Source organism: Lepidochelys kempii, chromosome 6 (assembly GCF_965140285.1).
Source record: "Lepidochelys kempii isolate rLepKem1 chromosome 6, rLepKem1.hap1, whole genome shotgun sequence".
Taxonomy (NCBI): Eukaryota; Metazoa; Chordata; order Testudines; family Cheloniidae; genus Lepidochelys; species Lepidochelys kempii.
The window spans coordinates 71189956-71664994 of record NC_136385.1 but is presented as its reverse complement, the minus strand read 5'-3'; the positions used below and the strand labels follow the sequence as shown (position 1 = coordinate 71664994).

General features: G+C 44.2%; 7 protein-coding genes and 1 pseudogene across 18 annotated transcripts; 4 read left to right on the top strand and 4 right to left on the bottom strand.

Annotated features, from left to right (window-relative positions):
- Nucleotides 1–24043: 24043 nt before the first annotated feature.
- Nucleotides 24044–146672, top strand: MAPKBP1 (mitogen-activated protein kinase binding protein 1). 4 transcript variants are annotated; one of them, XM_073348679.1, is made up of 32 exons: nucleotides 24044–24572; nucleotides 25573–25934; nucleotides 62640–62731; nucleotides 94650–94712; nucleotides 95862–95919; nucleotides 99212–99382; nucleotides 101537–101674; nucleotides 102628–102810; nucleotides 103552–103569; nucleotides 104096–104256; nucleotides 107079–107268; nucleotides 107962–108108; nucleotides 109046–109230; nucleotides 109364–109455; nucleotides 109868–109993; nucleotides 111200–111270; nucleotides 111716–111837; nucleotides 112548–112623; nucleotides 116069–116180; nucleotides 116827–116890; nucleotides 119369–119494; nucleotides 125470–125618; nucleotides 126185–126234; nucleotides 127327–127563; nucleotides 129762–129931; nucleotides 131609–131754; nucleotides 132258–132437; nucleotides 133545–133623; nucleotides 135208–135518; nucleotides 136596–137483; nucleotides 140598–140683; nucleotides 141283–146672. In XM_073348679.1, the coding sequence occupies exons 2-32, from the start codon at nucleotides 25818–25820 to the stop codon at nucleotides 141574–141576; spliced, it is 4902 nt and encodes a 1633-aa protein (XP_073204780.1). In that variant the 5' UTR covers nucleotides 24044–24572; nucleotides 25573–25817; the 3' UTR covers nucleotides 141577–146672. The 4 variants fall into 4 exon arrangements, with proteins under 4 accessions (XP_073204780.1, XP_073204783.1, XP_073204782.1 ...); XM_073348682.1 differs by lacking the exon at nucleotides 103552–103569; XM_078853332.1 differs by lacking the exons at nucleotides 24044–24572; nucleotides 62640–62731 and having other exon boundaries at nucleotides 25882–25934.
- Nucleotides 146673–156475: 9803 nt separating this feature from the next.
- Nucleotides 156476–175028, top strand: JMJD7 (jumonji domain containing 7). Its single transcript, XM_073348676.1, has 8 exons — nucleotides 156476–156593; nucleotides 157883–158036; nucleotides 158823–159076; nucleotides 159933–159989; nucleotides 161061–161156; nucleotides 168281–168357; nucleotides 172227–172386; nucleotides 173654–175028. Exons 1-8 carry the CDS (start codon nucleotides 156509–156511, stop codon nucleotides 173740–173742), a joined length of 972 nt encoding a protein of 323 aa, XP_073204777.1. The 5' UTR covers nucleotides 156476–156508; the 3' UTR covers nucleotides 173743–175028.
- On the bottom strand, nucleotides 166170–168141 carry LOC140913867 (uncharacterized). The gene is made up of 2 exons (XM_073350678.2): nucleotides 167279–168141; nucleotides 166170–166690 (listed from the first exon to the last, which is right to left on the bottom strand). The coding sequence occupies exons 1-2, from the start codon at nucleotides 167859–167861 to the stop codon at nucleotides 166170–166172; spliced, it is 1104 nt and encodes a 367-aa protein (XP_073206779.1). The 5' UTR covers nucleotides 167862–168141.
- A 1075-nt stretch (nucleotides 175029–176103) lies between the features above and the next one.
- On the top strand, nucleotides 176104–248971 carry LOC140913036 (cytosolic phospholipase A2 beta). Of its 9 annotated transcripts, none has more exons than XM_073348664.2 (21): nucleotides 176110–176837; nucleotides 179408–179634; nucleotides 217267–217339; nucleotides 220801–220937; nucleotides 221417–221548; nucleotides 222163–222203; nucleotides 225534–225576; nucleotides 226876–226939; nucleotides 227437–227564; nucleotides 227699–227809; nucleotides 228950–228987; nucleotides 229965–230100; nucleotides 231080–231216; nucleotides 233276–233498; nucleotides 234701–234818; nucleotides 236676–236813; nucleotides 238889–238993; nucleotides 239971–240162; nucleotides 242720–242886; nucleotides 245297–245483; nucleotides 248275–248971. In XM_073348664.2, exons 1-21 carry the CDS (start codon nucleotides 176384–176386, stop codon nucleotides 248517–248519), a joined length of 3096 nt encoding a protein of 1031 aa, XP_073204765.1. In that variant the 5' UTR covers nucleotides 176110–176383; the 3' UTR covers nucleotides 248520–248971. The 9 variants fall into 9 exon arrangements, with proteins under 9 accessions (XP_073204772.1, XP_073204774.1, XP_073204776.1 ...); XM_073348665.2 differs by having other exon boundaries at nucleotides 176111–176837; nucleotides 179432–179634; nucleotides 248275–248970; XM_073348669.2 differs by lacking the exons at nucleotides 176110–176837; nucleotides 179408–179634 and adding exons at nucleotides 200587–200688; nucleotides 200871–200974 and having other exon boundaries at nucleotides 248275–248970.
- Nucleotides 248972–258050: 9079 nt separating this feature from the next.
- Nucleotides 258051–407965, bottom strand: SPTBN5 (spectrin beta, non-erythrocytic 5). Its single transcript, XM_073350339.2, has 71 exons — nucleotides 407894–407965; nucleotides 407603–407716; nucleotides 404781–404897; nucleotides 401230–401397; nucleotides 400380–400496; nucleotides 396850–397007; nucleotides 394831–395059; nucleotides 388487–389118; nucleotides 387322–387460; nucleotides 386022–386254; nucleotides 385283–385436; nucleotides 384074–384274; nucleotides 382878–383045; nucleotides 380777–380983; nucleotides 374917–375129; nucleotides 372531–372683; nucleotides 371907–372037; nucleotides 369965–370216; nucleotides 368310–368597; nucleotides 367273–367516; nucleotides 366169–366308; nucleotides 363818–363917; nucleotides 362290–362460; nucleotides 361642–361806; nucleotides 360943–361169; nucleotides 358570–358756; nucleotides 357391–357591; nucleotides 355800–355916; nucleotides 354211–354374; nucleotides 352381–352513; nucleotides 349365–349510; nucleotides 347490–347604; nucleotides 344995–345105; nucleotides 343423–343602; nucleotides 340657–340857; nucleotides 338617–338766; nucleotides 326659–326763; nucleotides 325687–325872; nucleotides 312831–312986; nucleotides 311979–312170; nucleotides 310364–310459; nucleotides 307832–307950; nucleotides 306562–306676; nucleotides 304971–305084; nucleotides 301400–301521; nucleotides 300268–300430; nucleotides 298354–298542; nucleotides 296952–297029; nucleotides 295154–295326; nucleotides 293863–293953; nucleotides 292783–292929; nucleotides 291256–291393; nucleotides 289657–289913; nucleotides 289322–289508; nucleotides 286017–286229; nucleotides 283126–283322; nucleotides 282227–282431; nucleotides 281258–281452; nucleotides 280338–280493; nucleotides 278526–278743; nucleotides 276431–276620; nucleotides 274930–275106; nucleotides 273688–273792; nucleotides 272573–273181; nucleotides 269335–269406; nucleotides 267727–267813; nucleotides 267181–267272; nucleotides 266839–266942; nucleotides 265116–265251; nucleotides 263794–263915; nucleotides 258051–259578 (listed from the first exon to the last, which is right to left on the bottom strand). The coding sequence occupies exons 1-71, from the start codon at nucleotides 407963–407965 to the stop codon at nucleotides 259433–259435; spliced, it is 12150 nt and encodes a 4049-aa protein (XP_073206440.2). The 3' UTR covers nucleotides 258051–259432.
- On the bottom strand, nucleotides 330767–334245 carry LOC140913035 (uncharacterized). Its single transcript, XM_073348663.2, has 2 exons — nucleotides 334199–334245; nucleotides 330767–333636 (listed from the first exon to the last, which is right to left on the bottom strand). Exon 2 carries the CDS (start codon nucleotides 333362–333364, stop codon nucleotides 331853–331855), a length of 1512 nt encoding a protein of 503 aa, XP_073204764.2. The 5' UTR covers nucleotides 333365–333636; nucleotides 334199–334245; the 3' UTR covers nucleotides 330767–331852.
- An 8853-nt stretch (nucleotides 407966–416818) lies between the features above and the next one.
- On the bottom strand, nucleotides 416819–474617 carry EHD4 (EH domain containing 4). The gene is made up of 6 exons (XM_073348662.2): nucleotides 474335–474617; nucleotides 458432–458608; nucleotides 447588–447685; nucleotides 433705–434117; nucleotides 427228–427392; nucleotides 416819–422893 (listed from the first exon to the last, which is right to left on the bottom strand). Exons 1-6 carry the CDS (start codon nucleotides 474562–474564, stop codon nucleotides 422357–422359), a joined length of 1620 nt encoding a protein of 539 aa, XP_073204763.1. The 5' UTR covers nucleotides 474565–474617; the 3' UTR covers nucleotides 416819–422356.
- Nucleotides 459405–459980, top strand: LOC140913866 (small ribosomal subunit protein eS10 pseudogene; annotated as a pseudogene).
- Nucleotides 474618–475039: the final 422 nt, after the last annotated feature.

Genomic DNA, 475039 nt, shown 5'->3' with positions numbered 1-475039 from the left:
CTGTTCTTTTTTTCCTTGCAAAACTTTCTGCTGTGTTGACAAAGCTCTTTTCTGTCAAAAAGCATTGTGATGGCAGACTTTCCACGCTGTTCACTTCTGTGCCAATGCTCAGGGCTTGACCTTTTTTCAGTTGCTGGATTGGCAGTAGGCAGCACTCCTGTGATGAGCTGTTCTACTCAGGATATGGCCTCAAACGCTTCCTTCTGTAGTCTTCCCTTTAGTTAAAGCAAAGCAATAGTGCTGTGAAAATATAATCCTCGTTCCTCTCCCCAACACATCGACTGACGAATCTCCCATGGACCAAGAGCAGTTCCCCATTAGGACTTGGGACGTCTGTCCTGTGACTCTTGCTTAGAACCAGTGATGATTCTCCCAAAATCTTAACAGCGGGTTCCCTCCTCACCCCACGAGGGGGTTGTTGCCTACCCCCGGGACTCCTGCCCCATCCACCCCTGTCCCCTGACTGCCCCCAGAACCGGGTAGGAGGGTCTCGTGGGCTAATGTAGTGGGTACTCACCCCAACCCAAGAGCCAGAGGCACCTGGTGAGGTGGGGAGTCCCGGCGGTGCTTACCTGGGGCGGCTCCCAGGAAGCATCCAGCAGGTCCCTCTGGCTCCTAGGGGCAGGGGAGTGTAGCTGGGGGGGGGGGGGAGCAGGGGGAGCAGTCGCTCCCCCACTGATCACATCAAAAGTGGTGCCTTAGGCGCCGACTCCCTGGGTGCTCGAGGGCTGGAGCACCCACGGGGAAAATTTGGTAGGTGCAGAGCACCCACCGGCAGCTCCCCACCTGGCCCCAGCTCACCTCACCTCCGCTCTGCCTCCTCCGCTGAATGCGCTGCCCTGCTCTGCTTCTCCATGCCTCCCCCTCCCTCCCCACCCCGGCTTCCCACGAATCAGCTGTTCGGCTGGAAGCCTGGGAGGGCTGAGAAGCAGGCTGCGGCTTCACACTCAGGCCGAGGGTGGCAGAGGTGATCTGGGGCAGGGAGCGGTTCCCTGGGGCCCCGCCCCCCTGGGTTACCTCCTCATGCACCCCCCCCCCCGCCCCGCCCCAGCTCACCTCCACCTCCCTGGGGCTGAGCAGGAAGCCGCGGCCCGCTTCTCAGCCTGCCCCAGCTTCCCGCACGAACAGCAGATTTGTGGGACGCCTGGGGGGGGCGGAGCAGCAGGGTGGAGCAGCACGTTCAGGGGAGGAGGCAGAGTGGAGGTTAGCTGGGGCGGGGAGCTGCCTGTTTGGTGCTCTGTACCCACCACATTTTCCCCTTGGGTGCTCCAGGGCTGGAGCACCCATGGAGTCAGTGCCTAAGGCGTCACTTTTGGCCAGTTAAATTTAGAAGCCCTTTTAGAACCGGTTATGCCTCCCGGAACAACCGGTTCTAAAAGGGCTTTTAAATTTAACAACCGGTTCTAGCTCACCACTGCTTAGAACCCTTTTTCAAAAGAATCCAGTTCTGTGCAGAAGAGGAGATATCGTTCAGAAAACTCCCCAGGGCTAACTGAAGTGAAGTTTAACATGTTTTCCCTGTGAGGAGCAAGGCTCAATGGTCATTGCTGATCCCAAGGAACTGCTGGGAATGGCAAACTCAGTGCTGTGGATCCTGGCATGTTTGCACGGGATGCCGACGGCTCTGATCTGGACTCTGGTTGACAGCACAGCTTGCTCATGAGCCCAGTCTTCTCTGTATCCTCCATGTAGCAGAATGCTCTAAGCAGTATTAATTTCTGGTGGATTTCCAGGACAAATCTGCCAGCTTGGTGGGGATAAGGTCTAATAACACTTCACGCTTCTGTAGCGCTTTTTGTTGTATGCCAACACTTATCCTAGGGTGCCTGCTCCTCTGGTCCATCTCCCAAGACCACATGGAGTCCTGTCAAGGGGTTTGTGCACAGGGCTTTTGCTTGCTCAGGAACGTGGGGTGAGGAGAATCCCTGCGGCACTTCTACACTTACTGGCCACATCTGACTGGTACTCATCTCACTTAATCCAAGGAGTAGATGCCATTACCCCCAAGGCATTAGGTCAATTAAAAACTGCAACAGCTCTTGGAGCGCCTATGGCACTCACAGCTAATGATCTAACTCAAATTCCCACTGCACTGTTGTAGCATTTCTTTATTTCCTTTGCTTAGCATTGCTGATGCCTTGCTAATTCTGCATTCAGCTGGTTCAGCTTTCTCCTGTCTAATCAATCTGCTCCTCCTGCCACTTTCCTTCAGCAATGCCATGATCCATTTTTCCCCACATCACACTGACAAGCAGCTATCCTATCATGAACTTTAGTTTGTGGCGTGGCTAGGTCAACAGCAAGTGGCACGGATTTTCGCTCATTACAACGAAAACACAGTAACACTGTCACAATGAAAAGAAGCTTAGCTTGGGATAGAGGCGCCTAATCCTTTAGGAGGCAGGAAGCCTGGGTTGTAGTCCCAGCTCTGCCACTGGCCTGCTGGGAGACCTTGGGTGAGTAATTTTACATCTCTGTGCCTCAGTTACCACATCTGTAAAATGGAGCCATTGATACTCTTGAGTTCTATAAATGAAAAGCACTATGTAAGAGTTAGATACTACGGTATTATTAAACATTGACTAATTAAATCCTATATTAGCAGCTTGCTTTCCATCTGGGATGTATGTGTTCTGCATAAAATGGAGCAGAAAGCAGCTGCCCTCGTCTTTGAACCAGAGGTGCAGTCCAAACAGATGACTGGTTCCAATATGCATCCATCTCTCTTCATGGGAGCGGAAGGATGCCCCTGATTTGAGATGATACATCATCACATGCTGGAAGTTTAGTCTCTGCAAGAGAAATCTCTATGGAAGTTGAGGGTGGCTGTGAACTGCCTAGTAAAACTCCATGGCCAGCACTCTGACAACTGGACGTTAGGAGACTACTTGCAGTATCTTCACTATGGATGGAGAAAAAGACAGATGTTATTAAGTCTGTAAAGGGAAGGAGGAAGGGACATGGCAACATTTTTTAAAGTATTTTTTTATCAGAATAGTGGCATCGAGAACTTTCTCTTTGGAATATTCTGAGAACAAGCTACTGGCTTCCAATGAGTCAGCATAGTCCCTCCACCGTTGAGCCTCTTTTAGGTGCTCCCTATTAAACACAGCAGTCCTTGAGTCCTGCTCTGGGGCTTGGCTGACACAGCGCACACACTGGGTTCCACCGCACCTGCTCGCACAGACAGGCTGATGGCCAGTCACCACCCAGCGGGGTGAACGGGAATCTCTGTGAACCAACGAAAGACCCAGTTCAGCTAGAGTCTGGGCTGCAGGCTTTGTTACATTCTCCCATTTAAATTACTGCTGAGCTGGAGCTGCGGAGTCCAAGGTGAAATTTCCTGACAGCCCAGGGGTTTGAATCCTGGGTTTTGCTTTGGCCCATTACAAATGACGGGCCAGGAATAAAGGTCAGATCCTGAGTCTGATCCAAACTCTCCTGAAGTTTGAGGGGGCTAGGACCAGCGTCAGTTTCATCTCTCGATTCATTGGGAGCCTTGCTACACCGTGATTTAATCAAAAGTGCTCAGCTCCCATTTGGGCACATAAAAAATGGAGTCACCAGAATTTCTAAAGAGCTCAGCAGCTAAGTGCTGTGCACCTTTGGAAATTGTGTCACTTCAGATAGGAGCCTACAGGGTCTCGGGGCATTCTGTGGGGAGAAACGGAGCCCCCACAGCTTAGCAGTGCACTGTGGCCTAATAGCCAGACTCAAAGGCTGCAGCATGGTGATGAGCGTGGCATGACAAGCTAGCTAGCTAGAAAAGGGAGGGGACAGGAATTGCGGTGGGATTTTGGGAAGATGGGGAAAGGGGTGGGATTAAATCAGGGCTGGGGAAAGGGAGGACTGAGAGTTCACAGGGTGTGAAACCTGTTGGGAAACAAAGATCAGGGAGCTGATTCCACACAAGAGGAGTTCCCATCTAGTCTGTAACCTTACCCAATATGTCCCAGAAGCCTGAGTGCTGCTCTTACTGGGGCTGAGGAAAGCAAATCTTTCTGGGTTGCATGAGCAGCACTGCAGGTGGCCAGCTGGCAGATGAACTGTAAGTGGGCTCAAGAAGAAAGCTGAACGTATTTCCGTGGTGCAGCATGTTGTGGGAACTAACCATAGCTGAACAGTAGGGAAAAGATGTTTTAAAATGTGTTTGTTTTGCACTGAGCAGGGTAAACTGAGCCTGGAGCAACATTTGCAACCAGACACGTATGTTTGGCACAGCTTATTATGCTCACTGGCTGACATTTCACAAGACTAGGCTTTGTGGCGGGGATTTAAAGCATTAAAAGGGCATGTATTTCTCAATGTCTACCACAAGAGGGCACCATTAGCAAACTGAAGTTCAAGGGCCTAGGGTTCCTGATTTGGGGTTGGAACGTAATGGATTAACCATATGGCAGTACGGGGTTTGTAAAGAGAGACAAGAATTATACCATTTTTTGTGGCTATCAAAATTTGCTAAAACCTCACTCCAATGGCTCCTTTTCCTACCCCATTCATGTATGGAGCAGCCACTGTGAATTGACCTGTGAGGCCCCTACCCTCGAATCCTTCAGCCCCTCTCCAGGGATCCCTATTAGGGGTCAGTGATGGCTTGAGGGGCAGATGAGGCTAGCTGGCATTTTATACATGTTGTTTATAGTAAAATGTAGAAGAAATGACAGAAGTACACGTGTACTTAACGATAACATACCTAACGATCACACCCCTCTCCTCCAATCCATAGCGCATCGCTTGTCTCTAGGTCATAAGCTTTCTTGGGCAAGGAGCATGCCCTTGTATGCGTTTGTCCAGTGCCTGGCACAAAGGGGCCTCAGTCCTGAAAGAGGCCCCGGCCATTGCTATAATATCAATATTAAACAGCAATAATGGATAATATATGGTATCCACCAGATCCTTCACACTCTCTAGGAGTGCAGAGCTGCAGAGAAGGCCAGCTGTGGATTTGATGGCAAACCATTTTAAACACCCACTTAAATATTTATTTTAAGAAAGTAAAACCATAATTTGTAAAAAAAAAACTACACAAAACTGACAACCTTAACAGGGGAGTTCTGTATTAACTATCACTGTAAAAAGCTAGGTCAGAATTAGACCATGTCTACACTACAAAACTATGTCAACCTAACTTATACTGGCATCCCGCCATTGCAGTTATTACATCGCTTGGGTGTGTGCACACTTGGCTCCTATTCCAAATGACCTAGTAAAGGCTCCTTATTTATTTGTCCATCTTGTTGCTAATGGTTCCTGTTGCACCTATGTACATTCTTCCCAGTTCCCAGCAATGGGAGGAGTCATTTTAGCCTTTCCACAGCAGGGCTCATAGCTGTGCTAGAAATGATTGTCAAACACAATGAAAGCCTTGGGCCCTGACTACACTGAGATTTAAAACGTCATTGGCACTTTTCTAGGAACGTGGTTCATGCTAGCACGAGGCCATACGCTGAGAAATGCTGAGCATCTCCCATGATTTGTTTCCCTGGCTATGTAGATGTAAGCAAGATTTGAATGAGCTTTTCCTTGACAACTAGTGATGAGCTGCGGGGGGAGCGGGGAAGCTTCAGGACCAGACTGTATTTACATGAACATACCCACTCTGCCTAGGTATGAGCAGACAGAGATGTGTTGCCAAAGTGACCAATTTTGGCTAGTGGTGGGTTACAAATCACTTTTTGAGTGGGAGTGGGGTGGGGTCATGAAATGTTATCCTTATTGTATGGGTAAAGAGCAGCAGAACTGTGCTTAGCCTGCCTGAATGAGGGGGTCCCCCTCAACTGAACTGAACTGGCGAAGCAGGGGACTCAGACCCTTGTGAAAGGTAAGAGGGGGTGGGGACAGGTGTTCCTGCCTGGAGGCGTGGGCTCTGCCTAAGGCTATTTCTACACTTGAGACCTGACAGTGGCACAGGTACCGGTCCAGCGGTGCTACCCTTAAGATCTCTCGTGTAGCTGCTTTATGCTCTCCCGCTGGCATAATTAAACCAGCCCCAACAAATGGCGGTAGCTATGTCAGCAGGAAAAGCTCTCCTGCTGACATCGTGCTGTGCACACTACCACTTATGCCGGAGAAATTTATGATGCGCCGAGGGGCAAAATATTCACACCCCTGAGCGACATACGTTTTGCCAACATAAATGGTAGTGTAGACATGGCCTAAGAGTCCTTGGCATTGCTTAACCTGCCCCTCGCCACTGTTCAAAGAGAGAGCTAATTAAGGCTCCATTAGGAATCTTTTTGCTTTGTTAAGTGATCTCTAGAGCTGAAATCATCTGCTGTGGGACAGGGTTTCTGCCCAGCCTGCTTCAGCAGTGAGGTTCCCCCACTAAGAGCTGAAAATCACTGAGAGCTGGGTGGAACCTCAAGAGACCAACCCACTGAGGTCACAGTAGAGAGGCAGGTGGCAGCAGAAGGTGATGGTGTGCATTGGTGATGGCCGACGAAGCGGAGAGGCGAGCCGTCAGCAGGGAGGTTGGTGTCAGAACAAGTGCCTGGACAGCAGAGCGAGCAAGGTGCCTTTCCCCCCACCCCACAAGCATGGGAGGTGAACTCACACAGATGCACCTCTGAACTCTGGGACTTCACTGACCAAGGACAACTTCTGTGAGTGGGGTGTGGTGGAGGGAAGAGGGAGGGGCACGTTAAAGGAAATTTTGCTGCTTGGACTCAAGAACTTGAGGCAAAAGACACTTCCCAACGTACTCTGGGGTGGGTATTTTGCCCATAGTTTTATGCTCATGAATCCTGCTTGTGGTGTTTTCCCGAATTAACGCCAGGTTATTTCCTTCCTTCTATTAAAAGTTTCTTTTCTGCACTCAGACTCTGCACTTGTGAGAGAGGAAGCATTGCCTCTTAGAGGTGCCCAGTGGGTGGTATGTAATTTTCCCAGATTACTGGGTGGGGGCCCGAGCCAGTTCTGAATTGAATTGTTAAGATTGACCCCTGGATATTGAACCCAGTCCTTGTTGCTGCCAACTCCACCTGGCAGAAGGGTTGCATACACAAGACCTAACCCTGGCCTAAAATCATGTTTTGGAGCTAGACTACAGCATGATTCTGTATACCATTGAATGGCTCCATGATATAGGGGAATATGTCTGCACTGAAGTGTGAACTCCATTTTGTTTTGAGTCTTTCATTTTGTGTGCCAACTGCCGGTTTGTATTCTGTGCTGTAAAACCAGCCTGGCCCTGCCAAGACTGTTTATTCCAGACATGGCCCTATCCAGAAGGGGAGTGGGACACCTGGGAGAAGATTTGCAATGAAAGAGCCATTGACCCTGATTGTCTCTCAACTACCTACCTGTGCACAAGAAGAATGAGCTCTGTGCACAGAAGTCTGGCTGAGGGAAGGGGCGGGAATTCTCTGCCTTGGCACATGGCCAATGGGGCTGGAGACTATATTTAAGGGAGAATGCTCTCTCTGAAGGGAAGCCATCCACTGCCATATGCCAGGATAGCGGGTAGGAGAGAGACAAGGCAGGAGAAACTCTGCCTAGCCTGAAATGCTGACCAGATCTCAGACTCATGGAAGGACTGAACTCAGATTCGGCGAAGGGGGGTTGCCTCTTAGGACTGTTATTTTGCAAAGAGCTGTAGCTCTGGTCATTTCAAGAGTAAAGTGACCATGGTTAAGGAACTCCCTGGATAAGCATGTGCTCCTTGCTTGCCTGCCTTCTTGTCCCTGACGGGGTTAGGCAAGAAGCACTGCCCACAGTGAGGTGGACTTCTGAGGGATTGTGTATAAGCAACAAGGGGCTCGGGAGGATTGAGGCACTGAATCTGGGGATTAAGGTAGGTGGGCTGGAGCACCTCATGTCCCACGGCAGACAGGAGATCTGTACTTGGGCGTGTGCCTTAGGGTAGGTCTACATCTGAGCTGGGGGGGGGGGTGATTGCAGTTTGCATAGGCATGCCCATGCTAGCTCTGCTGGAGCTAGTACCTAAAAATAGCAATGTGGCTGCAGTGGCATGGGTAGTAGCTTGGGTTAGTTGCCTGAATATGTACTCATGGGGTTGGGCAGGATTGTACTTAGGGTGGCAGCTAGTCCAAGCAGCTGCCAGGGCCATTGCAGACACACTGCTATTTTGCTAGTGTGGGCATGTCTATGTGAGCTGGGAATCACTCCCCCCCAGCTCAAATGTAGATGTACCCTTAGGGTATGTCTACACAGCACAGAAAAATCTGCGTCTGGACTCGGGCTCGCGGGGCTTGGGCTGTTTCATTGCTGTGTAGACTTCCAGGCTCGGGCTGCAGCCCGAGCTCTGGGACCCTCCCACCTCACATGGTCCTAGAGCTGGGAGTCCACACAGCAATGAAACAGCCCCACAACCCCGAGCCCTCTGAGCCCACGTCGGCTAGCACGGGCCGGCCATGGGTGTCTAGTTGCTGTGTAGATGTACCCTTAGAGGGCCAGATCTTGGCACAGTGACCTGGCTCTGCCTAGACCCAGTTGGCTTAGGATCAAGAGGGATCTAGTGGTTGGTTCCACTTACATCTGGTACTGTCTAGAGATGGGCACTGGCCAGGTTGAGACAGGCCCATCTAATCTTGAATAGGCCAGTGCTGGCACAGTTCAGGGACACAGTTCAAACACAGGCTCATATATGTTTACAAAATGATTTAACTGTTTGCAGGGGGAGGGGACCTGCATTCCAACTGGTTTCCCTGATGCAGAGTGTTGTAATGTAGACGGGATCTAACATTGTTATAATCTGAGTTAAGAAATAGGCTTTTGCTTGCAGGTGTGGAGGACTGGGGTAGCCTATAGCAAGGGTTGTGCAATAATAATAATAATAATAATTAATAATGTATAATACCTAGCTTTTATACAATGCTTCTCGTCAATAGATCTCAAAGCACTTTACAAAGAAGAGCAGTATGCCCGTATTAAGGAAATCAAAACAACAACAAAAAACCTCCCTCTTCCCACTGGGTGGTGAGACCATGCTTAAAAGCTGCTGCCCAACTTGACTGTAACTAGCATAATTCAAATTTTATGGGGGAAAAGGAGTAAGGATCTCTGCTGTACCCAGGCCCTCTAGATTTTGTATATCCCAGTGCTGAGATACGTGTCAATCAGTTCGAACCAACCACTGTTTGCCTTAGTCTACACTAGGGAAGTTTAGAAAATAATTCCCACCAGACCAGCTGAGCCAGTGGGAGCACCAGTGGGAATTGTTTAATCCAATTCCTTAGTGTAGACAAGGCCTCATTGTCTGATTCTCACAGGGAAAACGTCCAGCTTCACAAACTTTGCTGACTAAGGGGGACAATAATTACACTGAAAACTCCTGTACAACGGGTACATTCATGAGCAAAAGAGAAGTTGATTTGCATGCAGCTGGGCCAGGCGGACGGTCAGCAGCAGCAGCAACCAGCGGCCGAAAGCAATAACCTTGGAGCAAGCTGTATCGCTCGCTGAGGGTACAGTCTGGGCTCAGCACCTTGGCTGTGGAGCACACAGTGCAGGCTGAAAGGTGTGTGTGTACAGCTCCTTTTCACACACCTCCCAGCCTGGAGCTGCTGGGCGCACAGCTGGTCCCAAGGCATGAGACAGTAGCAGAAAAGTGGCTCAGACAGCAGGGCTAAGCCTAACGGGGTCACTCATTGCCACCTGAACAATGAGAGACGCACACATCGCACCAGCAATCTGTTCAGGCTCCACGGCTCTCACACCTAGGAATTCACTAACTGGAGCATTTGCCATGGCAGCCGCCTGCATTACCACAACACCATTGGCTGGAGGCATGCCAGGGTCTGTCTACACTGTGGCTGGGACTTGTGCTTAGCAGGGCTCTAGCCACAGCTCTGAAAATAGCTACGTAGATAGGGCTTCGACGTCGTGCCTTGGGCTGGAACTTGGGCTCTCAAGCTCACCACCACCCCCAGGCTTCGGAGCCCGAGCCCCATCCCCAACATCTACACTGCTAGTTTTAGAGTGCTATGGTGAGTCTGTGCACTGGGCAGGGAGGCTCGCTGTCGGGTGCAGTGTAGTCACACTGTCCAGAGCGGCTCAAGAATGGGGTACCAAGCTCAGGGCAGGTTGCTACAGAGCAGGGCGCAAACCCCAGACTGGCTGTGAGTTCTATACTTAGATTTCACCAACCAAGTATCAAGTGTGAACTCCTCAAGCACTGTAACAGCCTTGGCATGGGGTCACAGACACTCCCCTTGGGCGTTCCGGTCTATCTTGCCACCCAAGCAAGCCTGCCTTTGTGATAGATGGTCCCTTACACCAAAAATCACAACATTCAGGTTATGCCCAGTCCCAAAGGATCAGCCATGTACCCCCAGCCAGTTGTACCCTAGATCTCTCACCAAAGACAACGCCTGTAGCCAAGCCTGTAATAAACTAACCAGAGATTTATTAACCAGGAAAAAGAAATGAGTTATTTACAAGGTTAAAGCAGGTAAATGTACACACACAAATAAGCTACATCTTAGGTTTGAAAAAGTAATAGAAGCTGCTGTAATGGGCAAATGCTGTAAATCCTTTAGGGCTAACCCAAGTGAACCAGCTCGGGGATCCCTGAGTATGCTTAGAAATATTGCCCTCTTTGAATTCCAAGCAGCACAGTGACACAGTGCCTTCTGGTCAGGGGTTTTTATTCCCTTCCCCCAGAGTTCAAACTGGGATGGGATGAGGGCTTGTCCCTGTTTACTGGGCGTGGGGGGAGCAATCAACAAGGTCTTTTGTCCACTGATGTTCCACAATGGTTCATCTGGTGTCTATGGGCCTGCTTTTGTTGGGCAGGAGATGACACCTCGTGTAGTAAACTAGTGTTTCAGACTTGGTAATGCTTCTCTCCTGACTGGGGGGATTTCCAGTCTCATAGCAAGCCCTTTCATAGTTACAAAGCAAACACTTAAATATTACCTTATAACACAGGCTACAGATATTATAAATCAAATTAATGCAGGCAGCAACTCACAAGCATTTCCTAAAGTCCAAACGCTCAACACATTCTTACAAAACCTAATATCTATTTTCACAGCTCTAACACACAGGTGAGCCAGTCTGGTTTCCAGCTGTGCAGTTGTCAGTGTTCATTGAGACCTAGGGGCCTTGGTATGAACTGGCACCTGGCCTGCCAGCCTCACAAGCATGACTCCAGGGTCCTGCCCTCAAGCCCCCAAGTACTTCTCAGTTAGTATGAGGGGGGATTGGCTGCAAGAGATGCTATAGCTCTCAAAGAATCACGAGCACCAACAGAATCCAGCTCCCTCCCTTTATGCTTCTGACTCTGGCATATGGCAGCAGCAGCCTATACAGTACAGAGTTGGGTGAAATATTCATGGGGAAGAGATGCACTGTTAGAAATTGCCTGGTTTTGAACTGAGGCCGGCAGCAGTTTTGTGACATTTTTCACAGTATTTGAGCTAAATGTTGGCAATGTTTTTGTCATAAGTTTTCACTTATTAAAACAAGGGCGCAAACATCTGAGTTACGTGTTTTAACTTAGAGTTGGGTTGGTTGATTGTGATTGGTCACAGAGTATTGGTCCTCATCCTCTGACTGGCTGACCATAGCTCATGTAGTTACGAATGTTAATGAAAGCCATTTTGACTGTGTTTCCTTGAGGATGTAATTCCTCTTCTTTTGCAAGATACCAGGGAAAATTGTGATGAAAAAAAATGAAAACAGCAGTGGTAATTAACTGATAATCTACTTTTCCCGTCAAATCTAAAACTGAGTTCAAATATATGAGTCCACTAAAGCTCACTGGTTTTGTGAGCATTCCTGTCAACCTGCTCCCTAGTATATTGGCAGTAAGCAGAGACAACGGAAGCAAACGGAGTGTTTGATTTGAGCAATTATTCCTAGATGTTAGCCAAGCTCTGATACCTGCTCTGTGAGCTCCTTCTTAGGCCACTGTGACCGACCGGCCAGCCTTCCTTATGTCATGTCGATCCTTCGGGTAATAGTTTGGGTGCCACGCTGCTGGCTTTATTTATTTGCTGTGCCCCTTGTTTTTATTTTTCATCACTTCCATTTGTGTGTATCCTTGTCCCAAGGGCAGCCAGCCTTCCACTTCGATTCCTTTCCTCGCTTCTGAAATGTTAGTGTAGGCTGTTCTGCCTTGCAGAATTCTGTCTTATCAGTCTAGTTTTTATGCTCAACACCATGGTGCCTGAGGAATTGCTCCCCATGAGCAGAGGATCTGGCTGCAGTGTCCTGTCTGCCCTTCCTTTGATCAGTCCTCCTGTTGGATGACTACCTGGCTGTGTTTTCTTGAATTTGGCCTTTATTTGCTGCCTACCTTGGCCCCAATTCAGGAAAGTGTCCCCAGTCCTAACAGCACATTAGCAAAGGCAACAAGCATATGCCTGAAGTTAAGCATGTGTTTGAGTGCTGTAGGGATAGACATATGGAAAGTGCTGTCCTGGATCTGACCCTGGGTTTTGTCACCAGACTCACAAAGGGCACTGTCCTGGGATGTGTCTCTGTCTTTGTCTGGAAGGGCACCCACCTACTCTGACAGGACCATACGGTGTTTCATGTTTGTCTTCTCCTGCTTGGATCAGATTTAGTATAGTGTGTCCTACTGGCAACTGTTCTCCAAGATCTGTCCTGTTCTCTCCTGCCGTGGCTAAGCAAAGGTGATGTTTCATGCTGGCAGTGAGTTTTGCAAGACAGTGTTAGAGAAGGTTCTCTGCATTTTGTGCATTTTCAAGGAGGAACAAACAAGGAGGAAAAGGATGAATTGGTGAAAAGATGAGGGTGGGATTTCCCCAGGGGCCTGCAGTAATTAGGTGCTCAGCCCCCACAGAAAGGCAATAGGAGCTGAGCACCTGCCTCCCTTTAAATTCTTTGAAAATCTCAGCCCCACTGCAAAATAACAATGCTCTTATTGTGACTATCTCCAAGCCTGGCTCAGGTCCCGGTCTCCTCTGGGACAGATTCATGCTTTGCATCCCTGGAACAACTCCTCTTTCTTATGGCTCACTGAGGAGCTGGGACTTTCCTGGAAGCAGCGGGACTAGTGCTGTCAGCACTGTTACAGTACGCGCTTGTCCCAGATGGTACTGCGGGTATGTCTACATGGCAGTTAAACACCCACAGCTGGCCTGGGCTCCTGGGGCTCAGGCTGCGGGACTGGAAAATTGCAGTGTAGACGTTCAGGCTCGGGCTGGAGCCCAAGCTCTGGGACCCCACAAGGTGGGTGGATCCCAGGTTCCAGCCTGAACGTCTACACCACACTTTTACAGCCCTGGAGCCAGGGTCCTGCGAGCCTGAGTCACCTGACATGGGCCAGCCGTGGGTGTTTAACTGCAGTGTAGACACACTGTGACAGTCTGACTGTGACGCCTGGCTAGAAAGGGTTAAACATCCTGCAAAATAAATAACCCTCAAAAGACATGTGGGGAGATCATGTTCGTGTTTTTGTTTATTTACATATGTATGAGTAGAGTCGACAATGTAATCAACAGTCCCTGTCTATGCTGTATTCTGATAATTCAGAGGTCAAAAGAACATCCTATCATTTAAATTAATTGTAAACACAGGATATCTCGGTATTCATCTCTCTTTGAAACGTATAACAAATAATCTGTGAATGGTGGAGGAACAAGCAAATTGCCTTATGTTAATTCTATAGCTGAGTACCAGTGATGGACCTCCTTCAAAGTCATACTAATTACCTTTTGAACTCCAATTTGTCAAAAGACATGAAATTGTATAAAAGATCCTTGGGTCCTGATTCTGTCATCTCAGATCTGCTTAAGCTTTCATCAAGGGAAGTCTGAGTCACCAGACTGAGGTCCCAGTTATGCTGGTATGCCCCGAATATGATATTTGGACACTGGACTATAACATATGAACTAAAGGAACTCTTTGCAACTACAGAGCTCACCATCTCTGCTATGAATTTGAACCTCAGTGGATTGAACTCATGTTGGTATGTATATTGATCTTTTAACCATACTCTTTCTTTTGTTTTTTAATAAATTTTAGTTTAGTTAATAAGAGTTGGCTGTAGCATGTATTTGGGTAAGATCTGAAACATTCATTAACCTGGGAGGTAATGTGTCCGGTCCTTTGGGATTGGTAGAACCCTTTTTTTTTTTTATATGATGAAATAAGATTTTCAGAAATCATCATGTTTGACTTAGGTACCTGGGTGGAGGCCTGAGGCTCGATCACTGTAAGGGAACTGTGTTGTTTGGATTTCTGAGTAAGTAGAAAAGTAATAAAGAAGCTGTTTTATGCTGGCTTGGTAAATCTAAGTATTGGAATATCTACCAGCTTTCGGGGGATTGTCTGTCCCATGTTTTGCAGTTCACTCAAATTGAGTGACCAGAGCTGGCCTCCACTGGGACCCCAGTCACACTGACACTGGCGATTAGTGTGCAGGGAAACAAACAGTTCCAGTGCTGTCCAGCCCCTGAACGTTATGGGAACCCATTTGTTCTGTATGGCTTGTCCCCAGTAGGGACAAATGCAATGGGGGCTTGTGACAGGGCTCTGCTTCTGGAGCACACACATGTCTCAGTGCACCTGTTCCAAGTCTGGCCCTTTAAAGACAGTGGCTTAGCCCCACCTGTGCCTCCTTTAGTTACCACTGAAGTCCTGGGAGTGAGACTCAGACGTCTTACGAGGCTACGGATTATAAAGTGCCTGCAGGCTCAGGCAGGTTGCATGAGTTAGGGGGAGTACAAGCCTGTGGGGAGCTGGCAGCAGCTACGCAGGGTGGATGGGGAAGAGCAGGTGTACAGGATGAAAGCCTCAAATGGGACCCTGTAAGAGCCCCATGCCAGGGTTTGTGACCCATCAGGAGGCTGGGTGGAAGACCTCTTATATTTAGAACTTGATTTCACTAAACCAGGTTCTGAAAACACCACATGAAGTTTGATTACAGGGGGAAGAAGGGGAAACTGAGGCAGTGGTGGGGTCCAAAGCCAGCGCAGGTAAGCCCTGCTATAGTGTGATATAGGAAACATCACAAATATAACTTGCATGCTTTCAACCATTTGATTTTCAGATGTTTGTGTTCGATCCTTATTGCTGGAGAGTGAGATTATGATGGCATTTGCGGTAATGTAGCAAATCAGCACCCAGCTAACTTTAGCTCCTGTGGCTATTGCAATCCCAGTTAATATATTGTGAAAACTGATCTGAACAAATGTGCTTCAACTCGTGCAATGTAAACCTCTGGTGACACCACTGTCATGAGCTGTGCCTTGCTTTTGCTTGCCAGCAGTAGGGTTTGTGCAATACTCATTAAAGGCATGTTCCAAATGGAGGCAGGGCTGTCGATGGCAATTTAGGTAAGTGAAGCGATAGACAGTCCTTTTATTTTTCTGGCACTAGCTCATAGCAACTAAAAGCATTTGGGTGGCCGCAAGCCGCATAACTTTATGGCCTGAGTAATGAGCTCCTAGATTGTCAGCCTCACAGGGCAGGGATGGAGTCTCACTCTGTGCTGTGTAACATCGGAGCACGCTGCTGGTGCTAAACAACTAAAGAGGAAGAAAATCCAGAACTCCAGCAGCCAGCTCATTGTGTAGTTTGGGTTTATAGCAGTTACGCATGTGCCATTGTTCTCCTTAATTACTGTTCCCTAGACCTGGAAAGCACACGATGAAGGGAAATGGAGTAAACATGTTTATTAAGGTCAATTACAAAACTATGGGCTAAGTAGGTACTAGAAACATGCATGACTAGACTGTGCTCATAGGAAAACAATGTACACTATGGCCAACATCCTCCCAGCATGGGCTGGCAAACAAGGGATGGGGGAAATGAGCACACACAAGAAAGCATGTGTCCTGTGGGCCATTGTCCTCATTAAAGCAGGCAGCAAACACTGCAGAATCTCTGTCTAAAGCAGGAGTCCCTTGGAGCCCAGCGTGCCCAGACCTGGCAAGGGGAAATTGACATGGCAATGTCTTAAAAGTTCCAGCTTCTGCTACTGCAGGCCCAGCCGCCCCATTCACTGCAAGAAAATATGCATTTGCCAGGATACTTAATTGTATAGATGGGTGCAATGCACCTGCTGGCAGTATGGAGAATTGGCAGAACAGCAGCAATAGGGTTCAAACCATATGTCTAGTGTACTCACCTGAGCGCAGCTGGCTGCGCTCTGTTCTGACATGGGACGGAGTGGGAGTCCTGTTCTGACCACAACCAACACCGAGAGCAAAGGCGCATGGCTCAGTGGCTAGCAAGAATGTGGTGGAAGGTCAAGAAGGCACAGATGCTGATCAAAGGGCTGGGCCATTTGTGTGATTCCCTCACACTGCATGATGGACGGAAATAGCACCATACCCAGGTTCCTGCGTGCTGGGTGATTAACAGGCATTATGTGTCACACAACCAGTCCACTTTACATACCTCAGCATCAGTCAGAGATCTGCACATCCCCTTCCTTTCAGCTACCATGTGCTCAGGACAGCCTGTGTGTTTTGAAGCTACCTCTGCCAGCGTGAGGAGCTTTATGGTGCAGCATGCACAGAAGTGGGTGAAACACGTCGCACTGGGCGTTCCTATCATCGCCACACCTACGGTTCAGCTGCCCGCCCCCCAAAGGACAAGTGAGGCTGAGGTCGTGGGCTGGCTTTCTGCACGGGGGAGTTTCACCTTGGAGCACAGCTGCAGGACACCCAGGTTTGCACCTGGTAACAGCCCCTGGAAGAAAGCAGAACCCCACTTTCCACACGGGATATCTTCACTGGGGCAAAAATTGCATTGCTTTCCTGTTTTTCCTGGGATGCACCACTGTGGACAAATGGGACAATGAGTTGGTTTGCAGTTGGTGCAACCCAGGAAAAAGGAGGGAAAATAAATGTTTTTAAATACCACTGGTAAGTGGTCCTTATGTGCACCTACGAGAAGTTGTCCCCAACACCTCTCGCTCAGGGAACAGCCTCTGGCTCTTGTACCACACTGGGCAATTTCCTTTCCTTTCCCCGAAGTGCCTGATAAAGGATAGCTCAGCTACAGACCTCCAGCTTGGTGCTGGTATTCAGGAAGCTTTCCTTCTCCCTTACTCAGATGCCATCTCCATGAGTTCAATTAAACAGTCCCCAGAGGCAGTTTTCAGCTTGGGACTCCCCCAGTCGAGCCGGAGACCTTCCCACCCCAGACCTAGCCTTTCTGTGTGTTTTCCAGCCCTGGCCTCCTACAAGGAGTCAGTGACCACCTCACCTTAAGCATCACTATTTTGGTCAGCGTCCAATATCTAAGGTCCCAAATAACCACACTATGAAAACCAATGAACTTAAGTACAGTTGTTACTCCACTGGGGCCCAACCAGGTTATAAAATGAGTGTGTGTGGATAGGACCAGATTGTGTTAGGATAAGGGTTAAAGAAAACTCTGGGTGTTTGGCCAGGTGTAGAGAGTTAGGGCCTGTCTAAACAGTCAAATGTGCTATGGCGAAGGACTGATGTGCCCATGAGCATGCCCTGACTGAGTTCTATCTGTCTCTGTATTTATAATTCTCTCATCACATTAGTGTCTAGATAGATAAGACCAGTTGTGTTATATGTGTGTCCCGATCTCTTGTCATTGAAGATGACAGTGTAGATGGGCCCTCGGTCTAAGCACATTTTTCATGGTCCACTCAGATGCAAAGTGTCATAAATCAGCCAGCGATAACCAAGCCAGCATTCTCCCAGCTAGCAGGCAGGTGCTGGAGGCAATTGCAGTGTTCTAGTCTGCGAGCGTGCAGTGGTCACACACACAGAACCCTGGGGGCTAAAAAGGCCCTTTTCTGAACCGAACGTTGAGATTTTCAGGTAATCCACCGATGTCAGGAGCAAACCCCCAACTATTGCCGGAGTGCCGTCAAATCACGGAGCTGGCAGTGCTCCGGGTGCACCAAGCACCCTCTGTCCCTGCTGGGAAGGGAATTAGGGAGCGTGTCAGGGCTGAGCAAGGGGCTCAGCAGTAGGCTTTGCAGGCAAAACAATGGCATGCTTTCCTGTAGGTGAGGGCAGTGTCAGCTTGTATGGTCTACTTGAAAATCTTGGCCCCCTAAATAAATCAAAATTCCACTGCCTCTAATAGTTACTGTCATTTGTATTACTCTAGCACCCAGTGACCTCAATCAAGATTGGTGACCCATTGTGCTCTGGACAAAAATATTATAAAAGAACCTGGAGAGTGCACAGTCCTGGAGAGTGCACAGTCCAAATAAAGACAAGATGTAGCACATGGGCATAGCACACAATGGGAGGTGTTAGAAGAAGAGGAGGCTAAAAATCATAGGCTCATGTGGTTATACAAGCTACACATGTTTATAATTTACAGGCTATTGTATGAGATAATTAATCAGTCTCCAACAGGCCAGCTGCTTGATCACTGTCATTAGGCAGTTTCCTGTAAGCACCATGGCAGAAAGGCATCAGAAGGAGCAATTTGATTGAGTGGTGGGTTTGCCAATTGATCCCGGGTGTTCCAAAAGTATAGGCCCATTTCACTTAATATCAAGACAGTTATGCACAGTTTATTGGATGGCAGGATTCTGACATCAGAAGTAATGCTCAGACCCTTGACTTCACTTCTATTTGTTAAAACGGGTGCAACAGTTCTACATTGGTCTTAAACTTTCATACTCTCATTTCACAGTTTTTATGTCAGAGCCAGGAAATCCAGCCCTTTGTAGGATACGCTAGTTGTGAAATACACCTTTCACTTCAGTTCCTAAAAGACCAACAAAAGGTTGGTGATTCTGCTTGTTTCCCTGCTGCAGTAAGTAAGATCCAGGAGTAAGGCTGGTATCCCAGCTGTTTGATCTGCCATTATATTACCAAAACCCCCAAGGAGGGGTGGGGGTGGTAAATCCCTTAAAAAATTTAATTTCAAAATTTCAGAAAAATTCTTGTACTGATGATGGATTGGTGAAACCGAGTGAAATTTCACATTGGCTGTTTGTTTACATTTGGGAAAGTTCTGCGTTTTGTTTCAAAATATTTGCAAAGTGAATATCAGAAATTCCAGCACCCCCCACTCAACCAGTCTCTTTTCAATGGGCTTAAAATTCCACTGCTGTTTGGAGATGCAATTCACCTTTAAAAAAAAACCATTTTACAAACACATGCCGGGGGGCCAATCACAAATTGCATTTTGCATGTGCTCAGTGTTCAAATAAAAGAAGCAAATAGGCTTAATTGCATTTGAACAAATTCTCCCAAACGAATATCTCAGCTGACGCCCATTTTGAAGGCATCAGTCATTCTAGTCCCAAACTTGCATATGTTCCACACAAATTGGGCAACCCCCTCTTTTATTGTTGGAGATTATTTACATCAGAAATAAAGACTCGTGGAATTGAGGTCCTAGAAGAACATTATAGTTGTATATGCAATAGCAGGCTCCAATCCTGCAAAGAGTCATGCAGATCTTTAATTTTATACTCCCATTTAAATCAGTGGGAGTTAGGTTACTAAATTCCTTTGAGGGTCTGGGCCACTGTAAGTAGTCCCATTCACTGCAATAGAACTGCAATATTCACAGGGGATAAAGTTAAGCAGATGCATAAATCTTTGCAGGACTGGGGCTTTAATTGTTTGCAGCAGCTCTGATCTCTATTATTAATTTTTTCCTATCCTGTGCAGTCAAGCACTGTTACTCATACATACCACGGTTATTTACACTAAGGTGAGGAGTTCCACAGCATTTTAAGTTTCCTGCACAAGTCCTAGTGTGTGTTCCTCATTCTGGATTTTTGTCACATGTTGTGGGCCATGTTTGGGCCTTTGCAAGTTGAAAGATATGTTCCCTACCTCCCACTGTGGTACTGTACTTTATATGATTAAAAAAATTCTGCCCTATTGCAGTTACAAAGTTTCATGCCATGGTAGTCTTGTTTCGTCTTACAAAATAATGACAATCTATCACAGTTTTGGGGGGAGGGAATGAAAACAGTAGATCTGTAGATGTCTCCCCCCCCCCCCCCCCCGATTTCAAAGGCAGAGCTCAGATCCAGGGCTCATCTGGCAGTGGTTCACAATCCCCAGTGCACACACGCCTGTACCAGTAGGTCAGGCTGTTATACAAGGTGTGCCACCAAAGTAGATGGAAGTAGGGCTGGTTGAAAACTTCCAACTGAATGTGTTTTCCTGGGGAAAATTGCTTTTGTTTTACAATCCCCCCTCCCCCGCCCCCACACACAAAGTGGCTGCTTTCTGTGGAAAATGTAGATATTTTTTGTCAAACTGACCACCCCAAAACCAAAATATTTCATCCAAACCCTAAAATATTTAGATTTAGATATGCTACTGCAGTGCGGCCAGGGCTGTCCTTAGGCATACACAGCATATAAATGAATCTTTCATTAAATAAATAGAGTCTAGCTCTTCTGCTTGTGTAGAAAACATTCTGAATGATATAGGAGTGTGTTTCTTAGTCTGTAGAGACTGAAGCTGCAGCTCTATGATATATGAAGTTCATGGGCTATTCACACTGAAACCTAATGATGGTTAAAAATGTTGACATTTTAACTCTTTTATTTTGTGGTTTTGTTCTCTTCAAGTTTATACCACACTCATCAAGTTCTTATACCATCACTCATCAGTTGCTTAGATCTGAATAACTTCCACTAGGGCATTAAGCAACATGGCTACACATCTGTCACCCACTGTTTGTTCTCTCATCCACTTCCTGGGGGGAGAGGAATGTGCAGTGGAGTGTGTTGTTTTGGTAGGTTTTAGGGGGGTTTTTTTGGTTTAAAATATACCAATTGCTGTGTTTATATTAGAAAAGACAGATCAAGGAAATGTGCCCTGGAGTGGAAGATGGGGTGGCTTTTGATGGTGATGGCCCCCAAGAAAGTTCTGTCTCCTGCACAGTAGAGCTTTACCCTTGGGGTTGAGCATTCCATTGTGTCAGAAAGGTGTGTTGTTGACCACAGTCTTCATCCCAGAGCTTTAGGGGATCTTTTAGCTGTCATAAGCCCAGGCCATGGAATGGTTTGAAGTTAAGGACTGAGACCTTGAACTCAATTCAATATTCTATAGGAAGCCAGTGTAGAGAGCGGAGGACAGGTTTGATGTGTTCAAAACAGAAGACAAATATGGTCATTATAGCCGAAACTTCCAGCTAATTTGCTTATCCAATGTGGTTGGATATCATAGAAATTAGAGATTGAAAAGATATATTAGGTTATTTCACTGGGGTCAATGCAGGACTTTTACCTAAAGTAGGGACAGAGTTTTGACCAGTCCAGCTTTAAGACCCTGATCCTGCAAACACTTTTGTACATGTGTAACTTTACAAGTGTGAGTAATCCCAGTGACTTCACCAAATTTTCACTATTTTTTTTTCAGTGAGGAGCTATAATTCCCATTAACACCCAGGGTTGGACAGGAGCCACCAAAGATGGAACAAAGCAGTCATCAAGCAAGAGAAAAGGAGGGCAGCCATCAAAGGAGATGGGGAGGGAGAAGGGTGTGGAGGAACAGCTCCCAAGAGATAGGATGGGGGTACGGCAGAGGGAGGGGGAGAGCCATGGTAAGCAGGGCATTAGTAGAGTTTCACCACTTTTACCCCTGCTTTCATCACAGGTAATGTAGGTTCCTATCCCCTCCCTTAGGCCTCTGTTGTGGCTTTTAGCTACAGCCCTGAATCGGGAGCAGTGTGGAGTTTCACAAGCTCTTCTGAGCTCCCAGGCACACAGAAGGAGTGAATCCACTGCTACACCCTAGGTATCACATGCTGCAAAGAGCTGCAGCAGACACATTAAAGAGCCACGTGCGGCTCCTGAGCCTCAGTCTGAGTATCACTGCCCTAGATACACCCGCTTTCATTGCCATTCTTCCTGGCCAGTGCTGGTGGGAGGGACTATGGCTCTCCTGCCTCCCCACCCACTTTGAGGGGATTAGTGCCCCTAGTGTCACCAGCAGGCAGCAGTCCGTGTGTTTAGGAGAATGCAGGGACTGGAACTTTGGCTGTGCTCCCTTGTGTACCTGCAGAGCATGGGTGGTGGGTGGAGGCCCCCTTTGGGGAGGCTAGTCCCCGGCTCCGCCCCTTCTGCCTGCAGCCCAGGCTGTACAGGTACCATACAATCAAAGAATCATAGAATATCAGGGTTGGAAGGGACCTCAGGATGTCATCTAGTCCAACCCCCTGCTCAAAGCCTGACCAATCCCCAACTAAATCATCCCAGCCAGGGCTTTGTCAAGCCTGACCTTAAAAATATCTAAGGAAGGAGATTCCACCACCTCCCTAGGTAACGCATTCCAGTGTTTCACCACCCTCCTAGTGAAAAAGTTTTTCCTAATATCCAACCTAAACCTCCCCCACTGCAACTTGAGACCATTACTCCTTATTCTGTCATCAGCGCCCACTGAGAACAGTCTAGAGCCATCCTCTTTGGAACCCCCTTTCAGGTAGTTGAAAGCAGCTATCAAATCCCCCCTTATTCTTCTCTTCCGCAGACTAAACAATCCCAGTTCCCTCAGCCTCTCCTCATAAGTCATGTGTTCCAGTCCCCTAATCATTTTTGTTGCCCTTCGCTGGACGTTTTCCAATTTTTCCACATCCTTCTTGTAGTGTGGGGCCCAAAACTGGACACAGTACTCCAGATGAGGCCTCACCAATGTCGAATAGAGGGGAATGATCACGTCCCTCAATCTGCTGGCAATGCCCCTACATATACATCCCAAAATGCCATTGGCCTTCTTGGCAACAAGGGCACACTGTTGACTCTTACCCAGCTTCTCGTCCACTGTAACCCCTAGGTCCTTTTCTGCAGAACTGCTGCTGAGCCATTCGGTCCCTAGTCTGTAGTGGTGCATGGGATTCTTCTGTCCTAAGTGCAGGACTCTGCACTTGTCCTTGTTGAACCTCGTCAGATTTCTGTTGGCCCAATCCTCCAATTTGTCTAGGTCCCTCTGTATCCTATCCCTACCCTCCAGCGTATCTACCTCTCCTCCCAGTTTAGTGTCATCTGCAAACTTGCTGAGGGTGCAATCCACACCATCCTCCAGATCATTTATGAAGATATTGAACAAAACCGGCCCCAGGACCGACCCTTGGGGCACTCCACTTGATACTGGCTGCCAACTAGACATGGAGCCATTGATCACTACCCATTGAGCCCGACAATCTAGCCATCTTTCTATCCACTTTATAGTCCATTCATCCAGCCCATACTTCTTTAACTTGCTGGCAAGAATACCGTGGGAGACGGTGTCAAAAGCTTTGCTAAAGTCAAGGAACAACATGTTCACTGCTTTCCCCTCATCCACAGAGCCCGTTATCTCGTCATAGAAGGCAATTAGATTGGTCAGGCATGACTTGCCCTTGGTGAATCCATGCTGACGGTTCCTGATCACTTTCCTCTCCTCTCCTTTCCAACTACCATCCGGCTCCAGCACTTATTTTGTGCCAGGGCTTGCTGGGGCTGAGCCCCGGCACCTCTAGGTTTGGCACCTCAGTTATGAAAGTACAAAAATAGCTTGACCCGCAGCACCTCTTTCATTACAAATGAAGCACTGACTGGTCTAATATTGAGCCTCTTGGCTGCGGCTGGGGCAGCATGATACCCACAGGGGTGGAATCCCCTTCTCTCAGATAACAGCCCAAGCTCCCTGGTGGGTTCAATCGTGCCCAGTTGAATGGGAGGCAGTGAGGAGGCTGGCTGCTGAGGCAGAGGCCAGGGTCTGGGAAACTGGAGGTGAACAACCCCCCCTGACAGATGCAATGCACAGTGCCCTACTGGAAGGTGCGCGTGGTATAAGACCCTATAGAGAACAGAACAGATCGGGCTCATGGCCTGCAAAGGCGTCATCAGGCACCCCCAGGGTGAAGTACAGATTGCTTCTCCCTTGGAGATCTAACAATCGCTCTCTAATTCCTCCTCTGCCCATCCCAGCCCGCTGCTCCCGCCCCCAGCTCTGCAGCCCGCCAACCTCTGCGCCAGCCTTCGCTTTTGCGGGGTTTCCCAGCCCTCCCTCTCTGCAATTTCAAGCTTCCCCCGACCTTTTTTTTTTTTCTTTCCTTTTGGGTCTGTCAGTTTCGCGTTTTGATCTGCCTGAGCCACCGTAGCCCAGCGAAGCCGCCTGGCTGGGGCTGTGTGTGAGCGCTGAGAGGCTGCTGCAGGCAGAGACGATCCGAGTCCGCACAGGCTGGGGCTGCCGCGGGGGGATGCGAGCGGGAGCCAGGCTGGGACTCCGAGAGCGGAAACAGCTGAGCGCGCAGGCGGTACGCTGGAGCCAGCCGGGGAAGGCGATCGGATCCCGGGGGGAGGATACGGAGCAGGGGGCTGGGGGCAGCGACTCTGGTCAGTTTCAGCCCCGTTACAGGCTGCGGGGAAATTCGCCAGCCGAGCCGCAGATCTTCCTCCCCCCTCCCCTCCCCGCACTTCTCCCCCCGCATTTTTAAAAACCTCTCCGAAGTGGTGACGAACTCCGGATTCTCGCTGCAGTTTGGGTCTCGCTCCTCCTCTCCCCGTGTACCAGTGCCGATGCCTGCAAAGCCGTGACACCAGGGACGCCGACTTCGGAGCTGGCTTTTCTTTCGGGGAAGGTTGGCTGGATGGACAGAGCCTTGGATAAATCCTTTTTAATCGCACTTCCCTGCTGCCCCCCGCCCCCTCCAGCAGACACCGCTCCTGCTGCACCAAGGTAATAGAAAGCGGCCCGTGCAACCGCCTGCTTGAAAAGTTTATTTTATTTTTGGGGTGGCAACGTTTTGATTTAATTAAAACGAACCAAATTACCCCGTCCCCACAATCTCATTTCTGCATAATGAGTGGGCAATGCTCTGAAAGAGCTCGCGATCTTGCTGACTCTAGCATTCTTTCCCCTCCTTCCCCCCATCTTGTATGAAAGCGAGGAGGATATTTTAGTGCAAACTACTTCAGTTAGAAACCTGACTTGAGTCTCTCCCCCCACCCCCTCCAGCTCGGTGGCTTGGGCAAAGGTGTAGAAGGTTTGGTTTGAGATCTCTAATCCTTGCCAGCAGTCACGATTCCTTGCTAACCTCCTTTATAAATAGAGGTGTGTGTGTGTGTGTGTGTAATATTTTATGATTTTATATTTAGATAACGTATAGTATATTAAAAAGCAGAGGTAAATTTATGGGAGCTTTAAAAACACCAGCAGTCTGTCTCTTATTTACTCTTGGTACCTTAGTGTGACTTATAGTTTGTATTTGTTATTGTTTATTTAAACACCAACAGTATGCTCTGCAGCCTATAAACCACAGAAAATGAAATGGTCCCTGGCCTCTGCACTAGTCTGTGGCACTGATTCTGCAATTGGATGTATGTGGATGAACTCCTGTTGACTGTAATGGGCTCCATGTGAGTTCCAAAGGGCTGTTTGCTTGGATCCAACTGCAGGATCAAAGTATCTGTGTTTAATACTGTACTTAAATCCTGAAAGTTCTCTTGTCAAACGCATCAAAATGGTGTCTCTTTAGATTTGTAAATTACAAATAAATACAAAATTGTCATTTGCAACTTTTAAAAAACTTCTTTGCCACCATGAATGAATGATACCCCATCCATCCATATCCCACAAAGACTTATATGGTGTCTGGTTTTCATTCTGCATTCCCTAGAAATACAAAAGTACAATTTATTGGGGATGGTTTTTTGACCCATGAATCCTTGTATTTTAGATTAGAGCTGGTCTGATGCTCTAGCATCTGCAAAGGAGAAACCTGAAAACATACTCGAGCACCTTGGCCCAGAAGCCCACGAGTTCTGGTGAAGCAGAGTGGGGAGTCCCCAGAAAACGGAGTCAGTGAGAGACATGTGAAGGAGCCTGAGTTGGCCCTGAGCTCGTGGGCGTCCTGGCCACAAAGTTGGGTTGATTTACTGAAGTTTGTTTTTGAGTGGGGTGATACTCTCCCTTCACCCAGCCATGATGTCGGTTGAAGGATCTACGATAACAAGCAGGATAAAAAACCTGCTTCGCTCCCCATCCATTAAACTGAGAAGGAGCAAGCCTAGAAGCAAGCGAGAGGACATCAGCAGTAAGGTGAGTGAGCGATGTGTTGGCAACACATTTAACCTTGTTTCCTAAGGCCCTGTCTGCTAAAAATACAGCCATATTGGGACACCTGGCCTACTATGACAGTATCCCCCAGTACAACTGGAGCATAGTTTTGGTTTGTATTAAACAGGACCTTAACTGTGTCTCTGAATCTCACTAAAGTCCAAGTCACTTCTACGGAAGCACTGTATTTGCACAGCTTGGATGTAACTGATGTAGCAGCTTCAGAATAAATCATGTTAAGAATGTTTACTTTGGGGGGAATATTAAATGGGTCCAGTAGTTCCTACACTCTGGTCAATGGTCTCTTGCTGGTCATTCACAGAGAGCTGCCTGGTCCCATTAGGCTGGCTCCTCCTTGTTTCATAAATACTAAAAATATGCATGGAATTGTTGTAGGTGCCATAGGGCTTTGTATCCCACTTCTCCCCCTAGCTCCCAGCGCTTCCTGCCACGAAACAGCTGTTTTGTGGCGGCAAGCGCTGGGAAGGAGGGGGGGAGGAGGGGAACGCGGCACGCTCTGGAAAGAGGTAGGGCTGGGGCGGGGATTTGGGGGAGGAGTCTAATAGGGGCAGAGAGGGGGTGGAGTTGGGGTGGGGACTTTGGGGAAGGGGAAGGGGGTGGGGCGGGGCAGAGGGCGGGGCCGGGGTGAGCACCCACTGGCGCCTGGAAAAGTTGGTGCCTATGTTTATGTGATTGTGAATGGGAGAGAAATGTAAGATGACAGATCAGAGAGGAGATGTTTGTGAAATTATTCTCTACTCAGATGTGGTCCATGAGCCAGAGAAGTGTGAGAACCCTTGAACTAACTTTCCCTACTTTGTGTGGTTTTTATAGTTAACAAAAGTAGCAAGAATAGTTTTCAGGGATGTTTTAGCTTATAAACAAGCCGGGGGGGGGACGAGGGGGGAGATGGGGGAAAGGAGTTTTTCCTTGTGGCCCATTCTCCTCTTGGTATCAGTAAATTCAGGAGGCTGAATTCGTGACAGAAACAAGCATTCCTCTGGAATTGACTGATGTCATAAAAAGAGGATGATAACTTAATTGCATGCTGGGCGGTATTGCCTAGTGGTTAGAGCAGGGGGGACTGTGAGTCAGGGGACTGACGTCTATTCCTGACTCTGCCACTGACTCGTTGCATGACCTCAGGCAAATCACTTAAGCTTCACATACCTCAGCTTCCCCATCTATGAAATAAGGGCACTTAGTCCTCCCTGTTGTGAGGCATCACTAATACATGTGAAATTTGTTGGATGAAAAGTGTTATCGTTGTGTTTGTTGAAAAACAACAGCTTCAAAAATCTAGCCACAGAAGCGAAGAAGGCGCATACAACTGCAGGTGAAGTAAATTAGTTTAAATGTTTTCTCTCTGTCAAGTTTGCCCCAGTGCGAAATCCTGCTCTTAAAAGTGTGGATCAGGGATGGGCTTTCTCTGGTAGCTGCTGATTACCAATAAGCCCAATTCTGATCTCTTCTCTTCTCTCCTCTCCTCTCCTCTCCTCCCCCATATCGCTATAGGATAAACAGTACTCTGCTTCCTCCCAACTGTTTGGGGGAAGAGTCCTCTCTGTTTGTGTATAAGGTGTATGTGCTGCATTCAGAACAGCCTGACTGGACTCTGATGCCTGCCGATGGACCACACTTTTTATCTGCTGACGAGGAGTTCTTGGTTAGTCTGTGTCCACTGCTAACTTTTCAAACCATAAAAAAGGACACGTGTGCTGTACCCCTTGGGATTCAGTTTCAGTAAATGGAAAAGGTATCCAGGCTCAGCTGAACACTGCCTGCTCCTTTTCAGAGCTGGAAGCGGCTGCTAGGTAAACCTCTAGCCACACCCTTGTACCAGTTCAGCCCTTTCAGAAGAGCTTCATTGTATCCTTCTGAGTTGAGTATTGTGAGGTACTTCTGCCAATGCACTTGCACTGTGAGTTGTCTGATCCCTGCAGGGAATGACAGATTCATCCCACACCATTAAATTAGGTTTTGGTATCTTATTAACAGGTGCATCAGTGCAATAGGTCAGTGAGATGCAGAGAAACAACTGTGTGAGGCAGTAGGGGCTGCTTCTTGTGGCATCTCCTTGATCCTTCCTCATTCTGGGGAGAACGTGAGTGGAAGCAATTTATTATCCTGAAATGCTACATATTAGTGCTCTGGGCAAATGGCTTCGGTGTGCCTGCCCTCTGGTATAATTAATCTGACTTTGAACTCCGTCTCCTTGCCTGACTTCAGTGGGACTGTTGGTACACAGGCAAACAGGATGTGGTCCCTTGTCAGAGGTCCAGTAGGAAATGCTTTCTTGTATGTATCCCTGGAGATGCCTTTTCTTGCCACATGCATGTTCTTATGCCTTCCTGAGGTAACAAGCAACTTCTACCACCATAAAGCTGTATGAGGCACCTTCCTTCTACTGGAAGGCGCAACTGTAAATCCATTGGCATTGAATGATGGTGTTAAACATGTAACTCCTAAATGGGTCCCTTGTTTGTGCACTGTCCAGTGACCTCCTCCAGATAACAGGCAAGGTTGCTCCCAGGAGACAGTTAACTGTCTGCACTTGTACATTGGGCAGTCTGGAAAATGTCAGCATTCAAAGGGTTACATGCCATGTGATCATGTGTATTGTTGCAAAGCCGTAAGTAACACCAGAGTATGGTGGTGTACGGGCTTTATGTCAGTGATTGGCCGACTCTTTCTGGTGAATGCTGTATGCTTATGTAGGAGGGAGCAGGACTGTTGTTCTGGTCCCATACCTGGAAGGAGAGACCACACCTTCCACACTAGGTGTACTATTAGTATGGGGTGAGTGGGCGGAGGCCTGCCCCTCTCAGGTAAGAGGGCAGAACCACGGAGCCCAGGCGACTAGTGATTTCTGGGGATGACAAAAGAGTGAGGTCAAAGCTTAATAATGAGGGATCCAGAGTGGGACATGGAGCAGAGAACCCCTGACAGCGCCCACCGCTTCTCAAAGGCATCCAGGGACTCACTGGATTCTTCCCAGAGGAACTCTGCCTGGAGACATGAATTGACAAGGAATGGAAATAGACCCCACAGTCACAGAGCACCCCCCACATTCAGCTTCCTTCTCCTGGAGTGATGAATGGCGAGGACATCCTGTGATTTTTGGGGGACCAGGGATGGAGTGTGCATAGAGCAGGAAGTGCAGGGAAAAGTGCAGCCAGAACCTCATAAGAGGGTCTGGAGGAGCTGGAAGAGGGCTGCAACCTGACACACTCTATGTAGATATGCACCAGGGTCTCCCTCTCACCAGAAAAGGGACAGTGTCAGGGGAGTTCGTGAACCTGCCAGGTACATGCCCGTGCTCATAGTCCCATGGAGGAGCTACCAACCAATATCCCCAAAGGGCCGTGGGACGACCATACTAGGTGTAGGAGAAAAGTGAGATCCCTTCAGCTCCACATCTCCTCTGCTGAGTCCTTAAAGCCCCTCCAACAACTTCTTTTAGAATTGGTAAAAACCTGCAGCAAACAGCTGCCTTGATATACGAGTGCTGTGGTCTTCCCAATGAGAGGAGGCCGTGCCATCTACTAAGGATAGCTAGGGCTGTGGGTGAGGTCTCCCAGGCTGGTGTGGGACCTTCTTTGTCACCAGGGCTTTGGAAGGTGATTAGAGATGCCTGTGCAAGGGGTCTGAATAGATCAGGGGAGCAGGAGGAGGAGGAGGAGGAGAAGCTTTGTGCCAGCTGGCTCCAATCTGTGGTACAGACCTATAATCCTGTGCTGAAAGTGGTCCAGCTGTGAGTGGACTGCTCTGCTGAAACCTGTATTGCTCTGAGAGGAGGAGTGGGCGCAAGTACAAATAAACGTTTTGCAGGAGGGGTGTGAACAACCTGCAGTGTGCTCAATGGGAATTGCAAAAAGAGGAAAAACTGGATTTGTGACCTGGTTTTGTTGCTTTATGAATGCTTAAAAGGTGTGTGTGGGGTGTCTGTGTGGGGGTGGGTGTTGTGAAAGGTCGTTGTCTATGCTGTTTTTTGTAGAAAATTCTATGGACAGCTAGTGAACTATTGGGAATATGACATCACAAGTACCAAGGCAAGCAAAATCCAAGCGGTTGGAAGAGAGGTTATTTTAGTCAGAATGTTGTTAAAACACAAATAGCTTGGTAACTTTTAAAACTCAAGTGCTTGGCAAACAAGTAGGGGAAAAGACTTATTTGTTAAATCTGTAGCTCCCTTGTCTCTTCTGTAAAGAGGACGTGTTTGTACCCTGGTCCTCCAAGGAGACTTCCCACAGAAACAGGGAAGACCAACTTGATAGTCCTGATATTTGTAAGATTAGGAAAAAAAAGAGCAATTGTAAAATAACAGAAAACTCTTTCAGGCAGCACTGGTTGAAAAATGGGATGTAGTGTTTATTTTTATTTATTTATTTATTTATTTTTTTGTGCAAAACTGTTTGTAAACCAAACCAGAACAGCAGGAAAAACAAAACAGGAAGCCCTCATTTGTCAAAATCATGAATTTAACTTTTGTTTTTGTTTTTTTTGTTTAGTAACTCTACTTTTAGGCCACCTTTTCCATTTCTCCTCCCCTGCTTCCATTTTAGGTCCCTTTGTTGAGTTCCTTCTTTGAGATTAACAAGCCCAGACCTAGGATATGTAGCATTTCATCTCCAAGTCACTGAGTGTAGTGAATGCAGTTTTTACTACTGGCTGGCTAGTAAGTTATCTGAAATAAGTGTGTTGGTCTTAGTCCAGTTTCTAGTGGCTGGCTGTCCACAAAACCTCCCCTGTTAGAAATTTCAGCAGAGAGGCTGATCACTGAATAGGCCTGGGGGTTGAACTCCCACCTATCTCCACTGATGATCCCTGAGAGAAACATTGGCAGGGCAGTGAGGGAACCTATTAATTGAACAGAGGATTTCATATAGATCTCTAGGCCTGTTAGAACAGCAGTATGTTCTGTCTCTGTACTATAATGCACTGATCACTTAGGGCTGGTCTACACAATTCTTGTACCAATTTATGTGTATCTGGTTAGAAACCAATATAGTTAAATTGGTGAAATCCTTAGAGTGGCTGCAGTTAAACCAGTGTGTAAAGGTGCTTAAATGGTTGGGAATAGGCTATACCAGCATAAGCATATTTATATTGGTATAACTGTGTCCACCCTGGGAAAAGGGGTGTGTGTGTGTGTGTGTGTGTTAATCTTTTGAATTCGAGCTATTTCTAAACTAATATTTGTAAATTGGTACAAAAATTGCATGTAGACCAGGCCTTGGAAAGTTAAATGCTTAAAAATGTAATGCTTCTTTCAATGATTGAAGTCCAGCTAAGTGCCGGTGGGGGTTTATTTGGGGACAGGACTCCTCTTAAATCCTGAGACAAAGCCTTGATCCTGCAGCAGCCCACACTGACTTCCCTATGCACGGTATTTTAGAAAGCAAGTTGGACGTTGGGATTGGTCTCTAGTGGCTCTGTGTCTTGCAACGGAAGAGAGCATGTTTGAGACAATCCTGGACTCTTGTTCCTGGCAGGCATCCGGAGTGACACTGATTTAAATTTTACATGCAGACCCAGGCTCAATCTAGCAGTGTTGCTCAGGGCTGTGAAAAATTCACACCCCTGAGTGCATAGTTAAGCCAATCTAACTCCTAGTGTAAATGCAGCTACCTTGACAGAAGAATTCCTCTGACCTAGCTACTGCTGCTTCGTGAGCTGGGTTACTTACAGTGCCAGAAAACCCCTTTCCATCAATGTAAGAAACATCTACACTACAGCACTACAGTGACATAGCTGCAGCTGTGCCACTGTAGTGCCCGTGGTGTAGACATGCCCTGGGGTTATGCTTTCAGTTCCGGAAGGAGCTCTTTGCATTGCATTCTGTCATTATCACCAGCTCCTCTTCCCTGCCATTGGCTGTGCAGATGATTCTGGAATGTTGTATGAATGGAATAAGGAGGCCTGGAATGAAGTGGGGGCTTGGAGACCAGCTTCCCCCCTAGTCTTTGCTTCAGGAAGGTGAGGGTCAAGCTTATGTCGTGGTCAAGTTTGGCCAGGGAGGACGTGGGTGAGCTCAAGTTTGGGAGCTCCTGCTTGTTGGCTGCATCCAAATACTGGAAAGGATGTATATGTCTTCTCAAGAGTGTTGCTTGTTCCAAAGTAAATTTTTGCATGTTCATGTCGTGGTGACGTCTGTACCTAGAAAGGAAGATCCACAGAACATAGTCAGCTGTTTCTGAAGCCTGGGCCACACAGGAGAGAGGCAAAAGGAAATTGTGTGTTTGTCTTTGATAAATCTCATAATGGCACATCTGTAGATCTCCAGGCACAGTAGAAAGGTGAGTAAGCGTCATTGCCCTGTCTTCACAGATGAGGAAACCAAACTTTGGTGACTTCCCTTGGCCACAGAGCGAGTCAACAGAAGAAATGGGAATATCACCCAGGTTTCCTGGCTCCCAGGCTGGGTCTTCATCTACTGGCCCATGCTGCCTCCTTTAGATATAACCCATAAATACGTGTTGCTTGTAGTTGACAGACTGTTCATTGTGTTAACATTTTTACATGCACATTTCTCCTCTCTGTGCTACCTGTTATACACCACCTTGAAATGCTGGGGTACGCAGCGTGAAAGCCAAACACAGTTTGTACTTACAGGGGGAGGGCAAGGTTAATCAATAACAATGTTTCTTTGCTAGGGAACTCCAGCACTGATCACTTCCTGTTCCTGGAGCAAGGAAGATACAAGGCAGTAGAACAAACTTGTGCATTTGTTACAGTTAGAATAAGAGTCTGATTCTAGAGATGCTGAGCATCTGCAACTCCCATTTACTTCAAGTGGAGTTGTAGGAGCTCCGCACTTTTGAATGGATTCTGCCTGGATACGGAAAAGATATTGCCCTTTGGATCTTGGAAAGTAGCTATGTAGTCCTTCCTGTAGGACAATGATTGTGTTGCTAGGGTACGGTTACCCTTCTATACCAGTCCGGGGACATGCTCTCCATGCTGGGCTTTTCCCGGAATGTCCTGTATTTACCCTAGGAGGAAGGTCAGTAAGATCCATGATTAGATCCTCTTGCTAGGGGAAGGGAGGGATGTCATGTTAACAAGTGAGGAGCAGAGAGCATGAGTAACATACACAAACAGGGTCATCTGCTGTGTGGGTTTTAACGGTTGCTACATGCTCTGGGTGCTCACACACTTCTTGCCTGGATGATCTCTTACAGAGCTTAAACCATGTATTGTGTGATTGTATATCTCCTTTATGTTCGTCAAATGGCATTTGGAGAGAGTGTGGAACTTGGAAATATAACCTTGCTTGTGAGACTTCGACAGGTTCTGCCTGGTCCTCACAACCCAGGTGCTGTGTTGGCTGTTGGGCTGAGTCTTGGTGCTCACCACAGTAACTGTTTGGAGCCTGCCAGGTCCTAAATGTGGTCTCTGTGCTATGAAAATGAGCCTGAGATGTAAAATACAGCCCCTGCCTCCCTCGGTTGTTGTCTCACTGGGGCACGGACAGGTTCCAAAGAGTTCAGCACCTTCAGTTCTGCTAGAGACCTGGTCAAAAAGCGAGAAAGATACATGCAAGGCCAACTGAAGGAGGGGTGGGCTTGGTCATGTTTGATACCCTTTGTCATACAGGGCTGTTAGTCGTAGTGTGGACCCAACCATGTTCTATCATAGGGTGGTGTCTGCACTCGAGTGGAATGAGACTACACCGCTTTTTGGCCAAACTGCTTCTGGGAAGAAGCGGTTGGAGTTGAGCTGAGTGCACTATCCCTCATGATATTGATTCTCCAGCTGTTGAAATGTAGCCAGTGTTCTTGGATTTCAAAGCAGGGATTGGCTGTCACCATGTGTTTTACAGTGCTTAGCAGAATGGCTTTCTGATTTCAGTACTATTGTAATAGTAATCAACCCCCAGCGTCATCCGCTTCAAGCTTTCATTGTGTCTGATTCATCTGCCTCCTATGTGGCTTATGAAGTCCTCCAGGGTTCCTGCAAAGCACCAGTCACCAGAACCTCCCTCCGCTCATGGAGTTCTTTCCCCAGACATAACCTGTTCTCTGCACTTTGAAAGATGAGAACTCCAGGGAGGCTGGCACACATCCTGGCTCAGCAATTCTCCCACTGTTATGCTAGCACTTGTGAAAACAGCAGTGGGAGATTTGGAGGCAGGGATTGGGAATTTCAGTACCACAGGGCCATTTAACCTTGTCTTGATCACCTCTAGACCGCATAATAGTAAAAATACTGAAGGCCTGTCTACGCACCTGCCATTGGTACAACTGATGGAGCTGTGTGGTGCACCAGTGACCTATTTCCCCCCACCCCCCATGCTAGTGTAGACAAAGCTTCATTAATTGCATGCAGTGGTGAAGCAGCCATGTTGGTCCCAGAATATTAGTGAGATAAGGTGGATGAGGTTTTTTATTGGACCAATTTCTGTTGGTGAGAGACACAAGCTTTTGAGCTTACACAGCTCTCTAAAGCTTCATTAATGTTATCATTTGCATGACAGTAGCACCCCACAGGCCCCATTGTGCTGAGCCTTTTATGGACACCTAGTAAAAGGTGGTCCCTATCTCAAAGAACTTAATAGACCAAACAGAATTGTTATCTCCACTTTACAGGAGCTGAGACACAGCGTTCCTAAGATCCATGGTCCTACAGGAAGTCTGTGGCAGAACTCGGAATTGAATCCAGATTTCCTGATGCCAAATTTATTGCCTTAACCACCAGGCTAAGCTCCCTTTCTGTGTGAGATCACGGATGTTTAAAAAAATTCAATTTCCACCTTTGCTAACCCTGATTCACTGACCTTAACAATTTGGGAGCCGTCAATGAGATGGGTTTTCAGCAATATCAAGTACAGTAAGAGGCATATCAATTAGACTGGAGGGCCAGAGGCAGTCCCAGGAACCTTGTTAATGTAAGCTTTGTAATTTTGCCACGACCTCAATGGAAAGGGAAGCTTTTACAGGAAATGGTACTGTAGATGAGGCTATGGACTGCTCTTGATGCAGTGTTTCCAGGCTAGGGGCTCTGAAAGTCAATCCCACACATTCCCCAACATAGTGTGGCATTGGTCAATGAGGCCAATGGTTGCTAACTAACATGGAATTTCTAGCTCAATGGAGTTTGATACATGACATTCCAGCCGTAATAAAGGGTATGACTTTTGCAAGAATGAAAACAATTTTTTATTTAGAAAATAATTATGTTCCTAACACCCTGTTGGATTATTCTGAAATCTCCCCCAAAATTCTCTTCTGGCCAGAGAGCACTCATGAGAAATTTCAGCCAGAAAGCCTCTTTCTTCTGGAAGTAAGAGGGTGAAATTTGGGTTTATAATGGAAATCTAGTCACAACATTAACTAATGTCTTGATAACAGGCACATATAAGAGTTTCTGATAAAAGAACCACTTGTCAGAATCAGTTCAGTTTGAGAGCAAACCATTTTCTGGAGCTCTGAGATGAATAAAAGGAGGAACCCATTGGTTTAACCTCTCTCCTTGTATTTGGTTTTGATTAGAAGCTGTGGAGAACAATGGCTCCCGACCCTTCCAAAAACCCCTCCCTGCTCTAGAGCCCAGAAGAAGAGGGCAGCCAGCATTGAAAGTGGCTGTGCTTAACATTTCCTGTGCATAATAGCGTTAGATTTTAAATGTTCCCTGAAGGCTTTGAAGTTGACACTTGATGAAGATGAATGGTGTAAGGGACCAACGGCCTGTAAAGGTCTGTTTATAGAAGGGATGTTTTGGTAAAAATTTCCTATTGGTGGACAGGGCAGTGTTTTTAACACCATTCCCCAAATTGATTTGGAGCAGGTCTAATTAGCATGCTAGTGGCCGGGAGAGCCTTGCCCGTTCCAGCACTTCCGGTGCTACTACCACCAGTGACTCTTCTCACGGGCTAGCAGGGGTCTTTTAAGCCTAGATCCTGCAAGTCTTTACACATGTGTGACTTTGTGCTTTGTGAGTAATCCCATTGAAGCCAATACAGCTACTTACAGTGCATAAAGTTAAGCATCATGTGCATGAGGTATTGCAGGGTCGGGGTCTTAGACTGACAGTCCCTTCCCTAGGAACCTTACAGTTAGTGTATTTCGACAATGCCTCGCGTGACCTAACTGAGACTCTTAGGCGCTGTCATCATGGAAATGTTAAATAATAGAATTTTTCTTTTTTTTCCAGAGGGAAAAGCCTTCTGTTAGTCAGGCTTGTCTCCTTATTTGGTGGCAATGGCTTGTTCTCCGTGTCAAAGCAGGGCACGCTTTGTCAGCAGTAATTTGGGAATGGGCCATGCACTGTGGTATAAGTGTGTGATGATGGTACCAAAGTAAACAGAGTACGTGGATGACGCTGGAAGGTGCTGTCTTAGACCTTATCTACACTAGAAAGGGGTTGCTGGTATAATTGTGCCTCCTAACAGAGAGAGAGAGAGCTTGTGCTGGCAAAAGAGTGCTTTTGCCAATATAGTGGAGACCAGTTCCCTGCCTGAAATAAACTGTACTGGCAAAATGACACTCTTGACAATATAACGGTGTCTACACTAGCTGCATCTAAAAGTTGTAGCATAGACCAGGTCTAGGGCTTTTGTTGGTCTAGCTTGTCAGTTGTGAGTGTGGTTATTTTATTTTTTTTTTTTCCACTCTGAACCAAAGTATCTCTGCTGGCAAAACTTTTAAATGCAGCCCAGCCCTCAAAAATATAGGGCAGTCTGTTTCTCATATGGTTGTCCTATTATTTCCTTAAAATGCAGGCGGTCCCCCTAAGGGTGGGAGAGTTGGTATTACCGTTTTTTGGAAGGATGGGTTAAATAGGGGAGTAGTGTATTGGTTTAGGCCTCTTCTGTGCTATAACTCTTAATACAGTCAGGGGACCTAGTTACAGTCTGATTGTCCTATGGTTTGCTTACTACATAGTTTCCAAGTTTTACTCTAAATGGGACCTAATCGTGTCCCTGAAAACCATAAGTCCAGTCTTCACCACCATTTCTAACTAGTTTTAAGAAGTACCCCAAATGTGGTTATAGTTGCATTATAGATGGGGTTTCAGGGGCCCTGTCTAAAGTGGGATTTGAACCAAGGGAAGCAGCATAGTCCCACAGATTGGGTATTGATCAGGGAATTGGGAAGTTTGGGTTCTTTTCCCAGATCTACCATTGGCTGGCTCGCTCCCCTCTGTGCCTCAGTTTCCCCATCTGTCAAATAAAGATGGTACTTTACCACATCTTGTAATATCTTTCAAGGTCTATGGATAAAATGCTATACAAATGCTCAGTATTTTGTTTGTTCTAAATTGGTTTACACCTTGCCCCAGACAAAGTAATTTCAAATGTTGTTTGGATGGCCAACACAAACGGAGCCCGGCTGTTTTCAAATGGGCTGTCAAAAGTTGTGATTGAGCCTCAGTTGGGGCCATTCATTTTGGAGCCTATATCTGCGGTCATTGGAAACCAGGTTGACTGGAACCATGTTTAAACAGTGTCCAAGTTACGTTTTCAAAAAATGGTTCAAAGCCCTTATAGCTGGGGCTGTGGACACTGTTAGAGATGTTACATGTCATTTTAGAATTGTTGGGGCTCAGGACAGCATAAAATGCTTTTAACAACATATCTTGGCAAATATTTCATGCTTATATACACGTGTGCAGTTTCCCACTAGACACCGTTGTTCATGAACCCCTGAGCTCCTTTTGAGAACTGGGAATCCATCTCTTTCCAGCACTGGGAGGATAATCTTCCTAGTTGATAATCCACAGATTGTGCTGTGTAGCTCTGCCGTTAAGCTGCTGAGATGTATTTTATGTGCAATCAGCAGTGCAAATACCCTGGCACTGTGTGGCTGAGAGGGGAGAAGGGTAAAGGCAGGGCACGCTGGTCGTGCCGGGAATGGTTTTCTGGACCTAATTTATAGCCAGCATCTTGACTTGGATGTGTTGTGAAATGTTCCAGAGACCAAGCAAACATATAGAGGCCTCGGTTTGTTCATGTACCTCTGAACCCTCTGTGAGCAGTCTGACTGTAGTTTAGATCTGAATGATAAGCCTCGCTTTGTGCTGCTATTTTCCCCTCAAATCAAGGTTACACATTGGTGTGATCACTCAATAGCATCACCTTGATGGTTAGATTCTGTAGTAGGCAGAAAATGGCCATGTATGCAAATCAGCTGTCATAGACAACTGTTAGAGTGACAAGGTGGGTGAGGTGATATCTTTTATTGAACCAACTTCTGTTGGTGAGAGAGACAAGCTTTTGAGCTTACACAGAGCTGCTCTTGACCTGAAGAAGAGCTCTGTGTAATCTCGAGAGCTTGTCTCTCTTTCTTTCTCTCTCTCTCTCTCGCCAATAGAAGTTGGTCCAGTGAAAGATATTACCTCACCCAGCTTGTCTCTCTAATATCCTGGGCCTGACACTGCCCACCCCTGTATGCAGTGGTTTTGCAGCTAACTTTTTGGCCCCAGGGCCGTACCTGGGTATGGAAATTGTATGGCGGGCCATGAATGCTCACAAAATTGCGGGTTGGGGTGCGGGAGAGGGTGAGGACTCCAGCTGGGGGTGCGGGCTCTGGGGTGGGGCCAGAAATGAGGAGTTCAGGGTGCGAGAGGGGACTCCGGGCTGGGGGGTGGGGTGAGGGCTCTGGGGTGGGGCTGGCAATGAGGGGTTGGGGGTGCAGGAGGGTGCTCTGGGCTGGGACCAAGGAGTTCGGAGGGTGGGAGGAGGATCAGGGCTGGGCAGGGGGTCGGGGTGCAGAAGGGGGTCAGGTGTGCAGGCTCCAGGCAGCGCTTACCTCAAGCAGCTCCCAGAAGCAGCGGCATGTCCCCACTCCAGCTCCTACATGGAGGTGCATCCAGGCGGCTCTACACACTGCCCCATCCACAGGTGCCACCCCTGCAGCTCCCATTGGCCGTGGTTCCCAGCCAATGAGAGTTGCAGGGGCAGCGCTTGGGGCGGGGCAGCATGCGGAGAGCCCCTTGGCTGCCCCTACGCATAGGAGCCAGATGGAGGATAAGCTGCTGCTTCAGGTAGCCGTGCAGAGCCACAGCACGCATGGAGTGGGGCAAGCCCCTGACCCCACTTCCCGGCTGGAGCTCGAGGGCCGGATAAAATGTTCAGAGGGCCGGATAAAATGTCCAAAGGACCGGATGTGGCCCCCAGGCCGTAGTTTGCCCACCCCTGACTGCATACATAGATGACTTGTCAGCCACTGGTCTCCCTGCTTTGTTGTTGGAAATGGTTTGTCTGCTAGTGTGGGTGGCCCACAACCACTCGCTTTGCTAAGTTTCAGCTCGCTTTGAGCAATGGGGCTGAAGATTGTTCCGTTTCGTCTGTGTTACGAAGTAAATAATTTTCCAGCCTTTGCAGGCAGACTTGTTGCTGACAAATACAGTAAGTGAACAGGTCTATTGCAAGTGTAGTGTAGAGAGCATAGTGTTTGAGGATGTCTTAGTTGTGAACGGGGCCTATCCAAGATACCCAGAATGAATTTCTGTACCCAGGAACTTAATGTGAACACAACTTTCAATGGAGTGACTTGTGGTCTGATTTATTGTTTTATTTTCCCTGACTACTTGGGACGAATATGACGGCTAGTAGCTAATGTGGGAGCCTATCCACACTACAGCATATTCGAATGTTGGTAATACTAGGATAACTGCTCCCATGCGACATACCTGCTAAATGTGCTTACAAATTTAATTCCTAGCTACAGTGCAAGGCCAAGCCCCGCCGGGGGACTACTTTATTATAACTGTGGCCCCCACCATGGTAGCATCTACTGTGCAGATGGGACGATGGGGAAAGTACTTCCTACTACTGTAATTTGTTTTTACATGTTGATATTTTTGCAAGTGGTTATTGCAAAAGACGTTTCCCAGCGGGTGTTCAGCAGTCCTCTGGAATACCTGCTGTTCCGGAAGCGTTCCTCCTTGCTGCTGCCTCGGCTTATAAATGGACTCATATAAGTCCCCGGATTTGTGGCATTATAATCTGTTGTTGTGGAGACCATTGTCCCCCCACCAGGCTGTGTTGTCTAAATGGGGAGGATCTGAAGGGCCCCTGGGCTGTGTTGTCTCAGTGATGACTTTAAGGGTGTGTCTGTAGCTGCATGCTGCTTTCAGGGTGTCGAGTGCACAGTCTGTGTAGCCCCCGAGCACGGGTATCAATAGGACTGTAGACAGCGAGGCACGGCTTAGGCAAGTAGAGTAAAGAGACGCCTGAAAGGCTCTCTACTCGCCCGAGCCCTGCCTCCCCGACTACACTGTGATTTTAACAGAGTAGTGTCCAGCGGCTGGAGCCTTTCCCTGGAAAAGACTCAGGCAGCGGGCAAAGGCTCTGGCAGGGGGAGGCAGTGAGCAAAGGCTCTGCCAGCTCCCAGCTGCTGGAGCCCTTCCCCGATGCAGGGAAAGGCTTCAGCAGTGGGAAGGCTCTGGCAGGGTGGGAGGCTGGACCTTTCACTGCTGCCAAGTTGCCTCTGCCAGAGCCTTTCACCGGAACTGGTAGCTACACACTGCAGTGTGGACGCAGACTGCTGCACGTAGTTACACACACCCTACACGCCACTGAATGTAGCCCAAATGTGCGGGTTTTTTCCACAGTGGAACATTGGAGCAGTGCCACAATGCTGAGCTGCACGGGCTGGGGGATACATGCACACGGGGCTGGTGTATTGTGAAGTGATTGCCAATTAACCTGTGGTGGTTAACAAGTTTGTGCAGTCTAGTCTGGACACTCCCCAGACACAAGTTTGTGGTTCACCTTCGCTATCAATTAATTCCAGGTAAAAAATGTTAGTGTAAACAAGCCCATTAATGTGCCCATACTCCCCCTTTCTCTTCCCTACTCTCCAGGTTTGGGTGGTGGTTTGTGTGTTGTGGGCGGGGGTGTTCTTCCTGAGAGTGGCTGGCCTAGCTGAAGGCTACTTGTGAGAGAGAGCGAGCGTCATGAGAACACAGGAAGGGTCATACTGGCTCAGACCAAAGGTCCATCCAGCCCAGTGTCCTGTCTTCCAACAGTGGCCAATTCCAGGTGCCCCAAAGGGAATGAACAGAACAGATAATCATCAAGTAATCCATCCCCTGTCGTCCATTCCCAGCTTCTGGCAAACAGAGGCTAGGGACACCAACCCTGCCCATCCTGGCTACTAGCCACTGATGGACCTATCCTCCATGAACACACGTCAGTGCGTGTATTTGAGTATATACAATACACAATATATTTTCATGTATTAAAATAGATTATATACACTTTATATATTATATACACATTTTTTTTTAATTCTGTTGACCCAGGCTCTGTACTGAGCAGTGTGGAATGAGAGCCGAGGTGAGCTCTGTGTCATGATAGACAATGTTATTAAAGGTTTCAGAGTAACAGCCGTGTTAGTCTGTATTCACAAAAAGAAAAGGAGTACTTGTGGCACCTTAGAGACTAACCAATTTATTTGAGCATAAGCTTTCGTGAGCTACAGCTCACTTCATCGGATGCATATTGTGGAAAATATAGAAGACCTTTTTATACACACAAAGCATGAAAAAATGAGTGTTTACCACTACAAAAGGTTTTCTCTCCCCCCACCCCACTCTCCTGCTGGTAATAGCTTATCTAAAATACCTGTGATGCTCTTGGTAACAAAGGCTAAAGTTGCAGCAAAAACACTTCCCACCCACCCACTGTCTCTGCTGTCCTGACTTGACAGCTGAGTTTCCCCCGCAGTCAAGTAAAATATTAAAGGAAGATCTGGGGAATTTGCTATTGGGGCAGGTGTGGGGTACTCCTGAGGGAATGTGGGGTTGCAGGGATATTACTTGACCATAGAGAATTCTGGGGCATCTCAATGGGAAGAGAAGGGTTGCTCACTGCAAGGAGACTTGTGGCTTTGCTTATGTTACTGTTTCCAGAAGACTTAAAGGAACCAGGGAAACTCCGCAGTTCATGCCTCACTTACGCCCTAAAGGTCTGATGGCAATCATGGGAGAGTGTTGTTTTGTTTTGTTTTTTCCCCCCCTTTGTGCATGGCTTGTTCTGACACCCAGGCTCCCATCTTACTGGGAGGAGCGGCCCGACACTCCTTCACCAACCACCCTCTCAGAGGCTAAGGCAGTATAAACAGTGCTGTAATTCTCCAGGCAGAACAGAGCTGATATGGCTGGCCCAGGCTGCACGGAGAGGAGCTGTGGGCCTGGAGCCTGTTATCTGTGTAGCATTTAGCATTTGGGGTTATTTGTGCCTGGGAGCTCTCATGCTGGGGAGACAGCAGAACTGTAAATCATCAGCGATCAGCCTAAGCCTCCGAAGTAGTTAGGGCAGAAGGAAGAGCTACGAGGCAAATCCATTATAAAATGTCCAAGTGGATGATTCTCCTTGCTGGGGAGCATGGATTTTCCTGAAACCAGGAGGGTGCCACTCTCAGAATGAGCGCTCTGGCTCTTAGAAGCAGAAAGAATGCTTATTATGATGCAGTCCCTTGTCTGGAAGAGGGGATTTATTTCTAGGTCTCCAGGTCTGTCTGCTTGCCTGGGTTCTGTCCCACACGCTGCTCTCCAGGGTGATTTAATTTAGATACCTCTACCCAGTTCCCCAGAAAGGAAAGAGCTGTAAACAGCTGCCAAGCAGGATCCTGGATTGTAAAGGATATTTAAACAGTGTTGCTTGGTGGATGATGTTGCCTTGGGTGGATGATGGGACCAGAAAAAAATGTATTTTATATATAAACTCAGAGGAAGTAGGTGTTCTCTCTTGGCTGTTCATTCTCGTTCTCGTTCTCTCTCTCTCTCTCTCTCGTATTTTTAAAATAGACACACGTGCGCTCTCTCGTACTTTCACTAACTTGCAGAGTGGCTTATAATATTGTTGCATGTATGTAATATTTACAAACTTAATTTGATTCTGATCCCAGTTAAAAAATAACCGAGATGCAAACTATGGCCCCAGTCCTGCAAACATATACACATGTGCTTAACTTTATGTATGTGAATAGTCCTGTTCAAGCTGATGGACATAAAGTTAAGAACATGCATAAGTGTTTGCACAATCAGGTCCTGTACATGATGATAGCTCATTTAATCCACTGTGTGTGTGTGTGTGCATGATATATATATATATATCATGCACATGTCCATGTAATTCTTCATCTTCATGTCATCTTGACTGCTTCACCTGTACTCTGCCCACTGATCTATCTTGCGTGGGACTGTTGCTAACAATCCATGAGCAGCTTGGAACAGCCACCATTTTAAAAAACAAAACCAAACCACACGGATATCTTGCAAGGGTAGAGATGGGAGATTCATACTCCTGGATAGGGGAGGTGCGCTGCTTTCCGGTGGGATATGCAGTCCTTGTTTCTAGCCCTGGGAAGTCTGAGGTCCCTGACCTTATGATTGTAACATGGTATAGAAAAGATTATTTTAAGGTAATTTTTAGAGATTACCAAAACGTATTTGTTGCAACTCACCTTTCTTCCTTCCAGCTTCAATGGTGGAATGCTTTCAATATTGAAAACTCCTCCCCAGCGCCTCCAGAACCTTGGTAATAGCCTGTTGCCTAGACAACCAGGCTGCCAAGTAACCACTTTGTCACCTTTGTGGGCAAAGGGTCCGAAACATGCCCTATGTGAAGTGCTTACCTGTAACCTTGTACAGAAGCTTGGCTTTAAACCCATCTGGAGAAAACAGGCACAAAAGGTTAAAAGCAAGATCTAACCTTGCCCGAAAACCTGCAGGCACTACGTGGAGTGCAGGTGTGCACACACTTTGAACAGGTTTCAGAGGAGCAGCCGTGTTAGTCTGTATTGGCAAAAAGAACAGGAGGACTTGTGGCACCTTAGAGACTAACCCATTTATTTGAGCGTGAGCTTTCGTGAGCTACAGCCAACAGCAACTCTAGCACTGCTACGCATGGCTGCTGATTATTGTGCACTGGTCTGGGTGGGCAGCTCATGTGCCAATCTCTGGATGTGTGGCCTAGTGCCATGATGAGAATCAGACCTGGAAGGGTAAAATCAACACCTGGTCAACTGGTGCTCACTCTGGCACATATACCCCTCATCCAGAATCTGGAGAGAGAGACATGCAGGTCATGAGCACAGTCCAACCGTGGCTAGCTTGAACTGAGAACTGCTGGCACCTTCCGAAGAAATGTCTGAAATCTCACAAGCCTTTTTGGGGTCAGGCTACAGTGTCCTCATTCCATCCTGAGGCACACTGGAAAGAATTCTGGGATAATGTTAATGTCCCACAAACACCTGACTGCCAACCCCAGAAAAGCACTTCCACGCTTCAGTCTACCCTGGAAATAATGGTCCCCATTGAACCATTTTAGAACAGTGCATGGCAGATGCTGTCATCTCGTATGCCTTTGGAAGATGAGCGACAATGCACAGTGTGACTGAACACCAGTCGTGTACTAGGGACCACATTGCAAAGCCAGGCCTGCTTCAATCATTTGCAAGTGGCATCTTAGACTTGAATCAAGCCACTCCCAAAACTACCCACTGGCTTGCTAATCTGGACTTGGCTATTTGAACTTTGCTAATCGCCTCTCTTGCCCTTCAAAAGCAGAAGGTAACTTTCCTCCTTTTTGGAGTCCTGTACTGTTTGACTCATGTAAACTGGCTCTTTAGGGAGAAGGATGTGTAAAGCAGTACCAATAAAATCTGTAACTACTTTCCAAAACTCTTCTGAAATACATTTAATATGCAGAGTACATGATGATGCGGTAAAAGGGCTTTGTTGGCTTCCTTTGGGATGATCTGCATAATGATGCCATTCATGGCTACTTCGCTCCAGCAATCCCTGGCTGGCAGATGGTTGCCCTTAAGTATGCTGTGCCACCATGGAACTGGGTTAGAACTAGATGTCTGTAACTGGCTCCTCCCTCAGCTGCACCTGATGGAGTTAGTGGGAGCTTTTCCAGTAACATAAATGGGAGCAGACTTAGGCTTATCCGGAGTGCTTTTGAAAAGCCCCAAGGTTTTACTTCTCCTATTAGTGGAAGTTTATAGCTGTTGAGCTGAATCCTGGTTCCACTGATATAATGGTAGTTTTGTCATTGACTTCAGTAGAATCAGGATTTGGCCCGTAATTAGCGGTGTAAAGCGCCTCATTTCAGTTTGCCTGGGTTTTAAGGGTTTAGGGTTACTGCAAACAGGATGCACTGCAGATCTGCCCCTCTGTGGTCACGCAACCTGGCCCTCCCTGCTTGATCTCTTGGCAATCAGAACTTTGTTACAAATGACAAGAACTGACTGTTAACTACCATATTGTGAAACCATTGGGGCTGGAGTAGAAATCTGTCAGTGGTATTCAGGCAAGTGACTTATTTAGCTTCTTGGTCCAGGTTAGGTTGACCCAGCTACGTTTCTCAGGGTGTGAAAAATCCACACCCCATAACGATGTAGTCAAGGTGTCCTAGCCCCCGGCGTAGACAGTGCTAGGCTGACAGAAGAATTCTTCTGTTGACCTAGCTACTGCTTCTTGAGGATGTGGATTAACTCCACTGATGGGAGAACCCCTTCTGCCACTGTAGTGAGTGTCTACACTGAAGTGCTGCAGAGATTTAAGTGTAGATAGAGCCTTGGACGTGTTTTTTTTTTTTTTCCTAACACAGCTTGTGTTTCTGCAAGGATAGTAATCACACCAGTCGTAGTGGAATTGCAGAGTAACAGCCTTTATGGGACACTCTTTCCAGTCACTGTGGTCGAAACATATGTACACCAGCATTGGGTTACTTCTGGCTGGAAATAAACCATGGAGCCTTTTTTATATACTATAGAACCGTTGCAATAAAATTGTTGGTATAAATAGTTCTGGCTCCTTTGCTTCCTTTCACTGGGATGCATGGAGGAGTGGAAAAGCCCCCAACTCTGTGTGTTTGGGATGGGGGAGTAAGAAAGGGGGTAGCACCAATATAGTAGGCTTCCCTTGCCAGGTGTAGGAAGTCCTTTGGAGTCAACTCCGCTTGCTGTCTTGGGGTGGGGGTGGGGGTGGGAAGTGTTGCTAATGGCAACACAGTTCTTTGGAATACCAGGCTGAGCCCCAGAGAGTCGTGTGTAAAGGGTAGGCTCTCTGGGGCCAGAGCTTCTATTCCCTGTGGAAAAGTGTGAAGGTTGCACAAACCCATTTTCCCCTAAGGGGGAGGGGACTTTGTCAGGAATCCTATGAGGTTTGCTGTAGAGTTTTGTGTCCCACAACCTGCGATCTGTGCTTTGCATGGCTATCCTGGGGCTCTCTAATTCTAACCTTGCAGCTGAATTCTTTTTGAATTCCTCCTCACAGTAGCCTGAGGTATTTTCCCCCCTGCAACCAGATGAATTGCTAGACCACCCCTTAGGGTATGGTCACATATAAATAGCTCAGTGGTTAGGATGCACACCTGAGATGTGGGAGACTCAAGTCCCTAACTGTCCCACAGAGAATGTGGGGGGGTTATGGAATACGCATGACACAACTGAGGTGATCTCTAAAATTGGGGTGGCTGGCCTCCTAGGTAGGGTGACCAGATGTCCTGATTTTATAGGGACAGTCCCGATTTTTGAGTCTTTTTCTTATGTAGACTCCTATTACTCTCCCATCCCCTATCCCGATTTTTCACATTTGCTGTCTGGTCACCCTACTCCTAGGGCTTCTAGTGTCACCTAGTGTGTCATGCTAAACAATGTAGTAGAAATGTCCGCCTACATAACCTTCCACGTGGCAGCCACCCTAGAGGATACCGGCTAAGCTTGCTGTCATATGCTCCTGTGGTCTCTTGTACCGCGTGTAACAGAGTGAAGTTCAAAGATAAGTATCTTGCTGCCAAAGGAAACACCGGAAATGGCCTCCACAGAGCTAGCAGCACAGAGACAGTTAATGTGCGAAGAGCAGCCCTAGTTTTACATGCTTTCCTAAGCCTCAAGGTGCAAAAACTTGTCCACCTTTGACTAACTTGCTATTGAGTCTTTCCAAAGTTCAGTCGAGTGAAGTGTTTGTATTTTGCTTCTTCCTATCCTGCTGCAACACTTGCAATAAATGCAATATATACTTTGCACTTCTTTGATTTATTCTGACAAATAGTAAGCCATATTTAATACTATAGCTGTTCCCTGGATAACCAGCTGAGCTACAGAATTTATGGAGGAGCTACCTTTGCACCCTCTCCTTGTTCATGAACCAGTAAGCATAAAACCAGTATCCCACCATTTACTATTGTCTTGGCCAGAGGTGGGCAAACTGTGGGCCGCGGGCCACATCCGGCCCGCCAGACCCTCCTGCCCGGCCCTTGAGCTCTCGGTCTGGGAGGCTAGTCCCCAGTCCCTCCTCTGCTGTCCCCCCTTCCCCGCAGCCTCAGCTTGCCGTGCTGCCAACGCTCTGGGCGGCGGGGCAGTGAGCTCCTGCCGGGCAGCATGGCTGCGAGAGCCACCAGCCTGCCCCGGTGCTCTAGACTGTGCAGTGGCGTGACTGGCTCTTGCCTGGTGGCGCGGTTGCCAGTCCTGGTGCTCTGAGCGGCATGTTAAGGGGGCGAGGAGTGAGGGGGTTGGATAAGGTGCAGGGAGTCCTGGGGGGCAGTCAGGGGACTGGGAGCAGGGGGCAGTTGGATGGGGAAGAGGTTCCGGGGGGGGAGTCAGGGGATGGGGAACAGGGGGTTGGATAGGTGTGGGAGTCCCAGGAGGGACTCAGGGAGCGGGGGTGTGGATAGGGGTTGGGGCAGTCAGGGGGCAGGGAGCGGGGGTCATTGGATGGGGGGAGTCCTGGGGGAGGGTGGCGGTCCCAGGAGGTCAAGGGGCAGGAAGTGGGAAGGGGCGGATAGGGGCCAGGGGCCAGGCTGTTTCGGGAGGCACCGCCTTCCCTACCTGGCCCTCCATACAGTTTTGGAACCCTGATGTGGCCCTCAGGCCAAAAAGTTTGCCCACCCTTGGTCTAAGCATTAAGGTACAGTGATGTATAGAGATCCTCTGTCTAGGTTTCTATATTCAACGTGATTCTAGAAATTGTGAAATACAGTATAAATATGATCACCAGAGCAATGGATAGGTGCAGCTTCAAAAAGATTGAGATGTTTTAACTACAGACATTCTTAGATGTCACAACCCAGATTTACAATGTGTTCTTTGAATATTTTTGCTAGTTCTAATGGTCCTTATTTTAAACAGGCAAAATGGCCCTGTGATGAGTAGGAAAGGTATTTACCAATATGTATATTGACCAGAGCATACCTTTTGGAAACCCAGACTCCCTGACAAATAAGTGTCACTATGGAAAGGTGTATCTAAAATATTTATAAGCAAATCCTGCTTCAGGAATGTAAGATGCTTTTAGGATTGCATCTCCTGAATCTGCCTCTTTCTACCTTCTCAGCAGAATAATTTTGCTGAGAACTAAAAACTTAAAGCAAAAATAGTGATCTGTCAAGGAGAGATGGAAATTGGGCACATGCCCATCTTTAATTTTTTCCGATGTATAAGAAGGCCTCAAAATAATGGGGTTTTTCCTACCCTTAGAAATATCAGGAATTGGATGTTAAACACAAACAAGTTTTAAAAAATCTGAATAAAAATCACTTCCTCTTGATCAGGTTTCACTTCCTTGGTATTTGTACTTCATGATCCTACTGTTTGTCAAGTCATCCATAGCCTGGATTCCTGGGTAGACAAGCCCTGTGTTTATGGTGTTAAAAATACTACACAAAGCAAACAAGTGGAGTGAAGAGGGAACCTTTTCCAGGCTACCATAATACATCAGTGAGATGGGGACTAGTGCATTTTTTTCCTTTTGTAGGTCCCCTTTTAAGTCCTCATATAAACTGGCTTGCTTGAACTATTGTGCCTGTCATTTACTTACTCATTTTCATTAAAGAGAACAAACTAAAACACATTTGCAAGAAGTCGTAGGAGGAAGTAATCTAATGCAAAGCATGTGGGGTGAAGTGGAATAAACAAGCTATTCAGCAAGTTGAGAATGATCGTTCAGGATTGACTTGTGGTTATCTCTCTCTAATTTTGTCTCCCTTTGTTGTGTATTCTCTATTCATATTTGTATATCTGTGAGCATCTGAACAGATGATTTATTTCTGCTGATTTGTAAGGAACTATTTTGAGATGATGGATTCATTTGCCTGGCAAAAATTTAGACTGTTAGGAAGATCCAAACCGAGTCAAGAGTTCCAGATCGCTGCTCTGTGAGTAATGGCTGCCTTTTGCTTAGGTCATAAACAGAATAGTCTATGAAGCAGAGATTCTCGATTCAGCAGCTGTGCCCGTGTACCTGCTAAGCTTCCAGCTGTGTTCTTCCCTGGGCTTGAAAATTATAGTGTCCAGCATGCCTGGAAGAATGAACGTATTTTTTAGATGGGGCAATGAAACAAAACCTAAACCATCTGATCCTGGGTTTAAAAAAAAAAAAGATTTCTCACTTGTTCTTAGGGTCTGATCCAAACCCCATTGAAGTCAATGAAATGATATCTATTGACTTCAATGGACAGTGGGTCAGGGCCTGCCTGTTAGAGCTGTGCAGTTTTTGAAAGAACAGAATATCACATACTCTATGTCCCTGGTTTGGCACGTAGAGATTTTGTGGAATTTTCTACGCCTGGCAGGGGAATCCTCAGGCTGGAACAATCTGGGCATCGTGCTGCAGGTGAAGAATTTGGAAAGCACTACTGGGGATGGTGGTGAGGGACCAATGGAAGTCAGTGCTTGCTCCATTCTTTTAAAGACATTTTCTGTATCTCTAGGTAATGCTTTTCCTGTCGCACACAATCTCCTTCCAGCTGACAGCAGAGAGCTCTTTCGATTAACATGCACACTGAGCACTGAAGACGGGAAGAGCTCTTTAATTCTTGGACATACAAAGGGCACTTGATTATAAGGCCTCCTCTGTAAGGAGCTTATTCTGCAGGGTAAAGGGCAGAGAATGAAGGAGAGGATTGCAGAGATCCAGGCAAAGCTGGTAAGGGTGGTGGGTCCCCTTGAATATCCCAGGAGGCAGAATGTAATACTAGGTGGTGGTATTTGTCCAGGACACTGACCAAGATTTTCAAACCAACTACGTTCTGGGGTACCTAAATAAATGGCCTGGTTTTTCGAAAGTGCTGAACACCTTTTAAAGTCTGTGGGAGCTCAGCACCTTTGAAAACCATTTGTTTAAGTACCTTCGGGTGGACTTAAGTGCCTAACTTTAGGCACACAGATTTGAAAAGAAGGGCCCATGGGTGCTTGGGGCCTCTTCACCACTCATCTGAAAGATGTATGGAAAAGTGAGTGGAATTAAACTCTCTCCTATTTTCCTTTGCTTTTGCTTGGAAGCACTTTTCTTATACTTGTCTTGGGCCTGTTTTTTGGCTGAAGGCAAGGGAAGAAGTGGTATATGCAAGACATGGGAGGTAAATGTCCCGCTCTACTCAATGCTGATGAGGCCTTAGCTGGCATATTGTGTCCAATTCCGAGCGCCAGACTTTAAGAAAGATGTGGACAAACTGGAGAGAGCCCAGGGGAGAGCAACAAAAATGATGATAAAAAGTTTAGAAAACCTGCCCTATAAGGAAAGGTTTAAAAAAACAAAACAAAACTGGGTTTGTTTAGCCTTGAGAAAAGAAGCCTGAAGGGGGATCTGGTAACAGTCTTCAAATATATTGAGGGCTGTTATAAAGAGGATGGTGATCAATTATTCTCCATGTCCGCTGAAGGTAAGGCAAGAAGTAATGAGCTTAATCTGCAGCAAGGGAGATTTAGATTAAACATTAGGAACTTTCTAACTATAAGGGTAGTTAAGCTCTGGAACAGGCTTCCTAAGGAGGTTGTGGAATCACTGTCACTGGAGGTTTTTAAGAACAGGTTGGACAAACATCCAGTCAGGGGTGGTGTAGGTTTACTTGGTCCTATCTCAGTGCAGGGGACTGGACTAGATGACCTCTAAAGGTCTCTTCCTACAATCTACATTTCTGTGATTCTAAGTGCTGGAGATGTGCAGCTTGGCCCAATGGATGGAGCACCATACTGGGACTCAAGAGACTTGGGGTCTATTCCCAGCTCTGCCACTGGCCTGCTGGGTGACCTTGGGCAAGTCATTGCAGCTCTTCTTATATTTCTGTTTCCCCTCCTGTCCTCTCTTTTTCTTGTCTACTTTAATTTCAAGTTCTTCAAGTCAAGGACTGTTCCTTACTACTTGTGTGTGTTGGTGCCTCACACTATGACCTCAATGGGGAACATCTAGGTGCTATTGAAATACAAATAGTAACTAATAATTGTGCACACTATCTTTATGGCAGGATTCAGTGCTAACTGGAAACAAACGCCCCTCCCCCCACAAGCGGTGCAATTCATGTGATAAATGGCCTTCTCCGCACATCTTTGATTGCCTCACCTGATCTCTGATCTTGGTATTTTTATTCCAGCTTTCCCAACCCCTGAGAAACTTTAAGCTGCCGCCACTCTTTTATTTAAGTTAACCTGGTACGTAAAATGCCTCTAATTCTCCCCTTCCAGATATAGATACAGATGTACATTTCCTTCCCCCAAATCACACTGGGCTGAGGTGTAGCGCAGGTGACAGTCAGTCTGGGACCAGTTTAATTGTTTGAGGCAGGAGCTTATACCAATGAATGGAGACGAGCTCTCAGCTTTCCAGTGGGGCAGAGAACTTGCCTTTGTCCCTTGAAGCTCCTGAGATGTCGGGCTTTAAATCTGTAAGGTTTTTGTGAATAGTAAAACTGTTAAGTTTCTTCTAGAGTTGTCTTAAATTGATTATTTACAGCTGCTCTCTTCTCTGCAAGACCTGCTCAGTTGGCCTCATGGCAATTAAAGCACCTGGCTTTATAGAGTAGATACAGATGTTCCTCTTTTTAAAAAAAAAAAAAATTAAAAAAAAACAAACAAACTCATCCATCTCTAAAAGAGTTTGCGTATACCACACGTGATAGATCAGGACACATGGTGGTGAGGTGTGCGGGTTTGATTGGCATGGAGTTGGGATGCCCACATTATTCATAAATACGGAAGCCAGCAATGAGTTATGCAGGTCATCCCACATGAGTGCTGACAGCACCTTTTAGAATCACCCCATTGGCTGCAGTCATGTGTGTTCTCATTCTCTCTCGTCCTTGTGCCCACAAAGTTCCAACAGTCAATTACTTCCAACAGTCAATTAAATCCCACCAAAAAATTGGTTCATGGCAAATAGTGTCCTGGTCCTTTCCTGTCTAAAATAAATGGGGGGAGGTGAGGAGGAGCAGTGGGGAAAGCATAGCTTTGAATCTCAATCTGTCTCTCTTTTTTCCAGGGCTGGGACTTTGTTCTCTTTCTCTGATTTCACTCTCAAGTATCTCGGCTCCTTTCAGTCTCCTTGGGCCTATGCAGTTTGTTTCTTACTGGTGTGGAATGGACTTTTTGGACCGTGTACTGGGTCAGGAGTAATGAGGGCTTTCTGAGCACTCCTTCTCAGTGTGTCCTCATAGTCAGTTTGGGAGTCTGCATGTGCATGGAGTTTGGCGGTCATCTTCTGGAATTGAGCATTGAATCTTGCCTTACTAAGGTAGCATGAGGAGTAATAGTCTTTTCCCCTTTAGAGGCCTGTGTTTTAAAATCTCTCTTGTCACAAGTGAAATGAGTTGCTTCTCATTGTGGCCTACAGTTGATGTCTGTCTCCATAACGAACTTTTAACTATCATCCCTCTCCGTTTAGGAGTAAGCCCAGGACTGGGATTGGGATGGGGGATGGTGCATTTGCAGAACTGTGTTGGTAGGGCCTTGTGCAGCCTTTGCTCAAATTCTTCCTGGCTGTTTTCTGTGTCCTCTTTTCCTCACTTCTTGTGATGACTAACGTTTGTGTGAAACAGAGGAAAATGACTGTGGAAAGGGCCTTCCCTTCCTGTGAAGTGATGATTAATTGTGATAAACAATGCCCCCTTACACTTTCAGACCCTTTTGTTGCTGAATTAATCCAAATCCCTTTATGAGTAACTGAAACATTGCCCTTGGGAATCCCGTTTACTTCCATTTCGTTCTCACTCCAAAACCACTTTCTCTGCCTACCTCTGATCTTAGTGGTTGAATTTGGAGCAGACTGGTGGTTAGCAGCCTTGACCCACTTTCAGCAAAAAGTGGTTCCAGGGACAGAAGCTGCTAGAATGTGGACAGTCAGGGGAACACTGGAAGTACTCAGTTGCACTTTGCCCTCCTGAAAATGGTTTACCAAACTTCAGACTGGTGGAAGGCTGGATCAGCTCCTTTACTGGCTCCAAGGATAGATCAGATATCAGTGGCAGAGAAGCACTATTGCACTGTGGTGGCTAGCTCAGATGAATGGATGAGTGTCCACCATACCCTTTACAGCCAGAAATTGAAAAGCCTGAAACCTAGATCTGCCCCCATCCCCTTTCTCTGCCATATGACAAATAACATAAAGGGAACGTTTTATTTAAAAAAAAAAATTGGGTAAATAAAATATTCCTGACGTTAAGTGACTCTGGACAACCGTGGGTCCCAAGAGCTTAAGAACTGTCTTCTTTGTAGTCTGCCTAAATGGGATCTACCTCTCTCTCCTTCCGCTTAGGACTTGTCCATCCCTGATTAACTCCATGTGTGGACACACTTATTCCAGAATAAGGGAGCCTTGTTCCGATTTATCTTAACCCACGGAATAGGTGTTCCAGAGTAACCATGTGTAGATAAGCCCTTAGTCTGGTCAGTGTCGCCTTTTCAGCTTCCGCTCTGAAAGTCCTGAGATTCGAGAGGCCAGCATGAGGGCCTGACAAATCCCACAGAAGCTTATTGCAACTCAGGCCCTGGGTCTGCAGTTAGGCAGATAAGGACTCTAGTTGAGTGGGAGAAGCAAAGAGAGCCTGGAGCTCCTAGGGTGACCAGATGTCCCTATTTTATAGGGACAGTCCCGATTTTTGGGTCTTTTTCTTATATAGGCTCCTATTCCCCCGCCCCATCCCGATTTTTCACATTTGTTGTCTGGTCACCCTAGGAGCTCCCCATGTCTTCTCAGGAGCATAAGGCCTGCAGGGGTGAGGAAGGGCACTTATTTTTAAAGGGAAATTAGACCCCAGGCATTAGTGTGGGGGTGAGGAGTGGAGAAAGATGGAGATTTCGGCTTTGGGTTAAACAGAGAAACTGGGACCTGTGGGCAGTGATTTAATGGCTACTACACCATGCTTCAGAAGCCAGTAGGGAGCTGACCCTCATGTATCTTCTTTCACAGAGCAATGGGGGGCAGCTGCTTGCTGCTACCTGTTCTGAACGCCCTATCTGGTTCCTGACACAAGCACTTTGAACAGACTCTCCCTGCCCCCTCCCCTTCCCTGAGGGCTGGGAGACTCTGTGTATGGGATTGTTTTACTCCAGGTGCCTCTTGGGGAGGGAAAGTGCAGATTCAGCAGTGTAGCCCCAGACAGCTGGGGCTGGCGGGTCAGGAATGTGATCCTGACAGCTGGAATGGGACTGAAACGGCTAGTGTGGTGTGTGGGGAGAGCAGGGGAGAGAGACTGGGAGGGTGCATGTAGAAAGAAAATCCATAGGGAGCTAGCTTGTTCACGTTTCCTGCCTTCCGCCTCCCTCTCTGTGCTGCTCTCCATTCTATAGCCTGTATGTATTCTGTATAACGCACACCCACGCGCACACGTTGTCTTGGCACCTGGCAGAGCCATTAAACTGAGACTCTGTCAGCGCTTCCATTAGAAGCCCATCTCCACCCCCACCTCCTGCTTTTTTGCAGGATTTATAATATAATGGCTTTGTGCATTATAATGATTCAAGTCTCCAAGTAACTTCACTGCAGCCCTTGCCATGGTGGTTCCAAGGTGCGTTAGGCATGTAATTAGACTGTGGGACTGTGTTCCCTGGGGTTTTAAAAACAAAAAGAGCATTGTGGCTATTTTGGTAACCAAACAAATTGACCTTGCAAACCGCCATCACTGATTGAAGATGTCAATATCCAGGCTGCTTTGAACCTTACAGAATTATTATTCCTACTCGGTAAGGAAACAGAAGGTGGAGGGGTTTCAGAGAGGTGGAGACTGACTCAGTGGCTTGGAAATGGGATAAGAAGCCTTTCATCTCATGAATGCTGGCTCAAACAGAGCAGAGGTTGGAAGTGTTCAAAATTTTGCAACAGGTCGGCATGGTGGCCTGTGTGAAACAAATTTGCTGGTTCTAGTGCGACTCCTAGAGGGTCAGTGTTCACAAAGAGTCCAGCAGGACAAATGACAACAATGTCAGATGACCAAGGTTTGAATGGGCTGTGGAGACTGGTCCACCCTGGGAAGGGCTGAGCTATATTAGTAAGGTGGGTGTGTGGGAGCTTGCCCTGCTGTTCTGCCTCCTCTGGGGTAGAGGGATTTCAGTCTTCAGCCTGTCAAGCCGGAACATTTCGTCAGCACTGGAGTCTGAGAGGGAAAAACAAGTTAAACTGTAGTTGGGGAAGAGGAGGGAGAAGGCAAACAATCCTCTAGCTTTATAGAGTTAAGTACGTTTAAAATGGCTCTAAGATGAAGCTGTTAAAGTTAGAACACATCAACAAAGGGGGTGGCTGGGAGAGGAGGAAATCAAGTGGAGCAGTGTGTTTTTTGTTGTTTTGCATTCTGATAACTTGGAAATAGCTCCCTCCTTAAATCCCCCCCCCCCAAAACAAACAAAACAAAAAAACCTTTGAGACCAAAACCAGAAACCTCAAACCCTCAACAGCAAACAAACAGACAAACCTGGTCTGGGGCCAAACCTTTGCACGTCAAGCTTCAGCCCAAAGAGAATATTTCACAGCTGTACTGTAAACCCCTGAAATGAAGGCTTTACAATGGAAATGCTGACAACCCCTTAAGCAGAACAACGCACTGTAATTAGTGTTCCATGTTTAATGTGCCAAACGAAGCACAGCGGAGGTAAGTGGAATACCTCAATCCTTTGTTGTTTTGCAGCAGTAACAGGAGATCAGAGCATGTGTTCAGACAGTAGATCAGAGGCTGTGTGGTATGCACCAGTCCCTGATGGTTACGCACACTTGGACTTGTGCACTGTTTGGGGGGCTGGCGAGAAAGCTGGTGGTCTGAGAGCTGGGCTAGCTTTGGGGCTTGGCACTCACCATTTGAATGTAGCCTCCATAGCGCACTCCTGCCTGTGCGTACTCACCTGTTGATTGTCCATGCATGGCCAAGATGCATCTTCACATGTGTCATCACACCCCAATGTCAACAACTTCATGTCATATTGCTGTGTTGCAACATTCCGAATAAATTCAGGACTGTAATGGTGCTGAAAGCTACAGTGGCAGAATCCAGAGGGAACAGTCATGTCAACTGGGGCTTTCATGAAATCTAGCCTTGATTTTTGTAAGGGGGGGAAAAAAAATTCATTCTATATTGACTCTTCAGACAAAACAGCTACTAGTTATTGACAACTGCTGCACTGTTGGTGAAGATGCTCTAGTCCTTCCAAAATTCAGTGACCAAGTTCCGTCACTGCTTTCTTAACGCTGGCGTTTCTATGTCCACTTCTCTCATAGAGGCGTGTGACTGTGCCAATACGTTATTGATGTACCGCTAAGTGAATTAGGTGAGCAGGTGATGTATTGACAGGGAAGGATGTAGTCTTATCTTGCTTGCCTGACGTTGTTAGTTAATGAAATGGACTAAAACATTAATTGTATTACTGTAGATCTCTTGGCCCACGTTAGGCTTTTAACTAAGGGCTTGTCTACTCTTGGAAGCTGACTGAAATAGCTATTCTGGAATGGAATAACTATTCCAGACTAACTTGTAGCAGAATAATTGCTCTGGAATAACTTTCAGTTAATTTCCAGCTATGGACAAGTCCTTAGAGCAGTTGTAATTCTTACCCATTGTTTAGCTTTGGGCTGCCCTCTCGGAATGGCTGAGGTATGTGATGGACTCTGTCATCACTGGGAATGGCCTTTCTAAGTTACTGACTCCTGTAAGCTGCTGGTTGATGTTGCTTTAGGAATTTGTTGTTGGTGTGTTAGCTGTGGCTGACTTCACGATGTTCTTCTCTTGGGAGCCGTTTTCAAGTACTGAGGTGTTGGACACAGCTCCTCTCCCTCCTCTTAAATTCTCCAGCTATTTATTTCTGAACTAGAATAGCTCTGCTCTCATGGGGAATGTGTAGCTCCATGGGCCTCCGAAGATGTGGATGGTGTTGAAAGGCTGGAAATGGGGCTAGCCTGGTGGGTTAACAGTAGTGCAGTTAAGAGTTCCATTTGGTGTTTGGGCGGATGGAGGGGGGAGGCAAAATTGCTCTTGGACTCCTAGTCAGTTCCCTGCTTGTGTGTTGGGATGAGTGATGTGACAAGCGTCAGTTGTGTTGCTGTAGTGTTTCTATCCAGTCTGGAAGCAACATCAAGGCATTGTCCAACCTACAGTTGAAACCATGCTACGAGTGTCTATTACAGATGGTTTCCCTGACCAGTGTGGGCAAGGGTTCTGTTTTCCTGAGAACAGTGGCCATCAAGCTATACTGTAGAACACTCCCACTGGTTGGACCACAGTATGATCCTAACACAGCTCTTGCCATCCTGTGGCCTAAGAGGTGCAAGGAAGGAGGTAAGGATCCAATAGCATGGCTTGACTGATATGGTTCTCAGGGGGGAAAGTCCCTGCTCACAATGGAGAGGAAATCTCTGCAAGCCCCAGCTCAGACACAGTCGTTTCAGGTTCAGCCATAGTATTGGCTTGATTGGCTTCTTTGGTTCTACACAGCAGTGTGTACTGTGGTGGAGGAGCGTGTTATAATGGTAGGGTCCCAGACAGAGCCCGTAGCACTGGTTCTGTAACACCGGCTGATGCCCTCTGTAAGAAGCAAGACCACATTTTGTGCCTCTCCCACTTCTGGCCATAAATGTTGCTGTGTACACAAGCCCAAAGGGAGCATGCCAAGGCTGGCACAACACAGCATGTGGGAGAGAGTCGGGCAGCTGGGGTTATTCTTAGGACTTAAAATTTTGTTCTAGCCCTCAAATGCAGCAACAACTGCCGGTGGCTGGTGTCTCAGGCTATGTCTACACTACCGTGGTCAGTCGACCTACGCTACGCAACTCCAGCTATGTGAATAATGTAGCTGGAGTCGACGTACCTTAGGTCGAGTTACCACGGAAGGTCGACGGGAGAAACTCTCCTGTCGATTTACCTTACTCTTCTGGTTGGGGGTAGAGTATAGGGGTTGACTGGAGAGCAATCTGCTGGTGATTTGGTGGGTCTTTACTAGACCCACTAAAGCAACTGCCCGCGGTAGTGTCAACCTGGCCTCAGCTTCCCTGAGGCAGTGGTAAAACCCCTCTCTGGGAGCTGTCCATCACACTTCTTGTTTGTGATTGTCCTTCCTGTTCAGGGCAGCTGACCAGTTAAAGACCTGTCTTTCGGAGAGGTTTGTCAGTAATTGAGCAGGGAGCTGGTGCAGCAGAGGGGCCTGGAGACCACTTGGTCACTGCCTGGGCATTGCAGTGTTCGGCTGGTTCTCCCTGGTCAGGAGAACTGGGAAAGCTCTGGCTGCTCTCTGCAGGGCTCTGAGAGTGCCAGTTACGGCAGCTCAGCAACGGGAGCTTCCTTTCCCGGACGTCCTGCTAGGGTTCCAGCAGGTGGGACTTCTTTGCAACTGTGCTGTGTCGGCACTGAGATGGCCGCCGTGCTGGCCTCTTTACAGCACTGCTTTGCTGGCTAGAATAGCTGTGAGAGCTAACCAGCCGCTGGGGCTGAGGATTCAGCAGAGGTGAAGGATGAATGTGTGGCCTGAAGCACAGGAGTGGCAGATGGGAGATCTGGTAGAACCCAGGCCTGCTGTGTGACCCTGGGGCAAGCCACTGAGGCAAACTTTTTCAAATTTGGGTGCCTGAAATTTTGGCACCTGGAAAAAGTGGGCTAATTTCTGATGTACTGAGCACCTGCAACTCCCCAGGGAAGTGAGAGGTGCTCTGTACATCTGACAATCTGGCCACTGTTTTAGGTGCCTAAGTGTGGATTTAGGTACCCAGTTTTAGGCATCCACACTTGAAATAATTGGACTTAAGGAAATCTCTCGGTCTCTGGAACATGGGTGTAATCTAACCTGAACTCCGTAAGAGTGTTGCATGTGGCTAAATTCAATAACACTTGTAAAGCACTTTGCGATCCTTGGATGGAAATGCCGGTATTATTAATAGCCCTCCACAGTATGATGTCATGACTGCAAAGGGCTCGACTTCTAAAATCTAGCCTCCCCTCTGGGCCTATAGTTTGAGGGCACAGATTATTCAGGCACAGCTTTGCAACTCAATCTTGTAATTATCTGCAGGTGCCAGTTAGGTGTCCACTACCTGATACCAGGTACCAACAGGGGACTGATGTGTGTAAATGACAAGTGTGGGTTCAAAAAGGGAAGTCAACTCAAGGACCCATGGAAGAACTACACCCCAAGTTTCCAACACTGAATGCAAACTCTGTGCCCCCCACACCCTTACCCCCACTCTTCTATCTTAGGTTCACCTCACTCCCACACTATTCAGGTCTGATTGGGACTTGGAGACAGGTGATTACAGTCTTCCTTTTGTCTGGGGGATAGTGGAGTGTTGCAATAAGTGAAGCTGAAAAAGGAAAGGTTATGGCTGTGTAGCATCTCTAAGATTCTGCTTGTTAAATGAGTTCATGAATTCTTGCCTTGCAAATCATAATCATGGCAACAGGCTTCCTATATGCAAAGGCTTTGGATCTGAGATGAGAGGTGAGGTGAGAGGAGTCAATTTTTAAAAATCAGTTAATTGTGGAGCTTTGAAAATTGGGCTCCTGCTTCACGGGATGCTCCTTTTGTAGCCCTAGGTCTAAATACAATGGTAAAAAGACCAACTATCACACCCTCAGCAACAGTTCTGCCTTTATAAAGGAAGGAATAGAGTTGGGTGTGTGATTAGCTGGAGGGGAGAAGATGCTTTTCATCAGGAAAATAATTTTGCGGGAACATGTGGACTGGGCATCCCCTTTGGGTCTGAATCCCGCTACAAGCGGCAGGATAAAGGGGGCGTTTGTTGCCTGCAAGCATTTTCAAGCCTGCCATATGTTACACAGCTGCCTGGGGTGTCTGCAACACTCCACATGGGAGAGGAAGACCCGAGGAAGAGCAGTGTGATGCTACAGGGCTGTGTGGGAGTGGGGGTTGGGGGGAGGTGTAGGGCAGAGTGAGAGCTCACGGTGACTGAACAGATTTTAAGTAACACTCTCTCTGGTTCATTTTTTCCTTAAAAGCTGGGAGTGGGAAGAGTCTTCCAACTCCATGCTCCCCAGCCTGTGAAGCTGAATGTAGTTCCTTGAAGGCCTATCAACGTATTGCTCAGAAACCTTGTCTACACTGGGAAAATTACCCATCGCTGACCATGTGTGTCTGTCGCAGGTACTATTTGGCTTTGGACAAATAGTGTATACGCTGCCTTTTTGGAAACCGTGATTAAAAGCAGTCTGGGCTGCACCTGGCGCTAAGCGGCAATTGCTCAGTTGATGCCCATTATCAGCAATGGGTAATTTTCATAATGAGACAAGGCTGGAGTCTTGGCCAGATGGGGATCACTTGCGAGAGATGTAAATTGCTTTCCATCTACCATCTCTGGGGCTGAGAACAATCTACTTAGGGATCTGAACCCCTGTTAGTTGGAGGGGCAGAGAGCTGGGGATCTGCGCTTCAGTGCTGGAGGTGTGTGTGTGTGTAATTAATTTCCAGTCAGAATTTTAAAAGCATTTTGCTGTGTATTTTGAAGCCACTGTAACAAACCTGAACAAAGCACAAGTACATTGTTTTGTTTTTTTTAAAGGAAAATGGAATTGGAGCAAAGCTGTCTTCTTGCTTTGCTAGTGGATTTATAGATGCATTTTTAATAGTGTGCTCTTATTTAATAACCATATTTAGTTACAGTTTTGTAAAAGCCACATTTCCAAAGAGAGATTCATTTTGCAAGAATGAGGATAGAATGGCTGTGGGGATTGGGATATGAAATCTTCCATCTCTAGGTCACCAGCTTGAATACAGAGAAAGCCATGAGTTATGGAACTGCTGCCTTTTGGTGGCTTGTGTGAAACGAGGTGGTGGGGTCTCAGTCCAGTTCCTTGTGGAAGCTGTAGCTATATCACAAAATCCACCGTTGCTATTGGCACCCTCTCTAGGAACCTGAGCAGAGAACTCAAGGATAAAGAGACCACACTTCTCCACCATATAGGTGATTCCTTCAGTTCTGTGTTGGGCACATTGGCACTGGAAAACTTGCCCTACCTCTGTCTATTGTGCATCCTGTTGTCTGGATGAGCACAAGACATTGATCTCCTGGGAAGCTATTGATGATCATAGTATTCATTGCAATAATAACTTCTTACGTGGCGCCCATGCCCGAAGGCTTCTGGATATTTAACAAAATATCAAAATATACTCAAACTATGTTAATCAAAACCAGAAGACAACATGACCCAACAAAATCAAGAATTGGCAGGGATGGCGATGCTGGGGAAAACACATGCATATAACATGCAATAAATAAAACCAGATTGCATGAACTGTAAATGAAAGAGAACAATTTTGTGCTTCAGTCAGGAGAACACCAGAGAGGACAGCAGACTTAAGTTTAGCTGAAGGGTTTTCTCAAGTCCTCTCTGGCCCTTGACTGAGAAGGCCCAGCCTTCAGCATTGTGTCACTTTGTCCTCACAAGCATGAAATTAATTTTTAAAAAGATTTCTAAAAAGGAAACCAGTTTTAAGATCTAATATGCTATCTTTCTAAACTGAAGGGTCACGACCCACTGGGGGTGGTGGTGGTGGTGTTACCAAAGGCAGTTGGGAGGGTGGGGGGGGTTGCGAGGTATTGAAAACTTTATTACAATTCTAAAGCAAAAAAAAATCAAATTTCTAGATTAACTCTGGGGCGGTCAAAACCTTCATAGTTTGTGATGTCAAATGTAGTAGTTGAAGTCAAAGAAGTTATATTTTATATAGGATTATCATTATTATAATGGATACATCCTCTATAAAAGAGTAAGAAATGTAAGGGAAGGTCATATGAACTTCTGACTTCAAATAAGGGGTCGCCACCCTGAGAAAGTTGAGAAATACTTGTCTGATGGTTAGAACGCAGGAGTGAGAGCTAGTTGGATCTTGGGTTCTGTTCCGCACGATCCCCTTATGGCCTTGGACAAGTTGCCTTGAGCCTCAGGTGAAAGCAGAACCTCAGTGAATCCCAGAGTTTGAATGCCTACTCAGGAACTTCTTGAGCCTGTACCACCAGGCTGGAGACTCTTTGCCAGCGTTTGTTTTAGTCCCAGTGGGAGCCCAGCAGTACAGAGGCATGTGGAAATGATTAGAGGAGCGGGCGGTGGGGAAGGGCGGTAAGGGAAAGCTCTCTGAATGCTTCAGAACCTCAAAGAGGAGGTTCTGCAAAAGGACAAAGTCTTGGTGGGTTCATAAAGCCTTCAAGCGGCTGTTTCCTGTTCTGTTTCTTTCCTTTCCAAAGCCAATCTCCTTGGCTGGAAAAAGCAGATATTGCAAACAACAACTTTACAGAGTGGGAAGGGATGCTTGCATTTGCAAATCCATTTACACTAGCTACAGGTCTCCTTGGGATCCCTAAAAGTGGCAGTACTCTTCCTCTGGATGTTGTCTGAGTGACTTTTGATGCTCTCTTCATTGCCCTCTGGGAACCATGTTTCGGAATGCCAGCATGAGGCAATCCATTGGCACCCACGTATGTATCCATCTGTGAGTGCCGCTCATGACTCTTTCTGTTTTCCTTTTGCACTAGGTGACCTTGGAGAAAGTGTTAGGAATAACTGTGTCGGGAGGCAGAGGATTAGCCTGCGACCCCAGGACCGGCCTTGTCGCATATCCAGCAGGGTGAGTCACTGCGCACGTCATGAAAGGCCTTAGCTTAACCCTGCCTGATAAATACTGTATCTTTACACTGATGTATCAAATACAGTCTTTGGTGAGGAGGCTGTTAATTTTCACTAAGTAGTCTCCTAAAATGTGAGGACGACTCCTCTCAACAACATTGGTTTAATAGCTTGTTAGAAGGACTGCATTTTCACTGACATCTTTTAATTAGATTCTTTTCAGCTCTTCTTCCTCATACTTTCAGCTAAGTGTTGAATGCCTTGCGGTTTTTTTAGATTCTCTAGTGTGTTGAACGTGCACATAACTCAATGGATGTTCAACTCAGTTTCTAATAGTGATGCTCTCTAAGAGATGGCAACTGTAGCATGGAATAACCCTCTTGCATGTATTCTGTGATGTCTGGCGTTGTGCTCTTCACCCAGACATGGAGAGAGAAATCCAGTCTGACTACACTGGTAGCTTCAGTACAGGTATCCTCTGGAATGCACCCCCCATCCTTTTTTTTCCCTAATCACCCCCCACCCTGCAATATTATCCTGATAAGGAGGTTAGGTCTCTCGGGAGCCTATAAATGCTGCTCTGAAGGTTGGTCACAGTAGGTTACTCAAGAATAATTAGACATTTTCTTCCTCTGCACCTAGAGATTGGGCATTCTGCCTTCATATCATCACATCTCCTGAGAAACTGAGCTCAGATCCCCTGGGAAGGACAGTGCCCCCTTAGCACGGTGGCCTTTTTTGTTTATGAATATTTCCCCAATAAAACAGCTTTTATCTTGTCTTATTGGCCACAAGAGGGTCAGTAAATTTAAATGGAATACGGTTATTGTTACTGAGACTGAGGAATTGGGATGGTTATGTTCTGACTCCTAACACTAGTAATGATATTGATCTTATCTATTTTATAATGGCTGTACTCTGGAGCAGAGCAATGGCAGACGAAATCAGCAGAAGATTTCCCTGAATGTTATGATCTGGGAACATAGAATACTTAGTATTTTCTAATTTGACTGGTTACTCTGCTGTAAAGGTGATCCACTAAGACAAAGCACTAGTTACCAAATCCCTGTCTCCACTGAAATTTTAGCCCATATTTTGATAACTGTCCCACACATTTCTAATACCTCTAACCTCCGTTTACCAGAGTTCTACATTAGCTGCAGATTAGTTGTGTTTTGTGTGAAGATATAGATGACCTCTGACATGCCCAGCTAGTCTTCTTTGGTAGGCAACTGCCTGTTTGGCTTGATGAGATAGCAATATCTAGAAACTTGTGCCTCAGAAATAGGAGAAGAAGCTGAAGTGGATGGAGTCATGAAAGCCGAGTGAGGAAAACATTTCAAGGAGGGCATGATGAACATTGTCAAATGCAACAGAAGTACCAAGGCGGATTAGGCCTGAGATTTAGCCAGAAAGTTGCAAATGGAGACTTTGGTGAGAGCAATTTGTGTGGAGAGAAAAGGGTCTAAGTCAGATGAGGGGACCCAGAGTGGAGCTGGAAGGAGGAACTTCGGAGAGCAGTAGTAGATGGCATGTAGGAGCATGCAAGATGCAAGTCAATGAAATTTAAGCGTCCTCTCTCTGTCACTGTTGCTTAAAGTAATAGGTGGAGGCAATGGACCTGACCTGAAATTTTGCTCTCTCCTATTCTTGCCCGCTCACAAGAGTTTCCTGGGTGCCATTGGCAAGTGAATTTTTAAGTTTTGGGTATGGGTGACTAGAAGTGTAATTTGTATTATACAATATATTTATAGTAGGAGTTCTGGTTTTTATGTATGGGCCCTTCAAGAGCCAGGTATGCTGGGGAACCGGTGTCTGCTAGATAAGATCCATCTGTCCATTGAAGCCTCCTCCTGGCTACGATGACTACTAGCTGCTCCCATTTGTTCTGTGCTGTACTGTCATTCATGCCCTTTAAGGCTGGGAGCCCTTGGGGACTGGGATTCCATTCTGTATTTAGCGTTTATTATCTATTGTAAAACACCTTGTAAACATATGTTGCTATATAAATAATAAGGCAAAAGGGCTTTCATAAGAGCTTCGCTTGGGTGTGAGAGGCAGGCCTGAGGGAAAACATAGCTGGGTAAACATAAATTGCCTGCCTTCTCATGGTGTGAAGGCCATCTTGTGATGCAGAAGTCCTGGGGTTGCTCTGGAACCTGTTTAAGTCTTGTGATGTCTCTTTACTTCATTTAAAAAAATGCTTTTGTTTAAACTGACTGCAGTTTGAGATCTGCACCCAAGTACAGATCCGTGTCCTTCACCTTTAAACCCACAGAACCCAGGCAAATGGATTCCAATGTATATTATCTCCCCCTAATGTTTTCTAACACTGAATACATTGGCATTTGAAGAGGGGGATATGAGAGAGAGAAGCAGAGCAAGCTTAGGGGTTTTTTTGGGTCTTCTCCAGCATAAAATAAACTAATTTTGTTGCTAGTGCTCTCTTGTGAGAAGCTCGTGCATGCCAAGAATCAGCCTACTCAGTGCTGTCAGACATGTAAGGACACGTGGGGATTATTATGGGTAATTAAAAGGTTATTCAGTTCTTTAGACCTTTGCATAGGACTCCTTGTACTTACTATGGTAACACCATAGGTCCTTAGCAAGAAACGCATGGCCTGTGCCAGCTGTGTGTTTAGCAACGTGAATGGTTTATTTGCATCGCTGTTTGCACGCCATGGCTTGGCTGTTTTGTGATGCTGATGTGATTTGGGGCTGTCAAGACCATCTTTTGTGCTTAGTTTGCCCTAGTGCTTGTTATGGGTTCAAAACACATAAGAGGAATAGTGTGCTGACCTAATTGGACTGCGAGTTCAGTTTGTTTTGTTATTACTTTCCATTCTCATTCCCAGTGGATTTCTCCCTTCTGGGCAGCTTGCAGGGAGCCTGGCATCACTATCTTGATCTTATTTTTGTTTGGTTGAATTTGCCAAATGTTATTGCTTTTCAAATTGACATTGATTTCACTAGCTAGAGCCATACATAAGGCAGCTGGTTTGCACCTCCAATATGCACTCACTTGCACTCCAGATATTCCAGTGGTGTACTCAACACTGTACAAATGTGCTGGTGTATACCAGGCCTGAGATGCAAATCCCCCACTCTTCCAATGTGGCCTACCCGAAGGGACCGATTATGTAGCAGCTTTGTGCTTTCACTAGGGACCACATTGGAAGCACCACACTTATTCCAATTCTGACCAGAACAGACTGCTGCATCCTTGACCTTCCTCCTGAGAGAGGAAGCCCAATCCCCCCCACCAGGTCTGCTGCATCGGTCAGCTGTGTTCTGCGCTGCCATTAGCTTCCCTTTCTTTGCCTGCCTGCCTCTGGGTCCTTCTTACTGTGGAATCTGAATCCTGGCCTTTTTCCTTAACCCATCCCAGACCCTACTGAGCCTCCTTAACTCACCACTGAGCCTTCTAGCCCCTAGTGTACGTGTTTGCTTTCTTCCTGGTCTAGCTCTTGTTAGGTGGAATGTTTTCACTCCATTCCAGGGGCCTGTGTGTAGGGGCTAAATGCACTGAAGGTGGCAGATATTCTAGGACAACCCTTTGGTAATGGTCTTGCTTGGGGAGGCATGAATAGATGGGGGATGTACTTTTCTTGTTTCTTGGAAGGTCTCTCATCTGCCATCCTTGTCTTCTTGTTCTTATGCTGACAAGAGTGTGAGTGAAATAAGCTCGGACTAGTTTAACTTGACCTATGTCTGCGTGGTGTATTGTGCGGCGAATAGCACTGTCAGTTTAAAGGGGAAAACGTATTGGATTTTTTTTGGCCAGCAAGACCCTGTTTTTTGGTTCCCTTTTTGGTTTGTCTCCCGACAGTTTCCTCTGCCCCTCTTTCATTCTGGCCTCTCTTTCTGCAGTAGCTCACTGTGGTTCTGTCTCCTGGAAACAAGAAGGGAAACAAAGCTAAGAAAATCCTCTGAGATTACTGATGGCTAGTGTAAAAAAAAAAAAAAAATGTTTTGAAAGGGGGAAAATATATCTGTCTGTTTGAATTCCAGGCCAGATGCTCCGATGACTTGAGTCAGCTCTTTGGTGTTTGTTTTTCAAAAGCTTATAGGGCTGCGTGACTGAGTGACTCGTTTTACTTCTCCTTTTTAAAAATCCGCTCTTGACCCCTCTTCTTGGCTCAGTCATCATGAACCTCTGCTCCATTCAGACAACTCAGTTACCTGCTCAAGGGAGTAGCCAAGCTGCCAGGGAGCGTTCACAGCACTCTGGTAGGCTTGTGTTTTGCCCAGGGTAGCCTGTGGCAGAGGGTAGTAAAGTTCTGTGCTGTTCAAATCGCTGTGGTTTTTAAACACTGTCTCCTAGTAAGTAAGAAGCACTGCTATGATCTAATCAGCTTGTTCTTTCCTATTAGCTCCTATTACCAACTGGCTGCTGCAGTGACAGAGGTGAGTGGCACATGGGTTAACACATTACACTGTCTCTTTGGGGAAGCTGAGTTCAAAGCTGTATTGAGTGACAAGTGTATTGAGTTAGCGGGTCTCAACTTGGACATTTTCTCACATCTACCATCCTCTCCACCCAAAAGAGCAAAAAACAACAAACCAGCATAGCTCTGTATGCTTGGTAGCTTCTGCTCAAGAAAAGAGTAATTCATTGTTCCATTCCTCCATATCAAGGTGTGTTGAACGAGTTACCCTGGGAGCTTTCACAGAATCTGTCTTAGCTAATGCAGACATAGACCCTCGGCTTGTGAGATGCACGTGCATTAAATTCACTAAACAAATGATCCAGAAACCTCATTCGGAAGCTGTGCAGATGCTGAATTACCCAGGTTCCTCAGCTCCCAGTGGCAGGAGCAGCAGAGAGACTAATGGAGTTTGCCAGCAGAGAAAGGCAGGGAGATAGGGTTTTAGCTTATAGATACTCCGCAAGGATGAATGTGCGGTGGGAGAAAAATGAAACATTGCCAACAACACTGCTTGTTCTTCCTCTGCCTGCACCGGTGGGACCCTGGCCAGACAGGGATCCTGCCCCCAGAGGCTTCTACCTGGTCTTGACTTGCTGGGAATGTGGCCTGCATGTCTCTGCTGAAGAAAGCCAGGTAGGTGTAACCACCTGGTGTGGGAGGTGCCTGTAGGTGGAATCCTTCAGTAAGCAGGTAAGAGAGCTGCAGGAGCTGGCGGCTCTTCTGCGTAGCATCTGGGCCTGCGAGGACTTCATTGACAGGATGCACATGAAGATGTCTGGGATGGAGGATGCTAGCCAACTACAGATGACTATGGCAGCACCAGGAGGAAGGAGCGCTGGCTGCTCTGTGGGCAGGAGATTGGTTGCTGCCTGAGGTGGTCACTAGACAATGATTCACACCCCCTCCCAGGTCCCCTGTCCATCAAGGTCAAGAACCAGTATGTTGTACTATCAACAAGAGGTGAGGGGCAGACCCCAGTGGCTGAGGAAGAGGAGATGACTGCACAGATGGCATTGACAGGAAAGCTTTGGTTTCCTCCACCGTGGAATGCTATTCCAGGAAGGAGGCCTGCTGGGGAGAGATAGGGTCCACTTGAGCAGGAAATGGAAAGCCTAACTTCAATTTCTGGAATAAATTATCAGTCAATCAGTTTGTAAGCACCTAGAGGACAATAGGTTTATAAGGAATAGCCAACATGGATTTGTCAAGAACAAATCATGTCAGACCGATCTGATTTCCTTCTTTGACAGGGTTACTGGCCTAGGGATAGTGGGGAAGCAGTAGACGCAATACACAGTGATTTTTAGTAAGACTTTTGACACAGTCCCACATGACAATCTCATAAGCAAACTAGGGTTATGTGGTCTAGATGAAATTACTATAAGGTGGGTGCACAACTGGTTGAAAATTGATGCTTAGAATAGTTATCAATGGTTCCTTGTTGAACTGGGAGGACATGTCTAATGGGGTCCTGCATGGGTCTGTCCTGGGTCCAACACTAGTCAATATTTTCCTTAATGACTTGGATAATGGAGTGGAGAGTATGTTTATAAAATTTGCGGATGACGCCAAGTTGGGAGGAGTTGCAAGCACTTTGGACGACAGGATTAGAATTCAAAATGATCTTGATAAATTGTAGAATTGGTCTGAAATCAACAAAATGAAATTCAATAAAGACGTGTGCAAACTACTACACTTAAGAAGGAAAAATCAAATGCACAACTACAAATTGGAGAATAACTGAGCAGGCAGTCAATTGGTGAAAAGGATCTAGGGATTATAGTGGATCACAAATTGAATATGAGCCAGCAATGTGATACAATTGCAATTAACAGAAGTGTTTTATGTATGACATGGGAGGTAATTGTCCCGCTCTAGTCAGCATTGGTGAGGCCTCAGCTGAAATACTATGTCCAATTTTGGGCACCACACTTCAGGAAAAAGATGTGGGCAAACTGGAGAGAGTCCAGGGGAAGAGCAACAAAAATGTTACAAGGTTTAGAAAACCCGACCTATGAGAAAAGGTTGAAAAAATTGGGAATATTTAGTCTTGAGAAAAGAAGACTGAGCGGGGGATCTGATAAGTCTTCAAATGTCATGAAGAGGATGGTGATCAGCTATTCTCCATGTCCACTGAAAGTGGGACAAGAAATAATGGCTTAATCTGCAGCAAGGGAGATTTAAGTTGGATATTAAGAAACACTTTCTAACTATAAGGATAGTTAAGCACAGGAACAGGTTACCAAGGGAGGTTGTGGAATCCCATCACTAGAGGTTTTTCAGAACAGATTAGACAAACAGCTGTCAGGGATGGTCTAGGTTTACTTGGTCCCGCCTCCGTGCAGGGGGTCTCAAGGTCCCTTCTAGACCTACATTTTCATGATTCTGTGTTCACAGATGGGAAGGAAATAAATGAGGGTGTCATGTGATCAAAGATTTAAGATAAGAGGAAAATATTAAGACTTCTCCGCTGCTGCTGCTTTTTTATAAAAGCTGCTTGGATAGGAGCAAAGCTTCTTTTGTTTCAGCTTTTTACCTTAGAATTATGTTGCATGACAATTACTCCTTGGAGGTGGGAGCTGGTGTCCCATAGTTAGCAATGGAATGCCATGTGCCCTCCTGGGTCAAATTTCATTTTGTCGTTGCTGCTCCAAGAGCATTGGACTCTGATGGTGCAGGATTTTCTCGCTAGATAAACTTACATGCCAGACTGGGTTCTGCAAGGAGAGAGTTGGGCAAAATCTCTCTCCCTCTTACTCCTGAACTTGGACAACCCTCCTGGGTCATGGCCATGCAAGATCTGCTTCCCACTAATCTAGGGAGGTGACTGACAGGTTATAAACCAACAGGAAGATGACAGCAGTCTGTGTCACAGCTAAGGGGAGGGAGGGTGAGTGAATCAGCCACAGTCAGCGTTTCTCCAGCCAGAAATCTGCTCAGCACGTGTGGAGCTGTCTCAAATGACTGAGTGGTAAATCCCACTGGAAGCTGAAAGGGTGAAGTTTTTTTTCAGCAGTGGTTATTGGTTTCCTCCCAAATTCTTCTCTGAGTTGCATATAGACAGGCCTGTAAGGCTGAGCAGTTCCAGTGATCCCCATCTGGAAACCCTTGGAATATTTTAACCATGATTTTCCCTGGTATATAGCTAATTGTACAACAAGCAACACAGTAGAGAATCAGTCATACAGGAAAAAATGCCCTTTAACCAAATAGAAGGTAACTATTGCATAACCTTGATGGGGGACTCTGGCATTGCCAGTACAGGGATTTCTGGAGAGGAAATGGATGGAGTGACAGAGGAACACTAACAAGCTGTAATCCAGACAAGGCAGATCCCATCATTGATTGGTAATTGGCTCAGGAGACTTCATGCCCCCGCGGTTCAAATTTGGTCCAGGTTTGTAGTGATAGCTGTATAGGGGTCTGAGTAGAGTTGGTGGCTTCCAATGAACAAGTGGGCACAATGCACACTGCCATCACAGTTGGCATTACAGATGCTCCCCGACTTACACAATCATTCTGTTCCGGAGAGCCCCCCCAAAAACAAAAAAACCCCACCCCACCTATTTCTAGCTTACGGAACTTTTTCCGTAAGTGCGAATTTGCATAAGTCAGGTCTTGCATAACCTGGGGAGTGTCTGTAATCGGTAAACTTGTTAACAGTTAATCCTTGGCCTATCTGCTTTAAATGGGTTTGGAGACTGAACTATCCTTACCCTCTCCCGGGGGGTGCTCCGGGAAGATCAGACTTGAGGCATCTCTGTATATCTGCCCCTGTTCACCCAAATCAGCTAGCAATAAGGCCAGACATGCTGGGGCATGTGTCATAACCCATAGCTATTTCTGACATCCCAACATTTGTTGCATCTTCTTCCCAGTTTGGAAGCATAGTCTGGAAACAGATCATTTAAACCCCGAACTATAAGGTGACCAGCCTTCCTGTCCCCCTTGAGGATAGTTTCCCTCAACAGAGCTTGTTTGCTGAGTTTAAACAACACACTGAGAGAAGCCTTAGAAATACCTTCGGCACAAACAACGGCCTGAATCTCTCTGGTCCCGCACCTTGTGTAGTCATGTACACATGTGCAAAGGAGTGCAAAATCCCACCGTTCTGACATGAGAGCATTTTGCACTGGTGGAAATGACGGCACAAAGTTCATGGCAAGGGAGTACGGGCTCAAGGTCTCAAACAGAACTGGGGCTGTCCTCAAAGGTGCAGGAATTCTCCTGACATGTAGCCTGTGTGCTGCGAGCAATTCTTCAGGGGATGACATCTCCAGTTGTTCTGTGCCCAAGCTCCTGAGGCAGGCAGTACTTGGCCTTAAGTTTTAAGATTCCTTTCTGAGCAGAACATGGTGGCCTGTAAAGACCTGAGTTAGGAATGCATTCCAAGATGGCAACAACCCTGCCCTCTGATATTCAAGGGAACGCCAATCGCAGTAGAGGCAGTTTTCATCCTCTTCCCTTGAAGAGGATTGACTTCTCTGGAGAGGTTAGGCCCACCTGCAGGGACTCTGGTCTGCTGTGAAATAATCCCTGGCTTTGGGATGTTGTGCTCTTAGACACCATCTGGGGAGACTTCTCAGCTGGCACCATGGAGGGGTCGGGCTAATAGATGAGGGTTGTTCAGACTACTAATGTAGTTTAAAGTGAAGAGTCATTTCTGCAGCTGGGCTTGGGGTTCACCTTTTTGTTTGTTTTTCTGTGCCAAGAAGCTACAACCCAAGGTTTCGTTGTCTGATTCTGGCCAAGAAGATGATAAATGGCCGAACTCCCCCTGGAAAAATAGATCTGTTGGAATGAAGCTGGAACATTTGTTTTCCACCTCCTCAGTTCCCCTCCCCCACCCATTTTAGACAGACAGTGGAGAGAGGGGAAAGTATTCATGCTGAAGGAAAAGCAACTCACAGTAAATTGCCTTGGTCTGCTTTCCTGCCCTCTACCCTGCCCAGGGGCTGGGCATGGGGGAAGGGGGGTAGTACTCTCTCTAGTTCTGCCCACTAGCCAAGCTTGACCCACTTGGGATACCAGAAGGGGTCTTTATTCACAATAGATCTTTATAATATGATCATCCCGGAGAAGTAGCTAAGAATCTTGACATTTTAAATTGCCATCATTAGACTTCTGAGTAGTGACCTTGTGATGGGATGTGCACCCCATACCAGCCTTGATAGGATTAATGAGGGCCTGAGAGGCCAGTTAGGTCACCTGGTATCACCTGAGAGAAGGAGAACCAGGGTTAACTGAGAGTGAAGCCCAGCTTGGGAAGGGCTGGACCAGTATTATAAAGCCAAGAAGCTGAGAGCAGAATGAGGTTGCATGGGAAGGGGCTGCAGGCACTCCCTGGGATGAGGGATGTCATTAGGGACAAGTCCAGGGGGAGCATAAGCCCTAGATCCTGTCCTGCAGCAAGGAGTCTGGCAAGAGGGTAGGAGGGGCAAAGTAGCCAAGGGGAAGTAGATTGAGCTCCAGTGGTGAACCCAGAAGCAGTAAAGGACCCCAGGAAAATATCAACAAGGACTGAGGACTTGGATTGCTGGTTATAGGGTGCCTTGGCTGGAACTTGGTGTAGTGGGGGCCCTGGGTTCCCTTGCCAGCCCCTGGAATAATGGCACAGAGCCCAAGTTGGGGCATAAAACCATCTGGAGATGACATGTGGACAGTTGTCTTCATGAACGTTGTGATCCCGGAAGGGGTGGACTAAATGGTGATCTGGCCAGAAGAAAGGTTATTGCAGAGCGAGGAAGGAGTAAGGGGGCACCTGACATAGCAAGAGCTGCCTTCCCTGACCTAGACGCAAGGTGGCATGCTAGCAGTAAGTGGTTGCCTTGTTAGACCCCCTTGAACCGAACAGGGACAGTTTCATACTTCTCTAAGCTATTGTTTCAGCCTGTTTGCAGATGTGAGCAGACATTTCTGCCTGGGTTTATGATTAGTTCCTATTTTTAGGATTGTCTTCACAGCTTGAGTTACTACACTCATTTTATTTTTTTAATTTGAAGCTTAGAGTCTGTATCACTGGAAGGCAGCCCTCCAGAAAGAAGTACAGCTTTGCTGACCCACTGTGAATTGGTCCACTTTAACTGTTGTCTCATTCAGTGCAGAGTTTAAAAGGGGCGGAGGTGTGAAAGAAGCAATGGGATTCACCACTTAATGTTGCTGGAAGAACTCATCACTTTGACTGCCAGTAGGAAAATGGATTCCAGTCTTTAAAATCCGATTCTCTCCCATTTTCCATCAATCTCCCCTTTTCACTTCTGAAGGGCTGCTTTATTTTAAAAATGTGTAGTTAAGCCAAGCACCTGGGTGCTGTAAATTGTTAAACACTAAATTACAAAAGAATGGGGTATCACCATTGCAATTTAAAGGCCAGAACAACGCCCATACTGCACAACAGAAAAGTGTGTGTGTGTGTGGGGGAATCAAACCACTTAGTAAACTAAACAGACAGTCAGAGCTTGACCAAAAAGATTGTTCTTTGCACTGTACACTGAAGCTTATGGAACCTGGGTGCTGTCACACTGCTGGAAGGAGCATGTTCTAGGGGCATGAGCTCTTCACTGAGAATTCGTTGCCACTGGCTGTACGGAGATGCTTACCCTAGGAAGAAAGAGTATGAGCAGTGGAGTGCAATGTGACTGCTATGATGGGACAGAAGTGAATCTTGTGGGTGACTGGGTTTCAGAGCATGTAGGGCTTTACGCCTGGAACTTCATACAGAAGTGAAAAGCTAGTTGGGGCAGAGTTTAAATCACTAGTATTTGGAACTCCCGGTGCCACACCCCACTTGAAACAAGCTTCTGTATTCTGTGTTACCTGGAGCTTCTGGATACCTTTTCAAAGGTAGCATGCAGTAATCCAGCCTGAGGTTATAAAGGCGTGGATCACTGTTGTGAGGCCCTCATCAAAGAGGGACTGTTGCAGCCTCAGGCCAAACATAGATGAAAAAAGGCACTACGTCCCACGGTTACTGTCTGAGAATCCAGCAGTAGCAATAGTTCTAATGTGGCTCCTTCCCTGAAACTGCAAGGTGTGTGGCACGCTTGAATAGCCCCCCCCCCCCCAACTCCAAGTAGAAGGCATGTTGTGCCAGCAAACTTCCCCCAAACGCTTCCTCTACCTATTGGCCTCACTTCTGTCATACCTGAAGTGAGCCTTTTCAGGTTCACTTCCATCCTCCTCCTCATCTCTGTTGGGCACTGGGAAAGCATAGACCAGGGGTGGCCAACCTGAGCCTGAGAAGGAGCCAGAATTTATCAATGTACATTGCCAAAGAGCCACAGTAATACGTCAGCAGCCCCCCATCCGCTCCCCCCTTTTCCTGCTCCCAGTGCCTCCCACCCCTGCTGATCAGCTCCTCCCTCCCCGCACCTCCGAATCAGCTGTTTCATGTGTGCAGGAGGCTCAGGGTGGGGGGAAGAGTGAGGGCATGGCAGGCTCAGGGGAGGGGGCGGGAAGGGGTGGAGTGGGGGCAGGGCTTGTGGCAGAGTTAGGGGTTGAGCAGTGAGCCCCCCCGGCACATTGGAAAGTTGGCGCCTGTAGCTCCAGCCCCGCAGTCGGTGCCTATTCAAGGAGCCGCATATTAACTTCTGAAGAGCCGCATGTGGCTCCGGAGCCACAGGTTGGCCACCCCTGGCATAGACAATCCCACATCTAGACGCAGCAACTTGGAGTGTCCTCTGCATAGTAGGCAACAATATCACACTGCCAAGGAGGCCACGTCTACACTGCACACTTCAGTACTACGTTGCTCATGGTACCTGAGGGGACATTACACTTCAGTGCCTTTCTCTTCTTTCAGTTCAGCTAATTCCTATCGCTTTCATTGAAACTATGGATAAAAACTATTCAGGATGCAGTCAAAAGTTAGGAAATGCCAGATTTACAGTTCCCTGTACAATCTTTGTTTGCCCTCCTGGTGTGTCCATCCTGTGTGCTGAAGGAGGCAGGGGCCTTGTGGAAAAAATAGTGTGTGATCATGTAAAGACTGTTTCATAATGTATATGCACCAGGGGGCCAAATCAAGGTTGTACAGGCAACTTGAATTCTGCATTTCCCAAGTGCTTGACTTTGTACCCTAAACAATATTCTTTAAACATAGGGGGGTTTGTATGTAATTTCCTAGTGTTTTTTTTTTTTTACGTAAAAAAAGTAAAGGCATGTAATTGTAATAAATTCCTCCATGCCACATCATGCATGCATCATTGAACCTTCAGAACCACAGCACAACTGGTCGAGCTACAGGACTAACTTAGCTGGTAACTGAAGAAGGTTGTTATCTCAGAGGGGGATGAGTTGCTGGTACCATGTTCTGGGTCTGGGGGTAGTGACTGCAGGGAGCCTGACTCCCAAGGTCTGTGAGAGTGAGGGATTGTCCTTCAGGGTAGGTTGTAGATCCTTGATGATGCACTGGAAAGGTTTCAGTTGGGAGCTGTAAGTGAGGGCTAGTGGCGTTCTGTTACTTTCTTTGCCGGGCCTGTCTGTAGTAGGTGACTTCTGGGTACCCTTTTGGCTCTGTCAATCTGTTTCTTCACTTCCCCAGATGGGTACTGTAGTTTTAAGAATGCTTGATAGAGATCCTGTAGGTGTTTGTCTGAGGGATTGGAGCAAATGCAATCAACTACAAAGTGGCTGGGTCACTACAAAAAATAATTTCCCCTCTGTTGATACTCACCTCTTCTTGTCAACTGTTGGGAATGGGCCACATCCACCATGATTAAATTGGCCTCGTTAGCACTGACCCCGTACTTGGTAAGGCAACTCCTATCTTTTCATGTGGTGTATATTTATATCTGCTTACTGTGTTTTCCATTTCATCTGATGAAGTGAGCTGTAGCTCACGAAAGCTTATGCCCAAATACATTTGTTAGTCTCTAAGGTGCCACAAGGACTCCTCATTGTTTTTACGGATACAGACTAACATGGCTACCCCTCTAATATAAACAAAAGTCACAGGAATCTTCTATAGTGGAAAGTGACAGGCAACCCAAATACAGAGATTACTACTTGCTCCCCTATGAGCATTTGATATTGTGTCCATTTGACCAGCTGGGTAAATATCCTAGTTCACACAGCATGTGGTTGTGTGTATTATGCCAATCACAATGTTAGAATTTCAGAGGAACAGCCGTGTTAGTCTGTATTCGCAAAAAGAAAAGGAGTACTTGTGGCACCTTAGAGACTAACCAATTTATTAGAATTTGCACAGCTTTTATTGTAGTCTTTTTTTTTTTTTTAATTGTCACTTGGGTCATTCCTAGGCTCTTATTGTATTCTCCCCCCCCCCCCCCCCCATTTGTCATTTAAGTAAATAGGAGTAGTGACTGTCCACTCACATCTGCTTCCAGTGATTGAAACCGATTAAGAAAATTTGGTGGGAAGTTTGTATTACTTTTAACCCAAACAATTTATTACCTGAGGCTTTGACCCAATTAGTAAATGAATGAACTAAATGGAGGGTACTATATACCATCCTCCTCCCCACCCCCACAAACAGCCTGTACTGTTTTGCTTCATTTGAGTATCTGTACAAATGGATGGCAGTAAAAGAACAAGCACAGCTGTTTTGTTTAATGAGGATACAAGGTGGAGTGAAGCAGTGCAGGTAGAAAGCATTGGCAGATTTGGAAAGCTATTGCATGCCCATGTGCATTTCCTTCCCCTGGCTGAAAGAGCAGCATTTGCAAAGCATGGACTGTCTCAGCTGTTGTGGAACAAGAGGCCTTTTCTCAGTAAGGCAGCTGATGCTCTGCAGTCTCCAAGGTTTTTTAGCTGCTTGTGAAAGAAAGAGTGAGTGGGGGTGGAGTTGAATAGGAATGTCTTAAACTGCCTAATTACAGGTAGTGGCCCGCTTTCTCCCCACCTGGGAAGAATTTGGCATCTTCTGGGTATTTATGCCTCCTAGCAACCAGTGCCTGGTGCAGCAACGTGACTTGCTTTTGAGCCAAGTTCTAAGCTTGCATAAGACTGAGGAGAAGAAACCTGGCCAAGTCTGGGATAAAACTCAGAGATGCCAACTGCCAGAGCTGAGCTTCCACCCTCCCTATGAACCCCATAACAAGCCCGATGTCTCCTTGCAACATTGACATAGATGGCAGGCTTTTAACTTAATGCATAAAACCCAAATCAAGTATCCCCCCCCCACCAGGTGTGAACAACAGAGTGTCTCTCCTTTTCTTGGAAGATCTGGCACTGAAGCTGGTAGTGGGCTTTCGCTTTCTGCTGCAAGGGGATGTCTGTTAACAAGATGTTTTGGGAAGCCTCCTTGCTAACAGAAGTGCTAAGAAGTTGTGCATTTTATTTATACTCTGCCTGCATATGACAGGTATGTACACACGCTACAAGGCAAAAGCTGGTGTCTTGGATAGCTGAGCTTCTGACACAGCTGATCCTATAATACACAAACGTGTCACTGCATCGGGGCTGCTTTCTGATCCTCCCCTTCCTCAGAAGCCATGGGCTGTTCTTAGCCTGTGGCTCTGTGCTTTTGAGGAAGCTGATCCTCTCTGCCTCTGATGCTGGGGCATAGCTACTGCAGGAATAATGCTCACTGAGGCATTCAGGGGGAAGGGCTGCTCTAGTTTCTTTGCTGCAGTGGGGCTTTCGTTGTCCGCTTCGGAGTGTGGAATAAAGAGCAAAATGGGGTGATTGGATCCTGGAGGGGATTGCCAACATGCATTAATTACTCTGCCACTGAAGGTTCTTGGAGGTGAGGAGGGAGATTGTTGCCGGAAGGGGGCTCCAAGCCAGCCCTCCATCCCTAGCCATTTCCCTGCAAGGGTTAATTAGATTAAATTAGGGAGAGAATTAAATTGTACTCCTCTTTGTAAGTCTTCTTTTGATGGATGCCTGTTTAATATTGACTGCACTGCTTGCTAGTGGTAAAGCGATTACAGCAGGAGGCACCTGCAATGAGATGTCCCCTCCCCCACACCCCAGTTGATTTATTTTGCAAAGAAACCCTCTCCCTTGTGTCCCCGTGCTGATAAATCACAATGCCCTGGCCATGCCTGCTGTTGGAACAGGAGAGGCGTAGGCTCGCTGTTCACAGTCAGGACATGTTTTCCTTCGGGATTTCAGTTCAGGGAAAACTCCTCTAGCTTACAGATCTGTGCAGAGTGATAAGAAACCTGCCCAGAGCTAACCGGAAACCCAAAACCAGATGTGCAAAATGGGAGCCTACTCTGTGCCTCCCTTCAGAGGGGTGGCTGGGATTCTGTGTGGTTCCCTTTGGGGAGAGGTCACTCTGTCTCCCAGGGAACTCTGAATTTGGTTGCAGCCTGGTGGTAGATTTATTTGTAACCCCCATCCCCTTGCCACTGTCTCCCCTCTACCCCAATTTTAATCTTTCCCTTTGCTTTTTTCCTCTCTTCCACCACATCCTCCACCCTCGCTCTGCTCACTTTCTCCCTCCTTCACCTGGGCACTGCCACCACTGGAGTGTCTCTCACCCTGAAACTGCATTTCCAGCCGTTCTGCTAAGAACATACATTCTGACGATCGTCTGCTTGCTGCACGACAGCTGTGAAAGATGTGGTGGGGCTGGGAGCCAAGTGCTCTTCCAAGGTCCCTGAAGCGGGTATGTTGGTAGGTCTGTAAAGACTGAGGCTTGTTAACCCGGTGTGTGGTGCGTGTATTATAATTTCAACTCTGGGTGGAATGGTCAGTGAATTGAGGCAAGTAGATTTCCAAGTGATCTGAAAGCACAATGCTCTATCCAACCCACAGCCCTTAGAATTTCTATAGGAACCCTACTAGAAAGGGCAGAGTGTGGGAGTCTTGGCGCCGAGCTTGTCAGGGCTTTGCTTTGTCACATCCTTGCTGTTTGTTGCTAGTGGAGCTTTCCTCCTTTTCAACAGCATCTGAACCAGTACAGGTCTGCTCCCTTTCTTACCCTCCCAGTTCTCTCTTCTATAAGCAAGTTGCTCAGTCTCCCAACACAGAATGCTTGGGTGGTCCTCCTTGCCTTGACTCTTCCTGTCTTTTGGTTGTCCATCACTCTGGCTCCCAACGGTCGCCCTTCCTTGCAATGGCCCTGTGAGTGGGTATTCTGAAGTAGTACCTCAAGTGGGGAGGGAGTAAGTGTTGCACTAAGTTTTGAAAACACATTTCTGCAAGTTTTATTGTTTGATATTTTTCCTTCATCTCTGTGCAGGAGGGTGTGTGTGTTTTATGTGCACGTGTATGTGTAGGATCATTGTCCTGTGTCCTCTGGAATAATGCAGCCACACAAATTGCCACATAATTCCTTATTTAGGTTTATCTAACTCTTAACATTTCACTGTCTCTTTGTCTGCTTTGTGTGGTTCGACAGTTCCACAGGGCAGGTGGCTATTTGAGAGTTATGTGCTGATGGATTCTGGGGGAGCAGGCAGTGCTTTCAGAGGTGGGGTGTTTTGCAAGCAGTATGGGGTGGCCTGCTCCAAGCTCCACCAGGGAAGCATTTTTATTCTGCAGGTGCAGGTCTGCTGGATGTGGGAGGGGGCTAGGACTGGGAGAAAGAACAACAGTGGGACTTCTGAAGGGAGAAGAGGGGGTTTGAGGTGGGTGCCCTGGTGGAGGCATTCAGATTGAAGGGACTAGGCAGCCAAGAGCCATTACAATTAAAACCAGGTGGTTTTCCATGTTGAAAACCTTACGCGTATAAAGTTTTCAGTTTGGTGTGAATTGTAATGACTCTCAGCTGCTAAACTGGCTTAAATTTCAGTGCCTTCCCCAACCTCCTTTCTCTCTCTTTCTCTCTCTCTATGCCCTCTGGTCCCCACCACTCCTAATCCATATCCCACACAACCCCAATCTGGTACAGACCTCTGCCTTCTGGAGAAGGTGCCTACCTATCTTGGAGCTCTGCTAGAAAGGCAATTTCCGATACGAGCCTCCCCCTCACTAGTCTCATGCCAAATGGGTACAATGGACCATACAGGAGACGGGCCCTTGCAACTGTCTAGACTTGACTTCTTTCCTGCATCTGTTTTGTGAAAAGTGTGGATTCTGAGTCTGTTTTCCTAAATGGTTTTTTGGTTCTTATGCATGTCCAGGGCCAGAGCTGGGTTACTCCCTGGCCCTGGGTCTTCAGGTCTGGGGAGGCTACCTCTGCTCTCTGAGATTCTTCACTGGCCATCTGTTCTGTCTGACTTTTTAAAACTTCAGTGGCGGATGGGGAACGTGGCCTCTGTCTCCACTTCATCCTCTTAGGGGTTTTCACAGCTAGGCAGTTTTAAAGTGTTATTTCATATGTATGACACCTAATCCAGGCAAACTCAGTGCCTAAGGCTATGGTTATAACCCCCCTCCCCCACCCTTGGGTACAATTGGCATCTCAAACCACTCCTTGGGTGATTACTATGAAACTCTCACAACCACTTGGCATTGTTGTCTTACAGCTCTGTTATCATGACAGCATTTGTTTATTATAGGGCTGGAAGGGAGACTCTCTCACTCTTTCACATCACCATCAGAAGACCAAACCACATCAGCCACACCATCAGAGGCTCATTCACCTGCACATCTATTAATGTGATATATGCCATCATGTGCCAGCAATGCCCCTCTTCCATGTACATTGGCCAAACCAGACAGTCGCTATGTAAAAGAATAAATGGACACAAATCGGACATCAGGAATGGTAACATACAAAAGCCAGTAGGAGACACTTCAATCTTCCTGGACATTCTATAACAGATTTAGAAGTAGCTATACTTGAACAAAAAAACTTCAGAAACAGACTTCAAAGAGAAACAGCAGAACTAAAGTTCATTTGCAAATTTAACACCATTAATTTGGGGTTGAATAGGCACTGGGAGTGGCTGGCTCATTACAAAAGCAGCTTTGCCTCTCCTGGAATTGACACCTCTTCATGTGTTATTGGGAGTGGACCACATCCACCCTGATCCAATTGGCCCTGTCAACGCTGGTTCTCCACTTGTGAGGTAATTTCTCTTCATGGGTCAGTATATAATGCCTGCATCTGTAATTTTCACTCCATGCATCTGAAGAAGTGGTTTTTTACTCACAAAAGCTTATGCCCAAATAAATCTGTTATTCTTTAAGGTACCACCGGGCTCCTTATTGTTTCTCTCACATCTGAATATCCATTACTTGCTGGTTGTGACCCAGAAGTCAGATGCGTAGCTGCGTGTACTTAGAGAGAGTCTCTGATGGATGCACTTCATTAGGGACTGCTAAGAACTGCCAGTGGAATCCATTTGCAGTGCATAAAGGGAAGGTTTATTATTGGTCCTACAAAACCCAGGAACTGTGCTATATATTCTTGAACACCATCTTCTAGGACCTTATCTATAACTAGCTATTTACATATGTACAGATTTTAAACACTCCAGCAACGGGGGCAATAGTAATGTTGATGGTCCTCTCCACAGGGAGTGTAGCTCTCCACCTGCCTGAACTTTACAGGAACACCCAGGCGTCTTTCATTTTTTCAGACTCCTGGCTTTCCAGAAGGAAACAGTTGTTATATTGCATGGTGCCTTTATTCTGGCTCAAATCATCTGGCAGATGAGGGAAAAAGGAGCAATTTCTATTCCATTCACCCCGCCTAAATTAGGGAAGTCAGCAGAGTGCCATCCTATGGTCTGGCAGAGCAAGGAACATTTCACCAATGAGCAGGGGCACCATTTCAGATGTGGGGAGGGGGGACAACTTTAACCATGATTCCAGGGGCTGCTTAGGCACCTGAAAACTAGGGTTGGGGTTTTTTTGGCTTTTTTTTTCCAGATAATAACTTGGAAATTAGCTGATAGTATCTAATTCCTATATTTAAAAAAAAAAGAATTTAAATAAATATTAGACCGACTCAGCTCTAATACTTGTGTGTTCTCACAATTTGTGTCAAGTCACTTAAGGGACACTGGTTAGGTTTAACATTTTAATGTATATTCTTTCTTCGTTACTAACTCTTAAATACAACAGTTGGAACAACTGTAGAAAAATCTAGAGGACTTTGTCACTTTTTGCAGTTCACCAAGCTTGGAATAGATCATTTAACTTGGGAAACATCCTGCTAGGCCAAGGCCCCGTGAGTTTATACTGCACCTGCCTGGGACTCCAGGGGCTTTACCTCACTACAAATGTCTAGAAGCTGACCTTAAATAGGAGTACTGCCAATTCCAAATGTTCAAAAATCATGAATCAGTCTCTCCAAAAATCATGAGATTGGCTTTAGAATCATGAGGTTACGTAAAAATAACAGATCTGGTGGTTCTTTTTATTTGCTTTCTGCTTTTTGAGCCTTTAGGGTGCACTGGGGTCACATTTTGAAGCTTTCTCCACAGCCGCAAGGACTAGAAACTTCATTTGTCTTAAAGAATGAAGGCTGAAATCGTCACATATCCACTTGACTCCAGGAGCTGGGGCTTTAATGAAAACAATAATTATAATGAGGCTCATGACAAAATCATGAGGGTTGGCAACACTGCTTTTACTTTTATTTAAAGGCTAGTTACTTTCCAGAAGGCTCTTAGACACAGTACTACAGTGATTGAGTTGCCGTTCTCACAGGAGAATATTTAAAACCAAACACCAAGAAAATTCCACCTTTTAAAGTTGAGGAAAATAATTGAGACTTCTGAGGTATATCAGGGTCACTGCAGTCAGGAAAGGAAAATAAACAAGTACAGGAGTTCTGGGTAGCTCTTCCTCTTGAAAGAGAGTTGGAGGGTCAAATCTTCTAGTCCTTAATCTAGTAAAACTTCTGTTGCCATCATCGCCTCCACTCATAGATATAAACACGTGCTTAATAACTATACACTTCATACTTAAATAACTAAGCCATCTTATCCAGGGCTGCACATTTCATACACGGTGGCTCAGGGACTACATTTTCTGGCATATGCTGAACAGCGCTGAGCACACAGATGGTAGCCATTCAATAATACAAATCATGACAATAATCGTCAACTTTATGGACTCTGTGGATGCAATTTCTGTTCTTCGTTATGGAATTTGAGGCATAAACACATCTGATACTTATGACGCTTTCTGATTCCTTCCTTTTCTCGAACTCAAAACAAAAAATGACATGACAAAATGGTTTTCCATTAAAATGTAAAATTGCACAGCAGCCATTGCTCTACAACTCAGCATGGGGCAGAACCTACCACCCCTTGGGAGTTAAGTGATCTCCTCTCATCTGACTCTCATTCTCCATCCTTCCTGACTTCTGTGCTGCTTTTCATTCTGTCAACCATGACATCCATCCCAACCTCCTGAGACCGTTTGCTGTAGTCTCAAAGAACTGGCCACCTCGGTTTTGCTCCCATCTACCAGAGTCCTCTTTTTTGCTGCATTGCAGCAGAGACATAGGCTGGTCTGCTGGATAGGGAGCTAGCCCTGAAAGACCTGGGTTCTGTTCCCCCCCATGGACTTCCTGTATGACCTCAAGCCAGTGCCTGAAGGGCAGAGTTTCAAAACCTTTTAGGCAAGGTGCAGCTAGGCATCTAGTGGGGGTTACAAAGCACCTAACCCAGGCACTTTTGAAAATTCCACGAGGTGCCTAAATATTTATGAAAATCTGGCATTTAGTCTGTGTATGCCTCAGTGTCCCATCTGTACAATGGGGATAACAGCCCTGCTCTATCTCACTGAGGGGCTGTGAGGAGAAATGGGTTAGACCTTGTGAGGTGCTCAGATACTATGGTGGGGCCACATAAGTACCACAGGTAGAGTGAAAAGAAAAGGAGTACTTGTGGCACCTTAGAGACTAACAAATTTATTTGAGCATAAGCTTTTGTGAGCTACAGCTCACTTCATCGGATGCATTCAGTGAAAGCTCACGAAAGCTTATGCTCAAATAAATTTGTTAGTCTCTAAGGTGTCACAAATACTCCTTTTCTTTCTGCGAATACAGACTAACACGGCTGCTACGCTGAAACAGGTAGAGTAGGAACTTTTCTCTGTACCACTTCCCTTGGTTTTGGGCCCTTCTTTTCACCTATGCCCCCAAACCCCTCCCCCTTTTCTGAAGGTAACCTTGGCTCAGAGGGCTTGGCTGTATTTTTTCTGAATCCCGTGTGTTATCTCTAAAATAACCCCTTCTCCCTCCCAACCACCCACTTCCCCAGGGATTCCTGTTTTACAGGCTAAACTTCCAGATCCTTAACTTAATCACCAGCCCTTTCTTACCTTAATCACCCTGCCTCTGTTTGTAAACAAAACACTGACTCCCTGCCCCAGGGGCACCTCTCCTCTGCAGAACTTACATTTCACACTATGGCTATGTCTACACCAGGGGTTCTCAACCTTTTCCATTCTGTGGCCCCTCCCCAACATGCTGTCATAAATATAAAGGGAAGGGTAAACCCCTTTGAAATCCCTCCTGGCCAGGGGAAAGCTCCTCTCACCTGTAAAGGGTTAAGAAGCTAAAGGTAACCTCGCTGGCACCTGACCAAAATGACCAATGAGGAGACAAGATACTTTCAAAAGCTGGGAGGAGGGAGAGAAACAAAGGGTCTGTGTCTGTCTGTAGTCGTCTTGGCCAGGGACAGAACAGGAATGGAGTCTTAGAACTTTTAGTAAGTAATCTAGCTAGGTATGTGTTAGATTATGATTTCTTTAAATGGCTGAGAAAAGAATTGTGCTGAATAGAATAACTATTTCTGTCTGTGTATCTTTTTTGTAACTTAAGGTTTTGCCTAGAGGGGTTCTCTATGTTTTTGAATCTAATTACCCTGTAAGATATCTACCATCCTGATTTTACAGGGGGGATTTCTTTATTTCTATTTACTTCTATTTTTTATTAAAAGTCTTCTTGTAAAACACTGAATGCTTTTTCATTGTTCTCAGATCCAAGGGTTTGGGTCTGTGGTCACCTATGCAAATTGGTGAGGCTTTTTATCCAACATTTCCCGGGAAAGGGGGGGTGCAAGTGTTGGGAGGATTGTTCAGTGTTCTTAAGATCCAAGGGTCTGGGTCTGTAGTCACCTAGGCAAATTGGTGAGGCTTTTTACCAAACCTTGTCCAGGAAGTGGGGTGCAAGGTTTTGGGAAGTATTTTGGGGGGAAGGACGCGTCCAAACAGCTCTTCCCCAGTAACCAGTATTAGTTTGGTGGTGGTAGCGGCCAGTACAAGGTGTAATATTTTGTACCTTGGGGAAGTTTTGACCTAAGCTGGTAAAGATAAGCTTAGGAGGTTTTTCATGCAGGTCCCCACATCTGTACCCTAGAGTTCAGAGTGGGGGAGGAACCGTGACACATGCTATGAAAACTCCACGGCCCACCTGTGCCACAACCGCCGCTGTTCTGCATATAAAAGCCAGGGCTGACGTTGGGGGTAGCAAGCAGGGCAATTGCCTGGAGACCCACACCATGCAGGGGGGGAGGCCTTGCGAAGCTAAGATGCTCAGGCTTCACCTTCAGGTCTGGGTGGCAGGGCTCACAGTGGCTGGGCTTTGGCTTTTTGCCCTGAGCCCCAGTGAGTCTAATGCCAGTCTTGTTTGACGGACTTCCTGAAACCTGCTTGCAGCCCCCCCAAGGGGCCTCAGACCCCTGGTTGAGAACTGCTGGTCTGCACTACGCAGCTTTTAGTGACACGGCTGTGTTGCTACAGCTGTGCCGCTAAAAGTCGCGCAGTGTAGCCGCAGCCGACAAAAATTTCCACCCCCAACGAGTGGTGTTAGCATTGTTGGTAGGAGAGCGCGCCTACCGACAAAGCGCTGTTCACGCCGGCGCTTGTCATCAGCAACACTCGTGTCTTTCAGGGGTGTGTGGTGTTTTTAAAAACAAAACAAAAAAAACCCCACCTCTGAAAGGCAAAAGTTTTGTCATTCAGTTGCCAGTGTAGACATAGCCTAATACTGTGCTGTAGTTGAGAGCTCCACCTGGGAGCTTCCACACCTCCTGTTTGAAACTCGGGGGAAGGGGGCTGTGTCGTCCTCCCCTCCCCCATGGTACCCCTGCCAATTGGGGTGAAGAGAGAGAGAAACCATGTGGAATCCTCCCCTTCTTCCATTACCCCTGTGCTGGAAATATCTGAACTCATGGGGAGAGAAGATGAGCTATACAGATTCTGCAGAAGCAGGGAGAGTGGAAAGAGGAGAGTCAGCCCTTAGCTTTTCAGGACTTATCCCTGCAAGGCCTGTAAATCAGCTCTGCTCTGCCTTCCCCTGGAACTAGCTTTATCGAGTGTGCTTTTTTCTTTCCTTCCAGCTTTCCTTCTACCTTCGAGACTGGAAGCACTGCTGAGAGAAGCTCTTTGTAGTGGTAGGGCTGGTGAAGGAAGGGCGGTGTACATGTGTGGGCATTGCTGAGGAGGGTCCCTGCAAGGCTGGAGGGGCAGTCATCTGAGGTGCCTAAAGGAGAAGGGAAAGGGGTTCCTGGGACTGCTTCTAAAAAGAAAGTGTTTTGTGTAAGTTTAAAAAGTCATGTCGCCCAAGATAAAAAGGCATATCTTCTGTGTTTGGTCGTGCATTGCCTGGTTATGATGATGGGGAATGATGGAATGGTGGGCTTGCCACCTTCAGTTGGATGTATATTGTGGCCAAACATAGTGACGTTCTGATTGAAACCCTTCTGCCTGGTGGACCCAAGTTGTATGGGCCAAGAATGGCTGATATGGGTGGACTCTCCCTTTCCAGATAGGAGTGGTGGGGCTTTCATTAGGCTTGGTCATGAGGAGTGGTCTGTAGACCAGTTGACTGCAGCAAGAGTGGATGGTGCTGCTCTGTTGTGGTTGCACGGCTCTTCCCTGAGCGTTCTCAAAGGGAGTTGTGGGGAGTTGTTCCTCTTCCCTAATGGCATTCTTATGTGGCGTTCCAGAGCTTTCCATCTTGGTTTCCCCTCCTGCCAGCGTGTCGAAGGCGCTGTTAGGAAAGTTAGTGAGGAGAGTTTGGGCTTTGGTGCTGTCAATGTGCTGAAGACTCCCAGCTCTAGATCTCTGCCTCACCTGCCTTAGTTCAGTGTCTGAGGGAGATTCGGGCATGGACAAGGCTGAGATGATGCTGGCAGACTGGGAGAAGCAGCCAGAAGATATGGCGAAGATGGAGCAGGGCCTGCTCTTTGATGTTCTCTGGCTCTTTGTCTTGCACATTTGGCGTGCCATCCAGGCTTTTAAAACAATAAATTCCCACTGGGAGCCTTACTGTCCTAGTTCACACAGTGCTCATGCTTAATAATATGTAATCTCCAATTTATGAGTTTAGCAACTTTTAAAATCCCTTTTGTTTTGTGCTGGGCTTCTTATTTAGCTGTTGTTTCCTGCTAATCTATTTTGGTCTCTCTGAAGTTCGCAGCCTGAATCTAACTGCAGCCCTTCTGTGGCTGCAACCATCCTGGTAGTATTCTCCTCCAGCAAATCTGCCTGGCCACGGTATGATGCAATGATCTCCAGGGTTCCTTGTTCTCATGCTGTGACATTCATGTCTTAATCTTGCCATAGATCTTCCCCCCCACCCCCATTCATTTCATTGACATAGATTAATAGGTATTTCACATGTGATGTGCATGCACTTCCTCCCCACTGACACGTCCCATCACAGCTAACCCCCACACAGCGTTGGCCATGAATTAAAGACATTTGTTGGCAGGGAATGTTGCCACATGGAAAATTATCACCAGCTTTCACTGACACCATCTTAATCTGATCAAGATTCTCCTGACAACTAGCACCGGGAGAAAAGGTTTGGTTCTCATCAAGGCTTGCGGATGTGTTTTGTGAATTAGGAAACTATTCTACTTTGTTGGGGCGGGGGAAGATGGGCATGATTGGAAGAGCAGTGAATGAGCAAGAAGTCATGGAAGTGACCAGTGAGAAGTTGGTTGGGCTGCTTGTTCTCTTCATTTACTCTTGCAGGAATGTGTAAGGGCCCCGGGGGGATAATATTTAGAAAGAGGAGCCAGGATTAGCCAGGGTTTGAGTGGTATCCGAATGGAGCTTGCTTTCTTCTCTGCCACCTCAGTTTATGGCCCAGATTGAGAGGGACTGGGGAGGAACTTGTCCCATGAACTCTGCCTCTAGTCATCTGTCCTGTGAGATAAAGCAAGGCAGAGTTGATGAATAGCTTTGGAAAGAAACTCCATAATTGACTTTTAATCTTTTCATACCCGCTAGGGAGGGTGGGGGGTGGGCAGGGAGGGAGGAAGAAAACAGACTTCTCACAAAAATCTGCTTTTTATTAGCTTACTGGGGAAGGGGAGGAGACTTGGGAGAAGTGGCAGAAGAGACTAGAGAGATGGGTCAGGGGAACAGATGGGAGGGAAAGTGAAATACCGAGGGAGACAGGGATTTGGGAAGAAGAGCAAGAAGTGGGACTAGTATGAGCAGAGGAAGAAGAAAGTGTGTGTGTGGGGGGAGTGCTGGTGACTTAGTGAGTCAGATGCTGTGTGTAAATGTGATATTGATGTCTGATTCCTTTCCATTCCACTCCTAAATTTAGCCTAGAGAAACTGCCTCCTTGTTTTTTCCCTTTGCCGGAGGTGCTTGCTTCTTCTCTGTAGATCTCCTGCTAACCCTCCTTGCACTGATCCCTAGCACACATGGAGTATGCACAGTGCTAAGGGGCCTATCTGTAACATGCTGCAGGAAAACTCTCCAAAGTGTCTCCCACTTACACACCCGCTACTCCAAAGTGGCTCCCTGCCATCCCTGCTGGAGAAAGTTCAACTTCTCTGCAAGAGCCTTGGAGGAGGGTCTGATGGTAACACAGATGTATTGCCTCCCCTTTGCAGCAAGAACCAATTACTACTCTGCAGGTGGGCTCCTTTGGAATAAAACAAGGCACCTACAAAACGCCTCATACACTAGATCTATCAGAGATTCCAAAGCCAGCTTCTGATTTCTCTTTTTTAAAGCCACAGTTCATGATTACATGTTGTCACTAGGATGGTGTAATGCAGGGTTGAGGGTCTGGCACAGTTGCCCTAGAAATAAAATCTTTACAAGAGCATGTTATTGCCAATAGCTTCAGTATGCAAAGGAACTAGATACTAGATCGGCTAGGACATCACTTAGGCAGCAATAATTCTGTCACTCAGCAGTGAATAGTTTCATAAATGGCTTTGACAGCAAAACAGGGTTCAGACTGGGAGGAAAATATGATGTAGTTAATCTATGTGAGCTCTGCCCACAATCGCAGAGTAGCTGGATGCTTCTGCTAAAATGATCAGCGGTGAACTAGTTAATAATGTTGACCTTTTAAACTCTCATGAGGCACCAGAGTAAGTACTCTATTGCACAGAAACAGTGCAAGCCCCTTTCAGAACTATTGTTTGTTTTGTCTGTATTTGTAAACTCTCATTGGGACCTAGAAAGTTTTCTTCAGAAATATATTGGTTGGGATTTTTTAATTTTTTTTAATTTTTAATTTCAAGGCTTAATTTCTGCAGCAACTGAGGAGGGCACTAGAAAAGTGGTGGTTTGATGTACTTGGACCAGCTGAACTGGGCTCAAAGTGTCAAAATATCAGCACTATTTTTTCCACCCACTGGTAGCAAAACACTGAACAAACAGAATCTTACAGAAACAAAGCATGCAGAAGGCTAGGTGGAGGCTTTTGTGTATTTAATAATAAAACCAATGTTCATATAAAGCTTCTTGTGAACTGTTGACAGAGTAAAAGTCACTAGGGCAAACTTGAGTGATCTATCTCAGGATTCATGAGGTTCATGTAGTCTTGTGTGGGTTAGAAACAAGATAGTGCACTAGGTGGACCAGTGATCTGTCCCAGTAGAGCAATTTCTATTTTCCTATATTGACTTGAGCAATATATTTTACTAAGACATTGCACAATCCCACAGTACTTTATAGGCTCTCCCACAAACCCTGCTTTGGGAAGCTTTTTCAGACACTGTTGAACATGAGGCCTCGGCAAAACTGTAATGCACTGCACGTTAAGGGTTGGCGGGACTGCAGTGTGGACGCAGGCTGAACTGAGTAGCAGAAACCAGGAGGGTAAATGTGGCCACGGTGAACAGGTAAACTTTGCTAGCACAATTTATTCTTTTAACTGTAACTTTTACCCTTTGAAATGATGCAGCAATCTAGCACAGAGAGGGTTAGAGAGGTTCCCAAGGCCACAGAAAGATTCAGAATGAGAGCCAGATTAGAATTTAGGAGTTCCTGGCTTGTGTTTGTAGCATGTGTAGCTGCCATGTAATTAACGTTAGTTTATTTGCGTACTGCAATCCTATTGGTTAAAACAACCTAAAAGTTGGGTGGAGTCTTGATAAAACTAGAACAGTGTGACAAGACTGCCATGAAATGAAATTCAGCCCTCTGGCAGTGTAGCCACAGGATATGTCTTGCTCCTTGTTAACTGGCAGTGGTGTTTTTGGGTGGTTGTGGCATGTGTTCATATATTTTCATGTATTACATTTAAGAGTTATTTTAAAAAAATCTGCTTGTGACTGGTTGTAAGATGTTACACCCTTGTCTGAAGGTCAGGAACTATTTGGCTGACTCCCCCTGGCAGGCTGGCATGGTGGTGGGATTCAGCCTCAGCACAGGAGTTTGAGCCTCTTTGATGAGGGAAAACAGCTAGAAGGAGTGACAGGAAGTCCTGCAGAGAGACGCCCTGGGAATAGCCAACTCTGGAGGTGTAAGGCCTAAGTTTGTTTATAAGTAACTGCGGGCTCAGTTGCTTAAGTTAAGAATACTGCAAAACCCAGGATCCTACCCATTTGCTGAGCTATTCTAGGAAATGCTTTCTTTATAGATTTGCTTGCTTGGTTTGAAGACCATGGCGTCTTCTTGCATGTCTTTAATTTTTAGATTGTTTCTTAGAGAAAATAACACAAAGGGCTGTCTACACTGGGAATGTACATCGGCATAGCTGCGTCTCTCGGGGCACACCACTGAGAGACGTAGCTATGACGACCTAACCCATGGTGTAGAAAGTGTTATCTTCTGTCAACCTAGCTACCACATCTCAGGGAGGTGGAACACCTGTGCAAGTGGGAGAACCCCTCCTGTTGGCATATAGGTAGTGTCTACATTGATGCCTCTGTAGTGGTTGAGGTGTGGACATACCCAAAGGTCCCGTTTTCATGCAAATGTCCCTAGTCATAAAACACAAAGGAACTTAATATTAAAAAACCTGCTGCACAGAAATGATTCTACCTGGATATCGCATCTACTCTCAATTCTCCATAATGTTTTCTGAAGCTTAATGGACCAAAATACTCCCAGGTGTAATTCTTCTGAGTTGCGCAAGGAACAACTTTGGTCCATTAAACCTACCTTGCTTCATAGAGTGGGATTTTTTATTTTTTCTGATTGCCTGGAAGCTGAGGATTACACAGATTTTCCCATCTGCTAATGTACTATTTCATAGCTCATGATTTGAAGGGCTTAACTTCCCCTGAATTGTTAATGGGTCACAGACCACCTGCCTCTTTACATGAAGCCTGCAGAAATAAAATAGAGTAGATCAGACCTGAAACTGGAGTGACTGGTCGTGCTAAATTTGATGCTTTGTACGCTTAACTAAATCTCTAAAGAATACTTTCACTGCTGGATGACGAGGTTACCTGTACTATTAGAACTGCCCCACTAACGTACCAGTAAATGGTGGTGAATGCCTGTATGTTCAGCACAGCAGATGTATTTTACCTGGGCATGGCTAGAACATTTAGCAGGCACGCAGGCTACCTTTGGGGAAAACAATGGGTGGAAACTTGCACTAGTTCTAATGAAGGAAGCTGAATTTAGAAAGCCTGTGAATTGGAGGTTAAAACTTCAGTGCCCTATGGTGGTGTCTGCTATGAGGCAGTGATGTTAACTGAGTGAGACGGCATCAGTCAGCAGCATTGGGCCTGAGGTGCTGGAGTGTCTGCGCCTCTCTATGGTGTCTGTTCTGTTTCATAACTTGTAATGCTCCTGGCGGGCAACCCTGTAGACCAAGTGAGAGGCAACGGCATGGGTCGGGCAAGAATTTGTTACGACATGCCAGTGCCTGGAGAAATGCTGTGTCTGCAGCCTTTTCCGATTGGCGCCAAGCTCATGGCAGGGGATTCCTTACCGCTGCTGAGGTAAATGAAAAAAAAAAACAGATTAGGGGGACACCCCTGTAAAGTTCTTCTTGCGTGAGCCCAATGGTGTGACAGTGAGGCTCGCTTAGTTCTGTTTAAAAGCTCATATGTGAGAACTTCTGTCTTTTCTATTGGGATGAGGCTTTTGGCGGCATTTGTAGAGTGAGCTGATGCTGTAGGCTTCATAATGAAACAGCAATATCTCTTCAGCATTTGGTACCATGCTCCTTACTCTAATTTGTAGGCCATATCTACCCCAGGGATTTCCCCCGTGACAGACATGGATGGCTGGTCATGCGCTGGTGCAAACCCCTGTTACAGGCAGGGTATAAGCTATGATTTGCACTAGTGTAGTCAGCCCTGTCTGAAATCCCTGGTGTAGACAAGGCCTTTCTGAACCTGAGAGTCATGTATTGCCCAACATCCTAATGGCACAGCAGTGGAGGGGGGAGCTATAGGGTGCGACACAGCTAAGTAGCAACACTGCAAAACTGGTGAAGCTTTTGAGGTGTTCCCTGCATGTTTGTGGGGAGGAGGACTCTCTTCATGCTGTGATGCATCCTCAAATACTGGAGAGGAGCCACAGTCAGACCTACCCAACTTTCCCTGACTGTTTCCCCCTTCTACAGCTGCCTCCACTTTGGGCTTTTGCCAGGAGACAGTAGAAGCGATATATTTCCATGAGAGAAGTCAATGTCACTCCTCTCTCTAAGACAAAGGATGTCACAAGTGCTGATTTGTCCATCTCCAGCAAGTCCCTACAGCCCTTGAACTGGGTCCCCCTCATGTTGCAGCCCTGTGTGAGGGGTATTCATATGGGGAAGAGAGATATGCAGTTATCAGGAGCTACCCTGCTGAGTCTGAGTTCTTTGAATCATAGAAGATTAAGGTTGGAAGAGACCTCAGAAGACCATCTAGTCCAACCCCCTGCTCAAAGCAGGACCAACCCCAACTAAATCATCCCAGCCAGGACTTTGTCAAACCAGGCATTAAAAACCTCTAAAGATGGCAATTCCACCACCTCCCTAGGTAACCCATTCCAGTGCTTCACCACCCTCCTAGTGAAATAGATTTTCCTAATATCCAACCTAGACCTCCCGCACTGCAAGTTGAGATCATTGCTCCTTGTTCTGTCATCTGCCACCACTGAGAACAGCCTAGCTCCATCCTCTTTGGAACCCGCCCTTCAGGTAGTTGAAGACTGCTATCAAATCCCCCCTCATTCTTCTGCAGACTAAATAAGCCCAGTTCCCTCAGCCTCTCCTCATAAGTCATGTGCCCCAGCCCCTTAATCATTTTGAAGGCATTGATTGTACAGTTCCATGCAATTTGCTCACCATTTCGGAGGGAGGATCATCTTGTCACTGAGAATTGTTGTTTTTCCTGGGCAGCAGCATGTGTTTCACTTCTGAGAGCATGAGTTTTCACGGGGTTGGTTCCTTTGCTTCTATGTGATGAGGCCCTGGCAGAGTTGCGTTCTCTTCTGCCCTGTGTTGAAAATGATCCATAGGGTTTTCACTGATGGAGGGTGGGGAAGGAGAGAGAATGTATCCCGGATCATAGCCAGACTTGTGTGGCAGCAGAGTCATCACGGCATGCTAAGAGTGGGACTCCTGGCTTTGTCAGTAAATTTGGGAAAATCTCCCCTTTCCTGTTCCTCCAAAATGGTGGACCTGTGATGGAGGTGATTATATTGATTACCGTGGGGCGAAGGTCACAGCTGTTTGTTTCTAGAGTTCCTCCTGCTGGCTGATTTCTGGACAGCCCCAGAGGAAGCTATTTATTTTTTCATTTGTCTCCAAAGCGAATGGGCTCTTTAACTGTGCATCTTGTTTTCTGACTGGCTAATGACCTCTTGGCCCAAACTGAGGCCTTTTCTGTCCTGTCTGTGTTACAGGCAAGAGCCACACCACACAGAAGGTGATTCCTGTCTGGGTCCATGTCATTGTCCTGACGTTCAGGGCCTGGATGAAGGTGCGGTGGTGAGGGGAGGGCAGAATCTGAACGGCTAATGGCAGTGTCTGGCAGGATACGGTTGATGGAAAGCTATGCTGAAAGTCTCTGGAGAGGAGAAGCCCAGCACTTTTCTCTGAGAGCTCTTCTACTTCGTGCTACCCCTCTTTCCTGGCTCCCTACCTTCCCACTCGGGTCTAGACATCCTGTTTTGGTGCCCAGAATGTAGGGTCATTCTTACGTCTGGGGAAATGGGACAGAATCATGGGGCTGTCACACAGACTTTTCTAACTTCCCTTTCTTTCTGTCTAGCTTGTGAGTGGTAAGAGATTCAGGGCTCACGGTCCCTGGAAAGGTGATTATTTATGGCACTCTACAGGGGAGTGATTTGTGATTATCCCCCAACCTCCCTTTGTATTTTTCAGCTAGCTGGGTAGAGGTGGGACAGACGTGCCAGGCTTGTCATTCATTCTCCTGCCAAGGACAAGGGGATAGAGCATGTTATGATACCCACAGGCTGTCCTGTCAACTTCTTTTTGTTCTTCTGTTCTCTTTCTAGGTGTGTTGTCGTGCTCTTCAACCCTAGGAAAAATAAGCAACACCATATTCTAAACAGCTCCAGGTGAGTGAAACTCGGAGATACACAGACAGCTGGCCTCGTATTACTTGGGATGTGAATTTGGAGTCCTCTTTCTGGCTCTAGCAAACTATAAGAGTCTCTGGGGATAAAGGTGCCCAGAGCTACTGAGTCCTAAACTCACTTGTGTCGGACTAGTGGCTGTGGGGAGGAGTTACCTGCTAATTTAACCCTAGCTCCTCCTTAACATGAGTTACTGTGGGGAAAGTTGTAGCAATGATAACTAGGGAAAAGCCCATAAATACTACATTCCCATGCAGAATTGCTATAAGGAATGACATGGAGGATGTTATATTTGAACTCCGTGGGACTTGCATTATTCTTTCCCTGAGGTTGAAGCCTTGGTTTGGAGCAGGACTGGCTGACACCTGGTCCTCTTGTTGGCAGGCAGGGGCCAAAGGACCATAAGCCCATAGCTGTGAAACCCCTTCTGTGCCTGCAAGAGGTTTGGGCTGCAGGGAATCCATGTGTTCACCCTGTGAGGAAACAAAACCATTGTCAAGTTATTACATGTGTTGTGGGCCTCTTTCCAGTCATGCCCTCGGGTGACCAGATAGCAAGTGTGAAAAATCGGGATGGGGTGGGGGGTAGTAGGGTCCTGTATAAGACAAATCCCCTAATATTGGGACTGTCTCAATATCAGGTTTCAGAGTAGCAGCTGTGTTAGTCTGTATCCGCAAAAAGAAAAGGAGTACTTGTGTACCTTAGAGACTAACAAATTTATTTGAGCATAAGCTTTCGTGAGCTACAGCTCACTTCATCGGATGCATTCAGTGGAAACTACAGTGTGGAGATTTATATACACAGAGAACATGAAACAATGGGTGTTACCATACACACTGTAACGAGAGTGATCAGGTAAGGTGAGCTATTACCAGCTATTACCCATTGTTTCATGTTCTCTGTGTATATAAATCTTCCCACTGTAGTTTCCACTGAATGCATCCGATGAAGTGAGCTGTAGCTCACGAAAGCTTATGCTCAAATAAATTTGTTAGTCTCTAAGGTGCCACAAGTACTCCTTTTCGTTTTTCAATAATATCAGGACATTTGCTCACCCTCTCCCCTCACGATAGACAGAACTGAAACCAGATACAGGCACCACCTCACAGTGTCCTCCTGTCTCTGTTTTAGGAAGACGATTACAGCTCTTGCTTTCTCCCCTGATGGAAAGTACCTGGTTACTGGAGAGGTAAGTGCTGAAAATTGTTTAAAACAGGTACATGTCTGCAGGCAATCCCACTGCAGGCTGGGAAGAAGTGTGGCTGCTGTAGAGCGGGAAATGGACAATGTGGGGGGGAAACTTGGGTTTAATTAAATCCTGTATCCTTTTTGACAGGGTTTTGGCCCTTATGATATCCAAAGAGCGACCCTAACTGTGCCTCTGCACTGCCTTTATGTGGGGAAATGTGGTTTTGGCTCTCACCCACTGATTCATCTTAGCATTAACCAACCTCGTCACTGGTTGTCTCCTTAAGCTCATATTGAAAGGGTTTTCCAATGTTCTGTCAATCTCCTGGGACAGACTCCTTTTGCCAGAGGCAGGGTGGAGATTCGCTGAGGATATTGGGTGCTGCTCTACCTATTAACATAGGGGAAGAAGTGAGGGACGGGGACTGGAAGTTTCTAGTGCTGGATTGAGTTTAGGGTTGCATCCCTTCGGATTTCAGGGGGTGAGCCAAGACAGTAACAATATAGTGGAGAGTGAAAAGTACCTGTGGAATGGAGTTTCCAGAGCAGTGATAAAGGGGCCAGTGCCCATGGGTTTGGCAGTGCATGCTTTCCCCTTTCAAAGGTGCTTAAAGGGAGAACAAGGATGGCTGTATTGTGGGGTCTGTACTGCATTAGAAGTGCAAGGTGCACGCTGTACATGTAATGAATTTGCAGTTGTTAGATGCTAGAAACACACACAAATGTCTCCCTCTCCCCTTTTGGTCATGCTCAGCTTGCTGTCATGTGTCTCTAATGACTACTTGTCATCTGACTCCAGTACGTTGTAAGTTACTGGTGAATGTGTGTGTCACCAGTCCCTCCCTGTGCCCAGTTCTTGGAGGATATGAGTAAAAGTGGGTAAAAAAAATTTCGGCGAACAGTTTATTTGCTGAAAAATGCAGGGTTGGTCAAATTCAGCTCATTGTTTCAGACCAAAAAAGAGGGGAAAATTCTGAAAAAGTCAAAACATTTTGATTCTTTGCTTCAAAATGACATTTCAAAATGAAATGTCATCTAAATTTAATTAAAATAAAACCACAAAAGGGTAAAACACCCTATTACAAAATGTTTCATTTCAGGTCAAATTAAATATTTGGACATGAAATGATTCCTTCCTTCCCCCGCCCCCCTGAAAATTTTTGAGGGTTTTTGTTGGTTTGGTTTGATTTAGCCATCAAACTGAAAAATCAATTATTTACCCAGCTCTAAATACAAGTCTGTTACTCCCTCAGCTAGAGCCCTCTGGCGCAAGCTGTAGCAGCTCGTGCTTTAAGCTCTGAATGTCCCTGGTTCAATCCCCAGCGTGTTGACCAAGCTGGTGAAGTTAGTTTGCTAGTTAGGCTGTGACAGGCTTCTCCCTTTATGCACCAGGCACAGAGGAGGACCTGTAAAAGACACTTTACCATTGGGTTATACCTACAGAGCAGAGCTGGCTGAAAATTATCCTTATGGGTTTGTTTTTTGACCAAAAGAATGTTTGCTTTAGTTGACGTTTCATTTTTCAATGAAAAATTTCAAAATGAAAATTCAGATTTGTTTTGAAAAGTTTTTCCTTTTTATTTTGGTGGGGAAAACACCACTTTCACTTCTCCCCTCCCCCACCATTGAGGGGTGGAAGGGCGGAATAAAAACTTTTTAGTGGTTATTTTCCCACTGACAACTTTTTGATTAGAAACTTTTGCAGAAAAACTACAAAAGAACTGCAAAATTCAGAATGAAATGGCAAATTTTCATTTCATTTGAGATGTTTTGCAGCATATAATTTACCCTTTTTGACCAGCTCTGCAGCCATTTCTGTGGGTCCTCTCAAAAGCATTAATTTTGAGTGTTTCTCTTGTCATGTAGTGCCGCCTGCTGGTGGCAGCTCTCAGTCTTTCCTTAGTACTGCTTCGGAAGTTCTGCAGTTAGTATGGACTGGTAATAGCTGACTAAAGAGTGTTCAGCTTGTGAAGTATCTGAATCTCGCAGGCTGAGTGTGCCGATTCTGCCTAGTGACACTAAATTGGTGCATGGCTGGATTTTCTTCAGAGGCTGACCCTCATCCCTCCATATGTGTTAGCTCTGGTCTGAGTATCTCAAATGCTGAGGAGATGGAAGCTTTCCATAGAGGAATAAATTGCTTGTCCCATGGGAGTTGATAGAGCTCACTGATGGTAGCATCTATTCAATTATTTAAAGTGTATTCAATTTGTTAAAGTCTCCGGGGGCTGAAGATCTAGAGGTTGGTTTCTTAACTCGTGTAAGTGCTTTGCAGAGTAGCTCTGTTGACTTTTGTACCATCTTGACTGTAACCTTGAGGACAGAACTCTGTCATTCGGGGTGAAAGCTGAGCTGAGTAAATTAAAATCTGACCGCTGTGCTATTCCAGGCCAATCACATTCTATGTAAAGCTGCAAAGCAAGACAATTAACTGTCTTGCATTCTGTGTTTTGGAGGCTTTGATTTTCAATCAGGCATGCCACCCCTTCACGTGAGCAAGTGACTTGCTTTACCCAGACTGGAAAAGACACCATTTTGCCTTGCTGCCATGGAGATCTTATCTTGCAGGCTACTTTTTGACAGGCTTCCATGTGAAATCTTGAGGAAGCTGTTGAATAGGGTTTCCCTGTTAATCATGTACTTGGCAAGGATTTCTGCTGGTCTTGTAAAATAAAGAGTACTTTTAAATAACTAAATAAATGATTTTTCAGGGAGACTTAGTGCTGGCAAAAGGTGCTGCATTCACATCCGTAGAGACTGTTTATCCACAGAACAAGTGCAGCAAGAAGGGGAGTGCATTTCCCCCCAGACACTGCCCTATCTATGTGCCTCAAACATAACATGGCATGACTACCTTTGGAATGAGAAAATTGCTAATTTCCTGTGGTCCTCCCCCCAAAAAATTGCCAATGAGTGTGACAAAGTCAGTTTTTGTGTTGTGAACACCTGCATTGGGACCTGGACTGAGACCTCTAAAGGTCACCATGTGTTACTGGTTTCTATTACAGAGAACAGAGATATGTGTGAAAAATGTTGATCCACTTTCTTAGTTTGGGTTTTTTTTATTATTACCTCTTTCAGTTATCTTCTGAAATCAGGAAATTCATTAGATTTCTGACTTCTGCTGTAAATGGCCATAGAATGCCTAAGGGTTAAGCTGTGATCTAGTCCTGAATTCACTTCCAAGTTGTGTGTGCTTAAACAAATGTATGGGGATGTTGCGTATCTGAATCCATGGCAACTAGTCTTATGAGTTTTGTTCGCTGCTCTCTGTCTCCAAATCACCCCTTCAGAGTGGGCACATGCCAGCCGTTCGGGTGTGGGACGTGGCTGAACGGGCCCAGGTGGCTGAGCTCCAAGAACACAAGTATGGCGTGGCCTGTGTGGCATTCTCCCCCAGCTCCAAATACATTGTTTCTGTGGGGTACCAGCATGACATGATTGTCAACGTGTGGTCATGGAAGGTAAGTGTGCAAGAAGATCAGCTTACTGGTAGGAAAAGCCACGTTGTCCAAGGCCAGAGATGATCTGGGGATAAATCTGGTTATAGCTCTTTCTTTCCCTGCTTCTTTTGACATTCATAAAATCAGACAAGTTAGAGATGGATGGAGATTGGGTCATCTAGAACATCCTCAAGGAGCTAGTGCTAGATTGTTCCCACCAATATGTGACATCTTCCTGGCCAGTCAGAAGGCTATTAGGCTTTGTCATACTCTTTGTGTTTTTTCCAGAGGACTGTTGGAAACTGATTCAAACTAAGATTGTGTTCAGTCTTCAAGTTCTTCTCAATGAGGCACACAAAAATAATGATTTGAAGATGGATGTAATGTAGAGAGAGGCTGGGATTTAATGCTGTACCTTGACAATCAAGATTTTTATGGTCTCTGCTTTCCAACTATTATTTATGTTACAGTAGTGCCTAGAGATTTCCCCACTGATAGCAGGGTCCCATTGTGCCAGGCGCTGTACAAAAAACAATTAGAGTCAGTGCCTGCAACAAAGAGCTTACAGTCTAAATGGACAAGACAGGGCAGGAGAAGGGAAGTATTGTTATCCCCATTTTACAGATGGAGAACTGAGGCACTGAGAGATTTTTTTTCATAGATTCATAGTTTAAGGCCTGAAGGGACCACTAGATCATCTAGTCTGACCTGTCTGTCACAGGCCATTAAATTTCCACCATTACCTTTTGTATTGAGTCCAATTACTTGTTTGACTAAAGCCTAACTTGTGTTTGACTAAAGCACATCTTCCAGAGCCCTTGCCCAAAGTTATAGGGGAAATCAGTGGCAGAATGAGGAACTGATCCCAGATCTCCCAAGTCCTAGTGCAGTGCCTTAACCATAAGACCACCATTCCTCAGGCATAGGGTCATAGGAATGGCTGCTGTGATATCACCGTCTTGCAGTCTGGGAGACTGACCAAGATGTTTGGTCAAGCTGAAGCAACCAAGTGCTGTCTGAGGTGCTCCCTAGTTTCCAAATGGGGAAAGGCCACAGCAGGCACCATGATGGTGAGAACAGGGAGGGCTCCGGCAGCATTTCCTGTTTGGGGGGAAGCTCAGCAAGAGGCCCTGGAGTCTGGGCCCAAGAATGCTGGTTTGCTCCTGGTAGCACAGTCTAGCCTTCTCCACGCCCCTGCCCCTCTGACAGTGCTCTGCTGCTGACCTCCAACAAGCCCTCTGCAGTGAGACCGCTTCTGAGCCGAATGAGATGACTTCTGAGCTGAGGGCGGGCTAGTTTGGAGGGCTGCTAGTGGAAGGAAGCGGGAAGTTGGGCTCATGATTTCCTGAGGGAGGATTGAGAAATTGAAATGTTGATCAGAGTGAGTGTCTGGCTGACCACTGAGTACTGCAGGAAATAGATCAAGAATTTAAACCCACAAGGGAGAGGAGAGAGAGGCAAGATCTTTGAATCCCCCCTCTGCCGCTAATCCCTGGAAATAATATTCCTGCACCAGGCTCGTGGAGAGGGAACCCCTGTAATCTAACCATTATACTCAGAAAATAACCCCTTCCTTCCTCCTCTTCCCCCAGTTATTTGATGTGCACGAAGGGGAGAATCACAGCAGGTGTAGCTGCTCTGTTTCTTTTCCCTCGGGCTGGACAGAAGCAGCATGTTCACCTCTTCTCTTGCCCTATAACTTCTCTTCCACTCCCCAGGTGGAGAGAGTTATGGTATTTCCCTGTGGAAAATACCTACTGCCCATCTCGAGCACTGCGCCCCATTGCTGCCCTAGGGCTGGAAGAGCTCCAGCCAGTGTTGGCCTCATGTGCTTTCAGTGTTTAGAAAGGGAAGTATGTTTTTTGTTGCGAGCGCCCTGTGATTATGAAATAGCCAAGGTGCAGATGACCATGTTACTGTAGGCACTAGTGACCCGAGAACCATTATGTGGCTGAGACAATGTAGTGGCAGGACTGAATGTAAAAGTGTGATGTCCAAACTGCCAGAGCACCATAAGTAGTGGAAGGTTTGGCAGATGGTTCATCCTCCCAGCCTGTGTTCAGACAGACTTTGAATCTGTGCCTACCGTGCATAACACCTGTAGCTGAAATGAGCCTTCTTATAAGCAGGCTATTGAGCAAGACACCTGAGCTATTGAAACAATTGTCTTTCCAGAAAAACATTGTGGTGGCGGCCAACAAGGTGTCCAGCAAAGTGACTGCGGTGTCATTTTCAGAGGACTGCAGTTACTTCGTCACAGCTGGCAACCGCCACATCAAGTTCTGGTACCTGGATGACAGCAAAACCTCCAAGGTGAGAGCTGGGGACAGGAGATGTATAAAGAAGCAGCAGTGAGTGGGGGCCTTTGTGGCTTTTATAATGGCATAAGTTAGTTCCACAGTCTGTGGGAAACAGGAGCTTCTGGTTCAGAATTGATCTTTGATTTCCTGTGTGAAGCGGCTTTAGTCTTTGATGAAGTGAGCTGCAGCTCACGAAAGCTTATGCTCAAATAAATTGATTAGTCTCTAAGGTGCCTTTTCTTTTTAGTCTTTGACTGACTCTCAAGACATAACCTCCAGTGTGCCATTATCCAGTGCCTGTTGTGTCTGGCACCCAAACCCAGGTTTCCTGTATGCCAGTGCAGGTGGTTCATAGATTCTGTGCATGGCAGCCAAATCAGGTTCTGTTGTACCCTGGCATTGGTGCTTTTCAACAGCACGACCATTTCTTCGTGGCAATGGTTCTTCATATCTGTGGCTGCCATCTCTGGGCCCCTCACACTGCAGGGACTTGGGTCTTTGATTTGGACATGTGTGACTTGAGATATCGAGGGGCATGTTTCAAAGTGTCATGTAGTGGCTTCTATTGCTGCTGTTGGGAGGCCAAATCCCCATGTGGTACTTTGCCTGTCTATATTGCAAAGGTGCATCCACTCAAGGATAGCCTTTCACATTTCACACCATGGATCTTCCATTGACACTGATACGTCAGTGCAAGTCACAGATTTGTTTTGATCATCAGGGAACACCAAGCATCACTATCCCCAAGGTTTCTTCCTGTGACTGGCTAACTGGCCTGTGTCAGCCAATGGCAGACACATAAGTAGCTCTGTCTCATTGATTTGCTGCTGTTGATGGTCCTGATACATTTTACAAGCAGTGGAGCTGCAGCAAGTGACCCCATCACAGCCTGTCTCTTCAGATCGCTCATAACTCTCTACTCCAGTGTGGAGTGTTTTTCTCTTAACAGGTTATTTCTTTTGGTAGGTGAATGCCACAGTCCCCTTGCTAGGGCGGTCTGGTTTGCTGGGGGAGCTCAGGAACAACTTCTTCACGGATGTGGCATGCGGAAGGGGTAAAAAAGCAGACAGTACTTTCTGCATCACCTCCTCTGGCCTCCTCTGTGAATTCAATGAAAAGAGGCTGCTCGACAAGTGGGTGGAGCTGAGGGTGAGTTCCAGGTCTGCTCCATGTACATCAGTGCCCACTGACATGGGAGGAGGAAGGGGTGGGGACATCCTGAGGCCACAAGCTGCTGCCAGCAGTGAGAGTTGCTGGCATGTGAGGAGAGCTGGAGACTTCTGCTTCTTTATGATTTTTAATTTTTTCCATTAAAGCATGGCACAAAGTAGTGGTGTGTGGTAGGGAAACCAGAGCCTGGGGGTAGAAATGGAGTCTTTTGCTTAAAGGCCAGTTGGGAAAGGGATTTTACGTAGGAGATCCTCTAATTCCTGAAAAGCTTCTGCCCTCAAGGCTTAACATTGTGATGTGTCCTTGTGGCTGTGGGAAGGCTGGGTGCGGCTTTCTTTGAGAACCCATAAATGTCACTCCTGAGTTGTCTAGGGAGGGGGGATGGGGTAGCAGCAGAGTGTGTGAGGCACTCCATCCCCTCAGGGGTTGCACAAGCTGCCCCTCCAGTGCCCCCTGCCCTTCTAGAAGCAAAAGTCTCTGCCAGAGTCTCAAGTTCAGCTCTCCCCGTCGGGGTAGTGTATTATGCTGCTGCAAGACCATCAGCCTGGCCTGTTGGCAAAGATTTGAATATTCAATTAAAGGGAGAAAACCCAAACTGTAAAGCAAGATGGATCCAGGGTATTCACACCAGGGAAAAATCTTTCCATGCTTCCCCAAGTGAAACGTGTCTTTTCTTCTTTCCTTTCTGCTCTAAAATCTGCCTTTTTCACTCCTGCTCAGAACACAGACAGCTTCACAGTAAGTTAGAATGAAGTGTTTGTCTAGACCTCACCCCATTTCTCCATCATTTTCTGTCATTTGTACAAATCTCAGCATCAAGCAGAACAATTCCATTTCTCCCACCTTTGCCCCCTCTGTACCAGGAAGCACGCCCATGCACTTTTATGGGTCTAGTTGCAGCATCCCAGTCATGATGCTGAACATCTCCCCTCAAGAGTACAAGGTAATAAACGTTCAGGGCTAGATCCCCAGCTGGTGTAGATCCACATAGCTCCCCTGAGATCTATCGAGCTGCATGAATAATTTGCTGAGTGGAGCGGACCCTCAGCGCTGTTTCCTGACTGACTGAGCAGACCCTGCAGCAGATCTTGGCTTGATGCTCCTCAGAGAGGAAATCCAGATTTCAGGCTTTTCCTTAAACTGTATGGCTTCATTTCACTCCACTTCACTTCTTTCTGATCTTGAGTGCTTCATGCTCTCTCGTTTACATGGCAGTTTGGAGAGAGAGACCCACTTGTCTTGGTTGATTTTGTGTCCTTCTCAGACTACTGTGGCGAACTGCATCTCTGTGAACCATGACTACATCTTCTGTGGCTGCGCTGATGGCACGGTGCGGATTTTTAACCCTTTGAATCTTCACTTCGTCACTACATTACCGAAGCCGCACTTCTTGGGAATGGACGTTGCCAGCGTCACTGAAGCCAGGTACCATAGGAAGGGTGGTAGGAGACTGGAGAAGCTTGGATGGGCAGAGCAGGTGCAGTAATGATTTGTGATCCTGCCCTTGCTTTGCATCCCAGGGTTCTTCCTCCAGCAAACTTTCCTTTTTACTATAAAGTGGCATTGATAAGAGATACACAGACTTCCATGGGATGTTTTGCTTTCCACAGCTGTCCTTGGGCACTCAAACCTCCTACCTGTCCCTCTAGTCTTTCTTCCCTCTGTCTTGTGTGTTCTGTCTTCTCCTGTCCCCATTGCTCCCCTATCTGCCTCCTGCTGTAAAACTGGCTAAAAGGAGTATCACTTTCTGAAGTGCAGATGTTGGCCTTTGAGTGGACCCTTCCTAGGTAAATTATTTTAGGCATGATTATCGCTCTGTCGGTGGAGGCTGAAATTGGAGTGAGCCCTTCACTCTTCCCTGCTTGCAAATGCATGAGCACAACCAGATCTTCTGTTGCCTTCCTACAGTACTACTCTGAAACAAACATCCTCTGGGATCCAACCTGAGGAAATGGACATTTCCACAGCCCATACACTTTTCTTTTCCAGCTAGATTAGGCATGTCAGTGACTGGCTGTCTAATGAACTGCTCTGACCCGCAGTGGGAGGGGTTCATACTGGACATGTAGATGTTGGAATGAATTGTTCCTTTGTCTGTGGTGATGGCGTGTGCCTTTAGTTGAAATGTGATTCACTGCTCATATACTCCCCCTTGGTCTGGAAGCATATATGTTCCCGTAATTGGGGATATCAATTAATGACAGCATATTGCTGCTTGGGCCCTAGGGAACCCCCGAGGTGATGGGGTAGCCTCACTTTATTTTGAGGTCATTGTTTGACATGGATTTTTTCCCACCCAGTTGTGCCATTTCCCCTCTGGTCAAGACTGGCACAGTCATGTTTGCCCCTGTGGGCTCTCGTTAATCCTACTTCCTGGGGGGTCCAGAGGGGACACGTCAGTCTGTGGTGTGGTTTTTGACCCAAACATGCATTTCAATGGAAAGCTGCCACGCTGCTCTTCTTGTACTCCCGTGGAATCCTATGTTGTCTCCTCTGCCCCACCATCCTGTAGCAGAGGACAGTGGGTGTTGTACACTAGCTGCTTTCTGCCCATAACATTCAGCTTCTCCTCTTACAAGTGCTCACTAGAGCGTTTTAGGACATTGCAGTAGAAGCAGAGTATATATGGGCTGGGCAGTTTGATCAAGTGATTAGTCAGAGGCCCTGGACTCCAATCCTGGCTCTGCCAGTGACTCCTGGCCTTGGCTAAATCACTTTAATCAGTCTGTGCCTCACCTTTTCCACTTGTAAAGATAGGTTAGTAGGTGCCCACCTTATAAAGGTGTCTGCAACCTCCACACACTTTGCGAACAGTTTTCACGACACCTCTATGAGAGCAGTACGTGTGAGCTCCATTTTACAGATGGGGAGAATGAGGCACAGATAGGAGAAACGACTTGCCCAAGGCCAGATAGCAATTCTGTTGTCGTGCTCAGAATAAAACCCAGATCGCTTAACTCCTTGTCTGCTGCTCTAACCACAGCATGACAATTACTGCATTTAAGGGCAGCTCTCTGGTCTCCTCCTCCTTAAATCTGCACTGGGCTCTGGTTCTTAATGAGATTGATGCTAGGGGAGGTTAATTGTATCCACACCTGGGTTTTAGAGCTGAAACTGAGTGGAACCTTTATTTGAGGTTTTGCAATGTTCACAATCTTTTTTTTTTTTTAATTTTTTTTTTATTTTTAAATAATTTTTCCTAACTTCAGGCCGGAAGAGCTAAGTGAGCCTGTTTTCATGTGACTTCCAGCCCAATTTTGCAGAGCAAAGAGGCTTGTAAAAAATAACCAAACCGCTGGCATCTTGTCTGATGTCAACCATTTGAGGTTCTCTCCTTGTGAGCTAGCACCCTAACCCTGCAATCCCACTCCTTCAGTCCCACAACATGGCCCTGGTATCATAGAAACATGAATACATAGCACTGGAAGGGACTTCCTGGATCCTCAAATCCAGTCTCCTGCTGTCACAAGCAACCCAGTCAAATAATCCTGTTCATAAACTCACCAATCTCCATTTTAAAACTAGCGAGGTTGGTTGCTCCCTCTCCTTCTATGGGAAGGTGGTTTCATAATGTCACTGAAACCGGAAGTCTCCCTGGCTCTATAATCTCAGATGGTTTTGCACAGCAGTGTGATGCACCAGGACTCCTCCATCAGGAATTTTACTCCATTTAATTTCAGCTTTTATTTTTCCCTCCAGCAGCTGGGAGACTAGAATACAAGTAGGAATTCTTGCTGCCTACACTGCTACCTCTAACTCCAGCAGTTTGTGCCTGCGGCCTTTCGCTGCCAGCAACACCCTTCTTTCCCTTCGTTGCTCCCAGGTGTCTGCACTGGGAAGGACTAGGAGTCCAAAGATCTGATGGCTCCCTTGTCTTGTCTACTTCTCAGTATGCTGCAGAGCGAGAGTCTGAATTGAGCTGTGAATGGAATAGCTGGAGAGTGAAGTAAAGGAAATCAAGCCTTGACCCCAGTCCTACTGGCCTCTCCACCGTAGGAAGTTCAGCCCCCTCTTGGGACTTTTATGTTTTAGTGTGGAAAGAGACTGGCACAAGAGGCAGATTCTCCACCTCACAAATTGTGGTTACCTCCCCAACTACTCACTCTACCACTACACCATTGTATACTCCTTCCTCTGGCAAGCGCCAAACTCTTCCCTCCCAGAGGATTTTAGCTTCAAGTCTTGCGTCCACACTCTCACCCCAGTGCTACAGAAATTAACCCTACTGTTGTCCTGTCTTTGCACAGCCGTCTCTTCTCTGGTATGGTGGATGCCAAGTATCCAGATACAATTGCCTTGACCTTCGACCCTACCAACCAGTGGCTATCGTGCGTTTACAATGACCACAGCCTCTATGTGTGGGATGTCAAGGACCCGAAGAAAGTGGGCAAGGTTTATTCTGCCTTATACCACTCTTCCTGTGTGTGGAGTGTTGAGGTAATGACGAGCTAGGAATGGTGCCCACGTACTGGGGTGAGGGGCAGCGTAAGATGGGGGCAGCCTGTATTTCCCAATAAAAGACTCTGCGTCCAGCCCGTGTAGTTAGGGGTGTTTTTGTGAAGGGGAGATAGGAAACTTCATGGAGTTACTTACACTATGCAAGAGCACAAGTTTTTCATGACTGGTCAGAAATGGAGGGAAGACAATGTGAAAAGGGAACAGGCAGGGGCTTTTCCTCTGCATTTTTGTATTTCTTATAACTAACCTCTCCTCGTGGATCAAATTTTGAGATAACTCCAGCTGTGTTCCAGTACCAAATGATTGTGGCAACAGTCCAGCGCTGCCCTCTTATGCTCTGTGTTTGGATTCTGTTAAGTGGTGAGGATTTCTGGCTCTCTCCCCTCCCATTGGGCTAGAAAAAAGCAGAGGGTCTTATTCAAGGGACCATCTATGTCCAAGTAACTCCACTCAGCATTTGTTTATTTGGAATGAACATGAAGCTGTGATTTTTCCAGCCAGTATGAGAGTGAATTGATTCTAGGTATGCCGAGTTTCTGTTGTCCTCTTCTACCTATTTGATACAGAGGGGGCAGCTATCTGGTCTGGCCTTGTTTTGGAACTTGCTGTTGGTAACTAGACTACCAGGCACAATGTTGTCTCACTTACGGTTTGTTTGTTATGTGCCTCTAGGTGTATCCTGAAGTGAAGGACAGCAATCAGTCTTGCCTGCCCCCAAGTTCATTCATCACGTGCTCTTCTGATAACACCATCCGTCTGTGGAATACAGAGAGTTCCAACATCCATGGCACAGCTCTGCACCGGAACATCCTCAGCAATGTAAGACCCCAGACTCTGAAGTGGCCTTTGGTTTCCTTCTCCCTTTTACACATGAGTGTCCGCTTTAGGGCCCACAGTTCACATAAGGGGAGATGTGTGTCTGGGAAGTTACTCAGACCTGGGGAAATGTAGGGGCAGAGATAAATAATAGCATTTTGTAAGAGTCTTAGGATTTCATATTCCAGAACAGTTCAATGTTTCACCAACGCTCGTCTCTTCCAGAGGGTCTCATCTCAAATGCTTCAGAAGACAGTGTAACTGTTTCTCTCTGTGCTCCTAGCTCCGTAATGCTTCTAATTGTCAGGGTTGATGAAAGGGTGTTGTATGGAAATTGGGCATCTGGATTCAGAACCATTTGACTCTCATTTCCTCACTATGTATAAACAGTGACGTTAAAGGAGAAGAATCTCATGCAACACAGTGGTTGGGTCAAGCAATTTGCTTCTGTACGGGTTATGTGACCTAAGAGAGCTGCTACACCACCCAACTCTCCAGCTCCCTTTCTGAGCAATCTGCACGCTGTGTAATAGACTCCTACCTATTTTGCAATAGAGATTCCTGATGACTTGGCTCATCTCACGTTATCACTAAAGAACACCTGAAGTCGTTTCCACCACACCCCATTCTGGTACTGTCTAGCCCTGAGGTGTCTGTCTGTGACACAGAAAATGCAGCTTGTTCCCAGCACCAAGGCTGCTTGTTTTGTCCAACTCCTGTAGAAGGGCCATAATATGACGTTGTTGTGCTGACTCCCCACTCAACTTATCTGTCCCCATCACTGCTGAGTGGCTTGCTGCTGTGGGCCTCCCTCCCAGATGGGACACATTGCCTATTACTGCCACTGAAAGGAATAGACTGGCCATTGCTCCAGTTTCAGGAGGAGTCTGCCTGCCGTGCTTTGCTTCAATACTTCACTGTCCCCTTCTCTCTTTCCAAGGACCTGATGAAAATCATCTATGTGGATGACAACACTCAGGCCCTGCTGGACACTGATTACAACTCTGGCGGGAGCGCAGACAAGGCTGACATCCAGGCCTTGGACACGAAGGTTGGGATTCGCACACTGTGCGTGAGCCCCAATGGAGAGCACCTGGCTTCGGGCGACAGGATAGGCACTCTCAGGTATCCCTAGGGCTTCTGGAGGAGAGTTAGGATGGGGTGGGGATGGGGATAGGCATAAAGACTAGTTTGTGTCTCTCATTTTTCACTCTGTGGTTCCACTTTCACACTGAAATTCATCTGTGTCCTATTTCAGGATCCATGAGTTGCAGTCCTTAAGGGAAATGCTGAAGGTGGAAGCCCATGACTCGGAGATCCTCTGCCTGGAGTACTCCAAATCTGACACAGGTAAAATAGGGCAGAGCCTTTATTCCCACTGATTATTTGTGCACCCCTTATGATGTACTGACTTGTGTATGTGTTGCTAAATGACTCCATTCTGACCATCATGTGTAACAACCCTCTACTGATCATCTGCTCCGTTAGCTCGCGGAGTAGAGGCCATTCGCATTGCAAAAAAGGTCCTAAGTTTGAAGCAGACTTCCTCATCTTGCTGTTAGGTAGACGCAGGTAGACACAGATCATTACTTCCCCTATCACAGTTGGAAACCCCGAGGACGTTTCCTTGTGCACATCTGTTTACTTGCACTAATCTATGATGATCTTCTGTAGCCTAACTTGAGAGGATGTTTAAAACCGTGACCAAAGGAGCAAATTACTTCTAAGTGAAGGTTTCACCCTCTTGTAAAATCCTTGGTAGGGTTGAAGCTCCTGGCATCAGCTAGTCGGGACAGACTGATCCACGTCTTGGATGCTGGGAGAGAGTACAGCCTGCAGCAGACACTAGATGAGCATTCATCTTCCATCACAGCTGTGAAGTTTGCAGGTAAGAGATCCTGTACTCCCCTCTGTACTGGCGGGAGTGAGATCCCAACAGCAGCAGGAATACTGCTCCTCTCCCATCACAGCTGTGAAGTTCGCAGGTAGATATGTTTAACCTTTTAATCACTTGGATAGATCAGGCTACCTTTCCTTCCCCTTCCATAGCTAGAAAGGTCAGAATCACCTTATCCTTTCCCTCCATATTTCTTTGGAGAGTCGCATTCTCTAATGATCTTTTTTTTTTTTTTTTTTTTTAAACCCATCACAAATGCCTACACCTCATTCCTGTTCTCCTGGCTGAGAGAGACTGGGTTGAAGCTCTCTTCAAAATGTAGCAGTACCAGCATTAATTGGCCGAGAATATAGGGCAGGTGGTCACTGTGGGGGGATGGAGTGCCTCATGCCGCTCAGCAGCAGAGCATTGTGCCTTCACAGCTCTCTTAGTTACTGATGGCTGGAGGAGTGGCAGGCAGGGACTGAAAATTGTACTTGAGTCTCTCAGGGGGCAGGGCAGTGCACTAACCGATGACCACCGTTTCAGCCCTGTAGCCAGGTTCGACCCTGGTGCATGTAGGTGCAATTTCACTGACGCTGAAGTTATGTCCATTTTCTATCAGGACTGAATGTGGCCCCTTTAACTAAATTTGGAAAGATTGTCATTTCTGCACACTGAGTGCGAAGCAATTTCTAGGCTCTCCGTTTGGTTTCTAAGGAGGTTATTTTTTGGCAGTGCAGGAAAGTCTGGTCTTTCAAAGGCAGAAATGGGAGTGGCAATAAGAAAGAACTGTAACATTGGATTGGTCAGTTAGTGCAGCATATGTTCCTGGGCTGTTCTCAGAGCTACCTTTTCTACCCACATCAGCAGGGAGTGCGTAGTGTCCAGAGAATAATGCCACTACAATGATATTGAAGTGTTGAGGGACACTGCAGAATCAAATATCTACCTGTTGCGTGATGGGTCTGCTTGCTCACTGAAGCCTATGTGGAATTCATTGTGGGTGCCTTCTGGGCCAGTGGTGGTGGAGACTGTTCCTTCTCTAGGAAAAAGAGGGCTTCTGCTGTTCTGTGTGCCATCCTGCAGGGCTGATTTACAGGAGCAGGGGGCAGGCATAGGCAAGTAGGAATGGGGTAAATAGAACATAATCTCCTCCATTGCTTGTTGGGTTCCTGTTCATTTACTGACCCCTTTCTGTTTTTCTCTCTCTCCCAGCCAACGATGGGAAGGTGCGAATGATCAGCTGTGGAGCGGATAAGAGTGTCTATTTCCGTACTGCACAGAAGGTAACTTAGTTATAGCCATCACATGCTTTTCTATAATCTCTGCACCGAGAAGCTCCTTCAAGGAATGGTGTGCAAGCAGTGTTTGTTGCTATTCCAGTCCCGGCCTCTCCCAATGTGACAGTGTAGGAGATTGTTAGATATGCTAGCCACAAGGAAGTGCACAGCTGCTCCAGTCCCAACTTCTCCCAGCAGCAGTCACTGCAGGGAATGGTTAGGGAACCCATTCCTCTTCCCAGCAGAAGTCATCGTAGGGAATGGTGCAAGAGCATTGGCTGTGGGAAGACCTTCATTGCACCTCCAATCACCACCTCTCCCAGCAGGAGTCACTGTAAGGCATGGTTTGCTTATGCAGGCTAGCTGCTTTTGGGGAAGTCATGCACATTTGAAAGTTTGTTATGACTAGTTAACTACGTGGCTTTCACTAATTTTTAACCCCTGTGCTCAGACGGGCGACGGGGTCCGGTTTACCCGGACACACCACGTCGTTAGGAAGACCACTTTGTATGACATGGATGTGGACCCCAGCTGGAAATATGCTGCTATTGGCTGTCAAGACCGTAACATCAGGTTGGTTCATATGTGGTTGGATTTTGGTGCGCTCCCAGGAGTTGGGCAGTGATAGGTGGTCTGGGTTGCACCGCTGCTTAAATGGAAGCTCTGCTCCTAAATATAACCTGCCTCTTAATGAATGGGCCACAGCCATCTGTACTGGAACTAGTTTGCTGCTGCATTCCTTAGCTTTAAGTGGTTTCCATCATATACTACAGGGTTTACAGTTTGGTTCAATAGCTCTCAGCACCCCCACTGTACAAATTGTTCCAGCACCCCTAGCCACAGCTGTCTTACTGCTGGGACAGCTGAGTAGAGTTTGGTTAGTGTCACTCGTAATATATGGCCAATAGCTGTCATTAAGTGCTAGGAGGTTCATTTCCCTCTCTTCTGATTGTTGCATACTCTTCACTGTACCAGTATAAGAATCAAGAAAGAGCGTTAATTCAAACCCAGATCTTGGACTTGGTACTGAATAACGTGATCTTTGGGCCACCATGCTAGTTCCCAGGCTATTTCTTTAACCACTTAAATGGTTATGAGCTTTATGAATTATGGCTGGCATACTTCTGCTCCCCTTAAAGTGGCCACTTACCCTACATCCTGCCACTCCATTCCGTACAGTGACTGTGCGAGAGGCCTGTCCTGGAGGGAGGGGAGGGAGGCTTGTGAGAAAAAGCAGAGAACTATGCATGGATGTGATGAGTTCTGGCTTGTGTCGCCTTCAGGATTTTCAACATAAGCAGTGGGAAGCAGAAGAAGCTGTACAAGGGCTCCCAAGGTGAAGATGGCACTCTCATTAAAGTAAGATCTCCAGAAATTCAAGCATGACACCCCTCCATCCCTATGAGTTCCCCCCCTCCCCACACACACCTTGTTCTCTCTTTCTTTTCCTGGCTCTTTGGAGCTGAATCTCGTACTCTGGGAAGTGAGGGATGGATCCAGGATATTTTGGTGTATGAACTTTTCCCTCTGAAGTGCAAATGTGGACTATAGATAGCATTTATTCATGAATTTCTTGTTGTTTGATATCTAGTTTATATTAAAAACTGCCTATCCTAGGCTCTGGGGACCCAAGACATTCATTTACAAATTCATTTGTATCCAAGACAAATACTCAGGCAGCAGCTGCTCCTCATCCCACGTGCATAAAACAATTAGCTAATGGTGAAATCCAATTCAAAGATCCCTCCTAGCACCTACCCGCAAATACTAGCCCTTATCACGCCCCATCCACAGTCTGGGTAAACACACATGGGCTAATTCAGTCCAAAGTGAGGATAAATGAATACGTGTTTGTTTAATTTCTCTCATTGTATTTCAAGTGATACACTGGGCCAAATTCTCTGCTGGTTTAAATTAGCCATGCTCCATTGAATTCAATGCACTTGCACCAATATACAACAGAAGAGAATTTGGCGTATGTGGTGCTTACAAGAACCAAAGGCATTTGCTCCTGTTGGCTCTGGAGGCACTTGCCGGCAGTGTCATACTACATACAAGGCAGTCTTTGGACTCCTGCCTTGGCTCTGTTTTCCCTTGTAGTCCTTGGTCATTGCTGGGACGTCTGGATGTGATTGCTTTTTCCCCGAGCTCCATTTGGAAAGAGCTCATTCTAGCCCATGTGTTTATTTGCTTTACGATTACATGCTGCAGCTGCTGGCATTCAATGTTTATGAGAAATTTGTGAAACCAAGGAAATGAGAGGGTGCCGCCAAGGAAGAGATCTTCAGACAAATGAGAGGCTTAGGGATAGATTAAACCCAGCCACTCTCATGCTGAAACACCCTGCTGTCCTGCAGGACTTGGAACGCCGCTAGAGCCCAGTGCTGTGTAGGCAGGTTCTGTGGATGCTGGAGTGTGCACCTCTGCCCAGTACACCTCTACCCTGGGATCCCATGCCCACTTGTTTCCTAGCCCTGCGCCTCTCCTGACAAACGCGATGCCTGCATATTCACCTTTTTCTGCTTTTGTTCAGACAAGTAATTACACTTGATCTGCAATTGCTATAGTTCCCCCTTCCCTACTACACTTACAAACCAAGGCACTGAAAATGAAAAATGGCTGCTCTATCTTATTAGGTGCTCAATTCTTTGCAGCCCCAAACAATGAAATATTACTGATGTTGGGTTTTGTTGTTTTTTTTAAATATTTGCTTCGGCTGACCTCGAGAGAGTGCTGTACTACTGAGTACTAATAAAGTATAGCAGCATAAGGATTTTTCCGTTTTTCAGCCCGTTTTTTTACTTTTTAGAAGGTAACTGTGTAACTGGGCAATCATGCTTGGCTCTGGTATTTAAACTTGTTTGGAGTCTGAGATCATATATAGAATTGGAATTTTAAAAGAGAACCCTGTGAAAAACATTGACCAAACCAGAATAACCAAAATTGTTACCGGTAGTTTAAAAAAAACAACACCACACCCTCCCCCAAACTGAGACTTGTGTATTCTTGCTTCTCAAAAGTTTGTCAAAGCATGCATGTAGTAACAGCTCCAGAACCGAGCATGCAGGGAGGGTAACATAGCAAATGTAAAAGTCCAGCAGTTGACATGTTGACAAGTCATTTGAGTTTTTTTTATTGCATTGCTTTCTATCAGGCAATATGGAATTGTGTAAACTGGAGGTTTGATGATGATATTAGCTAGGACAAGTTCCCAACAGCACGAAACTTATGACTAGTTTCCATGTTGAAGGCTTGGATCTTGGGTGTTGGAGAGATTTGGTATTTTATGTAACTTTCCCAACTATAATTTCTGGGCTTGGGATAGGGTTAAACCTTAAAGGAACCAGGATCAACCAAAAATAGTGGACCCCAAATCAGTAATTAAAGGGGGTTAGTGGTGGGGGCCTTCAGAGACCATCAACTTTAGTCTCAGATTGGGTTTGGGGTGCTGTGGGGGATTTTGGCATTTGGGAAGGAGGCTAGATGTAATTCTTGCGATAGTTTTGACAAGTGGGTTGGGTTGGGGGCCTTGTCATAAGGTTGCTGGATGGTTTGGCGGCTGAGTAGGGGCATGGGTGAGAGTAATGTTATCTATAATTACTATAATGTTGGTGTATAACTGGTTAAAAGACTGCTCAAAGAGTGGTTATCAATGGTTTGTTGTCAAAGTGAGAGGATGTATTTAGTGGGGTCCCATGGGGATCTGTCCTGGGTCTGATATTGAATATTTTCATTGATGACTTGGATAATGGAGTGCAGACTATACTTACAAAATTGCAGTTGACCCCAAGCTGGGAGGGACTGCAAGCACTTTGGAGACCAGGATTAGAATTCAAAATTGTGACAAATTGGAGAATTGGTCTGAAATCAATGAGATGAAATTCAGTAAAAACAGGTGCAAATTATTATAGTTAGGGGGAAAAAAATCAAATGTGCATTACAAAATGGGGAATAAGTGGCTTGGTGGTAGTACTGCTGAAAAGCATCTGGGCATTATAGTGGATCACGTATTGAATATGAGTCAACAATGTGATACAGTTGTGAAAAAGGCAAATATTCTGGGGTGTATTATGTGAGATGTGGGAGGTATTCTTCCTGCTGTATTTGGCATTGGTGAAGCCTCACCTGGAGTACAGTGACTACTTCTGGATGCTACGCTTTCAGAAAGATGTGGACAGATTGGAGAGAGTCCAGGGAAGAGCAACAAAAAGGTTACAAAGTTTAGAAAACCCGACCTATGAGAGAATGTTTAAAAAACCTGGGCATGTTTAGTCTAGAGAAAAGAAGACTGAGGGAAGACTTGATAAGTCTTCAAATATGTGAAGTGCTGTTAATTAGAGCATGGTGACCAATTGTTCTCCATGTCCACTGAAGGTAGGTGAAGAACTAATGGGCTTAATCTGTGGCAGGGAAGATTTAGGTTAGGTATTAAGAAAAACTTTTACTCTATGAATAGTTAAGCGCTGGAATAGGCTTCTAAGTGAGGTTGTGGAATCCTTGTCATTGGAGGTTTTAAAGAATTTGTGAGCCAGCATCTGTCAGGGATGGTCTGGTTTTACTTGGCCTTCCTCAACTCAGGGAACTAGATGAAAACCATTTCAAGCCAGAGGTGTGGCAGCACCTCCAGCACCCCTAGTTTCAGCACCTATGCTGATGCCCTTTTGGAGTACAGGGCTTCGGGTGACTTTAAACCTTTCTGTCTGCGGTGCGTGTGCCCCTCTTTCTGGCATTCTGGGCATTTCTTGTGCATATGTCTAAGGTACTTTCTCACCAGCCCGTTCTGCCTCCTGTACTCCTCAACCAGGTGCAGACTGATCCCTCGGGTCTCTACATTGCAACTAGCTGTTCTGACAAGAACCTCTCCATCTTTGATTTCTACTCCGGAGAGTGTGTGGCCACAATGTATGGGCACTCAGGTGAGTTGCAGAAGCTTCAGCCAATGCGTTTTTAGCTGCAGGTTATACTGTGGCGTATAGTGCTGGTCAACATTTTTCTGAATTTTGAATGAAACTTCTAATTGGTGATTCAATTTTCAATTAAAAAACAGACAAAAAAATCAACCTTGGAAATGTTTGGGTTTCTTTGACCAGGAGTAGAGCTGGCTGAAATTTTGACGATCAAAAATATTTATTGAAATTCCAACTTTTTTTTTTAATTTTGAAAATCTCATAAAAATTCTGCAAAACGTTTTACTGTTTATCAGCCACGTCAAACGGACTATAAACCAGCCACTCCTTTTCCAGGGAATCCTAATCCTCTGTTCAATACATCTCAACAGTACCCTGAAGGATCACTTTCCAAGGTGGGCTGATTGCTGATTCTTCATGTTCATTCAGTCGTGGGCTGTCACACACTATTATGCATCAATAAATCTTAATTCTGACCTAGAGGGACCACCTAGATGTGATAGGGGAATTTAGGTATCTCTGCTCCATGCAAACATGTTGGATCTGATCAATATTTGAGTACAGAGCTGAGCCCAGCAAATCCATTTTGCCAATGATCTGTGCTGCACAGTGGCATATTTCAAGAGGCGTTGTTCTTGTGTTCTGTTTTACACAGAGATTGTAACTGGGATGAAGTTCAGTAACGACTGCAAACACCTGATCTCTGTCTCTGGCGACAGGTAAGCACAGGGTTTGCTGTTGTGATATTAACTCCCTCTCCTCCTTTAGTAGAATGTCAGCCTGTGGTTTTGTGCCGTTTCATGCAGGAGTTAAACCGCCTCTGCAAAGTAAGTGGAGCACACACGGTCAGGGCATCGCAATATTGTGATGGGTGTGTTGTGATGTCCAAAACAATCTCTGTGCTTCCTGGATCCCACACAGGTGTTGCACATCCCAGGAAATCTTAGTGGGCGGAGCTGTGGAGAAGATTGGAGCCGGGTAGCAGGCGGAGCAAGATTATGCAGAGCTTTGTGTCCCTAAACTCTGTGATATTGCCCATGAGTTACCTCTAGGTTTGACCTGCCCTAATGGGATACTTCATGAACAGGCTGGGTCTGCTTTCCCAGTTGTAATTTATGCTGTTGATGTCACATCCCGGAATTATAACTATTATTGTTTTTGTGTGTGAGAGAGAGAGAGCTGCCCTGTGAAGGAATGCAGCTGGCCAGCCCAAGGGTGCCTTAGCTCAGTGGTCTCCAAATTTTTTGGATCGTGCACCCCCAGGGCCAGCTCTAGGGAAGCAAAAAAAAACAAAACAAAAAACAGAGCTGCCATGCCGCCGAAGATGGAGCGGGGAGAGCCGGGCTGCCGCCGGCGTGCCACCGAAAAATCAAAAGTCCGGGAGCGCTGCTGTCGCCGTGCCGGCAGTGCTCCTCCAGCCGCGCACCCCCAGGGATGGTCTTGTGCACCCCCTGGGGTGCGCGCACCCCACTTTGGAGACCACTGCCTTAGCTTCTGGCTGCAGCATCTCACAACTTTGACTCTGCTGTTTAAAAAACTAGCTGCAGAGTTTCCATTGTTCAGGAGAAGTCTGTGTAAATGTGCACAGTTTCAATAGCTCAGAACAATGCTCCTGAATCTAGTCACCACTAGGGCTGGCCACAAAACTTCTCCATTTTGCAAAACATTTTGAAGTTTTGAAATTTGTTTTCATTCCCCTGTGGAACCAAAATGAAATATTGTGATTTTTTTCCATGAAAAAATTTCAAGGGGGGGGGAGCGGGGGCGGAGAGAGAGAGAGAGAGAGAGAGAAATGCCCACCCCAACTCCAGAATAGAGCACTTCCCTGGGAGATGCAGGTTCAAGTCCCCGATCCAAATCTGGTAGAGCAAGGACTTGAACCTGGGGCTCCCACATCTCAGGTGAGATCCCCAACTACCAGAAATTCCATTGAGGACCTGAGAAACTTTCCTAATGAAACTTTTGTTGAAATCAATATGTTTCGATGGGGAAAAGTTTTGTCAACATTTTTTTCAACCAGCTAGTCATCAGTACATAGAAGTACCAAGATTTTTTTATAGGATTGTGTTACCCTAATGGCATCTACATGAGGCTACACTCTAGGAAATTTGGAAACTTCAGGTTGTGTAGAATGGGCTCCCCACTTACTTAGCAATGTTTCTTGCATCTTTCTTGCTTGTTACACCTATGCTCCGTAGACGGTACTGGCATCGGTTCATTATCAGGTGAACCTTAGTGTGTGTTTGGATCCTGTGTAAACTTTGGGAAAGCTTGAATCTAGATCCAAACTTCATAGGCTGGGCTCCCCTCTACAAAGTTTATACTAGATCATAACCTTTGCAACTAGGTGTGACATATAAGTGCTGTCACTTTAAAAATGTGACCAACTTGTGCCTCCAGAAAAATCATGGGGCACCAGTGCTTGCAGTGGTGGTTGCAAGCGCCTCTGATTTGAGATAAGAAGAACAGGATTTTTTTAAAAAAGTCATAGTCACAGTTCAAAGCGAACTTCTTTGTAGCCTGGAAGGAGGCTACAACCACCCCCTTGGAATACCAGCTTGCTGGCATTTGATGGGATCTAGGAACCCTACTAAATCCCGCTTAGGGCCAAAAGGAGTGTAGCCCTTTGTTAATGACAGTACCATTTCTTCCCTGTTTCTACCTCTGTATAATTAGACCCAGCGGATTAGTGTGGGGGGGCGGGGGAGAGGGGAGGATCATTCAGCACTGAGAAGAGGTTGAACATCGGTGAAATGCAGGTCATTTTACTCCCTGCTAATTGGACATGCTGTGAGGATACGATGCTCCCCAGCCTGAGAAGCCCCATAGTTTTTGTGTCTTTAAAGGGTTTTTTAGCACTTACGGCCGTAACGTCTAGGTGCTATATACAAAAGTTAACAAAGATACAAAATCTTACCTACATCCCTAGAAGAGGAGCTTCAGAGCATCTTTTGTCAACAGAAAAGTCCCTGCAGCTGGAGAGCCTTCATGTGGTCTGGCCAGGGGTGGGAGAAGAGCTTCCTTACATGTCTGTCTCCAAAGTACCATGCACTCTAGTTGTGCCCACTGGGCTCTGTCTTCTCCCTTTAGGCTGGTTCCCAAAACCAGAAAGGAAACTCTTAGCCTCACTGACGGAGAATATTAATGACACTGGACTGAAAGGAAACGTAACTTGTTCACTCTTTCCTCACTTCCAGCTGTATCTTCATTTGGCGCCTGAGTTCTGAGATGACCATCAGCATGCGGCAGCGGCTAGCTGACATGAAGCAAAGAGGGAAGCAGGTGGAGAAATCACCACCACACAAGACAGCTGGACTTATCAGGTGAGGGGTGAGGGGTGCAGAGAGGGAGAACAGTTGTGGGGGCTAGATATTAGTTTGTGTGGGACATTTAAAGGTGGACTTGGGTTTACTGCAGGAGGTTGTTCTTATTCCTCATCAAGAGTATTTTTTCAGCTTCTCTTGCTTTTGTTATTTGTTGGCTTTACACTGGTTTTTTGTACTGCTTGTTCTGCATCTCTGGATTTTTGGATTTAAAACCTTCTCTATGATCTAATGGCAGGGTACATCCAGCATCGCTTCATTCTGTGTTGTAATCTGTACTGAATGTCACAGCTCTTTTATTAAAGCTGAACATGGTGTCAGAAATCTACTTTTCAAAGCAATACTGAGACAGGTACATAACATCCTGTCAAGAAGAACTTGGTAATTTATGGCTAGAGAACTCTAGGTCTATGTTAAAAACCCACCCTGTCAAAAATTGGCCGCTAGATTTATGCAAGGTACATACTGAAAAATACCTGCCATTTATATGTTTTTTGCAGTGTTGATTTTTTTTTTTTTTTTTTTTTTTTGTGAAAAGCACTGGTAGGTCCTAAAGATCTGCTGTATTCATTGTTAACTTAGCCCCAGGAGCGGAAGTTTCAGGGAGGGTCACTTTTAAAAGATATCATTCCAAAGGAATGACTTTTGCTGGCTAGTCAGATTTTTTTGCTCTTACAGTAAACAAAATGTGTCTAAAAATAAACCCCACAAACTGGAAACTCTGGAATAGATCTAAATTTATCCAGTGATCCTCCTCTGAACAATGGTACTCAAGTACTGAGCTCTGAGTTTCAAACAGAACAAACTCAGCTGGGAGGACTGTCTGGGCTTTTAGGTCTGTGGATCAGTTCAGTGTAAAATATGTGGCTTTATGTGCGGACATTAATTTGGGAGAGCGGGGTGGCGGAGGGGAATATCTGCAGCCCTGAGCAGGCTCACATGGTATCAAAATAGAATTGGATCCATAAAGATTTTTGGGTTTTCCCTCTCTTCCCTCCTCGAATGACTCTCTGAGTTAAAATCTGGATATAAAAATGCCAAAGCAATGAAGGTCTTGCCAGACTGGTTGTTTGAAAGAATTACAAGAACCTTCCCCTCCCTTTGGGAGCAGAGTGGGCAGGAGGAAAGTCTGTGTGCATAGTTTCACTGAGCATGGACTAAGGTTTCCTTTCCTTGAAGTATCTCCTGTCCGACATGCAAGCAATAATTATTCTGGGATGCCTTAATATTGAGCCATGAAGCAGCCTTTTCTAGCCAAAATGCTAGAGCTGTAAAGCAATGTGCTTTTTATAGCAGACTCTCTATCATTCCAGCAGCTGCAACTTTGCCTTATTGAGGCGCAGTCTGTGTCGGACGCTCCATTTCATTCGGCATTAGGTGAGACTTGTCTCTGTCACATTCTCTTGCTGGAGGCTTGAATGGGTGCCACACCAGCACAAGCAATTTGGAAAACTTGTTTGGTGACCTCTTTGCTAGTCTGGAACATTTTAGGTTGGTCAGCTTACAGCTTGTTTTCAGTTTCGACTTGTCAGTGTGGTCACTGGATATCGGCAGACAGTTCCAGAGCATTTTGGATTGCTGGCTGAATTTGAAGGAATAGCCCATTGGTCCGGAGTCACTGCGTGGAGCAGAGGAGCTGAGGGTCTTGAGTAAGAGTCCATGTTTTATAGATATGTAATATCTGCTCTTGTTTTGCCTTCAGAATCTGTGCATAACCGGCTGTATAGAACTGGGTTGCTTCTTGAGGTGTAAGAGTATTGTCTTATAAGTGGTCTAGGTACAAGGTCCACAGAAGCATTAAGATGCTCCATCCCCAGGGATACGTATTTATTTTGTGAGGCTCCTTTCAGAGCTGTATTGTTTACAGTTTTGGTAGGAAGCAAGGGAGGTGATCTGTTTCACCAGCTAATTGGTGTAATGCCTCCATGTTCTGAGAGTGTCCCAAGGTGAATGAGCAAAAAAAGAGCGTCAGAAAGTTGGAGAAGTGAGAGCACTGATTAGGCAGTGGTGAGCTGAAGATTTATAATCTAAAATAATGCTGTGTCTATCCAGCTGCGACTGGCAGTTTTGTGAACTGGCCTCACTGACTATTGTCCTGGAATCCTATTGTTCTGCACCCCACCTTATGTGATAATGAATTCCTTTGAGCCATTTCATTTTTATGCTGCTGCTGTTTTCTCTACTGCATGCAATACCCCTCTGGGTTCTCCTTCTGGACATGAGAATTGCTGATGTGTTCTCCCCATTTAACTTGAGCTGTTTATTTGGTGGGGAAATGTAGCCTGTGGTCATTTCATATTGCTGGTGCATTATGGGCTTCTTTGAGATATTTTTGTTTTTCATACTAGGAGTTGCATAGAGGCTTTTAATATATTTTGATTTTTGGTGTGAACACATTGTTTTATTATTTGGAAAGCACCTGGTCCCAAGTTATTTGGAAGAGAGGTTTTACACTGATCTCACTCTGGAAAGTTTCAGGGATTATAGATGCATGTGTTAGCAGAGTGTATTTTTAAATCCCCTTTTTGTATGATTTTATTGAAGATCTATCTTTAATAGCAGGAGATAAACTTGGTTTAATTTTGGCTAGTGCTTCTAAAACCAGTGTAAAGAGTTTGTATGTACTCTAGAGAAGCACCGTTTGTCCTTGGATTTATTCTAAATTGATAGCCCCTTGTCAAATGTTCGATGGGGTAGTGGTGCATTCCAGGAAAGCTGGGTATTTCCCATGGCTAGGAATGTGACAGGCTTTTGATGTAAAATCAAGACCAGGGCCTGATTCACTACTGTTACTCCAGTTTTACACCAATATAACTCCATTTTAATCAATACCATTGTGATAATTACAAAGGGGTCTGCTTTCAACCCACAGACCTTTTGAGAGAGGAAGTACAGAACTGCCAGTGTGTTCTGCATCCATTACCTCTAAGCGTGTTATAATAGGATGAATGTGTCCTTGAGGTCTGAGGGGGCAAGCAGCACAGGCTCAGTGTTGAAACATTTAAAAGTGTGTCTGTTATAAGAACAGTCACTTGTTCTTAGATTCCGTCCCCCGCCTCCTTTGTTTAAGTATGAATTAACTTCAGAACACAAAATGGCATTGTTACAATGGTGTATTAGTTATTTTGCAGACCAAAGACTATGTCTCTACCCCGGGGAGCTTACAATTGAAGCCCCAATCCCGTAACTGAGTTGGTGGATTTCTGCACCTGCAGGGAGCCCCATTAACATCAATGGGACTTCAAATGGGCACAGGGCCACCCCCAGGGAAGGAGTTGCTGCATGTTCAGGACCCAAGTTTGGATGATAAATTTGAGAGAAGGTAAATGCTGGATGAGGGGAGCAAGGGAGGAGAACAAGAGTAGAGGAATGAATAAAATAATGTGCTTTAAGTGAGTAACACTTATCTTGAGATTTGTTTTTACTGTTACTTAGAGAGGAAGATTAGGGTTCATATAGGGCTGCTGGAAGAAGAGTGGGAGGAGGGTCAAGAAGAGGGTTCAAAGTTCGTGGAAGAAGGCATGGAGAGCAAAATGGGCGAAAGAAATAAAGGTTGTGATTCGGTGTGTGGTTTGGACAAGTAAAGTAGACATTACAGGTTATAGGTTTTCCAAAGCACCCAAATGACTTGGGAGTCTATGTCTTTTCAAGAGCACCTAAACTTAAAGTTTCAAAAGCACCTAAACTTCAAGTCAATGAGACTTAGGTGCTTTTGAAAATATTACCTACAGTGACCAGGCATGGGAGTATATCTGAAGAACACAAGTGACTGCATAAAGTTGGGCACAGAGAAGGATGTCCAGAGAGTAAGGTTTGTTGTGATAATGTAGGACAAAGACTTAAAGTTGCATTAGACATATCCAACCTGATAAAGTGTTTGATAGCTTGTGTGCAGTTTGCATTGACCTCTCTCATGGTTCTAAAATTTTATTTACATCCCATTATTCCGTTCTTCTGAAAAGGCTTGAATATGTCCTTTCTTTCCCTACTAATTTTGTCAGTCCATATTTGTCAAATGGAGACTATCTTTTGGTGTAGCTTTGTGTGTGTAAATTTCATCCATTCTGGTTGATCTACTAGCCCTTCCCCACTCCCACCAGCTCCAGTATGCCCAAGAATCTCCCAAAAAGTAGCCGTGACTTGACACACAATATAATCAATTAAGTTTGAGATATCTGACTAGTAATGTTATTAAAAAACCTGATAAACAAAACACAAAAAAATGCCAACAAAATCCTTGATGGACCAAATAGAAAAACCACCATCAAACCTACCAGTGCATAAAAGGTAGCATTGTCTCCAGTATATTTAAAAAATTGTACATTGTGGTATAAACCACAGGATCACCACTTGGAATATGTCTACACTGCAGCTGGAAGCAGGTCTCCAACCCATGTGAACAGACTCCTGCTGGTGAGGCATGAGCTAGCATGCTAAAACTAGCAATGTGGATGTTCTGGCTCAGGCTGGAGCTTGGACGCTTAAGCCCACCCAACCCACTAGCATTCAGAGCCCAGACTCCCAGCCTGAGCCAGAACATCCACATTGCTCTTTTTAGTGCACTAGGTTGAGCTCCACTGGTGCTAGTCTCTCTCTATCCAGGCTGGGAGACTGGTGCCCAGCTGCAGTGTGGACATACACAAAAGGTGTTATAATGCATGAGCCCTGGCAGGATGTCACTGCTCAGGCACAAGAGGCACAAAACCTTGAGAAGGACAGAACGGAGAGACATGGAGACCAATAGGAAAGATGCAGAGACTGACGGGCGCAGATGGATAAATCAGAGAAGGGAAATCTGCAATTGGACCATTTTGCTGGAAGAATCTACTAAGAAAACTTTCAGTTCTGTTCTGCACCCTACTCCTAAAATATTGAAAGTCATCTGAAAAGGTGTGAGTAAGATCCCTCTACATCTCCATATAAAATAGAAATTAAAGTGCCATCATTGTATAGAGGATCCTATTTTAGTACTGCCTGAAATTTGTAAATTGCAGGAGAATTTGGTCCCTAGCCAGATGTTTCTGTATTTGATAGATGAGTTATTTTTGTCTCCTGAATGTCTTGCACTTGACACCCACCCACAGCCCTCTGTAAAGGTTGCTAATGTTACACTGGGCTCCCTTGCGCAAGGTCACAGTGTGGGTGCTGTGCTGACTGATTTGTTGAAGGCTCTTAATTTATTTAATTGCACTTTGTTACTTCAGTTGACTTTGGTTCCGCTCTAATTTGACTGAGTGGGGAAAATGTCTCTTGTGCTCATAAATCCTTTGTTGATGGAAATTTATGCTTGGGGTGCCTCTGGGATCCATGCCAGGAATGCTTCCCTTATCCATTTTGATTAAGGATCTATTCAAGGTATGTTTGACATCCTTCAGTGTGCCCCCAGGCTGACACTACAGCATGGATATGTTATGGTGCATGAGCTGTGCACACGAGGTCACTGGGTTTGCATCCAGGAATCAAACTGGTCTCTTTACAACAATATCCGTCTGTTTCTCAAATGTCAAACTGCCATCAAAAGGAACATCTTGTGATGTTTATGTTGCACAGTATGCTCCAACAAAGGAAATTGTTTCTCTCTCTTAAATAGGTCCTGACAATCTTGACCTTAAATGTGGCTATCTGCAGTATTACTGTTCAATATTAAATTGGAATTAAATTGGAAGATGAAACTACAGTTTTACTTTGCTCAGCTCTAGTGAGTGCATTTCTAATCAGGATTCTCTACCTCCTCCTAACACATGAACATGCTGGACTGCCTCTGGGCTGGTCTATTTCTTTGCACCTTTGCATGGTGCGTACCTTGAACGGTGGCTCAAAGTCAGGTTTTGCTGGAGGATCAGGGAAATGTGTGGAGAAATTGGTACACCTTGCTAATTGTGCTGTATGATGGGTGTGTCAAGTGGGAATACCAGGTTGCGTATGGGGGTTTCTTACGATGTACTGTAATGTTCCTTCTGATTCCTTCATCCCAGGCACGAATCCACCTCTGTCCTATCACCGGTGCCAGTGCTTTCATCAGACAGCGACAAAGATGGTGAAGATGAAGGGAATGATGAAGATGAGTTAAATGGGCTACAGTCTTTCCAAATTCAATCCAACTGCAACCCTGAGAGAGACTCAGGTATAAATGGGAAAGGAAAGGGGCATGAACAGAGAAAAGGGAAGGGGACTTGAGCCTCGGCAGACTTGTGAGGCTGTATGGGGCAGAGAAGGGACATGGGAATAGCGAAGGTGACAATCAAGTGCAGGCAGGAAGAGAAATACCAAAAGAATATTTTGGGGATGGGAGCAGACGGGGGATCAACAGCCATGCTTGCCTATGCTGAACTGGAGAGAGGCCGATTCTGACTTCCCTAATGGAAATTTCAGGTGAGAATTTTCAACGGGTTCTTACTGATTCCAGTTGGCCAAAGAGGTTTTCAATCAGAGCTATGGGGGCTATTAGTCTAGTGACTCCTCGGGCTTCTGATTCTTCAATGGAAAGCCACAGAGGTCAGTGGAAGCCTGAAGAAACCAGATCCAGTCTTCAAATGGTTTCTGCCATACCTGCTTCTAGGAGTTATCATTACTGGAGGCAGGTATCACAAGTGAAAATGCAGTAGCCATGAGGCTTTAGAGGAAAGAAAGGGGGATAAAATAGCCTTATTGGCCAGGATGCCAACCTGATATAGTTTTTTCTCTTTCCAGATCCAGACCTTTCCCTCTCAAGAAGCCTCTCCCATTGGGAAATGAGGAGGGTGAGTCACTAATTCTTTAACATTTTTCTTCTCATCATAAGGAGGAGTGAGTATCTATGGAGACCAGAAACTACTAATTCTGATTGATGGTAGGAATACTGCAATAAGAAATCTCCCAGTGCAGGAATCCCATTGCTGTGGCCATTCTGTGAGGAAGCATTCAATTGGGAGGAAGTGTCCAGCACAACCATGTGCTGATTGTGGCTAGAGGATAAGAACGGCCATGCTGGGTCAGACCAATGGTCCGTCTAGCCCAGTGTCCGGTCTTCCAACAGCGGCCAGTGCCAGATGGGTCAGAGGGAATGAAAAAAGAACAGGGCAGTTATTGAGTGATCTATCCTCTGTCATTCAGTCCCAGCATCTGGCAGTCAGAGGCCTATGATTTTGTAGAACATGATCATCGTAAAAATTAATCCTGGAATAGATCTAACTGTACTGGATCATCTAGTCAAGTAAGTCCCATTGTCGGTGCAGGATAGGATGTGAAGGAGAGTTTTTAAAATGTTAAAAGGATCTGGCTGGAAATCCTAGTACATATAATAAATCCACCTCTTTACCCATTGTTACTATTGAGTGCAGCAGTCTCGGTGTCTCGGTTTGTGCTAATAGCACGAGACCCAGCACTTGTGTGCTTTCACACCGCCTTACACAAATACATCTAGTAGCTATATTGGAGGGTCTTGTGGTTTCTCAGCGGCTCACACAGGCTGGATACTCTTCCATATATATTTAGGACCCTTTGGGGCAATTCTTTACCTCTGGTATCATGCTCCTTCACTTCAGCCCTGAATAATGAGCCTCTATAAGGATACGTCGCTTGAGGTTGAAATTTAACTGAACCATTTTATCTTGACATGAAAACTTTTGAATTGGTTTCTTTGGTTAATTAAATCTTGTTACAAGGAGGGTGCACTTGGATCATCTTCACATTGAGTCTCTTATAACTAACGTTTTCTGTATGACTGAGGGGCTTTGGGTTCGGGAGGATGCATAGACAACTATTTTGACTTGATCCTTGGTTTTCTCTTCTATTTCTCCATAACCAGAATTTTACCTCCAAAGCTCTTATCTTTTTCTTTTGACTTCCTCCAGGCGAAAGAGATTGCAGAGATCCAACATTCAGAGACTGCAATGAACAAGATGCCCCGGCAGCGGGGCCGTTGGTCCCAGCCAACCAGCAACATAGAGATGACAGTTAAATCCATGCTGGACTTGCGCCAGCTGGAGTCTTTCTCAGTCTCTCGATCCCCCAGTCGAGACTCGCTGTCCCAGACCAGCAATGGGGATGACAGAGAAGAGCATGCTGATCTCTCTCTGCATGTCAGCAAGGTAACAGTGGCTGTGGATTCAACGTATAGGCAATGGGAAACCCAAGATTTTCCACAGGAGCCTTCCTAGAGCTCTTTGACCGCTGCTGGCCAATGGGAATTGAGCCTGACATAGTAAATGCCTGCTTGATTTCCTGCACTTTATTTCCCTTGAATCTATTACAGGTAGCCAGGTGACCTCTGTCTAGAACAGGGGTGGGCACACTTTTTGGCTTTAGGACCACATTGGGATTCTGAAACTGTATGGAGGGCCGGGTAGGGAAGGCTGTGCCTCCCCAAACAGCCTGGCCCCCAACCCCTATCCACCCCGCCCCCCCCCACTTCCCACCCCCGACTGCCTCCCTCAGAACCGCTGACCAATCCAACCCGCCCTGCTCCTTGTCCCCTGACCGCCCCCTCCCAGGACCCCACCCCCATCTGACCCCTCCCCCCCCCCCCCGCTCCCTGTCCCCTGACTTACCCACCCCCTGTTCACATCCCTGCCCCCTTGCAATCCCCCACCCCCCGGGACTCCCACGCCTATCCAACCCCCCCCATTCCTTCCCTGACCCCCCCCCTTCCCAGAACCTCTGCCCCACTCAACCGCTCCCTGTCCCCTGACTGCTCCCCTGCCCCTTATCCAACCCCCCTGCTCCCCGCCCCCTTACCTCAGAGCAACAGGACTGGCAGCTGCACTGCCCGGCAGGAGCTCACAACCCCGCCGCCCAGAGTGCAGGTGGCACAGCGAGCTGAGGCTGTGGGGAGGGGCTGGGGGCTAGCCTCCCCAGCTGGGAGCTAAAGGGCCAGGCAGGAGGGTCCCGCAGGCCGGATGTGGCCCGCAGGCCGTAGTTTGCTCACCTTTGGTCTAGAACACTCCCCTTCATTGAGCCATGGTTCCTCAGTTCCAGGAATGGCTGACCTGCATGTCATCTGAGGCCCACAGAGTTCTAGGGCAGCCTGTGATTGAGTTTATCTTTAACATAGTGCGGTGGCCTGTGAAGACTATAGGTCCTAGTCAGCAATGAATTACCTTGCTCCAGAGACTACTTAGATCAAGATGGATCATTCTGTGCTGGTACCTAACTTCAGTGGAGTTACTCTTGCTGTTGATATAAGTGGATACACCAAGCTGGGGGGAGAGGTAGATATGTTGGAGGGTAGGGATAGGGTCCAGAGTGACCTAGACAAATTGGAGGATTGGGCCAACAGAAATCTGATGAGGTTCAACAAGGACAAGTGCAGAGTCCTGCATTTACGATGGAAGAATCCCCTGCACTGCAACAGGCTGGGGACCGACTGACTAAGTGGCAGTTCTGCAGAAAAGGACCTGGGATTATAGTGGACGAGAAGCTGGATATGAGTCAGCAGTGTGCCCTTGTTGCCAAGAAGGCTAATGGCATATTGGGCTGCATTAGTAGGAGGATTGCCAGCAGATTGAGGGAAGTGATTATTCCCCTCTATTCGGCACTGATGAGGCCACATCTGGAGTAGTGCATCCAGTTTTGGGCCCCCCACTACTATCCATAGAAGGATATGGACAAATTGGAGAAAGCCCAGCAGAGGGCAATGAAAATGATTAGGGGGCTTGGGAACATGATTTATGAGGAGAGGCTGAGGGAACTGTGTTTATTTAGTCTGCAGAAAAGAAGACTGAGGGGGCATTTGATAGTAGCCTTCAATTACCTGAAAGGGGGTTCCAAAGAGGATGGATCTAGACTGTTCTCAGTGGTAGCAGAGGACAGAACAAGGTCTCAAGTTGCAGTGGGGGAGGTCTAGGTTGGATATCAGGAAAAACTATTTCACTAGGAAGGTGGTGAAGCACTGGAATGGGTTACCTAGGGAGGTGGTGGAATCTCCATCCTTAGAGGTTTTTAAGGCCTGGCTTGACAAAGCCCTGGCTGGGATGATTTAGTTGGGGACTGGTCCTTCTTTGAGCAGGGGATTGGACTAGATGACCTCCTGAGGTCTCTTCCAACTCTAATCTTCTATGATTCTAAGTGAGAGGAGAATCCAGGTCAATGTGTGTAATAGCTGGTTGACCTTGTCAGATGGGGCATGTATGTTTGTGTGTAGGAGGGGAGATGGGACAGGGCCATGGAAAAAGTGCTGTTTTCTAATTGCACCCTTTGCTGTAGTGAGCACTGTATAACTCCCAAGATGCCCTGCGGACGTCAAGGAAATACACTAGTAACCTCTACTATTTCTATATTTCTGCACCAGGTTGGAGACTCCATAGCTCCTCAGGACAGCCGGCCTTGTGTCCGACCCCAAATGATTCAGCTTGTGTCTTGTGAAGAGGGGGTTTTCACTCAGGAACTGGAGCCCTTTGAGAGCGAGGAATGTGTAATCTACCCTGAACAAGATGAGATCCATCCCACCGACAGTAGCAGGTTAAAAAAACCAAACAATCTCTTTTGTATATAGCTAAGCCACTGCTGCATTATTTTCCTTGTCTGCAGCTGTGGTAACTTGGGTGAGGTGATTTATTGTCAGCTCGATGCTGACATGTTTAGTTAAGGACTTTACTAATGCACTCCTGATTCTAAAGGGAGCTGAACCTAGGGTTCAGTAAAAGTGTCTCTGCTTGCAAGCAAGTCATGCATGTCAGCAAACTCCTCCAATTTCTCCTTAAAATAGACAAGTTGGAAGAACCTCTCTTTTTCTTCCTCCCTTGTGTGGGTTGAATTTAAGTAATGGAAAATCTTATGCTGGAAACCCTCCTAATGGTGGAGGTGTATTTGGCTGTGGAATGGCCACCCTACGGATGTGGTGGAAACCCTATTGTTTGGGACATTTTAAAACCAGGATGGACAAAACTAATGAACATGCATGCGATGACTGCATAGTGGCAGGAAGCTGGACTACCTCAGCTAAATGGAATCAGAGAGACTGAGAAGACCTTTTGTCTTCCATTTTGTCTTCTTCCTTTCTGTTTTAGACCGTTCCACTTTACACCTTGTATCCCCTCACTCCCCCATTTCATTTTCTGAATAACACTCCCTCTCCTTCCACTTAGAGCTGTTTAATTCCCCTACTCCTGTTCCACTACAGAGTAACGGTTGTGAGTTTTTGGTGAGCTCTCAAAGAATAGTGCAAGCCAACTTTATGTAGCTGAAACTTTTAATCCCCCTCCCCCCCCCGCCTGCCCGCACCCCAGTTTCTCTTTATTTATGTTTTTAATTTTATAGTAATAATATTTAGACAGAGCAGGCCCATGTGCAGTTCCAGCATGTTAGAAAGGGGGGGCCTGTGGTGGTGTTGGATACAGATTGGACATGTTACAAAGCACACACCGTTTGCAAGCTGTCAGGGCTAATCTCCGTACAGTTATTTTACAGTAAATATCTGTCATGGTGACTTTCATGTTCCAAGTCAGATCTTAGCGCCTGGGCTGAATCCAAAGTATTCCATGAAATGGATCACTGTAATCTTCACAAATAAGGCGAAAGGATACCATTGGCCTTGCTCGTTGATGTGGAGCTGGGACAAGAGCAAGGATTCGAATCTTCTAATGCTGACTTCCATGCAGTATTCACTGATGAAAATCAGTCTTGCTGTCCTCAGAATCTGCTTTATTTCACAACACTAAGACCCTCAGAGAAACAGGACATAAGAGTGTGGAAAGACAGACCCTGGCTTAGGCCTCAAATTCTGGAAAAATTGAGTTTACAAAATCGGTGACTAGGAATGTTATGGAAAATACCCCTTCTTTTTTTTCAAATGGACTAGCGCATTCATTTTCTTGCAGCATTGGAAACCCAACCACAGCAGCTCTGTTAGTGCCTGAAAATCAAAATGTGAAACTGAGTATAACCAGAAAGTAAAACAGACCAGTTTGATTTTCCTGTCCAAGCCTAATGAAATGCAAAAATAAACTGTATATATGGTAAAAGAAATAAACTTAATTTTTAAATGACTTTTTTTTCCTTAATAATCAAAGGTGTTACTAACACAGGTGAGGACTCTAAAAATTATAATATTTAACTGGATTATTATAATTAAATTATTATAATAAAAATTATAATCTTTAACTCTTCTAGTTTGTACTCTTCCTGTCTCTCTTGTAGTGAGTTCCAGGTAAAAGCGCTGCCCCCCGGGAAGCTAGTTAGAGGTTACCACAGCAACGGATGCCCTGATAAGCACAGTCCTGACAGTGCTTGCTCTGTAGATTACAGTAGCAGTCGCCTCTCCAGCCCAGATCATCCAAATGAAGGTGAGATGTCAATACATGATTTGAGCCCATTTTCACACCACATGGAACGCTGCCGAAACTTACTGGGATCGTTCACTGCCGGGCTTGGTGGCAAACTGGACTCAAAGACGTGATGTGATCTTTGGGGAGCTAGGATGATGCTACTTTCCTATTAAAGTAAAGCTCACCCTGGTATTACCATAAAAAGATTCAGGTACTTCTGATTATGCACTTCCCTGAATACATTTGAGAAGGGTTAGGGGGTGAAGTGGATTGCTGCCTGCTCCCTTAACTACCTGCACAGTCAGACCACTCTGTGCTGTTGTCCTTGTGGGCTGTGCTGCCTGTGTAATACTGTACATCTGGGAATTGCATCCTAATGGCAGTAATGCTGATTTGCGTGTGCTCTGACCTTAGTCCTTAATGTGCCACCTTCATGAGTAACTGCTTCTTAGAATGATGTTCAGTTGTGGCCGGGATGCAGACATTATTGTGACTGTACATTATTTGCCACATCCTTCCAGATTCTGAGAGCACAGAGCCCCTCAGTGTGGATGGCGTCTCAGACCTGGAGGAACAGGTGGATGGGGAGGACGAGGAGGATGCAGGCACTAGCATGCTGGAGGGAGAGGTCCCCAAAACTCCAGATCAGGAGAGGTTCCTCAAGCAGCATTTCGAGACTCTGGTCAATGGTGGTGAAAAAGGTACACCTTCAAACCAAGTGGAAGAACTTTCTCCCTGATGAGATTTTGATAGCTCCAGACCCATCTGCTTTATAAAACCAAGTAGACCCCAAAGGTTCTGTCTTGCTGTGGCTCACACTTTACAACTGCTGAACTTTGCCTGTGTGTGGTGGGAAGGTGGTAGAGGTAAAGCAAAGTAGAAAGGCCTAAAGAAAAGGGTGTCTGAATGTGTGTAAGGAAATGTGGCTATAGAAAGGAATCCTTGTTTCTTGGATTACTGCAGTGTTTCTCAGCCTGGGGTTTGTGACCTCCAGGTGGGTTGTGGGATGGGTTTAAGGGGGTCCTGGGCTCGGGCTTTCAGCCCCAGCCCCAGGCCGCAGAGCTGGGGCTCGGCAGTTTCAGTCCCCTATCTTTTCAAGTCTTAGTAGGGGTGGGGAGTCACGAATTTTTTTTTAAGTCCAAAGGGGGTCACCAGCACACAAAGGTTGAGAAACACTGGGTTTGTGAAACTGTTCTTGTTGACCTGGTGAAGCACTGTCCCTGGGATCTGGAGTCCCATTCTCTTGTCCCATCTCTAGCTTTGCCGTGTAAATGAATTAAGTGGTAAGTGTGTCCATCTGTATAATAAGATGGGGTGGCCTCTAGTGGTGCATATTTGCATAGCAAACATCACAAAAGACTGATGAGAAGCAGGGCAGAGGGTGAGAATGAGGACATCAAATTGGAAAAAGAGATATTTAGTTTGTATCAGTCATTTCAGGGATCAGAGTGGCTTGCTAGTCATGATAATGATTGTAGCTAGCATCGTCCCTGCATGCGGTCTATTTTTCTCCCACAAGCCTAGATACAGGATAAGAAGAATCTATGGGGAAAGGAAGAGCAATGTCCTTAGGAAACCCTTCTTTCTTTTAGTATAGTTTGAGGCTGGGGAATTGTGATGTTCTGAGTAGAATAGAAAAGGGCAGCAGGAGATAAAATTAATTCTCTGTGTTGTCTTATTGCCTCAAGCAGTTCTTACATCTCCTCTGAAATGGAGTAGCGCCTTCTAGAATTCATCTGAAAAAACTTCATTTGTCCTAATGTTTGCATCTTGTTGTATAATTTACACATTTCCTCCTGAATCCATAGGTGGATCATGTAGGACCCTGGAGAGAACTGAAAATATCAGCATTTCTTCTCGCTTTCTCTCCCAGTCCCCAGCCCTCAGGTACAACTCTGCTTTTTTTAGTAATGAGAATAGAGTTCTTCCTGGGCACTGGTCTAAAACATGCCAGCAGCCTTCTGGGTTTGACATACCTTGTCACAGTGGTCTCTTTGGATGGGGACCTGGCAGGTGGCTGCAAACTGTCACCGATCAGATTGTCCATTCTGTATCATCCTAGCTACTCTACATCGGCCTAAAGCAATGCTGCTGCTTATCTAATTTGCTTTTCAACATTTATGTTCGGTTTCATTTTCTGCATTTCATTCAGCTTGGACAATGAAAATGTGCTAGTCAGTTTTGTTTTTGTTTATAGTCAGTTCCTAATCAGCTTCATTTCTGGTTTCCATTCAGTGTCTAGGTTATAAACACTGCAGGGGAATTTATTTCCTCTAAAATTAACTGTTTCCATTGAAATTAAAATGAAACAAAAATAATGTAAACACGTCTACTGATTGGCTTTATAAAAGCTTTAATATACACAACATCACAATATACAGGAGGTCAGACTAGACGATCATAATGGTCCCTTCTGACCTTAAAGTCTATGATTCTATCTAAACTTTGGGTTCAAATTGACTCGACAGCATCATTTAAAACGGAGCTAGGTTCACCTTTAGCATTCACAGCTTGTGTCCACATTAAGGGTTTTGGAGAAACCTCCTGCCATTGCTTAAGTGGCAGTGCAGGTTCCACCTCAGAGGTAGCGTAGACTGACTGTTAGTGTTCTTGTCACTGTGTACCTCTGCTCATGGCAGGGTTACTCACCATCTACTGGCATTGTGCCACCATGGTTGATGCTAGCACTTCTACTGTTACTAGTTTTAGGAGCGCTACAGTGGTGCCACAGCAAAACTGAGAGATTTCCAGAAAAGTCCAGTTTAAAGCAGCTGTAGGGTAATCTGCATACGCTCATGAATATGTGATGGAGTTTTTATCTGCCCAACTGCCAATCCAGTCAGGTGGAGCAGAGCCTGTTGGGGTTAGGGACAACCCTACTTTCCCCTGCCTTGGAGGAAAAATGAAAATGATGGTACTTCTAGTGCCTTTCACCTAAGGAGAGCAAAAGGTTTTCCAAACATGCAGCCCATAAGATCCTGACCAGCTTTGATGTGTGTTATACCAGGACTGACCAATCACCAAATGTGCTGGGGGTTCCTCTGGGAAACACTCTCGTGGAAGGAGAGAGGGTTTTTGGTGTTGGCAAACTGAGCTGGGAGGGACCAGTCCTGACCTGACCCAACCCGACCCATTTCTCCCCTGATAGAATCTCTCCTTCTCTCCTGGCTTGCCTTCCTGCCAAGTCCCTCCATGAAACACTTGACCCAGGGCTATGGGTGGTACTTAATGCTCATCGTATCACCCAGGATAGGATACTTTGAGACCAGTACTGCCTTGGGGGAAAAATAGACCAGTGTGGCGACAGTACAGGTTAGTTTGACATTTCACTCTCCATTTACCGAGATCTTTGCCCCTGAGAAGCTGGCTTAATAAGTTTGTACTTCTTTACCCAACGCCATCTATTTATTTGTTGATTTGTGATTCATTTGTTGCCACCTTGAGAGTCTTAACTCTGCCTTATCTCTGTAGGCGTTTGTCACGCTCCTCATCAAATCTGATCCTGGATCAAAAGCCCATTGAGGCTTCAGCCCAATCAAAGAAGGTTTCTGTCGACCTGCTGAAAAATGGGAACAGCCATCATAATGCTGCCTTGGAGAATGCCAGCCTTCTGGATGGTGTAAATTCTTACCGGTCCATTTACACCCAAAGAAAACGGAAGTCAGCAGTGGAGACTAATAGGCTTGCTGTGGGACTTGGAAGAGTTATCGCACCCTATCCAGAGGGTACTGGGAATGCGGGGATGAGGAAGTCCCAGTCAGTTCATGACCTCATTCACGATGGTAAGGAAGTGGATGGGACTGCAGTGTAACTCCAAGAGTAAATGGGGGTGGGGGGACTAAGTTTTAGTAGAGATGTAAATTAATCATAGTTCTTGTGGTAGGTGAGCTACAGGCTCTGGTCTGTCAAGGAAAATATTCTTAATTACTCAGCAGACTAGTCTGCGGCTTCCACCAACTGTTGGCTCTGGCCAGGATCATTGGCTTAGCTGGCCTTCCAAATGAGTGGGAGGAATAGAGGGGTTGGTGGGGGTAGTGTTCAACTTTCGTTCTGACTCTGAAATACTGAAAGCAAAAAAACCCTGACCAAACAAAAAAAGTCAATGTTTGTCATCGTTGGTGCACTCTGTCAAGGGGAGGGAAGTGCCCTGTGGCAGTGAACTGGAAATGCCGAACTAATGACTTTGTGGGTTGGCCAAGCTGCCGTAGCAAAGGCTGAACATCCTGAAATTTCTATAATCTGTGTCCATTGTGAAGTGAGTCAGCATTCTTGGCCAAGCCCTCAGTCCTCAGCGTACAGCCGCCATCCTCATAACTAGCACTGTCTAACAGCCTCAACAGGGAGGCCAAGAATGGACTGAGCCGTGAACAAAGAACTCCTCTCTGCTCAGAGCTGGTTGCAGTAGGTCAGGATTGGTCAGGAGGAGGTCAGAATTAAGGCACATTGGCTGGGCAACAAGGTGGCCCTTTCACCAACACTAAATTCACTATTTTTTGTTAAAACCACACTACTCTATGTAAATGAGTAGGCTGAGGAGAGATGAGAATTGAGGACTTTAACCTGCTTCCTCTGATTTCCTCTCTCACTTAAAAATCCTAGTTTCTAAGGTCTTCTAGCCTCAGGCCTTATGGGAAGGTCATCTTCTTAAGATAAGCAACAGTGCCTCTGGGGAGTGAAGGAGGGGGAGGAGCTCATCTTTGAGATCCGGCTACATTAATACTGTTGCAGTTGTTCTAAATACCTCTGTTCCAGAAGCTGAGCTGGAGTTAATAGGTTGGTACAGTTGTGGTTCTTTCTGATTGCACAGTTCACTGCAGCCTTTATCTAGTTTTGTACGTTTGTCTGTTTAATTTTTGCAGATAAGAGTCCAGGAGTGATATCCTCTATCAGGCAACGTCCTCAGACACTAGTAGTGGTTGAGAAGGATCCAAAACCTAATCATTGCAGGCCATTGTCTGCAAGCCTGCTGAAGATGGATGGGTCCAGCTCCCTGCTGGTCAAAGACAGTAAGGTTGTAAAATCAAAGTCCTACATGAATCCCACAACCAGCTTCATGGCCAAGGTGTCACGCAGCATCTCTGTAGGGGAAAATCTATGCCTTGGTGACTCTGTTGAAACACTGACTGAGCAGAGGACCAGCCCACAGGGGCCTGAGAAGATACAGATAACTCCCACAGCAGAGACTGAGAAGAACAAGCCACCTACAAAAGAAAATGTCCCAGGGAAGCCAGCCCTTCAGCAAGTTGTAAGCTGCTCATCACCCAAGTCCTTTCACAGCAAGTTGGCATCATCAAACCGCGCCCACTTGATTCTTGACATCCCCAAACCATTGCCTGACAGACCCATCTTGGCTTCTTTCTCACCCACCACCAAATCCAAAACCCCACTTGAACCAGAGTCTCCTCAGTCACCTGCTGGGGTCTGTAAAAAGAAATCTTCTCTTCTTGAGGGACGGGCCTTCAAGAGGGAGAGCCAAACTGCTGTATCTGTTGGACCTGCTAAAGAGAGCCCAGTGGAGAATCCAGCACTGAGGATAGATCGCCAGGATGAGCCAGGGATCACTAATCCAAAACTGAAAGAGTTTTCAGAAGGCTTGCACCCAAGGTCTCCTGAAAGCACACTGCCCAGACACAGAGAGAGGTTCTCCAGCATTAGCTGTGTGCTAGACAACCCACTTGGACTTTGCCCACTAGACCCCATCAGGCCAAGGTCTCCCACAACAGTGGCTGCCTCGGCACAGAACTCAGGTGTGCACGGATACCCATCTCTAACCTTCTTCCCCCTTCTGTCTCCTGTCTTTGTGAACCGCTTCACGATTCCATCACATTTCTTTACGTCCAGCTTCTGGCCTGTCTCGTCTTGTCTGCACCTGTCTCGTTCCATAAGTCACCCCCTCAATGGTGAGACATTTCAGTCTAACATCTTTTACTGTGGCTTGAATTTCTGTTTCCTCTCTGTCTTGTGTCTTACGTCATGTTTAGTCAGATAGCAGCCGAATGTTCTGCAGATCTGGTAGCATCCAAGTTTCCCTAAAGGGAATGGCAGGTGGAATGTAATACACACATATAGACACCGTGGGGATTCTCAGCTTGCTGGCTTTTGGGTTGAAGAAAAAGGTGTGGGGTTAATAAACTATAACTTCTGAATTATTTATAAATGGGAGGGAGTAAGCTGGAGGGTTACTCCTCAGCCCAAGAAAGAACTAATGCCATGCCCCAGTCTGTTTCCGGCCTTCCCCTCAGGGCACAATCGGTTGGTTCAATAGAAGACTCCTGGGTAACATCAAAACAAAGCAATTTCCGTTCTCCACAGTGGCTGCAGTCCCCAGTGACTTTTCCCTTGCCTCTCTGTTGTTCTCCAGAAAGAAGGGATACTCTTCCCTTGAATCCATTGCTATGTCATGTGACAGGTGGGGTAGTCCGTAACCCTTTCCTGGCTGTTTTAACTTGTCATCAGGGACAGTGTACAGGGCAGTGGACTGTTTGACAGCTCAGACAAACTCTTAACCCATCTTCTTTCCCAATATTGTTAACCAAGCTGTGTAGGGAAATAAGTCACCTTTTATTATCTTCTGCTTGTCAGGGTCCTTCAGTAATGCTATCTTCCTCTCTACAGCGGTGAACTGTGAGGTTACAAACAATGGGTTATGACCCGTCTGATGGAAGCAGTGGATTGTAAAAGGAAAGCTTCATTTCTTATACACACAAAGCCTGGCAATCAAAACAATAAAAAATAAAATAAAATGTAGAAAAAGTGTATCCATTGAAAGCTTGTGAAGAGAGGTTTTTATCTAGATGTGGAGGGTTTTTTTGTATTTTAGTAGTGCCTAGATGCCCTGATCTAGATTGAAGCCCCGTGTTGTATTAGGCATGCTACACACATCTACAGCAAGACACATGGTCCTAGGCCTGAAGAGCGTATAGTTTAATACTATACAGTAGTTAAGTTTCAGAACAATGAGTATATCTGGGCTTTTCAAGAGCTAGCACCTACTTGGAGCTATGGAATCTGATTCTACAACCGTAATGTCACAGACCAGCTGTTTGCACTGGTGTGTTTGTTTTTCTTCTAGATTTGAGAGTCAGAGCAAAGACCCCACATTACTTTTGGGGTCAGTTCACAGGAAGTTTCAGCCCAAGATCTGTAAGGGAGACACAGATCTGAAGCTAGAAATCCTCCACCATCACCACCACCATCACCACCACCAAAAAAAAAGCAAATGGGAAATGTTAAAAGGCTCATACAGCCATATTTTTTTATTTATACGTAATATATAGCAAGCGCTTTGTAAAAGGACGTTAATACAGCAGCTTAGTTTGATCTACTGGGTAGGGAATTAGAATGAGGGTTAGAGTCCTGAAGTTTTTATCATTGTTCTGCTACTGACCACTCTGTAACATTAGGGAAATGACTTGACTTTTCTGTCCCTCAGTTTCCCTTCTATAAATAGAATCTATAAAATATGGAGATAAAGATATTTACTTTTGCACAGTCCTGTGAGATATAGATATAGGAAAGTGTTGTAGAAGTACTAAATATTGTTGTCATTACCGTGTTAACTGACCTATGTCTGTTTCTGAAGGGGTACTGTCTCCACCTCTGAGAGCCTATAGCTGAAAATGCCCATTCATTTTTACTACATTTACAGCCTCTCTTTGTGCTGGTGGTTCACAGAGCAGGAGGACAACATAAGTTGAAGATCATGGGAGAAGTCCAGAAATGGTGCTGAACAGAAAGGGTTTAGCTTTGTTTCTAATTTAGTAAGGATGATTGACAAGAAAATTGAAGCCACTGTGTTCAAACTATTGGTGATTCAGGAGGTGAAGAATGCATGGATCTGAGATGCTGTCTGGGAGCATCAGCATATGCCACTGGCTTATCTGTTCTTCATGTATTTTTTTTTTTATCTTGATGCTTGTGGCTAGGTTCCCCTTCAGCTTTTCAAAGGACGGCATCTCTAGTTTAGAAGTACAGAGTTACAATGTTCTTATGACCACTTTTTATTTTCTAGGTAACTAAAGGAGTCTGTCCAGTGCCTTTCAGAGCAGGAGATAATAGCTGCAATTATGCCTATGTGTCTGTCTATTTGTGTTGTTTAAAGACTGCCCACCTTCAGCTGTTTGACAGCTGGGTTAATAGGGGATATTAAGAGTATAGCTGAAGTTGTGCTTTTCTGGTATTTTTATAATTCTAATATAATGGTAAACGTCATGTATTGTTGAAAAGTACAGTTCCCATTCTCATGGGTGCTGTTTGACAGCTCTACCTTGGTCCCCAACTGCAATACATTTTGATGATTTAAAACAACCTTCATTGTAATTCATCTTCATAACACATCAGATGCTTGTCTCATTCTGAAGATGGTGTAAAGAGAAGTACATGGGGTTATAGAGGAGTTGGGGGCTGCTTAGTGGGACTTTAGGTTAGTAATGCCTTTTGCCTTTGGAGACCTTGACTTGGGTCACAAATGAAAGAGGCTTTGATGGCCTCAGCTTATCCACAGTTACAAAACCACACTGAGTGACAGAAATCAGGGCAGTTAGTCTCTGTTTTGCAGAGGCTGAGACTGGAAAAGTGGGAGTGTGGAATGTTAGAACTGAGGACCATCTCTGGAAAGGTATGTGAGGGACACTTGCACAGTGCTTGCCTACACAATGCATGGCTCAAGCCTGTCTGGTTTAGCCTCTCGTTTAAAAGTTGAATGAAACACACACGCGACCTTTAAAATAAGTATTAGCCATTGTGTTGGGGAAGTGGTTATTCTACAGATGGATTTCCTAACAAATGTGCAGGGGCTGTGGTGGTCTAGGAGACTGGGATATGTTCATGGCTTAGTTCTTTTGTTTATTCTCCCTCTTCAGAACGTCGCATCAGCATTGAGCAGTGTGAACATGTTGTATCTGAGCTCCAGGACAGCATGCGCAAGGCCGTTCACCTTTACCGCATGGTGAGTGACTTCAAACACTGGTCTGCCAATCAGTCAGCTTGTCTCTAGACCTCAAGAGTTAAGTACACACACACGCTTGATGGATTGAGGCATTCTTCTGATCGTGTTCTAGTGACAGAGGCAGCATCTGAGTTTGGGGCTGGGAGTCAGGAACTCCTGGAGTCTAATTCTGGCTTATTCAATGGCTTGCCATATTGCCTTGGGCAAATCATTTAATCTTTGTACCTGATTATCTTCTCGGTAAACTAAGGGTAAACAGTAACTCCCTCGCAGGGGTATGGAAAGGATCAGTTAATATTTATACAGGGCTTCAAATATAAAGCACGATTGAAATATTAAGTTTTATTATCCTCTGATTTTTCTCTTAAATCCTTTAATGCCCAGGGAAAGGATTAGCAAATATGATATGCAGTAGGAGCTGGGCTCTTTATGTGAGCACACATGCACCCTCCATTACCACTTTAAGGCAGACTCTATACTTAGAGCAGTGTATTGTACCCTTTGCTTAGACACATTTATGGCTCTCAATGGCCCTAAAGGGTTGAGAACACCTTCTTTTTGTCTTGTTTAAATTCTAACTGCATTTTTTTAATTCTCAGGTATCCATGGACATGGAGTCTTCTACTGACAAAGATAAGATTGCTGGCCTCCTAACGGAAACGTTCTCCGTGATGAAGAAAGAACTGGACTCCCTGAAGGAAGGAGAAGAGCTCCAAAGGGCCAAGAAGGTGCTGGTGAAGCCACACGATGCCATTAGGTCGCTGAATGAGGGAAGTGGTGCTGCCCTGTCCAGTCCTAGGCGTTTTGGGGATGAGCAGACTCTGGCTTTGCTGGAACAGTACTCGGAGCTGTTACTACAAGCTGTGGAACGGCGCATGGACAAAAAACTCTGAAGGGGTGGCGGTCAGAAAAAACACTTTTTGAGTAAAACTGATAGCTCCATAGAAATAATCCCAGGAGGACCACCACAGTGGAAGCCTCAGACAAGTGCTGTCGCCATCCTGATCTATGGAGGGAGAGACCTTTTTAAACTGATCTTCTCAGCCCCATAGAACAGGTGTCTCCTAGTTTTTAGCAATGTGCTGGTCACAGTTTTAATAACTTTCCCCAATACTCTTCAGCTTCCAGTTTGTGAACACAGCCTGGAAAGAGGAGTGTAGAGAAGTTGTTTGGAAATCTGTCCATAGCTAGATGTTTGGCATCTCCCATAAGAACAAAAAATAAATTCAGTTTGCCCAAGAAGCTCTGAACTGCTGACTAACAAAAGGGGCCTGGATGAAGCCAATCACTCCCTCCCAGGGCTTCATCAGAATCCAAAGGCAGACTTTTAAACGTTCTATTTATTAATTTATTTTTCTGACGTTTGCGCTAACCTTTTCACGAGTATTTGGTGGCCATTTCCTTCCCTTTTCAAACAAACAATTTTTTTCTCCTTTGCCGTATCCCCGCGAGACGCAATCTCTGTATTATAGTAACCCCTAACAGCAGAGGCAGGCTGGAGTGTCTGTGCAATTACCAAATTGGTCTTCTCTGCTGCATCCTCTCTTGCTGATCTTCCTTTTCCCATCCCTGGCTTGTTTCCTACAGTAATCCTGCTGTTGTGATGACAACCCTGTTGGCTTTTCCTTTTGTTTCAAAGACGGTCTGGGATATAATTTACCTCCGCTCTCTTCTGAAGGGGGACGCTTGCTACCCCTTGGATCAAGTTGTGGGGATTATGTAACAAGAACATTGTGGCTTTTTAAATGAGCTTTGGCATTTTATCTGTGCTCAAATACTTGAGATTGGGTTTTCATCAAACATTAAAAAGAAAAAGGGTGAAATAATGTAGGAAAATTAAAAGACAGCTACAAAATTCCTTTTAGCCATGTTCTGAGAGTGGAATTGGATACTGATCTCTTGATTCTAATGAGACTGTGGTGAAGGGGGTGAGTTGGAGGTGAATGATTTTATTGGGAGAAGTTAAGTGGGAGGCAAGGCCTCCATCTCTTTGAGTGAAGCCCTCAATCAGAGTGATCACCCATGCAACTGCTGCTCCCTTCCAGTTTGATGCTTTCATTGTCCTGGTAGGAAAGACCGTCAATAGGTTTCACTGTCTCTACCTGGAAAACAGAATATTCTTAACCTTCCAGGGGAGCAGAGAATAATTTACATTTTCTAACGGACTACAGAAAATGATCTCCGGGGAGTGCTGAGCAGCCAGTATCGGATATTGTGGGATGTAACTATCCCCATCCTTTCCCTACCCCTTTATGCGTCTCTTGATGGAGAAATAGAAAACCTTGCCCCTGTGAGATTGTGTGCAATAGCCTTCTTGCCTTATCAGACTTCTCCAAGCTGGCAATAATGTATTTATTGTCATGGCTTACAAGTATCCAGTGTTGCTATTGGTCAGTATCAGTAAGCTAGTAAAATAGGATGTGGTGTAGGGGAATCCATGTCAAAGCAGGTGGCTACCCAGGGAGATTATTCCATTTTCTTGCTCTGCCTTCAGTCTTCCTCTTAAAAAAACATAGAGCAGAACAGTCCCAGGGTGTGAAACTCTAGTATCTAGCCTAGCCCTGGATATAAATGTTGGCTGGCATCAGCAAAGGTCCTTTAAAGCTGGCCAGCCTCCAAAGTTGTGTTCCGTGGTCATGAACTTGAAGTAGATTTTTCTGTAGTTGCTTCGGGGCAAGCTGGCCATCATTCTGGTCTTGTGGTTCTCTGGAATGGAGCTGGCTTTTCTTCGCTGCACTTGGGAACTGGGGACCTGCAGTGCAGCCTTTCCTCTACATGACTGGCTGGTCTGGGGCCAGGCTGGCCCATCTGTTCGTTGCACTCCGGGGCTGGGGGACCTGCAGTGCAGCCTTTCCTCTACATGACTGGCTGGTCTGGGGCCAGCTGGCCCATCTGTTTGCTGCACTCTGGGGCTGGGGGACCTGTGGTGCAGCCTTTTCTCTACATGACTGGCTGGTCTGGGGCCAGCTGGCCCATCTGTTTGCTGCACTCTGGGGCTGGGGGACCTGTGGTGCAGCCTTTTCTCTACATGACTGGCTGGTCTGGGGCCAGCTGGCCCATCTGTTTGTTGAACTCCAGGGCTGGGGACTTGCAGGGCAGCCATTTCTGAGCTTGCTGGCTAGCCATCAGTTCGTTGAGCTACAGAATTGGCGACTTCAGGTGTAGGAAGCCCTTTCAGAGCCTTTCAGCTGGTTCCTCCTGTCATCTGACTCTATCTGTCCAAACATTTCAAGTGTCCTCTCTGACCTTTAGTTCAATAGAGTTATACTGTACTTCAAGGTTTAAACCTCAGATTGCTGGGCTTCTAGTCCCCTCCCGCCATTGTGTTGTGCTGAAGGGTATGGTGAGCTGGGATTTTGTGGGAAGCATCTATTGCAAATGGAAAGGAGCTGTTTGCATAGGAATGAAGTGAAGATCTCTGGGAACTTCCTTAGATGGAGGGGGCAGGGATGCTCACGAATGGAATGTGAGATGGCAATCCTGTTGGTTCTCTGATGGGGATAGTCTGGGTCAGGCTGACTGTGTGGGTCAACCAGCTATTCTCCCTTCACTTTCAGACTGTGAAAACGTATGTGCCAGTCCACAGGAGGTTTCTTGCTGGTACTGGGGCACAGACACTCAGGTAAAATAGCAGTACCTTCAACCCAGGCATCTTCTGGTACCGGCAATAGTGGTTTGAGGGTTCTTTATATGCCTTCCCTTGTAGAATTGATTCCACTTTATTATTATTTGTATTTAAAGTATGAGGTGGTGACACCGGATTGGAAAGAATGCTGCAGAGCAGATGGTTGGAATGAATAGAATATGCCCCAAAGCCATTCCTGTTAGATACAGTAATCCAATCCATGGCGTACCTCGGACTGTCGTAGGTGAAAAGCAGCAGCTATCAGGATTCACAATAGTGTCAGATACAGCTCCCTCAGAGTAATTCACAGAGAGTGAGTTTTTTTTATTAAAAAAAAAAAGATGAATAGGATTTTTGTGTGTGCTGGCTGTGGACTTTGCCTGGGTCCTGGGTGTAGGTGGGAAAACCGCAAACGGGGCAAGTGTCTAGTTAGAATTGTGGTAGGGGCAGGCTCAAGCAAGTAGATCGGCGGGCGGGGACGGGGAATCTGTGGGGTGTTTAGCTTTAAAATAATTAGAAAGCAGAGTCAGGGCCTCCAGGAGAATAGTGTTAGGAATAGAAATAGGCTTGGCTTCAAGAACACAGGCTGGCCAATAAAGGCCTTGACGGGGTATGAAAGATGTAGTGCAGCAGAGGCAGGGCTTCAGGGAAGTAGAACCAGGACTGAGTTTAGAGGTGTGAATTAAAGAATAGGTGGGGTAGTTGTTTTGTTTAATGCCTTTTTATTGAGCCCCTTTTTCCCCACCTGCTCCCATGTAAACAGCTGTTTCTTAGAAGGTGTGGGAAGGTTAAGGTATGTAACCTCAACCATTTGCTTAAGATTTAGCATTAAGAGGAGTTGTGAAGCTAAAGACCTATAAATCAAAGTGATATCCCAAGTTTGGTGGTGAGAAGGGGTGAAGGGAGAAAGTGTTGCAGAGAGAAAACTTGATTCAGTTGATATATAGATATATATGGCAATTTCCTCATGATTTCCCATTGCTGGCAGTAGGAAGTGTGCTGAAAAATTCCAGTTTTGAGAACAAAGGGAGCATAAAGTCCTCAACAAGATAGTGCAGTTGGTAGCTGCAGGCCGCACTGCTTACATTTGACCTGCATGTACATCATAGGTCATTCCATAGTCTGGCAGGAGAAATCCTGAACAATGATTGGTGGCTGGCAAGTGAAGAAGATTGTGGGAGGAGGCAATTTTGGAGCCTGGACCCCTTATAGATTTGTGTGTGTGTGCGGATGTAACGTATTAAAGGAAATTATTGTTTAGCAAAAACTTTTAAAGAATTTGGGCCTACCACTCTGTCCTCTTTGCGTAAACGCCATCCCTCCTATCAGATGTTCCTGGTTGAAATGACAATAGTTTTTTCTTCTCATCTTGATGTAACTTGTGTTACTTTTCCTGAGGGAGCTCTTAGGACAATGCACAAAGACCTGTGAACAGGGTGGTGCCGTGGAAAGTACTTGAATCTGACAAGACAGCAAATCCTTTGTGTTTAGTTCCCTCTAAAGCCAACTCATGTTTTTGGCCGAACATTGAGACACACAGCTGGTGCTCTTACATGAGCCTGCATTTCTTTCACTTTCTCTCTCAGGTAGTCTCCTTTCTGAGGAATCTCCCAAGTAAAGGTTGGGGCAGGTCTTTTAGCACTCTCCTCACTCATCAAATCTCTGAGGAAGCAGTATATTTCTCCAAAGGAGTTGAAACAGTATGAACTTTCAATTTTAAAGTACATTTTAAAAATCAAAAACAGAAGAGGAGGTATTTAAACGCTGTTGGTATACTCCTGCATTTGTAAGTTTTTTCCCTTGGGGTGCAGTGTCCCGGAAATTAAATGATAAAAACCTCATTTAGAAGAAAAAAACAAAAACACAAGACTTCTTGCAGCCCTGGAGTGCTGTTGAGCAGATGTAGATAAGACTAGGATGTCCAGAATTCCGGATTGCTTGTTGTAAATAATGTACCGGATTGGACTGCATATTCGTGTGGGTAACCTGCTGTAAAGCATGGACAAAGATGCATGGGGCAGCAATTTTAGGAACAAGCCATGTCCACTCTGCATGTCTTAGTTATGCCATAGGCACCAGACAAAGAACTCTTTACCCGTGTTTTTCAACACTACCTTTTTTCCTCCACCGTTTTAAAAACACAAAAACAAAATCTTTATTTATGAATGTGTGTTTTTTTTATACTTTGGCTTTAGGTAAAAACAAATTAAATCTTTAAAATGTCTTTTTTTTTAATTATTTGGAAAAAAACTGTTTTATGTTTGTGGGATTTTTGCACTGTGAGGCACCCGTCTGGGGCCTGTTTTTAACTCTGTATTCATTTGTACTCTGTGTCTTAAACAGTTTCAATAAAAATGTGATAATTTGTTACAAACCCATCTTTAATAGAGTTTATGGGCAGAAGGGACCAGGACTATCATCTAGTCTGACCCCTTGTGAGAATGAGCGAGGGAGGTGTCTAACTCCACGCAAAACAGTCCGAGGAAGAGGTGCTGCTGCCTACCTTGCAGCCTAGTGGTTAGAGCACTCACCTGGGATTGGGGAGACCCCTGTTCAAATCCTTTCTCCTACTCTGCCTGAGGGGGGAATTGAGCCCGAGTCTCCCACATCCCAACCATGTTCTCTAACCACTGGGATAGAAGTTATCGGGGGTGACACCATGTCCTCCTCCTGCCAGATTTTAAATGGGACCTGATTCTCAGCTCACCTACTGGATCACCAGGTATCTGCTTTTCAACTGGAATGCCCAGTCAAAAAGGGACCCTGGTGGCTCCAGTCAGCACTGCTGACTGGGCTATTAAAAGTCCGGTCAGCGTCGCAGTGGGGCTAAGGCAGGTTCCCTGGTTGCCATGGCTCCACACGGCTCCCAGAAGTAGTGGCATATTCCCCCCCTATCTCCTATGCATAGGGGCAGCCAGGGGGCTCCATGCGCTGCCCCCGACCCAAGTGCCGGCTCTGCAGCCAATGGGAGCTGCGGGGGTGGTGCCTGCAGACGGGGCAGCACGCAGAGCCGCCTGGCCACACCTCCACGTAGGAGCTGGAGGGGGAACATGCCGCTGCTTCCGGGAGCCACCTGAGGTAAGTGCCACCCAGAGCCTGCACCCCTGACCCTCCCCCCCCAACCCAAACACCCTGCTCCAGCCCTGATCCTCCTCCCACCCTCTGAACCCCTTGGCCCCAGCCTGGAGGACCCTCCTACACCCCAAACCCTTCATCCTCAGCCCCACCCCAGAGCCTGCACCCCCAGCTGGAGTCCTCACATCCTCCCACACTCTGAATCCCTCATCCCCAGCCTGGAGCCCCCTGCTGCTGCACACCTAATCCCTCACCCCAGCCAGACGCTGCCCACTGCCCCCTGCCCCCAACTCTCTGCCCCAGCCCCTTCCCGCACTCTGAACTCCTCAGCCCCAGCCCGAGGCCCTCTCCTGCACCCCAAATCCCTCATTACCGGCCCCACACCTGAGCCCGCACCCACAGCTGGAGTCCTCACCCCCCGCACCCCAACTCCATGCCACAGCCCAGAGCCCCCTCCCACACCGTGGACTCCTCATTTCTGGCTCCACCCTGGAACCTGCACCCCAGGCCAGAGCCCGTACCCCCTCCCGCACCTAGAGTGACCAGATAACAAGTGTGAAAAATCGGGACAGGAGGTGGGGAGTAATAGGCACCTATATAAGAAAAAGCCCCAAATATCAGGACTGTCCCTATAAAATCGGGACATCTGGTCACCGTGCCCACACCCCAACCCCTTGCCTCAGCCTGGAGCCCCTCCCATACTCGGAACCCCTTGGATCCACCCCACAGCCCGGAGCCCCCTCCCACACCCCAACCCTGAGTCAGCCCAGTGAAAATGAGTGAGCGAGCGTGGGGAGAGTGAGCGACAGAGGGAGTGGGGATGGAGTGAGCAGGGGGAGGGCCTCAGAGAAGGGGTGGGGCAAGGCAAGGGTGTTCGGTTTTGTGCGAGAAGAAAGTTGGCAACCCTAATCCGGCCCCATAGACAAGATAGGCATTTGCCCCCCTCTTTCTTGGTGTGTAAATTGCTCTGGGGCTTAGGTGGAAGGTAGGAATCCAGGTGCCGACAGTAAGGCAGCTGTGTGCATGCCCAGAGGCAAAAGCTTAGGTGCCTAAGTAACTTGTACCCTGAAAATGCAGGTGCTGAGTAAGTTTAGGTGCCTAAAGTGTTTGGTGGGAGTTCTGGGAATTGCAAAGGAGCCTAAAATTGGGACTTAGATACCTAAACCTTTGTGAATCTAGCCCTACGTCTCTATAATGTGGCCACAATATGTAGTGTACGTGCCTAGTTTCTTCAGATCTTCTTCATCAGAATGTTAGCGCCCTCTTTCTTCTCAAGCCATTTCTCAGTGTTGTCAGTAAAAACATCCCTCACAGCACACATGTGCACGCTCTTGCTAACAACCTCTGCATGCAGAGGGGATAAAAATCAACGTTTGTGTTTGTTTTTTTAAATTTTTTAATTTAAATGGGATTTTTTTGATAAAATGCTTTTTGAGGAAAAAACCAATTTAAAAATAGTTTTAAGATACATTATAGCTCAAAGATATCTCATCATGGAGTAGGGATTATAAATTCTAATTCTATAGTATGAGACAATATATTCGTGTAATGTTTAAGAAAAGTTTGTAAATGAGTTCCAATAGTTCATGGATTAGGGACCCAATTTTATGTGGTTCCAGGGGCTTCTGTATAGATTATTTAGGTTAATCTTTCTATCTACTCAATGGGACTCAGTGCTCAGTCTAGAAGATACCATCGGAGATGCTTAGTTTTGCAGTTCTCAATCTGTGGAGTTGTCTCTCCAGAGATAACATGCTTGTTAGCAAAAATGTTTTTAAATAAATAATATAGAGAGGTGAGAAATAACAGACCTCAATCCTATTGTCCCTCTGTAAATTCATGTACAGAGAGTCAATCCCTTACCTCTCTCTAAAAGTGCAAAGTTTCAAAAAGTTCAAAGAATAGAAGATTGTTGGGGGTAGAATAGATCTGGACAATGAGAAGAAGTCTGGAGATAAATGTGAGAAGGGAGGGACAGGCAGTAGAAACAAAAGTGAAACTCTTTAAGCAGCATATTCCAGAAGTCTTGAGGTCTTCCTGAGTGTCGCCTTCATTGATTTGAGATTTACCATACCATTCTCTCACAGAAGGGAAAATCTATAATGGCAGCAGGCCGTAAAAGAGACCCAGTTTGGGAATATTTTTTAATGAAGTTCCTCTACTTGAGAGTCAAACAGGCATGCGTGCAAAGTGCAAACAGTGCAACAAAGAAATGCAAGGTCTGGTTGTCCGAATGAAACAACATCATGAGAAGTGTTCCTTCTCAGGAGGAAGCTGCATTGAAGATGATGAAAGGAACATATCTCAACATGCAGGATCTTCAGGTTGGTAAACTTTTTTATTTCATACTCCTTTCTTAAGGACTGCCTGTCTTCCTTCTGGACTATTCTTGAATTTTCATGTTTGAGCAAAAAATATAGTTGTTACTCTGTGGTACTCTCATTTTAGATGCAGTTGTGATAAAAATAAATAGCTGAAATAGGCAGATCTTCCTTTTACAATTTCACCTTAAAAGTAGTACTAAATGTCAGTGAATGCAATGAGTAATACTAAATGAGCAGTATGGTAATACTAATTAAATAACTGCATTGACTTATTTTGTTTAGGAGAATCCATCCTCAACATACAGGATTCAAAGACTATCCACCTTCAAGATCACCATCATTTTCTATAGCTTCAGAGTTATCTGCCAATGATAGTGTTTGTCACATCATATATGTCACATAGCCACAGTATATCACCTGTAGCAAAAGGAAAAAAAAATTCATCTTCCAGAAACAACCAGAGATAAGTTTGTGATAAGAACCAACAGTTTGCAAAAAGAGGTAATTGATGAAAAAATTGCCCCATTTGTTTATGCAACAAACTCTCCTTTCCGTATGATTGAGAACCCACACTTGGTTAATATGGTTCAGTCATTAAGACCAGGATACAGATCACCCAACAGAGCAGATGTCATGGGAAAATTGCTGAATAATGTGTATGAAAGAGAAATTAAGCAGTGTGCAAAAGGTCTAGAGGGTAAAATTGTTAACCTGAGTCTTGATGAGTGGAGCAATGTTCCTATCAATGATCCTGTTGTATGTGCTTGTGTGACAATAGAAGTAGGAATATCTTCCTTACAGAAACAATTGATACATCAGGAAATGCACACACAGCAGAATACTTACAAGAAGTAGCAGTAAAAACTATAACAAACTGTGAAAAAAAATTCATATATCTAATACGCAGCTTGGTCACAGACAATGCTGCAAATGTATCCAAGATGAGAAGAATTTATTTAGAAGAGAGTGAAGAGAGTCCCAAGCTATCAACATACAGTTGCACTGCTCATTTGATGCATTTCCTAGCCAAAGACTTCAGTGTTCCAGAAATAAAATGTTGAATTTGCAAAATACTTCCGTAACAACCACTTTGGAGCAGCTCCTCCGAAAAAAGTGGGAGGAACCAAGCTAACTCTCCCACAAGACGTGTGATGGAACTCAGTAGTGGACTGTGTTGAGCACTAGATCAAGAACTGGCCTAATCTGATGACAGTTTGTGAACAAAATCATGAAAAAATAGATGGCACTGTCACAGCCAAAGTTCTCAACACTGGGCTTAAGAGAAATGTTGAACACATGCTGAGTACCCTGAAGCCTATTTCTGTAGCCTTGAACACAATGTAGGGAAATAGCTGTTTTATTGCTGACACTATAGAAATTTGGAAGGAATGGAGTGAGATCTTAAAAAGAGAAATATACAATGACAGAGTTAAATTACAAGCATTAAAAAAACGAATGGGACAAGCACTATCTCCCGCTCATTTTCTTGCAGATATTCTCAATACTCGGTATCAGAGTCAAACCTTAACTGCTGAAGAAGAGGAGTTGGCTATGACGTGGACATCCAGCAATCATCCCTCCATAATGCCAACTATAATAAACTTCAGAGCTAAGGGTGAACCATTCAAGAAATATATGTTTGATGATGATGTTTTAAAGAAAGTCACACCAGTGAAGTGGTGGAAGTCACTTAAGCACTTGGATTCAGAGACTGTTGAAGTGATAATCTCACTTTTAACAACAGTAGCTTCTTCTGCCGGCGTAGAAAGAATATTTTCTTCCTTTGGACTAATTCATTCCAAACTGAGAAATTGTTTGGGACCTGAAAAATCAGGAAAGCTTGTTTTTCTTTCCCAGATTATGAACAAACAGGAAAATGAAGGTGATGACGACTGAGTTAACTGCAGAAGCCAATATTTTAAGTTTCTCATGTGGACCTGGCTGACATAGTCGATTGAATTTGTTTTTTAAATATTTCACTTAACTATTTTAGTTTAAAAACAATTTTAACAAAAACAAACCTGATTTAAAAAACTTGAATGTGTAACTAAATTCAAAAATTCATATGCTTGTTTTGTTAAAATATTATATGTTTGCTGTTGAAGAAAAAAAATCCAGAATACATAACATTGTTGTTTTAGTTAAATAAAACAATTTAAATGTCTGTCTGGTGATGTTCTTCTCCTAATACAGCATGGCAAGAAAATCCTCCAAATATTAATGATTAACCTGTTGAACTGGAGATAGTTCAACTCCCAATGACTTCATAAATATCTGCTTCAGTTACCTTTGGTAAATGAAATAACCAACCAATCATTCATTTTCTGATATAGCTGTAAAACTAATCTGAAAAGTTTTCAAAATAAATCACTTAAAAATGTATAGTGTGTACCTTCTAAAAAACAAACCTACATCTATCACTGAGCTGTGAAGAATATGTATTAAGGTTATAACAAGCAACAAGAATGCACTTTTATGTAGAAATCCATGATTAAATCGAGTCTTCCTGACTAGTGATTTAAATCATGAGTTAAATCAATTTGATTTAAATCAAATCCACCCTGTCTGCATGCACTGCAGGACCTACCATGATGCTATCAGGCCTTCATTTTCCTGCTCATGAAATCTGTCCTGACCAGCACAGAGCAGAGAGAAGGAGCAAGATCACATTAAATGTTAACCTTAACTCAGGTATTGAAACTTTGTCAGGCCAAAACTGATACCTGGTGAAATATTGCAAAGGCTTTTCTACACAGGGTATCACTCACGGAAGTTGAGTGCTCCACTGCTTTGCTCCTTCTCTTTGGACTTAAAACATCAAATGTGGGTAACACCTCAACTCTAGAATACTTAAAAAGACATGTCAAGACCTCAGTGGTTAACGGTGTTTGGGGGAAGGACTCCTGCAGTCTTCTATGGTCACTCTGACTGACATTGCCAAAACGAAACCAACTTTACTTCTGAATGAGAGTATCTGCGTAGGGTATGTCTACACAGTAAAGAAAAACCCCAAGCCTAATCGGGCTTGCAGGGCTTGGGCTGCGGGGTTGTTTCATTGCTGTATAGACTTCTGAGCTCAAGGATCCTCCCAGAGCCTGAGCCTGGAACGCTACACAGCAATGAAACAACCCCACAGCCCAAGCCCATGTTGGCTGGCATGGGCCATCCATGGCTTTTTCTTTGCTGTGTAGCTATATCCAAAGAAAGTTAATGCACATAAGTTATAGTGCCTTAATTTCACACCTTTAGTGTCCCTCCATGTAGCCAAGCCCTTAATAAGGAAAGGGAAGGGAACAAAAGAAGTTAAGGGGAGGGGGGGAGCCTCTTAATTCCTTGAGTTTAAAATATTTTAACTAGTTTTCCATGACTCCCACACAAATGGGTGGGGCGGGGGGCATTCAGCTGCAAATACCATTAATGGTGAAGGAGCAATGTTAGCCACCCAATCAGTATCAGCATCATCAAGCTATTAATAATAATAGTTCATTTAACATCTAAGTCAGCATTATAGTCTGTGTCCTCAGTGCTAAGAAAATGTGAGTTTTTACTGTAGGATAACTAACATGCATTAAGAAAAGGAGTACTTGTGGCACCTTAGAGACTAATAAATTTATTTGAGCATAAGCTTTCGTGAGCTACAGCTTATGCCATTGTCTACGCTCTGGAAAAGCTACGCCCATATGTTTGGGGACGGCGTTTCCACCTGCAAACCGACCAGGCTGCGCTACAGTGGCTTCATACCGCCACGGGAAATAACAAAAAGCTTATTCGGTGGAGTTTAGCTCTCCAAGATTTTGATTTCGACATCCAACACATCTCAGGAGCTTCTAACAAAGTGGCTGATGCACTCTCCCTTGAAAGTTTCCCAGAATCAACTGGTTAAAATCGTCCTTGAGATGTGGAAAATATTGCTAGTCTTTATATACTTGGTAGTACATTTAGAGATACATGTGTCTTATTAACTCTGTTTTCTCCTAGCGCTCCAGGAAGAAATCATAGACAGTGTTCCACCCTATCTGTGATTTGGGGGGCGTGTCATAAATATAAAGGGAAGGGTAAACCCCTTTAAAATCCCTCCTGGCCAGAGGAAAAATCCTGTCACCTGTAAAGGGTTAAGAAGCTAGGATAACCTCACTTGCACCTGACCAAAATGACCAATGAGGAGACAAGATACTTTCAAAGCTGGGGGCGGGGGACAAAGGTTCTCTCTGTCTGTGTGATGCTTTTGCTAGGAACAGAAAAGGAATGGAGTCTTAGAACTTAGTAAGTAATCTAGCTGGATATGCGTTAGATTCTGTTTGTTTAAATGGCTGATAAAATAAGTTGTGCTGAATGGAATGTATATTCCTGTTTTTGTGTCTTTTTGTAACTTAAGGTTTGGCCTAGAGGGATTCTCTATGTTTTGAATCTGATTACCCTGTAAGGGATTTACCATCCTGATTTTACAGAGGTGATTCTTTTACTTTTTCTTCAATTAAAATTCTTCTTTTAAGAACCTGATTGCTTTTTCATTGTTCTTAAGATCCAAGGGTTTGGGTCTGTGTTCACCTATGCAAATTGGTGAGGATATTTATCAAGCCTTCCCCAGAAAAGGGGGTGTAGGGTTTGGGAGGATTTTGGGGGGAAAGACGTTTCCAAGCAGGCTCTTTCCCTGTTATATATTTGTTAGACGATTGGTGGTGGCAGCAATAAAGTCCAAGGGCAAAAGGTAAAATAGTTTGTACCTTGGGGAACTTTTAACCTAAGCTGGTAAAAATAAGCTTAGGGGGTTTTTCATGCAGGTCCCCACATCTGTACCCTAGAGTTCAGAGTGGGGAAGGAACCTTGACATGCATCCGATGAATTGAGATGTAGCTCACAAAAGCTTATGTTCAAATAAATTTGTTAATCTCTGAGGTGCCACAAGTACTCCTTTTCTTTTTGCGAATACAGACTAACATGGCTGCTACTCTGAAACCTAACATGCATTAACTATCCCACTGTAAAAACATAATGGGGACAAGGCACTTTAGTTTCACCAAAAGGCAAACTAGGTGAGGTCAGCACTATGCTCACCTGGCCAACGAATACAAAGGAGTAATAAGATCATGGTGTGCACTTCACAGGATGGGGAGTTACTTACAGAAATAAGGATTTTTAATAAATTTTCAATTACAAAGCAAGGGGGGGATTCACATGTTACTGGAAAAGTCCAAAATGGTATTGAATGTTACAGGAATGTACAAATGTTTTAGGTATATATGGATTCTTTGGGCAAGGTAACAGCAAAAGTATGAAGCTAGTGTGCCCTAAGGGCTCAGAAACAAAATGGCAAATAAAAAAAAAAGTATTTGTTTATTAATTTAATTACTTTTGGATGCATAACTCATGATTTTTGATTTCTTGTGGTTCTTAAGCTATTTTGGGGTTGTGCACCTATATTTAATAAAAATTACAATAGAAATTAGCCTCTGAGAAAGATTTCATACAAGATTGCCCCTAGAACCAGATTTTTGAAGGTCTTTAGGTGACTAGCAGGATTTTCAAAAGCATCCAGGAGCTTTCAACTTTTAAAAATCAGGCCTGGAATGAATATTTAGGAACCAAGTTCTACGTACAAGTGTTGACATGTGAAAAAGCACTAGGGTGCTTGATAAAGAGGCAAAATATCAATTGACAAAGGTAATCCCTGTTGGTGGATCAAATGAAACTGGAGAAGTTTTGACATTAACTAAGGAAATCAGTCAGCCTTGATGTCATATGATCCCAAAGAATACATTTGTGTACAAGAAACTTCTCCCAAAAATGCAGGCGTAGAATTAAAAACTACTCTGGCAATATAACCAGGAAGCATTATAGTGGAAAGAGGATGAGCTGTCACTGCAGAGGCTATTAGCAAGCAACTATTAATATTTTCAATGATTATTTGCTATCAAAAATATAAGTTAAATAGCACAATAACCTCCCTCTTCACAGTGTTAACAGAGGTAAATGAAGGGCTAAGAGGCAGCAATAAAAACAACATTTGAAAAAGTAAATAAGTGAACCCACAGTCTGTGGTGGATTATAAGGACAAGGCTGTTCGGTTCAGACAAGCGGAACAGTAGCTCAGCTCAGCGAATGCCTGTGGGGCTCTATGCGGGTATAGGAACTGCTACGGGATTTCGTTTAAACACTAGTGCGTGCATGCATGCATCTGACAAAGGGGGTATTCACCCACACAAGCTTAAGCGCGAATCCGTCTGTTAGTCTATAAGGTGCCCCAGGACTCTTTGCCGCTTTTACAGAGCCAGAGTACCAGGGCCGGCTACCCCTCTGATACTAGTACAACCACGTGTGACCATTCTAATTTCCAAGGGTGTGGCCGCATGTAAAACACATCACTCAGACCGATCTCCTTTAGCAGCTCAATCCAAAGCAAGAGGCTGCACCTCGCCGTTAACAACCCCACCCTGGGAACCTGGGGCTGAGACGCGCCCTACTTTTGCAGCCAGCGCAGAAGGCTCACCCCAGCTGGAGTAACTTTATCCCCTTTGCCTGGCAGCCCATCCCCAAACCCGGCACCCGCCCCTTGGCCCCGGTCCTTCCCCGGCCTCCAGCTGTTTGACTCGCACGTGCGCTCGCTTGGCCCTGCGCAGACTCCGCCCCCGACCTGCCCCCTTGAGCACTTGGAATCCCATGTAAGGGCAGAGCGAGGGCAGCGGCTTCAGCAGATGTTACTGAGCATGCTCATTAGGCGCCGAGCGGCACGTTGCGTCGAGGTGCGTGACTACGTCAGGGGTGACGTTAGTCCGGCCGGCTGGCGGCCGCGGCTGCCTAGGGATGGCGGGTGCGGATGGGGAAGGGGAGGTGCCGGCGCTGCGGACGGTGCGGAGGTGCCTGGCGGCATTCCCGGCGGAGGCCAGGGGTGAGCGCGAGCGAGCCGGGCCCTGATTGGCTGCCACCGGCCTGAGAGCGGGGGGGGGGCTGGGAGCTCCCTGGTGGCGCGGCCCCACCATCCCAAGGTCCCTGCGCAGGGAGAGGGGCGTGTCCTCGCCTCGCCTCACGGGGGCTTGAGAGGGTCGGGCTCTGTGGCGCCCGCAAGGCGAGGGAAGGGGAACCGCCCCGCCCCGCGCGGGGAAGGGGTTTGAGTCCCAGCGCGTGGCAGCTGCGGGGCTTGTCTGTCCCCCTCCCTTCACGCCAGTGCCCAGCGGACACGCTGGAGAAAGACCGTTAGTGAAGGACTCGGGGACCGTTGCGGTCCCTTCTAACCCCCTGGCTCTGTGAGGCTATGGACACCCCCTGGCCCGGTAGCGAAGGTGGGAGAGCCAGTAATAAACCTCCCCGAGCCCCCCCCGAGGTCTTGCAGCAAAATCAGGGAAGGCCAGACTTTACATTCCTGATGCCACCAAAGGTACAAACTTAGCAGAGAAGGACGTGGGGAGAACCACTTTGGGTCTTTGTCGTACTTTGTGGAGAAGCAAAGCAGTGCACAAATCCAACGGTTAAAAAAATCCGTTGCTGGTTACTGCTAAAGATCCAATGGCCCCATGTGGGAAACTTTGAAAAACATTGTGTTTAGAGATGGTTCTCCTATGTTCTGCCTTTGGTTTAGTGTAATCTCTAAAAATAAAATAAAAAAAAACTATAGATTTGTTTGCCAGCAGAGCATGTATTATATCTTTATTTGCATAGACAATAATGATTTTTAGGCTCCCAGTTTGCAAAATGGCCTTAAAGTCAGGTCTCTAAATTACATGTAGGAACCTAAATGAAAGTCATCTGATGAGAGGTGCTGAATGTTTCAGAAGGTGAGGCTATCTCTAGGCATCTTTGTTGTATGAGCCCCACCATTGGTGCTGTTTCCTTCTTTTAGTCTTTTGTCTGTATGAAGTATTATCATGTGGGAGATGAATCACAGCAACCAATAGTCCGAAACAAGTTGTGGCCAGTTGTGTGGCTTTGCATATGCTGAGTCTGACAGTGAAGACCACCTCATCAATATGTAGGGTTTTGACCCCTGGAGACTACAGGTTCCAGCATAGAGCATGACCAGTTCTAAGCTGGAGCACTGAATGTAGGGATGTGTAGTCTCCATGGTCCTGTCTACACTGGGAAAACTTTCTAACTTGTTTTAAAATTGATTAGTACAGTGTAGAGATGGCTTGAACTGCTTTCAAGACTTCTGTAAAATAGATTTTTTCTTTGTCTGGGCAGAGTTGGGACTGACGGAATCTGTGCCATACCTAGATAGCCTTTTGTCTCCGCTGGAATTTTATCGGGAATGGGTGTGTCCAAACAAACCATGTATAATTCAGAATGCCTTCGGTCACTGGCCAGCTCTGAAGAAGTGGACGTTAACTTATCTCAGGTAGGAATCCACTTTGAAGCTAGGCAGTAGCTCAGCTGAACATTACAAACCATCAGAAGAGAGCTTCTTGTTCGGTTTTTTAAATTATTGATAAGACTGGCTCAAATGAACCTGGAATCCTATGTGAAGACTTCTGTTGGGCATCCCAGCTGCAGCACCCAAAATTCAGAAGTTACTTTCTTCCCCCAACTACTGTACTATACTTAGTTCCATTAAAGGATATGGGAGATTTGTTTTTTGTGTGCCAGAACTTGTGTGTGGGGAGAGAGAGAGATAGGGAAATAGTATTTCCGAGCTTCTTGTTAAACAGGAGGAACGTGCAGAGTACCCCAGTCAGGGCTACAATAGATAGTGATGTCTTGGTTCCCCAGCAGAATCAGATTTTCACTAAAGCACTCATTCAGCACAAAGCAGTCAATGCTGCACACCTTGTGAACCTTGGTGCATGAGCAGAATCGTGCTGGCATTTCATCCTATTCTGATTGGGGTGGGTTTTCTGTGGCTGTAGGTTTGGCAGCATTGCCTCAATTGGCCCTGGTGGCATTAGTTATGATTATTAAAAAAACCCCCCCAAACCTAAGCACCTCTTGTTTTTAAAAAACAAAAGACAAACTAACAAAAAAAACCCAGGTGTGGACATGAAATAATTCAGTAATTGAAACTTCTGTGTCCAAGAGAGAGGATTTCTCAGTACATCCACACAGCAAATTGTGATTTTAAAAAATTGTCTAAAGTACATGTTTGTAGATTCCTCAATTGGCTCTGAACCTCAGATATATTTTGCAGGAAGGTAGCAGGCTCCAAGATGGTGAGTGTGGCAGTGACGCCAAATGGTTATGCTGATGCTGTTTATCAGGACCGGTTTGTCATGCCGGAGGAGCGGCACATGCTTTTCAGCAACTTCTTGGACATTGTGGAGAAGAAAGTGATCTCTCCAAGTGTGTTCTATGTGCAGAAGCAGTGTTCAAACCTGACTGAGGAGTTCCCTGAACTTTTAGGTGATGTGGAGCCCGAGGTACCGTGGATGAGTGAGGCACTTGGTAAACACCCCCTGCAATCAGTGAATACTTTATATAGCACTTTAAACTTCTGTGATGTTTACATGCCAGATATTTTTGTTATCTTTCTAATTGGCACAGGTTAGTATGGCTTTGTCAACTCAGGAAGGAGAGGGGTCGTAAAATAGCTTAACCTTGCCCTGTGGATTGGAGGACTCCAAAACAGTTTGCTTGCTTAGCAGGTTCATAGAGTGTGAAACTGTGCTATTGTATTAATATACATAATTTTCATCCACAAGTGGCAAAAAGGTTGGTGGCTTCCTGGGGCCCTGTCTACACTATTGTTCAGGGTGTTGCTACCACCTGTGGAGCTAAACTGATAGCAAAAGTGGATTTTTTTTTAAAGCCTATTATAGACAATACTCTAGAGTGCTGCGTTAATATTACCTTTCTGCCTCTTGTTGTGCGGTTGAAGGTGCTTGCTTATGGTAGTAAAGGATTATTCGTTACAGTCGACTTTCCTGCTAGAGCATAAGTCATTCCTTTTAATGTGGTTCTCCTGATCCCTTTGGGGTTTTGGTACATGAAGTGCTATTTTGTGATTTGAGCTATGTATTGGGGAACCAGGTCTCCAGAAAATGTGAGCTGAAGGTCAAAAGCACAGCCTTGGGGATGAATAATGCTCCATCAGTTAGTATGGTGTGTCTCTGCGACAGCCTTCAGTCTAGAAGGAGCTCCTAATTATTAGCTATTGGAGATCAAGGCTGACATATTTACTGAGGTGGGTGGAGAATATAAACAAACTGAGTAGGCAGAAAAATCTTCACCTGCAGCTCTTTAAACATAACATTCAAATTAATTTTCTGTTAAAAATCACTTCCTCTTCCTCCCCTTGCAGGAAAGAAGCCTGATGCTGTGAATTTCTGGCTTGGCGAGTCTGCTGCTGTGACATCCTGTGCGTAGCATATAATGCTGTCAGGTCTTGTATGTGCCCTCGGCTCAGATTTTGACATACTTGTTTTGAGGGGTAAGGTGGGTAGGTCTCTTTGTGAAATCCTAATGGATAGGTTGTACTTTAACTGTCGTCTTCATATGTAATGATCTTTCTTCCTACCCACCTTGACCCAGCACTTGACTGCTGTATCTGTATGTGCATCTGGCTTATTGTTTCAGGTGGAATACTGAGAGTTTCTGTCCTATAAATCTTGCACCTGGGTATAAAGTAAAGCAATCAAATTTCAGTCTCATGCTTCATAACTCAGGCTAATTGCTGTAAAGGTCAGGTAGGATTCTCCCTTCCCTAGTAGAACTTTGCACAATTAATAACATTATGGGTATTTTCCTCCTCTTCTGAAGTTTATTAGCAACTCCCATGCAGTATGTTGAATATTGGACTTGCTAGATCACTGGTCTGGGGTGGTATGGCAGCTCCTGTGTTTCTCTTTTTTTGTCCTAGCCATCTCCTTTCTGTGAAATTTTGAGTTTAGAGCAGAGCAGAAATGGATGGTTTAGTGGTGTAGTCATCAAATTTGAAATAGATTTACTCTCTGGAATCACAGTTTCAGTTCCTGGAATTGTTGACTCAGCCCTGTATTCTTCTGAGGTAGATTGAGTACCTTGCAATTTGCTCTGTGTGGCGGTATTTTGGATGAGACTTTTAAAAAATGAGGTAATGTCTGCTCTCCTTGGACACTGAAGATCTCAGGACATGTTCATAAGCGGAGACACTAGCCAAAATTCCTGCCTGCCCTCAAACTGTTGATCAGTGTGTTTCTGTGCAGGTTGCTTGCCAGGTTCCACCCCAGAAGTGACTGTTTTTCTGTATTGCTCTCTCTATGTTGCTGGTGAAGTAGTTTGGAATCCTTTTGGATGAAAAGTGCTGCATACATATGAAATATTATTTCATTATTATTTCTTTCTCCTCTGGCCACAAGAAGAAGAAGCAGCCTACCACTGCCAATAAGAGCTGTCACTTTCAGTTTGCTACAATTTGTGATGTGGTGCTTTTCTTCTTTCTCAATTTTAGTACATAAAGATCACTACGAGAACTTGTACTGTGTGATTTCTGGCGAGAAACATTTTCTACTGCATCCACCAAGTGACCGCCCCTTCATCCCCTATGGTACATGCTTGAGAGTGTGTATAAATGTGTAAAGAGAAGTGTCCAAATTAATGAAAGATAGAGACAGGAATAACGTTCTGATAACATTTTCAGTGTTACATTTTGCAATGTGAATAGAAATCTATTATCAAATACTTACTATTTGGAGTAGTAGAGATTTCTGTTCTTGGGGCTGGATCCTCAGCTGGTATAAATTATTGACTTCAGTGAAGTTACTCTGATTTATACCAGCTGAGGATCTGGCACCTGGATCTGTGCTCTAAGTGTCGGACTGGCTGGAATTCCTCCAGCTTTAGAATTATTAAAATATCTCCTCTGTGGTGAAGCTTACAGGATCCTCATGTGCAGTAGTTCTTGATTCCTTCTGCTGATTCTCTTTCTTTCTGGAAAAAAGCAGGGAAATTAAATACAAATATATACATTAACGAAAAATTAAAGTTACAAATGTAAATGCTGAAATCTAACAAAGAACACAATAAGGTTCTTATACTAACATTAGCTTGACCAGAATACCCATAGCTTTTATTTCCTATTTCTCTGTTACTTTTACAAGTATACATTTAACATAAATATTAATGTGCACAACATATGGTATATAAGATGGGCTATGTGAACCTGTTCACAAGAACCTTAATTATTTTTACTCCCTGACTTTTGAGCTTTTAGATTTGTAACTCTAATGAAGGATTAATACCAGTTTGTGTGTGTTGTTTTTATATATTATCATAATATCTAAAGATCAGCAAAAGTGCAATCAGCATTGGACTGCAGAATCAGAAAACCACATGTGCAGAAGCAATAAAAGAAGAGAAGCCCAGGTTTTCTAAAATGGCTGATAAGCCAAATAAGATAAAACTAGAAGTGAAAGGTTAGCCACAGGTCATTAAGAACTCCAATGAAAGCTCTCTTGGTAGAATGACCAAAGCAGAAAGGACAGAGAATAAGATAGGGGAGAAGTTGTGACTTGGAAAAGGGAAGTGGGATGGTAAGTGGAACAAAGTAGGATCAAGAGAAGGTAGGTGTATGTGTGTTGAGGAAAAGGAAAAAATAATTCATTTGAAGGAAGAGAGGACAGAGCCCTAGAAAAGGGAGGCATTGGAAAACATTGTGATAGAGGAGTGCGGAGCTGGTAATAGGGAGGACAGAAATTGAAGGACATGTGTCACGGAATGAACAAAGGGAAGAAGGAAGCAGAGGAAAGAGAACTGGAAATGGTGGTTGTGTGATGGTATCTTAATATTTGAGTCCATCTGTGAAAGTGTCATGTACTATGTCACTAAGGGTATGTCTACACTACGAAATTAGGTCGAATTTATAGAAGTCGTTTTTTTAGAAATCGGTTTTATATATTCGAGTGTGTGTGTCCCCACAGAAAATGCTCTAAGTGCATTAAGTGCATTAACTCGGCGGAGCGCTTCCACAGTACCGAGGCAAGCGTCGACTTCCGGAGCGTTGCACTGTGGGTAGCTATCCCACAGTTCCCGCAGTCTCCGCTGCCCATTGGAATTCTGGGTTGATATCCCAATGCCTGATGGGGCTAAAACATTGTCGCGGGTGGTTCTGGGTACATATCGTCAGGCCCCCGTTCCCTCCCTCCCTCCGTGAAAGCAAGGGCAGACAATCATTTCGCGCCTTTTTTCCTGAGTTACCTGTGCAGACGCCATACCATGGCAAGCATGGAGCCCGCTCAGGTAACCGTCACCCTATGTCTCCTGGGTGCTGGCAGACGCGGTACGGCATTGCTACACAGTAGCAGCAACCCCTTGCCTTGTGGCAGCAGACGGTACAGTACGACTGGTAGCCGTCATTGTCATGTCTCAGGTGCTCCTGGTCGCCTCTGTGAGGTCGATCAGGAGCGCCTGGGCAGACATGGGCGCAGGGACTAAATTTGGAGTGACTTGAGCAGGTCATTCTCTTTAGTCCTGCAGTCAGTCCTATTGAACTGTCTTATGGTGAGCGGGCAGGCGATACGGACTGCTAGCAGTCATACTGTACCATCTTCTGCCGAGCAGCCATGAGATGTGGATGGCATGCAGTCCTTCTGCACCGTCTGCTGCCAGCCAAAGATGTAAAAGATAGATGGAGTGGATCAAAACAAGAAATAGACCAGATTTGCTTCCCCCCCTCCCCTGTCTAGGGGACTCATTCTTCTAGATCACACTGCAGTCACTTACAGAGAAGGTGCAGCGAGGTAAATCTAGCCATGTATCAATCAGAGGCCAGGCTAACCTTCTTGTTCCAATAACGACAATAACTTAGGTGCACCATTTCTTATTGGAACCCTCCGTGAAGTCCTGCCTGAAATACTCCTTGATGTAAAGCCACCCCCTTTGTTGATTTTAGCTCCCTGAAGCCAACCCTGTAAGCGCCCCTCCCAGCGTCAGAGCAATGGCAAACAATCGGGCATCTGAGAGTGCTGTCCAGAGCACTCACAATGGAGCACTCTGATGGGGCTAAAACATTGTTGCGGGTGGTTCTGGGTACGTGTCGTCAGGCCCCCGTTCCCTCCCTCCCTCTGTGAAAGCAAGGGCAGACAATCGTTTTGCGCCTTTTTTCATGAGTTACCTGTGCAGACACCATACCACGGCAAGCATGGAGCCAGCTCAGGTAACCGTCACCCTATGTCTCCTGGGTGCTGGCAGACGCGGTACGGCTTTGCTGCACAGTAGCAGCAACCCATTGCCTTCTGGCAGCAGACGGTGCAATACGATTGGTAGTCGTCCTCGTCGTGTCCGAGGTGCTCCTGGCCACGTCGGCTGGGAGCGCCTGGGCAGACATGGGCGCAGGGACTAAATTTGGAGTGACTTGACCAGGTCATTCTCTTTAGTCCTGCAGTCAGTCCTATTGAACCGTCTTATGGTGAGCGGGCAGGCGATACGGACTGCTAGCAGTCGTACTGTACCATCTTCTGCCAGGCAGGCAAGAGATGAGGATTGCTAGCAGTCGTATTGTACCATCTTATGCCAGGCAGGCAAGAGATGAAGATGGCTAGCAGTCGTACTGTACCATCTTCTGCCAAGCAGCCATGAGCTGTGGATGGCATGCAGTCCATCTGCACCGTCTGCTGCCAGCCAAAGATGTAAAAGATAGATGGAATGGGTCAGAACAAGAAATAGACCAGATTTGTTTTGTACTCATTTTCCTCCTCCCCTGTCTAGATCACACTGCAGTCACTCACAGAGAAGGTGCAACGAGGTAAATCTAGCCATGTATCAATCAGAGGCCAGGCTAACCTCCTTGTTCCAATAACAACGATAACTTAGGTGCACCATTTCTTATTGGAACCCTCCGTGCAGTCCTGCCTGAAATACTCCTTGATGTACAGGCACACCCTTTGTTGATTTTAGCTCCCTGAAGCCAACCCTGTAAGCCGTGTCGTCAGTCGCCCCTCCCTCCGTCAGAGCAACGGCAGACAATCGTTCCGCGCCTTTTTTCTGTGCAGACGCCATACCAAGGCAAGCATGGAGGCCGCTGAGCTCATTTTGGCAATTAGGAGCACATCAACCACCACACGCATTATCCAGCAGTATATGCAGCACCAGAACATGGCAACGCGATACCGGGCGAGGAGGCGACGTCAGCGCGGTCCCGTGAGTGATCAGGACATGGACACAGATTTCTCTGAAAGCATGGGCCCTGACAATGCATGCATCATGGTGCTAATGGGGCAGGTTCATGCTGTGGAATGCCGATTCTGGGCTCGGGAAACAAGCACAGACTGGTGGGACCGCATAGTGTTGCAGGTCTGGGACGATTCCCAGTGGCTGCGAAACTTTCGCATGCGTAAGGGCACTTTCATGGAACTTTGTGACTTGCTTTCCCCTGCCCTGAAGCGCATGAATACCAGGATGAGAGCAGCCCTCACAGTTGAGAAGCGAGTGGCGATAACCCTGTGGAAGCTTGCAACGCCAGACAGCTACCGGTCAGTTGGGAATCAATTTGGAGTGGGCAAATCTACTGTGGGGGCTGCTGTTATGCAAGTAGCTCACGCAATCAAAGATCTGCTGATATCAAGGGTAGTGACCCTGGGAAATGTGCAGGTCATAGTGGATGGCTTTGCTGCAATGGGATTCCCTAACTGTGGTGGGGCCATAGACGGAACCCATATCCCTATCTTGGCACCGGAGCACCAAGCCGCCGAGTACATAAACCGCAAGGGGTACTTTTTGATAGTGCTGCAAGCTCTGGTGGATCACAAGGGACGTTTCACCAACATCAACGTGGGATGGCCGGGAAAGGTGCATGACGCTCGCATCTTCAGGAACTCTGGTCTGTTTCAAAAGCTGCAGGAAGGGACTTTATTCCCAGACCAGAAAATAACTGTTGGGGATGTTGAAATGCCTATATGTATCCTTGGGGACCCAGCCTACCCCTTAATGCCATGGCTCATGAAGCCGTACACAGGCAGCCTGGACAGTAGTCAGGAGCTGTTCAACTACAGGTTGAGCAAGTGCAGAATGGTGGTAGAATGTGCATTTGGACGTTTAAAGGCGCGCTGGCGCAGTTTACTGACTCGCTTAGACCTCAGCGAAACCAATATTCCCACTGTTATTACCGCTTGCTGTGTGCTCCACAATATCTGTGAGAGTAAGGGGGAGACGTTTATGGCGGGGTGGGAGGCTGAGGCAAATCGCCTAGCTGCTGGTTACGCGCAGCCAGACACCAGGGTGGTTAGAAGAGCACAGGAGGGCGCGGTACGCATCAGAGAAGCTTTGAAAACCAGTTTCATGACTGGCCAGGCTACGGTGTGAAAGTTCTGTTTGTTTCTCCTTGATGAAACCCCCCGCCCCTTGGTTCACTCTACTTCCCTGTAAGCTAACCACCCTCCCCTCCTCCCTTTAATCACCGCTTGCAGAGGCAATAAAGTCATTGCTGCTTCACAGTCATGCATTCGTTATTCATTCATCACACAAATAGGGAGATGACTACCAAGGTATCCCAGGAGGGGTGGTGGAGGAGGGAAGAAAAATGCCACACAGCACTTTAAGCACAGCACTTTAAAAGTTTACAACTTTAAAATTTATTGAATGACAGCCTTCTTTTTTTGGGGCAATCCTCTGTGGTGGAGTGGCTGGTTGGCCGGAGGCCCCCCCACCGCATTCTTGGGCGTCTGGGTGTGGAGGCTATGGAACTTGGGGAGGAGGGCGGTTGGTTACAGAGGGGCTGCAGTGGCAGTCTGTGCTCCAGCTGCCTTTGCTGCAGCTCAACCATACACTGGAGCATTCTGGTTTGGTCCTCCAGCAGCCTCAGCATTGAATCCTGCCTCCTCTCATCACGCTGCCGCCACATTTGAGCTTCAGCCCTCTCTTCAGCCCGCCACTTACTCTCTTCAGCCCTCCACCTCTCCTCCCGGTCATTTTGTGCTTTCCTGCACTCTGACATTATTTGCCTCCACGCATTCGTCTGTGCTCTGTCAGTGTGGGAGGACAGCATGAGCTCGGAGAACATTTCATCGCGAGTGCGTTTTTCTTTCTTTCTAAGCTTCACTAGCCTCTGGGAAGGAGAAGATCCTGTGATCATTGAAACACATGCAGCTGGTGGAGAAAAAAAAAAGGGACAGCGGTATTTAAAAAGACACATTTTATAAAACAGTCGCTACACTCTTTCAGGGTAAACCTTGCTGTTAACATTACATACATAGCACATGTGCTTTCGTTACAAGGTCGCATTTTGCCTCCTCCCACCGCGTGACTACCCCCTCAACCTTCCCCCCTCCCTGTGGCTAACAGCGGGGAACATTTCTGTTCAGCCACAGGCAAACAGCCCAGCAGGAACGGGCACCTCTGAGTGTCCCTGAAGAAAAGCACTCTATTTCAACCAGGTGACCATGAATTATATCTCACTCTCCTGAGGATAATACAGAGAGATAAAGAACGGATTTTGGTTGAATGCCAGCAAACATACACTGCAATGCTTTGTTCTACAGTGATTCCCGAGTATGTGTTACTGGCCTGGAGTGATAAAGTGTCCTACCATGAAGGACGAAATAAGGCTGCCCTCCCCAGAAACCTTTTGCAAAGGCTTTAGGACTACATCTAGGAGAACCGCAAATGCCAGGGCAAAGTAATCCTTTCACATGCTTGCTTTTAAACCATGTATAGCATTTTAAAAGGTACACTGACCAGAGGTCCCTTCTCCGCCTGCTGGGTCCAGGAGGCAGCCTTGGGTGGGTTCGGGGGGTACTGGCTCCAGGTCTAGGGTGAGAAACAGTTCCTGGCTGTCGGGAAAACCGGTTTCTCCGCTTGCTTGCTGTGAGCTATCTACAACCTCCTCCTCCTCATCATCTTCTTCGTCCCCAAAACCTGCTTCCGTATTGCCTCCATCTCCATTGAAGGAGTCAAACAACACGGCTGGGGTAGTGGTGGCTGAACCCCCTAAAATGGCATGCAGCTCATCATAGAAGCGGCATGTTTGGGGCTCTGACCCAGAGCGGCTGTTCGCCTCTCTGGTTTTCTGGTAGGCTTGCCTCAGCTCCTTCAGTTTCACGCGGCACTGCTTCGGGTCCCTGTTATGGCCTCTGTCCTTCATGCCCTGGGAGATTTTCACAAAGGTTTTGGCATTTCGAAAACTGGAACGGAGTTCTGATAGCACGGATTCCTCTCCGCAAACAGCGATCAGATCCCGTACCTCCCGTTCGGTCAATGCTGGAGCTCTTTTGCGATTCTGGGACTCCATCATGGTCACCTGTGCTGATGAGCTCTGCATGGTCACCTGCAGCTTGCCACGCTGGCCAAACAGGAAATGAGATTCAAAAGTTTGCGGTTCTTTTCCTGTCTACCTGGCCAGTGCATCTGAGTTGAGAGTGCTGTCCAGAGCGGTCAGAATGGAGCACTCTGGGATAGCTCCCGGAGGCCAATACCATTGAATTGTGTCCACAGTACCCCAAATTCGAGCCGGGAACGTCGATTTAAGCGCTAATCCACTTGTCGGGGTGGAGTAAGGAAATCGATTTTAAGAGCCCTTTAAGTCGAAATAAAGGGCTTCACTGTGTGGACGGGTGCAGGTTTAAATCGATTTAATGTTGCTAAATTCGACCTAAAGTCCTAGTGTAGACCAGGGCTAAGACTCTGTATTTATTATTGAGATTAATGCCATTTAACCTTTTCCATGCTCTACACTTTCAGAGCTCTACCTGCCTGCGACGTATTGCATATCAGAAGATGGTTCGTTTCAGGTTGTGGATGAAAAGGCTGCAGACAAGGTACTTATGACATCTTTGTATTAAAAGAACACCATCAACTTGTCAACCTGTCAATTTAAAAAAAAATTAGTCAAAAGTAGTTTCAGGTATTCCACTGTGCCCTGTGACCCCTTGCAAGTTTCTGTGGTTATTATTTGAGTATGTCCTGTTTCTAAGATGCCTCTCTAACTGCAAACTGGGAACTATTGAAATCAATAGCTGTTAAAGGAATAGCCTTTCAAAATAATGTCTTCTGTGCGCTGAACACAAACAGGTCCATTAAAAGTCTTTTTAAATAATACCAGATAAAGGAATTTAGCTCATCAAGGGTGAATTTCACTGCTGTGCATACATTGTGTTGGCCCTCTGCAGAGGGGTGAATTTCATCCTAGAAAAAATGTTCTGGTGCTATAAACATAGTAGTTATCTTTATAAACCATTTTTATTCATAGTGGTAATTATTATTTGGTCAGAATGATTGAAAGGAGACACCATACAAAATTATATACAAATACTAGATCCCTGTCCCAAAGAGGGGAAGTATGGCCCAGTGCCCAGGGTGTTAGCCTGGGATTGGGGGGCTTGGGTCAGTTTCCTGTTCCACCATAGACATTCTATGTGACCTTGGGGAAGTCACTCAGCCTCTTTGCACCTCAGTTCTTCAGCTGTAAATTGAGGATAGTAATACTTCAGTAGTAATACACAGAGGTGTTGAGGGAAAATATGTGAAAGATTAGGAAGTGTTTAGATATCCTGGTAATGCAGGCTAATAAGTACATAGAGCTTACAATTCAATTTTAGACATGATGAAAAGGAGGATAAGAAGGGATAAAGATTGCAGTTATAAAATTATACAGTTGCTCTAAATTCATAGATTTTTAAGGCCAAAAGGCACTATTGTAATCATGTAGTCTGACCTCCTACACATCGCAGGCCACAGAACTTCACCAAGTCCATCCTGTAATAGAACCATGACCTCTGGTTGAGTTAGTGAAGTCCTCAAATCATGATTTAAAGACTTCAAATTACAGCGAATCCACGATTTACTCTAGTTTAAATCACCAAGTGAGACATGATGTCCCATGCTGCAGAGGAAGGCGAAAAACCCCCAGAGTCTTTGCCAATCTGAGCTGGGGGAGAAATTCCTTCCCGACCCCAAATATGGCAGTCATCTGAACTCTGAGTATGTCGACAAGACCCACCAACGAGTCTCCTGGGAAGAATTCTCTGTAGTAACTCAGATCCTACCCCATCTAACATCCCATCACAGGCCATTGGGTATATTTACCGCTAATAGTCAAAGATCAATTAATTGCCAAAATTAGGCTATCCCATCATACCATCTCCTCCATAAACTTATCAAGCTTAGTCTTGAAGCCAGATACGTCTTTTGCCCCCACTACTCCCCTTGGAAGGCTGTTCCAGAACTTCACTCCTCTGAAGGTTAGAAACCTTTGTCTAATTTCAAGTCTAAACTTCCTGGTGGCCAGTTTATATCCATTGTTCTTGTGTCCACATTGGTACTGAGCTTAAATAATTCCTCTCCTTCCCTGGTATTTATCCCTCTGATATATTTATAGGGAGCAATCATATCTCCCCTCAGTCTTCTTTTGGTTAGGCTAAACAAGCCAAGCTCTTTGAGTCTCTTTTCATAAGCCAGGTTTTCCATTCCTCGGATCATCCTAGTAGCCCTTCTCTGTACCTGTTCCCGTTTGAATTCATCCTTCTTAAACATGGGAGACCAGAACGCACACACTATTCCAGATGAGGTCTCACCAGTGCCTTGTAAAGCAGTACTAACACCTCCTTATCTCTACTGGAAATACCTCGCCTGATGCATCCCAAGACTGCATTAGGTTTTTTCATAGCATATCACATTGGAGGCTCATAGTCATTCTGTGATCGATCAATACTCCGAGGCCCTTCTTCTCCCCTGTTACTTCCAAGTGATGCATCCCCAGCTTATAACAGATTTTTTTGTTATTAATCCCTAAATGCATGACCTTGCACTTCTCACTATTAAATTGCATCCTATTACTATTACTCTAGTTTACAAGGTCATCCAGATCTTCCTGTATGATATCCCCATCCTTCTCTGTATTGGCAATACCTCCCAGCTTTGTGTCATTGGCAAACTTTATTAGCACATTCCCACTTTTTGTGCCAACGTCAGTAATAAAATGATTAAATAAGATTGGTCCCAAAACCGATCCCTGAGGAACTCCACTAGTAACCTCTTCCAGCCTGACAGTTCACCTTTCAGTGTGACCTGTCGTAGTCTCTCCTTTAATCAGTTCTTTTTCCACCTTTCAATTTTCATATTGATCCCCATCTTTTCCAATTTAGCTAATAATCCCCCATGTGGAACCGTATCAAATGCAGTGGATCTAATTTATCTCAATTTCAGTAAGGCATTTCCTTTGTCTAAAAAATCAGTTACTTTCTCAAAGAACGAGATCAGGTTGATTTGGCATGATCCACCTTTTGTAAAACCATGTTGTATTTTGTCCCAATTATCATTGACCTCAATGTCCTTAACTACTTTCTCCTTCAGAATTTTTTCCAAGACCTTGCATACTACAGCTGTCAAACTAACAGGCCTGTAGTTACCCGAATTGCTTTTTTTTCCCTTTCTTAAAAAGGAACTATGTTAGCAATTCTCCAGTCATACGGTACAACCCCTGAGTTTACAGATTAATAAAAAATTCTTACTAATGGGCTTGCAATTTCGTTCCTTATTCACCTTTCAGTTCTCATATTAATCCCCATCTTCTAATACTTTAATTTCCCATGTAGAACTGTATCAAATGCCTTACTGAAATCCATAAAGATTAGATCTGCATTTCCTTTGGCTAAAAAAATCAGTTATCTTCTCAAAGAAAGACATCAGGTTGGTCTGGCACTATCTACCTTTTGTAAAACCGTGATGTATTTTATCCCAATTGCTGTTTACCTCTGTGTCTTTAACTATCTTTCAAAATTTGTTCCAAGACCTTGCATTCAATTTAGGTTAAACTAATAAGCCTATAATTTTTAAGAAAGGGGAAAGAGTGATCTGGGAAACAAGTGACATATTACCAATTCTCCAATCGTAGGGTACAAGCCCCAATCTTACATATTCATTAAAAATACTTGTCATTGGTCCTGCAATTTTATATGTCAACCTCCCTTCAAGAATATTAAAGGAACTATCTGAGACCCCTGATTTGGTCCCATTAAGCTGATTGAGTTTAACTTCCACCACAGATGTGGTAATTTCTACTTCCATATCCTTGTTTCCATTAGCCACCCTGGCACTACTCCTAAACTCCTCGTTTCCCACAAAAATCTGAGGCACAGTATTCATTTAGGTGTTGGGCCATGCCTAGATTATCTCTAATCTCCACCCCATCCTCAGTGTTTAGAGGTCCCACTTCTTTCCTCGATTTTGGCATATGTGTATCACCCAAAAACTGTAGGTTACCCAAGCTCAACTTATCTTCTGCTTTTGTTGGCCTTCATACTTCCTACCAATAGGCTAACCATGTCTGTCTTCATTCAGCAATCCTTCAGGTACGCTCTTTTTTCCCCCCATCCATTTTCTATCCCAGGTCCATTCCCTGCCATGTAACCTCTGTCACAAACAATCAGATCCCTTTTCCTATGCCCTAAACAGAGTCTGCAGTTAGTACTTGGTAAATGTAAGGATCCAACACCATATCTTATAGAAAGGAGGATTCTTGTAATATGGTAAAGTGGATTTTACAGGATTTACAACTATATATTTTCTAGTACATTTTATTACAAGTTCAGTAAGTGAATTTTTTGTTTAACAACTCCATTTTCTGGGGGACCCTAACATTTTATATCTTGTTAAATGCTGCACGTACAACATACTCTTCTCCTTGCAGGTTCCATGGATTCCACTGGATCCTTTAAATCCAGATCTTGAACAATACCCAGAGTATGCCCAGGCAAGGCCTTTGCGGTGCACAGTGAAAGCTGGTGAGATGTTGTACCTCCCTTCTCTCTGGTTTCATCATGTTAAGCAGTCACATGGTTGTATAGCAGGTAAGAAGAGTTGTTAGTGACAAACATATTTTCAATCCATGATGGCATAGTCCATTTTCTCCATCAAAACATGGTTGAGTACAAGGGCACTTTCACAGTCTTTTCTTCTTTATCCCTGGTAGAGTTAGCCATCTTGGCACATGACTATAGTGTTACCTACTTGCAAAGACTATTCTGATAATATTTTATATAGAATTGCAAAAGAATGTAGTGAAATGGATGAACAAGGTAGGAAAAATCAGCTAGTCCTTGAGGCTGCAGAGAGAGAGCCAAACACAGCCACCCCTGTAGTAGTTTGTTTTGTTAGAGAGCGCTAAGCAGGTTATTTGATTGCTGGCTGCAAATTGGCTGACTGTACACCATAGGCAAAGAAACTGCACAAGGAAGTTTGGATTTTTAGTGTCTGTTATTATCAGACCAGTAAAAATGAGTCTTTATTGCATAAAAGAAAACCAAACAAATGTACAAGTTACTTCTTGTCTCTGCCTTTTAACAAAAATCTCCTCGTGTGTGTGTGTGTGTCTGTCTCTCTCCCCTCCCCCCACCACCCGCTTAGAGAGCTCCAGACTTTCAAACCTTTCTACTCTTCTACGCCTAAACCATTACTGTCTGTATTGCAGGATGCAAGGAAGGGCTTTACTGTATCTATTCTGCCAAAGCAACTCTTTCCATGCAGAGAAAAAATAAGTAACAGATGAGTGTTGAATAACATCAACCTAGTTATGAAAGCAAATATATAACACCGCTTGCAGATATTGGAGGCATTTATTTTAGTACTTGCCATAGCATGGTAAAAAGATGTATTAATTTTCATTTTAATTAAGAGGCAAAATTAAAACACTTTCCATATGATCACCAAGGCAAAATGGTGGGTTAGTGCACCATCCTTTAAAAACTGTGGGGAGAGAGAGGTTCAAATCTAGAGTAGGTCATAAATTAAAATGAATTTGTATTCTTGGCCTAGATCATAGCGCACATTTTCTGTTTCTAAACGTTTTGAAAGTCTGCTCAGGAGAGTCCCAGGACTGTTGTTTTGGGGGTTAATGTGAGTAAGGACTGAGGTGCATTGGCAGAGTTTATGTAACAGATGCTGACTCACTGCCTGCCTGCATTATGCTTGGCTCTAGTCAGAGGTGGGATTCTTTTAAAGTTCATCCAGTTTTGAGAAATGAGTGCCTGCATTACCTTCTAAAGCAGCATGTGAATATGGCCAAAAGGCATTTCTAACACCAGACAATAACAATTTTCCTATCTCTTGTCTCCTCAGTGAATTATTGGTATGACATGGAATATGACCTGAAGTACAGCTACTATCAACTTCTAGATTCTCTCTCAAAAGCTGTGACACTGGTGTAGCTGATTCTGGGGACTCAGTCATAAACCTTTCTAATGTGACTGAATTATATGCGTCTGCCTGGAGTACGAATATGCTTGAGTTAGAAGAACTAAACATTAAATTATCCTCAACAAATGTCAGTCAGAGGATATTTGTCTTGCTTGCCTTTGGAGATGGTATCATGCGGGCGTTAAGTGAAATTCCAACCCAAATGGCTATCTTTTTTGGCTTGACAGGAGAGGGCTTGTTGACATTTCAAAGCCTTCATGCTTAGCCTCAGATGCCTCAAGGAAGGCAGAATTTTAGTGGAGCCACTGCAGGTTTTGGAAACCTCAAAAATGTAAACCATGTGTGTTCCTTTCCCTTTGCTAGATTCTTTAGAGCAGTGGTTTTAAAACTGTGGGTCGCAACCCAGTACTGGGTCATGGAATGTAAGGCACTGGGTTGTGACCGCTCTGGTCAGCACTGCTGACCGGGCTGTCAAAAGTCCTGTCAGCGGTGCTGCCCGGCTAAGGCAGGCTAGTCCCTACCTGTTCTGACATGGCGCTGTGTCACGGAAGCGGCCAACAGCAGGTCCGCCTCATAGGTGGGGGGGCGGGGCCTCAACGTGCTGCCCGAGCACTGGCTCCGCACTCCCATTGGCTGGTAACCAGCCAATGGGAGCTGGAGGCGGGGGTGGGCGGCGCCTGTGGGCAAGAGCTGCGTGGAGCCAAATGTGCGCCTCCACGTAGGAGCCAGACCTGCTGCTGGCCGCTTCCAGGGTGCAGCGCGGTCTGCGGTGCCAGGACAGGTGCCTGCCTCTGCAGCCTGGCTGCCCCGCTGACCGGGAGCTGCCAGACGTAAGCCTGTGCCCCATCCCCTTCCCCAGCCCTGAGCCCCCCTGAAATCTGGAGCCCCCTCCTGAACCCCAAGCCCCTCATGCCTGGCTCCACCCCAGAGCCTGCACCCCCAGCCCGGAGCCCCCTCCCACACCCTGAACTCCTCATTCCTGGCCCCACCCCTCATCCCCAGCTCCGTTGGGTCGCAGGTATCAACAATTTTCTTCAACTGGTTCACCAGAAAAAAGTTTGAAAACCACTGGTTTTAGAGAACATGCAAAGCTATAGCCCACAGTCCAATTTGGTAACTGGCAAAGTAATGAGGCAAAACCAGCTCTGCAATAACAGCGTAATCATCAGCCCAAGACTCCCATTCATTGAGATAACTCCCATTCATTATGAGACAATACTTTCTGAGTTTTAATTCACTGTGTTCAGTGGCTGTGTGTAATGCTTTGAGAATTCAGAATACAAATTGTGCAATAAAATATCCGTGTTTATAAGCTTATTTCTATACTAGCTATGGGAACCCTCAAATGATACGGGGAAGGGGAGTGATCAGGAAATCATGATACAATTGTGATTATTTTCCATGTAAAAACATATCTACATTTCATTGTGCAGATTGCCAACGGTTGTGTGCGGCTTTTTGTAGTTGTACCTTCCCACATTCTTAGTGGCGATTTAAAGGTTGCTTTTCTGAGTTCATAATAACTGAGAATCAAATCCCGTCTATTCCCATCAACAGAAAATTCCACTTGCTAAAGCCCATTTACCATAATCTTTGACTTTTCTAATGAAATTTTGCAATTCTATGGCTTGTGTTATGGAGGTTAGACTGAATAATTGTGCCTCTGTCCTTAAAATGTATGAAATACATGGTCGATGAGTTGTGTGAACCATGGGCCTGATTCTGCACCCATTCCATGAATATTTTCATTGAACTCAGTGAAACTACTCATCTGAGTATAGAACTGCAGGATTGGGTACCATGATATGGGACCCAACAGATATGTCCAGCAGTATTGTTAATATATAAAATGCCAAATGTAATTTATTACAGATCTTCAAAGGTACATACAAGCATTACTCTACCAGGGCTTAGTGGGAGAAACTTGTATTCATATATTATTAGTCAGGAAAATGCGCAGAAACTTTAGACAGTACTGGTTATTGCAAGAAAAATCCTTTCAAAAGAAACAAATGAATTTTGAGTCTAAACCTATTTTTCAAATGTAGCTCCTGTTCAACAGTTACTGAAAACTAGAGATGGACTCAAGAGACAGAATTCAAATTCATAATTGGATTAGAATCTGTTTGGGGTATTCAGGCTTATTTGGATTCAGTGTACCTTAATAGAGCCCAAGCCATGAATTTCCAGATTAGTTCTATGTTCAGATCTAAATTTCCCCAAAGTCTGGAGAGAAGATGCGGTTTGGAACTGTTTTTATAGTTTGGCCCCATATATATGAAACACTGTCGGTTCCCAAGGACTTTTATTCATTCTAGGACTATTGGAGTTTTATTTTGTGTGCATCTATCTATAAAATATTAAATCACTAGTCCTGGAATGAATGAATTGGTGGTGTTTTGGTACAGCCTCTTCAAACGAAAACTTCCCCATTTGAAGTTGTGCTGTCCTTTCCTGAACTCCATCTCCCAGAAGTACATTTTGAACTACATCTCCCAGAAACCTTTGCAACAGGGCTTCCCACACTGTAGTTCCTTTTGGACTCTGGCATTGACAGGGATTGCAAGTCTCAAGAAGAGCCAAAGCTTCTGACAATTCCTGTGTCACACAGCTGGTATCTTGCATTAAGCTGAATTCCTCCTCCAACTCTCGATGGCAGTGAGTGTAAAGGTCTTGCCTTCTCCAAAGTGTTTGTTTGATGATCCCATTCAGATTAAAGTGGAGGGTCTCTCACCGCTGCAGGAGGTCACTCTGAGGGCATCCCTGACTGATGAGAGTGGGGAACTTTTCCAGTCCTTTGCCTACTACAGGGCTGAGAGCAATGGAGAACTGGACCTGACATGCTCCTCAGCCCTGGGTGGCAGTTACTCTGGGGTAGAACCCATGGGACTGCTGTGGTCACTGGAATCCAAGACACCCTTCAAACGGCTGGCAAAGAAGAATGTCCTCACCCCTTTCTATGTACATGTGGAAGTGTTTGAGGGCCACAATATCACCAGCCAGCTCCTGGGCAAATGCATTAATGAGCGGAAATTTTTGGGAGAGGGGGTGGAAAGGATTCCAGTCAGAGAAGGTCGGCTCAAGGCAACTCTCTTCCTGCCTCCTGGTGAGTTTTAATTTCCTATGAGTTTTTCAGTTGTTTATTAGATCACGTAATGTGCACTATTGTCCTTGAATAGACTTATGGGACCCAGAGCAAGTTTTCAGTTAGCTGGTCACCTGGGCTGCATGTTTCTCCTCTGCCCCCCAAACAGGAGTGGATCCAATTTTTGCATGAGGAGCATAAGTGTTTATTGCAGAGGCAGTGCTGGCTGATGCTTGCTGAGGGGAGTGAGAGTAACATATGACATGCCAGCTATTTTCTTCTGGTTGCCGCTCCATTCAGAGCAGAGAGAGCAGATGGAGGCAGGGTTGCGGGTGGAGTGAGGGCTCTGGGGCAGTGGAGTGAGGGTTCTGTGTTTTTTTTTTTTTTAAACTCCTCTGCATGGTGCTAGCACAATAGGTTCCTGAGTTTTGACTGGGGCTTTTAAGTGCTACTGTAATACAAATAATAGAATAAGAAAAGATGGTCCTGTGGTGAAGGCATTGGACTGGGACTCAGGTGATGTGAATTCTGCCACAGTCTTTCCTAGTGACCTTGGACAAGTCACTTAATCTGTGCATAAATTCTCTGTCTGTAAAATGGGAAATAAAAAGGATAAATTCACCAATGTATGTGACATACTTGTATACTGTGGTGATGGGGTGGGGAGACACAAACAGGTGGGAGAGCCTAATTGACTATGGCTCACCTTCCCTACACGAATCCTACCTACCATCAGTGGAAAACCTTTTAACTCCTTTGAAATACCTGACTAGGAAGGCTTTCTGAAGGGACAGTAGTAATGCTGAGAGGGGAGTGCAAAGAGAAAGGGGTGGGATAGGCAAGGCAGGAAAAAGAAAGCAAAGTTGTGGTTCCCAAGAAGAGAAGAATTTAGAGTTCTGGGAGAACTGGGACTTGAGGGAATGGCTGAAGTCTAGATTTGTCAGGAGTCGGGAGAGGCGTAAGGGAGGTGAAATAGACTTGAAGGAGGCTGGGGATGTTTAAAGGCTACCAGCTGGTTTGAAGTTTGAGAGATCAGAATGAGGATCTGGAATCAATACGAGGGGAACCAGAAACGTAAGGTGCTAGGTGTTTGGTGTTTCGTGGGAATGGAACTGGAAATAGTTGTGGGATTAAGGAAGACTGATAATGGGGATTGGCAGACTGGGGTGAGATGTGCTAGAAGAGGGAATAAGGAGGATACACCTAGAGAGGGTCTTGAAATACAGATGGAAATAGGGAGGAATATTTAAGGACACAGGAGGTCCCTGTCCTGCAGACCAATAAGGCAGCCTGGGAGTACTGATGGAGAGGTGGAATTGTGGGGACAAACAAAAGTGGCAAGATTTGAGGATTAAAGACCTCGATTCAAGGCTGTGTACAGAGACACTGATGAGGCTGGGATGCCGAGGAAAGCTGTTGCTAATTTTTAGTGGTTATTTGCCTGGAGCTGTGCTTAAAGAGCGCTCACAAATTGACCAAAATTTTTAATTTTGTAGACACAAGTTTTTATGATATCAAAGCCTGTTAAAAATGCTTCCACTGATTTTTTTTTTTAAAAGTTTCCTAGTGAAAGCAGTTGGGCATGACAGTGATGGATTGATCAGATCATGGAACCATAGGAAAGGTCCCAGAAACTGTGAGAGAGCCACCCAGAAGAGAGTAGAATTGGTTCAGATCAGTGATAGTGTCTATTCAGGGCCAAACGTGCCCAATTCTGCATGGGTAGTGTGAATGCATTGAATAGTTTGTGCTTCAGTTGGTTCAGTATAACCGACTGAAGTACAAATAATGTAAGTCTTTAGTACACATTAAACAAGGCTTTAGGGTAGGCCCTAATCAAGGTGCTGATGTATGTTAGACAAGCATGTTACAAATGCCTAGATCAAATTCTAAACTAAGGGAATTCTCATCAGTGACACATGAGGAATATGGAATCCAGGGAAGAAAATCTGTTAATTCATAAACATATCTTCTGAGAACACAATCACAGGTAAGTCATTTTTATCCTTCTTCTTACTGAAGGGGACATATAGTACATATTGTAGGAGAACCAGACAAAAGAGGAGGTGTGAGCTTTTTATTTCTTATAATTTATTCCAGAAGTCCTTGGTTTCTTGCTGCCGAATATTAATATCTCCTACTGACTTCACCTCTAAAGTCACTTGTATCTTGTGGTGGGAGCATAGGGCCCCAGGATTGTTTTAGGTCTTCTCTACATGGGGAAAATTGATCAGCATAACTCCAACAGTATATAACTAATAACTTCCAAAGTGGAGTAAATTAGTCTGCAACAAAGTAATTTTTATTCCAAAATAGTGTTCACACTGGGGAGTTATGCTGGCACTAGTTATTCCACTGTGGTATGCCAGTCAATTTCTCCAACTAGACAAGCCCTGAGAGAGTAAGTGTGTGTGTGTGTGTGTGTGTGTGTGTGTGTGTGTGTGTGTGTGTGTGTGTGTGTGTGTGTGTGTGAGTGAGAGAGAGAGAATCTAGTTTAAAAAAAAAAACAATGGAGTGATTTTCTGTCAAGACCTACTGTATGACTTTGTGCAGTGGAAATATTGCTAGACAGCTGTAAGACTCCTCCACAGTGAATGTGGTCTCCTTCCTTTCAGGATCTGGTTCATTCCCAGGACTTATCGACTTGTATGGATCTGGAGGAGGTCTTGTTGAGTACAGAGCAAGTCTTTTGGCTAGCAGGGGCTTTGTTACATTAGCTCTCGCTTATTTAGCCTTTGAAGATATCCCAGCTTTCCCAGACATCCTCGAACTGGACTATTTTGGGGAGGCTGTGGAGTTTTTGCGGAAGCAACAGCAGGTATGAGACAAATTACAGTGCCTTTCTAACTGGAGGCTATATCACACTTTCCTAAATTGAAATGTAAATAAATACACTTAAGTTTCTGAGAGAGGTGGAAGGAGACCATGCAGTCGGAAAGACTGAGCACAGTATGGAGAGCCAGGCATGCGTGAATTCTAATCCCAGTTTTGATACTAATTTGGGGTGTATGTCACATCTTTGGCTCTCATTTCCCCCAACTGGAACAAGAATGACTACTTCACAGGGAGCTGGGAAGCTTAATGAATGATTTGCACAGCACTTTGTCTTCCTGAGAGGAAAGTCACTATCGTGGTGCTATGCAAAGTAGCAATTGTTATATAAAGTTACACATTTGAAAACACAACTGGGAGTTACAGGAATGCTAAACTGCTTAAAACAGGGCATGTTCTAATTCTTTGTCTATTAAAGCTTAAAAGATAGTGGAATAGTGCCCTTAAAAAAGGGCCTGAATGGACTCTGGGCATGGTGTTAGTCCTTCTTAGGCTGGGGGACAGGCCAGCACCTCCAGAGGGTCTGAGAAATCAATGGAAAGGAGATCAGCCCAGGAAGGATTGATGGAAGAAGTGGGTTTCCAGAGGGGTTTTTAAGATGGAGATGAGGGTTCTTGGAGACCATGCATAATGAAGTAGCAGCAAGACCACAAGCTTGAAGCCAACAGTGCGGGGAGGAGAAGGGCTTTGTCCAGGGAGAGGATGGGGACGGGTGTACGGTGTTGGAGATGGAATAAAGACATGGGAACAGAAACAGAGGGACTGAGGAGTTTGAAGTTGGGATAGTGGAAGCCAATGAAAAGATTGAGGGAGTGATGTGAGAGCAGAGGGAAAGGAAGGAGTGGTAAACTTTGGTGGATTGATTGGTCTGGCACAGGGAAAGATAAGGAGCCTGGACAGAGATGGTTACAGTCGTCTAAGGGAAAGATGGCATATGGTGATGGTTGTTCCATAATTGTGTTGCAGGTGAAAGGTACTGGGATCGGAGTCTTGGGCTTATCTAAAGGAGCAGATCTAGCCCTTTCTCTGGCCACATTTCTGCCAGGCATCCAAGCAGCTGTCAGCATTTCTGGATGTGGTGTTAATTCCTTTATCCCCCTGCGTGTTAATGGTTTCACTATTCCTCCCCATCCGTATGACTTGGGGAGGATGAAGGCTGTCGGTGATTCTGGAATAATAGATTTTTCAGAAGTCCTGGATGATCCTAGGGACCCAGCCACTTGGGCCTGCCGCATTCCAGTAGAGAAATCCCCCGCCAAGCTCCTCTTTTTATCAGCGCAGGATGACAGAAACTGGAAAAGTGAGCTCTACTGCCGAGAAGCTGTTCACTGCCTTCGGCAGTGCGGGCGAGATGTGGAGTTTTACTGCTATCCTGGGGCAGGACACCTCCTGGAGCCACCGTATTTGCCTTTGTGTCAGGCCTCAATTCATAAGCTGATTGGGGGATACATGCTGTGGGGAGGGCAGTGGAGAGAGCATGCCCGGGCACAGGATGATGCATGGCACAAGATACAGGTCTTCTTTCAGCAACACTTGCTGGCCTCTGATGCCATCAAGAGTAATCTATAGGGGTGAGATTGCCATGGTGCCTGACGGAGTTAGGTAGCCAAATCCGGTTGAGAGTCTCTAGGAATTGGTCCTGGCACTGGTAGGTATTTTGAAAATAGTATGCTGAGGAACTTAATATTCACCCTATTACTCTTCAGTCTTCATCTTCTAGTCTCTTTTCCAACTGTGTGCCTGCTTTCCTGTTTATCTTTCCTACTGCTCTGCTGATTTTATACTCATCTGGCGTTGAATTTTAGGGTCCTCTAGACTCGGGTATATTGTTTATAGGCACAGTGTGATTTGTCCTTATACTGCTGCAGTACCAGAGGCCAGTCCTGTTATTGAACAGAAGTGGTCTATCATGCCAAATTGGTTTTGTGGTGTGGTATGTTGGCCACTTATCTCCTAGCTCAGTTCTTTTGTGACATAGGATCTGGATCCACAGGGGTGCTTAGCACCCATAACTCACATCCCAGGATGAGACCCTTAATGGAGTCTAGACATGAATACAGGTTTGAAGTGAAACATTAGTGCCTTCACCCACCTCTTCTCAAGACCTGGAAAATTCACCGACTCTTGGTGTATCACTATCTCCCATTCCATGAAAATAAAAATCCCACTGTTCTGGTGTCAGACAGCACCCCATCATCAATGAATGGGCAGCCACCTCTGCGGAGCAATTATACTCTACCTCTGAGGCAGAGAAAAATCAGACCAAAAGAAATGAAGTTTGCAGAGGTTACACTGTGTTTATCAACTTCTGCTTTTGGTATGATTCCTTCGAGGCAGAAGTGTCTAATGTATTAATCAGTAAATGCATGGCAAAAGTATGTAAAATTGAGTATGTAAAATAGAATGACTTTAATGTATAGAAGGAAACATTTCAATATACTCGTTAATGTTCAGACAAGAAGTTACCCAAAAGTTTGGTTTAAACACAGCACTGGATTGGTTAAAGTTAAAGGTAAAACAAGTTTATTAACAAAAGAAGATAGGATTTTAAGTGAATTCAGGTATGAGATAAAAGTTAGAAATGGTTACAAGCAAATGAAAGTGAAAACACACATCTACAAGTCAAACTTAATCTAGCAAGTTTTGGTTCACGCTTTCTTTAAGTTGGCCTTTCTCACCCACAGTCTTCCAGCAAGATGATGACTTATCCTTTCCTTGGTCAGGATCTCTCCCAGAGGTCCAAAGGTGCTGGTCCCTTTGTCGTCTTAGGTGAAAGAGAGAACTTGGGGTTCTCTGCCCCCTTTCTTTTATAGTCCAGTGAGCCTCTGAAGTGGATTCTTCTGAGGGTTACCCTTCAAAGTAAAGTTTATTCAAGGCTCAAGCAGTAAAGAAGGTGACATGGAGTCTGCTGGTGAAGGAGGGCTCCATGTTCTCTCTCCTTGCCTGTGTTTGCTGAAATGCAAATTTGCTTTGTCTCCTGCTATATCTTCCTCCTGCTATCTTGTGGACCCTGTTTTCTATTTTCAGGTAAACTGAGGTACACGCACATTCCTTTGTTTAGGATAGACCTGTTTAACAACTTTTGCCTAGGCAGGGCTGTGTGGTTTTGAACATGTGCTATCATCATCATACAGGGGGATTTCATACCTTTACATATAATGTTGCTACATACATTTCACCATGAAGTTATTGGCCATTGAATTATTAATTTTCAAATGATAATTCACAAGGCATATTTTGTACAAAGATGGTTACAATAGTGTATTGGGTGATTAGTATCACAGGGGATACCCCTCCTTTCCAAGTAGGTGGAGAGTTTTGTGTTCCCAGCTCACCTACACCTTCTTGCTTCTTCAGTACAGTGCCACTGTTGGGCTCTATGTTACTATCTGCCCAACCCAGTTTTTCCTCGTGTCAGTCTTCCCCCATGCAGGTATGTGTGTCCAGAATCTGTTGGTTCCTAGCATTCAGTGAGATGGTGGGAGCTAGCAGTTCACTGTAAGAGGGCCAATTGGAGGAGAGGGTGTAGTTCCCATCATGGGAAGGCAGGCTCCATTGGTCCTTAGAAGGGTAAGGACCACAGTTTAAAAGTAGCTTCAACTTAAGGTTGCTTTAGTTTTTTGGCTTCCCAAATTTAAACAGGTAGAACTTGATTTTCAGAGATGCTAAGAACCTGCAGTTCCTGCTGACTTCAGCTGGAGTCACAGGCACTCAGCACCTCTGAAAGTCAGATCCTGAAAAGCACCCCAAATTGGACAGTACTTTTGACACTTTGCACCAAAGGTCACACAGCAAGTCAGAAGCGAAACCCAGTTACCCAGCCTTTCACCTTCCTGCTTTAACCACTCGAACATCCTTCCTCCCTGATGCAAAGAGAGGAGGAGGGCAAAGGGACAAAAGAAGTACAAGGCATTAAAGTGTTTGATTTTGACTTACTATAGGGATTAGTAAAAGGAGAAAAGAAAAACCTGTTTGGCATCCTTCGCAATTTGGCTCAGGCTCTGGGTCACTCTGAGCTTTACTGGACACGTGGTTTGCTTTTGTTCTCGCTGAGTACAGTGAGACACATAGTACAGTGTGTGCCTTGTCCACAGACATGAGAGGAAACAAGCCTAGTTTAATGCTTCCCTGGTGAAGATGGAGATTAACTTTTTCAGCTTTTACTTTTTTGGGAATTAAAATTAAAAAGAAAAGTGGGAGAATGAACTCTCCTTTTGGCAGACAAGTTATAATCTTAGTTTGGACGTAAATCTTTGGAAGCTATTAGGTACAAGCTGGTAATTGTATGTGCTGTTAACTTCACCTTGAAGCAAAAATCTTTTAGTTGAATAAGTGAACAGCATGATCAGTTGTACTTTCCTGTATGTTCCATTATGTTGCTGCATTTGGCATCCGCAGTAATGTAACAACATTTAAACAAAAGATGGGGGGCAGGGGAGATGGTTGCCCTACTGATGCAGTAGCTCAAATGATTTCTTTGTTTTAGCTGTGGGATCAGAGGGCCCTTATTGGCCTGTTAGATGCCTATTATTGCTAAGCTGTCTGATGGCAATTTAAATTTCATTGATGGCTAAGTTAGCTGACCAGCTCACTGTTATGGGCAAACAAATAAGGTAAGAGGCCACTCTAGCCAGTCACATTGGATTTTTTTTTTTTAAATCCAGTTTTTTGCAATTAACCCCCATTTTGAAATTTGCGTTCAGGAAGTAGAAATCTGAAATTCTGGAGGGTCCAACTCTAAACAATTAAATGAAACATCATTTCAGCAAAGCACTTAAGTCTCATGGTGTATGTGCTTAAATGTTTTGCTGAACTGGCACCAAAGCTCCTAAATATGCATGGTTTTCTGCTGGAACAGATAAGGCATTTAGAGGTAGTCCAGGCAAATAGGGCAAGATTCTGTTCCTCTTGAAGTCAATGGCAAAACTCCCATTGATTTCAGTGGTGTTGGATCAGGACTTGATTTCAGGCTCCAGCAGTGGGACAGTATAAGTACTGTTACTCAAGAACACCTAGAAAGTTGTTATATACCTAACGATAATCAACCTCAATTTCACAAGAGAGTCCATGCTGAGCAAAGCTGATGCAGGGAATAAAACATTGATGGTGGAAGCTATTCTCATAATTTGTTTATAATTTGAGAGAGTTAGCTAAAATGTGACCTGAAAGATTAGCCTATGGTAGACTGAACTAAAAGATCTTTGCTTGACACTTGAATTAATCATCCTTTTGTGTAGAAATTTGAGGTACATCTCTATTAAGTGAATGAAAAAGCTTTGTGACAAAGTCTCTTAAAGAACCTGAAAAAAGCTCTATAGCTTTAAGCTATTCTGAAGTAATTTGCTATAAAGAAATAATCCATCTCGTTCTCGCAATGCTGGTTTTGAGCAGAATAATTTCAATAGCTGAACTGGAGTCAAGTGACAAGAGTTCATAAGTTTGTCAGCGTCTGAAGGACATAAATTCACATTGTGTAGAGGTCAAGCATAGGAGTTTATTACATATGGCGCTGACAGGGTGTCACCTCACTTATTAGGCTCAGACACACTGTCAATTGATTACAATGGAATATATGGATTTTCCATGGGCAGAGAAAATGATGGGGTAGGCAGTTGCATACCCACGGATAGGTCTAGCTGCAAGACATGATAGCACAGTAGCCAATGGTCAAAAGGTTACATAATGTCTCTGCCCATGGTCTTAATGTTAACAAATTAACATTTAATATTTAATTAGTACTTTAATAAATGTATGTTGAATTCAATTTGGGGTCCATAGAAATGAAGTAGCTCCTTTGATTGTTCAACAGATACGTATCTATGGGTAAAAGCAAAGAAACAGTGAAAGTATATGTCAATAAAGATTGTCTTTCAAGTTGCTTATTTGTGTTTTAAGGCAGGCATTGGTTCCTGGGAAAAGGAGATGGGAGGAGGCCATATCTTATACTGACATGTTCCAACCTTTCATAAACTCAAGGTCGGATGTGTGGGAAGAACATCTCCCTACAGAACAAACTAACACAACAGAAACAGGGCTTCTTTGTTCTATTTGCAACTTTTGAATAAGACACAATTATTGCCCCAACATCTGGCGTTTTGCTGACCAGACATATCTTAACAAAAACAAGGTTATCTTTGGTTATTTTGCTTTCTCTTAGCTAATCGCTATTTGCTAGGCCTCTGACCTCTTGACCAAACTCTGGTCTTTGGGCCTGTACACAAATCCATATACCAGGTTATTACATCAGCAATGGATTTTAACCCTTCAGTGTCTAATTAAAACCTTTCTGCACTTATCCAGTCCCCAAATTTCAAAGAGGAGAACAAAAAGCTGTAAGGAAATCCGATCTCTTCCAAGGAACTTAGTCTGGTAAAGGTCCTTTCTGGATGAGTGCTTCAGTGGAATGTCTTGACTCACAGAGGATCACTTATTTTCCTGAAGGATTCTGAGCTCTTAGTGTGGCTAAAGTGGACTTCACCCTCTATGGCCAGACCTGGCTAGTCTGAGATGATTTTGGAACATGATCTCCAAGCAGCTCTAATGGTCTAAACCAAGAGTTGCCAAACTTACTGACCCTCCAAGTTGCATATGACAATCTTCAGAAGTTCAAGAGCCAGGGAGCACCTGCTGGGGCTCAGGGCTTCAGCCCTGAAGAGGTGGGAGGGGCTTTGTTCCCCCGGGGGTTGCCTGCTCAGGCTTGGGCCTTCAGCAGGAGCGAGGTCGAAGCCCCAAGCCCTGGCAGGCTCACTCTGCAGGGCTGAAACCCCAAGACCCCTTTCCCAGCAGAGGAGATGTGTGGGTGTGGTCACGTGGGGTCAGATACCTCACCAGATTTTTGCCAGGGTTTGCAGGCTCCACTTGGTCACATGGTGCTGCTGGGCCACCTCCCTGCCCAGCAGCTGCTGGAGCCCGCAAGCTTGGAGCTGTGGCCATGGGGAGAGGCAGCAGCAAACAGCTGGGAGCCGCATGGAGAGCCACTGCTTTTGCTGCTGCCTCTCTCCACTGAACCAAAGCAGAGGCCCTTTCCCACAGATCTCAGCTCTTTACTGCTGCCTCTCCACAGGGAGGGGCCACTGGAGGTAAGGGGTGTGTGTAAATCTTACATTATACCCCCCCTTTTTAGCAGGCACCAGTCATCACTGGCAGAAGCCCCTAACCCCGCCACAGGGCAGAATCCCTAAGCTACCCCTCCTCAGTCTGGTAAGCGGAGAATGGTGCGGTGGAGAAGTGGTGAGCTACACTTTAAGTGTAAAAGAGCCGTGGTTTGGCCACCCTGGTCTAAACAAAGGTGTAACAGTTGGGCATTGCTTGAGATGAATGCAGGGACTACCATGTGCTTTGCAAGGCCCCAGGTAAGAGCTTATGTGAAGGGGTGTCAGATGCGTGAGTTTTTCTCCTTCCTTCTCCCATAAGGGAATTAGGTTGAGTTGCTGAGATTATAGGAATATACTGAAGTTGTTGATCAATAGGGTCCAAAAAATACAAGGCCCAAATGGTTACTTGAACAGAATGTAAGGCTTGTCCTGAGTCACTGGGATCCAAGTACAGTACAACTGTCTATTAACTGAAAACACAGAATAAAAATTATCAAAATATAAGCAGAGCCTTATTAACTACGGGGCAGAGAGGGCAGTGAGGCACCTTACTCTCCTACTGTAATCCTATAGGAGTTGGGCACCTACCTCCCATTTGTGCTTTTGTACATCTGCCTATTCTTATATTTTCCAACTATATAATAAGATGTAAAATCACATTTACAAAATCCAAGTCTCTAAAAACAGAAACCTCAGGGTAATTCACTTTAAAATGCAACAGTTGTGTGAATTTCCCTATGCCCACAGTAATTGCAATTTTGGGTAGGGCTGTTTAAATATTTTCCAAACAGAAACCCCTGATTTTACTAATGGTTTTGTGTCTAAAGTCTAAGTACTTCAGGTCATGAGTTCTATTATTCCTGTGAGAGGTCTTAAAAATATGGAAATAGGCAAAGACGGGTTTGGGCTTTTTTTGTTTTTTTTAAAGGCATGGATAAATTTAGGGGGGGAAAGGGAAATATGCAGAGATTACAAATGGAATTTGATGTAGGTTCAAATAAATGAAATTAAAAGTGAGCAAAGGCAGAAGATTAAAAAATCCTTTTATTAAACTGATGTAACTGATTTGCATGACCCCTTTCGTATGTAACCACCTGATCTGGTCATTGTTAGTCTGGTCCTCCCTCCTGCTGTTTGCATCTGGTCTTAAAATTAGATTGCCAATTCTTCGTGTTTGTATAGCACCCAGCGCAATGAGGCCCTGAGGCCTCCAGGTGCTACTGTAATATAAATAATGCGGAAAAGGAGCTGAATTCTTACCATTATTTGTAATGGATAGTTCAACCACTTCTACTGTTAGGGATTTAGAGGTGTTCTTGTCAGTAGAAAAGTACAAATACAGATTCATTTAACTATACTGTATCAAGTTTCTAAAGTTGTCAACGTCCCCCGTTTCCCCGCCCCGCTTCCCCCCAAGGGAGTGTCTCCTTTAGCTGTTGGCAAAAGGCACTGATGGCTCACAATTTCATGCTTTTTCCCTTCTCAGTGAAGTTTGTGATTGTGCCTGCAGCAGGGAGAAGTGAAATCCTTGGGCGTCTTTCTGAGCTTATACTTTGTGAGGCCTAGACACCCTTCAGGAATGTGACTTTTTGGTGGACACTTATGCCTTCAGAGAAGTAGCACGTGCCAGTTGAATGGAATTTTTCTAGCAGTTCTGCTACATAAAGAGCTCACGCTCAGGACAAACATTTTCATTATTTAATCATTTCTGACCTTGTAAAAAAATCAACATCTCTCTAGATATCTTACTCAAGCAAGACCATTGTGGTTCTGAGCGACATGGAAATGAAGAGGCTCAACATGGGATATACTCTCTGTAACGTTAATTTTCTCCATTCTGTCTCTCTCTTCACTGGTTAACTTGGGATTGTACAGGTATGGTCATACTCCAAAAACAGACAGTTTGGATCTTTTTTTTCAAAACTGAAAGCTCACTTCATTTTCCAATACATTAGAGGGGGTTTTTACATAAAGTTTTAGAGCAGGGAAAACTCTGAACAATACTCAAATCTGAATGTGTTAAAATTTCACTGTGAAAGGTGTAATTGTACCATTTCTGTAGAAAAATCACAAAATTAGTACATTTTGACCTCGAAAGTAGATAATTTTCAGATAAGAAAATTGCCTGTGGAAAAATATTCAAACACTTTAAATACAAGTATTTTATTTGCAGGGCCCTGTCAAGGCATGTGATGGTGACATTTCAGAGTGAAGGTTACAGCATTCTGCACTTTTGGGTAGGAATACCCCATGTCACCCCAGGGGTGCTATGTTTGCTCATCCTCCAGTCCACTTGCATACCACTGCTTGTGTTTATGCTGCTCTGTGCCTTTCTTATCCAGTTATCTGCAGAGCCCCTCAGTGCACTTCATGTTCCTGCTGCTGCTCTCACACTCCTCCAGGAGGAGGTAACCCGTGCCCTATCTGTTCTGGTCTCTTTCTCTCTCACCCTTTTACTCTTCTCCAACCCCCTCCTCAGATGCAGGCTAAATCCAATTAGTGGCAATGCACCATACCTGAGTGAGAGAGAACATACATGAGCTATGGGCTGGGGAAGGTGACTGCTAGGGTAACCTGGAAGCTTCCCCTGCTTAGTATTCAGGGAGGTAGGGAAAATACTGGAAGACATTTGGGGGTAATGGAGAGAGAGGAAGATGGGGACATGGGTGAGGTGGGATTTGGGCAGTTATAGGGGAGTTTTGGCGAGTAAAAGGGACTATCGGCAGCAAGCGAGGGGCATTAAGGGTATAGTGGAAGTATATAGGGGAAAGAGGCTATTTAAGGGGATGTTGAGGAGGAAAAGATATTCCTCATTTTAGGGGTCAGTGTCCCACATGGTTTTGTTTGTGGGGGACGGGGCTGTATCCCACATTGTGATTTTTGGGAGGTTTGAATAGATGCTTCCACCAGCAAGTTGTAGCAGCAAAGAACTTAAAAATCTAGTGCTTTCCTCTAAATACATTATATAAACACACACATTCTTATCACATCACACCCTTATAGCACGAGCCTGTCCTTACAGAGCCTTTTAACGAGAGACACTTTTACACTCTCAATGCCTGGAGGCATTTTCTATTTACACCACTAGTCAAGGAGTAATTAGTGAGGGTGGGTCATGCTAGCCTTCAGCAAAAGCATGCAGCTCAACTACATCTCAGCTGCAGGGCTTCATCCTATAAGATTTTCAATGAAAATTGACCTGATTCTGCAGGCTTTCTGCACAGCCAATGACTGGGGAAAACACAGGAGACAAGAGGGTCAACAGCCTGAATCCATCTCAAGGGAAGGTTAGGATTAATATCTATCCACATACAAGGACCCAAATGCTCTGCCAATAAGCAATATGATGGGGGGAATGGCTGCTTGGCCAACATAGGGCTGTGTGATAGAATACTTACTTTATATTTTCAATTACAAATGTTGTTTGCCTATATCAGATACTTTAAATCTTCTCTTAAGAAGATTGCTGCTTTACAGAATGGTACACAGGAGATTCCTGAGCCTTTTGAAAAGCAGTGTTGTCTCGAGGAACAGCTGCAGGGCTGGGGAGAATGGGGTCCTGAGTTCTAAAGTCTCCTCTAACGCTGGGTGACCTTAGGCAGGTAACTTCACCTTTTTGTCTCTGTCCTCAGCAGTAAAAGAGGGATAAGAATTCTTATTTTGCAGGGCTGTTGTGAGAATTAATTGGAAGTCTTTACAGTGCTTTGAACATGTGAACAATTATAAAAATGTTGATTATTGCCAAAAGACCCTGCCGTTGTGCCCCAGCTGGTGGCTCAGCTGTCCAGACGTTTTCCTGAAATTGCCTTTTAAAAATATTTAAGGCCCCCATTGCCATACTATCTGAGGCTCCGTTTACATAACTCAAATAATATGATAATATTCCTCAAACATAACCTGTCTCCTCCCTACACTCTAGCTAAGCCCTCTTTCCCTCAGGCATAGTGAATTATAGAATGTTTTAGAAAAATGTTTGTGTTTTGTCCTAAAAATGTTAGTACATTTTTTGCCAGTGAAAATGAAGGACTGAAAGCACTTCTGAGCCAGACATAATGGGAGGAATTCTCAACTGCACAAGCCATATAAGGGCTCTCCCCCATGAATATCCCTGTACAGGTGGGCCTCCTTGAGACACTGAATGTGCAAACTTGGCTCCCATCCCTTGCAGGAGCCCTTGTTGCAGGGAGTGTTCCATAGAGGCTGAGAGTATGTCAGGGCTGGGCCAGGCCAGGGGTACGTGGGGAGATAGCTGAGGCATTCCTATGCCTGAACCACTAGTTCTCAATCCGTGGCCCTATCAGCACAGAGTAGCGGCCCATGTGACATCCTCAAGGCCATACAGTATATATATTGTGTGGATGTGGCCCCCATAACACATAGAGAGCTGCATGTGTGGCCCAGAATAGTAAATAGGTTGAGAACCACTGCCCTGGACTATTCCCAGGCTGCTATAAGGCCCATAGGAGTCTTGCCACCTAGCATGCAAGTGAGGGAAGTCCTAGATTCATCTTGTACTAAAAATGCATCTTGTACTGACAATAATGCAGTAGCAATGTTCCCCATCACATAAGAGATAAGAGTTTGATTCCCAGTGTTTTGCTACTCAAGGCATTAAGGGCTGAAAAATCCGTTGGAAGAAGCATGCTTAACCTGTGGTGATGACTCACATCACACATACTGAATAATGAATAGTGTTGATCAGCCTTTCAGACCAGGAGGATTGTGTCTAAGGGTATGCCTACACTACGAAATTAGGTCAATTTTATAGAAGTCGATCTTTAGAAATCGATTTTATACAGTTGATTGTGTATGTCCCCACTAAGCGCATTAAGTTGGCGGAGTGTGTCCTCAATACCTTGTCTAGCATCGACTTACGAGCGGTGCACTGTGGGTAGCTATCCCACAGTTCCCGCAGTCTCCGCTGTCCATTGGAATTCTGGGTTAAGCTCCCAGTGCCTGATGGGGCAAAAACATTGTCGAGGGTGGTTTTGGGTACATGTTGTCAGTCTCCCCTCCCTCCCTCCCTCCCTCCATGAAAGCAACAGTAGACAATCCTTTTATGCCTTTTTTCCTGGGTTACCCATGCAGATGCCATACCACGGCAAGCATGGAGCCCGCTCAGCTCACCGCTGCTGTTGTGAGCATTGTAAACACCTCGCGCATTATCCTGGAGTATGTACAGAACCGGGCTAAGGACGCCAGCACAAGGACGATTGTGATGAGGACATGGACACAGACATTCCTGAAGGCATGGGCTGTGGCAATTGGGACATCATGGCGGCAGTGGGGCTGGATGATACAGTGGAATGCCGATTCTGGGCCTGGCAAACTAGCACAGGCTGGTGGGACTGCCTAACATTTCAGATATGGGATGATTCACAATGGCTGCAAAACTTTCGCAAGTGTAAGGCCACTTTCCTTGAACTTTGTGAGTTGTTTTCCCCCGCCCTGAAGCCCAGGAATACCAAGATGAGAGCTGCCCTGACAGTTGAGAAGCAAGTGGCGATAGCCCTGTGGAAACTTGCAACACCTGACTGCTACCGGTCAGTCAGGAATCAATTTGGAGTGGGCAAGTCTACTGTGGGGACTGCTGTGATCCAAGTAGCCAATGCAATCAGTGATGTTCTGCTATCAAGAGTAGTGACTCTGGAAAATGTGCAGGTCATACTGGATGGCTTTGCTGCAATGGGGTTCCCTAACTGTGATGGGGCAATAGATGAAACACATATCCCTAACTTGGCACCAGACCACCTTGCCAACCAGTATATAAACCGCAAGGGGTACTTGTCAATGGTGCTGCAAGCACTCGTGGATCACAAGGGACGTTTCACCAACATCAACGTGGGATGGCCGGGAAAGGTGCATGACACTCGCATCTTTAGGAACTCCAGGCAGTTCGAGCAGTTGCAAGAAGGGACTTTCTTGCCAGACCAGAAAATTACCATTGGGGATGTTGAAATGCTGATAGTTATCCTTGGAGACCCAGCCTACGCCTTACTCCTATGGCTCATGAAGCCATACACAGACAGCCTGGACAGTAGTAAGGAGCAGTTCAACTATAGGCTGAGCAAGTGCTGAGTGGTGGTAGAATGTGCCTTTGGATGTTTAAAAGCTCACTGGTGCTGTTTGCTGACTAGGTTAGACCTCAGCACAACCAACATTCCCATTGTTATTGTTGCTTGCTGTTTGCTCCATAATATCTGTGAGAGTAAGGGGAAGATGTTTATGGTGGGGTGGGAGGTTGAGGCAAATTGCCTGGTGGCCAATTTTGAGCAGCCAGACACCACGGCGATTAGAGGAGCACAGCTAGGCACGCTGCACATCAGAGAGGCTTTGAAAATCAGTTTCATGACTGGCCAGGCTATGGTGTGACAGTTGTGTGTGTTTCTCCTTGCTGCAAACCCGCCTCCTTTGTTGATTTTAATTCCCTGTAAGCCAACCACCCTCCCCACTTTGATCACAGCTGGCAAAGGAAATAAAGTAACTATTGTTTTGAAACCATGCATTCTTTCTTAATTAAAAAAAGTGAGATAACTGACAAGGTAGCCTGGGTGGAGTGGGGGAGGAGGGAAAGACAAGGCCGTGTTGCTTATTGTAGCCACACTACAAATCAAAACTGTTTGAATGACAGCCTTCTGTTGCTTGGGCCATTCTCTGGAGTGGAGTGGCTGGGTGCCCAGAGCCTCCACGCTGTGTTCTTGGGCATCTGGGTGAGGAAGATCTGGAACTTGGGGAGGAGGGCAGGCGGTTATACAATGGATGCAGCGGGGGTCTGTGCTCTTGTTGGCTTTCCTGCAGCTCTAACAGACATTTCATCAAGTCCGTTTGCTCCCCCATTAGCCTCAGCATCACCTCCTGCCTCTGCTCTTCACGCTTACTTAATGCTTTCCTGGCCTCTGCCACTGAATGCCTCCATGCTGTGCCCTATCAGTGCGGGAGGACTGCATGAGCTCGGAAAACATGTCATCCCGAGTGCATTTTTTTCGCCTTCTAATCTGCAATAACTTCAGGGACGGAGAGGATAGGGGGAGCATAGAAACATTTGCACCTGGGGGGAGATAAAAAGGGAGAGTAAATTTTAAGATGATACATTTCTGAGAACAAAAGGGAGACTTTCACAGTGAATCAAGCAATTCACAGCAGACAGCACATGTGCTTTAGGTACAAGGTCACATTTTGCCTTTTATATTGAACGCCTGCCGCTTTGGTGGCACATCACACATAGCTAGGCAACAGAATTCGGTTTCCAGGCAGCCATGGTAAGCCTTTTGGTACGCGGAGTTGGCTTCTTACACCTTCATAACATGTGGGAATGGTTTCAAACTGCAGCACCATCTTTTCCCATAGCAAGCAATGCTGGTTGGGTTTCACATTTAAAAGGAGGGGCTGCGGTTTTCAGGTGGATGTGCAGCACACACCTCCTCCACCCCACCGTGTGGCTATTCTCTGGGATGATCCCTTCACCCCTCCCCCTGCCGCGTGGCTATTCTCCGGGATGATCCCTTTTAGTCAAGTGCAAACAACCCAGCATGAACGGGGTCCTTTTACTGTTCCCTTACAAAAATTCCCCTATTTCAACTAGGTGACCATGAATGATATCACTTTCCTGAGGCTAACACAGAAAGCTAAAGACCGAATGTTGCTTGAATGCGACCAAAACCCAGGACCATTCACTGCAATGCTTTGTGCTGCAATGATTCCAGACTACTTGCTACTGGCTTGGCGTGGTAAAGTGTCCTACCGTGGAGGACAAAATAAGGCAGCCCTCCCCAGAAACCTTCTGCAAAGGCTTTCAGAGTACCTCTGGGAGAGCTTCATGGAGATGTCCATGGAGGATTCCCTGCTCCATCCCCAGACACACTGGGCTTTTCCAGTAGTTGTACTGGCCGCGAATGTATCCCAATTCTTCAGGGCAAATCAAACATTAAACACTATTGCTTTTAAACCCTGTACTGTAATTACAAATGTGCACTCACCAGAGCTGCCTTCTCCGGCTTCAGGGTCAGGGATCCCGCCTTGGGAGGGTATTGGCTCCAGGGTGATGAAAACATCCTGGCTGACGGGGAGAATGGATTCACTGCTTGCCTGCTGCGCATTCTCCTCCTTGTCCTCCTCCTCTTCCTCATCCACAAAATCCTCCTCCCTGTTGCGTGAGACTCCCCCTTGCAGGTGTCCATGGACAGTGGTGGGGTAGTGGTAGGATCCCCCCCTAGAATACCATGCAGCTGATCATAGAAGCGGCATGTATGGGGCTCTGACCCAGAGCGACCGTTTGCCTCCTTTGGCTTTTGGTAGGCTTGCCTGAGTTCCTTGACTTTCACGCAGCACTGCTGTGTGTCCCTGTTGTAGCCTCTCTCCACCATGCCCTGTGCAATTTTGGCATATATATTAGCATTTCTTCTTTTTGATTGGAGTTCGGCCTGCACAGATTCTTCTCCCCATACAGCACTCAGATCCAGTGTCTCCCTTTCGGTCCATGCTGGAGCTTGTTTGTGATTCTGGGGGGACTGCATGGTCACTTGTGCTGCTGAGCTCGCCACGCTGACCAAACAGGAAATGAAATTCAAAATTTCCCTGGGCTTTTACTGTGTACCTGGCTAGTGCATTGGAGTTCAAAGTGCTGTCCAGAATGGTCACATTGGAGCACTCTGGGATAGCTCCCGGAGGCCAATACCATCGAATTACGCCTGTATTACCCCAAATTCGACCTAGAAAGGTTGATTTTTAGCGCTACTTCCCTCACCGGGGAGGAGTACAGAAGTTGACTTTAAGAGTCCTTTACGTCGACAGAATGGGGTTGGTTGTGTAGATGCATTCATTTTAAAATCGACCTAACGCAGCTAAATTCAACTAACCCCGTAGTGTAGACCAGGGCTATGATGAAATGGTGAGGGGGTGGAAGAACACAGGTGTGTATGTTGGAAGGGCACTTCAGATGTTTTACAGGGCCATGGAGCATGCAGAGATACATGCTCCATGTATACAAGATGTATAAAAACATATCAGTCTGGGGGGGGGGGGGGGAGGAATCTCTGTAGCTGAGTAAAAAGAAAAGGAGTACTTGTGGCACCTTAGAGACTAACCAATTTATTTGAGCATGAGCTTTCCTGAGCTACAGCTCACTTCATCGGATGCATACCGTGGAAACTGCAGCAGACTTTATATATACACAGAGAATATGAAACAATACCTCCTCCCACCCCACTGTCCTGTAAAACACATTGAGCCAGAAGATGGCAGTGTAACCAAAGAAATGAGTGCTACTGTAACAAACTTTCTTGCATTCTGTATTTCATTAACCTCTAAACTCTACATTTTCATTGTCAAACTGACAGACTTACTGCTCAATAGCTTAACCTTCCAGTGTTCGAAACCATTATATAAAAGAAGTAACTAACACAGTGTCACTTTCTAAACTAGCTCCTGTAAATTCTTCATCCTCACTCCCATAACCGCATTGGTCGTTGGGGCACCATCACTGATGAGTAATCAACCAATTGCCTCCACTCCTGACGATTGTGCGTCAGCGCTTGAGTCTCCGTGAAGTCCATTCCTGTCCACTCTTTTATGTTGTCAATCCATCTCTTCTTCTTACTCAGGCCAAATTTATCTGTGGTGTAACTCTGAAGTGAATGGATGAACTTGGCCCAACTGCTTGTAAGATAACTAACATAAAATAGCGCAACATCCTATTTGTATAACAAATGCAAAAGCAATATTTATGGAACTATAACATTTTCAACTTTCACACCTTGTAAAAGTCAAGAAATTATAAGTTAAGGAGGGAAATTGAAACATCTTTTTCGGCTTTTAATGTGTTCCTTTTCAACCTTCTTAGCTCTGCCCCTAGGATGTAGCTATGATTTATTATTTTTAAACATCATATATATTATATCTGAGTAAATTTTGCTAGGAATAACTTATTCAACAAACTCTTCTCTTTCTACTTGTGGAATACGTCAGTGATTTATCCGTATATCAGCAATTTCTCTATATATCTATAATAATTTCCCTGCTACTGTTACTCTGCTGATTGCAAACAGTTCACTGTCAGTATTTGTTACTTTGTGCTGAGAATCTGAAGTGTTGGTTAGTTGTGATTGGTCACATCACTCAGGTGGTATTTAAAATTTTTCCCATGCCTGGTTGATCATAACTTTTATAGAGAACATGTCTAGCATGAATATTTGCATGCTGAAATTTCCAGCTCCCTTTTTGTGATTTTTTTTTTCACACCAGTGAGCTTGAATCTTCTATTCATAAACATCTGTGAGAGTGAATTTGGCTACTCCCAATGTCAGTGGAAAACAAACACAAGTGGGGAGACCGTGACAGGAGTGGATTCACTTTAAAATATGAGTGCATACTTATGGAAATTCTTTGTGGTATTCATGCAGATCTAATTTATATGAAGCTGTATCTTTACATAGTGCTCTGCAAATATATATTGTCATGTTCCATGTCCAGATGAGTTTAAAATCAAAGGACTTGATCATGTAACCTTTTGCACATGAGAAATTGCATAGGAACTTGTTTGCACATACAAATACAGCTCTCATGACTGAATGGTAGAACCAAAATTTTCATTGGCTATGTTTTTATATACCTGAGTGTAGCTACCACAGAATTTTTACAAGTTATTGATCTGAGTTTACTGCCAGTCAACATATAATGTATCAATCTGAATAGCCAAAAACCTACTTTGCTAAGACACAAGAAATTTTAAAAGCTTTCTGTACCCATTGTTATTATAGGAGTGTACTATTCCTAATGCTAAGCAGTTGGCCACAGCGTGTTGTTGTGATTTAAAACATCAGAACTGTCTGCTAAACCTTTAATATTCTTCACTTATACAAAAAACAGACCCCCCTGACATTACCTAAGGAGACAATACAGCTAAACGACAAATTAATTGAAGTTTTGCTATAATAATTGTTGAGGAAACACTTTCATTCTAAGCCTCCATTTTCAGGCACTTTATATTTTTCTGCAAAGTATTATACTTGGGGTTGGAATCTGTCATGTTTGTTTTCAGACTAAAGATGCTGGCTCTCCAGATATGTGCATATGTCAGCATGCTTAAATGTGGCAAGACTTAGATTAAAAATGTAGGTTTCAGAGTAGCAGCAGTAGTAGTACAGTAGTCTGTATCCGCAAAAAGAAAAGGAGTACTTGTGGCACCTTAGAGACTAACAAATTTATTTGAGCATAAGCTTTTGTGAGCTACAGCTCACTTCATCGGATGCATTGTACTACATTGTACAATGTAGTGTAAATGGCTCTGGATTCCTCCCTCAGCCTACCTGGCTGCCCCTCTAATCCTTCCAGCTTTTGCATATCTGAATGTGCAACTGCATACAAATTAAAGAACAACTTCAAGACAAATGTTGTGCACCTGTACTAACCAGCATGTCCTTTGCCACATGGAACACGTAGCATTTGAAATTGCAAGTTTTGTTTGGACCAACAGAATACTGTTTAATTCCTACTATACTTTTCCAATTTTTCAGAAAGCACCGGCTTGGGAGAGCTGTGGCAGAAGCTGTTGGATTGGGTGGTTCAGGAATTTCGTAATGCACTGCTACAGCAACAGTTCCAGGGCCAGTTGTGTATGAACATGGCCCAAGCACTCGGTGAGAAAATGATTTGCCATATCAGTGCGCTACAAGATTGCAAGGTCACATGTTGTTATAACCAAAAAGAAAAGGAGTACTTGTGGCACCTTAGAGACTAACCAATTTATTTGAGCATGAGCTTTCGTGAGCTACAGCTCACTTCATCGGATGCATACTGTGGAAAATACAGAAGACGTTTTTATACACACAAACCAGGAAAAAATGGATGATTATCACTACAAAAGGTTTTCTCTCCCTCCACCCCACTCTCCTGCTGGTAATAGCTTATGTAAAGTGAGGATTTGTGCAGGAAATGGCCCAACTTGATTATCATGCACATTGTGTAAAGAGTTGTCACTTTGGATGGGCTATCACCAGCAGGAGAGTGAATTTGTGTGGGGGGGTGGAGGGTGAGAAAACCTGGATTTGTGCTGGAAATGGCCCACCTGATGATCACTTCAGATAAGCTATTACCAGCAGGACAGTGGGGTGGGAGGAGGTATTGTTTCATATTCTCTGTGTGTATATAAAGTCTGCTGCAGTTTCCACGGTATGCATCCGATGAAGTGAGCTGTAGCTCACGAAAGCTTATGCTCAAATAAATTGGTTAGTCTCTAAGGTGCCACAAGTCCTCCTGTTCTTTTTGCGCATACAGACTAACCCGGCTGTTACTCTGAAACCTGTTATAACCACTGTCTCTGTTCCCTGTTTCTCCATGAAATGGTGTATTGTCCTGGAGTAGCAGGCACTATGCTAGCATCTTGGTAGACTGTGGTTGGGTTAGTTTAAGACCCCACTTAAGTTATAAATGATGGCATCTGACACTTACCTACTAGCCATGTGCAACACTATATTTTCATTTACTGTTTTCATTTTCAGTCACTTGTAACCTTTTTAGATTTGTGAAGCGCTGTGGTAGATGGTGTCCAGCTAGTTCAATATGAAGTTTACTTTCTTTGTGGGGATTTTAGAATCTGCATATTTCTCAAAGTTTTGTGAAGGAATCCTAACCCTGCTACTGGGAGATTTGTCATTGACTTCAATGGGGCTAAGATTTCACCCATAATTTTTCTATCCTGAAGCAGGCTGCATGTGATGGTCTTACCTCCCCTTGTATGGTTGATAATGAAATGCTACTAAAGGTGCTGTTTACTCATAAGGCCTATAAAGAGCAAATTTGTGTGCAACCTTAGAGCAGAGAAGGAAATGGGCTATTGCTATGAATAGATGAAATGGATATTTACTAATGTATGATTTAGGTAGGTAGGGACACGAATCAGACAAAAGTGATATTTCAAGAAAAAATTGTTTTGTCTTATTAATCAACAGCCGCTCCTGAAAGGAAATAACTACGTAGGTCTGGCCTGGAAGGTGAGGCACTGACAAGTGAGAATTAAACTGCGAAAGCCCATAGGCTATAGTAGAGGACACAGATACTCTGAGGCATGTGGTTGGCTTGAACTGACAGACGCATACAGGCTGAGAGAGAAGAGATTCATTTTTGGGCCATGCTATAGGTAATGTCCATATTCTTAACTGAAACCTAGTGCCAGCCTAGTCATGCTTTCCATGGTATTAGTCTAAAAACACTTAATTTGATACCTCTTTATTCTGGGATTTGCCCCCCGCTCTGTTTGTAAAATTATCTTAAATGTAAGAATATTTTATTGACCCTCTGAACTGGTCTTTGACTATGAGATGGGGCAGATAAGAAGAGGTGTTGGACAATGAAAGTAAATTCTGATCTTGGGGGAAGTAGACACCAGAGTAAGTAATGGCTTGAGTGAAAAAGCTAGAGGTTGTGATATTCTTCCCCAAACAAAGCTGCAGAAAAGCTGCCAGGTCCATTATGGATAAGGATAGAACTAATTGACCTGAAAGTTAATAGGCAAGATTGCAACCAAGATTGAAATTAAAACAGACTCTTTTTTTGTTATCTGGATGCAAAAAAAGGTAAATAAAAGCTGCATGTACCTGTATCCTGGTGGCATGAATCCGATTGCTCAAATGATTTTGTTCAAATGTTTAAAAAAAATTTACATTTGGCACAAGACTAAGCGCGAGCAATGTCAATGTTAGTTTTTTGTGTACAAAAAAACCTAACCATGCATGTCCAGTCTAAATTACTTTTATTTTAGATTAAGAACAAACAAAAATAAGAAAGAATAGCAGTAAAGTTTCTGTGAGAGATCTGGGTGTGTTTCTCCTCTGTAACAGACTACGACTTGAACTAGATGGCTGCTTTATCTGCTGCCATGCAGAGCTCTCAGAAACTTCTGAAAGGAATTGCACTTTCAAGCTCCACACATCCCCAGAAGGAGGCATTCTGAGGTAATTATGTGAGAGTGAAAATACAGGTTTGGAATAGACTCAGTGTTGTTGATCTCTTTACTTGTGCCCTGCCCTGTGCCTGTCCTGGTAGTAAGGAAGAAGGATATCATAATTGGATTAGCCATGTCATTATAATTATCCTAATTATACTGCCTACACACTGATGTGTTAACTATGAACAGGAAAGTCAGAAACCTGCTGAGATAACCAGACATGGATGAAGACATGAATTGTGCCCCTCCCATTGAATACCCATGGAAGAATGGCAACTGACCCAGGAAACACGGTGAGGTTCACCTTCTGTCATTTCCGCCAACTGCTGACTGAGGGAGGAAGGGCTTGGGAGCATATGGGAGAGGCAGGGGTTGTTTCCTCCTAACCTCGTGGCTCCCTAGGATCCACAGGGAATTGAACCCTGCACGTGTCCTCTGTAGTACAGCACCTGAGAAGCTTTGCTGTCACTGACCAGGCACTTCATGTAAACCCCATATTTGGGTGAAGTGAGGAGAAGTACATGTATGAAGCCTAAGTTATGATGTTTCTAGCAGACTTACTTTAATTGTAGAGATGCTTAGTGACAACAGGAGCAGCTAAGCTCTTCACCTGAAGCCCTCTACTCCCATCTAGCTCATGGAGAACCTTCACTGCCTACTACCATTGGAACCAACCTCTGAACTGTTAATACAGGCCAGGTGAGTGGGTGGGTGGATTGGGGGCTGGGAAGGAGAGCAGACTGACGTATTTTTAAGGTCAGAAGGACCCACTATGATCATCTAGTCTGACCTTTTGTATAACTCAGGCCATACAATTTCAGCCAGTGATTCCTGTCTGACGCCCATTTTGAGTTGAGCTGGAGCATGTCTTTAAAGGAAAAACATTGTAGATGTCTAGTGGGAGGGAAGTGTGGGGAGAAGGCTGAGGAAAAGGTCAAGGTCACAATGTGAAAGGAAGGTATGGAAGGGAGAGAATACATAAAGGTCATCTTGGAGAACAAATACATTCAATTTTCAAGGACTAAAAATAGAAACGATTATTGGTTTTACCCCAGCAGCTAGAAAACCTCAGCTGGGATCAGGGCCCCATTTTGGTAGTTGCTACACAAACACATAATGAGGGACAGTCCTTGCCTGGAAGAAACTGTGTCTAAATAAATAAAATAAAAGTCAAACCCAAACAAATCAGCAAATAGGGGTGAATGGTTAAAAGTTAAACAAAAATAACGACAGCTAAGAAGCGTTGTTTGAAGAAAAAAAGTCGGGGGCAGGGGGAGAATTGTGTTGATATCTCTTGTCTGTCTGTCTATCTGTGGCCTGGTCCTGCAAACACTTATGCATGTGAGTGATTTTACTCATCTTAATTGTGCGACTGATTTGAATTAGACTAGTCATCTGAGGAAAGCTATTATGTCTGTAAATATCTGAAAGATTGAGGCTTTAGACTGTAAGTTTCTTGGACCTATAAAATGGAGGTAAAGTGCCTCGTGCAATTTTGGGTGCTCTCTAACTAGGATTAATAATGACCCATCAATTACTACAGGATAGGAGGATGTGTCAGCTGTTTCTCACCTCTTGCCCCCAGCACTACACCCCCAAACCACACACAGCTTCATCCGCACGTATTGTTACTATGGCAGACTCAAAGGCAGGGGGATGATGCTGTGGTGGCAGTATTTTCATTGCATTTTTCCTTGAAACAATAGAGACACCCGTTTATATCCATACTGCACTGATCCAGGAGCAAGGAAACCCAACTTGTTCCTACAGTCACTAACCTCCTGGAGTGGATACAATATTGCATTCTTACATTGCAGCAATTGTCTCAGGGAGGACACTGCAGCATTCATGGGAGATATTAGAGCTTGTTGAAAATTTTCTGAAGGAAAATGCTGATTTGATAAAATCAAAATATTCTATGGGAACATTTTTTGTTGAAATTTTCAACAAAATGGATATCAAAATGTATTGTTTCAGCAACCAAGCGCTCCGACATTTTTGACTATTGTTTTGATTTATTTTATAATTAATGATATGGTAAAACGGTAAGTGCTTCAACCTTACAGAAACTAAACCTTTAGATGAGGTTGTTCTGATATTTCCAACCAACATTGTCCAGAAAGTTTATTCTGTGGGAGATTCTAGCTTTTCATTGTGGTTCCGGATGAGAAGTTGAAATTTCTCACAGAATAAGATTTTTATTTTGGTTCAGGATGAAAGGAAACTTTCAAACGATGGAATTTCCAAGTTTCAACCATCTCTCTGATAGGAGGCAGCATTCCATGCTATAACTAATGGGGACACATCTAACATGCTCTGCTTCACCCAATGTAGTAATGGGAACTCAGACAGTCTGTTCAGCAATAGGTTTTGAGTGGAATACTATATTGACACAGACCAGGCACATGATGTGGCCAATGTGAGACAGGAGGGAGGTTACTACTGATGGTTATGTTGGGAGGAAGGCAGTGCTGTGTAGGGATTAGGGAACAGGGCTGGAAGCCAGTATTCAAGTGTTTATTCCTGGTTCTCATGCTTGAAATAGGAGGCATAGATACCCATGCTTCTTACCAACTGCTGGCTCAATGTGTGATCTTAAGCAAATCGCTTTGACATTGGTTTCACCATCAAACACTAAAGTGGGGCTAATAATTCATATTTCACTGGTATGTTGAGAGGCTTTGAGCATCTCAGATGAAAGGCATGACAGAAATCCAAAAAATGACTTATCCCCGTTCTATTGTGCAGTCACATAAGCATTCCTGCACACAGTCATAATTGGAGCTCATCACTTACGTCATGCATTTTGCTTTATGAACACACACGGTACATTTTTATTATGCAACTCATCTTTCAAGCATGTTTGTGGGGGATACTCTGACAGACTTGGCATGTTTTCCAGTAAATATATGGCACTATAGGGAGTAGCAACATATCCAGAGACAGTAGTGTGAGTCAGACTGCCCCATCCACTGAGACCCATGTGTACATACATGAGGATGCTTATGTTCTGAATCCAGTGATGCCATGCTGCTCATCTGAATGCTGCTCTACACATAGGAGACTCTTGTATCTCTGAAAGAAGTTCAAAAGACAGGTATAGTATGTTGCTATAGCAAATGACTGGCTAAAACCTGCTCACCTTTATCATGCAAAATTCCCATTTGAAGTTGGTGGCTAATACCCCAAGCGTCAGAAGGTGAATTAGAAAATTAATATCTGCTTTAGTGAGAAGCTTAATTCAAATATTTGTCAGGACATCCTGAGTGGTCTCTGAGATCCACAAACCAGGTTAGGCCAATTTTCGTACAAACAACGCAAGCACTTAAAAAGCTATAAAGTTACATGTATTATATCACCAGAACATTCCGATTGGCTGAGTATACCTGAAGGTCAGGGACTGTTACCAAGCATTCTGAGAGCTGATGAACCCTTTTGTGGATGTTGCATGGATGTAAAGATATTTGTCCCATAACTGCTGCTTTTATTTCTAAAAACTTTTGGAATTATCAATGTTTCATTGTTGCACAACTTGTTGCATGCTTGGAAAACCGAGACACATCAGTCAGCTGTTTGCTTACAGTACTGGAGGAGGAGAAGGAACTATTTATGCGACAGCAGCCTACTGTTTCCCAGTTGCACAGTTTTAACATTCGCAAGAAGTCAGACTCTGATTCCAAGAAAGTGATGGCTGATGAGTAGAGCTAGTCAAAAATGTTATGATGGAATAGTTTTTCCATCAGAAAATGCTGATTCAGTTGAAACTAGGTAGGAACATGCCCTGCTCTCTGGGTCCTCAGGCTGCCTACCTCCCTGAGGTGCCAGGCTTCTGGTTCCTTGGCTCCCTGGGTTCCACAGCGCCCCAGCCAGCCATCGCCCCAGACTTGTCCAATTGGTGGGCAGGCAGGCTGGCCAGCTCACTGGGCTATCTGACTCACGGGCTGGCTGGGTCTTCATGTTGCCTGCTGGGTGGGTGGTCTGGAGACAAGTTGGGTGGGGAGACAGGGGGCCAGCCCCAACTTTTTTGGAAAATTCTGTTTTGGTTCTTCTGAAATGGAATTTTTCAAAGATGCCTGTTCCTTAAAAAAATCTTTTATTTCCGACTTTTTGTTCCTATTCAGAGTGAAACATTTTTTGGAAATGCAGATTTTCTATGCAATGGAAATACCAGGTCCTGCACAGCTCTACTGATGAGTTATGTGAGGTTGTAGAGAATTAACAGCTTGCATAACAGCACCTGGCCGACAACTACTTGTAGCATACGTGTAAATGTGCAATAGCCTGTAGATATAATCTTGAATCCTGCATTACAGTATGTGAGTTTATGAGCTATTTGTATGTATGTGAAGTTTTGCATGATCTCTATTACAGAGTGAGAGACTGTAGGGTACCAATGTGCATACGCGGTGTAGAAAACCCAATTGTTAATTTGCACACCCCTCTTCCACCTAGAAGAGACAGCTGTGCTGGAGGTGATCATGGGGGATGGCACCTCTGAAATCTAGAGCTCCATAGGAGTGCCACTGACAGAGGCTGTTTGCAAGAGCCACCAAATCAGTACATCTCTTCACCAGTCTGGCCCCATCCCATCTTGGCCTGGCACCCAGTTTTGGGCCTCTGGGCCTTTTGGGCCCTGTGGATGATTTGTACTACTGTGCTTCCGTTCCAAGCAGACTTACTGAATCTCCGGGCCTATCTGAGCCTACCTGGCTCATTGGCCACCTTACACCACACTGCTCAGATAAGCCCTAGAGCCCTGGGCTTAAAATCCTTTGCTAAGAAGGTGCTGCATGCTAAGGGTTCCCATTTCCTTCAATAGCCGTTAAAGAATATATGGAATTCCTGGATTTTAAGAAATAACATACAGAAAGGATGGCAGTTCTAGATGCCTCAAACATTGTATGAATCAAGGAGTTTGAGGAGATCTTGAATTCCTGGAACTGCAAACAAGAGAAATTATGGGCACTCTAGCACAACGTGAGTTCTTAGAATGCCAGTCACACCAGGGCTTTTGTGAGCTTCTGGAGCATCTACAAATAATTAAAGTACACGCAATAAATGTGCTAAAAGACATTAAGAGACAGTGCAGTAATCCCTTAGAGCCACATGGATTAATTTTATCTAGCTTTTTTGGAGTATTATCATTTTTAAAAAAAATTGTCACTGCCTTGACTGGATTGACATAGACTTGGCATGCCCCTCAACCAGCTAAATCTCCAGCTGCCCTATCATGGCTGCGTGGTGGCTCCTTTGTACCAGGAGAGTGGCACAAGTGGGCTGGGCTAAGCACCACAGATCTGGGCCAGTATACATGTAGATGTAGAAATTTTTCAAGATGGATATTATCTCTGTAGGCAGATATTCTGTATTGAAATTTCTCTGCTTTTGTAGTGCTCACAAGCTCATTGGAAGGGAGCCTTCCTCCTGCAGGAGTTTATAATAATGAAGAAACAAATTGTAGGGCTCCCCATTTCTGCACATAATTTGGCAGAGCTCTCAAGGTCAACAATTTCAGTTAAACCGTTGTTAATGTGCCGTCACTAGCAGTAACATATTCCCACAGCTAGGCTGTTGCCATGGGAAATGAAGAATTGGTCTACTAATTGAATGAATGATACAGTAATGAACTAAAATTAAGAAAGGGGAAATTTTAGGCTCAGTATTGACAGAGCTCTCTCAGGCCAGGGGAAGTGGTAAAAGTCTCACTGCCTGAAACTAGATTGAATGAAATATTACAGAATGGAGTGTAGAGATCAGTCCTGCATTGGAAGGACTATGGGCTGAATGAGCTAATATGTCTTTTCCATCTTTAACTGTTATGAATCTGAGTCTGAAGTCTTTGGGCAGGTCTGTAGAGGCTGTACTGAATGCCCCTGATTCAACCTATCCTGCCTGCCTCAGACACATTTCAGTCCAAGTGTCTTCAGATATCTACCTAGGATCTTGGTTTAACTCCTGCCACTTATATATGCTTTGTGTGTCCATTCTCATGGCCCTGTTGTATTCGTGTTACATACTCAGTATGTAAATTCGACCACCTGGAAACCAGACTGCTGCTGTTGCAGTGAATTTAACAGTGCTTGCATCCTGTGGCTCACTGTCATGGCTTTTATGTTCATATAGGCATAGCCTTTCTCACCTCACACTTCAATGCAACCCCCCAAGTCTGCTGAGCCAAGAATAATCCACTGGTACTTATTTGCTCTGCACAAGTGAGGGCATGCCTGGGGTCCTGGTGTTGGCCTTCATCAGCCCACACTGAATTTTTGTCCACAGCTTTTTTCAAAGGAAGTGTGTTTTCAGTTCTGCAGAATCTATGGAAAGTTGGTGGTGTTTCTGTATTGTTATTTACTGCCTTGATGCACAGGCAGTATCTGGCCCTTTGATTATGATCCACAGCTTACTACTGTTGGTTAGATCTCGTTACATAAAGCTATTAACTACACTGACATTACAATTAGGGCTAGATTCTGTCATCCTCACAAAGATATCCAGGGACTACTTGCAGACTAGGTTACTCCTTAGTGTTAGAAGGGTGGTAGAACTGGACCCTTAATGCAAGAACAATTTGTTTCAAAAAATTGTTTAGAAATTATAGGAAAATTTCATTTCAGAATTTCAATATTTTTCTTTTTTAATATTTTTATGACATTTACATTATTTCATGACATCAGTAGTAGTAATGCATCATGTTCACTCCTACTACACTACTGACATAATATGACATAATAGAATAGCTGAAATACTCTATTTTTATTTTTATTTAAAAGTAAGGGCTGCTGCTACTTACCTCTTGTCTGGCTCAAAGTGTCTCCTGTTTGTGCTGTAAAAGGCAAACAGTCTGACACTTCGTGTTAAGTCACTATTTCTGGGTGTAGGGAGGCTTTCAACATGAACTCTTGCAGTTCCTTCCAGCACAGTTCCCACACTTATTTTTAGTGGTGCCCCCTTTAGATGGGTCGATGCTTCTCCCCATCTTCCCCCTGACCCCCTCATAGCATTCCTGGGCATGTTTGTGGCACTCTCTCTCTTTTTTCTGTCCAAGTTTCCTCTCTCCTGTCTTTTGTTTTAAATTCTACTTTCCCCCTTCTCATCTTGTTTCTTACCGGTGTATTTTCCCCTCCCTGCATCTTCCTTTTAACTGTTCTTGATGCCCTCTTTCAGGTAGCTCCCTCTCCCCGTCCTCCTACGTATGGGAAGGGCACATGCTACTTGTAGTGGATGTCCATTGGTGGCTCTGTGGGGCTGGGCCATAGCCATTCTCATGGCTGAGCTTAATGCTGCACAGTTAAGAATAGTTTGGCTGGTGGGCAGCTGCATGGGCCTGTGGTACTGCACACATGAGCTGCTACAACAGCTGCTTTAGAGGCTACCTTAGGAGCAGGGAGGGAAGGTAGGTGCTTTCAAGGAATCACCCAGTGCTCTACCCACAAGCACAGATTATGAGCAGCTGCTTTTCCTGTCCTCATTGGGGTTTTTTTCCTTTGTCCCACATGCACTCCTGAACTAGCCTGGGAACCTCCCCCTTCTAGAGACCCCATCCCTCAAGTTAGGAAATCCTATTATACTGGTAAATAGATTCAAAACGCTACATTAAAAAAAAAAATTCCCAGTACAGAATGGGCTGAGCTGAGAATCTGGGGATGAGATGTTTCACCATAGACATCTGTGGCGGGGATTCAGAGATTTCTTCCCATTCTCATTCTTTATGGAATTATTGTGCTTTTTGGAAGTGTTGGATAAAAACCATTATGGGTAGGTATGATTTGATGGAGATGTTAGGGATAACCCCTCTGAACATGGTAATATGCACTTACTGGCCACCAGGCACATGAAGTGTTACGATAGCTGCATCTTTCCCCTCACCCCAAGTGCTGGGGCACACGTCAGCAGATTATTTTCTCCGCATATAGGAGTCAGGGGGTGGATCTCAGAGTCTCTATAAATCACACCTGCCCTGCTGGGTGAATCAGTGTAAAGGCAACAGCAAGCTGTGTGTGTGCCTGGCAGCCAACAGCCCTGTTGCTCAAAAGTTAGTTGGGATTTTGCCATCATCACCACGGCCTAACTTGAAATTAATGGAGAACTCTGTGGGTAAGGTAAGAAAATACCCAGTGTTCTTAGTGACTGTTAGAAACCCTGCTGCTGTGGAGATTCTGTGTCAGTTCTCATCAGGTAACTTCCTACCTGTCAGCAGACTCAGACAGGATCCTTTGAGATGCAGATGTGACTGCCCGTGGTAGAATACAGCATATTTTTGTCCTGCTTTAGGCTACAGGGAAAATTCTGATGCGGCATTTGGGTGTCTTTCTGTACCTCCACTATCCTAGTGGAAGTTCTTCATGTCTGGGTTTGTGTTCTCCACAAATGAGTGTTGTTGGCAGGGGAGGGGATAATTCCTACTTTTTACTAAAGGTAAACAGAATTGTTAACAGTCTGAGTTATTTTCTCACAGGAGTATTTAAGAGAGGGTGACAGATGTAAAAGAAAAGGGACTACAGCGTAGTGGTGGCAGCACAGACTATGAGTTATTTCAAAACCAATATCCCAGCTCTTATACCTCATTTCACAAAAAAGTAAGAGAAAAAAGGGCATTCTGAGGTTTAAAATAAAGTGAGAGGGACAGCGTTGTATGCTGCAACTTGAGGAGAATCATTGATGGTCATGTACTATCTATAGCATTCTCACATACAAAACCCTTTATGGCAAAGTTAAGGTTGCAGTACATATCGATGGTTTGAAAGCTTAACTTTAGAACCATAGGTTAAAAACAATCAAACATTACAAATCCCTTTTTCCACCCAGTATGGGTGTGGACCTTTTCATTCAGGGTACCTATAATTAAGTATGAATCTTTTATACTGGCAGAGGGCTTCATGTACATTCTGAAGACATTAACCTGAAGAGCTGCCTATTATAGCAGCGAATGCTTTTTGTAAAGAGCATCTGAAGGGATATTTGCATTTTTCAGCATCTTGACAGGGAAATTATAGTTAAACCAGGAAATAGTGGTTTTATTTTTAAAGATAGAGTTCTGTAGAAAGCATAAATACTTCATAACATCTAGAAAATTCTCTTTACTATTCTTATGGTCTCAATGCATCACCATGGTTTGTACAAAAGTTTTGGTCATGGTTACTGTCCAAAGTGATGATGTAATTTTGATTTGATATTCACATCATGGCCTTTTCTTCTGGTATTGGTTGTAGTCATCACTAGAGCTGGTTCAACATTTTCTGATGGAACATTTTTCTGTCAGAAAATGCTGTTTTGTAGAGGTTGAAACTTTCCATGGACGTGTTGATTCTGATGAAATTTCATTTAGAAAAAATATAAAACACAGTGATTTGTTCTGATTCAGAACGAAAACAAATTTTGCAATCAGGGAATTTCCTGTGACATGGAAATTCCTCTTCCCGCATAGCTGTAGCAATCCCTCCTTAATAGTTTTTATTTCTTAGGATATTATGTCTCATTCTGAATTTGGTAAACAGCCTCTCACTTTATAATTAGCCGAACCAAAATGTCAGTATCCTAAAATAATGATGAATTTGCTGAGTAACTCTATGTAGTGTAAGATGTATTAGAGAAAAAACTTCATCAAAGGGGCAATGAAGTTACACCACAGGGATGGCTTTGGCCCAAAGAGTTACTTAGCTTTGATGAGAAGAAGGTGAAATATGGCCGGCCAACACTCCCAACTTGGGATCCAGCATGTACACATCAAGGACTTTATTTCTAGGTTTGATCTTAGAAGTTGTGCTCCCAGCTAGACTTTGCATGCTGTGAAACTGACTCTCATAGAGGAAACAAATAATAGTAGAGACAACAGTGGGACTGGTTTGAGACCATGGCTGAAAGAGCCATTTAGATCTGGAATCTAGAGTTTGACGTATAAATTCCAGATTAAATTTCTAAATGGCTTTTCATTGTCCTGTATCCAAACAAGGTCTTAGTAGACTTTTTATTGTTAACTGATCAAGCAAGCTAATCAATAGTTTCCTATAGATAGAGAAGCAGTGGGAGAGTGGATATCCACCAAAATTGCTGGTGGAACTTACATTTGATACAAAATTTCTGGAACCAAGTTGTTGTTGTTGTTGTTTTGTTGTTATTTATTTTATTATTATAAATGTCCTGATTTCCGTTGTTAAAACTCAAAGGTTTTAGTTTTGGACTGGCATCCCAGAGAGACTGCCTGTAAGCAGAAGAGAGGATTGATTACCATCTTTTTGGTGCTAGTAGGCATATGAATTGCTGTTTTTAGAAGCTGGGGAGCAGCTCCAGCAAATGATGAGCATTGTAACCTTCCAGAAATTGGCTTCCAGGGTCAGCAGGATGAGTAATGCACACAGCATACAGAGATCTAGGGGCCCAAAATTTAGGAACAATTCTACTCTATGATGTAATTTCATTGCCTCTTTGTCTTAAAATATTGGAAAAACAACAAAAAGCTTTCTCTCCCCTCATATTTTTGTCCAGCAAAGGTAGGGTACGTCAGGGGTTGTTGCTATACTGCAAGATGGGAAGAGAAATTTCCTGTGTCTTTATGGGATAATATTTTCCAAACTCCATTCCAGATGTTAAGAGTATGTTCTAGAAGAGTGTGTGCTGCCAGGTGATTTCTAATGGAGAGAGATAAGGACAGATGAGAACATGACCAAGGGACCTTAGGGCAAACATGTTCTTCCTCCTATCTAGTCAAAGCTACCTCCTGCTCCTATCCAGCCAGAGAGCTACAGCTGAAGGCCCAGAGGCACAGAAATAGACTGGTGAGGGTGAGGACCCTGCACCTTTCTTTCATCAAAGTTTATTATTCTACAACAGTTCTGTAGTGCTGTGAATTATTGCTTTCTAAATGTCTTGATCCTGATTCAGTATTCTGCGGGAAGCCAGTGTAGAGAGCAGAGGATGGGGTGATGTGCTTGCTGTAGCCTGTACTGTTGTGGCTATGTGCTGCAGCAGTGTGTACTAGTTTGAGTTTCCTAAGCAGTGAAGGCTTCATGCCCAGGTATTTTGCATTGTTGTAGTCTAGAGGAAAGGTGATGAAGGTCATCATCCTCAAGGATGGGACGGGGTCTCCAAGCCAATGAGATATGATAGCTAACGTTACTCATAGACGCTGCTATGTGAGAGCTTAGAATCAATGAGGAATGCAAAAGTGATCTTAGACTACAAACTGAACTGACCTATGGTGGATGTGAAACTATCGCCAAAGGAGACTTCACTGTGACTACAAACTCTTCAGAGCATTTTCCTCTTCCCATCTGCATCATCCTTGTCTTGTTGAGGTTCAGCTTCAGCTAGCTGTTCTACATCCATGAGCTGATCTTGTCCAAGCCTGGGTCACCTTTGCAGTAGCAGTGTGGTCATATGTGGTGAAGGATAGGTAGAGCTGTGTGTCATCTGCATATTGCTGGCATTTGAGTCCATGTCATCTGACCAGTTCACGTAACTGCTGCATGTAGATGTTGAAAAGGACTAGAGAGAGTCATGATTTTTGTGGACTGCACAAGTCAGGGTCTAGTAGTGGAGGTGCAGTTTCCCATCACTACTTATTGAGTATTTCCTTCCAGGAAGGCTACTAACCATTTAAGCCATTACCCTAGATTCATCACCTCTCTCAGATGAGCCAGCAGAAGCTTATGGTCAACAGTGTCACATGCTGCAGAGAGGTCCAGGAGGATGAGAATAGGAAAAACTTCCTGTCAGGGTAGTTAAGCACTGCAACAAGTTGCCTAGGGAGGTTGTGGAATCTCTGTCACTGAAGGTTTTTAAGAACAGGTTGGACAAACACCTGTCAGGAACAGGGCTAGTTATTACATATTCCTGCCTTGAGTGCAGGGGACTGGACTAGATGCCCTCTTGAGGACCCTTCCAGTCCTACACTTCTAAGATTCTTCTGTCCACTGATAGGAGAAGGTCATATATCAGTGCCACTAAAGCAGTTTCAGTTCCATGTCCTGACGTGTATCCAGATTGTGCTGGGTCTACGATGTTGGCTTTAGCCAAAGCTGAATACAAGCTCATCTAACTAGCTTCCCTATGAGCTTGCTCAGGAATGGGAGGTTCGACACTGGGCAGTAGTTATCTAGAACCAGTGTATCCAAGGAGGGTTTCTTCAGTGTTGGTTGGACTATCACATGTTTGAAAGAGGAAAGGAAGCTTCCTTTTCTGAATGAAGTGTTGGCTATTTTGGTCAGGAGTGGCACTAGTTGGTGATGACTCTCTTTCACAAGTCCAGAAAGGGCATGTGTCAGATTCACAAGTCCTGGGATGGGATGCCCATAGGGTGTCCAGAACTTCTTGATGAGTGAATGTATTGAACTCCAGGAATGTAGGGGGGCTGTTGGTTGGTGGCTCCAAGTGAAGCAGATCTGTGCCATCTGACGAGGCTTCCAGAATGTCTGTGATTGTTTCAGCCAAATATGTTGTTACTTCTTCACAGTGCTTGGTGCTCAGTTCTGATGCAGGTTATAGGCATTCAGAATTGATGAAGTGGTCTCCCACTCCGGATAGCTCCTTGGGGTGGGAGTTGGTAGCTTTAATGGATTCTGATAAGAAGATTTTCCTGTCTTGTAATACAGCCTCACAAAGGCTATGAAGACTTAGTTATGTTTGATCCTGCCTGTATCAGCCTCTGTTTTTCACCCTTGAGCACTCAACTTTCTAACCCCTCTCTCTTCATCCAGTGCAGGGTGTCATAAAACCCAGGAGATCTGTGTGGGTGATGGGAAGGAAGGAGACATCTGGGAGCCACTGTGTCAATGGTTGAGGCCAGGATAGAATGATAATTATTCACCAGATCCCCAATTCTTCATCCTATGGGTGGAGACTGGTGCTGGAACACTTTTTATAGCAGGAGTGCTGAAAACCATTGAACAAAACCATACATTTGGTACATGATGGAAGCTGTGCATTTGGTTGCTATTATTAGTTCAAGCTGCTGCTGTATTCCCAGCACCCCTGGTGCAGTGCTACTGTATTTTAGCAGGCGTTGGAATTTGTTGGAGTCCATGAGTCTTTGTGGTCAAATCAGGATCATTGGTCTTTCTTGTTACCTGTGACTTGGAAGGTCTCTGACCACTGCCTAAATGAGATGATGGTCTATCCAAGACAGTAGCTGGGTTGTGATATCCTCAGTCTTGATATCTAGGCTGAAGATCAGGCCCAGGATGTGACTGGCTGCATGGAATGGACCTGAGATGACCTGTAAAAGTTCTAGAGAGACAAGTGAAACAATGAGTTTTTGGGGATTTGGGAGCAGGATTATAGGCGGCTTAGCAGATTCTATTCCATACAGATTCTTATATTGCCCTCATCACAGTAGTATCAGAATGTCTTCCAGTGCTGCATTAAGTGATTTGACTACCTTCTGTCACATGTGACTTGTTCTCTCTCACATATTTTCTCCATCAGGTGAACTGTGTGTACTCTGTAGTGTGTTATTTAGGTAGGGTTTGGGGGCTGTTTTTTTTAAAGTGTACATGTTGCTCTCTTTATGTTAGAGAAAATGGGTTGAAGAAACATGCTTTGCATTTGGAACAGAAGGTGGTGAGATTTATGATGGTTCTTGGCTCCTGTGGGAATTTGTTCCACAGTCTTGGAACAATCCTCAAGAAAATCCTGTATCCCGCACAGATGAGCTTTCTCCTTATTGTAAAGAGTTCCTGTGGGCCAGAGGAGTGGAGGTGTCAACTCTGGTCTTCATCCCAGAGCAGCAAGTGATCTTTTAGATACACTGGACCCAAGCCAATGAGCTCCTTGAAGAAAACAACTGAGACTTTGAACTTGACTTGATATCGACACAAGTAGATGATAAACCCTCCATTCTAGCTCCTTTCTCAATCACTGTGGACATCATTACAGTTCTATCACTCAGGGCCCTAACCTGTGCACCATTTTTGACTCAGACCTCTCTGTAGCTCCTCACATCCAGGCTATGTCTTAGTCTTATAGATTCTTGCTGCATACCATCCCTTAGACACTGCTTTTCCCATCCATCCACACAGCGGAAACTCTTGCACAGGCTCTCGTCACCTCACATCTTGGTTAGTGCATCATCCTTCTCTCTATCCTTGACACATGTACTCTTGCCCCACTCATATCCATTCAGAATGCTGTTCAAAGATCACTTTGCTAGCCCATCGCTTTGACCGTGTCACCCCTATTTGTGTCTCTCTACCGGCTCCCTCTTCTCCATCATATCAAACATAAGCTACTTGTTTTCACTTTCAAGGTCCTTCATGTCTTCTCCCCACCCTACCTATCATCTCTCATGTGATACTGCAAAGTCATCTCGTGTCTCTGATCAGCCCTGATGCCAGCCTCCATCATCCATATGTTAAATTTTCAAACAAGCTCTCTTGTGCTTTCTTCCATGCTGCCCCTCGTTCCTGGGAGGCGCTCCCTGTAACCATCCACAAAGTGAACTCATTAGCCTCCTTCAAAACCTTCCATAACACTTTCCTTTGCTGTGAGACCTATAAAAACTTGAGTACTGATGAGGCCAAGGTGTGTGAACTACACAAACATATTGACACCCAGAGCTGAATCCATCACCCACTGAAGTCAATATTCATTTTCATGCAAAAATAAAGGGTTGTTTTCTTTGTTTTTGTTTTGGTCAGCTCAGCAGTTGTGCTGAACTGTACACATTTGACTCTGAATATGTACACATGAGTGCTAATCACTGGTATGTACCTATTTTGAGAGAAAAAAATGGGAAAATACTGTGCACACGGGAAAGGGAAGGATGCTCCAGAGCAGCAGGAAAGGTATAGATACGTGAATATTGTGACAATCGTTCAGAAACTGTATCGGTGCTTATGATTTTGAATTAGCTGTAATGTCCTCTGTAGTTTGCTGTGTTATGAAGACAGCAAACCTTACCTTTAGCTCATGCTAAAGTGGTTGGGCCAAATTTAGATCTCAGTTACACTGGAGTGAACCTGAAGTAACTGAGGCCTTGGTTCCATTGTGAAGTTGGATCCTGTATGTTTCTACCTGCTGCTCTGGTAGACTTGTGCACTCTAACGCCACAGAACCCCAAGAGGTTGGGGGGGGGGGGAAGCGGGCAAGGTGGCAACTGTCACAAGTGACGACTCATCATTGGTGAAACAAAGATTCATCCGTGCTACCACTGAATTGATTCAGTCTGCAACAACTGGGACTTTGTTGTTGTTTACCCTCTACAATCCCAGGGCACTTGCTGTGTTTATTTGCCCTCCCAACAATTGATTGCAGCACTTTTTGTATCTGAATGCAAGACCATTTGTACTGATTGAAGGGGACAATTTATTGTTTAAATTTCTCCAGCGTGGACGAGTTCTGAGAGTAGAATATGGCCCATATTGTGCTGGCGGTGCCATTAATTTTAAAACCTGGTTTTAGGATGTTAATGAAATCCAGCCAGAAATGCTGATTGTACAATCCAGCATTCACATGTTAATGAGTTTTTGCATATGAAGATGTGTGAGTCAAACTCTTGTGATTGGCTCAGAGGAACAGTTGGGAAGCCAATTTCCTTGTTTGTTAGGCCTTGTCCACATGGGGAAATTGACTGGCATAGCTATTGTCGAGTGAACTATTCCCAAAGTAGAATGATTATTATTCTGGAATAAAAATACTTTTATTTGGGAATAGAGAATCCACACAGGAGAGTTATTCTTCTATAGCTGTATTATTTCAGACTAGCTATGCTGGTCAATTTCCCCCAGGTAGGTTAGGCCGATGAAAGCAAGTTCTTTATGAATAAACACTACAGTAACTACACAACTAGATTAAGGATTAAATCCCCTATCTGGAAGGGGAAGAGTTTAGCTCCTAATGCATCCAAAGGCCCAGCTATTCAGTTAGTGTGTGCAAATGTGATTTTTCATAGCGCAGTCAGTTGTGGGCACACTGAATTGAGGCCATGTTGAGACTTGATGAAAAATGGGTCCTAATGCCTAGATCCCTGGACAGTGCTCTGATACCACAGGGTGGCTGCAGTGCCAGAACCCTATCAAGTGCCCAGAGAGCACGGTGGGGTTCAGTATAAGTATCTAGACAGAGCTCATTCAAGCAGCTACATGCCGCCAGGGTTGGTGTGATGTAAGGCTCAGTTTTGGCTCAACTTGGGTCGGTGGTGCACTGCTGCCAGCAGATCTGCAGCGTAACCAGGCTCGACAGCCATCAATGCACTCAGGAAGTCTGAAGATGCGGCAGCATTGAATTGACAGTAAATGTTGTCAGAGGCTGAGACCATGGCTCCTCCCAGCTCATACCTTCATCCAGCCAAGACATGTACCCAATAACCTGTAATACATTCCCTGGCATAACTTGTTGCTATTAAATTAGAGCAAGGTTCCTTCATTCTAAATTTACCTGGGGGCGGAGACGAAAACCATTTTAAAAACCAGTTTTCAGGGGGTAACGGTAATTGTGGTAGTCATGCAATGTATCCTTCCACTATGAACAATAGTTACTAGTAGAAGAATAAGAGCAAACAGTAAGTAGAAAAGCCCTTTTCTGTCCTATTTGGAATATATTTAATGTTGTTGTTATTTTATGCTGATGAAACTCGTGTTTGGTTTCTCTGCAGATCAAAACCTCTCCCAACTGCCTGCTCTCTGTGAGAGTCATACGAGCCAGGAATATCTCCTCGAAAGACCTCTGTGAGTTGTGTTCTTCCTTCAGTACTTCCCAGAGCTCACTGACTGTGAGCAATATATTTGAGAAGCAAATGCAGTATAATTAAAGAGGTAGCACCTGGATTATTGTCGGAGCGGGGGGGCATCAAATGCCTGAAATACCTGCAGATGTGCGGACCTAGTCTTTCAGGGAGATAGTGGGACAGAAGACTCCCAACTGTGTTTCCTTTTGATTGTCCTTGCAGTCAGTCATTGCAGTCTGTTAATCTGCTTCGAACAGTTTGTTTATGGTTTTCACACGTGGATAAATCAACTCATAGACTGGAGTTTCGTCAGCCAGTCTGTATGAAATGCAAATGTTCCACGTGTTTTAAAAAGATATAAGGTACCACAGACACTCAGAATCCCTAGAGTGTCTCAGGGCAACGTAGAGAATTCTGAGCAGCCTAAACCCCTCTGTTTTCTGCAGTCCCCAGATTCTCAGCCACACAAAATTATATTGATTCTCCCTTGATAAGAAAAGCAACCTGCAGGACCAGTCCTAAATATGTGCTGAGTATGCAGACAAAATGGGTCTCTCTTGTGAATACCCCTCTTAATTAGCATTCCCTCCCTACATATCCCCCCTCCCAATGGCCTACTCTTGCCCCTTTTGAAAGCTGGTGTAACATTATGCCTCATATTCTTCATAGAAATATGGTTATGATATGAATATGGCATCACTAAGGTATGTTTTATGCAAGATGGGTCATGTGAGGTATCATTGGAAAGGTGATGATTTCCTGAATGTGATTATCCAATTTGTATGCATGTATCCGTTCTGTATCTGAAGCTGGGAATATTGAGTATATAATAGTTACAACTGTATTTTCACGTGGGAAACGCCCACCAGACAGTATGCAAACAGCCTGGATGGGCCATTAGGAAGGACAGTAGGACTTCAAAGATACTAATCTTCCTCCTTCCTGGGAAGTTTCCTGGGATGCGGCTTTGACATTGCAGGGTCATGTGATCATGTCACCTCGTACAGGATTCCATCTTGAAATGCTGGTACTTTTCCACGGGAAGGGGATGGGGGGGTCAAACTAGGAAACAAAGGATTCCCGCCATATGCAAATCCTATTTAAGGCTGGGGAGTGAGTTAATCAGGGCTCTTCTCCACTGCCTCTCCACCCAAGAAGGAAGACTGCTGAAAACACCTGAAGAAACAAAGGAACTTAGGTGAGGGGGTGGGCAGGGGCTGAGCCCAGGTGAGAAAGGTCGGCCTGCAAAAGGAATCCCTGCAGATTTACACTGCAAGCAGAGCAGTTTACCTTCAAGAAACTCTGAAACCTGCTTGAAACAACACTTAGGGTGAGAAATTATGATTTGTAGCCAGTATTCCTTAGTGCAGTGGTCTCCAACCTTTTTACGCCCAAGATCACTTTTTGAATCTAAGGGTAACCCAGGATCTACCCTGCCCCTTCCCCAAGGCCCTGCTCCTTCCCCAAAGCCCTGTCCTGCTCACTCCATCCCCCCAACATCGCTCGCTCTCCCCCACCCTCACTCACTTTCACCGGGCTGGGGTAGGGAGTTGGGGTTAGGGAGGGGGTGCGGGCTCTGGGCTGGAGCCGAGGGGTTCACAGTGTGGGAGGGGGCTCTGGGCTGAGCCTGGGGTAGGGGGTTGGGGTGCAGGAGGGGGCTCTGGGCTGGGGCAGAGTGTTGGGGTGCAGGAGGGGGTACAGGGTGCTGGCTCTGGGAGGGGGGTCAGGGCTGGGGGTTGGGGTACGGCCTCCCATCGGGCAGCACTTACCTCCAGTGGCTCCCTGTTGGCAGTGGGTGCAGCGACAGTAAGGCAGGCTCCCTGCCTACTCCAGCCCCACGCCACCCCTGGAAGGGGCCAATGCACCCCTGCGGCCCCTGTGGGGAAGGTGGGGAGCACGTGGCTCCGCGCGTGGCCCCTCTCTGCAAGCAACGTCCTTGTAGCTCTCCCGTCCAATGGGAGTTGTGGGGGCGGTGCTTGCAGGCAGGAGCAGCATACAGAGGGAGACCCCCGCCCCCGGGGCCGTGGTGGCCACTTCTGGGAGCGGTGTGAGGCCAGGGTAGGGAGTCTGCCTTAGCGGCAGCCACGCTGCACCACCGGAGATTGCGATTGACTGGTTAGTGACCACTTCGTTAGTGTGTGAAGCTTAGTTTGTGTGTTTTGTTTTATTTGCTCAGTAATCTGCTTTAATCTGTTTGCTATCCCATATACTCACTTAAAATTTACCTTTTGTAGTTAATAAACTTATTTTTTTGTTTATGCCAAAACCCAGTTTGTACAATTCATGACCGGGGGTTGGGGGAACAAAAAGCTGTGCATATCTTCTTCCACATTGAGGCAGGGGGTGAATTTCATGAGCTTACACTACATAGATCTCTATACAGCTCAAGATAATATAAATTTGGGTTTACACTCCAGAGAGCGTGTGCACCAGAGTGCTGGGCAATTCCCCGAGCTGAGTCTTCCCACACAGAACAGATTGCAGACTGTGTGATTCTACAGCTGAGTGCATCCCTACCTCTGCCTCTGTGTGTGTGCGTGCAGCAGGACAGGGTGAGGGAGCCCAGGCTGGTGGAATGGGCAGGCTCGGTGGGACCCCAGCACATCAGGTGTCACCCTGGAAGCGGGGTCCAACTCGTCACAGATGTACTTTGGGACCCTCTCACCTCCCATTTGCAGAGATCCTCCATAGTTGGTGAGAAATCCTTTTGAATAACCCCAGTAAAGACAGGCACCCTGACCCCACTCCTCCAGTTGCTTAACTCTCCTCTCCTGCACTTTCCCCTAATGTACAGTAACTTGACCTGTCCAGTTAAACCATCCCACTCCAAGATGTGCTATGCTAGTTATGGAAATATGGCTGAGACCCTACACATTTCACTTCACAAAGCCATGCAGAATCTTGGCCCAACCCTGGCTGCAAGACAGACCAGACACTATGTATCTTTGAGTGGCCCTTTGTGTCTTGAGTTTTTCAGGTAGAATGTTACAGCCAAGCCCCTGAGCAAAAAGGCAGTTGAGTGAGTTTCCACAATGATTCAAATAAATGTGTGGTTAATAAGAATATCCGGATGTATAATAATAAAGATTAAAAATAGCCTAGAGCTTCTGAAGGGAAATAAGTGGCCCTTATGCTCCAGGACATAAGATGACCTCGAATGGGGCTAGAAAGATACTTTTTGTGTGTGCAGGTTATTCAGTAACTGTGCATTGTAGAGTTTCTTGTACCTTCCTCTGAAGCATCAGGTACTAGACAGTGTCAGAGACAGATATTGGATGGAGCACAGCTCTGTGGTATCATCCATCCATCCATCTCTCTCTCTCTCTCTGGAATAGACCATTTCTCTTTTCTCCCCAAAACCTGCTGGGTAATGTCATTCATGTCCGCTTCTAAGACTGAAACAAGTTTTAAGCATTTGATATAAAATACTGGCATGTCATTTCTTTTTCTTTTCTTTTGCAGTCACTGCATCTGATTGCTACGTGAGCCTGTGGCTGCCAACAGCTTCAAATAAAAAGGTCAAGACCAAAACCATCGAGAAAACTGATAACCCTGTCTGGAATGAGACCTTTTACTTCAGGATCCAGAATGAGGTCAAGGTACTTAAGACCATGAGAATTCATCCTTATGAAGAGTCCAGAGGCTTTACTTTAAATGTTGCTGATCAAACATAGTAGACAAATTAGGGAAATGCTCTTGAGACCGAATTGCAAATAGCTGATTGTGCAGAGTAAAACAGCGGAGATTAGTTGATTTATTTGAGACAATCTTGGTTATGGAGAAGCTGAAATCATTGTTCCTTGAACTGGGTGACAGCAAAGGCTCTCAAGAGAGGTACCATTTTTCCCATCACAGGATACAATAGATGACTGAAAAGACACTGATTGAATCATTATGCACCAGTTTCTTGGAATTTAGTTAATAGCTGAGTTCCACATTGCTAGGCTCGTGAAGGAATGCGCTGCCTCCTTTGTTCTTCTCTTCTCTCAACTGAAAGATAATGTAACAAAGATTACCTAATTTTTTGTCTCTTTAACTAGGGTATAGAATTCTTACACATCTTCCCTTCTGCTTCCAGAATATCCTAGAATTGACAGTCTATGATGAGGATTCACTCACCAAAGATGACGCACAATTCACTGTTCTGTTTGACGTTGCTAAAGTCAGGCCTGGAGAGGTCATCTATAAGATATTCTCTTTGAAATCAGAGGTAAGGACTGAAATTTCAGGAGAGCTGAGTAGAATGTTGCTGTCTCATCTGCTTCTCATAGTGACCTGGCTTTGGCTTTGCATGAGCTGATACCCCTGTCCTGTTTCATTAAATGTTTATTAGCAGTGGCACCAAAAATCTCTTTTCCTAGAGTCAGAAAAAAACATTCATTCTCTGTTATGCCACTATCTTTGTGAGAGGCTAACAAATGTTGACAACTTGTTATCATTTAGGTCTGTCCAAAGTGCTATTTATCTTATGTGGTCCAAATCAATAGCTTTCTACCCTTTGACTTAATTTTACTCTCCTCATGCTCAGATGCTTCCCTAAGAATGTGAAAACTGATGGTGAAAAACCTGAGGAAAACTCATACATTTCCTAAATGAAACAATTATTTCAGGGGGAGTTCCTTTTGCCAGGTTCTGTGGGTTTCCTTTCATTTGATTCTCATTTTCACTGGCCAGCAGTAAAAGGAAGCATAATCTGATAACATCCCTGATAGTCCATCAAGGGTCTGGTAGAAGAGATTTGTCCAGAAAGTGAAGCTAGGATAGTTCTGGTCTGAATTGGGATGATACCATTGATTGATGCGTATTGTCCCTTTTTCTTTTCAGAAACAGGATTCTCTGGAAGTGGAATTCAAGATGGAGACAATGTGAGTAAAAGTCCAAAGTTGTAGGCCCTTGAGTGGTATGTGTAGACTGGTAAGGTGGTGGTAATAAATTCACAACAAGGATCAACATGAATGTAATATTGGAAATGTATCTTCCTCCTCCTCCTCCTCCTCCTCCATTAAAAAAAAAAGAAGAGGAGAGTTGAGATTACAGTTTTATTGCTTAACTTTGTTTTATTTTTATCTCATTATCCCAACACACGTTGACTCCATTTATCAGTTTTGTACACCTATTGCAGGTATTTCTAGTGGACAGGGGTCTGTTCTCAGTCCAGTGCTATTCCATATTTTTATCAATGATCTAGGTGAAAACATAAAATTATTGCTGATAAGTTGTTCAGGGGACACAAAAATAGGTGGAATGGTAAATAACATTGGGACAAGTCAGTTTATAGAAACCAATTTGCATTGCATGGTAAGGTGGACTCTTTTGAACAAGATGCATTTCAATACAGCCAGATGCAAGGTCTAGAGTAAAGAAGGTAGGTCACACTTACAAGATGACAGACAATATCCTGGATTGCAGTGACAGTGAAAAAGACTTAGGAGTAATGGTAGATAACTAGCATGAGCTCCAAGTGCGATGTTGTAGCTAAGAGGGCATATGAGGTATTTGGATGTATTAAATAAGGAGACTCTCAAGTAGGGAGGAGGTGTAATGCATCAGTGAGACCACTGGTGGAATAATGCATCCAGTTTTGGTGACCACATTGCAAAGAGAATGTTGAAAAATTGGAAATGGTTTAGGAAACAGCTACAAGAATGATTAGAAAAGAATGGAATGGAAAAGAATGGAAAACATGCCTTATGATAACAGACTTTTAAAGCTATTTAGTTTTATCTATGAGAAGGTTAAGGGGTGACATAAGCATGTTCTGCAAGTACCTACATAGGGAAGAGATCTCTGATAATAGATGGCTCTATAATCTAGCAGAAAAATTCATAATGAGAAAGCTGAAGTGAGACAAATTCAGACTAGAAATAAGATACAATTTTTTGACAGTGAGAGTAACTGACCATTGGAACAATTTCTCCATCACACAGTCTTTAAATTCAGATTGTGTGTTTTCCCCAAAGATATGCTACAACTCAAACAGAAGTTCCAGGCTTCCTACAGGAATCATTAGGTGAAATTCTATGACCTTTGTTATGTAGGAAGTCTGACTAGATCATTATAATGATCCCTTCTGGCCTAAAGATCTATGAAAACACTTATGCCTATGCATACTTTACTGTGAAATCAGTGTGTCTGAGATTTCCTTCCCCAGACCTAAAGAAGAATTCTGTGTAGCTCAAAAGCTTGCGTGTGTCACTAACAGAAGTTGGTCCAATAAAATATATTACCTCACCCACATTGTCTCTCTCAAATCCTGGGACCAACACAGCAAATTCACTTTATTACAACTGCCATGAGTAGTCCCATTGATTTCAGTGGTCTCACTGACTTTACTACAGAGTGTAGTCTCATTGATTTATTCACAGTAATAAATAAACACAAGCAGTGATGAGCTGCCAAAATCTTAACAACCGGTTCCCTCCTCACCCCATGAGGGGGACGTTGTCCATCCCCGCCCCCCTGGACTCCTGCCCATCCAATCCCCCGCATTCCTTGATGCCCCCCCCCCCGGGACCCGTGCCCCATCCACCCCCTTCCCCTGTCCCCTGACTGCCCCCAGAACTGGGCAGGAGGGTCTCGTGGGCCACTGTTGTGGGTGCCCATCCCACCCCTAAGAGCCAGAGGGACCTGCCGGGGGGCGAGGTGAGGAGTCCTGGCCTTGCTTACCTGGGGCAGCTCCCAGGAAGCATCCGGCAGGTCCCTCTGGCTCCTAGGGGCGAAGTAGCATAGCTGGGGGGGGAGTGGCTGCTCCCCCCACTAATCATATCAAAAGTGGCACCTTAGGCGCCGACTCCGTAGGTGCTCCGGGGCTGGAGCACCCACAGGGAAAATTTGGTGGGTGCAGAGCACCCACTGGCAGCTCCCCACCCCGCGCCCGGCCCCAGCTCACCTCACCTCCGCTCTGCCTCCACCCCTGAACGTGCTACCCCGCTCTGCTTCTCCTCCCCCCCACCCCAGCTCGCCTCCACCTCCCTGGGCCTGAGCGTGAAGCCGCCACCTACTTCTCAGCCCGCCCCGGCTTCCCATGCGAATAGCTGATTCGCGGGAAGCCAGGGGGAATGGGGGGTGGGGGGTGGAGAAGCAGAGCGGGGCGGTGCGTTCAGGGGAGGAGGCGGAGATGGAGTGGAGGTGAGCTGGGGCTGGGGGCGGGGCGGGGAGCTGCCGGTGGGTGGGCTGCACCCACCAAATTTTCCCCTTGGGTGCGCCAGCCCTGGAGCACCCATGGAGCTGGCACCTAAGGCGCCACTTTTGGCCGGTTGTTAAATTTAGAAGCCCTTTTAGAACCGATTGTCCCTCGCGGAACAACTGGTTCTAAAAGGGCTTCTAAATTTAACAACCGGCTCCAGCTCACCACTGAACACATGCATAAGTGTTTGCAGGATCGAGGCCTTAGACTGTAAGCTGTCTGGGGCAAAGAGTGTCTTTTATTATTGCTTGTCTGTATAGTGCCTAGCACAATGGGATCCTGATCCTTGTTCAGGATTCCTAGATGACCGTGATATAAATAATAATCTGGAGGAGTCAGACAGGATATTTCCTCCAAATTTAAAGCATTGCATAATTTGTATTTATAGTGGTTTTTGCTTTCCTCTTATGGATCATATGCTGGCTCCTGCTACAGTTAATCACAAATCAGGTTGATCTGAGGCAAAGACATTTGTGGCTTCCATAGCACTTGGTTTCAAGTGGGGATGCTTCATTATAGCCCATCTGACCCTAGGCCTGGGTGCTGCAGGAGAACATGAGAACCCTGGGGTGGGCTCCACCTGTTCCCATGAGGTTGGAGCGAACCTCTATGGTGTATAGTTAGGCTGCAGAGATATGGCAGAAGAGCTGAGGCAACCAGTCCAAATGCCAAAGCTGCTCAGATGAATACCTCTCCCACCATAGCATGCTACAGGCACGATATGAATCTAGATGGACCTGGATCAATGTTTTTGTGTTTTTTTGGTTTCTCAATGTGATAGCAGCTGTGTATCTCCATTTTCTAACTTTTTAAAGTTTTGTTTAATTTGCTTAGTGAGTGCCCATATTTCTGTTCCATTTGTTAGGGCTCTCAAAATACATTAGTGTTTTGCATTAATTTTTAAGCAGGGAAGCCATTTGTTCTTAACTGTACACTTACAAGTGCTCATTTAAAATAATTCCTTCAACTCAATAAAATTGGTTTGATTTTTTTGGTTCTGTTTTTTCAGTCCTGGTCCTCCTGAGAAGCTCGTTACAAATGGTGTCCTAGTAGTAAGTTTAATTTTGACTTTTCCTTTGTTCCTTCCCTAAGTGTCTTCCCTTCATTTGTTTCTTTTCCCTGTGCTAGAAAATCCTTTCTGTACTTTATACAGCAGGGTTTTCTAGACAGTGTTTCTTTCTAGATCTGCTAGAAAGCATTCACTGTGAGAGGCTTGATTCTGTTTACTTTGGGTCAGATAGTTTTTGGCCATGTGTAGCATCACAAGGGCAGGGAGGGTGCAAATATTTGTTCTTGCCCTAGGTCTACCTCTTCAAAGGCCAGCCACAATGTGGCTGAGGCATGTAGGTACTGTGCGTTGGCATTAGCCTTAATTGGGGTGGAGTGAAGGCAAGGCTGTTTCCTGTAGCAGCCTGCATGGAACTTGGAGGGAGGAGCACAGGTTGCAGGAGGGAAGAGTTTGGAGGAGGCACCTGGAAGACTGTCTGCATGCACATGGTTGGAATGCTAGCTGCAGTCTCTCTTAATAAACGGCCAATTTAGTTTTACAAGCTTGGAGTCCTCTCATGTTATTACCCAGCAGGTGGTATATGAAACATTGCTAATCCTCCTGGGCCATACCTCCCAATAGTCCTGGATTTCAGAGGGATCGCACTTTGACCCTCAAAGCCCCCTGTCTTGCTTGAAGGCCACTTTGCCCCAACCCCTCCATTTGAGTGGCATTGTGACATAGTGCACTGGCTTGTAGTGCCAGTCAGGGTTGGCCCGTTTGCCTCTCTGTGTCCATCTACGAGGGGTGGATGGGCCAAACCTGAGTGGTGCTGCGTCCCACTTTAGCTACTTTGAACTGCTGAGAGAGATGCCCTTGGCTGGCCCAGTGCCTAGGGAGCACAAACTGCACCCTACCAAGTAGTGGAAGAGCTGCTGGCAGCACGCACTCCGCAGGAACCTCTCCTTACAACTGCCAATCCCGGGTTGTCTTTTAAAGTCATGTTTTATCCCTTTCCCCTTCATTTCCTGAATAAGGAGTAAGACTTTGATCTTCTGGCCATAGATTTTCCAGCCATGCTGTCTGAATGTGCCTTAACGATTTAGTATAAGTTGTCCCTGAAATATCCCCAGGAGCTACAGTAGCATTAACAATGCATTAGAGATCAATTGGAATAAGTTATAGGGAAGATAGTTGAAGTAACCTCAATCAGGAACAGTGGGAAGCTGACATACACGCTCTGATTATGATACAAACTGCACAAGAACCCATCAGCTGTCCATGTCTCCAGTCTTCACCCCCATTAGAAACATTCTTAGTATATTTCTTTATCATCCATTCTTTTACTGATTGTCACTCACAGTCGCGTGAAGTTTGCTGCTTAGAAGTTCAGGTGGACAAGGAGGAGAATAAAAAGTATTTGAAAGGTGAGTCCATTTCCTGGCTAGGGTATCAGGCAACAAAATCTACCCTTTTAGTAACCTGTTATTTCCAGCTGCAGGCATATTAAGTCGCAGTGAGGACTGTTTCTAAATAGCCCTTTGAATGACAATAAAATATGGTGCAATGAAAGTCTCTGAGTTGCCCTTCTCAGTCTCAATCCTCTTTCAATTTTAACTCTTAACTTTAAGGAAAAGGGATAGAGTTACCAAGGTGGCACATGCTTTCGTGGGTGAAAAAAAAGTGGGAGAGGATCCCCCCAAGTCAACAGTGGGAAGGCCAATTATGTCTCAAATTTCCTTTTGTTGAATGAGAATACCGGCTACTGGCCATTTTTGGTTGGCTGTGGCTTGAGATCTGTCAATGTGGTAGCCTGCTGAAGGGTTGTGTGAAAGTTGCAAACTGCACAGAAAGAAGTGTGCTGACTATGTTGGTTGTTGTACCCCAGTCAGTCATGTTCCCAGTATAAATCTATTTTCTCTAGAGAATAAAAACGTTGTGCTTACGGTGGATGCATCATATGAAGGAACACAGAAAACCACTATGGACTCGGATACTTTCCTCTTTCACTGCATAAAGAGTTGGGAGCCAGTACTAAAAGCCAGGCTGCAGGTAATAGCCTCTGTTTGTTATCACTTGTTACAACTCTCCCACCCAGTTACAGAGGATCAGAGCTGCTCATTTGTTCAACAGATCTGAAATGTTTCCTGCCTCCAGATAAAACAGTTAAGTTCCCTCTCCCACAGTGTGTTTCAGATACGGAAGAGAATGAAGACAATTCAGATGACTCCTTAACAATACCCCTGACATTACTTGGTGTGGGACAGAAAGTGAAAGTAGGCCTTCCTGTAGAAAAGGTGAATGTGTGTCATTTACATTGACTTTTGCTGAAGGGAACAAAGATAAAGGTCAGTTGAATGAATAAAGGAAAATAACTGTTAAGCATTATAGCAATTGGTAATCTGTTTAATCTATCAATAAACTAGTGGGGTGGACAGGAAGCTGGGATAAAACTATCAGGTTATTGAGGCTTCGTAGATGCTATTCTGTCTCGGAAAGTTCACTGTCTTTAGAATAGCAACATTTTATTGGTCTGAGCCCTGTTGGGACATCCCTTTCTGAAGATGATGAATAGGGGTGGGTGTGTCCAAAACTAAGTTTCCTGAAAGCAGAAGTAGCATTGCTCTCCGGCCAGCTGGATATTTTTTAATCTTAATCTAAAAATGTTTGGCTGATTGACATTTGTGTCACCCATCATCCCTGGAGCTGGCTAGCTGACTGCTCCTCCAGTTCTAATAGACCAGGCAGAGCTAGAGGAGCGCCAATCCAATCATCTCCTCTTACTCTGCCAGTGGGGACTGTGCTCCCTCTTCTAAACCTCATGGCAGGCTTGGAGTGAGGCTAGGGAGTGAAGAAATTAATCCTTCAGGAGCCTTTCTCCCAGGGAGAAGGGAAAATGAAAATCTTTCTGACACCCTCTGGATCCCCCCATCCCTAGAAGTCTCAGTGTTCCTCTCTTCTGCAGGCCCTGACTTCTCCTTTCTTACCTTTAGCAGCCTTTTGGTGGGACCTAGTGACTTATATCCTTTCTCCCCCTGCTGGTCTTCAGTGGGCTGGCTGGCCCCCTTCCTCCAACATTTGTCTTGGTGTGAGGGGAAGCCTGGTACTGCTGCTCAGGCTGGCGTGCTGCTCCACCACTCCATTTGGGGATCCACAGGGAGGTGGGTGGTCTATCCCACTCATTCTGCAGTGGAACCAGAAACAATGCTGTCAATTCCACTGCTGCTGAAACTTTAGGCTGTCTCGAACATCTGTTGGGGGCAGTAGTCTGATCTCCTGCTCCTTCCCAAGGATAACAGAGGAGGAGCGTGGGAAGCCATTCATCTCAGAAGACACGGAGATTGGGGAGTGAAAAGACCATCCCTCTCACTAAACCACCATTGTTCATTTATTGAAATCTTACCTGTCTTTTTAATATTGTAATTCTTTGCTTTTAGGGTACACAGTTGGAGCTGCAGGTCCAAGTAAATGATTGGTAAGAAATCCTCTTTCTCCATTATTGCTTCTTGGGACAGTTAATTCTAAAGCACTTGAGAGGAGAGGCTATTCTTGACTTAATCATAAGTAACACACACAAGTCAGTTCAATAAGTCACTATAGTAGAGCCACTGGAAGAGGGACTACAATATAGTAAACTTCCTTGGGGGAAACCATAACATAAATGAATACCAGGACATTAAGTGAAAAAGGGGAATCTGAAAACTATGAGGAACCTAGTTGCAAAGGCCCTAAAATGAAAAATGAGAGAATTAAAATCCTTACTCTCAGCATGGAGCCTTCTTAAACATACCCCAGCAGAGACCGAGAAGCAGGAAAGCAATAGGAAAAAACAGATAGGATTTTAAAAGCAAGGTTCAAGAGGTTATTCAAGGCAACTAGCTATCTTCCAAAAACGGAAATCCAGCCCAAGTGAAGCCAATAGAAAGGAGCACTAACTAAGGAAAGTAAAATGTTAGGATGCATGAAGAACAGAAAATACAGAGCATAGTATATTACAATAGCGTTGATAAATCATGCAGCCTCACATGGAATCCTGTGTTTGGTTCTGGTCACGATATCTCAGAAAAGATTCATAGCTGGGGTGCCAGTGATAAGGCTAATTAGAGGCATGAAGAGATTTCTCTCCAGTTTAGCTATCTTTCAATGACTGAAATACCAGATATGCTTAGAGAATAAGCCTGTTGTCAGGCTGGTCCTGCTAGATATGTGCTGAAATTCCATCAATCTCAGTGAACTTTCTAGTGAAAAACATAAAGGTTACCAAGACAATGCAAAACCGTGAAGAGGCTAATGTCAGTTGTTTGCTCTGAGGCTGTGGGACTGGTTTGTGTGTCTTAAATCTGAATGGTGAATCATGATTCTTTATAGAACTTAATTGCTGAAAATGTATTGTTTACATTTTAATAAGCTGATCTGGGCCTGCGTGATTACATATCATTACGTATGTTCCAGCCCAGAAAATCTAGATGTGCGTTTAGGGTACAATCTGTGTGAAGAGGAGCAAGATTTCTTGCAGAAAAGGAAGAAGGTGGTTGCTAGTGCCTTGAAAAAGGTTCTTCAGCTGAGGAGAGATCTGCATGAGCATGAGGTTTGTGAGTCAGTCAGTCCTGTGACTAGGGTGAGGTTATGGGAGAGGAAAATATATTTCAGATATGGTGAGTCTGCATCTGTGCAGTTCCCAGTGAATTTCATCTTCAGACCTTCTATGTTGCAGGCAAATGCATTGATTTTAATGGAGCTGGAACAGAACCCCAAAGTGCCATATTTAAAAATGATGAAGGATCCTGGAATTATATACAGAGTAGCGTTTAAAAATGCTGCTGTGTACGCCATGCTTTAATATTACAGTTGGCCGAAAATGGAAAGTGTGGTCCAGCCAGGGACTCTGGCCCATAGAGGAGAATGGGGGCATGAGGCCCCAGAAATTCAACTCCCATAAGACATCCTGCCTACACTTCTGAATTGAAATTTTTCTGGTTTTGATTTTTCACAAAAAGTTCTTGTTATTCCACAGTATCTGCTTTGCTGCTAAGAACCAGGATGAATTTTGAATTTAACACATCCCTTTCTAGATGTGTTTTTGTTAGAGTTCAGTAAATAATTAATAAAGAATAATTTCATTTGATGGATGTACTGTTCCCCGCCCGTTTCCCCCCCCCCCCCCATTCCCCTTGCTCTTAGCTCACTAAGCAGATCATGACTTCTTTGAATTCTTTCATTATTAGATCTTTAAAACATTTTCTTGATGCTCAGGGACAAATTCTTATCCGGTATAAATCATCACAGTGCCACTGATAATGCGTGAGGAGAAGAAGGAGACTTTGCATGTTCATTCAAAATTTTAAACTTTCTTATGGTTCAGTTGCGGCTAATGGAACCCACATACCTTTTGAGGTTCACTCCTCACTAACGTCAATGAATAAGATGACTCTCCTGAGGACTGACTAAACATTGGCTCTATTTAAGCATTTTCCGAGAATATCTGCTGATTCCAACCCCAGATCTTCAGTTGTCTTTTCTGAGTAGGCAGGTAGCTAAATGTTAAGGTTAATGTTTGTTTTCAACAGATCCCAGTGATAGCTGTCATGGCAACAGGAGGAAGTATCAGGGCAATGTCAGCAATGTATGGCCACCTCTTAGGTCTCCAGAAGCTGAATCTCTTGGACTGTGCTACATATCTCACTGGTACTTCTGGCTCAACATGGTGAGGACAAGAGAGGGGCTTTATTTTTTTTTAAATTACAGCTCCAGAATGGCTGGGACTCTGATATTTCAAAAAGAAAAGGCGTACTTGTGGCACCTTAGGTGCCACGAGTACTCCTTTTCTTTTTGTTAATACAGACTAACATGGTTTCTACTCTGAAATCTGATATTTCAATGCAGTGACAAATGCTTGTAACTTGTTTAGATCCTTAGTGTTCTTGAATGCTCCTAGTCCATTGCTAAAACTCTGAGTTGGCATTTTAAAACAATTTCAATTTAGGACTGCTAAATCTCTCCAAGTTTTGTCTCTTTTTCAACCCCTCTCTTCTAAAAGAACACACATCATTGTAGAAAGCCTTAGAACCTATAAACACAGAGGTTCTACTTGCCCTCACACAGAGATACCCTCTGTTCTTCCCCACCACTTTTGTGTATTCCCAGCCTAATGCTATGTCTACACTACTGCCAGATTGATGCTCCAACAATCAATGCACCAGGGAGTCAATTTAGCGGGTCTAGTGAAGACCCACTAAATCGACCGCAGATTGCTCTCCGGTAGACTCCACCTGGAATGAGAAGAGTAAGGTAAGTCAACAGAAGAGTGTCTCCCATCGACCCAGTGCTGTGTAGACACTGCAGTAAGTCGACCTAAGCTAAATTGACTCCAGCTACATTATTCATGTATCTGGAGTTGTGTAATTGAGGTTGACTTACTGTAGTAGTGTAGACATAGCCTAAGTAATGTATATAAACAGAGGTGTTGTTTAGCCTCACTCTTAATTCTTGCAGGGCAACCAGCATGTGTTTGAAGAAACTTAGGTTTCACTATCTTGCATAGGAATACTTGCACTGCAAGATCAGTTTCAGATTATTTTAGATTTTTTTCAATGTTAGAAATGCTACGTTTATTTAATCTGTAGCCCACTATTTAAATATGTTAAAGAATCACTGTTTCACGTGCCCCGAGCGTTTGTTTAGTACTCAGTTAGTTACATCCAAGGGTCCCCATATCCTGACTGAGGAACACTTCTAGGGCAGCTTCTGAAAATTAATGGTGTTGTGCGTGGTCATGTAAAACTCCATGTGTACAATACTGGAGGAGGAGGCGGGAGCATTGTATAACAGCTCTGGCTTCCAATCCTGGCTCTGCCACTGACACTCGGGTAAATTTGGGGAGGTCACTTTGGACTGGAGCTGACCACAGGATGACAGTTCTGTTGCGTGGCAACTTTTGAGGTTTTGAAATTTGGTGTCATTCTGCGCTGGAACAAAAGCAAAACCTTTTGACAATTTTTGTGAATTATATTTAAATGTCTGTTTTTGGATTGAAACCTGATTTCTTTTTTTAGGCAGTGGAGTGTTTAGGTCACTGGCTTGGGAGACCCAGGTTCAAGTCCCAGTTCTGCTAAGTTAGAATAGTTTTTCATCCCAGATCACACTGAATCAGGCAGAGGCAGGGACTTTGAACCAGGGTCTCCCACAGTGCAGGCCAGTGCCCTAACCAGGCTATAGGCTATAAGAAAGCACTCTCTCTCTCTCTGTCTCACTGTTTCTTCCTTCTCCTTCCTGATGAAAACCAGCAAAACTGATATGGTTTCATGAGACATTTTGGCTTTGCTGAAACAGCATATTGCAGTGAAAATTTCATTTTTGTCATAAATGTTCCAAACAGATGTATTTAGGACAGGAATCCTGCTTCCGGTGCAGTCAATATGAACCCTGCACTGCGTCCAAGGGGTTAGGAGTAAATGCTTAACAATTCTCTGGGTTTCTCCACTGGCAAAATAGGAATAGCAATACTGGACACAGGGCCCAATCCAAGCCCTCAGATCCAAACACCCCCAAGCTCTTCGAGGAATACTGGATCTGGGTCTGAATACTGTAGAGACCAAGAACATCCATAAGTAATCCTCAGCTGCTTCATAGGAGTGTTGTGAGGTTTAATTCATCAAAGTTTGTAAAGTGCCTTGATGTCCTTGAGTGGAAGACACCAGGTAAACGTAATGTGTTTGTATTATTAAACCAATTCTTGTTTTGTTAACATCACCTCTTTGCTTCAGGACCATGACCAACCTGTACAAAAATACTGATTGGTCACAGAAAACTCTGGAAGGGCTAATCAGTCTAGCAAAGAAACAGGTGATGAAGTGCAAGATGAATGTTATTTCCATGGAGCATCTGAAGTATTATCATGAAGAGATGATTAAGAGGGCAAAAGAAGGACACATCTCATCTTTTACAGAGCTGTGGTCACTTGTTCAGGAAGCGTTTTTACATGATGAGGTACATACAGTGCTTCCTGGAGCACGTACTTGCTATGCTATAGCTAAGGAAAATGACTTCTCTGTTTCTTTGAGCCTTTAATGACAACGTGTGTGCGTGCAAACATACAGTCTCCTCAAATATAACTGTTCAGAAATAGAGGTGGATAAAGTTCACCAAAGTGCCCAGGTCCTATGTTCAAACGTGAGTTAAGATTTTCCAAAGCATCACGTGATTTTGAGTGCCTCAGTTTTTGAGTGCCCTACTGATTTTCGAAAGGTGCTGAGCAACCAGCCTCTGAAAATCAGCTGCCTTTAAAGGTGTCTGAAGTTGGGCACTCAAGAGCTGAGTCACCAAAATCACTAATAACTTCTGCAAATTTGCCTCTGCCTCATTAAAGGTCAATAGGATTTGCCTAAATAATTCAGATGCTTTTGAAAATGTTACCTGGTGTCAAAAAATATCCATGCAGAAATCCAGACAGAGATTTGGAGGCCACTTCTGAAAATATCGAGGGGCACTTGTGGCACCTTAGAAACTAACAAATTTATTTGAGCATAAGCTTTCATTGGCTAAAACACCGTCATTGGATGTATGCAGTGGAAAATACAGTAGGAAGAGATATATATACACAGAGAACATGAAAAAATGGGTGTTGCCATACCAACTGTAACGAGAGCGATCAGTTAAGATTGGCTATTAGCAGGAGGAAAAAAAGAAAAGAAAAAGAAAAACCTTTTGTAGTGGTAATCAGGATGGCCCATTTCCAACAGTTGACAAGAAGGTGTGAGGAACAGTAGGGGGAAAAATAAGCATGGGGAAATAGTTTTACTTTGTGTAATGTAGAGTCCACTCCCAGTCTTTTTCAAGCCTAATTTAATGGTGTCCAGTTTGCAAGTTAATTCCAATTCAGCAGTTTCTCATTGGAGTCTGTTTTTGAAGTTATTTTGTTGTAGCATTGCCACTTTTAGGTCTGTAATTGAGTGACCAGGGAGACTGAAGTGTTCTCTGACTGGTTTTTGAATGTTATAATTCTTGACGTCTGATTTGTGTCCAGAGACTGTCCGGCTTGACAATATGTCCAATAGATTTATGCATTTGGTATTAACACATCTATTTATGCTGCCTAGGTTGACTCTGCTGGCAGCTTCTTCTTACTGCGTTTCAGATTTTGTTTCAATTTTCCTTATGCTCTTTGTGATATTTTGTGTCTCCTTTGTTAGCCAGAGGAAAGTAAACTCTCAGACCAGCGCAAGGCTGTGGATCAGGGTCAGAACCCCTTGCCTCTCTATGCAATCCTCAACGTCAAAGCAGAACAGATCAGCACTTTTAAATTTAGAGGTAAGTGTTCCAAGCTTTACCCTTGTTTCTGAATTCAGTTCCTTATGGGTCAGAGAGGCTAAAGGGATTTTGAGAAGGGAAAAAATCCCTCCTGCTCAGCACCAGTTCTGGAAAGTTTACCTTTAATTGGAGTGAGAAAGGAATTCGTCCTTACCTGGGAACTGCTGGGTGCTCATTACTTTTGAAGATGAGAGGAGATGATTTAGAGGATAGGGCACTTGGACATGGACAGGGAACTTGGTTGTAGACTCAGGAGACTGGAGTGTAGTTTCCAGCTGAGCCACAGACCTTCTGTGTAACCTTGGGCAAATCCTTTAATGTACCTTGTGTCTTAGTTCCCCATCTGTAAAATCAGGAGAGTACTTCTCTACTGCCCTTGTTTACTACCATGAGGAGGGCCATATACATATCTAAACAGGCAATGATCTGATCTTATTTAGAAGCCTGAATCTAAGCTTTGGAGTCTAATGTTAGGCCCACATTTTTTGAAAATCTTGGCCTTAGCATCTGTGATGGTTGTTAGCATGCTCAGGACGGAGAGCCACCTTTTTGCACCACCAGCTTGCTAAGTGCTAAAACAGTCCCGTGGGCTATGCCAGCGCTTACTTTGCCTTGCAGCTTAACAGTAGGTTCACCCCAGTCCCTGACCGCTCTTTGAATTGTTCCCTTGTAGAGTCCAGCCCTTATCCACTGAACACTCACAGAAATACTAGGTATTGTGTCCTCAAGGGAACCATGTGCACACCAACTTATCTGATTCAACCCAGGATCAGTTCTTGTATAACATCACAGCACTGAGATTGTTTTCACTATAGATCTATCTTAAGTTTATTATCAAAGGTTAAGATTTAAGAGCTAGTGAGTAAGGATAATAGAAACAGAGAGGTTACATATAAAACAAAACCAATACCTGCTTTCTAGAGACTAAACTTAACTTTAGCAGACTAACCATCAGTCTAAAAGCAGTCACCTCAATGTTCTTTATAGTGTTTCTAACCAGGGCAGGTTGGGATCCCATTTTCACAAATGTAATTGCATTGCCTGAATACTTCCTCATGTGCAGGATCAAGGGGTGTCCTTTTGCCTTCTTCTTATATCCCCAAAGTTCATTGTCTATCCCCAGCTCTCTGTGGTTCAGTCTCTGATGTCTTCTCTCCCTGTTCACTTTCCATCTCCCTGTTGACTTTATATGTTAATGGGGGTTTCCACTGTGTTGACTTACAATGCTTAGTTTACACGTGAACCAAGATAGATAGGTGGATATCTACCCTTTGTCTTGGAAAAACCCATTTGTCAACCCTACTTTGATTCAGACTTTAGGAGCATGTTATCATTATGCATATGTAACTTTTTACATAATAGGCACACATACATTTCACAATAATATTAATGATCAGCATGATCCTGGCTTTCAGGTAAGATCTTACATAACATGGTTTATGGATAAATACCATGAAAGCGGTGTGTTAGGGTAGTGAGTTTGTCAGGCCTGTTAGGAGTTGCTGTTACCCAACAGTGAACCAGTTGGCACTAATTGGCCTCTATGTCCGAGTATCCAGATTCATTCAATCCTGGGCTTCCACCCAGGGCTTCATCAATGGGTCTCTCAACTCTTATCTGGAGAGACAATATTCTCCTGAGATGAGAAACCAATTTAGTCTCCATGTACATCAGCGCCAAATGTGAATGAAAAGGGTAGTATGGCTTATCATATACAAGCTACAGTCAGCACAGAGGAGCTGGGGGGAGCAAAATTGTTTGATTTGTGAATTGCTTTATCCATCTGCGTAAGTCTCATTTTCTTTTCCTACTCTCTTAACATTATAATAAAAGTCTTGTGTGTCAATCCTTTTGTAGAATGGGTGGAGTTCTCACCTTACGAGGTGGGATTCCAGAAATACGGAGCCTCCATTCGATCAGAACATTTTGACAGTGAGTTCTTCATGGGGAGGTTGGTGAAGAAGCTCCCAGAGTCTCGGATCTGCTTTCTGGAAGGTGACCTATTATTCATGGAACATAGCCTAATTAAAACACCATAGAGAACATAAATGTGGCACTGGCTGGCCACTGATCTATATATTGCAGTCCTAAATGGCCAGATTCCTAGGGTCAAATTTACCCAGATCCAATGGAGTCGAGTACTGCTAACCTCGAAAGTTCAAAAATCATAGTTCGGTCTCCCTAAAATAACAAGATTTAAAAAAAATTATACTGTGTTTTTGGTCTATCTTTTGATTTTTGGACTCCCCCTACCCCCTTCCCTACTGACACAATCAGAGTTGCCAACTCTTCCAAATACAGAGTTGGCTGGTTTTGGCACTCGCAGAGATTCCAGCTTCTCCTCAAACCCCAAATTTCTAAATAATTAATTCTGTGCCCTGCAACCCCATATCTACCTATCCCCCAGCCCAGAAATGAATTATGTACTTACCAGCCCCCACATCCATTCTAGCCCACCAGCCCCCACACCTGCCCATCCCATAGACCACCAATTAGTGATGCATTCCCAACCCCTCATCACTTCTGTCCCCCCATTCCCACATTGGCCCTTTGCCCATCTGTTTACCTCTGGTCCTCCTGGAACTCCAGGGATTCTTCACCCCCTTCCCAGACCTGGTGGCACAGGGATGGAGGGGGAGGAGCAGCAGCAAACAGAGCCAATCCATTTTTCATAGGATGGGGAAGGGAGGAGGAAGCAGAATTGCTAAGGTCTTTCTGCTCCCTCCTCTCCTGTGACAATGGTGTCAGCTTTCCCCTGCCATACCCCCAAACTCCTCTTGACTCTTGAGGGGAGAGAGCCTCCTGCAGCAGCCCTGATTGGTTGCTTTTCCCCAGGAGGCAGGCATGTGGGGAAGGGAACCAATCAGAATGGGTTCCCCCCTTTAAGCAGGGCTGAAATCCATATCAGGGCAGGAGCTTTTGGCATCATAAACTGGCTCCACTAGGGGCTAAAACAGTCTTACTCTCATTGCAAGAGATGGCAACACTGGCAGTCGCACCATGATTGAGTTTGGCCTCTTGTGTGTGTGTGTGTGTGCATTGAGGGCACAAGAAGTGGGAGCTCCTTGTACCCCAGTACATCTACACAAGTCCATTCACAATCTGATCCTGTACCTGTCAAATTCTCATCAAACAGATACACGCCTTCATTTATAAATAGAAGTAATAACACTTGATTTGATAACCCTCTCTTGGGTGCTGGTGATTTCATGCAAGAGAAAACCGTGCTGCACCGTGCTGTTGCGGAGCAGCAGATGTCTCTGGGTCTCATTTACATCGTAAATGCTGCCCCTGTGGGATCTCTGCAGTGCTGTGGTAGCATCTCTCTTGAAACAGTCCCTGGAGCCATGCTAGGTGTGCCATGGCTGAGGCAAGCTCTGTATGTGCTTCTGTTGCTAAGGCCTTATTAGCCCTCACACCTGGTGGAGCTCAAGGCTATTCCTCAACTGCCCTCAACACCATGCTGCTCCCACAGTCCCAGACACCTTGCTTCTGTGCCCCATGCCTCCCAACTGCCATCCTAGCACCTACCGCCAAATCTTCCCCAGCTGGTGCCCTCCCACTCTCTTCATCCTGATGGAAAGAGCAACAACAGCTACACCCTTAGCAGATATTACTAATAATAGATTCACTACATTGTGCTCTGCTGGTCTGTTCTGACCCAAAGACCAGTTCACAGAAGGGTCTTGGGTTCTTTCTGCTTCATCACACCTTTTTGTCAATATTCTATACTCTCTATCTCCACATAATACACATGGGGATTAGAGGACCTCTTTTGGGTGGGTGAAGTCTGTACTTTGCTGCCCTCCAGTAGAATGAGAGAATGCAATGTCCACCAGCATCTGAGGAGGAGCTTTTCTTGGCTGGGCTCTGCCAATCTTTGTAGCCGAAGTCCCAGATTTGCTCTTTTATCGAGGGCACTACGTTACAGCATAATCAACTCAAACTAGTTAACTATACTCAACATGGGTTCTTGTAAGTAAAAATTCATGACATTTTTATTCAGATGAGGTAAACCACTGGTTAACTTGAGCTGATATGGTATTTCTCTCATGTGGTTGGACTTGCAGGTATCTGGACTAATATTTTTACTCGAAATTTGTTGGATGGCTTATACTGGTCCTCAAATTCAGATGAATTCTGGGACCATTGGGCCAAAGACGTGGCAGATATGGGTAAGAGTTTAAAGTGTTTTAAGATCAACATATATTCTTACCGCATAGTTCCCATTATCAAGGAGAGGATTAGGAGAAGATACATTTCTGCTTCTTCTGCTAATGGACCCTCACAAACTCTCTAAACACCAGTGCATTACTTGTGTTCTGTCATTCCACTGTGGTTACCAGTGGATCCCCCAGTATAATTTTCACTTGTATCAGATTTACTCTGAAAGCATTGAGATAGTATGGGAGTCTTTCCCTTGTGACAGAAATGGGTTCACAGAAACGGGTTCATTCTGCATGGAGGCCATGTAGGACTCTTATACCAGTATATTACAGTGTAACCTTTTTTCTGCCACTTCCTCAGCTGACCAATATTGTGTTGCCATTGTTTCATATTCGGTAATGGCGCTGGGTCAGTAGCACTGCCCTTACCTTATTTTTGTGTCTTTTAAACAATTGAAATGGAAACTCTTGTAAAGATCATTGAAATCAAATAGGACCAAGAATCCTAAAGTGCTAGTATCATCCTACTAGCCCAAACCAACTTATCGCTCACCTTGCCACTTACCCAATGACCCTTCCAATCTCATCCTGTTGAACCCAGCCATATTTAAGTGCTAATTAAAAATGTTTTGATTAGTTTTAATTTTCCTCTCAAACCACTAGTTCACTTCAACTGTGACTATGCAAAAGGTGGGGCAATTGGTGATGTCAGGCTCTCAGCAGGGCTATGAAGCAAGCATGTCATTTGGAAGGCTAGAAATTGGAAATCATTCTTTAAAAAAGAATCAAATATGGTCAACTGTTTCATTAAAGTGTGTGTGTGTGTGTGTGTGTGTGTGTGAGAGAGAGAGAGAGAGAGAGGTGCACAGACAAAGAAACAAGAGCGTTGACCCACAAAATAGACAGAGAGGGTGATTAGCCCAAGAAAGGAGCATTCCACATTCTTTGTCAAAGTTCTCTCTTACCCTCCTTTTTCTATTTCCCAGCTAGAGAAAATAATGCTTCCGATGACTCTTCCGTTATCATCAAGCCTTCCTGTTCCATGTCAGGGAACCTTTGCGAAATCTTTAATGATATTCTAACCATCCGCCCGCTACTGGAAGAGACTCATAACTTCTTGAGAGGCCTAGAATTTTACAAGGACTATCTCCAACAGAGAGGATTTATTGAATGGAAAGGTAACTGCAACTAAACATTAGCTGCACTTTTGAGGTATCACCTCAGGTCAAGGGATACGACTAATGCCAATAACAAAAATGTAACAAGTCATTATGTGTTAGAGATGAGTGAATGGGTTGGATGAAAATATGAATCTGCCCATGTATGCTGCCTTTATACCTGGAGAACCAGCCACTCTGGGACCTCATCCCTAGAATGCAAGCAAGAGGATGAGGTTGACCCCTGTGCACCTCCAAGCTCCTTGCAAGTTCTAGATCCCACCTGTCCAACTCTGGCTGCCATTGTACCCTCAGCCCTGCTGGCAGTGGCAGATCCTTCTGCTGCTGTTGTCAGTTGGATTCAGGTAGAGCCCACAACGTGCTAGATGTTTTCCAAATGCACAACATGAGAAAGTCCCTGTCCCAAAGAGCTCACATCCTAAGAAAACCAGCAACATCTGAAGTGTGGGGGGAGAGGGATAAAACATACAATCAAATAAACAGTATCAACTCGCATTATCAGCTGGAATATTTGTGAAGGCAACCTAATAGAAATGGGTCTTGAGGAGGGATTTGCAGGAGTAGAGCATAGTAGCCTTGCAGATTAGTTCAGGGAAGGTATCCCATGCATAAGGCGAGGCATGGAGGAAAGCATACAGTCTGTTGTGGGAAAAGTGAATAACTGATCGGGTGTTGCAACCTCTTTTGGCTACTTCAGTGAAGCCAAGAAAAGGTTAGGTCCAAGAGCCCATCTTTAGATCAGAGGCAGGAAGAGAGGTCATCTGCATGTGCAGGAATGATATAAGAACATAAAAATGGCCATACTGGGTCAGACCAAAGGTCCATCTAGCCCACTATCCTGTCCTCCGACAGCGGCCAATGCCAGGTGCCCCAGAGGGAATGAACAGAACAGGTAATCATGAAGTGATCCATCCTCTGTCACCCATTCCCAGCTTCTGGCAAACAGAGGCTAGCAACACCATCTCTGCCCATCCTGGCTAATAGCCATTGATGGACCTATTGTCCATGAACTTATCTATTTCTTTTTTGAACCCTGTTATAGTCTTGGCCTTTGCAACATCCTCTGGCAAGGAGTTCCACAGGTTGACTGTGCATTGTGTGAAAAAATACTTCCTTTTGTTTGTTTTAAACCTGCTGCCTATTAATTTTATTTGGTGACCCCTAGTTCATGTGTTATGAGTTATAAGGGTAGGCTTTCTAGGTTAAAGGTGCATTTTATTTTGTTTTAAAGAGTTTTCTTCAGATAAGACCTACTGAAACCTCAGGTCTGGGTTTAACAGACTTTTTTACCAGCCAGGTGGTGGTTGGAGAGGGAAGAAGAGAGCTCATGAATGGCCTCATTTTTGCTGTGGTAAATTTGTGAAATGAGACCAGGGAATTTTACACAGTGAAATAATTAATGACTCCAGTTGACTCCCTTGAGGGATTTTAATGGAAAGGATTTATTTAAAGGCTCTTTTTGAGTTTGAATATATAAGAGGGGACTCTCCCAATGAAGTGCTTGCTTTAATTCAGATTTCCAGTGAAAAGTAAGTACAGGACTTATGCTCAAATAAATTGGTTAGTCTCTAAGGTGCCACAAGTACTCCTTTTCTTTTTGTGAATACAGACTAACATGACTGTTACTCTGAAAACTTTCAACACAGTGATATGCAGATGGGGGTTTGGGTTGGGGGTGGAATTTTAAATTAATAATATACACTGAACCAAAAGGAACTGAAATGTAAACCCCTTCCTGTTTTTGCTCTGTGAATCACCAAGTAACTTACCCTCATTAAATCAGGATCTTGAGTTCCTAGCAGCCGTGAACGTTACATTTTTACAGAATTATTTGCTAATTTTAACAGGGGATATGGAAACATAAGTTATTACTTCAGGATGCTGTCAAAGATGCATTCCAAAATGTGGAACACCTTACAGTTGTTATACATATTTTAAATCAACTCTATTGTATGATTCTATGGCAGACAGGTCAACAGAAATGAAATATACTAAAAATTACATAAAGCAGCTATGTGATCTAGCTGTTAACTCCTGCTTCTGACCACAAACTAGTCAGAACTCCAGGGTTCTGTTCCTGGCTTTGCCATTCACTCATTTTGTGACCTTGGGCAAATCATTTAGGATCATATTCTGATATCCTTACTCATGCTGAATAGTGCCTTACTCCCAGGGAGTAAGGTAATGGCATTTACCACCAGGGAATGATAATGGGCTTGGAAGGGAGAAGCCAAGTGGACTGGACTACTGTGGAGTGATGTGCTACTCAATCTATCAGGATCTGGGCCTTATATCGCTGCATGCCTTAGTTTACCGATCTGTAAAATCCATCTAGTAATATTTGTCTACTTTTTAGGAATAGTGAGGCTTAATTAATTTTCATAAGTACGATAAGATCCTCAGGAGGCAATTATGAGGAGCTGAAAAGCATGTTACAACCGTATTAAAATTACTGCAAGATGCCACTTAATACTATCTTGTCTTTTTGTTTTCTTATTCTTAAAAAATAGTCCATTGTTCCTAGTGATACACTGATTAAAATACAGTTATCTTTCAGACACTGTGCTGGACTTATCCCCTAACAAACTGACTCCACAGGAGAAACATCTCTGCCTAATAGATGTTGGCTATTTCATTAACACCAGTTGCCCACCGCTTCTCAAGCCTGAGAGGAATGTGGATGTCATCATCTCACTTGATTACTCAATGGGCAATATGTTCCAGGTGAGATGATTTAAATTCACTATTGCTTGTTGCACTGATGTCACCTTTCCTACAAGGCTTGCCTGCCATTTTTATTTTGTTTTTAACAGTACAGTTATAATAGGATTTGGACTCAGTAGTCCAAAGTCCACTATCACAGTGGTGCAAAAGAGGAGTAACTGCTGATGTCAGAAAATTAATACCCATGTAGGACTGTTGTAAGCAGTTGCTGAATCAGGTCCAATATCTTTTGCCACCAAACTAAACAGTGTTTAGTTAATAACCACCAAGAGGCTCCCATTATTTCCCCCTTCATAGGAGAGCAAACTAGTCAGAATGGCCAAAACACCAGTAAAAATGCACAGAAAAGGTATAATGTTCCAACAAAGCCTATCTCCAGTTTACATCAAGAGCCAAGTGGACTGCATGCATGGTTTCATGAAAAAATGAGATTATCTATTATGTTTTACGTTTTTAATAGGAATGTGAGGAGAATTATCCTACTTTTTCCTTCCATTTGGACAGTGAGTGGCTACATATGTATGGCACAGTCATTTCCATGTTGGATTAATGCACAGTGAACTGCTTAGAGTTACCATAGACCGCTGGAAAATTCAGTCATTCCAGAGCACAGAAGCTCAGATAGTTAGTGTTTCTTGAAAGGAGTGTAGTAAATCTTTGCTTCACAGACTGCACTAGGTTCTAGTTCAGGGACAGGCAAACTATGGCCATGGGCCCGATCCGGCCAGCGAGCTGTTTTAAGCAGGTCTGAGAGCTCCCGCTGGGGAGCGGGGTCTGGGGCTTGCCCTGCTCCGGCTTGCCAACTGAGGCACTGGGTTGGGGGCCGCACCATGCGGCTTCTGGAAGCTGCATCATGGCCCTGCTCTGGCTCCTACGCGCTCCATTGTCCCTCTCCGGTGCTCCAATGGGAGCTGCAGGGGTGGTGCCTGTGGATGGGGCAGTGTGCAGAGCCTCCTGGCCTTGCCTCTGCATAGGAACTGGAGAAGGGACATGCCACTGCTTCTGGGAGCTGCTTGAGGTAAGCACCGCTCAAAGCCTGCACCCCCGAGCCTCTCTCCATGCCCCAACCACCTGCCCCTGCCATGATCCCCCTCCTGCTCTCCAAACCCCTCAAACCCAGCCCAGAGCACCCTCTGCATCCCAAACCTCTCATCCTCACCCCAGAGCCCGCACCCCCAGCCAGAACCTGCACCCTTTCCTGCACCCCTGCCCCAGCCCTGATCCCCTCCCGCCCTCCAAAGCCTTTGGTCCCACCCCAGAGCACCCTGCACCCCTGACCAGAGCCCTCACCCCCTCCCAAACCCCAATCCCAATGTTGTGAGATTTAATGGCCCGCCATACAATTTCTATTCCCCCATGTGGCCCTCAGGCCAAAAAGTTTGCCCACCCCTGTTCTAGTTCATATCTGGGTGCAATTAGTGGTTGTTATTGATCTAGATGGCTTCATATAGATGGTCTTGTGTCACTTAGCGATGTCCACCCTGACCTGGGGTTTTAACCCAGCAACTAAGATCACCTAGACGTATACATCTAGAGGTTTGAGGCAGCATATTTCAGTGTGCGGGTTCTGCGATTCTGGAATTCACTGCCCATCTTAGTCTGACACATATTGAGTGTGTTGGTCCTCAGGGCCGGCTGGAAGGGGCTTTTGAATTACTCAGGATTTTACTGAGGAGGTTGTCTAAGGGAGTTTAGGGCTGGTGGAAGAATTACCATTTTTGGCAAAAAATTACCATATTTTGCTTACCTTGAATTGGCTTATGAAGAATGATGCTTTTACTGAGTATTGTAAAGGCACCTAGAAGCAGACGGACAGGGACATTTTACTAATGGGATAAAGTACAAAGCACACACGGGGGAACATGCCAGTGCTTGATTCTCTCCAGCTACTATAACAATTCCTACCATGGATCGATAGTACAGGTGAACTTGAAACAAAAGCTTGGCATTGAACATCCCTCTCTTGACAATGGACTGAACAAAAACCTTGGCTCTGACATTTCCATACTTTTGGAAAATTCAGATGTGCCCTATGTCTAGTAGAGAATAATTGTAACCCTTTTTCTCTCTTGCCACAAGCCCCTTTCATTACTCTGTGTGGGGTTTGTTTATAAAGTATGGATGGGATTTGCAAAACACTCAGAGTTGGCCTAATTCTGCCCCCACTAAAATCTAAGCTAAAACTGCCACCAACTTCAATGGAAACAGAGTTAAGCCAGTGCTGGAAATTCCTACCCTCTGAGCTTTAATAACACGGAGGCTTTTGGTCAGGCAGCTGTATAGGGTGTTTCTATCATTCAGTATTGTGCCTCGTGTGGTTTCAGAGTAATTCAGTGTCACTTGTTACAGGAAAGCCTGAGTCTAGTCTTTTGTGAGGGTTCTAATGTGGTCATATTCTGTGTCTAACCAGCAATTAGAGATTACATACAGATACTGCAAAACGCAAGGAATCCCATTCCCCAAAATTGAGCTGAGTGAGGAAGACAAGAAGAATCCCAAGGAATGTTACGTGTTTTCAGAGGCAGAGAACTCCAGAGCTCCCATAGTGCTCCACTTCCCATTGGTGAACAACACTTTCAAGGACTACAAGGAACCTGGTAAGTTCACTGTTAACAGGAACCAATCATTTTACTACACTTTGTGTGACCAGTCTTCCCACATCTGATTTCCCATTTGTCCTGTTCACCTCTGTTATGAATTCCCAGGGCTGAGTCCCTGTTTTTTGACTGCACTCTCCAGTGACCTAACATATACCAGCAAAAGCCTCGACAGAGCCAAGTTTGAGCAGACACGTGGAGATTGATGCAGACTAGCAAACAATGTCAGAATAAATGATGCTTTGTGGCTTTTGCATGTGAAGAGTGTGGAGGGGGCTGGGTTGTAGTGGGGGATGGGATAAGAGAATTTTTGGCTGACTCAGCTAGAATTCTTCCTGGACTCTAGGGGAAGAACATATTAAAGTAGCAGCCCACCCCCCTCCCCCATAAATGGATACATCCACTCTGGGCCAGCTCTGCTCTCACCCTGATGCTCCCATGACCTACAGGGAAGCTAGTACCACCTTTAGCACTGCTCATTCTCTGCACCAAGATTGTGCTTAAATCTCTGTAGATATTTAGCAGCAGGCTGTTCCCTCAGAAGGTGCCTTAAGCAGCAAAGGACACTTTAAAGCGAGATTCAGTAGCTGGTACCTGGTTTTCTAAACAGCTGTGGGACACCCTGAAAAAAAGGAACAGGCAACGTTCTAGCTATGCCTGTGCAGATGGTCCAATTGTAAACACTCAGACCTTTGAAAACAATGAATTGATTTTATTCAGACTTGGAATGATTTGCCTTTCCCAGTGAGGATGCTGCACCCCTTTTGAGCTATCAAAGTGCAAAATTTCAAATCAGACCTGAAGCAAACTGGGTTTTTGAGATGAGTACACAAAGAAAAACACTCTAACAGTTAAATCGATTCTGTTCAAGCTTTGCAGAAAAATTCATTTGCTCATGGAAAACTTCTCCCCAGAAGGAATGTTTGAATAAAGTTATGAGCAACTAAAAAATAAGTGGTTAAGAAAAATGTTTCCACTGTTACTATCATTTACCATGGAACATTAATACTAGTGTTAAACACAGCATAAACAGACTGTGACTAAATCCAGTGTAGAAACTTTACAGGTTAGTAATCAACATGTTAGGAAGAAGGCTGTAGCCCGACCATGGGGACAGAGAAAGCTTCACCGAGTAATGCACATTCAGGCAAAGCTGTTGAACACAGCATAACAGGTCAAACAGAGGCTTTCACAGTTCACTTAATGAAAAGCAGCTGAGAGTATGTGGAAGGAATGCGGGAGTTTAGCTTCTCAGTGGCCGAGGCCCAAACCTGTGAGTTATGAGTCATACCGGTTTGCCTCCAAAGAGTAATTTATTCATAGATCTGGACTTCAAGCTGACAGGTCAACTGTGAAAGTGTGCATTTGGGGAATGGGAGGTCTAGTGATTTCAACTTTAAAAGTGGTAATTTTCATTTCTGGCTGAGTGGGAGACACCTCAGAGAGCTTTTTATTTAATCATTTGATTTTGACTAGGTGGCCAGTTTTGAAAAATTGGCCCTTTAAAATGAAAATCCTGCATTTGCATGCTCAAAACCAGCAGTGGCATCTACAGCGTAGGTGGTTGGCATAGGAAATGTGGCTCATGATGCTAGAACACTAAAAGATCCATTTGAGGCAAAGTGTTAACACATCACCAGAAATTCTACAGAGTATTATTCAATATCCCTAGCCTGGAAATCAAACTTACAGGAAAAACTGATAATCCAAGTTAGAGTGTGGAAGCCAGCTGATACTTCATGAGCACAGTGTAGGTGTCAATTTCACATGGCTCAGGTAGATATTGCAGATAACATCTCAAGTATGGCCTGTTTAGAGCCCTAGCAGAGATCGTGCAGATTTAGATTGATCTGGGCAGTTTGCTTTCAGGCTGCAAATAAATTAGATTCTCTTGCAAAATGAGAGGAAGGAAGTGTAAGTCCAAACTCGAAAGCATAAATATTCACTTTCTGTAGTCCTTGGATGCAGTAAACAGGATTTCCTGATATTAAGTGCTAAATAAATAATAAAACTTACCAGGAGCATTGGCATGTTGGATACTGGCACATTTGGGGTATGGTGTTAAACTGGAGAATGAAGATGTGATACCTGATAGCTGGAGGAACACAGATTGATATGCAGAAGACTCCCCATCCCCTTCCACTCTTCCGTATGCGACTGGCTTGGACTCTGTTGATTTATTCTTTTCTGCCTCCTGTGGCATTGCATGGATTACCTGCTGGCAGAATTTGACCCATATGGCCTGAACTTCAGAGGTATCAAGCACCAGCAGCTCCCACTAATCTGAGCGGGAATTGTGTGCAAGGAAGGGGTACTTGAGAATCAGGCCGGTAGTGTTCAGAAAAGGCCTGTAGGCCTAATTCTGCACTCAGTGTGATGTCAAGCCAGAGCATTGAAGTCAATGGAATTACTTCATATTTATGCCAGTTTAACTGAGAGGGGAAAAAAATTGGCCCACTGCCTCCAATGTATTTTTGTTCCTTCTCTGCTTCTGGCAGGGGTTTGTCAACAGGTTTAAAGTCAGAGTTTGAAATGCAGACATATTCTACTTAGCTTCATCAAAAAATTTCAACACCCATTTAGGTCCGCAGGATACCCACAGAGTTAGAATCCCCATTTGACCAGTCAGAGTGCTCCATTTATGCTAGCCCTCATTTAATGACCAGTAGGACGTAACAGAAAATGTTCACTGCTATTGCTATTGAGAATGTAATGTGTGCCAGACACACATTTTCCTGTCTTTTGTATTCAAGAGTCAGCTCACAATGGTGGCTTTTCTCTTCCTCTGCAGGGGTGAAGCGCAGTCCCTTGGAGATGAAGGATGGTGATATAAATTTGACCAACAGTAACTCACCATATTATTTTACAAAACTAATGTACTCTGCTGAAGACTTTGACAAACTGGTGAATCTGACCAGCTACAACATCCACAATAACAAAGACCTGATTTTACAGTCCATTCAGAGGGCTATGGAATGGAGGAGAACCAGCAAGAGGGCACGTTTACCCACCGGTTCTGAAGTTGAATCTGCCTAGGCAGTATTTCTGCATCATCTACTCACTATAGGTTACAGTGTTCTGCCAATATTTTACCGGAGGCACTGCTGATTACCTATTACATTGTATGAAGTGATACGGCAGCTGTATATTTCTCATCTTGTCCATTTCAAATTGTCTTCGCTGTAAAAAAGTTTCATTAAAAATTCCAGTTTTTGCAGCCATACCAACCTCAGGCTCTGTTCTTATAAGCTATGAGGGTGGGGCCTGGTTAGTGGTTGGTAGGAGACCTCCCAGGAAATCCCAGTGGTAGTTCAGTGAGTTACACTCGACTCTCAGTGGCTGGGTCACTACAAAAAATAATTTTCCCTCTGTTGATTTTCACCCCTATGGGCAACATTCACCCTAATTGAATTGGCCTCGTTAGCACTGACCCCCCCACCCCACTTGGTAAGGCAACTCCCATCTTTTCATATGCTGTATATTTATACCTGCCTACTTTTTTTCCACTCCCTGCATCTGATGAAGTGGGTTATAGCCCACGAAAGCTTATGCCCAAATAAATTTGTTAGTCTGTATCAGCAAAACCAATGAGGAGTCCTTGTGGCACCTTAGAGACTAACAGGGCTACCCCTCTGAAACTCTTCTCTCAGTACTGAGCTGATGCCACCCCATCCCCTCATGGTGTTGAGGGCAATGTTATCAGAGGTGCGGAGTTTGGGATGATACATTACAAACAAAAGCCCTGACCACTTGCGGTCATTAAAGGCCTGATTTTCCGAGGTACAGAGCACTTAAACTCCCACTGAAGTTAAAGGGATCCATGTGGGCTCAGCACTGGAGACCAGGCCATACAAAAGAGTTGGGGTAGCATGGCCAAATTCTAACTGGAGAATTCCAGTCTACCTACCTACATTTCCCTTGTGGTTTAGTAGAGAAATTATTCTTTCCTCCCATTTCCTCAAACAAATGGGCACAGAACTGGTGTCGCATTCTACCAGATACATTTCAGTGGTGCGTGAAATAAGCTTTAGAGAGTTAGTAAAATGATTTTTCACATCCTGCTGGTGGAAACATGCTATAGAGTAAATTATTTTTATTAACTACATTGTGTGTGGTGCTTTTAAGTAATATAATGGGCCAAATTCAGCCCTGAAATAAATGGCTGTAATGGAGACATGTCTGAGTCACTTTTACTAGGCCAAGAATACATAAATTGAGATGTTCTTATTCCTTTTACAAACTGAGCTTAGGGCAAAGTTAATATAGACTTGAGTGATCAGCTATGGCATTTTTACACAGGAAATTTGTCCTTTACAAAACCATTGCCTATAAAACATCATATGCAAAGCATTTTTAATAGGTGGGATGGAAAAACAGTTAACATTTAGCCAAAATAAAATTCTTCATACTGCTTTGCTGAAGGAAAAACAAGGAAAATTTAGTCTGGTTTTCATTTAATTATGAATACACTGAAGAATGTGACTTAGAGCTAGGGGGACAGACTTCATAACCTTTCTGTACATTAAAAGGATGTTGTTGAAACTTTTCTGAACAGAACACAAAGCAGTAAAAACCAGATCTTCAGCTGGAGCAAATCCGCATAGCTCTGTAGAAGGCAAAGGAGTTACAGTGATTTACACTGGCTTAGGATCTGGTTCATCTATAACTAACGTTTTTTTTTTGAATCCATGTTCATCCTTCGTCCTCCAAGAAAAACCTACATCCTTATGTATTGTAGAATGAATTCTCCCAACGGGGAGCGGGCGAGACCTTAGGCTCAAACTGTAGGTGAACACACCTACTCTCATTACATATCCAGCAGCTAGAGTGGTGTTGCTTAAAGTAGTCAACTTTGGCTGATGTGGGGGCAGCTGCCAAGCCCAGCAGGATCTGGGGTCTGAGGGCTGCATCATGGGGTCCGGGGGCTACTGAACAGCTCAGTGGGATCTGGGGCTGCAGGCTGGCCACACAGGGTCTAAGATCGGGTGCTGCCAGCTAGCCCTGTGGAGTCTGGGGCTGCTGCCCAGCCTGGCAGGCCCCAGGGCTGCTGGTCAGCCCCACATGGTCCTGGACCCTGCATGTTTGTGAGCCTGTCTAGCTCAGTTGGCAGATTATCAATCTGAGGGTCCAAGTCCCTGGTCAGGTAATGACCTTGTCAACAAGAGCTTAAAAAGCTATGTCTTTGGAGTCCTCCTTAATGTTACTTTTGGCCCACAAGGGCTCAGTGAGGGGTTCCTCCCCCTCTGGGTCGCTGGGAGCCCCCTCCATCAACTGGTCATTCTGCTCTGGCTGCCCTGCTGGCTGGAGCTCTCCCTTGGGCTACTGCTACTGTGCAGGGGGGGGCTCTGACCCCTGGAGCGCCTGACCCTACCACTACCATCCCTGGGTCTTCCCTAGCTGGCTGGCTGCTGTGTCGGAGCAAGTGGACCCCTGCTGCGGGACATCGTGGAGGGGGTTTATTCACAAACTGAGAGACATCTGTGCTCTTGGGGTGGTGGTCACTCCTGCTGCTGTTGTGGGGAGCAGTGTGGAGCCTTCCACCACGCCACTTACCACTGCAAGACCGTGAGGGGGGCTGCCACCGCCAAACCTTCCAGCACGCACCCTGATAGAGTCCAGCTGGTGGAGCCGGCCAGGAAGGCCATGGCAGTGGAGCAGGGGGATTTCCCCCCGCTTGGAGTCTGTCCCTGAGGAAGCCTCAGATGGAGCCTCCCCTCACCACAGCCCTTTGGTCACCTGTGCCCCACGTTGGCGCTGAGGCGATTGCTGCCTTGGTTGCAGATGGGGAGGACTCTGGGGCAGTGAGGGGGAGACTTCACCTCCATCTTTGAGGAGATCGAGGCTGTGGGGGAGGATGATCTTTTGCCAGCGGGCCTCAGTCTGGGTGGCAGTTTAGTCATGCTGCCCCCCCCCTCCTTCTCTTTCTCCCTTGCCCCAGGCTTCTGCCCTCGTTTTTGGCCTTGGGGCGCCCTTGGGTTCATCCTCCTGCCCAGCCACAGATGGCACCCTGCTCATGACGGTCGAGGCCCTGGTGGCACCCCTTTCTGAGATGGGGCGGCCACCTCCCCTCCCAGTGGGGGGGCCCTGCCGCTGATGCCACCATGCCTGACGCTGTGGTTGAGGGTGCTGAGCTTGTTGAGGCACCCAGGCCCGGTGTCGGTGAGGGCCCCCTTCCTGTCCCTACCCCTTCAGCCCCTGAATCTGGTCGAGAGGTGCTGCACCCCAGTGGCATGCCTGCCGGGGATCCCACTCCCACCTTTGCCTCCATTCCTGGTGCTGACCCCAGCCCTGCTCCAGCCCCCGGGGTGCGTTGCCCACCTCCTTCCCCTCCGCTCCCCATATTGCTGCTGCTCCTGGGGTTGTTTCATTTCCCCTGTCCTCGGCCAACCCTCAGGGGGCGGTTTTCATGTCCCTCATCCCTGACCCTCTAGGGGCTGCTACTCTTCCCTCTGCTGCCCTCTCCCTCGCCAGAGACTGATGGACACTGTGCTGCGGGACGACCTGCACCACTTCCTATGGGAAAGCCGTGTCTTTGAGGGTAAGGTGAAGTTTGCTCTCCAGTGCTAGGGGGGACTTCCATCTCATCCTCCAGGCTGTGACGGCTGTTTTGCAGGAGGGAAGGGGGACTGTGAGGCGGGACATGGTGGCCTACTCGTGGGCCTGCAACTTCCAGCTGGCTTTTGGAGTCAGGCACGGGTTGTTGCGAGGCTTGCTGTGGGCCGCCGCCACCCCTTCCCATGAGGATCCTCCCTATTCCTCATTATGAAACAGACCATCTTTGCCACCTGGAACACCCGGGGCTGGCGGGTGGGTCTCCTCAGGAACCAGATGCTTTCCGTGCTTTGGGACAGGGGGTACTCTGTGATTTTCCTGTAGGAGACCCACACAGCTCCGGCTGCTGAGGGTAGCTGGTGACTGGAGTGTGGGGACAGGGTGTACTTTAGTTACCTCAGCACCCATTTGGCTGGGGTGGCCATCCTGTTCTCCCCCGACCTACGGCCAGAGGTGCTGGGGATTGCCGAGGTCTTGGCGGGTCACCTGCTGCATGTCCGGGCCTGTGTGGAGGGGCTGAAGTTGAATTTAGTCAACGTCTACACCCGACTGCAGGCCTGGAGCAGGTGCATTTTTATCAGCAAGCATCTGCCTTCCTCTGCACTTTGGATCCTCGCAAGAGCCTGGTCCTGGCCAGGGATTTTAATACCACCCTTGAGGACCAGGATCGCTCAGGGCTCAAGAGCAGCCAGGCTGCTGCAGTTGTCCTCAGGGAGATCATTGACCATTACTCCCTGGTGGATGTCTGGCATGACCACCACCCGGACAACAATACCACCTTCACCTATGTCCGGGTAGAGAGTGATGGGTCATGCCACTACCGCTTGGACCACATTTATTTATTACGTTTCCATCTGGCACGGGCCCACTCCTCTGCCGTTCAGCTAGCCCCATTCTCGGATCACCACTTGGTGACCGTGACAGTCTATCTCAGCTTGGAGAAGCTGGGGCCGGCCTATTGGCACTTTAATAATAGCTTGCGGGAGGATGTGGGCTTTGCAGTGTCCTTCTGGGAGTTCTGGCTGGCCTGGCGGGGGCAGCAGCATGCCTTTCCCTCCACAGGGTGGTGGTGAGATGTGGGGAAGGTGGCAGAGGATGGCACCCCTCTCACAGATCCAGAGGAGATGCATGGAAGGGCCAGAGCCTTCTACGCCAGCCTCTTCTCCCTGGATTCCACCAACTCTGTTTCCTGCAGGGTGCTCTGGGACGCACTCCCGACAGTCAGCACAGTCAACCTGGATCAGCTGGAGCTGCCTCTCGCTCTGGCCGAGGTCTCGGAAGCCCTCCGTCTCATGCCCACCAATAAATCTCTGGGCATGGACGGGCTGACCGTGGAGTTCTACCGTATGTTCTGGAACGTCCTTGGCCCTGACCTCATCACTCTCTGGCCCGAGTCCTTGGAGAGCGGGGTCCGCCCTCTGTTGTGCAAGCGAACTGTGCTCGCATTGCTACCCAAGAGGGGGGACCTCTGCGACCTTTGGAACTGGTGTCCTGTCTCGCTCCTCAGCACAGACTACAAAGTTGTAGTGAAGGTCATCTCGCTGCGGCTGGGGTCCGTGCTGATGGATGTGGTCCATCCTGATCAGACCTACACTGTCCCGGGACACACCGTCTTTGATAACTTGTATTTGGTCTGGGACCTCCTGGAGCTCAGGTGTAGGGATGGTCTGTCGTTCGCCCTCCTGTCCCTGGACCAGGAGAAGGTGTTAGACCTGCTGAACCAGGGGTATCTCCTGGGCATTCGGCTTCAGGCCCCCGTTTGTGGGTTTTCTCCTGGTGCTGTACACCTCCGTGGAGTGTTTGGTCAGGCTCAACTGTACCCTGACCGAGCTGGTCAGCTTCGGGTGGGAGGGGTGTGTCAAAGGTGTTGGGCCAGCTGTATACTCTGGCGATAGAGCCCTTCCTCTGTCTCCTCCGCTGGAGGTTGACGGGGGTTGGTGCTCTGGGAGCCAGAGTTGCGACTTGGCCTGTCAGCCATACGCCGATGACGTGCTTCTCATGGTCCAGGACCAGGGCGACCTACTTGATGGCCTCCTCTGCCTGGGTCAACTGGATCAAGAGCTCTGGCCTGATGGTAGGAGCAGGATGGCACATGAGCTCCCTCCCACCCACGCTTCAAGCCATTCGGTGGAGTGCAGGTCCACTGCTCTACGTAGGCGTTTACCTTTCTGCCATGCATCCTTCTGCGCCAGAGAACTGGCAGGATTTGGAGACCAGAGCGGCTGCGGAGATGGACAGCAGTCCTCCGGTGCCTCTCCCTGTGTGGGAGGGCACTGGTACTGAACTATCTAGTCTTGTCCATTCTCTGGCACTGGCTCATCACCCTGAGCCCAGTCCCGGGGATCCTGGCCCAGCTTCACAGGGTAGCTCTGGAGTTCTTCTGGCTGGGACTGCACTGGGTCTCTGCAGGAGTCCTGAGTCTTCCCCTGGAGGAGGGAGCACAGGACCTGATTTGCCTCCACAGCCAGGACCATGTCTTCAGCCTCCAGGCAGTGCAGAGACTCTTTTATGATTCAGGTAGTCCAGCATGGAGGACGCTGGCACTCACTTTCCTCCACCGCCGCCAAGGGCTCTGATACGACTGGCAGCTCTTTTTTCTTCACCCGAGGGGGTCTTCTGCGAGATCTCTCTGAGCTGCCAACCTTCTGCCAGGACCTCCTCCAAACCTGGAAGCTGTTCTCGGTGACCAGGTCTGTTGTGGCCACCAAGGGGACGGACCTCCTCGTGGAGCTCCTGCTACACAACCCCTACCTTCGTGTGCAGGTGGCAGAGTCCCTCTCGGTGTCCTGGTGGTTGGTCCTGGCAGAAACCACCAGAATCGGAGAACTCGGTGGATTCCCAAGCACTTGGTTGGCACATGGAGCTTGCCATGCTCCTGACCCCCCTACGCATGCTCCAGGAGGTGGGGGCAGCCTTGTCATCTGCCTCTTGGGTTTTCCTTGAGTGGGTACTGCGAGAGGGTGCACCCCGCCCACCTCACACTCCAAGCCCTACGGGTCTTTTAATTGGGCCCCGGTCCTGTGAGCCCTCCTGGCCCGCTCCCTTCCAAAATCCGAGCCTGCTGCATGCCCTGCAGCCAGGTTGCTTCCGAACCACACCAAGGAAACTACTCTACATGCTCATGCGCCACTTGTTTCACTTCCTCACCCTCATGTCCCACCCTGATACCAAATGGCAGGACTGTCTACCACCCGCGGAGGGTGAGGAACCCTGGTGGGCCAGCCTCTATTCCACCCATGTCCCATGGCCTGCCAGGGATATCTGTTGGCGACTCCTCCATGGAGCCGTGAGCACGGGCCTGTACCTGGCGTGGTTCACCCCCATCCCCAACGCCTGCCCCTATTGTGGCGTGAGGAAGAACCTGGCACACGCTTATCTCGAATGCACCAGGTTGTAGCCCCTATTCTGGCTCCTCCAGAATCTCCTGCTGAGGTTCTGGCTGCACTTTTCCCCACGCCTGTTTATATTTGCACACCCTGTCCGTGACCCCACCAAGTCGTGAGACCTCCTTGTCAACCACCTCCTGGCCCTGGCCAAAGTGGCCATCTTCAACACCAGGAGAAGGATGTTAGTCAAGGGGGTGCTCTGCGACTGTGGGGCCTATTTCCGGTCCTCCCTGGTCTAACGCATCCAGGCAGAGTTCCTCTGCGTGGAGTCTGCTGGCTCCCTAGACAGCTTTGAGGAGCAGTGGGTGCTGTCCAGGTTTCTCTGCTCAGTGTCCCACTCTGGATTCCTAGTTTTGAACCTGTGACCTTCATTCTGTTATTCATTAGTTGTCCCACATTTTCAGTTGGTTCCCAGGTCCAGTGGTCCCTCCTGCAAGGCTGGGGGAGGGGCTTTTAGACATGGGTGGGCTTGTGCCCGCCCACCTCCCAGGATCTCCAATAAGACCCCGGACCGTGCGAAGCTGGCTGGCCTCATGGGGTTGAGGTTCAGGCTGCTGCCCTGCCCTGCAGGATCCAGGGTCCGGGATTGGGTGATGCCAGCTGGCCGGCACCGCAGAGTCCGGGGTCGGTGTCAGGGTTGCTGCCCGGCCCCACAGGGTCTAGGGCTGCTGTCCAGCCTCTCAGGGTTAGGGTTGTAAACTTTCTACTCATACAAAACTGAACACCCTTGCCCCACCCCTTCTCCAAGGCCCTGCCACCTATTTCCTCCATCCCACCTCCCTCTGTCACCATCACTCACTTGCTCATCTTCACTGGGCTAGCTCAGAGATTCAGGGTACAGAGGACGGAATGAGGGTTTTAGGATGCAGGAGGGTGCTCCAGACTAGGACCTAGAGGTTCAGAGGGCAGCAGGAATTGGGGCATGAGAGGGGGGAGGGCTCAGGGGTGCAGGCCCCAGGCGGTGCTTACCTCAAGCAGCTCCCAAAAGCAGTGGCATGTTCCCCCTCCAGCTCCTACGTGGAGGTTCAGCCAGGGTGCTCTGCACACTGTCACATCCTCAGGCGCCACCGCCATAGCTCCCATTGGCTATGGTTCCCAGCCAATGGGACCTGTGGGGCAGCACTTGGGGTGGGGGCAGCATGCAGAGCCCCCTGGCTGCCACTACAACAGATAGGAGACATGCCAGCTGCTTCCGGGGAGCTGCACGGTGCTAGCAGGGAGCATGCCAGCCCCACTGCATGGTCTGCCAACCGGACAGTCAATGGCCTGGTCAGGGGTGCTGACCAGAGCCACCACGATCCCTTTTCGACCTGGTGTTCCGTTTGAAAACGGGACACCTGGTCACCCTACTCAGGGTCTGTGGTCAGGATCTGCTGCCCAGCCCAGCGGGGTCCAGGGCTCCCAGCTGGCCCCGCAGGGTCCAGGATCTGCACCATGGGATAGGGGTCAGGGCTGCCGGTGGGCCCCACAAGGTCCGGGGCTGCAGGCTGGCTCCCTGGGATCTGGGGTTCTGGGATGCCAGCCAGGCCCATGGGGTCCAGGACTGCCACCCAGCTGCCCTGCCACCTGGCCCCACATAGCGGGGTCCAGGGGCCGTGCAGCCTGCCCCCCACCCAGGGCTTCCCTTCATGGAAGGTTCTGTGGACATGAGGTGCTGGGTATATGGGTCCATGGGGGCTTTGTGGGTGTGCTGTGGTTCCCAACCTGCTGCCCAGGTAACATATTGATAAATAGTTGAGACCCACTGATGTATGGAGCTGTGCACTTAAGATGCTTTACATCACCATGTGCACTAGCACGAATAATAATAATTCAAACCTTAGCAGAATAGGAACTAAAATAAGTCACTAGCCAACCCCCGCCTGCTGACCCCCTTGAAGTGAGAGTGTGGACAACATGTCAAAGCTGTGTATCCATGTTGTCCATGTAAACATGGCTCACAATCTGTTTGCACATCTGCATGGCCCAGTGAGCTGTCTCATTTGGATCCAAGTCCTCAGAGGTAAAGGATGCTGCACACGCACTTCGAGCTGCTCCTATTCCTCCTCCCCTCATAGATGAATGGATAGGGAGAGGCCAGGAATAGGTAGAATTTTGGTTCTCCGCCCCTCACCCCATGCCATTTGCCATACTTTTTATTTTAAGCCACTGATTGGGAAAAATATTAGTACTTTTTACCTGCTAAATAAGAGTCTTTTGAAGTGAAGAACTGAATAAAGTGCAATGGCCTAGAGAAAAACTTCATGCATAAACAAACATTGAACAGCATTTTGTGTTTTATATCTACTTTGTGTCTACTTATATTTGCAATGAGCACTCTCTAAAGGATTTGTTATAATACCCGATTTTAAGGACGGGAAGGAATGAAATTCTGTATCGCAACTGGCATTGAAGTGCAAGAAAAGTGAAAAATGTATTTTTACTTCAGTCTTTTCCAGTGGGCTAGCAGTCGAAAGTACAAAACAGGTTCCTGAACAAGGCTATTAAGAATTCAGACAACTGAAAGATGTCAATTTTACCACTGGGTGACTTTATTTAAATAGAAGCGGGAAAAAATATTTTGATTACAACTTTCTACTAGCGACTGAACAAGAAATTCAAAATGAATTGATTAAAAAATCTGAGGTTTCATTAGAACACCGTTTGCAGTTATTAACAATTAAAGGAAGACAGAATTTCCATTAATTTCCTTTGCTAGATTGACCCAAGTTTTGTATCTGTATTTTATCATTAAAGCTCATTTGAGCATGGGTGCTGATAAATTTGAAGTATTAGCATATTACCATATAGCTGCAGTAATAGTTTACCAGATGACATTCAGATTTTCCTTACGATATGCTCCCTTTCCTGGGCTTTCATCCCACGGTGGTAGTTGCCATATAAAAACCTAAGACAGCTTGATTCCATCGTTATACATTATTTGCTTGTTGCAAAGGGTGAACGCATCTCCCCTAAAATTGCCTCAGAAATTGCCATCTAAACACAGCTTCTAAAGTTTTTAACTTTATCTGATTATTTGGCTAGCATCACACACAAGTGTACATCATTTTAGGAAAGTCATTCATTTTAGTTCCACAGTTACTTATGTTCCATTCAAATCTGGTGCCCCCCTCCCTTTTATTATTGAAAATTATTTGCATAATAAAGAATCCTGAAACTAAGGGTATAGACAGAGCTGTAGACACTAAATTGAATCCCACAGCATTTTGAGGTTCTTGAATGAATTGATTTTGGCAGTTGATGAGGAACTCTGCAAGAATCTAGCAACACCTGAAAGTTTAATATGAGTAGGAAATATTCCTCTCTCTCTTTTCATAGTGACAGCTAAAAGCATTGCAGAAATGATTCTTGTCACTTCATGGAATGATTCCATGTTCTTACACTTCTGTACTGTGATTCCACAGAGTGCCACTCACAACAGTAATGGCAAGCTGTGTGCATTTAAGCTGTCACAACTGTACACAATGGTATCAACGGCACCTTTCTTTTAGAACTTAGAGGTAAAATAAGACATTGGGTGGATACATCGTGCAGGGTGGGGGTGTGTGTGAATACAGTAGTGGTTCATTATGGAAATTTGGGATCAAAGTGCAGCTTATGCAATAAGTGGATAAGAATTAGTCGTATCTCATCTTGGTCCCTGGTAGACATTAGTCATCATCACACAATTTGCCATGATGGGTGGGGATAAGGAGTATACCAGACATTAGCCAGCACTATTATTTCCTCACATTCATGAGCATCAAAGTAATTCAATTTAAACAAAAGCCTTCTGTAGGCCTGGGAGAACCAGGTACACTGATCCACCCAAGTTCAATTTGTTAAAACAGTGACAGTTCTATTCTTTTCCAAGTGCTGGGTCTATTCCCGATGCTTGAGCATTCCCTTCTCCCATACACATTTCACTTGCTCACCGTCCATCTGGACTCCAAGGCAATAGGGTGCTATGAAGGGGAACAGTCTGACTCATCCAGAAAACTGAAGAGTGTGCGCTCTCTTGTGCTGCTGCTCTTACTTTTTGGAAAAAAGCTTTTGAAAGACATTCTTATCTTTCTTGGGTTTCTCCTTCCTGCCCTCAATCGCTAGATCTTCTTTCATCTGGGTCAGTGGATTTGCTAAACGCTTGGTCTGCACACTCTGATCCTCAGCCTTGGCTCCTGAAAAAGAATTAGTGTTTTTTTCATTTTCTTGAGATAGGAAACACCGGAATATGGGCTCACCCTCAGATGTGCGTGTCAAGGAGGCTCTCTCTAGGCCTCCCTACAGCAGGCTAACCCAAGCCATTTCACAGCAGTAGCATCCAGACCTTAATTCTCAATTGCCATAGTCCTCCTTCCCTGCTATGGATTGGTAGAAGCTACGGTGATGTAACTTTGAATTCCAGAGGGCCCTGGGAGGGGGAGGTAATGCTAGCATGGTACACATACCACTACCCAAAAGTCTAGCGTCCTCTTCATGGATGCTTCACAGTGAAAGATGCCATAGGTAAAACTCTTGCTTGGACAATGGCTTGTGCCATTAGCCCAAGAAGCAGCATATTTAACTTTTATTCACAGTCCTGGAAAGGATAAAGTTTTCCCACTGCCCTCTGGTAAAAAGAGCTGGCGTCTCATGATATGGTTGCAGGCTTTTTATGGTATAGCTTTAGTATCAGGTAGCCGCTTTTCTGGGTGCACTGTGGAGCACGTGGAAGAAAAGCTAATAATTTGTGTGTGTCTGACACACTTCTCAGCTGTAGAAATGTAAGAACCGCGAGAAAGACCAACAAACAGTGCAGTGAGACCTTGAAAGGACTCCGTACAGACACTGTTGCTGGAGGTGCCTTTTCCAGCTCCCATCATCCCGCAAGGACTCCCAGCATGTTTCCTAGTCAATCTAGGGTCTCACCAGGATGATGTGAATGTCGAATAACCCCAGCTTCGTAAACTCTCCCAGGGGAGATTTCTGGCACCTGGATTTCCTTTCTGAGCTCCCTGCTCTCAGTGTTTACAATGATAGTTTGAGACACTACTAAAACAAAAGACTCTCGAGGCAGAAGTTTGCTATATGTAAGCTTTCTGTGTAATCTGCGTCAGAGAGCAGAGATGGTAAGGAGCTAGGAAACAAAAAGCTAGTTTTGATATGTTGTAAACATTGGGAACACTGCAACTCTTGCTGATAATGACAATTGCATGAGTCTAGCTGCAGGGACTACATGGCAAATTTTAACTAGGTTACCTCTTTAACAATCAGGGTCTAGATACTCCAGTGTGAGAACAGGTTTAAACCCCCAAAATAAACAGTAAAATCAATTGATTGCATGCAATGGTGGTGTATTATAAATATAACAAGCACAGCCCTTTCTAAACTCAATCATTATGAGATATGTATACAGGCTATGACTGTGAATTTATGTGTTTGTATATATAGAATACTACACTGCAACTTTAGCTCCACTTCAAAGCAGGGCAGTGAGCAGTCAGGAAGGTAGGAACACCTCCCAAAGTGTCTACATGAAACCAGCTTCAAGTAACTATCCATTTTCCAGCCCAGGAAGGGACACCAGAGGCCCATTAAAGTGAATGGAAAGACATAGAGACAACTTGAGACTGAAAAGAAAACCCCAGTCTTTGGAAAACAAGAAAGACGGTGATTTTTCCCACTTTGAGTATCTAAAGTGTCTGAAGGGAAAAAAACAGGAACCCCTTTTAAAATGGAAAGGGTTGAACTGAAGACCACCCAGAACTTGGGGGACAGTCTTGAGGTGGGAGGCTGTCTGTGAATGCTGGATCCCTCCTATAGCTTGGGAAATCGTTTTAAGGCAGTAAGTAACTCTTATTAGAAAAGAGATTTTATTTAATATGCATGTGCAAAGCGTGAGGTTGCTTCTTCATGTTTATTTTCTGTGTAACTTGCCTATATGTTCTTTCCCTTACCATTTCATCCTTGAATCTGTGCTTTTTCTATTAAATAAACTTTTTGTTTATTTTTACCTCAGGCAGGTCTCCAGTGTGCAAACCATCTGGAATGTGTGGGCGAAAGTGAGCGGATTCCAGGGGGCTGGTTTCTCTGCTTTGGGAGTGACAAACTAGAGGGGAAAAGATTGCGTGTCTGGTAGTTGAGAACTCAGGGAGGACTTATTTGGGGAGACTCAGGACTGGAAGTGTCATTGGTGTCACCCTGCAAAGAGTAATTAGGCTGGTGAGAGCCAGGGTGAGACCTTATGCTTGTGGGTGTCTAGTGGTGTCAGGGAAATGAACCATACCTGCACAGCACAGAGGCCCCCTAGGTTACAGGACAGGCAGTGGCAGAACCCCTTACTGGTCTGATGTTACATCATCTTCTTCCCGACTGACTTTTGCTATACTGATTGAAACTACTCTTTTATTTAACAAGCAGGACTGTTTATACTGCAGATACCCCTTGTCTCAAGCCCTGTTGATCAGTCCCTACAAGACTATTTGCAGCAGGATGTTACTCATTCACAATTGCATCCTGTTATGCACTCGTTTAGTGCCAGCAACAGTCCTCATTTCCTTCCCCACCTTGTTAATTACCTTGCGCTGTCTGGCTCAGAGTTCCCATCATACTTCTGTAGTGAGTGTGTGTGTGTTGGAGGTGTTAGATGGTGTGCTCAGTGAGAGAGTCACTGGGTCTTATTCCATGGAGAGCATAGAAGAGGCATCAGGAATGAGCTATTTAATGACCATATGCTAGGGAGGACAACATCCAGAGATCAGTGTGTCATGCTGTTCACTTTCAGTCATGAATCTGTAGCTAGGCATTTCCAATGAACACTCCTCTATGCGAATATGCATGACTGCTCCATGGGTGTTCAGATGGGTTGCCCACAGTTCACACCTGACCACCCAATCCCATTCATTTGGCAGAGCGGACTAGGTGTTCAGATAAACACTGAAAAACACGTGGCATTTGTGTGTCCAAACCGATACTGAAGAAGAAGAAAAAAAGAATAAATGGACAGAATAAACCCTTCTTACATCTTCCTGATGGATTCCCCTGTTCTCTTCGTCATTCACCAAACAGGTCAACCCTACTTACTGGCATGATAAAATACAATCTTACATTTAGATAACACCTTTCCTCCAGAAGGATCCCACAGCACCTCACTAACATTTCAGCTGTTATCTTTGAAGTGGAAAATAGCAGCTGCTTTTAAACAGTTCACAGTAACACTACACAACCTTAATTTGATCCCTGATGTGTACGCATTATGATACACTATTTAATTACACAATCACATACTTATCTTTTTGCCACTGGACCCTTGCCTCATTTGGTGCCCAGGATGGATGGTGCTCAGATAATGAACACCTATTCGATATTTTGTTTTCTCTTTGTTCAGTGTGTGCCCCCAGGTATTTTATACTACACCCTATTCAAACTCTGCTCTGGACACAGAATCATCATTTTTCTCATCGGCTTTTCTGTAAGGCTCATCACTACAGTATCTGAGTGCCTCGTAAACATTAACATTACCAGACACAAACATGATAGAATTTATTTTCACAACAGCCCTCAGAGGTGAGGGATTATCATTCCCATTTTTACAGATGGGAAACTGAGGCACAGAGCCACTATAGTCAAACATGAGCACTGTCCACCGAATGAAGCAGGATTCCTGTGGAAAAAATAGTATGCCATCATGTAATTAAAGGCTGTCATGATGCATACGCACCAGACAGCTGAATTAAGGTTGCACATGAGACCTTAATTGTGGCATTTCCTAATTTTTGAGTATTTGACACTGAAAGCCTCACCTTCGTTTCACATAGATTTGTGTGTGTTTAATCTAGCTATAGATTCATAGATATTTCGGTCAGAAGGGACCATTACAATCATCTAGTCTGACATCCTGCACAACGCAGGCTACAGAATTTCACCCACCCACTCCTGCAAAAAACCTCTCACCTATGTCTGAGCTATTGCAGTCCTCAAATCGTGGTTTAAAGACCTCAAGGAGCAGAGAATCCTCCAGCAAGTGACCCATGCCCCATGCTACAGAGGAAGGCGAAAAACCTCAGATATTTCATGAGAGAGTGAGAGAGAGCCTGAGAGCAAGCACCCTGTATTTCATAATCCTAATAAAGAGAAAACTACTGTAGGAGTGAAACCAGAAGACATGCAGATCTACGGCATGTGAAGTATAATGATCAACTAAAATAAGCTCCTGGGGAAAATGATTTAGTCAAAATGGATCAGTAAATTTTCAGAGAAAGTGAAAAAGCACAGGATTAAGACATAGCAGGGAAGGGTGTGGTATATATTGGGTGATACAGCAATTTCCTCTTTCTACATTTTGAAACATGTTTTCTCAATCTCAGAACTGTGCTTCTCACACAGATTAAGGCAGAGTTTCTTATTACCCATACCTGCAGGGTTCTGGGCACAGGCGGAGGTTGGTGTCTTCATAATCTCATGTGTGTCTTCCTCTGATTCCCTGGGAATGTTTTCAGATTCTTTCTCTTGTCTCACTTTGAAGGAAGGAGCTCTCCTGTCAATAAATAGCACCACAGAAACTCAGTGACATTTCAGACATGAATTAAAGCAGTAAGTAAAAGTAAGTATTTGGAAACAATTCAGTCATGAAACCATTTCAAAAGCAAAATAGCCACCGGACAGAAAAGATGTGTTGTATATACATATGTGCATTAATATAGCCAGTCTGCAATATAGAATAGGAGTAACTTTGCAAAATGCACCTACCCACTCACCTCTGGTGAATTACTTTATTTGAAGGACAAATAAAATATCAGTAATTATTTTATCATCATTCATCACAACGGTATAATGGGGGTAAACAGATTTTGTGACTGAGCTGGAAATATTCTTGATAATTTCGCAAGTCTGATACTAGGTTTGTGCTACGTCTTTTGGTCAAATAGTCACTTTCCCATTTATCTGAATGGGAACAACATGAGTAAATCTGTTTGTACTGCAATCGTTACTATCATGATGGTAAGGGCACTCTCTGCAATTCTCTGGTAAACTTAGTGAAATCTCTAGCAATTATCATGTTGCAGTTCTAATCACATTAACAGGCATGAGGTAGTGAGTTCTCCTGCAAAACACAAGAATCGGCTGGGACAATCAAACTGGTCTTTTTGGTTTCCATGATACTGTGTGTGCTATAACATTTCAGGAGCCTATGGGTTTTCACAGGTCCATGGCTCACACAGCTCATGAAGTTTAGGCGCATGGATCCTTCCAGTACAATAGACTAGACAATAGGGGCTGTTTTCATGTCACAACTTGTAGGATTTCTGCACACTCCATGTGCAGCAGAAATGGATTTACACCATGGGCCAGATTTTCTACCACAGAGACACAAACAGTATGTTCAAATGCTGCATTTGGATTCTCAGATTCACACTTGAATATGTAAAGAGGCCATTGTGTGCCTAGTTTAAGTTCATCACCCAAGGGGAGGATTTGGATGACCTTGTTAAGGACCCCTATTGGAAAATTGCCTTTAGCATGTTGTAACTTTCAAAATGGACTGAATCAGAGAAGTTACTGCATAATATAGTCCTGGGGGCTGTGTGCTATATAGTCCTGGGGGCTGTGAAATACTGAAAACTGAACTGGTCTTTTAAATACCAAGCCTGTCTATCTGGCATCATCCTATATTTGAGCACTGCCTAGCTACTGGCAAAAATGAAATCAGACCAGCTCAGCAGTATACAGTCCCCACCTGGGTAGTAAGCCTCTGCTGTTTTGTCTTTCAGCAGGCCCTCCATCTGGGAAGCTCCAAGGTCTGGTCTGAGGCCTCTCTGTATTTGGAGTGATTGGTTGGGCCATCACTTTAGAACCTTGACTGTTACCATGGCCTGCAGGGTCAAAGAAAATACAGGAAACATATTTGAATCAGAAGGAGAGGCAGAGTCAGTCATTCCTATATCCACTGTATATTTCTTTGAGCTGCAGGTATCACTGCATTTCTGCCCTTTTTCATTATGCCACAGAAGCCATCACCGTTTACTGAGGTTTTCAGAATAGGGATTGGACCCACAAAGGAGCAAGCAAGAGCCAAGGCCTGTCTACATGAAAGCTGGAAAAAATGTAAGTAGCCATTGTGCATTTCTCCCCAGCCAGTATCTTGACTCAAGCCGCACTACAACCAAGAGGTGGCTTTCAATGTCACTCTGGGGACTCTACTGTGAGGTCCCCAAGAGTATGTCTACACTGCAGTTAAAAACCCATGGCTGGCACATGCCAGCTGATTCAGGCTCGCAGAGCCTGGGCTAAGGGGCTATTTAACTTCAATGAAGATAGTCAGTCTCAGGCTGCAGCCCAGGCCTTGGACCCTGAGATGTGGGAGGGTCCCAGAGCTCAGGAATGTCTACTCCACAATTAAACAGCCCCTTAGCCCGAGCCCCATGAGCCCAAGTCAGTTGGCACAGGACAGCCACGGGTTTCCAATTGCAGTGTAGACGTACCCTTCACATCAGCTATCAAGTGCCTCAGTGTGTACTGTTCTCTATGGGTGACACAGACGAGCAGGGATCCTAGAAATCCATTTGCCATGGAAAAATGCAGAAAAACATGGAATTTGCGCTTTTACCATTTGTGAAAAAATAAAAACATATATTAACTATTAACTAAATTTTACTGAAAGTACAAGTGTCACTTATTCAATGCATGCAATCTCAACTCTTGTGGTTGATTTTTGAATGCACTTTAAATATGTATAGCTAAACATACTCCAATAAACTGCTTTCCGCATACAGAGGTTACTCAATGGCATAGAGGGGTTCATGTTTTAATGCATTTCAGATTTCATGTCAGCCTCCAGTCATGAGTAATTAAAGTTATGAAAAGATGCCAAAAATTGTAAAAATCCCCACTGAAGACCATGTCCCTGGGTTTGGCAAGGACAAATTTCATGTTGATGGTAATATGCTGTTCTGCACTGTATGCAGCAAGGCTGTAGATTTCGTTCATAAGCAGACAATTGTAGAACGCATGGAAAGCATTAAACTTAAACTGAATGACAAGAAATGAAAACAAGAGGCTGAAACAGCAGGGCCATCGACAACAGTAAAGAAACAATGCACTGTGATGGGATCATTCTGTTAATTTTATTTTATTATAATGACTGATGGCCCTGGTAGGCTTGGAACTTGCTTAAAAATTGAAAATATATCAATAAAACCTTGTGTTCAACTGATACTAATATATGTTGTGGCTAGGGAAGTTCAGCATTTCATTTTAATTGTGGAAAACCACCAATTCTTATGTTTTTTTTAAATCACAGAATTTGTTTTTAAAATTCCAGAAAACTAGGCTCCCCACAAATGAGACACTCAAACACATTTAAAGGAAGAGCGCCACACAAGGGACAGCTTGTGATTTCAACATCCTTTAGTTCCTCCCCCCTCCTGTCATCATCACTATACTAAACAATTACCCCTTACAAATAAATGATGATCTACTTATATCACTCCTAAGCGCTTGTATCCATTCATTCATCAGCTTCTGAGAAGGTGCTGCAAAGTAGTATTCTGCCCCATCACTCAATCTGTAAACAGCAGGGATAGGAGGAAGGGCATTCAAATTAGTCTAAACATTTACATTATTGTCCTGTTGAGAAAGGCAGGAACTGCAGTATCTGCAAATTCCTACACAGACAGCACTCTTCAGCTTTGCCATACCACAGTGTTTTCTGGGATAGGCTTGGATGAGTATGGCTGCGTGTAGTTGCAACATTGCAGAGCAGCCAGATATGTTTTGCTAGCAGGTCTAGGCATATGATTTACCGTAAACTAAAGGTGTTCTCTTTCCTGGCATAGTCAGTCAGCCTCTCACACTTGGCACCAGCAACACTGATTGATGGGCTTGTGGTTACGTTCTGAAGGAGGAAGAGATTACAATGAATGTCCTAATTGCCCTGCCTTTAGGATTCAGTCTCATCCACGCACTGTGAACACACACTGATACCATCATTCATACTATTCCTAACACTGTCACTAGGTCCCCTGGTTGGAAGAACTGTACAAGATCCATCCTTCATACAGTTTGAAGAACTGGTACTTCACTGTGTCTTGAAGGCACTACTCAAATGAGAGAATGTTCAGTAAATCTCAAAACCCCTTTTCTCAACCTTATAGCTGGAAGCTGCACTGATCAGACTAAGTTTCCACCAACTGATACATAAAAGAATTTAACCCCCATCTAATCAAAAGCAAATATGTCTCATTTCCTATGTTTTCTTGTGAAAGAAGTTGAGAGATTAGAATGGAAAAACACGGAACAAATCTTAAACCATCTTTGGAGATTACGTGAAGATTCAAGAAACAAATTACCTTGGACGCTTCTCTTTCATCATTGTAGAAGTCAAGTTTTTGTTTGTTGAGTTTTACATAATAGGAGTTCCAAGACCTTGAGCGTGGCTACATGAAGAAAGAGGATAATAAAATGTAATCATAATGGTATCTGTAGTTACATCAGTAACATACATTTCGATATGCAGCTTCTAGCCATGCAACCTGGGGCTGGGACCTCCTCAGCACTCAGGAGCCAGGAATGGTCAGCCCTGGGCTATTTCCAAGGAAACCCAATCCACTGTAGGAAGTGGTTTGAGGGATTCCATTAGTGGCGCCACATAAGTCAGTGCTGAACTGACACAGCCTGCTGGAAGCAGGCACTAAACAGCTGGTTCCTTCCATCTTTTAGTGAAGATATACACCCAGCGTTCTATTTCTGCTTCTTGAAGACGCCATTTCACTTTATCCAATTGGAGAGTTGGCTCTAGTGCGCTATCCATGTTCCAATTTTGGTCATTATAATCTGCCTAAAGTTTCAATGTATTTAATGGATATCGAATTCTTCCCCACTTACTGTGCACTGTTTTAAAAGCAGCTGCTACTTTCCACCCCAGAAGGTAGTTGTATGTCAGCAACAGGTGACACGTTTGTGAAGTGCTATGGGATCCTGCTGGATGGAAGGTGCTCTCTAAATGTAAGATGCTATTATTTTATTGTGCCAAGAGTTGTCTGGTGAATGAGAGAGGAAGGGGGAATTGTTAAGGAAGATGTGAGGAGAATTTATGTTATGAATTTATTCTATTTCTTCTTTTTGCGTGGGTGGGTGAGATGAGAATTCACTAACATAGTTAATTTAACTTGGGGTTTCACCTGTGTATCCGTAACAGGATGACAGTAGATTCTATTTTGCATAGGAAATAAAGACCAGTGCGGATTTGCTTAGGTCAGCTTAAAAGTTTCAGATAAATAATTATTCCCAGGGAATAACAGTCTAAGAGTCCTGCCTATGTCCAAGGCACACAGACTTTGTTAGCAAAAATCTATGCACTGGTAGATAGTGACTGAGAAAACCAGCACAGAAATTTCCCACCTGTGGTAAATGTATCACTGTTACTTCACTGATGCCAGCCCTGACCTGGAAATGGGATTCTATTTTAGAGTAAGAGGGGAATTCAATCTTTAATTTCATTCAGCCCTGGACATGCTGAAACTAACCCACCAATTTACTACCATCAACTGGAAGAAACACCCTCTTCTAATATGAGAAGAAATTAATATCCAAGCTCATTTAATTAGAGGCTCTCTCTGCCATTAGGGCTTCACTCTTTTTGAAGGGGATTTTAGTCTACATGTTCATTTAGTCCCCAGTTCCAGTAAGTGCCCCATCAATGGGAACTAAGCCAGAGCTGGAAGATCTCTCAGATAAGTGAATTCAGACATCTTGTTCATTCCAGGCCTCATCCAACACCTACTGAAGTCAAGGGAATCCTTTCACTGGCTTCTGTGGGAACTGTATCAGGACCTCAGTTCTGAGAGCTTCACCAGTGAAGGTTTCCCCGCCCCCACCCCTGGAGTCAGGTTCTGTAGCTATTTGGTCATAATACAAGGAATGGTGGCTGAACATGAAGTGAGTGCATTTGATTCTACCTGCGTCTGTCCTGGAAGGAGCTGGTCCCTCTTTTCTAGTAACCCCTCCATGTTCTGGTGACCTACAGAAACCTGAAACACACAAGGACATTACAGTTTCACTTTAGAGAAGTCTTTTCAAAACTTCAGATATATCCCAAACGGGCCATTGTTTTCCCTTTAGCCTTTGCCTTTTCTATGCTCCTGGAAGCCTTCTGTAGATCACATTCACAAATCTAATTTAGTGCCTGAATGAAGATATTTCAGACCTACACTGGACAATCTACTCATATGATTAGTTTCATCACAGTGTACTAAAGGTCTCTTTCTCACTCTACACATAAGCTTACTTGGAGTGATATTGCATTTTGTGGTGTAATATAATGTGACTATATGAAGCAATCTTAACACGTATGTTTTTATACAATGCTTAGAAGTGAATCTGAATCCTTCACAAAATATTTTACTTTGGTTGCTGTCATCTAGATCCTGCCTGAAGGTCTGTCCAGGGATCTGACTCTGGCACTGTATGGTAGAATAGACTGCTAGAGAAAAAGAACTGTTTTATAGGTTTGGATGCTAATTTGCACTACTATAATTAAAAATTATTATTTAAAAATGAAATGACAATAGTATTGTATAATACATATATTTCTATAACAATCTATTATGCAGTTCTGGCATGTCTGGGGAGCTATGTCATTAATACTACCATTTCACCTATTCATCAATAAAATACCATTAAGAGTTTCTTAATAATCTTCATATGGTCCCTCTTAATGTATACCTATATCCATTAGTACTGGTCTGACCAGTTATTGTAGATCATCAGTGTAATTTTATAATAAACTTTAGTTAATGTACTTCTCTAAATAATCTGTGTTGTCAATATATCCTCTCATACATGAGTCCCTCCATTCTATTTATCATCCCTGCTACCTTATTTTGTATGCTCTGCCTTCTATTGTTAAATTTCTGCATTCCAGTAAGGTAACAAAACCAGGACACTGTATTCCAAATGTAATTTCAGTGTTTCCATGAATATTATGCTGCTGCTTACTGATTTACATGCTATAACTCTCTTAAAACAAATCAAGCCAACTTCTATTAGCTTTCTTTACTGCTGTTGCAAAAAATAATTTTTTTTTATTTTTATATGGCAATTTGTGTTATAACATCATCATTTAGCATTCAGAAAAGGGTGCTGAATTGCACAGAGATTGATAATAGAGAAAAAACAACCAGTATATTATATGTGGTACAGGTAGAAACACCTACAGTTCAGGGTCCCCAACATTTTTCAAAATATTAACCTGTTTTAATGTGCTCATAACTTTGCCAAACTTTAATCAATTCAGGCTGAAATTTTTGATTCTGCGTGGCTGCCTGAGGCTGAAGCTTTTGGAAAAATGTCAGTAAAACTGGTTCAGCTATTCTCAAAATGAGGTATATGAAAAATATATCGTTTTGTTCATTTCAAAAAAAGACGGAGTTAGAGAAGAAGTTGAAGGAGGTGGCACAGGTGGAAAGATTGGGACAAGGAGCCAAAGATTAGGACGAGGAGGGGGCAGGTAGAGAAACTAGGACTGTATCATAAAGACTGTATCATAATTAGGCTTGAAAGGACTAGAGTTTTATCAATAAATGTCGATTTCACCATCCACACACAAACAAACAAAAAATTTCCATGGATAGTAATCAAAATTTACAGATAGGTGAAGTAAGAAAAATGATGTTTAAAAGAACTTACTAGAGTTTGTTTTAAGATATTTGTGTTTATGTATATGTTTAAGATATTCACTTTGTATATTTTGACATGTGATGTGGACAATTTGTATTTTAATGGTTATAAAGCTTTAACTTTTTGAATCTCAATGTCTACTGTCATTAAATAATTATTCTCTTGCTCCCCCCATTGTCTAATCCCCCATAATTTCTTTCCACTGAAAATTTATATAAATAAAAATCTAAAACAAATGCTTAAAAATAAGCATCAATATTATCCATCTAAATTATTTAAAAAAAACCCTCAGATTCTGCCAAGCCTAATAATAATGCATATGCACAAAGGAGCCAGATTAAGGTTGCACAGACAACCTTTATTTGATCTAGAGTTAAGTGAAAACTTTCCAATGAATCAGGTTTCCACTGGAAAATGCTGATTAGACAAAATGGAAACGTTGCAGGAGTACATTAATTTTGTCAAAATTTTCTGTGGAAAGTTATTGAAATGATTCATTTTAACTTTATCATTTTGGGATGAAATGAGATTGAGAAATCTCAGAATTTCCCACAGGACAGAAATTCTATTTTTCAGTCAGCTTTAATTCTGGCATTTCTTAACGTCTGAATGCTTAGTTTGAGACCTTAGTAAAGTTCTTTAATGTATTTTTTAATGTATTAGGACATAGAACCTTTACTGTTCAAACTTGTTCTAACTGGCTGCATAATTAAAGCAATATTCTTTTTGTGTATCAGTCTCCTTCAATCTTACACAAAAAACCCACCTGTGTGTAGTCAAATCAGGTAGCTACATGTAAAATATAAATTACCAAAGGCATAAGTTTATCTAGTTTGGCACTCACTATTTGCACAAGCAAATGAGAGGTTCAGTGGATGCAGCTGGGCAAATGTTTGGTTCTATAGATTAATATTTGCATTTTTCAATTAAGTCGGTCTATTTTGAATGCTATTTGTTATTCATTAAAGTGAAGAGTGATAAATGGCAAGATATATTTTCTAGGACATAAATTCAACTAAAATATTACTGGACAAGATTTAACCTGAAAGTCTCATCATGGAGATTAGATGTCATGCCAAGTATGTGTAAAGAAAGTATCAGTCAGAATAGATGCTTCTTGGCTTCAGGGGAAAGACGTTTTTGTGAGCAACCTACTCCTCTTAGCGAAAGAGACAGAATATCACTCATTGCCATATTAGGTAGCAATAATGTCTATTGAAGTGAGGCATTTAAAAGGTTCCATAGACTGCAGGCATACAACTGCTTTACATCACTATCTTTCTGGATAATTTAGAAAGTATATAGCAAAGGCACATTAAGTGTTTCTTGCTGCTTGGATCACTCGGGATATATATGTGTATGGTCATTCTTTGCAGTTTTCTCACACTCCTTAAGCTGTAGGCCTACATCATACTATACAGTGGGGAATATGTGCCACACGAATACCATCTAGATATAGATCTGGGTATTGCTTCAATGGGGTGGCTGTAGAGGTTCTGTGAATGCAGATGAACTTACCAAAAGGTCATTTTCTGACTTCTCAAGAGAGGAACTGGACTGTGGTAAATGTGGAGAAAGATCTAATGAACTTTGGCTAGACCTAGGTGGAGTCTTCACAACTTTTATTTCCAGGTTAGAGACGGGTTTTTTGCTAAGGTTTTTCTCATGGGGTGATAAGAGGTCCTTGGAATATGGTTCTAACAAACTGGTGGCAGTTTGTCTGTTTACTGGACTGGGAGGAGAGATGTGGCTTCCCAAGGATGTTACTTGCAGGCCCATCAGTTTTGGCGTAGGTTGAGTGTTAATCTCACTGAGCCTCGTCACAGCTTTCGTTTCTCCATTGGTGCTGGGCAACATCTCTGGATTTTCCCCAGACCCGAATTGCTGGAATGCCTCTGTGGACTTTTGGACTGGAGAGACAATAGTTTCAAGGGGATCCCTCAAGGCGAGGCTGGGTGAGGAGGATAGAGATGGCAATGGTCTAGTTCTCTTTATCTCTATCAGTCTTGAGGATGGCATCCTTCTGTCTGAGGGCTTCCTTCTCAGAGACGGGACCCTAATGATTTTCCCTCTCTCCTTTTGCCCATTCTCCTCAGCATAAATCTGCTTCAGTATCTTCATTTCCCTCTGCAAGACACAAGGGTTACATGTATGATCTATAAGTGCATATGTAAATTGAAGTTAGGATTACCTTCAGGTGCATTTCTATTGGCCTTTATAAAAATGTATCTGACAGCATAGGGCCCACCTTCTACTATAGATTCCCAGCCCTGGGAACTCTAAGCAGCTGGACGTCTGTAGTCCAAACTGTATTGTCCTCTTCTTCCCAAGGCCTCTTCCTATGCTCACAGCCTTCCTTTTTGCCCTCCTGCTCTCGGCAGAGCACTAGGTCCCAGGTCTGCTCTCCCTGGAGTCTTTCTCAGTCAATCTAGTCTTCTCTGAATTACAGTCTGCTCTTATTTTCCCAGCAGGTCTCCTCTTCGTCACCTGGTCCTTTACCATTAATCTCCATGTCAGGAGGTGAGCTGAGTTTAGCACAGGAGCAGCTGAGCCTCAACCTCCTAAAAAGTCCATCTCACCCCATGACAAACCCCTGCCTCATTTACTAATCCATCAGTCGTCTTCCCCCTCACCTTTGTCTTCCTATTCAGTTGTACAAACTTCTCCTCTTGGGCTGCAAGCATCTTCTCAAAGTCCCGGTGTTTCTTCAGTAGTTCCTCTACATCAGACACTGAATCCTGAGTGGAAAAAAAATCAACAATAGATACAGGAATACAGTGAGACAAAAATAACTGTTCCTGAAAAGACTATGACTGAGATTTTCAAAGCAAACGAGTACATTTAGCCACATAACTCCCTTTAAAATTAATGATAGTTTGTGTCTAAATCCCCTAGCTGGCTTTCAAAATCTCAACCTACTCTTCTAAAATGAGTGGTCCCTGGGCTGAATGTGGTACATGAAAATAAAAAGGCTAACTTGACAAGACTTCTTTCTCCCCAGCTGCTGGCTTTGTCAGCCATCAGCACCCTTACTGGAACCCACCAGTACAGCCCTCACTGGAATGCAGTATCTTTCACAGTGAAATGATCCTCTGTAACAGTCACTAATTGTTTAAAAATGTTGCAATTCATGTGAAGCTTCTCTTCCTCCTTCTGCTCTGTGCTGTGGAATAAAGACCCTGCAATATCACCACCAGCATGGCCTGCATAAGGTACCATGATTTCCATGTGGTATCCTGGCTGCTACAGTATAATCAATGGCACCCAGGATAAACTCCTGGATTACAGTTTATGGCAGACACATCGTTTACTCCTGTCTTGCCCCCTGCCCACGACCACAGCAGGGATCTCACAACTGAGCTTCTGTTGCCCCTGCATTGGGCCTCCATGCCCAAGTGCATGGCAGTGTCATTCCACCCTCTCAGCCACAGAGAAAAAAGCTGTTGAAGCTGGTGCAAGAACAGAGATTTCTAGGGCAAGCTGGAAAAGCCATGTACACAAACCCTCCCACCTCCCAAGAGAGGAAAAATCACCCCTTCTCTTCAAATCAGGCTCACTCCCTCATATGAAGGAGTAAGAACCTTCTTCTGGATCCCTGACTAGGCTAAGGAAGGGGTAGGAATTCTCCCCCATCTTTTGCCAAACAGGTCACTACTCCATTAGTTACTTTTCCTGCCCCAGGCTAAACCCTTTAAAAGGACATAGCACCTACCTTTTGAAAATCCCCAAACTGAATTACTCAGCCATCAATGTTTGGACTGTGATTAACGTAAAACAGAATCTCTCAGGGGTGGGGTTGCCTGAGATGGTGCACAATTCAAGTAGTCTGCCTATACAGAGAGGCATTTTAATAGTGTTATACTGTTTTTACTCACCCCATAGCTAGGATCTGAGAGAAATCTCTCCTTGGCAGCCAACCATGCCTCTGCTTGCTCCATCTCTCGCCGTAGTAATTGGATTTCCCAGTTTTCCTCATACAGCTCCTTCCTCACATCCCAGCTCTCCTTCACCTTCTTCATCAGCTCTGACAGCTCTGACAGTTTTTCCTCAATCTAGGAAAACAACATTTACAATATATAGAGATAAAAGATCCACTTAGACTTTCATTTGACAGCCATCTACCTTGTAATCTGACCATGTGACCCATACATGACCTCCAGAGAACTTTGTGGTCCCAACCTAGGATGAACAGATAGCAAGTGTAAAAAAACCGGGACAGGGGGTGGGGAGTAATAGGTGCCTATGTAAGAAAAAGCCCCCAAAATCGGGACTGTTCCTATAAAATTGGGACATCTGGTCACCCCATCCCAACCTAATTTAGAAAGGAAGTTTGAGCCTGCTTTTTGCCTGACTGAATTAATTTAGCCTCATACTATATTCTGTATCTGTATGCGTATTCCATGTATGGCAGGAACAGTACTTTGCTGTATATTCTTCCAGGCCACACTTAACTCAGATGTTGCAGAGTGTAACTTATAATACTGAACTAATGAGTACCCACACAACAAGACAAATTCATCTGGCCATGGCATGACAACACTGATTTATCTTTTATACCAGTGGAAAACTGTCTAGTCCTCTCTGCAGCAAAGTTTGCAACAGAAATGAGATCTTTCACAAATTCCAGAGACTCTTAACTTCATGATCTCCAGGTCCAATTACAATCTCCAGCCAAGCTTGGGGTCATTGTAATGATCATATTCTGAAATTACATAGATAACAGGATCTTAGAGTTTTTCAAAGTTACGTCTCGCCCTTTTCTCCTTTGTAAAACTTCTGAAGAATCCCATGTTCTCTGACGTGTGCAAAGACATCACCCCACTCTGTATTTGTTCTGTATTGTATTGCATTCTATTTATCCTATTTCTTGTTCATTTAGACAATAAGATTTAAGGGATGGTATTCGTGTGGCACATATTCCCCACTGTATAGTGTGATGTTAGCCTACAGCACAGCATAAACAATCACCAGCAATATTTCAATCTAGGTATTGTAATTTTACAGGTTAGCTTCAGAGTCAATTTTGAAGGAGATAGGAACAACTCTAAATGGTGTTCCACTTATTCAGGTCTCTATGCAAAATTTGTCTTCATATTTAATATTAAAGAATCTGTTTTTCCTAACTACCTTCTCTGTTTTGAAGGACAGATATATGTGAAAACCCCTGAGAGGCACGAACTCTTGGGGGGAGGGGGGGGCTCTGAAGTCTAAGTTCACTCCTGAACACTTACTGAATGTTCTTTATATATGGTAGTATTTCTGGCAGGGATGCTTCACTTAGACTTCTATAATATTGTAATTAAGGTGTTTGCCCACTAAGTTTGTTTCCTTACCTGACTCTGATTTTTTAAAATGTTTAACTCATCATCAGCATACCTCCATGGACATGAAGTGTCCGTTCTTCACCAGGTTGTTCCCTGCCTGCTGCATATCTTCATATTTTAGCCACTGCTTCTCTATTTCACGCTTATACTCTTCATTGTGCTTGATTAACAGCTCAGCGCCAAGAACATCGCTTGCTAGTTCCTCAGATATCACCAGTGCATGCATCTCATTAGCCCAAACCCTACGGAAAGGAATCAAAAGTAGTCAGTGAACACCGAAAGCTGCTGAGGGTAAAAATGGAATGACTCACAAACACTCAGACACACCTACAAACTTATACATCCACACTGAGATAGGCACAGATTTACAAGCCCTTATTTACATACAAGGGACACACATATGCACACACACTGGTAGATATCCACGTCCATATGCACATTTACACACTCAAGGGACACACTCCAGTGCATAAACATACATTCAGACATACCCTGGCCCCATCAATAATTATATTATAGTTACGGGACAAACATGATACACACTCAGATAGTTAGAGAAGGGAATCATGAGATTACATGCCCTGAAGAATATCTCCTGTATATATTCACAATGCTTTTATGCACTGGGCATTTATATGCATACTTAAAGTTTCATATTCTGTCATGCACAAGAATACTTAACACATACACAGGGCATGCATGCATGAAATCATATTCACTCACAAATTTAGGAAGAGCATGCACCTACAAGGCCACAGCCTCCACAGGTATAAAACACGGTAGCTCCATTGACTTCAGTGGAGCTGATTAACAGCAGCTGAGAGCTACCTCACAGCAGGGTATCCCCACCTACACACACTTACGCACAATATTCTGAAACCAAGAACACATTTGTGTTCTTAGGAAAATACTCATAACCCTTAATAGAGCTGGTCAAACATTTTCTGACGAAACATTTTTCATGGAAAATGCCATTTCACTGAAATAGACACATTCTACAGGAACTTGGAGATGTGGAAAAAAATTGGTTTAGAAAAAAACATCACAATGGAGTGCTTTGATTTTGGAATTTAATTTACAATACAAAAAATTAAAAACAGTTGAAATTAAAATGGAACGTTTTGATTTAATCAGAAAGAAATGTTGCCATTGACCGAAAACAGAATTGTTTTCCGTTTGTGGGAAATTTCAAAATTCAGTGTTTTGCTCAAATTTGGAACAAAACCCAGTTTCAAAATCATGGAATTCTCAGCAAAAGAGAAATTCCGGTACCCACACTGCTCTTTTATTTACGCAGAAGGGAAACAACAGCAGGCACATGCAAGCAATATTATTTATATTATCTCTCTCCCTGCTCCCACTCAAAATACCTCAATTTTTGTACATGCTTGAAATAGCAGTGCTAAGATTGCCTGTGAAATGCTTGTGCTGACTCTTAGACATGGGAGCAATGGGGTCTGTACAGCTGCACAGGGCATTGGAGTTTCAGATTCATAGATACTAAGGTCAGAAGGGACCATTATGATCATCTAGTCCGACCTCCTGCACAACGCAGGCCACAGAAGCTCACCCACCCACTCCTGCAAAAAACCCCTCACCTATGTCTGAGCTTTTGAAGTCCTCAAATCGTGGTTTAAAGACTTCAAGGAGCAGAGAATCCTCCAGCAAGTGACCCGGGCCCCATGCTACCGAGGAAGGCAAAAACCTCCAGGGCCTGAGGAAAGCACTCTGCCCTCATGTAGAATCAACAATATTTGGAAACCAAACCCCAAAATACTGAACTACCCAAAGTGCTTGATTTTCCAAGACACTAGAGGTATTATCTAAGTTGTCCAAAATCTGGCGGGTCTGTAACACTGTGCTGAAATAGAGTGGTATGGTCCCATGTGCTAGACACATCCAATATGTGATAGGCTCCAGAAACAACCCTATTAGTTTGAACCAAAATATCTGTTCTTTTCTACAGTGGGATCAACTCTGGCCACTGCAGCTGAAAAGATGCTTTGCATTATCATTTAAGGGGAGCCATAAGCAAGTTGCAGACAGACAGGGGCAGGCATGGCCTATGTCAAATGTCTAATTTAGAAGACTGCACTGGGGAAAACAAAAATAAGGCCCCATTGCCAGACAAAGGGCCCTACACATACATCAGCTCCCTGCAGTCGTTGAAGTAGACCTGGACCTGTTCTGCCTGGTGCAGCCTCTCCTTCCTCTCCAGAGACTTCCTGTCAAGTTTCTCCCAGCATTCATCCACTTCTGTGAGTCTCTCCATTATGTTCTCCCTGGCCTGAGGGTAGAGCCGGCTGAGATGCCGAGCCTCCCCTTGGATCCGCTCCAGCTCTTTCATGATGGCTGCAAGGTCTCTCTGGAACACAGAAGTGATTGATCACAAGACCTAATTGAGAGCATTAGGTTCTGCTTCAGCACTGACACTGCAGAGAAATAATCCTGAAAGCAGATCTCAGACTGTTCTTGACCTTTAGGCTCCTTCCACCCAGTTGATCCCACAGAGTGAGAAATTACCTCATTACTTTGCCTGCTGCCAGTTACCTTCTAGGATTCACCTACATTTACCATTGAACAAACTTGTTCAGAGCCGTCATGAAGGACACTGCAGTAAGGTAGAAGATACCTTGGGAGCCTCACTTGCTGGGCCAGCAAAAACTCTGTTTCTAATATAAATGATGTATTTGGGGGGAGGTCAGGGAGGAATCAGCTGACTCGACTGGGGGAAGAGGTACTACCCTGTAATGCAGACCAGTGATACTGGGGCTGGCTTTGAAGGAAGAGGGAAGGAATAGGGTGAGGATTAGGAGAGAGAAAAAGTCAGGAAAGTAAGTGTGCAACAATTCCCAGCAGAACATCTGCTTTCCAAAATTTAATCTTTTATTTTTATTTTGAGATCAGACTGTTCTCAAAACCTAGAGGAAGTCTGGCATGTTCAGAACACACCCCGATATTCCTTCCCCATCTCCGCAGCACCCCAGCTGGAGTCTTAGGGATCATCTCAATTCTCCTGCTCTCTCAGTCCTTTTTTCTGCCTCTCCCTCATCTGGCCTAAACATCATAAATACCTACTGCCAGCCCACAGGGATTGTCTGCTCCCAATCCCAGAACCTGTGACACCATTTAAGTTGAAAAATAAGAAATTTAGGTACAGCAAAATCTAGGCTCACCATGCTCCCTTAGGCTGAGTGTTACCTTCACAGGACTAGCAGTTCCTGCTGGCCTAAGGAGCAAGAAGTCACATCCCAGAATTCAACATGGTTCTTTTGAATGGCAGCAAAATATCAGGCTCTGATGGCCTCTTTTCTAGCAATGGGCTGGCAGTACCAGGAGCCACTGATATTGCAGTGCTAGAGACTCCACATCCACTTCAAACTAAGGCTTTGAACTTATTTGGGCTTGGGTTGGAATTTAGTTTTGAAACCTATTAAGTGAAGTGAAAAATACAGTAAGTAATACTGTGGAGCTCCTTGCCAGAGGATGTTATGAAGGCCAAGACTATAACAGGGTTCAAAAAAGAAATAGATAAGTTCATGGAGGATAGGTCCATCAATGGCTATTAGCCAGAATGGGCAGGGATGGTGTCCCTAGCCTCCATTTGCCAGAAGCTGGGAATGGCCGACAGGGGATGGATCACTTGATGATAACCTGTTCATTCCCTCTGGGGCACCTGGCATTGCCCAGTGTCGGAAGACAGGATAAGGGGCTAGATGGACCTTTGGTCTGACCCAGTATGGCCGTTCTTATGTTCTTACTAATATTGTTTCATGATGTTAAAAGCAGGATGAAAGCCCTCTTGCATGAGGCACCATGGCCACTGCAGTAATGGATCAGACATGTTTTCCATAGCTCTGTAAACAGAGCAGCCTAAGATGCCATTGAGTCAGGTGCGGGTCTCCCGGGTTTTATTAATTTATGTTTTTCTCCCGGTGTTTCAAGGCTGTACCACTTACCTCCACTCCTTCATGCTGGCTGAGGAGGGTCTGCACACCGGGCAGGTCATATCCATAATCATCTATGTCCACCACTGCCTCTTTCTCCTGCATCCAGCCCTTGAGCTCATCCACATCATGGTCATACTGGTGAACTGGCTGGGCTGCTCTTAGATTCTGAACAAAGAAATGGTTCATTAATGGCATCATCCACTATGCACGGTCACACTCTGCTCTGATGCTAAGGAGCCTAAAGTGACACACTGATGCAAAGTATGGTAACACTGGAGCTGCTGAGCTGTTCAGAGGCACATGGTTAAAAATACTATAATAAATATTTACCTTTATTCCAAGATCAAAAACCTGTTTTTAAAAAACAGCTAAAGCTGCTAAGATATAATAATGTACTTAAGTGCCACATCATTTAACCCCATGTGCTTAACAACAAGGAAATGAATAGTTAAGGACATCATATATTTTACTTTGTACACATAACAAACACAAACATTGGGTCAAATCCTGGGCCCTGTTCTGTGTGTTACCATATTTATCTGAAGCTGCAGGAAGCTTAGGGAGACAGAATATATTGGAACTGGCCAGGAGATTGGACCTGAAACTTATCTTCTTATGCAAAGTGTCAAAGGATTTGAAGGACCACAGGTGATTAGTTTTCAGTTTTAAGCTTCACTTGAAAGATGTTCTATATGGAATAACCGGTAAATACTAACCCATTTTTGTCAAGGATAATGCACAGGTCAACAAAGGCTATAAGGCAATATTTGAACTAAAAAAAGAGAGCTGTCTGCAACACCCTTTCCGCTATTGCAACAAATGCATCCGTGAGCAGCAGTGGCACTGGCCTGATGAGGCAGAAAGGGAAGTAGGAACATTCAGGAGCTTTAGTGCTCAAAGAGCATTTTAGTTAGTTGTGCTCATCATACCTCTGTCCTTGTCTGGATGGCTTGGCCTAGTCTCTCCCAGGTGTCATTGACCTGCTGGGTCCTCCTCTGGATATCTCCTATCTGGCTGTGGCACCCTTTCTCCAGGTGGGATGCTAATTCATTTATCGAGAAAACCTTAGCATGTCCCAGAGGTTTCACCTCCTTTATAAAATCTTCAAACTTTTTCTCCAGCATCTGCAGAAAAAGGATGTGGAGGCAGGTTCAAATATGAAGAACTTCCACAACCCTGTGCCGCCAACCATGAAGGAGGCAAAGGGAACTGATCACTTCTCTGCCATGTCCTACAAAACTTCCCTGCAGTGTAAATCACTTAGCAAACTCAGATTTCCTCCACTCATCCCCTGAACAAAGCACCTCTTATTGTGAGAAATCAACATCTTATGTCACACAGAGGAGATCACCTACCTCCTTGATGGCCTGATATGTCAACCAAGAACGACAAACCAAGAGCAGCAATGAAAATGCAAACAATTCAGCCTCTCCCCACAAGCAATAGTTGCTGAAAGTATACATTCAATGAAGCAAGTATAAATTACACCTCTCTGCACCAGCGTGCCTTCAAAGGAAATTAACCTTGAGGTAAGCAATTAGTGGTACGGACGCTCTGTCTCAGGCTTTTCTGCTGAGGGCGCAACAGGTTTACAACCAGAACCCCAGTTTCCAGCCCCTTTCTAGCCAGTGCTGGGCTCCATTTTGGCCTTCTACAGCCCTCTGCCACAGAGAAAAAGAGGATGTGACAGCTTTCTGCTGCCCCAACTTTCTCCTCTGGTCAACGCTGCTGCAGAGAGCCCTGCAAATGGGTTAACCAGGCAAAAATTAGACCCAATGTGTGTAACAGAGAATCTGATTTTGCTTCATTTTTGTCTGTATATTGTGCTTCAATGCCACCAGCTATACATACAATAAAGCTAATACCTTCCCTGTTCTACCAGACAGGAAGCTTTTTACCTCAACATCTTCCAAGTCCTGCCCATAGTCATCTGATTCCGCCACAACCAGTCTGCTGGAAAGCCAGGCATCCACTAACTGGACCTCTCTCTCAAACTGGTACAATTGGTATTGTTCCTGTAGGTGTCTCCTCTGGGTCTCAGCTCTCTGTAGGAGAGACTTGTAGCTTGCTAGGACAGCCTGGAGCTTCAGAAGCATGGCTGGACTGCAAAGAATAACGATCACCAGCCACGTCATTGGATAGAGTACTTAGCTAGTAAAAACTATTTCTGTTACTATGTTGGTACAGTGTCTCTTTTGCCCTCTAGTGCTGTCAAAGCTGAACCTGCAGTAGCTCAAATACAAGAAAAAGGAAGAATCTAGTGATAGGGTAAATTATGTTAGGAGTGTGAGAACCAATTGGCTCAGGAAATTAAAATATCTATTTCAGAGAATGCTCCTTCTCCCCCTCTTCCCCACTCCCCCCCAACAGAAAAACGTATTGGAAAGAGAAAGGTAATGAATTATGAGGAATACTGATTTGCTTAATTCCCAGGCATGATGATCTCAGACCCTTTAAACAAATGAGGTCTGGATGAGAACTGCTGGGAGTAGGCAGAAGCCAGAGAAACTAGGCTAAGATCTATAACCTTTTGATGCTTGTTATGTGGTTCTGTTGCATTTTCTGAACAGCAGGAAATCATGAAAATGAAAGGTATGTTTTTGTTGGCGTGAGAAAGAAGGCGTTTAAAATGTCGCCCAACAACAGTGTTTCTGACAGAGTCACTGAATGGTTAATGGGGGTTGCTCTTCTTTTCAGTTTGCAGGTTTCTGTTCAGTTCTAGCAGGTTTCTAACTTCTTTTCAGTTCTAGCAGGTTTCTGTTAGAAGCGGAACAGCAATCCAGTTCCGTTTTCCTACCTCTCTGGGTTGTCGCTGTTTATTAGGTTAGTGCCAGTCTCCTGAAGCTTCTCAATGCGGGGCTTGAACCCTTCCACATCCAGCTTGGTAGCCTCCAGTTTACGAAGCAACCCCTGGGTGGTTTCTTCGTTCTTCCCACAGTCAGATGACTCAAGGATGAACCCCCTCTCTGTCATCCAGGACTCCACTTCCAAAAGCTGTTGGAAATGCAGGGATAAACTTGAGACACAGATATTCACGCATGAGAAAGAAACCTGGAAAGCAGTAATGCCCAAGAGACCCTAAAGGTGATAGTGGACAGCAACCCAGATGTGACCTTGCAATGCAATATAGTAGCTTTCATTCTGAAAATTGTGAGACTAAACCCAGTCCTCAGAGTCATGTAGTTGGCTCCCATTGTGGTAACTGGGGAAGCAGTTTTTTTATCTCCCTCCTATCTGTATAAGTACTTAACAAATATGAAAAGTCACAAGAATAGTCTGGGATTCTAATTTAATCCTGTTCCACTCCAAGAACTCTCACCAGTTAGTACTGTGGACATCTGATCTATGGTGGTGTTCAGCTACCACTCAGAGTCAAGAAAGCTGACAAAGGCCTGCTTCATTCAGTGTCTGAATTCTACCTGTCACTGCTTAGCATGGTTGGGCCTTCTGCATAGCATAACAACCAGTTGCAACTGGCTCTGTTCAGAGCCTCTTAAAGGCACAGTTCCACAAATGACCCTTTAAAATGAGGACAGCACGAGAGCCTCATGATGTAATGGATATATGGACTGATATGCCTTGAATGATTAATAAGTAATGATTCCATCAGGGCCTTAAAATTAGAAACACTATCCACCTCTGTTTATCCCACAATAGGATCCACCTATGAAGACAATAAGAAAATGGTTCACATCATGTGAGACGCTCTGTCTAAAGACCCACATATCAGCTGAGGTCAGGCATTCCCCTCCCCAACTACAGATACTTAAATGGCTAAATGAGGGTATTGTTAATCACCTAGGCAAGAATCTCTCATTATTTGCATAGGTGTAAATTTCTTTCTCCCTCCCAACCTAGCTAAAATATTCCAAGTTACCAAACACTCCGCTTTCCACATGGAGTGGGTCAAGGCAAGAAATGGGTGGGGAAGCTGCCAGTTAAAGAAACTAGAAATGTGGCTGTAAGAGTGAAGGTTAAATTGGGTAAACTGTTACCACAAGAAATCCAAGCCATATGTTTTCACCCCAAATTATAAACTATACATTGTTTTCTGGTAAATCAAATATACCATGAGTAATCTGTCTTTCACCCCAAATTAAAATCTGCACATTTGTTTGCCTTCTGAGTTAGATTTATAGCCTTCTATATGCGGCAAATGCCTCTTGTTCTATTGTAAGTCCTAAATAATGTGAAATGCTTAGTATAATCAGAGAATGCACAGAGTATGTCCTCCAAATTTAGAAGGTTATAAGGATTGTTGGTTTTCATTGTAAATAATTGTTGCAGTCTAGAACTAATAGGAATTGTCTGGCACAAGGAAGGAGAAACATTGGAAGACATTAACTAGGGTATAACTTTGGCATATTAAGAGAAATTGTTTAAAAGGGGGCTCCTGATTGATAGTAGGGGCAAATAATAAAATACAATCCTTGAAATGAATCAAATTTAAAAAAACCTCCAGACAAGAAAAAGATTAAGGAAATTTGTTATACACCAATGCCATCTTCTGGTTACCAATGGAAGCAGCAGAGAAACTAAGAGCTGAAATCTGAGGACCCAGTTGGAACATGTCCCATAGGAATCACAGTGTGGCCCCCTCCAATGAGCCCTGATGCTAGAGTGTAAAAATTGAGGCCATCATGTGTTCAGGGAGTAGACTGAACCCAACACAACAAGCTGCAGAATCCCAAGTGCGACCGACGCCCATGCCAGCCATGTGGAAGGACTCTCCCTCGTTCCTGGGTTCAGAGAAGTGCTTAATTTGTGCCAGGGCTTGAGAGGGCTGAGCCTCAGCATCTCTAGGCTTGGCAGTTCATAGCCCCGGCACCTCTGGGCTTGGCAAGTCAGTTATGAAAATAAAAAAAAAATGCTTGAGCCCCAGCACCTCTTTCATTGCAAATTTAGTACTGGTTAAGAGGATAAGAAGAAGTGGTGAGATTTCATCTCAAAGTTTGTATTTCTTCTTCTATTCCTCAATAGAAATAGCTGTAGGTTATCTTGCTGAGTCTACACTCTCTAGGGAGACCTCAAATAACCATATTTTAGATTTTAACGCCTTCATAAGTCCAAGCAAATTGGCCTAAGAGAGATTGAAAACAATAACCTTAAGCAATTGCTTTTAATATTCAAAACTTGTCCTTTTTCGGATCAGTCTAGTCCAAGAGAAGTAACCACACCCTTCAAAGTGGCTTAAAGACCAGTGGAAATTTGGAAGTGTGACAAATTTGTTAGGTAATAAAGAATCGAGTATTGTTGGTAATAAGAAATTTTGGTAATTTGCATTGTTCTTTGATATAACTGCTGAGCCTCAACTCTAGTATGTAATCATTGCTTTCAGGACTATATTGTGTGTGTAATATACACAACTGGTGTGTGTACATTTGAGTGGTGAACTGTTGATTATATATTTATGTGGTTCTGAGTGAATTAATAAATTGTTGGTTGGTTAAGAATAAGCAAGTGTCCTGATTTGAGAAATACTATTCAAGTTAAAAGCTGACCTGAAAAGAACCCAACATTAAACTAGTAAGCTAATGCTCCCTGGATTCAATAAAAAGGGGTTCTCCTATTGGATTCTATTATACATTGACAAACCTAATTTGTTAGATTTCAGCTTTAAAATCTAACTGGCACCCTGGCAAATTCGTAAATTGACCCCCTTTTGCACATACAATGAGTCTTTCTTACCTCACTGAGGAATTGATGGGCCTCATATGATTGCATGAGTCTCCTCCTCCTCTCTTGAGCCTCAGCCTTCAAGCTTTCTACAGAGGCCTCCAGCTTCTTCAAAAGTTTCATGATCTCCTCGGAAGCAGAATGCCCACCCCTCACCAGCTTCTGCCCAGTGCTGACCACCACTTTTGTTAGAGCAACATGGCTGCTAATTTCATTCTCCAACTTCTGGAAAGCACAAATGAGAGACCCCAAATGTAAGCAATGGAGACCTTTCTACTTATATACTGCACTTAGGAGCCCAGTCAATCAATTTAATAATTACAAATCAATGTCTTTTTCACATTTAAAGATGGGTCAAAGTTTAGATCCAGACTAGAACTTATTGGAAACTGAGGAGTATTTGGACTAAGAGTTTCGTTTGGCTAGTTACAGAAAGAGAGGGTAGCTGCAAAGTTCAACTCCTGATCTAAACTTCCCTAAGGTTTTGAGGTAAAATATCCTAACCACAAATACTTGTTACCAGAAGTAACCACCTGAAATGCCTGCTTGAATCCATGGTTATGCCATGCTTCATGAGTTAATTAATGAACTTCTAGGAAACAGCCCCAATTTTCCATCAGTTCAGCAGCTAAATAAATGTTTCTAGTTCGTTAACAAAATTCCTGGAAACACAGCTTTACCAAAATGGCATTTCGAAGCACAATAGGAACACACAGCGATGTCCAAGACAAGGAGATAATGGCAGGAGACATGAACTACTCAAACCAGCTCCCCAACACCCTCTTCCAGCCCAATGTTTGAAAACGTCTGGTGTTTGCCAAACCAATTCATTTCATTCCTATGCACACACATTCCCACCCAATGGTGCTCTTCCTTGTCTTACTGGTGTAACTTAGACTTCATTCTCTTTGGGGTAGGGACTCGGTCTTCTTACTTGTCTGTCAAGAGGGCCATGCATTCTGTAGGTAACAAAATGACAGCACCCTACATGCAAGGCATTTCCCAGAATTTCCCAGCCTGATAAAATAGTTCTGCTTAATTTGTAATTACTACGGAATTGAGCCAGAATGAGAGTTACACTGCAGTGTTACATTATGTAGAAGAGATTCCCTCTCTAGCAAGGAGCCATACTTTTAGCTCAACCGGCAGATCACTTGTCTGTGAATGATGGGGCCCTGATTCTAATGTTATCTTTAATTTCCCTTTATTAATCTCATAGGCAGCCACTATGTTGCTGAAAAGTGACACCATGTCTGACACCAACAGAACAGAATCCAGTGTCAAACAGTTTGTACCGTGTATTAATAATAAGTCAGCAATGTGAAGAAGAACTTCACTATTTAATATTTAGGGACATGTTTTCAAAACTCCTGTATTTGTACCCACAGGAAATGGAAACAGTGGTGTGTATAAACCCTACATTTATGCACACAAACTGAATATTTGTGTGAACACAATTGCTGTATATGCAGGTAAATACACATTTGCAGAGGCAGGTATTAGATATCTACTCACAAATTTCCTTCACGCTCCTTTCTGTGCTAGCAAAGGTGGGACTGAATTTTGAAAACTTGGCCCACCAAGACTAGAAATAAAACAACAGTGTTCTTTAGAGGGTGAAACTAATCTCACAGTAGAGTGGAGACTGGTTCCTGATCTTTAACATGAGATCCCCCACACCACCAGTGTAAAAATGTCTAGTGGCCTGTAGTAACTAAAAGGTTCGGAACCGGAAATCTGAATTAAAAGCTTTGAGGACCAATCTCTCGTCCATCGGAAGAACTGGCAAAATGTCAGGAAGAGCAGGCCTATTTTGCCACTGTAATACACACTATTTCCCCCCAGACTAAAATTCTACTGAAATATTTTGAAACAGCAATAAATAACAAGGAGAATTTTGCAGCTTAAGATGTCATCACTACAGTCCCCACCCTCCCAGCCCAAGCTCCTTCCCCTGGCAAATCCAACCCCAATCATTCAGACCTTTCAGGGACCTAAACCTACCTCCCTACAATGTCAACATTCAGAATGTTTTTAAACAGAGGAGTTTAAATGGAAGCATAAACTTGTCCCCACTTTCCATCCTGGTGAAATGAGCCTCCCGCACCAATTGCATGTTCTTAAAACGATATAAATTTTCCTATTTCATTTGTTCTATTTGACCATTCACTGGTCAAAATAAAATCTACATCAAACATAAATTATTCACAATATACCTGTGACCTCCACTGCAATATGCTGGAGAATGCTTGACAGCCCTTTGTTATACATTTTCCATTTAATTCAAGGGATATTTGGGATGATTTTCACACCCTTCATGGGAGTTCACACCTTTCTAATAAACCACCTGGACTGGACATGACTTTTACCCCATGGCTTTAAAAAAATACTGAAGAGCAGATTTTTTTTCCTCTTGAATTGCATCATATTGCACCAGGTGTCAGGTGTTTCAAAAATATATTCCCAGGGGATGATAGCTCTTAGTAGATCTTCTGGCCCCTAGCCCCATTACAAATTGCAGAAGTTTAACCAACAGGAGAATGGGGATGGCACTGAAATGAAGTGCCCCTCGTTACCCAGCAAAACCAGTAGCTGTTGCAATCTCCCTACCATGAAATTCTTCTCTCCCATCTCATCTATTGCAAAGGAGCAGATTACTCTATGTGAAAAACATGCGCGACACAGCTGCTGTTTCATTGGTATGGGAGATGACAAAGTTCCAGGTTCTCCTTGTCTCTGATGCCACATCTGAACCTTGCAAAAACTTTAGTAACTAACTTGAAATTTGTTGCTAAAATGATGGTGCGATAAAGGTAATAACGTCCTGTTAACACCCTTATTTTTTCAAAAAGTGCAGGAGAGGGTTCCTGTCACTCCCTCACTCTGCAGGCATCTGGAAGACTAATGTGGCCTGGATGCATCTGCTGAGTTTTAAAATATTTTCTTGGGACATCTATTGCTTGGAGAACCCATGCCAGCATGCACAGCAGCTTGTAAAATCTATTTAGTATTGCAACAGCCAGGGTCGGAGCTCAATAATTTGCACAAAGGGATAGGGAGCCCAAAGGGGAGTGCAGGGTACACTACGCAGAGTATTGGTGTGAAAATACATGACATGGGTGCAGTCTTGAACATTACAAAGGCACAGAATTGCTCAATAAAGAGCACCCTGGTGAGACAAGGATAAGAGTCATCCCTGGCAGTGATGGTTTCGCTGTAACCAGAGCAGAGGAGAAGTGTTCCACTGTAGGCACATAGGCACCATCCCACGTTCTCCTGCTTGACTTCAAACAGGGGGGATGTCCACGCTATTTTACCTGGTGCTTTTCCTGTAAGCTTTGGACTGTTGTTGGGGATTGGCCATAGTCCTTGGAGGAAGCCAGCGGGAGCTTCTCATTAACCCAGGCCAACTCATCGTCAACATCCCGGAAGAACTGGTACTGCAGCCTGCTCGCTTCCAAACTCCCACGCCTCTCCTGCAGCGGATCACTTAGGTTCTTGTACCTGCAAGGTTTAAAATGGAACCAAATTAACACAACAGAGAGATCATAAGCTGATACAAGCAGGTGCCTTGGAAGTGAGAAAATAAATATAAAGGTGAGAAAGGCAGAAGGGGACAGAGAAGTGAGAAAATGGGCAGACACTCGCATACCTGTGCACCACCTGATCAACTCTCTCCTGTATCTCATCTGCAAGAAAATGCTTCTCTTGCTGGAATTCACGGGCTGTGTCCACAAGCATTTGTAGCCGATCCCTATGGCTAGCAACATCTTCCTCCAATTCCCCATGTTTCTTCAGGAGACTATTCAAAACCACCAGGTCACTGCTACTGTCTGGAGCCTTTAGCCCGCTTTCCACATCTTCCAGCCATTTCTCCATATCCTCCACACTCCGCTGGAAATGCAGGGCCTGGGTGCAAGCAGGAAGCAAATGTCAGCAGGCATTTAGGGTTAAAAAATCCCAGCCCCCTCTGTCAAGGAGCATGTATGCCACTTTCAAAAACCTTTCAGGGTTCAATGAACTATCTCCTCACTTCTGATGGGGTGTGCAAATGTAGAGAACATAGTCCATTGAACAAATTCACAGAATACAAAAAACCATGATCTGGACAAACTGGAGAAATGGTCTGAAGTAAATAGGATGAAATTCAATAAGGACAAATGCAAAGTACTCCACTTAGGAAGGAACAATCAGTTGCAGACATACAAAATGGAAAATGATTGCCTAGAAAGGAGTATGGCGGAAAGAGATCTGGGGGTCATAGTGGATCACAAGCTAAATACAAGTCAACAGTGTAACACTGTTGGCAAAAAAAAGTAAACATCATTCTGGGATGTATTAGCAGGAGTGTTGTAATCAAGACATGAGAAGTAATTCTTTCGCTCTACTCCAGGCTGACTAAGTCTCAGCTGGAGTATTGTGTCCAGTTCTGGGCTCCACATTACAGGAAAGATGTGGACAAATTGGAGAAAGTCCAGAGAAGAGCAAAAAAATGATTAAAGGTCTAGAAAATATGACCTATGAGGGAAGACTGAAAAAACTGGGTTTGTTTAGTCTGGAAAAGAGAAGACTGACAGGGGACATGGTAACAGTTTTCAGGTACATAAAAGGTTGTTACAAGGAGGAGGGAGAAGAAATGTTCTTAACTTCTGAGGCTAGGACAAGAAGCAGTTGGCTGAAATTGCAGCAGGGGAGATTTAGGTTGGACATTAGGAAAAACTTCCTGTCAGGGTGGTTAAGCACTGGAATAAGTTACCTAGGGAGGCTGTGGAATCTCCATTCATTGGAGATTTTTAAGAGCAGGTTAGACAAACACCTGTCAGGGATGGTCTAGATAATGCTTAGCCCTGCCATGAGTGCAGGGGACTGGACTAGATGTCCTCTTGAGGTCCCTTCCAGTTCTGATTCTCTGACATGCCCAAGGCAGCTGGTGGATGTGATAATTCAGCGCATATCGCCTCTGCATCCTCCTCCGGAGGTCTGGCTCTAAACTAAATCTTCTACCAGCAGACATCACACGAGAACATAGCAGCAGCAACAGACTTCTCTCCGTGGGGTTCCCGCCTCTTTTTGAAAGCTTCAGTGCATCTGTGTGCTTTGTAGTATTTGTTATGTGCCCCTGATGATTAACTCCTTGGCTCCAGTGGCTTGGTGTGACAGAGCATGTGAGGCAATGGCACATTGACGAAACTTAGCACTGCTGCCTTGCTCTGTCACAAGAAATGGCAACAGGACCTGTCTCCAGCTTTACCTTGTAGGCATCCTGTAGCTTGGTCCTTTTTTCATGGCAGTTTCCCAGCAGCTCATCCCAGAGCTCTTCCATTTCTTGCAGTCTGGACTGAATGGCCTCAGGAGCATAATGTCCCTCTCGGAGCATCTTCTCTCCCTCCTGCAGCAAAGACAGCAGACACCACCCTCTCGATTAGCCCACTGCACCATCTGTCTGTCTGAGACGTGTGCTTGGTTATCAACATCCATAAGCCACTGCTTCTACAATCTTTATTAACCCCTTACCAGAACACGTGAGGTTTGGTGGCACTAGAAGAAAACACTAAGTCAGAACGGTTGCTGGAATTGAGATGGCAATAGAGCTTGCCAGACTTCAGGTCTCTAGTGCTATTTGAAATGCCAGAGACCTATTGCAACAGGATGCCTGGGGGTCAGGTACTGACTTACAAAAACACACTACAGCCTCCTGGCAGAGGATCCATCTGAGGTGAGAGTATGCAGTATCTGTACTGCCTAAAGGCTGGCACTAAATCTGGTTTGCCAGCATGGCATTAGTAGGTGCCCATCAACCCATCTCTATCTATTTAACACCTCTGGGTGCTAAAAGCAGGACCTTCTTATGCACTGTATGACATAGTCAGAGTCTGTCAGTATTTCTATTATAACTCCCCGGTTTCAGATGCTTATAGATTAGCTGGGGAAAAACCATCCAGCAGGCTGGCAACTTTGCGGTACGGTCTCAGCCCACGAGCAAGTTTGTATTATATCCTTCTAAAGTTAGATTGCAGTACCTTTTAATTATGCAAAGGGGAGAAGTGGGAGAGGAAAGAACCCATAACAGGTTTCCATTTGTCGATTTTCCTCTACAGAATCATTCACAGTCCATCTTTGTTACATAAAGGAACCATAAAAAAAGATCCTTCCAAATAACTGTTTAAAGGCACCAGAGCCAGGCAGTTCAGAGAAGGCTGCAGCTGCACACTGCAGTGTTCTACAGGAGTGGGCACTGCAATACCCAGGCACAAAGAGATGAGTGTGGGTTGAAGCTTCACTCTTCACTCTGAAGTGTCTATTGTGAAGCACCTTGTACATGAATGGTGCAGTCACAACAACAACAATTACTGTATTGAGTTTAGGTTAAATAAACAAACACATATGCATCTCCAGACACACCTGATACCCGATACCTAGCCAAAGCTTGTCACATTTCCCGCATGCCTCCCCTACTGGCTGGTTTTTGCCAAGGCAAAATTTTAGTAATAATTCCCCTTAAAACTCTTTGTTCCTCTTAACACCCTCCATCTGACATGCTCTACGTTCTTGAGACGTATTAACAAACTAAACTTCAAAACTCACTTTAGAGGTTGGTAAAAGTATTGCACCCTTTTTGCAGATTCTAAAGTGAGACAACACCAACTAGAACTTAAGTTATTTTGTCCTGGATCACACAGTTGCCCCTGCTTGTTTAATATCCTGTGATTCAGACACTCTGTTTGGCTGAACCTTTCCTGCCAGCCCCCACTCTCCACATCAGCCCTGCATCTCTTACAGCCTTGATGCCATCTATGCGATTTCTGTTGGCCATGATCTCTGCATGAAAAGTCTGGTGTTTCTGCAGCTTGGTCTGTAGGTTGCTCGGGTCCTTCCAGCTCTCATCCAAAGCAATGCTATTCTTCTCATTTATCCAGGCTGCCACCTGGGGGGGGGGGGGGGAGACACAGAAGAAGACAAGAATTTCAGAAGCTACTCAGATCTCATTTTCTAGGATCCCCTCTAATATATCTAAATGTGGGGCTAATGAATGGAGAGAAAGCAAAAATGGCTGAATTCTCCTTTCTATGCCTCCGCAATCTGCTCCTGTCCTTCAAGAGGAGGAGGTCATCTCTGTATCTCCAGCCACTACCATTCCTTCTAACTCACATGACACTAAAAACAATGGCATTATCCCCTTTTCCCACAGCGTGTGCATGTGTGTGTGTGGGAAGGGGCTGTCTCTATAGTTCTAATCACAAGTCCCCTGTGTCTCACAGGGAAAGGATTGCTCAGCCCCTTTCCACTACCTCTCAAACGTGGAATGCACCCCCTTTAACATCTACTTTTCCTTCTGTACCACAGTGTTGCTGTGTGTCCAAAAGATATCTCAGGCTATATCTACACTGAGCCGCAGGGCGGACTAAGGGGGCATGAACCACAGAGTGCACCAAAATGTTGCATACTAACTACCCTGTGTGGATGCTGTTGGCGTGAACTAAAAGGTACCTAATTTGCATCAACATAGCTTTGTCTGAAAGAGGACTATGTTAACGTGAATTAGGTATCTATTAGTTCATGCCAGCAGTGTTCAGATGGGGCAGTTAGTGAGAACACTTTGATGTACTCTGCAGTTCACACTCCCAAGCCCTCAGAAGTGGACGGAATTTTAGGTGGGGAGGCAGGTGTGGCTTGACGGTTGAAGAAGGTGCTTTCTTTCTTTACGCCTATATCTTCCCGTCTCACCTGATGTCATCCCAGCCTCAGTTCCTTGGTTCTTTCCTAATTAAAAAACTTCAGGGATTCATGCCCAAGCAGCACCATTGAGTCATCAAATGTTTTAAGAAATCACAACAACATGAGGAAGATATAACTGTACCTCAAAGGAATTCCGCAGAAACCTCTGTAATAGCCTGGATTCCTCCAGCACATGCCTGCGAGCCAGGGCATTCTCCAGCAGTTTGTCTTTCCTGGGATAAAGAAAGACACGTGAGAACAAAGCTACAGCAGAAGAGACTAGTTAGCATAAGTGGTTAGCATTTTAGCCTTTCACCTCCAAAACTCAGGTTTGCAATGTGACTTTATGTTCTAACAGATACCTATCCATATAACCCAACTACCATATAATTCAGCATGGCAGACTTGATGCCCAGGACTGGAATTTCAGGGGTTCTGTAGTTAAGCACCATTAAAAGTTGTACGGTGAAAACGTGAACAGCACAGGCACACACTATACCTGTCACCAGCAGGCACTACCAATGCCTTCCGTGGATGGCTGTACAGGCTGCCACCTGATCAGCAAGATAATCCTGACATTCTGCCTATATGCAGATCACCTACAACATTTCTTGTTCCTGAAATACGGTTCAGCCGTGGAAGTTTATCATATTCAAGCTACATCATTCTGAAACGTAGCCTCTCCCGTTATTACCAAATACAAAGGAAACAGTATGAAGTGTGACAAGTAATCGAGACCCTGAGTACTGTATTCAAGTAAATTCATACATGAGATAACACGGTCACTATAATATAGTTATATGTCCCATTTCATCCTAAAGGATCTCAAAGTACTTTACAAACTATACACAGATCGTTTCAGTCACGCCTAGTGTGAACAGCTGTTTAACAGTGCACTAAAACAACGTGCAACATTTTAAGACAAGAAGTGAAGAACACCGTATGCAACTGAAATTAAAGGGTGAAATTTAGACAGACACAAATAACTCCATTGGGAATTTGGTCAGGACTTTGGGTCAACCCCTTTACAGTTGTGAAAAATGCAAGGGATGTTTAATGACCAGAACTGGTCATGACAGCCCTCTAGTTTCTTATCCATAAGGGGCTATGTCTATGCAGCACTGCATCCCTAATACCAGGCAGGGACACTGATTCAGTACAAACGCAGAGAGATGTATCTCTTTCTGAATCACCAACACCTCTTCCTGCAGCACCAAGGTGTTCCCTGAAAGTCTCCCATGGAAATCCTGACCTGCCTCAAGCTTCCTTAGCTTGCAAAGTGTGGCAGGACCTCAGCACAAAGTGCTGTGTGGACTAAGTACAGACCAATGTCTATGGTTCCTCTAATATATCTAAATAAAAAGGAGTAGAGCAGGAAGGGTCTCATTTGAGCAAGGCTAGGTAATAGTGACCAGGAAAGGGGTTGGCTTTACCTCCTCAGAATAGCCTGACACTTGTTCGTGATGTTCTCCGAGTCGTAATGCTTGCTCTGGCTCAGTTGCTGTGCAAAGGAGGCCATCACATCAATCTTCTCCATCTGGGCTTCCAGAGTCTTTTCAAACTGCAAGTGTTTCCGCTGCAGGCTCTCCACACTGGACACAGAATCCTGGATGGGATTCAGTGATAATATCCATTGATAGAAGGAAGCTGCTCTCAATGGGAGTCATACCACCCAGCACATTCAGGACTCAGAAATTAAACTGACATTACCCTTCCCGCACAAACTGGCCTGGAAATGTATTGGCCTTTGAATTTGAGACCATGGTCCCCTGGCCTTCAAGGATTTTCTACCCACCACGTGGGGGCAGCAGTTCAGGTTCTGTCTGCTTCAGTGCTGAGCAATCTGCTGGATGCTTGGTACAGAGAGCTGACTGAGGTTTGGCAATACTGAGATTTCTCTTGCCCTTGTAGGAAGCCACAGGACGGAAGACTCTAACATTTTAGTGGATTTGAGCTGCATTTAGTCATAATCTAACCTTGCAAGAAATATCTGCTGGAAGTGCATAAATATGGGATGACAAGCTGGGATCAGGGTTAATGAGCAAATATGTCAGAGAGAGAGAGATTTAAACCAGAGCACCAGATCCAACCTATGAACTTTGAGAAAGCTCAGATCCAGATTTGAACTGGATGACTCAAGTCCAGTTTGATAAGAAGCATGGAAACTGAAGTCCCCTGAACTTTGTGATCCAAACTTCATGATTCAGATCTCTCTCTCTCTCTCTCTTTTGCATTTCTCTGGACTTCCTATTCAGAATCAGAGGTATTAAAATACTATAACTTTAGTCAGGCATGTTTCTCCCATTACTTCCAGCCTGGATGACACTAGAAAGCATTGGAAATCTCTTGAGGAAAGTTATCTTCATGAAATTTCTAGCCCTGTTTTCAGATCACAATGCAGCAGAGAAGTATCTAAATATCCAGACATTTATATGAATCTTTGGAGGCGTGTCCATCATCAGTAAATACAGCAACATAACTGAAAGGCAGACAGGACTCAATAGGATATTTTTTGTGCATTCATGAGCTGAAGATGAATGGAAAATATATGGCTTCCTACGAATTCCTGCTATATTTCAATGGATGGTACTGTTCATGTGTACATCCACACTGAAACCCCAGAGAGACAGACACCAGACACCAACACCAGACATATTCCATGTTATTTACACTGATGGATATGGAACAGGAGTACTTGTGGCACCTTAGAGACCAACAAATTTATCTGAGCATAAGCTTTCGCGGGCTAAAACCCACTTCATCGGATGCGTGCAGTGGAAAATACAGTAGGAAGATATATATATACACAGAGAACATGAAACAATGGATGTTACCATACACATTATAATGAGAGTGATCAGTTAAGGTGAACTATTACCAGCAGGAGAGGGGGAAAAAAACCTTTTGTAGTGATAATCAAGAGGGATATGTTTTCCTGGGCCATATGTGACAGGTCACAAATGTAATTCCAGCTTCCATCTCTAACAGAGGTGGGTAGAATATTTCACTATATCTGATGTTGAAAGCCTGAGCATTCTGTGTACAAAACAAATAAAAGAAACAGGATTCTGCATAAACAGCAAGATGCAGAGGGGACCTTCTCATGAGGAAGAGCTACATGGGGATTTCAAAAAGGCTCACAGGATGTCAGAGTATTTCACACCTTCCCCTATCTTCTCACTGATGTCTCCCTGCTCCAATGGAAATGCTGTCATTATCCAGCTCACCTACCCCTAAATCCTCATTGGCCAAGAAGGCCTCTTTGCTGCTGAGCCAGCTCTCGTTCTGCTCCACATAGCCAAAGAATTTCTGTTTAGGAGAGAAAAAGCAACCATGAGTTCAATCTCTAGCCTGTAAAATAGGGATAATGCTCATCTGTAAAAATGGAGCTGGTAAATACTTACCTGCTCTATAGGACTATTGTGAGGATTAATTAGCTACAATAGACCAAGTACCTTGAACATGAAAAGTGTACGTAAACAGTGTACGTAAGTATACCATGTAAGTATTTAGCTATTATTAACAGAACTCTCTTGCTGGTATAAACAACTACTTAGACTCAGGATACTGGATTTTCTCATATGCAACAAAAATATCAGTGGCATATGTGCTAATGCTGCACATCAGAATCTAATACCTTTATTCACAATGAATAGTACCGTCCTCTGTGAGGAGTCCCAGTGGAGTAAGGTATTACTCAGTTTGAGAAAAGGAATTAGAATCTGGTCCTAATTAAGTAGAATAAATTCTACTCTCGTGAGCTTCAGAGTACAGAACACTCTTTAGGATTCTGTAATCCGGCATTCGCTTGACATGTCCAAACCATCTGAATCTTTTCTTACTAATCAACATTCCCATGAATGACTAGCAAGACTTAATACTTCCACATTTGTCACCCTTGTCTTGCCATATTATTTGAAGAATTTTATGCAAGCATCTGATATGAAAGCTGTTTATTCTTTTGGTATGTTTGGCATAAGTTGTCCATGTTTCTGAGCCATATAGAAGAGTGGAAGCACTTGGACAGTATACTGACGAGCACCATAGAAAATCCCATGAGGACATTAATCATTCTCTCTTCAGAGCATGGTTTGAATTGTGTGCAGTAAATAAGGCCTAGAGCCACATATTGAACTATGAGGAGAAAACTAAATATTGAATAGCTGCTCATTCTTTGAGCACCAGCCATTCTGTGCACTGTGGAGAAAGTATCAAGTAATAAACACTGTATCATAATGCATATGGATCACTTGATGATTATCTGTTCTGTTCATTCCCCCTGAAGCACCTGGCTTTGGCCACTGATGGAAGACAGGATACTGGGATAGATGGACCTTTGGTCTGACCCAACATGGCCATTCTTATATGCACAAAGGGATCAAATTAAGGTTGTACAGGCAACCTTAATTCTGGCATTCCTAACTTTTGAGTGCTTGACTTTGCAACCTCAATAACGTTCTTATAATATATTTTTTGTGTGTAATAGATAAATGATACATTATCAGATGGGTATGCACACATATGTCCTCACCACCTGTGGCTAATTCCAAATTAAGTCTGCCCATTCTTTTCAAAATCCCTCTATGCGCCGAGGAAGGTTCATTGATGCTACATTTTTTTGTCGATCACTTACCTGTAAGTCCTGGGCCTGAAACAGTTTTACATACTGCTCCTGCCATGCCTGGATCAGTTCAGACAAGGCTTGCTGAAATCTGGAGAGAGACTGGTGGATCTCAGGGGTTGCATAATGACCAGAGTTGGCAAGTTTCTGACCAAAGCTGCAGAGTGAGTTGAATCTTTCCATTCGGGCTTCAATCTCCGCCTAAAGTTCATTAGAAAGATTGATGTCAAAGGTTTATGGAAAATCAACTATTCAGGATCTAGGTCTTTAAGGGAAGGAAATGGACTGTATTTTAACCTTCCAATACTAATATCCATTCATCTTTGTGCTATGTCACTGAAACAGCAAGGGAAAGTCTAAGCAAATAAATATGGAAAACAAATACCCTTATTTCTCCAAGAGATATCGGTTCCCTGAAAATCAAGATTCTGATTTGTTTGGGAACAGAAGGGGAAATGTTTAGAATTAAATGGATGTGGATTTTTAATTTGCATAATATCATCCCTTTCTCTCATAAAGGGTGGCCCCTAGATGGCAAACTGTACTTGAGATTTCTCTTCTCCTGTCTCCTGCCAAATAAATTGACAGCAAATTATTGCATTACAGACATAGTTTAACCCTCTTTCTTGGTGTTAAAGTGAAACATGTTTAAACTTCTCTTCTAAAGTGAGAAAAAGGTAGCAATATGTCTGTATAATGAATCCTTAAGTAGAAAATGTAATTTACTATGAGACCTATACATTTAATGTGGAAGTTACAATATAAACTATTTGACAATAAAATAATTGTTCAGTAAATACCATTGTGCACTCACTTTTTAGTAAGATGGACATGTAAAACATCACAGACAGTTGATGGAATATTAATCACCTGAAATTAACATTGCTGATTCTTAGATCCAACTTTTCCATCACTATTAGGCCTTGAGGGCATAGCTTTTAACTTTGTGTACATTAATAATTACAGTCAATTTTATGGTTGGAAATTTGGAATGTACAATAAACCTGTACTGCACTGTAAAATTATTAACATTGTTGGATAGTTTCTGACGTGAGAGAAAACTGGCAGCACAGGGAGAATATCAGGGGTTTGTTATTAAATCCTGATCTGGAAGATTAATTAGGATTGTATTTTGTTAGTGCTGGGACCCACAGAGTGTGTGGACTTTTATTCATAACTTTCATTAATGATTCTGGGAATATGCCTGTTCATAAAGGTAACAAAACTGTAAAGGAAATCTGACAAGGTAGGGGGAATAGCATGATAAACAGTGATGGAACAGCTGGGATGAGGAAGAGGTAGTAACTGTATGATATTTATAGATCATTGTTTTGCAAAGCTGATTAGTGATCCCATTCCTAGTAGGAAACCTGCAAAAAAGGGGGACTAGGTGACTCAAGGAATTTGCACTGGGATAAGGAGTATTTCAGCTTGCCATCACTGGATAACAAAAAAGTTATCCTGCTGGCCATTCGGTGCCCTGTGTGAAATAAGCTGGTGATCTCAGTCCACTTCCCAGTGGATATCTGTCTGTATCGCAGAACATAACTCATAACAACTGGTGCTAACTGACACCCTTGTTAGTAGTTTCAGCAGAGTGGTCAAGGACTTGGATACTGAAGCACCTCTTTATATCTAGAGGTGGACTCTCCAGTTCGGGATTAATGCACACCAATGGGTTTGTTTAGAGAAACACGAATGGGCACAAAGCCCATGTAGTATCTGTTCAGGGGATACACAGATGCCTTTAGTCTCCAAAGATGATATTCTGGCATCTTTCAGTTGTTTATTTTAAGAGAGAGGACGATCTGATACAGGGAGCATGTCCACCAGGGTCATGGGGTGTCCTGCAGTGAGTAATTCCAATCACAGTACCCTGGGAAGGTTCTCCAGGGGATACAATCATAAGCAATGATCATTACTTGCCTTTCTCTCACAATGCTCCTCAATCATGCTGTCTGCCTCAGCTGGGCTTTTAGGAAGGCCCCCTGCTTCCATTAAGCCTCTGATTTTTTGAATCCAATCTAGCAGCTCCTTTAGCTCCAAGTTAAACTTCTGCAACTGGTAGGAAGCTGCCAACTTTTCCCTCCTGCCACATGAAGGACAATTATGCATTAGTCAATACACGGTCTGTCTACTTCTTTCCCTGCACAGCCCCTCCTCCTGCACCATTCTCTACAACAGCGGCTCTGTTTGCTTATGTTCTCATTTTTACCATATAATTTTAAAATAAATCAATTGGAATATAAATATTGTACTGACATTTCAGTCTATAGTATATAGAGCAGTAAAAACAAGTCATTGTCTGTATGAAATTTTAGTTTGTACTGACTTCGCTAGGGGTTTTTATGTAGCCTGCTATAAAATCAGGCAAAAATCTTTATAAGTTGATGTACCCCCTGGGAGACCTTTCTGTTCCCCCAGGGGTATGTGTAACCCTGGTTGAGATCTACTATGCTACAAAGCTCGTGCTGGGAGAAGCTGAGGCTGCAGTAATTTGTAAGCTTCAAGTCATCCAGTATTCCCATACACTCCTTATAGTGCTGCTGTTAAGATGAGCTCACAGTAGCTGCAAACTGCATTGGAATCACCATGATGACATTATTTCTTCAGTGATTCCTCACGAGAAGCCAGAACTGGAGCAACTATAAAATCCTTCACAGCCACTCCCTTAAGTGATGATTCCTGCTCAGAGCCAACCTTTGCATTTTTGGATGGGCCTGAGAAACAATCTTCTGTCCCCACCCAGACATAACTGCTGCACACAGTGATCTCACCAGGGCTGGTCAGAGGATTTGGGGGAATTTAGAGAGATTATTTTTGGGATAAACCACAGTCTTACTGGACTCATTTTACATAAAAAATATGTATGTGGAACTTAAATTCCATTAAAGTAACCACATTCTGCTGCAGAAGTAAAGCCCAGCTGTCTGCACTGGATATTGTATGAAGTCCCCAGAGAACTTTGGTGGCCCATGGCAATTGCTTTCAGGGCCCCAAGGAGCAGCTTTGTTTCTGTTGACAGAGATTCAGATAGTAGCCTCGTAGAAGGCTTTACCTTTGTTTGGCCTGCCCCTGGAGTCGTAGCCAGCTGTCTTTCATCTCTCTTTGCTTTGTACTCAGTTTGTCATTTATGGATGGATTCCTCTTGCAAAGGCGGAAAGATTCCAACTCCAGTGTCTGAGGAGAGAGTTATAATGGACTACGTTTACTCAGATTAATTATTGTATTGGTTCCTATGAGCTAGCCTTTCCACTCAATTGCTTGGAGGAAAGGCACGCGGCTTATTTTAAGGGCTCAGTTTTCAAACATGGGTGCCAAAATTGTGGCAACAAATTATACACAGGCAGTTGTTGCGTGCAGACTCCACATTTTTGTTCGCAAATAATCATCCAAATGCACAAAGCAAGTAACTCTATGCTATTTTTCACACACACGTCAATTGACACTTACAGATGCTGTTTTTCTGTGTGTGTGAGAACATTTATTGGCACCACTTAGGCGCTGATGTTTGAACGTTTCACCCGCAAGTAACAAGGATGCTTTCTCCGCTGTATGCAGTGTTGTTGTAGCTGTATCAGTTCCAAGATATTAGAGAGACAAGGTGGGCGAGGTCATATATTTTATTGGACCAGCTTCTGTTGGTGAGGGAGACAAGCTTCTCTGCTTTATTGGGATGTACACCATTGGCATGAGAGGTGGCTAAAACAGGATTTCTTCTTGTCCTTTCATACTGGTGACTTGAACGAGAAGTGACGGCAGCTACAAGTGAGGCAAAGGAACCTCACCGTGTAGGGGTATCAAACCAATAAAAACAAATGTTGGTAGATAATTGGCTGTAGATTACAGGTTTTAATGTATATTCCAAAAACAAAACAAAATCTACAGAAGAACCTCTAATTCTCCCAAATGACTCATGGTCCACTGCTGAATTTTGCAGTTCAGAGAGCATGTGAAAAAACAAACCACCAGGATACTGCCTTAAACAACTGTACAGCAGAACATCACTAATCTGCACAAATGGGAGCAGGCCCATTGTGGATGGATGCAGTTTGAGTCCTAGACTGTGCTGTGAATGAGGTGCACCAGCAGCTAATTCCTAGCTCTGTTTCAGAGCATCAGTGACTGCCAGGAAGTAACGTGATGCACTCCCACTGGCCTGACGGGAACATGATGTTACTGACACCGGCTTGACCTTCAGCACAGGACCAGAAGCTCATTTGTCTCTGCTTCAGTAAACTGTGGTCACAAAACATCATTTTCAATGTGGGTTTGTGGTTTACTGAAGTGCTATTTAGTGAGGTTCTACTGGCATTATTTAACACAGCCTGGCCAAATTGCCCAGGATTACCATCTGGATCCCCCACCCTCCACCATAAAGATGAAAAGAAACATATATATTTATAAATAGTGAAAAATGTAGAAGGAAGAATGTTACTTGCCCACCAAGAAAACATATTTGTCTCTGGTGAACAGAATTTTGCCAGGCTGATTTAATCCATAAGGAAGTGTGTGTGTGTGTATATATATATATATATATATATATGCCAGGGGGGTAGAATCATCAGAAAAGATACTCATCCCACATTAAATTTACTGCAGGACATGACTAATCGTATGTGTGGAATAGACAATAAATATATAGGATTGTCACTAATAATCAGCTTTTTTATATTATGAAAATTAACCAGTGGGGTATTATTTTATGAATTTATCACATGTTCTCTATCTTTGCATTTTTTTTTTTCCAAAGAAAGCTGAGATAAATGTGTGGTCTCCAAACACGCATTCAAAATAAGCAATTATCCTTAAATCTCCAGCTGGTAATTAAACTGGGAACACTAACTCATGTGACCTGCGTGACTAACTGAGAATCTCTCTACAATTTATGAATTTATCTTTACCAGGCTGCAAACTCCATTTTGAACATGCAGCCTTTTCCCTTCTCTGTTGTCTATTTGCCTCCATGTTGGGCTGGAATTCCAAAGACTGGTAGCAAAAGAATAGCAAGAAAGAGTTGCTGAAGTGAAGTGCTCTTCCGTTGAAGGGGAACTGCTCTAAACCACAGGATGGCTCCGAATGAAGCTTAGAAAGGGAGAAGTTGCCTTGGCAATGAAGTCACCTGGCAGAGATCTCTGGTGACCTCGGGAAGCAGGCAAGCATGTTGCCTGACAAAAGGGTCTAAGTGCAGGGCCAGATTTACAACCTACGTGACCCTAGGCACAGCATCTTCAGCACGCCCCCTCCCCAGCCCCCGCCTACAACTGACCTTTGTGTTGCACACAGTTTTAGAGAGGTAAGGAGCCCCTAGAACGCTGGTGCCCTTAGTCTTGTGCCTACTGTGCCAAATCCGGCCCTGGCTAGGAGTTATAAATTGGGAGGAGCTGATTTGTTTGGGTCTTTGCCCATTTTGTATCCAGCTAGAGAGGCAAGAAAAACAACCCAGCATATAGGGACCTGCATGAAGGAGGGGGCCCTGCTTGCTTTCCTGAGCCCAGATGGTTCCCCAAGGACTCCCAAGGGAAGGGTGAGGTAGGGAAGGTCATTGCAATTAGGATGTTTGTCATGTTCTATACATGATGTATACTCTCCTGTGCTTTACATGATTAAGTGAAAGAGCAACTGACTCTGGGAAAAGCGTCTCTCTGTATCAAATGCTTTTCAACTACTTACTAGCTTCCAGAGATACTCAAATGGTAAATCAGCAGGCTCACACCTTTTGGTGGGGTTCTGGGAGAGGGTGTGTTTAAGTATATGGGAGTCTGAAGGTTTGCCCGGTACCCAAAGGGGCTAAGAAGCTGGACAGCTGTTTCCCACTCTCAGAAAGGGGTGCCAGATAGGTCTCTGTTTCACGAGTGTGCCTAGGGACCCTAACGTTGGGCCAGTGTCTCGATCCCGTTTAGGTCCTAGAAACTTAAAATATTCAGGGATTCAAGAATCCAGAGCCTTGAATTCTCCTTACAACTGCCTTGTGGATGGCCAGGACGGGGTACAGACTGGACCTGTGACAACCTGTGCTACTGCCTCTGAAGTTGGAACAGGATCCAGATATTAGCCCTTACTCATGTAAAGGTCAATTTTGCAAGCATACAAGCTGCTTAGAGCATTAAAATGTGACATTTGGACATTCTGTTTAGGGGACGACACTTGGAAATTGTGCCCACTGTGTTTTTCCATTTTTTAGAACAGAAATGGATACAAATTTTTGGTTTAGTCCATTGCTGATATAGAAGCCAAGTTGCAAAGATGTGATAGGGATCTGGATCCATACTTTCCACAAGTTCAGGGAAGGTCCAATCCAGCACTGAGATGTGGAACCATCTCCAAATAAGAGAAACATAATACGCTAAAATAATACATTCCCGTCCTTCTCAGCTTTAGTACTTCAGAAGGGTGGGCATTTCATATGACAAATTGAGGGGAACACAAAGGAACTACAATAGTTCATTATAAAGAAGTCTGCTCTGAGGACCTTGGAATTGTCTATCTGCTATGTTCCCTTCCCAGTTCATCTTGTACTAAGCCTCTCTGAAGGAGCTTATCAAGCATTTTAGCATAGACAAAGAAACAAAAACAGAGCATTGTTTTAGCAGCCCCACTCTGTACCCTCTACCTTCCCAGCCTCTGACCTCCATTTTGGACTTGATGACACTGATTTCCCTCTCCATTTCCTCATGTCGTCGCATCAGGTTTGCCACACTCTCCACGTCTTTCCCGTAATCCAATGCTTGTATCAGTGCACTCTTGGGGGGTAGGGCAGAAGAAGGAGAAAAACAACAGGATCATATCTCAGTTCCTTCAAATGTTTCCTCTCTCCTTCTCTCTTAAAACCTTCCTTTTATCCGCGTCCTAAATTTCAACAATGCAATGATCGTGACAACTCTCTGTGCCACTTATGAAGGTAGAACAAGAGTTCAGAACTCCTTGACCAGTTCCAACCCTGCTTGACTTGGTGTGTAACTGCATGCTTGTGTATAAGCACAAAAGCGACTTTCTATTTGCTTCATCCCTCCCAGTCTATTTTTCCATAAACCATAATGCTAATAGCCAAAGACAACTACAGGTGGGACTTTATCATCCATAAAATTGCAATGTAAGTGCATTTTGTGAAAATTTGAGGGGAATTTTTGAGTCCTCAAAATTTTGCCAGAAGTGACATTTTGGAGACGTAAGAGGAACATGAATTAATTGGCAAAAATTGTTATGGAAAATTTTACAACAAATTGTTTACCAAGTTTAACAAGTTTCAGAGTAGCAGCCGTGTTAGTCTGTATTCGCAAAAAGAAAAGGAGTACTTGTGGCACCTTAGAGACTAACCAATTTATTTGAGCATAAGCTTTCATGAGCTACAGCTCACTTCATCGGATCCAATGAGGTGAGCTGTAGCTCACGAAAGCTCATGCTCAAATAAATTGGTTAGTCTCTAAGGTGCCACTGGTACTCCTTTTCTTTTTGCAAGTTTAACAAGTGCTACTGTATGTGTGTCTGCTGATATATAAAGTCATATACGAATGATATGAAATCATAGATGTGAAATAATAATACTTAGTCCTTATATAGCATTTTTCTTTCATAGATTTCAAAGCAAAAAGCAATGATGGGTATTATTATTCTCAGTTTACAAATGGGAAAACTGAGGCAAAGAGAGATTATGTGACTTGCTCAAGGCCACACATTGAGTCAATGGTACAGCAAGGAATAGAACCCTGTATCTCTTGACTTAGTCTAGTATCTTATCCACTGTACCTTGCTATGTCCCTTTGAAAGTATCCAATCATTTCCTGAATGTCTAGGCATTGAGCTAAAAAGTCCCAGGCAATCTATATTTCAGTATTAACTGAAAAATGTTTATTTCTGACCCTAATCTGGAATTTTTGACAATTACTATCAATACCTTCAAACTAGAAGTCTTCATTATATTTGCCTGCATTTCAGTCTTTCTACAGACTCTGATTCACAGGCAACCCCAGGGATAGTGAAGCAATATATTACTCTGGCTGAGTTTGCTTCATGATTTACAGTTTGGTTAAAGAGGTTTTGCCATTCCCATTTTGCACAGAGGCTATTATAATAGATCACCTCTAAATGCTCATTCTCTCTATAATGATTGGACGGATGGGAGTTTATCCACTTTTACAGGGTGCACACTTATCTTCAAGATGAAGTGATTTTTCTCAGTGGGTGAAACCCGTTCAATTAACACAATCATGAGCAGCTCACCTTCTCACTAATTCTCTCTGTGATGTCATCAATTTCTCTGATTAAGGCATGGATCTCCAGGGCTCCCTCCAGCTTCCTCCTGTATGTATTCAGGTTACCATGGAAACTGGTCCACCTTTTATTGAAAGTCAGGTTTAGGGGAGAGCATGAATATCAGAACTTCCAGAGCTGCAGCTAGATCGCATTCAAACATGGGATTTCTGAGCTTCCTCACCCATGGACTCCTTTTTCCCACAGCAGCCCAGATACATCTCATAAGTAAAGAATTAATATGTCGGAAAGTGACTGTCCTAGGATTTTTTAGAGTGTAGGTAAGGGGATCTCAGATGAGGATAAGAGGGGGTTCCCAGTACTGTGGAGGGACTCTTGCATGGAACAAGTCCTGACCCAACTGCCAGAAAACCTCAACAAACCCATACATCCCGTCTCCATGCTGCTCATTGTCAATTTGGCCACCGGGGTGTGAGCCAGCAGAAGTGGGACAAGTTGGCCAGGAATATAGGTTTTCAGCGGGTTGGGATGGAACTAGTTTGGAGCCAGATAGGGTCAGACTGGGGACAGGAGATGGTGGCCACAGGGAGAAAACAAGGAGAAAATGAGAATCTATTGTGAGGAGAGAGAGTCTGCTGTGGGGTCAGCAGCTTGGAGAAGAGCTAGAAAACTTGCCTTAGGGCAGATATTAAACAGAGACAATTTGACAAGATGTTAGTGGGAATGAGGTATGGAGTTGTTCTGTTAAATATAGAGGTCAGGCTGGGTATCCAAGGCTGGCTTCACCACCTGTATCTCCAGGATTCTATTACCCTGATAATCCAAGCTATGCTCATCCCAGCCACGAGAGTCTACAAGAGCAGGAAGGGAGCAAGACATCCTGTTAAAACTTCACCTGGGCAACCCAATGACCAATTGGAAGTACTCTAAGCTACCATGCACAGGAGCAGGGTTTGATTGTGGGGAAAGCATGTTCATCTCCAAGGTTGGAAAGATGAATTTTGCTTTGCTGAATGGGAAACCCTTCTGGCCAATTGAAGTGATGCATTGACAGTCACTACAGAAGCTTTATTGGCTAGAGGTGGAAGCTAGCATTTTGTAGGTCATACCTGTGGAACAGGTTGCTTAAATGGAGAAAATTTCCGTCTGTATCCCCAGCCTTTGTACAGCCCAGCCCAGCCCAGCCTAGCAAAAGCTTACCCTTCCCTTCCTGCCATGAAACCATTAGAACAGCTTTGACTGAACTTTCCAGCGTCCAGAACCTGGAATGTATACTCACTTTTCATTGAGCTGCTTCTGGCGTTGATATATTGTCTTCACCTCTTCCTTGTTCTGTCTTTCCAGTTTCATGGCCAGTGCATTGATGGTTTTGATGTGAGCATCATCCACTGTCATTTCCTATGAGGCCAGAACAAGAAAATATCATTTGTGTGCCCCAAATGCCCATCATTGTGTCAGCTGCACAGATGATCTCAGATCCAAACACTCTTCCCTGATACAGCACTCTTGTATCAGTCTTAGATAAAGATGGAGTGGGGATAAGGAGGGACATCACTATGAAACCAACAATGGTCATAGTTCTATACAAGGACCTTAAGGGCTTCTTATCTAATCAGAGTGGAAATAGCTGTCAAACAAATCACCCCATTCTCTTTTAAAAACATAATTCTACCTTAAATTGTATACATCTTTTATTCTGCTTGCTTCCCACATAATATACCTTGGAAAGGATAATATTTGCACATAAACTCATTATCTGAGCTATGCCACATTAAGGATGTTCTTCTGAAGCATGACCTGCAGCCAGTTCTCAACAGTACATGACACTGAATGCAAAATAGAGGCATTCCAACACTCAAAAATATCAAATGTTGCAATAAGTCCAGTAAATCACATACTCATCAGGGAGACATTAATCATGGTCTAGCAGAGGCACATCGGCAGGATGCCAACACTCGGATAATAGAAGTATTGATTCCATCTGCATTTTATATATGCTACGTACATACCACTGTGCATATTTCTAAATGTACTCTGCTATAATACACAGCTGGAAAGTGAACACACTGAAAGCATTCTACATTGAATATAATCCATCTGATCCAGCAGAAACTATTCTAATGAATCAGAACCCCACATCGCCTATGCTGGAGGTTGGGAACTGACCCAACTGCCAGAAACCCTGAATAAATATATACACCCCATCTCCATGCTGCTAATTCTCAATCCAGCCACTGGGCTGTAAACCAGCAGGAGTGGGAGGTGTATAGGCAGCCCAGGCTGGGGATCATTGCTCCTAGGATCGTTACTCACCCTAATCCCAGGTTCGCCTGGCAGATAACCCTATGAGATTGGTGAAGAATCACTGGCTAGAAGGGTGCAAGCAGTTACCCCAGGCCTAGCCTCTCTCTGCTTGTGCCATTGTGTTAGTGTTATGACTGAGCACTTTTTATGAGGGTGATCATCACAGCATCTACAATGCCAGCCTCTTGGAGATGTCTATGGAGCAGCGCAGGAGAACTGCCAATGATAGGAATTCTCTGCTACCTAACACAGAAACTAGGCACATGACCCACTTAAGAGCTATCTCATTTATAGATAGACAAGGTGAGATTTTTCCCTATCCAGACTCCCAGAGTGACTTGAGGATTATATTGTTCCTCCCTTCCCACCTCCCCAACTCCTAACTCTTCTTCTTATTGGCTGCCACTACCTGAATCAGCCTCTTTGTACTGTCCCTTAGACACTAACTCTGCAGGTGAGGGCTGAAGGGCCAATGAAGGTTTCTTTTAAACTCTTCTGGCCTCACTTCACTGATATCTGAAGTGTGACAGTTTTGGTTCTCTGCCTAGATGCAACACTACTGCATTCTCATAGTGACTCTGGAAATGGGAGGCACTGAAAAGGAAAACCCAGAATTTCTCTCCAGGTCCCAGGCATCTCAGGGCTCTCCTTCTATGCATAGTATGAGCTTCTCCTTCTGCCATTAGGGTGCAGAAAGGGAAGATGTGAGATGCTCTGACAGAGGTTGGCAGCAATATGGGGAAGGACATAGGGACTGTGGGCAGATAATACTACAGGAAACTCCCACAGACAGACCTAACATTTCCCCCTCCAGATCTTAATTAGGTTTCCCAGGCTAGCACGTCAGCAATGCAATGCAGGTATTCTTTCTTGAATGTACACTGAAACCTATTTGCCTGTGCCGAAATTAGCGCACCAATTGGGGTGCGAGAAAGCCGGCTGCAGTTTCTCACCATGGACGATAGTTCAGAGATCTCAGCAAAGAAAGCTGAACCAGGCAGCTAGTGTGTTGTTGCTCCACAGCAGACCTCTTTTTGGAGGTTCGGTTCATGAAGGTCTGGAATGTGTTTCAGGTTCCAAACCAACCCAAGCTGAACCTCACCTGAAACCACCAAGATGCCTGATCTGAGGTGAAACACATGGAGTTTTGCATAGTTTCTATCCAAAAGTGTAACCCATTTGAAGCTCACTCCAAATCTAGCCCAGGATCACTCAAAAGAGTTTCAGGTTTGCAATGCAATCCGAAGTTTCAGATTTCACTGTGATCATTTGTAAAGCTCTGTTAAGATGTCATCAGGCATTTGATGTAGTGATGCAAGGAAAGAGGATAATAGCTATTCTAACAGCTTGTGAACTGGCAAATCCCTCTACACTTCTTTCTGCTCTTCCTTCCCCTAAGGAAAATGAAATAGCTTTAAGTGGCTGTGATGCGCTTCTGTGCTGAAAAGCTGGCTTTTGGTTTAAGCCATACCAGGCATAGGGGACTAGGCATGGAAATTTCTCTCACCCCTGATGCTGCTCCTCGGAACTCGTTCAGCTTTTTCATGAGCTGCAGGCAGTGTTCGTAGTCATTCCCCATATCACCAATATTAATCATCACTTCCTGGGGAAAGGGAAAACAGTTAGGTGGATATTCAACTAACCACGGGAATTGCTTCAGGTCCGGAATGCAAGCAGCCAGCATTTCCTATGGCTTTTCCTTTTCCTGATAAACCAAAAGTGATTTCACTCATCCCACAACCATACGCTCCAGGAACACAATATCCTTTGTGATGGAAATTTTGTACATGAGGGCCCAATAATGTTTTAAGTGGAAGTTTTCTGTGTCCCTGAATATCATATCCCACTTTTTGCTGCTCTCCCATGCGCCTTGACTACTGAATGTCCTGGCACACTGCATAATATGCCGTTACTTGCAGAAACTGATACAAGGAATAGAGATTGGTTCCCCAGATCTAAAAGATGGCTTTTGTTACTGAGATCAAGTAGCGGAGCGCTTAGTTTGAAACCCGAATACAATTCTCTATTTATTTTTCTCCCTCTAAAGTGGATTTTAGGGTTCATAAAAGTGAAGTACTTCCATAAGTAATGACAGGTTTCAGAGGAACAGCCGTGTTAGTCTGTATTCGCAAAAAGAAAAGGAGTACTTGTGGCACCTTAGAGACTAACCAATTTATTTGACATCTGATGAAGTGAGCTGTAGCTCACGAAAGCTCATGCTCAAATAAATTGGTTAGTCTCTAAGGTGCCACAAGTACTCCTTTTCTTTTTCCATAAGTAAGTAAGTGCTAGAGCATGGGGCAGCGGGGGATGGTGTTTCCTCTCATACCACTCTCTAAGTGCATTTTAAATCATGACCTGCAAACCCTTGGACCTTTCCTGTAGTCCTGCCCCCCAGCTCTGAAAATGCATTTCATTCCATTTCTAGAAACCCCCTTTGTACTGGCCATAGGGGCTTCTATTGAGCAGAGACTGACCAATGATGTTAAATTTTGTATAGTTTTGTGATGTAGACAGATGTTCAGAGACTATGGTGAGGTCACCCCCTAACTCATTTGCACTTATCACATACTTGTGCCTTAATCCATTGCACCACTTAATATGAACTTCCCATCCTTAACAGCATGTGCCCTATTAGTGAAATATGACTACTGACCTCCAGATCAAGGCCCTACATATTTCTCATTGGACAAGGTGACTGGTTTTTCATTCTTATAAGAAAAATGTCTCAGATTTAATACACAATTTAGTGAATTTAGGATTTCAGGTGCTTAGGGTAGGCTCTATTCTTTTTTCATAGCTTTGTTTCAGAGGAGATGTAAAAGCAGAGCCCTGAACCCTTTGGTCTCTATAGATCCCATGACACTTTGTGAATGAATAGGAATGTTAATACTGGTGTCCTAGGCAAATTCCAACTCTGGCATGAAAACATATCAGAACGTTTTAACAGTTGCTGTGATATTCCCTATATACAATCTGTAAAGCCCTTAAAGTCCCCCAGGACAAAAGACACAATGTAAATGTCCTGAAAGGTGATATCATCATCAAATGTTCATTACTAAAAAACATATATATAGCACCATGGGCTTGCTTGCCCCAGTTAAAGAATAGAGTCCATGTACCTTCTCCCTGATCCAGGCCTCCACTTGGTCCACTTTCTGCAGAAACTCCAGGAAGTCCCGAATGTCCTCCAGCATCTTTCCATGAGCAGCAACAGCCCACTTCAGCTTCTCCCAGTGCTCCTGGATCATACGGGTCCTACGACAGATCTCCCCTGATTTTGGGTGGCTTTGTGACACCAGGGCTTCCCCTTTCTTCATGTCAGAAAGAGAGAATTAGAAAGGAAGTTTACCACGAACAGAAGGGTTACATGATCTTTCTAGGAGGACCTCCTTCTCCTCACCCCCAACAAAACTCCAGTACAAGAGCCCTCAAACTGTGAATACTCAGCCATTATTTTCAATAATTGGTAGGAGAGTCTGCACTATTCTGACGCAGTCAAGAACATTAGGCTTGAACATTCCATGGGCAAGGTGAAATTCAGAGGTTGGAAGCACAAGGGAGGGTATTTCAGATAAACATCTTCCAGATGATGATTCACTCACTCTCAGGAAGATGATTCAGACATGGTATGACATTTTCTTTCCAAGATCAGGAAGATTCAGTACTAGCAGGGGAAGTCAGTGGCTCCTTCCCATGTAAGGAATACGGAAACAGAGAAGTCCCCTGGAAACCACACATGGACAATTAATGGGACTCCCACACCTTGCATTAGTGACATTCCAGTCACCCCTATGAAATACCACCAGGATTCTTGCCACACGGAAAGGGATGGTCTCTGGTTCAGATGGAAGGAGATGGAGAACTGACACTATGCTGGGGAATATTTAATACTCACTTTGAGCTCCTTCCCCCTCTTCTTCTGCAGAATGAACCTGCAATAGCAGCAGATAGTAGCAGAGTGTCGGAGTTACCTTGTTAACAGCTGTGATGATCTCCTCATTAGCCAGAATCTCAGCCTCAAAGACCTGATGTTTCTGCAGCAGCTTCATTTTATCCTTCAGGTTGCTGTGGTCTCGGATGGAAGGGTCCTCCAGCTTTTGCATGCGCTCATTAATCCAGTCCTCTGCCTGCAACCAAGGGGAGCAGCAGAATTAACATGACACCCAGAAGCTGTCTCTCCTCTCCCAATCTCAGAGCCTCCTCCCAAGGCACAATGTGGTTCTGTGAAATGGCACGTGCCTGGCGGAGGCAGATTTCCAATAATTGGTAATAACAAAAGTGACTTTCTGATTTCGGAACTGTCCAGCTGAAAGGGAGTGAAAATAATTCTATCAAATGATAAGGGGAAAATATTGACAATAGCTTGGATACTATTGTTATTGTATCTCAAGTTATAAGTGAGTTTAGATGCAAATCTATGGTGACTCTTGCTCATTCACACAGATCTAACATGTTGGTCATGTTTGAGGCCAGAGAGGAATTTTATCCCAAGATTACTGCCAAGGATTTTTTCCCCTCTCCTGGATTACTGTGCAATGATCTTTCAACAAAATTGAGAGAGCATGCCACACAGAACCTATTTCCTGGTATTGTGGGGTGTGCATTTGTTCTTTTCCATCTGCTTCTCTACCTCCATCAAAGAGCTGATCTCCTAGAAATCCTTGCTTCCCTTTATGAGCCTCTGAATGAATACATTTTAGTTGTGCATGGTGGGGTACATTTTCAGCATGGTAAATGGTGATTTAGCTTGATTACTTCATGTAACACAATGGCAGGGTTCCCCTCTTGTCCATTCTGTTAGCAAGTGTTGGAACATGTGGGGACCTGCAGGATAATTACTGGGGCCCTTGCAGCTAATTAGAGTCCACCCTGAAGATAAGGGAGGTAGGAAGAGTGCTCTGGAAAAGGGAGCTAGGTATGGGATGGGTAGTCCCTCAAGGAAGTAAAATCCGGAGCAGATAGGTCCAGGAAGAAGGCAACCTGGGAGTTGATAAACTGTCTGCTCAGGCTGAGGCTGGGGGTTCATGTAATATTATTTTGGAATAATCTTTATTGTCAATACTCCAGACAGCAGGGGGATAGTCACATATTTTGGTTCGTTCTTTGTTTGGAGCTGGATGAGGACGACGTTAGCTTCCACCGCATTAATGACAGCTAGCTGTTCTGGTGATTAGCGCATGGGGCTGAGAGCTAGGAAGAGAACCCAGGAGTCCTCCTATCTCTGCCACTGACCTGCTTTGTTACCTTGGTGCAGTCACTTAACAGCTCTGTGCCTCAGTTTCCCCATCTGTAAAATGGGGATATTTACCTATTCCAAACAGGTGTTATGAAGTTTAATGAATTAATATGAACCAGTTAGAAATCTTCAAGTCAAAGGCACTATAGAAGTGCCAAGTATTATTAATATTAATGGCACCTGTGCTACTAAGTCCTTTAACAGTACTTAGGAGTGTTACCTCAGCATGTTTTAAACACATGAAAGAGGATTTTTTTCCAGTTCTACCAGTTAAGTGTGAAAGATACCCTACGTTCTCCAACATGCAGGCATGGTGTGCACACCCTTAGTTATTTTCTGAGCCCTCCCCCTCTTTATTTTGGGCAGGTGTTGAGAGCCTGTTCATCAGTATACATTTCACATTTAACTGTGAATCTCTTCACAGTCACTGTTTTCTGTTATAATTGGATGTAAGAGTCACCAAATGAGTAACTGTACCAGTTTATTTCTGTAACCTGGGTCCTTCTCATCTCATCCCCCTTGTGTGTGTGACATCCTCAACTACTGCTCAAGTCTGTCATCTAGATTGCAAGGGGAAGGTCCTGTTTTCTGTGAAGTGCTTGCTGCACACTTGTGGCTGCTAGAAATTAAACAAGTAATAAACAAGATCAGCAGCTCTTTCTGAAGAGCTAATTATGGTCATGTCTCTCTTAAAATCTGTCTCCTTCAGGGATTTAAATGCAGCCTGTTAGAATAAAACAGGCAATAGGATCTACTTCAGTTTTTCACAAGTAACAAAAAAGTATGCCAAGTTTCAGTTCGTAGCACTGAAAGAAATGTCTTCTTTCCATCATGCCTTTGAGAACTGGAAACTTGACACATATCATGACCGATCCTGTATGCCTCAAGCCACTGACATACAGTAAAATTTTGGCTCCACAAGGACAGCAAATTGAGATCATTTTTGTGTGCCTCAAAACACATCGTCAGTTGCTTTTGGGGGACTGCACTGACTGTATATGGGACTCAGAAGCTGGGTGTTTTTCCTTGTTAATTACCAGTTTGAATCCATCTTTCAGCCACTGAAATTCTGTACACAGAAACAGCCCTCATCTGTTTTTTCCTTCCACAAGCTGTTTTTTTTCCCTCCCATAAGCACATGTAGGGATTCAAAAAATAAACTTGGTATCAAGGTTGTCAAGGGCAGCAAACTGTCATCTGTGACTTTCATTACTAATGCACTCCCTGCTCACAAGCTAAGGCCTTCTCCCATTACGCAGACACACATTAACACTCAAAGGACTCTTAACTGTCTCTCTTCTTTTTAAAAGGAGAGTCTTATCTGAACAGTGAGACTGGGCAGCCAATAGATCTTTTCTGGTAACTCACCATAGGGTCTCTTTCACACTTTCTAATATTAAACCCAGGGCATGGTGACACTATCTTTAACAGGTTTCAGAGTAGCAGCCGTGTTAGTCTGTATTCGCAAAAAGAAAAGGAGTACTAGTGGCACCTTAGAGACTAACCAATTTATTTGAGCATAAGCTTTCGTGAGCTACAGCTCACTTCATCGGATGCATCATTGAAGCTTATGCTCAAATAAATTGGTTAGTCTCTAAGGTGCCACAAGTACTCCTTATCTTTAACAGGGTCACTGCCACACTCTACTGGCAGACCAGATACAATTTTGTTAAAATCCCATTTAACAACCATTTCTGTAGCTTTCCTCCTATCATTCTATCAAGTGACTTAGACAGTCCCCAGGCTTCAGCAGAAAGGAGCAGTCAGCAGGATCTAGATAATGAGGAGGACATTCAGGGTACATAGCAAAGCTGACCTATTTTCCCAGGATCTCTCCAGGAAGTGGGTTTTGACAGGGATGATGAGTGAAATCCTGGCTTCATCGAGGTGAGTGGCAAAACTCCCATTAGGACCTGGGTTTCACCCAGTGTAGGGAGATGGGAACAGTCTGATTTCTGGAGGGCGCTGGTTGGTTTTTTAAATTCTATACAGCCTCTATTTAGAAACATTTATTTTTGAATGTATTTGTGCTCAGAACTCAGGGTGAGCACACTTGGCAAAATACATTATTAAGCACAGTACTTAGCATTTATATAGTGCTGCATGAATTCCAGGCACTGTATAAATATTAATGAATTAATCCTCCCAACGCCTCTGTGAGGTAGATGGATAAGCATGTTATTCCCTTTACAGATGGAGAAAGAGAGAGAAAAGTGAAGTGACTCTGCCAAGGCCACATGATGAGTGAATTGGCAGAGCCAGGATCAAAAGTCAGGACCTCCTGACTTTCAGCCTTGTGATCATTCCCTCAGAGTAAAGTAAATACATTCCTAACCAGCAGCTTCCTTTTTTTCTCAGATGATTAAGGATGTGATGCACAGTTTGTGACAGTACGGAAGCATACTGGAGACCTCACAACCACTGGATGCTCAAATAGCTATGGTAGCAAAAAATACCCACCACCAACTGCAGCAGAAGACTGTGCCCCATTTTGTGATCCAAATGCGGGTTCTCCAGACTTCAGGATTGCAATTCCTGTCTAGAAATGAAGTCACGTACCCTGAAAATGCTAAGGCTGCTGCATTTTGCACCAGCTGATCTTAAACAGACCGTATGATTCCAATACTCTGCCTTCTGTACCATCTTCCCAATAAACAGAGAATCCAGTTCTCTCTCCTGATATTCAAAGCTCTCCATGTGATTAGCCTGAGCTATCTGAGAGTTTGCTTCTCCCCCATGGCTATAACTGCTACCTTCCACTGGAACAATGATTCTATTAACCAACGGGGATAGCTTTTGACTGCAGGAGATAGGATTTTCACAGGAACTGGACCTAGACTATGGAACTTACTCTCACAAGAAACAAGAATAATTGCTGTTGGCACACAATGAATAACCACTGTGTTGGCACACAGGGCCAGATCCTGCTCTAAGATATACATGTGTGTCAGTCAGGGGAGCAGGGAGAGCTTCTTTCCATAGGACAAGAGCGGAGAAGGATTATAATTTAATACTCAGGGGGCACTGAGGGGTAGACATATTCCGAAACCAGCTGGTGGACTGCATCCACAACTAGCATTGCCAACCCCCCATCCAGGCAGCAGGTTTGTGGCCATCTGCCTCATTAACCTGGGATACCCTATGCCTTTTGAAAATAGCAGCAGTGTGCAATTCGCCATTCATTCCCTCAGCCCAGCCTATGGACTCCTGCTCTGCCTGGAGTATTTGTGGGGCAGAGGATGCATCAAGCCAGAATTCCAGCTACCATGCTCACTCCTGACCAGGTCAGGATTTGGCTCGTTACTTATTGACAAATACAAGGATAGCATTTGGCTATTTAATAGGGTCTTGCTAGAATACATTTTAAAAAGAGGATGGGCTTTGAAAAAGTTTTTTCTGACCGTGAATTCAAACACTGCCAAGGAAGAGGGACCTGCTGAGATACTGAACTGGTTAGTGTTAGGGGGGAGGGATGCCCGCACAGGCTGTTTGTACAAATGGAATCTTAAGTACTGTTTTAAAAAACTCCTGTCTGTAATATAAAGAATAAAGTGCAGGTTGTGGGCAGCAGCTATCCAGCTGGCGTTTGCTTTTGGTAACAGTCTGGGCTTGAAATATGTCAGCTTAGCGCAGGGCAGTGTTTGGGGTGACTGAACCTCCCCGCTTTTTCTTTCCACTGCCGAGGAGTGTTTCAAGGGAGGCCACAACAGGTGCATCTGCAAACCCAATAACAGTGTGTGCAAATGCCCCCGTCAGCTCCCGTGTGTGTGATGTTTGTGCCAGCATGACGGATGCTGGCACATTTTTCAGGCACGCACATTGGGCTGCCCTTTGGAAATGTGACCTGGGATGTCTTCCCAACCGTGATGTCAGCAGCAGCAACAACTCTATTACAAGGCTAAGTCCAGAACAGGAGAAACAAATAGAATTGGAATCGTTTTACAGAGATGGTCCTAAAGCAACTAAAGAGCTGCTCTAACTTATGACACTGGCATAAAGTTCCTAAGTGACCTTACACCAGTGGAGGATAAGCATAGCTCTGCTTGGCTTCACCATGCTCTCTCCCTCCCCACATCCGTCCCATCTAGGAATGCCCGTTTCTTCCTTCTATGCCAGAGAGAAGGGAGCAAGGGGCATAGAAGGCAATTATTTCACCTTTGCCATTTTTACCCTAGTGAAGAGTTCCCCTGTGTTCAAAGTGGCTGTAAATGGATAGAAACCATGTCATAATCATGGTGCAATAACAACCACCTTTATTAAAAGAATTTCCTCTTCAGATGTTTAGAAACACAGGTGTTGCTATAGCTGGCTAGACCTTTGATCAAGCTGGTCTCTTGCAGTGGCCAGTGCCTGATGTTTCAGAGGGATGTAATTCCCCCCTCCTGCCATAAATCATTCTTACTGTAATGATAGTAGGAATTTTGAAGTAGGAACCAAAGTTACCCATAGTGTTGTACGGGGAATCATTGTACGTAGTGAGCCTTATCAGCAGAAGCACATTGCACTTGGAGCCAGGCAGGCAAGCCAGCAGCACCTATCTGTACAGATCTCAGCAACAAATAAAGTGTTTACTGTACTTAAAAAGTCTTTTCTTATATTATAATAGCAAGTTGGCAGCAGCTATTACACTGGTGTCAGAAAACACTAGAAGTAAGAAAAGAGTAGAAGAAAACTGAAAAGAAACGGACCAACTAAAGCCTCCAGGAAAGTTAGCGTTTGAAGAAAATGGAGAAAGTGGAAGGAAGGATTAGAGCTGGACATCATTGCAAGTGGCATGGACAAAAACAATGAACGGTTGCAAACAGCATTATTTCCTTCTGCAGCAGGTGAAGAAAACAGAGGTGTATTTAATACTTTTCAATGTAATGATGTAGCAGATCAAGAAACAAAAACCAGATCATACAGAATATGTTTAAGGCATACTGTGCACCGCAAAGAAATATGTATGGGAGTCACAGTTTTTTCACCAGAAATCAGATGATGGGAAAGTATAGAGCAATATGTAACTGATTTAAAACTAGCAGTACAATTGTAGAGAACTGTGAGGGTCACTCATTAAAGACTGCATCATGTGTGAGGTTGCATCAGTTCAAGCTAGGTTGTTGTGGGACAGTAATTTAATCCTTGAATGTGCTGTGGACATATGACATGCAGATGAAAGGACTGCAAAACAACTGAAAGGCCTAGATGAACTGGAGAAACACCTTTAGTAAGCACCCAGACACGCAGTCATGAACTGGAGTGGTGTCCTACAACTAATAAAAACCTGCAATCAAGAGAAGTGAAAAGAGCAATCAGAGAGGCAACTAAAGGTTGTTATAAATGCAGCCATAGTCATGCCATAAGGTAGCCTCCTACACATGAGCAAGAATGAGGAAGATTTGGCAAATGCAATCATATTGCGAAAAAGTGCAACTCTGGAAGGCAAAAGTACCAGGGCCAGGGCCGGCTCTAGGCACCAGCAAAACAAGCAGGTGCTTGGGGCAGCACATTTCTAGGGGCGGCATTCCGGCGCCGGCCATGCTGCCCCTAGAAATGTGCCCCCGCCGCCCCAGCTCGGCCTCCGCCTGCTCCCCTCAGCACGCCGCCGCTGCTCCGCTTCTCCCCCTTCCGCCCCGGCTTGCTGTGCGCCAAACAGCTGTTTCGCTCAGCAAGTCTGGGAGGGAGCAGCGGAGCGGTAGCACACTTGTGGGAGGTGGTGGTGGTGGAGCAGAGGCGAGCTGGGGTGGGGAGCGGTTCCTCTACCCCCCCACCCTCACTCACCTCCTCTCCACCCGCTCCCCTGAACGTGCTGCCTCTCCCTCGCCTGAGAGCGAGGCAGGAGAAGCGGAGCAGCGGCATGTTCAGGGGAGCAGGCAGAGCAGAGGTGAGCTAGGGCAGAAGGTTGCGGGGGAGGAGCTGCAGGAAGCAATGGGGGGGGTGGAGAAATGCGGCACGCCCGGGGGAGGAGGCGGGGCCAGGGATTTGGGGAAGGGGTTGGGAAAGGGCGGAGTTTAGGTGGAGCCGGGAGCAGGGGGGGCACGAAAAAAAAGCAGGGGTGGCCAAAAAATTTTTTTGCTTGGGGAGGCAAAAATCCTAGAGCTGGCCCTGACCAGGGCAAAGAGCTGTTTAACCTCACAGAAGCAGGTGAGCACTCGTAAGATCTGTTCCTCTGTGTGCTAAGTACTGAGCCTCCAAAGGATGAGTGGAATGTGGATTTGCTCATTATTGATCACAAAACTATGAGTTTTAAAATCAATATTGAGGCACAGGCCAAAGTGATGTCTGTAAAGTGATACAACATTTTAATGGCCGAACTCCTTGCTCAACTCAAGTATTCAGCTGATAACCTACTGGGGGGAAACTGCAGGTATGTGGTGAATGCAACTTGGACTGTGAGTATCGGCATAAGAAAACATTGGTGGAATTTCAGGTGGTAGGATCTGACTCAAGTGGTGTGGATTGCACCCTCAGCAAGTTTGCAGATGACACTAAACTGGGAGGAGAGGTAGATACGCTGGAGGGCAGGGATAGGATACAGAGGGACCTAGACAAATTAGAGGATTGGGCCAAAAGAAATCTGATGAGGTTCAACAAGGACAAGTGCAGAGTCCTGCACTTAGGACGGAAGAATCCCATGCACCGCTACAGACTAGGGACCGAATGGCTCGGCAGCAGTTCTGCAGAAAAGGACCTAGGGGTTACAGTGGACGAGAAGCTGGATATGAGTCAACAGTGTGCCCTTGTTGCCAAGAAGGCCAATGGCATTTTGGGATGTATATGTAGGGGCATTGCCAGCTGTCATAAATAAAGGGAAGGGTAAACCCCTTTAAAATACCTCCTGGCCAGAGTTAAAACCCTCTCACCTGTAAAGGGTTAAGAAGCTAAAGGTAACCTCGCTGGCACCTGACCAAAATGACCAATGAGGAGACAAGATACTTTCAAAAGCTAGGAGGAGGGAGAAAAACAAAGGGTCTGTGTCTGTCGGTATGCTGCTTTTGCTGGGGATAGAACAGGAATGGAGTCTTAGAACCTTTAGTAAGTAATCTAGCTAGGTATGTGTTAGATTATGATTTCTTTAAATGGCTGAGAAAAGAACTGTGCTGAATAGAAAGACTATTCCTGTCTGTGTGTCTTTTTTGTAACTTAAGGTTTTGCCTAGAGGGATTCTCTATGTTTTGAATCTAATTACCCTGTAAGGTATCTACCATCCTGATTTTACAGAGGTGATTCCTTTACTTCTATTTACTTCTATTTCTATTAAAAGTCTTCTTGTAAGAAAACTGAATGCTTTTTCATTGTTCTCAGATCCAAGGGTTTGGGTCTGTGGTCACCTATGCAAATTGGTGAGGATTTTTACCAAACCTTTCCCAGGAAGTGGGGTGCCAGGGTTGGGAGGATTTTTTGGGGAAAGACGTGTCCAAACTACGTTTCCCAGTAAACCCAATTAGAGTTTGGTGGTGGCAGTGGATATTCCCAGGGCAAAGGATAAAATTAATTTGTACCTTGGGGAAGTTTTAACCTAAGCTGGTAAAAGTAAGCTTAGGAGGTTTTCATGCAGGTCCCCACATCTGTACCCTAGAGTTCAGAGTCAGGGAGGAACCTTGACACCAGCAGATCGAGGGATGTGATCGTTCCCCTCTATTCGACATTGGTGAGGCCTCATCTGGAGTACTGTGTCCAGTTTTGGGCCCCACACTACAAGAAGGATGTGGAAAAATTGGAAAGAGTCCAGCGGAGGGCAACAAAAATGATTAGGGGACTGGAACACATGAGTTATGAGGAGAGGCTGAGGGAACTGGGATTGTTTAGTCTGCGGAAGAGAAGAATGAGGGGGGATTTGATAGCTGCTTTCAACTACCTGAAAGGGGGTTCCAAAGAGGATGGATCTAGACTGTTCTCATTGGGAGCTGATGACAGAACAAGGAGTAAGGGTTTCAAGTTGCAGTGGGGGAGGTTTAGGTTGGATATTAGGAAAAACTTTTTCACTAGGAGGGTGGTGAAGCACTGGAATGCGTTACATAGGGAGGTGGTGGAATCTCCTTCCTTACATATATTTAAGATCAGGCTTGACAAAGCCCTGGCTGGGATGATTTAGTTGGGGATTGGTCCTGCTTTGAGCAGGGGGTTGGACTAGATGACCTCCTGAGGTCCCTTCCAACCCTGATAGTCTATGATTCTATGACTCCAAAGCTATATTGGGCTTACAGGCAGTGACAAGTTTAAACTTAGTACAGAGAGTCAATATGATAAAGGAAGAAACAGAAGGTGAATGGAATATATTTAAATAATACCAGGATTTATTTGAAGGTGAGCGTGCTTGCCAGGTAAGCACACCATAAAGATGAACACGCAAGTACCACCTGCAGTTCACCACCTTGCAAACTTCCAGTGGTATTAAGGGACAAAATAGAAAAAGAATTGCTCTGCATGGAACAGTTGCAAGTAATAACAAAAGTGCAAGAATTTACAAAATGTCAATTCCATACTAACTGTCGACAAATCAGGTTGAGATAAAAGAAAAGTATGCTTGGATGCAAGAGATATGAATAAAGTGACACAAAGGGAACATTTTCAATTACCTAAAGTAGAACTCACTAGCAAGTTAGCAGAAGCTACAGTTTTCACTGTCTTAGATGCCAGTAGTGGATTTTGGCAAATACAGCCGATTGACAAAATTCTAGACTGTTCACTCAACACACCATTAGGCAGGTACATGTTCACCAGAATTCCTTTTAGCATCTGTTCAGCTTCTGAAGTATTCCAAAGAGTGCTCCACAGACATTTGAAGGTCTGGAAGATGTTGAATGTTATATAGATGACATACTGGTCCGGGGAAATACCAGACAAGAACATGATGAAAGGCTCAAGAGAGTTCTAGACAGGTATCGTGAAAGGCATCTGTGACTGACTGAACAAGAGCAAACACAAATGGGCTCCGACAGAGAAAATATTTGGGAGCTTTCCTTGAAAACAGAAGGTTATTTACATTGGGAAATTTATCCTGCACATGTCAACAGTAGCAATTCCTTTAAGACAACTATTGGGAAAAGATGTCAAGTTCACCCATATGCCAATGCATGAGGCATTTGAAAGAATTGTTTACAAGGGCATCTGTGCTAAAGTACTTTCATGTCAAAGACCAGTTGCTGTGCCAGAGGATGCGAGTTCTTCCGGATTAAGGGCTATTGCTGCAAAAGGTGGCTCCTGTTGCTTATTGCTTCTAAAGCTCTGACAACTACCCAAAAGAATTATGCCCAAATAGAAAAAGAAATGCTGGCAATATTATCTGGCTTCACTTGATTTCGTCAGTTTATCTATGGGGAAAAAAGCAGCAATGGAAACAGACCACACAGCTCCTTTGGCCATTTTCAGAGAACCTTTGCGCAGTGCTCTACCAAAGATTCAAAGACGGTTGCTAACACTCCAGAAATATCAACTGAAAGTTGGGTACAGGCCAGGGAAAGTCTTAGGAATTGCTGATGCTTTATCCAGAGTGTCCAAATTGCATGGTGAAGGAGTCAGTTCAGAGGAAGCTGATATTGCAATACATCTCACGATGTCTTACTTGCATATTTCAGAACAGAAGTTGAAGGAATTTCAGACAGCTACTGCAAATGATGTCCTGCAAACTTTAAAACAAACAAGTACTTGTGGCACCTTAGAGACTAACCAATTTATTTGAGCATGAGCTTTCCTGAGCTACAGCTCACTTCATCGGATGCATACCGTGGAAATTGCAGAAGACATTATATACATACAGAGACCATGAAACAATACCTCCTCCCACCCCACTGTCCTGCTGGTAATAGCTTATCTAAAGTGATCATCAAGTTGGGCCATTTCCAGCACAAATCCAGGTTTTCTCACCCTCCGCCCCTGCCCCCAAACTCACTCTCCTGCTGGTAATAGCCCATCCAAAGTGACGACTCTAAGTCTCTAGTCTCTAAGGTGCCACAAGTACTCCTTTTCTTTTTGCGAATACAGACTAACACGGCTGTTACTCTGAAACCTTAAAACAAACAATTTCCCAAGGATGGCCAGACCAGAGAATGGAAGTACCAGAGGACAGTTGTGCTTATTGGTCATAGAGAGAAGAACTAAGTATGCAAGATGGACTTGTCTTCAGAAGTAACAGAATCATATCTCAGAAAGGAGATCTCATCTTGTATTCATAAGAGTCATATGGGAGCAGAGCTACATAAAAAGAGAGCTTTGGATGCTGTCTACTGGCCAGACATGTAGTCAAATTGAGGACATGGTATAGTCCATTGAAACACATGTTAAACCTTCAGAAACAAAGATCTAAAGGAACTAGTGTTACCACATGAGGTCCCAACAGACCATGGCAGAAACTTGGCATGAACCTGTTTAAATGTCAAGGTACAGATTATCTTACTCTGGTTGATTATTATTCAAAATACTTAGAAGTCTACTTGTTTCAGGACACCACAAGGGTGTCTATCATCAGACGCTGCAAGTCTATAATTGCAAGGTATAACATACCTTGATGAGCTCATTAGTGACAATGGAGCACAATTTGGCTCTAGAGACTTTAAAACTTTTGAAAAGCAATAGGACTTTATTCACAAAACATCATGTCTGTTATTCCTACAATTGAATGGAATAGCTGAGAGAGCAGTTCAAACTGTGAATCAGATTTTAAAAAAATCTGTTTTGTGTAACACACATCCCTATTATATTGGATAGGGTTATTAGAATACCCCTATAGGAAATTGAAGATCACCTGCTCAACTCGACATGAAAAGATGTTTTAAAACCAGATTGCCAACTTCATCAAAGTTGTTGAAACCCTACCTAATGCAAAGAGATATACAAACTAGCTTAAAATTGAGACAAGCAAAGCAGAAATATTTCTTTGACAAATGTACAAAGCTGCTATCACAAGAAAATGGAGATACTGTTTGTATTCGCCAAAAAAGAGCATGGAAACAGGCAAAGGCGATTGACCAACACACTGCTCCCAGATCTTGTCTTACTGAGACAGAGGAAAGTGATGTCTATAGAAGATACAGAAAGGATTTGACGAACACTAAAAGAACTGTGCAAGTGGGGAATAAAAATAGGGGACAAACAGAAACTGTGTCAACATTCAACTCAAATGCAAGCAACACCAGCTCAGTCTGCTGAAGCTACTGAGACTCAAGTGGTCAGTTCGAATAGAAAGAAGTGGGACACTGATAATCCTGCCACTACCTCAAGGCAGAGCGATAAGAAAACCTATTCGATACATTGGATACAGAGGCTAATTGTTCTAGACTCTTAAGGATTCAGATTATGGATGCTAAATTAAGTAGACAGTTAAATAAAAAAACTGAAATGTAGTTAAATTGTATGCCTTTTTTAAAAGGGTGGAAATGTAATGATAGTAGGAATTTTATGGATAATTTTGGTTCTTACTCTAGTATTGTATGGAGGGAATCATTATGCAGTTAGCCTTATCGGCAGACGCACATTGCTTGCGCTTGGAGCCCTGCCGACAGCCTATCCGGACAGTTCTTAGCAATGAGTTAAGTGTTTATGGTTACATAAAGTCTTGAGTATCTTTCCTTATGTTATAATGGCAAGTTGGCAATAGCTATTACACCTACCTCTACGAAGTTCTGGTAGAAGAGCATGAGAAGGAGTGTGGTTTGCAGTTTCTCCCGTCTACTCTGAGACAGATCTTTGATCCAATTCCTCCTCTCAAGTACAGAGTTCAGTTTGTGCTGGATCTTTATCCCCTCCAACCCACCATCCTTCTGCAGCCTCTTTGCCTGTTCCTGAAGAGATGTCACCTTTTAAGGGAACAAAACTGAAATCACGGCTGTGTCTCTTAACACGTGGAAGAATATGACAGAAACAATTTCCTTTCTCTGTCACCTTCTTACCATACCTAAAAAGATGGCCCCTTCTGGAAGAACTGAGAAAGGCAGGAAAAAGCTAAAATAACATTGTAATACATCTGTGGCCACCTAGGATTTCCCATTTGCCACTATGCCGCCCACACATCATGGCCACTTTGACCTACACAGCAGCTATATGGGTGAAAGGAGAATCTCCATTAGTTGACAGCAGCTTAGGAACTATTATACACAGCTGAGCAGTTCTGCTTCTATCCCATAGAGGACAGGGGAAAACACACACACACAACATTTCATTACTAGTTTTGCAGACACACACACAGTATATATTTACATAATCCTTGCCCCATGGTGTTCTGTGCTAACTAATCTATATTCTTGCTCTAAAATTTTGTTTTTGAGGAAGGAATAGGAACATTTGCTATTAGCAGCACATAGTACAGAACTCATTCTAGATTTCCTCTGGTAAGTCTCAGTATTCCAATCTTTGGGCAATTTTCTTACAGGTAATAAGACACTACAGCCAGGATAAAACCATGGACTGTTTATTGCTTTCCTTCCACTTCTCAGCCTTCTTATTTCACTAGACTTCATTGAGACTTTCCTGCCTTCCCAGTATTCTCTATTTGGCTTAAGCATATCAGCCCAACCAACAAGTCTATGCTTTGCCCATAAGACAAGACTTCTCCTCTGTACTTGATACAGTATTCTTCATTTTACCTTTTCATCCTGAGAGGTCAGAATCTTCTCAAAAGCCTCGTGTTTCCTGATAAGCCGCTCCACCTCATCTACCGAGTTTCCCAGGTCACTGGTTTTCAAATAAATCTACCAACAAAAGTTGAATTAGTTTCTAGCCAACTTTGCTGTAAGTGAAAATTGGGTGAATCTGATGCATTTTAGCATGAGACATTAACACCAGCACTGGCAGTGTGCTCCAGAAAGGACCAGGCATTAAACAATTAATGGAGGAAGGAGAGACATTGCAGAGGAAAAACGTACCAGGATAAAAGGGTAGAGCTGCACATTTCTGGGCAAAGTGGAGGTGTGTTGAGAGAAAGGTTTGAGGAAGCTTGTATATCACTTGCATAATTCAAGCTAGTACTATCACTCACTGCTCGAGAGAGTGTTGGAAGAGCCGAGGATGCGGACGATACATTAGTAGAGCTAACTGAAGAATAGGGAAGTGTGAGTGTGGAGGATGGTTGCACAGCACCTGCCTGCAATGTGTTTGGCTCCAGCCAATGTTTTGTGCTTCAGAGAGACCCTAGACAGGAATAGCAGGGACAGCTTTTGGAGAACCGAGCTCTGCATTAGTCACTTCAGAAATTGTTTGTATGTTTGCTGAATATGCCACATGCATCCCCAGAGTGCTGAGCTGTATTTCACGTTATCCTGGTTTTAGGGAAATCAATTGCACAAATAGGTGTCTCCCATACCTTCTGTAACTAAGGCATTTTTTTCCCCAAATGCAAAACAAACACACTGAATCAATTCCCCTTGAGGGGGAAAAAACCCCGCTTCTGCAGGAAGCTTGTAACTTGCTGCATTTCCTTGGAATGAATTGCTCTTTAGTTCATTCTCCTTTTTACTGTGTGAAAAAGGCAGGACAAAAACTTTAATGGAGTAGATGGCTATGGTAAGGCTTGGTCAAGGATTAGTGTCAGGCTTGGTACTCAGTGGGGTAGCCACTGGACAAACATATGGCTGCACAGTTAGTTTCTAGTTTTGCATAAGGGAAGAGAAGTCTGAGACCAAGGTATAATTTAAAGGAATTAAGAGGAGGGAAAAAATAAAACACAATCAGAGAAACAACAGGAAGATCAATGCTCCTGGAAGAAGCCCCACCAGGAATATTGGCAAATTGGTATCGCACAATATATATGTGCATGGGAGAAATGATATTGTCCAGAAAGAGTTCTTACAATTTGCAAAAGATTCCAATTCAGTCACATCTCAATGTGTAATATATACCAGGGCAAAGATATTCTTACACAGCGAAACTGGAAAACCAATGGTGAAACCACTTGTCTGGCCAGAAATATCAATCAATCTTCCTGTCCCACCCAGTAGCTTCTAGAGGAGAGGCTTACCTGACATACTTTACATACAGTGTCAGCCAGACCTCATGCTGAGGCTGGAAGCTCTGGATACAGTTGGATCAACTGACTGAAATCAAGTCCTGGACTCACCTTCCAATTCATTTTTTGGAAGTGAACTTGAGATAAATATTTTGCATACACAGACAAGTGTACAGGGAAGTATTTAGCCCAATCTAGATTTATCAGCTGGGCTGCATTAATCCACTTGTGAGTATGAGAAGACAGGTTAAAAAATATCCCCACAACTAAATTTTAGTGGAGGGGGACCACCATAGACCAAGCCTCGGCTCTTAAGAAGTCTGCCTCAAAAAGTGTTGGGTTGGATAAAGGGATGGATCATCATCAAAGCCTATTTCATATTAAAACTAATCACACTTTAAAGCAAACATTATTGTCCCTCATACCCTGGCTCCTCTAACTAACCTACAGTTCAGGGGTGCAGAATAAAGGTGCTAAGACTTTTGTTTGTTTTAATGTTCTTCTTTGGTTGGGCCTTGCGGAGAAAAACTTCACCCATTGCACTTTTGATAGGTCTCCTGTACAGACAAATAGCCACCCTACTCTTTGTACAACTGACACCCCATAGTTACCACCAGACTTAGTTACCTTGGAAAAAATACCTTCAGCCTAAATCTATTAGTCCTGGACTCTGAGCAATTCCTCATCCCACTACAGTCCCCTTTTCTTCCATCTGAAACTGCATTTCTTGCATACTGTGTCTCCGCTGCAGAAGCTGCTTTAAAGGCATATCACATCCTTTGCCATGTTTTATGGCTTAGCTACAATCTCAGGAAGGAAAAATCCACCTGAGAAATGGAAATGTGTCACATTAGACATAGTTGTCAGAGTCTGTACTGCTTTCCACAGGTGCACTTCCAGGCCTGTTTATATGATTATTTTCCAGTGGCATCTGTATCAGATTCTAGGGCACATGGAGGAGTGGGCAGCCATCCACCTCCCCACTACTGCATCTGTGGTGGGCAAAGGAGGAGAGAGTTGAAAAGGGAGAGTTGGGTCATCAACAACTACCCCCTACTAAAGCCACTGGTGACATCTGACAGAATGAGGGTGGGGACAGTGAGCTGTTGCTATTGGAGAGTTTTGTGACTTGCTCCTACTTCCATGGTGGTTTCTAGGGATGCGGAATATAGAGCACTGAAAACCTGAGGCAAGCCCCATTGCACACAACGGAAGAAGTCCCAGTGACTTCACTGGGCCTTGAACGAAGCTATCGCAGAGCAGTGCATCTAACTCTGTGCTGATACAAAGAGAGTCAGCACAGAAGCCTCCAGTATTGTAGGAGTGGTACCATTAGTGATGATGTGGCTGAGAGAAAGCAACACCAATAGCGCAAAGCACCCTGCTGAAGGAGTTTGTGTGTGGTGAGAAACTGTCCTTTCCTCATTTAAACTGAACACTAGATGAGACTTTAAGAATGAGGAAAACTGCAGCACTTTGCCATTAAAGCATTTGTTGTAACAATCTGAAAGCAGAATGGAAACTGGCTCTCAGACTCTGACATAGGCCCTTTGCCAGTTAAGTCTTTCTTTTTTCTTTTCTTTCTTTCTTTTTTTTTGGGGGGGGGGGCAATAGGGAGCTGCCTGTGAGAGGTCCCCAAACTCCTATTTTTAATGAGAAATGTTAATTTAAAATACAATGAACTGTATTGTTTTCCCCAGGTAACTAGCCAGGGCCCCACATTGCATACATGGGGCATAAGCTTTCTTTCAAGTTTGTTTAAGTGTTTTTGTTCTGAATCACTTCTGCCAAATTCTTAGAGACCAAAAAAAAAAAAAGCCACAGATTAAAACATTCGCTATAAAACAGCCTCCCTTTTCAAATGAAAATTTGCAAAGACTCCTAAAAAGCCACAGAGTAGACCTAGCCCTTCTGAGATTTAAAATGGAAATTTAACAAACAGCCAAGTTGTTAAAAATGCAAAGTGCTGAAACAAACTGAGATTTTCATTCGGTTTCAAATGGAGTTTCACTATCCCTGAGTTCGTTGTAAATGGATGTAACTATATTGTCATTATGACAGTGAAGTCCACACCATAGGTCAGTAGAGTGCTAAACTCAGAGTTATATTGGTCCATAATGTCAAAATAAATTCCTATTTTAAACTGAAAGGCACAACATACGCACTCACCTGGCAGACCAGATCAGCTATTTGAGAAAACCCAAAGGAAACATTCTGGTTATTAGCATAACTATGCTCTCTGGGCACTACAACTTTAAGTTCACCAGCTCATCACACAGACCTGTCGGTGGTTGTTGCAGCTCAGAGAAAAGTTTGTCTTTCAAGAAATATTATTTTTTCCCAGAACAAGAATTATTGTAACTCAGCACTTGACTGAATCTTTCAACCACTCACTTCCTGAGCTGCTTCTCTTCACAGTCTGACCAGCTCCAAGTATTCTACCCAGCACATCACACATCTTGGAACCGATGCGATTGTTCCACACATGGAACTCCAGTTGGAGGCTCTGGGAGTTCTAAGTGTGGCCAATGGCAGGAATAGGCCAGTCGCTAACAGTTTTAGGCTCCTGAAAAACCTTAAAGCTGATAGGGAAGTTCTCTGCTAGTGTAGTGGGGAGCAACTTGGTCTAAAGTCTGATGAAAAAGTACACTAAAACCAAAAATTTAAAGGAGAAAAACAAGATTACATTTTTCTTAGCAGAAATAAATAAAGCACTTAATACAATTTATATTTCAGAATTATTTGTTTACTATGCTGTATTGAGTAGAAGGTACAATTACAGTATGATACCTCTTTATTTTAAGTTGAAGAAGACACAAAATGTTTGTAAAAATATATACATATGTCTCACATACTAAAGTCACTCTGCTTGTGGCCTCATGTCTCACAATGCACTTGAGGTGTGTTTATATTACATACATTTATGGGTGCTCTTCCCCATCCTTCCATTTGTATGTTATTTCTTACATATATGAATATAAATACATGACATGGCCCTTGACTGAAATACACATGGGAAGCGCACAGAACTCAGTCAATATTCAGTTTCTAGTATTGCTATAATGAAAAAAACCTACCCCATAAGCGATAGGTTTAAAAACAGAATCCTAATACTTTTACAATATCAACATTAAAATGTTTACTTATGATACCTTTTGCTTGAAAACTTATACTAAATTCCCCTTCAACTCCCCCAGGCTTCATTAGTAGAGACACTGTGAAGATGTCCAGATCTTAGAGAGACAAAATTCCCTTCTTTCCTCCAAGAGAGGGTGGTCTCTCCCTCTCTCGTGCGCGTGCTCTCATAAAAGTAGTTTCTTTCTATGCACTTAAACATATTAATTTTACAAACCAAGGGGTACTTATTAAAAGTTAAAGCGAAAGGAATTATCCATTTAGAAATAAAGCACAACTTGACAACTTAGCAAATAAAAAATTGTGATACAGGAAAATCTAAGAGAATAGACTGACGGTATCTACAGGTTCCCACAGTGACTGGTAAAGAAAAAAAAACAATTCTTGGCCAAAGGGTTTGATCCTGAAAGGGGCTGAGCATTTAAATACATGCATACATTTAAGCACACAAGTAACTCCATTGACACTGGTGGGACTATTCACATATTTAAAGGTTAGCATGTGATTTGCAGGATCAGATCACAATGCTCAGCATCTTGCAGGATCAAGCTCAATTGTGGCCATAATGACAACAAAACAAAAATGGCACAGACAAGTCTACTCCAATAGATAAGTCATCTCTAGGTAATAGGAGCACACCAGGAGGAAAACAAGGAGGAATCCACATGGCTTGGGTAACCAAGGTCTGTTTGCAAATGTTCCTAGAATGGAATGGAAATCTTTACCACTCTCCTCCCAGCTCCAAAGGAGGCAATGTTCACAGCGATAGATGGACACCATGCACCCCTGCCGGCTCTGTGTGGCACATTTGCAGCGCGGGCTGGTATGTTTGTTAAGAGGGTGTCAGGATCTACGGTTCCTACAGTGCATGCATCCTGGGAAGGCCTTGAACCAGATGTTGCCCAATGTTGTTGTGAAGAGAGCAATTCTGGACAGCAAACTGGATTCACTGATAGAGAGAGGCCAGCCCCAATCCCAACGGGGTGAAGGGATGGGCCAGGTGCATCCGGATCATGTGACTTGATAAAGATGGTGGGTGCTGGACTTTTTCTGAATTCTCTTACCACGTGGATAGGCACAGTAGTCCAAGGGGTGGCAAGTATTAAGGTTATTTTGGAAATCTTGTGGTGAGCTGGCGTTAGCCTTTCACATGGAGTCTTCCCAAATGCTGTCTCAGATGAAGGGTTGTTTTGAAAGATGATCAGATTGGGATCTAAATCAGTGTTGGGGACCTCACTTCCACCAACAGAACTTTCTCTTCTAGTCAGCACAGCTGGTGACAGCCATATTTCTCTGGAGACTGTTTGCTGGGGAAGGCCAGGGCATTCGGCAGAGGAAGTCACATGAAATCTTGTAATCTGAAGACCTGGAGACCCAGGTGAGGCAAAATCTTGTTTAGATACCTGGGATCCTGTTGGGAGACCAGCAGATGTACCAGACATCTTCTCCAGTTGTGGCACTAGAAGGCTGGAATGAGCATGGTTGCTCATTTGAGTATCAGTTCTAAAAGGCTTTATTGCCAAGCTGCAGGTTGAAATGTAGAGCTTCACTGAAGCATGGAGGTCTGGAATTGGAACACTGCATTGACTGTAGCCACGTTGGGGTGGGGCTGAGCTACAAGATGCCAGCGTTGCATGAATCCTTTTGCTATGGAGTGGTGAAACAGCTGGAATGGCAGACAGAGCAACATCTAGACGTGATGTCCAGCTTGGTGGGACTTTTGAGGAAGAAGCAACAGAAGGCAAAGACATTGAAAGCTTCATGGGACCATTTTTATCAGTGGAAGAGTGACAGACACTTTGATCTCCTACTGAGCATTGCTTACAAGATGTGGGTGTGGACCAAATGCCAAAACTCCCATATCCACTGCCCCGAGGGTCTCTGTGAAGATTGGAACATGTAGATGCCATGTCAGAAGGATTAATGCACGGGTTATCTTTCCTGAAATCTTTCTGCCTATTTGTCTGAGCCAGGATGACATCTAACCTTGAACAGTAAACCCCAGAAGACATGTTGCTTGGAGTACTCTCTGTTGCTGATTGCCCAGATGGAAGATACCACGCTGAGGATGGCATCTTCTGGAAAGGCTGCCCCTGCACAGCTGATTCAAAGGTTGGTGGTGGGGTCACTCTACTGGAAGACAGCATCACTTCCACAGTGGAAACATAGATTGGTGCAGATGAGGTCTTGCAGTGATGGTCTCTGCATGACATCCTGCAGCTCAGTCCTAAACTGTGCAAAACCAAAGCAATAGAAACTTGCCTTTCCCCCTATTTTTACAATAAACTCCTAATCCTTGTTCCTTTGGCACTGGAAATTTCCATTCTTCCTCTGATGTGAAGGAGTGAGAGGTTAATAAACATTCCTCGGGAAAAAAAAAAGGATAAACTAAAGTATCCACATTCGAAATAAAAAGCTCTATTCCTCTAACGCTACCACCATCACCACCTATCCCGTCTGCAAAACGATATGAGCATGTGATGATCTGAAAGATAAATTATCAAGTATGAGTCTCTGCTCTCTGACAGGGAGACTGCAGACAGAGGAGGAGTGAGCCAAGAATGCTCGCCAGAGACAGACCGTGAATTTGCCGTTATGTCGTCTGTGAAAAAACCCAAAGTAGCTAACCTAAGCAAAGCATCTGTTGCCTTGAAATGGTTGGGAGAGAGCAGAGCATATAGAGGTCTACTTCTATTAAAAAACAAAGCAAGTTTATTCTCTTTTCATCTGTCTCAGACGCTGCCTGTCTGCACTCAGAATGGCAAGATCTCTGTTCACAGGTCTTAGGAGAATTTCCTACAACTGTTCCAAGCAATGGCACAACAGAATTCAGCAATAAAAAAAGATATCTGTTTGCCTAATTTCCTCCACATGTGCTCTGTTTTCTTTAGCACAGAATGATCCTAGACTAAACCCTGCTGAAATCCTTCGAAGGTTTAAGCAACTTGGATGTAACATAAGATGCTGGCACGAAGTCAGACATGTCACACTGGCACGGAGAACGAATGAGAAAGCAGTTCTAGTTTAAAACACTGTGGGCTGCTTACCTTTTTCCTTGCCCTATTCCTTGCTGCTGGAAGAGACTTTGTTCAAGGTATATGCAGCATGTTCTGTGTACGTAAACAATCCACAACAGGGATCTGACTGAAGCAACTATATTAAAGAGACGCATGCACATTCTCCAGACACGTGGCTACAAAAAGACACAGCTAAGTAATGCCACCCACCCACCCACCCACAAAATGTCAGAAAGGAGGGAAAAGAGTTGTGAAATGTCTGCCTGCCTGACGGGGATCCTTTTGAAACAGGTGTTCACTTCAGTCTGTTCCAAGTCCAGCAAATGGCAAAATCCTCCCTGTGAAAGTGATTTGAAAGTCCACAACTGAAGCCTCAGGGGCAAATGAGGGAATAAAATCTTGTTACGAAATTAGAGACAAAACACGGCTACCACTACACTTGTTAAGAAATGGCAATTTAAAGTGCTGTCCTTCGTTCCTGCCCACGCCACCAAGGAAGAGGACCTGTGTCATTACTCAGCCACACATTTTAGCTCTGCATAGCCATAGTAGTGCTCAGTCTGATGGAATAAATCCCCCATCTGCTGTTTTAATGGATACGCATATAATACAAACTAAATAAATACCGATATACAGCTTTATCAAACTCTGCACCCAGTAGATGGATGGAACCAGCTGCAGAGGATACCAACACATCTCTTGATCCTCTCCCTTTATTCAAATAAATGTCCAGAGGCAGAATCTGAGGCAAGATCTGTGTGAAGAATGCCCATATGGAGAGAGAAGAGAAGTGAGAACCCCTTTGTGCTAAGTAGAGCACAAACACAGAACAAAAAGACAGTCCCTGTTGTAAAGACCTTAGACAACCGACAACACATTGATACAGATGGACCGATATTGGAGTACTAGGCAACAATGAGACATTATTGGTCAACCTGATTGGCTCTGCTGTTGTATTTCTTTATAGATGCCACTCCTTGAGGGAAAGCTCTCTCACTGAAGAATGTTTTATATTTGGAGCTTAACATATTCAGGCTTGGGCTCTGTCTGGTCTCTCTTGGCAAGAAGTTCCATAGCCAGGTCCCGTCATGGAGAACTCTGTTTCCCAGCCTAACAGCCTAACCCCGCATCTCTCCAGCTTCATAATCACTACAGAGTGTAGCTGTTTTGGAGGGCCATGGAGGATGAGGTGGTCTCCACAGTAGCCAGGTCCCATACCATTACGGGCTTTAATAAGTGAAAACTGGACTTGGCGTTGTCGTTTACAATGAACAGAGAATGAGTGAAGTTTGCAAAATGCAGGTAAGATGTGTTTCTATCTGCATTCTTTACTTCTGAGGCATGCTGATACATGCTAGACCAACTTCAGCCTCTCTGTGGCATTTTTAATCAATATCAGGTGAAGAGAGTTACAGCAGATTAATTTTGAGGTGAAAATGAACAACTTCCTGGCTTTTCAGTGGTGGAAGAAAAGCATTCCTCAGTACTGTGGCAAACTGCAAGCCCAAGAGTAGTGACCAGTCCAATCTGATCCAGAAGCGTCATACCCACTTGAGCATCTGCTTTCTTGTACCCTGTGTTTTTAGTAAATTACGTGTCTTCCCTTTGCCACCAACATCATTTATATGTCTCGTGGGTTAAGTTTGACTCATCTGCTCTTCATCCATCCACAGATCTCTTCCAGGCATTGTCACATCTCAGGCTCTGTGTACATGGCAAATTAGGGGTGTGATTCCCAGCTTGTGAGAGCTGGCCTGTGAAAGATAGTAGCATAGCCACAGTAGCACAGGCAGCAGCAGCAGCAGCAAGTGCAGACCCATGGCGTTCAGGTGGGTCTGTATGGGAGCCGGCTGGTCCGCACTGTCGTTGTGCGTGTGACGCTACTATTTTTAGCATTCTAGTTCAATGAGAGCTAGTGCAAGTATGTCTACGTGAGCTGGGAATCACACCCATAATTTACAGTGTAGCCATAGTCTCGGTGACGATAAAGGCTACGTCGGGGAGAAGGGAGATGTACAGTTGGCTAGCAACTACATATTGGTGCACACAAACCCATGGTATCTCATAATCCGATTAGTCTCATGTAGATGCTTTGCTTGATTTCAATATGAAAAGAGGTCCCCTACCTTGTCAAAGCGGATCATGGCAAAATATGACCTACCTTTTTATTTAAAACAATAATTAAGCGAATACATCCCATGTAATTCTTTATATGACTAAATCTGCAACAAAGTATCAGGAACCCTACAATAATAAACCTGTGTAAATACACCAAGAATGAAAAAAAACATTTTAGTGAATGTCTCACATTTAAGTTTCCAAGGGACTAGTATAAGAAATAAGGAGAAATAAATATTTTCAAAATTCTTCCTTCCACACCAAGAGTGTTCTTTTAAATCATCTAGGGCAGATTCTCTGCTGTGCTCAGTTTCTGCTGAGTGCAGGGACAGGCGGGCTGTCAGACAGCCAGTTATGGCTCTCCAATTCTCTGCCCCAGCCTCTGCACAAATTATAGCACCCTAGTGATATTGTCCCCCAACCCCGTTTGTGCTGCAGCAACTCTACCCCAACCCTAACATGCGCTGGGTGGAGGGAGAAGGAAGCAAAGGAGCCAGTTCTGTGAATAGGTATCCACAACAGAGAAACCAATATCACAACTGGCACCTTTGGCAGTCTCCAGAGAAAGGTTGAGGACTGAACTGCCTGCTACAATGCTCTGAATCAGGGTTCAGGTATGCTAGCAAGGCAGTCAGTGGAAGCTTGGCCTGCATTGTACTTCACCTGTTCTGTGGATGGTGGACTTGACTCTCCTAGGCTGTTTATTCATCTGCTTACAGCAGTACCCAGTTTACATGGATACATAAGTAAAGTTAAACTGCACTGGGTGGTGTCTGCACGAGTCTAACCACTGGAATTGGTGTATACTGACTTCTTCCATGTGAAAGCAGTATAATCTTTTGTAACCCTTGCCCATGCAATGTGATTGGGAGCACGAGAAAGACTAGCCTCTTATCAGCAATCCTGTGCGTACCACCTTTGAGATAGTTACACATAGTAGCGGCTTAGTAGGCTATACCTCTCTAGCACCCCTTTTGGGAGATGGTGGGTGTTGCTCCTGATCTGACGGGAGTGAAGATCTGTCCCACCACAAGAGGTAACAACATTTATTGTAGCTCTCAATGCATTTTCAGGGGAAATAAATTAGTGAACCGGTAATAAAGCAGCATAGACACTGCCTTGCAATCCCTTATGCTGGGGTATCCCCTCTCATCAAAATGGCTGCCTTTACCAATAGAATAAGAAACGCCAATTTCATCTGTAGCACTTATTTTCAGCTGCATTTCTCAATGTAGGCAGAGCAAGAAATGTTTCTCAGCAGCAGATTGTCTTTATGAAAATGGGTATATTGTATTTTCCTTTTAAGCACACATCTGTGTGTTGGCTGATCTCCATTTCACTCTTAAGAAAATATGCCGAAGCCAGAATTCACCCTGAATAAAGTCTTTTCGCAGTGCCTGAGCTTCCTGTGATGATGTTATCCACATGGGATGTTAGCAGGGTCAGTCAGTCCTTTTTCGCTTGGCAGGAACTGAGGGTAGGTATTTTCCAACCTGTGTCATTTGTTAGTTGAGCAACAAATACAAATTTATAGCCAGCAGAGCTGTGCTACACTTTACTACAGAAACCTGAAACCAGGTGAAACTCTCCTGGCTTCGGGTTACAGCATAAACTCAGAACTCAGGCCACAGCTGCCAAAAGAGCCACATGTTGGGAATTCTCCCCAGAAATTCATTCGCTACCAGCACTGAGAAGTGGAGGCTCCAAGCCCCTGAACTGCAAAGGGTTAACTATCGTTGCACAATACAGCTCAGGGACACTCTGCCAATGCAGCTCCCAAGTGTGTGCATTGACTCTGTGGCACACACATTGTAGGGAAGCTGGCTGCTGCTCAATTGCGTCTGAAAGTTCCACTCGCACCAAGGTATGAAGCATTTGCACAGATCTAACCAAAGTCCAACACAAGCCAGGAACCATTCTGCTGCACTGTAACCAATCTCAGAGATTTAACTAACAAGAAATGTCTCATAAAATCACCTCTGCAAGAGAAGCTACCCTGAGATTCTACTTGCTTCAGTTCCATTCATCTCTTCAGTTGTGATGGGTATGGGAGTCGTTGAGAAAAAAACACTCCCTTGGCATACCTGCTGCATTCTGGCAACCTGTTAGTTTGTGTAGAGCCATATAAAACTACATCTGAGATTGCACCCACAGTTTTCATGGCAGGGAACATTAGGCCTGGTGAGGAAATACATTTCAAGTGCTGACATCCTGCCTCAGTGTATCCTGTATGCATCTGCACTCTGGGTCTTCATATAATCCCAGTTACAGTTTTACAGTCACATGAGTTTTAGGCTGGAAGCATTTCACCAGAAGCAAAGGTCACTCACCTCCTGAGTGTTCAGGATCTTTTCCAAGTGACCATGATCCCGGTAGAACATTTGTTCTCGGTGTATCTTCTCCAACCACTCCTTCTTCTGCTCCCATTGATGGTACACATTATCCTTTTCTTCCAACAAAGCCCACAACTTCTGCTGGATCTGAAGGTGGTACACAAAGGAAAACCCGTCTTAGTTGTTGTAGCTCATGGGATTAGGGGAAGGCATGTAGGAGAAAGCAGAGCTGGGAGTGACCTCTTCGATGGCACTTTGGGCAAAGTTATCAAACAAGGGAGAGAAGGAATAAATGTTAGCACTTGTATAAGGGCAGAGAAGCTGAGGGGTGTCCAGTTTCATGTGAGGAGGAATATTTGTGACAGTGTATGTCTGTGTACATATGTTGGGGCCCATTCCAAACATAAAGCAATAGTAGCTGTTTCTTAGGCTCCTTCTCCAGAATTTATTCCTCGTTATCCATGGCCCCACGGTAGGCACAGAAAGGAGAGAGACTGGAATGAGGTGTCAGCACCAGGGCTGTGTGCCATAAAGCAAGCGCGTATGAACACATGGAGCATCCGTGTTGAAATACATGGTATTCCAACTGCCAAAACTGTTGGTGTCCACAGGCCTCCGACTATCAGCATTGACTTCTTATTCTTTCAACTGTACTTGTATGTTCAAAGCCTTTCACAGGTTGGGAATTGGGAAGATTACTAGTTATGGTAGGTGCACATTGCAATATTTAATAAGCACTCAGAGATAGGTTGGTCAGAGGAGAAGGCACGGCACTTTTTATTAACTACAAGAACGATGCTCATGCTTCTGGAAACAGCAAAACCTGATCCTAAGGTACACGATCTGCACAGAGCAAAGTTCAGAGGGCGTCCGGGGGGTCTTGTGTTTAAGACTCACCTGACCTGGACACAGCCTGTGCTTCAAGCCGGTCCCCAAATGAGCTGCTAGACCTTCACCAGGTACACTCATTCACAAGGAGTTGAATGACAGTTTGATGTCCTGTCTAGGTACAGTACATGTTTTTAGCTCTGAGCCATTATGATTTGTCCTTGTTTCTTGCTTGTTGTAAACAGAGAATTGGTTGAAGTCTATCAACCCTCAAGCAGATCTGAGGACAGTCAAATTAGAGCTGTGATTTGTGCTATCCCTTTAGTTTCTTACATTGTTGCTAGCCATGTCTCAAATACAAGGTTTTATTTTGTGACAATGTATTTTATTGCAGCGGTGGTTAATATTTTGAACAAGTGTCCTATCATAACTTCTGTTTTAAAGGTTTAGGAGAGCGTCCCATACAACCTAATGGGCCAAGGTTTCACTGAAGAGAATGTCAAATTTTTTTTGTAAGATTTTGTATATAAATGATCAAAATGTATTGCTCTCCAGCAATTGCATGGGTGGAGGGTAGTTAGCCTACATCCCTTCCAACAGAGATGTTAGCTGTTGGAGTTCATTTTGTTGGTGATTATTGGGTTGTAAGAATGGGAGACACATTGGAATACCCTCCAACATGAGAAACTGGTGGTTGTATGGGAATTTTAGAGGATGCTTGTCCTAGGACCCTAGGATTCCGCTTCCCATCTTTCTTTTGTTTTTTGGGCTGCATAAAGTTTGCCAGTTATTCCTTTAGATTTTCTTATGTGTTTGAGCCTTTTCAGTATATTTGCCCAGTCTGGTCTAGTGTGGAGGTAGCGCCATAACTGGAAGGCAAGAACTTGTAAAAATCCAATCCAGGAAGTAAGTAGCATTGTCTCGATTGCTCAAAAGATCCCAAAGTTCTCAGATAACCCAAACTCTGCTTTGGCAGGTATTTGTTGATTCCCACATGGGTCCACCCTCATGTATGAAGTGGTATGAAAGAACATTCATGTATGTCAAAGGCAGATATTCTACTGAGTTGGGTGTGGATCACGACATATATGTGTGGGGGGGTTTATGTATCCAAGCCCAGCCTGAGTACAGAATGGTATCTGTGACAGTATTGAGCTGTTCTGCATGCAACTGTGAACCCAGATATGCTATTAAATGGTTTCTATTGACCTCTCTTGATATTTTCTCTTCCTGCAGCAGCGACTGTCCTAGCTGTGCCACCCGATTGTATGTTTCCTCTCGTGCCTCGATCTCTGCCAACAGCTGCTGGTGTTGGGTAAGCCTCAGGCTGCTAGTGGATATATCCCGGATTGTCTCCTCAGTCTTCATTTCCCTCATCATCTCTGCTGTCCAGGAGAAATAGTCCCACACCTGGAACCCAAGAAAAAGTCCAGGGTCAGGTTAGTCTCCGGCTTAGGTTGTCAGACTGGTACATCACTGCATAATTGTTCATCTTTAAATAACAGATAATGCAGCTGTAGAGAACAAGGATAATATTCTATTAAGGCTTGTAATGCTATTATGAACCTCAACAGGGGAGTACTAAAAGCTCAGAGGAACATCTGCTTTCAGTATTAAAAAACCCACAGGCCTTTTATTGTAACATCAGAACCACAACAACATTGTGCAATGTCTCATCAGCAATAACAGGATGTTTTCTGTGGCCCTTCAGACATCTCTGCAGTGTGCTATACAGATTTTCTTCAAAATTCTGCAGGCAGATAGTCACAGTTAGAATTTCGGAGACAGCATTTGAAGCTCTCAGCTGGGGCAGTGATGTACAAGAACACGCACCAAACACCTGAGAATTATTTTCAGAATGTGGCTGAGGAAAGTTGTAAAGCTAAAAATAATTCTACATGTCTGTGAGCACAGTTTTGTGCACCTAACTGATTGAACCCCAACCTGCCCACTTACTGTTGATCTCTCATTTGAGTGTACAATAAAGGTTGTGCTCCTGTCAAAAACAGGAGGGCATGGGATGCTCGTGGGAAGATTACTTAACTTTTTGTGATATTTAAACTGTCCCTGGGCTATCTGAGGTGATCTTGTGGATATGGATGGATCTATTTGTTAATTAGTGTACTTGAAACACATTGTCAAAGGCCTGAAGAGCATTGCATGGATGCTCTTTTATTGCAGGGTACTAAAACTCCACCGCAGAAAATAAATAATCATGCTCCATTTGCATGCGTGATTGCATGCTTTGCACTCAGATGCTTCATTTTGAAAATTTAATCAATTATAAATGTGTGCCGTGACCAGTGACTACGATTTGTACGTGACCCTCACCAGTAACTATGATAATTTTTGAGGAGGTCGTTTCAGTGCATGTGTGCAGATTTCATTTCAGCTTGCACGGCTGTAATTCAGAGTCAGGGCTGGCTATCACGCAAGTCACTGACATCCCACTTGACACAGTGCAAACATCTCCGGCTCACTGAGATTTAAGTGTTTGGGAAAAAAACGATGAAGTGAGCTGTAGCTCACGAAAGCTTATGCTCAGATAAATTTGTTAATCTCTAAGGTGCCACAAGTCCTCCTTTTCTTTTTTCATAAATCTAGGGCTATTCAGAGCATTGGAATGAACCAGCAGCCACAGGGGTTTACTGAACTATTGCTGGAAATATGCAAGGACAGAAAAGACTCCAATCTATAGGAGACTCTTGAGCAGAGCAAGCCTGAAACCACACAGAGTCTAGTGCAAACTTCAGCACATGGGTGCCCATGCCCTTTACTAAACCATGAAACGCACTTTAAACCCTGCTTCCACTGAGGGTTCCTCTAGAGATTTGGAGCCCTCTGCTGTCATAGGACCCGTGGTCACTAGGGCCAGCCCTGCTCTTTAGTCACAATGAAATCAAACCTGACACAATGCAGAGGGAAGCACTAGATAACCCAGGAGAAGTCCCTTTCTACAGTAATGATTATTTGATTTCTTTAAATTAAAGGATTCACAACATGAACCAGGACAAATGAATACACAGTTGTCTCTTTATCTAGAAATCAACAAAGTAAAAATATTACCTCTTATTTGTTACAACTGCCTTTCACATAATTTCAATGGCCCCGAAGAGCACTCAGCACAGCTAGAAAGAAGGGAAGCAGCATGACCCTTTGTGCTCACCAGAACTTGGGGGCATTTGGCAGTGAGCCAGAACTCAGCATGCTATCCTCTGCACCAGCTGCCTACAGCACCGTGGGGTCATTCCTAGAGCTGAGCAAATAATTGATCTTTCAGTTCAGTGGCTGAACCAAAGAAATCCCCCGAAATATTTGGTTAATTTGCAACCAAATCTGAATTTTTCAGTTTTTCTTATTAAATCAGAACTGGAAAAAAATGGTTTGGGTCAAAACAAAAATACTTCCGAAGTTGATTCCAATTGATATTTTGTTTTGAAACTGCCGATTAGAAACAAAATGTTGAAATGGTCCATTGTCACTCATTCCCCTATATACATGCACATACAGATGACACCCACAGAATCATCCACTTGTCCATTCCCTTATCAACGCTCATGCTTACATGGACAGACAGGTGTTGGTTTGCAGAGATACTGAGGATTAGCAATTACGATCGACTTCAATGGGATTTTGCAGGTGCTCACACTCTGAGAAAATTAGGTTTACCTCCTTCTCCACCTGCACATTTATGTCAACTTCTGCCAGTTGCCCTACAAAACATACACCCTCATATATGTCCACATATGAACATCCCTTGCACACTGGCACAATATTTCCCCATCTACTAATATATACTCACAACTGTGAGCTCTCATACACTTAGCAAATGGCATGCACAAACACCTGTCTGCGCTCACATTCTGTCACATAGACCTGTGTGCCAGACACACATGCTCATGCTCACATAACATGAAGTCAGATTTCTTTGTGCATTAATAGACAATGAAAATACAGAAAGGCAGGAGTGCTCACATCTGCTTGAAATTGGTAAAGCTTGCAGGCCTGTTCCAAATGTTCCCTGCGCTGTTCCACTTTAGACTTCAGGGACTCCCAGTTCTCCACTACTGCTTGCTGCTTCGCTTGCAGGTCTGCCACCTGTCTCTCAGAGCACCGGGCCAGCACACTGCCTGCAGCATCAATCAGCTCCTGCAGCTGCAGTGGGGAGAAAGTCATCATGCAGGTTAAGAAGGGGAAGATCATGGAGGGCCAGTTAGCATCACAGAAATGATAAGACCTATATCAACTGCATAAGGCATCAGAATTCAAATTACACTCTTCAGAAGAAAGTTTTCTCCTGTGCCAGCTATAGTCACATATAACTATAGTGACAGTAACAGTGACATCCGATGTCTGCTGAGGTTCATCACAGCAGTGCAAATGTCTCATTACCTATTTCAGGTCACAGCTCCTCTTTCCACTGTCCCATTTGTAAAAATGGGAGGCGGTGAGGGATGTGTCAGATATGACTATCCCAGGAGAACAAATGTCCCTACCCTGTTTTGGATAGGGGCTGTTTAGATTTATCACAGATAGGTTCTTTATGAAAAAAGAAAAGGAGTACTTGAGGCACCTTAGAGACTAACCAATTTATTTGAGCATGCTCATGCTCAAATAAATTGGTTAGTCTCTAAGGTGCCACAAGTACTCCTTTTCTTTTTGCGAATACAGACTAACACGGCTGTTACTCTGAAAGGTTCTTTATGGATATTTGTCTTGCCTCATTTCCCTTTAAAGGTCTCATGCAGCTGGTTTGGTTAATTCCAGTGTGCCATTCCTTATGGATAGCCCAAGGTCTAGGTGTCAAGCCCTTGCCCTTTCAGTGGTATGCTGCCTTAGTAATGTCAATGTAACATATTGTCAGTACTCTGATGTTGCATTTATTAAACTGGGTTACCAAGAGACAAACTGCATGAATTTCATTCTTACAGCCAGAGCCAAGCATGTCTCTTTGGACAAAACAGGACTCTGTCTGAATAACAGCACTTTTCGTGACCTGAGCCTTTTAAAAAGTTTGTATAACAAGCCCCAGCCTCATATTCCCAACTTGCCCTCCTCTCTCCAACCTCCTAAACCTGTCAGAATTCCTAAAGTCTATCCCAGTGAGCTCCCACCTCCCTCTCCCCTTCCATAACTCCCTCTAACCAGCTGGTGAATCCATTGCTGGGCACAGCAATGGAAAAAGCATCTCACTATTCATTGGATGCCTCTCTCATCCGACGAGAGAGGCATCCAATGAATAGTGGGATGCTTTTGACAGGAGGGATAAGCCTGGCATAAGCACCCATTTCAAGTGGTTATCAGAATCAACCTTCTGATCCATTTCAGAGTCAGCCCGAATTATAAAGCCTGTCTTGTTTTTAATGTTTTAAATCACCCACTTCATACCTATCACCGATACTCAAAGACATTAAAAGAAAGAGCAGGCTTTGAGGGAGACCATTCCAGGCTCTGACAGACAAGTTAATTGTGGGAAAGCGTTGCTGGAGCTGGCTTGGAATCCAGGCTGTTGGCTGCACATTAAAGAGTGTGAGTGACTGATCTCACCTGCTGCTCATTCCCTAGGAGCTCGTGTTCAAGGGCCGCATGTTTGCGTAGCTGGGACTGCACGCCACTCATGTCCTTAGCAGTGTCATCGGGGATGCTCTTGGACTTCTCCTAGCAAGGAAAGAGTTAATAGGAGCTTTGTTAATGAACACCCCAAGGCACAAACATTAAGAGTCCACTTCTGAGAGCTTTACTCATGTTACAGGGGACCTATCTTACTCTGCAAGCAGGGCTGGATTTCCAATTAGGCACAATAGGCACATGCCTAGGGGCGTTGGCATTCTAGGGGTGCCTAAAAGTTAAAAGTGGGGTAAAAGTTAATATATACAGCTCCCCTGCGGGCGGCCAGGTTCCTGGCATGGGTTGGTGGCTGCCCAGTGTGTGGGGCTGGAGCAGGGTGAGTGTCTGAGTCAACCCGCCTGGGGGCGCTGTGAGCTGTGGCCAGGTGGGGCGGCTGCTGAAAGTGCTGGGAGTGTACCAGCCCCTTTCCAATCTCGGCCACCCTGCTGCCTCCACCCCTTGCCGGGGAGGGAGAAGAAGGGGCATGACTGGTGCCCCATTCACGGGCGGAGCCAGAGCACGGCTGCCGTGTCATGCTGTAGGAGGGATGGAAGACAACTGGGAAACTGCTCGCCATGGGGAGAGGTACAGTCCCCACCTTGCACCTCGCCTGGGGTAGGTGAGCTGTGCCCTGGCTCGGGCTGAGAGCGCCGTGCATGGCGGAGGGTCTCGTGCCTTCCTGGGGAGGCTGTGTTTATATTTTGTTTTGTTTCATTTTTTACGGAAAACATGAAGGTCAGCTGTAGGCAGGGGGAGGGAGGGTGCTGAAGATGCTGTGCCTAGGGGCGCATAAGGTGTAAATCCGGCCCTGTCTGCAAGTAAGGACTTCTTACGGGGACTGTTCAAAGGTATTGCTCAATATAAAGCTTGCAGAATCTGGCCCTAAGACATTATATGGATTCTGAGTGTAACCCACTGGCAGTGTGTGTTACAGCTCCCCCTAGTGGTCAGGCCACTAAAGGATAATAGCCTACTACTGCTCCACTTAATGGAGTAACTTTAGCGGAAATGGTAGAGGTCTGTACTGAAGTGCTGAAGGCTCTATGTACACAGGCTACTGAAGACCCATGCGGTAAGAGTAAGAGAAAGATGACCCACTGACACAAGGGGTATCCAGAGACACACAGAGCAGCAGACAATTCATCAAGTATGTTGAGATCTACCCTGGACTGACCCTTTTGGTTTAAAAACAAAATTATTCGGAGAATCCCTTGCATTTGGTTGCCAAGAATTCTTTTCAACATGTAAAATGGTAATGTTCTAGAAAAGACAGATGAACACAATCAGGCAGTGGGGCATACAATACCTTTTAGGCTGGCCAAATGGACTAGAAGTAGCACTGTGTGCTATGATGCATGACTACCTCTCAGCCCATGGAAATAAAAGTCTGACCAGGCTTGTGACAACGGTAGGCCTTGAATAGCTCTTATAGTGGCACCTGATGACCTACTCAGAAGAGGCATTGGTAATTAGTTGAGGGTCTCAGTCCACTTCTTTGACAACAGGCCTTCGCAACCTACAAACCATCATTACAACCGCCACCGGTTGGCCGCAGTCTCAGCTGAGAGCCCAACGAATGAATGGTCATGACTATGGAATGACCATTCTAACCTTAGGTGTAGTACATCCAGGTTACCATTGAGGTCCATTAGCAGGGCAGCCTGAGGGAAACATTGCCGCTGGCTGGGCTGACCCAAACCTATGGATAAACCAAGAGTCTAGGCCTGTAGAGCTTTCAGTCCAGCACTTTTGTCACAAAATTAACTACTAGTACGTTTACGCATATGCACAGTCTCTCAAAATCCCAGGTAGTATCTCGTGAGATAAGGGGATGGATTCTCCACTCACTTACAATAGCTCAAATCAGGAGTAACTCAATTTAAGTCAACAGAATTATGACAGTGTGAGTAAGTGGAAAATCCAGCTCATAAAGTAGCAAAATCCTACTGCTTTGCTCATTGGAAGCCATGTTGGATTTCCTCCTCTGATTCACACTTAAGGAGATGCCTTTTTGTTGGAAAATACTCTCTCTAGTGTAGAGAGAGCCAATGCTGTAAAGGGGAGCCCAATGAGGCAGTGAACAACAAGGCCTTTTTACTCTGGCGTGATGGACTAGAACTAGCATGAGAGTATGTGCTGCAATATGAGGCAATTTAGTCCAGGCTCAGCCTCTTGCTGCTCACACAGCTTGGCAGGTGTTTAGTGACTTATACAGCTCCAGCAGCTGCTCCTGCCAGCAGATCAAGTTCAGTCTTTGAGGGATTCCACAGGTGTCTTTGTCAGCACTTCTGGTCAGAGTGGCTTGTGAGGTATGGGTCTTTTCTGCAGGGAAACTCAACAAGCCAAAGGTAGGAATGGTGGGTGTCCTAGAGACCCTTACAGCACTAGGCAGAAATTAAAGACCCACCTCCTATGTTTTTCACCATGATTTTTACCTCAATGTGGGTGAGGGCATCTGTCAGGTCTTGGTAACTCTTGTGAATTGCCTCCGCATCCTTCAGTCGCTCGCCTCGTAACCAGGTCATCTCCAACAACTCTTCCCAGGAGTTCCTGCAAAGGGCCATGGAGAAACAGACCATGCAAGGGTGTGAAATGGAGACAAATAAGATGAATAGGAGGAGCAACAATTTTAAAAAGACCCCTGTTTAGTCTCTTGCTTCAGCCACCATGCCTGGGTGAGGCGATTCCCTTGCAACAGTGAGTGTTTCCCATCACTGAGTCAATCTTACAACAGTTCCTGTCAAGGTCAAATGTAGGCTATTCAAATACATGCCATAGTAGGATCCAAAGGAGGTAGCAACAGAAAGGCAGTCAACAAAAATAAAAGGTAAATCTCCCACTCAGTTGCACTGTATTTTTGTGAGCAGTTTATGCCACAGCAGGCTTTTTTACATTTTATTTGTAATGTGTAATAGGATGATTGAAGCCAAATGGTTTAGGTGCTATTAAATTTCTAAGAGATTCAGATTTCTACTTCCTGGACTGGATTTTGGTTTGCGGGTAGGCGAAGGGCCCATCTCATGTGTATCATAGTCCACAACAGGAGAATGAAAATATGAGAACCAGGGAGGGAGAGCCTAAAAGGTAAAATTAGAAGCATGACAAAGTCAGATGAGTATGTATAAAAGGAGGGCTTGTGAGCATACCTGAAGAATGAACACACTCAAACAGAAAAACATTATTTTTTTAGAATGCTCAGAAAAACTAAATCTGTCTGTGTGACTACAGATGGAGAGTGAGAGAGGGGAGGAAAAAGAGTGGTGTTACTCTGCTTAAGCTCCCGCCACAATCCTGGAGCAGCTTGATGTTTCAGATAATCAGCAGAGAGACTGTGAACAATGCTGACATTTAAATAGTCCCTATTAGCCTTCAGTGTTACCATGCACTGAGATGAATGGGGCAGCTCGCACGTCTCCATGATATTAACTCTAACTGTCAGATTCTGAAAGGCTGCATTAGATTCATTCATGTTTGGAAGGTTGTCTTCACAACCACTAGTAATAGCAAGGTAGTCCTGACTTCTCATTTATGCTAAGGCCCCCTTACACCTTGGTGGCAGGGTAAAGAGGCCCTAGTGTAACTGAGAATCCAGGGCCTCCATTCTTTTTAAGTGAAAGGTAACATTCTGCAGAAATTATGTGCCTCTGTGGAATACCAGCCTAGTTCAGCTCAATTCAACCACAGTTTTTATCTGATCCATGAACAATTTCAATGTTTTGACTTTTTTTATACCTAGCACTTTCATAGCACTTTTCTCAATAGGTCTCCAAGTATTTTATAAAGGAGGTCAGCTTCATGATCCTCATTTCAAAGCTGGGGAAACTGAGGCACAGAGTGGGGGGAATGACTTGCCCAAGATCATCCAGCAGGCAGTGGCAGAGCTGGGAAGAGAACCTAGGTCTGAATCCCAGTCGAGTGCTCTATTCACTGACCATGCCAACTGGATCATAAAGACACAACTAACCTCCTAGCAGCCCAGTTAAATGATTCCCTTTAAAATGACACAGGACTCTCACTGATACTGCTTGTTAAAGGTCTCTGGTCCACTGCACGAGCTGCCAAATCAGAAAGCTGATACTATGATGATTTTTTTAAAGAATAAAGCATGTTGGCTGTCCCGTGCCAATGAAGTTGCCACTGGCATCATTTCAGAACAAGCCACATCTCCTTTCTGGTCCTCATTGTCGTACATTTATTAACTAATGAATTGTGTGGGCATGTCTTCCACTTTCCTGGATTTCTTCCCATTTGGTCCCCCGAGGTAGGAACTGAAAGAAGAATGAAGAAAAGAGCCACCACTAGTCTCTTACCGTAGCTCCTTCTGCCTCTGCTGGATCTGTCTGGATTCCGAATGCCCGTGGTCCAACAAGTTCTCTGCCAGCTGCTGGTAAGCTGCAACTCTCTTAGCAGCCATTTCCATCTGGTGCTGGAACGTATCATATTTGGCACAAAGATGCTTTTGAAAGAGGAACAAAAAACAGGGATCAGACTTGGTTTGGGAAGCTACTGTTCCATGTGGATATCTGCTCAGCAGCCTACTGAATATAGCCTAACGGCAAGCAATTGGCAGGTGACCTTAGGGACATGAAGCTTGACTGTGAGTAAATAATTTTGCTCTAAAAGACCAAAAAGGTCTATAGATTAGCTAGAAAAATGAAAGAATGTTGCTAGCTCTACGATGCAGGTAGAGGCAGAGAGCATATTGCAAATGGTAGAAGCATCCCAAAATAAAAAATAACTGGACACCCGATCTAACTTATTGCAAACATACAATGAAAATTAAATTGAGTTCATATTATTAAATAATATACACATAAGGTATGAATACACATGTATATTCAGTGCTAAATTTTCAGTCCGCCTCAGTCCAACCTCCATGTTTGTGGACACAATTTTGCACAAGCCAAGGTTTTTTTAAAAGGGGTATATAAAGTGAGTGGCCTAAATGAGTGGCTTGATTTTCAAGAGTGGTGAGCACCTAACAGCTCCTACAGACTTCAATGGTAGATGAAGATAGGTAGTTAGATGTCTACCCATTAATATTTGTGACCAAAATCTATTAAATGGACACTACTTTAAGTATCTGGTGATCAAAATATAGAGTGGACCTGAGCCACAATGCTCAGCACTGGGAGTGGATCCAAATCTCAATTTCCCAAAGCATAGGCATTTTAGGATTCAGTGTTCCAGTATGACTCATTACAGAGACAGACCCAAGTCACTGTGCACAGATCCAGTCCTGTAATCAATTCCAAAACTCCTGTTGAAAATGTTTGTGGCAGGAGTTGGAGTCAGAGTTCCAATTCTGGCTCATCACCAATTGAAAATCATTCATTAATGTTCACGATGCACTTTGAGAACCTTGGAAGGAATGGACTGTATATTATGAAATAGTATGACGTAAATGACATAACCATGCAGTGACTGTCAGGGCTAGAAAATCCCTCATGGGTCATCTAGTCTACCTCTCGTATACCAATTAGGACTATCCTCTAAGTAGTAGTAATCTCCTAATGGTGAACATCACCCTTGTGCAGAAGGCCTACACAAGACCTCTTCAGCACTTAAGTGTTACTAAACTGTAACTGTCTTTAATGCTATTGCTTCAGTTATTTCCCTTGGAAAAATTTTCCATTATAATAAAATTCAGTGATTGACCAAAGTCCACTCTTTATTCTCCAAACAGGGTACAGCACAAGCATGTTATGGTAAGTGAACCCCACTTAGGATGGGACATAGCTCAGTCTCCATGGTCTATTCAATCCATGCTCTAACAACTACAGTGCCAACTGTGTCGGTGGTTTTTGTGATGTAGACTTCTGTCAGCTAGGCACTGAATGAAAGCCACTCCTACCAAGGTCAACCCTAATGAATATAACTTAATCAGCCACGCAAAATACCAGTGTTTCAGAAAACAAAGTCTCACAACAAATAGTTTTGAACAGTTATACAGAAAACCCTCCCATCTGAAGCCTTCGCCTCAGGCTTCCTTCACAATTCTGATGTAAACCTTCTTCTCAGGCCTAGCTCATTTCACTTACCCCTTCCTCCGAGGACTACTCCCAACCTCTTTTAACAGGAGTCAACACTCACTTAGCTCTTTTTTAGCCAGCTCCTCTTGTAATAGGGTGGACGTGTTAGTCAACCCTGCCAGCCTGTTACAGCCAATGAAACTTTTATTTTCTAAGTGTTGTTATTTTTTCTTTTAATAGCTCATTTGCATTTTCTCTTGATCAGCGTTATTCCTTATTTTATTACCTTCATTCCTCTCCTCTCTTCTACCCCCATCCATACTGCTGTCATGATTTTCACTAACTATGACATACTTTACAGAGACAAAATAGATGAGGTAACATCTTTTATTGGACCAACTTCTGCTGGTGAAAGATACAAGCTTTCCAGCTTACACAAGAGCTCTTATTTAGGTCTGGGAAAGGTACTCAGAGTGTCACAGCTAAACACAAGGTGAAACAGATTGTTTAACATAAGGAGTCAACATGTTGCAAGAGACCATTCAAGGTGAAGTGGGCAGTTAATACTTCTGAAGTTGGAGGACAAAGGTGGGTCAGTGGGTTATAGATTGTTGTAATCAGCCATAAATCCAGTGTCTCTAGTAGTCAGTCTATGATTTTTCATGTCTAACAAAGTTATGAATTTAAGCTCCCAGGCTTGTCTTTTAAAAGTGTTGTGCAGGTTTCCTTTGAGGATGAGGACTGAGAGGTCAGATATGGAGTGACTGTTTCGTGAAAAGTGTTTGCCCACGGGTGATGTGGTGATCTTGTCTGTTATCATTTTTCTGTGTAAATTCATTTGAAAGCAAAGTGGCTGTCTGGTTTCACCCCCATAGCTGTTATTGGGTCGTATGGTGCACTGCCTGAGGTACAGCACATGTTGTGATAGGCATATGTAGACCCCCGGATCTTAAAAGGTGTGTTGTGGGGGGTGTTGATCATTGTAGCAGTGGAAATATGTCTTGCAGGTTTTGCATCTGCTATTCTGGGAGGGTCTGGTGCCACTTTGAGTTGGTGGGTACTACTCTGTGGGGAGCTTGCTTCTGATGATGACCTTGGAGAGATTCAAGGGTTGTTGGAAGGCTGGAAGAGGGGATTGGGGAAAGATTCCTTTCAGGGTGCGGTCACCATCGAGTATGGGTCATAACTACTTAATGATACCCCGTATGGGTTCCAATGCAGGGTGAGAGATGACAACTAGCAGCGTGTGGTCAGAGGACTTTTTTTTTCTTTATACACAGTCACACTCCATACCTGACATTTTTACAGTATGAAATCAGGTAAACTTTGCTTGTGTTTGTTACCATTAGCTCACCAGGACATGTTCATAATCACTGCCATAATCATCAGAGCTGGCCACCTGCCTCTGCTGATTGATCCAGTCCTGCAGGTCCTCATACTCCCTCAGATACTCATGCAGACCAAGAGTTTCATCTAGCTTCTTCCCTCTGTTTAGAGAGAGCAACAGGGAGAAATCGGAATATAAATATCTACACAATGCATAAAATAAGGAAGAGAATGAGGGGCTCTCTCCAAGAAAGAAAATTAGGTTCATGATCTGAGAGTTCTCACAATAACCCCAAAGACTGGAAATCAAGTTTGAAGGATGGTAGCCTGTAGCTCTGTCAACCTCTTTACCATTCCCCAGCATTGGCTAACTGAGCTTTGCTCTGCCCGGATACTAGCCACAGCACAGGAAAATTCCCTCCATTTTTTCCTGATCATTTTTATTTCTACGGATAAATGCGATACTTACGAAAGTGAGAAGGAAATCCACACTACATAGAGTGAGGCTCAGCGAGGCAAGTGCTGGGAAAATCACCTTACGTAGCTCTGCTAATGTTGCCCAACAAGCAACATTCCCACAATTCGCTGCACTTCCCTGAGCAAAGATTGCCAGATTGTTTAGGTCTCTAGTGGTACAGTCAAACATCTTTTAAGGACTAGGTGGAGATAAAATAGACCAACTTTCCAGCTGTTAATGTGCCTGGCCAATCAGAACCATGGAAATGGCAGTATTCCCCCAACTCTTGGGACTTTATTGCAAGTCTCCCAATATTTGGTGTTCTTCCTGAAGATAAATCTCCCAGTGATGCACTGCTGTCTCTCCTCTGTTTGAATCACAACTGTGCATCCTGGGAGACATAGTCCAGCCAGTGAAGACCAGATGAGGCACCAGAGCAGCTCACGCTCACACTGTTCAATGTCAAAATGAGACCAAACAAATCATTGCTATTCTGCCCATCACACCAAAACCAAATATTTGACAATTCATTTTTTTCTGAACTTTCCATTCCATGAACAATTTCAATGTTTCAACTTTTTTGTGAGGAATCAGGCTGAAAACAATTGTTGACGTATCAGAACTTCCTGTGCCTCTGTAAATTCCAACTTTCAACTAGGCATGTCTCATTACTAATCTTACGAACTTCCTGGCTCTCTCTGAACGACATTTCTGTGGGGCAAGAAATTAAACAATTCAGGTATATATTTGCTTCTTCCTAGTGCTAAATTTGGAGAGTCTAAAAATCTTAGGCATAATCCAGCTCTCTTGGTTTTGAGCATCTAGTCATAAATGGGGGAAGTGACTAATATTACAGGATGAAAGCCCTCTTGTATTAACAAATCCTCAGTCTTAAGGGAAGGTGTAATTCTATCATTACATCTGTCCATTTGGGTAACGCACCAAGAAAACAATAGGCACCACTTCCAGAAATACAATTCCTTTGTTCCACCTGTGAAGTTAGACTCCAACAAGCAGGCAGATGAATAAGTATGTGAGATAATCCAGAATCCAAAATCACTTTGCTCGAGGATGAAGAACAGAAAAGGGGAAATGGGAGGAATTAGCATCTTCAATAGTAAAGAAATCTTATTGAACAGCTCAGGTGCAACAAATGTACAGTTCTTTTTTTTATAATTATTTGTGTAGCACCTCAGTACTGCACAGGATACAAATATAGACAGTCCATTTCCTGGAGATCTCACAATGAAACAGACAGAAGAGATATGGGGCATGATCCAAAGCCCACTGAGATCAGTGGAAAGACTCCACTGCCTGCAATGGCCTTTGAATCAAACCCAGGATGCATTAAGGGACCCAGAAGAGGCAGGTAGTAGAGACAATTATTTTTCTAGCCCATACCTTGCTGTGGCCAGCTCCAGTAACTCCCGGAGCTTAGAGTGAACTTGTTCCTGTGGGGCATCAACCTCATCAAACTGGATGGAGCCAGGGAGAGGAAGGGTTTTGGCAGTTTTACCCAGCTCTAGCATCAAATTCTTGTAAACCTCAATTTCATGTTCCAATGCCTGATAGCAAGAAAAAAAATAGCAGAGTAAGTTACCCAGTCCCTACAGTCCATTAACCTTGGCAGCAGCGTCAGCCATGACCAGTGAGGCACCAAAAGGAGAAGTCCAGATTTCCAAAGCAGGATACAGGCTTTCCCTGACACAAACATTCTTAGTTAATATTTTTACTAACTTTTTCATAAAAAATACAACGCCTAAGCAAATAAACACAACTAGAGAGGCCTGCTACATGGCTGGAAAGGGAAAGATATTCCCAGAATAATGACTAATCTATCTCTGTTTTCAACTCTGGAGCAAAGTAGGGCATCCCTATCTCCCTTTGTGACTAAACACTGCACAGCAAGACATAGTTGGTGCTTTGCTCACAGAAATGAGACTCCAGATCTCTCAGTTTTGTTTTCCAAGTCAAGCTCTTTCCAGATGCAACAGTACATTGAGTTTGTCCTTCCAGTACTGATCCAGGGATTAGTGTGAATGCACACAGACAAATCAATTCTGAATTGCAGACATGTCAGTTTCAAGCAACTGAAAATAAAATTAAAAAAATCCTCTAGATAGTCAGACCCCTTGTTGATCCGATCAGTAGAAAGCTTCAGACAGACAATCTGGCAGACCATGCTGCCACCATAGAGAATTTAAGCAGGGCACTGCTTAGGAAGGAAGCCTTCCCTGACATTAACTTTGGGGAAAACCAACCAGGGCAGTGGTGGGCAACCTTCGGCTGCTCACCAGTGAACTAGGGGAAAGAAAGAGAAATGAATGGATTTCTAAAGGTACACAGAGAAAATATTTTTCCACCCCTAATCTGAAAAAGATCCTTTTCATGCTCAGTGTGTGTAAAATGGCATGGGATGAATGGCCCGGCTTCCTTTGGAGTGAGAGACGTCATTCTACATGTTTCTTCATTTTAAAACTTCTACCACCCAGAACTGGGTTTGGGGATGAAAAGTTCTTTATGTCCCTGTTAAAGAATGGATGGTCCCTGCATTCCTCCCACCCCTTGCTTTATAGCCCCTGCCCTCAACATCCTGCATCCTGAACATACTTTAAGTTGAGACAGACTGAGAAGTCCTCAGCAGCCTGCATCATCGCTCTTTAATCAGTCAGAATTAATGGTGTTAAACAATGTGAGACATTTCTTTTACTCCCAGGGCCTGTGAACTACCTCTGTGTCACTCCTAGACTCTGCTATTCCAAGGAATGACACACAAAGACCAAGAAAAATTTGCCATTAAACCATTGCTTTATCTATAAGAGCCAGCCTTCTCCAAAGACAGACACTCAATCTTCAAACCCTTTAAGTCAGGATCTTTCCTACAGTTCGTCCCAAGCAGGCTCCCCTGACTAGGAGGGACCACTATAGTCTCTGAATGGTCTATGCTACATTCCTCAAGAATAATTACCTTGGCAATAACACTCAGTTACCTTGTGTTTCTTGAGGAGTTTCAGAGTTGCAGCCTCATCTTTGCCATAGTCTTTGCTGGTCACAAATGGAAGCTTTTCTGATACCCAAGTCTCCAGGTCTGAGGTATTCAGTAAAAACTACCAATTAAAAATACAGTTATTTCCCTCACAATGTTAATGTCTCTCCTTCAATCTGATAAACTCTAACTGCAGATTGCACTATAAAATAAACTGTTCCTTTGGGGGTCAATCTCAAGAAATTCAATTCTGGATGATATCATGTCCTTCACTGTTTCCACATATTCTAGGCTGCAGACCTGTGTAAGCACCATTTGTGCTCAGTAATAGGTGCAGGGGCACAAAGGATTAGCTTTTAGCCCTTTTACTCAAGAAGATGCTCTTTCAGATAGCAAGTTAAGCTACAGGGACTGGTTTTATTGTTACTGCCTGCAATATACTAGCAGGATCTTGGACACACTGTTGTATCAAAACTTGTGCAGAAGGACAAGGCCAGATCTGGAGGATCTCATTGTAAGAAAGGTCTCTTTTAGGGTATTAAACCCCTAGAATTAATTTTGAGTGCCCCAGCTCTTTCCCTTCACATCAGTATCCAGTATTTGCTGCTTTCGCTTGACCTTTTCACTGTTGGTGCCTGGCACTCTATAACACCAACTTTGCACTTATATACTCCCCTTTTCTGAGGAGATCAAAGTACTTTATAAATACTATAGGGCCTCATAACACCTCTACCATGAAGGCAAAGTGTTATACCTCTTTCACAGTGGGGAAAATGAGACACAGATGTGGCCAGATTATCAATGGCAAGTGTTTGAGGTGCACCAGCAAACTTTGTGCATACACCTTTGTGGAAAAAATGTATATGCAAACTGGGTTACTGCCCTGCTAATTACCCATATATGACAGAAAATCTGGATTAGCCAGAAGAGTATTCATGTGCAATTTTTAACAGGCTCATTTTAAATGCTTGCCTTTGAAACTTTGGCCCATCTTTTGTTAGGGTGAAATTTACTCTGGCATGGAGGGCCAGTTTAAGGCCCTCTGCACCACTGAAACCCCAATTTGGGGCTGTGTGTGGATACTGCCAATCCAAGTGGCTAGTAAGGGGAACATGTGTACCCCATGTGCACCACTAAGGGGATCTGTTATACATAGGGCCTGATCCACATCCCACTGAAGTCAAAGGAATTCCCTCCAGTGACTTCAGAGCGTTGGGATAAGGCCCACTGACTGGAGAGGAGGGCAGAGATGGTGGTGAAATAGGAGCAGACCAGGCAGGAACCAAAAGACCTGCAATGATATGGATCCAGTTGTCCTATCTCACCGAGCGAGTGGTGGGGCCAGGCTGTAGCTAGTGCTCCAGGCGACTAGCATACCAAATTCCGATAGGAGACACTGCTACAGCTCTGCATCCCGACCCGCCTCCCCAGTCCTGCCCAGTGCCCACCACCCACAGTGCTCTGGCTTTATGTGGAGGAAGCGAATTTCAGCCCTAATGGCCTGAGACCTTAAACCAGGTTTGCTTTCTGTGTAAATCACTTTGTTCTCCTCTTAGCCCGAAAAAAAGTTGGTGTCACTTTGCTGTGAGCCATACCTGCTGGAAGCCAACAGAACGCTGCAGCTGCTTCAGCCTCTCTTCACAGGCCTTCTCCAGCTCCGCCCAGCTGTTGCTGAGCTCCTGGCATTTCTCCTTTATTCTCTGAAATGAAGAGTGCTTGCACCCAGTCACAGTCTTTCCCTTCTTCAACACCCTCTGAACTTGCTGTTTGTGGGCATTCACTTCTGCCTGTAATTCCTAGGGTGGGGGAGAGAGGGAGAGAAGAGTAAGTGAGGGCAGGACAGTATGCAAGAAAGTGGAGCACAGTTGTCAGAAGTGGGAAATTAGAAGCGCGTACATAGTTTGCAAGACACAGTGGGTCTCTATCTAGATGCTCCCTTAAGATGAGCTGCTTCTGGGGTAACCTACCAAAATGCAACCTTCTGTTGCCAATAGAAGAGGAACACGTGCACCAGAGTCTAGCTCATCAGCATGATGCTGTCTGCTAAGGCTAGAAAGCAGCAGGGCTAACAGATATCTGTGAAAGACAACTAAAAACCACAAAGCAAATTCCACAGAAATCTTACTCTGTTAAACTGTCATTTCACAGTTACACTGCTGTCTTCAAAAGTTTTTATGTCAGTCATCGCACTAGAGTGAAGTTTAAATATCTGTTTTATGTTGTCCTGGAGACTGCAGTGTGCATGCATCTCTCTCTGACACTAACTCCCTGATGAGAATAGTAATTATATAGTCAAAACACAAGCAAGCAAGGAATAGCAGAAGTATTCCACCCAGAAAAGAGCAAAATCATTCATTATATTTAGTGTGTAATGCATCAGTCTAAGAATTTTTAATGCAAAACTAGTGATTTCCTCATAATACTGTGAGAAGAATGGTTTCTGCAGGAATTGATAGATACTTCAGTTTCATCAGAAATTCCATGTTCACTCTGAAAATCCTCCATTATATGGCTGGATCATATGCATGTCTCAAGTTATTGGAATTACTTAACTGGGACAGTGTCAAATATTTAGTTCTCGAGATTGCATGCCAGGGAGAGTTTAGCTTTAATAACAGTTGTCTCCTTCTGCTTAGTGGGCTCATTTGTAACGGCATTCTGGGTGGCAAAAGAGAAATGTGTAGCTGTAGGTTTCTAGGTGTGGGGGCAATAGGGTGTCTGATATACACTTTGCTCCCATCACACCTATAGAAGGGGTAACAGAAAGCAGTTACCTTGTGTTTGTGGAGCAGGCTTTGAGCCATATCCAAGGACTTGCCACAGTTGGTGGAGTTGGCAATGAGCAATCGTTCACTGATCCAATTCATCTCCATGTCATAGTAATGGTAGAACTGGTACAGATCCACTGTTGCCTGCAGCAGCTGGTGCCTCTCATCAAGAGGCACCTGCAAAGACTTAAACCTGAGGATCACATGTTAAAGTGCAGTTATCTCCAGAGTCATCTGAGGGAATCACCTGTGAACCTGCAGTGCAGGCTCTGACAGGCCAGACACTTTCCCATGCTACTAACTCTCCCTGACTGGCACTATACACATACAGAATGCCTTCTCAGTAGGGCTGCTCTTGGCACACATATCTGTATGTAAGTTATGTGATATGGTAAGTGTACACATTACAAAGGAGAGCAGGCAGGCAGGGGTAGCAGGTTTGTATAATTTTTGGTCGTGCCCAGAACGGGTCCAAGTCCCACCCCCCACACCTGCCTTGTAAGCTGATATATATTTTTTTAAATAATGTAAAAATGTGAGGGCTCTGGGGTGATGCTGGTGATGAGGGATTTGGGGTGTTGGAAGGGCTCAGGAAGAGGGTTGGGGGGTGGCAGTGAGGGCTGCGAGGTGGGGCTGGGGATGAGGGGGTCACCGTGCAGGCGGGGGATCAGGGCCGGCTCTGGCTTGGGGTGCAGCCTCTGGGATGGGGCAGGGCTGGGGATGAGGAGTTTGGGGTGCAGGCAGGTGCCCCGGGGCTGGGGCCAAAGAGGAGTACTCCACCCAGCTCTCTCCCTGCCGGTAGCAGCGAGCTCCGGTGGAGGGACCCCACTCTCCTCCCCAGCAGCACACTCACCTTGCACCACTGTCACTGCACGTGCTCCTAGGGCCCCTCTCAGGTCCAGGAATCCCCCTCGCCTCCCCAGTGGTGGGTGCCGGGGGAAGAGGGCTGCCATCACGCATGCGCCTCCTCCCCTACTGCTGCCCCTCACTGTAGCCTCACTGGGGGTGAGGGATGGGGCTTCCCCTTGCCCAGCGTGGGGCAGGAGTGGGGACTGCGGGCAGGGGCCCCCCGGTGCTGGTGGAGGGTCCCGTTGGAAAAGGGAAGGGTCCATCCATTGGAGGTGGAAGGGCAGGGTCATGGTCAGCATCAGCCTGGGTCAGCCTGCCCCAGCACTAGTGGTGCGGGGTGCTAGGACCCTGCGGCGGCAGTTGATGCCAGGAGTCGGCAGAACGGAGTACAGCACAGAGCAGCAGGGGGAAGCCGCACGCTGCCCAGGGCTCAGGCAGGGTCGTTTGGGAGAGGCGCATGGGGGCAGCAGACGGGGCCGGGGGAGAGACCTGGCCCTGAACATCGGTGGAGCCAGGCCCCGTGCCCTGAATATTGATGGAGTATGGGCACCACGGGCCCATATCATTCGCAGCCCCAGCAGGCAATCCTACATTAATCTGTGTGCAGTTGGTGCACTTGCACAGGGCCCCCAACTCAGGGAGTCTGATGACACGGTTAAAAACAAACAAACCAACCCACATAGACAGAAAAAAAAAACCCCAACAACCTAGGGCCACAAAGGGGGCAGGGCATCACAGGAGGAGGGCTCTGTCTGAATGCTGTGGCAAGAGCCAATGGGCCAGAATGGAGAGTGGGACCAGCCCTGTAGGACAGGAGACACTGTAGAGTGACTTCAGGGTGGGCACAATTCCCCCCTCCAAGGCCTCCCATGCCAGGGGGCAAAACCCTACCCCCAACCTCCCAGGGACACCCACACCACTATGGCAGGCCCCCAATTACCAGAGTGCACAGGGCCCTAAAATTCTTTAATCCAGCCCTGCAAACAGATTTAGAAAGCAGGAGTACAGTTTAACACCCACTCTAAACAATCAATTCTGCTCCATCTTAACCAGCGTTGGGAATACAGGAAACTGGAATTTACTTTTTGACATTGTTATTGTGTTAAATTAGTGTGTTTGTGGGGGAAATGAGATTCACTTTTGGAGACGTTGGTTCAAATCAGTCTCAGTTCACAAGCAAAATGAGTTGTAATGGTCTGAACCTAGTTACCATTAAATGTTGGACTACCTCACACTTTAGCAAGAATTTGGTAAGATTGGCAAGGAAGCCAAGGACTGGAATGGCAGGAGTGTCGCAGATTGAGGGTCACTAGCAGAACCTGAGGCAGGGGAGCAGGCAGTTGTAAAACTGAAGTGTGTTAACATAGTTTTGTGGCAGAAGCTTGTAGCAGAAGGAATGCCTGGCTGGCTGGCTGAGAGACAGTCTTTTCTAGTGGTTAGAACAGGAGATGAGGAATCAAGAACTAAAGTTCTGTTCCGAGCTCTGCCACTAATTCATTTCTCCCAACAAGCGAGAGAACACTCGCTCACCTTTCCAGATATTTCTGTGTCTCATCCAGAATCTTTTGGGAATCAAAATGATTGGTTGCCATTTTCTTGGCACAGGACACAATGGAGTTCATTTTCTCAGACAACTCCCCCGTCTCCTTTTCCAGTTGACTGTGCTGCTTGAGCAGATTGCGGCTGGAGCGCAGGTCATGGCCTGTCTCTGCATCCTGAAGAACCTTCTCAATCTTTTCTATCTTCTTTTTTGCATCCTACAAGGAGCAGATGAACATGTGCTTCCTGGAACATTTTGAGGTGTACATTTTTTTCACGTTTATCCCTGTCCCAGCCCCTTAAACAGGTTTCCCAAAATCCAACCCTTGGAATATTTCAAGTGACAAAATATTTAACAATATCTTTACGCTCAGAGATCCACAACTGTAGTTGCACCACCGCCAGAGTTCCCTTAGTGATGGTAATGCACAACTTCACAGCCTGGAGGCTTTCTTACTTCATTCTCCTACAAGCTTAGGATCCTTGGTATGCTGAGGCCATATAAAACTCCCCGTGTGACAATTATCGCTTTGGTGCTGGGAAAATCTAAAATTAAGTCTTCAACAGGATGGGATCTTTAGGGGCTGCTCTGTTTCCAAATCTTTGTGATGAGCTTTCTGTGGCAACTGACAACATGGAGAGCAACAGATCAGCCCAGTCCCTCCCCTCTGAAATCAATCACCACCTGACCTGGAGGAGTTCCATCAGCTGTTCTTGCTGTCCGGCCTGTCTCAGTTTGTCTCCTCGCTCTAACATCTTGTTGTACAATTTCTCCCACTTCTTCTTCAGCTCTGACATCTTGTCCCGGATAGAATCTGCAGCATAATGGTCATCTTGAATCAGCTGATTTCCAATCTGAGGAAATATATTTTATTATTCAAAGGTCTCAAAAAGGGGCACAATCAATTCTAATCTTAACAACTTTGATACTTGTGTTTGTTTCTTTCCAATTAATACCATGCAGCCTGAAGCTTTCTCCTACATCAAACCTACCATACCGAAAAACATGGAATGATTCACATTGCTGAGCCCCATCTGAAATTACCACTATCACAGGAAAATAACCAGACAAAATAATAACTCCCTCACTGTATATAATTTGTCTTCACCCCACCACACCTTTACCTGCCATGCTAAGATTTGCAAACTTGGTGTTAAAAAGTAATCAAGACCATCACTTAATCAAAGACGTATCTGTGGTGCGACTGGCTGTGTTGGCTACTGTGCTGTTTTACAGGCTCCTATAATCAACCAAGAAAGGCACTTTGCAAATAGAACCAAACCTATCGAACACTGGCCAAGCTGATAAACCTTTTCCAACAATGAATCCACCCTCACCATTATCAGCTCTGCAAAGTGCTTCTTGTTTGCCATCATTTCCTTCTCAGCAGCCTCATGCCACTTCAGTTTGCGCAGGATATTTGTTGGGTCACGATAGGACTCATCTGATGCAATCTTGTACTTCTCTTCCATCCATATCAGCAGCTCAGCAACATCACGGTTGAACTCCTATTAGGGACAGTTAGGATTAAATATATTTAACTCCTGATTGTACACAGACTCAAGGACACTACTTGATTGATCCACTACAGTGGATTCTGGGAACTCCTGCAGAAAATATTCGGTCCTTATTTTATCTAAGTGTTGGGGAGCCCAGTTTCTTTTAGTCTGAAAGACAATTTGCATAATCAGCGCCCTGCATTGATGGATCACAATCCTGGATTGCTGACAGACTTGGACAATCTTTTGCAGCCCTAATGTAATATCCGTGTTTCCTCCTTTGGACAATATTTCCTACCCCACTGCTTTCAGTAACCAGTGAAGACTCAGTTTTCAAGCAGAAAATGGATTTATAAAAGAGGTGACCACCATTATACTATGCAGCTCCACGGTGGGAAGCCCAAATACCATTCATGACATTCCATTTCACATGAAAAATATGGCTAAGAGCAATGTAATAACAATGCTTCCCCATTATGTTACACATATATTATAGAAACTTTAATTTGAAGAACTTTTGGGGTAACTAAAAGAATCCTGTTAAGGATTTCCCCAATTCCCCATGACCATTCCAAGTGAAAAACTTTAATGACTAGAGTCTACAGAATGCAGAGAGGAAAATGCAAAGTTGTGCATACATAAACAAAGGTCAGGTTGAGGCCCCTTTGAAAATCAGATCCCATAAGACAAATTATTTCCTTGTCTGTGTGGTAGAATGATCGTTAAGGAAAATGTGACCAAAAAACCCAAACAGGCCAGCTCTGCTCTTACTGCCAATACACCACTTTTGCAACCATGTAGCCACATTTACATCAATGGAGTACTCTTGATTAACACTGGTGTAAGTGAGAGCAGAATCAGGCTTAATGTTTTAGAAAGAAATTTTCCTACCACAGCAAGAATCTGAACCAGAGGCTTCCTCCCACTGGTTCTGGAGTATCAGCTTCTTCTCCCCAGTTATAATTTTCTGTGGGAGCACCAACCCACAGTGAAGCATTAACATATGAGCCCAGGGTGACGTTCACAAGGACATTATCTAGTGATCAAGATACCCAGGTGGTTTTTCATTAAATGTTTTCATTTCTTGTATTAATTCAACTCACGGTATACTTCACTATGGCCTAGTAAATATTCTCTGATCACTCCGACAGTGTTAAATGAGTTCTTAATGTATTTGCCAATACTCTAGTCAGCCTATATGTGGGGTCAACATTTCCTAACTTCCTGCTCCGAGGTGAAGTGGGCTGTGGCTGGGAACAGGGAGAGTGGTCAATATTTTTAGCCTTGGCTCAAGGCAACAGACAGTGTTAAATTACTGCAGTCCCAAGGTTTCCTCTGGTCAGCTCTAGTGCATCAGCCCTTTCACCTGCAGCTGAAGAGATGCAAACAGCTTCCTTTTTTTCTGTTCATTACTCTGTCTCAGTCGTTCCCATCGGTCCTGGAATGTAGCCATTCTCTCCTCGATCCTGCAGAGAAAATACGACACAGAGCTTTAATTCCCCTATCTAGAATGATGACAAGGCAATGGCACTGATCCGTCTTGGTTTCCTTGGTCATTCTTTATTGCTAGAACTTTGGGCTAGATGCTGTTGCTAAGAGTAAGGGTGTGTGTGTAAGGCTCACTACCCCATCCCTTTGCACAACCGTGCTGGGTTTTCCAAGATTGAGAGGTTGTGTGTGTGGGAGAACGGCAGCTCCACTGGGTAGCGACCGCCTCTCATGTGGAGATAGGTGGGAAAGGGATAGATGGACTGGGGGTGGGCAGTCTTATGATTATTATTAAGCACTATTGGTATTATGGTAGCTCCCCAAATGTGTTGGGCACAGTACCTTACTGTAAGTTGATACAGTCCCTGCCCTGAAAAGCTTTGTGTTTAATTCACTCCCACCCTCACAAATATTTTATTTTAAGACTTCAAGTGATGAAAAAATGAAGGATGTAGTTCATAGATACTAAGGGCAGAAGGGACCATTATGATCATCTAGTCCGACCTCCTGCACAATGCAGGCCACAGAATCTCACCCACCCACTCCTGCGAAAAACCTCTCACCTATGTCTGAGCTATTGACTTCTTCAAATCGTGGTTTAAAGACTTCAAGGAGCAGAGAATCCTCCAGCAAGTGACCTGTGCCCCATGCTACAGAGGAAGGCGGAAAACCTTCAGGGCCTCTTCCAATCTGCCCTGGAGGAAAATTCCTTCCCGACCCCAAATATGGCGATCAGCTAAACCCTGAGCATATGGGTTCAAAGGTTTGTAAAACTCTACGGTTCATTTTTGGGGCACTTGAGTTCATAAGACATCTTCCTCTAATTTAAACACATGGAACCGATCCTCCGTTGGCGTAAATCAACAGTTCCATTGAAGCTGATGGAAACACACTAATTTACACCAGCTGAGTATCTGGCCCACGGTTGTTTTCTTTGGAGCGAGGCAATTGAACGACAAACAGACATGCCTTTAGGACAAAATGGAGACCTATGCTACAAGAACCGGGGAAAAGACTCAACAGGCGCAAACACATCTTCCACTACAGCTCAGGCAAGGGCACCATACTTTTGCATTAGAATTTCTCTTTCACCTCCTATCCATGTTCCCATAGTTCCTCTGTATTTCCTTGTTGTTGTTTTTCTTTACTTTGCTCCATTTCTCATCCTAATTTTTCTTTGGATTCTCACCGTGCTCAGCTGTGCTCCTCCCCTCCCCACTAATCTCTCCTAAGCAGAATGTGGTCCAATAACATTTAAGCGCGCGATAATGCAATACAGTGACAAACACAGCCTTCACCAAGTAAGTACAGCTTTGTACTCTTGTGTGTCTTTTGGCTATTTGCCAATACGAATTCATTTGGGGAAACTGCCAAATGCACACCCTCTCTCTTTTCATGTTTAAAATTGAACTATGCCACAGTTTGTCATGGCACTAGACACCAGAGCCAGTCCAAGCAACTTTAAGCATAATTGTAGCTTCTCAGTTTCCCCCAGCACTCTTACCTTCAAACAGTTGTGCTCTCTAAACATACAGGGCCCAATTCTCATTTACACTAAGGCCCCTTTACACGCTCTAGTACCTTAAAGGAGCCATGAATTACACCGACTCCCACTTTAAGGCCATGTTATAGTGCCAGGGTGGTGCAAAAGGGCCTTACGTTAGATGAGAATCAGGCATGATGATTACAACGGTTATTCCTTTGTGAAGTGATTTGAAATCTATTGTATTCATACTAAATATTATTGATACTCTCAAATGCAAGGAACACACAGTTATGTGAGAATTTTAATGAGTTCTTCAATAAAGAGGTCATAGAACCATAGGGTTAAAAGGGACTACAAGATCTTATTGGCACATGTAGTATAAAATGCAAGGAGAAAAACTGGAGTATTCTCCATTATTGTACCAAAAATGGCACTCTGAACTGAAAGTGTTACCCTTGTCATTAGAGTACAGGAAATGCATCTCTTTGCAATACCGGCGCCATTCTCTCCATGTTAAGAAGCAGCATGGAAGGAAATGAAAGAATTCATCCTTTTCCACCCAAATTAGAACACCACAGCTTGTGGACTGATGGGATTTGGTATGATTGCTGGCTCAAAGAGGATCTTCTGTTTCACTCTGACGACACTTGATGATGGTTTGTAAAAATTAAATGTCTTCAGTGGAGTCAATCTCTTGTCTTCCTCCTCTTTTCTACCTAGAGTGTAAATGGCTCTGAACTCACATGTAAGAAGCGAAGTGCCTGTTCTTCACTAGCTTCTCCCCATGCTCATTCATCACTTCAGCCTGTTGCTTCAGCGCCATCAGCAGTCCTTCAAAATCCTCATGCCGCTTGAGAAGGCTGTGAACAGCATCCACACTGTCCTGGAGTGGGGGGAAGAAAACTTGATCAAGTCTCACCTCTGTAATATGGCTCCCTCTGTGGCAGTGGAGGAGATGGTATTATTTCTGCCTTTGTGCAAGTCCTTATTCTCCACCTTCCCCCCAAGTGAAGCAAGTATGTATTGTAGATTTTCCACATCACTGAGGACCTTCAGGGCTTTGAACAAGTGAGCAGCTGTGCCTTGCTTGATCCCTTATCTCTCATGTTTTCTCCTGTCCTAAGAGTCTATCCTCATCTTTTAATCGCAGCAGCATGGTGCCCCCCTGGCGTAAGCACTGTATAATATATTTGGTTACCCACAAACTGCAGCAAACCAGTCTCTGAGATATGAGGAGGCTGCAGTTCAGATTCTAACAGTACTCGTAACAGCTCTATCATCCAGTCTAAGGGTGAGCCTCCAACAGGTGTTAATAGTACTCATATCCTCTTTCCCAGCCTCTCTCCACTGGAGGTGAGATCATTACAAACTTTCCCCTGGCTGACTGCTGTTGAGTATTGGTGTGGAATGTACCAATTACTTCCTTGCTAATATTCTACTGATTGCAATAGCACGCTAAGGGATAATGGCAGTGTACAGGTAGAAGGAACAGTGGAGAAAGCATGGTGAAAAGGTTAACCAGAGCATTCCACCCCAACTGCACAAACACACCTCTGGGTCACAACTACAGCTCCTTGGTTTAGCGTCTTTTAGCAGTTATGAGCCTGCTTCTCATTTAAAGAAATGAGTAAATGAGAACCAGGCCCTGCGTGTGCAGCTTCTGAACAGTAACACATCACTGTTACAGAAATGCTGCAACCAATCTAAGCTTGGCTAGAAATTCTCAGTTTTGAGCCAGAGGACAGCGATTGTCATTGAATCTCTGTTCTGATGGAGTCATTATGGATCAAGACTGTTCTGGATGGGGAGTGGGAGCAGGAGACAACAAGGGCTGTTCTGATACATACCCCAAGATCATCTACTCGTAGAAAAGCCTCATGGCTGGAGAGGGTTGCACTGATGCGATCTGCTTCCCTATTGAACTTCTGCAGTTCCAAGCTGTCTTGGAGCTGCTTCTTCCGCTGCTCCCACATCTCGTCCAGCTCACTGCTTTGTTGGGTAAGCCTCTCCACGGTCTGGCGCACATCCTGGGTCCTGTTGCTGGGCTGACCACACATTACCTTCTGTCCCAGCTCTTCTAGCTGCGTAAACCTGCCCAGAGTCAGAAGGAAAGAGGACAAGTTACTGTAGGAGGTGACTTGAGCTTGGTGTTCTCCTGGCAAAGCAAAAAGAATAAATAACTTCCTCCTCCTATAACTTCCCCACCTTTCTCTCTCTCTCTGATGCTGCTCTATTCCTTGCTTTCTTGGTGGCAGAGCTGCCGTTACCCATTGCTTTCCCTATTAACGTCCTCTTCACTTACAGTCTGCCAGGAAGTGCAGGGGTTGGCTGCTCAGGGTTGTACATCTGAGGTGGCCAGGAGTTTTCTCTGTTGGCTTGAGAGCCCAAGAAAACAGGTGGCCAGCCATTACATGGGACAGAAAGAGTCACTGTGTCTCCGGGTTTTTGTAAAATGAGAGATGGGGCTGGAGGCCTGAGAGTCTGGCAGGCCTGGCTCATAAAAATACAGGAGAGGGGAGAACCCAGGATAAGTGATTGGATTGTTCTGGCAGAAGTGACCTGGGAAGGAAAAGAAGCCTGAGGACTTTAAATAGTGAGTTTTCTTCCTTGCTGAGCATCCAGGTGAGGGAGAAGGCAGCTATTGCAGTCAGACTTTGGGTTAGCAGACACTTTCATTTGATATGGGGAAATTAACTGGGTTATGTGCACAGTCAGTTGTTATTTTCTTCATGCTAAATTTTATATGCACTTCAATAAATCCCAAGCACCATTTTCACACCAAGTTTATGTTTCCAGATCTGTTTTCTGGGTATGCTCCAGGCCTCCCTGGTGCTGCAGCTGCAGTACCTCACCCTCCTTCTTCACTCTCAAAGCAAACATCTACCTTTCCTTCTGAGTGCGAATTTCCTTCAGAAGGTCCTGATGTTCCTTCAGCAACTGCTCTGAAGAAGCCACGTCCATGCCCATCTCCATACTACCCAGCTTCTCCCTGATTCCATCTGCCCACAGCAGGAGTCTGCGGCTGTCCTGCAGGACAGCCTGTTGATTCTGTGCCAACTCCAGGGTTGTCTCCCTCTCTTTAGTCTGTGACTTGAGTGTGGCCAGCAGCTTCTCCATATTCTCCACTTGCTTTTGGATGGCCCTGCTCTCTGCAGGGTTGGTGTCCTTAATCCTATACAAGGAAACCAAACAACATCCTTAATTTAGTTTCAGAGACAACATGAGCCTTATAGCTTGACCCAGCTGACACTAAAGTCAATGGGACTGGGTTGTTAGTGGTTCCTCCCGAAAAGAAGGTCAGTTCGGGCACTTAATGTTCCTTATCAGCAGTAAACAGCATAGACAAAGTGATCATAGAGTCCTCCAGGAAATGCATCCTGTCAAAAGACTTTACAGGCACCAGTGGGGCATTCTATCACTGAGGATCAAAATGTTTTGTGTTATTTTTTTTTAAAATTCTCTGGCTTCAGTTAGGAGTGCCAAAAGCTAGCATATCACATGAAGAAATTCATTACCTTTACTTCAAAGATATAACCTTATAATGACAATAAACTGCCTTTTTATAGTCTGACTCAGTATTGGTACCCTTTCCCCAGCCACTGCTGGTTTCACTGATGTCTTACATCACCTCTGATCTGTATGTAACAAAGATATTGTACGACTAATTTCCACAAGAGGATACAAATTACCTGGTCTTTCCTGGTCCCAGAGTCCAGGAAAAGCACACTTACACCCCATGCTCCTTTTCACATAACATAAAACACATAGGGATGATCAGCCAATCAAATTTCACAGTTCACTGAAATGTTTCTAATTTATAGATCTGAACAGGGCATGCCTAACAGAGTGGAACAGGTGTGTTGCGACGGACATTGTAAACACACAAGGAGATTTTTTTTAATTAGAAGTGTTAAACCAAAGTTTAAAATGTATACACAAATGCCCTATATTTCTAATTCTCTTTCATCCTCTTTTCCCCATCTCATGCCTCTCAAGGATACCCCATGTTGGGGGATTACACAATAATACCTCATTAAGAATACACATATCTTGAAATAGTGTTTGTTAATCCTAGTTCATGGTCCTACAACCTGAACTGCAGGTGTCCTTAAATTCAAAGAGAGGGAATACTCATTGTCTAGAACAAACTCAGTGGGGACTGTGGTTTGCGTTGATAATTCATTATACACCACATTCCACTACACGTGCTGGGGATTTGAGTTGGAAGAATAGCTCAGTGATTCAATATCAATAAAGACTTATGCTACTCCATTCATAATGTAGGGATTCTTTCTTTGTAGACAACGTTTGGAGCCAGTCACTCAGATATTCATCCAATTCTACCCAGGACAGAAGATCTCACTCAAAGAGGAAAAGGAGCTGTGATTGCAGCCAGACAGGGAGAGCACTAGCACGAGAGGCTGACCTAAGGCAAGTGTAAGTCAGCCTTTCACAACTATATATACTCTATACACTTTGCTTCAAATATGAAACTAGATCACTAGGCAAAAATACAGAAACAAATGGCTGATTCCTTACGATTGGGCCACACTCTTCAGGTATTCAATTTTCCTCTCCAGCACCATGACCTCCTTGTCAAAAGCAAACAGCTTGCGCCGATTTGCCTCCAGTACGGCAGGTGTGTTTCCAGGTTCCAAATCCCTGAGATGGACCAGCTTGTCTTGTAGTAGCCCTCTAGTGCTCTGGCAGTCCTGGAGGAATGTCCTCACATCAGCCACCCCAATCAGCTCTGAACCCTTTTCCTCCTTCAGAGTTTCCAGGCGCCCCCATCTAGGAGTGAAAAAACAACTGCAACAGCTGTATCTAGACACTAAAATCACAGTGTCTTTGCCTATGGGGGGAAAATAAATGTCCAGCGGATTTGTTGCATGCACCTTTAAAAATCACCTATGGGAAAATTCATCTTTGTGCGGGGGGAGGGGTGGAGGAGACAAACTCTATGCTCTCTTTATATACCACAGCAATCTTCAAAATAAGATTGTATTGGCACTTAAAGGGGGTATAGGACTAGTGCTCAGCCTCTACACATGATGAATTTCCCCTCTAAGGTGGTATTCCTCTCCTGCACCCAGTGCAAGTTGCTGTCACACTGTTGACTATGCAAATCAAGAAAAATAATCAAAATAAGGATCCAATCGTGCCTTGACGTTTCTGACCACGGTTGGGACTGCCAAGAGTCCATATAAAAATAGATATGAAACACGTTACAAAAGCAAAGAGTTTCTTATAGTTACAATTTTCAAACCTGAATGCCTTAGGAGGACATCCTAACCCCTGCCTCTGGGTGCTCAAATTCACACTTAGCCGTGCAGCACAGGCTGAACCAACAGAAGAGCCCATTGTGACATTTGACTATCCCACGATGTGCTTGCTTTTACTTTAAATATAATGAAAACAGACTTATTCCAAAGTATATTTTACCTGCCGTCATCCATTCATTTAGGACCTGTCAGTCTGATTCTTGTATCACAGTACAAGGGGTGCAAGGAGACTTCCACCCCTTCTCCTTTCTGTGCAAGGGTCAGGCATCTCCCCTGATGCCCAGATGGGAGTATGTACCATCTTTAGGATGCTGCAGCAGAATTCAGACCTGCCCCCACTTTGCTCCCTGAAGCTCGGGTGGGGATAAGGACTTATGAGGAATCTTTTCCACTGGACCATGAACAAAAAGCCCTCAGATCTCAAAGCATCTGCTGTACCCCTTGACAAAATGAGTGTGTCCATGACCTGGCAATAGTTCTTGTGATTTATATTTTTTCCCCATATCTCCAGCCAGTAACTGTTGGGACAATAAGATCCAATTTTCAAACAGGGACACGTAAACAGAATGGCCCCACTCCCTATGTAGAAACTCAAATCAGCATTTAGGTGCATACAATAGGCACATATATGGCCAAGTGATGACTACATGTGGCCAAGTGATGATTAAGGTGTCCAGTGTGCAAGATGGTCTCACATGGAAAAGGGAGCTCCTTGCCTGCCTGTAGAAACTATTTGTTCTTTTCAATGACTGATTGCCAAGGGCAGAGGATAGACTTTCCATTACAATTGTCATAATACTATAAACCCCACAGTCAGTCCACGTAGACCACCCCCTGCTTCTCCTCTTATCATCATCCTAATTTTATTAGAACATCTCCAGCAGGTGTGCATTAAGCTGTGATGCAAAGAATTCTAGTGATTTTGATTCCATCTCTTCTTGGCAAATGGTTCTATTTAAAGCTGGTTAAGTTATAGATAAGAGAGATTTTACATCTCCAGTTTGGTAAAAGCTTCCCCGGTGAAGTAAATGCAAACTGCAGTGACAAACATCAACTTTCCATAGACAACCCTCTATCTTCACATCTCAGGTCAGTTGTGTGTGCCAAAACATCTCAGACTGGTATTTTCTCCAGGATAGTTTATGCAGGGCATGAAAAGTCCTTGATGGGGTGATTCCCCATTCTATCAGGAGCATTACCTCCTACTGATCTCTTTAAGGTGGGCTTGGATTTCATTCTGTTTGCTGGGACTGCTCTTTGCAAACTTATCTGCTAGGCATTTGATCTCTCCCAGCTGGATTTTCCCCACAGCCATTTCCACTAGAAAGCTCTAAAACAGAAAAAAAAATACAGGGATAATGTATGGAGTGAAGAACTCAAAACTCAGCATCTCTATGCAAAAAGTGCTCCACAAGCTGTTGTATTCACTCACCTTCTATCTGTGTATCTACTATGCTTTGACATCCAATTTATTTCTTTTCTCTCTGTTCATTCAGCGATCTCTTGACAGAATATACTCCCCTATATGGTTTTCCCTCTGAGCCCATAGATACATAATAAACTTATTCTGGTATAATATACATCCCATCCCACCGCACAGACATGTGGACAACTTATTCTGGTATAAATCTGCAGTTATATATTCACACCTTAGCTTAACTGAAAAAGCTTTCCTGTATAGACAAAACCTTATGGATTAAAATTCAGTTAACAAAAAAAAGGTTGAAAGCAACTTCTCTGGAGTCCTCCTTTCCTCACATACATCCATTCCCCCATGGTCAGTTTGTTTTACAAGTTAGCTACACCAAGTAGAGATGAGGTACCTCATATTTCTGCTGTGTGACCTCCACATTGTCTGCTTCAGGCTGAAGGGTCTGGAAAATTTTCTCCTTATCTTCCATCCAAGACTGAAACTCTTCACAGGAGCTGTAGAAGCGGTACAATCGGATCATCTCCTCCAGACCTTTCTTCCTGTGCTGTAAAACAGATGGAGAACTGAATACTGTGATACACAGGCCTTTTGCAGAAAGAGATCCCCATGGCTAAAGAACTAAAGCATACAGATTAACCTGGCAGGTTGGTGGTAGTTCTCCCTGCTAACACACAGTGAATACAAATTGGCATCTTGAGCCTGGAATACTTGTTCCTTGGGCAACAGGAATTGGGAGTATCAGAGAACTGATGCTCACAACACCTGATAAGCAGAAAGTTTAGTAGTGGTGTGTGCTGGTTGACTGAAGATACAAGTCAACACTACAAAGGGAGCATTACCTCTTTAATCCTAGACATATGCACAAGCACTGGTTGCAGGAAAAATAGGAATCGGAGGGTTCACACAGCAGCTTTTTGGGCGGGACCCCTTGGAGATTGAGGATACAGAGGAATAAAGGGAAAAACTAATGGTCTTTTGTGAACATCTGTGTTAAAGTGTCCAGTCTTTGCCACTACAGCCTCAAGGCTTAGAGTTAACCTCCCATGTTTGTTCGACCTAGGAGAGGGTCTCTTGCTGTAATAGGCAAACTCCAGTAAAGTCAAGGGGATGCAGAAGGAAGCTGCTCTCCAAAAAATATAAGAACTGGGAGGAAAATGTGATGATCACAGAAATTAATTTGTGATTCTCACATAATGATGTACAAGCCAGACTGGATAAAACCTGAACCAAATGCACTCAAAGCTTAAATGAAATTTCTGACTGTTTTGAATGTCATCCATGATTAATTTCTCTCCTACTGCTGACATGATGTTGGTCAAAATCAGAAAAGCACCACACAATTTAGCACAGCCAGCAGTCTTTTCAGGGGCTGCATAGTTCAGGATTGCAGCACATTGTCAGAGCTGAGCAAGGGAAGTTAAAACACCTGCCGACACTTTAGAATCATAGAATATCAGGGTTGGAAGGGACCTCAGGAGGTCATCTAGTCCAACCCCCTGCTCAGAAGCAGGACCAATCCCCAATTAAATCATCCCAGCCAGGGCTTTGTCAAGCCTGACCTTAAAAACTTCTAAGGAAGGAGATTCCACCACCTCCCTAGGCAACGCATTCCAGTGTTTCACCACCCTCCTAGTGAAAAAGTTTTTCCTAATATCCAACCTAAACCTCCCCCACTGCAACTTGAGACCATTACTCCTTGTCCTGTCCTCTTCTATCACTGAGAATAGTCTAGAACCATCCTCTCTGGAACCACCTCTCAGGTAGTTGAAAGCAGCTATCAAATCCCCCCTCATTCTTCTCTTCTGCAGACTAAACAATCCCAGTTCCCTCAGCCTCTCCTCATAAGTCATGTGTTCCAGACCTCTAATCATTTTTGTTGCCCTTCGCTGGACTCTTTCCAATTTATCCACATCCTTCTTGTAGCGTGGGGCCCAAAACTGGACACAGTACTCCAGATGAGGCCTCACCAATGTCGAATAGAGGGGGACGATCACGTCCCTCGATCTGCTCGCTATGCCCCTACTTATACATCCCAAAATGCCATTGGCCTTCTTGGCAACAAGGGCACACTGCTGACTCATATCCAGCTTCTCGTCCACTGTCACCCCTAGGTCCTTTTCCGCAGAACTGCTGCCGAGCCATTCGGTCCCTAGTCTGTAGCTGTGCATTGGGTTCTTCCGTCCTAAGTGCAGGACCCTGCACTTATCCTTATTGAACCTCATCAGATTTCTTTTGGCCCAATCCTCCAATTTGTCTAGGTCCCTCTGTATCCTATCCCTGCCCTCCAGCGTATCTACCACTCCTCCCAGTTTAGTATCATCCGCAAATTTGCTGAGAGTGCAATCCACACCATCCTCCAGATCATTTATGAAGATATTGAACAAAACCGGCCCCAGGACCGACCCCTGGGGCACTCCACTTGACACCGGCTGCCAACTAGACATGGAGCCATTGATCACTACCCGTTGAGCCCGACAATCTAGCCAACTTTCTACCCACCTTATAGTGCATTCATCCAGCCTGTACTTCTTTAACTTGCTGACAAGAATACTGTGGGAGATCGTGTCAAAAGCTTTGCTAAAGTCAAGAAACAATACATCCACTGCTTTCCCTTCATCCACAGAACCAGTAATCTCATCATAGAAGGCGATTAGATTAGTCAGGCATGACCTTCCCTTGGTGAATCCATGCTGACATGGCTTTGCATGACACTAGATCCCACGATTAATCTCCAAGACAGGCTACACAAGCACAAAGTATTGAAAGAGGTACAATACCTCAGCCATGGTCTGAAGATTCTCATAAAGCAAGTTTATTTCATTCTGGGTCCTCCAGATGTTCTCTGGAATAAAGTGAGGATCTGAATCAGGTGGTTTAGAAAATCCAATTTCCGGGGTTCCCCCGCGCACAGAGCGGCTTGATGGTAGTATAGTGAACCTTTGGTTTAGGCTACTCTGGACCTGAGCCTTCACTACCGGCACTGATATCACCTGTTAAAGCAAAATACAACAAAATCAGTCTGTGACACTGGATAATTGGAGCCCCTGACCTTAAGGATAAATTAAAGGACTAAATTTTCAAAATGATCTGCCTGACTCAAAGTGTTAGATATTGCAATTTGCAAATGCACCTGTGTGATGCATTGAACGCTATGATACAATTGTGATCTATCACTTTAAATTTTCAGGGATTTTCCTGGTCCTGTTTGCAGGCAGGGGGCTGTGTAGGGAAGTGTGGGTTCAGAATCAGTCTGCAGAGAGCCAGCCTAGAGTAAGCAGGGGTGAGTTGTGCCTCTCTGTTGAAGTGAGCACCCAGCTTTGTCATCACACTTTGTTTTGGGGTTCTTGTGTGTTATCTATCATTCTGAATTCTAAGAAACGAAGCAATGTTACATGGCAACCTACCAGCAAGAGTATTTTATGTTTTTATCTCACATCTCTATGCATATACCACGAACATAACTGCAGGGGACCAGGGCGTGGGCGATCTAGCCTAGCAGTCACAGCTGCGCTTGTGTCCACAAGTCGAGGATGGCCATGAGGCAGTAGCTGGCAAGCAGGGATCAGAGTAATTTATAGTGCTGGGATCAATAGGCAAGAGTCAGGGTCAGAATCAGGCTGGGGTCAGTGGCTGGAGATCAGAAAGCGAGGTGAGGTTTGGAGTCACAGCAAGGCAGAAGTCTGCTGGGTTGCCCAGACAACTTTATGGGGCACCCTCCAGGATTAAATAGTGAGCATGGGCCAATTAAAAGGATGCAGAGTACTGCCACACTGGATCCTTTGGGTGGTATTTCCTGCGGCCCCTAATCTCCATAATGCTCTTTGGATGGGGTTCTACATTGGCTCCTGGTGGCAATGTGGGAATGTCAGCTGTCTCAGGGTCCACAGACTCAGGTTCTTGTCCCATGGATCTTTACATTGCCTCTCCCCCGCTTTTGGAGGGCACCCTTCCTTCATGTTGGCACTTGGATGGTCTTGATGAAATCTTCTTACCAGGTCAGGGGCATGGACATGGGGAGCAGGTTCCCAGGAGCACAATTCAGGACCCAGGCAATGAGGTAGTACAGTCTCCCGCTCTGCAGTTTACAGCTGAGGACAGGGCAGACTATATATTCCTTGTGCCCTTGGACCTGGACCTGTGCGGGGAGTTGCTGGGAACATGATTCTGTGTGGAATGCTTCAGGAGGGAAACATGGAAAATGGGATATATCTTAAGGGAGTGAGAGAGCTGCAATTTGAATACTGACAAAACCCAGAATGGTCCAAGCTACTGGTGGTTTAGCTTGTGGGATAACCTGTTCATACAGAGGTGTTTAGCTGCAAGCCAGACCTTTTGGCACACTGTGAGAGCTGGGCTTTCCTGGTACTGATGGTCTGCCTACTCGTTGTAGTGCTTTTTTGCATCATGGAGGTGGTCCTTAAGGTCTTCCAGAATATGATGAATTCACAGAATCCAGTTGGAAGCTGCTGGGTTCTGGGAGGTTGCTAACAAGACAAGGTGGAAGCAAGTAAGAAACCTGTAATTTGCAAAAAAGAGACTCTACCCCATGGAGGCATGATCAGTGTTGTTGTAATGACAACTTGTCATAAGGCAGGAGGAGGAACCACGTATCTTGATGGTAGTTAACAAAGCACCTTACGTATTGCTGTAGTACTTGGTTCACCCTCTCTGTCTGCCCATCTGTCTGGGGGCAGTAAGGGGAGGAAGTAAAAGTGCAAAGTCCAGTAATTGGAGTGTTTCACACAAAAAGCATGATATGAACTGTGAGCTTTGGTTTGAGGTGACATGGCCCGGAAGCCCATGAAAAAGGATAACATGCACCACTAGGAGTTGAGCGGTTGTTTCGGCAGAGGGCAGGCAGTCACAGGGGATGAAGTGGGCCATTTTGGTCAACAAGAGTCAAGACCACTGTGTGGCCATCAGAGTCAGGGAATTCTGCTATGAAATCCAGGGTGATCCAGGCCCAGGGTCTAGGTGGGATCTCCAAGGGTACTAAAGAGCCAAGGTGCTCAGAATGGGGTGTCTTGGTGCATGCACAAGGTCACAAGAGTCAACATAGCCCTGGGGCTACTGGAAGAAATGTGGAGCCATGTAGAAAGTCTTAAGGTGGCCAAAATGGCCCACCATTGATTGTCATGGCAGAGGTGATACACTTCTAACCAGGGGCACCCTGGTGGAATGGATATGCACCCATTGAGATATGTGATCCCATCCTGTGTGGAACACTGCATTTTGGTTCTAGCTCTTATTTGCTCAGGTTGTTCCATCACCTTCTGGGCTAACAGATCACCTTGAGAAGTGGATCAGATTAGATGAATCAGGTTTTGGTGTATGGTGGCACTAAGGAAGTTGTGAGGTTTAAGGAGAGAGGGTGGTTTTTGGTTAGGCTCTTTACCTTTGTGGTATTATTCCACCTTTTAGGATAAGGCATTGACTTTCCCATTCCTGATTCCCAGGTGATGTTGAGATTGAACCAAGGGAAGAAGAATACCCACCTGAGATGTCTTTGGTTCAAGGCACAAGCTTACGCAGATATTCAAGGTTCTTATGGTCCGAAGAGGCTGGAACTGGTTGTCAGGCTCTTTCAAGGTTATGGCACCACTCTTTGAAGGCTGATTTAATTGTGACCAGTTCTCTATCTAATATGTCATCATTTTGTTCAGTGGGGTCAAAAGGTACACTTTCCATTTTCACATACAGGCTGTGCTTCTGTAGTCTTTTCAGGATGGAATGAACATGGTAACAATACCGCTCAGGGTCTTCTGAAAACAGACACATGTCATCAAGATAGATGACTACATACTGGTCCAGGATGTCTTTAAACACATTGTTCACAAAGTGTTGAAAGGTCGCGGGAGCTTTAGTCAGACTGAATGGCATTATTAAATATTCAAAGTGCCCAGAGTGGGTTCAAAATGTGCACTAGTTTTTAAGTTCCCACCACAGTTCCACCGAGGTCCAGTTGGGTGAAAATTCCGGTAGATCACACACTATAGAAACGCCGAAGTTAGGAGCGGGGGATACCAGTTTTGGACTGTCACTTGGTTTAGGGCATGTTAGTGACACAGAGGTGTAGCGTTCCATCCTTTTGCTTATTGAAAAGGACCAGAGGCCCCACTGGGGACGTGAAGTGTTGGATTGAGCCTTTAGGCTTTTACTTGATGTGCACATGAAGGGCTGCAGGTCTATGGGGCAGTTGTAGTGCCAATGTGGAGGTAGCATGTCCACATTTTTCTTTTCAAAGACGTCCACAGAATCCTAATACTCATCAGTGAGACGGGAACTCAGGCTTAGGAATGGTTCCTTCTGGTCACCATCATCTGTGGTTCTCCCACAGGTGCCATCACTTCTGGTCATCTGCAGGAGCCTGGGACCAGAGGTTTGGGGCTCACCCTTCAGCAGTGTTCAGAGGGAAACTGATCCTTTTCTTTCACCAGAGCACAGAAGGGTTGGGCTGATCCAGCTGGGTGATGCTGAGAATCAGGGGAAGTGTGGAGAACGAATCACATTGAATTTAGTACATCCTGATATCCGTGGAGTACAGCCTCTAGGGGTCCTGTTTCCTGTGTCAAATCTATCATCTCTATGAGAACTGACCTAGGCGTTAAACAGAGGGGCATTTATAGGGTTTGAGTGTCTTCAGCATCTATTGAATTATCGGAGCTCCTGAATCAATCAGGGCCACTGAGGGGGAACTAGTTTGGCTCCATTCATGGTACATAACAGTCTCTGTACTTGGAAATGTGGGCAGGCACTGCATGTCCAAGATTGGGTTTCCCTCAAGGGCTTGGGGGTAGTTCCAGAGCATAGTGCCCTGGTGATGCCCAGGCTGACCCCTCCATACAGCCTGGGTTCACTCGTTTCTTGATTCCTTGCTGGTTGAGGTCCGCAATGGGCAAGAAGTAAGAGCACATGCCGGTGCTCTGCAATAAAAGCATAAATTATTGTGCTGTCACTGTTCCTTTTCTTCCAGGGTCAAGCTTTGCAGACCAGACCAACCTGCACTGGTTTGTGGGTAGGTGCTGGAGCGTTCAGCCTGGTGTCTGGGTGAGGCGGCACCATGGTTCACCACCTCTTTTCCTTTTGCTTATTCCTTTACCTCCTCACTAAGTCCACACCGTAACAGGTGTAGTTGGGCCGCCACATTCCACTCAACATCAGTCGCAAGTCACCGGAACTGGGCAGCATTATGTGGCAGCTGGCCCTTGCCCTTGCTGGTGCTTTTGTAGTGCAGCTTCCATTCAACGAGTGCAATGAAAATAATTAAAAATGGCAGAAAACACCCACAGGCAGGCATTTCAGTCAGTTAACACCAGGCTGTCCTGTTCTAGCAGGGGGGGGGGAGGCCCAGTCCAAGCCCTAACAACCTGTCAATGTATTTTCAATAGCTAGACACTTGCAGATGCAAAGACTACTGAGCACCTAAGAGAGAGAACAAAGCAGGCAGACCCAAGGGGCAAACCACCTACTTAAGAGTACAAGTGAATTTCAAAAGTGTCAGGACACAAATTACATTCCTAAACTTAATCAAGGGATTTGCATATTTAGGGCTACAATTCCCAAGAATGCTTGTCAATAATGTAATAATTAATTTAGGGGCCAGATAACTATATTGATTAAAAACAAATGTTTTCAGAACTTGAATGGGAGCAGCAAGTACAGCCAAGCATTAGAGGTTCACTTTTATGGTCCTTAAATTATTGAACCAGCAAACAATCAACTGTTAAAAAAAATCAGCGCGTCTGTATTTCCTTCACTGATCAACATCTGTGGGCTCCTGAACTTACATGCTCCCTCTAAAAACCAGTAATGCAGGAACAAACAGGGAGGGTCACAAAATGGTGTTCCCAGCTCTTACTACTAATTGCAGTTGCAATAGTTGCTTATCTTGCATATCTCATTGTTATAGAGAGAGCGTTCAGAGATAAAGAAATCTGAAAGGTAACAATCAGGATTACGGCCAAAATATTGAATGGGGGATTCAGACCACAGCTGAAGATCAAATGAGTTTAACAAGACAAATCAAGAAGCAGAGGAATCAAACATAAAAACTGAATTTACCCAGGATGATTACAGAAGCCTCAGGTGAGAGGATTAAAGTAAGTGAAGTATTGGAGTCTGGCGAAAAGCAGGGAGGGAGGCAGTGGGTGGTGTATAACGGCCATTTGGAAGGAGAGTTGGATTCAGTAGGAAGTAAATAATAAGGTGGGGAGGTGTAGAATATTTGTGAGAGCTAGGAGAGAGGTGTGATGTGGATGAGCCAGTCTTGGTGCTAAATGACCAAAAACTGTATTTCTAGGATTCCATCAGCGACAGCCAGGGGACTGGGCCCTGACTCATGTATAATTAAGAGAGCTAATTGAATCTAGGCTCTTCTGTTCAGCAGGGAATTCCAACATTTCAAAAAACTTTGTTTTCATTTCAATTAGGAATGAAAAGTCATTTTGACCTGGAAAATCAGAACATTCCATTCCAAAAAGACTGAAACATCTTGACCTTATCTACATGCTTTTTTCAGTGAAGTTTTGTCAAAACTGACACATTTTCACAAAATGTTTCAATTTCACTAAATTTCCAACCAGCTCTAATAAATAAAAACAAAGGGAAGTAGAGGGACACAACCTCATATCCACATACCGCAGATGGAGCCTGCTTTGCTACAGTACCAGCTTGTTCTTCCAGGCGCCTCATCTCCAAGCAGTAGACTGTGATCTCCTTCTCCAGTCGCAAGTGGTGGTGTAGCAAGGCTTCTGCGCTGGACTCATCCTTCCCATAATCCTTACTGGCCAGGAGGGGCTGCCGCTCCCGTAGCCATGAGTCTGCTTCATCAATGTCAACAAAGTACTGAAGGGAACACAGGTGGGGAGAATGTTTGATTAAACAGCCCTAAGAGATACACATCCAACAGTCCATCCTCTGGCAAATGGTCAACAGGGCAGTAATTGCATCAGACAACTGAAGCTAATCATAACACAGACGCAGGTCATATAAGCAGGACCATTACACATCAGGTGGCTCTTTCTTTAGAAACCCCAATTATATTTCAGCAGCAAGCTTAGCACCAATATGGTTCACAGGATCACAATTAAATAAATTAGTCCCAAATATTTCCTCCATTAATCTTATTAGCCAGTTTCCAAGTCAATCACTCAGTAGTTAGACTTTGTTACTAGACAGTAGTCAGACTTTGTCATTTAACAGAATCAATAATACATAGCATACTTCCAGACTATAGGGATGGCCTACAATTTCAACAACAGATGTTTTTCCACAAAAGTTAATGATAGATCATGAGGATACAGAGTAAGTTTCTCTAACAGAAAGCAGCCTTCACAAATTGCAATTCATGGGAAAAGTTTGGGTGCAATCTTATATGGCTGTAATTGTAAAAAGACATTAAACTATAAAAATAATTTAAACTACCCCCTTCCCGCCCCTCCCCCCCAAAAAAAACTGGGGGAGGGACAAAGCTATAATAGTTTTAAAACTGCTAGAAACAGGAAATAATTCAGTGTTTGTCAAACCAAAGAGAACAAAATCTGTTAAGGAAGGAAATGTTCAGGCTTCTGTGTGAATATGAGAGGGAATGAAAAGGATAGGGAAAACATTATTATTGGGTAATCTGAGATACTATGGTGTAATTGGTAAATTATGGTTTTATAGTGGCTTTTTGAATGTGTGCATTTGTGTATTTAAATCAGAGATGGAACCAAACCAAAGTTCCAGTTCTAATTGTAGTAGGAAGAGGGCCTGAGACATAAGCCCTTGTATAAGAGGCCTGGTATGAGGCCTGAGCTAAAGTAGTGGTTAAAGCTTTGCTGATATAAAGCAAAGCCAGGTTGTGAGCAAAAGACAGGCCTGCTCACAGAATTTGGCAAGAACAGGGCTGATATTGCAGAAACAGACATTCCTAAGAAATGCTAGGTACAGAGCCCTTACACAAACACATTTCAGAAGGGTGGTACCAGAACACCTCGAGACCAACACATTCCCCAAAGATAACAGGCACACGCTGACCGATCCCAAAGATAAGGTCCGGATGACAGCATGATGAATAGAGATGTTTTGATTGTCACTTGCTGGAGGATTCTCTGCTCCTTGAAGTCTTTAAACTACAATTTGAGGACTTCAATAGCACAGATGTAGGTGAGAGGTTTATTGCAGGAGTGGTGGGTGAAATTCTGTGGCCTGCATTGTGCAGGAGGTCGGACTAGATGATCATAATGGTCCCTTCTGACCTAAATATCTATGAATGGGTGTCACCTAGATACGTCAGAGGGTGGCACCTAGGCACGTCAGAGGGGCTATACGTAACTTGTTTGTATCAGTGTATAAAGAGGTATCTTAGAGGGAGTGTCTTTGGCTGGCCTAGGGGATAATGGAAAGTCACGCCATTAACTGATCTAGTCCATCGCAATAGGCATACAATGTGTTTGTGTACCTGTAACCAATGAGCCAGGACATTAGGACCGTGCTTCGTTGACAATAAACCTGCCCAAGTGCCTTTGCTACGAACCGAGGTTGTGGTTATTGGGCAGTTCGATCGAGGTCTGCTGTGCCAACTATCTGTGCAGAGCTGGGACAGTACACAGAGAACACACACGCAGCCAAACATCTAACAACACTAATCACTCCTCATACTTTGGGGAAACTCCAGTCAGGATCCAAGCTTTGTGGCCTGATATTTCTTTTTTATGGGACAGATTTTCAAAGGCACAAATGGCAGCTAGATCTATACCTCCCATTGGAGTTTAGTACCTAACTGCCACTGTGCCTTTGAAAAATCCCCCCATTCTTCGTTCAGTTGAGGCTCCTCAGGAGAGACTTTCATCCATTGCATGATGTTCACAACGTATTTCTCATATGTTGTGTATCCAGCACATCCTGGCTCAGCAGCAGTCTTGCACTGAATGTACAACAATTCAGCGAAGTTAGCAATGTAACTATCTCAGATGGCATTATGCCAGGTAGAGCAGAGTGGCTACAGCAGTGCTGAATCAGAAACATAAATACAGCAGGCAATATTCTAATGCACCATTAAATCTGTTTCTCGGAGATTTTTGGAAAACAGAAGAATTCTCACTCTATCAACACAGGTCAATTGATGGGAGCAGACCCAAAGCCAGTCAGAAAGAAAGCTTCCTGGAAGCCACTCAAAAGGCAAAAGGACCCTCCTACTTAACCATTATCAGCAGCCTGGATGGCCTGGTGGCTTGGCTCTTTGTCGGGGCATTTCACGGATAGAATGGGGGAGTCTATGAGTTCTGAACTGGGACTGATCCCAGTTTTTTCTACAGAAAAAGAGTGTCAGACAGTCACCCTGGTCTCACCCACAAGGAAGCTGATTCACACGCCAGATTTTTTTAAAGTTATTTAACTCTAGTATTTCTGAGAATGAATGTCAATATATATGTTTTCAACTAGCTAGGTACCACTGCCCTCTATTGGCTGGCTTGCAGAAGAGATGAGTCTGATCTCAAATGCTGGGAGCCTGAATTTTCAGAGTTGAAGGTCAAAATTTCCCTCCCAGTGCTTCATACATGCAGAATAGCTGACAGCCAGAAAGTCTGCATGTATCAGTTATTATGCTAAGGAACAAGGAAAACAGAATCTGGAATATAGTGTTTGGGGCACATTTCACAGTAGCCAAATGAAAACAGAAATCAGCAGTTATGACACACAGCTGGTGTCTGCCTACAGAAGACCAGAAGGACTTGTGAGCTACACAAAGTGAGAGACACAGCACTCTGATAAAAAAAAAAATTGATTAATATCATGTGAGTTGAAAGATATTTTGTTTCACCCCAGCAAAGCTTATTGCTTCCAGACTCTTCTTGTGTTCGTTACATAAATCCCAATCTGGTGACACAAGCAGAAATAGAATGAGTTCTTGTTCTTTCTGTTACAAAATGCAAAAACTGCAGCCTTGTTTACCTGTTTGATTAAAGCAGCTGCCTGCAGGCGGATTTTACGATTGGCCACCTCATCTTGGAGCTGTTGCCACAGCTTCTGGAGGCTGTCTGTCTGCATCTGGATATCCCTCTGGTTTGAGTGGTTCCTTTGACTTAGCTCCCAGCCCTTCCTCACTACATTGGAACAAATTGCCTTGTGGGAGTTGCACTCGACTTCTAGAGCCTGCCAAATAAAGTGACATGATAATGAGTAGTGGAGACTTACAGGCTCAAGGAACTGACCTGTCCTAGGAGAGCTGTGGCTTTTTCCCACTGCCAGACTCTTCTGTCAGATACTATAAAACTAACATGTGTAATGATTCTGTTTTCCCTCCATTCGGACACTGCCCCTTTCTCCATAGTTAACACTGTCCTTTGAGCCCTAATACCTCTTTTTCACTCACCCAACTATTGTACTAATGATAGTCATTGAGATACTTCCCTTCCCCATTCCAGCAGCATACTATACAGGATGGTCTCTGGGGGAGCTGTCATCCATTGAGTAGGCAGCCTTATGTCTTCCACTCCCAACACACACTCATCCTCTCTCACACACGTCTCTAGAGATCTTATGGTTCATGGACATGCTCTCATGCCTTTACTGTTGACTTCCTACTTATAAAGAGCTGCACGTCAGAAATTGCTGTTTAAATTCTGTAACTGCCTTTTCAAGTCTTCAGGTCTGTTTGCCACAGTGATTTCTCGTCATCAACGAGATGGAACTTCATGAAATGAAGCTTTTCTCCTCAACCTGTGTCCAGTTCACAGGGAGAGCTGGCAGCAAATTTCTGGGAGGTCCCAGCAATGTTATTCTAGGGTTTCCCACCCCTCCTTTACCACAGCTCAGTCATTTTCCCTTCATTTATGGCATGTCTACTCTACTTATTCTCCCCGTGTACCTCCTTTGGGAAGGGTGAGTGGATAAGAACCATCTTCTTCTCCCATCCACCAAAATGGCCTAATGGATAGCACACTGAGCTTCACTCTGCTTGTTCTGCACATCCACAATCCCATATTAAACATAGGACTGTCCCCCATTGTGAGGGATCCCTAAGATGCATGATTTCTCAGGTTCCAAAAGCCAGCCAGGAACCTTAATTTGAGGCATAAATGCTCTGACAATTGGTTTAGATAAATTATGAAAGACTAGATTCAATATACAGAACAGACACCAGTCAACAAAATACTGTACCTTGTGCTTCTGAATGGAGGCAATAATCTGACTGAGATCTCGTCCTAATGTTGCTGTCCTCACTACTTGCCATTTCTCAGAGATCCATGACTCTTCTTCCTGACAGTCATGGAAAAACTCAAAAAGCTTCAACGCTTCCTGTAGCTGGGATTGTCTAACACAAGGCAACAAGCAATACAGCTCGGTCAGTGCTAGGATTTCAGGTACAACGTAGAAACAGAGAATAGATTAATTAAAGGGCTTCAGCACTGCAGAAAATTCAGAGATTGAATTCCCATGGTACCTCCGAGTCATGGCTGAGTTATGGGTGGACAACACGAGGAAGCCAAAAGGAAATTCCCCTCTCAACCCAGGAGATAGAGAATCAGCCATATCAGGTCCAGATCACATAGAAGCAACTAGGAATGAACTTTCACACTGAAGTTCCCTCTCAGTCTATGATAGCTGATGATCCTTATGGTCAGTGTGATGTACTGTCCCTTTAAATGTTTGAGCTCTCCCCCCAACCCCAATGCAACAATGTGTTAGTTTCAGTTTTGAAGCCTGAACAACAAAGCGAGCACAGGGAAAGCTATGGTTCTATCAGCTCCCTCTGTGATTATCTCCTTCTCTGCTGGGTCTGTTATAGCTTTATATGTGGAGAAATGAGAAATTCTAGATTCTGGCCCTCCCATTATCTCCATTTTAAAAGGATCCACCATTCTAACCAGAAAGAGCTAGACCACAAGGAGAGCCTTACCGGGATTTGCTGAGAGCTATGAGGTTTTGGTACAGCTGATGGAGCATCCGAGTTTTGGCGTGAAGCACATCTGACTTGATTGCTTTGCCCTTGGTGACCTCTGCTGTCCTCTGGGTGATGTATCTCACCCTATCATCATAGGAAGTGATCTGGAAGTCAACCAAATTGTGCTTCTGCAGCAAATCTACTACCTCCAAGAGCTGCTTCCCATAATCCTGAGATGTCACTAGTGCCTAGAAACCAAAAGTGAGAAATTATCAGCGCTATGATCTCACCCTCTCCTATGTGTGAGCAATCAATGCCATCCAGGGATCTAAGGACTTGATCCAAAGGGAACTGAAATCAATGGAAGGACTCCCACTGGCTCTGACAGATGTTGGATTGGACCCAAATGAATAAATGGGTGTGTGGTTTGAACTCTGTGGAAGCACTAACTGGCTGATTGGAAGGAGATACATAACCAATCCTCTCCTTCAAACTCACAAGATATAACCCACAATCCCTAGCTTTTATCTGCTGCAGTGGATGTGGGGGAAGTAGTCATATTCTTTAACCAAGAGTCACTTCTCACTCCCAGAATCACTGCTTATGTCCAGCATTTACCGTGCCCACTGAGTACACCTCTCCTACATGACTCATTATAGTGTGCTTGATTCAGTTTTTATCTGAAGAAATCTAGGAGGCTCCCCTTCCACAGTAGATTATAATTGTATTGTTTTCCTCTGTGGAACATGCTTGGTTTTGGAGGCAAGTGTCCAGCTAGTGGGAATAATGACCAGTACACAGTATTTTCTTTCCTGAAAAAGGCTAGGGCTCAGAGATTCAGAATAGCTAGTCACCGTCTCCAATTTGCAATTCACAATTTTACATAAACTGCTGGATCCATAAACAAAACGGTTTTTATACTTCATGTTCAGCACAATCCATAATATTCTCTCTCTTGCACAGTACAGGGCAAGGCAAAAGTACATATTTAGAGTGGCTGCCATTACACCCTTCAGCAGTTACCAGTTACCACACAATGGGATCTAAAACTTCAGTTATCCCCTATACTAAGTGACTTCCGTTTTAATTGTGGTGATTGGTACTTCTGCAAATGAGGGCAGTTTTTATTTAGGTGCCTTTATATGGATTCAGCAGCCTACTTTTGAAAATTCTAGCCATATGCTCAATTCCCAGCACAATATAGACATTGCAATCCACAACTGTCACTGGAATACTGTGTCTGCTGCAATTACTTATATTTGTAGTGGTGCAAATTGTGTGCCCAGCCCACATGCTGATGGAGAGGGGTTGGTACCTGCAGTCCTTTGAGTTCCTCTGTAATGGTATCAATGTCCCTCAGAAGGCCCAGAATTTCCTGCATTGCTCCCAGAGAGCGTTTGTGTCTCTGGAGCTGCTCCAGTAGATCCTGCCACTGTTGGGAAATGTCCTCTTGCCTGTAAAGAAGGGAGGAGAAAGGACTGACTCATCCACAAGGATCTGATGCTTTGGACAGCATGGGAAAAGACCCTGTTGACACATGGGGCTTACAATTTTAGAAGAGTTAAATGAACACCTAGGGTTCCTAGAGTCATATACAGTATACGTGTCATCTAATGAAGCATACACTGGTCACATGGCTCAGCACACTATATCCTCTCAATTAATATGGTCCTTGGGAAGATATTTTGATTAATATGTAATCATTAATCTTGTTTAAGGAACTATTGTGCATGGATTCTCATCTCTGATGTCCCATGTCCTTTTTGCCTGAGACAGTAAATAGGTTGGAAAAAAGGGATGGCCCCTTAAATGACTCAGCTTAGATAAAAATTAATTCAAACTGTACCTCAAATCAAAACCAAAACTTCTGTGGAGTTTGGTTAAGCATTTTATTATTTTCACACATGCTTCTGGCGTTGGTTAAGTCTAGAATAGACAACTACTAAAATACCACAGGAAGGTTGTTCCTAGAGTATTTCCATGAAGTCCCAAACCAGGAATTACTGATCATCTTAGAAGTCCTGATCTCACAAGATTTATAGCCCAATCTGGGAACTAGAGAGGCACCTGAAGATTTGTGGCTATCTGAACCTCTCAAACCACACACTAAAAGAGATATGTGATGGGTTGGCTGAAAATATTCCACTGAAACTTTCTTTTGATGGAAGATTGGGTTTTCAACAAAACAAACATTTCACATTAAGTGTCAGCTTTCCTCAAAATGTATTTTTATCAGCCAATTTTTGTTCCCCAGTTTTTGAGGTTCTTTTTTCAACAAAAAGTTAAAATTTTAATGAGAATGAAACACTTTTTCATTTACATTTTTTGTGGAGCATGTGTGTGTGTGTGGGGGGGAGAAATCTGACCACCTCTACTCTTGTGGAATAGAGCTGTTGAACTATTCCCTCCTCTTCCACATCCACTTAGTATCATAACTTGTTTAGTCTCCACGACTGCCCATTTCCACTAGCATGACTCACTTCTTCATGATCTGGATCTTGCGATGGTAGTTCTCTCGGGTTATAAGAGCCGCCATGTCAGCCAGTGCTCTGAAGCGCTGCTCCCTGGGCAGTACATCTGCCACAATAGCCTCAAGCTTCTTAGTGGCATCCTCCATCTTGTCCACACTCTCTGGCTGGAAGTCCTGCTTCTCGAGCACCTTCATCATGTCCTCCAAGTATGACTCACGCAGGGTTGCTTTCTTCAGGAACCTCTGGGCCAACTGTTCCACTCTCTCCAGCCTCTGCATCTCCTGCTGCAGTGCTTCTCCCCGGCTGTGCTCCGCTTTCTCCAAAATGACCCAGTGCTTTTCCACATCTTGCAGTGTCCTGCCTTCAGGGGGCAGATATGGCCATTGATTGTTGGCTCTTTGCTTGGTTCTGATGTGGAAAAAGTGGGCTTCAATCATGCCCCTTTCTTGGTATTTGGGGGGCTTCTCTACTGTACGGAAGGTCTTGAAGTTGGCCATGAGCATCCACATGTCCTGTATGGAATTGGGAAAGTGGCGATCGTCCAACTCTACTACTTTCTGTTTAATCCATTTCAAGAGCTCAGAGATCATCTGTTCATACTGAAACTTCAAGTCATCAATCTCCTTCAGGAAGAACAGAATCTGAAACACGAACATGGAAACACAAGGTATTTAAGCAGCATAATGAAGCAAAGGGGAAGAAAACTACGTGGCATGCTCATAAACTCAGTTTAATCAGGATGCAAATGAGTTGCTGGTGTGTGACCATCAGTACCAGGAAAGCATTATTTAACACAGCAGGCTGCCATGTCCCTCAGGTTATTATATCAGCATGGAGACAGTTATCACATTTGAGACAAGGAGGATTCCTTCCCAGTCTAGGTTCAGTAAGAGCAGAATGATCATCCCCAAAACATGTTAAGCAAAGGGATAAAAAAAAGTGATTTCATGTGCCAATATTAATTTTAGTTTCTTTTAAAAAATAAGTGAATATTGAGGCTCATATAAGCTACAGACAGTCCTAGCTATTTGTGAGAGGTAGGCATTATGCAGGCAAGAACTATGTAAGCTTCCTCCTAGGACTGAAAAATAAGAATTCTGTTTTCAGAATTTGTTTTTGTTCTGCACTGGAACAAAACCAAGACCTTGCAAAACTTTTTTAGGAAAAAAAAAAAAAAGCAGTGAGAGAGAGGGAGTGATAGAGATTTGTGCTCTAGAATAGCCCATAGGTCAGTGGTTAGGGGCCCTCACTTGGGATGTGGGAGACCCAGGTTCAACTCCTACTCTGCCTAATTTGGAGAAGGATCTTGAGCCTGGGTCTCTCCCAGTCTAGGTGAGTGCCTTGGCTATTCGGGGGGGGGAGGGTGTCTTGCTTTCCCCCCATGTGAAATTCCATGCAAGGCCTGAGAAACCTTCATCAAGGAAAATTTCATCAAAACATATACTTTTCCACAAAAAGGTTGCAATGAATCAACATTTTCCGATGAAAACAACATTTTGTTGAAAACTTCCCAGACAGTTCTACTTTCTATCCAAGGTCAGCCTGAAACACCTTGTTCCTGACTAGCAGTACTCTTGCCACTGACTCCTGAACTTGTCTTGAACAGAGACTGAAAAATGTACCACAATAAGCAGTGGTTTTGTGAGGATGGCAAATGTCAACTAGCAACAAAAAACTTCAAATCCAGACTCCAGCGAGAAACTGCTGAATTGGAATTCATTTGCAAATTGGATACTATTAATTTAGGCTTAAATAGAGACTGGGAGTGGCTAAGTCATTATGCAAGGTAGCCTGTTTCCTCTTGTTTTTTCCTACCCCCCCCCCCCAGATGTTCTGGTTTAACTTGGATTTAAACTTGGAGAGTGGTCAGTTTGGATGAGCTATTACCAGCAGGAGAGTGAGTTTGTGTGTGTATGGGGGTGGGGGGGATGTGAGAAAACCTGGATTTGTGCAGGAAATAGCCCAACTTGATTATCATGCACATTGTGTAAAGAGTTGTCACTTTGGATGGGCTATCACCAGCAGGAGAGTGAATTTGTGTGTGGGGGTGGAGGGTGAGAAAACCTGGATTTGTGCTGGAAATGGCCCACCTGATGATCACTTTAGATAAGCTATTACCAGCAGGACAGTGGGGTGGGAGGAGGTATTGTTTCATATTCTCTGTGTATATATAAAGTCTGCTGCAGTTTCCACGGTATGCATCCGATGAAGTGAGCTGTAGCTCACGAAAGCTCATGCTCAAATAAATTGGTTAGTCTCTAAGGTGCCACAAGTACTCCTTTTCTTTCTGAGACCACAATAGTCATTTATTTCACTTGATATGTTGCCTGGATTGGGATTCAGTTTTCCTGAAGTAAAAGATTTTATTCTAATCTGTTGTGAAACAAGAGTGTGAGGCAAAACCCCCTTTCTATTTTATGTATACATTTTATTTCTTTTCTTTGCACCTTATATTACATTTCTTCCTCATCCCACAGCCCTGTGTAACCCCTAAACCTGAAATGTCCCAGAGATACCATGGCTAACATTGCCTGAAACCTGCTGCATGAAAGTTCAAACAATGCAGAATGACATTCTGTGTCTCTGTTGCTCTCTATGGAGACTCAGCACCCATCTGCTTCTCTCTGCAGACACTTAAGTTAATAAGGAAGGTGTTGCAAGTGAATAAAGGTTTATGAGCTACACATTCTAATCTGCTTTTGCCTATCAGAAATTGTACTTGGAAAAGAGTGGCTGTCCCAATGCTTAAAGAGGAGTGAAACAGCACTAACCTTTAGTGCAGGAAAAGCAGCCCGTGGCATCAGGGCTCCCTTCTGTATGTTCTGCCATCGCACCCAGTTCTGGCTGAAGGATCCTAATAAGTGCATGGTCACTGGAGCGGGTGGGGGAAGGGAGATTTACCTCTCTTGATTGATTCCCTCTGCAATCCTGGTCACCCATTTAGCCTCTGCTCTCAGGCTGTCTTGTCACATTGAGGCTTCCCTCCCCAATCCTATTACTGAATTCAGAGCTGCCTATCTGAGGGGACTAAGGACATGAAGATATTGTCATGTGCTTGTGTGTGTGTTTATTTGCGCATGCGTCTGGAGAAGGCAGAGGGGCCTATAAGAGGGAGGAAAGGGAAAAAATGCTGAGGGGAAGAGAAAAATGGGAAATGAAAAGCAGGTAACTGCAAGGAGAAAAATAAACAATGAAAATAGAAAACGCGAACAGGAAAATGCAGAAAAGGAAATCAGTGGAACATTTAAAAAAATGGAGATAGAAATATTCACCCCAAAACCCTTTTCCAGAATATGAAGATGTGTCCTATCTGATCCTTTGAGTTCTTATACAATTCATCTAAGTAGTGCCTATGACGACAGGAACTTTAGGATTGTCTAGATAGATACAAAAAGAAAAGGAGTACTTGTGGCACCTTAGAGACTAACCAATTTATTTGAGCATGAGCTTTCGTGAGCTACAGCTCACTTCATCGGATGCATACCGTGGAAACTGCAGCAGACTTTATATACACACAGAGAATATGAAACAATACCTCCTCCCACCCCACTGTCCTGCTGGTAATAGCTTATCTAAAGTGATCATCAGGTTGGGCCATTTCCAGCACAAATCCAGCTCATGCTCAAATAAATTGGTTAGTCTCTAAGGTGCCACAAGTACTCCTTTTCTTTTTGCGAATACAGACTAACACGGCTGTTACTCTGAAACCTAGATAGATACAGTGGTTGCACTTAAAAAGTTTCCTCACTTCTGATAGAGATTCCCATTTCCAATGATAATCCATTTTACGTATAGGAAACAACTCTCAAGCCGGAAGAAACTCTGCAAGTGTGACCTCTACTCTGTAGATTATAAATGCAGGACTGAGTAATTTTAGGAATATAGTGGCATGAGAGAGGAAATAAACTGGTCTAATGAAGAACCTGAAATATGTCTCCAAGACAGAGTCTTAGGTGTTGTCCAGCCTAATCTTTTTTGCCCAGTCTCCTCACTCATGCCCAATCGCTGCTTAATCAAGCTACAAGTCCTCCTCTCCTCCAGCACCTCTGTTCAGAGTACAGTGCTGTTGTTGTTATCGAGCTTGGGATATCTGGGATAAAGACAGGATCTCTTTGTCTTAATCCCAGATTAACTAACAGTGCAAACCCTCCATTGCGAAAGCTTTTTACCTTGCCACAGCAAGGGAAATCCTGCTTTGGATTTTTGTCCCTATGAGAAATTTTAAAAATGTATTAGTTTAATTTTTTTAATAAAGAACTGAAACCGTTTTGTTTTTTTGAAAATACTAAACCTTATTTGTATGAGTCTTCATTTATTTATTTATTTTGGTTTTATGGGTTTTTTCCCCTCCTTTTTTCCTCACTTTTTCACTTTTGTCCCCTCATCACTGGAATAGAGGGAAAAGGGGAGAGAAAAGGGGAAAAAAACAAACTAAACTGAAAACCAATTTTTTTCAGGTTTTAGTTTTTCATGGATAAACTGAAAATTTTCTACTGAAACATAATTTCATAGATATTTTTACAGATTTATTTTTGTTTAGGAAAAAAGGCTATTTCCTATCAGAAAGTTTTGACAGAAGTTTTTTTTGAGCAGCACTAATTTCTGCATCACTGTTTTGCTGCAGAGATGAAATGAGTTCTCCATGTGCCTGACTACTTACTAAGCACCTTAGTTATCAAATACAAAATATGACCGAATAAAGAAGCTAATTTCCATATGGCGAAATCCCTTTAGAAAGACCAGGTTCTAGCACCGGAGTGTGTCTAAACCATTGCCAAATCAGAATTGTCTACTCACACCAGTTGTACCATTTACAAGTGACTGACTGTGCAAGGCAAATCATGTGCAAATCATGGAGCAGGTCCTCAAAGAATCAATCCTGAAGCACTTGCATGAGAGGAAAGTGATCAGGAACAGCCAGCATGGATTCACCAAGGGAAGGTCATGCCTGACTAATCTAATCGCCTTTTATGATGAGATTACTGGTTCTGTGGATGAAGGGAAAGCAGTGGATGTATTGTTTCTTGACTTTAGCAAAGCTTTTGACACGGTCTCCCACAGTATTCTTGTCAGCAAGTTAAGGAAGTATGGGCTGGATGAATGCACTACAAGGTGGGTAGAAAGCTGGCTAGATTGTCGGGCTCAACGGGTAGTGATCAATGGCTCCATATCTAGTTGGCAGCCGGTATCAAGTGGAGTACCCCAAGGGTCGGTCCTGGGGCCAGTTTTGTTCAATATCTTCATAAATGATCTGGAGGATGGTGTGGATTGCACTCTCAGCAAATTTGCGGATGATACTAAACTGGGAGGAGTGGTAGATACGCTGGAGGGGAGGGATAGGATACAGAAGGACCTAGACAAATTGGAGGATTGGGCCAAAAGAAATCTGATGAGGTTCAATAAGGATAAGTGCAGGGTCCTGCACTTAGGACGGAAGAACCCAATGCACAGCTACAGACTAGGGACCGAATGGCTAGGCAGCAGTTCTGCGGAAAAGGACCTAGGGGTGACAGTGGACGAGAAGCTGGATATGAGTCAGCAGTGTGCCCTTGTTGCCAAGAAGGCCAATGGCATTTTGGGATGTATAAGTAGGGGCATAGCGAGCAGATCGAGGGACGTGATCGTTCCCCTCTATTCGACATTGGTGAGGCCTCATCTGGAGTACTGTGTCCAGTTTTGGGCCCCACACTTCAAGAAGGATGTGGATAAATTGGAAAGAGTCCAGCAAAGGGCAACAAAAATGATTAGGGGACTGGAACACATGAGTTATGAGGAGAGGCTGAGGGAACTGGGATTGTTTAGCCTGCAGAAGAGAAGAATGAGGGGGGATTTGATAGCTGCTTTCAACTACCTGAAAGGGGGTTCCAAAGAGGATGGCTCTAGACTGTTCTCAATGGTAGCAGATGACAGAACGAGGAGTAATGGTCTCAAGTTGCAGTGGGGGAGGTTTAGATTGGATATTCGGAAAAACTTTTTCACTAAGAGGGTGGTGAAACACTGGAATGCGTTACCTAGGGAGGTGGTAGAATCTCCTTCCTTAGAGGTTTTTAAGGTCAGGCTTGACAAAGCCCTAGCTGGGATGATTTAACTGGGAATTGGTCCTGCTTTGAGCAGGGGGTTGGACTAGATGACCTTCTGGGGTCCCTTCTAACCCTGATATTCTATGATTCTATTCTAAGGCCCTGCAGAATCAAGTCTCTGGCATGGTCGCACAAATGGCTTGAGTTAACAGGACTGTGCAGTTAATCTGAATTAAAGCTTTTTCCCCAAACTGGTTTAACTTTATGCTACTGGGGTGGGGGCTCAGTAGAGATAGAAGTAGGAGGCAATTGTAAAAGTGGCAATGCACTGACCTTAGCAAGCCTTTTCTGGACAGTCTGGCCCTGCTTCAGCCTGGAAAAGTAATGGTAATAGAGCGACACATAGGTCATGATGGATCTCTCATCGGGATGAGGCACTGCCACATCCTCAGCATCCAGAAGTTTAGTGATTCCCAGGTGCTTCTTTGCCACGCTGAAGGCATTGTTCAGGTTCTTGATTGGCTGCTCATGCCTCAGTGAGCTGTAGTGGATGAGATCAGGCCTGGATGAGGAGAGGAACATATGAAGGACACAAGAGAGGAGGGTTAGATTTAGAAACTAAAAAAATAGAAATGAGTTACTATCAAGAAGGGTTACACCTCCCACACACAGCTACACGACATGCTGTATGTACACATATATACTGCAATGTAGTATCTGGTGCATATCGTTGCTCTCTTTGTTATGGGCTGTACAGTAACAGCTGTTAACATAGATTTTCCTTTGGCTTTAGAGGTCACATGCTGTGCTTTTGGTGCAGCAGGATCTGTTTTTTACCCAGCTGTCACCATGAAGTTCCATGTGGCCATGGTGTATGTCATAATGACCACTGTAAAGTCCTGGCTTCGTTTAAATACACACAGATTTATATACAAAGGTTGCAACTGAGCAAATTTCTGACACTGAACAAGGAACTTTAGTAGAATGAGGAACACAGAACAATAATCCCTTAAGCATTGACAGGTTTCAAAGTAGCAGCCGTGTTAGTCTTTATCCGCAAAAAGAAAAGGAGGACTTGTGGCACCTTAGAGACTAACCAATTTATTTGAGCATAAGCTTTCGTGAGCTACAGCTTACTTCATTGTAGCTCACAAAAGCTTATGCTCAAATAAATTTGTTAGTCTCTAAGGTGCCACAAGTCCTCCTTTTCTTTTTAAAGCATTGAGTAGCTCTCTGCTTTCCTGTAGAGCTTTGGCATAGACCCTTCACTAGCCCTCCCTTGCCTGACAGACAAAGGAAAATTCCCACTCCAGAACTCAGCTCAGCTCACCACAAAACTCCCCATTCCTCCTGCCTCTTGTCGTCCCTGGTTGGTGAAACAAAGACTCACTAGGTAGGAAATTCCAAAGTGGGAATGTTGTCCCCGGCTGGGGAGTTATGGGTTTCTAAGTCTTCCTGCCAACAGATGGAGCAGCACTGGTATCTGATGGGAGAAGAACTGTCCAAGGTGGCAGTCCCCTCTCTCCCTTCTTTCTTCTGTCCCCTGCTGCTTCCTCCTCCCCTCAAGAGGGGCAGAGAGGGAAAGAGGGAGAGCCTGCTGCCTCCAGCTCCCAGCTACAGCTCTCACGGAACTGAAAGGTTTAAATGCTGGCGAAGACCACAGAAAACCTCATTTTCAATAACATTTCAGAAAGTGCAATTGAAACCAGGAGGAAGGTGAAGATCAAAGAAAGCAAATTCTCTAGTATTTTTCTTCATGTAAATGTTTTGCACAGGAGCCAAGTTTTGAGACACAGGTACTCATTCCTATCAATGGCCAGCCAGGATCAGTGAGAAGCACAATTATCCTGCATGGCACAACTAGCAAAATCACACTCTTGAAGACACTCGGAGGAAACTTTGCACCTGCAGGGGACACATACACTGGCTGAGATGATGATGTGCTTCTAAGGCTTAGGAATGACTAGGAATTAATTACAGCAGTGGAACAAAACATGCTCTTGATCTGCCATCAGTCCTTTTATATCACTGTTTGATAGTGACATATTTAATGCTTTTCTAGCATTTCCTACTCGTTTTCTGAGCAAATTAAAGAGAGACAAGTTTAAATGCAGAGTATATGCTAGCAAATTCATTTTTGTTTCCAGGAAGAGAAAGAGTCAAACTCCATGAACCTGATTCTTCCATTCTTATTCAGGCAAAACACCCACTTAAAGAAATGGTAGTTCTGAATGCGAAGACAAAACCATTTTCTCATCCATCAAAGAGAATTCAGACCCTGGAAGTCACTATGATAGAGCCAGACACAGTGGCATCAGCTATTCTTGAAGCCTCCCACCATCACCTATTTACCTGTGAACATGAATGAGGGCATTGAAAGCCAGGCCATCAGACCAGCTTTTGGAGAAGTCCTTCACACTCACATTGGAGTAACTAGCAGTCTTATGCTGACACCAGATCAGCAGGGCTTCATTGGCAGACAGTACATCAGCACGGACTCCAAATTCCTCCTGGGAAGAGAGCAAGGTAGGAAATTTCAGGATGGCAGTAACTTCCTCCTCATAACAACAGCGGTCACTCCACAGCTAAAGCTGCAACTCAGCTTCTTTTATAAAATTGATTTTGTCCCCCTCTGAAATCCACAAAAATTCATATCAGCCTTAAAATTGGTAGGCTAGGTCAAATGCTTTTACCAAGTTGGAGGTGAACAAGGGGTCCCTAAATTATGCACCCTAAAAATAGGTGGTCAGAGTTCAGAAAGTCTTCTTTGTCCACTTTGTAACAAGCTAATGGAAAACAAGAGAGACATAAAGCTTAGTTTATTTGTCTCTTTAGCCATGATCTGGTGCCCTGCACCAAAATTTAGGTCTTTAAAGTTTAATATTAAAGGTTATTGGATTTTGATTTGGTAATGTCTCTAAGGAATCTCAGCTCTGGTGAGTTTATCTTATGCAACAAGTGACTCCTGGAGACTTTGAAAAAGTCTCTAACACTTTTCCTTGGAGAGAGAGAGAGAGAGATCAAAGTGTAGCCCAACCACTAGGGGAAAAATGTTTCTCCCAAAATGTGCTTCATAAGGCTTGTAGAGGGGAGTGAGGTGTGTGTGGGATCCAATAAATCTCCAGCTTCAGGGGCCACAGGGATGTGGGGTGAGCAAGTCTCTAGATGGGGGAGTGGAAGGGGCAGAGGCTATGGGGGATATGAGAACTTGGAGGAGAAAGGTCTCCAGGTAGGGTTCTGAGGGCTGCCAGGAGAAGAGTGGTGCAGGTGGGAAGAAGGGATGAGTTCAGAAACAGCGCCTGGGTACTAACACTTCCCTGACTCCTCCACCCTATGGACTTCCAGTATTTCATTAGAGGGGAGTCCCACTGCTGGAAAACAGTGAAGGCAAGTTGGGTAGGGAAGCCCCCAAAGGAATCAGTGTTTTGTCCCAGCTTAGTCATTTGCCATCCACAAGCTACTCCTAAGCATCCCCTAAATCAGCAGGGTTCTGGTGGGGGAACAGGGGCTCTGGAGGCATGAGCGGACTGCCAGGAGAGGAAGGGTCAAGGTGGGGGCAGCTTCGTTAATCTGCAAGTTAAGGCTTCAGAGCATTTGTATGAAAAGAGCAACAGTTTGGTGACAAATCCTCACATGGAATAAAGGAGACGTGTTCTATAGAATTTTTAGTTAATTCTGCTTTCTCTTAAGCAAGGTGACTGTCATGAACTGGTATGTTCTCCTGTCCCCACTCTGTCATTGAAGGTACTTTAAGAATCTTTGGGGTAATAAATGTATAAGAGACAGTATGCGGGCTGAAATGAGTGAAGCCATATCTTTAGCTAACTTGACAGTGCAACTTACCCAAGAAGGAGGCAGACCTGCATTCTAGACCCAATATCTACTTCACCCTGGAAATTGGTTTTTTACTTGATGTTAGTGCCAGTCTCTCTAAGGAAGTATAAGAGGAACTCAAGTTGTGTGTGTGAGCAGAAGAGAATATGGAATGCTAAGGAAGCTCTCAATCTCTCTAGAATTACAGCTGAAGGGGGTTTCCCCATAAACTCACTCTGAGTTGCAATTTTCCTTCACTTTTCCTTTGATATTACGATGAATAAGTTGATGTGTATGTGCACCATTGGCATCTATTGGATGAATTCAGAATTGCTGAATAGTTCATAAGTAGGGAGGGTCAAAGTTTGTAAAATAAAATGTTTTAAATTAAAAATAGCTTCTTGATTTATACCAAAAATTTCATTAAAATGTTTATAATAATTTGAAATGGTCCACATTTTAAATTAAACAATCTGAAACAAAAATGCTGTTCTGAATCAGTTCAAAACAATAAAAAAAGTTTCAATTTGAATCAAAGCAAAACATTTCCAGTTTTCATTTGGTTTCCCTAGGATAAAAGGGAAGGGAAGAAAGGAGAGAAAGGGAGAAAAACAAAACCAAATTTTTGTTTTGATTCTATTCAATTCAAATTGAAATGATTTTTCTTTTTAAAATTCTGCAAAATGAAAATTCTGCAAAAAAATTAAAATGAAACAAACATTTTCTCTTTGGTTCTAATTTTTCTACGGTAAATAATTCCTTTTTTTTTTATACCAGTCCTAGTCATAAGTTTCATGTTGCTATCAGTGAATGGAAATTCTGATTTAGCTTAAGTATGAATCTGAGTCTCCCTGTTCATTCCCTTCTTTTATCGTCTCTTGGGAGAACAAGACTGCCTGCAGTGCTGTCAACCTGCTCATAACACTTGCAGCTCTGCATTAAGTTAATAATTATAAATAGATCTCAGGCTTCAGGGCTTCAGCCACCTGCAGGGCTTAGGAAGGAATTTTTTTCTTCAGTGCACAACTGGTCAGATCTATTCTGAGTTCTTTTTCACCTTCTGCAATAAGCTTTTTAAGAACTATTTGGACAAACATCTGTCAGTAATGGTCTAGGTTTACTTGGTCCTGCCTCAGGTGACTTCTTGAGGTCCTTCCAGTCCTATATTTTATGATTCTTTGATCCTTCTTCTGAATAGAATTGCTTTGACTGGAAAAAGGACACTAGATAGTGTGGACCCATGCTCTAAGATGGTACAGAGAATCCTCTTTCTGGTGTGCCTTGCTCACATGCTCAGGGTACAACGGATCACTAGAGTTGGGATCAGGAAGGAATTTTCTCCCAGGAGGTCAGACTAGATGAGCTAATAGTCCCTTACGGACTTAAAATCTATAAAAATGAGTAGTAGGGGGCCTGTGGTTTTGAATTTAAAGGCATTGGGCAGATGATGCATGTCCTGAGGGGGTCTGTGTGCACTTAGCCAGTGATGTCAACAGTGAAGCTCCTTTATCTGCTGTCAGCCAGTCAGTAGAGGGCAGTGTTAAACACACACACTAGCTGAACACTATAGCCATGTGGATATGATTCCTTGTACTGGCTGAGAGAGTGTCACTGCTCCTCCAGCTGCCTCAGCCAAGCTCTGTGCTTTTAGCGGTGATGGACAATGAGTTTGAATCTAACATCACATGAATGCAGTCAGCAGATGACCAGTATGTCAGTGGCCTTAGATACATTAAACTTTTCTGCACATCAGAAAAGAACTAGCAAAACTGGAAATAAGTAAATTTTTCACAGTGAGAGTAATTAGTCATTGGACCAGCAAAGCAAGGGATGCGGTACTTTCTCCATCGCTTGCCGTTTTTAAATCTAGATTGGATTTTTTTTTTAAAGAACACCCTAATTCAGCCACACATTATTGGCCTAGATGCAAGAATCACTGGGTGAAATTTTATGGTTTGTGTGATCTAAGTGGTCAGAACAGATTATCGTAATGGTCCCTTCCGGCCTTAATCTCTATGAAATCTATGAAACACCTATTGACAATCAGAAGAAAAAAGACCTTGTTTTACCTTATCAAGTGTGATGGAAGAAATCTGGAACCGGAGGATAACGATCCAGATTAATCCCAGGATTAGGGTTCGGTCCCCATCTACAATATTCTCAGGCCCAATCACCTTTACTTGCACCTGCTAATAGACAAGCAATTCCCTTCAGCATGAAACAATCTGAGTCTACCGCTCTGGAGGGGGCATTTGTGTAATAAATGATGTGTGGAGAAATATGTTCCCTCTTGGCTGTTATTCAAACAGCAAGCAAAACTATACAATAGAAGAATAGGGTCATATCCCTTTAAATAGTTTGTGAGCCCTTTACTGGATCTGTCTTCTGTGTTTCAGAAGCCACCCAGAACCCTGCCAGAGCAGCAGAGTATATATGTAGCTAGGCCTTCTATGTTGAATATATAGTTAGTCAACATGGTTATTTGGATTCCACTGTGCCTGTGTGTTACATTATCTTTGTTTTGTAATAAACAAAAGGCACAAGAATGATTTGGGGGATGTCCCTTTTACTAGAAACAAGACAAAACATTGATATCAGAAAGTTCCATGGTAGATAATTTCTCAAGCTGCCAGAGACTTAAGAGCAAACTAATGAAGGTACAGGGACAGCAGCAGAACCACCCTCTTCTCTCCCTTGAGGAGGAAACTCTTAGTGAGAGAAGGTTAATATGAAACCAGGTAAAGTTTGTGCATCTGAAGTAAAGAGGGGAAAAGGGACAAAGTAAAAAATCTCCCATCTTCATGGAACACCTCGTTACGTACTATAGGGAAAAAAACAAACAAGCAATCAAGCAAAACCCATTTAATTTTGAAGTTAGCTTGTAAATTGTTCAGACTAGTGTCAGCTTCCACTTCTCACCTTGGATTTGAGGAACGTGATGGCTTTGCTATTGTTCTCCAGAAAATGTACCCTCATCTTGCCCCAGTTTGGTCTAGGCAGTGATTCTCCAGAGAGCAGCTCCAGGAGTTGCAGAAGGTAAATGCCATCCTTCAGGTCCGTGTAGACGTCTTGTATCACAATGTTCACCTGCAAAGACAAAATGCAACACATGGAAACTTAGTTCCCGTGACTCTTGCACTTGGCTGACAGATTTTGATTTTTTTAACACAGAGCGAAGAACATTTAGGTGCTGAAGTCACAAGATCTGCTCTGTGAGATCTAGTTTCCCCTCTGTTTGTGTGGAGACCTGCTACAAGGTTCACAGGAATTACACACTGAATGAGGGCAGGCTGGCAGGGCTGTACAGTAAGGTTTAGTACTTTCTATGCTGTTCAACAACTTCAGTACTTTGTGCTTCTGCTACTGGATTATCATCTCTTCTGTTCAGCCAAGAGCATGATGAGCAGCTCTCCTTTATTCAGCCAATGGCCAGCTTCACTTCCAGAGTTTCTTCCACATAGTGTCAAGCAAGACCTGCAGCCTCTTCCTGGGTTTCACCTGAAGACCACTTGGTTTGCTTTACCCATTCAGTCATGGGCTTCTATGCATCAGAAATGGATTACTGAGAGAATGCCTGTTTGGGAGCTTCTCTGGGTGGAGGTGACATATTACCTTCCTATTCATATAATTAAGTTTCGGCCCAGCGTGGTCTTGCCATCTCCTCAGCCCTTCCACTCCCTCCATTTCTGTTTGCTTTCTGAATTCCTGCTTATATAACCCCCTGCCTTCAGCTGTTTTGTAGGCCTATAAAATACATGGAGCCAAGAGGTACTTTCCCTACAAAGGGGATATTTTTGTGTTGACTTTAAAGAGGCACATTCACACTCAGGCTAAAAGACACGCTTTTTTCAGAATTTTTATTGCCATATTTGCAAATAATCAAATCTATCTGTGACTTAATCCCTTACAGTTCACTTTGTATCTAACCTTGCAAGTGAAGTGAGTCACAATGTCAAAGTGACAGGTTTCAGAGTAACAGCCGTGTTAGTCTGTATTCGCAAAAAGAAAAGGAGTACTTGTGGCACCTTAGAGACTAACCAATTTATTTGAGCATAAGCTTTCGTGAGCTACAGCTCACTTCATTGGATGCATCGTGGTGACATCATAATCATTTTTGTGGCAACAGACTAATATTCTGAGCACAGGACTATCACTTTGCTGCGGGATCAAGAATGGGCTCAGTCATGATGGGAAATGGTTTATTAAAATACAGCTAGCTAAAAGGGAGCAGTAAAAGGGACTTGGCTAATACCAGCCTCCTATAGATAGCTCCTGAGTTTTAAAGACTCAGCAGCTTTTACACTCTATCTCTTGGCTGAATTCCAATTCAGGGTTATAACGGAACACTAGTTCCGGCCTTAACTAAAGCTTCACAGTCAGAACCTCCACGTCCCAGCCAGAGTCTTATGTTGTAACTTGCTCAATCATGCGTGTGTTCAGATCCACTCACAACAAGCATATTACCCTGCTGCCAAGGAGGTGACCTAATGATTCAGCAATATGGGATGTGGGGTGTGTACTGTATCCTAATTATAGCATGGCTGAGGAATATCTTTTGCCCTCCATGTCATTAACCCTTAGAGTGGGTCATTATTAGACCACACCACACCTTCCAGGGTAATTTACTACAATTTTGAACTACTAATTTCACAAGACAAACAAGACCATACTTTTAAGATGAAGAAATAGCTTTTTGAATTAGGAGTAGAGTTACGCGTGAGGAAAATAGGACCAAATAACAAGTTTAAAGATCAAACCCTGCCCTATCATCTGTGGGTTCCGCAGGCCCTCTTGTGGCAGAATCAGCAAGAATGGAAAGTACAGGAGCAGCTCAGAGCAATTTTAAGTAGGTATTTTATGTAGGACAAGTAGTTGACAACGTTCTCTTGACTGCTTACCTCCAGGCCCTCAGAGAGCACCCTGTTTCATTCTCCTAGTTATTTCTTTTTCTATCTTCCGTCTCTACCTGTTTAACTGTTGTGTTATATTAAATAGCTCTAAAGTACTGACAGTGATGTCTGACTGTTTTAAGAAGGGAAAAGCCTCTCGCTTGTGTTTTGTGCCAGTTTTATTCATGAAGACAAAATCTTTTTAAAATTACAGTTTGTAATGAACCTTTCTGTATAGATCTGTGCTTTGAACCATCGTGCAGTAATAATAAAATTGTGCGTATATATATGTTCCATTTTTCCATACAAATTGGAATACAGCTACCAAACCCATGCTTTTGAATACACTGACAGCGGGACCACATTACAATTTGAGAAGAACGAACAGAAGTGGGCTCAGTTTGCAAAGCAGTGTTTTTGTCCTACCATTTAATACGCTCACCAGGGACGGCAGGGAATCCAGGCATATGACAGTGTCTGAAATGTAGCTTGCGATCTAAGCTCAGCTCCTTCATCTCATGGGGCCAGAAACTGAAAGTACATTCCTGAGAAGACATGGATAAGCTCCCTACGCAACTTTGTACCTTCTATGGCTTGAAAGTTCTCTCCCTCTCTCCACTTTTTTGATGTGCAAGCAGCTTAAGTTAAAGATTGAAGTCAGCTCTTGAACTCTGAGGTATCTTTGACTTCACTGAAATAATACATATGACTAGATGGTGCTTTGATATCTCCTTGATTTCCACTCTTGTTTGGGTAACAGAACCAGGTTGTGTTTCATAGTTCTCACATACTAAGTAATATTTAATCAACCCCTTTGCTCTGCCCTAAAGCCACCAAAGCTTAAAGATGTCTGTCTTTGATGGGTCATCACTGCCCATCTCGCAGACAATAGTGCTCACATTAGTCTAACTCACAGTGGAACCTAAACTGCTCCAATGGTAGCAAGAACAGACCATAGTTTGGAACAACCTCCACTCCACTGTGGGTTACAGTATGCACAGTTGAATGGGAGGCAGCAAGCACTGGCCGTTAAGGTCACAGTCTGGTCAATTTCCCCCAAAGATTTGGAAGCCTTGCAGAGAGCCACAATTTAGTGAATGTCACAGATGATCAATTCCTATCTTTCTTTCACTTTAAATGAGTTCATATTAAGACTGCATAGTCATAGTCACTGAGGCTGCATGAGCCATTGTAGCCCCAGATCAATGGGATTAGATCATACAGATTTTTTCATGGGGGATGCAATTCCTCCCTGGGGCTAATAACTAGGCAGCTCAGGACCTCACACATAGAAGATAATCGAAATAGGAAAATTCACACAAAGGTCAAGAGATTAAAGGAAGACAACTCATGCCACAAGACAGAACCCTGATTTCAGGGGAGACCAGGAACCGAGACCTTGAAGAAAATCAGAAGGATTGTTTTGTAGGTATGGTGAAAAATACTTGATTGGGTCACCCTCCTTGACAGGAGTCTCTTTTGCTTATATTATACATTCAGTAACAGTAAATGCAGAAAGGCTGAGCAGAAGGTGAAATTGGGAATGAAAAAAATAAGTCCAAAGGAGGAGGAACTACCTACATTGTTCTTGTAGAAGACATTGTTTATCCAGTTGGTGAAGGTTTTCTTCTGTGTGGACATACGCTGCTCTTGCAGCTTCTGGATGTGACCTTGTACATATTCTCTATCCATGGTAGCCTAAGAAGACAAACATCAACTTGAGGGATTCACTTCCTCTTCCTCCTACTTTGCTCTCTGCTCTCCCTTCACCGTTAAGCTCTGCTTTCTTGAACACAGCCCCTCCTACACTACACAAACTACACAAGCACATACACAACCCAGAGAATTTATACCAAGCTGCCCAATCATCTATCACATCATCCTTTTTCATTCTCTCTCTAAGTCACTTGACCCCCATCAGGGGTATCATGGTCTGCAAGCCAGCAGCACCTTCCTAGAGTGTCCTGAAAACAGACGACGGAGTACTGAGCCTCAGTCTCTCCAGGCAGTAGTGGGATCTGCCAACCCAGCCTTTGATGTGTTGGTTGAGAACCTGTTCCAGTGTTATGATTCAGTTCTCAGTCACCTGCTTTCAGAACATTCTGGGGTAGTGCTGCTGCCTTTCAGACCATGGTCTATTTGGTGGGGCAGATGACTATCTGGAGAGGGAATGAAAAATATGTGGGCCCCTCCTTTTGATGAGTCCTTCATTGTCAGTACACCCATCATTTCCAGTGGAGTCCCCTGACTGTGCCACCTATATGAGGATGAGAGATGTTTTACAAAAAAACAAATAATATAACAGCTGCAAGTTTGAGAACCTTTAGTGACCAGAAATTCACTTGCTTAGACTTCTAACTGTATTATCTTTAGAATTTAGTATATGAAGAAATTAAGATTAATTACCTGGAAGAACAGCCTAGCTGTGAAACTAGGAGGAATCTTGGTGTCATGCAGTCAGAAGAGGAAATTACAAAGAGGCAGCTGGCATTGGATCGCTGAAAAGAGAGAAGGGACTGGAACATACCAGACTGACGAACCGCAGGGGAAATGGATGCAAGGGTTGTGCTTTAGAACTTTTAGGTTTCCCTCTGTCTGGGCCTGGCTCTGGGCTGCAGTTACCTACAAAGGGTGGAACACTGGCAGCGTTGTAAACCCACAAGTCAGCTGGCAAGTGTTGGAAAATGGCACCTGGGAGGGTTAGAACAATGCTGGGATGCAAGCAGCAGTAGCCCATGGAAAGTTGCCTACACGTTATTCTTCCTTGGCTCTAACAAATGAGAATAAGACTAGAAGCAGTTTTAGGACACATGCTATCCCTGGGATGGGGGAGGAAGGGGTTAAAAGCACAGGGTTGCTCCTGCCACCCAGGAGTAAGGTCCTATTATTCTGTCACCATCTGTTGTCTGCTTTACCACAACGTTGACTACAGTGAAATCTGAACTATCAAAATAAAAAAAAAAAGGAGAATAAATCCATGAAATTTTCATGCAAGTTACACAGAGTTGGAATTTTGCAAATTTTAAAATTAAAAAGAAAATCGCAACTTCTTCCCTTCTTTTGACCAGCTCTAGCACTGAACATCTTGTCTGTCTGGACAATGGATAACCAAAGAAGGGTCTTTCAATGAATGCTACCGTCCCAGGGGCTGATATTAACTGAACGTTCCCAGAGAGGCTGACATCTCTCACCCTCCACTCTCCGCACCTGGCCAGTCTTTAATCCCAACACTTGATGATTATCACCAAGCCTCCCATTGTCTCAGCTGTCCCAGACATAACTTTGCTGACTTAGAATGCAGGGTGGGTAGGGTGAGCATATTTCCCAAAGGGAAAATGGGACACTGTGCGGGGCTGGCCCGAGCCGCTCACTGAAGCCCCCGTCCCTGCATGGGGCTGGCCTGAGCCCTGCCCCTCCTCCCCACACTGGACTGGTGTTGCTGCTCACCCAAGCACTGCCTGCTCCTCACACAAGCCCTGCCTCGCCCCCGCGTGTTTCTCCGCACCCCCACTTTTTTGACAAAAAGTGGACATTTGTCCTGTTTGCTCTTGCCAACTGATCAGGTTGGCAAGAGAAACTGGACAAATGTCCACATTTGCCAAAAAAGTCGTGACAGCCAGGACAAGGCTTAGAAAAGGGACTGTACTGGCCAAAACAGGATGTAGGGTCACTCTAAAGGTGGGAGAATGGAGAAACAGATGCACGCAGGAATTTGACCCCATTTCAAGGCCCAGAAAGGGTTGATCTTGCAGTAGGAGAGGGGTTCTCAAGTTCAGTAAAATTTCAGATGTCTCCTGAACACCTCTTTATTCCTGGCCTTCCCCTGTAACTTAGTCCATATGGAATAGTTCCACCTCAATTTCCTATTATATGTTTCATACAGTATATTTCTCCCCACCTCCTTCAACTTTTGAAACCTCTACCAGTTAAAAGTGATCTCCCTGAATTATATTAAAGCTCTTTCATCATTTTCAAACCTTTTTTGAGATCACCTTTGAAGGCTCTTCTTTTCTAAGGGTCAGACTGAGATATTCTCACTCCTATCATATAGTGCCTTAAAGAGAGTTCACATACGATGAAAAATACTTTTTTGCTAATGTTGCTGCCACACTCTCCATCTCACTGACTACTGAACAAGTGTTCACGATTGTTAAGACGGACAGAACCATGAAAGGAGTTGGTTTTCTGGTGAAGTTGCGCACACTGATCAGGTTTGTATTGTAACACACCCTCTTTCTCACACACAAGTAAACCTTCTCATTAAGAGATATTCTAGGCTGAGCTCTGTCTGCATCGTTCTAGAAGAATGGGGCCACTAACAATAGAACGTGACTTCAGTCACACGTCTTCATTTATTCCACACAGAGAAAGAAAACCAAGGAATATTAACAATCAGGACTTACCCAGGTTTGTAAAGATTCCCCTTTCAAGTTCAGAAGTCCGTCTTTCTGGAGATTGACTTTCAACTCCAACTCTGCTGTTCCTGCATTCTGTTCCTCCTGGGCACTCAGAGTGACCTTTGGATGCCATAATAAAGGGAAGGTATTTTATAATCCACAGGCAAACCCTTCATCTGACTGTGGAGGAAACAACCCGTTAGTGCAGAGGGGTGGGGGGCAAAGGTTATCACAAATTCCTTTGGTGTGATTGTTATGCTTACAGAAAGGTAAGAGGCAGTTCCAACGCTGACATACTGTACGAAGATGTGCCTTGGGACGCAATGCCAACAACACAGGTGTTCTGATAAAGAAAGCACCGCCCTCCATACTTCGGTAGCTCTGATGAACGTGGGCTCTGCCGAAGCCTGTTATCTCTGAAATCTCAGCCGGAATTTGAAATTGTAAGTTCAGTAAGGAGTGCAGAGGTTCTAACTGTTCAAGAGTCATTTAAGTGGGTGGAATCAAATGTGAAGGCAGAGTCATGCATGCTGAAATTAGCAAGGCATTGATGCAACGAAGTTCACATTACTGCATATCTACCGGTCATCAGCAAGGCACTGCAGTGGGGAGCCCACACTGCTGGAAGGCCAGCTGCTGGTGGCAAAGCTCTGCTGTAAAGAAGCTCTCATTGCTAGACTTCCAGTTGACAGAGCCAGGTGAGCTAATGTCAGTAAGCTTACAGCCCTGGAGTGCCTTGCAAGTGACAGGGCTGCAGTGTCACAAAGCACACTGGTCCTAGATGTTAACTGGGCTGAAGTCGGACACACACAGCTGAAAAGTGAGCAGGGATTTGAAGTTAGTACTTGTATGCAAGGACTAGGCTGCTAAAGGACAGGAATGGAATACCGATCCTTCCCTGGTAGGTTTGAGATGTCTTCTCATGCTGAGGAAATCACTAGACATGTCCTTCCTATTAGCATAAGAACATAAGAATGAACATACTAGGTCAAACTAATATAAGAAGAGCCATACTGGGTGATCTAGCCTGGTATCCTGTCTCTGACTGTGGCTTTGTGAGATGCTTCAAAGGGTATGAACAGAACAGGTGACTTTTGCATGATCCATCCCTAGTCATCCAGTCCCAGCTTCAGGCAATCGGAAGTTTAGGGACACCCAGCTTGTGGGTTGCATCTCTGACTAACTTGGCTAATAGCCATTGAGGGACTTATCCTCTACGAACTTACTAATTCTTTTTTGAACCCCGCTATACTTTTGGCCTTCATGGCATCCCATGGCAATGAGTTCCAACCGTTGACTGTGTGTTGTGTGAAGTACTTCCTTTTGTTTGTTTTAAACCTTCTGCCTGTTCATTTCATTGGGTGACCCCTAGTTCTTGTGTTATGTGAAGGGGTAAATAATACTTCCTTATTCATTTTCTCCACACCAGTCATGATTTTAGGGGCTTCTCTCATATCACCCCTTCATTGTCTCTTTTCCAAGCTGAACAGGCCCAGTCTTTTGAAGCTCTCTTCATATGGAAGCTCTTCCACACCACGAATCATTTTTGTTGGCCTTCTCTGCACCTTTTCCAATTCTAATATAACTTTATTGAGATAAGGCAACCAGAACTGAATTCAGTATTCAAGGTGTAGTCGTACCGTGGATTCACAGAGTGGCATTACAATATTTTCTGTTTTATTATCCTATCCCTTTCCTAATAGTTCCTAACATTGTTACCTTTTTTGACTGCCGCTGCACACTGAATGGATGTTTTCAGGGAACTATCCATGGTGACTCCAACATCACTTTCCTGAGTGCGAACAGCTAATTTAGATCCCATCACTTTGTGTGTATAGTTTGGGATTATTTTTCCCCATGTGCATTACAGGGGCGCTGGAACACTTTGTACAGTGGGGGTGCTGAGAGCCATTGAATCAAACTGTAAACGCTGTATAGGATGGAAACCACTTCAAGCCAGGGGATGCAATAGCACCCCTCCCCCGCCCTAGTTCCAGCACCTATGGTGCATTACTTTGCACTTAACAACAATGAATTCTAGCTACCCTTTTGCTGCCCACTTTAGTGAGATCCCTTTGTCAATCTTAACTATCTGGAGTAATAGCAAGTTGAAGACAGACAAAGGGTGAACTGGACCTTTATGTCTATGCCTTTCTCTATGGGGACTTGATTTGACACTTGAGTTTAATTTAATGGATTTTTTTAGTTCTGTGCCACAGGCTCAGGAAACCTCCAGAGTATGACACACATCAACTTCTTAGAAAGGCAGGGATTTTCTATGACATGTACAATCACTTCCATAAAACATGTGCGTTAATCATTAGCTAATGATTAAATATGTGGAACAAAGTTCCTACTCTTCTAGCTAAGTGGTAACACTATAGGCAGTAGAGGACCATGGGACGAATTCTCTATAGATCTTGAATGTCTCAATTTATGCTTTTTTAAATCCTCAGGTATGACAATGAGCAATAATGTTTATAACAATACATACAATAATAATAAAGCCATTTTAAACATATATTTATGTGTCAGCACAATGAGAGGAACTGTGCAAACACACACTCACCAGTCAGCCCCTGAACAACATCTGGAGAGAGGGAGGCCTCAGGTGATTCACAGAGGAGCACATTTGAACTAATGAAGTGAAGTGTGGGATATGGCACTTATTGTTAAAGGAAATTACATTTTGTTCATTTCATGTACAGCTCACCCTTTAAAAAAGAATCTCCCCTGTGAGCGACTGTCAGCCCCATTCTTCTGCCATTGCAGAGAAATCAGGGTTTGCCTCTGACCTCAATAAGTTGGGGCGATCAGTCCTTGTGGCCCAAATTCTACTGTTACACCACTGTGAGTCTGGAGTGTTGCCAGGGAAGGCAGGTACACATCTAGTATCGAGGATTCCTGGTGGCAGCAAATGGTGTTGCATTTTACAGTATAGCAGCCACAAAACTAAAGTCACAGCATAGCTGACAACTGGAGTATTCATTATTAATGGGATATAACTCCACCAACTCCTCATGACCATCTGCTCTGGACACAATCAACTTTAATAGCATACACCTGAGTATATTACCCACTATTATTGCAATTATTTATTATTACTAAAACTGAAAGAGAGGGAAAAGCAGTCTTGTTTTTTTCCAGTGTATTTACTAAAGTTGATGGCCATCGGGATTTCCATGCTATCGGAGATTCTGGTATTTGCTTTCTTCCTGAATTGGAACAGAAAAATAAATTAAATTTTCTTTCATTAAACAGAATTACAAAAATATCGATTCAGAAATTGCCAAGTTTTATTTTTGACATCTTCAATCAAAACACTAAACATTTGTATTTCCACATCAAGGCATTTTTGTTTGTTGAACCAAATCAAAACATGTAGTTTCAAGTTAGTTTGATATTAAACTGCAACTTCCTGTGGTGCCACAGGGCCTCATAGGAGTTATAGTTTGGTTCCTCTTTTCCCCATTCTCCCACATGGCCCAGACTCCCTGGCCAGATGACATCTTCCATAATGAACCTTCATGGACTGTAAAATGCTCACATTCTGGATCTGTGTAGCAGGGAGTGGGGCCTGCTGCTGCCTCAGTTTATGCTCCATCTCATCTCAAACAAACCTCCACCTGCAGTTTCCACACCACTGTCAAGATGATGCTTTGTGTACAGGCATAGACAACAATCTGATTGTACAGTTACTGAACAAGGGGCTTCCAAAGAGGAAATATTTGACAGCAAAAGAAACAAAGCCATAACATTGAAAGCATAAAGGATGAAGGAGAGAAGAGCTTTAATGACACCGATCCAGGCCTCTGCACTGGCATTGCTGTAACTGGATGAAACCCGTTGCATCTGCCTGTTGTGTCTCCATAGAGATGGGATTAAGAGGACTGCAGAAATAATAAACATGGAGGAGGATGGGGTGAATCCAATGCCAAAATCACTATCTAGTTCTCTCTATCAGTTCTCCATGTAAATAATGCAGAGATTTGGGGGGGGGGGGGGTGGAGGAAGGATTTGAGTTGTTATAGGATAATCTGAAACTATTGCTGGTGAACGGGATATGGAATATGGGTGAATGGAATATCCTCACCAATGCCTGCAAAACTTTGTGGTTGCTCAGAATCAATATACCAGAATGTACAAAAGGACAGGTACATACCACTATTGCACAAAGCCATCTCCAAGGGCTCATGACCTTCAACATATATGAAAAGAGAATAAAAGCTATAAAAGTCAACACATGAAGGAAGAAAAACAAGAGCAGAGCTTTAAACGGCACCTACATGGGCCTCTCTATTTGCACTGCTGAAACTGGATGAACACTACTGCATCTGCCTGATATGTCTCCATAGAGATGTTTCTAACTGGACTGCAGAAATGATAAACATGACGGCAGGCAGGGCAAATCCAATGTTGAAGCTAAAAAATAAAGGTAAACTCATTCACCTTTCATGGGACTATTTCTGTGCAATTTCCAGGAAGATTGGAAATTGAATTGTTCCAGGATGTTCTGCGATTACCTCATGTGAATGGGACACAGGTGATCAGAAAGAGAAGTACCGAGCCCAGGGGCAACCACAGCACCAGCCCAAGGAGTCTCGGTTTCAGCTGGGGGAGAAAGGTGGGCTGGTTCAAGCTGACAATTTTCAAGCTGTAGAAAACAGTCAGGTGACAAACTAGGCACTGGCATAATTTAGTAAGACAAAGGACTGCAACTGTCTCTTTCCCTTGATTTTGACTATACAGGAAAGGATAGCACAAAATGCAGACAGCATGCACAAGTAGTGTCCATTGAAAGAAAGATCTGGATAAGCCCAAAGTGATCAGGATAGCATCACATGTGGTGAGTTTTCTACTTTTAATCGTACAATCATAGAATATCAGGGTTGGAAGGGACCTCAGGAGGTCATCTAGTCCAACCCCCTGCTCAAAGCAGGACCAATCCCTATTTTTTGCCCTAGATCCCTAAATGGCCCCCTCAAGGATTGAACTCACAACCCTGGGTTTAGCAGGCCAATGCTCAAACCACTGAGCTATCCCTCCCCCAACTCAATGAAATTCTTAACCACAATAAATCCATTTCCAATAGTCCCCATGGAACATACAGTTCCTACCATGATTGAAGAGCTGAAGAATATTTGCTATTAAACTATCAGGGTCTTCACCATGCTTGCAGATTTCTTGAAGCTGTTATCCAGAATATCAAATCTTCTTATGGAACAAGTATATCAATATCTGGCTCAGAAATGCACAATTCTACCTTCCTGCTGCAGAAGAAGCAACACTGCTAGAAAAGTATTTGTGATTTTTCCATGCATTGATCACCCATGGATGTGTGTCCTCATATTCCTAGGGAGGCAAATCAAAGAGGCATTCTATTACAGATTCTCCATTTTACAGAAATATATTTGAATTTGTCCATTCAACATTCTTGAACTACACACTTGGAAGGAATTTCTTTTAAGAATTTACTGTTTTAGACACTCTCAACTTTTATCAACGTGTTCTAACTATAAAATTTAATTGCATAAGAGTAGATTCTCCTGAGCCTCATACTCAGCTGGCCCTGTTATTATGCTCTGCTGCTTTCTTCTCTTTGGACATTCCCCTTGACTCCCATCTGTAACTTTTTTTTCCTCTCTTTCTTTTCTTGCCTCTTTAATTGGAACTTTTTTCTTGGAAAAAAAATACAAATTTACTCAACCTGTTTTGCCAGTATGTTTTTCTAGTGGCTTTTTTATATTTTTTTAAACACCTGCCATAGGAAATAATCATTCACACAGCTCTGCTGGCCAGAGATTTTGGCTACAAATTTCTATACATAAACCTAGTAATACTTTTTTGTTTTGCTGTGGAGGTTATGCGAGATCAAAGTAATGAGATGTGTGCAAAACCACCGCAAATTCTTCATGTCTCAGTATTGTAAGGTTATGCTCCAGATTTGTCATGAAGTACCATCCTATATAGACAATAGCTGCACTGACCTCTAATGTGGCTTGAGACAACACTGTTAATTCTTATTGCTATGCTAAAAAACCTTTAGTTTGTTCAGTAACTTAGAGTTACACTGCGCAAAAAGGATACCTCTTTTCTGTGGCACTCTGATGTGACAGACTGGAATTTCTGGAGCAGCTTCAGGTAAATAAAAGAAACCTATTTTCACCCAAATAAATAATAAAATCAAGGGAACATTTGTGTTAATTATCATGTAATGAAATTTTTGTTCTTTTTAACTGACAATGGTTTCATACATTCCCGAAGTTAAGAAACAAGTTGGAGGTTTTGGCAAATGGTTTGGAGAAATGGATGTTTTGGCACCTGGGAAGGTGTGGAAAATGATTTGGGACTGTGGAATAATCATATTAGCTGGATATTTTCTGCTAAATTGCCATTTAAACTAATGTTAGGTTTCAAGATTAACATTCCCACGGAAATTAATAAAGAGCATTTCAAAGCAAGTTGTTTCAGCCTGTTTGTGTACACAGAAAGACATCATTACATTGGTTTATACTCAGTTCATAGTTGGAAGGTTATTTTCAACCACAAGAGCTAGAAAAGGATTTTTTAAAAATGAAAACAGGTCCTGGAGCACAGTTCTGGGGTAGGCACTGGATTCTGCAGCGAATTCTAGGGCCATACTGATTATTTCACAGCACCTGTAAGGCAAGCATTGTGACCCGTTTACAGAGAAGTAAACTGAGGCACAGAGATTAAGTGGCTTGCCCATGGTAACATGGCTAGGTAAGAGTAGTGCTGCGACTCCTGAGAAATAGACTAGAGTACTCCCTAGCACAGAAGGAAGTAGTAATTAGGAGGTAATTATCTAAATGACTAGACCAAACTTCCTCCTCTAATTGTTTTTCCTCTCAGAAACACTTTTACAAACCCAAAAGCAGTAGGTAGTTTAACAGTTTATTAATCAGCAAGTGTTATCACAACCCCTTGAAAGGGATACAAAGCATATTCAAATTTCTTATTAAACATTTCCTTAAAAATGAGAGACAATACCTTTGGCATGAACTTTAAATATTTAACAATGGCACAAGGACAGGTGATTGTGTAAAATAGAAAATGCAAAGTGGCATGTTCTCAGTGCTCAGGAAGTTACACACACAAAACAGAAAATATATCCTAAACTCTTTGACTGAATTAAAATGACAAACTATCAAACTGTAGAAACAGCACATTGTTAGAAAAGATACACATTTTTAAGTGTTGTAGGCAAGTTGATGAAAGTGAGGGACTAATAATATCGCTCGCTTGAGACAGGCATATGAAGAGCAGGTTCCGTATAAGTTTCCATACCTTGCACCAAAGACACATGTTGTACACTGGGTGTGGACATATAAGGCCCTTCCAGGTATGAGGCAGCCAGGCCCAACCAGGCAGGATTCAAGTGTGAGGGGATCCAGGTGTGGGATGAAAGGGTTCTGTTTGGGACAATCTGGGTGCAGGCAGCTCAGTGGGGGGTGGGGGTCTAGGTGTGGGGGGATCTGGATGCACAGAAGGGGCTCGTTGTGGGGGTTCCAGGTGCAGGGGCAATGGGACTCTGCAAGGGCTTCCAGGTGAAGGTGGTTGGGGCTCAATGGGGGAGTCTGGGTGCTGGGGGAGTGGGGTTTGGTAGGGTGGGGGTCTGGATGTGGGTGTCTGGTGATGCAGGGGGGTGGGGCTTATCAGGGTGGGGATTTGAATGCAGGGAGCTCAGTGGAGGGTGGTCTGGGGTGCAGGAGTGGGGGTCCGGAGGCAGGGGGTCTTTGTGCAGGGGGGCTCCAGATGCAGGGGTTGAGGTTCAGTGGGTGGGGTTCGGGTATGTCATGTTAGGGGGGTTCTGGGCATATGGGGTGAGGCCTGGCAAACTCTTTCTAGTATAGACAAGAACCCAGTCCTGGGTCTTTCCTGAGCACAATAATAATAATGTCAAACTGAGTGATGGTGGTGGTGATGATGTAATGTAGTTCCCAGCAACTAATCAGAAAACACATTTCATTTAGGACTTGTCAACATTTTTTACCTCACTGAAATGAAAAAAATGTTGACTTTCTTGAAATTATATGGTCAAAATAATTTTTTTTTAAATATTCTTTTCTGCAGGAAATTCTTAATTTGGAAGAAAAGCAAATTTCAAAATTGCAGCATTTGCCATGAAATAGAAACTTGAAATTTCACTCAGTTCTCTAGTAATGGCAAAGAACATTGAAGCGGAGGAGCCACATTTCTTGTTGTCAAAATTCCCTCTCCTGTATCCTCCTTCCCCTCTCTCCACTCTTCCCGACCAGTGTCGTAATTCTTTTTAAAGAATGGCAAAGGATATGTGAGGTGGAAGGGCGGGGAGACGCTTTTGATGGGTTCACAAGTTGCTGGACTGTAACTTTTTAGACCCAGATAGTGCAGTGTATTGATCTCACAACAAAGTCCAGGTATTCTTGGTTCTTTTGTCTGCATTGCTTTGGCAGTTATTTTCTATTAAAAATTACATAAAATAAAAAAATAAAAAAGTTGAAATGGAACAGTTAAAATGAGATGTTTTGACCTTATCGAAATGAAGCGCTTTGTTTCAAAATAAAATTTGGGCAAAATCAACATGTTTCATCTGAAAATTTGACCGGCTCTATTCATTATCCATGTTGAAAGTGCCACGAAGCGGCAGCCTGCACACAGAGGAGTGGAAAGAAGGCTGTGTCACAACCTTTTCACTAACAAAACTAGAAAGAGAAAATGAATGACAGCAAGTCACTGAGGGACCAATCCTGCTCTTCTCTTCAGCAGGTAGGGAAGGTCCCAAAGCAGTGGAACAATTATGGTTCCATTGTGTCACAGGGAGTTGAGATTTGGAGGCTACACACAGTGGTGATTTGCAGCCCAGGTCCACTATGTATCTGTACACAGAAAGGTCAGCGGTAAGGCAGGTGTAGGGCTGGAGGATCAGCAGCTATTCAGATCCTGTTTTCCTTCTACGCTGCAGTAGACTGCAGTAAAAGATTCTTCCCATTTTGCCCCAGTGAATCTCCATAGCCAAGATACTCAGGGAAAGTGCTAGGATGTGCAGTTGCCCAATTGCAGAGATAATACAAATGTAACACATTCACACCAGTACAACTGCTTCTAAAGTCTCAATTTCTATTAAACAAAACAATATTCTATCATAAAAATAAAGTGATTTTATAACCTGCCGCATAAATTACATAGAGGATCCACAAAAACAACGGGGAGTCCTTGAGGCACCTTAGAGACTAATGAATTTATTTAAAGAATAAGCTTTTGTGGGCTAGAACCCAGTTCATCAGATGCATGGAGTGGAAAATACAGTAGCAAGTATAAATACACAGAAGATCAGTGTCACTATTAAACATAACAAGGTATTTGTACAGACCCGGGGCTAGATTCAGCCCTGACATAAATGGGCACAACCCCACTGAAGTTAATGGAGATGCATAAGGACTGAATTTTGCCCTTAACTGATTTGGAGTTTTGGGGATGGGGAGGTGACTAAACTGTATTAAGGAAGGAATAGTAATGAAAAACAGATTGAGTGTTCAAGAATAATTAACTAGAGCAGGGTACCCTTGATACAAGGGTCTGAAAGCCTGTCTGGGTAAAGTAGCGTCACCATTCTGTCACAGTCTAAAATGGCTCCATCGATTTCACACAGAGCAGAATCCTGGTAACGCTCAGGTAGTTCCTTCTCAAAGCACAACTTCACATGTAGGATTGGAGAATGCATTAGTTTAAGTTGAAAACAGTCTGGACCAGCAGATTTTAAGAAAGATATTATTGTATCCATTTCCCTTGCTCTTTGGTATCCTTCTTACCTAAAAAGAAATGTACAATCTACAACTCTGTTCATGAAAACACCCATGGACCAAATCCTGCAGTCCATTCTCAGGCAAAACTCCCATTGACTTTGTGCTAGAAGGGACTTTACTACTGAGAACCCCATTAAACCTGGAAGTAGTGCAAATCACATCATTAATAGAAGGCAATTCTCTCTCTTGCTACCAAACACGCCTCTTTATGCTCCGTTCCCCTGACTGCAGCCCATGTAACATGACAGTATCAGAAGTGCCTGCCTCCCACATGCAGGGGACTGAAATAAAAGGAAGAAGTGAAGCTCCTCTTCAGTAAGGGAAGGGTTTGTTTTCCATCTCACGTCCCCCAAACACTGGAGGAACCCTAAAAACATGCTGTCCTGCCATAGCTGAGGTGAAAGAGGAGAGAGCAAGCATGAAGTACTCAGACAATGTGTGTAAGGCTATGATCAGCTCAAAGAGGAAACAAGCATGGAAAAGCAGACAGGAAAAGAAAAATAAACTGTTTCCCTCAAAAGGATAAGTAAAGAGAAAGCTTTGCTAAGAAAGTAGGTTTCAGGCCACAAACAGGGTAGCATTAAAGGGCCCAGAAATGCAAAGGGTCATTTATACAGTTGCTTTGAGGAAGTCAACAAGTTGCCTTGGTGACACAGAAGCAGCAGGGAATAAAACACAAGTCAAAAGGAACAGAAATCATTGCCCCCTGCAGGACAATGGAGTTATTTTCCCATACATGCTCCAGTAATCTTTAATTTTTCTGATAATTAGCATAGCCAACATAAACAGTTTTGAACAGCTTTTTGTTCTCAGGGTTTGTCAACAAAAATGAGTATATGTTTCTCATGTACACCATGAGAGACAAGGCAGAGGGCACACTGGATTCATCAGGCCTAACACCAGGTCAGAAGAACATGTATAAAAGAGGAAAGGAACAGAGGTAATTTCAATTGGAAACCTGAGCAATCCTCACAAAAATATCAAAAGAAAACTGGAGAAATTTTTTTTTCAAAGCATTAAGAGTCAGCGGCAAAGAAAAGGTAAAGGGGAATTATGAACAAAGCAGAATACCTGAGAATCTTCAACTGGAGACTTTGGGTACAGGTAAACACAAAAACCTACTTGATGGAAGACGCGCCAAGATCCCTGAAAAAATGTAAGTCGTCTGAAAAACTGAATATCATAGAAGGGACTTATGCAACTTTACACAGACCTTCAAAGCAGCTGGAAGTGATACAGAGAACCAGAGACACACGTAAGATATTCAGTCTTGGTAAAATGGTTAAAGAGCTAATGGTGTATGACCGTGGCAATCCTGAGAAAATTCCCATCCTCTCCCACCCCGTCTCCACAACCTAGTGATGACTGTAGTTGGAGTAGTGTATTCAGTATTATATTTAAGATATCAGCAAGCATATTTCAGAACTCCAGATCACACTGGTTGGCTAGGGTTAATGTGAAAGCCTCAGAGAACATAGAATGGGGCAGATGAAAGCACAGTCAGCACATGGGCAGAATACAGATTGGAGACTTCTGGCAGAGATTTCTGGTAACACGCTATGCCTATATAAGATCTTACAAACTCACTGGAGAGCTTTCAGACTGTTGTTGCTACAGTCAAGAAGAATGAACTTCCTTTTCCAAAGACCAAGGCATCAGATGGACTCTGGGGCAAGGATGTATGAGAGCTTATGCACCAACAACAAATAACCTTATGGCTGAACTGATCCAGAAGAGGGTTTGTCTCCAGCCAAAAAACCAATAGTAATATTTCAATATCAACAAACATGTATCTAATTACTTTTGGAAGAGTTGCTTTGAATTAGGTACTCAGTTGTAATTGCTGTGTATAACCACAGGCTAATGAAATAGTGTGTATGGATTTAACATATAAATTAACCTGAGACCCTGAAGTACTACTTTTCAGTTTTACACAGACGTGCTAAGAGATTTGAGATGTTTGGTTTGTTTAACAAAAAATACTAGCAGTATCAAACAAACAGTCAAGTGGTTGCTGCTGAAGAGATGGTTGACAGACAGCCCTCTCTCACTTATAAAACTGAGTGAATGTAATATACCTAACAGTTGATTACAAAAAGCATCTCATTCATTTGTGAATAAATTAGATCAGTTCTTTGAAATATCTTAGCGGTTCCTAAATCAACTTAAGAAAGAACCTTCTAATGGAATATTTACAATTAGCACACAGATATAGGAATGGATAACTATTTATTGGCATATATACCATAAGACCTTACTATAGCTGTAAGCTAGAGATATGCATAAAGATGGATTAAAATTTTTGCTTCCATTTGGTGTGTTTTTTAATATTGTGTATGTCTTTAGACTTCATATTACATGTTAGTGTAGTAAAGACGGGAATATATTGTTAAACTGCAGCAAAGAATAACACTAAGCTACATTAAATGATTAAAAACAATCCAATGGAGGGTGTACTGTTGTGCAATACAAACTCATGGTGAAGTTTCAATCAAGGACCCATGTCTAAGATTTGGTCTGACTGCTCAGGGATGCATGAATTCTGTAGAAGGCATATGGAAGAGCTACTAGATTGATCAAAAGTATTGAAAGAACTGAAGTAAGTGGCTAAGTTGAAGAGCTTGAATGTATACAAGCTTGAGAAAAAAAGCTATGTAGGGGAGGATCTTCTTAGAGCATTTAAGTACTTAACACGGACATTCCTGAAAATTATAAATTTCAACCAACTACACTCAGGAAATAGGGAACCGGTGAGGAGATGGAGGGAGGCTGTACAACACATCACTGGAAGGTATATGCTGAGTGCTCAAAGTTAGCAATGAACTGTCAAGGCTTCTGAAAATTCTGCTATAATGTCATTGCTATTCAGACATGAATAAATGAATCTGCCTACTTAGTTACTCTCAGGAAATTCTCCCTTCCTCACCCAATAGGTTAGTCAATCACTCTTTGGATTGGTCTGTCCCAGAAGGTACTTCCAGAATCTACCTTTCTTGGATTCAAGGGGAAAAAGTGCTCAAAATTACAGTACTTTTGATACCTATAGTCTTTTATGCTATATATGTATTATAAGGTGATTCCCACTCACATGCACATAAACTAAACTAACTACCAAGTTTGGAAGGAATTGTTGTTCTATCCCCCACTCCCCGTGCAAAAAGAAAAAGCATATTAAAATTAATGGGGATGGAGAATCACTTTCCTCTGGAGAACTGAGAACAGGGATGTTCGAATCAGTTGTGTGTATCTCACATGATCAATATTCTTTGATTGTACAATTGGGAAGGATGGTGAAGTGAAGTGAAGTGTTGGTGCACTTCTTTCCTTCCCAAATATTTATTTAATAAATTAACAATGCTCTAAGGCAGTGCTACTCAAAGTGGTGGTCCGCAGACTCCGCGAGCCATCGGTTGCCGATCTGTGCGCACATTGGAAAAACAAATTGCCGGTCCCTCACATCAGATAGCTTGAGAAGCACTACTCTAAGGGACCAATTCCAGCTTTTGTGAAAGTCAGTGGAAAGACTCCTGTTAACTTCAGTGGAAGCTGGCTTGGCCCTTTAGTGGCCTACCTTCTGAAGATGATGCTACAGTAGGAATGGAACATTTTTTTCTACATTTGCCAGCTTCCCTTTAACAAAGGAAAGAATTCAAAATTCTGCTGAAATAAAAGAAACTAAAAAGAATACTTGGACATAAAGATATCCATATAATTGGTTGTAAACCTTGAGTGTAAATCCTAAGAGAATTTATCAAGCCACCTGAACATGCACACTGAATACACCAGACCCTTGCTAGAATGTGCGTCTATATAGCGCAAATTTGCATATAATACGGTCACGGCCATGGATCCCAAATTTAATTACTTTAATTGCAATTAATTTTAACGCAGTCCCCGTGTTAACACGGTACCACACATGGATCCCAAATCCCTCATTCTAGTGAGGGTCTGGTGTATCTTGAAAAGAAGTTTAATACAACACAGCCTTCCCTCATGATTTAAAACAAGGCTTCTGTTTCTGCTTAAACATGTGAATTCCCTTGCTTCCAAGAACCAGGACCAAACAGTGCTATAACTGGAAAAGTTCAGGAATTTACACCAAACAATGTGCAAAGCAGCTAAACAGAAATCTCGAAATTCCCACCCCCAACACAGTGGGGATCCAAATCTTTTTTTAGCTGATGAGTCAGTTGCACATTATTTTATGCACAAAGCAAAAGGAAGCATCTCTTCTGTTTACCACAATGCACAGTTGACAGATTTAAACAGTTTTAATATATTGCAGATTTTAAAAAATAATCTCTGGTAAAAATTCTTTTCTTTCTGCTCATGTCCTGAACATTCTTACAAAAAGTTCTACCCATGTCCCCCTTCCTTCTCACAAGTTATTATTATTAAAATCAACAGCAATACATGAAGGCAAACTCCTTTGTATTTCTTCCTTTTCTAAAGCTAGGGATACGGACTTACACAAAGGCACCTAAAGTATCTTTATTAAACAAATCTATGCCTTCTAGAAACAGGTGAGTTTGAGCTTTAGCGTTTCCCTCCACTTGCTAAACAGTTTGGGGAGCTTTGTGTTTTCTAGGTATTCATGTTTAGTATATGATTGTAGGTGTGGTCTACCTCGTTTCTGCTTTTTGGTTGTAAATACAGTGAGACATGGACAGCGTGATTCTCAGAGAAAGCTTTGCTATCTTAGCAATGTAAGGTGTGGAAGTAGTTACAAAAGGCACTTGTGATAAACCTGTCTCAGTGAAGGTCAACCAGAGCTATTACACAAGTAACCTCTGTACTATGCTGCTGGTTCCAGTAACTTGTGTGAAATCTGATACGTGATTTAAAGATTGCCTCTAAACCTAATGTTAAGCCTTGATGGTTCAACTCATCTGTAAAAAGATTCAGAGTGCTTTCAATTCCCTCCATCCCTCACTTAATCTCCTCCCTGTGTTTTTCACTCTGACACCTGCAAAGGTTTCCTGTGTGATGGTGGCACCAGATGAAGTGGTAGGATGCTGGGCAGTTCATACCCATCCAGTTTAATCTTGATAAGATGTTTTGCCAGTGCAAACTCCTCCTCGTCCAACATGCCGTCATTATCACAATCTGCAAGTTTCCAGATTTTCCCCAAAACACTGTTCGGCAGTTTGGAGTTCACCATTTCCTTCTTTGCATTGACCCCAGAGATTTTGCCATTGATTGGTGACAGAGTGTAGAAGATCTCATCATATACAGGTTTATCTTTGGCAATAACCCATTCCTCCTCATCAGCTCCTTCCCTGGCACCTTCCCCATATCCTTGGTCAAAGGGCCCTGTCATGGTGCCATCAAAGGCTCCACCATGCACCATCTGTGTAGGCATGTTGATTTCTTCCTGGCTTATCAGGCTCATCAGAGGGGCGATTTTATTGGCCAACATGTTATCCACAGCTTCAATCAGCTTTGGTTTCAGAGAATGAAATTTAGAGAAGTCATAGTTCTCCAGCTGTTCCTGTCAATAACAAAACACGCATACCAATGATTAAACAAAACATTTGCAAAGGTTTCATTGATGAAAACTTTTAGAGCAGATTCTGTTGAAGGAACTCCTTCAAATGAGATGTCTGTCTGCAGAGGTCTCATTTGAAACAGTTCCCACTGCAGAAACTCAAAACTAAACCCACTTGAAAGAGAAACAAAAGTTCATATTTTATATGTATACCCTCATACACTGATCAACCTTAAATTCAAAAGTCTAAGCATAATTTTCCAATGAATCCGTTATATATCCTTCCCTAATAAAATAGGTTTACAACATTTTTCTCAAGAAACAAATACTTTACAAAAAATTGTCAGTTGATATATAATGTTAACTGACAAAGTTTTCCATTTAGTAGTATTCCTCATAAGAAAATATTTAGATATGAAAATCAATAAGGAATTACATCACAGGAAGAGAGTGAGGTTCACCAGTAAGGCCCCAACCTTGCAAACACTTACGAATCCTCTGAAAGTTAAAAACATGAGTCAAAATATTTGCAGCATCAGGGCTCAATTTTGTAACAAACCTTTTTGTCAGTGGCTAAGGGAATGAAGGGGAAGCGTAACCTGGGAGTACAAATTCACTGTGCATAACAAATTTTATTTAGGCCCATGTCTCTTAAGAGTAACTTAAAGATGTTCTGTAGCACTTTTTTCAGTTATAAGCAGAACCTCCCTCAAGCTAGAGTCAATTTCCCCCCCTGCCCCAACTTCTACAACTCAAATAACTGATTTCATTTACAATTTCATAATCTTTTTTTATCAGGCAAGTTAAGGACTAAATGTCATACCTAAGTTCACTGAACTTCCCTGTTTTTTGTCATATCTTTAATGTTAAAACAGGTTTTAGGTAATGTAATAGATACTTATTGGACACTACCATGTACAATAATAACAATCTCCTTATTCCCATACCAGCAATACTAATGTTTTAATACAGTCCTACTTGGGCCTTCCTACTCAGCTATAACTCCCACTGATTTCAGTGGGAGTCCTGCCCACGTAAGGTATGAGAGATCAGGCCCTTGTTGATGTACATTTATGGCGGAGATAAAGCTATTAAAATATTTCAGGCTGCTATGAAATGTTGCTATCTAATTAGCTGTCATTTCAAATGCTTAGCACAAACATGCAAGTGAAAATGAAAATGGCAAAGAGCAAAGATTCCTGAGGGCATTTGGCAACAAGGCCAGCTAGGAACAGCTTGTCCTCACTGATCTAGTGACAAGTGTCAAGTCAAAGTCTCAGTTCCCTAAAAGGAATAGCCCCTGGGTATTATTGGTAGCAAAAGTGACATCTAGTTTGCCAACCTCTGTTTTTTAGCAGGGCAGGATAGGAAAACTCCATAGAAATACAAGGAAATATACATCGGCAACTTTTATGACCCCAACTGTCTAACTTATATACATAATGGTTATATTTAGCTCCAGAAATGGTTACATTATGTTTTTATTTCTACACCTATTTCAACCAATAGACTTGATCTTGCTCATCAGAACAGAGAAAGTGGGCAAGATTTTATGTAAAGATAATTGTTGCTAACAGAACACGGCAGTACCATGCACTCACACATTATGCTCTGTCACAACAAACATATCCAACAAGTGATAGCATTTAGGAGCTAAGTTTCTTGCACAGTAAAGCTGAATTTAAAATGTCAGCTTAGTAATCAAATTTTGCTAATAAACGCAATACACGAATAAGAGAAATCCTACATGAAAAGTGTTAGTACTTTGAGTAATGTCAGCATAGATACCCCACACCTGGATGTGCATATGTTCTATGCACTGCAATCAGAACCTTCTAAAAAGCTGTATGTCATGGTACTGAAAGTTCAGATCCAAGGTACTATAACCAGCTGTAGCCCTTAATAACTTTATTTCCTTCAAGTTGCTGAAGCAAAGAAGCCAGAAATCTGTGCCTCCTGTTTGTCATGGTATCAGCTGGTGCTATTCATGTAGTTTCTCGTAAATATTCACGTAAATAGTTAGATTTGTTATCTATTTGTTGATTTAAAATTAGTGAATAACAGTTTAGATTTAGGTCCATGTCTTTACAGTCTCTTAGTACCAGAAGTATACCTGTTCTATTGGTACTCATTTAAACATATCTGGTACCAAAAAGAGGGCTGACCTATTAAAAGAAGAAAAGTTGGATTTTAAAATAGTGCCCATCTTGCTGTGGCAAGATCTTGGTAACTGACTTAACATTTGAAGTGTCTTGGGGACACTTGCTGAGGGAGGTACACAATTTGTTCCATGTCATGCACTTGGGATGAATAGGGGTGAAATCCTGGTCCCATTCAAGGCAATGCCAAAGCTCCCATTTACTTCAGTAGGGCCAAGATTTCAATCTAGGAGTCGAGATTTCAACCTACGAACAGTAGTTTTCTACTATAACTTTCCCCTTCCCCTCTCCCCTCCCGGCAACCTCAGCCACCTGTTAAACGCTGATAAATTGCTTTGACAAATCATGGCTAACTCACGGCTTCCCTGCTCCATACAACTCTGGAATCTAGTGGTGCTGACTCACATTTCTTAAAACATGTGTGCACACAAAATTAATTATACACTTGCAAGCTGGCAAGACCAAAAGACTATCGGTTTCCTTTAAATCAATCTATTTGGCTGGAATTCATTCACTATTACCTGCTACAAAGTCTGTACTGATGAGTTTAGTTTCAGGAAGCAAAGATCAACTCAGTCAGCTAGAAGAAAAGGAGTACTTGTGGCACCTTAGAGACTAACCAATTTATTTGAGCATAAGCTTTCGTGAGTTACAGCTCACTTCGTCGGATGCATGGTTAGTCTCTAAGGTGCCACAAGTACTCCTTTTCTTTTTGCGAATACAGACTAACACGGCTGTTACTCTGAAATCAGTCAGCTAGCCACACTGTTCTTTCCCTAGCATGAACGTGTGTGTGAGAAATCACTTGTCAGGACTTTGCTGCCATCTGCTGCTGAGACTTAGGAAAATACACCAGTCATTTTTCAAACACTAAGTCCCACTGAAGAATTCATTTTAGTAACAAGCCAGTCTCAAGTGTTCTACTTTGTTATTTGCCTGTTTTCGAACTCCATGATCAATGATTGCCTAGCAAAAAGGAGATTGTACTCTTCTGCTTTTCTTTATATAAATCCTTCCTTAAAGTCTACCTTTTCAAGCAGTCACCCCTCCCTCCTGATTAATTATTCCTATAGTGTCCAACTCCTGAACTATGTCTTGAGTTTTCCTTGTTTTACTGCTCATACAACTTACTGGTTTCTAAATTAACTGCAGCCACTCAGGAAAGAAACCTGAACATCACTGTGGACAGCTCAATAAAAATCTCTGCTCAATACATAGTAGTGGTCAAAAAAAAAAAAAAAAAAAAGCAAACAAAAATGTTAGGGTGTATAAAGGATAGGATAGAAAGCCATTCTGAAAATATTATGCTGCCATTACATACATCAATGGTCCACCTTCATTTGGAATACCATGCTCACTTCTGGTCACCCTATCTCGAACACAGATATAGCAGAAATTGAAGAGATCTCAGAGAAAAATGGTGAAAATGATTAGAGGACATGAAAAGATATGAGTAGGAACTGAAATGAATGGGACTGTTTAGATGAAATAGCAGACAAGAAGAGACACAAGAGTTGTACAGAATACTGACCAGTACAAAGAAGGTAAATTAGACACTCATATTTACATGTTAACATAACATAAGAGAAAGGGGACAGTCTATAAAACTGAAAGGCAGTAAGTTTAAAAGTGATAGAATGTTGTTTAATTTGTTTTTTATGCAATGCACAATTAACTTGTAGAACTCATTGCCATAAGAAACCATTGAGACCAACAGCACAGTAGGATTAAAAAAAGAAGGATCAGACATGTATATGGATAATGAACATCCACAGTTACATTTAATAGGATTTTTTAAAATAATGGATCTAAACCCTTAATTTTAGGGAACAAACCAACCACTAGTTTATTCCATAATTGTCTACAGGGACAAGATACTGAACTAGATGAAATACTGGTTTGATTTCTATGTTATTATGAGTTTAGGATACTTTTTTTCAGAGGAATTAATCCATTGGTTTCATTATTGTGACCCTAACTCATGCTAATCTAGTGAGAGACACAACAGTCAGTTTTCAATCATTATCAATTTCTGACACTTTCTTGCCACTGCTGGCAGAACCCATACTGTTGAGAGCATTATGGGAGACACTGTCGTGTTCCTACATTTGCCAGGCTTGTCAGAAGTCACTGGTTAATAGTCAGAGTACAACTGCACTTTAGTTTGAGTTAATGTACCTGCATTTTCTTGACCTCTGGGAAGTCTCCCGGCGAGATATGGTGCTCTCGTTGCAGTTGGATATAAATTTCAGGTAACCTGCTGATCAGCTCCTTCTTCTTGTTCTCTTTTCCAAATACAGATGGCATTTCCTTCTTCAGATGGCCGATAATGTAAGCATGAACCTAGAAGAAATGGATGAGGGTTGGCATTATTATGAAGAGAGTCAAAAATCCATGCCAGTATTCCTCCTTTTGGCTATAAAAGGAAATGCGAAAGATGAGTTGGGTATTAACACATCTTAGGGACAACAGATATCGACTATGGTTTATTGAGAAATATATTAAAATAGACAAACTGCTGAGCTGAAGAGGCCCTTGAGATGTAGGTGCATTTCAGGTAGCTCCTACTTTGCTGGTTAGCTCATATTTCCACAAACCCATTCGCTGCCTTCTCCCAAGCCTTTTGATGGGTTTTTGTAAAATAAGCAGATGTTCTTTAAATTTTCACCAAAAAATGCTTGAAAAGTTGAGTGCAGCTATTGAGAAGCACAGCATGACATTCTGTCAGTGTCAACAACACAGAGCTATGTGTGGGTGTCATCTGTGCCTACACAGAGCCCCACTTTTAAGTTTAATTGAAACAACTGCATCTGCCTTGCCAAATAAGTTATTTTGGGAAGAGAAAAAAAAAAAGTCCCACAAGCAATCTAAGCAATGTCAAGTGATAGGATGATCTAAGTGGAGTAAGTGAAACAACAGAAATGTGCATCACAACAGAAGAGTGAGTGCATGGTTTCTGTATTTAGGCAGCCACAAAAAGATGACAGATCATGCATCATACTGTAATAACAGTATATCTTGATTGCCTTATGAAGCATGAGGGGGGAACGCAGAATTATTCCAGCATAAGGGAAGATATTTCTTTAGTATGAATCCTAAAATGTGTTGCTGCTTACATAGCTCACTTGGGCCTCTGATCCTACATGACCATTGAAGTCAATGAGACCGCTCACAGTGTGTAGGGTTAAGCATGTGTCAAAATCTTTTCTGGATTGAGGCCTTACTTTGTAAAAATATTTTTTTAAATATATGCATAGATGTAATACACACACATACAAGCAATTATACATAGAAAAAATCCAAAATGATTTTTCACCAAAACTTAAATAATTATTTCAAAATAATTTCTAACGTTTTGATAGATTTCAAAAAGTTAGCAACAAGGGAAGTGAGGGGAACAGTGAGAGTGAAACGCAGCAGAGAGCAGCAGTGGACAGAACATAGGCATGCAAACACCATGGTGATAAGCACAGTACAAATACCTACATAGATACTACAGAATATGTTTTACAGCATTCTATGATATTCCTGAGTTCTAAGAGTTCTCGGTAGGCCACTTTTGGTATAGCTGCTTTAGTTGGAAGACTTACGTTTCTGTGTGTACTAATGAATTTTTTTAAAAAAGGTTGATTTTTGGTCCATATGACAAAGACATTATAGAAATGGACCTAAAAGCAAACTGAAAACCAAACATTCATGCACTGAGCATCCCCTCTTGTTTTATAACAAATGTCACCTTGCAATCCTCGAGAAAAAGTCACTTCACCCATAGCCTGTAGGATTGCATAGATTCCCTTCAAACCAAAACAGATTAGACACAGGTGGCATCATCTGTAGCGGAAATGGGTGTGTATGTGTGTTGAGGATGACAAGGTTCAAAAGTGAAGAGCCTAGATGCACTGTAAAGTGTCCAAGAAGATACACTGGAATCAAATGAGACATGGTTAAGAATCAAGAGTTCTGAAATGGTTAGTTTTCTTGTATAAAAAAAAAAAAAAAAAACCCCACAAAACCTTGCAATTGGCAGATCAGTTATACACTTGGGATGTAGGCCAAGAACATTCACATTCTAGGGAGTCCAAAAGAGAATTAGATACCTGACTGAATTAGCAGAAAAGACTAAACATGACCTTTTAGTTTTAGAAGTTTGACAAACTGAGCATTGTTTATAAAATTCCTGTTATCCTATAAATGTATCATTGCAGAGAACACCATGATTGTTACATTCTCAGACAGGTGACACCTATTTCTTATAGCAATGAGGAAAAAAAGAATTAGTGTATGAATGTTCACAATGTGTATATTTCAATGATTTAAACTAGTGTGCCATTATTGAGAAAGACACTGACATGAGGAATACTAATGCTGAAATATGATACATCTCTAAGTATATGATAAATGACAACTGCAAGAATCAGTTACATGATTACCAGGGGAGGGAGAAGAAGAATGAAGAATTGGAAGAATACTGCTGGGGTTGTATTTGAAATATTTTTTCTCCTTTGGCTTCATTTTGATCATCTTAAATGTGATTAATTCACTATTCCTTCAAGATCTAATGGAAGGATCATTACAGTCGAGGTCTGTGGATAGCTACTGCATTCCTCTAATCACTGACAGACCATATGCATATCAGTGTTGCTCGTACACATAAAAACAATCAAACAAAAAACACTTTGCATTTTTGTTTCCACAAACGTTTGTGTTTAAATTTTTGCACAGATGAAGGAATGGATTAAAAATTAAGATGACAACTTGCTGTATATAAATTCTAGATCTGCAGGAAGGGAGATGTATGGGTAATGCACCCTTCTAACACAATACCAATTTATAACAGCCATACAGGATTTAATAGATTTATATATGGACAAAGCATCTAGAAAAAATATGGAACTGCAAGTTTGAAAGGCACAATTACTACAATCCTGCACTTTTATTCCAACTGATTACAGTTGCGTAAATATCACGTGTTTCATAATATAAGAATGTTTCCATCTTCAAAATATTTTATAAGTAATACCTAACACCCTTGTGGCTTTGAAGTGACACTAGAAAGGAATGATAAGACCCAGAACTTGACAGTGAGATGGGAATTCACTTGTTTTATTTTTGGATGTGTTACAAGTTTCAGGACAGACAGGGAAGGTGTTGCGGGTATCTGGAGAAACAGACCAAGATAAAATACTTCACAATGATTTGTTCAAAGAAGAGTGTGCAGCTCTGCAGTTTCTGAATGACAGCTATTTTAAGATCAGCTAGGACTGAGACATATTACACTGCTGTTGCTTGTTCTATGGATAAGCAGCTGACTTTCTTTTCCATGGCTGTCAATTCAGTACATTCAATGAACACTAATTTCACTTTAAAAAAAATTCAATTTCATCCATTTTTATTTTGTATTTAAACAGAATTTCTGTTGATTAAGAGTCATCTGCTCCTGATGCTTCTCAGTCATCACAATCAATTACTTTGGAAGCGATTAGTATGCCAATAAGATTGATGAAATCAGATGAGAACTGCAGGAAGGACATATTAACTTTTAAGAAACAAATATTAATAGAAACATGGTATCAAAATGGAATTTTAAATAATGATTGACAATTGTTTCTAAAGATATTTTTTTCAAAATATTGCAGGCAATATCAGTAGTCCTAGTCCCCAATTTTCCACATCACAAACTCATTTCACTAAGGGCTTGCCTCCACAGGAAAGTTTTACTGTATAGTCAATTAAACCATACAGGTACATTGGCATAAACCGTCCACACAGACATTCTTATTCCAGTGTAAGAGTGGCTTTTTCTTTGGTTTAGTTTCCCAAGAGACAAACTGATAAAAGGCCCTCAGATACTGTAATAAGAATGTTTACGCAGGATGTTAGACCAGTATAACTATACTACTGGTTCAAAATCACACCTTAGCCTACACAGGTATAATTTACCCATGCAGACAAACCCCAAAATACTATCATCTGCATTGTACGTCACAGAAATATTTAGTAAGTAGCAAATTTCCTCTGCAATAGCTTCAATGTTATTTGATTTTTCTTCCTTTCCATTTTTCACCAAAAATTTTTTTCAAATTATTTGTCTGCTGAAATTTAGAAAAGGAAAGGTGCTGATTAGTCAACATTCCCTAGGGCTTTGCAGAAGAATAGAATATCAGAATACTTTTGCTACTATTCTATCTGGAATTTTAATACTATACAATAAAGGAAGTCTACTAAGGAAGAGAAGGAAATATTTAGAGGAAACCATTTAAAACACAGCAATTGAAGTTTATCCAGGTTGGGCCTAGACAGGAAAGGACAGCAGAAGCTAGTGTCATTAAGTAGGGACTTTGAAGATTAGCGTAAGTAATAATCAGAAAGCTTTAAAATGATAAACAAGCAATCTGGTGACGATTCTAAGAGCTTTGCAAGTAAGAGGCTAGTTTGAAGGATAATTAGAGGCCTAACAAAAAATTAAGTACACATTTTCAATAGGCAATCTAAATAAAAATCAAATACTGCCAAGCCTAGATATATGGACACAAATCAAGTAGCTACTGCAAGGAGCGGTTACCCAATTAGCACATGCAAATACTATTTTCCATAGTTTAAAACAGAGGATAATGTTGGTAGGGCATTTGCCCTGAAAGGACCTCTTAGAATTCACTTCCTCTCTGGTCTGTCAGAGACTAGGATTTCTTCTGGAAATGATGCTAAGCCCACCTTTAGCTGAGTATGTGGGAAGATGATGGGTTGGGAATACAGAAGGTTTAATCTGCGGATATTACTTTTATTGTTGAGTTGGCTTGCACAACAGTAATATACAGGCAGATCTGTTAAGTAAAGGAATGTTTTTTAGTTTCAATATGGCAGTATTACAGCGGAGTCGCATCATACGCGCATTTAACTTAAAAACAAATTCAACTATACACGCTTGGCAAAAAAAAAGAAAAACAACAAGATAAATAGTGCAAGCGATTCTGCCCACCATTCCAGAGTGAGCGTGAGATGGGAGACGTGAATCTGCTGTTCCCTCAGTCAGTCTCAGTACCCACGTGCGTCTCACAATATGAGCATCTCGCCATGCTAAGTGTGATTCTAGTGTTTAAAGATACGTATTTTTCGTACAACATGGCCCCTAAACGCAAGCCAACTACTTCATCTGGTGCTCAACCGAAGAAACAGTGATCTGTTCCAACGCTGGAGGAAAAACTGGCTGTGCTGGACTTATTCAGAGATGGTATGTCAGTCTCCAATGTGACATGTAAATGTGGCCACAACGAATCTAGCATCCGTGCCATCAAGATTCGAGAGAGAGAAATTCGTCAAGCTGTTGCATCAAGTGCTCCAATAACTACTAAGGTGACAAGCCAGGTGAGTGATAAGACTTTAGTGAAGACTAAAAAGGCATTAAACTTATGGCTGGAAGACATGAACCGTAAACATGTGCCTATCGATGGCAACACGTTGCAAGAAAAAGCTCATAGCCTCTACGCACTATTCAAACCTTCCACCGAACAGGGTCATTTTGACTATACGCGATTTTCGCCTTACGGGCTGACTTTAGAACCTAACCCCCGTGTAAGATGCGACTCCACTGTACTCCTTTTAATAGATGTGAAGTGCCAAAGTGGGGTGTGTGGCATAAAAAAAAAATCAAAATAAATTTTGATTAAGGAGAAGTTACTTCCCACCGGCAGTATGTTGGTTGGCCATGATCTAGCACCAGTGCTGTGTGCTGCCGTGTGTGTGTGAGGAAGTAAGTATCTGGGTCTCAACTGTGATCTGTGGTCCAGGAACCGCAAGTGCTGTGAAGATGGTACACTTGGCATTTTGGTGAAGGGGGCATCTTGTTTTGCTCAGTCATCAGCTGCTCTGCTTAGCAGCTGTTGATTAGCTCCAGGTAGTACATACGAATGGCCCTACTGGATCAGACCAATGGTCCATCTAGACCAGTACCCTGTCTCTGACAGTGGGTAGTGCCAGATGCTTCTAGCCATTGGAAGTTTAGGGACTCCCACAGCACAGAGTTGCATCCCTCACTATTTTGACTAATAGCCATCGATGGACTTATCCTCCATGAACCTATCTAATTCTTTTCTGAACTGTTATAGTTTTGGCTTTCACAAAATCCCATGACAGTGAGTGCCACAGGTTGACTGTGAATTGTGTTTAGAAGTATTTATTTTGTTTGTTTTAAACCTGCTGCCTATTCATTTCATTTGGTGACCCCTAGTTCTTGTGTTATGTGAAGGTTAAATAACACTTCCCATTCACTTTCTCCACATTATTCATGATTTTACAGAGCTCTATCATATCCCTCCTTAGTCATGTTAGTAGTATGAAGTTCTCCTTATTAGAAAGGGGAGGTATCCTAGAAGATTTCAAGTCTCCTTCAAAAGGCAGAGAGAGTAGCATCCTAAAAGTACTTTTCCTTCTATGGCCTTCCGGAAGGTCCACTGATTGGCTCATCACATTACTGTTCATCTCCAACATATAATTTAACAATAATTTTTCCTTTAACTTTGTTAATTGAATCCATTTTCCAGAAAACAACTTGTTTCTGGGTGGGGAGGGAAAGACATGAGAGGAGAGAGTAAGAATGAATGAAACAAACGTAGAAAAGATTGGTCATTGAAAATAAAGTTGGCTCTATTCCTATCTTACCTTTGCAAGTCTTGCCCTCTTGATGAGATCATTGAGTTTCCGCACAGCTGCCTTCTGTGGGAGACTCTGAATGTCTCGGAAGAGATCCTGGGCTTCCACCTCAAAGAGCTTGCGGTTCTCTGTGTTTTGAAGAGGCTGGGCCCAAAAAGAACCAATGTAGACTCGCAACACCTCTGGAGTGTTAATCACCTTTCCCAGGGACCACATGAGTGCACCATAGACTCTCATCAACTGCTGGGTGTCCACCTGGTCAGCCTTGTTCAGCACCACTCGAATCTTGTCATCGTGGCCTCGGAATGATTTAATAGCCTCCGAGAACTCATCGGAAATATCCAGTTTATGGGCATCAAAGAGGAGGATGATGCGGTCAACCCGCTCAGCAAACCACTGGAGGACCTGGCAGAAGTCATAGCCTGAAGAGAGAGAATACCATAGGATGTCACTAAATTGATAATTCTTTATTAAGGATGGTTTAAAGGACCAGCTTATAACCCAGCAGTAGCAGTTTAAACTCAATTCCTAACCCTAGTGTCTCAGTCCTTAGACTGGCAGCAGACTGTGTACACTCTAGGAATGAAGGACTGCACTGTAACGCTCCACAGCCCACTAAGCAGTCCAAGTCACAAGAATTTTACCCATTCCAATGGTAGCTTTAATGACAGGGTGGGTTGCAGTGAAGAAAAACGAGTGGTGATCTTTAAGACTATCTGGGACAAAAAACAAAAGGAAGTTTAAAGCAAAAACTATTTTAAAAGTCTGCTTGCACAGTTTACAACTCTTGTTGATGGCCTCGCAACAACCCAACTCACTGTCATATTACCAACAGTACTTCAGGAACTCCTCCAGGAATGACACACACAGTCTACAGAAGGAGTAATCAATTTGTGAAATGGCACTGAGTTTGGTCTGAGTGACCCATCTTACTTATATGAGGAACAGGTGAACTGGAAGCCAGTTTTCCATCCCTGTCCATCCTCTAAAATGAAAAATTACTCTGAAGGACAGTCAGAATTCAAGGATAGTGGTGAGGAAACCTGAACAGAATCCAGAATTCAGCACCCAACAGCATTCACCTTTAATCATTGGCAATGTAGGAAGCTCACCATTAAACTCTAATTTTACACCTTCAGACATTTTACAATATTGAATGCTTCTTTTACATTTACTTATGAATACAGACATCATCCAAGCATTACATAACCGTTCTGCATAGATAAGCAAAAGGTCCTTATCTTTTACTCTGTGTTATTATTGTCCCCTGTTCTCCATATTACCAATTTCTTATCTCTACGAAGCAAGTAACACAAAGAGGGAAGAGAGTACCTATTCTAAAATCATTTCATTCTCCCTGAAATAATGCCTGCTTAGTCAAGATAATTCACATCCACATCATAGCTGAAGCTGTTTGCCAGCTGTTAAAAACTTAAAAAAAAAAAAATCACAAGAAAAATAAGTGTACTGAATCATTAGCAGCTATGGTTCCAAGATGCCTGCTGTGAGCAGTAAACCCTCCAATGCCTTCCAATAGGAAATTGGCTAGAGGCAGTATCTGGGAACTCAAAGATATACATTAAAACATTTCTGTGCCAAATTCTGCCATAAAGCACATAGCAGTTGCACCAGTGGGCAGAGGTGGCCTTAAGTCTTTTATTTAAACCATTAAATCCTTAAATTTTACAAGTACAGAGTATATGAAACCAAAAACTAGAAGCTCTAAGTATTTTACTTAAAATCTTCCCAATTTTTGCCCTTAAGTCTAACTCCATTACAAATCCAGCACACTCATGCCAAATAAGATGGCAAGACTATGCTAAGAAATCTTTACTGAGCTCAAAGCAGATTCATGTCAGATTCATTAAACAGTTAAAAAAAATAAAATAAAAAAAGCAAATGCGACATCTCCCATTAAGCGGATTGCTTAGCAAGGAATACAAAATCCAATCCCTTTCCTGGTTACTCGGTCTCTTTTTTCTTACGTTTTTTCTTAAGAGTAGTCAGTTCAGGAGGAGCAGAACAAAAGCCAATGGAAAAAAAGAACACGAACAAGACAAATCCAGAAGATAATTCTTGTTACCCCAAGGTATAACATTTCATCCAAAAAGATTTGATTACTTATCAGTGTTCTTTATAAAAAATATAGAAATAATAGTAAAAAGTGAGGAAAAAACCAACACACAAACCACTTCAATCTGCAACATGAATTTCCTGTCTGAAGGATAAAATTAGGATGGGGGAGGGAGAACCACTCCTGCGTTAGGCAGAATGCCAAACTACCCAAAATATGAACTATATATCACCTACCCTAATCTGAAACATGTAGCAGCTTGATTTGGATTTTTATTAGTTTGGAAGAAAAACATTATTAAGTTATGCATTTCAATCCAAACATGATGCAAACCAGTGAATTTAAAATAGCCATTTTTAATAAAATTTAAGTTTTGCAAAGTTGACTAAGTGAACCAAGCCCTGTTAAAAGATTGGTTGAAAATTTTCCATCAAAACGGTTTTTCAACAGAAAACTGAGTACTGAACTAAATGAACATTGGTGGAAAGTGTTTCTTTCCCTAGAAAAAGTCAACTTTGAGTTTTTGGTGAAAAAACATTTCACCTTTCCGTTTTTCAATGAAAATAATTTTCATTTTCTGTGGTAAATAAACCCATTTTCTGACCATCTCTAGCAGTTATACAACTTTGGTATAACCATACTAGAAATCTCAGCCATGGTTAAACATTTCAGCCAAATATTTCTAGCACTTTTTTTTTTTAATCTCTTGTTTCACGGAGGCCAAATTAACTATCTTGCTTTATGTGAATTATTGTAGTATGGCCACAGACAGCACTTGCTCCAGTCATTGTCACAATGTGCAGGTGCAGCACACATCCCGTAATTCAATTACAGTCTGTCTTTAACCAGTTCCTCAGAAACTCCACATCTAATCAGATACTTTTGTGTGACATCCATTGTTTTGGGTCTTATAACCCTTCTCTTACCTTCCATTTCTAAGTTTAACACAGTTTCTTATATATTCTTCTGGTCTTCTTTTCACATGCTCAAACCATCTAAGCCTGGATTCCCTCAAATTTTCTATAATTGATACCACTTTCACACTTCCCCTAATTCATGTGTTCCAAACATGGTTCAATCTTGTAACTTACAGCATCTATTTTAACACTGTCATTTCCACTGTATTCAAGATCTGCTCCTGTCTCTTCCTCAGTGCCCAGCATTCAGTCAAACAAAAGTGCTGGCCTAATCACCATCTTGTAGATCTTACTTTTTAATGAGACATTCTCCTATTGCAGATCACTCCCCTCACGTCTCTCCGTTTAGTCCATGCCTTTCCTTTTCTACTTATAAGTTCGTCACTGAGTTCGCCATTATCCTGTACTATCAAACCTAGGTACTCGAACTTCTGTATCTATGGTAATGGCTGCCCTACTCGACTTACAGTTCCATTATCTTCCTACAAGGTATCATCAACTCTACAGACCATATACTCTGTTTTTCTGCCAATTTTCATGACATTTCTTTCAAGTATACATCTCCATCTCTCTAAATCTTCTTGCACTTCCTCTTTATTCTCCCGCATGAGCACAACATCGTCTGCAAAAAACATGTGCCATGGTGCCACTCTTTGGATGTTTTCTGTAACTGCATTGAACACCAATGTAAACACAAAGGGGTTTAGTGCTGAGCCTTGATGTACTCTGATTCTTACTAAAGACGGTTCAGTTTCTCCATCTGCCTTTCCAACTGTGATAACTAGGGCCCTACCAAATTTATGGTCCATTTTGGTCAATTTCACGGTCATAGGATTTTTTAAATCGTAAATTTCATGATTTCAGCGATTTAAATCCAAAATTTAAAGTTGGTGTAATTGTAGGGGTCCTGACCCAAAAAGGAGTTGTGGGGGGTCACAAGGTTATTGTGTTTGGGAGGGGGGTTGCGATTGTGACGTTACACTCCATATGTTATATGGAAATATGCTTATGAATGTGAATATAATGTAACTGGAATATGCTTTATGCAAAAGGTCTCTTGTAAGGTATCATTACAAAGCTTATAATCTACTGAGTGTGTTCATCCTATTTGTAGGTATGTATCATTCTGGTATCTAAAGCTAGAAATATAAAGTATAACTCCCTGAGGTACTATTGTAATTATGCAAAGTGTGAGCCATTGATGATGGTTTAGAATCTTAATCGCTACCATTAGCTAGAACAATTGGTTTTAAATGGCTCTGTTTACTTGCAAACCTCCCTGGGTACATGTGGGCCAGCCCTGGAAGAATGAAGAATAAGGTTTCACAGGACATGTGACCATGTCACAGAATACTGGAATCCATCTTAAACCTGGTGCCTGTTCCCACTCAGCCAAGAACATTTATTCCTCAGGTGCTTGAAGTGGGCATCTGGGTGCTGGAGATGGGTAACCTCGTGAGTGGTTTTCAGTTAAAGTCTGCAGCTTTGGGGGCGTGGTTCAGACCTGGATCTGTGTTGCAGCAGGCTAGCATGTCTGGCTCAACAAGGCAGGGTTCTGGAGTCCCAAGCCATCAGGAAAAATGGGCTCAAAGGTAATTTCAGCACATCAGGTGACAGTCCCAAGGAGGTCTCTATGACCGAACCTGTCACAGCGATGCTGCTACCCTTACTTCTGCACTGCTGCTGTCAGCGGTGCTGCCTTCAGAGCTGGGCAGCTAGAGAGCGGCAGCTGCTGGCCAGGAGCCGAGCTCCGAAAACAGAGCCCTCGCCAGCAGAAGCACAGAAATAAGAATGGCATGGTATGGTTTTGCCACCCTTACTTCTGCACTGCTGCTAGCAGAGCACTGCCTTCAGAGCTGGGCACCCGTCTAACAGCTGCCGCTCTCCAGCTGCCCAGATCTGAAGGCAGCGCAGAAGTGAAGGTGGCAATACCGCGACCCCCATAAAACAACCTTGCAACTCCCTTTTTGGTCAGGACTCCCAATTTAAGAAATGCTGGTCTCCCCCATGAAATCTGTATAGTATAGTGTAAAAGCATACAAAAGGCCAGATTTCACGGTGGGAGACCAGATTCCACAGTCAGTGATGCATTTTTCATGGCTGTGAATTTGGTAGGGCCCTAGATCTATATTATGGCAACAATGGGAAAATGAGTGTGTCAGGCCTGATGTCAGTTACTGTACTGGGGGGGAGAGGGCTCTCTGCCACTTAGGCTTGAAGGGCTTGTGGGTCTCAATCACCTTAAAGATATTAAACTTTTTATGAGCTGCCCTGTATAAGACATAGTACTATTTACAATTAAACATTCTTGCAATGATTTCTTTTTTAAAATGTGGGCTAGGTTCAGCATTTTTCCTGTTAACACTTGTTTGGTAATTACTTTACAATTATGGGTAAAAGCACACAAAATACCAGATTTCACAGGGGGAGAACAGATTTCACGGTCTATGATACGTTTTTCATGGCCATGAATTTGGTAGGGCCCCAGTGATAACATCACCCTCGTACATGTCCTGGATGAGTCTGATATAATCTTCAAGTATCTGTTTCATTCTCATATACCACCAGCTGACTTCTCTCGGAAGATTGACATAAGTCTTCTCAAGACTGATGAATACTACGTGTAGGGATTTTCTCTTTTCTCTATATTTTTCCACAATCCGTCTTAATGCACTGTTGACATGTCTGGCACAAATCCAAACTATCACTGAGCTTTACTCCTCTTCATAGTCTCTTATCAATAACATTCTCCCAGATCTTCATCATGTGGCTCATGCTGTTTTATATATTATATGCTATAATTCATTGCAATCATTTGCATCTTTTCACTTACTCCAAATCTAATTTTTTTTTTTTTTTGTTTTTAGCAGAACTAGACACAGAAGTTTGGGTATTTTTTAGAGCTGGAATTATCTCAAGGTGCAAAATAGCCAATTTTCTGCCTCCCTCCTCTGCACACAATTTCTAAAACCTTTGGTGCCTTAAGTATCCATCTGAATCCCAGTGAAACGAACATGCAACACTGGAAGCTATTCCCCCCCCCCCCATTCATATTAATTCTTACAGTTGTTAAACATCAAGGATTGACCTCTGAACACTACAGCAGCAAAAAAGCCATTGTATTGTCAGAGATTGCTGGAGACATAGGGAAGACACTAATTTTACATGTATCCCATGGTTCAACAGTATCAGGCAGCCAAGATTTTTCTTTTTAAAAAACTATGCCTCCCGCTTCATTTCATATTAATGTAAGCGGTTAACTGTTTATGTAATCCAGGAAGAACTGCTAAATGTGTTTTGTTGTAATTGAAATGGAAGCTTCTCCAGTGCCCCAGCTCCTTCCTTCCCTTCCACTTATTTTCTTTTCAGATCCTGTAGACAACAAACACAACATGTCTGAAATAGCTAGGCAAACATCACACCTTGTGTTACCACAGAACCGTCTCACCTGTGTTAAGGTGCCCACAGCATTCACACTTCCCCCCAGCATCACATGGCTATGTATTTACACATACTGCTGGAAATCTCCTGCAAGTCTAATGAAAGGCTAGATAGCATAATAAAGTTTATGGAATATCTTGCTTGTTCATAATGGTAGGACAATGGTGTTTTCAAATAAATCCAGCTTTGAAAAGTGCACAGAACCTAACCTTGAAAAGAGAAATGTAAACTTTTGTCCCTTTTCAAAGTTATTAGTTGCTCTAACTTGGGTAACTGGTTGAATTTTCCAAAGCGTTTAATAGAGTATATGGGTAGGTAGTCATGCTGAGGGGCAGGCACCTGGGTGGGTTTATTAATATAGAAGAAAGCTTAATAGTTTCCATTTTAAATTATACAGTTTCTACATTGGATTTTAATCAGTCAACCACAGGATTAATTTTACTTTTTCTCAGTAAGTTAGTAATACTTGTCAAGTCTTTCTTGCAATTATGTTTGCACATGTAAACTGATAGTTAATAGTTAAACCATTCAACAATTGCTTCATAGAAAAAGCTTGAAACCTTTCACTCTACACCCTGAAAGCAAAGAATGGATTTCCTTCCCCACCATGCGCACACACACACAAAATATTACCAGAGAGGTAGACTGCTGCTCACCAAGTTGTCAGCAGGTGACCGAACTTTTCTTTCAGAAATGTCATTGAATCAATCAGGTGACTGCCAATGTGAGTGTCAATAATGATGGTAGTCGTATGATGTGGACAGTGGATAGAGGGCTCAGACTAGCCATCACATGGTACTAAATTTCACTTAGCAACCTACACCAGTGCAGTACTTCCCCATATAATTTATTTAGTACTTATGGGGAAAAAAATCCAGCTTTTGCAAGAAAAAAAGGTTAAAAAAGGAAAAGCAGAAGGAGACTGAAAGTTTAAAAAAGTTATTGAAATATGAAATTTTGAAATAATGAGAAAAGCGACTCTTCCAAAGAAACAGCACTTTGAGCTGGGAGATTTCCTGTCACACAAACAGAATGTGAACTACTAAATACAAGTAAGTCAGCAATCAGCTCAGAAACAAAAGGAAATGGAAGTTCCTATAGAAGATGAACTGGCATCTAATTTTAGTTTGAAGCAGTTGCTGAGATAAAATATCAGTATTATATTATTTAAGGTTTGGACTGAAATAAGAGAAATAAAACACGGTTATTTGGCTATGAGGGCAGTAATTAATTGGCTATATAAGAAATTGGTTCGTTTGGCCTTAGCTAAGGTCCAATAAGTAGGAACGACATCACTTGTTTGTAAGGGGTATAAAAAAGTAAACTCTGAAAGGGTCATTGCTAATACCTGTCTGATCAAGTTGGAGCCAACCAACGTGGGTCTAAGCACACCTAGGTATCTTGATCAAATGGTTATAAATGTTTTGTTACTGTTTGGATATGGTAAATTGCTTATTATTTAGGCTTTTTAGGCCTGTTTAGAGCAACTGCATGAATACCATTCAGCCTCTGGATTTAATAGAGGAATTTATGGCTAAATTAGAGTTGTGGTAATACCCTGGATAAATAATAATTTCAACAAGAATGAAGGGGCAAGAACAAACACTCCTAACCCGCAAGAATGAATCAAGGTGTTGCAGGAGAACATGGGACAATTCCCATCTCTGAAGGAGGAGAACGGCAGTTTTACTGCTAATAGAAACCAGCTACTTGTGATGTGATCCTCCTTGTTCCCCTCTCCTATGAGTGTTGCTGCATGCATTGGAGATGGTCCCATATATATATATATATCCATCCTACCTGCGTGCAGTGGAGATGGTCCCTTTTATATTTCCCATTAACCACACGGGAAGGGACCACAGGTTCCTGTGTCTCTCCTAGCTCCAGGGATGAAGAATCCCCTGCTCTGATAGCACCTCCCCACCCCCAGCCCCACCCAGCCCTCCAGTATGGCCTTCCTCTGCCACTGCTAGCTGATATTCACAGGATGAGGGTGTAGGATGGATTAGAACATGGATTTCTGTCCTAGTAGCAATTTTCTTCAATCAGTGCTGGTCTTTGGGTATTGGGGATGCACAGTTCTGTCCCTTTCCATCCCTAGATTGTCTAAAGGGTCCACTGCTAGTTCTCCTCTGTAGATCTTAGTGGCTTGGCTGCCTCCTGCTGCTACTATGGTAGAAATAAAGGGTATGTCTACAATGCAGCCTAGGCCCAGGGCTCACACTCAAGCCTTACCCCTCTTCTGAGTAGACACAAATCATACTAACCCAGGGCTCAGACCCAGGATCCCAGAACCCCACAAGGGACCCTATTGCTTTGCAGTATAGACAGAGACTCACTGGGCTTGTCCTCTGGGAGTCTGACAACACTAAGTATTCCACAGTCCAACTTCCTTTGTCATCTACAGAGCCAATTTGGTGGGCTTACAAGTTTTCCCACACTGCACCATGAACAAAGGGCTAGAGCGGCCACATTTTGGAAGGGTGCTAGGAAGTGGGTGGTTAAACTTGGGCCTGCATAGAATCATGGAAGTGTAGGATTAGAAGGGACCTCAGTACGTCATCTTAGCCAGTCCCCTGGAATCAGGGTAGGACTTAGTTATGAAGGAATAAGAATACATAGTGCAGTGTAGATGCTGGAGCTCCAGGGTGAGACCCCAGGATTCAAGAAGTTCTAACCGGGGATTACAAATGAGTGCAGACGCTCAAGCCCTAGGTTAACAAACCCAGGGTCTGCTAACTCGAATTCTGCTAAGCCTGGGCTTACATTGCAGTGAGTGCTTTCTGCTCAGATGATATCAGCATGGGAAGGGCTTACTTTTGCTAGTGGAGAGGGTAACTCCTAATGGTTTTAAAATGCAACCTTTTTTACAAAGCCAGGGTCAAGCATAAAGCCACTCTCAGTAGCTTTAACTCTCACACAGCTAGTGTACCAAATAAACTTTCACTAACTATTGGAGAGAAAAAATGTTAGACTCGTGCCCTGGGAGACTACAACTTAAATGTCATTGCCAGAGGCCAGTCTCCATTTTCTACAAGGTGTACTCTGTTTGTTAAGACATTTTAGATACAAGTTCATGAGTAATCTGGAATCTTAAATACCATTCACAATAGTACACATCTAATTTAGAAAATCATTCAACAAGTTTATATGGTTTAAAATGTGTTAAGTTAACCTTATTGTGAAAATAATTTATTGTTCATACTTCTCCTTCAAGAAGCAGCTTAGAGAGGCTTTGCACTGCACTGAATTACAGGTCTGTTCTCCACAAAACCCATTGTTTATATAAATGTTTGACAATACAATACTCAAAGTAGACCCAACAGCAGCTGTATTTGCACTGATTGAGCAGTCATTATGTCAGACAGTGGGGCATGTATCTGAACATTCAGTACTTCAAATACATGTGGGTGAGCACAGTGTATTTGCACAACCATACAAGCATATAAAAGGACTATTTACTCATTTGTACACACCTGAATTTGTTGGCGTGTGCATCTACACCAAAATCCCAATTCTTGATTCCTTGTTCGAAAGTAGATGATCTGCCAATCTTGGGATGAATTTACATGGGAGGTTTGCTGTAGAACAAAACCCTGTTCACACTACAACTAAACTGGCTAAAGCTAACTAGTGTTCAGCAGAGCCACATTCTAGCAAGACCGAAAAAATAGCTGACCTATGTAAGGACACAAAGTTAACATTTTCTGCACTAAGTTATTTAAAATTTAGGAACAGAAATCTATCTTCTCTGTCAGTGCCATGTGCACTAGAAACTATACTTCTATTTCTATGGTTATCAAATATTAGGCTACCCTCAAGAAATCACAATGTAATTCATATTATTAAGGAAGAGATAATTATTTTTAAATACACGAAGAGCTTTACATGTCAGAGTTCTTCCTTCTCTATGTTCAATGAACAACAAAAGTACCTTAGAGCTGCCATTTACAACTGGCACTTTGGTCACATTTAATACACACACACAAAATCCATCTATGAGAGAACAGGGAGTGAAAATGCAGGATGTTCCAGTGACACTCAGTGTACTGATTTAGCAGATAAGATATTACAACAGTTTTGAGACAATGAGTTACAGAATAGAGTATAAAACTTGTACAAACTTCTTGCTCATTTCCCTCTTTCAAAAACAGCTTTTTTCTACCATATTTAAGAATCATAAACCAGTGACGACATGGATGAAGATATTTACCAGAAACAAATCTGACTATTCACTGCCCAGAATGGCATGTTAAGTCTACGTTTGGTCTTTGCAGAAATTTATTCTGTTTAGTTTTTGAGTTTGCTATTCTTATTTCACTTCTACAAAATATATAGCAGTAATATTTGCTAATCCTAGATTTCCAACATTTCAGCATCATTTAGACAGTGGAGCGACACCTTACTTGTAGGAGGGTGTTTGTTTTTTTTGTTATTTAAGTAGTTTTGAAAAAGTAGACAGGTCTCCTACAAGCTGTATTAAAAAGCCATGGTCTAATTTTTTGTACAACTTTAGTTTGCTCCCTTTCAACTACAATGCATATATCATAATAAAATATCTGAAAATAACATTTGGGAGCTTGCAGTACTAGCCAATATGTGCTGATGAATAGACATGTTGGCTTCATAGGAGTCAGAGATACCTCTTGTTAATGTAGACTATATTGTGTCAATATGGCTGAGAATCTCTGTCAGAATAGAGATGACAGGAACTTGGCAGGATGTAATATCAACAGTCCTCTACCATATTGACTTAGTAGTTCATCTCATAGCTACTATAAGATCTGCTTCCACGAAAAGAGGAACAACAAAGGACAGGTATTAATTCTCCATTTCCACTTTTTTATTACTAATAATAGCAGATTATTTTAAGTGAATTAGCTAGTTGAATTTACTAGTTATACTCTTCTTAGTACAATATAAATGTAAGTATGAAACACAAATAAACTACAAAAGGCAAAGGCAAACACTCAAAACGTAGGAAATGCCTGTGCAACTTTAATTCCAACCCCTTGTGCATATGCATTATGATGCAGTCTTTAATTACATGAACACATGCTACCTTTTCCACATGACATTTCTTAACTTTTGAGTGCTTAACTTTGCAACCTTAATATTCTTTTAATGTAAGTTTTTTGTATGTCATTTCTGAGGTTTTTAAAAAAGCAAACTGAAAAAACAAATTCCATCATGTGGCATCGTACTGACACAAACATGGGTCATGAGCAAAGTTGGAACCTTTAGTTTAATTGTGCAGACCTCTGACACTTGAGCTAATGAAGTATCTTCTCTAGACTAGAGGGGGATAAGAAATTTTGCCAGGGGGTTTCATCTGTCCCAATCCTGTCTCTTCCCCACTCCTTGTACAAGTCCAATTCTTCTTGCCTACCCAATCCCAGTCCCCACTGCTCAGGCTTCTCAGCCCAGTCCCAGTCTCCTCACCAGTCCAAGATCTCCCCCTCCCACTCCAACTCCTTGTCCCTAATCTTCCTACCCAGCCAGTCCCAGTTCCCTACTCCTGGCTCCTCATTTGATCGGTCTCTCCCCTCCCCACCCACTGGTTTCCACTCCTAGTCTCCCTCCCCACGCTCTTCAACCAATTTCAGTCCCCTCTGCACCCCAGCTCCTCACCAAACATATCTTCCCTCCTCTCATGCCTGTTCCACTCCACACTGGTTCCTAGTCCCAATCTTCTTGTCCAGTCGATCTCAGACTCCTCTCCTTTCCTGTCTCTCAATCCTAGTCTCTTTACCCAACTAGACTTAGCCACTCTACATCCCGCAGTATCCCAGCTCCTTGCCATATCTCAGTGTTCCCTGCCTCCAGTCTTCTGACTCCCGGCCCACCCTCCTGTTTCCCCTCACCAGCTCCCAGTCCTTTCCTGGCTCCCAATACCAGTCTCCTTGCACAACCACTCCTAAACTACCTTTCCCCACTGCTGCAGTGCACAATCCCTGCCTCTCCTCCCCCTGACTCGCAGTCTTCTTGCCCAACAAGCCCCAGTTTTTTCCTTACCTCCAATCCCTGTCTCACCAGACTCCTTTTTGTAATCTACTCCTTTCCATCCCCTCCACATTCTAATCAGATGGCTTCTTCTTCCAAGCTGCCTGAGCACTGACAGGAGTGTCATTGAGACCACAGGGGAGACATACTTTCTGCTGCCAGTTCCAGTGAATTATCTCCCCCCCACCCCACAGCAGCCATTACTGGTAAAGCCTGGTTTCACCCCTGGAGCCCTGGGCTGGAGGGAATATGCTCAGTCGCTGTGTGGGGATGGTGCAAGCGCAATATAGTCAGTTCTAGGAGCTGTGAGGGGATGAAGCATGCTCAATCACTCTGCTGGGATGGTGAATGCTCAGTCTGGTCAGCACTAGGAGATGTAAGAGGCGTGAGAACAAAAATCTTCAGAGATTTTAGTTGCTAAAAATCGATGAAGTCTCTATTGAGCATGTGCAAACTACAATTTTTCAAATAACTTATAACTTGGCCAAATTTAGGTGGAATTTTCATAGGGGCAGCAAAAGCTGTTTCACAGAGGCATCCCTGACACAAAAGCCAGCCTCCCTGCCAAATTTCAAGTGCCAGGTCCAAAACATGGAAGTGATAGAGCATTTCAGAGAAAAGCTCTCAAATTTTTAACATGGGCAAAGAAACCTATCTTTTCCTCGCTTTATTCTCCGAAATAGCTAAATCATTTGGTTGAAATTTTCCAAAATAATTCAGTCTGAGGTAGACATCAAGCATGGAAAATTCCAGCTTGTTTAGGTTTGGCAAAGTGGTAAGCAACTGAAAAATATGGTAACAAGTATCAGGGGAGTTGGTTAAAAACAGACGGTGCTATCAGCCTCGCCTATAATTATAAACCACATATTTATAATTTACATTATTCACACTATTAAATGTAATCAATATCTGGAACTACAACACTCATTTACTATTCTTCTGAAAATCCACCCAAATTTGGGCAAGTTATAAGCCTTTGAAAAATGTTGTGGTTTGCATGCTCAATAGAAATATCATCAATTTTAGCAAATATTCAGTGTGATGTTAAACTACTTGAAGTTTCTTGTTGATTGTTTCTTTAGTTTTATATATATTGAGGGATTGTGTTTGATGGACTCGGAAAATTAAACAAAATGTTTCTTTTTTTTTTTTTTTAATTAAAGTGTTTTGGTGTATTTCAGCACAACAACAAAAGCCCCTGCACCACTCAACATGAATAGAACATTGATCCCAATCTCTACAGCTAACCTCAAAACATTGATTGCAACAGACTTTGTAATATTTGTTCAGCATAGAGATGCAAAAAGAGACAATTTACACACAGGTCTCCCACATCACAGTGGAATTTCACCATTTCCAAGCTACTGGAGCAGGCCCTTAAGATTAGTGGGACCAATTTCCCAGTACAGCAGAACAGGTCGCTAGAGGTGTTCATTACTTTGACTGCTTCAACTCACCTCTACGGATGCGCTGTTTCTCTCCTGAAAGAATGCCGGGACTATCAATGATGCTGATGCTCTTCAGAACCTCATTAGGTAACTGAGCACACATGAACCTGCAGGGAAGGAGGAAAGAAGTTATTTACAGCAGCTCTAGTTCTTGGTTAGATTGCTTGTAGAAATCCCCTCTCTTGAGTGCATGTACCCTTAACAAAGGTGGACCTCTTTGTAAAGCAGCGAACACTGGGGTCACTGTACTGCCTACCACAAATGTTCAATCATGAGATTTTAAAAAATAATACTTTTGGTGTTCCTTTTTATTTGCCTTTGAGTTTCTGAAGGAACACTTCATTCACATTTTAAAGCTTTTTTTCTGCAGCAATCAGATCCAGAAACTTTCATTTTACTAAAAATACCACGGATAATGAAACACTTGATAAAATCATGAGGGATGGCAATGATGGGTCACACACTTGCCATGGCAAGAAACCAAATGCCGGGTGCGAAGTTACTGCATAGATACAGCTATGGCCCCAGTTCCTTTGCATTTAGTAAAAATCCCAGACACACTCAAAATCTGAGGAAGGCATGTAGAAAGCTATAGAGACAGCAGATCTGTAATAAACTGTCAAATCAAGAGAGTAGTCCTGCTTAAACATACACACAGAACTCCAAAGACCAGCCTTACACAACACTGTGATACAAAGTGCTCAGGCAGGGTGCTTCTGACCTGGAAAAACATAGCTGAAGGCCTTTAGGTACTATATCATCTGCAAGTTCGTAACAGGCTTCTATGTAAAATATGAGCCTCTTTGACACTTTTCAAGTGCTGATAAATCTCAATGGAAAAGCTATCCCTGTATGTCAATAGCAGCCTAGGAGACTTGCACAAGACTTGCCTTATCTAGATAGTAGCTCAGGGCCCTATCAACAACTGGAGAGTGAAGCCTATCCCCTTCTGGTAAAATGTGTAATATAGGGGAATAAAATACAGACAGGCTAATTGTTTCAAATGGAGGGGAAAAAAATCACCTTCAGAGCTCTGTTTATTTAGACAGAAATTTAGCAGGTGAGTAGGAACATCTTATCCTTATGGAACACTGTAAGGAGAATCAGCCAATAGGTCTTGGATCTCACGGCTGACATTAATGATATCAGTAATAGGGTCTTCAGAGACAGCACAGTGGCCATTCTCCCAAAATTTAAATGGTAATGCCCTCAACTTGGCAAGTAGTGCCCTCAACTTGGCAAGTCCCAAGACAGTGGTGCTTCTGATAGTAGATGTCTGAAGAAGGAAGATCTTCAAATAGATAAAGAAGCGGATATGCTCTGTATGTTCTGTACTGTACTGTGTGGAATTCATGCCTCCCTAACAAAACATACCGCAATCAAAGTCAAAATGTGTTAGTATAGTATGGTCCACGCAGCCAACTGCAGAAATTTCAACTCCAGATGGAGAATATGCTCCTGCTTCTAAGATAGAAGATCTGGAAGATCCAGGAGAATTGGAGGGACCCAGTTAGAAGCTATCAACAAAACTCAAGCCTTGTCTTATTTTCCAGGTGACCTCTGGAAGTAATGATATTGGAGAGAATGCACAGAGAAACTCCTTGCTTTTATCCATTAAAAGGCATTGCTCAGGAAACCAAACTCTGTTATACCTGTCTGCCATTCCTTCTGATTCAGAAAGACACAACCACCTTGACTTTCCAAAAGCACATGTTAAGTAAACAACATTATCTCAGTATCTCCTATAATTACTATAGAGAATACAAAGGAGTACTAAATATAGAAAATGCTGCAAACATCAAAGTAGCCTTATATATTTAAGTAAAGGTTTTGCAAGTTTACATGCTGCTTTTGAAAGGTCAGTGAGACACTGCTATTAAAAAAAAACTTTGTCCTTCACTTCCAACAGCAGAGATAATAAAGGAAACAATGCACCAAAAAGCACAAAACTGACCGGATTCTGAGGAAGAACACTAAACAGGCATCAATAATCAAGGAAATACAAAAATATAAACTATATAAAATATAAACATCAGATGCAAGATTTGAACCCTAGAATATAAACTAGATGATCACGAGGACAAAAGGAGAGCAATGGGCAATATATACAAGGTGAAAACACCTTCTTTTATTAGAAATATTGTAGAGACTGAATTTTTTCTTAATCCACGTACTTTCACGCTATCTCATCTTTCTGTAGAAAGCCTGGCAGCTGTTTAGTATCAACTAGAAAATTCAGCATACATCTTATGAGAAAGAAGAACCTTTATTTCAGCTGAACAATGCTACAATGTTCAAATTTGTCCACAAGCCAAATTACATAAAAGCAGTGACAGGTTGTACAGGCCAAACAAGAGCTATAGTTAGACGTGGGGATAGCTCTGCAAATCACACAAGAAGCATTAATAGGGTACAGAAGAGGACAAGTTAGAAAAGGAGTGAAAAACAGGAGTACAAATTGAAGTTAGAAATGGCTGGCTGCAGTTTCTAGATTAGTCCATGACCTGAAGGCAAAGTGGAGCCAGGTTACAAAAATATTTCCACAAAGGGTAGGTCAGACTAATATTTCATATAAAAGTTTCAAACGGTAAATGTAACTATATCGGCGTGATCATTTTAAACTGCTTTTTATGACAAGTTTTAAGAAAAAGCTATGCTATGCACCTGAAATGCAATAAATCCTAGTTCTGAGATAAGTTTCAAAGCACATTTGTCTCATACACACCTTGCTTTTGTACTTAACTGTTCAGGAGCAAACAGACATGCACTAAAAAACAGGTTTACAAAGTTGTTGTAAATACAGTGTTGCAGTGCCATAAGTCCAATAATGAAAGTTTCCTCCCCATTAGCACCATATATAGGATTTTCATTCCACATTTTCCACATTTGAAATTAAATATACAAGTATAGAAACACAAGTACAAGCAGTGATATCAGATTATCACTGCAAGTGAGACGTCTTCATCAGAACAGAATAAACAAGAAACCTTGGGTATATTGCAGAAAAAATCTTGTAGATGGACTTGTATGTTTCCAGAACACTTGCCCACCCTCTCAAAAGATAATAAATCAAGAAGGAGCAAATAAGTGTCATGCTACAAAGATCAATTTACCAACATATACCATCTTCCATTTCATGCCATTCCTGATTTGAATGCATCTCCTTTGCGTACAAGTAGAGCAGTGGCCCTTAGCAAGAACGGACTTGGTGAAAACTGAAGCTGATGTACATTGGTCTGGAAATCAGAAGTGAACCAAATTTATAATTATTTTGGATTGCAACAATTTTAGAAAGTCTGCCTAAAAAGCAGTTGCAGTATCTGAAACTGAAAACTAAGTTTTACTTTACTGGCAGAAAGCTACATTCAATTTTATTGAATAATCCATATGTAAAACTATGCTGAGAACATCAAGGCTGCTCAAAGCAGCAATCAAAACTTGTTTTTTAAAAAAAGTAAATTAAGGTTGCACTTACATCCTTAACTCTGCCTTCTGGTGTACACTGTATGCATCACCACATAGCCTTTTGCCTACATAATCACATGAAGAAAAGGAGTACTTGTGGCACCTTAGAGACTAACCAATTTATTTGAGCATGAGCTTTCGTGAGCTACAGCTCACTTCATCGGATGCATACCGTGGAAACTGCAGCAGACTTTATATACACACAGAGAATATGAAACAATACCTCCTCCCACCCCACTCTCCTGCTGGTAATAGCTTATCTAAAGTGATCATCAGGTTGGGCCATTTCCAGCACAAATCCAGGTTTTCTCACCCTCCACCCCCCCACACAAATTCACTCTCCTGCTGGGCACCACTGAAACTGAAGTTCTGAACAAAGGACTGAATGACCCATCCAAGCTGTGGATGCATTCCAGAGGGACTTTCAAGCCAGTGACTCACCAATACTGCTAACAACCTGATACATGGACTTTGAAGTCTTTGCATGTATGTAAAATGCTTTACCGTTTAAAAACTCTCTTTTTGTTCCTTCTTTTTTCGTTATAATAAACCTTTAGTTTTAGAGACTAAAAGATTGGCTGGCATGGTATTTTGGATAACATCCAAACTACTATTGACCTGGCAATGTGGCTGGCCTTTGGGGTCAGAACATTTTGTATAAGTGAGCAGAGTTTTTAAATAACTTCTCACTTTACTGGACCTCTGCACCAATTGGGAGCCAGAGAACTGGAATGCAATAAAGGGGGCTGTGTGATTTCTTTTCTTCTGCTTCTTGATAACCAGTGTAAGGGATCAGGAGTATAGTTTGCAACTTCAGTGTTAAGCACCAGTTTTGGGAGAATCTGTTCTTTTTGCAGTCTGCACTGACATTGACATTTTCAGTGAGGGCTACCCCAGGCAATCCGGGTCACAAGGGGTCCTGGAGTATTGGGATTGGAAGGCTGTTCCAACCAAAGGGAGCAGCAGAGCAAGGCCCAAAAAGATAGAAAGAGAAAAATAATAAAATGGGATGCCAAGACTGTCAATACCAGTAATGCAAAGGGGATGAGGGAAGGAAAATAAGTAACAAGATCTGAGATACAGGGAAGGTGGAAGTTACACAAGTCCTTGAATGCAAATTTAAGAAGTTTAAACTCGATAGTTTAAACTACGTGGCTCTGGGAAGGAGGATAAAGGAGTATGAGGCGCAAGTGGTGTTCTCGTCCATCCTCCCTGTGGAAGGAAAAGGCCAGGGTAGGGATCGTCGAATCGTGGAAGTCAATGAAAGGCTACGCAGGTGGTGTCGGAGAGAAGGCTTTGGATTCTTCAACCATGGGATGGTGTTCCAAGAAGGAGGAGTGCTAGGCAGAGACGGGCTCCATCTTACGAAGAGAGGGAAGAGCATCTTCGCGAGCAGGCTGGCTAACCTAGTGAGGAGGGCTTTAAACTAGGTTCACCGGGAGAAGGAGACCAAAGTCCTGAGGTAAGTGGGGAAGCGGGATACTGGGAGGAAGCACGAGCAGGAGCGTGTGAGAGGGGAGGGCTCCTGCCTCAAACTAAGAACAAGGGGCGATCAGCGGGTTATCTCAAGTGCCTATATACAAATGAATAAAGCCTGGGAAACAAGGAGGGAGAACTGGAGGTCCTGGCAAAGTCAGGGAATTATGATGTGATTGGAATAACGGAGACTTGGTGGGATAACTCGCATGACTGGAGTACTATCATGGATGGGTATAAACTGTTCAGAAAGGACAGGGAGGCCAGAAAAGGTGGGGGAGTTGCACTGTATGTAAGGGAGCAGTATGACTGCTCAGAGCTCAAGTATGAAACTGCAGAAAAACCTGAGTGTCTCTGGATTAAGTTTAGAAGCCTGAGCAACAAGGGTGATGTCGTGGTGGGAGTCTGCTATAGACCACCGGACCAGGGGGATGAGGTAGACGAGGCTTTCTTCCGGCAAGTCGCAGAAGCTACTAGATCACACGCCCTGGTTCTCATGGGCGACTTCAATCACCCTGATATCTGCTGGGAGAGCAATACAGCGGTGCACACACAATCCAGGAAGTTTTTGGAAACTGCAGGGGACAATTTCCTGGTGCAAGTGTTGGAGGAACCAACTAGGGGCGGAGCTCTTCTTGACCTGCTGCTCACAAACCGGGAAGAATTAGTAGGGGAAGCAAAAGTGGATGGGAACTTGGGAGGCAGTGACCATAAGATGGTCGAGTTCAGGATCCTGACACAAGGAAGAAAGGAAAGCAGCAGAATACGGACCCTGGACTTCAGAAAAGCAGACTTTGACTCCCTCAGGGAACTGATGGGCAAGATCCCCTGGGAGAACAACATGAGGGGGAAAGGAGTCCAGGAGAGCTGGCTGTATTTTAAAGAATCCTTATTGAGGTTACAGGGACAAACCATCCCAATGCGTAGAAAGAATAGTAAATATGGCAGGCGACCAGCTTGGCTTAACAGTGAAATCCTTGCTGATCTTAAACACAAAAAAGAGGCTTACAAGAAGTGGAAGATTGGACAAATGACCAGGGATGAGTATATAAATATTGCTCGGGCATGTAGGAATGGAATCAGGAAGGCTAAATCACACCTGGAGTTGCAGCTAGCGAGGGATGTTAAGAGTAACAAGAAGGGTTTCTTCAGGTATGTTAGCAACAAGAAGAAATCCAAGGAAAGTGTGGGCCCCTTACTAAATGAGGGAGGCAACCTAGTGACAGAGGATGTGGAAAAAGCTAAGGTACTCAATGCTTTTTTTGCCTCTGTCTTCACGAACAAGGTCAGCTCCCAGGCTACTGCACTGGGCAGCACAGCATGGGGAGGAGGTAGCCAGCCCTCTGTGGAGAAAGAAGTGGTTCGGGACTATTTAGAAAAGCTGGACGTGCACAAGTCCATGGGGCCGGATGCGTTGCATCCGAGAGTGCTAAAGGAGTTGGCGGATGTGATTGCAGAGCCATTGGCCATTATCTTTGAAAACTCATGGCGACCGGGGGAAGTCCCGGAAGATTGGAAAAAACCTAATGTACTGCCCATCTTTAAAAAAGGGAAGAAGGAGGATCCTGGGAACTACAGGCCGGTCAGCCTCACCTCAGTCCCCGGAAAAATCATGGAGCAGGTCCTCAAAGAATCAATTCTGAAGCACTTAGAGGAAAGGAAAGTGATCAGGAACAGTCAGCATGGATTCACCAAGGGCAAGTCATGCCTGACTAATCTAATTGCCTTCTATGATGAGATAACTGGTTCTGTGGATGAAGGGAAAGCAGTGGACGTGTTATTCCTCGACTTTAGCAAAGCTTTTGACACGGTCTCCCACAGTATTCTTGTCAGCAAGTTAAAGAAGTATGGGCTGGATGGATGCACTACAAGGTGGGTAGAAAGTTGGCTAGATTGTCGGGCTCAACGGGTAGTGATCAATGGCTCCATGTCTAGTTGGCAGCCGGTATCAAGTGGAGTGCCCCAAGGGTCGGTCCTGGGGCCAGTTTTGTTCAATATGTTCATTAATGATCTGGAGGATGGTGTGGATTGCACCCTCAGCAAGTTTGCTAATGACACTAAACTGGGAGGAGTGGTAGATACGCTGGAGGGTAGGGATAGGATACAGAGGGACCTAGACAAATTGGAGGATTGGGCCAAAAGAAATCTGATGAGGTTCAACAAGGACAAGTGCAGAGTCCTGCACTTAGGACGGAAGAATCCAAGGCACCGCTACAGACTAGGGACCGAATGGGTAGGCAGCAGTTCTGCAGAGAAGGACCTAGGGGAGGATGAGAAGCTGGATATGAGTCAACAGTGTGTCCTTGTTGCCAAGAAGTCCAATGGCATTTTGGGGTGTATAAGTAGGGGCATTGCCAGCAGATCGAGGGACGTGATCGTTCCCCCTCTATTCGACATTGGTGAGGCCTCATCTGGAGTACTGTGTCCAGTTTTGGGCCCCACACTACAAGAAGGATGTGGAAAAATTGGAGAGAGTCCCGTGGAGGGCAACAAAAATTATTAGGGGACTGGAACACATGAGTTATGAGGAGAGGCTGAGGGAACTGAGATTGTTTAGTCTACGGAAGAGAAGAATGAGGGGGGATTTGATAGCTGCTTTTAACTACTTGAAAGGTGGATCCAAAGAGGATGGATCTAGACTATTCTCAGTGATAGCAGATGACAGGACAAGGAATAATGGTCTCAAGTTGCAGTGGCGGAGGTTTAGGTTGGATATTAGGAAAAACTTTTTCACTAGGAGGGTGGTAAAACACTGGAATGCGTTACCTAGAGTGGTGGTGGAATCCCCTTCCTTAGAAGTTTTTAAGGTCAGGCTTGACAAAGCCCTGGCTGGGATGATTTAGTTGGGATTGGTCCTGCTCTGGGCAGGGGGTTGGACTAGATGGCCTCCAGAGGTCCCTTCCAACTCTGTTATTCTATGATTCTATGATAGGGTAAGTGGAGGCAGTTGAGGGATTTGAAACGTGGTCAGAATAACACGTGAATGATAATTTTTTGCAGCAATTTTGGACATGCTGACGGGGAGCTTGTAAGTATCAGGGAGGCGAAGGTTGCTGGTTTATAATCGCATTGCAGTAGATATCTTGCACCAAAACAGTGCATTTATTTTAATAATTTAGTCAGTAACCATGTCTGATACGTTTTCTTTTCAGCCAGAAACACAGCCTTCCTTTGGGGAACTCAGGGGCTGAGACAGTTAGCTATGGTGTGATTTAGGAAAGAAACTAGGTCGTCCTACTTATGTCAGCAAATGTTCACTATTACTATGTGTCTGTTTAATCAGTAGTGTATTGTATAAGTACTGTTTACTACATACTTCTCATATACATGGCTTTCATGGATTGCTTGGTATACAGAACAGTACTACACTCTCTTGTGGAGAAAGAACAGAGGAATATGCAGCGGAGACCAGAGCTTTGGTCACAATAGCAAGGAGTATTTGCTACAAAAATACATTTAAAAAAAAACTTAACTGCAGCTGCCCAGAGAGCTGCCGTAGTTATTTACATAAATTCATTTCTTAGCAAACCGACAGGCTGCCTGGCTTCAAGCACACACAGGCTTTCTTCCATGAATAAAAGCAACATGAGAAAACACTGCACTCTAACAGCTCTGCTAAAGCACAAGCTAGAGTTTATCAGCAGAACAGGAAGCACTCGTGTTAGAAGGGAACCAATTTAACTTAATTTGTCTTACAGGTCCTGGCTTCCTCTTCAAGCCACCACCAAGTACAGCAGGAAAACAAAAGAAGGCTGGTTCATGAAGTGCTTACTCTGTTCACTGAAGTCACTGGGAGTTTTAACTCAGCAGGGATTGTGGGATTTGACCCAATACATGAATAGAGTCTATGTTACTCTATGTTCTGTGCCAAAAAATTTAAAATTTTGCAAATTTTATTTGTCAAATAAATGTGGCGGCTCCAGCATGCATTGAGGAGCACGGGCCACTGGCTGGCTGCACAGAGGTGGGAGATCTGTGCCACTTCCCCACCCCTGGCACATGGACTCAGTGGTGAAGCTGCACCCAACCCTGACACAGCGCGAGGACCTGGCCTGCCCCAGAAACACCCCAGGGCCCTGCCCCTCTGTGTGGGCATGCAGGCTCAGCAAAGCAGGATTCAAGTGTGGAGGGGCTTAAAGTGGGGGAGGTCCAGGTGTGGGTTGAGAGGATTCTGTGTGGGGCAATCTGGGTGCGGGTGGCTCAGCGGGGGATCTGGGAGCGGGGGGGGGGAGAAAATCTGAATCAACAGGGGCTAGTTGTGGGTCTGCGTGCAACAGTAATGGGACTCTGCAGGAGGGTCCAGGTGAAGGTGGTTGGGATTCAGCGGGGGTGTTGTATGGGTGGGGGGGGAATAGAGTATAGCAAGGGAGTCTGGGTGTAGGGGGCTCACTGGAGGTCCAGATGCTGGGGGGGAGTGGGCATCCAGGTGCAAACTGTCTGGGGCTCAGTGGGGTGGGGATCCAGCTGGCTCGTTGGGATGGTTCAGATGCAGGGGGAGTGGGGCTCAGCAAGAGGGTCTGGGTATGAGGGGGTCTGGATGCACAGGGGTTGGGCGGATGGGGGAGCAGCTCCATGTACAGGGATCCCTCCCCCTGCAGTTGAGGAAAGATGGGTGCAGGAAGTGTATGTGGGCAGGCCGGGGGGAGAGTATGCAGAGCTTCCTGCAGCTGGGGGAGAAATCTGGCGGTGGGTCTAACCTGGCCCCAGATGCTGTGCAGGAGAAGAGGAAGTCCCGTCCTCCCCAGGCTAGCTGTGATTAGCAGCTGAGCCCGGTGCAGGATAGGAGCCACCAGCTGGGTCTTCCCCAGTCCTGTCTCCTGCCCACAGAGATTTACCTCTCTGCTGGCTGCCCTGGGCACTCGAAACATACTGCTGGGGAGGGTCGCATGACCGCTCTTGTAGATTCCCTTTGCTTCCCTGTCAGAAAGTTATTTTTCTGCAGGGAAGCAAAGAAATCTGCAGGGGAAATAAATTCTGCACATACGCAGTGATGCAGAATTCCCCCAGGAGTACTATGTGCTCCAGGCTGCAAGGCTTACAACCAGTTAAAGATCCCACAATTATGCAAAATGAAATGATAATACACCACCCAAACCCCAGTACTACACTGTCTTATCAAAACCCTTGAAGGCTGTCTTCATCTATTCCACTCGTCAAAATTCATCACTTGCAGCTTGGAAGTGCACACAAATCACGTGGAATTTTTTATATGTTGTCCTTGTTAGGAGGTCTTTTAAATCTCCAGAGACCACTGCTTTAGAGGGCTGTGCCAGGAACTGTGGTATCCAGAGGGCAGCACAAAAGTAACGATGTAAAAGAACACAATAATGGATGCAGACCAAAACTACAACCAACCAGTACCTAAAAGAGCATAGCTGGTGTGGACACACAGCACTACTGGTACTTATGCTGGTGCTGATCTACAAGTTCCATTCTCTAAGGCAGAGAAGGCCAGCTAGGGCTAAGTCTGCTCTAGAGTTATGTATTGCTTAAACTCTCACACCGAAGAGACATTTGGCTGAAGAGATCTTTTAGCAGCTTTTTGTGAATTAATTTTCATAATGACAAGTACAGTTCCTGTAACTGAACATATACCATATTTATATTTTTGTGTAGTCTGGACCACCATTAAAATGTTTGTTTACTGCATGTTCTCTCCCTTCACAGTCAACTGTTGTGATTGGACACGTTCAGCTCCACGTTAAAAATTCACTATATGGTATTTTAATCTTTAGATATTAATTTATATAACAATTCCCAACTGCTGGTTGCTGTATTTGAATATGCATCATTTGCCTTGTTAAAAAGGAATATAGCAGAAAATGAGTAGTCTTAGTAAATGTCATAGAGAAGGTGAGACAGATGGAACTTTAAACTTAAAATCAAAAACCCAGCAACGAGCCTGCCCTTACCTGTTCAAAAAAGCGTTTCCAAAGCGGCTGAGTTTACGAAATGGCTTCTTGGGGTCCACAACTAATGCATTTCCAGGAGTACTCCCTTCTGCATCTCCATGCATCACAGCAATGAAAGAATCTGTGGTAGGCTCTGGACCAATCCTCATGCCTGGAAAGTCCTGTTCTAATAGGTACCTAGGAAAGGGGAATTATAAAAAGGAAAGGGAAGATAAGCAAGCACTTCGGTTAAAAAAAATTGCCATTTTCTTTATAATTAAAATAAAGAAATAAAATTCAAGAGACATATACCCCCTCAGTCCAACCATCAGGGACTAACTTTTTATGCATTTCACTATTTTTTTTGGCTAGAAATAGATGTCAGAGTGTAAAGCTGGAATTCCAACTTTTCACAAAAAGCCGATAAAGTCAAAATAATGAAAGTCAATCCTCCCCTGTAAAACCATAGATAAAAACATGCCCTCAACTATAAGATTCACTTCACCAGTTATGGCTACAAGTGACTCAAGCATGACTACACAAAGTTGTAGTTAATTCAAGGTATGCTGCTGCACATGACTGCTGCCAGCAAATACAGCAATGCATACATTAGGAAGTCTCATTTAGCACTTGTGTATTTAAGTTTGTATGTGTGCTGCTAACAGCAAGGCCTATAGAGAGAGGTTTTTAAACTTGTGGGTATGGTCAGAAAAGCGATCATGTGAAAACGACACCAACTTCCTGATCAGACCTGACTGCTAGCTGAATTCACAGCCATATCTGCTGATTTTAGTAACATACATGATTAAACTTTTCTTCTGTTAACACCTGTAGAGCCAACACATGGGGGAGCAGGAGATGAATTTGAGTCTGAATTGCATAACAGAATTGTTAACTAAGTTCCAACTGCAGAACTAATTTCTGCCCTCGGACACATATATGCATCTCAGTTGAAGACAATTTCCTTCCTGTTTGCACAATTGCCTAGCTTTCCAGCTCTCGGGCTTACTGCTAGCACCACGATGTTGATGCCCAAGAAGAACCAGATTGCCATCTACAAACTCCTTTTTAAGGAGGGAGTGATGGTGGCCAAGAAAGACGTTCACATGCCTAAACACCCAGAGCTGGAAGACAAGAATGTGCCCAACCTCCATGTCATGAAAGCCATGCAGTCACTGAAATCGCGTGGCTATGTGAAGGAGAAGTTTGCTTGGAGGCACTTTTACTGGTATCTGACCAACGAGGGTATCCAGTATTTGCGTGATTATCTTCATCTACCCCGAGATTGTGCTTGTCACCCTGTGCTGTAGCCGCGCTGAGACTGGCAGACCGCAGCCCAAAGGTCTGGAAGGTGAACGCCCTGCTCGTCTTACTCGGAGAGAGGCTGACAGAGATACCTACAGACGCAGTACCGCTCCACTTGGTGCTGACTAAAAGGCTGAGGCTGGTGCTGGAGCAGCTACTGAATTCCAGTTTAGAGGTAGATTCAGTCATGGACGTGGTCAGCCTCCTCATTAGAATTCTCTGGTCATGTTTTTGTGTATAATAAAATAGGTGAAAATCTCAAAAAGCATTATGATGAGTTTTCCATCTCCTGCCGAATCACTAAGGATAGGCTACAGACAAAGGCAGGACAGCCTCCTTCATGGACCAGCTTAAGTGCTTATTTTCAATGGAACTTAAGCACATGCTTAAAGGTTGAGGACAGGCTTCCATGCTTTTCTGAATGAGGAGGTATTCCTGATTCGAGGCCAATATTAACAGCAAAAGATTCCCTATACCTATTCAGTTTATTAAATAACGTGCTTTTGCAGCATACACTGGCTTACCCATTTTTCCAGATTCAGAGAAGGAAAGAACAACTACAATCAGCCCTGCTTAGCTTCAAGAAAATTGTGCTCTAACTCCCTGTTCATAATATAAACAGCAGAACTACCCTAGAAATACCCTTGAAAAGTTGCACCTATGAAAACAATTGAGGATTTAGTATTTCAAGATTCTCCCTCAAACAAAGAGAACCTGATTAATCAAGAATTACTAGGTGGGTTTCCCAAGTATTGGTGTATTTAAAGCCAATCATGACTAACTACAATTTAGGGCACATTTGCAGATTGCCATAGTCAACAGCTTAAAATAATCAAAATTGAACCTATCAAGACAATTCTTCAGGCTTTAGTGGTAGTACCATTGCTCTGACAGCCAATGGCAGAATGCTCTGAGCATTCAATGGGTGGGAACCTGGACAAGGTTGCTACTGTGAGGTCAATAGCTAGCAATGGTTTGGTAGGTTGTGTGTCATTTTGTAAAACTGCACTAATTTAGCCTTACTTCAAGGCTGCTGTAGCTGCATATACATTCCACGGAGCTTTTCCGCTTGTTAAACAATTCATAGATATTTAGGTTAGACGGGACCATTATGATCATCTAGTCTGACCTCCTGCACAACGCAGCCCACAGAATTTCACCCACCACTCCTGCAAAAAACCTCACACCTATATCTGTTTCCTGTTTCACTCTGCCTTCAGTTCAACAGAACCCAAACAACCAAAGCCTTATAATATTGGTACAAAGAAGTAAAATCAAGGAACTAAGACTATGATAGCTATGAAATAGAATCTCTTCACCAGCCTTGGTAAACTTGCTCCAATAGCACCAAACTCTTACTGTATAAGCTACAGGGAACAACTGCATCGTCTTACATGAGGTCTAAAAACTGGAGGAATGGAAGAAGGGAAGAACTATTATTTTAAGTGAAATTCTAAGAACCCTTTGCTCATACAGACCAAAACCAGCAAGAGGACATGTAAGAGCCAAAAGATTAGGAGAGAGCTTCTCTCCCTGAGCCTCCTATTTACTAACGTATCAGAACAGACCAAAGTCCATTAAGTACATTATTCTGCTTCCAGGAGTGACTCATACCAGCTTCTGCTTCATGCACCTGCAAAACTGGACAACGCCATGCTTATGTTATTTATTTGGCAGAGGTGGGGGTGCAGAGAGAGAATAGTATGCATTCTTCAGCTCAGGAGATGATCACTTTATGCCCAGATATATGAAAATGAATAGCCCTTATACCAGGTGTGGCCAACCTGAGCCTGAAAAGGAGCCAGAATTTACCAATGTACATTGCCAAAGAGCCACCGTAATTTGTCAGCAGCCTCCCCATCAGCTTCCCTTCACCCCCGGCTCCCAGTACCTCCTGCCCACCAGCAGCACTGCCCCATCAGCACCTCCCGCTCCCTCCCCACACCTGCCAATCATCTGTTTCATGGTGTGCAGGAGGTTCTGGGGGTGATGGGGAGGAGTGACAGCACTGCAGACTCAGGGGAGGGCATGGGAAGGGGTGGAGTGGGGGCAGGGCCTGTGGCAGAGCCAAGGGTTGAGCAGTGAACCCCCCCCCCCCCCGGGCACATTAGAAAGTTGGTGCCTGTAGCTCCAGCCCTGGAGTCGGTGCCTATACAAGGAGGAGTGTATGGCTCCAGAGCCACAAGTTGGCCATCCCTGCCTTACACTATTGTAGCTAAGGTCTAAATCCTAAAAATGGATCTGCACATCCCTACACCCACATGGATCCACTTGCAGCATCTAGTCCTTAGATAACACTTGTAACTCCAGATGCTAGTGTATTAATCTTTTTTAATCTAAAATTATTTGAATCAGTAGCTGCAGCAGTGAGTTCCATAGATCAAGTATATTTTGTTTTCAAATAACAATTTCCTTTTCACTGGTGTTGCTCTTCTTCAAAAAGAGTCTCTATTTTTGGTTTCAAGTCTCCTATTTTGCTATGAAACAGCATTTCCAGAGACTCCTGCTTATGGAAGATGGTGATTCAGAAGATGGTGACACATACAACATAAAGCTTACAAAGTGGCAGCAACAATCTTAATCCCCAGTTCTGCAAATCAGAGCCACATAGATGAAGCCACAGGTCTCTGAGGAATCACAGAATCATAGAATATCAGGGTTGGAAGGGACCTCAGGAGGTCATCTAGTCCAACCCCCTGCTCAAAAGCAGGACCGATCCCCAATTAAATCATCCCAGCCAGGGCTTTGTCAAGCCTGACCTTAAAAATTTCTAAGGAAGGAGATTCCACCACCTCCCTAGGTAACGCATTCCAGTGTTTCACCACCCTCCTAGTGAAAAAGTTTTTCCTAATATCCAACCTAAACCTCCCCCACTGCAACTTGAGACCATTACTCCTTGTCCTGTTCTCTTCCACCACTGAGAATAGTCTAGAACCATCCTCTCTGGAACTACCTCTCAGGTAGTTGAAAGCAGCTATCAAATCATAGAATCATAGAATATCAGGGTTGGAAGGGACCCCAGAAGGTCATCTAGTCCAACCCCCTGCTCGAAGCAGGACCAATTCCCAGTTAAATCATCCCAGCTAGGGCTTTGTCAAGCCTGACCTTAAAAACCTCTAAGGAAGGAGATTCTACCACCTCCCTAGGTAACGCATTCCAGTATTTCACCACCCTCTTAGTGAAAAAGTTTTTCCTAATATCCAATCTAAACCTTCCCCACTGCAACTTGAGACCATTACTCCTCGTTCTGTCATCTGCTACCATTGAGAACAGTCTAGAGCCATCCTCTTTGGAACCCCCTTTCAGGTAGTTGAAAGCAGCTATCAAATCCCCCTTCATTCTTCTCTTCCGCAGACTAAACAATCCTAGTTCCCTCAGCCTCTCCTCATAACTCATGTGTTCCAGACCCCTAATCATTTTTGTTGCCCTTCGCTGGACTCTTTCCAATTTCTCCACATCCTTCTTGTAGTGTGGGGCCCAAAACTGGACACAGTACTCCAGATGAGGCCTCACCAATGTCAAATAGAGGGGGACGATCACGTCCCTCGATCTGCTCGCTATGCCCCTACTTATAGATCTCAAAATGCCATTGGCCTTCTTGGCAACAAGGGCACACTGCTGACTCATATCCAGCTTCTCGTCCACTGTCACCCCTAGGTCCTTTTCCACAGAACTGCTGCCTAGCCATTCGGTCCCTAGCCTGTACCTGTGCATTGGGTTCTTCCGTCCTAAGTGCAGGACCCTGCACTTATCCTTATTGAACCTCATCAGATTTCTTTTGGCCCAATCCTCCAATTTGTCTAGGTCCCTCTGTATCCTATCCCTGCCCTCCAGCGTATCTACCACTCCTCCCAGTTTAGTATCATCCGCAAATTTGCTGAGAGTGCAATCCACACCACCCTCCAGATCATTTATGAAGATATTGAACAAAACTGGCCCCAGGACCGACCCCTGGGGCACTCCACTTGACACCGGCTGCCAACTAGACATGGAGCCATTGATCACTACCCGTTGAGCCCGACAATCTAGCCAACTTTCTACCCACCTTACAGTGCATTCATCCAGCCCATACTTCTTTAATTTGCTGACAAGAATACTGTGGGAGACCGTGTCAAAAGCTTTGCTAAAGTCAAGATACAATACATCCACTGCTTTCCCTTCATCCACAGAACCAGTAATCTCATCATAGAAGGCAATGATTACATTAGTCAGGCATGACCTTCCCTTGGTGAATCCATGCTGACTGTTCCTGATCACTTTCCTCTCATGTAAGTGCTTCAGGATTTATTCTTTGAGGACCTGCTCCAGGAGACCCACTGCACACTAGAAATACTGAAGAAGTGAAGATACATATGTAACATCCTGGTAAGACAGATATTATGAATATCTGCAAACAGAAAAAATGAGGCAAAGAGGTTAAGTGACTGGCTCACAGTCATACAGCAAGTCTGTGGCAGAGTCCAGAACAGAACCAGATCTTGACTACCAGTTGCAAGTAGTTTTAGCATGCTTCCTCTCAATGTAAAAACACCATTTTCACCCAGCCACATGAAAGGAGAGGGCAGTCTTGCTACGTAAAAAACTAGTGGTTTTTGTACAATACATTATGTTAACACAGGAAAACACCCAGATTTATAACACCAGTAACCTCATGGCCTTGTCAGCAAAGATCACTAGAGAAGGAGTCCAAGAGTTTACAGGAAGACTATTTAAAAATAGCATGTGTCTCACAGACAGACTACTGTAGTTCATGCCACACATATCCTGTGGACTGCAAGTTTTGCTTCTACATGAGGTGCAGCCTTCCTGCCCTTAAAATGAATTCTGTAAGGTCTTCCCAAGACGTCATTGCAGAACTTGAAGGCAAACTGTGGGAAACTTCATTTCAAAATTAGATGTGCTACGAATTAGGCAGAGCTCATGACATGGTAATCAACCTTTAAAGTGCATTGCTTCAGCTATGCTGAACTACTGCATTAGCACAAGCTAACTGCTTCTCAGCAACATTAAGCAAGGATACTCTAGCTAGCAATTGTTAGTACATGTGGAGACACAATGGAAAGCTTCTTTCCTCCCTCAGGGCCACTCCACTCAAAATAGCTAACAGTCACAAAACCTCTCTTTTTGTTTTATGAACTGGGCTCTTTAGTCCAGGCAGAGGATGTTTGTTTAAGTGTGGAAAATCTGCTCTGAATGAAAACTCATGACATCTGATGTCAGTGAAAGACAAATTTAATCTTTACAAATCCACAGAGATTAAAAAGTATCAGAAATCTTATCCGGACCATGATAGACACAGGGTCATTGTCAGTTCTTCCCCACAATCGGGTTAAATATACTCATATACCCTTTGCAAACCCGAGATTTTATATGCTCCCACATTTTGAAAGTGTAACTTTGAAAAAAATGTTTAAAATCTTGCCTCAATTCTTGACACTGGCTATGGGGAACAAAAAAAGTTCAGTGTACCATTGCACCATTTGCTTAATACTGAATGTATTAACAAAGCTCAACTTGGCAGACTAAGGAGAGAAACAGCTTTAAGGTGCCACAAGTCCTCCTTTTCTTTTAGCTTTAATTCTGAATTTCCTTGCTTTGATTAGTTTTAAAAAAAGTCAGACCCTTCTAGTTTTAAAATACATCTATTTAGTAGTATAAGAATGCTTAAACCTAACATTGATATCAAAATGAAACTCGATGCAACAAGATTTTAGAATAGGGTAGAAATTTATTTGATCATTAAATAGGAAAAAAAAATAAACACCACAGCTGACTACAAAAGCATAAGGGCTAGTTCCTGTTTGATATAACAAATTGTCAATTGTCCCTATTTCCCTCCACCTTCAAAAACAAAAATTGTTTTGCATACTCTTGAGAAAAGGTACTGAATGCACAGTAGTTCCTTCCTTCTTTATAGTAACCATGACAAACTGAGAGACTAATAGAAGGATTAAGGGTATGCTGTTACACAGTTTAAACCTAAAATAAAGATAGTTTTTCCTAAAAAACAAAACAGGGGGAGGATGATGAATAGGAATTTTTGCTGGATTTATTATTTGAATTAAAAATACATTTTGTTTGGTTTGTTTTTTAAATTATATACTTCTTTAGACATTCTCTGGCAGTATCAAATGCTCAAACAATCAATACTGTACTACTACACAATAACCAGATAGGATAATAAAACTAAACTGGTCATTTGCACTAAGTGCAAAATGCGTCAACAGTATCAAGGGTGCAGCTGAAGTGTTATTAGAAACATGTAGAGATTTGTTCAAATTGTTTGAAATCTTGACAGCATTCCTTTATCTACTTTCATTCGGTATAGGCTTGGTGTTGAGGAGTTAGTGTTTGGGGAGTTTGTAAGGGGAGGGGGAAAATAGCACCTGGAACCATAACTTTACATATTTGTCTATGTCTAAATTTAAAAGTGACTATATACTGACTGTAAACAATGCAAAAAATTGCATTCAGGTTGACTAAAACCAAAACTTTTGCATATGACATGAATCTAACACTAAGTCACAACAACCAGCACTCATATGATCCTTACCTACTTCCTTCATTCATTAAGCTCCCAATCAGGCAAAACATATAGGCATGTGCTACTTTAAGCAAGTGTCTTCAGTGGGACTACTCACATATTTAAAAGTTAAGTGTTTTGCTGACTCAGTAGAAAAGACTGCATAAGTAGTATTTTTCTGGGGTAAAGTGGTTCTCCACCTTTTAAATCTCAATCCTTCTTGAGGAAGCAGAGCATTAAATGCAGAAGAAAGCAGGAACAGTATGGATTTATGACTTCAGGTGTAAATCAAAGTTTACTTGTGAAAAACCAGCTGGAAGAAAAAATTTACCAGCCATTATTTATTTATAATAAAATAATATTTTTCCCTTCTCTCTGCCCAAGCTCTACACTCACAGCAGTTAACTACATTACTAAACATTGTAGGGAATAGAGTTAAGCTAAAAGCACATAACATACAAGAAGGTGGCACCAAAAATATTTTTTTTAAAAGCCCTGCAAGGAATATTGGAATGTTAAAACTTTATGTTTATTTTCCAAAACTATCCCTTGAATTCAAAACAAAGAGTACAGAAAACCTGAAGATCCATGAAATATTTGCTCTAACTTAAATTTGCCCTTAAGTCAAGTAATACATTGATTTGGAAATATATTACACAGACTCCAAACCCACAAAGCAGATTTTAACTTAAAAAAAAAAAAAAAGTTTATGTGAGCACAGAGCAATGTTTGGACAATAAACTATTTTTCACAAATAGCCTTAAAATACAAATAACTTTTCCACTTCTCTTATCTGCACCTACCCTTTGGGAGCCCAAAGATGAATTTGGTTTCCTTACCTAATTATGTCCTAATTCTTAATTCTGCAAACACTTATGCATACACTCAATTTATTCAGCTGAGTAAAATTAAACTGTATATAAGAGTTTGCTGGGTGGAAGCAATAATCACTAAAGAAACCAAATTCAGTTTCAAGCTTCCAGTGGGTAGCTGTAAATAAGAGAAGAGAAAACTGACTTGCTATTTAAATATTTGAAGACAGTTGAACTGTTCGGATGAGTAGGGATAAATATGGGTATAAGTGTCTGTAGGATCTTGGCCTATGTTAAAAGAGAAAAAACATAGTTTGTTATTGTAGGGTTGCAAGTAAATTATAATCTGTTGATACTGAGAGAATAAGAAAAAAAGTTTTGTAGAATTTAAAGCAGGACTTTCATGAACCTTGCAGATATAAAAAGCAGATTAAAATTTGATCCTCACCTCTACAATGTTCCTTGGACAGTTTTAAGTTACTGTACTTGAAAAAAGCAAATTTTCAGTGCAATTTATGAAGAATGCAAAAAACACTAGCAACTTTGTATAATTAACATGTGGGGAAATGCAGACATTTTCATGCTCGGGTACGTATTTGCAAGGTCATGCCCTGTACATAATTGTAAAGTAATTACCAAACAAGTGTTTGAAGTAACAGGAGAAACAGGAACGACAGGAAAGGCAACAGGAAAAATGCTGAACCTAGCCCACATTTTTTAAAAAAGTCATTGCGAGAATATTTAATTGTAAATAGTACTATGTCTTATACAGGGCAGCTCACAAAAAGTTTAATATCTTTAAGGTGATTGTGACCCACAAGCCCTTCAAGGCCAAGAGGCAGAGAGCTCACACATAGTGTAACTTACATCAGGCCTGACAAACTCATTGCCCCAGCACATTGTTGCCATAATATAGTGGTTCCCAAACTTTAACAACCCGTGAACCTCTTTCACTAAAATGTCAAGTCTTGTGAACCCCCTCCTAAAAATGAATATTTCCAGGGATTTTCTCCCTTACCTCAGCATAAATTATAAAAGCAGTGATCTTAGAAATATAAAATTTGTTTTTAGGACATGCTTATTACATTCACTATTTATTAATTTTTATTTATCATTACAGTATTTTTATTACATTATGAAAATGGCAACACTCTTCCAAGATCTCACTTTTGTAGCTTGTATGACTTTTGATTAAGCCTGTTATAAGACAAGGCTTTTATCAGAGGCACCAGTAGAAAAAAGGGGTGCGGGGTCAAAGCCCCCGCGCACCCTGGGGGGGGTGGGGGGGCACTGCTGGAGAAAAAGGGGAGGGATCCGGTGGGAGGGGGTGTGGCGCCGACACAAGGGCAGCACGTGACCCTCATCGCCCCCCCATACTGGCACTGTTGGATCATATTAAAGAAGTTCTGTATTAAAATCACAAATGAGTTTGATTCCCCATAGTTTAAATTCCAGGGTATTACTAATTAAGAGGTTTCTTGCTTTTTGGTACTGTTTCTCTCCCTCTATGTGTGAAACTTGCAAGCTGCTAATTGCGTTAGTACATTCTAAGACAGAGTCTGTTCTCAAAGCAATTCACAGAGAGAGAGACTCAAAGCAATACTCTGTAAAAACAGAAACAGCACCCAGAGACTCCCCGCCCTTTTGCTGTATTAACAATTGTGATTAAAATAGAGATAGAGGATGTATGTGGATGGATGCTTGGTGTGGATAATAACTGAATGATCAGGGAGGTGCCAGCCTCAGAATCCAGTGTCCATCGGCTGAAGAAGGCATCAAGTGGAAATAACCAGAGAACCCCCGGAGGGCAGACTGGAATCCACCCAACAGCCTCAAGAATGGGAGAACCAAAGAACAAGATAACATCTAGCAGCACAGAGCCGTCAGGAATGTGCTATCTGCATTATGAAGCAATTCCCATAGACTGGCATAGGAAGAAATTCCTATAAAAATGGACTCTAGACAGTGAGAACTTTGGGGGTCTGATTCTGAAAACCAACTTCCAGGAGCATCAGATGAGCATCTGACAAGGCCCTGCTCCCTCCTCATGTCCAGGCCACCTGGTCAGTGGCTTGGCATGAGCAACTCTAAGGCTGGTAACTATGATAACAACCTCGCAGAACCTTTGTGTGTGTGTGTGTATGAATGAATGTATGAATAAATATGAGATTGAATGGAATGTTATAACTATAACTAACTGCTTACTATGATTCTTTCTGTATTCACAATAAATGTGGTATTTTGCCTTTTCCCCTTTAATTTATTATTTAATTTATTGGTATAACAGCACCTCTGGCTCCTATGTTTCATCAAGAAGTATCAGATGTGAAACAACATGAAGGTATTTAAGAAGCCAACTCAAAGAGTTCCTCCTACACAAGCATTCAGGTCTTGAGCAGTCCAGGCAAACAAACAAAGCTTAAATTTGTTCTTCATAATAATTTAAAAACAACACCAGCAGCCTATTTAGTTTTAAAAACACCAAAAAAAAAAAAAAAAAAATCCACCTCCCTTTCTATTTCGTATAAGGAGTCTTGAAGTTTAAATCTCCTCAGTGTGATAGATATGCTTGCTTTGATCTGCTGAGCTCTTGGAAGTCCCTAAGGGCCTGCCGGCCCCGTACTGCCCGGGGTCCCTATGGACAGCTCAGTCCGCCATTAGGAAATTTTTCCCCAAGAACCCCCTGTAACATTTTGTGAACCCCAGTTTGGGAACCACTGATCTAGAGCCCTACCAAATTCATGGCCATGAAAAACATGTCATGGACCGTGAAATCTGGTCTCCCGTGAAATCTGGTCTTTTGGGTGCTTTTACATTATACTACACAGATTTCATGGGGGAGACCAGAGTTTCTCAAATTGGGGGTCCTGACCAAAAAGGGACTTTCAGGGGGGGTCACAAGGTTATTTTAGGGGGGCCACAGTATTGCCACCTTTAGTTCTGCGCTGCCTTCAGAGCTGGGTGTCCGGAGAGTGGCAGCTGGTGGATGGAGAGCGGAGGCTGTTGGCTGGGCACCCAGCTCTGAAGGCGGCACCACACCAGCAGCAGCACAAAAGTAAGGGTGGCAATACCATACCATGCCACCCTTACTTCTGCATTGCTGCCTTCAACGCTGGGCAGTTGGAGAGTGGCAGCAGCTGACTGAAGGCCCAGCTCTGCAGGCAGCAATGCAGAAGTAAGGGTGGCAACACCATACCATGCCATTCTTACTTCTGCGCTGCTGCTGGCAGTGGTGCTGCCTTCAGAGCTGGGCTCCTGGTCAGCAGATGCCGCTCTCCAGCTGCCCAGCTCTGAAGACAGCACCACTGCCAGCAGCAGCAGCGCAGAAGTAAGGGTAGCAGCATCCCCACAATAATCTTTGCGACCCCCCCCCCCTCCACAACTCCTTTTTGGGTCAGGTCCCCTACAATTACAACACCATGAAATTTCAGATTTAAATAGCTGAAATCATGAAATTTACAATTTTTAAAATCCTATGACTGTGAAATTGACCAAAATGGACTGTGAATTTGGTATGGTCATATATATATCTCAAAGGTGTACTGGTGACACACTAGTCCTGAAAGCCATTGTGTGATATATGTACAGATTATATACTCTCTCTCTACACATATATATTGCAATATATATAATTATATATGTCTGACCAACTTGGTTACAGGCAGAGGACAATGGAAGTACATTTACATATAATGTAAACAAAGCCATCAAGCTAAATGAGCAAGGGAGAAGACCACTGAACCATCACAGCATGGGACAGAATCTGCACCCCAGGAAGTCTTCCTGGTTCTTGAGGCAGAGACAATGGACTCTGAGTAATAAAAGGGGAGCAAAAAGATATTTTAGTTACCCATCACTTAGGGGACAGCACCTTGTGAGCATGTGAAAGTTGCATTCTCTTAGCCTGGGGAGATGCTGACAACTTGATGTAAGAAAACCGCTTAGGCAAAGATCGCTAAGATTAAGTTTTAGTCACAAGAAAATGTGTTGTTTTATTTGCAACCATATCTATCTCTTTTTCTCTTGTTTATTGTCAATAAAATCTCTCTTCTTTGTTAATAAACTTATTCTTGTTTTATTACAAAACTATCTCAGTACCGTGTATGAAAGTGAAGGGTGAGTTTTCAGCTAACCTACAGTCTGATGTGTGCACTCTCTCTTTGGAGACACCGAACAATTTCTGAGACTGTCCAGTCAGAGGGACTGGACACTGCAGGGAGATGTCTCCGGAGAAGTCAGGAACTGGGCTTCACTGATTGCTTCCTGAAAGTTTACACTGGTAGAGTTTTGATGAGTTTGTTGGAAAGACAGACAGGCTGGTGTGTCAGGAAACTGACAAACAGCTTAGCAGTGGCAAAGCTCTCACTCTTGCTAAGGCAGAGGTGTAACACAGTTGCTCAGAGTTCTGGGTGTCCTGAGCAAGACATCATAGTGATCACTGATATAGAATTGTTGGGTCCCATTTCCTTCGAAGTTCGCTATCTCCACAGAACTATATTTCATAAAACTACCACTTCTAAAAGATCTTACCTCCTACCCAGGTGCAATCTTACTTATACTAAACTCAAGAAAGAGCAGAGTGGCATATGCCTACGTACAACTTAATGTACATGTGCTACCTTTCTGAGGGGTCTGAAATCTATCGGCCACAGAAACAGAAGTTCCAGAGTCACTCGCAAATCTGGATCTTGCATGTGAATGCAACACCAAAACTAGCACTATGGGCTGAACAGCTTTTAGGTTTTTTACACTTGACTGCTGATGCACACTATATTAACTCTCAGTAACTACTGTCTATTGAAACAAACTAGAAAAACATTACAGTAAATGGAAAACAACACATATTCCTTCCCATCAGTACAAAAAACCATGAGACAGCGTCCTCAAACAGGAAGGCAAAAACAAAACGACAGAGTGCTGTAAAAATTCAGAAATGTACATCAAATTTAAATATCATATTTTGCAGACATTTAGAAAAGCTTTACTCTCCAATACAGTGATAACACAACAGAAGGCTTACCAGGGGAGGGCAAACTATGGCCAGCAGGCTGGATCCAGCCAGTCAGGTTTTTCAATCCGGCCCGTGGGATTGCCAGCCCCTTGGCACAGTGGGGCTAAGGCCGGCACTACATCCCTGCAGCCCCTGGGGAGGTGAAGGGGGGGGGGGGCAGAGGGCTCCGTGCGCTGCCCTCGCCTGGAGGCACTGCCCCCCGCAGCTCCCATTGGCCAGGAATGGGGAACCGCAGCCCATGGGAGCTTCAGAGGTGGTACCCACAAGCAAGGGCAGTGTGCAGCAGAACTGCCTGCCCCACTCCACCCTCAGGAGCCATTGCCGGACATTCTGGCCACTTCTGGGAGCAGCGTGGGGCCAAGGCAGGCAGGAAGCCTGCCTTAGCCCCGCGCACCACTGCCACCCCGGAGCCGCTCGAGGTAAGCGGCACCAGGCCGGAGCCCGCACCCTGAACACCTCCTGCACCCCAACCCCCTGCCTTGAGCCCCCTCCCGCACTCCGTACCCCCCCTGCACTCCAACCCCCTGCCACACCCCTCCTACACCCCACACCGCTTGTCTTGAGCCCCTTCCTGCACACCGCACCCCCTCCCACACGCCACATTCCCTCCCACACCCCAACCCCCTGCCCCAGCCCTACATTCAGGGCCCTACATACAATTTCCCCACCTAGATGTGGCCCTCGGGCCAAAAGTTTGCCTACCCCTGGTTTAGACTGATTAGTTAATTTGCATGTCAACAGACAAAAGGTCCTGCCTCACTCAATACACCAATGCTACTTGCTTTGTGGCTTTAAGATGGAACAGGTAGTTAATACATGTTACGTTTTTATTTTCTTTTAAAGTACTTTCAAACCATGTGTATGCACTTTTCTACATACTCCACATTTTTCAGCCCTGCCCCCATCCAAGCAAACTTGTTCCACCTGTCCACCCAGTGGAGATGTTTTCACTTGCCCTTTCATGATAACACAAGCCACATCTTGGAGCTTGTTCTGCGTCAGCCATCAAGGTTATTGTCTTCATTTGAGTGACAGGCCTCTCAACTTTCCACCCCGCATTTACTCTAGAGGTGTGTTACTGTTCAAGGATAATAAGTGTGTTACTGTATGAAAATGGTAGGTTTGTTCACCCACATGAAAAATACCACATGAAAGGGTATTTTTATCCAAGTGCAGGGGGCAGATGGAGGATTATTTAACAGATAGGCAGCAGGGCCAACGCGGTATTTACCAGGTGAGGGTGGAAATGACAGGGTGAGGAGTATTTATCATATGAAGATGAAGAGGCAGGGAACCAATCATTCAGTGTAGGTGTGAAATAGATACTGTATGAAAGGAAAGTGACAGGGGGCATGACCACAGTGCATGCAAGAGTAGGTAGTTAGGGGGCATTTACTGTATGAAACTGTGTGCTGGCAGGAGGGCCAAGGAGGTATTTAACCCAGATGCTGAAGTCTTTACAGCATGAAGCTCAGGCACAGGGGGCAACTACACTGGTGGTGGGCTATGTGTCTATGTTGTTCCCGTGGGTATACAGTGGAAGGTATTTACCCCTGTGGGGGGTATTTACCAAATGAGGAAGGAAAGGGGACATTTACCCTCAATGGGGTTATTTATAAATGAAGGGGTGTATCAAGGGACCGCTACTGGACTGAGGCAAGGAATTTTCACTTAGGTGGGCAGTGGCGGGGGGCCGGGGGTATTTGCCGGATGAAGACGAACACTGGAGGGGGGTCTTTACCAGATGAAGGCGGGAGGAAGTCAGGCCGGCAATGGGGTGGTATTTACCGGAGAGAGGGAGGGAGGAAGGAAGGGCGGCAGGGGGGTATTTACCAACTGAAGGTGGGCAGTGGGGGCGTATTTACTGGATGAAGGCGGGAGGAAGGAAGGCAGGCAGGCTCGCAATAGGGCGGTATTTACTGGAGGGAGGGAGAAAGGAAGGATGGGCAGTGGGGGGGTATTTACCAAGTGAAGGCGGAAGGAAGGCAGGCAGGCAATGAGGCAGTATTTACCGGAGGGAGGAACGGCGGCGGGGGGGATTTACCGAGTGAAGGCGGGAGGCAGGCAGGCTGGCAATGGGGCGGTATTTCCCGGGGGGGCGGAAGGCAGGCAGGCTGGCAATGGGGCGGTATTTCCCGGGGGGGCGGAAGGCAGGCAGGCTGGCAATGGGGCGGTATTTCCCGGGGGGGCGGAAGGCAGGCAGGCTGGCAATGGGGCGGTATTTCCCGGGGGGGGGGAGGCAGGCTGGCAATGGGGGGCGGGGGGGTATTTACCGGATGAAGGTGGTCTTGCCCGTGCTGTACTGCCCCACCAGCAGCACCATGGGCTTGTTGTCGAAGTCGGCCTCCTCCAGCGCGGGCGAGTGGAAGTCCTGGAAGCGGTAATAGTCCTCGAGCGGCTGCAGCCGCCGCGTGTACAGCTGCTTCAGCCCCCCGGTCACCGTCTGCACCGGGTCGCCGGCCCGCTCGCCCCCGCCCGCCTGCTTCCCCATCCAGCTGAACATCCCGACCCCGCCGCCCGCAGCGCCGCCCTGACTGACTGACTGACTGACTGGCGGCCGGCAGCGCCCCACCGGCCGCGCCCCACCGGCCCCTCCCCCCTGGGCCCGGCCCGAGCACCGCCCCCCGGGACTGGGAGCCTGCCCGGCCTGGCCCAACCCTCTCGCCCCGCACCGCTGGGAAAAGCCGGAGTGACCCTCGGCCGGGGGATTTGGGGCGCCAGGTCCCCAGAGTGTCCCGTCAACGCCGATCAAGTGGAGTCACCGCTGCCCCATCCCCGCACGTTCCCAGAGCACGAAGCCACACGGAGCCCCAGAGCCGGCACCGGCGTCCCCTGGTGCCCGCGCCCTGCTGAGTCCCGCCGCTAAGGCCTTCCCCCGTCTATGCTCCGCTACTGTGCCAAAAAATTGTGGGCCTGGACTGTCTCCCGGCACGTAGCCGCCGCAGACATTGAGATCTAGCACCTGAACCCTGCCAGAC

Coding starts and splice junctions, on each gene's coding strand:
- MAPKBP1 (XM_073348679.1), top strand. CDS start 25,818: ATGATGTCGGTTGAAGGATCTACGATAACAAGCAGGATAAAAAACCTG. Junction 62,732..94,649: donor CTTGTCGCATATCCAGCAGG/GTGAGTCACTGC, acceptor TTCTCTTTCTAG/GTGTGTTGTCGTGCTCTTCA. Junction 109,456..109,867: donor GTACTCCAAATCTGACACAG/GTAAAATAGGGC, acceptor AATCCTTGGTAG/GGTTGAAGCTCCTGGCATCA.
- JMJD7 (XM_073348676.1), top strand. CDS start 156,509: ATGGCGGGTGCGGATGGGGAAGGGGAGGTGCCGGCGCTGCGGACGGTG. Junction 156,594..157,882: donor ATTCCCGGCGGAGGCCAGGG/GTGAGCGCGAGC, acceptor TTGTCTGGGCAG/AGTTGGGACTGACGGAATCT. Junction 159,077..159,932: donor GTGGATGAGTGAGGCACTTG/GTAAACACCCCC, acceptor CTCCCCTTGCAG/GAAAGAAGCCTGATGCTGTG.
- LOC140913867 (XM_073350678.2), bottom strand. CDS start 167,861: ATGCAGAGCTCATCAGCACAGGTGACCATGATGGAGTCCCAGAATCGC. Junction 166,691..167,278: donor AGGCGGAGAAGGGACCTCTG/GTCAGTGTACCT, acceptor TTTCTCCACCAG/CTGCATGTGTTTCAATGATC.
- LOC140913036 (XM_073348664.2), top strand. CDS start 176,384: ATGGCAGTGAGTGTAAAGGTCTTGCCTTCTCCAAAGTGTTTGTTTGAT. Junction 221,549..222,162: donor TATTCTCTTTGAAATCAGAG/GTAAGGACTGAA, acceptor TTTTCTTTTCAG/AAACAGGATTCTCTGGAAGT. Junction 233,499..234,700: donor AAGCGTTTTTACATGATGAG/GTACATACAGTG, acceptor CTCCTTTGTTAG/CCAGAGGAAAGTAAACTCTC.
- LOC140913035 (XM_073348663.2), bottom strand. CDS start 333,364: ATGTCATGCAGAGACCATCACTGCAAGACCTCATCTGCACCAATCTAT.
- SPTBN5 (XM_073350339.2), bottom strand. CDS start 407,965: ATGGAGGGCGGTGCTTTCTTTATCAGAACACCTGTGTTGTTGGCATTG. Junction 352,514..354,210: donor CTGGAGCTGGCCACAGCAAG/GTATGGGCTAGA, acceptor CTCTCTAAACAG/AGGGAAGAAGCTAGATGAAA. Junction 273,182..273,687: donor AACTGAATAGGAAGACAAAG/GTGAGGGGGAAG, acceptor TGTGTCTTGCAG/AGGGAAATGAAGATACTGAA.
- EHD4 (XM_073348662.2), bottom strand. CDS start 474,564: ATGTTCAGCTGGATGGGGAAGCAGGCGGGCGGGGGCGAGCGGGCCGGC. Junction 458,609..474,334: donor GGCAAGACCACCTTCATCCG/GTAAATACCCCC, acceptor CCCCTTTCCTAG/GTACCTATTAGAACAGGACT. Junction 422,894..427,227: donor CAGAGGTCAAGAAAATGCAG/GTACATTAACTC, acceptor TGTTATTGACAG/GAACAGCTGGAGAACTATGA.